Source organism: Aythya marila (assembly GCF_965140915.1).
Source record: "Aythya marila genome assembly, chromosome: 3".
Taxonomy (NCBI): domain Eukaryota; kingdom Metazoa; phylum Chordata; class Aves; order Anseriformes; family Anatidae; genus Aythya; species Aythya marila.
Genome location: NC_139044.1, coordinates 56,095,891 through 56,630,795, shown reverse-complemented (window position 1 = coordinate 56,630,795; position 534,905 = coordinate 56,095,891). Strand labels below are relative to the sequence as shown.

At 40.5% G+C, this 534,905-nt stretch overlaps 3 protein-coding genes across 12 annotated transcripts; 2 read left to right on the top strand and 1 right to left on the bottom strand.

Annotated features, from left to right (window-relative positions):
- The first annotated feature begins 31,411 nt into the window (after nucleotides 1–31,411).
- Nucleotides 31,412–142,179, top strand: ADGRG6 (adhesion G protein-coupled receptor G6). 7 transcript variants are annotated; one of them, XM_082756939.1, is made up of 26 exons: nucleotides 31,412–31,560; nucleotides 37,250–37,350; nucleotides 75,710–76,051; nucleotides 81,654–82,274; nucleotides 86,359–86,427; nucleotides 89,453–89,536; nucleotides 96,754–96,839; nucleotides 98,110–98,162; nucleotides 98,244–98,303; nucleotides 107,331–107,473; nucleotides 108,184–108,298; nucleotides 110,459–110,520; nucleotides 111,773–111,980; nucleotides 112,438–112,603; nucleotides 115,658–115,798; nucleotides 118,442–118,558; nucleotides 119,671–119,716; nucleotides 120,647–120,753; nucleotides 123,248–123,375; nucleotides 124,692–124,960; nucleotides 126,481–126,595; nucleotides 127,650–127,933; nucleotides 131,861–131,962; nucleotides 134,254–134,406; nucleotides 136,303–136,349; nucleotides 138,741–138,879. In XM_082756939.1, coding segments are annotated over exons 1-25 (3,588 nt in total). In that variant the 5' UTR covers nucleotides 31,412–31,558; the 3' UTR covers nucleotides 136,317–136,349; nucleotides 138,741–138,879. The 7 variants fall into 7 exon arrangements, with proteins under 7 accessions (XP_082613065.1, XP_082613059.1, XP_082613064.1 ...); XM_082756933.1 differs by lacking the exon at nucleotides 136,303–136,349 and having other exon boundaries at nucleotides 138,741–142,179; XM_082756937.1 differs by lacking the exons at nucleotides 31,412–31,560; nucleotides 136,303–136,349 and adding an exon at nucleotides 31,677–31,697 and having other exon boundaries at nucleotides 138,741–142,179.
- An 89,522-nt stretch (nucleotides 142,180–231,701) lies between these two features.
- On the bottom strand, nucleotides 231,702–366,323 carry HIVEP2 (HIVEP zinc finger 2). 4 transcript variants are annotated; one of them, XM_082756095.1, is made up of 12 exons: nucleotides 365,828–366,323; nucleotides 332,128–332,233; nucleotides 308,356–308,417; nucleotides 295,856–296,107; nucleotides 286,182–286,279; nucleotides 260,225–260,269; nucleotides 253,257–258,882; nucleotides 252,334–252,488; nucleotides 247,110–247,285; nucleotides 244,395–244,496; nucleotides 242,901–243,811; nucleotides 231,702–234,254 (listed from the first exon to the last, which is right to left on the bottom strand). In XM_082756095.1, the coding sequence occupies exons 7-12, from the start codon at nucleotides 258,669–258,671 to the stop codon at nucleotides 233,436–233,438; spliced, it is 7,578 nt and encodes a 2,525-aa protein (XP_082612221.1). In that variant the 5' UTR covers nucleotides 258,672–258,882; nucleotides 260,225–260,269; nucleotides 286,182–286,279; nucleotides 295,856–296,107; nucleotides 308,356–308,417; nucleotides 332,128–332,233; nucleotides 365,828–366,323; the 3' UTR covers nucleotides 231,702–233,435. The 4 variants fall into 4 exon arrangements, with proteins under 4 accessions (XP_082612221.1, XP_082612220.1, XP_082612222.1 ...); XM_082756094.1 differs by lacking the exon at nucleotides 295,856–296,107; XM_082756096.1 differs by lacking the exon at nucleotides 308,356–308,417.
- An 18,479-nt stretch (nucleotides 366,324–384,802) lies between these two features.
- AIG1 (androgen induced 1) lies at nucleotides 384,803–507,352 on the top strand. The gene is made up of 6 exons (XM_082758197.1): nucleotides 384,803–385,117; nucleotides 421,733–421,888; nucleotides 429,876–429,977; nucleotides 493,743–493,858; nucleotides 503,312–503,475; nucleotides 506,658–507,352. Exons 1-6 carry the CDS (start codon nucleotides 384,977–384,979, stop codon nucleotides 506,693–506,695), a joined length of 717 nt encoding a protein of 238 aa, XP_082614323.1. The 5' UTR covers nucleotides 384,803–384,976; the 3' UTR covers nucleotides 506,696–507,352.
- The last annotated feature ends 27,553 nt before the right edge of the window (nucleotides 507,353–534,905 follow it).

Below are 534,905 nucleotides of genomic sequence, written 5' to 3'. Positions count from 1 at the left end.
TGTAGGGAACTCTACAGAACTCTAGAGAAGACATGAGAGTATCAGCCATTTTTCCTGAAATTCTTCATCTTTGTCTGTTAAAGTCTGTTAAACTATAGCATTTTTCTGAGGTTTTGGCAAGCAACTGGCATAAGTACTGCTCCTGGAATATGTGTTGTATCAGCCTACATCTTTCTAGGTTCTTTCATCATCACTCCAAAATAAATGTATTACTGACTGCCACTCACCCACTGTTCAAAAGATTTGGCATAATGCTTGAATCTAGAAACATTGAAAAAAAGTACTGTTTTCTGAAGAAGCTTGTTTTGTTCTTATGACCAAACTCAGTAGCCACCATGTCTACTACAGCCTTAAAAGAGAGTGATCAAACAAAAACTTGAGTGTCTTTGTTTTATAATAGAAGACAGACAACTGCTTGACAAATTGACAATATTTGCAAGACTTGCTAAATAATTTCTTCCAGCTTTCTGGTATGTTATTAGCACAAAGCTATTGTCACACGACTGTGGGTGTCCCAGGAGAATAACAGATATCATGCATGTCCACTGTGTCTCTTTATTCCTGAAGAAAATTTAACTTGCAAAGATGAGTAATCCATTGAAGGAAACCATGTTTAGCACCTGTACAGTGAGGTTGTCATTTTGATAAGGATAGCTACCTGATACTTTTTGTCTCTAGCGGACCTCTCTTCACTTTCAAAAATAATCTGTTGTGTATGCTGTGTTCCCTTACCCTCAGTTTGCTAAAATCCTACATGTGTAACATTCTTGTAAACGCCATGGAGGAGCCTCCGCAGACATACCAATATGATTGCTGAAGTTACATGTTCTAGCTGCAGAGGAAGTGTTTTGAAATCTTTTTGTAGAATGGAATCCAAATTTTTTATCCTTTGTACTATGACTTGCCTCATTGACTTAATCTCATTTTAGTTGCAAGTCATCTCCAGTGTTTAACAGCTGGTAACCTCAGACATGCTTAAAATTATGAAACATTTTTTTCTTCACCACATTTGAACTCCTGTTCTTTTTGTTCTTTTGTTTCTCTTCTAGAACTCCTCCCATTAGGCTTCCATTATCTCATTAGATTTCTAATAGAATCATGTTCAGAATGTGCCTCAGAGAAAGGGAATTTAAAATTATTTCTTGACGTCAAAAATAAGTATATCATAGGCCAGTCTTAACCCCTAAAAACATGAATATATCTTTCAGTAATCAGTCATCTTCAGTAATTCCAGTTTCTCAGTCTGTAAGTACTGATAAGGACAATTCCAGATTAGTGTCCTATTCATAGTCCCAGAGATCCTCTTCACTTTGCTTGGAGCCAGCTGATCATGTGTCTCAAGCATTGAACACAGAAGCTGAGATGCAGCTGGTGCTTGTAGCTGCAGGTTTCAGCATATTTTCTCCTACTATGTTTGAAGCATTGTGTGATGGTTCTTCCATTTATTGAGAACCAGAAACCTCACTGCGACTTAATATTGGTATTGTATTTTTGATTTACCATTGTGCTGACAAAGTGCTATTCCACCTTCTGTCAAAAAAATGCTTTTTCTACTAGCTATTCATCCAATCAGGAGAATAGGAAAGAGTCAGGTCCACAAACCTGATGTTCTACCATCAGGAGATAGGTTATGGGCTGGAGAAGAGAAATGACTCCAAGGATTCACTTCTTTTATTTTTTTGTGAACATGGGAATCAGAGTTTCATTTGAAACCATTGGTCATGCAGACATCTTTATAAGATAAACATGATTAATTCATGTGAGCATAAACAGTTATCATTTATTAATTTTTCAAACTAATCTTTAACATACTTTAATGTAATTAATATTTCTATCTGGTTAAATATAACTGAAACCAGAGGTTTTATGTATTTCAAATCTCAAAACAGCAAACTGTAAAAGAGGATAGAAGTGGGAGAGGAAACTTCTACAGCAAAATTCTCCTCCTCCATGTATCTTTCTTAGTGCATTACACCATAGGTTCATTTGATTTCCTGGAGAGAGATTTGCATAGACTTGTATCCACTAAGTTAAAGTGCTCAGCTAACTAATGTACATAAAGCTGCATTTTACACCACATAGAAACAAAAATTTTAGGAATATTAGGTGCAAATATTTTTTTTTCACACCATAGACATTTAAATGTATTCCACACTCGAGAAATGTGGCTTTAAAAGTTAGCACATCCATTTTTATCTGATACTTTTAAATGCTAAATTTGCCACCAAATTACAGATTGTAACTTGCATTTTGGCATTTGCAAACAAGCCATCATTCTTCATGATCACACTAAACCCTGAAATCCGTTGCAGGTTTTCAGCTGTTGAATGTAAACAGTGATTTCTTTGATGTTTCGCTTCCCTGGCACCACAAATTTTGATTTGTATTGTCAAAATAGGCAGAGAGAGAGGAAAGTGACCTAGACAGATTATTCATAAAAAGAAAGCTAATAAAATTCAGCGTATGAATACCGGCCTCTAGTTTACTAATGTCTGGATGATCATATCTAATTTAGTCTGTAGATGTAGTGTGTAGGTGTCTGCTTATGGGAGGAGGAATCTAGGGCTGTAGATATCTTTGACTAAAATGGTGAAATTAGCACTTTCCAGGGGACAAAATTAGAACTTTAAGAAAGTATGTGGAATCCTGTGTAGAGGAAGTTATGCAATAAGAATATTTATATACAGGAAAAGTTATTATTTTTATTCTGTTTACCTCTCTCTCTGACTGCTCTCAATAAATGTTTTATGCACATAGCTAGCTTGTTGTTTGCTGAAGTTGCCGTGAATCATGAACAAATCACATAAACAGTATAAAAGAAACTCAATCACTGCCCTGCAATGTGGCAACAGTAATGGTAGGTACTTTAGGCTCTTCAATAGCTTTTTTTGAGTATTGACATTCCATTGTAAAAACTAGGAGTAGCTGGTGAATGACTTGCTTTGTTCTCCTAAGATGAAGCATGTTTATACATATGTATGCTATTTTATGCATAGCTGCAAGCACAATTTCTGTGAGTCCTTGTAATTGCTACAGGAATCAATAGGTTCTTGGAGACATCGTTTTCTTTGGTGACATATGATTGCAGTGAAAGTAAAGGAGAACTGGGGAAAGCCTCCAGGGGTAGAGAGAGGAAATAGTTTGAGGATGCAGGAGAACTCACATTGAGATTCCTCAGAAGAAGAAGAAGAGATAATGAAAACAGCAAAATACTCTTTAGAATCAGCTCTGAGTTGGAGCTTATTTGGTTCTGAAGATTTGTAGCTGCTAAAATGCCCCTTAAGTTTCTTAACGCGGGTTCAAAATTTATACAAAATTAATTTCATCAATGAGTGTCATGATTTTGTCCATTTGCTTTGCAATGCTAGGGTCTAGTATCTGTGGAACATATGGTACAAAGTGAACTATGTATATATAATGAAGACTTTTTTTTATATCACGTTTATCAGGTATTTTCCTTCCTACCTTTATGGTATTTGCAGCTTTCAAGACTTACTTAGAAGCAGATGTCCTAACGATCAGCTGGCCTACCCCACTCTGTCTACTACCGAAAACTACAGTTTTTGGCTTGTAGCATGAACTCATTGACATGCTGTAGAATCTCTTTTTGTTTTCTTCTGGGATACAGTTCTCTATCACAGATTTCCACAACTTCTCACATTTTGTTCTAGATATGCATTCTTGTTCAAAGCAGCCTAGTCTTGGATGGAAGGATTCACTTACCTTGCTAACTCTCCTGAAAGTCAGCAAACTAGCCAAGGATATTTTTTTCTTCTTACAAATATTCCTGAATATATTTTTCTTGAGCATCTTACACAAGACAAGCAAGTTGTGAACTAGAAAGAGAAAATTGCCTCACGGGTATTATTGCTGTGAGTTTCTGGATATAGAAACTCATATAGCGTTTGCCTTATTCCACACTGGCAAAATCCACAATTAATCCACACTGGCAAATGCTGGATGTTTGTGGCTGTTTTTGTTTTTCAGTGTTTTCCATAGTAGTTTTGAGTGTATTATTTCTTAACAGGATACATCTCGGTGTATTTTCTCTAATTACAGTTTTGGATGTGAAACTTGTCTAGACTTGCCAAAATGACAATCCACTACACCAAGACCCCTAATTTAGGTGAAAATAAGGCATAAGTCACTATTTTGCAGTGCAAACTCCTGAGAGGTAGCCAAGAGCAGTACTTCTGACCACAGTACAATGCATAACAAACAGATTAAGATGCAAGTATGTCAGCTTTACAAAGCTCCCTTCTCCTTTTAAAATCAGCAGTGTATTAAGATCTAGCAGCAGTTCGACTGCAAAGGAATAACCATCTCTTTGCAGACTAATTAGACTTCCTACTCCTGCCTGTTTGGAGGCAATAGATGTTGTGTACTGCTTCCTTGGCAAAAATAGGAGCCATGCAGAGAAGAGGATCAGACAGAGCTTTGACTTTCCTACCATCCTAATAGATCAGAACTTCTGAAGGGTGTATGTTTTTATATTTGTTTGTTTACTTACTAACATAGGACTGGCACCAAAACAAATAAATCTTGCTTTTACTATGATTCAGTGATGAATTTTTGTTATAAAGCTGATTTTTTATATTTATTTTACTAGTAAATTCATTAGTCTCATTCAACTAGTGGACATTTTATTAGGTATTTCTATTTTCTATAGTACAAGCTCAATAAAACCAACAATTTGTAAGAAAAATTGTTGTTATGGGTAGCAAAAATCAAAAAAGGCTCAAGAATCAAGTGCTTCTTATTTCACCTAAGATTTATTAATCACAAAATTTGTTGATTATAAAGTTCTAATATATCTTACTTTCTTCCTAAAGGAACTTGTAATTGGTGTACAAATTATTAAATGATTCTGTCTCCAGAAAAGAGACAGACATCTATGGAGATGTTCACCAACAAGAAATGTAAAGTGTGAGAGGTTCTGTCTTCACTGAACTCTGCTTTCCCGCAAAAGAGGCTGGCAGTAAAAATAGGCTATTAATAACTTTTAAACAACAATCCTGAAATGCATAATGCAAATGTGCTCTTACAAATCGTATTTTCAGCACAAATTCTGTTCCTCAGAGCTAAGCAACTTCCACAGAGCAGTAACAGTGCCCATACTCCTTGCCTCCTTGGAGTTGGAATCCAGTGCTCTGACAGATTACTCCAGCAAATGATCTAATCTGAATTCTCTGTTTTAATCTCATTTTCCAGTATTTTTCTGCTTTTTTTTTTCCTCCTGTAGTTCTGCCAAACTTGAAGAAATATTTAGGTTCTAGTAAGTATTGTGTATAAACACAGGACCTTTGATCATGAAGCATGCTAATACAATAATTTAGATATAAATTACACTGGTGTTGAAGAAGGGAAACAAAGGGGGAAACAATGCATTCTATCCAAGTTGTGGGACACATTAGGCAAAGATCTTTGGCTAAATTCTGCTTTCCATAACCTGTCACAGATTTCAAATCTTACAGAAAAAGATCTAAGAACTCAGCATCATTATGGTACTACACAGAAGACCCATGGATGTTTCTTTGTGGCAGTCAAATTATCCAAATGCTAGAAAGAAAAAAATTAAATCACACCTGGAATTCAGTGAGTACCTAGTTTTAGAAAGGCTAAACCAGTCCTTTCATACTTCCAGATTTCATACTTCCAGTTTTGAACACCAGTTCTGCTTTTGTTTGAATTTAAGCTGTGCTTTTGGCTGAGTGATCACAGCTCCTAGATTGAGAACAACTGAACAAGGTGTTACACATTAAGACTGTGTACTAACATACATTCTGGAAATTATCACAATGAAGAACAGAGATGGTTTGTAAACTAAATCAGTGTAATAGGGATGATTGTATTGTTCTAGTGAAATGAGGAAATTCCAAACATTTAACTCTTTTGAGCATGTCACTATTAAAATTGTATCTTTTTAACACAAAAAATCTGTATAGAAACACAGAAATATTCTGACAGTGATCACAGGTAGTTTAACAGTCATTTTCAAACACAACACAAAAGTAGAAGCTTCAGTTGCCTTTCAGCTTCTTTTTCATGACTAAAGACTTGACTCAGGAGAAGTCCAGCTCTTCTTATATCCAGATGGGTGGGGTTAATAGTTCCATGTATGATGGTAAAACATGGTATAGAGCAAACATATCTCATTGTATAATGCCCAAAGATGTGAAGAACATCTGTATTTCATCGATATGTACTATTTAAAACTACTTTTTCAACACACCAGACAGATGCCAGTTCCATTTAAATTACCTATTTGCCAAGGTTGAGAGTTGTTCCAGGTAGGAACCTCCACACCACAGGACAAGAGAATGGCTGAGGTTGGAAGGGACTCTGGAAGTTGTCTGGTCCAACTCCTCCAGCCCCTCTGCTTGAGCAGAGCCTTCCAGAGCTGCACATCCAGGATATATTCCTGCATTTCTCAGAGCAAGGTGAAGGAAGCTTCAGGTACGAGTGTTCTATGAGATCTATAGTTGTATGTGTAGGAAATTTGAGGAAAGAAGACATACTCTTCGTTGTTACTAATGTTCAGCCTCCTGGTTTGATATTAATATTCCTCAACTCAGTGATAGTTCTGATGACACTGATAGCTTTCTGTAGATAAATTCTTTGCATAGCTGAAAATCAAATGATGTCCTGTGATGTTTCTCTCCAGTTGTTATCTCACCAGAACTGTTGATGTTGTAGGCTTATTATCATAATTTTGCATAAATTGGGGGGGGGGGGGGGGGGGATTAATGGAGTAAATCAGAAACTTACTTCTCTGTAGAAAACTTGAAGTAGGTGAATGGCTGCTTGTACACATGAACACATTTTCCTTATTAAATATTTATAGTAGCACTATCATTTATTAAAAATGATTAGCTGAGTACCTGTTATGAATTTAAGTGTGGTTTCCTTGAGGCTTATCAGAAGCCTAGAGGTGATAGGCTGTTTCTGGTGTTTTGTTCTGAGAGAAGACAGAAGTGCTATAGCCACAGCAAATGTAAACCTGGCAGACATTGGAGACAAGGGGGAAGGAAGTACATTAAGTGCTTAAAGTTGGGTAGTGTAAATATCCTTTTCCTTCTCCCCATGCAGTCGAAATCCCAAATACTCAGACCAACAGATAAAGCCAAGAGGGAGCTCTTTGTTTCTTTATGCAAAGCAAGGACATATTTTGGAAGGCTGTTAAACTCCAAGTGAGGAGTATTAGTATAGCAAAAGTAGCCATATCTAAATTTTATTATATACTGCTAACAGCAATATTTTAGCAACTTGGATTTTGATGTTGTTGGTTTACCTCACTGCCCTGTGGTTCTGAGTGCTGGTGCTGCAACTGAAACCTGTGTCAGGGTGCTTCACTGACAGTAATGCTGTGGGTGGCTACAAAAGGCAACAACGGAGTTACAGGGCTTTCCTGAAATGAGTTCATTTAAATATTAACCTCTGTACATTACTGTTTAAGTAGCCAGGTTATGCTTAAAGTGTTAAACGGGTTCTTCTGAACAGTGAACAACGTTGTCAGTTACTCCTTTGTCAAATTAAGCATTTTGATTATGCCCTTTACAGGGGGAGAGCTGACTTTAAGAATACTATTCCTAATGCATTAAACCTGCATTTTCTACTGGTGCAGAAACTTCAGCCACTGATGTTTTTTGTTTTTTTTTTTTTTTTAATCGGACCAAAATGCCATCAAAGACTTTTATTTTGCTGCTATACAATAGTTATTCTATTTTGAAACTGATGCAGACTGAAACATCTTTGGAGCCATACCAAATCCCATTTAATTTGCACAAATGTTTTCTGTTTTCCAAAGAGTGCATGTGAAAATCCTACTAATAAGTGAAATGTAGAGAAGTATTTGGCATCAGCTATACTTCAGCAATATATCCCCTTAGCAGAAATGGAAAAATGTTTCCTTTTTATATTTAAATTCTTTTAGAGTTTTCACATGGATTGCCTATACTTCAGACAAAGTACTTCCAAGCAAAAAATCATCTTGGTGGAAGAAGAGTCTTTATAAGCTTTCATACTTCAATGTCAATGCAGAACAGTGCTAAAGAAGTGGTTATAATAAATGCAGTTTCCTTATCATATAAATATGCTACAGTTAAATGCAAAGTGCAAATATTAACGCAGCTAAAATTCCGCTCAAATTCACTGAAGCCAAGTGAACCACTGTAGTGAAGTTTGTGCAGCATATTTCTGTGACAAGCTACACTGTTTTCCTCACTGACATCTACTTTATATGCCTATATTCAGGTGGAAAAGGTTATCCACCAAAATTAACTTTATCCAAGGAAACTGAAGTTTCCTAAAGTATGTTTCTAATTTTCAGTTCCAGGTAATGATATCATGTTCTCCATCACCAGGTAAGTTTGATTCTGGAAACTTTGCTAAAGCTGTATCCTATTTGCAGGAGGTACTTGAATACCTGTTAAATATGGAATACAGATGATTCTAGTGCACAAGATTTTCTCTGAAGTGACGAAAGATGAATTATAAGTTGAGTGTTACACGAAAAGCAAGGAAGATAGAGGGCTTTACCACCAAAAATCTAAGGATTTTGCCTATTTCTCTGTCAGGTGTTATAGCTCTCAGTTGTACTTAGCTTCTGTTAAGTCTGTGTAAGCACTTTACTTTCCAGTGGAGCCTGCATTTCTCATTAGTGCAGTGTTAGCATTGTTAGCTTTTATCTGCTGTCCCTTAAGCTAAATTTGAATTTAACTGACTTTGTCTGGACTGCAGCCTGCTCTTTATGATTACTATGTCAGTATTACAAAAATTAGTTCTAGAGAAGATTAAAAAAATAAATAAATTTTTGAGGGACTTGTAAAAATGGTCTAATAACCAGCAGCAGTCTGAAATGAAAGAACTGTAAACAATAACTGGAAATAGTAGATTACACACACACACACAAATATATATGTATACAAACCAGAAAAACAGTCTTAAAATTGACTCTATGCTACTCCTTAGGTCTATTACCCTTTTAAGACTGCTTATATGAATCGGTTTAATTAAATATCAATGTAGAGGGCCATAACAATTGTATGTTGACAATAGCAAAGCTTTCTTTTTCAGTATCCACACTTTAATATAGAGTTTCTCAAACTTTATTATTGGGAGCAATGGTGTATCTCTGTTGACTGTATATGACTCTAGTTTTTATTGAATAACTGATAAATCAAACCTGTTAATTCTGTAGTTGATTTGAAAAAATAATGTAATATTTAGTTCAGCGCCACCTTAGGGCTGAATTTATATGATTTGCGTTTTGGTAGAACTCTACAGGGAGTCAGATCAATACAATTCCTTTTGGGAACGTAAATTTAGCTCTTTTACTGCATAGTTTAGTCTTCCCTCCAGGTAGATGTAAATTATTTCAGAATTACCAAGTCCATGCTTAGCGTATGATTGCATCATTTGTCTCAGATGTTCAAGTGCAACAATCTCTGTGCAAAGAAAACCTGTCTACAATATTTAAAATAACTAAATAAATGGAAAACTTCAACTTTTAGGGAGTACTCTTTACCTCTGGAATTATCCTTATGTTTTGTCTTTGTATCTTTTTTAATCAAATTCTAATAAGTCCTGGGTAGCATTTTGAATTTGAAATTGCCAAAATTATGAACAGGAATAGATTGTTGCATCTAGCCAAAATAAATATATTTCACAACAGAGCACAGAAGTAAATGCAAAACAAGATGTGTACAGGGATCTCATGTGTACAGTGAAGTGTTATATAATCATAAAATCATCATGAAAACAAAATAATTAAAGCATTGTGCTGTCCTTTCTAAAAGAATTTTCTAATGGAAGCCAGGTAATACATTTTCATATGAAATAAAATGCACCAGGCATTCTCAATAGTACAAAAAACTGCAAATCACTTGCAAATTGGCAAGCAGTTTCAGTAAACAGAAAAGGTCTGAAATAGCATAGTCAACTAGTGCGCACTGCAGCCACCTGCAAACTCTTCCAAAGGAAATTCCAATTCTTAAAAAGAGTTCCAGCGAAAGGCAGGAGGGCATGACTCAAGTGAAATTAGTGAAAAGGAGCGCTGTGTGTACTCTCCCATCCATTTCCACCTACAGTCAAACACATGGTTATTTCTATATATTAATGCTTAAGTTCCATTCTTGTATTGTAAATCGTGCTCCACAAACTACTAAACCAGATACAAAAATATTTCAGATAAGAAAGCCTCAGCTGTGAAATTCTCTTGTATGATAGGGAAAGGAACAGAGGCACAAAACAACATCGCTTATTGGCTCGGCTCTGGTCAGCAGTGGGGCCCTTACCAAACATGGGGCAGCTTCTAGATCCTTCTCACGGAAACCACCCCTATGGCCCCCTGCTACCAAAACCTTGCCACGTAAACCCACTACACTTTCCTTCAAAAGTCATTTCTCTAATGTCTTAAACCATATGGTAGAAAACTGTATGCACATGGCTATCATCACGTCACCCTATTACCTCTGAGAAGACACACAGAGTAAGGAAAATGTCCCATTAATGTTCTCAGATCTTAAAAAGAAAAATCTTTCTAAACTGTTGGATCATATAGATGTTCATAAGAAAGGCTTACCTTGTGTTACCAAGGCTATCTCATCCTAGGAAACCCTGTAAAAGAAGTTGAAGATTGCACCACTGCTGTAAAGCAAGCAAGTTTAGCATGGGAGAAGATCACAAAGCAAATGTGAAAGAGAGAACAAATGGAATATTAGGAGCATTATGAGGAATGAGACAAAGTTAATAGTAAAAAGAAAGTAGTTTTCATAGACCTCCAGGGGAAACAGTGCAGTGCTCTTTGCTGTGCAGAAAGCTACTGGAAATAGACTAGAAATCAGAACTTAAATAAAGGTCTTGCTATTCAAAAACATGAGTAGGCAACAGAGAAAATGTCTTCTCAAACCCTTTGATTTTTTGTTTGATTTGTGTAAAGATCTTTGATCTAAAGATCTCTCTTTTGAGTTACCTGGTTTTAGCCTGTGTTCTGACTATGTCAGTACATGTGAAAGTTCTTGCTGTGGTTTTCAGTACAGTCCCTTCTAAAAAGAAGTACAGGCACACCCACCTCAAAACATTCACTGTTTTGAGATCCCACCATACTATCCAACAGACAAAATCTTGAAGGCTTTATGCAGCTTTCAGTAAATGTGACAGGATTACCACATGGGCAGAAAGTTAAAAATCTATAATCAACATTCATGGTAGAGGTAATGATTAAGGTATATTCTTTCCAGCTGAAGGAGAAATATGGATTCAATACCAGGAGAGAAAAGTTGGACACTTAAGATCAGGCATAGCCCTTGTTAGATGGCATTGCAGTAGCAGAGGTCAGCCGTGGAGGTGGATGAAATCCCATGGTGGATGTTTCTCTCACTTGGCATCTAGAGAGCTGGTGTAGTGCCGAGACTAAAACATGTGGGTATGATCATAAGAGGACAAATCAGGAAGAAAATCAGATTCCCAGGAACAGTGTGGAGAAAGGAGTTGGAACAAGCCTGGTCTGGACCATGTATCACTCACTTTAGGGAATAACCTGCCTGAAGCCTGGGTCGTCATCCACCATAAGCAATAAGTGTTGTGAGGGGAAGGGAGATTGGACCAGGTGAAGAGAGCATTTGTGCCTTGAACTCTGACACTGTGTAAAGGGAAACTGAGACCTAAGGATGACTGCCAAAGCAACTGTGGAGATTGATATGTTATTGATTGTCTCTGTAAACACACCATTGGCTTATGGTTATACTTTCCAAAAATGAAAGCCAGATTCCTTCTCATCTTCAATTTGTCTCTGTTTAGATGCCAGTATCATTCTTAAGAGAGAAAGGAAATACAACTATTGAGTGGGGTCTGTTTCCATCTTTCATTTGCTGTGATTGAATTAAGTTGTTGCCTATTCTCTTTCTTACTAATTCTGTAAAGGAAAGATTAGAAGTGGATGACAAACTAACAAATATAAATGGCCATAAAACCTTCAGCTGCCAAAAAAACATCTAAAGGAATACTGGCAATTACTATCAAGTACACTGTCATGCAAAATAAGTAAGCATTTTAGAGTAATTTCTTCTGGAGTAAAAGGAACTCTGTGACTCTAAGGACAATCTCTGTTGGAGCTTACCTCAATCTCTCTTTGTATATCTGTAACATTGTACTCCAAGTTTTTCATAAGTATGGTTGTATGTATATCATAATAAGGGTGTACACATAAAACCTGTGAATCATTGGTATACAGGGATCCTGATTAGAATAATCCTAAAGTAAATGCTGGCACTGGGAAATTGCAGTTTCCTGTCTTAAAGTTTATAACAGGATATGTCAGGAGTTGCAGATCAAGTGTTTTGGTACTGAATTTCATTATTTACATCTCACCGTCTTACGTTTAAAGTGTAATACTATTTAAAATGTTTCTCATTATTTTGTGAAGCAGTTTTATTGAGCCAATAAAGATGACATGTCCTGTTGCATAACAGGAATTTTATATGCATATATATATGTGCATATATATATACATGTAAAACAGACTTTTCTTAAAAATCAGCATCAGTTGTCAGGACAAAGACTTTGCCTGTAATCTCACTGTGTGAAACTCCATAAGTTTATCAATGACGTTTACATAGTTAACAAAATCTACAGTGAATTATCCTCACCTGGAACTATTGTTTAATAATGTTAGCTAAGGACATAATTTTACCTGAAATGTTTTGGAAAAACTTAGGCTTATCTTGAAATAGGGAAAAGCATTCTTTCATGTGAAAAGTAGTTTCAGCTTGCCATGACTCAATAATAATAAAGGCACAGCCAGGCTAAGAGGGAAGAAATTGCTCGCCAGAGCTTATAAATACCAGAAGGGTTTTCAAAAGTATTTTGGACAAAACAATGTCTATTTTAAATTATTATTTCCAAATTAACAAAAACTTCTAATTATTGATTAAAATAATAATAATAATAAATAAACACATAGAGAAACATTTTTCCTCTTTCCTTCTCAGACTCAACCTCAGTCAAATACCTCTCTTACCCTCTTCCTCATTTCAATTCCCTTTGTTTGCATTACCTGATACACTTAGAGTGTCCCAATGTGTTTATAACAAAGTAGTGTGCGTGACTGGGGTTGGTGCATAATGGTTACTTTTTGCCAGCCCTTGCTTACTCCTTTTTCTCCCTGCTCTTCACTTTTTACCCATCCTCTGCCCTAGTGTTGGTCATTCATGGGCCACAGTCTAACCATGCTGTCCCTGCCCTGGCGTAGGTCACCCATAACTAAAGTCACTTAGAGATATAACTGCTCTATTGGGAAACACCTCTTACCAGGATAGTGTCTCCAGATGTGTCCCCAGCAATGTCCCCTTCTGCTTCCCTCCTTTGTACCTCATTCCCCTAGCACCTACTGCTCTTTCTTACGTATCCAAAGAGAAGTGCTCTGTCAAGCTGTAGTGGTGTGAAACAGGTTACCCACACAGGTCTCAGAGCCAACTGAACCCATCTGTAACCAGCAAGAGCAGCTCTTGGCTTCCTCCTACACAGGTTTTCCCTGCAGCCTCCTGTCCCCACATCCTGCCAGTTATAGCCAGTTCATTAGTCATGGTGATTTTAAACATGCCTGACTTCCGAGCAGGGTCCTGCACCAGGAAGTAATAACCCCAAGCACCAGTACAGGCTGGGGGCTGACCTGCTAGAAAGCAGCTCTGCAGAGAGAGATCTGAGAGTCCTGGTGGACAGCAGGTTGACCATGGGCCAGCAATGTGTCCTTGTGCCCAGGAAAGCCAATGGTATCCTGGGCTGCAGTCAGAACTGTGATGCCAGCAGGCCAAGGGAGGTGATCCTCCCCTTCTACTCAGCTGTGGTGAGGCCACACCTGGAGTATTCTGTCCAGTTCTGGGCTCCGAGTACAACAGGGACATGTAACTACTAGAATGAGTCCATAGGAGGGCTACAAAGATGATTAGAGGACTGGAGAACCTGTCATACGAGGACAGGCTGAGAGAGCTGGGCCTGTTTAGCCTGGAAAAGAGAAGACTGAGGGGACACCTCACCAATGTGTATAAATATCTGAGGAAAGGGTGTCAAGAGGATGAAGCCAGTCTATTTTCAGTTGTGCCCATCAAGAGGACAAGAGGCAACAGACACAAACTGAAGCACAGGTGATTCTATCTGAATATGAGAGGGCACTTCTTTATTGCGAGCGTGACAGAGCACCGGAACAGGTTGCCCAGCAAGGTTGTGGAGTCTTCTTCTGTGGAGATATTCAAAACCTGCCTGGATGCCACCCTGCACAATGTGCTCTAGGTGATCCTGCTCAGCAGGGGGTTGGACTGGATGATCTTCAGAGGTTCCTTTCAACCTCGGCCATTCTGTCATTCTGTAACAGGTCTGTAAGTTACAGGAGAGTGTATGATAGATGTCTAGATAAGTCTAAAGAGTTGGTGAGATAAGAGGAAAAGGGGAAGGAAAAAATTATGATTTTGTGGAGTGAATATGGGATTCATGTCATGTGACATTGGTCAGGTTCAAGTTAGGCATCCACAGTAAGCTGATGGTCTTCACTCCTGTGGTCACTGCATCTTTCAGCAAGCAAGTTCTCCCAGCTCATTATAGATATCCAAAAAACATGGAACAGCTTTTCTAAAGCTATTCCTCTCTCCCCTAACAAAGGAAGTAGCATAGATACCTGTGCTAATCTATATGCCTATCCTTTATATAACTTAACTTTTATCTGTTCAGGGAATTCTACTTTATATTTTCAGTTATTAGGTATAAAATTATTTATAAAATCCATGCTGCTTCTACAGTGGACCAAGCATCCAATAGCATTGTGAGAAAATGTATAATTCAGTGACACAAAACTTTTATTTTGGTACTTGCTTATTTGTTTTTCCACTGTGTTTGGAACCAGCCATAGAGCCACTCAAAGTACAGGGATAGTTCCATAATGGCTCAGACATCTTTCCCACTTCCACTTCCCACAGCCTTCTTTACAAGCAGCCCACAGGTTACTTAAATTCTGCCAGTTGCCTTTATTTTGTCTGATTTGTGCTGGCTTGTCTCTCTCATTTAACAACCCTACTTTCTGAGTCTGAGGATTCAGAGAGGCGGGCTGGGACAGAGGGAGCATGAAGAAAAAGGGACATAGATAAAAGGCCATGGTTCTAAGAAAGACAGTACAGGAAATAATTTGTTTTATAAGAACAACAGGGAAGAAAGCCAGAGGCCCTGGCAGAGCGGGAGCCAGGCTGGCATCCTTTTACATTCCCCTGAGCACTACATACAACAGTGCTGAGGTTTGTTTGATGGAAGCTGCAGAGCTGGAGGCTCCACCACATGGGGAGAATGAAGAGAAGAAGGAGTTTTTGTGAAGAGGTGGGCAGTGAGAAGGGTTGGAGAGAAGGCCATATTCTAGATACGAAAATTGTCCCAAGTAGTTGCTTTCTATTGTTAGGGTATCAACACCATGGGGACACGGTTCAGTATCCATCAAACAAAAGGCAATTTTGAAAAATTAGTGCATCATGGTTTAGAGAGAAATGACTAAAAGGTTGATTTTGACAGTTTAATCTTCTTTAAATACAAGTAGAAATAAATGGATAAAATATTACATGAGGAAACAAACACTTTTGGTTAAACAGCATTACCCTTACTTGGATTATGGACCTTAACTCTTGTCTGGGTGATTTTACTCACTGGGCTGTGCAAGACCTGGCTTTATTACGTTGGTAATTTAAATGAGTAATTCTAATATAATCTAGAGCTATAAGCTATAACGTAATATATTTATGTAGCCACAAGTGGGTTCTTAGCTCCTTTATTAGCACAATATTTTACTTGAGTAATACACATATCAGCAAGCTGCTTGTTTTTCTGTGTTATTTTCTGAATACAGCATTCTCTTAGCATGCATCTACGGCTTCTTAGGGTTCTTTAATCCTCATGCAGGCAATAAATTAATTAGTTCTCAGTCAACTATATATAACTGTATGTATATAAGATATATAAAAATGTTGTGATAGTGACATATAACATTTTCTCTGAAGAGGGAGTCTTTTGTACTATATATTCATCCTGCCCTGCTATTTCTTATAGAAATCAAGTAGAAAAAGCCTTGTGAGTTGTCAAGGAGCTATTACACCAGGGGAAAATAAAATCCAAACCTCAGACGTTTGGATCTATTATGCATTTAAAGTAAAAAAAACCTATTCCATCCTTAAAAAGAACCAAGTCAGAAGACCTGTAATCCCATCAAGACTCATATACCTATTGCCTCAACTAACAAAAGTAGAACATGAAATATTGCTTCAAGCTTGCCTGTAACAACTTTTGTCTTGGTAATTAAAACTGCATTTTTTATATTTACTGTGCTATAGTAATCTAATTGCTAGGATGATTTTTTATAGTTATGCCATGACAAAGAACCCCTACTGTATCACTGTATTATTTTCCTGCTAAATTTGAGTTTGGGGGTGAATGGGTTACAGTCAAGATATTTTAGTTGTGTTTCCCAACCCATTTTACATGATTAAAAAATAAAAATAAATAAATAAATAAAAGCTGGAAGCTTAACTTCTTTAACTTTCTATTTGCAAAAGAAGAAAGTCTCAAGTGCCACATTTTTTCAGCTTAGAAAATTATGTGTAAATTCCATATATTTGTACTGCTGACCCATGGTAAAGATGAATGTGCTTTCTGGCTCAGAAAATGACAAATGCTTTCCTCTATACTAAAAGTTCATAGTCTTTATGAACTTGCTTCCCTATGACACTCTTTGTTCAAATATGGCTAACCAGTAAAAATTATCTATTATATCTTAAAAAATCAGTTTACCACAACAAAATTAATATAGTGTTTACATATATATAGCATTAACATTTGCTGCTTTTGCCTGTGTCTATTTCAGTTGAAAGTGCTTAAAAAGAGAAATAAAGGCTAATCTATTGATGAACTAAAGAATACAATGTTTAAGCACTTGCAATGCCTAATTTGATGACTGTGTTACATGTCCAGCATACATGTATGTCATGAAAATAAATCAAGATATTTAAATCTGGTCTAGTATATACATTACTGATTTTCAAGTCTTCCTCCTTGTAATAGTTTTTAAATCTAGTGTAATTCCAAAGGAATTAACACAACTAATTTACAAACATGAAAACAATGGAAAATTCAGAGCAATTTTAGCTATGTCCCCACAGAAAATCAACTTTTACATGGATGTCTCAATTAAACCAGAATTCAATAAAGGGGTCATTTATTGGCATATTATCTATTTTACAAAAGATGATATCCCAATATTAATTTTCAAACTATTTCCAAACAAGCACACAACAGATGATGGCTGGCAATTCTATAGTATGCAGTCTAATCTAAAACCATGCTTAGAAGAATTGCCCATGGCACTGAAACCACTAACCATTCTCCTAGATCATATCTTCTTGTATTTTGGCTGTCGTCACTGTTAGTGAAGAATATTCAAAACAGATTGCTTTCTCATGTTCTCACATTCTGTGGAAGAAGTGAAAACAAAAGAAAAATTCCGTATTTTTCTCTGTTTCTTTCCTCCTGGCCTTTTTTGGATGAGGACTAATTACAGTTAAAAAAAAAAAAAAAAAAAAAAAAAAAAAAAAAAAGGATAGAAAGTCTCATCTCTTCCAGGAATTAAGTATTCTTAAATTCCCTGTTTCTCTTTCTGTGTTTACCTGGCAAAGCCCCAGATTCTGTCACCATCATTTACCCTGTGCAGCTCCTTACTCACAACTTAATCCAAAGCCTGTTGAAGTCAGTGGGAACCTTTTCCTTTCCCCTGACCTCAGGGGGAAATCTGCTCTGCTTGTGTAGGCAGAGCAGTTTCAAATTATTTCCACTGCTGATTTCAGTAGAAGTACTGGCTGAAATCCGTAACCTGTCCTGAGACTACACTACAGCTAAATTTATGGTGTATTGAGTTACTATTATACTCTTTTAGCTGTACTTTAATAATCTTAATTATTAACAGCTGCCAAAGAAACAACAGATAAATGACTTTTTTCTTCTCTACTGAGAGTAAATAAATTAAGAACAACTTGTAAAGCTTCTAAAAACTGTTTCATTAATAACCATCACTGGAGACATCATAATGATTCTTCTTGTCCTTTGAAATGTTTATGTCAATAATTCAAGGTAACTTCGTAATTATAACTCCAAAAATGAAAGGTTTTGTTTGGGGATTGTTTTTATCAGTAGAGGAATTTCCTCTGATATAAAATAAAGGGACAAATTTTGTAGAGCAGTTTAAGAGATACTGTTCTTCCTGACTTCATTAGAAATTTGGGGTGTTTAGATCTTCCTGATCTGAGCTGGTTATTTATGGAAGCTCTACAAAAGTCAGATTTAAATCTGTCTGACTATAGAACCAAGAAGCATTGGACGCCATTCCAGACACTAGAGCAAATTCAGCTCCATTTTCCTCATTAGCTCAATGAATATCTGCATCCAAGTTAATAAAGAAAATAATGGGAAATGGATGAAAAATGTAATGACTGTAAATTCATGGCTTTTGATGATTTAGATCATTCATCCTTCCAATATTTAGAATAGAGGGAATTACTCCTACACACATGCTTATAAATAGTATGTATGATATGTAAAAACAGAGCTCTGAAAAGTACATTTCCCATATAGCAAAGTTATATTCCTAACAATTAGTTGTTAGTTATAACAAAGTTATATTCTTAAAATGGTTATAAAAATACTTGTTTGCAACGTCTGAATTCCAAGTTTAAGTTTTTACATCATCTTTTCTACACCCTATTCCTTTTGATCTAATAATTATAATTTTATTAAATGTAATGTTTCTTTCATATTTTTCAAATTTTTCACTTCAATTAGTTGTTTTCCTTCTGTACCTCCTGTCTTTTTCTGTTCTTTCTCTTTCTTACTACTATGACTTTTCTTGCCATTTTTCACTCTGTAGCAGTCTCACATTTTTCTTTTCATTACATGGTCCTGTCTTTTCTCTTTGGCATTACTTTGGTTTATCCATCCAGCCTTCTTCCACCAATCCACCTTCAAAACTTCTAACGTTTTCTCAGTATCTTTCTTCTGAACTTCTCACTTCAGATTTCTTGTATTTTCTTAATCACCCCCACAGACATCTTTATTCTGCCACCTTATACTTATTCACCCTTCTTCCTTTATAACCTTTAGCTTTACACTCCTTTGTCTACTTGCTTCTTATTTGCTAAGATGATGTGTGAAATTCCAGTGATGGGTGGATCCAGTTGCCTATTGTTGAGCAAGGAGAAGGTGGAGGGGGAGTGCTGCATGCCTGGGGGACAGAAAGATGACTAGGGAGCCATTGTTGTGGTCTGTGGACACTGCTGTTTCCCTTTTCATCGTACTTCAAAAAAGCATTAGGCAATAGTGGCAGACATGGGAGGGGAAAGACTTTCGCAAGAAGAGAGGAAGAACAGCACCCTTAGGAACACCCACTCTGAATATCTAAATGCAGCCTTGTGTAATAATATTTAAAGATAGACAAAATAACACTACGAGCATTTTAATATTTCTAACATACTATTTAGGTGCTCTAAGGCTGCTATTTGTAAGTGGGGTCCTAGCGCTGCAGATTTCCTTTTCACAGGATTTCAAGACAGATGTTGTTGCCTTCCCAAGCCATTCAGCTAATATGTCTTGTCTGTAAGTTGAAAGATATATGCTTAGGATAAAGGAGAAGTCAGTCTTCAACATAGGTACATTCAACTTGCCACTGAGACTTTATTTAAAGGTCCTAAGGCAGATGTTTAGGGTCATGATGGCTGATGGTAAAAGCAAGTCACTGCGAACTGGATTCTAATAACAGGACATAAAAGAACCTGTTTATTAGATCATTGCTTTAGGGACATATTTGAGCTGCTGAGTCATTACCTCTAACTGGTCCGCCAAATACCTCCAGTTTGATAAATTACTGACAATATTAATGTTGTTAAATTAATAGGCAGTACTAACATTCAACTGTCTGAATTTCCTCTTCTATTTGAAAAAATAAATATGTTCAGCATAGATTAGACAAAGGTTAGCTGCAGGAAGATGTTTTAACATCATAATGAAAATGGTGAACTTCAGAAGAATTACTGTAATTTTTTTTTAAATTAATCTTTGTGGATTATCAGAAAGACCATTCAACTAAATTCAGATGTTTTCTTGCATGACACTTACTTTAGGTTTATTCCTTAACCTTCTATATTCTCATGACTGCTCATTTCTAATGAAAATAATTTAAAACAGAAAAATAAGAAAATTATGAAAATAAGAAATTATATTCAAACATCTTTAATCTTTGGAAATCTTGAATATTTGAGCTCATATCTATTTACATTATTTGCAGTGGATTGTCACCATTTCTTGTAATAGATTTCAGAGACTAAGAGTGTTTCTACGTAAAAAGTAATTCATATTATTAATACTAAGAGCAGAGGTTTTTTTTCCTTTTCCTTAGAAGAACAATAATCCTAATGTATGGTATACTATAAAATTTAGAGCATATAAGTATCAGCTGCTCTCATGATTACCTCTTACACCATAAGGCTGAGATGTGAAGTGAGCTGCAGGAGCACAGAAACAGCTGCAATTCCTGTGCTGTGGAATCTGTCATTCCCTTGCACGTCTTGGTCCACGGGAAAGGTTTGCTCCTCATTTCAGAAAGAAATGAGTGTTTTAGTCCCATCAACTGGAATCTGCCATGGGTAAGTGACAGGCTCTTGCTGTCGCTGTGAGTAGTTTCGTCTCTCTTTTTAACCACAGCCCTGGGGAGACAGCTGTGGTATGTGGGGGATTATGCTACTGGCTGCTTCTGCACTTACCTTCCCCAAACACTCCTAGTTCTGACAGGATGACTTCGTATGAATATATATAATTTATTGACGTATGAAGTAATGTTTAAGGAAGTTAAACAAAGTTCCAACAAAACAGTATGGGAGATAGCTCTATGGAGGGTAGGACTGGTCTGTATTTCACAAGCAAAAATGCAAAACAGTGCATTTAAAATATGCATAATAAAAAATGCATAATAAAAAATAAAAAAAAAGTGCATAATAAAAAATTATGACAAAGTTAGAAGTGGGTCTCTATTTCTTTTTCTTTCTTTCTTTCTTTCTTTCTTTCTTTCTTTCTTTCTCTCTCTCTCTCTCTCTCTTTCTTTCTTTCTCTCTTTCTTTCTTTCATTAAGGAAGAGGTTTTGACAGACTTTGTAGTACAGTTTGTTCTTTTTGTTATGCTTTCAAAAATTTAATACAATTCAGGGAAATGACTGAATATATCTAGGTAATAAAGGCTTGGTTTTCTTTTTTTTTTTTTAATAAATAAAAAATAACCTACCCTTTTCAAAATACTCTGAATATATCGATTTTTGAATACTTTACAATCATGTCAGAATTTTTCACTTAAGTAGGTCTTCATGTAGAGTTAAGCTGAATAACATTGAATTTAGAATGTCTAATTTAAAAAATTGTACCATCATATGCTTGTCAGGGAAGAAGGTGTGGGGTGAAGGGACAAGGAAGGGAGGGGAAAGCAGGGCAGGAAGGAAAGAAATTATAACAGTAAGAATAAAACATGAAAGTTTCACACAGGATTAAATGACAAATATTTTCTTTCCTCCTTGCATATTTTTTGTCAAGCTTTGATTTCACAGTAGGGAAGCAGACGTTCCCCTTCCCACCAGATTTTTCCATGTTGTATATATTCATCATAAAGAAATATAACCCCAACTGTTTTTCGTACACTCTCTCTCTTAAATTAAAGACAAAGGCATAAGTATAACCAACCAAGACATGAGCAGAGAAGTAACAGTAAAATAAATTAAGTGAATCTAATTCACTTTGGCTATCACAAGTTATAAGCACATTCTACAAACATACTCTTTGTAATTATAAATTTATACAGAAAGCACATCTATATTATTAATTATAATTTAGTCTTCACTAAATGGTAAATTCATGGGACATTCATTGCACATTCGTGTTGCAATATGTGTAGATGCATTCTTGCTTCAATGATGAGAGTCACAGCAGTGTTTAAAACTAAAAATAAATAAATTGAAAACATATGCATCTAGCTCACCTTTCACAACAAATTAAGCATATTCATACGGAGGACTGGGTCTTCCATTACAACTCTGGATTAAAGCAGTCTAAAAGTTTTGGTGTGTTTTTCTCCATTACTGAATTTCTTTCCTTGTTCTATCACTGTTCTGTGCAAAGTCGCCACTGGTATTTCTCCTCATACTCCACACTCACAAAAAGATATTCCTATTCTAGTAATCATTCGCATAACATGGATATAGCTTTGATTTTTCTTCTATTTTCTTTTTCTTTGCATGTTTTCTGATTTTTTGCATATGTTCTGACTGTGAAAGGAAAAGAAGATACAAAGAAGTAGTAAGCAGTTCTGCAGAAGTGTAGATTCCTAAATCATCTTCTGGAAACCTCCAAATTTGTGTAAGGCAGATATACATAATCTGGTAATTCTGGATTCTGCATTCTGCTCATTTAGCAGCATTCCTTCAAATAAATAAATAATAACCTCTTTCAGATGAGCTTTTTTTCTCTCACAGATTTTTCTTTTTTTAGTTGTAGGTCCTAACAAGGATATTGTAACAGTTTCAGTTGAAGTTGGAGTAAAATATGGCAGCTTAAGTGGAAATTCTGGAGTCAGATGATCCTGTTTCAAAGAGAGGTGAGTATAGGACTTATTCCTGGAGAGAAGCTCAGTGAGATGGACATGGTAGAAAGTAACCACATAATGACATATATTTAGATACAACCTTTCATTACTTGCTGCACCCTCCTCAAGGTCCCAACTTTATTTAAAAAAAACATGATTAACTGCTGTATTTCCTCTTCCCTGTTAGCTTTTACTATGAGGGCAGCTGATTACTTACAGCTACATGTGGGGAATATACATTCAAAATATAGAAGTGTTTTAAATAGAGCATGAAAATCACAATGGAAAATTATATCCTAAGTATTTCAGGCTGGACATTTAACAAGTGAGCTGTTTTCTGTAATTTTTGCCTTAATACCTCTGTGTGGCAGTACCCTATTCGGAAAATAAGGATAAGGCCATATCTCCTCTCAAGGGTGCTGTGTATTCAGATATTATGGTGGGGGCAATTTAAAATGTGCTTTGAAATTAAGTGCAGTTTTTGGATTTTTTTCTCTGAGATCATATTCTTAATGGCAAATACTTTTTTAATTTTAAGCAACAGTTCTTGTACTGGCTGTGCCCTGGCAGTCTGAAGTATGAATCATTGCTCTGAACTCACACCAAAGTCTGTCCTATCTAGTTCAGCTTTTAAAGCATGCTTAATCATTCAATTTGGGGAGCTGAAAGCTGCCAGACCAGATGTTACCTATATAACTCCATTAAGTACTTCAGGCTCAAGTAACAGACGTATTTCTTTCTTGTTCCGTGGAACAGATACAATATGCTCATGTAATTTATAATAAAGCATATGCACAAGAAATTGAATTTGAGTTATAAAGGGAGGTCAGTTTTTCACCTAGTTTTGAATGAATACTGTTCTCTTTTTGGTATAACTTATTGAAAAGTAGGATTGCAAGAATGTTTTATTCATACATATAAAAGCATACTATACAGTAGTGGCTTAAAATACTGCTATGTAACTACTGCAGTTTGAGCTTGAACACAGTGAAAAATTCTAGAAGAAGAGTTGATAGCTACTTAATCTCAAACTCTGAACTGTCTCATTTTTTTTTCCTTTATTCTCTTAAAAGTCGTGAAGGGTTTATACATCTGTACAAATGCATTGTTTTTGCACTTGTAGTGGGTTTACGTGGCAAGGTTTTGGTAGCAGGGAGCCATAGGGGTGGTTTCTGTGAGAAAGATCTAGAAGCTGCCCCATGTTTGGGAAGGGCCCCATTGTTTTCCAGATCTGAGCCAATAAGCGATGTTGTTTTGCGCCTCTGTGAGAGCATATTTAAGACAGGGAAAAAACACTGCGCCAGACAGCAGCCGGGAGAGTCAAGGGAGTGAGAAACAGCCTGCAGGTGCCAAGGTCAGTGTAGAGGGAGGGGGAGAGGTGCTCCAGGCGCCGGAGCAGAAGTCCCCTGCGGCCTGTGGTGAGGACCATGGTGAAGCAGGATGTCCCCCTGCAGCCCATGGAGTACCACGGTGGAGCAGGGTTCCACGCTGCAGCCCGTGGAGGAGACTCCAGTGGAGCAGGTGGCCCTGCACCGACGGAGGCTGCCGCCTGTGGAAGACCCCTGCCGGAGCAGATTCCGGGCCGGACCTGTAGCCCGTGGAGAGGAGCCCATGCAGGAGCAGGTGACCCAGCAGGAGCTGCTGCCCGTAGGGGAGCCAGGTTGGAGCAGTTTTCTCCTGAAGGATGGACCCCGTGGTACGGACCCATATCTGGAGCAGTTCTGAAAGAGCTGCTGCCTGTGGGAAGCCCACACCGGATCAGTTCATCAAGGACTGCATCCCGTGGGTGGGACCCCACAGCACAGGGGACGAGAGTGACCGAGAAGGAGCAGCAGAGAAGAAGTGCTGTAGACTGACCATAACCCCCATTCCCCCTTTCCCCTGCACCGCTCGGGGGGAGGAGGTGGAAGAGGGTGGATGGCGGGGAAGGTGCTTTTGGTTTGCTTTTTCCTTTGTTTTCTCACTTCTCTCGCTTGTTAGTAATAGGCAATAAATCTTACTATCTCCTTATGCCGAGTCTGTTTTGCCCGTTACAATAATTATTGCGTGATTTTCTCGTCCTTATCTCAATCCTTGAGCCCTTTTCACATATTTTCTCCCCATTCCTCTTTGAGGAGGGGGAGTGAGAGAGCGGCTGTGGTGGAGCTCAGCTGCCCACTCGAGTGGAACCATGACAGCACTACAACTGCAACTTTCAGCTCTTTGAAAAATTTTGGATATAATGTTGCACTCTTGTTTAGCAGATAATTCCTATTTTGCATAAAAGAAGTATCATTTTTTGACATGGGAAAAAGCTAATTGATTATGATTAATGTGCTGTTTCTGTTTCTATGTGATCCTGCTATTTAGTTACCACTTGTGTGGCTTTTAAAAAGAATGATGAATGAACTTCATAATGTTCACTTTAGTTTCACTTCTGATAAACATCCAAATATTTTGATGCTTATTCAAAGCTTATCCAAAGTTTCCTAAGCTCTTGAGTCGGTAAAACTAGTCTGAACACTTAGACAGTGAAGGGCTTTCCTCATGAGGTTTCCAGTTGTTCCACTAATGGAACCTGATGGAAATACCATGAGGTCAGCTTTTCTTCCAGTTGTTCCAAATTTTTAACATCTGGACAGAAACCGGAAGTGAGAAATCTTGCCCAGAATTTGTTTTATAGGAAAAGTTGGGTTCTAAAAATAGGTGAAGAATGACTTGTTTTATTAACTCTTCCAAACTGGTTCATCCATGACTGAAAAAATTGAGAATACAGAATTAGAGATGAATCAGGTTAATTGGTACCAGAAACTAGTCTAATCAGCTAAAACCCTTGCTCCTTGAAATCTGGTCATTTAATAAGTTACATATTCAAAACAAAATTCTTTTTTTTTGACATTTCAGAAGTTTTCAGGGATGGGTGTTCATTCTCATTCCAGCCAAATATTTGGTTATACCTGCTAGGGTAGAACACAGAACTGTGTTATCTCAGTTTTGTACAAAAAATACTTGTTTCCTCCTCATATTAATATTCTGGGGGAGACACCAGTAACCGGTGTTACCTTCTTTAAATAGCTCTGACTTCTGGGTTAGTCTGCGTAGAAGGTTAAGGAGTTCATCTGGTGTTTAATTTAACTGATGGCATTGAAATGACTTACAGGTACACAGACACTTTTTTAGATAAAATAATTGGGTAGCTTATTGTGATCTACTCTCTTGTCTGATAACTAATAATTTCAAAGTATACTTAGTAGAAATGAATGAGCTCTTCGATGAAGCCCTGATTTTCAATTCTTTCATGATCTTGTGTTTCCTGTGTTGCTTCTCCTTGTGCTTTGTATCACACCACAAATGACTAGCTTTGCCTGCATATCCTCTGATTCTATAAGGTCTTGCTAACCATATTTATCTTCCTGTTGAGATACCAGAGACCAGTTCAGATCAGGCCCCTAATAAATGTTCATTGCTGATGCCAACATCATCATCCTACAGGTTCTTCATAACAATAAAGTGCCTCACCTTGTAATGTCAGCATTTCTCCTATGTTCATTGATCTGAAGCTGGGAAAAGTTCAGAGTCTCCTCTTACCCTTGAGAAAAAATGGAAGTCCAGTAAGCCTTTATAAGTGGGTGAACCTGGAGATCCAGCATCCTCCCCAATCAGAAATGTGTGTAAGGACAGCACTGGCAGCGTGCTCCACGCATTTAGGGCCTCTGGAATGCTTGATCATGGGTAAGGAAATGAAATGGGCTGAAAAGAATGACTCTGATTAAAAACCTGAAATGTTTTGTGAAAACTCCCCAAATTATCTCTGCCCAGACTGTCTCTTGCTTTGCTTGAGGTCACAGGCTTTGCAGATTTTTTTGGAGTGCAATGTGTTCAGACACTGTATATGCCATGCTCTCAGCACTTCATCAGAGACATTTCATCTGGCACAAAGCACAGCATTTTAGCCATTGGTAACCTCAGTACAGGAAGTATTTTATAATCTAAGTTTCATACGCATATAAAAAGCACGCAGAGGAAGTACCACTAAGGCAAACATATGAGTGTATGTTAGCTCCTGAGCTTCTGCACATGCATTGTAAAATTACAGTAGGGTCACTGTTCACTTTATGATTGTCTTCAGGAGACAAAAGAAATTAAATTCAGTGCAACCATTTATAGGCAGTACCACCAATTATGAACTTTAGCGAATATGGTCCTTCTAGTTCCCTACCCGCCAGGTCCCTGGAAGCCCATACTTACATGGTACTGGGTCACACATAGTAGCTGAATGCCATTTCACCCTGCCTTCTGGATCAGCAGTCCACAAGAAACATTCACTCACTCAGCATTAAGGCACCCCTGCACTGCACACAGACAAAACCATCTCATTAAGGACCATAGTGAAAACTGACTTGCCACCTCTTCAGTCCCTTAGCAGTGGGAACTGGCCCTACCTGGACAGCATCTTTAGGCTGAGGGGAAAAGAGCTCTCCAGAAACAAGAACTGAAGACAGAAACCTGTCTCTTCCTTTGATTACCTCATCTACTCCTGAAGCAGAAAGGGAAGGCTCTTTGTGGTCTCTCAAATGCAGGAAAAGAAGGAAAGAGGCTATGTTTAGAGACCTTCTGGCAGACTCAGTAGAAAAGCCAGGAAGTTAAGGCAGATTCTCTAGACTGTGAAAGGTGGCTTCCACTGTGACCCAGCTAGGGGCAAAGAAGGTTGACCTGGGCTGGGAAGTCTGGGTGAGATAGAAAACCCTCAAGAAGGAAGAGCTGCAGGACTGTAAAGATTACTTTATTTCAAAGCATAATGAAACAGAGTCCTAGTCTGCTGTCAGAGTCCTAGTCTGCTGTATCTCAACACTCTGAAATAATTCTTGAATTATAAGTATTGGGAGCAGCAGTTCAAATCAGCCCTGTACCTTCACCTTTTAGATTAAAGTCCAGACTTTGATCCTCAAAACCAGCTTCTGGGAGCTCACCTTTGAACTTATAAACTCAGCTGGAAGTATCTACCATGTTTTCTCCAAGACAGGAGAATGGCCAGGCAGAAAGCCAGGAATGGTTGTAGGGTATAAAGCCAATTTTTTTTTTCCCTTAGACTTTTTGAGAATGCATATGATCTTGAATTTTTGTGATAAGTTTATAGCATTGCACTATTTATTTTAAGCTTCCTTTTTATTGTTGTGTGTTCAAGTGTTTTCTCTTTTGCACTGTTACAGGCACCACAGTTTCAGTATTCACACTTCTTTAGAAAATAAACACAGCTTTTCCTAAAAGTGATTGATATAGTAAGGAGGAAAGTTTCAAAAGAAAAGTTCCAAGAAAATTACTGTTTCTAAGACCTTAAAGTGAAGTATCCATATATAAAATGTGGCATTTCATACTATTATTTCATGGAACATTCTTTAATATTTTTATAAAATATTTTCAGAGAGGCCCATGCAATGTTGTACAAAATGTAAGGACATAATCCTAACTGTAAGTTACAAATAAAAAATAAATAAAAAATAAATAAAAAATGAGAGAGAGAGAGATAGAACAAAGTCATAAAAATCAGGGCTTGTAAAATTCATACAAATATTTTTCACTATTAATATTTCATGCCACAGTCTGGAATATTCATAGATATGCTATCCCTGTACCTAACAGTATTCAGCAACCACAGTTTGTAGTTTAATAAAAATAAAGCGTCATTGCCACTACAGACACAGTAAGAAAAGAATGAAAAGATCTTGCCTTTCTGTTGGTATCCCCCAGCATATATCCATATAAAGAATTTTTCACTGGTTGATCACAGCATTGTTTCCCAGACTTTGATGATTTTTTTCCTCTTACGCATATTGTGCAGAACAGAGCATGCCATGTTAACTTGAGACAGGTCTTGCAAGGTAGCCTGCAGTCACTCACTCTGAGACAGAGACCTTAAAATCACTTTAATCCATGCACACAAATTCTATTGCTAAGCAGCAGCATGACACACATCAGATATCAGGCTTCCGCAGCTATGGCAGCAGTAGATTAATTACCTCAAAATTACAAAGAGAACATTAACATCATTCTTTTCCATATTGGTCTTGAAAGTAAATATTCGTTCTTTTCATTTTTTCACTACATGCAAATGGTGAATTTCCAGTGTCTTGAACCTTTTTGTAACATCTTGTGTTAATACAGTTTAGCAACATGATGATTAGCCACACTGTGGAAGTTAGCAGGAAATATCTGCAGCTGTTAAAAAGATGTCTGTTATACTTACAAAGAATTTGTTTCAACAGTGATATTAGGCTTCATAATTGATTTAAAAGCATTGTCTTCAGAGAAGTAATCTCTCTCCAAGTACCCACCCTACACCAAGTAGTTTTGCTATTGATTAAAGGCAGATGTGGCACAGTGAGCTGCTACCAGATAAAGATGCCCATTTTCTCAAGAGCAGTTGGCCTGCAGTTTGCTGCTCTGCAACTCTGAGACAGTCTCCAGAAGAAAAGTCCTACTTTGTCATCCAGAAAGTCTTAACTGCTTGTTATCCCCACAGCACAACACTGTCATTTCTAACCAGGTAGTGTTTGGTTTTGGGATCCTGAAGTAGCAAGGATATTGCTGTGAAAGGGAAAGTTCCTTCAGGAAACACTTTCTACAGTTCTTGTTCTCTCTTGCAGCAGGGGGGAGCTCTGCCTTGGTATAAAATCTCCCCAGTTGCATTGGTTTTGTCTGACAAAATTTAAGCCACTTGGTGGGGTACCATCATATATTTCCCCAGAAATGTGTGTACATATATATATATATATATATATATATATATGAGTTGTTATATATGTGCTTACATAAATACATATATGACTAGTTTTCCTAATACAAAACAGCTTCTGCTGGTTTGGATATCAAGAGCAAACTGAGAACAGAGAATTAACAAAAAGCAACAGCTCAATGAAAGCATGACAAGACAAAAATCCTTTTTTTTTTTTTTTTTTTTTTTTTTTTGCTCCACTCCCAGGTTCTGGAATCGCAGGCACTGCTGTTACCTTCCAAGTAGGGAAGAAAGATTAAGTTTCCAACATAGCCGGAAGATACACACTGCACACAAACAGCAGACTGACATCTTCCAGATGCTATTGCCTTACTGTGTACATCACGTACACAGTGAGTCCAATATGCCCAGGAGATATTGAGCGTAATTGTCAATTGATCTGCACCTGCACAGCAAGTCCAATGCATTTTAGATGCACAAACTTCATTGCGCCTGTGATGTAAATGCATGAGTACAATAAATCCAGGTGACAAAAACTTTCAGGTTTATTGCCCAAGCACAAACTGACTGTACATAATAGAGTAAGTCTTACATGCATCAATACATTGGACTCATTGCAAATGCAACATAAAGTTGTTCTACACAACCTTTAGACATCCTGAAATAGAGCAGGTGATTGCTACAGAAAACAGCAGGGCACCTGACTGCAAGTCTGGGAGGAGAGCTGGCACGTACCTCTCCCGCTGCCGCCAAGTGCCCTGGGGGGATCCATCCTGTGCACCAGACCCAGAGGCAGGGTGGAAAGCAGAGCAATACCTGCTCAGAGCACAGAGTCCGGGATGTAGAGGAAAGGCCTAGCGTGCACAATACTGTTCGTACTGCACACCTGTGAGCTGCAGCTGGCCATGGTGATGTGGCTAACCCAGACCCAGCAGATCCTGTGCCCATGGTCAGTGCCTGGAAGTTACAGTGAAAGGAAGGCTACAGCTGTTTGTTTATAAGGACAGATGATAAAAATTGACCAGAATGAGTGAATATTAATGTTCAGTACAAAGTTCATGAAAAATTGGGATTTTTTTTTTAATAGGAACTTGTTTTTAAGTACTATTGCATGCTAACTGCATTAAAAGATTCACTATGTCAAGTCTTCTCTTTCTCCATCCTTCCTAACCCTGCCAGTACAGATCCGAGGAGTATTGTGAAAATCTGGGATTTCTTTTGTGACCTTGTGCTTTGCTGTTTCCCTTGCTATCATTTCAATGCTTTGATACTCAGCTCCGGTGCAGTACCATGTTCTTCAGATTTCAGTGGAACAATGCAACTGCAGATCACCAGCAAATAGTGCAAACTACCATCTTCCCAAAGCGGTGCCCAGGACTGAGGTGTGGGCCAGCACAGCCTGTGTGAGCAGCATACAGAAATGTATGTTTGCATGCTTCAGAAAGAAGATGGATCAGAGACGCATGGACTTTACCCACCTATCTTCTATCCCAAGAGCAGAGAAAAACGGCACACTTTAACTGTCTTGGGTTCTGCACTGGCAACCCTGGGACACAGCACGGAGGTTTGTTTCCCACAGTGACGCAGGCAGGCCTGCCTGTGCTTACCCCATCCACCTACAGATGTGCACTGTGCGTTTGACCCCAGAGATGCTGCGAGGAGGCTGCGAGCACCGCGGCTGCTGTCCCTAGCACGGCACCTCCCCAGCGCTGCCCTGAGCCCCCTGGGGGTGCCACCGGGGCTGCGCACACCCCCTGCGAGGTGAGCTTGCTTGAGGTCTGCGCACCCCAAAAACCGGCGAGGCGGGGGCAGCCCCTGCTCCCGCCCCTGCCCCTGTCCCTGTGTCTGTCCCTGTCCCAGCGGGGAAGCTCCGCGCGGCCCCGAAGTTTCCCCGAGTTGTGCCGAGAGAGGCAGCTCCCTGGAGGGGGGGATCACGGCGGAGGAGGAGGAGGACGCGGAGGAGGAGGAGGAGGAGCGGATCGGCGCGGTCCCGGCCGCCGCGGGCGGCGTGTGCGGGGGCGGGTGTGGAAGAGAGGTGGGCAAACAGCGATGACCTTTGTGAGGAGCCCGTGAGGGAGCGGGGCCAGAGGCAGAGCGAGCGGCAGCGGGGGAGGATGGTGGCTGCGAACCGGAGGAGAACCGCCCCGTAATGTCACCATGTAAGTCCCTTCTTCGGACCCGGGCGGGGGCTGCCGCCCGCGGCGCTCGGGGAGCGCGGAAAACCCCGCGGGCTCCTTCGTCGTCGGGCGAGAAAACCCGGGCCGTATCCGCTGGGCTCCCCGCTCCCCTCCGCGCAGTAGGTGATGAGTAATGTCAGGTCTGAGCCGCGCGGATAGGTAGGGCTGAAGGAATGGGGAAACGAGAGTTTCACCTCGGCGGCGGAGAGGGCAGGACAGCCCCGGCTCTGCCCCGGGCGGGCTGCGGCTGCTGCCGGTGTGCCCCGCGGGGTCCCGGGCGGCTGCTGCCTCTCCTCGAGCCCCGTAATCCGGCTCCCAAGACGTCTCCCGTCAGTCGCTCCCTGCTTGGAGGCAAGTAGCGAAACCCTCGGCCCCGCTGCCTGCCGTGCCCGCCGGTGCCCGAAGCACCAGCCCGGCCGCAGCCCCGCGGCCGCTCACGTCGAGGAGCCCCGGGCACGGCAGGCGCCGGTGCCAGCCCCCCAGGTGCGCCGACAACACGAGCAAGGAAAGAGGGCGAGGGCGAGGGCGAGGGCGGGCCGGGCAGGCTCCACAAAACCTTCCCAGCCCCGCCGCTCCTCCCTGCAGCGCTCGGCGGGCTGCGGAGGCAGCGAGGGGCTCCGCTGCTCTACCGTCCGTCTGTCTGTCCGGCCGGCCGGCCGCCTGGCCCTGGGCAGGCCTTGCAGTGGCCTCTGGGTGCCTTCCCCAAAATGTTTTGCCTTTGCTGACACGCTCCCGCCGAAGGTACTGGCAGCTCTGGGGTTAGGCGTGTCGGCGGTGCGCTCACGGCCAGGTGGGAGAGGACCTGTGGCTGGACGTGAAGGGGAGCGGGGCAAGGGGGCAGGGGCAGGGCTTTGGGCGGTGTGCGGGGAAATTGAGGCATAACTGAGAAGTGGTTCCTGAAGAGCTGGCGCTGCGGTGCTGCCCGGCTACATATACTCAGCAAATGGGTTGCCTGCAACTCGGAAAAGTTCCTTTTGGAAGGCAAGCCAAGGTGCTGAGATGGGGCTTAGTACAGCTGGCATTGTTTAAATTACACGGCAATGTCATTTTCTTCATTTCAGTCGATGAGCGTGAGGGTGTTTTCTAGGTTGACTGTAAGAACAATTAGAAACATGTCAGGCTTAACAGAATGAAAGTTTCAAATGGCATTGTGTAATTAATCTTTCAAAAATCTTTTAAAGTGAGGGTTTCAAAATTAAAATCAACTCCTGGGCTAATCTGCAGGAACTGAAATGTGAGTTGTAATCGCCTTCACTTGTAGTTCTACGTAAGAGTGATTAAGCTTAAGATCTTTTTGTTTACAACCTATATAAAAATTGTGAAATTGATGTTATCTGTCTTTTTAATTTTAAACTGTCAGCAACATTTTTTCTTACCAGCTTTAGACATGTCAAAGACCAAAGAAAGTCATGTCACTCTGCCTGCGGCAGTATTCACATCCCACTGTGGGGAACTTTGCGAAGCTTTGAACAAGGAAGATGGTGTATTCAAATATCTGTTCCATGATTTGAGACCATGCAGTATACAAATGATATGCTCCAGGATTATTCACATTTTGTGTATATTTTCTTGCAGAGCTGTGTACTCCCTAAAAGGTGATGAAGTTGCACTAGCTGACAAGTGGCACATAGAATTTTGTAGTTAGATGAAGCAATGCTCCCACTAATTTAATCTTTAACTGAGTTGTTATCATCCATATATGGTTTAGATAAATTACATGTCTATTTTGCTCTTCTGGAATGAATTGTGAATAAGTCCATTGTCTCCCTATGTTATAGGAAATGAAAGTAGCTGTGGACTGGACTATTGGATTGGTAGCTAGAGCGCATAGCTGGCCTTGTCACAGTGTCAGCAAGGCAATAATGCCAGTTCATAGAAAACTTGGTAGTTCTTCTGTAAGACTCCATGGAAGGACACTTTCTAATTATTATTTTTTTTTTTTTTTTTTGGGGGGGGGCGGTATTAAATAGATTGCTGTCATGAAGCTACATCAAACTATAATGGATATACCTCTACCATAGGTGTTTTAATAGTCCCCAAATATACTCAGTAATATGTTGTTCTGCTTCTTTTTTTGACAACATATGATATGTTCAGAGCTGCTAGCTTGTTACCAGTGGGGGACAGAACAGGGCTTTTTCAGTTACATTGAAATAAAATAGGGGGGAAACAAACAAACAACCAAAAACATTGTGGACTATGTTAATCAATTTTAATGTATCCAGGGTTAAAGATGGAAAAAATCTGCAAGTGTTCTGAAACTGGGTCATCATCTTTATTATGGATTCCTTTGCTTACTTAACTTTTTGGTGTGTTTTAGTATGTTGCAGTTCTCATGTCCTGTCTCTGTCTTTCTCTCATATTAAAAGACAGAATACTTCATTTTAATACTGTTTAAGAGAAGAACACAAAACTGAAAGGGTCTCTTGTGTCATCAAGTCAGTGCTGTTGCACTAGTCAAATGTTATCAAATCATCCCTTGATAAGCTATAAGCTAGTCCACAACTGTTTGCTAATTTTTATGTTAAATTATTCGTATGGTGTTTGGGTTCCACTCTAGACATTAACACTAATAATCAAGAAAATGAGGTTTATAACAAACATAAGCATAGTGGGTATAAACAAGTGAATAACATTTGCATTTTCTTTTTTCTTTTAAAATTCCTGGCAAGTATTTACTAGTTGCTTTGACTTCTTTTCATAGTTACATAACTATCAGAGAAGGATTTGGGTATGGAAAAAGCCTTTTTCTTGACAGAGTGTTACCTGACTTCCATCCATGACAAATTTTTGTATGAACAAAAGTTTCATCACAGTGTAAGACTGCACATCACAGTGTAAGACTGTGAGCAGCCAGGTTTCTCAATTTTGTATTTTTGTCTATGCAAGGTCTCAAAAATGTGCACATAAGTGACCTTCTTGCTCACATATAGCACTCTGCTACAGGTTATGCTTTGTACCATGGATAACCAAAAGTCTTCTCCAAAAGAAACAGATCTGACCCATAGTGCCTGCATTAGTCAACTGCTTTGGTAGCAAGTTTATTCTGTGGTCTTTCTTGTTTGAGTTTGATAACCTTTTATTTTAGCCATCTGAAATAATGTCATAAATAAAATTGTTTTGTCCTTTAACAATACTGAATGTAAGTGGAGGAGATGGCTTTGCTACTTTTTCATATTTATTTGTTCATTTTGGTGGAGAAATGTATATTTTTATAGTGATTGTGTAAATATCTTTTTTAAGCCTTTTTAAGCCTTTTCCTCTGGGGAAAAATCTTTATAGTCATTCCTTTCTACTTTTCTCCACTTATTTATGCTCTGTTCTGTTGTTGATTATCCATGTTCTTGAAATCTTTCTTGACTTGTGCTTTTTACAAAAGTGAGGATGAGGAAACATATTGTAAACTAACGTGGAGTACTGGCTTATGAGTGTTACCACAATGCAAGTAAACATTAGCAAACACAAATTGGCCAATTTAAATAATAGTTCGGTCAGACTAACACAGAATCTCAGATTCTTTAAGAAGGGCACTAAAGGCAATGTGACTGGGTAGATGCACTCGAAACCTAGGCAGTAGAAACTCACTGGATTACTTTTTTTCTTGTGTACATCAAAAGTTGTGCATTGGATTCTCCAGCTATTAAATGAGAAACAAATGCATCTGGGAGCATATGTATGCATGCTGTGTATGTTCCGATGTGTATATAACTGTTTGTGACTTAAAAGGACTTCTGTTCAAAGTAAGTTTTCTAAATTAATATTAAGGGCATTGTGGATTTATGAATTATATACATTGAACAGTAACTGTTCCCAAAGCTCAGCATTCTGTTGTCTGAGATTTTAACAGAGATTTATAGGTCATTAAGTTGAAGAACAATACTTCCATTGTTGGATAATCTGGTTATTTTTTGTGTCTGGCTTCATCAAAGAGATTCTTGTATTTCAGAGCCCAGTGTGTTCAGTGCTTGTCTTCAACACTTGTTAAGTTTGACTTTACAATATCTTAGAGAAATAAATCAGCTTCAAATTCCAAATTTGATACAAGTACCCGTAAAGAACTGGACTTCTTTTGTAATCAGATGCTTTTGCCATGTAACACTGCACTGAAGTGAAAGCTGACTGACTGCTGCAGTCAGTTGAAGTGTCATTTACCTGGGCCCATTGGCATCTAGCCCATAGGAGCTGTTTAATGAACTACCACTTTTAAAACTGAAACATAAGTTGTTCCTTTACAATGGTTTATCTTTCTGCATTAAGTTTGGCTTGTCTACTTTACAGAACTTCACTTTGGGAAGCAACAGTAGCCGATACTGGGAAAAGATTTACATTTGCCCTCAGGTTTCACTAGCAGGTTCACAGCAGCCTCTGTGGAGCAGAAGACTGTTTTCCCAAGTTTAGGAAAAATAAGTTTTCTTGCCACTGAGTGTGAACTCCTCTGTACTTTCTTTTACTTACCTCTTTCATGTTTCCAGCCTGATAGATAATACCAGTGGCACTTGCAAACAACTTTCTCCTTTCTATATTTAATACGCACTATCCTGGAAGATATTTGTGTTAATCAATGTTTCTTCATGACTACTTATTTGTGGTTCTTCATCATGTACTGTTGCTGGCCACAGACTTATGAAATATTTGGGGGATTCTGCTAAAGATTTTCCTCCAGTATTACTAGGTAATATCTCACTGTACTAAAGTCAGTTACTGGTTGTCATTGCCAAATAGGAGTTGGAAGGAGTTGGTCAAAATAATTTGTGTTGTTTCACAATTCGTTCCTTGCTTGTTGAATAAAATGAGACAGGAGTGTAATAAAGCACTATTCATTTTGGATCTGACCAGATTCATTACAAGTCTCCTTTCTTGTTTCCCCTTCTGCACACTATGAAGGAATCATTTTCGTTTAGCAATTTAAGGTCATATACACTACAAGTCAAAGAAAACTTTAACTTCAAGTTATACATAATAATGATTTTTATATAACTGCATTAGTTTTGCTAAATAATAAACTTGTCCTTGACTTCACTGGCAACACAGATGAGCCCCTAGATTTAGGCAAAGTTTCAGGATTTTCATTAAAGCTGTCGACATAAAATATTCTAGCTATCAAAATACTATCAGTGAAAAATATTGAAAGACTGGTCAAGAGCAGAGGCAAAATCTCACACAGTATCTTTGTATAGTTAATAACAAATAATAACAAATACGCATGTATTGTATATACATTTAAACAGCATAACCATATTTGTATATGTAAATTATGCAAATTATATACATTTGCAAAAGTTTTATTTTACTGTTTATCCAATTTACATAATTTACAATCTCAAAAAAAAAAAAAACAAAACAAACAAACAAAAAAAAAAACACAACCTCACCTTCTTTGATTCTTTTACTGAAATATCACCACATCTGTCTGCTTAGAAGCCTGGTGATAATCAGTCTTCCACCTTGTTGTCTGTTAAGGACCAGACAACATTTCTGACCCTTTGTAGCAAGTGTGGAAACTTCCACATGTGGTCAAGCAATACTAGGGCCATCCAAAATGTTCAGGTGCTACTGTATTTGCTGCTAGTTACTAGTTTAACTAATAACAGTATTTTCACATTTTCTTGGTTTCTTGTAAAGCTTCCTGAATTATTGCTTGATTTTTTTTTTAATTATTTTTTTCCCACAGGATGTCTCATATAAGTGAGATGTGGTGTTATCACTGGAAATGGAAGCTGCAGCACTGTGTCTACTTTTTTACCGTGTATATTATATGCATGCAGCAAGCAGGTAAGTTAGCAAATTATCTTCCTGCTTACATAAATGGTCTAGGTGCCTGTCTGCTGACTAAAGATTATGCTAATATATGACTGAAATATGTACAGTGTAACATTTTGATTAAAATTATGTATTATATTTTTTGTATTATATATTTGTTGTTTTGATTGGTTGTGCCATCTTTATTGCTACTGTTCAATTTTCTTGCTTCTTTATCATTTGGTTGTTATTCTTTGTTATTTTTTCTTTGACTTTGTACTCTTAATTCATTCATCTTTCTTTTCTTCTGCTTTTATCTTGTCAATACCCACATCTCTCTTGAATTTCTCATGGTTGCTGAAATATTGCAAGTAATTGTGTAATTCATTTTCCACAGTAAAGTCTGTGCCTGTAGATTATGTATTCAGTAATCCTTCACTCCAGTTACTGTTGAAAACTGTAAAATAACTGTAATGTGCTTATTATTTTAAAACTCTTTTAAAAAGAATTAGCCTGCACCCCAGAGGGGAAAGGCAGGGCTTGGGAGAATGATGAACTGCCCACTGTAGGAGAAGATCAGTTTCAGGACCAGCTAAGGTGTAAAAGTCAATTGGACCTGATGAGATAAATGCATAAACTCCTCAGGGGTCCTGAGGGAACTGGTGGATGAGATTGCTAAGCCACTGTCCATCATATCCGAGAAGTCATAGCAGTCCAGTGAAGTTCCACTGACTGGAAGAGGGGAAACATAACCCCCATTTTAAAAAAGCTAAAAAAGGAAGACCTGGGGAATTGCATGCCAGTCAGTCTCATCTCAGCCTTGCAAGACCATAGAGCAGATTCTCCTGGAAACTATACTATGACACATGGAAAATAAAGAGGTGACTGGTGACACCCAATATGGCTGCACTAAAGGCAGATCATGCCTAACAAATTTGGTGACATTCTATGATGGGGTTGCAGCATTGGTGGATAGGGAAAGAGCAACTGACATCATCTGCCTGGACTTGTGCAAGGCATTTGACATTGTCCCCCATGATATCCTTGTCTCTAAGTTGGAGAGACATGGATTTCATGGATGGAACACTGGGTAAGTAATGAATAGGCTGTCTGTTTGAACTCCAAGAGTCATGGTCAATGCCCAAGTGGAGATAAGTAATGAGTGGTGTTCCTCAGGGGTCGGTACTGGAATCAGGGATATTTAACATCTTTGTCAGTGACACGGACAGAGGGATCGAGTGCGCCCTCAGCAAGTTTGCTGATGAAACCAAGCTGCGTGGTAGTTGACATTCTGGAGAGAAGGGATGCCATCCAGAGGGACCTGGACAGGGTTGAGAGGTGGGTCAGTGTGAACCTCATGAGGTTCAACAATGCCAAGTCCAAGGTCCTGCACCTGGGTCAGGGCAATCCCACAAATGCAGGCTAGGCAGAGAATGGATAGAAAGCAGCCCTGAGGAGAAGAGTCTGGGGGTGATGGTGGATGAGAAACTCAACATGAGCCAACAGTATTCTCTTGTAGCCAGGAAGCCAGCTGTATCCTGGGCTGCATCAAAAGAAGCGTGGCTAGTAGGCTGAAGGAGGTGATTCTCCCTGTCTACTTTGCTCTTGTGAGACCCCACCTGGAGTGCTGTGTTCCGCTCTAGGGCTACAGCACAAGAAGTACATGGATGTATTAGAATGAGTCCAGAGGAGGGCTTTGAGAATGATCAAAAGGATGGAGCTCCTCTCATGTGAAGATAGCATGAGGAAGTTGGGTTTGTTTCAGCCTGGAGAAAAGAAGGCTCCAGGAGACCTTATAGTGGCCTTCCAGTACCTAAAGGGGGCCTACAGGAAAACTGGGAGGACTCTTTTTCAGGGAGTGTAGTGATAGGACAGAGTAATGGTTTCAAACTAAAAGGGTAGGTTTAGATTAGATATTTGGAAGAAATTCTTTACTCGAGGGGTAGTGAGGCACTGGAACAGGTTGCACAGAGAAGCTGTGGATGCCTCATCCCTGGAAGTGTCCAAGACCATGTTGGATGGGGTTTTGAGCAACCTGGTCTAGTGGGTGGTGTCCCTACCCATGATAGGGGTGTGGGAATTAGATGCTCTTTAAGGTCGCTTCCAACCCAGGCCATTCTATGATTCCATGATTCACATGATAGGAATTTTCCTCAGCAAGTTATATGTACACGAGATAAACACACACTGTACAGGGCAGTCAGTTTAAAGTTAACATCATCTTGGTCTGTAGTGACACTTGGGCAGAGAGTAATGCAACACATTGTGACTGTTTTCTTTAAACATATGAACAAGATATTTCATTTACTAAATGTCTTTTCCTAACCACTAGAGTGCAAAATATTTTAGGAGCTCCAGCTGCTTTACTGGAAAAAAAACCTCTAGAGTTTATTCTGGGGCAGAAGAAAGTTTTGGAGCAGCCTGTACTACTCAGCTAATTCCATATCAGATGGGTAGTTTTGCTATTACAAACTTGCTATTGGAAAAAGGATGTTATATATAGAGTTTGTAGCTTCTTTGATAGATTTTTTTTTCCCCTCTAAATAAAAAGTACAGGGTTTCTCTGACATTTGAATGCAGTGGCTGTGCAGTAGCAGTTTCTAGCTTCATGTCCCTCCAATATGTGTTTTCCATCTTCCTTGTGTAGCCAGGAATGTACACTTAGGACCTGACTCATTAGCTGGCTGATGGCCTTTACGTCCCTGTGATCCTGCAGCTGCCATCCTCAGCATACAATAAGTCAGCAAAAACTGCTGTAATCTACAGCTGCTGTGAGCTGATGCCAGGTGACTGGAACATTAAGGCCCAAAGAAAGACCTTTAGTCTTTGCTAATTCCTCTTGATAAGAATATAGTTATAAAAAGTGCAGGTGGTATAGTAAGAGTTAATTCTGTGGGCAAGAAAGCCCTAGCAAGTATGCTGGAAACATTAGAAACAACCATGTTCAACAGACAAAATGTGTTTGCTGTTCAATAAGTGAAGGAGATCATAGATAGCTTGCTGTTAATTCTTGACTGAAATGAAAACGAGACATTCACCTCTCCGGTAACCTGCCATTTGGCAGTACTTGCTTGCAGACCCTTAGGTTTCATGTTTCTCTCCCTCTCTCTTTTTTGTGGGTGTGTGTATGTGAAAGCATAGGTTAAAAACCAGAGCCACAAAATGTAGCCTTTTTATCTGTTCTTTTTAGTACAGTAAGACAGACAAAGTGGGAAACTATACTGCTCCTGTACATTTTATTTTGTGTCCTTAACAGGTACCGGTCAATTTGGCTGTGGATTCATAAGGTATCCCTAATCTCCCTGGCATCTTAAGCTTTACTGAAGTTACAGAGGAAATATTGGAAAACCTGATATTCATCCAGCTTAGCTAGTGAGTTTTAAGCTTAGAAAGCTATTGGGGTTTATTAAGCTTTGCCTAGAGGGGGTTGTATACAAGTTGGGGATTAAGATGATCAGATATGGGATTTATGGAGTATTTATGGGGCTATTATAGGGAAAAAATATCAGTCATCCTGTGAAAAAATGCAAAAGTAATAATTGTATAATTTGACTTTTTAAGAACTGCAGGACTTAACTTGCTTTCAGAAGCAAAACCCAGGTGAGGAATGGTGGAATTAGGTGGAATGGTGTCAATTGGTGGAACATGGTCTATGGAAGAAATATTCAGCCACAAACTGATCGGAAAGGTATGGACAAGCAGGTGTTGCAATAAAGTATAATCCCAAAATATAGGTCTGATACCTCAGAAGAATTGGTGGATAGTCTCAGACACTTAAAACAGAAAGAAATAAAAATGAAAAGTAAATGATAAAAATATAATAAATGTCTTTAAAAGTTAAGGATGCTGAAATTTTAATTGTGGCATACTGGCTTCAGGTCATGTGTTGTGATGTGGGGTGAAGGTACAGATCAGCTCAGCAGGCAACTTAACAGGTTCTTATTCCTGTCTGTGGTAGATATGCCTGATGGCTGTGAGCGAGTCATTTAGCTCTGCCTGTTTCCCTGCCTATAAGATTAAGTATAAGTAAGACATGTACTTAAGAATAAGTACGCGTCATCCTTCTCTTGTAAAAACTTTGCTTGTCTTCCAATGAAAACACTGTATGGAAGCTGAGATGTTAGAATGATGGTGTTTTAAACAGAACTAATTAAATCCCCTTTTATATGAGATTCAGACATTCCTGACCTTTTTGTTCACATGTATATTTTGATGGTTTCAGAGAACTCAGAGAGAAAAAAATAGAGTTCTACAAAATGTATCTTCTGAGGACAGACAGAAGGAACTAAGAGGTTTTGGTTTAGAGTAGGTAGAAAGGGGAATGCATAATTTAAAGTGTTTAAAAGAGGTGACTGCAATGGGAAGAAATAGGCTGATCTTTCTGGGCAGCTGACAGGACAAAAAGAACAGGTTTAAATTACAGCAAGATAAATGAGGTGAGGAAATTTATCAAAATGTAGACAGCAGTGGAACTGATTGCAAAGGTAGACTGTGAAATCTCAGTCCTCAAAAATGTATTCTAATGTCTGCCAGACATGGTTTAGTCTAAATGTTTCTTGCTTTGTGGGTTGAGAAACAGATCAGATGATTTCTGAACTTCCTTAATTTCTGTAATGCTTCCTGAGTCATTGCTCTATAGAATTATACTTTGGTTCAAAATTTGGGAAACAAGGAGATTCAGTGGAGATTCCACATCTCAGAATATGACAGTGGTTTTGCTGTGTCTTCAGTATTGTATTGGTGTTTTCCCTTGTGCCATAACCTCATTTTTATCCAAAATAAGGAAGTACCAGCTCACTACAGAAAGTAAAACAGTTGGCTCAAGTATGTGTAACTTCACAAGTGTTCAGTTTAGTCAGTGCTTGCTTCTTTTTTATTTTTTTTTTTTTTCTCATAACAAAATGTCTGATGTTGCAGTATAGTTTTGACTATGTTCTGTATTGTAACCTAAGAGCAGAACTGGAGTTTTTTAGGTGATCTTAAAAGCAGATTCCAGTTTACATAGTTGCTTTCCAGACTAGTCCAATTTTAAAGTGTCTTGTCTGTACTGGACTTCTAGGTTTTTGAATACATGTGCTTTTTGAGGAGATAGCAACAACCTCCTAAAACTTTTTACCTTCTTAATATAATCAGTAGATTCGTAAGTACTTATAAGTCAGCAGTCATTTTAAATTGACTGCTATGCAAATGTTTATTTTTATTCAGGATGTGGAAAATATTTCTTTTATCAAGCCATAAATACACCTACAATTTTTATTACACTCTTTCTGTGTAATGCCCGTTGCTGTTGTTATCACAGAAATACTATGACCACAGCTTATGTCAGAGTGAGAACCTGTCCTGTTGTTCATCCATCAGAGTAGTGACATTGGTGTCAGTAGTCACGATTCCATGTCCTTAGGGTGGTTTTAATCAATACCCAGGAGCTAACTGAAGGGTAAGTTTTAATTCTACCATAGTCACTGAAATATTCATGTCATCTTTATTAATGGTTTGAAGGAAAAAAAAAAAAAAAAAGTATTATTTTTAGTTCGTCAATAAAAGAGGGATGAGAGAATAGAGAATAACTGAAATCAAGTCCTTCACCCACGTGGCTGATAATGGTCTCCAGTAAGGGATCAACCCTCCTTAACTGGAACTGTATAGAGAAAGATGAGATTAAAGTTCTCCCTTGTTCATGGGAGGGTTTCTGAATGAACCTGTGGGCTCAGGAGCCAAGTGAGAGATGGGGAGGGAGTATGTTGGGAAGCATTGTTAATGCCACCAATGCTAGCAGCAGGAGTCAGTCACATCACCATCTGTGAAAATGGATTAAATTTTATCTGGAACTGCCCAGGTCAGGAAGTGAGTTTTTTCACCAAGGAGCTGAAACTGCCTCCCCCAGACAAGGGCCAAAGATTCTATCACTGAACAAATGATGAAATAATTGTCAGCATATTCGCTTATCTCTCTTTGTCTTACCAAGACTTTAGCCCCGTCAGCCAACATAGTCCTGGCATATGGTGAGGAGGCAGGGAATGGTCTGATAATGTTATCACTGATACTTATTTCTCTCGTGGCACTTCTGGGGTGGGAACGGGTGTGTATATATTGCTGTAGAGGGCAAATGAGACAAAGAATGTTGTCAATGACTCAGGAGTGGAAATTTGCATTTCTGAATATTAAGGAAAACTCAGAAAACCTGAATTTTTTTAAAGAACTATTCAGTCTAGCAATTTCTTTCCTTGCATAGGCATCTATACCTCACATGTAACTGAGAAGTTAGTCTGGAGGAATCTGGGTATTTAACGAAGAACTGCAAAGTATTTATATTCTGTCCCCTTTACCTGTCAGTCTTCTTTTGTATTTTAATCTAGCTTAAGCAAAACAAATCAAAAGCAATCCTTTATGTCCTGCTTAATATTTACATTTCTGCTGGCTTGAGGCATGTGCTTAGAATTTCTGTTCATATAAATCTTGCAGAGAAAAATGACTAGTTGGCTTTCCTTTATTTCCCTCAGCCCTCAGTTGACAGGTTGTTAATGCAAAAGTAAATCACTGTTGGAATGGATTTAACAGGAAGCTGCCTCTCATTACTTCTGTTTACTTTTTTGGATCTGATTTTTTTTTTTTTTTTGATGGTGCTGGTAATTCTTTTCCCTAAAGTGTTTGGTTCTCCATGAATTAACCAACCTTAAAAGCACGGTGATTTTCCTCAATTCTGTTATGCACTTGTAAGGCAAAAACAAATGGAATATCACAAAAATTCAAAGATGACTAGGACCTCACCTTATGGAGTCCTTGCATTCATTTATTAGGTACATTCATTAGCCTATATTCTTTCACTGAAGAACACAGCTTTAAAGAAAAAACTATATCTTTCACTGAAGGTGAAACTATATCTTTCACATATTTATGACCCATAGATTTTATAACCAGTTTGTTATATGTCTTTGCTTCTTTTTTTTTTCACTGTTAAAAGTTAAAAACATAGACTTTTTTTTTTCTTTGAGAATGTCACTTTTTTTCTCTTGTCAGTAAGTCTTAGTTAAGAATAGAAGAGTTTTCCAAATAAAAGTTTCTTACATATAAATCTAGCAATCACATGACATGTATTTTGGTATGTATTACTGTTAATACAGGGTTGCTTTTCTATATCAGCAGACCTTTCAGACATGAAGGATTACCATGGTAAAGTCAACATTTGTCAATTAATAAGGAGTGCTGATCTTGAAGGATTTGCATGCGTATTTTTGTGTCTGTGATTGTTTTGCTAGAATCTTGGATTTGCTTACTTAATGGGCTTGCTTAAGTGATTTGCGTAACGTGTAACATGTAAATGTTCACTAGATCAAGGCTTTACATGTCACTGTCTGATAACTGAAATTTTAACATCTGCCTTTTGCTTACAACCCTGGCACAGAGATGTCTGAGATATATTGGGGCAAGTAAATCTATACAGGCAATATTAAAATGAAGGAAAACACATGACTTTTATTTTACAAGAATTTGAAGAAAAAAAATAAAATAAAAGATAGAATTTTAGCTACAACTTGGTGAATTAATAAGAAAAATCCACCTAGAAAATATATTCCCTGTTGAGGTTGCACATAGAAATGTCTGATAAAATAATTCACACATACTGTTTCTGAACCTTTTCTACTCTCCATGGAAGATAAAAATCTCTCTCATGAGAAAAATAAATAAAAAAATAAAAAAGTACTTCAGGTATAAGCTATAAATGTTTTCTACAAATTGAACTAATGATGCTATGTATACAAAATATTGTGATACATTTAAGCAAAAGTACTTTTCCTGCCCTAAATATTGTAATAGAAACACCTGATTCAAGGGAAAGTATGGCTTCCAAAAACTCCTCTTGTTTTGTCTGGATTCAGTTCTCATTGGTCTATGTAGTTTCTGTAAATGGCAGGCTAAGCTCTAAACCTTGCAGCAGTACAGGAAGATTAAGTGTATAATTCATAGTTTTAGTTCCGCTTGTGTAGTCAGACCCCTAGTAGTCATTTACATTGACTAATTTTATTGGTCTTCTGTTGAAGAATCAAGCCACTTTCCAGTCTAAAAATAACTGTAGTCATACATTTTGACGCCACTGTAAACTTTTTATTCTTGTGCCTTTTTTCTCATCTTTCATTTTTTAGTTTTCACCCTACTGTCTGTCATAATGGGACAACATCAACCTGAACAGTATGCTGGCTGTTTTTAATTTGTTATTTGGAAACAATTTTGTTAATTGTACTCAAGACTTCACTCCTCCCCAACTCCCCCCCCCCCCCCCCCCAACATACTTACCAATTCCCATCTTGTGAATTTCTCCTTCAGTAACTTCTGAACATCATTTAAGTATTTAGTGGTTTGTCCAAATTCCAGTGTAGCAAATAACCACTTTTGACAAGAGAGGCTACCACTGTGCTGACTCAGATTGCTTAATACCACAAATCTACAGCTATATCAATTAAGATGTAATTTACTTAATATTCTACAGAAGTGTCAGCATGATTTATTTTTAAAGAACATATTTGTTGCAAGTTCTGGTAGACTGAAAAAAAGTGTTTATTGGAAAATATGTTGGTCAATTAAAGTGTGACAGATAGTTATCATTCTTAAAAACACTTTCCTTCTTAATATTCCCGAAGTAGTCCAGCTGTCTTCCAGTACATGGTAAAATGATAGCTTTTTAATGCTAAAAATCTTCAGGAGTTAGCTCTAGCAGAACTTAGTGTAGAAACATGAAGACTGTCAACCAGCTAACCTAATTTTTGAAAGGATACAATGCAATCAGAGTTTTTCCAGTTCCAGCTTTGTCTCTTATAAATGTGCTTCTTAATGGGTGTCAGACAGAAAAGTGCAACTCCCTGTTGTGAACAGAGTTTGTTTTGTTCAGATGCATGCTCTGGCTTCTCGCAGTTCTTCTAATTAAGAACTGTGCAGTGACAAATCCATACTATGAAGCTGATGTCATTTTTTATCAGAATTTGCTTTTTACGTGGGAAAAAAGGACTTCATGGTTGAAGTTGTCACAGAGGCATTTGTACAAGTGATGCAGTTCTTAGTGATTTTTTTTTTTTTTTTTTTGTGGTGTGAGGAGTAAGGGAAAGTATGTTTGTTTCTGTTCATCTTGAATTTACAGGAAATGCTTAGAAGCAGGTTTAAATTTTAAATATTTTACTATTTCTCCTTCTAATTCTGTCTAAATGTTCACCAGTTCCAGTGTTAGTGATGTATGATATTGCTCTTTACAGAAACAGGAAGCATGCAAGGAATCCTGAAATCGTCTTCCTAGCTGAGTCATTAAACATATGCAGAGGAACACCAATAACGTGTCTTTTGTACTGAAAGCTAAAATAACATAGAGGTTTTGTGCAGGGTGTGTATGTTTATCCAATGTCTTGAACAACAAATCCCCCAAATTGTATTCAATTTGTCTTGGATTTTAACATTGGTTTAGAGAATTGCATTTTATCTGTAATATACGGACAAAACCAAAAAGAAGTAATGCTGGTGTTGAACAAAGGCATCATTTGTATAAGTTAAGAATTTGTGGGTTTAAAATAATAGTTTAATAATGTTTAGAAGCAGTATAACTATAAAATCAATGAAATTTCACCTCTTCCATATATAAGCCTGGTATATCAGATTTGCTGTGTCCACCAACTACTCTAGTTACAGTTTATTGTGTAACTAGTTTATGAAATGTAGGCTTTTTTCTCTGAGCTGTCAGATTTGAGCCATTTAGTCTTTCCATGCTGTTCAGTATTTTGACTTTATTTTGGATTGGATATGTTTCTGCTAAAATCTGGTCACTTGAACTGACAAAGGCATTGTATAGCAACAACACCACTAGCCAGGTCTTCTATTTGTCTGTCTCTTTATGTGAAGAATTACTATTATGTTAAGCTGATCATTTCACTAAGCTACAAATTGCATTTAACCCTTTTCTGTTCTTAATTTCAGTGAAAGTCAAAATGGTAGAAGTAGCATTAATACAATAATAAATTTCCATCTCCAGTGGCACATCAAAATCAGAAGATAGTGCTGAGGATTAAAAATGCAAACATCTGTTTATATATATGCTCCCTCTAATAGAAACGGTGTGCATATTTTTCACATGGGTAATACCAAATGAGTGGCTTCTAAATCTCTTGCCACACATTAGTAACTTAAAAGTTACTTACAAATAATATATGCCTGGCTTAGTCAGTTGTCTTTAGTCTTCAGAAGTTTCTTTCCACCTCCCCACCCCACCCTGTTGTTGGCAGTGTTTTTGATGTACATGATACCAAGTATTCTCTTTTAGCCAACTCCTATAGTTACTGACTCCTTTGACTGCCACCATCCTAGGGGAGGACCTGAAAGTCCTAGGGGAAAACAGAAATCATATTTCCTTGTGATTGGCTTCACAAATCTTTTCTAAATAGTACACCATACCAATGAAATGTATCAGATGTTAGAAATGGAACTGAGAAATTTCCAGTTTTTAAAGTTATTGATTTAAAAACCTTTATCTTTCCTTATCATCTTAATAAGTTTTCTGGTGTAATAAATAGTCTGAATTTAAAGGAAGAAACTGACATTTTTAACTTTAAAATCTCCTTGTGTTTTTTCAATTTTTTTTTTTATTTTTTAATATGTATATATATTTCTTAGACAAAAGCATTTTCAAGAAGGTAATGAAAAATATTTTTCTTACTAATAACATGATTGAAAAAAAAAATCATAAAATAAATTCATAGTAAGCATGTAATTTGCTTTTTCATATGCCTGGGAATGCTGAAATTGAGGCAGACATGCTTTAACCTTGAAGTAATTTTGCACTTATTTTGTAATAAAATATAAGGAAAATCTTCAATAACTGTTCATCTGTATATGGTCTAAAGGTTCCTCTGGAACTGGACTGCATAGCACTGGGTTTTATTTCATTCCACTGAAGTCAGTGCAAGTTTATGGCCCCCTTCAGTATGAGTCAAGATACCTTGCTGTTGAGCTCTTTTGAATATCCCTCGCTAAATTTCCAAATAGAATTTTTTTGGAAGTTGATGTCTTGGCAAAACTGTGCTGTTAAGTCACAGGAAGCCAAAGTTCTGCACCATGCCTTTAGAAGATTTAACTTGTCTAGTGCTGCAGTATTGCTATTCAGTGTAGAAAAAGAAAAAGGCTTGAAGAATGAAAGAAGAGTTGCTGTGTACACTTGGCAGCAATTATATGTTGTAACTTGTGGTTTTTGTCTGCACATTACTGTGATCTCACCCAGTAATGCTTGAAAGGGAAGAGAGTCTTGTATTGTGCTTTTTGTCTGTGTAATCCCCATGTCATATGAATCCTGACTTGGTACTTAAGAGCACCCCCCCTTTGCTTTATCACCCTCTCTTTAGCTAGGTTTACTGCATCATATTTGTGATAAGTAACTGGCAGAACCAGTTAAAAAATCATAAGAACACAGACATCCATTCTTGTTTCTATCGATCTATCCATAATCTGTCTGATGTTTAATCCTAACACATAGAAGAAAGCATTCTTTTTCCTCCTCAAATGGATTACTTTTGATCATAGTGGCATGAAAGATATTTTAAGGTTGCATAATATTTTTATTATATTGTGTGTGTGCTTCCAGTGAGAAAACAGTCCAACCTGACCAGAGTTTTAATCTTTAGGGTGGGGTTTGTGATTTTGTATTATCTTAATCAGCTACTGTGTTTATTCACTTGAGATATGTGAAAATCTGATGAAACATCTGTTAGTAGGGATCAAGCCAAGCTACCATAAAAAATTAATATCTGGTCTTTTAGCAATTCATGCTATTTCACATTAGATTTGTATTAGCTTTCATTGTAAGGAATAATACAAAAAGACAGCATAAAAGAAAATAAACTTGAGTATTTTAAAGGCAAGAAAAGTCTTAAACTAGAATCCGATAGTCAAAACAGGAACTTTGTGAGTCACAAACATAAATTACTTATTAGCAATTGGTGAAAATTAAAGGAAACATTGTTTTTTTCTTTCTAACATGTTTGTCAGTTGTACTTGCAAATTGTTCTTCATAGTTTGTTGTAATTTAGTTGTCTTCATGTTTGTAGTTCAGTTGTTTGTCTGGTCCTCATTATAGTTCTCATAAATAGTCCTTATTAGACCTTTTATATCATTGCTCATAAATCTACGTCATTGGAACTTAAACTTACAAGTATGTATACAAATATTGACAGTAACAAATATAATGAAAATCATACGCCATGCAAATAGACTTTACATCACAAAGGTGATTCTATACATTCTATACATTCAAGAACCAGTTGATATTCTACACCATTAGATACCATTGTTGGACTATACTTAGCAATTTGTCAACAATTATTAAACACACTGAAGTCCAATATGTCCAGTCTAAATGTTGATCTAGTACATATGCTTCCATATGGAGTTTTCTTGGGGTTACACACAGAGGCTTCAATATGATTAATAATTTTATTTCTATGTTTCTGAAGTTATAATGAAACTCCATTAAGTTTGTCCCCTTGAAGTTATAATATAAATGTTAAATGGTAATGCTAATGGTATTTTAATATTTTCCTCATGCAGTGTGATCTTCCATAAATAAATTAGTTGAAGTCAGCATCATCAGAGGCTCCTCAAGATACATTGTTTGGATGTAGAATTGGACATTACCTTTTGCTTCTTGTGTTCTGCCATAAATAATAATGCTTGACTTGTGCATGGCACTACTTAGAAATACAATAAATATTAATTATGTGTGGGTAATGAAAACATTTCCATAACCAGGACTGATTAAAAATGCCTGTAAAATATCATATATTTATCATTCCTCCTAGACTTTAATACAGTAAACTTTTGAGCTAAGCATGTGGAACAGCTTAAGGACAAATATCCATATGGAAACACATTAACGTGTATATTTGGATTGTGCAGGTGGATCTCCTATACTGTCTGTGAGTGCTGACATGTTTATAAGTCTATCCCAAAAGCACAGAGCCTTTGTCCACACTTGAAGTAAATTATGTTCTTGAGTATGGGCTGCTTTTGTGATGGAAAAAATATATCTGTATGAAACACAAATGAATAATATTTTTTATTATGAACACCTTTTTATCAGCAACGATATGAGAGGTTTGACAGAATAACCAGGTTCCCAATTCCATATGGAAATTTAGACCATTTCAGTTGCTCATTTTCCTTGATATTGCTATTTCTTTGTAATTTACCTTTTTTAATTATAACATACTCGGTAGCTTTGTTTCTGAAATTTCACATGCTATTATTATATTATTATTCTACTTGTCCGTTGCTGCTTTAGAGTAATACAATGCTTCATTCCTACCAATTCTGACAGAGTAAGACATTTTTTTAGCTTTATAATCATTTCCTGTTTTATGTGGAGTTGAGGAAAAGATTGGGATTCAGTCAGTGAAACAAAATAAAGAATAATAATCTAAAATCAGCACTTGTTACTACATCTGTTGAAATGTCAGATATCTGTGTGGTGGAAATAAAAGTATAAAGCAGTGATGTAGTTTTGACTGTCACACAATGGATTTTTTCAAAGTTTTACTTATTTTAAATAAGAGAAGAAAGTCAAATAGTCTTAAAGAAATAGTCTTAAGAAAACACTAAGGTTGGAAAACCAGCAACTCAATAATCTACAAATAACAGAATTGAAGAATTTTATTTGCCTATGCAATTTTCCATTTTCATGTCTGCCATGATGGTGCAGATTTTAATTACAGTCACCTGCTTTTTGTCATTGGCCGTCCTTAGCTTAATGTGTGCCCAGAACTGGAATATGTACACTAAATGAGGCATTGGATTGCAAGATCTCATAGCTGGTATTGTTGAATGATGTCATAGAAACTAAATGCTGTCTCTGAGTCTTGCCTGCTAGGGGTAGCTGAGCAAATTATTTCAACGACTTTCTTTCATGTGTCTCATTTTTTGTGCCTAATCTGAAACTATGTAAAGAGTGATTTTCATTCATAATTGCAGTTGAAGTGAATAGGAACTGTGTTGATTATATTAACATCTACATAATGCCACAAATCATGACTAAATTAAATCTTGTGTGTCTGAAATTAGACACCTAACATCAGAGAATACTTCTGATCTTGATATTCCCCAACTCTGTTTCTATAAAAACAAGTTAAGAATACTTCTTCTCTCACAGTCAGAATGTAAGCTTTTAATTAAGGACTCTGAGAAACATTCAAATGTAATAGTAAAGAACACCAAAGAAGAGCTTGTGAGGAAATCAGTGATTTTGGTTCAAGAGAGGATTTGAATTGCTGCAAAGCTGGGGGTCATACGTTGAAGAATGGAGGTAAATCAAGATTCTGGAAAGTTGCTTATTGCATGGAATTTGTCCTTCCTGTGCACTGAATGAGGTCCTGCAAAAACAGTAGTGTGTGATTATGTAATTGAAGATTTTTTTTCAATTATCTGTGCACAAAGGCCAAACAAAGGTTAACTCTGGCATTTCCTAACTTCAGAGTCCTTGATTTTGCAATCCTAATTGTGTCTGCATGTTCCTGGGAGTGGTTTTTAATGTTGGTATGTGTGTATATATACATGCAGATATAAATACAACTATTGTTAGAGATGCTTATTTAGAATTTTAATGTAACTCAAATGCAGAGCTGAAAGTCTGGTTAACTAAATATTTACTAAATATTTTTCTTATTTCATTGATTTTTATTACTTAATTAGAAAGTTTTCCACCATATTTTTGAGACACTTTGAGGAAGTTGAGATTGATAGTGATTGGAGTAATTAAGCCACTTCACTGTGAATCAATTTGCTTAGCAGTAGGAAAACTTTTCATTCAATTTCATTATTTGTTGCAGCCTTTGAATGACCCAGCAGTTAGAACAATAGCAGCTTGGTTCTGTGTGACCTATGTTGTACCAGAACATATTATTTTAATAACAGAAAAAGGAAAAGAAAGAGAGAGAGAGAGGTATTTGTTGCAATACTTTTGACAAGTAAGTATCCCATACATTTTTTTTTTCATTTTTTATTCCACATCCATATCTTCAAGGTGATTTCTTGTTACAAATTTGACATACACCCTTTCCCTGTCTTCCCCAGTATTCTTTCCAGGGAAATATTGTGGAAAGGGGGAAAAAAATAACAAAAAAAAACAACAGACAACAACAGCGACAAAAAATACTCTCACAAACGCCTCAGCATTTGGAGCAGAAGATTCAATGCTGCACTTAGCAAAAGGGAGACAAGAAAATATCAACCTAGAGGTGAAATGTTAAGGCTTCTATTTCTCCAGTGCTAGTAGAGAAATTGGATACCTAGTATCAGAGGATGCTAGCACAAGCACTTGGGGAGTGTTGGAGTCTGGATGAGTAGGTCCTGTGTGGAATGAGGTTTGAGTAACAGTGGCATTTTGCTAGGATGTATGGCATAAATGTAAATGCATAAAAAACTTTCTATGTATTTGAAGTAATGACAGGGTGCTAAGAACTTCGTAGAAAGATGCCTCCTTCTTTAGCTTAAAAAAATAATAATAATAATAAAAAAAAAATATTTTTTTATTTACCCTACAAAGGGTAGGATAACTTTGATGTGAAGATATTCTGCTAGATGAAAGACTGCAACTGGCATGGAGTGCCAAGTGTCCCCCTGCTTCCTTAGTGTGTTTGGTGACAACATCCTCAAAAAGAACAAGGATTATAAAACCCATAAAGCATCAGATTTGCAGATTCAAAAAAGGATTTCCTTTAGAGCTAAGTTTGTTTTTCTTTTTCTTTTTTTTTCTCCTCCAGATGTAGCTGGTGGTAGGACAAATGAGGCTTCCAGAAATGAAGAAATGTTTAATAACTGTTGCAGTCTTTGGATTACAAGTCATCAAATATTTTAATTGTTCTGTGGACAACATCCTGACCCCCATTTGCCCTTTGAACAGAGGTAGACCTGCTACTGGTTTAGCTCAGGGGTCAAAGTTGGTCCTTAAAGAGTACCTGGACTATAAGACTTTAAATAAGGCTTATGTACATGATGATTCCTCCCCAAAACTCTCCTCACCTTTAACTGTTTCCATTTCAGGAATGAAAATCTCAATGAAACTCCTGTGGCTTTCTTGTTTATTAGCCTGAAATGGATTACTGACAACTAGTAGCCCAGTCTCCCTTTGAACCCTCATATCCACATCTGTCTTGAGGCAGGGAGTGCCATGTGATCATTTCCTGCTGCACAAAGAACTGACTTCTGCTTATTTTGAACCTGGCTTCACTGGGTGGCCTCTTATTATAGAAGACAATCATCCTTCTCCCTATTCTCTGTAACCCACAGATTTTTGTAGACTTCTGCCAGATCGCCACCATCTCTTTCCAAGTTTGAAAAGTACTTGACTATTCCCTCACTTCCCCTTTCTGTCCACCTGTGACCCCCCCACCCAGACAACTTTTGTCTGTGGCTTGAGGGCTTGATTTATGTCAGGCTGGAGTATCCACACATGCCCTGGGCAGATAGTTGGAGCAGTAGGAGCAAGGTGGGATATGAGATGGAGAGGATCTTGAAGTTGGGGTGACCCAGAATAGGCAGGGCCCTCACTGGCCAGGTACAGTCCTGCAGGGGACTGTCTAAGTAGGGTGAAAAGACAGGATGAAGCAATGACCCAGGGAGTCATCAGTCTGAAAATAGGTCCAGAGACAGGACCAGAGAGAGATACATCTACATTAAAATATCCAGCAACTGAAAGCCAGTTAAGGACTTTTAGTGAACACAGGACTCTGTCTACACATACCTACATTCAATTTTATTTATTATTTTATTGCCTAGTCACTCTGTCTTATAAGTGACTCAACTTTGCAGTTCTTTACAGTTTGCCGTCAAGGTATTTACTATCTTGAGTAGCTTTATATCTCCAACAAACTGTACTGCTTTACTGCTTTCCTGTGTACCTTCTGGACATGTTAACTAATGTGGCTCACAGCAAAGACCCCTGTAGAACTCTGCCTGTGACTTTCTCACCTTCTTACAGATTCATGTTTGTTCCTAAGCTCTACCTTGTAACCAGTTTGCTTGTAACCAGCAAAATCCATGCCAGAACCTTCCAAATTATGTAATGGCTACTTATGATCCTTTAAAGCCTTTGGCAAAAGTTTTTGCCAAAAGCTTTCTAGATATCCAAGTGAACTGTGTCATCTGGGTTACATTTACCCATGTAGCATGACTGAACTCTGCAGAGAACTCCAAGAGGTTTGTAAGACAAAATGTCACATTACAGAAGTCATATTGACTCTCCCAAATAGATTTTATTTATCCACATGTCCACTAATTGTAGCATTTCTTATACCACAGATCCCTTGTGGTGGTTGAGGTGCTAGTCTGCTCAATGAGAAAAATAATATTGGAGTAAACCAGCTCTACTTGACTGCAAATTACTGGCAATATTTACAGGTGTTAACATTAGGAGATTTTCAGGAAGAATAACTGGTAATGATGTTGCCGTTCCAGTGCTTTGCATCTGGTAGAAGTGGTATTGAAAATAATGGGATGTGTTTATTCATATTGACATCCAGTGGAAAGGACTGAGCGGTACTTTATTACTAGTACTTTATTAAACTGTAATAAAAGGTGTGAGCAGCTCGCTTGACTGGTAGTTCCTCATTATAATTTTGTCCTAGAGACACTTGCAACTCACACCTGCGAACATTAGCAGAAGAACCTTGTCAGTTACAGTGACTGACTAGACCACACTGTTTATCTCGAGGAAGGAATCAAATGTGGTGTTTTTTTTTTTTTTTTTTTTTTTTTTTTTTTATATGAAACTCCCTCAGACTGTGATGGGGAGAAAAGAGCACAACCATCATTACAAAAAGGATGCATGGGTTTCTGCTTTCTTCTGAAATGCAGAAGAGACAGGAATGAACAGAAATGCAGAAGGAATCAAAATAGTCTGCAATTCACCACATTGTTATACACAGTCTCACGCAAATGTGGAGAAAAGTCTGTTACTTCTGTACAGTGCAGATCTGGTGATCATGGGACTAACATTCCTACCTCTCTCCAAATGGATGTAGCATTTCTGAATAACCTCATGTGCACATGGATATGGTCAGATAAATAGGAAAAGTTATTTCTTATTGATGGACAGTTCAGGGATCGGCTAGTTCAAGAGGTTTTTATACTTTATATTTGAATGAGCACGCAGAAGTCAGTTCTAAGTGACAGATAACACTGTTATGCTAGTTTTGTTTTTGTAGTAAACCCAAATGCCAAGAAACTTCTGATACTATTACTTCCTGGAAAGTGATTGTTTTCTCAGAACAGGAAGGCTTGTAACTTTTAGATGAAATAGCAAGGATTGCATTTGCAGGGAATAACAAAACTGTTTTAAAGACTATTTCGGTATTAAACAATATAGTGTGAACAAGAATACACAAATTGTTTAATATATTTAAGCTATTAGGCTTTTAAATTCTTTTGAGCTATCAGTATTACAAGTAGAGCAGTAGCTTTTCATCCATGCCAGATTGCAAAATAACAGATATATATAAAGATAGTGGGCGTGATTCACAGCTAGAATTCTTCTTCATAGAGTTCTTTTTAAATTAATGACATTATGGGTGTGCAAAGGTAGTCTCCTGGGCAAGAAGTTAGTAGAAGTACACATCTTTATACTTCATAAATATCATTTCTATGATTCTTTTGTCTCATTTCTATTCTAAAATTATTATATTTTATTAATTTAAGTGCCAATAAGGAGGAAGATCAGGTACTTCTGATTGTTGTAATACATTTCTAATATACCTGTTTCCAATAGTTTTTTGTTTCTCGACAATGCTTATCATCACCTTGACTTCTCAAGGTTAAAAAATTTCTACACTGGAACAACTATTTTCTTATTGTCATTGTCATTTGCTATGAAATAATACATATTCTATATTGCATCTGTGCTGAGAGCCATAGAGTAGAACCAGAACAAGGTGATTTCCTGTAACAGTTCCTGCTCTGGATTTTGAAACTGAGCTTTTCATTAATCTTGACAATACAGTCCCAGGAGAAGGACCAACTTCAGGCAGAGCAGACAAATTGCTTTGAGCAGAGGTCTGCTTTAGGCAACTGGGCAGCCATAGCCCTGCTACATATGGCCCAAGCTGACCTCACAGCCATTACGAAAGGGATGTGAATGTGTGGCTCTTGCTGGAGGAGGAGGTGGGACCTCCTTTTAAATATATTAATATGTATATTTAAATATATTGAAATATGCATCAATCAACATTTATCACATAGTCTTCACAAACTTCACTCACAACCAAAAAAATTCCCCACACCAAAATCAACGTAATAACATCATCACACTAACAAAGGTGGACAATTTACACACAGTCCACCCCTCATCCCTTCACCACATTATAACAACACCAATTCATCATAATTATTACACTCTCTAACAATGTCAAGCAGCAGCAGTTTTATCAATATGAGTGAGCTGTTGTAAGGTTTGGTCTCTCCAGGCACCTTTCCAGCACACCTGCATCGTTTAACCCTTTTTCTTTGATGGAGCAAAGAAAACAATCCCTTCGCAGACACACAAAATAAAATTATTTTTATTCTACTTAGAAGATTTGAACATAAATATGATATGATTTGTTTTTTGTTTTCCTGTTTTTTGTTTGTTTGTTTGTTTGTTTTGTTTGTTTGTATTTTGTTGTTGCTGTTGTTTTTTCTTTGTTTGTTTTTTTGATTTGTCCCATTTGGATAGTTAGTATGATCAATTGTTTTAAGATACAATATTCACATTTTGTCTGTGTTATCATTTTGTGTATGTTTTGTCCATAGACTCAGGCCTAGAGATAAAACTCATGAACAACCAAGAATTTTGGAGAAAAAAAAATAAATGTAACTGTCTTTCTAGTCATAAATAAATGTTTACACTTCTGCCAAAAGCTTGCAATTTGTATCTAGTGATGAACCCTTTGGTTGTCAGATTACTTACAAGTATTCCTCTGTTATTTCCATAAATAAAATCTGCTTAAAATTGCTGATAGCAATTGATTTTATTTAAGTACAGGCTGCAACAGATTTACCAGATGAGCCAAAAGAATATTTAGCATGGCACTATTACTGCCATGCAGTGCAGCGTGGTCAAAGGACCATTTAGACCAAGACTACATCAACTTTTTGCTTATCCATGTAGCATGGATATGAGTGGGTACATGAATAGGTCTGTTCAGCATTGTAGGCTTCCTTTATCTGGAAGAAAAGCATTTGACCCATCAGCCAGTGTTCTGCCATTTTCATAACCAATCCAGACCCTACTGAAGAAAATATGTAAGCATTTAACATGTAAGCCATTATAAGGATTTTCCTTCTTGTAGTTGTTCAGCCTGAACATGATGACTCAATTATCACATGCTATAAAATGCTATAATTGCTGTTAGTACTGTATATTGTCAAAACCTGTTTTGACTGTTCTGGCTAAGTAGTCTTGAGACTGAATACAGGAAGGGATGAGAACTGCCTGGACGGAGAAACCTCTGCAGCAATGAGAGTCACAGCTGTCTAGAGCACCTGAATGCTGTTCAGGCTACAGGTTTCTCTACAGAGTTTACTGCACAATAACACTTAAAAATATATATATATATATATCACAATTCCTGGAAAGCTGTTTGGATGGGAAATGCAGCTTTTATTAAAACAGACTTTTTTTTTTTATGTATTTTTGTTGTTGTTGAAACTGAAATGTATATTAATTATGAAGAAATGCAACAGGATAAAAAATCTAGCTTCAATCACAAAATCACAGAATAACAGAATACTTGAGGCTGGAAGGCATCTCTGGAGATCATCTTGTCCAACCCACTGTTCAAGCAGAGACGCCTAGAGTAGGTTGGAGCAGGTTGTCCAGGACCATGTCCAGACAGCTTTTGAAGATCTCCAAGGAAAGAAAGTCCTCAGTGTTTTGATAATGGAGAAAAATACTGCCTTGAAAATTCAAAGCAAAATTTTCAGTCTTCGCTTTGAATTGACTTCAATATTTGGGAAAAAAAAAAAAAAAAAAAAAAAAAAAAAAAAAACTTAATGTTTTAAAGTCATGTGTTAATTCACTTGAGGTGACTTTGAGGTGACTTTTTCCTGTCTAGTTTTTCTTATGTTACTTACCAGGAGATCCGATTAGCAGTTGTCACTTTTTTATCTTTCAGTTATTTTCTTTGCTACACCACGTTAACATGGCTGGATCAGTTGAGCAGATAATAGGTTCACGTTAGGTTTAATACCTACAGATATTAAAAGGTTTCTGCACTTTTCTGTGCATACTGAGTGCGAGCTATCCTGTGTTATCCTGAATTATACCAAAGACTTCCCTGTTGGTTTGCAGGGAACTGCAAAAAAAAAACTAAGGAGCTTATTATATTAACTGTGTCTTAGCTGAGGTACAGTCATTGATAGAAAAATCCAGAAGAAAGAAAAAATAAAGTTGCTAAGTTTTATTGACTGAACTCTTGACCAAAGACCTAATCATAACAAAATATGTCTGTCAAAAATCAAAATAAAATTCAGATGATCTGCCTTAAAATTCTGCCATTCCTGCCATAGGAGTCTACCATAGTTCAAAGCTTACTCACTGACTACTGTTGAAGAAATAATGCTGTCACAGGACTGTAGCAAGGTGGATTTAGGTAGACACAGCAGAATACAGAATACAATGGCTTCTTGGTTGTGCACATAAGTAGTTTAAAAGGAATTGTTTAATTTTTCTTATCCATGACAATTGGACACTGTGGTCAGGGTGAAATGCAAGACTTCCTTTATTTCCTGTTTACTTAGACTCTATCCTCTTTGTACTGTGTTTCTTAATGATGGTTTTGGACTCTTTCTCCTTGTTCCTCAGTGCTCTAGCAGCCTGTCCAGCTTAGTTCTCCCACAGACATGATGTTGGACTAAGTTGTGCAGAGCTGTTATGTAATTGTTCACGACTCATTCGTCTCTTGCTTGTGTAAGTGAAATAGACCCACTAAAAAAGAATCTCACCATGGCATGGCCAGGTATATTTACCAGCTTGCTAAGTACTCTAAGCTATGGTTTAGCAGATCTTCATGACAGGGTCCAGTCTATATACTGCAGCATTAATATGCTTTTTCCTAATTTCTGTCAGTAAGGGCCTGTGAATGTTCTGTAAATCCTTGCTTTCAGGATGCTGAATGTCATAGTGAGGAGATACTGTTAGGAGAAAGGGAGAGTCAAATCTAGGCCTCAATGTTTTTTGACAAGCTTTGTCTGTGTTCTTCAGTTTCACCCTTGTGTGAGTACAATGCTATGTTTATTTAGCAAACAAATTGGTGTCATGGTGTGCTTTAGCACATCTTCTGTGTAGCTTTCCTATCATGACTTTTGTTACAGCTAGGACTCACAAAACAGTAGTTCTGTGGTTTTAGGCCATTTTTTTGCCTTTCCTGATCCAGCCTCTTTTAAGCTAATATATTGCCTAGATTGGGCCTTCCATTTATGTTTTTCTTTACCTTTGGAAATGTTCTGGGATCTATTTCCTTATACTAGTTTTTATTACTTTCTGTGTTCAGATAGAGGGACGTAAGGTAACATTCTCAGAATTATTTGTCAGATTCCTTATACCTTTTGTTTGCGCAGATATTTTTTTCATTCTGTATGCTTCAAACAATGACTCAAAACTAACACCAAAAGATTAATGAAGTAATATCAAGAACTTCCTGCACTCATTTGCCTAATATTTCCTGTTCAGATATAAACATACATAGGTAGTATGCTCTCCATATCAAAAATTGTTATAGTTTTATTTCTTTGTGTTAGGATTCTAAAGTAGGCAATTCATTTCTACTTCAGAAACTGTATATGGCCATGTCAAGTCACCCAGTGAGCTTCCTTTACAGTCAGCTACACTTTTTCATGATTGAGTCTGTAGGGTTTAATCTAAATCCCACTGCGAACAGTGAGAACATTGCTTCAAGTTAAGAGTTTTGGATGAAGCTTAAAACTAAATGGTCTGGCCAAGGACCATGAAAGAAGAAAAGCTTCTAGTCAACATAGAATATCAAACTCAAATAGAGAGAATAAGATATATTTTACATAATACGTTATATTTATAGTATAATATCTAAACTGTATACATATATATGTTTAAACATTTTCTTTTTTAAAAGTTGAAATTTATTACTCTGAATTCCTGTTTTTAAAAGTTTATCAGGACTTCTGATAAAATATCTAGAGCATCTGGGTAGACAACAATGAACAGGGTTCACCCTAGCTTTGTGCTTGACAGGATGATAGGACGCGGGTGTGGGAGACAGACACTATTCACACCAGCCTCCTCAGACTGCTTTTGAACACTTTACTGATATGGTTCATTAGTCCCTGAAGTGAATTTTCAATGCAGGGAAATGATAATTGAGATAAGTCATAAAAGAGCTGAGATAAAAGTCATTAATGGGTTCATTTGCGAACCCAGGTTTATGGTTTTCAGCTTAACAGTTTAGACTATACAGCATAGGTGAAGAAATTAGAAAGAGAAAAGAAAGCCACAAGAATGAGGGTGGTGAGGCACTGAAACAGATTGCCCAGAGAAGGTGTGGATAGTTGTGGATTCCCCATCCCTGGAGTTGTTCAAGACCAGGTTGGACAAGGCCCTGTGTAACCTGATCTAGTGGATGGCATCCCTGACCACTGGGTGGAAGGGGGATTGGGACTAGGTGGTCTTTAAGATCCCTTCCAACCCAAGCCATTCAGTGATTCTATGCTGCGATTCTATGCTGCTTAGTAGCATGCTATTTACTGTATGAAGCGAGTTTAAATACCTTGCTGCCCTACTTAGCACATAGTGAAATGTCATGAAGGTAATGCAGTATTATGTAATGTAAAGTAAAAGCAGTAGTCTGTGCCATAGTAGTTGACAGGCATTTTATATTCCACAGCTTTTTATTAATTGTTACCCATGGCAAATTACTTTGATGTTATTCTATGCAAGAACACTGAGATAGTCCTGTTGTCTTCTTCCTCCAAACTCTGCAGTTAACTCTGCATAATAACAGCCCTGTATTTATAGGTGAAAGCATACTGGTGTTTAACTATTTACTTCTAACTTTTGTTATTGACTGTTACTGCAAAGTAAATCTATGTTCAAGAGGAACAATACTCCTCCCTCTTTTTGAGAAGCATGCTTATACTCTCCACACTGGTATATTTGCATCTTTGAACTTGCACCATTGCTTGTTGAAATGCTAACTCAAAAATTACTGTATCACCAACTTTAAGATTTTGAGTATTTGCAGGAGCAGAGTAATTGTGATTAAAAACTATAATCAAAAGTAAGTAATGTGAAAGCAGTGGGAACTGTAAGCACTCATGGCACTTCAGAGTCAGGTGTTCAGTATTAGAATTTGATTAAGGTTTCTTCTGTGTTTGCTCTCTTTTAAGCCTGTTTTAGTTTAGATGTCACTATGACTCCAACACTGGAAGACATAGGACATACTCTCCTGAAGCCTTCAGTCTCTGAGGTTTTGAAAGATTAAATGATAGTAAAACTGTGCGCAAACTATGGTTTCATTCTCAGAGGGGTCCAGATATTCTATGTAGAGATTAAGTGCTGACAGCAGATCTTAAACATATACTTTTATATTATTACTAGTTTGTATTTCAGATGCAAAGGCAGAGAAAACCTGTAAATGGACTCCAACTCTAACCAATAAGATACATTTTTAACTGTGGCCTTGAAATAAGCTTTCCTTGGGAATGGTGAAACTGTAATAACAAACTGTGCTTGTAACTGTTGAGGAGAGCACTGCTGTCACTGGCATCTTCTGAGGGTGGGTTTTACTAGAACCATTAGCTGAAAAGTTAAAAAGTGAGAATGTTAAGTTTTGACATGATGACACTTGCTGGCTTTCTTGAACTTCAAAGCTTTGTTGAATATGAAACCACTTCTGAGTTTAATATTTCTGGAAAAAAAAATAAAAATAAAAATAAAATAATCTCAGGCAAAAGGAATATGGAAGCACACTAGGGCTTGGCTGTCATTATTTGAATAATTACAACAATTAGTGCAGTACAATGCATTAGAGGTCAAGTAAAGGTACAGCACTTGGTTGTAAATGTTAGCATATAGTCATTATTGAGAGAGAACAGTTTGTCCGTTTAGTTTTATAGGAGGATGATGCCATAAAGTTCTGTCTCATACTCTCTTCCTGTCTCATTTCAAGGAACACTGTGCACCTGTCATTATACTTCCTAATCTTTTAAAACCTTCTTAAATTGTGTCTCCAGAGCTAACAAAATACCTTTTTCCTGTCTGCTTTACATGTAAATAACAGATTCATGAAAGAGGTTTCCTCTGGTTGATTGGCTTGGTTTGGTTTCAGAAATTACAGAGCCAGTCAATTGTAAAACTCCACAGTTTCCATTAAGTGGCAAGTGTTTCAGATGTTGTTTCCAAATAATGCTGATGACTGCAGAACCAGTGCAGAAAATAAAGTAAGTTCCTTCTAAGAAGCAAGTTCTGCTTATGACTAAGAAAGTCTTGTTTGTATAATATTTTCAAGCTGAAAAACTTGCTGATTTTGTTTTGGGGAAGCAAGAAGTTGTAAGTCTATTTTCAGAATTTCTCTTTCAATGGAGAGTTGAATTCTCTTGGTATTTGACTGTTGAAGCTGTCCAGTATTGCATAATTAAATGTGATAGATATTTTGAACACAGAGACCTGTTTAGTTTTGTAGCAGAAGTGTTAAAAATATCACATCAATAACTGGAGACCTGCTCATTAAGACATAGACAAATAATAATAACAATAATAAAGACATAAAGCATTTTAACATAAAGCAATTTAACAGAGTTAAAGTTTCAAGTGAAACTTAGTCAAGCCTATCATAGATTCTTTGCTAAAGATAATATTTTCTGGTTTTTATGTGGTGAGCAGTCATAGTTGGTGAGAAAGACACAAATCAGACAAGTTATTTATTTCTGATTTGGAAATTTAAAATTTGTTTTCTTGCTTTCAGTAAAGAAGCAAGACACAAAAAGAGAAGTGGGACACACACTGTACATCCTCAAGGAGTTAAATGCATATAATTTGATCAGAATCAAGTTTCTAACTTTAAAATCCATTCATCCATGGAATATTCTTCTCTGGGGAAAGGGTAGAAAAAGCTGATAGAGTTGGAAAAAGCACTGGAATGTGTAGGGAGACTTCTTGATTGATTGCAGTGGGAGTTCAGTGGTTAGAGCTGCTGGAGAACTGGGTAGAGGTTAGAAAAATAAATCACATAGACCAGACTGGCAAAAATAAAAGGTTCAGATATAGCCACACAAAAATCAGTCATTGTAACTTTAATGGAATAAGTAAGGAAACACTAGATGGTTTAATATAAAACTTTGCTGTCTGCATTCGTAATCTTCTCCTTTCTGCTCTTATGAAAAGAAGAAGTACACTGACAAAACAGGGGTGGAAATAAGTAATACAACGGTGAAAGAATTAGTGTTTTGAGGAAGATAAACCATTCCCTTCTATCTTTACCTCTGATAGAAACACTATCTGCTCTGGGCATAACTGATTAAATGCTGAATATATTATCATCTTTGGAAAGTGAAAACATGACTGATTTTTGTGTGGTAGTGGAGAAGAGAATATTTCCTTGTGTGTGTGTAACAGAAAAACTCTTTTATTATTCTGTGGTGTTTCATAAATCAAAACATCACTAATATTTTGACTTAGATTGCTCCTTCTTGCAGATTAGATGAGGCAGATAAAGTACTGACGGCATCTGGTTTTTATAGCTTCCTGAAAGAACCCAGAAAATGCTAATGTACTGTGGCTCAAATCATATTGAAATAGATACTTTGAAGACTATTAGAAATGACAGATCATAAAACCCTAAAAAAAGAATCAAAGACACTCTTGGAAATGGCTTTTGAATCAGTATTTTCCAGTACGTCTAGAATGCTGTAATAGTGAATTCCAGTGCAAAGTAATTGTGCATAATATCTGTAACTTATTAAACACCAGCTAATGAAATCTAAGTAGTTTCAACCTCTACTGTAGAAGATCCAAGTCTTCTTCTAGTAGCAGATTTTCTAGGATAGATTTAAAGAAAGTCTTAAAAAAATATAGACCAAATATTGGACCCACAATCATATAAAACTTAAGGAATAGCCTTAACTATATACTCTGAGAAGAGTATACATACTCTATACTCTCAGAGGACTGAGAGTAGCAGCCAGAAATGGCTTTCCAACTTTGCAGTCTTGGGAAGAAAACTCTGCAACTGAACTGTAGTCTTACAAGCAGTAAAAGACACTGAATGTATCCGAGGTCAAATAGAATATGGATATTATTCAACACATTGGATATGTGTTGGATTTGTTTTATAATGCAATGAAGAGGCAGTATTGTCTACTTGCACTGAACAAAATATTTCGTTACCTGGAAATTTTATTATAACAATATCCTTAGTCTGTGTCCAATATATACATATAGAAGTTTATTTCTTGTATGCATGTGTATGACTGAGTTTTACCAAGAACATGACCTGTGTCCAGGTATAGCTTTATTGTACCCCATGTCAGTGCAATTTGGTGGGATCTCAAATTCCTACAAACCACCCTTTATTAAAAGATTGTCAGCTGTTTTTCCACTCATTTTTCAACAGTTTGCCTGGCACTTAAATGATACCCAAAAATGTATTTAGTCACACACCTCCTTAGCTTGTACGGGCTGGTATAGTTGTGTTGAACCTACCTGAGCTCATGTATTTACTTCAGTTGTGGTTATGACCCTTTTAGTAACAATGCAACAACTGGAGACCTAAGAGCCAGTAGCCAGACCTTCTTGTTGGGTTAGATAAAAAACCAACATTCCTGATGACCATTCCTGTGAATTTCAGCCTGATTTGTAATGCCGTGTGATATGTGGTTTGAAACCATTATGTTACACGCAGCAATGTCAAAAAAATAAAAATAAAAAAAAAATCACCTTTCCCACCCAATCCCTTCCCTAAACTAATTTTCTCTTTATTTATGTGTATGTTAGCCTGTATATTAATTTTACTAGCCCATATATTATAAATTATATGGTTTATATATATAATACATTTAATATATATTAATTTATAATATACTATATATATTACATCTATATATATATATATAGCTCATATACATCAAAGTTAATACTTTTCAAACCACTATATCGAAAACAGACTGTCAAATATTTTTAATGCTACTCTTTGTCCAAAACTTCTGTGGAAAAAAGTCCAACTCAGGCCAAGACTAGCGAGTCAATTCTGTTATTTTTATAAGATTATCACAGGAATGCCAATGAAAATATTCTTAAGTTACAATGGGTGTAACACAGGATTTTCACATTACCCCCTCCCTCTGGGGGAAATCCATAACTTTGTCTACAATGTGAACTCCACTCATATGGGTCAGGGCAGATTTACCCAGTCAGTGTGTTTGTTTCCACTTCCATTTTCATTGGCACAAAACCAAACAACTAAGGGGAAACAGGCAGTGCAGGGCCCCCACCCTGGCTCTGAATATATTTTCTTCTATTGTAGCTGGTTCCCTCAATTTCCCAGATCAATCAAAATCTGCTGGAGTTACTGCTGTGATAAAGTCAGTTGCTGTCAGGAGGTAGGATATCATGTGCTAGAGTGATCAAAAGAGGTCAGAGCTTTCAGTGGCAATGATAACCCAAGATAAATAAATACCTATGGAATTCCAGAGCAAAATGAGGCATAACGGCAATATGGAAACACAATGAATTTCTAATGGTCTCTGTACTGTGCTAATATCCCACTCAGAGAATGAAGAACACCAGCTCTGAACTCCCCAGGGCTATGATAACATTTTGGAGATCTGTCATGTAACAAATGCTGATAATGTCAATACCTGGATGACTCCACTTAAGAGCCATTTGTGATGCTAGTCTGGGGAAACCAAGAGATCAGTTCCCTGCAGTGATTCAACAGCCTGTGAAAGAACTGGCTTTCTAGACCCTAAATCAGTGTCATGTTCAACTCCACCTCTGTCCTGTTGAAAATCACACTATTATTTATCTATTTATTTATTAAAACAAATAATAAAAACTCTCTAAATGTAGGGTCATGTTACACAGTTTTTTCTGAGTAGATCAAGTTGTGCTGTCTTAGTTTAGTGAAAAGTATGCTGCTGATTTTAGTCGTAGCTGGTTTCTGCCTGTGTTTTGTGGTTAATGCTTCGTGAGTGAATAATTTACTATTCTCACTTCTGCTTTCCCAAACGTAACCTCAGATTTCAAAATTAAGCTTTGCTCTTTCTGATTTTTTTTGGTACATTACCATAGTTACTAACCTTAAGTGTATCCTGAAAGATAATTTTGATTATTGTGTTGGAAATAGTAAACCTGTTCTTTTTTGACTTATGTGCTGTGTTCAAACCACCAAAGCTAGCAAGAACTGCTGGATTGGCTCCTACATAAGACATAAAAGATAGGGCCTAGTACTCTGCCTCTTATAGTTACTTTCCCACACACGCATTGGCCACTTCTGTTCTAGAAAATCATCAGTGCCCACAACTGTTCTCTGCCACTCAGACCAACTCATTCAGTGTCCCAGATTCATACTATTACAAAAACTGGGGTGGCTGTATTTGGGTTGTAGGTTGGGAACAATACCTGGCCTGCGCTGGCTGGTGAGCCATGCCCAGGAACAGTTTGGACATGAGCTGTCTGTCCTGGCCAAGCAGTGCTGGGAGTTAGGCCAGCACTTTGGTTGTACTGGCACTCACATCCCAGTGCTCCATGGCTCCTCACTATAGTTATCGAGATGAAGTTATTGATACTTTCCCTGATCAGCTATTTGAGATTAGTTTCAAGTATAGGCCATGAGGTTTACAATTCCTATAGTTACATTTCTTATTTATATTTAAATTACTCATATTTATCATATGGCTGCAGGGATTCTGATGTATTCTAGATACTTATAGAAATGTCTGTTAGCTTTCTGAATTTTATATTCTGAGCTTTAATACTTTTCAGGTCAGAGTCCCACAGGCTAACACTATAATGTATGAGAAAATACTGTCTTTTATCAGTTTTCCATTTGCCACGTGTAATTTCATGAAGTGCCCTGTTCTTTTCTTACAAAACAAACCAAAACAAACAAAAAAGCTGTTCTGATTTCATGTGGGTAAAAATGTAATTTCTTAATAATCTGGTAAGAAGGAGGGGTTAGAGCAATAGGAAGCAGGAATAATAATAAGTGATTTCATAGACAACATTTACATGTTCATATATGCCTATAAATTACCCTGTGAGGATATTTTGTTCTAGCATTTTATTATTCTTAGGTGCACCAACCGGTTCAACCATTTAGAGCATGCTGCAAGACATACTGCATCAGCAAAAGAAGATGCAAAGCAAGTTGATATCACTGGTCAGGACATAGTACTTTCTTTGTCTCCTGGCTTCCGTAGCCAAAACCCAATTGTTGAATTATTTTGTGAGAACACAATCTTGTCTTTCATTGAATTATAAAAGGCTCTGCCAGGGTTATGTGCTATTTCCAGTCAGGAATATGGAGGCTTAGAATTCTTGCTGGGTACAAGGAGTACTGTGCAGATGATGCAATGGGAATGGTGCAAAATTAGAGTCTGGGCTGTGGTTTTAAGAGTGCTGAAAGTAGCATTTCCTACAAATCCACAGAAGAATCACACTTGCAAACTAAGGGTAATATAGAGATGAAAAATTCTTCTTAATTATGTGTCTGTTATATTCACGCTGTGCAAAGTGCATTTTATTATATGTGTGGCAGCTGAAGTAGGATAATGTAAAGTTGTACTTGTAAAATTCATAAAATTTTTATTTTTTTAATTTTTCTGGATATATAGTTAGTGAGTCTATGCAGGTGGCTCCACACAAAAACTGGTAATGTTAATCCTGTTGGGGATTCTAGATATTTTACACCTATTAATATAAGTACATCAGAAATGTTTTAGAGAATGATTTAAATTACACTAGTTTTCATTTTTTATAATTTACACTGCACATTTATACTACATTGCCAGGTGCTTTGGTAACCAGCATTTTAATTGTTCAATGACCGAAGAAATTAAAAATAAATAAATAAAATAAAAATAAATTGATATCTCCATACAGAAACTGTCCAGTGTTAAAGCCTGCTACTGATGCCTTTGTAAAGCTGGAAGTTAATGTAATATTATACTAGTAAAGAGTGATGGGGTGGGGTTGAATGCTATCCAGAGAAATAATGCATTTATTTTTATGTGGGAATGACAGGGGATAAGGGACTTTGGCTTGATGGCATTCTTAGAAAGTTCTTCATTATAATCAAACTTTGTCTTTCCTGATCTTTAGGAAGAAAGTAGTTCTGGGAAAAATAAATAAATAAATAAATAAATAAATAAATAAATAAATAATCAGAGATTGGAAGGATCTATTTTGTGACAGTTTGGAAAAAAAAAAAATACCTTTTACCCCAAATTAATTCAGTCAGTAAGTTGGGAATGTAGAATATGGCCTGTGGAAGGACAGGAACAAGGAGTATGGATAGCTGTATGGACATTAGGGCAGGTGTAAAAATGGTTCAGGTTGATTATTTAACCACGTGGTTACCAGATTTTCCTATGCAACATGTGTCTGAGATTGGATCTCTCCCTGAATGGGCATTGGCATACATGTATGCTAGTTCAGTAATTACTCCTTTCCTTAGAAGGAAAAGAAAAGGGTCAGAACAAGAATGAATAGGACAGTCTTCTTCACTGCTTGTGTCTGTGCAATGCCTCCCTTGTTGTTTTCATATGACAGCAGTTACTGAGTCATGATCTCCCCATTCAGATGTCTTTGAGGGGGGTACAAGGCTGAAGGCATAACTATAAAGCCTCAAATACAGGATTCAAAGGCATAATTGTTTAGGAATGGACTTTAAATATTTGCTGAATTTTAAGTCCATGCTTAAATCCAAATGATACGAGTGAGATTTTAAGATTAGCTCAAGATTTTTATGAATTTAAGGCTGTGCACACTGTAGAAATGCTGATGTAGAAATAGTTTAGTATTATTACAAATCAGTGGACAGATACATTCCCACAGAAGCACAATCATATGCTCCATCAGTAGACCTCAGCCCTATCACATGGTATGTGCAGGCACAAACTTTTATACATGTCAGGATAATCTTATTTTCCTTCAGTTTATTGCACAGATAATCCTTCTATACTGTTTTTGTCCATTTAATAAGCCCCCCCCCCCCCCAAAAAAAAAAAAAAAAAGTGACTAAAATGAATTTGGCTTAATAGTTAGGATTATTATTATATTTGAAGATTCTGACATTAAATGCTGACATTAAATTGGCATGCTGACATTAAATTATCTGTTGCGTTTAGTAATTTTTTATCAGGGCCCGTGCAAGACAAGGATGTTTTGTGGGAGATCAAACAGTTTCTACACTTTGGAAAGTAAATAAAGAAACAGAAGTAATCCTCTCACATCTTCTCATTTTTACTTCCTCAGAAAGAACTCAAATTGTGGGTTAAGCACAGAGCAGACGTCATGGTTTGGCGTATACATGTAGGCTTCAGAAAAGTACAGAAGAGTGCTCGCTGTTTTGCACAAAATTTTGTATAGATCTAATGCTATAGATGACAGTGAGTATGAAGAGAATTATTTCCTTTATATCCAAAGTGAATGACTAGACACCTATTTGCAATAAATGTATCCAAATTTTTCATATAGATACATGTATTTATGTGTGTCTACAGATTCCCTTTACATCTGAAATAATTTTTTAAAGGGAAGATAGGTGGACTACTGTTGAAGCTTTTGCTATGTGATTGCTGCTCTGGGTTTAGTGTTTGTGTCTCATATTGAAATAACATGGGTTTGTTTTTTCTGTAGCCATTCCAGCCCACCCACATCTTGGTGGTTTGGCCCTTCCTCTTACTTGTCTGCAGGTGTGTCCACTACTGACCTCATTCACCCATCTATTTGGAGTCATAAATATGTTTAACCTAATGTTTGGCCATATCTCATCTCTCTAGATCTGCTCTATTATGGTACCCTTGAAATAGGAGGTGGGAAATAATTGCTTATTATAGAGCAAGACTTTTTATTGCCTAATGCTCAACAAAACAATGCTGTCACTGTGAATGATTGTAAGGTTTCACTTCTATTTTGGGCTTTACCACACACTTGCTGTGTAAGTGACTGCATCATGGCACCTTCCTGAGCTTTTCTCTTACTTTGTCGAAAGTGACAGTACTTGTAAGTGCTAACTTTTCAAATATAAGCAAAGTGCTTAAAGGTTCTCAGATGCTTGCATAAAAGCAAATCATAATTACCTCTGTACTGCTTTCTATACATAAAGTGCTAGGTACCATAGCTAAGATTTTCTGTGGTTTAGGGTTAGTCTAATTCTGTCAGCAGGGGAGATTTTATCATTCACTTGAATAAGACAGAAGTTAACATAAACTGTTTTGTTTTGTTTTGTTTTGTTTTCTGAAAATTTAATCCTGTAGTTACATTGATTTATTTCAGGATATTTTCATATGAAAGACATTCTTCTACAGGGAGAAGTAGAGTTAAACTTCATGTCAAAATAGAACCCAGTGTTAAAAAATAAATAAATAAAATAAAATAAATAAATTACTTTTACGAGGGAGTCTTTCAATGGATTAAAAAAAAAAAAAAAAAAAAAAAAAAGAAAAAGTGTTAATTCAACCCACACAGTCTATCATTGGTATCCTGTGCCACTGCCTACGCTCTATGTAGCCATTTACGCTTCTGTCAGGTGGAAAATGCTGTACAGGCCAGTTCCGTGCTACAGCCAATGGACAGAAAAAGAAAAATCCCATTGCAAGGTGTAACTTAGTTGGAAAATAAACTGTATAACACATGAGTTATAAGAGCAGATATTTTTCCCTATAGACAATATTTTCTTTTGATCCTAACCTTCACAAATTTTTCAGCCTTTAGGGCTGAATTGGGCAGTGTCCCAAACTGTATTGTTTTTCTTTTTTTAAAAAAAAATTATAGGCCAAACAAAATTTGCTGCCTAGCAATTCTCTGTGGTTGGATAGGAGTAGAAGGGAGAACAGATCGAGAAGAAATTGGAACCCTTGTCTGAGGGATAAGTGCAGAGTATAATGGGTCAAAAGATGAGGTTTAAGGGGAAAATGATGGCAACAGAGAGAAACAGAGAAATATTAACTGCTAAGGAAAATATGACTATTAACACAGGTTTTGGAATTGCTGAATATGTTGGACATGAAAGAAGAAGTGGAAAAAGAGCAATGTGAATGTATGGGAAACGGTTATATAAAATGTTTCCTTCCCTAATCTGGGGGTCAATGCTGTAGCTGTAGTCTGACTGTGGCTTCAGCTGTCCACAACTGGTTTGTGAAAGTCACTTTCAGATTGTTTATCTCAGAGCACACAGGTGTCCTCATTAGTTCAGGTGGAAGTCTGTGCTGGAGTTCTTAAGAGACAAGGGGTCTCTTGCTGATGGAACAAAATAGATTATTAGTTTTGTTCCATGGGGTATGGATTTTGTGTGTGCTCATCTGTGTTAGTCACACTAGTCTCTTCAGTTGGTCACATACTGTTTCCCTTAGCCCTTTAGTATTAGTACAAATGATTCAGCATGGTATAGGAAATGTATAGTATATCCTTTTCTTTGAAGAAATTAAAAGGTATATATGTGAAATAGGCAGGAAACTCACAGAAGACAGGAAGTGGTCTTATCGTTATGAAAATTGGCCACCATATGAACAGAATTCTCTCCCTGCCTTTACTGATAAGTTCCTATTAAAGATGGCCAAATTGTCATGACCAAAGTTTTCCATTGGTCCTTAACTACTCATTTTTAGATTTTCTACAGTGGGCCAGATTGGCAGTCTGCTCTCCCAGCTGCAGTTTATAGTCAGTGGTAGTGTGCTTTGGACATATAAATTGCTGTACAAATACTAAGTAGTTAAGGAAAATCAGTACTCTTGTTTCGTAGATTGGGAACCCAAAACCCATGGAAACTTTTGCCATTTTTGCACATTATCTCTGTGTCTAATTGTATCCTTATAAAATGGGCGTGATAGGATGGAAAAAGCTGATTCTCCAACAGCTTCTGAAATCAATTAACATTTGTGAAAGCTCTAAAACACTGTGGAGGAATTTATTAATTTTCCTTTTTAGTATACTGTTGGAGCATCATACTAAATTCTTAACTATTAAATGAAGCATGAGTCCTGTAGAAAAAAAAAAATAATGTGATAATGAAATGAAAACTGTATTCCTCCACAGTGTTCTCATGAAGGAAACAAATGGGTTGCCATGTGAAATATTCAACGTAGAAAATGTGGGAATCAAGTGCTTGATTTCACTTTATTGGGATGGTGTTTTTTTGTTTTTGTTTTTTTTTTAGCATATTCAGAGAGGAAGAAAAGTTGATATTATACCTAAATTTGTTCCCATTATCAATAAAATATATCATATTGCTACAGAAATGCTTGTTGTATGTATTGCAGTAGGTATTCAGTATCCACAGTTAAGAATTGCTCTGGGCCAATGGGATTGCAAAATATCTGTCAGCTTTGGCTGACAGCCTAGGGTTGCCACAGCAATTTTTCTCTTTAATGAGTAAAATAGGTGGTGTTTATAGAAAAATAACTGTCTCATGAGAAGCTGTGCAAAAAGTTCCACTCAAAACCATTCTGTTTATATATAGTTTTGTTGTTTGTTTTCTTTCCTTTTCACTTACTATTGCGGACATTTGCATGAAAACAGGATATTTCTCCTTCAAATTGCAGTCATGGATAGAATAGCCACTATGCCAAAACACAGCCAACCCACTTCAAAGAAGCAAACTATTTTGCTCACCAAATCTGTTTCTCTGATGTATGTAAATAGGAGATGTATGTAAATACTGTAAAGTTTACAGTATTTATTTTCCTGACTAAATTTAGGGCCTTTTTTTTTTTTTTTTTGCCTTTTTTTTTATTAGTTCTGTAAAACCAACAAAACAATACAGATATAATAATAATAATAACAAGAATATGTTAGCAAATGTGTTAGAAGATGAAAGGGAAAAAAAAAACAACAAAAACAAACAAACAAAAAAAAAACAACAGTAAAATAAATAACTTTTATGTTTCAGTATTTATAACGAAAGCAGAGATAAAAGTATTTTTGTTAAATGTACTAACATTTTTTAACACAACTTAGATAATCAGGAGAAAGAAAAATAGAACAGCTGAGTTCTGTTTAGGCTGATGGTGATCAAGAAAATTAGTAAATGCAGGCTTCTAGGAATGTCTGTGTTCTTTCTGATGGACAAATTTTACTTTTCCAGTGTCAGGCTGAATGTAATATCCTACCAGTTTGAGGTGCACACTTGACATTGCTTTTATGGACAAGCAGCATATTTCTTCTGGCCAGCATTGTTTTATAATGCCATTAAGATAACCTTTAGGGGTCCAATGCTGAATGAGTGTGCAACATGCATTTGCATAACCTCCTGGTATTGAACCTTTGGATCCAGGTCCCTCTGGGGGCAGCTGATTCACAGGGAAAACTCTCAACTGCCCAGATAGCTCTGTGTCACTTAGTTCTCTATCAGGAATTGGTAGGAGGGTGGGTGCAGCATTGCTGCCAGATCCTCAGCCCCTGTAGCCCTCATCCTAGAAATAATGAAGGCGGAAGTATGAATCACCAAGCCTTCCAGCTGGAGGCCGCCACAGCCTGATCTGTCCCCTGTCTTGTAGGGGCTCACTTGCCCTGGACTAGGAGTCAGGATTTATACTCACCATACTAATAAGTACATATTCTCTCTCTGGTTAAGAAATGGAAGAGTAAGATTTCAGGGCAAGTGAACATAATCCTTTGGCTGTTCAGATTTGCAGAGAAATTAAATTACACGGGTTCCAGCTTGTACTACACAGATCATGTTTTCCAGTGTCACAAGTACCACATCTTCCCAAAGGTACTTGTAAATCATTAAGACAAAATTATTTTTCCCAATAAACATTCCATAGTTCTTATGTAACCAGTCTGCATTTGGCTCTGGAAGACCAGTTAATTACTAATCTCTGCCTCTTATGGGCCATGTGAATACATGATTTGGAAATAAAAATATAAGAACTCTGCAAGAGTTCTGCATAAGAATTCTCTTTACATATGTAAGCTGCTTTTTTTTTTTTTTTTTTTTTTTTTGCCATGTCAGTTCCCAGAGTCAGGTTCTATTTGCTGAGGCTGAACACTATGAATGTGACTAAAGAGTATCAGTAACAAAGCAGTGGAAAAAAACATAAAGGGTGCTTTGGAGAAGTGTGTCGTATTTATTTCTCTCTTAGGATTGTTCCCTAAATACTTGAACAACAACTTGCTTTGCTGCTTTTGGCATAGGCGACTAATAATGCATATTCATATTCTCCTATTTTTTTCAAGCTTATATTACTTGGTGCACGTTTGTCCTAATGAAATATTTGGTCAGCATAGATGTGCTGGTTAGTGTCGTTGGTTATCTGTTGGTAATATTCTGCTCCCACCTAGCTTGTTCAGTACTGCTTTGGCAAATGGTTGCAGATTTTAACAGTGGGCAATTCACAGTAATACAAACAAACAACACAGTAAGTAAATATATGACAGAAGAACAAATTTAAAAAGAATAAGAAATGCATCGCAGTGGACTAACAGGGTCTGAAATTGTCATGGATAAGAACAGCAGGTGAGCGAAGGTGCATCAGGAAAAGATAAGAATTTTTTAAAGCTTGGCTGCCACAAACATCAATGGAGCTGACTCAGCATGGGAAGAGTACAGTAATTTGCTGTTGATTCAAAAGCCAGTAGTAGCTCACTGCTACCCTTCTGGGTGATGTGGAGAGCACTTGCCGGAAGTGCTGATGACTAACCTTGGACTCTGTGGAATGCTGCTGCTGTGGCTCCTCAGCCCATCTCTTGTGCTGTTGCATTCCAGGGACATTCCACTGGGAACAAGGGCAGGGCATGGAGCTGCTGGAATAACAGCAGTCAGCATCAGTCCAGCAGCCAAAAGATATAAATGATACCAGTCATCTTCTTAGAAGTTTCAGTTTAACAATTCATTTGGCTTTGATAATTCAAAAATGTTGCTTTCACTTCACCATTGTTTGCACCGTGGGTCAAAATGCATGGCAGATATATACTTGATGCACAAACAAATATTTAACAGTATAATTTGTATTTGCAAGATTTCTTATGTAAAATATTATTTTGCCACATTATTCCTCTAGCATTTTGCTTGCTAGAAACAAAGCCTTTTTCTGCCTGTCTTCCTCCCATCTTCATTTGGTTTTCTGTACAGAAATATATTTAGACAGTGTTGATGATTGATTTGCTGTTAAATTATCACTCTTCCTGACCTTTCTCTGTTTACATTGCCAGCTCATGGATGCTACAACTGTAGGACTGTATTGACTGACCCGTCTGGAGTTTTCACTTCTCCATGCTTCCCCAGTGATTATCCCAACAGCCAAGCATGCAAATGGATCATCCGAGCACCTCATGGATTCATCATACAGCTAACATTTATTGATTTTGACATTGAAGAAGCTCCAGGCTGCATTTATGATTCACTGACATTGGACAGTGGAGAGATCCCAATGAACCTGTGTGGAATCACCGCCAAGGGATTATCGTATAATTCTACTGGAAATGAAATGATTGTGTCCTTTAAAAGTGACTTTAGTATCCAAAAAAAAGGTTTTAATGCCAGCTATGTACGAAGTAAGTAAGCCCAAAGCATTTCATACCTCTAATAGCTAAAATGTCCTGCTAGAAGGAAATTTCTTATAGCTTATTAGAATGACATTCTCTGACAGAGCCAAGTGCTCCATGAGAAGGAAAGGGGTGAATGGAGATGGAGGCTGCAGGGTGAAACTATAGAATTTTCTGGTATGTTTTTTAATTAATTTATTTTTCTTTTGATAAATATACATATATTTTTTTTCCAGGACATGACATCCTTAAGTGCGTTAGAAAACTTTTTGCATGCAAAAATTTTAGGCCCTAGTTTGTTTCTTTCTGAAGATTTATGTGGGGAGATTTAGAAGTGGGACACATCCTTCATTTCAGTGTAACTGCAGAACATAGTAACGTAAAGGCCAGCATGAGCTTAGCCAACAGCTGCAAGGCCAGACGAAACCTTTGGCCCAGTAAAACACCCTATAGTTTGCACCCTACTAGTGCAAAAGCAGAACTTTCTTACAGTTTTTTTCCAGTCTCTAGCATAAACTCCGAGGGATGAACTGTCACTGCAAAACTGCTGCCTTTCATTCCAGTTCCTCAACCTTTCTTTCTCTTTGCTTAGATTTTAAATGCTTAGATTTTAAAAAGCCTAACAATTGGGGGGGGGGGGCTGGGCGGGGGAGAGACACCCATGCTTTTCACCCTAGGAGAAGATAAGAGGACAAATAATATGTGATTGATATTTGTTTTGTTTTTTAAGGCATTACTAGAAGTTGTTCTTGGTAAAGGGCTGCAACATAAATGAAGGCATTAGGATTGCCTTGCCTCTCTTCTATTCAGGACCCCAGAACTCCAGAAGGACTCCAGGTCCTCTATTCTGCTCATGGGAGCAGAGTAGAGGAGGGAATCACCTCCCTTAACCTGCTGACCACACTTCTGAATCAAAATGCAGCCCAGGATACAAATGGCTTTGTGGGCTGCAGGCGCACAATGCCAGCTCATGCCAAGCTTTACATTCACTGGTATCCCTTACTCCTTCACTGCAGGCCTGCTCCTGATCAATTCATTACCTGGTCTGTCCTGACACTGGGGACGGCTGAAATGTAGCCCATTACACTTAAGTTGTATTGGCTGGTTGTGTAGAAACACAGAGTAAGGAGATTTTCAGTACTCAGTCACAAATATACCTTTTTCATGGGGGAAAAAGAATAAAAATCAAGATACCTATTACACATACAATATATTAAAATAAGAAACATAACAACCTCCATAATTATAAGACAAAAATAGTCCTGATTATGCCAGGAAAATTAGTTTGCAGTTCTGAAAAGAAAAAAGGTAAAGTCATATCAGAGGAAATAAATATTTCTTATCCTTTCATGCTGACAGAGAGAGTATAGTAATAACTCGAGGAGCACCTGTTCTCTTCTGTAAGTGGAAGCAAATTTTCTGAAAGGTTTCTGTTTGAAAGCAGTGGCTCTTCCTGTACAGCAAGTTGTTAAATCAAGTAGGTCATATAAAATGGTATGCAATCGGATTATGTAATATGATTTATTGCGTTATTCCTCTTTGCTATTTTAATGTTTAAGAATAACATATAAGATAACTTTCAGCAGGAATTGAAAGATGCAATATTATCCTCAGATGTATTCAATTAAGAGAAAAAGAAAGGGCAACATGTATAGTTAGAAAATCGTCTGTATTATACATATTAATGTATAATAAGGTAATGTATTTCAAAAATATTACCTCTGTGCCAAATTGAACAGTACCTTACCTTCACAAATAGCACCCTTGCAGTAAAAAGTCTTAGAAGACACCCTTTTATTTTGAATAAGAAGGCTACTCACCACTGTGGGTAAAGGTGTCAGTGATCTTCACTAGCAACATATTTCAATCTTACATGTTAGTTCAGGCACTCTGTGTTAAGGCCTGCTCTTAAGCTATCTCATCTAAGGTTCCTGAATTTTTGTGTCTTTATTCTAAATCTATAACTCTCAGTTAAATTCTTGGTTTTGACTGTGGATGTTATAGAGGACAGGTGGCTGTGTGCACCCAGGGCAACTTATAACTTATAGGCCACATTCTGCATGGCAACCTTTAACCAGGCAATTGATACAGAAAAAGAGTTTGGTTAAAGGGTGGTAACATAGTCCTTTCCTGTTCTTGCAGAGAATTCCTAAAGGCAGTGCTACACACACTCATTTCAGGTCATTGTGGAACTTCAAAGCTCCATTTTCAAACTGGCACCATTCTTACCATCATAAACATGATACCCAGGCTATATCATGAATTTCTCCCAGAGAGAGGGGTATGGTGTTATAGTACTCTACTCATGTTTTCTGTCATTTCTCAGCAATGATCATATGTAAATAATAAAATTAAGTGGTTTGTTCTATTTTGACTTTGACAAAGAAACATGTATGTGCAATGCAAAGGGCCATTCAAAGACATACAGCAGTTTGCTATCTAGAAATTGCACTTGTAAAGGTACTAATAGAAAATCTTAATACAAAATGTACACAAGGCAAAATATATGTGAGGAAAAACAAATAAGAGCAAATGAATTTGGGTAGGGAACTGGCTGAGAATAGAACAGCATTTGTGTGACTGCTCAGTTTTGTGTAATAGTGGTTTCAAACCGAGTTTCACAGAGCACATCCTGTTATATATAACAAGCTGGCTGCCCACAGAAACGCTGGCCTCCTGCAGCACAGCAAAAGCAGAAGATAGGCCATATCCTCAGCTGCAGTAAATGAATATAGCTTTGCTACTCCTAGGGGAATTATGTCAGCTTACAGCGGCTGAAGAGCTGGCATGTTAAATAATTTTCTAGTAATACTTAACTGTGTAAGTAATAGCTCCATTGATGAGTTGAACTCACTCAGATACCCAAAGGAGAGGAGGAAGACCTCTGATAACGCAGAAATGCTTGAGACAATGTAACATAAATTAGCACAAAGTTGAGTAGTACTGCTGTAGCCCAGATTAAAGGATGAGTCAGTGCAGCATTCACTGCAGCAAAATTTATCAAATAGGTATGTAGTGTGTTGACACTGGTGCATTTCTTCCAGCATCAGTGGAGAGACAGCTGAAAGCAGTGAAGCTAGGAACAGCGGAAACCACTACACAAGGCACCAAACCACGCTGAAAAGCCCATCAACTGGCAGGAAAGCAGTTTTCCCCACAAGTGATTGTAAAATAGTCAAGAGACTCCTTGGTTGCTTGTGTGTAAAGGGGTGTAAGAGATGTAAGATAGCTGAAACAAAGACAAGTAAGGAAGGGACTCTAAAAAGAAGCAGAGGCAGACTTCTTGTCATTGCAGCAGTCCCATAAAAGCAGATGTGGATTTTAGAACAGTGAGCTGCCTGTTGCTGATTGCTTCTGCCGCATCCCAGCTGCCAAGACTTTTGTACATGTTTCATAAGTAAATAGCAATGCGTCCAAAGTAAACGCTGTTCATTATAATCCAGTTATCTTCCTAATAGAAACAGTTTAACATCACCCTGCATGTAGTCTAAACACTTGCATGAACAGACCAAGAATATATGTATATTCTCCCTCAGAGACTAATCAGCTTCTCCAGTACTAACATCTGAAATTCATCAGTACAATGACTGGCTGTGCAACAGCAACTGGGAGAGAGCTCTTAATGTTGATGGCAGGATTGTGTTTTCTCCACATGTATAAGATACTTGTCAGTTTTGTCCTTTCACTCAGGGAGAAGGTGCCAATGGTAAAATCTGTCAGAAAAGTACAGTAATTTCATTACAGTAATTTTGTTCAATACCAGAGCAGTGGGGTTCTCCCTGTTTATTTCTCTTCTCACACTGTTTAAATGTGACCAGGTTGTCTGTAGCTCTCCTGACCACCCTAACACAGGCTGGGTGGTGCTCACATGAGTGAGCTTTCTTCTTTTTCAAGTCTTGAATCTTTATACTTCTTCTGGAACACTTTCCATGTTACATAAAGAACTGTACTGTATAATTAACTCATAAAAAAATGCCCTTGTTTTCAATGGAAAGTTGAACACATTTTCTATCTATAAAATTGTTCCAACATACTTCTGTGCTTGGGAAACAAACAAACAAAAAAATCTATGAAGTAAATCCAGTATCTATAAAAGCCCGGAATTTCTCTCTTCCGTCCCATTCTCCAGTTGGTGGTTTGGCAGATAATGTATAATGTTTTAGGTTATTTTACTATAGTATGTATAGGTCAAATTATGTCCTTTCATATATCCAAATATGGTAGCTGGAGCTCAGTCTGCAAGCTGCTGATAGAAAGTGTAATACCATAGAATATACAGGATCTTTATAGTCCATATGTCTGTCTCTTCCTGAATGAGGCATGACAGTCACCGTTCCCTCATATATCTCACCCCCTCATAACAAAAAGTTTTATTTCACTCTGAAAAGGGAGCAAGCATAATAATTAGCACGTGACATACCATCATTTAAAAATCCCAAAGGAGACCGTGCTTTTAATGTGACAATTATTCTTCAAGTCTAGCAAAACCCGGTTTCAGTTCCAGCATATGCACTGTCAAAGCCTGTCAGAGAGCTGGAAGAAATTTGTTGGCAATGTGATCTGCCACAGAACTGTGGGGCCAGAAGTAAAGCCAGGAATGGCTGCAACAAGTCTTAATGACTTTGATACTTTTTCATTACTGATTACCTGAAACTTCTTTATGTGGAGAAATTTACTAGAAGAAATTTTCTGCCATAAATGTACCAATAAAATTGAGAATACTGACACTTTATTTTGAAAAATAGTGTTCTCCAAAGTAGACTCAGCAGCATTGTCATTAATACACTCATGGAGAAAAAGTATATGTCATTAGATACTGTTTTTCACATTTGGTGACTGCCATTTTGCCAGTGCAAATGAGAATACTTAATAAAAATCAGAGACAAAGTAATTCTGCCCATGCCTAAATACTCCTACTGCAGTGCATTTTTTGTAAGAGGACTAGCCATTTCTAGATACTTGTCCCTAATCTTAAACTGCTGACACAAATATTTGCAAAGAGTGAACAGCTTGGATAAAAATATTCACAAACACATGATTGCAATGTTCAACCAGAAGGCTGCCGGGGACAAAACAGGAAGATGCCTAGTTCATTGCAGAAACATGTTACCAAAATTCAGAAACAAAAGTCTTCATTTTGTCAAGGAATGTAATGGAGGTTTTATTCTACTGCGATACTAATATTTAAAAGTGAGGCCTGAACTTTATTGGTGTAATGCACCAATAGTCATGCAGACAAGTAATTAAAATAATGCATCTTTAAAAATTATACTGTGTTTTTAAAATAGCTGCTTTACTCTATTGCATAATGCAACCTTCCTAGATGAATGTGTAGTAATTTTTATAAAGTGAGTGGAAGCTAGTAGGTAATATTTCCTAATATTGCTCTTAATGCAACTTCTGGAGTAGTTAGCTGTGGGTAGAACAGCATTCTCCATCCTGCTGAAAAGGAATGTTTTTGGTTGAGTGCACTCCCAAGCCAAATTCCCCTCAGTGTGTGCTTTTGATATATTACACTGATTAAAAAACACTGTTAAACTGCTGCCAGTCTGCCTTTATTTTTATATGAGAATATTTTCCAGTTAATTTATTTATCTGCTCTATGTTCTAGTCGCCGTGTCTCTGAGGAATCAGAAGGTCATCATTCCCCAGGATCCCGATGTTGATGCCGTGTCCATGGCAGAGACAGTCTTGGTTCCAGAGCTTAGCCAGTTTACACTGTGCTTTGAAGCAACCAAGAGCAGCAGTGATGACAATGACGACTGGAAGATCTTCTCCTACACTGATTTGTCATCGAAAGAGTTCTTCGGCTTCGGAAAGACCACAAAAGGCCATTTTCTGTCTATCTCAGGGACCCAGTGCTTTCTTGATAATGCATTGCCTCGAAATGCAGAGTTTTTCACAGGAACCTTTGAACAGCTCTGTGTAGTAGGGGATAGCTTCTCGGGTGCAATAGGTGTATATGCCAAGAGTACCTATCATAATGTATACTGTCCGGCTATGTTTGGAAAAGTTATCCCTGGAAACGGTAGGCTGGTGCTGGGCTCTAACAGCAATGAAGTGAGCTCTCTAAATGGAGACATTTACAACTTCCGCCTCTGGAATTTCACCATGAATGCTCAAACACTGGCCAACCTCAGCTGCGATGTGAAAGGAAACATTGTAGACTGGGAAAATGAATTCTGGAGTATTCCAACTTCAGCACTGAAAGCAGAAAACAATTTGAGTTGTGGTGAGTATGCCTTGCCAATTCCTTTTTGCTTATTTTCCCCCCACACTTCTGTATTATGCTGAAAATATCTTACCCCAGCAAGAAAAAAAAAAAAAAAAAAGAAAAAAGAAAAAGTTATTGTGAAAGAAAAACAGGTAGATCTTGCCTTTCTTTGAGTTTAGCTCAATTCTTGCCATACACAGAGTCTTTGAAAGGGCATAAACTGATTCTATAAGGGAAAAGAAAAAATCCCCTAAGTATTTTGAGTTGCTGCTTGAAATAATCTACAGATCAGAGTTCTTTCCCAGTGGTTTGTTTCCTGAAATTCTACTAACATGAAATGACAATTGCAGGAAAGTACCTGCTACCCTCAAGTTAGACTACCATGGTTTCCAGAGAGAAAAAAATATGCGTTAACTAACCACTTAGTAAATTTTTTTTGTACCTGCCCTTTGGTGCTTTCATTAGCTAGAAGGAGCACCTGTTAGCATTTTTCTGCATGTGCAGATAACCAGTAAAAGCAGAGGCAAACTGGTAATGCATACAAGATAGAAAAGTACAAGAAAAGATAAATTGAAGGAGACAGATGGAAAGGAAGATATTTATATCAAAATCATTGTTTCTTATCATCCTGATAACATCTTGTCAACCTTTCTTTCAATTGGTAGTTTAAAACAGAACCTGGCATCATTAAGACATTCTGGTTTCTCTATCTAGTAGCTCATGAGGGATAAAGGTGGCTAACATCACATCTTACTTAGTTTACTGAAACCAAAATGTGAGGTAGACTTAGTGGGACAGCTCTCAGCATAATTCTAGGTGCCTACCAACACAACAAAGACACTAACATAAACAATGATCATGACTGATAAAGTTCCAAATGCAAAAGTTGTTTTTCCATCCATACAAATAGAAAAATCTGAGAGAAAGCAATTTCCCAGAAAATCTTACTCTTCTTAAACCACTATACCAAGACGATGACCACAACAATTACTACCTACCAAGATGCCTGTAAACATTGCAGTCTTACCTGATTTTGCCTGGAATATGGATCTTGTTCGTCTTTCTATTAAACACTGTACAATCCTGTGATATTAGTGTAACATCGTAGCTGTACTCACAGAAGTAATACAGTTATTTGTATTCCACATCACAACTTTATCCTTTGGGATGTCATTTTTTTCAGTGGTTTCCTTACGGCAGATTATTTTAGAAAACACTTGTCAGCATTCTAACATTAGCAAGAACATAGGCCCAGGTTTCTATACATGCTGCTTCAAGTGTATCTCTATATAAGCATTGTTACTTCCTGTAACTAAGCATGTGAGAAAACCAACTAACCACTTTCTTTTTTTTCAAATATGTTAAATTACCCAATATGATACAGGCTTCCCTACACCAGCATATGTCCTAAAAGAAACCATGTGGAGTGCAATGCAGATTCAGAAATTGTTGCTAATCCCAGAGATGGTGTTGTTAGATTTTTTTTTCCTTCATCTTCTTGAATAAAAGCCTTCATTGTAAAACCAGCCTTTAACATGAGAGTTGATGAGTCAGACTATCAACCATGAATAAACCACTGACAGTAGTGAGATTAACTGATTAGACTTCATTTAGCTGCAGTGGAAGGATTCATGCAAAAAAAGAGGTTTTCACTCAGCTCCAATAATGCTTTCCCAGGAAGCCACTTGTAACAAAACAAAACAAAACAAAACAAAAACAAACAAACAAACAAACAAAAAACACCTCTCAAAGTATTTGTGCCTGAACATTGTTAAATTTTTCAAAGGATATTATTTTCATGATTTTTCAGACAAGTAGGTTTATTGAGGATAAAAACACCAACAAATTGTTCCAGATAATCTTTTCATGATTTTACCTTCTCCTAGTTTATTCCTTAGACTAATGTTTTCACAGCTGTGCAATCATACTGGGGTGTTTCTGGAAGACTTGACGGAATTCTTTTTTCATTGCTGTACCTTCGCAGGGCTTGCATTTAAAGGTATATATACACAGCCTAATCCAGACTAACTTTAAAAATAGTTTAAGTAGTGAGAACAGTGTAATAGAATCAGTGCAGAGCTTAGTGCAGACAAACCAAGGAGTATTTAGTCAAATACAAATACTGTACTGATTTTGGAGCCTGCAATGGTTGCACATATAGCAGAATATAACCCACTCAGTTTAAGGCTATCTTTGCTGAATGTGTGCTTGTGCCTGCAATTACTGTATAATGTACTTCATTTGGGTCCTTCCTTCCCAAATCAAAATTTTTAATTTTGCAGTCAAATTTAACTTGGGGTAGGATCTGTCTGCTTAGGCAGCTGAAAGATAGTTGTTTAAGACTAAGCTAATTGCACTCAGTGCTGTTTATGAATAATGGAGTGAAAATGGCTGTTCAGGTTGTCAGTTCATTTCACATTAGAGTAGATGTCTTGGTTAAGTCAGAAGTCTTATGCTGTAGGAGTGCCTGTTTCTCTCCACTGACTATAAGGAAAATCCAACATGATAAGGAGATATGGATGTCTGAGTTTTAGACATTTAAAGTGGGTGAGAAACATCACACAAAGTGTCCATAATGCAGGGCCGTGTCTGCTGTTCCTATTACTGACCATGCCATTGAGCTTAATAAGGGAGCTTATGCCAAGTATCTGTTCATAGCCGGATCATTGTACTTCACTGAGAGAACATCTAGTCTGGCTAGAATTCAACCTGATTTAAAAATTAGAAAGGTCATTTAACATATTCACTGAAAATATGCCTCGTTAAACGATACAGTATTCTGCCTTAAATGTCTTCTAAAGTCTGCAGATTTTCTGTCATCTTTCAGGTGATCTTTCCACGATATAGCATCAGGAGGAGGTTATTCACAGAAGGTTTAGATGTATGTTGGCTGTTTAATAGAAGTAAATATATTTTGGAAAAAAGTCTCACACAGAAGGTAGGGAACTTAGAGCATGCTTCCTGAAGTTGATAGGAAGTCTACAAAGGAAGTCAATTTGCCTGTATCTCTTAATCCATTTTAAACAAACAAGCAAAAAAAAGCTAAACAAAACAAACAAAACCCCCACAAAATTACTGAACTTTCATATTTGTAGAGAATCACATTTTAACTTCTGTCTTGTATTTTGTTGGCAATACATGTAAGACATCCACTTCTGTATTGAAGCCCCATGCTTCATCTGTTATTCCATCATGGGAAATATTTTCATAGTTATCTTTACAAGCTGGTGGGTGATGGCTCTGTAATTTTATGGAAGGATATGGTGTTTCATGAGAGAACCTCACTGAGTCAATATGATTCTGAAGTGGTAAAATGAAAGTCAAACAGACAACACTCCCTGTAGGTTCAGATTATGCCCTGCTGTGTGGCCCTATTATTTTCAACATAACGTGCAAAAGCAGCTGCAGCTGCAGCTGATCTGCTGGGATACACAAAGTGTAATTAATGTAGTTTAACCAGTTCATTTTCTGTACTCATTCTTACATTCCCCATTTTTGTCTCTAGATGATCAAAGTATGTGCATGTAGTTGTGAATAATTCAGCAGAGATACAGATTTACAACATTATCTGCTTATAAATCATGCATACCAGAATATTAATCACACCCACGCCCTGGGCACAGGAGCAAGTTTAATCACCTTTTATCTGCCTGGTGTCTGCCACAGGCAGATTACTCAGAACTGTATGGTGGGTAACCTGTGCTGCAACAGCACATTGTGGTTGCTTCTCCAAGGTGCATGTTGTTGCTCGTGAAGATGCCATAAATTCTACAGCCATACCAACCCCTCCTCACAGAGCCATTTCGGAGTACACACAAGCTGCATTCATTTAATGGGCTGTTATTTAGCTACAGCTGGGGAGAGTATAAGAAAACCAGGGCAGGATATGTAAGTGACTGTAACTTGTAAGGCAGGGTTTGTTTTTGTGGATCCCTCAGCAGCAACAGAAAATGAAAACACATAAGAAGGCAAATGGTATTATTAGTTTTATCATTGAGAGAAAATAGGAAGACTGTGTCACTGCAAGATATATTTTGAGACATGTTGGTTTTATGCCCAGTAGACAAACCTGTCTAATTAATTGACTTTCTTTTTTCTAAAGGCTCATACCTAATTCCTTCTTCTACAATTGAACCAACAAGTTGTGCAAACCTAGGAAGCCTTTGTCAAGGTAAGAAGCTCAGGTCATTTTCACAGTCTCATCTTTGTTAAATCTTTATTTTTCTTGGTATTTTATTTTATTTTATTCCACTTCTTTCTTATTTCCTATTTTCTTCATTTTATATTTTTATTTTTTTAATGAAAGTCTGAATTGCAATAAGAAATAGTAAGGAAAGAAACACCTTAGACTCATCAAAAGTGTGGGTGTCATGTATATACAATATGTAGAAAAAATGTGATCATTTCCTTGATAATATATTTTCCAAATAATCTCTGTTATATCAAAACTGCATTAATAGACTGCATTAATTTTAGTTCTTTCTTCACATCTTTTCATCCTGCACATTTTTACAGTAAAATATTAACCAGGATAAGAAATAGGTACATCTGTAAACAAAAAATAAACATATGTAAATAAAGCAACTTTTAGGCTATTTTGAGGCTAGATACTTTGAGATTAGCAGGAGACAAGTTAACATTGGACTGCAAAATCCAGCAGCTAATAGTTAATAAAAGACTTTGTTGCAGCAACTAGTGATGGTTAAATAGTGTCAAAACCACCACATTCATTAGGTCTTTCAAAAGGTCAGCTCTGTGGAATGCAAGGAGGAGCTGAACCCTAAAGATTTCCATGCCTTGTGAATCATTGCACATACAAGGATAGTTAATTCTTTCCACTCTGCTTAGTGGCTGAAGTTCTATAAAAATGAACAAGAACAACATCAGCCCATTTCCACAATACACTCATGAGCACAGACCTGCTCGTGAGGTGACATGTTAAACTTTAATCACAGCAGCAGCTGCATCAAAAATATGTCATGCTCTGTAACCCATTTCAAGCTGTGTGATGGAAGATAGAGGCAGCAGAGAATAAAATATAAAAGGGAGAGGAAGTCTTGGAACTCCTTCTAACCCAACATTTGCAAGTAAGTCAGATTTAGTTTAAAGATAAAAAGAGAAATGCATTCTGCTTGAGAAGCCAGTAAGAGATCTGTGATAGTCTCCAGTCTACTTCTCCCAGTTGTTCCCATGATTTGGTTTAGGGTCTTGGAGGTCTCCATAGAGAAAGTGAAATGCCAGTTCTGTTTACAATTAGATTTCAAACAGCAATATTCAGCGATCAGTCTCACAAACTGTGAGTTATGCAAACTCACAATATGTTCTAAATATTGATACCCAAATACCTTACCAAAAAATTATTCAGTATTACTCTTTTTCTATGGGAAGAGGTAATACAGCCATTGTATACAGATATTTGTCTATTCTCTTGGAAGAACTCAGAGAGATTTCATATATCAAAATGGCATGGTGTGAAAGGAGAGAGAATATCTAATGTTAAATCACCTAATAGGGTTGTAGAAATAGACACACTTTCAGACAAACAAATTTTGAAGAACATATTGTTTCTAATAAAAGATGTTCTCTATCAAGCCTGCCTTCCTTAAATTCTCAGATCATCACATTTTCAACAAACCTTTTGAGTACTTTTCAACAGGGTAACTGTCTCCTTCTCCAAAGAGTGTTTCGTCAAGTGTCCCTGGCTTTGTGTTAGTTACTTTGAAAGTGGTGCATCAGATTTATGTTGTTCATAATCATCTTCATCTTCATCATCATCATCACCATAATGTAAATCATAAAAAAGATGTCTGTATTGATTTCAGCACTGCAGACTTATTTTAAGCTGAGAGTCCACTGTGGATTCCTTTTTAGTTTGTTTTTTTGTTGTATGTTGTGCAACAGCACCAGTAACAATGTTTGTGCTTGCCATCATTATGTCAGAGCTGTTTTCTTCATTGTGTCTAGCAAATATTTTCATTCATTGGAAGATACCTTCTTTAACAGTGTTGGCTGGAACACACAATCAGCAAGAAGCCTTAAAACTTGTTTCTCAGAAAATATAGCCCTGAAGTTACTTGTAAGAACACCTTTTTTATATAACAGCGTGTGACTTTCTGTTCTCCCTTTCCCAGTTAGAACCCCTGTGTACCAAGTCTTCTCTTTTCTCAATTTTCTTATTTCACTGAAACTTGAACATAAACCCATTCCCTAAGCTGAGGCCTGAGTTTATGAATTTTAGACTCAAAATGTTAAATGCAATAACCTAACAAAAAATCAATAGTTCAATTTCTTAGTTAAAATACGATTGCTTAACCTTTCCAGGTTGATTCTTGGTCAAAATCTACAAAAGATGTATTACACTGTGAGGTTATATTTCACAAATCTTCACATTTAAAGAGAGTTTTCAGGAAAAGAAGAAAGCTGTCAGTGACAGGATTTACATTCCTGGGACTTTCTAGATAAATTATTTTCCAAACTATTTGAAAATTCAGTGGTTTGATTTTGAAGTGCTTTGTTCCTCTAGAGTGTGTACCCTCCCTGTCTTCAGTGAGGGGAATTTGAAGTTTTGGCTTCTCACTCTGAATATGAGAAACATTCTAGCTAGTTCTCCTGGGAAACATTTTCCAGTGTTGTGTAGGATGACTCCTGTTAGTGTCACTGGGAAGAGTATAACTAAGATCCTACATGAAGCTTTCAAAATATGTATTCCACTCCAGTTATTCCAAGTCTGATTTCAATTCTTTTCATTATATAGAGTTCAGTTGAGGTAATGAGAACCTTAAATGGGTGTTTCAGTTTCACGTTTCTTTGTCATCCTCATTCCCTGAGTAGGGACAATTATTCTTTCTAAGTGCACGCATCTTCGAACTTGTAAGATCTGTTTTCTGGTCTTTACACAGCTGTTTGGATCTGAAGTTCTCATAAGAGGATTTTGAATTCATGAAATCGGTACAGGACTGATCTTGCAATCCTTCCACTGGCAAACCTCCCACTGAAGTCAGTGAAAGTAAAGATTGCAGGACTGGAACTTCAGTTCATGTCCATTTGTCACTTTGAGCAGAAAACAATGTTTAACATGTATGTCACTGTGTGTAGATGGTTTCATTTTACGTTGTCATGAGTTGTTCCCATTTTGTCTTACCTCATTAACATTCATATTTCATTCAAATTCACCTCTTTCTCATCTTTATTACCAGCTACTGTAAATGCTACTACTCCTACACCACCCACTGTCACCACTAACATGCCTGATACTAATAGAACCGATAAGCCAAACAATGGTAAGAAATCCTGTGTTACATTATTCCTTGTACTGTCTCTAGAGCAAATTTATTGTTTTTTAAGATGTGTTTTTCATAGTATAATGTAAAGGGTCATGCCTCAGTTCTGATCTCATTTACAATGAAATCAATCACGAGTAACTTCACTGGACTTGCCCTTGCAAGAATGGTGTAAATAAGAACAGAACCAAACTCAGTGTTCATTTGTATCATGTTTACCTGGTTCCCATATGAAAGGCACTAACTTTGTGTCACCCATTGTACTTACCCATGTAAAGAACAAGGGAAGGCAGAGGTGTTTTTAAAAAGGGACTGAAAAGAAGCATGTTTCTGAAATGTTTTAACACTGCAGATTATCAGGTGTTGTGTAGCTACTGCTCCTGCTGCAAGGGTGCTGGTATGCTGGGATTGTCTGTTCCTCACTGGTAACACAGGGAAGCCAAGTGGAATCATTCCTATGGAGCAAAGCCACTTCCACTGAGTCAACAGGAATCTTTCCACTGACTTCAAGAAGAGCTGGATCAGACTCTACTAGGGAAAATGTTGACAGTATCAGATATCATTTACTTTTCTTTAGAAAGATTAAGGGAAAAAATAAGGTAGTAAATGAGCCTATTATTAGCACAGGAAAAAAAAGGTGGGGGGGGAGGGGGAGGGGATTTCCTTGATTTCTTTTAAGGTTGTCTCAAATCTGATATCACTGTCTCCTGGAGACTGAGTATCACTTTGTGAGGAACTACTGAAATGTTTATTATTTTTTTTAAAGATAGTTTTTAAACATTAATAATGTTACAGAAATAGTTTTCTGCAATTTTCATATGAGGCTAAAAGATCTTTTTACCAAAGATTTTGTGTTCTCCCAAGAACGAAATTAGTAGTTGTTGGGTTGGTTGGTTGGTTGTTCTTTTGGGATGGTGTTGGTGTTTTTGGTTTTGTTTTCCAAGTGCATCGGTTGTTACTGTAGGATTTTACATTCTTGGAGTGCTTTTTTCTCTTGGCAAATCACCTCTTGTATATTTGGCAGTCAGGCAGTATAGCAGACAATGTGAAAGAATTTATCTGAATTCATCCTATTTGGATCTAAGCAGAAGAAAGAAGAAAATCTTGAAACTTATTTCCAAATTGTGCTTTTTCTTTTTGTGGAGCCGTTCACTCCATGTTCACTATGAACAGTTAACTTTGATTTTTGGAGATACAGTAGGACTGAACATCCTGTTAATGTTAGTGCAAATGAAAAATGGACAACTAAGTTCTTTCTTTACTTTGAAATTGCCAAGAGAAAGTAGGAAGACTAAGAAAAGTAGGCCAAATTCATTTATAGTAGAAGCAAGAAAAACTTCCAGCTAAGTGGCATAATCTTCCACTGATGGTAAGTCATTTTTTAGACCCAGAGAAGACAGCCAAGAACAGACAGTTATGTTGCATGTATTTTCCTTAATCTGTTAACTATATGGCTTACTACACACAGACCTGCAGGAATTCAGACTTCCTGCTACAGTTATCTTCAGAATGAAGAGAAATTCACCCGATTCCTCCCATTCACGACCACAAAGGCAGCAAGAGTCTAAGATAGAAGGGATCAAAACCATAGGAATTATCTCTACCCCTATTATTTGGCCAGTAAAACAAAGACCTCTCCATTTCAGTAAAAACTCAGCAGATGAGAATCCAGAGAGAAAAAACATGTACAGCGTATTTCATCCAACTCTGTCAACATCAGCTGCTTATGAGGAGACCAGCAATGGTACCTTGGCTGTTTTTTCAGAAAAAATCAAGCTAGATAACACTGTGATGCATCAGTTACAACATGAAAATATTCTGAATGATTCTAGAACTTCATTTCATGGCACTTATGATACAGCAGGTGCTGTTACAGATCCTTCTGTGAATGCAGCAGTTCCTTTTCTTCCAAACAGAAGTCTTACTGCAGAGGCAACATGGACTCTGGCAAATGGGCTAGGTTATGCTGACTCAGAGTCACCATTCCACTCTGCTGTTAGCAGAAGCACTGCTTATGAACACAGAAAAGAAGCCCCGTGGATTCCATCTTCCAGCAATAGCAAGTCCAATTTCATACATCTAAATGATGTCTTGGAGCCTGAGAGTTGGTGGAGTGAGACTGTATTTCACCATCATATCACCTCTGACTTTCAAGAAGAGAGATTTAATTCTCTTGCTAGCTTATCTATATCACCTTTAAGGGAGAAACTGTCATTGCAAAAAAGTAGACTAGACTTGCTAGATTTTTCACCTCGCAATATTTACCCAGAAATGATAGAAGGCAACACTAATAGGAAACCTGTTTCCGTGTTAGCAGCAAGCAGTGAATTTCTGTTTAGAAAATCTATGTACACTAAGGAACCTTACTCAGGAGGTATTACAAATTTAAACTCTGTGGAGGTTCCACATGCAAACCCAACAGCATTTTTTCACAACATGAAAAAAACATATACAGCAATTATGCCCAACATACAACTGACAAATTCAATCACAGGATCCAGTAGAAAACAACTAGTGTCAGCACTTCTGGTAGGAATAAGCAGGACAAACTCAGCATTTAATCATGTTGAAACAACACTGCCTCTTTATCAACAATCCGGTATGTATTCAGACAGTGACAGCGTATTTCTGTCTAATAGTGATTACTGGTCTCATTATTTAAAATATTCAGTATATTTTCAAAAGAAAATGATAAGTGAGACCCTCAGAAATGCAGCACTGGAGAGCAATTTAGATGCATTTCACAATAATAATCAAAATGAAGATTCAGATTTTTCCATATTAGAGACAGACAATATCAACAGAGTTGGCAACTCCTGGGAACCAGGTTACTTGGATTTTCTGACAAAATATGTAGACATATCCCCTTCTTTAACAGCCAGTTTCTGGACTGTTTCCTATCACTTGAAAGAAGTGTCTCAAGCATTTCCTGGGGAGCCATCAGAAAATCAGTGGCTCTCATTTAATAAACTGCTTTCTTCCCCAACAGAGAAATTGCCATCCATTAGTTCACCTACTAAGCCTGACAGTATCTCTGAGGAAACTTTTACAATTAGATTATTAGATCATGGAGCCGAAGAAATTAACTTCTCTAGCCATGCATCAACTTTGGAAAGACAGATTTTTAGTTTATTTGTTCTGGGCCTTTCAAAGAGAATTTCAGAAAGTAATGAGAAGACAATATCACAGATGCAGTCAAAAACAAACTTTGCAAACCTAACCATATCTTCCAATGATGACTTTGCTTTTCCTTTTTCTTCCCTCAAATCACCTTTGAGTCAATACTCAGTACAGATAAGTCCCTTTGACAAGGCACTTGCAAACTCTACAAAAAAAATAGTGGTCTTTGATAGTTTAAACATGCAAGTTGGCACTGACATAGTAAGTGATAGAACTAACGTGACCTTCCTAAATAATAGACAGCAACTTGTTTCTGTCCTTCCAACACATCCAGGAACCCAGCCTTCATGTTCAAGGGATAACCAGACTGCTTTCTTGGTAAATACACCAGTTAATAGTTTCATAAACAGTACAAGAACACATGGATCATTGCAGTCTCAAAACATTTTGAAGAGTGATGAAGTATCAAATACTATTGATAATGCAAGAAGTGAAGTTCAAATGGATGCAGATATTTTTTTAAAAAGCAATGATTCAGCAAGTTCTGACTTCCTTACAACAACACTGTCTTTGGAATTGAGGCACACTTTTCATTCAGAACCAAAATTCAAACTCAGTGTACCTCTTAACAGCTACTCCACACCTCCGCTCCCACAAAGTTTTCAGAACCACCTTGATACAATTTCTCCAAGCCTGATCCCTGGACGGGATGTAGCAGAGTTAAGCTTACCAACAACACCAGTAACACCAAGTCAAATAACTTTCTTAGGACAAAACTTCCTTGAAAATCAAGGGGATGGTATTGGATACTCTCTGTGGGCAGTAGAACAAGAAATCACTGGTGATAATAAAGAAAAAAGGAATTCTGCTGTTCAGACGTCAACTAACAAATCAAGGCTTTCAGATCAGGATTTAGAAAGGGAAGTATATGGATCCTTCGGCATGTACAGAGGAAGAATGTCTTCTCTGAATATTGGTAGTACTCATGTCTTGGATTTTGAAAATGTTGATTATGGACACTTTGCAAATTTCTCTTCTCTTCTGGCACTATCAAGAACTGCAGTGATGAATGATACAATGCTTTTGTCCTCTTCATATAGTGGAATTATTATTCAGCAAAAAGAGACCATCCTGAAGCATATTCTAATGACACCTGGAGCAGTAAACCATCATTCTTACATGCATTCTCAAATGCCAGTTTCTCCTGTAATGTACCATCAATCATCAGGTTTGGCACATATTTATTCCTTGGCCAATTTTTCTACCTGGAGAAGCCAAAATACCACCCCTTACCCACCACCGAATCAACTTACTGGCAATCCCACAGTCTTATTATCTTGTTTAAACTCCACTGAACTGGGCTGCCTATGTCGACCTGAGGTCAACTACAGTATGTTAAGTTAGATGTAGAAAAAAAAAAAAAAAAGAAAAAAAAAATAGCTCATCTTATCTATTAGTTGTTCTGCTGGTAGACTAAACAGAAATAGCTAAATTTTATTCTTTAGATATAGATCCATTTAGAATATGAAGATGTTTTAGAATAGTAATTTAATTACAGTAGAAGGGAATTTGTAACATCTTAGTGATAACACGTCATTAACATGTAATTTCTCCTGTCCTCTAAAACTCTCATGAGACTGTGACAATAGTAGATTGAGTTGCTATGTATTTTATGCATTTTTAAGACATTTCATTATTTGAGATTTTATGAATGTTTTTCACTTATGGTATTCATATATTTCTGAGGATTTATTTTGCAAAATGAAAAAATTTACAAAATAAACTCTTGTATAATTTGGCTAACAGAAATTAAAAGAATAATCATGATATTTCATAGATCATTATATTTTTATATTTGGGTGTGGGGAGAATTGTTCTTCCAGCCTCTTTTTTCCTCTTTTTCTCAAATTATCTTTGGCTACTTTTAATCAATTTTCTGCCCATAAAAAATATTTATTTTTCATTCAGCATTTTGAGATGGGATTTCCACTGTTTAATTGTAGTGAGAAATAGTTTTTAGTTTTCACTATCTGTGACTGCAGTCTCCTGAGAGTGTTTCAAAATGTAGATTAGTTCTTTGTTCTTGTTCTTTTTTTTTCCTCATTAAAACATGCTTTGGGTCACCATCTGGTGGAGATCTTAAAGCTATTGACTATTCTTTGTAGAATCTAAGTTTGATTTTAAACGTATTTTGCATATTTCTACACTAAGATGATTTTTTCCATATATATAATTATATAAATGAAACTATAATTATATATATGAGCATATATGAATTTATGAGAATATATATAATGCACAATTTCTACATATGTGTATCTATGCAGCACATATAAGAGTACATTATACATATAAAATTGAATATATGTATATAAGGAATATATACATATAAATCTCCATCTTAATTGTGTTTTCAATTTGCCCAAAGTCCATTTCTCTACTTCAAAAGTCAAGACTTAATTTTTTTGCTTTAAAAAAAAAAAATAAAAAAAAAAATTGAAACTATAATAGCAATAATAAAAAACAAATGGCATTTTTATATTAAACTGCACAACAAATATGTGTGTTTGCTGTTTTAAGGGAGGGGAAAAAGATGATCAATCAAAAATCAAATTCATACTACTCATATTTAAAATTTAATCACAGCTTACTGAAGAAGGTAACGGGTAAAACATCTTCCTGCAAGAAACTGATTATTTACTACTTTATTGAAAAATATTTTTAATACTTATCTCAGTGAGACTATGATTAGTTCCATAATGAAGCGAAAAAATACCCAAGCCAGCTTGTGAATAGGATAGTAACCAATATGCTCAATTAAATCAGAAAATACTACGATTCCTCAGATAAATTTATTTTAAGCTCTTGTAAAATGCTTATCTACAAAGTTCTAAAACGATTAAATTTGCTCAACACGTATAAAACTAGAATAAAAGGTTTGGATTTTTGTTTTGTTTTGTTTTGATCTAAACTTAGAAAGAACACTTTATTTCCAGTCAAGAGACAAAAAGAGATTTCTGTATAATTGTTTTAATGTCTTGTTCTGTTCAATGTAGTGTCTCTGTAATAGTTGCATAAGGTTTATGTAAATGCATGTGTTCTGTGGTCAAGATCCACAACTACATTTGGTAACAGCACTGAAACAAATGATACCACATGTGTGCATACATGTGACCGAATTGATGCAGAAGTTCTTACACCCCCACATGCATCTTGGGATATTTTCTCCATCAAAAGTGGACAGAATTTTTAGTAATGTAATGAAAAAATTTTACCCTATGAAAGGTGAAAGTGGTTAACAGAGAGCATAACTATGAGATTTGGTATTTATTAGATGTGAAATCTTGTGACAAAAATGTTGTCTACCAGCTCATGAGCTTAAAGAGAATTTATATTTACCTAGTCCTATTTCAAAACAATTTTACTTAATACAAAATTTCTCCATGCCAAGTGTTACACATTTTGAGATTGAAAGGTGGTTTGTTCAGCTGCCAGTTTTATAAAGCTAACAGTTTATTTTTTATTTATTTTTTACTATCCTAGACCTGAGAGCAAGGGATAGGCTGTGAAAACATAAATTGGATAGGGCTTCTCCCTCATAATTCTGTTCTCAGTGATCTTGTGACTTTTAATTTATGAGCTTTATCTGCTCTCACAAAGTTTTAAGTCAAATCTACAATGGTTGTTTCTGGATTATATCAATATGACTGTGCCTGTGATTTATCCGTGTTACAGACTTCAGTAATTTTGATTGTTTTAAATTCATGACACTTTCATGATCTTGCTTTTACGTACTCCACTAAAGGTATATGCAGAATACTACTTAAATATCTTATTTCTGAATTTCCATGTCACATTTCAAGTGTCCCTAAAAAATATGGAGAAGGAGGGAATTCTTATTAATAGGACTAGTGAGAATGGATCCAAGCCTGCAGGGCTTGTTCACTCCAGACTCACATAATATCAAGAACTTGAGGTGTCTGTGCATCTAGGGTTCAGCCCAGTCTTTAGATTCATTGTGGAATTAAAGTCTCACATTATTAAAAATGCAAATTTTCTCAGCTTTCTAAAATGATTATGCTGTTTTTAATGGACAGGTGGATTATTCTACAGGATATCTATAACTGTCTTTTGTTTGAACTCCAACTCGGAATCAAAAGTGCATGATATGGTTGCAACATGGGTAAGTTAAGTTTTCTTTCTTAGGTTGTGGAGTAATTAATTAGGGTCTAATTTGGGCATTTTTTGAAAATTTTGAGGTTTGAAATGTCTCTACTATACCAGCCAGGCATCTTAAGAATTGTAGATATTAGCTGAGATTTTGGAAAGTAGGGGGAAATTGGAATTGTCCACTGAATGACATATATGCCTAAGTTCCTACATCACTACACAGAGCAAAATTTTATCCCCAAATACTAATGTGGTTTTGAAGTTATACAGTTATAGATGTAACAATAAACAGGCCATGTTCATTTGCGTGAGGCAATACACTTTTCTAATTTAGCTCAATATCTTCTGCTTTATAAATCTTCTCCTATAGGTCAGTCGTTGCAGTTTCTAGTAGCCATAGTTTTTCAGTCCATTTTAGTAGATGTAAGCTCCTTCCTTGGCCCTCTAGAGGACTGTTGAAGTGCCTGCCTCTGAGAATTTCTTCCATATGAATAGAGATATTCTCTGTTCTGTTTTGACAATTCACATAACGGCACTCACAAGTCTGCAAGTTGTCTTTCTACCAACTACTCACATGAAAATGTGATGTCAAAAACATATGGCATTTATTCATTATTTGTCTATAATAAACCTACAGCCTTCCAGCTAAGGAAGAGAAGCCATCCATAAGTTTCCTATGAACCAGAAAAGCAGTCATTTACAACAGCTCTTAGCAGCAGTATCCAGGTGAAGTATGTGGATGCCAGAGCCAAAGATTCTCAAAAAGTGTCATTTGGCCCTGGCAGGGCATGCCACAGTTTCTTCAGAGGGGAAATCTGAGCACTCATTGCCAACTCCAAATAAGAAGAAAAGTCTGAAATAAAGGTCATCAAAGGATGTAGACTTTTAGGTGAAAATTGACCCTGAATTCTTGTCAGGATTTGTTTTCTAATCCATTTTTTAAATGACAATTTAAGATGTAGAGGAAGAAAAGGAAAAGTTCCACATCCTGTGCACTCACCTATTCACTGTAATGACCTTGCAGAGATTTAGAGATATCCTTGTCTCAAAAAACAACAACAACAACAAACTAATAAATCAACACACCTAATAAATCTTTCACTACCAATTGTACATCCAATATAACAATCACCTCACTGTCATGGGAGCATGTTCACTTTGCTTTGAAAAATCGCAGGGAATTTCTCAAGGGAAAGAGAGGTGAAATTCTAACTGTTTTAAACAACAAAGAGCCCCTATTAACATCATACCACTCCTGTGATCAATGTTTTCCTGTTTTTCAGCTAAACCATACTTTCCAGAACTGGAATTACACTGTGTATGTGGTCAATATCAGGTAAATGAAGGAGAAAGATGTTTATACCACATTTCTTTCTGTGAATTAACCCACCCTAATTAATGTTTATGTCCTTGATAGCATCCAACCTGGCTCCGTAAAAGAGGGAGTAAGAGAAAAAAGAAGCATTGGTAACAAAAGGTAACATCTTCAAAGAATTTTTATTGATAGAGTCAACAGCTGGTATTACAAGTGGTATAGTTTTATTGCCTATTATTATATGTTGCTAGTCTAAGTATATGACTGCTGGGAAGTTGAGTGCTCTGGGTGTGCTCACAAGCCTCATACTGGTTATCATGTTTGTTTTGGTTTAAACCTACTGAGCTTCTTTGAACCTTAACAGATCATTTTTCAGAGCTCAGGTTTCATCTGCCACAAAACTGAATATACTTATGTGTGTTAAGTCACATTCAGCTTTCTTCAGCAGCAGGTTCTGGTACACTGGCACTGCATTTATTCTCTTGAACCAGAGCCTTTTGAGCTAATAGACATCCTACTAGATGCAAAACACTGAAAAATCATGCTAGAATTGAAAGCCAAACTAGTGTGAGTTAAACTATTTACCATATGCTCTCATTTCCTGACTTCTGCTGGGCTTGGAGGCACCAGCATTGGGACAGTCTCAAAGGCAGCCAGAGAAAGATGGGTCACACCCCCTGAAAATTGAGCCTCAGGGGATTTCTTTGAAAGCAGCAGACTACTCAGGGACAGATGGGCAGGGAGTGACTCTTAGCACCAAATTAAAGAGAGGAAACCAAAACATAATTAGTCTTGTGAGGGAGGGGGAACAAGTGGGTATAGGACATATCTGTTTGCAGTGTAGGCAAAAGTCCTGCAGGCAAGGACTTCAACTGCTCACTCTTGAGATTTGCCAGTTGAACTTTTTAATTTCATAGATAGACTAGGATTCCCAGTTTACCATGAGGAAGTAACCCAGTTTTCTACAGAGTTTACCTAAACATTAAAGGATTTGTGAATGGTACTGTCTCCTTCCCACATACTGAAACCAGAAAGACGGCTTTTATTGGCGAAAAAACATTTAGCTGGTATAATGTAAACCCAGTCTCTAAAAGGGCTATTTTGCTGCTTGAGCTACATTTACAGTAGGGTGTAGTAATGTGGCTGTGATATTTTTTTTTTCATATTACCAAATGATACAGTTACGCCAGCAAAACCTTTGAAGTTCATACCATGCTTTAGGTCTTACTAACAATCCAAGGCTGCTGGGGAATGGAAATTTTTTCCCATTCTTATTTCTGAGTCTTGTACAAGACTAGCAGCCCAGCTTGTCAGCATCTGATCTCCCCCAGACTGCACATGTGCTCTCCTCTTATGTCACACTTCTGTCACTCCATCTTGTGCATTTTGTTTCTTCTTCCTGGTGTATTAAAAAAGGTGGTGAAGAGAGAAATATGTAGCACATTAAAACACACAAAGTATGTCAGTTCCATATCTGACCATGTCTGTTGTACATATGTAACATAACAGTAATCACATTCTACTATATCATTCACCATATGTAGTTTCAGAGGCAAAGGAGTTACGTGTTCTTAATAGGTCATAATTTTTTTTTTTTTCAGAGAAGGCCTGGGCTAATGAGAAAGTCAAATACTAGTCTTTTCATGGGCTCTAGTGCAATTTGTGTCAAGGCCAGATAGTGCTCTGTCATCATTCTGAATAATTTAGTATAAATACTAATCATGCCACACAAGATAGTACTGTTCTACAAATAATCATGGTCATTGTGCTGTGCATATTTTATTGGAAAATAAAATTAAAAAAAAAAGAGAGAGAGAGAGAGAGAGAGAGAGAGAGAGAGCAAGAGAAAGAAAAGTAGAAAAGTTAAGATTCTGCCCAAACTAGTAATTCAGTTCAAGTGAACTCTTTTCTTCTACTTCCACCAGATCATTGCTTTCATGATGCTTTGTTAAGTTTTCCACTTTCTTGGGTTTGTCCTGGGTAAGATCCTAAGGAAATCCTACAACATGCCAAAGCAACATTTTGGGGAATAAAAAGTTAGCCGATTGCAAGTTGGAAGTTTTTAATACCTAATGGAAATAATGTTTCTTTCTTACTAGTCAGATGATCCACTGAAATGCGATGGCTGAGTTCTTTCATATAACTTGCTTACAGTGCGATTTCAAACAGTTTTTATTAAATATTCCTATAAATTATTTCTATGAATAGTTGTGCAATGTTTTTGTTATTTCTCTGTTATGGATAGTCAAGAATAAAACTCACAGTATTAGACACTCCACTATTTCCATTCATTTTTCCCTTCATATCTTAGACCATTTTTCATCATATTCATCTGAACAGAATTTCACTCCACAGTCAAAACTTCAAACATAACCCCTAAGCATCATAGCCTTAACTTATTTTTTATATTTTACAGCAGTAATCATATTAGATTAACTCACTAAACCTTCTCTCTCATCATCTCTGAATTTTGCACAAGATCATAGTCTTCATCTTTCTAGGGTAGTAGCACAATTCTTTAAATAGCTCTTAGAGAAATTTTCCCTCTCTTTACATTAATTCAAATTCTTGTTGTTCAGATCTCATCTTTTTACCTTACCTTTTGGATTAGCATTCAATACAACAGTTTAAGAAAACAACTCCACAAAATTTTTCCCAAGTTTTCTTTCAATTTTAATCAGCTTCAACCCTTATTTGCTACACTGCTGTCTTGTCAAGGAAATTCTGTTATCAGTAACCACACCTAGTGAAAGAGGAAGTCATTAGAGAGAATGATTCAGAGGAGAAATAGAAGCTGAAAGTGGGAGGTAGGAAGCTTTTTCTTCTTTTCATGGTAAAAATAGGTGTTTTCCAAATGAAATTTTAAATTGTACTGCATTCTAGAGAAGACCAAAACAAAATAATAATATGGAAACAGATTGTTATTCTTTCATTGCTGAGTTATGCACTGCAGAAATCCAAAGTACAGTGAGCTTAGTATGCATTAATGTATCTGGTGATGAGAGACAAACAGAGTGCCAAGTCCAAAAGTGCACACTATTATCATCATCTTTAACACCATAAGATCTCTGGGTGACATCAGTGTCTCAAGTTAATATTTTGATAGATCATTAACTATATTAATAGACAGAATTTTGTCACAGCTATACTTTAATTTGTGTTTGTGTTTATTTTCTTCCTCTGGTCATGCTGTTTCTGTCTCTTAATGAGAGAACACCTCTTCAATATAAAGTAGAAAGTAGGTCTGAGTAGGATATGTGCATTCCTGTTTGTTTGTCCCCCATGATTTAGCACAAACCTTTGAAAGTGACACCAATTTGTGATTTTTATGTAGATAAATTATAAATGTGTTTGTTTATTTCATTAATTGACACTTTTATGACACTGCAGTGCTGTCTGTCATATCCTTCTGTGACTGCTGCTGCTTTTCTCAGAAGGGTCCTACTGATCCTGGGTGTTGTCAGATGACTAATAATTGGGCTGCCTCAGTAGAAGAATTGGTCTTTATTAAGCAGCTCAGCTCCCCTGCTTCTCCTTCTTTTATTTTGCAAACAGTTTTGAGAACTCAAGTCCCATTTCATTTATAATCTTTACTCCTCTTAATATACAAATAAGTTTATGTTTTCCGTAGCTTCCACTATTCAATTGTCATATTTTTGGCCATAATTTCCCATGTTTAGCTGTTTCCTTTATGTGAAAAACACTAATGTTACTACTGTAAAACAATTAATCCAAATTAAAAATCACAGTGTTAGCAATCAGTTTAAAGACCACTCACTAAACTTAAAAAGAAATCTATTCTCTTAGAAATGAAAATAAAGAGGAAAGCAGGAAATCTGAGGTACACATAGTCCTCCTTTTTGAAGTCCGTGGGAGTTTTGGAAAAAGGGTCAGTAAGGCAGACTCAGGCTCCTGCATGCTGTGTTCTCAGCTGCCATGTTGCTTAATGGAAAGTTCAATGCACTTGGATAAAACTTAAGCTAATTAGATTGTGTAAAAGTTTTAGACAAGAGTTAGCAACATCAGAGCAGCATTTGCTGTTCTAGTCTAAAGTCTTTTTATTGAGTAAAGTTAAATGGACAAAGTGTTAGGCTTTAGCATTTTTTGTAACCACTTCATATTTTGCATTATGACAGAATAATGCTACTGTTATTATAAATGAAAACATCTGTGATTCCTATTCCTATTTTTAAAAGTCCTCTTGGTTTCTACTGGTGAGGTTTTAGGAACAACTTGGAACTGGCCCACCTCTTCTACCCCTGGCTTTAACTTCAGTGTTACCAACTGAACGGGCAGCTTTCTCCACAGTTCCCTGCTGGCATCTTGTATCAGTGACATGTAAAGAAAGCCTTTGTCATAGACAGAAGAGTTCTGGAATTCAACCTGAGTGACTGAAGAATGATTTCTCCTTAGAATTCTGCTGAAGCCGACTTATCTTGATTCAGTTTCCACTGACTTTAACTGGGTTTAGTATTGGACTGACATTGTCAGATGCCATTTTTAAGAAAGTAATGGATTGACTTTTTCTGGGGGGGAAAGGGATTTCCTTTGTTATTTTGGAACATAAACAAAAACTTTCTTCTGCCATGACCAGCTGTAGAACCATGAGGGGTTCTATTCTAGCCTTCTCTTTGCCTTCTTGCTACATTCCCTTATAAAGAACAGTCTTCATACCAAACCTTGACATATTTTAAATGCCTTCTGTTGAAAAGCTGTAGTTAGTATTCCTGTACCAGTTCTTCAAGGAGAAGCGTGGCCCAGAGTCACAGGGACAGAAGCAGAGACTCCTGTGATCATGTTGCTTGCAGCGGTGTTCTGCTGTTAAAAGGAAAACTTAAGATACTTTTATTCTTAATAGTCCCCAAAATAGCTGTAATTTTTTGTTTTCTGTCCTAAGGTCTCAGATTGTGTATCTTTTCTATAGCATCAGCTTCTGAGAAACAAACATCTTCATCCTTGGCATTGTTTTGAAAGTGTCTCTTATGCCCAGTATTTTTTTTTTCACTCTCTATTCTGAAAATGGTATCATGTCAAAAAATTATCCACAACATAGATGCTTTTGCAGAATGCTTTTAACTTTTCTATATTTGTGCTGTAGGTTATTTTGTTGCCAGAAATGAGCCCAATATTCCTGACAGGAATGCTTTTCCAGATTCCATTATGGATTTCAGTAGCAGACTTTTCATATTTCTTTCTGTGTCATTCTGCATATTATCTAACATCTCTGCTGCTTGTTTTACATCCTCACTGAGTAACTTATGCAAGAGTCAGCTGTTTTTCTGGCTGTCCTGGTAATGTTCAGAAGTCAGCAGTGTTTACAAGTAACCAGCTGTGTAGGCCTACCTGTGCTGATGATCTTGAATTATATCCACCCATCCCTGGAAGTCTTTAAAAGACGTTTAGATGTAGAGCTTAGGGATATGGTTTAGTGGAGGACTATTAGTGTTAGGTCAGAGGTTGGACTCAATGATCTTGAGGTCTCTTCCAACCTAGAAATTCTGTGATTCTGTGATCTCTTCTTATCTTCAAAGCCAAAATAACAGCAAGATTTGTAAAGAATATAATACCGACTTTTTTTTTTTTTAAATATGCCTGTGTCATTAGGCAAATTTCCACTTTAATTCAGAGTCCCTGAGAATTTAGGTGCTTTAAAAATTATTTTTTTGTACTTTAAATTGAATAACATTAACAATGAAACAAATTAGTAGTGATTTGCTTGAACAATTTGACCACCACAATTAGTTCAGCTCATCTAGCAGAACCAAAATAAGAGCAGAAACATGCACTGCTAATTATCAGCCAGGTATCTGCAGGTATGAGTCTGTGCTGTGCAGCTCGCCTGGTTCATTGCTAATCCTTTCTCCAAGCTCCTTGCACTGTGTAGCAGCAAGAGCACAACCCATGTGTAGGCACACTGTCCTGGAATAGCTCTGAGTCACACTGCCCGAGAAGAAAGCTGCCTTTGTGGCAGGCGCCACGGCAGTGCAGGCATCCCCACCATCCCCCGTGCCCCCGGTCTGGGTGCAGCAACAGCAGCCTTCTCTCTCCAAGCCAGCGTAGCTCAGTGGGCCAAGGCAAAGCAAGACAGACACTGGTCTTCCTGGCTTTCCTTGCTCCAGCTGTCACCATTTCACTAAAAGAGAAGAGAGGCATAAATGAGTAGCCCATTTTGTTTACCCACACAGCAGTCCTTTTTTTTTTTTTTTTTTTTTTTTGTATTGACAGCAGCAATACTGGCAGTACAAGTTACTGTGGGTGATGTAATTTGTAATTGATTGCTGCTGTGAGAATCCATCTGCTTTCATATGGCACATAATATGGGATGTATGGTTGGCTATATAAAATCCCATGGCAGAAGCACAGCATGCCACTATTGCCTATATTACCATTTATTTAAGCGTGGGCTTGTTTCACAAATTGAGAATTTTGTTCTTCACCATTAAAATGTTTTCTTTTGGGGATCTGAGTGTGACAAAAGTGGAAGGAAGTGCTCAGCTCCATATTGCATCAGCTGTCAAGTTAAAAGGTATTTATTTACTTTGGGAAGCTAGCGTGAGTCATTCTGAAAAGTTTATAGAAATTGTTTTCATCATAAGATGGAACAGGTTTTTATTACATGGTATACTTGACTTGTGCTCTACAAGTTTCTCAAAAAACAACAACAACAACAACAACAAAAAACAATAACAAACAACAACAAAAAATAACAGAATGGTTTAACAGATTATGTTTATGAGTTCTTCATAATCAATGTTTTTCCCCGTAATCATTCAAGATAACTGTAACCAGTCCTACCTCATCTATCATTATCCCTATAATTGTTCAAGATAAAGGTAACCAGTCCTACCACATCTATCATTATCCCTTCTGTTTTGTTGCCTTTCTCCCTCTGAGCAGTTACGGGTACTAAATATCATCTTAGTTTGCTGTGAGTACTGCAATAAGCAGCATCGTAGTAGCAGTGACTGCTCACTTATGACTTCTGCTTTGCAGCCAAAGTGCTGAGGTAGGGAGTGGCATCAGTATATTAAGTTTTCCTCTTCTGAAGTAAAGGGAATACATGTTTGAAGCCAGAATCTTTTAGGAAAGATGATTAAGTGCCAGGAGACTCTGGGGCTAAAGTACTGGAGGGCTGAAAGTGCTGGCAAATCTCTAGGCAATTTCCATACTTCTGCTAAAAATAAATGTTATAATAAACTGGAGCCTCGTAATATATCTGAGGTATACAGCAAGAGCCTGCTAATGCACATCCACCCTGCTGTTGTTATTGCTGTGTGTTAACCACTCCACTGAGACTAAAGGAATGTTAGAAGGAACTTCATGTATCTGAGAGCAGGTCAGAAGCAACCTGGCCAGGGATAGCTGGAATTTCCCTGCTAAAATACATCCCTAGGGAAAAAACCCAAGCCAAGACAGCAGGTAACTTATAGTCACATTTTTATCTTCTCCTTCAGCAACAAGTTAAAAATCAAACAGCTATGACAAGAAAGAAGGAAAGGGTACTGATGCTCAAAAGAAAACAAAACTGCCAAACAATGACATGTACATTTCTTTACTTATGGGTCACATCTGCAACAGTGAAATGTGTGGAGTATTTAGTTCACATTCATGATTTATGAAGGCTTTATGAAGCTTGTTTTTTTGTTGTTGCTTTTGTTTTTCCCTAGACTGGGAGCTTGTTTTCTAATATCAGTTCTTTTAATGCTGTTTCACTAGTAAGAATGCTTCAGAATTACTGGTCGAAGGTATGTACTTTTCAACACTGTCTGACAGCAAGAGGGTTTAATCCATCATCTAACAGCAACACCTGTATGAAAAGCTGTAGTTTTATACTGCACCACACTAGGCACCTCCAGAAAATGCAAATCTGGGCTGTCATCTTGGGGGTGGCTCTCTGGAAGATTTTCAGAAATGAAGCACCAGTCTCTATAGGAGGGGGCTCCTGAAATCCCTACCAGTCCACGTCCATACAGCACCCCTGAAGATTTTGTTTCCTATCCTTCTTCAAGCAGGCCACCAGACCCTTTTGCTCACTGCTGCTTCCTTGCAATGGGGGGTCCCCACTGAAAGCAGCTTTGTTTGGTGTGTGCCCTGCTCACTGCATGTGTGCTGGCAGTACTGACACTTCCCAAGCTGCCAGGAACTGCTCGTACACCAGGAAGGTCTGTCTTCATTCAGGCTGCTGGGCATCCACAGGCTAAGATGAAGACAGCCTAAAGAAGGCTTACTTTTTCCTTTTTTCCACATTTTTGCTCCCGTGGAGATCCAATGTTCCATGCTTCAGTGGCGTCACCTCCTACTAGACAGAGCCAAGCAATCCTCTTGGGTACCGACATATGCTGTTCTCCAACATGTGTTTTCTGTGTCCCCAGAGGAAATTTTTCAGCCTTCCACTCTCAGCTTCTTTCCTGTGTCCTGTTAGAACTGCTTTTCTTGTTCATTATTTCCCTTCCAGAGAAACTATGTTTTTGGACAAGGGTGGAGACTGTTTTATTTCTCTCACAGGAAAGAGACTTGGGCACTTTGAACTACTTCTTATGCCCAAGAAAGTAGCAGTGGGCTACAGTACAAAACAACTATTACTGCTCAACCTCGAATTAGTCATCTGAGTAACTAGACTTTTCTAATTAGAACTAAAAGTTTCAGAAGTGTGTTAGGGTGTTTTTCATGCTATCAAAATTTGGGCATCTAAATATTAAGCATCTGTTCTTTGTTAGTCTTCTAGCCTTCTTCTGTAGACATTAGAGAGATAGTCCCTCCAGAGGATGACTTGTCCCATCCTGACAAGTTTTCTGAACTGGGAAGAATCAGCTTTTAAGTTCCTAAGCAACCTAAATTTTTTTAATTTAATAAGGAGCCATTTATAACTGGGCATTGGACACTGACAATTAAGAATATGTTTTGCTTTCATCTTTTAATAAATTTTACAGTAATCTAAATCTTCTGAAAATATTTCTTAGCTCTTTTGATGAGCTGCTTCTTTAATGGTAACTGGAGGATTGCATTTCCCAGCCATAAATTCTATTTGTGTCCCTGTACATACAAAAATAATGATTTACAGATAATGAACAACATTGTCTTGGTGACATTGTTACATACTGAGAAAACCAGAGTCTGTCAGATGTTTTTACTTCCCCACCTTTGGGCTCTTCTGTTCTGACTCAAACATTTGGACAATTTTCCCTGCAGTTTTGAGGTTTTGGCTCTTCTGGTTTATAATTCTACCAACAACATTAACTTAGAAGAAGAAGAGATCCGACAGAAGCTCATAAGTAATAATAATTCCATACCAGGGGAATATAAACTTCAGACCGTGGAAGTTGATCCAGTGGGTAAGTAGTTGTCAGCTTTGTTACACAACAGATTTCATTTGCTTGTCCAAAAATAAGTATATTCTGTGTCAAAATAATAACGTATTCCCAAATGGTATGGCTATATCAGATTTGGAATTGTCCCTTTAAGCCTCATTGAACCACTCATCTCAGAGAACCATCCTCAAGATATCTCATTTTGAAACAAGTATAGATTTACTATTTGTCCAGATTGCTTCAGTCAGTGTTTTGCCATCTGGTTGGGACAATTTCTGCCAGTTGCTTTGGTAGTTTGGTGATAAAGAAGTGTGATATACAGCCAGAGATATTCTGGACCTCCAAGGCCCCTCATGCCCACTCCTCAACCCTGTTTGTTTGTGCTTCTGCCAACTGCTGTCCTTAATCAAAATTTATAAATTTCCTTCTAGCTCTTGTGTATCACCCATCTTTTCCCATTAATTTTCCAGTCAGAGATTGCCCTTCTTTTGAGAGGGAGGAGGGTGAGGCTGGTGGAATGAAAATGGATGCAGCATGCTCATTCTGGGCTTTTCCTTCAGCAGCAGCAGTATATTTTGTCCCCAGTTGTGAACCCTTCCCTTACCACCACTTTATAGATAACATCAAAACATTTCATTTGAAGATGTGTGTGCTGCAGAACAGCTGAGAACAAGAAATGGAAGATGTGATATGAGGAAATTTGTAATTAACCCAGATATATTTTTATTTTACAGAAAAATGTTTAGCTGAAGAAAACCCTCCAAACTATTTTTGGCCAGATACTAGACCAACTGTGACTAACTTTACATTTTGCCATGGGAGCTCAGTTCAGATTGCATCAAGAACCTGGTAGGTGGTCAAACACCACAGAAACTGAGAGCTTCAGCTGCAGCTTCCTGGTTATGTTAAACTACATCCTCTGTAATGGATGCCACTAACTGGTATCATATTTCAGGAGAAGAATTTTCATGTTGTGAGGTATCATGTGTGTACAGTAAGGACATGTACGTCATTAGTGAAAAAAAAAATAAATAAATAAAGCTCATCTACCACTTCTGTAGGGTATATTGAGAGTCATGATTAATATATGATCAAAGTGACTATAAAAGTAGTAATTTCTTACAGAGCTGCCTTCTTCAAGACATGATGTTTATGTTGCCAAAATCAAACATCTGCTACCACTCCACTACTACTGTCTGACTTGTATAAGAAATTTTCAACAAAACTCTATGTAGATGAGGCATGCATTTAGTTTAAACAAGAACTTCTCTTCCAGATACAAGAAAGAAAAAGAAATCCTTTGACATAAGAATTTTATTAGTAGTTAGTCATAACTGAAGGTGGTGTTAGTCTAACACTTAAAGATTTGGACTTGTGTTTTTAAGGTTTAAAGTTTAGGATAATTTTCTCCTAATGTAAGCTTTCATTGTGAACATCTACAAACGATTGGTTTGTACATGTTTAGGCTTAGGATAAAACATCTTTAGTTTTAGGTTTAGGATAATTTTCTCCTAATGTAAGCTTTCTTTGTGAGCATCTACAAATGATTTAAATGCTGTATCTCCACTTCCCATTTGTAAAATGGGAATATTATTACTTCCTTTGATATATTACTAAAACAATACAACTTTGATTTCCTTTGAGTGCCTTGAACATGGCAATGATGCAATATTAATTAATCTCTTCAGTATTTAGGATGATCACAATTAAATGCAACACAGTAGTCTCATCCACCCACATTACATCTGGAACATGTTCTGAGAAGACTAGATTTTTTACTTTTTGCAAACAATATGGCAACATGGATATGAATCGGCTTTGAGGTTCTGTGCCAAACAGGAAAGCAACTAGCAATTACATTTAACTAACTCACTTCCTCAGTTTCTTAATCTTACACAAGAGCTGCTAGATTCTGATTGACCGAAGTTTGCTGTAAAGTAAGTAGTGTAGGGGTCAAACTGTTTTTATGTCAGAGCCTCAGAAACATTAAAAATTAAGGCTTCTGGCCTTTGCTGCCCCACTGTTGCTTATCTTTATTGTTCATTTGTGGTATAAACAATACCATTGATAGTCTGTGTGCAGCACTTTTTTAAAAAGAAAACTACTGTGCTCTGCGCTGTGATATGCTTTCCATGCCTCTGCCTCCACTAGCTTTTGCCAATATGGAGCACAGGTATGGTGTGTTTTTTTCTGAGAAAAAAAAAAAAAAAAAAAAAAAGGAAGCTGTACCAATGGTGTCTTCTAGCCCTGTGCTTCCCTGAGTAGATAGTATGCTATTACAATAAAGGTGATCAACCAAGGAATATCTTTATTCTCTTATGTGTTATCAAGGATAACTTTTTTCCTTTCTCCATCCTACCTTTGCCATAGGCATAGGTGGCGTGATTGTCCAAAAAGAAAACCTAGGGGAAAATGTTTAATTTTGGAGCCATATCTGGGTAGTTTTCTATGGTAAAGTTTTATAGAAAAAGCATTCTGAAAAAAAATATGTTGTCTCTTTATGTCTGCCACTCACTTTGGACCTGAACCCGGTAATGACCTTCTCTGGTTTTCACAGGTAACATAAGTTTCTATCTGCTCATAGCTCCTGTTCATGTTCTTCTGAGCTATTACCACTTGTTGTTGACCTTATCAAAGCTATTTATATCAAAGAAAAAATATAGACACAACATCTGATTAGGCCACAATAGGGACATAATAGTTTGTTTGGGTCTTTTCTGAAATAGAAGACCAGAATGATGCAGTCAGTTTACCAAGTCAGCATAGGCAGCATAGGAATCAGATGGGAATCTGTCCAAAAGAACTGTTATATGTGTATGTTTTTTTTTTTCTTCTCAGCACTGTCACTTAACAAGTCACATATTTCCACTGTCTAGCATATATATTTCATTTCAGCTGGGGCTGTGTTGCTAGGAAATTTGTGAATAGAGAGTATTGTACCACAATGACACCTACAAAACAATTACAAAACATTTACATAATGTTGCTATTGTCATTTTTCTTCTTTAGCTATTTGGGTCTGCAGAATTATACATCATACTGGGGCCAACCAGATCTTAGAAATTGCACAGGTAAGTGTACGCATATTAGTCTTTGGATAAAATACTAGTTTTGTGTTCTTTGTTTTCTACCTAGCATAAGGAAGTTACACTAAGGACTACCTTCCCCATTTATGCTAAATCTTTTTAAAAAATCAGTGCAAAGTGTTTAAACTCTAGGGAAGTGCACCAAATTGATTCCAGCCCATCAATGCAAAGCTCTGGATATCAATTAATGAAATAAATCAAACTCTTCAGGTAATTTAAGCAAAACGGATGGTTGCCCTGATTTGATATTTAGATTCAGAAATTCTTTTAAAAAATTCCAATGCCCATATGGAACGACATTCCAATGGGACGTCTTTTTCATAGACTCATTCTTTTCTGTGAACTTATGATCAGACATTTTCAAATTTTTTCTCCATTTGAAAAATACCCTTTGATGTCATTCTGGCACTTAAAGGAATAATAAAATAAACAGAGAACCCTATTGACCGATGGCCCCCTATTTTAGTGCCAGAGTTAGAGAGGAGAGAGATACTCTCAAAGGTAATTCAAAGCTCAAATAAGCTGCTGTTCTGCATTGCTTTCTCGGAGAAGACTCTTTTTCCTTCTCCACTGGTAGAGATTTGTGGGAAGCCTGGCTACCTAGTTTAGTTGATTGTGATGAGTACTTACAGTCAGGCTATATGAAAACATTTTTTATTGTAGAATGAACATTCTACGGTAAATGTAGCTAAAGCCACATTATAAAATACAACATTAAAAGCAACAACAACAAAAACACAGAGGCAGACAGAAGGCTGATGGTCTTTCCAAATCTTATTTGTGATTATCGCATAAATATTTTGAAGTTGCACAATATTACTACTTACATTATTTTTCTAGTGTCACCAAACATAGTTTAAAAAGTGGTTTACACTAATGATTTGCCACAGGACACAATTTCAAACTATCCTGATCAGGAAGGTTCTTCTGCTTTGCTTGTGTATTGTGCTTGCCAGCTCTCTGATTAAGAGTTCAGACATATGAAGGAACCAGTAACATTCATAATGGGGTCAGACTTTCTCCCTTATGTTTAAAAGAGTGAATATTTTGTAAGTAATAGTGACTTTGGGATACATTTGTTCCTCTTCAATAGGGGAACAAAAGTAGTTTTTCTCATTAAAAAAAAAAAAAAAAAAAAAAAAAAGAGGATAGAGGATAAGGAGAGAAAAAAAAAATTAATATATTCCTTGCTTTCCTTTTTTTCTCATTTTGATTCATGTTATGTGTACACTTACAGAAAATGCAGCTGATATTGCCAATCAGCTTCTGAATCTCACTGGTGAAGGGCAGCAGTTAACCTCAGACAAAGTAAATGATGTTGTCCAGAAGCTCAAAAAAATTGTGAATGATGAAGAAATTGATGAATCTCTGGGTTCTACTGTGGTGACAATTTTTTCCAATATTCTAAATAGTTCAGACAGTGTATTGGCAGCATCATCATCAGAGTAAGTATTTCTGTGTTTCAGAGAAGTTTTCAAGAGCAACTTCTTTCCATATATATAGAAATAATTGCAGTAAAGAAAACTTTTTTTATTTCTATGAAAAAAAAAAAAGAAATCCAAATGATAAAAACAGATATTTCTTCTTGTGCTAAAATTAACGTGCATAACAAAAATATGGAAAAGAAGTCTGCTGATGAATGACACAGCACAGATTTACGTATTGTTGGAAGATTATTTCAGGACCAGTGATATGTAGTTGGATACTTTCTGTCAATCAAAACCTTTTGTGTTCAACAGACATAAATTTACAGCTCAACAGTCTCCTTGCAAATATAAAGGTGGGTGACAGATACACAGAGGACAGCCTTAAGGTGGAGAGCATACATAAAGAGCACACGTGACCATTGTTTTATTATCATTTTTTATTCAATTTTAAAAATAATTTTATTTCTGTTTTTAGAGCTCTAAAAACTATTGATGCCTTAGCTTTAAAAATTCAGTTCACCGGACCATCCATGAGTATTTCAACACGAAACCTCGCACTTGGAGTGTCTGCTATAAACTCAACTTCATTCAAAGGTTCTACTTTCAGTGTCAGTTCACAGAATAATGCATCTGATTTCCAGGTATGGTATGAGCAGTTTGAATATGAAATGTGCCAAGGATGTTTACTGTGATTAATATAAAACTATTTACAACCTCCTATTCTGCTCCTACTTTCTATTTCCATTTTCCTACAATCATCCAAGCAGATTAATGCAGTATATCTTGGAGTGGCAGGAAACACAGGTGAATGTACACAATCCATAGAGATGAAAAATAATTTGCTTACAAATCCAGAATAGATTTTATCTTTTCCAATTAAAAGGGAAAATAATCTTTAACAGTCTAATGTATTACCCATTGTACAGTGAAAACACCATTGATGACTTTCATGCTTAGAATAATACAGATAAATGTAGATATCTACATGTAGCTTTCTGCAGGTACAACACGTGTTCAACAGTATAGTGTAAACACCTACTTCAAAGGCCTAAAGACAATCCTTCATCCACATGTAGGTTTGACATCCACATGTAGGTTGACACACATGACTTGTGCCATTTGGGAAGTCCAAGGGTGTTCAGGACACTCACATGGAGCTTGACCAATCAGCTCCAAAAATCAAAGGACAGGTCTTCAGTGCTACGTTATCTAGACATTAAGTTAGATATTTGCCATGACCTCAATATATTTTTTCATCTTTATTCACAAATGAAAATGCACAAACATCTAACAGCTATGAAATAACATTCAAGATATACATGAGCATCTGCTGGGATTTTTCTAAAGGTTCTGTGGAAATCTGTAGTAATGAGCTGCCTGGACTTTTTAAAACAATTTCAGGACATGCCTGTTTGCATCTAAAGAACATAAGTACTTTAAAAAATTTAGTCCAATGTATTTTTCATAGTTATATAAGTCAATGATAGAGGTAATGTCATCACAAACTCCCTTTTTGTGAAAAATACAGAAAATACTAAATGGCGAAAAAACAAACAAACAAACAAAAACACCTATAATTAGGGCCAGAGGGCCCAAATTTGAATTGAGAGAAAACATAGCTTTATGATATTGGTAAAAGAATAATCGCTAGAGTATAAGTATCTAATAGACCAAATTTATTCCTGTAGCAAATTGGCAAAACAACAATCCTATCATAATTTTATAAAGTACGTTTTACTATAAAAATAAATAAATTAATTAATTAATTAATAAAGACATTGTTTAACAGTAGTAGTACTACTAGCCTTTTATTTGCTATGTAGACTTTGGAATTAAAGTCAATTGCTGGTTTAAATAGATGCAAATGGATTTAATGTACATGTATGAGTTTTCTCTTATTTATATTCATAGAAGTTTAGGCTAAACTTTCTTTGAATCAATTTTATTTGAATTGCTTGCTGATTTTAAATCTACTTTTGTTTAGTTCTCATATTAATGAAGCTCAATAAGTGATTGTTCTTTGATTGTTATCAAAGGAACAATTCTCCTCTAGATTTCATTCTGTATTTATGGAAAGAGGGAAGGAAAAATTCTGAAATGAGGTTTGGGATGTTTGCACATATAATAAGAATTACCATTTGTGTCTTGAGGACATCCAGGAATTTTCTTGCCCTGGAATCATTTATTACAACACTGTCTAAATAATCATAAAATCCAAACTCCATCAAATTATTTATAATGTTCCTATTGGAATATGAGTTTGTTCTCAGACTTTTACATTTCCAGCAACTGATTGAGAACTCTTAGCATCTTAGCTGACTTTTCTACTAGTAAAGTCAGCAGCAGCTCTGGTCACAAATTATATTTTCCATGCATATCAGGAAAGACACTTGCTATCCTTGCTGTAGGGAGATTCCCTTGTGAAAGCCCAGTCTTTTCACCAGTGATGTGATGACCAGGCTCATCAGGGATCATTAAGCTCTTCAAACTGTATGTCAGAGTGTTTCCAGATTTTCTTTCATAGATAACAAGCAAATGTATCCATGGCAATTTGGAAAGATTCTATTTTAGTCCCTTGTGTCTTTATGTTTCTTGCCAAAACTTTGGCTGAGTTAGCTTTTAGTGATTCATATTATTAAATCGTTCCTGTAATACATCCACACTTCTTCATAGAAGCCTCTTCCACTTCATTTGCAGACAGTACCTATTGGGACATCTTTATCACATGCGCACTTTCTGTTTAATGTGGCAGAATTATACCTTGAAAACCTTTTATTCAAGTGCTTTTAGCTTTGTTAGAAGATACTTATGAACTTAATTTCCAGTGGTGCCTGTTCATCACAGTAAGTCGGTGAAAAATTTATATTTAGAATTTAAATAAATCACTAGCCTATAACTTGTAACTTCCTCTTTGCTAATGTGAGAGGCATAAATAACAGTTGCCTCAGAAGAAGTAAGGAGTGTGAATTTCCTATCTTGCAGTAAATTTATTGAACACTTTTATAATAGAGCCAGTATTAGGTGGCTTACTCTTCTACCTTTGATGAATAGGGTGGCACACCTTGAGTTTGCCATGGTGTAAGTGTATGCAGTCAGAGAATTGCTTTGTGAAAGCTAATGAAATATGAGTTTGCATAGATGTAGAGAGGTGACACTAATTACTTGAAAGTCTCCCTCTTTTAACAGAGAAACTAGAAAAGTTAATAGGAAAATTAATTCAGATGTTCAAATCAAGCAAAAAAAAACAAAAAACAAAAAACAAAAAAAAAAAAACACACAAACCAACTCAAGAAAGAAGGATTCAGAGCATATTTTCCTTTTCTCAACATTGTTTGGTATAAGGAATGTATTCTGACAGTTACTGAAAATTATTTATGTCTTCCATTATTGCCATATCAGTATTTCCAAATCATCTTTATAGCAGTGGAGGAGGTTTTTTTGTTTGTTTTATTTACAAATTTTGTGCAGCAGAATGTTAATCTCATACTGTGAGAGTAGAAAATAAAAAAATCTTAAGCCTTTTTTTTTTTTTTTGATTGAATTAGTTCTTGCATAGGTATGGGTAAAATTAATGTTAACAGTTCTAGTCCAATGGTTTAGATATTGTCAAGAAGGGTTTGAACCCAGCTGTTCACAGTAGATGGCTTACTTTTTGTTTGAATATGTTCTTTTCTTGTGCTGTTTTTATTTAACAGATAGACTTTGACAAGGACCAGACAAATGCCTTTGCTTCTGTTGTTCTGCCACCAAGTTTATTGAAGAATTTAAGTCAAGATGACTTTGAAATTATATCGAGGGCTCAATTTACTTTCTTCAATAAGAATGGCCTTTTTCAGGTAAACTTTAATGAGTTTGAAGTAGTTTCAGCTACGATGAGTCAAAGGCAGCTGCCAAATGTTTCCTGTAATGTAATTTCACAGCATTTCATGTGTTACAGGAACGAGCTGGTGATAGCAAATGTAGGCATTAGGGCATTAGGGATATCATAGTGACAAAATAACCATAGCATCGACATTGAATTAGAGTGAGCAATTTGAGTGCACATTCTAGTCACATGTGAGATAAACTTTTTTTAAAAGTAATCAACAGCAAGCTATATCCAAGCTGATTATAATCAGTGTAAAGTAGCAAAACCTTTTAAAGGGCACATCTTCCATAGCAATGCATTGATACAGGTGCTTGATGTTCAGTGGAGATGGGTTCTTTTATATCAGCTGGGAATTTGGTGTGTAATACAGCTAAATATTCTTTCTTTCTCTTTTCATTGAAAGAGTTTATTGACAGTCATGTCCAATGGCCTACTTATATCCAGTTTGAAACTCTGGGCTGCTGGTCACTGTACAGAGAACATTTTTTTTCTATACATACTGTTCTTTTCACGTGTTCTCATAAGCACACCATTTTTTAGTGTTACCCAGATGTATTTAAAGACAACCTGGTTATCCTGGTTATAGAATAAGGACAGCAATATTTGTGTCTGAAAACAGAAGGGATACAGGTGGATTTGCTATTTTTCTCCTTTGGGTCCCATCACATGGTAATTATAAATACTTCCTGCATGGTTAATGTCAAAAAAAAAAAAAAAAAGAGGAAGAGTTTCACAGCTTGAAAAAAAAAAAAAAGTTCATAGGGAAACACTGTTTCATAGTGAACTGTAGGCTAAGCCTCAGAAGGCTTCAGTTTGTTTTCCCATTAGTATTTTAAATGACCTTTGGCTCTTGTATATCCGGAGAACTCTGTAGTATTGTATTGTCCCTACATTATCATTTCTATTGGCAGTGTATCCAGATTCCTAAGATAATCTAGGTAAGAAAATACTCATGGCCCTCAGTTGCCTTCTAAAATACACCCTAAAGTATCTTTAACTATTTAAAATAGTATTCTTTTTAAGGCCACTTTTAAGAAAAACAGGATGAATATATTTAATAAAGAAACTGGGAGAATATAGATACATGATTGTCATAATGGCATAAAATCATACAAAGTCAAAATGTGTCCAGGAAGGAAGGAAGGAAGATTACAACTAAAATTCCCTACAGTATTTTGTGTGGTTTTTAAATTGTTCATGTGTGATGTTCAATAAGATTAATTAAAACGTGTGAAAATCACATTCTAGTAAGTGTAAAAATAAAGTCAAAAAAAAAAAGACTAATGACAGTCTCAAAAAAAAATAAATATTGTCACGCTGTCTCAATCCCCATGACTTTATGCATTAGTATAAAATTATTCCACGAATATATTTATTCCAATTTCAATAGCATTCCACTGTTATTAGCTGTATTTTCTATAAACATTCACTGTAACAATGAAACATCATACTTTACAGCACTGGAGTTTTTTGTGTGTGTGTTTTGTTTGTTTTTTTTTAGTTGCAACTGATAAAGTGCTCTCAAGCTTTATCCTGTCATTCATTGAAATCTGATGGTTAAGCTATTCAGGGTGAGACTCATTTCACATATGGTAGGTGTGTTCAGAGGAGATACTTACACCTAAACTGTTGTCCATAAGCTGCCCTCAGTGCCAGTCAATGGAAAGGAATGGACACAGACAAGGTGTGACACAGCTCATCCTAGTGCAGGAGTAGGCATTGGTTCCCCAAACAAAAGAGAACAGTGCCATTTGCATCACCCCAAGTACTGCCTGACAGATGTGGCAATGAACCTATTACAGACTTACTGGAGACGAGGGAGGATACCTTAAAGCCTCTAAAGTGAGCACATACTTTTAGGCAACTGCAGCAGGTAGTGTATTAGAAGTCCTAACTTCCTTGTTTCCCATAAGGTCAAACAGGCTTCTAGCTATTCAGACTTTAATGGAAATTCTTCAAAGGAAAATTCTACTTGCAAAACACTTCCATTTTAATAAATCATCAGATTCCAATGAAAAGATCTCTTTTGGAAAATTCTCCACTTGATACTTTTTCACTGCAGGTTATAAATGGTATTGATATCATCAGTCTCCTGATGATAAAATAAGACCTTACAGTGTCTATCTAGCATTGCTTTGGATTTGTTTACTACTTCTTGGTCTTTCATTTTAAGATGGAGGATGACTTAGCAACTATATACAGAAAAGAGGTTATTCTCCTAAAGCTTTACACCTAGTAAAAAGGATAGCAACAATAAGATAAGAAAGCTATTTCATTGTGTTAAGAGAAATACATGTATGTTAATCATTTCTGCCACATTGTTTGAGTTAGTGTCATCACACAAAAAGATTAAAAGGGGAAAGTATACCTTTTAACCTTTCTTTATAATAATGTCCTAATATATTTATGACTATAATGAAAATAAGGAAACTTCCATGAGGCAAATCCAGAATTTAGTTTTATAAACAAAATGTCCTTATATTACATGATTGAAATTGTAGAAATGCTGACAGTTTATTTATTCTGGCATGCTGCAAAAATAAAACTGTACTCTGGCTTTTATGTTATGTGCCTTGTAAGCATTTTTTATATTTTTCTGAATCTTTTAAAGGATGCAGAAACTCCTGCCAACTTGACCAGTTTTGTTGTGGCATGCAGTATTGGAAACATAACTATTCGGGATCTTCAGGATTATGTGAAGATTACAATTAAACATACCAAAACTCAAGTAAGAAGAGACTGATTATTCAGAGGAACAGGAACGTAGATTATATATAGTAAAGGCTGTGCATACAGCTTCATTGCTTTGGGTGGATTTTGAGTATATATATTGAATGTAAACCCAAATGGAAATAAAATCTCTGAAAAAAAAAAAATAAGTAAGAAAAAAAGTAAAAATAAATCACTTCTCCATCCTCACACATTCCCAATCCATTCATGTTTTAGTATTTATCTGAAAGACTATTGATTCTGCTACTCACAAGCAATTTATGCAAATAATTCCAAGTAAAACCATTGTTCACAACCAGTTTGTGACCATGTTCATGACCAGGGACACTACATTTTACACTGGAACTTTAAAAAGACTTAAATTCTTTGACCATAATGAAATTGTTTTTTTTAATAGTTCCCCAAGGTTTTGTTGTCATATGGTTTCCTGCAAATGAAGAATGGGCAGAACCACATTTTAAAAAGATGACTAGTATTAATTTACAGAAATAAGGTCAAAATACAACCTTTTGGTTTGTGATGTTTCAAACAGTTGTCAGTAGCTACTGCAAAAGAGACAATAGCACTAGAGAAATTAAGAAAGAAGAAGTTGGTATGCAATATCTAAGAAGGTTGTTCATGGAATGAGAACCTGGTTCATAATTTTCACATAACTTCACCTTACATTTCATTATAATGATTATTTTAAGGTGAGGCACAACAACCTCCACTTAGGTTCAGCAGGCTTTTGCAGAGTTATGAGGCCATTTACATTAAGGATTCACTGAGAACTCATGAGGAAGTAAACAGTTAAAAATATTTAAGCTCTGTAAAGACATCATACTCATGGATAACTTTAGTGAGACAATAAAACTTCTCATTCTGAGGATGTGGAAAAGGAAGAGTGAAGATGAGCAGTGCTCTGTGATTTATAATTAGGGTAAATGTCTTCCTAAGGAGAATAAGGTCTGGTTTAACACTAGACAAAATTTCAACACTCCAAAATAATATTTTTTCTACTGCTCATCAAATGAAATGATATGTAGTAAAACATCTGCTGAAAATGCATACATGTTGATGAGATTTATATCTGAAGAGGTATAAAAGGTTTACTTTTGCATGTGTTCTTAGGAAGATCCTAAGCCTACCTGTGTCTTCTGGGATATGAATAAAAATGGTAAGTTTAAATATACTGTCATTTCTTTTACATTGGGAAAAAAGGTGTCAAAGTTGTATAATCAGTCTCAGTCTTGACCCTTTTTGCTTCTCTATTAGTCTTTGCAGAGTTAGTTAAATCTTTAAACTGTATAATTTCTTCTGTTTAGTAAGGTCACTAGTAACAAAAGATGTTAAATATTCTTACTAAAATATTTTAATGTAAATTTGGTTAATATTTTAAATCTGTATTTATTAATTAATATATGCAATTATATAAAAATATATATACATTATAAATGTGATATAAATACTATTATTTAATATATTATATATTAACATATATATCTACATAATATATATTATATGTATTTATATATTGTATATAGTATTTATTTATATATTAATAAATGTAATTAAAAAAAACTGTATATAAAGATTTTTATAAAGATAGAGGTAAAGATAAAGATTCTCTCTATCCATGCTGACTTGCATTACATATTGCAGAGAGCAACAACCCTCTGTTCCTAGGCCTCTGCTTTCTTGTGCCTGGGGATATGTGAATAGGAGGGCAGTATGTGCAGACATCACATCATGGTGGTAAAAGGGAGTAAAACCATGGTGTTATTGGGTAAAACTAAGGTGTGTCGTAATGCATGATACACATAGGTCTTATTCATCCATCAATAACCAAAAATCTCCCTACTTTTATTATAAATCTCCAACTATTGCTTCTGCTCAGTAGGCCATTATTGAGACACATGTCTGGTGGAATTCTCTAAAAAACTATGAAATATAACAGTTTCTTCTTTACTGACTTCTTAATATTCAGTGATATTATATATTTATTATATATGCATTTCTGCATTTGCACAAGATGAAGCGAGGAATCCAATGAAAGAACAATACAAGTTTGTTGGAAAGTATAGTTTCTCTTGTTTCCTTTCCATAGGTGGCAATGGTGGCTGGAACCCTACAGGTTGCAAAGTGCAAGCAGAATCCAATGAAAATGAGACAGTTTGCTTGTGTAACCACCTCACACACTTTGGGGTCTTAATGGTAAGCAAACTCTCATTGTTCACTAAGTTATCTTTCCTAGGAACCGCAGTGTAGTATTTCTCATGGGCCAAGACAACTTTCTTGATTCTTGTTTTATATGTTATTCCTTTTGCAAATGATTTTAACCTTAAAATATTTTCTCTGTTATTGATCATTATTATCATATAGTTTTTGTTGTTGTTGTTGTTTTATAACAAAGTACCTAATGATAAGTATTCAAGGATAAGGTAATCAATAAAGAAAATGAAAGAAGTGGACAATTATTATAAAATGAAAAAAAAAAAAAAAAAAGTGCCCATAAAAAGAGTTGGATCAGACTTCAGAGTGATACCAAAATGCAAATAATATATTATAAAATCCAACTTCAAAACCAGGACATAGGTGAAAAACAAAGCCAGAATAAGGGATGGTAACACCAAGGCCCTTTACTAACCCCTTCACTAGAGAAATCAAAAAGTCAGAGAATATTTACGGGGGAGAGGGGAAGTAAGAGAAAAGAATTTTTTAGAGAACAAGTTTAGACATTGTTTCAGAACAAAAAGTAGAGCATTGTATTTTCAGGAAATGTCCTGCAGTCAGCAAAATTGTTAATGACAATGAAAAGACAAGAGCACAGTAATTCCCCTTCGTACTGAGATTCAAGGGGCTAAATTGCACCTTGGAAATTTTGCTTGCAAATCCAACAAGATTTATATCATTTTGATGTCAAAAAATATAAAGTAATAACTTCTTTTGCAATCTGTAAAACCGTATTTGCTGTTCACTTTTAAATGGCTGGTAGAGCTTAGTATATCAAGATGGACAAAGGTACCTTCAGCCTCAGCAGTATGACTCCTTCAGGTATTCAGGTGTCTCCAGCAATTTTCCTGTGTGATGTGTTTTTGAAAGAAAAAAATCTCAACATGAAAAAGATGGATTATTGCAATCTGATCTTAAAATTTGGTGATTTTTTAAACTTCAAAAGTAGGTTGAAATTTCTTTTGGTGAGAAATTAATATTCTTTGGCCTGTAAATAAAGCCTACAGGAAAGATGTTAGCTTCTTATCAGAGTTATACCCCTAATGATTTTTATTATTTTTTTGATTTACCTTTTTGCAGTAGCACATAGGAATTAACTGCACAAGGAAGCTACAGACATTGATTTTTCAGCTTTGGCCTTCCAGAGCTTTCCTAACAGAATTGCTCTCTTCACATCATGTTCAGATGTCAATGTGAAATAGTCATAAGCTTTTTGTCCTTTTGCAAGCTAAATTGCAGTTTTGTTTCACTTTTCATCCTTGAATGGGGAAAAAAAAAAAAAAAAAGGCTTTCTTTAGGATATACTCAATGAGTCCCTTCTCCTCCCTAAATGCTTTTGTGGCTTTAGGAAATAAGGCAGAAGTTCTTTGAATTTGGGCTATGTTCCAATAGATTTTGTACACATTTTTGACTTTTTTAATTGCTTTTCTATTTCAATAATCTTTTCTGACTTTCATTTAGATATTAAATTGCTTTCAGATAACACTCTCTTTATATATATAAGATTGGGACAGGGTGTAAAAAACTGCATACAGCTCCTTTATTTTTCTATGAAGAATGGCATGTTTTGTAGTCTTTTGTTGGTATCTTTTTGCTAGATGATTTTGCTTGGGATAATAGTTACACTGACTGTAGAATAGACACCATTATATGCTAGTATTTGCTCACATTTACTCCACGGTGATATAGATCCAAACATCCTCATTATTTCTTTTCCTTAAAGAAGGAAATAACACTGGCATTTATTCTCAGACAATACTATGTGGCAATTACATTTGGACAGAAAACTGGAAAAAAAATCCTCCAGATGTTCCTGCTTCATTTCCAGTTTTGTTGTTGTTGTTGTTATTTTTTGTTGTTGTTGTTGTTTTGAAATGTTGTCTTTGTCACTACTTTTCTGACCAACATTTATAACTGTAGTTTGCATGTCAAAACAGACTATAAAACTGAAGAGCAATATCTTGTCCTTGCTTTCACCCATAGATGATTAGCTGCATTAACTAATGAAATTTTAATTGGAAGAAGTGATGTCAGAAACTCCCCAGAATTCTCTATATTTCATTATGAATATTTTTAAATTACATTTTTAATACACATTCAACATAAATATCTTCTTTAAAATAGGTGTCTATAAGCAACTGAACTAAAAAGTTTGAAGAGGGAATTTTTTTTCCACAGGAGTTCATTTGAATTCCTAGTACTGAATTATAAGGATCAGCATCAGGCTCTGTCTATCTGCTTAACCCAGCAGTTATAATACTCACAGCACAATGTTTTCAAGAGCTATGGGAAGGAAGTAAGAGGTGTAACAACTATAAACTAAATATACTTGATAAACATGAACCCTAATGTCAGGGTTATAGTGTTATTGCCAGTGTTTTTGAGTTTTATTTGTCTAATAACCAACCAAAAATGTTGTGCTCATGAAAAAAAGAAGTTTGCTGTAACTGTTACATCTTCCTCCTGTCTCACATAGGACCTTCAGCGAACCACTACAGAAACAGACCCACGGAATAACAAGATCCTCACTTTCATCACTTACATAGGCTGTGGGATATCTGCTATATTTTCAGCTGCAACTCTTCTGACATATATTGCATTTGAGTAAGTATTGGTTCTGCCAGAAAAAGTCACAAAGGAAGTACCTCTCTGTGATGAACAAAATGGTTGGTGTGTTTTATTTGTCTTGGAAGGGAAATGTATGTTTTAAAAAAAAATACACTACATAATCCTGGGCACAATGGTATAAGTAGAAACTTTTTTTTTCAAGGGACATATAAATTTAGACTCTCTCCTCCTGTTTTTAATATGTTGTGCTGCTGAGACCAGGCAACAAGGCTAATATATCCCAAAATTTTCTCTTTGGTGTGTATGACATCCTACCGTATCAGATATGTGTTATAAAATCCACAGCCGGGCTTTTTGTAAGAACAAAACCAAACCAAACCTGCTTGTGTGAGCATAGTAGGTCTGAATAAAAAAGAAAAATTTCTGATTTGAAAAATTACATTCTGAAGCCCTTCAGAAGGAAATGGAGAAGAGAAATAAAATGAAGCTAATTTGTGAAGTTTTACAACAATTTCAGCAAGGGACTCAAAGGAATTAAAAAGTTTTGAAATGATACAGTTCTGTGAACAGAGAAAAGAATCACATCAACACAGAGGAACAATTCTGTCTGGAGCAGGACAAAACAGAGTAGCTACTAAAGAAGGATATTTTCACAGGGGGGGGAGAAAAGGGAGGCTTCTGAGATCTTCAAAAATAGTTCTAGGTATCTCTAATTATTGCATTCCTGTTGCATTACCTATGGTATAATATTTTGGTCCAAGATGGCAGAAGTTGCCCCTCAGTTCATAGATTTCAATGTGTATCAATTAAAAAATAAAATTGAGTTGATCTTCAGTCTTCCTGAGAGAGAGAGAGAGAGAGAGAGAGGGAGGAAGGAAGGAAGGAAGGAATGAAGGACGGACAGACGGACAGACGGACTGAACAATATCTTCCGAAAACTAACCAAAGATTAATATGTAAATTGATCAAACATGATCTTCTGGACAGTTAAATTTTGAAAGATCTTTTTTAAGTCTCTTAAGTTCTTGTTTCAGGTACAAACTGCATTGTATTATATTTAATTTGAAAGTTTAATAATAATAAATAATAAATCAATTGCTAAAATATTGTGGCAGTAAAGTAGTTCATTAAGAAGCCAAACAAGCGATGGCTTTCCCCTAGAACATACAGCAGAAGGCTTCAGCAATATCACAGAGAAGGACAAGTCTCTATGCCTTATTACCACAATAACTTATGGCTAAGAGGAGATAACTATACTTTTATTTATTTTGTAAACTGATAAACCTAACTGCTGTAAGCAACTTGGGTAGTTGAAACCAATTAATCATAAACATCTGTATTTCTCTCACTAGGAAGCTGCGAAGAGATTATCCCTCCAAAATTCTGATGAATTTGAGCACAGCTCTGCTCTTTCTCAACTTGATCTTCTTGCTTGATGGTTGGATTGCATCGTTTGACATAGATGGCCTCTGCATAGCTGTTGCTGTACTTTTGCACTTTTTTCTTCTTGCCACCTTTACATGGATGGGACTAGAAGCGGTTCATATGTACATTGCTCTAGTTAAAGTGTTTAACACCTATATACGGCGTTATATACTGAAGTTTTGCATCATTGGCTGGGGTGAGTTCAGTACACACAGTTTTTACATAGTGTGTTATTTGAAATGACGGTATATAAAAGACCATTATCACAGATGCAAAGCAGAATCAAAATCAGCATAGTTTCTTCCCCTGCCTCTCCCTCCCCACCAAGGTGCTGGCATAGAGGCAGTGCTCTGTGTCACTAAGACCAGAGTTCCTGTGGATAACTCCATGCAAACACACCAGAACTACCAATCTCTGCTTGAGAAGGAGCAGCAGACTGGATACGCTGTTTTTTCCAGAGGCCAACATGTTGCAGACATGTAAGAGATGGAGAACCATGGCACACAATGAATTGAGAAACCCTTGCTGTTACTACAAAGCCCATGGGGATCTTTGCATTGACTTTCAAAAAGCTCTAATCTGATGCTGAAATTCCTTGCTGAAAAATACAAACCCTATGGTGGAAACAGAAATTTCCTATGCTTCAGCAGTGTTTAAACCACAGAGAGATCTTGCCTGCCCTGTATAGTGTACAATATAGGACTGAATTGGAAAATGTCATGCTGAAAAACAACTGTGAGGTTCAAGCAGCACGGCTTTTATTCTTCCTTTTTTTTTTTTTTTTAATATCAGGAATCTGTGCCTTCTTCCTGAATGCACATATTGTGTTTGAAATAATACAATACAATACAAAACCATTAACCTCATGCCTAGAGCACTGACCTCAGTCCAGCTGATAATTGATGTCTTTCCATTGGCAACTAGCATCCTTTTTGGCAACCTCAGAAGCAGACAAGGACTGAGTGGTAGGAAAAGCAAATTAACCTCTTCCCCTTTGAAACTGTTTTGTCATTGCAGGGATAAGGCATGTAAAATAAGGCATGTCAGGAAATGTGCATTTGTTGTGAGCTGAACCTCTCTGCACATAGTCCTCATCCACATAGTTGTCTGTTAGTTTCACCAAATATTCCCTTTACTATATTAATAAAAAATTTACAGTTTACTTCATTTTTTGGACACATTTAAGTAAAGGATATATATTGTTTTAGAAAAAGAGAAGACATTTACAGCTGAAAGAAGCAGAGGAGAAATGAAGATCATTTTTCTTGGTTTCCCAGTCTAATTAAATGACATCAGCATCTCTGGAAAAAAATCCCTCCAAAAACAAACCCCAATTCCATCCCTTCACTATATCTCATTTTTAGTAGTTTGTTAGTCTTTTTCTCACTTTATTATGAGAACTTTATTATTGTTCAAGTGCTTTGAGAGAATTATCACATACTTATCACATACTAAAATAACATTTCCTAACTTAAAGAACATTATGAGGCTAATTCATTAATGGTTATTAAGTACTTTGAAAGCTTTAATCATGGGTACAGTTTGAAAAAAATGATTATTTTCCTCTATTTCTCTGTGCAGTTTTATGACCTAGAACTACCTCAGTGTACTCTATACTAAAGCAATAGTGATGGAAACATCCATAATTCTGCTTTGCATGGTGATTTTGAAAGTTTAAGGGATTTGAAAGCTAACTACAATTATCTCGTGTTACAGGTTTGCCAGCTCTAGTGATAGCAATTATTTTATCAAGCACAAATACTAATGCAAGTCAGATTTATGGCAAACAATTGTATGGCAAAGATGCTAGCGGGCAACTAGGAAACAACTTGTGAGTACTTTTAATCTCTTAAAATTTAGCATTTACAATCTAAAAAAAACAACCACCACCAACAGCAACAAAAAAGCATTGGTCAGATTACTTTGGAAAGTCATAGGTGGATAAAACAAGGAAAGTGGACAAAATTGTCTTCTAAATTATTTGAATCTGAAGAAAAAGAAGAACATAAGAAAAATCGGAGAGAAATCTACATTATCTAGTGTGAGGTGCAAACACACTTCTGACAAAAGAGTAATTATAAATTTTGTTTCACAAAAATAAAAATACCTGTTTTGGTTTATTTAAAATGAAAGCTGCATATTCTAGTCATGAGCAAGAAAGAAGTAAAATAAAAATAGTCTCCTTTGTAAATAAAGTAGCCCTTTGTCAATGTAGATCATTAGCTTCCTACATTTTTTTCTCAATGTCCCAAAATAAACTCCAAATACCAACATTTTTATATGACTGTTACCACATTTTCTGTTCCTTGACTGGCAAAGCTTTGTCATGATAAATAAAATATCATTCTGGGTTTTTATTAAGGTATAATGTTAATCATTGTAGCCATTTGATGATAGAGGTATAAGCTAGATCTCTAAAAAGACTGACTATCAAATGGCCATCTCAAAGGACTACCCATACTGCTTCTTCTTTAGAGCCATGAGTTCTCCTTTTGCTGAAGTGGCAGAAACTTTTGGCACTGAAGATCCAAGCTTGAGTATTCTGTTATTAAAGCATCCTGTGCTTCACACTGATAAAGGTGGTGAAGCTACTTGCACTGAGTTGCATGGCAATTCCCATTGCTTGAATCTGTGATCAGATTTTCTTTTTAATTAGTTTTACCTAAAACGAAGTGCAACACTCAGATTTCTGACAAGATGCTAGTATGTACTGTAGTGTATTAAGAAGCCACTGAACGTCATCCTATTTAAAAACAGAAAATGGACAAAGGCTTCACTTGAAATTTTACCACAGGCTACTTTTCCTTGCAGTCACATAAATAATTGGAGCATATTTTGCATTACCTAAATGGTCATAGTTTCCTTTTTTTTTTTTTTTTTATCAGCTGCTGGATCAAGAATGAAGTTGTCTTTTATGTGACTTGTGCTGGATACTTTGGAATCATGTTTCTCTTAAATGTTGCCATGTTTGTGGTGGTGATGGTGCAAATATGTGGGAGGAATGGGAAAAGAACTAATAGGACTCTAAAGGAAGAGATCCTGAGGAACCTCCGTAGCGTGGTCAGCCTGACTTTCCTCTTGGGCATGACATGGGGCTTTGCTTTTTTTGCTTGGGGTCCCTTAACTTTGCCCTTCCAGTACCTCTTCTCCATTTTCAACTCATTGCAAGGTAAGCTGAATTTCTTTTCTGTGAACAAAAAATATCTGAGTTGTTACTCTTCTGGGAGATCTTAGGTCTGACTAGAGAACTGTGATCCAAGTTCTCTGGATCTTTCCCTGATACTAAAACATCATCAGTTTTGCATTCTGTGGAATAAATTTACATGGGTTGAAGGTCTTTGTTAAATCAATTAACATTTCAAGGTCTTTTTAATAAAATGCACTGTATTATAAATAGTGCTGTTCCTAGCTAACAGTCTGCAGTGATCCCTGCTGATAGATGCTGTATGACCTTCAACATTTCCTTTTACTGATTATAACAAATATAGGAAGCCTTTTTCTTTAATTTATTCCTGTAGGGAATTTGTAAAGCTCATAACTATTTTATTAAGAAATTGAATGTTCATAAAACAAAATCCAGTCCTGTTTCCAGGTGGAAAGAGAGCTCAGAGATAAGTGATATTCTTTGATTCTTTAATTAAAATAGAGTAACTATTGTAGGTAGCTTCTTTTTGTTTTCTTTTCTGAAAGTTTGAATATTTTACTTTTTCTACATAGTTTGTCCTTCTGAAAAATGCTATAAATTGTAATCTAATTGTTATAAATTACAGAATTATATAGATGTCGTTTAAAAGAATTTTGGCTTGGAGCTGATTTGCATATGTACCAAATGACATAAGGATCTCCACCCCGTGTGTATCACCAATAAAGAACAACTAAAAATAAGAAAAAAATGAGAAGGTCATTGGAGGAGTATGTATTATACCACATACATACTGAGATTAAAATAATAATAATGCCCAGAAACAAACAAAAAACAACATACCAGAACTAAACACAAGGATGTCATTGGGGGGGTGTGTGTTTTGCCACACAAATATTTAGATAAAATAATAAATAAATTCCTAGGGTCAGCAAAATATCTGCCCTTAATGGAAAAATTACTTAATATAAAACTGTGTGGATTTTATCTGTTACATTTGAGACATATTTACTGAGCTAAAAGATTTATTGAGCTTTCGTGGAAAGAGAATAATGTTGTGGTTTTTGGTTTGGTTCAGTTTCAACCTGAAATGTTAGTCAAAATGGCAAAATAATGTTTGTATGTGGTGTTCTTACTAGCGGCTTTTTTTCCAATGAGCAGACTCTGCTACTCCCTTAGGAGCAAAATGAAGTATTTGCTGTAATGTGTCCGTGTTAGAAATTTAGAAGGGCCTAGAGAGATTAAATTATGGGAAGAACATGAAAATATTCACATTCTGAAAAGCATGCCAAGGATCAAATTCACCAAGTTTTCTTTAAGCAGAATTCCCAGCACAATCAATTAAGCTTGTATGTGCAGAGTGCACACAAGGTTGACCACCACTGTTTAATTCTCTGTGGGGTGATAGAACTGTTCAATGGAAAATGAGTATTTGGAAGGCAGTTAAGTCAGAAGATGAAACCAAAAACTCTGAGGAGTAAATGCAGGAAGAAGATGAATGATGATCTTCTCATGGGTTGTGGTAGCAAAGATGACATGATAGTATATGTTCAGGCAGGTCATATCAAGCACAGGAAGATAACAATCCTGGAAAAATGCATATTGCTGTGTCAGAAAGAGCTGGGCAAAGCTAAAGGAACTAGGAAAAGGGCATTTTAAATCACCTATATCTGGTGTAGCACGGACCTGGCAGTAACAAGATGAAATAGTGCAAGGGAAAAAGAAGAGTTTGCTTCAGGTAGTATTTTCTATCAGCAGGTATTAGCACTGGTATTACCATGAGTTTAGTTACTGACCTGTCCATAAACTTGTCTGTTTTCTCTCTTGAGTTTGTGAAAGCTGCACTGTTGTTTTAAGCTACACCAGCAGCCTCTGTAAAGCTATTTTTCTACACATTGGCAATGAAAAAAGTAAATTGCAGCAACTACTGGTATTACTATACTTTGCTATTACATCTACAAAGGAAATGATTTTTTCTCTTTGACACTCAGAGTAAAAAATCTGGGAACATTTCTTTTTTGGCTGTTCATTTCATATATACGCCTGGGCAAGCCAAATACTTTCAAGTCAGAGCCAAGCTAGAGCCAAGCCTAGGGTCTGATTTGGCTATGGGAAACAAAACCAAAGTTGTGTTACTAAAGCACATTGTGAACTTAATGAATAATGAAATACAGAGGAAAAAAAAAAAAAACAAACACAGAAACCAAGCCCAAACAGGGCAAAGACAAAGTATTTAACGCTATGCATTCATTTTGTAATACATTAGACATAGACATTTTCTTTTTTAACCATTCAAAATGTTCCAAACATTCACCTCAATTTAATTAAGTATCAATTTAGTAAGTTTGTAGAAGCACAGAAGTCCTAGGAGGTACTTAGAGCACAAACAATTGCATACCTCTCAGTAAGTAAAAGCCACTAGTGATTGCACTGGAATTACTCTGTGTTAAAAGTGAAGCACAAACTGAACTATTTTACTAAGTGCAAACACAGTAACCAGGATTGAACAGAGCTTGCATATGGTATGCATTAAGGTATGTTTGCCTTCCTTAAATAGTGCTTCTCTTTCTCTTTTTTTGTTCCCATCAGCTGTTGGGAAAAAAAAAAAAAAAAAGAAAAAAAAAAAGTGTTTCATTACATAACCTTTACACAACCTTCTAAAGTTAATGAAGTTAACTGTTTTGTTTCTCTGACCTCAGTAGTCTCAGCCTGGATTGAGGGCCATAAGCAAATACAAGTCCCATTCATGGGACTTGACTTGCATAATGTAAAATTGTACCTCAGTGCTTTGGAGAAGAGAGGATAATTTTATGCTCTAAATCAATTTTTCCAAGCTATACCCTGCCATTGCATTCTACCAGTTGAAACACAGTAGGCATTGGCGTATGGAGCTATTCATGATCATCTTGTACAGTCTTAGAGGACGTCACTTAACCACATTTGCCCACATTATGTAATATTTATTCACATTTAAGATATAATCATGAGGGATTTGGTGGTAACATTTGCCATCAGGTGTTCAGCCCTGGGTTGGCTGTCTCCCAGGGAATAAGAGTAGAACAAGAATAGGCCAGGCCCGGGAAGGATGGAAGATTCCACAGCTGGTGCCTGCCTGGGAAGTGCCAAGAAAACATGAAATGTCCAACTGCTATATTTAGCTCCAAAGTATCTCTGTAGGATGATGAAATTGTACCGTACACCCCACCAAAGCCTTTGTTATCAGATATTAGATGCCCATCTTCTGTACTGAAAATAGAGATTATACAATTGCATAAAGAAAGTGAAATCTACAAAAACATTCTTAAATGCTTTATTGTAATTACATGCACAAACCAGGCAATTTTCTTTGAAGAAAAGAAGTATTTGGACACCTAATTAGTACTTATGGGCATATTTTTACCATTTTCAAGTATACCATAATCATTTCAAGTTCGTGCATGTGATGATCATAAATCCAAGTGTTTTTTGTTTGTTTGTTTGTTTGGCACCCTTTAGTGTCAATTTAAAATCTTCAGGTTTTGAAAGAACACAGCCTATAAATCTGTGGGTATAGGACAGGAGATAAAATATCTTCCGGCTAACAAAATATTGTCTGTGCTTACCCTGCAGTCTGGCTGCAATGTCCTATTGGGTGCAAAATTTCCATTTGGTTCGAAATCAAAACCTTTTAATGATTTCCATCTAAGCTAAAAAAGTAGAATAACCACACTGAGCTGGAGGTGAAGCAGCAATGTCAATAAAAGGGCTCTCTTCTCTCTCTTCTGATATCCCAGACATATGTACAGCAGATACAGGATGGGAAAACTATAATTAATTTTCTTATCTTTTAAATGAGGCATATGGATAGATGACAATAGGAAAACTCAGACATGATTTTTCGTTGCTTGTACTTCATAGTCTTTTGTTACTAGACTTTTGTATTTAAAATATATGTTTTATTTGCTTTTGTCATAGGTTTATTTATATTTGTATTCCATTGTGCCATGAAAGAAAATGTGCAGAAACAATGGAGGAGACATCTCTGTTGTGGCAGATTTCGACTGGCAGACAATTCAGGTAAAAACAAGTCACAGCTCCCCTCCTTATTTGCCGCAATAGGCTGGAAAGTCCAGGTGATCAGCCTGCTACACTATTTTTAATGTAATAAAATATAAGCCAGAGATGTGGAAAAATTGATTAATCATAGGCTATCACTTCACTTTAGCAATAGCAATTGCCAAGGGAATTTTCAGATATCACTTCATAAAAAGACTCAGATCTTCTCTCAGTTTTCTCCTGAAGGCAGCTGGTAAATTTTGTAGTGGTTTGGTGACACACATGGTTTTGGAAGGCCATTTGGAGCCTTAAAAATAAATAAATAAAGTAATTAATTAAAAAAAAAAAAATCTGTCATTCAAAAGCCAATCTTATGCTTTTTCTTCTGCTGACTAAATTATGTTGACTAAATTCTTCACTATTAGGTTAATGTAGGATTGATTAGGAGGTCTTTTGCCTTAGTCTTCCTTTAGCAGAAGCCTGATTAGGTTCCAGAAGTGATGTTCATCTTTATCTGTATGGCTGTAGAGTACTTCTACAATTGGTTTGGACACCTCAAAGTGGGTCACTGTATATAAACTCCTCTAACTTTGGACATCTCAGATGGCATTAGACTCCTGTGCTTAAGCAACTTGATTGTGCTTTGCTATATATATATTGGTTCTGGATCATGTAATTCTTGTTTGTATGATTCCTGCACAATGGCTGGGGTTCATCTCCACAGATGATGTAAAGTGGCATAAGCTCGTTGCTTACTGAGGTAAAACAGCCTATCCTGGATTATAGCTGTGCTCCAAATGCTTTTTTGTGCTTTCTGTCTTGGCATCCAAGGATTGCTTCAAGGTTGTAAGCAACTGCTTTGCAATCAAGAACTTTGCTTTGTCTTGTTCTGTTTTGTTTAGGAGATTTATTCTCATTGTAAGCTATGAAATATTTATGCTTTCACTTTACAGTAAGGAAATCTGACTCATGATTTCAGAGTTAAAACAAATTAGGAAAAACATATTCATCCTGAATGGGCATCCAAATTATTTCATATGTTCAGTTTCCATGTGGCTCATGCTCTAACTCCTGAACTGGAAAACACAGATGAATCAAATTATTTCCATATTTTATGGTGCTGTTGGTCAGCCTGTGGGAATGATAGAAACAAAAACTTAAAGGATTCAAATATGTCAGTGATAATGTGGTGTCATTACAGCAAGTGTTAACCAACCACTCACCACTGGCTGGTTTTATACTCTGTGAACCTGACACAGTCTGCAGGCAGAACAGTGAAGTATAAGCCAAATGTAATATTGCATATTTATCTGATTGAAGTGAACTTTAGGGCATGTTATGATCAAGCAAAGCAAGAAACAAACCAAAGCCTTGCAACACTGTCATATCTAGATCAGAACAACAGTAACCTATATCAATGATTTAGGGTAAAATCTTTGTCTTGATTTAAGACAAGGCTAAAGCAGCATATCTTTGGTTGGGATGTCTCATCCATTTTGTGTTTTTCACTGTAATACAGTGAATTTGAATGGTAACAGCAGTAAGACCACTGTGTGAAACTAACTGTGCCTACCCACAAGTATATGATACAATAGTTAAATAGATTTGTTCTGCACGATACTGGTATTGGTAAACATGTGATGAGATTTTCAATGTCAGTTTTCCTCAGTAAGTTTATTGGTCTTAATTATTTAATTTAGTTTTAGAAGTTATTCCAATATAAAAGCCTATTGTATTAATGATTCTGACAAAATTATTCAAATATGAACTACTGAATAACCTTTATCATTCATTGTTATTAATAGTGCAACAAAATGCTAAACAACAAGTGAAAATCTGCCTGTATGTGTTATCTACATCAGTAGATCAAATCCTCAAATGAACAGATTTTGTAAATGCTTCTGTTCCTAACTTTTCCTATTGGAAATCCCTTTGGATTTCTTTGTTCAGGTGATGAACCTTTGGCATCCTTATGGTGCTACATATCTTCACTTCTCTTATGCTTCCTGGAAATATGAGTCTTACAGTTCTGCCATCCAACAAATTATTGTTGGAGTGTTAAAAGCAGGGCTGCCAATTTTAACTACTGATCATAGATAGTAACTGGAGTAAACAGCCAAGTTAATCAAGTTGTATTTAGTTTATTTCTTAAGAACCAAAGAGGTTGACAGAAAAAGGATAGGCCATTTGTGGTAAGCAGCATCAAGCAACACATCTGATACTTGAAATGTTCATAACTGAATAAATTAGTTCCTTAGTACAATTGCCAATAGTAATTTTTAATGTGATTTTTTTTTTTCAATCTTTTTTAGATTGGAGCAAGACAGCAACCAATATTATAAAGAAGAGTTCTGATAATCTTGGGAAATCCCTATCCTCTAGTTCCATTGGCTCCAATTCAACCTACTTAACATCCAAATCAAAATCTACAACAAACACTTATTGCAAACGAAGCAGCCATACAGGTGAGTTCTTGTACTGTAACCCAGTACATCTGTGAATATGTACTTTTGTGTTAAGGTACACTATACACTTCTACCCAAAGGTTAAAGTGGGGAAAAAAATAAAATTAAAAATTTTAAAAAAATATAGGTACAAGGTTTTTAATATACATGTTACTGTTTAATAATCTTAACCTAATATCCAATGTATAGTTCTGATGTGGGTATGTTCCCATACAAAACAACTAGGTGTGATGAAAGTTTTTTCAATAGCACTTTCACCTTTTCAAATAAAGGAAGGCAAGTTTTATTTTCCCTTTGTAAACATATAGTGACCAAAGCACAGAGCCATGATATTTGTTGCCCAAGGTAACGTGCAAGCTAGCAGCAGAGTTGGAAATAGGAATCATAGGAATTGGTCTTCCAAATCTAAGTCCTCACAGTTGATTGACTCAGCAAAACTGCTTCCATTTCACTCTAACACATTTATGGCTAGAGAGACAAACAGGAATTGCTTGGAAATTGATACTGTGGTCCCAGAGTATGTATTGTTTTTTTCCTTCTACAAATAGTATTCTGCATTTACTGTGTATCTATTTAGATGTTAGTGGTGTATGTAATAAAAGACATCATCAGTATTCCACTCATGCTGTAAAAATGTGCTTATTTTAAGAACAGTTTAAACAAATTCGAAAAGAGAGGAGATGGAACATTTTGCAAAACTGTTTGCTTATGTATCGGTTAATATTTCAGAAAGCCACTTAAATAGCTTATGAAGTATTGTTCAGATTTTTTTGTTAGCGAGTTTTTGTTAACTCATGTTTTCATATCGTATAAAGTCTCATAACATTATCACAGAATCTTCTTCTAAATTATAGCAGGAATAAAATCTATATACATATTTAACCCAAAGAGATGGTTTTGCTTGTTTTAAAATACTTGTTGGAAGCTCTCTTTGGAATATGAATTTTATGAATTTACTGGAAGGCCCCAAAGTCTCATTTTGCATGTTGCAGTCCTGTTTCTTGTTGTGTAGGATACTTTCCAGGAAATACCTTCCTACTTTTATTGATGGTCATTTCCTGTTCCAGTTAGGCAAAAAACATTTTTTCTCTAGAATCCCCTACTATTAATTTAGTAGCAGCAGGTCACATTCCTTACCTTGGCCATTCCTGTAGATCTGTCTGGTATTACAGTGGAGGTGAGCATCATGCTCTTGCCACTGCAGAGCATTCACAGTTCTACCAACAGAGTTCTTTCTCATTGGTATTCATGGCAGGTCAATCTGGCCTTTGGCATTATGGCTAAAGATAAAAATATGCTTAAATGTTTTTATTGGACTCAGATGTTTTAATCAGTCTGATGACTGAAGCAACTTCATGCTGGAGTTTTTGCAAAGCAGTTTTGAAGCAAAACAAGGAAGCAGTTCCAGATAAGAAGAATTAAGTTAAAAGAAGCTTACAGTTAGGAACATGTTAATTTACTTTCTTCAAAAGTGGTGAGCTTAATCTCATGCAAAAATTATTTCCTAAAGGGGATTATAGTTGGTAATGTAATCATGGCTTGTAATATGATCGTTTAGTGGACATTAAGGGAATACCAGTTTTCTCACTTTCTCAATATTTGTTTAATTTTATTACATTCTACTCTGAACTCTTAAAATAATCATTTTATTGTGATACTCCAAAAGAATTTTTACTATAGGTAGGCTTTTAAATACTGACATATCTTCTCACAGTTTTGCAGTAACAGAAAAAAAAAGGTACACTGTTCTCATTTTTAATACAGCTAAACCTCTGAGTTTGATGTCTTAGCTAATTTACAGGTAAAGATTATAATAGCTACATGTCTTGGCAGCTCTTTTTAATATGGTTACAATGTGCTCCCTGGAATTGACACAGGCATTCATGTGTTTGTTAGATAATGTCTTCTAAGGCCCTTTCCTCATCAGTGGTGGAGCATTACAGGTAAAGTGAGAATTGCTTTTGTCAAATGCATGGTTCAAACAGGGTGGAGGGATACCATTTGCATGATGTCCTAATTGGCACAAAGGACTTTGCTAATCAGAAATGCTGCTTGTTTCTCACTATTGCATCTTGCGTCATTGATGCTGAATCAAAGGGTAAGCGTGCTTCAAACTCTGGGTGTCTGCACTCTGCATGGGGCATGAAGTGTTTGGAAAATGCCATTTTAGAAAACAGACCATGTCCTAACATTAATGCCTGTGTACTGTAGTCAGGGAAAGGTGGTTAAGCACTGAAGAATTGTATGTAAATCATATGTTAAAAAACAAAAACAATATAGTATAGTCCTAGAAAAAAAAAAAAAAAGATAATAAAAAGAATAATTAAACAAGCTATTGGAGGAATTATAAACTAAAATATTTCTGGTCTATGGCCATTATAGAATTTAGAATGACTAGAAGCCATTGTTTTTTCATACCCAGTCACCCAAAACGAATGTAAATGACAAACTATAGGTGTCTGAAAGCTGTGCTGCAAACAGATATTTGAATTTGGAAAGCACCTGTTAGAACACTTGTGGTGAACAAAAGAAACCACTTCAGCATCTTGTTGCACTGCTGTCTGTGTAACTTATGCAAACTTGTTGTAGATAGTACTTAAATACCATATATAATATTTCAATGGATTAGAAGTTTTGATTAGTTCTGCACAAAATTTGGTGATACAACTCCTGTGTACTTCAGTGAGACAGGACTTTAACCCTGTACTTTGATTTGAAGCCCATTCAGAATAAAAAAAAAAAAAAAAGGTTTCAAAGTATTTACATAATTCCCATGCAAGCAAATTTCATGAGGATGTAGCAAGTGCTTAACAATGTAGTGATGTCTTGTGGGAAAAAAAAAAAAAAAAAAAAAAAAAAAAGTGCTTATTTGCAAGGAATTTTCCCTAACCTTTCCCTAAAGACTAAGAAATAACTTTTCATCTTTTTAATAAGATATTCAATATGTAGAAACACTTCAAAATGTAATACTATTGGCTAGTAAATACATGCATTTGAAAGGCATACAGAACCCAGAATTTTGCTGTGGGACATGGAGTTATTTATTTGCTGCAATTCATGGACATTCTTGCGTGCTTTGAAAAAATCATTCTGATATGCCTGAACATGCCTGATTCTTTTTTCACAAGTGAAAATGTTTTGATTTCTTTCTCTGCAATCCATTTCTCCTTCATGCAACACATTTTATTGTAAGTCTCTTTTATGGCTTTATATCATGACTTCTGCAAGGGTGGGTTACTTTTCTGATTATTATTTATTAATAATTTATTTCTACAAGAAACAAGTTTTGTATGAGATCATATTTTAAATCATATGTTATTTTTAAACAATCCTTTACAAAGGAATTTTTGAGGGTGATTTTACTAAGCTGTAGTAAACAGCCATCAAAAATGACACATTGCTGCACAGGATCCTCCATCTTACTATCAGCTTGCGATGATCCAAGCCTTGCCTGGGTCAAGAGTTAACTCCAGCTGTACTCACTACAGTGGAAGAGATAAGAAAGCTCATTAAGACAATGTTCTTGACAAAATAAGATATAGGCTCTCTGTTTCTCATTGCTCACTACATGAGCTCTACCTACTGACTGTTCTCTGAACAGCAATTCTGTTAGCCTCTGAAGCAGACTTTTCCAGATGTACTGGGAATTGCCTTACTCCTTTCTCTTAAATCCAGCCTTGGCATACAGCACATGAATTATAAAAGAATGCTTTTTTTTTTTTTTTTCTGCATCTTTTTATCCAACAATCAGAGTTGTTCAGTCTGTACTCTCCTCTCTTATGGTAAAGACAAAATTATGCTATGCAAGTGCAAAGTTTAGGCCAACTTGGGTTCTGGTTATCTGATTTAAAATGCAGGTCATATGTTACATTCCATGACTATTCCTGTGCTTATAACTTCTGAAATGATTAAATCCATTCACTGTCATTTTCCACTACTTTATTATGTGATGCTATTTACCAGATGTTATGGAGGTCACCTCCTTTACAGTTTTTTGTCAGATTCAAAGCATCAATACTAAATTAACATATTAAAGAACAGAAGTCAGCAGCACTTTAGGCAAAGCAACATTGGGGTAATTTTGAGAGAGAACTGAGAGGCCTGCCCACAAAACCAGGTATTGGAAAAGAATTTAGACAAAGCAATGCCAAACAAACCAAACCAAAACAAAACAAAACAAAACAAAAAAAGTTGCTTGCTGACTTTCAGGGCAGTAATTTCATTCAGCAGTAGTGGCAATTGAAGGCATACCTATGTGGGAGTGACACACTTCTTAAACTATGGGTTTGTTTAAGAAGCCCTAACTTCATCTTGTTGCTTTTTCCTCTTCCTAGAGAATATTTTTATTGACAAACCGTCTTCAAAATTTGCCCAAGAGGATGGAGAACAGACATCCATCATCCCAGTCCATCAAGTTATCGACAAGGTCAAGGGATACTGCAATCCTCACTCTGACAACTTCTATAAAAATATCATCATGTCTGACACATTTAGTCATAGCACAAAGTTTTAGCTGGACTTCTGAATTTTTTGAACCAAATGAAGCCAAAAATCTGTCTGGAATTGAGAATACTGGATGTTTTACAATGTGACCTGCCTAGTATTTTTTCTCAGTTTATAATGTTATCCCATTAACAGCGTCCATTTGTGGAACAATTTTTCTACCTTTTTATTGTTGTAGAAAAAGACAATTTTCCACCAATACACAGAGCTGTTTTAAAATATATGCCAGCCAACATGATACCTGGACAGCTAATTGTAATCCTGTGTAAATATTTTTTTAAGACAGAAGAAGAGCCACAAGTATAACTCTAAATTATATAGTCTGGACAGAAGCAAGTCTTGACTCCTGGAGAAAATAGCAAACGTCATGCAGCACAGACAAGGCCTTACCAAACAGTCTACTGGTGTTCTATTTCTTTTGAAGAATATGGATTTTCCCTATAATACCTGTTAGATTCTTGCTTCTTGACTGTCCAGTGCTGCCTGGTTTTTGTTGTTGTTGGTGGTGGTGGTGGTTTGTTTTTGTAAATGAATAAAGCCCTAACACCAGTGTTAAATGGTTTTTTAAAACCATTTTTGACTGAATAGACCTAATCGTGCAAATCTTGCTTACCAAAACTGTATGTGCTGTAAATTTAGGCTATTTTGTAACAAAGTACATAGAAACATTTTTATTACCTAGACTTAGAAGAACCTGCAGGTTGCTAGTAACTTTTGCAAATTTTAAGCCTGTTGATATGTATGGAAACATACAGTGTTGGGTATCATTTGCACTGGTGCAGAACAAGTACATAGGTAAATCCAAAGTTTACACAAAGTTACGTTTCAAAGTTTATTGAACAGTATGTATGAAAAGAGGCATCTCCCATTGCAACACTTGTTTTAGAATGTCCGCACCAGTGTGTGCAGTCATGTTTAATGTTATTTTTTGCTAAACAAACAAAAGACATTCAACTATATATAGATATATACCTAGATCTCTCTCCACACATACTTTTATAATAATGCACACAATCAATATTACAGAGGAAATACTGTCTACTACAGACAATCTAAGAACGATGAGTGGTGCTAAAACTCAAATACAAGATTAATATTTTGTAAGCCCACATATTCATTCATCAGTTTCTGTATTTCAGATATGGTGTATGTATAGACACCTCCAACGTTAGCATAACCCGAACTACAGTTACCAATAATAAATAAATAACATCTTTCTGGGCACATAACATTATCAGTATCAGTTTCCTTCTTCTGCCCCCCATTGGTTGACTTGACTGAGGTTGTTGGAGGCACATAGTTTAAACAGTGTTCAGGCAACATTAAGGAATTTCACATAGCTATACTGTGTGCATCCCTACACTGAGTTCTGTGTGTACATACAACAGACAAGAGCATACAATGCTTACTTGTTTTAAGCTCTATAAATCTGTGATATGTTAGCTTGTGACCATGTCTGCCAAAAGTATGTGAAGATCCTTGCCAGCTCTTATAAAAACTTTTACTACACATGTCTATGAAAGCATGGGCCAAAACATCAATGGTGTTATCAAATAATGTGTTCAGAGGAGAATGTCTCCTAAAGGAATTTTTTTTTTTTTGAAAGAAAAATACTTCTTTTTTTTTTTTTTTACCAAGTACTTTTAGCCAAATATTTAATTAGCTTTATTCAGAAGGTGATCAGAAAGTTATGCTGTGAGATTTTCAGTTGCCAAGCAGGTGGATGCTCAATGATTAGGGATGTGGATTTGTGCCTCTCTCTGCTCTTTGCACACACTTTTGTGTGCAGAGATCATTTAATGCTGTGACCGCACAAATGGAGTATATTCCCTGGCTGCAAACACCTCACAGGAGGAGTATTTCCTAACTGTATTCTGTCCAGAAACACTGTTGTTTTTACATGTACCTTAATGAAACCTCACTCTCCTAACTGCAAGTACTTACATGGTGGTATGAATGAAAGTCAAACTTTTTCACTTAAAATGTAATTATTAATAGTGATGAATGTTGTCTGATATCTTTACAGAGGGAAATAATGTAGGGAGAGATTATGTACAAGCATTTATTGGATTTATATATCATTCCACTTGCTTAACTACTGTAGATAATAGTGTTGTCATAGCAGCTTACTGTGAGATTTCTACCTGATTAAGGTGTTCAGAAGTGAAGAAAAGGAAAACCAAACATTCCTGAAAAAATGAGGAATAATAAAACATAATAGATTAGTAAAATATAAATAAATAAGTAAATAAATAAAAACACAGTATCCTGACTGAAGCAGAGCTGTAACCTGTCAGTTTAATGTACAGCTACCTATATTGTTGCTGAATTAAGATTTTTCTCTTTTTTTTTTACTACCATGTAGTAATCTTAAACTGTCTGTGTCAGTTAAATGCTCTTGAATACTCTCAGTTCTACCATGTAAAGCTTCTACTTTGTAGTTGACATGCTGTAACCTCTCTTGTATATACTTATTTATTTATGAGGTTAAATATGTCAAATATATTTAGCTCTATAATGATTGTTCTTGTTACTTTAAAGGTAAGCTTCTGTTTCATCATAAAAGAAGAGGGAATTCTTTTTTTTTCTTTTTCCAAACACCTTGTGAAACAATTTACTGTAGTTCTGTATGAGGAAACATGTCAACTTAATTTGTAATACTAGTCAGTGGAATATAGTGTAACTGTTTTGAAGAGGGACTAAAATGGAAAGAAACATTTTCAAGTAAACTTTCTTGATGTTAGTGTTCCAAACAATTAAAGTCTTTTAATAGTGAATCGTTGTTTTTTCTTTTTCTTTTTTAGTGTTTAATGGCAAAAATTACTCTGTGGAATTCTGGAAAATAATCTTCTGTTTATTAAGTATGTGAGGCAGGTACATGCCTAGCCAAAATGTTGGAAATAAATGTGCAAGACTAACTTCATTTTATCAGAGGAATTCATTTTGCAGAATATACTTTTCCTTTTTGTGATTAAATTGATGCGAGAGCCAGTGAATGATCAGAAAGTTATGCAAGTTAATTTATTTATGGTGAAAGTTATGTCATAGCAAGAAAGGAAAATCAAGGCAACAGACAATATGCTGGGTTAATATTTTAGAAGTAATACAAATGAATAATTGAAAACTCAGGAGTTATTTCTATTTATATGTTTCTTTCCAGCTGAATTTAGTCCTTCATTATCAATAACTGATTTAACTTGTAATCATACTTTGACTGATCACTGTTATAATATTGTAGTCAGCCAATCAATTAAATATTCACACCAATATATAAACATTAAATGTAACACACTAATGGCCTACTTTTGAATGTTTACCCTTGAAGAACATGGAAACCTGCTGAAATGTGTCAGATCTGCTCCCCTGTTCTTAAGGCTCATCTAAGAAAATGCATAGTATATGAAGATTGGGCAGTAATATTTATAGAAAGCAATGAAAACAAAACACATAATGTCAATGAGGATGCTGGTCATGCCTGTGGGCAATATGTTCTCGTGTGTGTGGACGGTGAACACTGCTCTTGGGCTTTGTACCTTGAACAGTGTAGGAGGACCCTCTGAGCCCAGGCTTTTTCAAGTGGGATCTTGGCAGATGCCAAACCTGTAAGGAGTGATTTGCAGCATTTGGGGGTGGATTTCTTTTTCTCCTCATTTCATCACTTTTTAAATATCAAGAAAAATTTTATTTTAATCCTCTACCATTAACAGCTTCCTAATGTAACCCATTGAGTTACATAAAATGCCACTTCGTTTTGTTCTTTTTGAAAGGCTGATCTATAATCAGACACATCTATGTAACTACAAGGATATCTACCAAGTTACAGGGCATCAGTCTGTCATTCTTGGAGTGGTTTCAAAGATTTTTTATATGTTTAGTATATATAGAGATATCTAACCAGTATGGCTCAGCAAATCAGGCAAAAGGCTTAGAAGTTAAGGTCAGGCAAACCAGTCTGTGGAACAGCCATTTCATTCCCAGTGCTACAGATACTGCTATGCTAAGGAAACTTTCCCCTTTGTCCTCCTTTTAGTTGGTCTTTGGCTACTTGATCTATGTAATTTGGAGTGTTCCTGGCTTCATCTTCACACTCCCATCCTCAGGACAATTATTTCCTGCAGTGCTGGGAAAGGGAAAGGGAAAGGGAAAGGGAAAGGGAAAGGGAAAGGGAAAGGGAAAGGGAAAGGGAAAGGGAAAGGGAAAGGGAAAGGGAAAGGGAAAGGGAAAGGGAAGAGATGTTGTCAAGGCCTGCTCTACATCTTCTTACACTTTCCATGTGATTTCTTGTCCATTCTCTAGGATATGCAGCCTGACCAGTGATGGAGGCAGGCCACTGGAGTAGGCAGAACATACTACAATGGCTATATGTGCACCTATCAATGAAAACTAATATTTTTTTTACTCCCCAGATTTAAGCTGAAGATCTATCATGGTTCTTCAAGGTAGCAGCTCCAGTATTTCCATGTTTGGAGGGTGACCCAACAATAATATCTCTGAAGTTCAGGAAGATACTTATGCCACCCATGATGAGAAATCATCCTGACAAGCTTCAAGCACCATATCAGAAATAATTAAATAAATCTCTCTGAGGCTTTTTTCTGGAAAGGTAGCTCTTCCTCAGATACATCTGCTTGCTCAAATGCACTGCTGCCATTAATCTCAGATTTGGTAATCAAGAGATTCGCTTTGTGGTGCTGTCCATATGGGCTGTATAACCAGCACCACCTAATGGCACTTTTAATGATATGGTTTTCATAAGGAGAGATGGATGACCTACCCTACAAAATAAATGCCAGCTCAAATCTTCAGCACAGAGCAGCCAGCCAAGGACTCAGGCTGCTCTATAAGTCTGGGCACTTTGCACCCAGTCTATGCTAGTAAGAGTTCTCAAAAAACATAGTTTTAGACAGAAAATCGTTCTGAAAAATCCCAACTGTGTTCTGTATGTGAAGTGTAGGAAAAAGAGCGAGTGCTGATAACTCTGTTCAGATATTTCCTTCCACTGCCAGGTCTTTTCCCTTTTAGGAGCCCACAGAAACAGGGGAAGAAGAGGGCAATGGCAGAGCAGTGAATCATGCTCTGCACTGTGGGCAGAGGGCTCTTGTTGTCCTTGTTGTGTCTTTTTGTCCTCTGTATTTCAGCTGCAATGTAATATAACATTTAGGCAATGTTGTAACATTTTCAAAATTCCAGTCGTTTTCCTTTCCACTTGCCTGGCACAATTGCTTGTGATTTTCCAGCAGAGGGCAGTAGCATATTAGTAGACATAAAGCTGTTAAAATCAAGTGAAAAATGCAACAAGATTCTTCCATATGTAAGCACCAGCACAGAGATAAGTAGGAGAGTTCATATCAGGTTTGTCTATTATTTAGTAATCTGTTACATCAGCGGATAGAGCAAACACTCTGCAACTCGAGGAAGTGAGGGGAGAAAGCTGTCTGCCTGCATTTGGGCATATTTACTGGAAAGAATCATACAGAATGTCTCTGTATTTTCTCTTGCTGGTTGCTACATTTTCTCCTTTTTTGCTCTGAGAAGATGTAATGGAATTAGCAAATATTGCACTGCTGTCAGCTGAGCAAACAGTCAGCTCTCCATTTCAGACTTGCACGTTAGCTTGTTCCAGCACTGGGCAAGTGATTTGATCTGCTGGGCTGGCATCCTGTGACTCAGAAATTCACTGTATGTATAATTGTCTAGGGAGGAAAAAAAAAACAGCAGAGCTCTGTTGATGGTGGCATACCTACCCATACCTCCCTCCCACATTTTCCCCTCAACAACATCAGGACAGAGCTGCACCCAGCTGGTCCCTCTGCTCCACGTACTTTTTCCCTGTGTCACATGTGAGCAGCTCAGCTCAAGTGAGTGCAGCTATATATGAGAGCCCCCAGAACTGCTCTCTCCTAGGGCAGGATTGACCAGAAAGCTGCTTCGCTGGCAAATGACACCATGTTGAAATTAAAATGTCTCATCAGCAATTCTGGCAAGAACTTCAAGGGAAAAAAATATGAAACAGTTTGAATCACCCCATCCATGCTTGTCCCAGGAGACTCTCTGGTCTGGCACATCCCTCTCCCCACACATGCACCAGCTCTTCTCTGCCACCCAGATAAGAGAAGGGGGCTGGTCTCAGGGAGGTACAGCAGGACAAGTACATGCCCAGTTATAGCCTCTCCTAATTTTCAGAGAAACACCATAGGGATGGCAGCCTTGATTGCTGGAAGAAGGAATGGTGGCATTGGAGATCCAGGAACAACCAAGACTTGTAAAGAAAGGGCCATAAGACTAGTATGATGGATGTTATGACACCATCACTGCTCCAAAACATGTTTTATCTGTGTTGCACACATTCAGAGTCACCAACTAAAGGAGCTCTCAAGGGACTTTTGTGCAAATTTGCAGCAACTTAGTATAGGATGGACACAGGTTGCGCTCTCCAGGGAGGGCAGCTCAGGGGTGATGCAGCTCCAGCAGCCTAGCTGGACTTTGACCCATGTATTGCTTCTTCACTGTTGGTGCAACCTAGAGATGGTGGTAAATGTGAGGCAAGAATTGAAGCAGTCAGGCCAACACCTCTTGCAAGCTGATGGGATGTATGGAGCCAGAACTAAAATAGGATTTAGGCAGGCTAGACCTCAAAATAGTGATCCAAACCAGACCCCGCACCCTGCTCTGGTTAGGTGGCAGCTCTTGATGAAGAAGAGGAACTTACACTAATTTTAGCTACATTACACTAAAGAGGGGCTGGGGTCAAGGCTGCCAGTTCCTAGTAGGTGACTCTAAGGACTACCTTCTGGAGGAACTTCACTGCATTTTCAAATAAAAGGTGAGTCTGTGAAAGCCCCATACCATGTACCTCAGGGTTTTTGCACCAACCAGCCTCAGATAAAGGCATGGTGAAATGAGTCTTTGTTGTGGTGCTTCTGAGGTGGCTGAGCAGAAGGGAGAGAATATCTGAACACATACTTCTTTGCAGAAAAGATCAACTCAAAAAAGATTAACACAGGCAAAAGAACCTGTCCCTGTGAGTATGACTGTTGGATACTGTTGCTGGGTAACGGATAACTTTAACTCATCCCATTCTTTTATTCTTGTTTATTTTTAATGCCTCCTATGGGTCTTTCTCACTTAGCTTGTTGTTTTCACTCAGACTGATGTACTATGGTTCAGCAAATAAGCAATCCTGTGACTATTTTATCCTACCAAGTAATGTATATAATGTTATCTACATTCAAGCAAAGAGATCCTCTGATTACGATCAGGCTGGGCATTGACAAGAGAACAAAAAGGTCTTAGTAAAGGACCAGAGGACTTCCAGGACAGAGGGGACCCTCCATCACTGGAAGGGTCTCAGAACAGGCTGAACATGGGCTTTCTAAACCCACTCATGTGGATGCCATCAGCAGCTCAGACAGCAGTATCAGGTAACACAGTCTCCTGCTCTGTGATCCTCTTTAATTTCATGTAACTATTTTTACTAACACACTAAACAGCATGAGGAGGAAGGTGTTCCTACAACAAATTAATATCAGTGCCCTATCTCCACATCTTATCTTCTTCTCCTTCCTAATCTCTCAGCTGCTAGCCCTTTGTCCACAACTGCCTTATCCACAGCATAGCTTCACTCTCCCAAGCCAGAACCCTACACTCAGCATCTTGCATGCCACTACTGATCACCCCAGCCACCAGCCTCCCCTCACAGAGGCAACAGCCCCCATTTAACTTATCTAAGCCTCTGCTGTTGATTTAATGCAGAGATGGGGTATAAAGCCCCTCCTAGGTCTGGAGGAGTCAGTCACAGGTGCCATTGCCACCATCACAGAATCACAGAATCACAGAATCACAGAATTTCTAGGTTGGAAGAGACCTCAAGGTCATCGAGTCCAACCTTCAACCTAACGCTAACAGCCCTCCACTAAACCATATCCCTAAGCTCTACATCTAAACGTCTTTTGAAGACTTCCAGGGATGGTGACTCCACCACTTCCCTGGGCAGCCTGTTCCAGTGCCTCACAACCCTTTCAGTGAAGAAGTTCTTCCTAACATCTAGCCTAAAACTCCCCTGGCTCAACTTAAACCCATTCCCCCTCGTCCTGTCACCAGGCACGTGGGAGAACAGGCCAACCCCCACCTCGCTACAGCCTCCCTTGAGGTACCTAAAAAGAGCGATAAGGTCGCCCCTGAGCCTCCTCTTCTCCAGGCTGAACAAGCCCAGCTCCCTCAGCCGCTCCTCGTAGGACTTGTTCTCCAGGCCCCTCACCAGCTTCGTCGCCCTTCTCTGGACCCGCTCAAGCACCTCGATGTCCTTCTTGTAGCGAGGGGCCCAAAACTGAACACAGTACTCGAGGTGCGGCCTCACCAGAGCTGAGTACAGGGGGACGATCACCTCCCTAGCCCTGCTGGTCACGCTGTTCCTGATACAAGCCAGGATGCCGTTGGCCTTCTTGGCCACCTGAGCACACTGCTGGCTCATATTCAGCCGACTGTCCACCATCACTCCCAGGTCCTTCTCTGCCTGGCAGCTTTCCAACCATTCCTCTCCCAGTCTGTAGCTCTGCTTGGGGTTATTGCGCCCCAGGTGCAGGACCCGGCACTTGGCCTTGTTGAACTTCATGCAGTTGACCTCAGCCCATCGGTGCAGCAGGGCTGATTTTGATATTGTTAAGTTTGCCTAAAAGTGGGGAAGAGAATTAAATGACTTCCTGAGAACACTTCTGGTTCCATTTTCATTTTTCACTATTATTCTACTCATATTAACACACTTTTAAGAGTGTTACCATCTCTAGTAGTCTCGTCAGGGCTGTGTATGCTGGACACCAGGGCTTGTGACCGGCACCTTTAAGTACTAGGTCAAAACTGTGCTGGAGGTTCATGTATTTGTTTTGCTCCTTAGCTTTTGTTCTAAGTTCATGCAGTTGTGTGAGCTGCTACTGTGAGCATGCTGGCCTGCTCCTTTACTGAATCTGCCAGCAAAAAGTGACAGGCCCTTTATCTCCCACTTAAAGGAAATCCATCCATTACTGAGGATGCTGCAAAAGACATTTCAGTGCTTTCTTTCAGTGAGGCTGAAAAAAGAAGATGAGAAAGAAGCTTCAGGGACAAAGTTAATGTGAAGAAGTTTGACTCAGAGTGTTGACATTTGCCAGGGATGGTTAGGATTAGCTCTGGTGACTTGGGAGTGCAGTCACAGAGGTTTCTGTGGTGCTCCCAGTTTGAGCAGCCATTTCAGCAGGTAGGAGTCAGTGGGATAGGAAGGATTTTTAGTAACAATGAGTATTGGTACCACATGTGAATAAGGAATATCCCAACACACATACACACATCCCAGACAGGTCTGAAAATCAAGCCGTGTGTTTCTTTTTTTTTTTTCAAACTGCACAGACAATCCAGTGTAAAAGCAAAGCACTAGCTAATATTGTCCTGACATCCAGGATGCTGAAACTAACAGATAGTTTTCCAGGATATTTGCAATTAAACAGATCAACTGAGTTCCACATTTAGGCATTGAATTAAATGGCTCAGTTTTTGTTATTTTTCATACCACAGGAAAAAAGTTCTGCCTTTGGCAGACAGTTCTTCCTCCTTAGATCTCAATCTCTGCCTAACAGAGTTTCCATGTGCACAAACCTTAAATTGTCTTGGTGCATACAAATCACAAAGTTTTGGCTGCCTGATGATAGGAGATGCGGTGACTTATTCCCGTAAAGGAGACATTTTGGTGTGTGTAGAGCAGTCCTATGATTGTGATTGGCATATGGCTACGTTCAGCCAGCTTGTTTCTCCCATGGCTGGCACAACGCCAACAAAAGCATTTTAATATTGAGGTGGTTGTGGAAAAACAGCAGATGCAATAGCTGAGGAATAAAATAAAATAAAATAAAATAAAATAAAATAAAATAAAATAAAATAAAATAAAATAAAATAAAATAAAATAAAATAAAATAAAATAAAATAAAATAAAATAAAATAAAATAAAAAATATTGCTTTATGAAGTGTTTTGGCTCATTTACCCAATCTAAATAATTACTGATGACTAAGTGCCTGAGTTCAGAAAACAAAGGTTTGGTTTGTCTTGCACAATTTCTTTTCTCCAGTTTGGGCAGCTCTTTCAGAAATAATTTTCTTTATATCAGCTAAAATGACTAGTCTGCTTTAGCTCTTTTGCCACACACTTGTGATTTATTTATTAAACCACACTGTTTGGAAGGAGGATGAGGAGCATCAGCCTCACTCAGGCTGAATGCAGCCCTCTTTCTTTCTCTCCCCAGATTAAGCCTGAATAATCTCCCAGTATCACTGTTTTCTAACATGGATGTCCTTTCAGTGCAGCAGTCATTCTCCAGGTTTTGTTCACATATTGAAGCAAAAATGCACAAGATAACCCCTATGGGTTTTTTGCCTTTCTATTTTATCAGGTTGTCACTTAGCTGTACAGGAATGGCTTTTAAATTCAGGTAGTTATGATGTGTCATATTCTCTCTGTTGAGGTAGCAGAAGTTTAAAGCCACAGGGCTGATACTTGGCCATATGCGATCTCTTTGGCTGGCCTCTCACATCCACAGAGCTTGGCACCTTTTCTCCAACACTCAGCTTGCCCTTTCTATAAATCATGGACTAAAAATAATAATAATAATAATAATAATAATAATAATAATAATAATAATAATAATAATAATAATAATAATAATAATAATAATAATAATAATAATAATAAATAATAATAATAATAATAAAAAAAAAAAAAAACAAGCTATTGCCATTCAGAAAGTTAGCCCAATCTTCCTGAGTCATCAGGACTGCCAAGGTGAACTTTCTTCTTCCACTTCTTTTTCACTCTGACATGTTTTACCTTACACTTGTCACAAGTTCAGAGTTGAGCTAGCTGTGTCCCTGCTCAGCCAATGGATGCTGAATTGTCAGAACAGAATTATGTGTCTGCACCTGAATGCACTGATTTATTGAGTGTGATGTGTTACTAATGGCTTTTTGTTTTGCCTATGAAGCAGGGCGTAACCAGCCATATAAAAATGATAAACTGCTGCTTGTCTTTGTGAGGATTTTGGTTTTAAGAATAAATTATTTCAGAGAGGTTGAATGAGGCAATTCTATTCATAGCCTTTATAGCTCAATGATTTCTATATGTAAACAAAATGATTTTCTTAAAAAGAAGTAGTAACATCAACTTACAAGACCATTGGATAATGCTTAGTGTTTAAAATATCTGGGATAATGCTTAGTGTTTAAAATATCTGTATTTTTTTAGTAGCATAAACTGTGACATGAAAAAAAAAAAAAAAAAAAAAAAAAAAGAAATGAAAAAAAAGAAAATAAAGAAAAGGAATTCTCTATCACAGTGGATTTTTGGTATTTTTTTCAGTAGAAGGAATGCTGCTTACAGGCTTATGGACTTTTAGATAGAAAGAGATTTCAAAATCCTGAGTAAGTAAAAGGGAGTCCCAGCTGGTCAGTCACTGCATCGGAGTGAATCAACAGCCCATCTCACACTTCCCTGTCTGGGAGGACAGAAAAATATTTGCAAACACACTTACTGAAACATAAATTTACTGTCTCCACTTGTCCTGATAAATCTATCAATTGCAAGAAAGTGTCAGAAAGTTTAAACTAAAAGTAAATTTATAGTTCAGACTCAGGAATGAGTCAAAGCTAAAAATTAAGACAAAGGGTAGACCCAAATTGTGTCACCAGTCTTCTGCAGTCATGAAGCTCTGGAGTAAAAGCCACCCCAAGTCTGGCCCATGAGACTGTCCCTCAGATGGGTGATGGGTGACTCCTGGATCATTATGCACCAGGTGAATGGACCTCTGGGTCACTCTGCTAGAAGAGCACCAGACTTATAACAAGACATCCTGGCTTGAGTGTGGTTCTGGTGAGAGAATGTTTATTTCCAGCTCAGCACAGAGCTTTGCACCTGGCCTGACCCTTGAGGAAGGGACCTGCTGAAGCACCCATCTGAGCTGCTCTTTTTCCAAAAAGCAAGGGGTGAGAATGGAGTTGAACCCTCAGCCCAATATGTGGATGCTGTGTGTCCTTCCTGAGGATCTGGGAGCGTTCCTGCATTCCGTGCCAAGACCAAGAGGAGCCCATCATGAGAGACAGGCACCAAAGCACTGAGAGGGCAACGGAGCACTAACAGATCCCTAGTCCTGTGAAACCAAAACACTCCACTCGGTGGGAGTCTTTCCACAGGATGAGAAGCATTTCCCCCACCAGGAAGCTGCACTACAGAGCAAGACTCCATCTCACCTTTCTTTCTCATTCCTGGCCCTTTTCATCTTGCAGTCACTATGCTGTTGAAAACAGAACTCCCTCCTGACATTAAACTTTCAAAGCTCAATTTCTGCAAGTTCCTTAATGTAAGCTTGTCCTCAAACTCCTGGTGATTACTCTGGTGGGTAGTCCAGCACTTGGAGCACACCAAAGCTCAGAGGCAGGCACATGGGAAGAAAGAAGATAGTGCTTTCAAAGCACCCAGCCGGCAGTGTAAGAGCCTCATGGTTACTCTGTGACCCTCAGCAGTTTTGTTGTTGTTGTTGTTGTTGTTTATTTTTGGTTTTGTTTTGTTTTGATTTTTGCTATCTGTATTCCTTCATCTGTAATTTAGAGATGAATCTTGATAACAGGGTGCTATTCTTAGCAGGTGGCAAGGTGGCAGGTGCAGCCGTGGGCACACAACCACGTGTGGGAAGTCACAGATCAAGGTGATCCACAGTGACACAATCCCACTGTGCAGCCCTGTGGGCTCAAACAAGTGGGGGGCACTCAGGGATGGGTGGGTGATTAAAAACAAGCTAAATTGGGACCACAGCGCTGAGCAATTACAGAGAATCCTGTCTAGAAATCTAGAGGAATAAACAGTTCTAAGCAACCATGGAGCAAGTTGTGATAAGCCACATGGATACCTTTACCACCAACCATACTGCTGTTTGTAACTCTAGCTGTGTTGGTGCTCTTTGTTGTCCTGTAATCATAGCAGCACCAGAAATAAAAAAGCAGAGGTTTTATCTTTCTTTGAGCTGTTTCCTTCCTGTGGAAAGTGCTGCTGTACATTTGGCTTTATACACCATGGCTGCATGGTAGCCAAATTCAACTTCTGTATGGACCACTTCATTAAAAAGCACAGTAGAAAGAAAGCAGTAGAAAAGCAAATGTCATTGAGATTCACCAGTGACACTTAAGAACCACAGGGTCATGAACAAAGGAATTTGGATACAAAAGAAAGTGTTGGAAAGGCTACATATATTGAAATGTGAAATGTTTACAGATATATATCATTAATTCTTTGGCATCTTTTTCCATTTAAAAACTAAAAACAATAAATATGAAAAAAAAACCTGCAGACTGCCAAATGTTTTGGGTTTTATGCATTTATGTTTTCAATGAGAAAAACAATACTGGAAATAGTGGTCAAAATCAAATTTTATTTTTTTTCAGAAATCATATTTCAGCCCCACATTGGTTTCAAGCCTGTGTTTTAGTGTATTCCATTCTATGCCTGAACAGTGCTACCTGGCTGCAGGAAGACCTGAGGACACTTATTTTTCCCATTCCACGTAACTTATAGGATATTTCCTGCTTAATACAGGGAAAATCCCCTGAAATAAGAATACCCAGCAGAAGATCTAATAACTCAAGTCACCAGTATAACTTCCTTCTTAACTCATCCAGTGCAGCAGTCCGATAACTGAGGACAATATAGGACATTGAGGTCACAGTGTATGACTGAACTGAAAATACTTGCACTGTCTTTTGAGTGGGTAAGTAAGGTTGCTAGTCAATCTGAGAGCTGTCTCTACCTTATACCACCTCCTCAGGCAGCTTCATGAATGAGTTTATCTAGTTTGCATGGTTTCAGATGTCTCCATGCATGCATGGACTTTATTTCACATACTTTCTACCAAATAACTAAGTTACACATTGCACATGCAGATTTTAACTCCCATCACTCCTGCAAAACATCTGCCTGCATCCAGTTTCCCCATAGGGCCAAGGTGCTGGTGGGATCACCTGGCTGCCATGGTAGCACAGTACCAAGACACTCTTCAAACTTTCCACCCCCCAAATACACTTTGAATTGCAGAACATTCTTTAAGGCACTTCTCTTTGGTTCTGGGGGAGCAAGTCAATCCCCTGGCTTCTATCTGCTCTTGAATAACTCTTGGGCTTTGCAAAATTGCAACCTTCTCAATAAAAAATAAAATATCCTCAAACAATGATATTTGGATAGCGTGAATGAAGAACACCTGCAACAGAAATGCCTGATCAGTTCTAGCTGCAAAGTCCTTCTGCTTTGGTGCACCTGGCTGTGAATAGAAAGACCCCAGTGCCAGTTTTGGTGTTTTTTGATGTTCTTTAAGAATACTGGGCAGAGAAGAAGATTTAGATCTTTGTGACGTTCACATACTACATGCGCTATATGTCACATCAGCAAGAATTTCTTTACATTTATGTGGTTTCTGGTGCTTTTAGCATACCAAGTAGAAAGGTCAAGTCTTATATTTTATCTCCCTCAGTAGTGACCACAAGAACATACAAACCCATGGCATGGTCACACAGGTGTTCAGCACAATGCTGTCACGTTCCCCACCTCTCTCCTGAGTTCTTCATTGCCTTTAGCCTTTGAGCTCACTCTCTCTCAGGTTTGCACTCTGAAAATTATGAGAAAATAATTGCCTCTTCTGCTTCTAGAACCCAGGGAAAAAAAAAAAAAAAAAAAAAAAAAAAAGGCTCTAACAAGCAGGCATTCCCTATAGGCTGAGCCAGCAGTAAAACCATAGCTCAGTGGCATCAGCAGATCACCATTAAAGGTAAGCCATAAAAGTAAGAGAAGATTTTGATAGACTTTGTGCTGCTTTGTATCTGGCTGGTGGACAGAATTAATTCTCTAGTGTGATCAGGCCAGAATACTCTACAAATTCTAAATTCATCAAAAAAGTCCTTTTGAAATGAATAAGAAATCTGTAATTAATTTCAGTGTGGCCCTGTATTTCAAGACCTTTCTTTCTACTCATTCAGATGAAATAGGTTTCAACTATTTTGTTGAGAGATTTTGGAGAGAGGTGTTTCTAAATTCTAGATTTAAAAAAATCTGGGCATCTTTTTACAAGATGCAATCAATCAATTTCTGAAAAAAAGTGAGATGTAATTATGTACTACATCCACTACATCTGCTACCATCAAACTTTCTAATTTTTATGTTAAATCTTTCTAACTTTAGGTAATTTTCACTTTCTTTTGGTACTTACTTGAAAGATACACAAAAACACATTGATATCATATCAAACCCCCATCAAATTCTCAAAATAGACTGGAAAAAAAAATAAAATTAAATAATAATGCTATTAGGTTCTTTCATACTTGTGTTCTGTTTCTTTGAACAATTAGATGTACTTACGTCTCAATCACTTATCTAGAAAAATGAGGAAAGGAAATGAATACTTTACATTTTAAAAGCAATGCAGACTAGAAAACAAACCTCAGATCTGACATAGTCACATCAGTGGGATTATAATCTATGATGAATCACAGTTTTAATCACAGTTAATAATCACAGTTTTTACCATATATTTTCTCATTTTCATTCACTTCAATTTCCTCCTCTCTGCAAAACCTACCTTGGTTTTGGATATGTCACTCCTCTCACTTCTGTGGGTCACTTGGAAGGGCAGGGTGGGGGAAAAACAACACTGGACACTGTCCTGGGAAAGCTGCAGTACATTTGGTGTCCATTTGTATGGGCCTGTTAGTCCATAAATTATTTTATTTTTTGCTTATTTATTCTGAAACATGATTTTTTTGGTAGTATTCCATAGCCAGAAATAATGTAATTGTTTAACTGTCTCTTGGTGCATAGTTGCCAAAGCAGCAGAGCAGTATTAAGTGAACGGCCAATTTTACATTACCCTTAATCCCTTTAAAACTGAGTGCTTCAATTTGTAATTTCCTACGCCATACTACTGGTGTTTATTTTTGTTTAAATTTTGTGCTGAAAATATCCTATTTCACTTATTACAGTAATACAATACAAGAGTAATTTCTACATAGGTTTAAAAATTCCAATTGTAATGTAATTTTTAAGAGTCCAATGCTGTTTTATGGTCTGGCTCACTATATCTTTTTTTTTTTTTTTTTTTTTTTCCTTTCTCTTCTTTTTTCCTTTTAAAAGAAGCAAATTCCAGTTGTGAGTTCATGAGCTGTAATAGAAAGGAAATAGATATCAAATCTTTGTTCTGGGCTCAATAAACTACAAGTGCAATCTACAGCTTATGAAGGGGAATTCTTTCCATAGTGTTTTTTTTTCTACTTTGCCAGACAGAAACAATTTTCTGATTTATTATTCTTCCCTTTCCAGAGATTCTGTTTCAGCAATAGGTCAGGCTACACACACTGCCACACAAGGATCACAAAACACTTTGAGGTTATGATTTACATAAGATAATGTCTTTCAAACATGTGCAGCACATTCCAGTGTAGAACTGATTACAGAGTCTAGGGGAAGAGCAAGAAGGAGCAATGAAAATTAAGAAACAGGAAAAAAATATGACCCTCAGTTGATGGCTTTGCCTGGCCAAGAGGGCAGAGCACAGTAAACAATCAAAAAAAAAAAAGGGGGGGGGGAAATTTTAGGGAAAAAAAATAATATTCTCTATGATACCACCTTTTCATCTCTTTTTATCCCTACACTGTACATGGGCAACATCAGAAAGAAAGGGAGAGATACTCCATCTCTTGAGGACAGTGCTGAGCCAGGACCCTGTCCCCATATCCAGATGGCTTTTGAAGGTCTCCAAGGTGAGAGACTCCCCAGCCTCCTTGGGCGACTTCTGCCAGTGCTCAGCCTACTGCACAGTAAAGTGCTTCCTGATGTTCGGTAAGAACCAACTCTGTTAGCAAACAGAATTAAAGTATGCTCATTTAATATCTTTCCTTTAAAAGAAACATTTCAGTATTTACATATACATTCATGAGTCCTATTACCTTTGCAACATCATGCTACTGTCCTCTGCTTTTTTGATTGCATGGTGAGAATAACACAATCTGTATATTGTGTAAGTAAATTCTGTCAATATTACAATATTAATGGTTCAAACATATTTAGATAAAATTGGTCATCATAGAGAGTGTAGGAGAGCAGAAAACATTTAAGGCATGCTCGTGAAGTCTGCAGCTCTTCTCCATTTTTCATTCAAAATTCTTAATCACAACAAAATGCCAGATGGGTTCAGACTTAAGGTCCATTCAGCTTTGTATTTTGGCTGCCCAGTGGATGCCATCTGCAGATGCTTGGGGAAAGAGTACAAAAAAAACAAGCTACTTCTGAATTTGTTGCTGGAAACTTATTTTGATCCCACTTACTGAGTCTATAATTTTTCCCCTCTGTTGAGTATTTTACATTACAATTCATCTATCATCTTATTCCCCTGTTGCCCAATACTGTGATATCACATTCCAGCTTCTTACTGTCATCTTTACCACTGAGTGTCCCGAATCATCTTTAAACTTCATCAACTCTCTATTTTCCTCATATTTAACAGCAAAACCTGCTGTTATCTCAGGGGGCATCATGAGTAAACTTGCTCCATTGTCAAAAGCTTTTATTCTTTAACTTTTAGGAGTTACTTAGCCAAAAGGGCCTTCATTTTTTGGTGATTTTTTGAGTGTTTTTAGTTTTTTTAAGACTTATGAATGGTTTTGCTGAAAACTTGTGGAAAGTCCATATATACTACATGTGTCTAGATATGTTACTTACAAAGAACTATAACAGATTTGTGGGCCATGATTCCCTTTGATTATATCCATATTGCATGTCACTTCCAATTATCCATTATCTGTTTATCTTACTCTTTATTATTATTATTTTAAACTGATTTTCCAGCATGAAAAATTAGACCATGGGTCAACATTTTCCAAGATCACTCTTTCAGTGACTGATGTTACCTTTATCAGTTTTCATTCCTTTGATATTGCTGATGGTTTGAGCTATGCATTATTACCGCAGGGTTAGCAGTTTTCTCTATTAGATTCTTCAGAAGTCACAGCACCAGCATAATCTAGTCCTGGTGATCTCTAAAGTTTTCCCAGCTTCTCCATAATTCTGAAATATAAATACCGCTGAAAAATTCTGTTACAGTTTACACAGCAGCCTGAACTTTTTTCCCAATGTGTTTTTGTTTCTGTTTTTGTTTTTGTTTTTGTTTTTTATTTATTTTAAAAAGTCTTTCTTTTGGTTTATGTGCAAGGCAGTATGTTGTCTTGCCAGCAAAAGGAAAATGCATTGTACGTTCTTTTAGGATCCCCCCTTTCTTTAGTCTATGCTTTAATACACAGATGGGTGGATGTCATCAAAATGACAACAAATGGTGCAGAGGGACAGTTCAATTCTGGATTCCTCACTCTGTCTGTCCAGCCTTCTTTCAGTGGCTAACACCTCAATGTAGGAATAGTTTAATGTCCTTCTCTACTCATCTGAATGTTTTCTGTTTGGGCTATGAACTACATGGGACAGTGACAGTCATTTAACACTACACCTAAAAATATATAGAGATCTATATATAATCTATACAGTTCAGCCACAGCATGAACTGTAACATCAATAAAGTCTGTGTCTGTCAAGTTCTGAAACTGGCCCTGTCCTGTTCTATTCTGCAGCTAATGGGGTACTGACAGAATTGTATTCCCTAACAGCTAATCGGAAATATCTATATTTATACATAATTTAAACATTCTCTATGGGGTATGTATCTGAGGGAACAAGACGTACAGGATGATAACACTTGAGGAGCAGGTGAAAAAAAAAAAAAAAAAGCACTCAATTTTAATGAGAAAGGATAATGGAGCTTTCTACTGGAGCAGAGCACTACATTCCGATGCAATAAAATTCAGCTTCTTAATAGTTAATCTGGATTCCCACTTTCCATGGTAACAACTCCTAAAAATCAAGAGGAAGTTTAATAAGCTCATAGATATGGATTTAAGCAAGGCTAGATGAGTCATTAGAAACTATCATAAGAGAACACTTCTGCAGTGATAGCTCTGTGAATTAGACAGACTAACAAGATCTTTCTGTCCTTGAGTTCCACCTCTTAGCTAAGATTTTCCATAGTTTACTAAGAGCGCTAATTCACAACTATCCCCCACCTACACTCTCTTCTTTAGCAAATCTAATATTGGCTATGTGAGGAGAAGAATAGATATAAGGGGTTTTCCTGAGTCTTTGGCCTCATTCAGATTCATGTGATCCCTCTCCCTCAAAGGAATGAACAGCAGTCTGTAGCTTGACTATAGATGCTAACTACGCATAGTTTCAAACAACATAGGGGAGATAATTCTATACTTTTCTCAGCTTTTTTGTGTGTGTGTGTGCATGTGCTCTCCTCAATTTCCATGTCATTCGTAATCCAAAATTATCCAATTTTATTTTTAATTGTCCTGTAAACTCTCTTGCTTAGGGAGAAGAAATAATTCATGGCTGGTACATTCCTTAGTGTCTTTGCCAATCAAAACATGCATCTTACCATTTACTGGCTACATGGTTATCATTATTCAAGCCACTTGGCTCCTTTGTTAGATCTCTCTGGCGTGGAAAGGAAAATTCACACCAGTGAAGAAGAAAACCACCAAGTCATTAAATGTTTATTTGAATATTTAAATCTTTGTCTGCAAAGAAGTGTCTAGGGAGAGTTCCATATTTAACAAGGGGGCTTACTGAAACCATGCCTATAGACAACACTCTCAATTTGCTGACACATTTGCTGAACACCTCTCTGTCAAATAAAGATGGAACTCTATGTTATGAAAGATACTTAAATATAAACAAATACTTTCTAACTTGGGATTGTGAGGTGATGCTGGTGGAACAGTAGAATGAATTGCCAATCATATCACTTGTGGTGATGAGGAAATTATTCACCTCTTAGTCATACGAACTTTAGGTAACAAACTTGAAATCAAATACAATAATCCAAAACTTGACTAGAAATAGACTGTGACCTGTCATGTCACAATAATCAACACGTTGATTATTCTTGTACTCAGAATACTCATTCTTTTGGAGCTGTTTTACTTTGTGCTGAAACTAGCTCATTTTCAGGGAAGTCATGTTTGTAGAATGGGTTCAGTGACTGAAAGACGCTTAGCCACAGTGTTAGCAGCGCTACAACAGATACTAAGAACTCTATCTGTCACAGGTTCTGCCTGGTAACATGGTCCCTCGGTGTCCCTGTTCCTTGAGTATGCTATGAGCCAAAGCAATATCCTTTATATGCCATCTTATGTCACTGTCTCCTGTCATGAAGCAGAAGAGACCTTACAGGTCTATAAATAAATTAAAAGTGAGAAAATTAAAAACAAGAGCATCTACTAAACATGCAGAGCAAAGCAAATTTTTTTTTCCATATTTTGAATGAAAAATAGCTATTGTGTCATAAGAATTAACACTAAAAAAAAAAAAAAGAAAATCAAAACCCAGATAGAAAATACAATAGAGAATTATTTTTTGATCCTTCCAAAAGTTTACCTTTTGAATGGGGTCTTAAACACACGAGTAGGCAAAAAGAATTGGGAAGGTCTTCTTATGATTCTTATGAAGCCTTCACTAATTTATCTAGATGAGAAAGAATAATATTATGATGACATGAAACAGTCTTGCTTTTTTCCCTGTTTCCATGTAAGTTCTAAAATAAAGTTTGTTTCATACAATACTGAATGTTAAAAAGTTGTCTACATAAGCTTAAACTGACATGAGTGAGAAACAGGAGTCCCTTCCTGTGAGTTTTTTTCAAGACTCAAATCTCTTTTCCTAATAAGTGTCTTCTTACTAATAATGAGGAAACAAGTCTAATAAGAAAGCCTTTCCCTGAAATAATCAACACCCATTGGTTATGGTACTCAGTTATTCTTAGAAAATCAATCTTGATTTTCTAAGAAAATAGACCAGATGTTGGTCACTGGCACTAGTGAGTTCTTGGTCTCGCAGCTGACAAAGCCCACAGGAATTGTTAGTTTTGTGCTAGACTGACTGATCAAATAATAAAAATGCATTATTTTGAAGGACTCATTACCACACACTTAATCATATTTATAATGCCATGCTGGCACAGCTGTGTACCAACGCAAATAATGCCTTTCAAAAATTAAGTTAAAATAATAATAATAAAAAGTCCCTCACTCAACAGAATAAAAAGTGTTTTTTTTTTTTTTTTCTTTTTTCTATTTTATTTAATTCTTGGAAAAAGTCTAGCCTTTAGGATGCCAACAAATAAGTAAGTTTAAGTAAGTTAAATAAGCTTTCAAGCTCCTTAGTTTCTTCATCATTAAGGGCATAGCAAATTAAAATTGGAAAAATTCCTTGCTGCCCTAAAACATCTCATCAATCACAGACTTGTGTATGTGTTGACAACTTTTTGATTTTCCCTCTAAAGAAAAGAAGTTGGCTAAACAGAGCATCTGCCTAGAGCCAAACGTCTCCCCAAAGGAATCTGGTTCTTATTGGACTGAAATGAAACTACTGGTTTCCAACAGATATTTATGAAAGGGGAATAGGAATGAAAAAATGTTTAGCATAAAGTAATTGCTTGATCAATTAAATGTTTGTATAACCCCTCCTCTTTCTCCAAAATGGCAATAATTAAAACTTCAAGTCTCTCAGTAGTATTTCGTTTCCCTTACTGCCTAACAATTCAGACTAAAAATACATTACATATTCAACACATGTCAATAATAATAATAATAATAATAATCTCCATCCATGAAAAGAACTTGCAAACATGTAGGGACTTAATTTGAAGAAAATGTGCAAAATACACAGGAAGGACACATATCTGTTTCATTCTGGTTATCCATTGCACTTGAAAGAGAAGTAAACTCAACTGGGGATGGGAAAGAAGGCTTAAGGATGTAGTATCCATCTCACTTGAAGGACCAAATTGTGCTAAGGAATCTAGGATCCTAAATGATTTTCTGGAGCTAAAAAAAAAAAAAATCTAAAAAATTTAGACAAAGATGAATCAGAAACGTAATGCCTCTGTCTTTGTGCAGGAAAGCACTAGAGACAACTAAAAATCTTTTTCTGTTGCTTCTTTTGAGTAAAGAGAAGAAATGACTACAGGCAATGCTGAGCACAGATCAGAGACATAACGGCGTCTGCACGTCATTTTACATTTCCTCAGCTTTTGTCAGTTACCACCAGGGCCTCTAAATGTATACCTCTGGGCACTCCAAGGCTCCCCAGGCCTTCATCAGACTGAGTTTACCAGTACAGATCTCATTCCCAGGCCCACTGGGGTCCAAAGACAGGTGAGGCAGCACTCCATGCTGCATAGAGTGCAGCATGGCCCCCATAATCTATGTCTGCAGGGAAACGTGAAGGGCTCCTCGCAGGCTCTGACTCACTCTGGCAATAAAAGGACATGGAAAATGTGAGATCATGCTTCAAAGTCCTCTTAGCTTGCACAACATGAAGATCATTTCACTTCAGTCCATGTCTTCCCAGTACTATGTTACCCCAGGTTAGGAAATCTGAGGATTCTATATCTCATCCTGGAGCTTCCCCATTCAACCCATCAAAGTGGTTCACATCCTATTGCCTCCTTCCATTTTCTTATCTTTAATCTATTTCAGGTTTCTGTTTGCCTTTTCTCAGTCTTATGGCTATTTCCATTGGTTGCATACTCTACCCATAAAAATGGCTTTGTCTTCAGTACTCCAAGCTGTGGATGGTGGGGGATGACAAGGGACGGAGATGTTTTCTACTGCTGCTGTCAGCAGCCTGATCTATACTTTCCTCTGTCTCTCCAGTACCACCACCATACCTCCTGGTCTTATCTCAAAAATCCATCTCAACTGAACAATTGTCAGGGAGTTAGGATAACTTCTAGTTTCTCAAACTGAGTGCCCCATTAACATGTTATACTTAAATCTTTTCTCTGTGGACCTGATAAAGGCTGATGTACAGAGGATTCAGAGATTGCTTGTTGAGTTCAGTGAGAGCAACCAGCATGAGCCAGGACTTGGTTCTTTCTGGCCAAAAGTCTGAAAACAAATAAATCTCTATCCACTGATGAACTCATTGAGAAGTTCCCCTTCACATTTCAACATTTCTTGATAAAATCCTCATCATTGCTAGGTTCAAGTCTTTGGAGAACAGGTTCCCTTTTCCCTTTGCTATCAGAAAAGGGCCACCCAATGCCTCCAGGACATGAAAATACACACCGTGGCTGTCTTTTGACAACAGGATGTTAGTCTTGATGAAGACAGACCCATAGTGGTGGACAAAAGGGATTTCTGCCTCTACTGTCCTACCTGTAGCTAAACATCTCCTTTAATATTTTACTTTCCAAGGCTATATGCGTTTGCTACACATGGAGTACTGTCACTTCTCATGTGGTTTGACCAAGAGGAGATTGACACAGTGATCACAGATGACTAAAGGAGACCTGCAGGCATTCATAGTCTGCATTTCAGAACTGCTCTGGCATTTGAAAATTTCTGTGCCTGTCTCTCTAGGGCAGTGACCACAGCTGATACCCCTGTCAGGAAGCACATCCAGACCACTCGCTCTCTGGCCAAGCCATCAAGGCAAAAGCGCAAGTGTGTCAGTGCTTCAAAAAAACATTCCATGTAGTTTCATACCCTGATCATTAATTCTGCATGAGTAAAGGTCTGATGAGCTCTCTGTGAAGCATATTACTCTGCCTGCGTTGGTTGAGTTGAAATTTTCTACTTTATGATGAGGAACAGGTAAAAATTAGTTGCCTTTCTCACTGTGCTTTAAGCCAAGTTTGCTCTTTAGCACGATGTCTCTCTCACTCCAAAATTTGACAGTAAGGGTACTTGCCTGCACATTCATTTTCTTAAGTAGTACCTTTCCTAATCTCCTAGGATGTGGCTTTGTTTGATTCAGTCAAGGAATTTGGAAGACCTCCAACTGCAAATGCTATCATCAAGTGACCTTTTTTAGGCACCAGTTGAAATACAGGTTATTCCATGTAAACATTAAAAAAAAAAAAAAAAAAAAGAGAGAGAGAGAGAGTGGTGGTTTTCAATGTAAGGTTGACCAGAACCTAGATCACCAGAAGATTTTGCCAAGAGAGACAGTGGAATCTCTGTCCCTACAGATATTCAAAATCTGTCTGGGCATGACCCTGATCTCTCTGCTCCAGCTGGCCCTGCTCTGAGCTGTGGGGGTTGGACTAGTGGATTTCCAGAGGTCCCTTCCCACCTCAGTCATTCTGGGATTCTGTTTTACATGAGTCATTTCCTGCATATTGGACACAAGAAAATATTGTGATAGTCTTTCACAAACTATGATGGTTACTAAGAGTCCAAGATAGAGATTTGACTTTTGCTTGGTGTTGCAGCTGAGGCCTCAGTTGCAGTTTGGTACCAGGAACAGCTTCTAAAGGAACTGGGAGGCAGAGCTGTGTTACAACACAGTAACAAAAAAAATACATAAATAAAACAAAATAAAAATCTGATGTAATGATTTTGAAGTCCCTCCTAAATCAGAATGTAAAGCATATGTTGAAGAAGTTTTAAATTAAATAACTTATACATATTCACCACTTAAAAAAAAAAAAAAAAAAAAAAAAAAAAAAAAAGTTGATTTGTTTTTTCCAGACTAAAAATGCTTTTCCCAATGCCATCAATGAAAAATGCATTAATTAAAATGAATTTCCCATCTAACTTTGATGCCATCTGAAAGTAAGAAGAGAAATTACTGTTCCTATTCAGATTTTGGTTTCCATGACGCAAGCTGTCACTACTAATGATGTTATACTACTGATTCCACAGCAAGTATTTACAGCAAGTACATCCAGCAATCACATACTGGGTTGTAAAATTCAATGAACTCCTTCTGTATCCTGCACAAAAATGTCAGGGTCACTTGTATTACAAGAACACAATTTCAATTCCTTGCACATAGTTTGTTTCTGCATCTGTAAATGAAATGTAATTCCCCAACCCACACTTTAAAATGTCCACCAAGTTATAGGATAGTAATTTATACTCTTAATATAATATTTCTATTATCCTAGAATATCTTTGGTAACACTCATATTTCAATGACCTGAAAGCACTTACAGTATACTTATAATACCAAGCAAAGATGATCATCTTTACAATGAATAGCAACAAACTAGTCTTTTTTAGACTGTGTTAAGATGAGGACAATAATTGGTAAACAACCTATCACTGAAATAAAGCGAAACAGATTTCAAATAGATATTCAACAAGGCTAAATGCCAGGTGCTGCACTTGGGTCATGACAACCCAATGCAGAAGTATGGGCTTGGAGCAGGGTGGCTGGAAAGCTGCCCAGCGGAAGAGGATCTGGTGGTGCTGGTTGACAGCTGGCTGAACATGAGCCAGTGGTGTGCCCAGAGGGCCAAGAAGGCCATCAGACACGTGGAGACACATGGAGACACGTGGACATGGCACTAAAGGGACTTGTTTTAGTGGAGGGACTCAGTAGGCCAAGTTGATGGTTGGACTTGTTCATTGTTCACTGGGAAAATAGGTTAAAATATATTATTTGGTAAATAATCATTCCACCACCCCACCCCCTACCCTCATCTGTATATTTTTTCTCTTGAGTATGATTTTAAATATCTTTGGAAAAATATTTTCCTTCTGTTTATTTGCTTCCCCATCTGTGAAACAGAATTGCTGATTTTATCAGGATAAACTTCAGAACAAAGCTCATTAAATGTTAGCCTAATCTTGCAGTCCCTAAATGACTAAAGTTTCTTTTAAAATTAATGTGAGGTTTCTCTGTGAGAGGACTTATCATTATTATTGTATTGCACTATTCTTCTTTGTTCCAAATGCCATTAAGCACTGTGCACAAGCACATGGTGAAAAACTGCGGAGCATGAGGAACAAGTCCCTGAAAGCCACAGAAATACTTGACAGTGAAGATGCTTCACTCTTCCACTCTAATAATCATTATAATGATAAGCACTTGATAGAAATGCTGGTGTATATTTTTTATTGTTAGGTTTAGCACACATCTAATCAAGAGTAATTTTTCCCCTCTTGGGGGGAATAAATGCAAAAATAAATTATAAAAAAAAAAAAAAAAAAAAGTTTAAAAATATTAACTTAACTGTAGAAAGAAATAGTCCTTTGCCCCAGCAGAATAGAAAACACAACAGGGAACGGTTTGCCTTTGACACCATGGCATTCAAAGCTGAAAATGGGTTAGGATGAAGGACACATTTATTTACCTAGAGCACTCATAGCATGTAGCATGCTTGTTCCAGTGGGACTGAAACAAAACTTTCAGTAGTTTTCTAACAAATTTATACAAATAGCCCATGGTGTTCCTAAAATAGGATGACCTTTAGTTCCAATGTCTTAGGGTGTAATGAAGTCACCATCAATGTTGGTGCTTCTCTGTTGCCCTTTGCCTTTTGTACTGCTGCCAGCTCAGGAAGCTGAGCTCAGATTTCAGTGTCAGAGCTCCTGTGAGAACAGTGGTTTTGTTCTGTGTTCTTTCCTCTGAGGTTGATGTTTAAATTGTTTAGATGTTATTTTGGCCCAGAGAATCTGTGCTACTCTAAAAAGTTACATTCTAAAAAGTACATAATGAGAAACCAGAAACCAAAATTGTTTACAAGAACAACTTGAAGTTTATTTTATTTGATAATACTTTTATGAAAAAGAATATTTTCAAGTTTTAAGTAATGCTATATATATTAAATGGTGAAATTACCTTTTATTTAGTAGACAATCCTAAAACTTCTATTCTAGAATGTGTATGGGTTGAAAATATCTCTGATCTGTAGAGTGGGCCATAAGTCCTTGTCATTGCATTAAAAAGTAATTCTAAATGAAAGGAATTTGTCTCCCCATCTGCCTGTGAAATTCCCATGTATGAATACTTTATACAGCTCTGAAATTCCTGGATGCCATACTTTGATTTCACTGAAATATTAGTTTATGAGTCACAATCTTATCTGATTGTGAGGTATCACAATATCACAAAATATCACCTGGTAATTTGGCTCATTTTAAGATAACATTTTCTCTCCAATATGAATCTCAAGATAAATAAATAAATAAATAAATAATCAGTGAACATACATCTTTGTGCCATTCTTGATGAGAAAACCCTCAGTTTTAAGGATATTGTCTCTTTAACTCATTAGTAGTCACATGCACCACCACCATACATAAATCTGTCCAATGACTTATGGATGAAATTTTACCTATACATATCCATTAAATTATATAACATTAATTTTACAATAAAAATAAAGGGGCTTTATTTTTATTATGACAATATATATTATACTTGCCATAGAATTTCATAAATCAACACTGAATTAATCCCTAAATTAAAGTAAAGGAAGATACAGAAGTTTTCTGGTTAATCATTTGAGCTTCCAATTAGTTCAATACTACCAGAGGTACTGCTTTATAGTAGGTGCCATGATGAAAAGTTAGAAAAGTTTATTCTGAAAATGCCTTACTGACAAAGAAGGTCCAAGGTCCAAGATAAAGAATTCAACATTTAATATTTTTCCAAGTTAAAGCTTTTATAAATTGATCCAGAGTCAGTGAAAACATTTAAAGTCCTTCCACCACCTGCAGAGGAATTGGGATCAGCTTTTACAACTGGTGTAAGGGTTATCAGAAGTAAGATTTCTTTCAGTAGACAAATGACAGATTGAGAAACTAGGAGTCAGCACTAATATGAATCTGTATTTTTTTCTAATAATTTAAATGGGAAAAGCTTTAAATGGGAAAAACAGTAATTAAACTTAAAACAGCAATTAAATTTAATAGAATAAACAGTAAATAATCTCATTATCAGAATCTAAGCCAAATATCTGATTTGCAAATTAATTGCAAAAATGGGGAGATAGATTTGTAACTGATTATTGTCACTAATTCCAAATTCTTGAACTGCTGCCTAACACATTTTGGACATCGACACTGTATTTTTGAATGGTTTGGGTTTTACAGTTACATAAGCATAACTAAATAAATAAATAAGTAAAAGAAAAAGAAAAATGTAAACTCTGCTAAAAAAGGCTGTACATAGTTTGAAAAACGGGATCAAAAGTTAGCAAATAAAGAAGTCCTTGATCTTTTCTGCTTGGTAAGCTCACACATAATGCAAATTGATTTTTATCTGTTTGGAACAATTTTAGTTATCATTACTTTTAACAGTCTTTTTACTACAAGGATCAGTTTACCAGTACTAAAAAAATACTTGTGCATTGTTGGTTTTTTTTTGCACAGAACATTTATTTGGCTTCACTACTATCTTCCCCTAGCAAGACACTAAAAAAGGCCATCTAAATTATTCAGGTGTTCTGCAACTGGAACCAGTGTTTTTTTCTAATAATTCCTGAAACTGAATTTCTAGGATATGCAGCTTCAGGATGGCCAACTCTGCAAGGGGTCCCCGGGTTCTCTGCCATGGAGACAGGTGTCTGGGAGACCGCAGACTTTCCTGCTAGCCAGAAAATCCAGTTTTTGGAAAAACAAACCTCTATTTTTGGCCAATTATTTTTAAAAAATAAATCAAAATAACTGACCACCAGAGTAAGCTCTGTCTTCTGCTAAAGAAATGAAGGTTCAGCAGAAACAGGTCTAAAGACAAAGAAAAACACACTTAATCAATACATTCAAATTTACTTAAAAAGTAGAACAGTAGACCTTCATCTACCCATTCTCTTGGTCTGGTACATCATCATCTGGGTTTGGTGAAAATGGGTTTGATAAGCAATGGCACGTGATTCAGTAGGGATTTTTTTTTTCTTTGCAGTGATTGCCTTTGAAAAGATATCAACATGTATTGGAGGAATTGATTCGAATTTTCATTATGAAAGTTCTACTGCTTCTGAGATAACAAATCCCCATCTCTCTCATCTTTGCAGAAACTGAGATACAGGGAAGGAGGGATACCAAAATTATAGGTTAACCAGCAATAGCAGAATGAAATGATGCAGTTATAGAAGCTGTATGGGACATAAAAGAGTGAGGTAGTAATACATATGTCGTGGTTCCGCTCGAGTGGGCAGCCGAGCTCCACCACAGCCGCTCTCTCACTCCCCCTCCTCAAAGAGGAATGGGGAGAAAATATGTGAAAAGGGCTCAAGGATTGAGATAAGGACGAGAAAATCACGCAATAATTATTGTAACGGGCAAAACAGACTCGGCATAAGGAGATAGTAAGATTTATTGCCTACAACTAACAAGCGAGAGAAGTGAGAAAACAAAGGAAAAAAAAACAAAAGCACCTTCCCCCCCCATCCAACCTCTTCCACCTCCTCCCCCCGAGCGGCGCAGGGGAACGGGGAATGGGGGTTATGGTCAGTCTACAGCACTTCTTCTCTGCCGCTCCTTCTCGGTCACTCTCGTCCCCTGTGCTGTGGGGTCCCACCCACGGGATGCAGTCCTTGATGAACTGATCCGGCGTGGGCTTCCCACAGGCAGCAGCTCTTCCAGAACTGCTCCAGATATGGGTCCGTACCACGGGGTCCATCCCTCAGGAGAAAACTGCTCCAACCTGGCTCCCCTACGGGCAGCAGCTCCTGCCAGATCACCTGCTCCTGCGTGGGCTCCTCTCCACGGGCTACAGGTCCGGCCCGGAATCTGCTCCGGCAGGGGTCTTCCACAGGCGGCAGCCTCCGTCGGTGCAGGGCCACCTGCTCCACCGTGGTCTCCTCCACGGGCTGCAGCGTGGAACCCTGCTCCACCGTGGTACTCCATGGGCTGCAGGGGGACATCCTGCTTCACCATGGTCCTCACCACAGGCCGCAGGGGACTTCTGCTCCGGCGCCTGGAGCACCTCTCCCCCTCCCTCTACACTGACCTTGGTGCAAGGCTGTTCTCTCACTCCCTTGACTCTCCCGGCTGCTGTGTGGCGCAGCGTTTTTTCCCTGTCTTAAATATGCTCTCACAGAGGCGCAAAACAACATCGCTTATTGGCTCGGATCTGGAAAACAATGGGGCCCTTCCCAAACATGGGGCAGCTTCTAGATCTTTCTCACAGAAACCACCCCTATGGCTCCCTGCTACCAAAACCTTGCCACGTAAACCCACTACAACATAACAACCAAGTGTCTCTGTAATTTTCCTCCAAAACACTTTCTGTTTGAGCTGGTTCATTGGAAAGAGAATGTAAAAGAAAGGGGCCTGGGTTTCCCAAAATACACTGTCCTTGTTAATAGAAATATGGATGCTGGATCTTCCCCTTGCTGCACTTCTTTGTATGTACTCCCTCAAAGTGTAACTTTGGCTAACAGAACTCATTTTGTAACATTGGAGTGCAAATTCCCATATAAGAAATTCCCAGCTTGCATTTTCAGGTAAGACCTGCTAGTAGTGAGCCTTTTAAGGAGAACTGAGAGGCCTCCTTAGTGTCTAATGAAAAACATTTTGGAAAGGCTCTTCTCAATTAACAACAGCCCATATAATCTTAAACCTCCCCCCACCCCAGCCCTCCCAAAAAAAAGAAGAAAAAAGAGAGAGAGGAGAGAGAGAGAACAAAAGAGATCATATCTTGTAGTTGGATTGCTATGTTGGTCTAAATCTTCAGTGTATTAGCATTGCATTTATTGGATAGGATTATTTCTATTCTCACTGCAAAGTAACTCTTCTGAATTCGTTGGAGTTAGTGTAGATTTTTAAAAATATAAATGCTGGGAGAAGCCACCTAGTGGTTCAGTGTTCCAGAATGATAATTTTGTGTTTTAAGTTATTTATTCCAGGAAAATAAGGTGTATGAAAATTTGTTTAGCAACCTAACCTCCTGAGTCATTTCCATGGCATTGTTGATGGATGTTTCTCACTGAGCACTGTAGGAAAAAAAAAAAAAAATAGAGGAAGAAAATATAATGCAGGCCCAAGAATGTTGCTTAGAAAATAAGTCTGGGTAAAAAGAGCTGTCAAAAGCAAGTGAAATGTAAGTCACAGCTGATTCTGATTCTTCAACCTTGCTGAAAATGTGTATGTGCAGTGCTGAATCAGAGAAAGGAAAACAGAAAATTATTTTATATTGCCTCATCTGTAATATGTTAGACTGCCAGGCTAGAGCATCAAATAACTCAGCATGACCAGAATTTATGCAATGGGCAGTTAAAGCAGATCTTGAACAGTCACTGGGGTGAATAATGAGTTTTGATCTGGAACAAAACTGTTTTCAAGTACTCTTTCTTGTCCACCTGACACAATTTCCTATCCTCTTTCCCCTGCTCCAAGTGAGCTTTCCAGCAGATTCCTTGCATAAAAGTAGATACTCTTGGTATAAAACTGTTTCTTAAATGCAATGAAAGTTATGGCCTTAGCTTCAAAGTAATCAAGACTCCCCTGAAATGATGTTTGGATTACTGCGGAAACTTGCAGTCTGGGATAGATCTGAAGCGGGTTATACATCTTACTGATGTCAAGGGAAAATATAAGACAAAATTATGTCTCGGATTTTTATTTAAAGTGTATCCTGCAGCATTGCTGTCTGAAGTATTTTTTAATTTTTTTTCATACCCATTTGATAAAGTCCACTTGTAAACAGAGTTGCAGAGAACTACAGACAATGGCCATTGAAATGCATTTTAACCTCATTACACACAGCTGGTCACTGTACAGAGGCTCTGACTTACAACACTGAACCGAATGGGATGAGAAGATGCCATGAGCTCACATGGCAATTATTTGTGCTTGGCTGATTGCAGCTGACTGCAAAGTGCAGTCAAGCTCCCCTTCAAGGCTGAGTACCACTGCTGAAAAATACAGTGCAGTATGTGAAAATACTGAAGAGCAGCATATATGAAAAGAATGAGTACAGAAATGGGAGATAAAAAAACACAACTGTTAATTCCCATTTGGTCTTGGATTTTCATGTTGATTTTGGCAGATTTTCTTAGCCCAGATCTTGATTTCTCCATCTGCAACGTAACAGTTTCTACCTATACTGTTTTCCCAGATGTCGCAAGGAACTCTTAATCCGTGTACAACACTTCAGAGGCATATTCACTTGTTTTATTTATGCTTTTTATTTTTTAATGAAGCTTGCTCTCAGCTACACTGTGTAGTCTAGAATTTTTGAGCATCTTCTTGCCATAACACTGAATATGTAAAGAAGACCTCAGACAGTCCTCTGGAAATGTGCCCAGATTTGGTCATAATGACAGTCCCCGTATCACAGCTGCACTGTCTGGGAGACAGCTTGAAGGGGACTGAGCATGCTGCACTCCAAAGATGCATGGAGGGAATTGGCCCCTTCTCCAAGGGTATCCCAACTTTTTTGGTAGGAGACTGCTACGGAGACTACACAAGGAGATTGTTGTTTCTATCTTATATAGGATTCATAAAACTGCAATAACATGTTTTATAGAAATCTGATTAATACATTTATGTGTGTGCATGTGTGACTGTACACACATATAGAGAGAAACAGGATAGATCAGTCTTTCTGAAGGTCTTGTAGCAAAAGAAGACCTACCAGGAAATGTATAGTTTTACATTCAGATTGTGATTTCATGAGCTACATGCTCACTACAACAGAGGTAGAACCACTGCTGAACACATCCACAGAAAAATAATATCTGAGCACACGATCACATTCTAATATAATCATGATATGGCAGATATAAAGGGAGTTGAACTAAAGCTGGAAGGCCTGTCTCAGGTCAACTATTTCCTATATTTTGAGATTTGCAGTCTTACCATTTATTTAACGAACTTTTCTCATTTGAAATAAATTATTTGCTTAGATAACATTATGTAAATGATTCATTGCAACAGACCCATCACTTTTATTTGTACTCAATATGCTGCCACAATTGCTTCATACAGGCAGCACTCATTGCCTCGTGTGTTACACTTTTATTTAAAGGTCAAAACAGAAGGAAGAGCATTATAATGGTTTGGCTGGCTGAAGTCAGATTTTATACTTTGCAGCTTCATTAGATGACATTACATCACAGGATACAGACAAGCAAAGCCTGAATTGATCTTACTTGACTGAATTCTAAATGAATGGAAAATGACTGCATGGTTTTGCCAAGGAACAGAAATGATGGTATGACAAATCTGTGATTTCTATAAAGATTTATGTCTTTATAGCACATCTTTTCAGTTTATTTGCTTCAGCTGTGGTCATGGAATTTGAAAAATGAGGACCCTTTTGCAAGATTTTTCAACAAATTGAAAAAATATATTGTTTTATTGGTGTGTAGCTTTAGAGTTTTTTCACTTCACTTCAAAAATTGTGCCTTATTGCAAGCAAAAAAACCTTTTGGTATTTCATAAGTTTATTTAATTTTACTCATAATTGCCAGTTATCAAAATGTCTTCTCCATTGCCTTCTTGAAAAAGATGGGAGAGAAAAAAATAAAAAATAAAATCAGGCATGTATGTCTTAGGAATGTACCTGGAGAAGATGAGTCCTTTAATGATCTAGTTTGCTGGACAAAGAGTCAGGAAACTAGTTTTGTGAACTTAACTTCACCATGAATTTGAGTAGTTCATTTGACCTTTAGTTCTGATTTTACCCTTACCCAGAAAATGTCATAGGAAGAATATTCTTGGAGAAGAAAATATATATATATATCTTCAGAGAACTTCAGAGGATGTAGATATGATACTGCATCTCATTTTACTACTATTACCACCATAACAATATGAATTTTTTAGGATATTTTGTGCAATAAGGAACATGCTATGTTTTCTTCACATGAACTCTTCAGTGTGTGATGAACAGTTTTCTTCTCCTCCACTTCCAGTCATATTTGAGACAATATGGGAGATTCACTTGTAGAGAGTTCCCTGAATCATAGAATCACAGAATGGTTTGGGTTGGAAGGGACCTTAAAGATCACATAGTTCCAACCCCCTGCCAGGGGCAGGGACACCTCCCATCAGACCAGGTTGCCCAAAGCCCCATCCAGCCCGGCCTTAAACTTCCAGGCATGGGGTATCCACAGGTTCTCTGGACAGTCTGTTCCAGTACCTCACAAATACACATACAATTACACGTCTGGATAGGAAAAGGCAGAATAAACACATCTTTTGACAAAACTCAGTCTTAGATAAAATCTTCCATTTTTATCTCAAGGAGAACAATAGCTTTTTTTGGAATTGAGGATGCAACACTTCCCATTCTCTAGGAAAGGCAGAGGCCAGTTTGGGAAAAATCAGCCATTAAAGAACAATTTCACTGCCAAAAGACATGTGCTTGCATCTGTTGGGATTCAATAGTGTAAGATTTTCTTTGCTGGTCTCTCTTAATATATGTTTTGAGCAGCTTGGGTGAAAAGAAGGAACAAGATATCCTCTTGTCATGTTCGGTGGGTGAGTTTTTAATGGCATGGTATTTGTTAATATAAGAGTAATGCACTTTCTTAAACTTTCTTCCTGTTTCCATTTCTGATTATCCCATCTTCAAAACAGATTACTCAACTAGCCAGGCAAGTCTACACTTACGAACAAATTGTATGATTAAAGCAGAATCTGAGTCCACAGATCTGACTATCACTCACAAAGTTTCTGTCTAAGAATAAATTGAAAGGTACCATGACCAGTTGGAGCAATGCCTACTCTTGAACTGGAGAAAGAAGAACATGCAGAGTTGAAGGTGCCCAAGAACTGCACAGCTAAGCCATAACATCATGATATTTTTCAGGATAGAGCCTGAAGAAGACAAAGGAATGCATATAGGTCAGTGGAAAAGAAATGTGGAACAGTTGGGTTAAGTAAGAAAAATAGGTTCTGAAGTTATTAATAAGCAAATAAATGGAAGAAGGAACTCTTAAACTTTGAACTCTTATGAAAAGGATTGCTTTTATAAAATATGGAAGAGTAGAAGTTTTATACTAGAGGGGATTGACATCAGAATGAAGGAGTAGGCTTTGCTTGTAATGGAGAGTAATTTTGATTACAAAACAGATTATAAATTTCAATCTGAATATAAAATGATGTTTGCCCTCCTTTTCAGCGCTCTTCTGGTAGCATCATTCAATAACATCAGTAACCAGAGCCTATTTCTGCGGCATTTGACTGTCTGTTGGTCAATACACATTTGCTGCAAAGAAGCCTTGAAAGGTTTGGGGGTTGGATTTGATTCAAGCAATCACCCAGAAGTCTGAAAGCTTATTCAATCTTTCTACATCTTTCATTTCTTGAAAAAAGAGAAAAAGCCCTTGGAAATTTCATGTAGACAACCCTTCTCTAAGATCATTGCTATATCTGATTCTGCACTTAAATGGAAAAAAATAGAAGGAAAATCCATGTCAAATATTTTAGAAAAATACAAAAACTTGTTTCTTCAAAGGTAAAGTTCTTTATTTTTTTTTCTCTAATTAACGCAAGTGAATGAGCCCATTTTTAGTGTTAAAGACACAAGCAGATGTGGGCAAAATCATCTGAAAAATCTATATCCTAGATATCTGAAAATGAGGAGAAAGAAAAAAAAAAGGATAAAAATAGAACATTTAGAAAGCAGAAAAAAAAATTATACGGTAGATGTAGTTCAGTCATAAAAGGGATCCATTAAATGGGCTTTCTCTAATACCAGATCAAAAGCACTATGGCCACATGATATAAAAGTGGATCTGTTATAAACTCACTCATAAAAAGTCTCATTATTCAGATTTGTATTTTATTACAGGCCTCACTTCAGTCTGAGTATCAGACTTCAGCTCCAGCTGTTCTCCTGCAAGTGGCCTGAAGCTGATGAAAAAGTCTCCAAGACAAGATACAACCCATAGAATTTTATATAAATGAAATACAGCTATGTTCCACTGTCTAACATAGACCAAAACTGGTTGCTACAATAATGCACAAAACAGATCAGAAAATGTGAAATGGTCAAATTAAGGAGAAAGATGATATGAGTATAAAATACAGAGAAGATTAGTAAAGTGAAAAAAAAAAAAAAAAAAGAAAGAAAAAAAAAAAAAAAAGCATTTCCAAACACTAACTCCTTCAGCAATTCCCTTTTCCTACTATTCCTCCATCAAATAAAATACTATCTTGTTAGGTGTTGTCAGCATGTCTGGAAAGCAAGCAGTACAAAGCTGTGGCATTGCATAGTAGCAGTCCATTTTCATAGGTGATGCAAGCTGAAATCAAGAAAAGACCTGAAGAAAAAGGTTTCAAAAAAAAAAAAAAAAAAAAAAAGAAAGAGAAAACAAAACAAAACAAAACAAAACAAAACAAAAAAAAAAACCACTATTTTAAACAATTGTTAACTCTCAAACAGATCTGCACTTTCTGTGCAATAGGAGCACAGGTATACAGGTTGCTGTACATGTGGGATCATCCTACTGCTCCCAAGAAAAGAGCAGAATACCTTATAAGAGAGGAAAGGGGAAAGGGGAAAGTCCCAAGATCTAGAAGCTGTGGGATTCCATTTTTCCCACAGAGAATATTTTCCACCTTTCCTCATGTTAAAGAAGACAAAATACATACAAGAAAAGTTTAGTCTCTTATTATATTGTCATGAATACAAAATTTTCCCCTTAGCTTTCCAAACTGGAACTTCATCAAGCCTTAAATATTTTTTGAATGGTAAAGTACCAATACGTGCCACCAGAAAATTATCTTATTCATTGATTAAGTCCAAGTCATGACAGCCATTTTTACTTGGGTTAATGTTTAGTGGCTAACCTATTGCAGTTCAACAGACAAAGTCATTTTTCATGAGAAATCCCTAGCATATTGCTTTCTTACTATATTTTGAAGATGTTTACTTCTCTAGTTTTAACATTTAACATCTAGTTTCTGCCCAAAGGGAGAGATATGGTGATGAATTAGAGAGGCTGGTGGTAAAATATATCTTTAGAAGTTCTGGAAATAAATTCTGCAATACTTGGTTGAAGGAGTCTGTGGTATCAGTACACTGCACCAGTCCACAGAGCAAATATCTATCTGTGCTGAGCTGTTTCATGCCTTGCTGATGGGAAGATGCCACCACTGAAGTGAGATATACTACAGCCTGAATAGGGATTGAGGATCAGCCCCACTTTTATGAGATCAGGCATCACTTAGTCTTGCTTTGTTGCTTAGGATGGACAATACAAGGAATACCAATACATTTTGCTGCTAGGGCATTGCAATACCTAAAAGACCCTCTGCATACTAGAGACTTTACCCTGTGTCAAATCCTTTTTGTTACCACCTAAAGTACAGAATACATTCAGCTGTGGTTTATCTCTACTCCAGCTTTGGGTACACAAAAGGAATGAGGACTAGGTTAGATAAATACTGCATCCTTAAGGGAGAATCTAGTATCTTGATAATGTCTGGAATCACTTACCTAAGGTTTCCCTGGGAAGAGCTGGCCAAGCTTTGGAGAGGCCAGAGCAAGGGATGCTGGTTGAACTGGGTCACTGGGCTACCAGTGACAGTAGAAAAGCAGTGTGGAGATCCTACTTTGGCAGATTTGGGGGGATGTTTTCTTCCTCCTCGTCTCTCACAACAAAGAGACTATGAATCTAAACCTTTTCCTGATAAACAAGTCCCTGGCCACCACTTTTCCCCACCCATAAATTATTCTTCTGTGTTCTCTATCCCTACTCAGATCCTCCTTCCTACTCTACTCCCTTCAAAAACTACTTCAAAACCTGACTACCAGGCATCCCCTTTCCATGTTCTATCTAGGTACCAGATGGGCCTTTGGATGTCATCATACAGACATTCAAGTGCCCTGCCAATCTCCCTTCTTCCTGTACAGACCCTCTATCACCTATCTCCAGCCCTTTCATCTGTTATTCATTGTGTAGTATCCTTTTCAAATTTCCAGGACTGGGAAGATAGTTGATAGTTGCCTATCTATTTTCAGTATTTTACCTGAGCTGCCCTGAAACACCTTATAGGTCATTAAACATGTAGCCCTCCAGGGTGTTCCTGCAAAATCACAGGAAACAATGGATACCTGCACCTCCTCCACCTTCTCACAAGATCAAGTGTCCTTCCACTGTTCAGGATATACCACTCTCATCCCTGAACAAAAAAGTTGCAGTACATCTCAGCACAGGGAAAGAATTGTTATGGATTACTAAAATATCTGGCATTACATTTGTGTACTGACTTAGTTTTTGTAATGATTTATTTTCTGAACCCATAGTGATGGCAAGAACAAGAAGAAGTCTTTGAGTTCTCATCTAAAACATCACTTTTTTGGAAGGCAGTGTTTCCCTTGACAGTGACCAGGATTACTGCCAGCATAAACACAGACTTTATTCATTGGACTGACTGCGTGTGATTCAGTGAAATGGATGTTGTAGTCTAGAGAGAATTTTAAAACATCAGCTATTGTGCTTCTAGCAGTTTCCTCATTTTTCGAAAGGAACAATCTTAGATTTAGGATTTTTTTACTTTTCTTATGAGTATATTATTGGTGATGCCTTGATTACAAATCCAGACAAAGAATAGTATAGAAATGTCTTGCTGATTTTTGAAAGGATTTTTAAAGTTGCAATTCTTTCAATTGTACAGGAAATATGACATATTAAGGTCAAACAACTGGCAGTTGCAACAGTGAGGGGCTCAAGGCACTTACTGTTCTGTGTACCTCAAATTTTTCTGGTGATTCTTGTACAGCAGTAAGATTCACTGAAGTCAGTGCAGTGAAAGGATGCTTACGTAATGCATAATGCATAAGGACAACAAAGTCCATATGGCAATGGTCAATAGTGTTTGATTCAGTGACTTGACTACTGGGTCTTCCCCGTTCATGGAAAAAAAAAAACAAAACAAAACAAAAAACAAACAAACAAACAAAAAAACAACACTGCAAGTTCAGAACTTCTGCTTTGAAACAGCTAACCACATTTTCTGGTATGAATATGGTCAGGAACTTTGTTACTAAGCAAACTGCTATAAATATAGACAGAAAAAAAGAAAAATGATACTAATAGAATGTGGTTGGAAAATAAAACCAACAGCAGTGTTACAAGGATTACTAAGGAAACTGTTTATTAGAATCAATTGTAGGATCAGCATATAGTCCAGGCTGGAAGAGAACTTGCTCTCCACCAGCACTTACGTCCCTTTCAGCAGGGCTGCTACCCAGCCACATAGATCCTAGCCAGTGCTGTGCTCTCTGGTTGTGTTGTCCCAGGTGTAGGACTTGTCTTTGTTAAAATTAATGCAGTTCTTTCTTAGCTGCTCTTTTAGCCTTTACAGTTTTCTCAGTAAGATGGTTTCTCTGTAATTTGGCCACTTCTGATGTGTCCTCACCACCCATTCTAGTGTCATCAGCAAACTTGGTAGGGGGACTTTCAGTCACATTATCTAGGTCATATATGGAGATATTGAACAGTGTGGGGCCAAGTATTGACACCGGGGGATCCTATTTTTGACTCCTGAGTAAAAAACATCAACCACCACCCCCTGGGCTGGCCCCTTAGACTATTTCCTTTCCATTTGAAGACCACTAATCCAGTCTTTATCTTGTCAGTTTGTCTAGGAGGAGGCTGTGGAAAACAGTGTCAAATGCTTTGCAGACATCCAAGTAAACAATACACATTGCTCTCCCCATGTGGGCAGAAAGTGTTACTTTCCTGTTCAAGGTAGTCTGGTTAGTCAGGCGTGATTTGTCTTTGGAAAATCCACATTGGCCTTTCCCAAATACCTGCTTCATTTGGTATCAGTTTATAAGAGGTGGCATTGAAGAACTTGTATTAAAACATAACCTGTTTCATAGAGGGTTAACACTGATTTACCCAAGGCTTACAGAGTTTACTGATTTGTAGCTTTAGGTCAAAAAAGACACAGATAAAATATTTCTTCTTTAGTTCATATTGCATTAAACAAGAATACGTATGCATTTATTTTAACTGACATGTTTATTTGATCAAAGGATTTTTCTGGGTCACATTAATTTATGAATGAGATTCCCATGATCCTTGAGCACTTATGTTAACTGGCTTAATGTAACCTTTAGATGAGCTTTGAGCTTGTAAAGATTTTTATTTTTATTTTAGCAAAGTCTTTCTGTGGACTTATCAGAAATGATTTATGTGTTTTGCACTTTATATGTCTGCTTTTAAGATTTAACATACAAATACCAGTTATGAAGATTTGTGTGTCTGGTACTTCAGTACTTCTTCATATAAGATAAGCAGATGAGATTAGCTCCTTTTTAAAATACGTTATAAACAATTTTGGGTATAAACATATATGTATAAGTACAGATCCTGAGCTTGCTCAGTTTCAATTACTGGCAATCCATAAGCCCAGAGCAAGTCTTGCCTATGTGTACTTAATGGGTTATGAACTTCAGAAGCAATCAATAAGTTAATTGAACTCCACCAGATTAATTTTCTGGAGTCTTCTTCAATCTAGAAACATCTAATAGGTCCTATTATGATGATCATCTAACCCCAGCATTTCCAGCTTGTAAAAAGTTTTCCCACTGCTAGACTGGGCTGCCTTCAAAAAACAAACAAACAAACAAACAAAAACCACAACTTATTAGATGATTATAACAGGTAGTGAATTTATCACTATTTACTTGATGAAAATAACAGCACAAGCTCACTGAAATCTAGCCATATCTCTGCATCTCAGCACATTAGTCCAGATGATATCATTCAGTAAGTTATTTCTGTGGGGACTGTATTCTGAGATCTAGATGTACCAGCAAGATTGACAGCAATTCCAGTTGGGTTCCTTTAATACTGGAATCCGGGCATGGTCTTCCAGCACTGTATCTTACCTCTACAAAATTTTTCAATTGTAAAACAGCCTGAACTGAATGTAATAATCTCCATACAGCATGTTATTGGCCAGAAATTGCATAATGATGCTTCTCTTAAGCTACTTGTAAGACTCGGGGAGCGTACTAGACTCTAGCAGGACTCTGTAACTGACCACTGACCAAGCATATGAAACAGAGCTGACAGGGTTGCAAAGTGACAGATCACCAACTGGGAGCGGGACAGATGGACATTCAGAAATGTTTACAACAAAAGATAAAGGTTAGGTAAGCGAAAAGATAGAGTTGTACATATTACTATCAAATTTTGCTCTATATACTTTTAACCCTTAATGTTTTTTTTGAAAGGTGCTGTTTTGTATGACACAGTTAATGGTACATTAACACTGGTTTTCAAAGGAAATTCTTCCAATCTCCCAAGCTCTGATCATCTTTCCATGTCAATAGTATTCTGAAACTGCACAACACTTTGTATCATGATACTACTCCTTTTCCAGTTTCCATACAAATAAATGTGTCATGGCTTCACCCATAGCTTCATCTCAGTGATGGGATGAAGAGCAGGATGCAGAGCTACAGACAGATCCAGAATCTGGAATTTGGTCACCCTATTCCGTGCTTCATTTTTCTGCCCATAAAACAGAGAAAGAATTTTTCTAACCAATCATGGTCTACAAAGGTAAGGTATGGTATGGAGTAATTCAGAGCCTCAATAACAAACATATAAATTAAGAGGGAAAAGGGGAAGAGGTAGTAGAACAACTATATTTACTACTGCGAGTACATTGATCTGGCACAAAAAAAAAAAAAAAAAAAAGTGTGATAAGCATGCCAGCTGAAGCCCTTTAGAACTGATTTACCCTGCAGTAGGGTAAACACATATCATTCCATAGCTAAAGTAGCTATGATACATATGGTACCTGGGTACACAGGGCTAATTACATACACCAGGTACATGTAGCTCTGGTCTCACTTGAATAGCTACTATTTAATTGTGTCTTAATAAATCTACAGGAGAGATTAGTTATTTTTCATTTACTCAGGAAGCTTTGTCAGCTGAAAGAAATCACTTCATCCTATTAAACCATTTCACAGAGAATATGCGCAAAGGATGCTAGAGACTATTTCAAAGCAATCAGCTAAACTGACTGACATCAGACCTGTCTGATGTCATCTCTCTGATAGGTGACACATTCCTTCTTGCAAGTTTCAGAAATTTAACACAGTGCGCAGATTCTTGTTTGATAGTTAGGTAATGTAGGTAATGTTCATAGATCCTAAGGGAAAGACTAGGATATCATACAGAAGGGGAAGTTCTTGTACACACAAAACAAGCCAATATTCAGATTTTGTCAGTATAAATGGGTTGATGTCTGTTTCCTAGTCTGTGGTAGGAAAGAAAAAAATATGCACACAGCCTCTTCTCTGTCATTTCTAACCTCCCCCTTTTCAGCTAGTCAGCAAAAGAAGAGGCAGTATCATGCACAGTGACCTGGACTGATTATTTATTTATGGCAATTGGTCATGTATTAAGCAGCCAGTATGCTTAAACAGTAAAGGTTACTTCCTTCCACAAAATGTTTACAGTCTGAATTAAATGGATCATAAAAACAAAGGATAAAAAAAAAAAATATAGTAAGTTTACATAATTTCCCAGTAAAGCTCTGTTTCTCAATGGCACTTAAGCATCTGCTACCAGTGAAAGAAGTGCCTTCCACTATTTACAGATACAGACCAAAGTTTTGGCACATGTACCAGAATACACACACACATCTTATTGGTCCTTCAAAGTAGCTCTCTTTTTAATGTTCTAGTCAGTTGCAATAGAGCAAAGGAATTCTGAAGAGTAGTTTGAATGAATCAAAGAAGGATGTTGGCTTATATACATGTAAGCTCAGCAATTCCTGCTGGAGAAAAACAAGTTAAGAATGAAGAGTTGGAAAAATTATGCCACCAAAAATGGTTCCCCTAAATGATAAAATGATCTCCTTCATCTTCAATTTGGTTTCTATTTCTGACTTTCTGACTCCAGTATGGACACTGAATGAGTCACTTCAGTTCTGCGCTAATTTTCCCCTCCACCTTTTCCTTTATTCAGTGTGGATTTCATCTCTCTCCTCAGGTTTGTTTTTTGGCTGAGTTGTCACACTGTTAAATAAAAATCAAGACAGTATTTACCATCAAATAGTGAGAAGTAATCAAGAAAACTATTCTGTAGTAAAGAGAGGAAACGTTCTGAAACATAGAGTAACAAATGTTCCTGAAAACTTTTTTCCCTTCCCTTCCCTTCCCTTCCCTTCCCTTCCCTTCCCTTCCCTTCCCTTCCCTTCCCTTCCCTTCTTTTCAAGACAGAGAAAAACAGAAGGCACTCAGCCTATTGTTTGGGCTACTGAAGTCACATTCAGAATATGATGTAAAACTGACCATTAAAGCATAGTCCTTTAAGAGGAAGGAAAGCAGCACTAGATAATCAAAAGTACTCCAACATCTTAGGTACAAAATTAGAAGTTCTTTTGTACGTTCTCAAAGGCTTTATTCAGACAAGCCAACTATTTAAACTAAATTTGTCTGCTTGGAATTACATTTGATTTCATGAAGGTAAAATGTCTGCATGACTTACAGGCATAAGGGATTCAGATGATTACAGCTGGTGACTTCAGTGTCATTATTTTAATCTTCTGGGCAATTTCTTCTTGGAGCAGACACAGATCAAGTTTTCCACCAAAAAAAAAATGCTGGCACTTCAAGTACAGTGGCACCAGCTTCAGGCTGGAGACTTTATGCGGGATACCCTGTGCCCTTCTTTTCTCAATAAATTAGCATTTTTGTCTTTATTTCCAGAAATAATATAAAGTTCCCAAATAGCTGACAAATATTCTTAAGTCAGAAAAGGCCTTTCCACATGGAAAGGACTTCAAGATACATAGGAAAATCTCCTGCTTCCCACAAGGCTGGCAGCCAAGAGTCTCCAGAAGAAGCTAGGAGGCTGAGCTGAGGCTGTCCAGTTATTATTTGACCAAGGCAACAGGGGGGGGTCTGTGGGCTTCCTGCACAACAGTCTCACATGTTTTTTCTGGATTCACCATCTCTCTGCTGATGTTTGACTCTGTGTTGCTTGGGTGGATTCACCAGGTCAAGGAGTTGCTTCTTGCTGACAGTATCTAGTTTGGTGCAGTAGAGCAGGAAGAGATACAGACATCTGGGGTTATTGCAGATACAGCTCCAAACCATGAAATGGGGCACAGCCACTCAGAATTCGTGGCTTATCCATAGAATAAATCACTGGGCTTGTAATGGCAAGAAAATCAGAGGAGCCACCCTGGAAAGGACAGCAGCTTGCTCTGGCCAATTCCATCTTTTACCAATCATAATAAAAGATCTCCATACATACAGGCTGTACTCTCACTACATGAAGTCACAGGGACAGCCCAGCCTGTAGATCGTTGACCAGGACAGTAGGCCTGTAGATCATTGACCACACCAGCTGGTGTGGCTGGTGTCTTCCCCAGCTGCAATGACCCAGTGACTAATAAATATATTGAATTTTCAGAAATTGACTCTCCAAATCTAAATAGTGAGTTCTAAGGCAGGAACAAAGACTGAGAATTCCAGTGATCAGATTAGGTGGATTAATAAGAGAACCATAGAGAATAGAGCTGACCTAATTCATCCAACTGAATGTCCAGGACATTCAGGACAAAACTGTTGATAACAAGCTCATAATGTGTTGGAATTAACTTGATGTGGGGGAGGCAGCTGAGCTGAGCCAGAACTGGTAGAGTTAAACTTCAGGAACTCAGAAGATTTACTGTAGGTGGAATTTCATTACACACAGAAACTCATGGCTAGATAAGCTGCCAAGAGAAACAATAGACGCTACTACTTTACTTTAAAGACTTAAGAAAATATTTAAAAGAAATAAATATTTGGTAGTACATCTGCCATCTCAAAGGATACCTTCCTTTCATCCCTACAGCGTTCTGTATTCCAGCTGAAGTATATTCTTCCCCATTGCACTGCTAATTTTTCTTTCTCTCTCTTTTTTTTTTTTTTAATAAAAGAAACACTTTTTATCCTTTTATAAGCTAAGCCTAAGATCAGCATCTGCTACATTTTAAATTGGTTCTCTTTGCTCACTTGAGCTACCTTTAGCTCCACTCCTAGCAGAATGCATATGAAAGCAGCTTCACTCTGCCTTTTGTCTCTCCTCAGCTCTGGGACCAAAAAAATAGCTGTGTCAACCTTCAAACAATATCCTAGCAGGCTCAGAGCTGGTCTACAATGTTGTCTGGTAGCTATGGAATATAAGGCACCTCAACATCTGTCCCAGGCTTGAGAATATGCTGACACTTAGCCATCCATCTCTGCTTGGAGAATTACAAGTTGACCTGCAATACCAGAGTATGGCTTACATGTATCACTGACAGGCAATTCATAAGGAACATCATGGGACTGTGAAGGAGGACCATTTAAATGTCTAACCTCAGCTGCTCCAGAAAAACAACAAAAAAATATTTATATATATATATATATAAATGTAAATTCTGAATTTGGAAGTCATGATTAATTTCTGTGTGGGGAAAGAGGATTACATATGTATTAGTTTCAACATTTGAGGAACATATTTTTGCCATTACCTAAGTAATGAAGCTCCAAGGATAAGAAAAAGAAACTTAGAAGCCCTATTTTTCCCATCTTGATCCTTGATTGAGCAGTGGGGGTCGATGTCTCCTGTGTCAACTTGTTATAATGAAGAGTTAGTTACTAAGAGTTTTTTCTACTTGTCAGCTTTCTGACAATTCTTGAATGTGGTAAAGGTGGGCTAAGGGATGATTAGTCACCACCTGCCTCTAACAAACATGTTCTCTTGAGTGACTGCTGTGAAATGTTTAACTATTAATATAATCATTTAAAGTGCCAGCTCTCCTGAAGGCTATCGGATGGCAAGCAGGTCCCATTTCTCTTCAGAGGAGTTGTCTTTAACACTGTCCCACAAAGCAGCTCCACAGTTCCAGTCCTGAGCATCTCCAGATGCAAAATGGATAAAGCAAGAGGTACACCAAGTGGTTGATGCTCAACGCGTTAAAAATCATTTTGCACTTTTCTTCATGTCCCATTAGGCCTACTTGGACAATTCAAGAGCACTGGGTACAAGGACCTGGACACCATTCTTTGACCCTCAGCAACTTCCCCATGCAAGGGAAAGGCATGTATCCCACCTGCAGGTGCCTACAGCTGTCATTCAGTGCTATGCCTTGCTTCTTGAATAGTGTAAGGAGCTTCATGTGCTCTTCCTGCAGATTTTTTTTGTGTGTGTGTGCCATTTGTGTTTCATGTATACACATTATGAAGAGGAACAAAAAAAAGAATAATACTTACCATCTTACTACTTACTGATCCACTTTAATTCCTCCTCCCTTCTGAAATTTTAATTCATTAAGTTCCTAGCCTTGTACTTTCAGTCCATTGCATTTCCTACTTTTTTACTGCCATCTCATCTATTTAAGTTCTCCAGTCCCACAGTCCCTCCCACCTATCAATGTAAACATATGTTTTTCCTTCAAAGCCTAACATTAAATTTATAGAGTACCTGAGCCTGTACACACAGAAAAGTACAGAAAGACATACCAAAAAGAAAACTTATGTGTGAAAAAGTCAATAAATATCTCTAGACTTCACACTTTCCTGGCAGAAAATGGTTTCCTAATTTTTTACAATACTTGTCTAATAGTAACATGTAGTCCAAAAGTCAGCCCACACAAAACATTGCAGGCTGAACTGCTGGTACCTAAACTAATTCTTATGCATATCGTGCCTTGGGCTGTATTCAAAAACCAAGTTTGGCAGCATCCCTTTATCATTTAATTTGCAGTGTCTCATTCCTTTCCTTTCCTGGACTTGTCTTCTAACACATTTCAGAAATACACTGGGCACTAAGGGAAAGTTGGCAGCATGCATTCAAAAGACCTGCTTGAAAAGAGAGTTAAAGATGTTAATTGATGCCCATGTAAGATGATGAAGAAAAAGCCCAAAGAACAAATGTGATGATAAGCAAAGCAGTAAGTGGAATTAGCTATAAAACTGAGTTTAGTTGTAGTGGTTGAGACAGCAAAAGCTCTGTGTAGCACACCGTGCAGGGATGGCATGACTGTTTCCATTCACATTCATTTAAGATTGAGCTAAATCTTCATCATCCCCCTTCATGGGGACGTAAACTGTGCTCTCTTCTGGGAGGGGACACATCAACCTGGTGTGATTTTGGGCAGCTTGTTATGTATCCACTTACCTGTATAAAAATAGTGCTTGTGTGGTGCTTTCCTTTCTGAGAAGCTGTCGAATAAGCTAGAAGACTGCTCAATAAATACCCAGATGTGAACTTTAGAGATCTAAATGGTGGGAGATATTCAGCTGTGAAAGAAGATTGTAAGTGTATCCCAGGTGAGAGAAATGACTACCCAAGCATAGGTGCAAAGAATTCACACAGTAAGGTACAAGCAACACAAGTTTCTGGAGGGCAGGCAGACCAGAACCAACATTGTTATTGTAACAGAATCTCCTAACCAGGCTGTTATTCACAGAGCATTTGTTTTGAGAACAAGACATGTTTTAGCAAAGCAGACCTACCCACTGAATATATGTCTGGTCATTTGACACAGGGGTCTGCCCCTCATCACTCTAGCTTTTGATTCTCTCCCATTCAGTTCTCCCATATTTTCCTATAAGATGCTGAATAGAAAACTGCCTTCAAAATGTTCACAGTTCCCTGGGATGGCATGGTTTCATTTAAATAAAAAGGCTAGGTGATTTACAAGGGACAAGCAAGTGTCAAATATGCTTGTTGCTCCAATGCCAATTCTTTCTGAAGCACAAAATCTCACATCTGCTGTTCTAAGTTTCCACATCTGCTCTGGGCTGGAAGAGTGTTTTTAGATCATAAAGGAGAATGAATCAGCTAAAGAAGAACAACTTACATCTTTTGGCAAAGATTATAAATGCAGGGTGGGTGGAAGAGGTGGAAGGGGCAGAAAGCTTTATGCCAATTTTTCCATCAAGCACATTTTTATGCCTACCCCAGTCCCTGAAACACTTCCCCATGAAATACAGTTTACCATTCATGTTCTGGGAAGCACAATTCTTTGATTACAACATGAAGGTCTGCTAAAAATTTGATGGTATGATTTGGCTTTTCTGTAAATGATTATCCCTTTATATAAAAAATATTTTCACTACTTTATGCATTCAGATCTACAATGGAGTGGGGTTACTGGCTAATAAACTGGACTTTGATGTCTGTGTTTAAATTCTGCAGGACAAGTTATCTGTGAACAATCTATGTTGCATTCATTTTATGACATATTGGGGCAGTTATTCATTTTAAAGGCTTTGTTTCCAGTTTTACCCCTATATAAGCAGACACAGCTGCCATTGAACTTCAAGGGCACATGAAAATCACATGATTTTGACACCCACCTCCCTGTAATCCATCCCCTATCATATAACACAAGACATACAAAACAATCATTGAGTCCACTCTGAGACTAGTCTGCTCTTGTTTTAACAGGCAGAACAATCTGGGTAGCTTTTTCTGAGACTGGACTTTGTATTTTCTAATACAAACAAACAAAAAATAATAATTTCATTCAAAGAAAGCCGACCAAAGAGAAGATCTGCTAAGACATCTTCCTTGCACTGATTAAAACTTTTTAACTTATTGATTTGCTGAAAGTTTCACAGATGCACTAGATAACACCCTAGGTCACAGTAATAGTCTACAGAACCATCTCTGAAAAGATGTGTTAAATAAAGCAGATGAGGTGCTTTCAGTGCTGGTGAAGGAGAATGAATTTGCATTTCTGCAAGCAAGAGTATCTTGAGAGTGAATGGGAACCACAAAGAGAGGAAGGAAAAAGTAAATCAAGAAAATGTCAGTTACAGTGTATCCACAAAAGCTGTGCAGTTTATGGATACATGATGAGTGCTGCAGAGCTAACTATATTCACATTACCAATGAAGCTTTCAAGTATAAAGCTGTCACCTCAGTCCTGGTGTCAGTGAACTAACTACAACAAAAAGCAAAGAAATTGGTTAACATATATAAAATATCACACTGTCCTCCTCTACCAATACTTCCAAGAGAAGAAAAGAAAAACAATCCGCAGAACATCTTTCCTCTCCTCTGTCATTAAGACTGAAAACATTATGGAAGATATGACAGGCCTGCAGGAAATCTTGACAATGAAATAAAATGTAGCATTTCTTTATATTCTACACATTAATTGAACTAGCTGAAGATGAAGAATAGATGAAAAGAGTAGGTTTTGTTGAAGGCAAAGGAAGGAAAAAACCTTGCTCAAAATTAATTATAATTTGCAGGTCTGAAGTCTCTGTTTTGGTGTTTCTGACCTGAATTGTTGCAGCTCAGTTGTTGATCTGAAACCAATGCTACCTCGAGAAGAGCTAACATATATTATTATTATTATTATTATTATTATTATTATTATTATTATTATTATCAATAATAATTAATTAATTATTGTTGGCTTAAAATGCACACAAAGTATTTTTTTTTCTTTACAATCAAAATATTTAAAGGGATTTCATGTTTCCATCAGAAATTTAATTTTCTAATTAAATTTTATTAGATTTTATTAGTTGGTAAATTTTATTATTAAATTTTATTTGTTAAATTAAATTTTCTAATTTTTTAATTAAATGTTTTTCATGCCTTAAAAAGTATTGCAGGAACTTAAAAGTAGCCAGTAGATGAGTCCAGGTGTCACAGCTAATATCTGTGAGCCTAGCTCAAAGCCACAGGCTTCAGCAATTTTTACATCTGACTTCGTAAAAGGACAGATCGGAATACAAGTCTAACCTAGACTAAAAGCTAAAGCACAACACATACAATTGGCCCTACACAGCCTTATATGCATAGTTGTATCATCATACTCAGAAATAACATACTAACAATAAATGTGCTAGAATTCAGATGTCTCTTTATTCTTCACCACCCCAACACACTGTGTGCACTACTCAGAGGTGATCAATACCTAGTCCTTGATGCTGAGTGCTTTCAATCTCAGCAGTTAGAAATGACGTGCCTATATTAAAGGTGTGCCATTCACCTCAGCACTTTTTGAAATTGCCAGAAAACTGCCCAAAGGTGACAAACATGTAAATTACCTCATTTGCATTCTTATTACAGAAAGTCTCTGTGAAGCTGATTCAAAGTGGTGTTCTCCTCCACAGGGCCAATTTGTACAACAAAACAGACCAAATTATAAATTTTGTAATTCCTAAACTATCCATGTTTCCAAAAGAAGGTTCCTTTTTGTCTTTTTTGTTTGTTTGCAGATAAGTTCAGGATAGTGAGGGAAAGATTTTTTGTACCTGTGCTAGGAGTAACTGGACCCAAAAGACAACCTGATATGTCTGTGCTACAGTAAGACATTTCCATGGTATTTTTTTTTCACTAAAGAAAGATGAGGATGGAGAAAAAAATCTTTCTGAAAACAGTGTCCCATCCAAGCCTAGTTAGTAGTGATGGAACAAGTGGCAGATTCTTGGTGGCATTTGAGAGAGTTTTACAAGCAACACAATTCATTACTGTGGACACAATGTAGTCAGTTGTAGTGAGAGAGGTATTGTCAGTTAAAAAGCCAGTTTAATGACCCACAGAAGAAATCCTTTAAGAGGTGAGTGGTTGGCTGGAGGGAAATGGGGAAAGGGAAATAGTGAAGTCTGCTCTTCCTCCTTCCTTGCTGTACCTGTTTTGTGGATCAATGGAAAACCTGTTTCCAATTTTGCCAGTTTGCCATTTGTCAACCTGAGTAAACAGACCATTTAAAGAAACGTCATTGCATCGCAGGAACCCAGTGCTCATTCTGCTCTGCTAGCTCTCTCGCATGCCAAGATTAACACCTGTGGTAGGAAAAGTAACATAACCGCTAACACTGTGCCTTGGCAATCTCACCAGCCCAGAACAGGCTCTTGCTTGGTATAGCCAAGTACTTTCTCTTTTCCCCCATCTCCTTCTCCACAGGAAGGAGAGATTTTTAAACATTCAGAGGTGGATGAAGACCATCAGCTAGTGCAAACTGGCATGGCTTCTCTGACTTTTTACACAAGCTAAGGAGCTGGTGCCAAGAGAAAGAGTTATTATCTGTAGGGAAGCAGGAGAATATAAATTTAATCCTCACACTCTGTTCCACTGAAGCTGGCATGAGAAGCCACTGCTGAGTGACTGCTGTTTACGTGTCCCACTTCCAGCTGGTTTTATGAGCATATGTTATATCTACAGGAGATCTGTATAGGGAGCGGAAACAGACACTACGGAGCGATCTGTCTTCACCAACTGGAGAAATGCTTAAAAAAGCACTTTTTACACATGAAATCAAAACTACCCCAGTGCTGAGGAAGTCAGGCAAATTTGGGGACCATGGGGACACCACTAGCAGTGAAACTGGCGCAGTGCTTTTGCTAGGGGTGGTGGAGCATAGAATGGGGATGATCTAACTCTGCCCTGTCAGAAGCCCAGGTTCTTCCATGGAAATCTCTTCTCCATCAGTTCACTACAGGCAAAAAGGTCCAGAAGGTGTGGAGGAGACCTTGAAACTGCAGGATCTGCAAGGGGACCAGCTACACCTTGTAGCTTGTTGTGGGAGAGTGCTGGCCCCAAAACCCACACAGGTGTCAGAGCATACACAGTGGTTTTGTGACCTCTACACAGAGCTGCAGGTGGGCCTAGAGAGAAAAAGCACTTTCACAGTCTCTGTGGTAGTGAGCAGCCAGCTAAGAGCAAGGTATTCTGTCTCCTTCCAAGGTCAAAGCTTGACTGCAGAAAAATCTCATTCAAACTCTTACAAGTCATATCAACAATTTTTCTTTCCTATTTCATTAAACTTGTACCAGAATCACTCAAAATTTCATAGTGTTTTTGTTTTCAGTGTTATTTGTCATCTGGAAGCTGGTAACATTTTTTTATGTGGATTTGATTTGTATTGTGGCTCCATGGAAAATGGATAATTCACTCAGGATAGTTCAATTAAGATACAAGAATTCCTGCATACCTTAATAAGCCCAAATCAGCAGTTTCCATATTTCTTCACTTCTTATTCCCTTAAATCAGCTTCACAGTAACACAGAGATAAATCTTAAAGCAGAAAACAGTATTCATGTTGAGATCAAACACTTGAATACCACCACTGCTAAGCTCTTCTAGCATAAGGATTTAGTGCTGATATCCATTATCCAGCAAATTTTTGGAAGAAGCTTAGGTGAATTTATTAACGCAATGGCTGGCTTCCACATCTTTTGAGCAAACCCATAAAGCACATTTTCAGCCCTTCTTCTCCCTTCTGCCCTCACCAGTGCAAATACTTTCATGCCCTTCTTGCGCAGAGCTAGTCCAGGATTTTGAGAGAGCTAGTGAAATGATTAATTGGGCAAAAACTCAAATGTGGATCCTTTACTTTAGGATGGATTTACAAACGCAGCCAGGGAACAGTGTTCAAACTTCAAAATCAGTGCAGACAAATAGTGCAAGGCAAGGAAAAGAAACAATTGCTCTTTTCTGACCTTGCTTTCCACTTGAGTGGAAAAAAAAAAAAACAACACCACCAAAACAAGGTTTCCAAAAGACACAGAACTCCCAGTCTCTGCTTAGATGATTAATGTAAGAACATTTTTGATATATGTTGAGAAAACTTGACAGATTTATCTTCTGTACCTTTCTAGCAATTGCTTCCAGATATGTAGAATGGCTACAGTATCTGGAAAATGAAGTCAAAAGTCGTGATCAACTAAAAAAAAAAAAATCTTCTCTTTTTAAAATGGTTTGTTACAAAGTTCTCTTGCATGAAGATTCACATGTCCTTTAAAAAAACTCAGAGAAATAAAAATCCTGATCCAGGACTGGCTCCAAAGACCTTCAAAATCCTATTAAGGCCCTTACAGTCTGAAATACTTTCCCATATACAGCATCTTTTCTTTCTTCTTAGGAACAACTCCAACATTTCTGTCTACACCTGCAATTATCTGAAATAAAGTTCAACATGGAAAACTCATCTAGAAGGGAAGTATGTGTTTAAAAAATCTAATTCAGGTCATTCACATGCCAAATTTACATTCTCTAATACAATAATACGGTTCACAGGGGATCAAACTTTTAAGCTACATTTACAGATCAAAAGATCTTTTAGAAAACCCCACTTGGCATCCAAGTGCCTCTAGAAATGGACTCTGATATCCACTTTTCAGTGAGCATGAGGATGATTCTTTTGCCTATCAGATGAAGTAACCAGTGACCAAGTGCTTAATTTTCTAAACTCTTTCCAATGAAATGCATTTGAGCCAGAAGATTGGAGTGACAGAAACCAGCTATTAACCTCTGCTACATCAGCATTAGTCTGCAGCTCAGAAGAGTTTAACTCTGAAAGATGATACATCTGTTAAACATCTTGGCATTTCTGAAATGTTCTCTGGGACTGAATTCCTTGAGTCTGCTTCTAGGTACTCATCTTGAGGCTCTCTTAACCCAGTCTGGGTAGTACTCTGAATAGAGCTCATCTTCAGTGAGATATGTCCAGAAGCTCAAGAATGTGATGGAAAGATGTTGACCAAAGGAAAATAACACATCCTGCATTTCTCATTATGTAATTATTTAGACAGAAAATTAAATACTTTGGAACTCTATAATGTCCATGTGCTTCTTCTCTTTTCATATATACCTAGAAAGTAAAAATGTGAGCTGACATTCTCTCATCCTTCAGGATACGAATCACCTGTTGATAGATTTGGAAAGAAAAGTTCCTATACCAGGTATATGCAAATATCCTCTACTTTTTTGTGTGTGTGGGTGTGTGGGTGTGTGGGTGTGTGCTGGGATCCCATCTTATTATTAAAACCAGGACATTGGAGTAGGCAGACACAGGATTTGTCCAGTTTAATAGCTCACATCTTGCTACTGTCAGATGATGATCCACTCTTCTCTGTACAACTTTGCATATTCTCTTGAAAAACTAGTTTTACTTAATCTTTGCATACCTACCTATATTGAAATAGTAGGTATGTGGTTGGTATACTATGCCAACTATTTTTATGGTGTTTATTTAAAGCATGCAACTGGGAAAAAACTTTCTTGATGAAAAATATGGGGAACTCATTAGGTTATGGTCATCAAGCTATTTGATTTTCCACACATAAACCACTATATTGCTCATTTCCCCAGAACAGAACTTCAGTTGGAACCATTACATTTACCACAAGCAACTTGAAGAGAACAGGTGAAATCCTGGTCCTGCAACCTAAGCAAAAACTTACACTGTGTCGGAGGCCAGAACGTTACCTACTATTTCAGCCTCCACAGAGCAACCAGTCAGCAAGTCTTTCTGCTCTCTACTGGGGATTTTTATCCTAATTTTAGGATTGAACCTTTAAATTTCAGGGTAGAAAATGATTCTTAAAACCGAGAGAGTGAACTAAGAATTTACACTACAGTAAAGGGACTGTACTCCTGCCCAATATGACCATTCTCAAACCTGTCTTAGGGTGACTTAAACACCACCTAATTGCACCTCTGCAGGCTGTGGAATAGGCCAAGAACCACAAAGGTATGTGTCAAAGAGACTGCACAAGCACCATAAAGGGAGCTGCCTACGATCAGTCAATAGAAAACACCAGGCAAGCCTGCTGGCAGATTTTAGGATATCTAGATGTGGCCCTTAGTAGCATAAAGGTAGAAGTTGCCTACTTTACTTTCACATGCAGTAAACAAGGGAGGCCTAGACTCTAGCAAATTCACAGCTTGGCTTGCTCATCTGAACTTTGTGGCACAAACAAGCCTTTGAAAGCTGGAGCCAGTGAAACCTCTGCTATCCATAAAGTCCATATCCCATAATCTTTCTGTGCTAATGGACTCACAAGTTATAACACATTACATTACTGCAAGATGTCAGTCTTGCTTTCCAACTTGTTATCAAAATTAGATGTAAACAGATTTCTTTCTTTTTTTTTTTTTTCCCCCTTCATTACAGGGATCTGAAAGAGACCAAATGAGTAAAATGTATGTTTTCAGACCATATGTCTAAAAGCTCAGGCCTGAAGTAACTCAGTCACTTGCAGTCATCTGCCTTGGTCTTGGGTATGATGAGGCCTTTTATTAAGCCAGGTCTTCAAAACAAGTGTCCAGGACATCCATTAATGCAACAAAAGACTTAATACCATTTTCATTTACTTTGCTGTACGTTAAAGAGTCATTTAAAGAAAGGAAAATTCACATTTGCTCTCTGCCAATGCAGAAAAAACAGCAAGCAGGTGGGTCTGGCCCCAGCAGGGTCTTCTTTCTGCCTGGATGGTCCCCACCTGAAGGAGAGGGCACGTGGCCAGCTCCGGCAATCCTATGCTGCAGCTCCACTGGGAGCTGTACAAGCACGAAGTGTGTGTGCTCCTGCAGCCTGTGGCTGATGGATGGCCTCCGCAGTGCTCTGTGGTGCTGCTCAAGCTAGACAGCTTTTAAAACAACCACAGTAGGAACTTTCTTGCATTCATAGTGATGGTTCAGAGTCATAGTTTACTGATGGGTAGGTTTTTCTAGTTATACTTACTCTTATATACCTTACTCTTCTTACTCTTACTCTTACTCTTACTCTTACTCTTACTCTTACTCTTACTCTTACTCTTACTCCTACTCCTACTCCTACTCCTACTCCTACTCCTACTCCTACTCTATACTTACTCTTCATATACTTTACACTCAGTGTCCTAGGCTGCATGGCAGCAAATATGGCTAGCCCCCTACCATAAATCATGCTCACTGACAGGCAAAATCAATGTATTTTTAACCATAGACAAAATCATGGGCTGAAGTGTGAGTCCAGACACTGTGCTAGTATGGGAAAAAGAAATGCATCTCTTGCTGTGGCAGGTCATAGGACTGTTGTGTAATTGCTTATGGCTTCTTTCTCAAAGTGATTGAATACTGACCATGTCTTCACTGCTGAGGTGAACCATTTGACTTGAAGTTAATGCCTTTCGGGCTAGCCTTGCTTGTTTGAGAGTACTTTGTGAAGTAACACCTGTAGTACACGCAGTGGTTGGCTTTCTGTGCAGAGATTGGATTAGCAGCTGGGGAGCTGAGCTAATAAACTGTAGCTAATGTTCCCTTGTGAACCCACTAATTTGAGTTAAAAATGCCACCCTGCTCAAAATAAGGGGCTTGCATGTGGAAGGTATTTGTGACAGTAGAAACACTCAGGTTATAATGGCAAATAATCCTGTGGTGAAGACGACAAACTCTCTGACAGTTATTATGACCTTTGAAACTCTGGGAAAAAAAATACAATTAATAAATGAGGCAAGCTTATAAAATGATCTAAATCAGAGGTGGTGTGATATGCTTCTCTGAGTGTCTCTCAGAGACTGGGAGAAGGAAGGAGGAATTATCTTTATGCCACTGTTAGACCTCTCCAGATGAGCAGCCAGCTTGGGAAAAGGAAGGGGCTCAGCTGTTGCTGTCAGCAAGGCACAGCCCCATCTGTAACAGCCTCTCCGTCCTGAGCACCACAGAGCTGTGGTGACAGCCACCACCTCCTTCTTACGTGCTTCAGACACAAGAAGCCTGTAGATGAGAGCCACAGGAGTACTCTTCTGGCCCTTTCCTGCCCTGGAAACCCTACACTTACACACAAGCACAACAGAGGCTTTTCCAAAAGCCTGTTTCAACATCTAAGTCTCCTTGTAGGCAGTAAAGCCAATTTTTAATACTGTTCTCTGTAACTGAAGCCAGAAATATTTCTGTCTTCCAAGACCAGAAGTGAATGCCAGAAGACACTAAGTGTTGCACCTCTGGGATGCAGTGGCAATCCAAGTTTCACTTTACATTAAAACAGCAGGCGAAGTCCCATAGGACTATTCAAGTTCACACAGCATAGTAATACGCATCATACACAGCCCTGAAATGATGCCAACTAGGTCCACAACTGAAGTGGAGGAGGCTGCTCATACCAATCCCCGCTGACAGCACCGTGCTGCGCTAGCACAGCAGCTCCCAGACCCAAGACAGCACTGGACCTATCGCTTCGGGCTAGGACCAGGGTGCACAGGGTGCAAAGGAGGCAGGATCAAGCCCACCCTTTGGGTCACTTTTGGGTCACCTACCTGCAGAGATTCCTAAAATTCCAGAACATATAGTGTTTTTTGTTTTTTTTTCTCCCGATGTGATATCTTGCTTACCTGGTGTTGATATTGTCTGCTTGCAATTAGAGGATGTGGGAATGCATTTATGCCCTTAGGTGAGGCCTATGATTAAAGCACAAAACAGCTTAAAAACATGAAAAAGGCTAGCTATCTTGTTATGCCTACCTTTCATTCACTTAAATTTCTATTACAATTTCTTGCTTTTTACTTTCTCTGTACCTCATTGCTTTTCCAGAAATAAACCTACGTGACTTAAGCTTATTTATGCTCCTCACTTTAATTTCCTTTACTGGTAATTTATTCCAAATAATTGTATTTTTTTGAATTATAGCATTCTCAATTTTTCAGAGCAATTTATAAATTTGAGGTGTGGTCACAGTAGTGGAAGACATACCTGAAAAGGGAAAGCAGGAACTGAAACCAAACTATCTACCTTTAATGTTCTTCAGTTTGACCTCCTTCTGTTTTGTTTGTTTGTTTGTTTGTTTGTTGTTTTGTTTTGTTTTGTTTTGTTTTCCAGTGTATGAAACTTTTTTTGCAATAGCTATTGGCTATGGTGAGCCCAAGGTGGATTTTTATTTTTTATTTTTTTGAAACCACATACGTGTTCAGGGGAAAAAAATACCAACTTGGTAACAAGAGAATTTATAAAGACACCAGCCTCACATTTGTCTTTGCAGACATTACTCTTGAGATGTTCTTTGTGTTTCTGAGAGTAAAATGTAGGTGTCACTCATGCTTTCTCATGAAATGGTATATTTTAAAATTAATGTAATTTAGGGGCAGCTTCCTGTAAAGGGAATACAAGATTAGGATTTGCAGATCTCTTCATTTTCCATGCCTCTAGGTCTAATCTCCCAAGGTGCATTTGGCTTTTGGGTTCTAAGTAAAGCCAGTGAAAATATTTTCAGTGATATTTTCTATTTCCAGAATCTCCATTCTTCAAAATCTAGAATGTTTTGGTAATCAAAAAGATTTCCTACAGTCTATGATGGAAGAATGCAGAACAGCCAAAGGTGTTATTTATGAGGTCCTGACCATACCAGGAGTAGCTCTTTTTTTTCCATATGACAAGTTAATGCCAGGCTCATCTTTAAACCAAATTATTGTCAATTGCTTTCTCTCTCCTGATTCTTCTCTGCTTCCTTTTGCTAAAAGACACTGAATTTCACATTTTCATTCCACCACATGTGGACGAAAACCAAATTTCAAAACCTCAGAAATACTCACCAAAAGAAATTGCTGTTTTCTGGCCAGCACTAATCAACAATCCTAACTACAAATACCCTTAACACAATAATCCAATACAAAGTAGGGGAAATCTCAAAATGAGTGTAAACATTCTGCTGTTTGCAAGCCAGTCCCAAATGTATTTTCAAATACATTCCTCTGTCATTGCTCGGGATGCTGCCTAATGAGTTGACAATAAGCCAGTGACAGTCTAGTACAGCAAAAGTTTAGTGCTTCCTTTTTTGGACATTCATGTGTTCTCTATTGTTTCGAAACTGTTAGTAATGCTGCCTCTTTGCCTTTGCCATCCAAGTCCTTCTGTAACTGTGACTCATTCAGGTTCTGGCACCGTGTGGGATAATGGTGAAGCATTAATGGAAAATGCTTAGTGACATAGATAGGACGAGAACGGGGAGAAAGATGCAAGGCAGCATTCTGGCTCTGTTACATTTTCTCTAATTTGGTAAGTTATCCACTCTTTTTGGAAACTATACATGCCTAGGGTGACCACATTGTATTCCCTGGATAGGCAGAACACTGAGATCCCAAAGAGCAAAAGTTAGTGAACACCATGTTATTTCATGTTGTTCCTATTAAAAAAAAATAATAATTTATTTCAGTGGTATGTTACTTTTGTTCTCCATGTTGCATCTTGGATTGTTTTGCTGTCTTCTATACAGTGAAGCTTCATAGTTATGGAGCTTTGCAGCTGCTGAGAAACTTTGCTCTTCCAGGGATCTCCTAGCTATCTGCTGGTCTGTAATGACTTCACCTCACTGGGGTGTACAAAATCATTCATTTTGAAATGAGATATGATCTGTGCATCTATACTGTGTGTAATATCTTCTCACATAAAAGACAAGAAGAAAACTAATTGTCTTTAGCTCCATCAGTATTTCACTCTGCAAATTTTATTTTTTAGAGCTCCACGGGATAACTATCTTCTTTGTCCTCCATGGTTTTGGAGCCTTTGGCAAGGCAAATGGACCTCACTAAGAACATACTCTGCCTTTAGGAGTTTTTCTTCTTTTCTTTTCATATCTTCTCCATGCAATTAAAGAATTTAGTCCATTTTCTTTTCCCACATCAGCTTCACACCAGACTAATACTTACATATTAAAGATATCTCTAATCTGCAAGTTGAAAGAAGCCCCAAAATACTAGTGAGAGAATTTTCAGATAATGTGGACCTGGTTCTCCTTCCTGATGGAGTGCCGACATTTTAATGGAGTCGTGTAGCTAATGGAGTAATATAACCCTGACATTAACAATCTAAAATTGATGCAAGTGTTCTGTATATTTTATTAGCTCTTAAAACTAAAACAGTAAAAGTAGTTTTGAAAAGAGACAGAGAGGTGAAGAGGTCTGAATAAAACTGAGAGGAGACTGAGTTCAGTTTATACAAAGCAATCATTTGCTCATGTATTTCTTGACTATATGTCACCCTGAACTCCTATGAAAAGCTTTTCTGTACTATTGTAGTTTCTCTCATTTCTGCTCTATAGTCTCTTAAGACACCCACTGAAAGCATGCCAAGGGGGGGTGGAAGGGTGGGGGTTTAAATATTTTAAATCTATTAAATAAAATAACACTTTTGAAATACTAAAAAACATATGGAAATGTGTTTCACCCCATATGGGAATTCAGCTGTTCCCAGGAACAGCCTGGGTGTCAGGAGACCAGAGCAACATATGAGGAATGTATTAAACAAATGATGGAAGGAGGATTGAATAGCTCGGGGAGTTGGAAAAAGATTACATAACTTTTCATCTTAAGTCTACCCCAGACTGACAGTGCAAATGAAAATCATTAGACTCTAAAGACAGTTTGGTGGTCCATGTGGAATCACTTGGTGGTTTCTCTGCAGTTACTAATAGACAGCTTTCTACATCACAGAAACTTCCATACATTTATCACTCTTTTCAGCAATCTTAGTGGAAGCCAAGAATAAGGGTTTAAGAGAGAAAAACATTTAAGCATATGCTTAAGATTAAGCACCTGCTCAAGTACTTTGCTGGATGAGAGCCTTAAAAACTGCACTGCTAATACATGTGGTAAAAACATGAAGAGTAGAAAGGAAAGCTGGACTGTTCATGAGGTACCTGTTCTGGAAAAATGTTTTATTTTCATTAAATAGCTTTTAGCAACATCACATTGCATTAAAATAATAATAATTAAAAATAAAAATAAAAAATCAAAGATTTTTTACAAAGTCTATCAGTAATGGACTACCAGAAAGCAGCAAGCATATCAGTATCCTGTGCTCTCTCTTGAATGCTTCTCTCTCATCAAGTGTTTATCATTCCGAGCCCCCTCACATGCTTGCATTTTGATGTAGTCTCAATTAGTAAATCCCATCATATTTTCCATTTCTCTGTACTGTGCAATGTTACAAATATAGAGGTAACTTCCAGGCAAGTCAGTAGATGCACACAGCAAAGCACTGTACCAAAGATGTCACTTGTGGCCTACCAGCCAATATAATTGTGTTAACCCCAGTGCAGACACATCTACATTGCTTCCAGTTTTAAAGACAGCTGAAGTATTGCAGCTTTCTCTGCTAAGTGCTGCCTCGTGTGGAACAGATATATCTTCCTCTTCCCCTTAGGGAAGGGAATGGACTGCAGGGCCTCACCATAAGTGACAGAAGCTGAGTGATCATCTGTCCTGTTTTCAGAGATGCTCCCCTTTTTTTTTTTTCTTCTTTTATTTGCCATGTAATTGCAAGAAAGTCTGAATTTACCAATCAAGCTTCAGAAAGGGAACACTGAGAAATTTTGGTCAAACTTGCTTCTAGTGCAGAATTTACACTAACACCAAATAAGAAAAAAAAAAAAAAAAAAAAAAAAAAAAGATAAAAAAGTATTATCCCACTATCTCACCCAAAGCCTGCACTTAATTACACTCCTGAAATAAAGCAGAAAGGAAAAATTTCAGTCCATGATTATTTTTTGATGGCACTGAAAATGCATTATGTGTATTTACAGAAGTATAAGTGCTGTAGGCCATTCTCTTACCTAAATTTTGTTCTTTCTGCAAGTTAACTAGCAAAAAGATATAACTGCTTCCACCTGACTACTGAGTTCAAATTCTATATTGTGCAGCTAAATACATTAATGATAAGACAGGTTTTGATAACCTTTCCTCACTTTCTCTGCCAAAACTATTTAAGAATCACAGGAGTTACTACATTTTGTCAGCCTGAAATGCATGGAAATATTGAAATATGTCTTGATTGGTTCTGTTCACATGTAACAGCTGTTATAAATTACATTAATGGAAAAATGTCTGCTACAATTTTAAAATTCTTTAAGGACGGTAAAAATTGAGAAGATAAAGCAAGAGAACATGTTTATATTTCTTTTATGATGTGTTACTTTTTTCTGATAACATTCTAAAATTAGTCTGCTCCAGCATTGGATAAAATTTATGACCTAATACATTAATTACAAGGCAAAGCAAGGAACTGACGACAAATTCTCTGGCCATAAAATGTGATTCTTTATTTAAAAATACATCATGACAAAGCAGAAAAAAAAAAGGGGGAGGAGGGGCTATGAGGGACTACTTTGTTAGGCATATATATAACATTTCACCTTCCTGCCTTTTACTTTACCTAAAAAAGTTATGCTATTCCAGGTCAGCCAAATTGTGAAGCATGAAAGAAGCTGAAAGCATGGTGTCACAACTTGTCTTAAAGAACAAGTCTCGAAAACGTTTGCAGACAGTATTCAGAGCACACAGTCCTCTTGGGTCCCAGTCCAGTTCTGGAGGCTGGAGCATGTGGGTGCAAGCTTTTCTGTCTCCTTGCCAGCACACCCCTTATGCCCAATGCTCTTCAACTTTTTCCTCGTGCACCTCCTGACTCAGGCCCCTCATTCATCCCTGCCTGACCAGTGCATGGTCTACTCTCTGGGTTTCTGGACAAAGTCCTCTTCCCAAACCAAAGATGAGCCCAGCCCCAGACTTTCTCTCTGGTCCTCATCTAATCTCAGCTTCTCCACACCCTCCCTTCCTGGCTTCCCATCCCGGTCTCTTTGCCAAGCTCATGAGTCCCCACCCCGATGTCCCCAATGACATTCCTCCCTCCTTAGGTCAGCTTCCCACTTCCCCAGACTCCAGCTACTCATTTCATTACTCTCCCTGTCCTTATCTGCTCCTTTCCTCTCCACGTGAATTGCACAGCTCCCACCCCTCCTGCTGCCCTGGGCTGACCGCAGCAGGGGAATATGGGGGGCAAAGGCCAAATGCTCGGGGTTTCGCGTCCCGCCCTCCTTGGCGCAGTGCAGTGGGAAGCCGCCTTCACAAGGAAAGCCCAGCTCCTCGGCTGGGAGGCAGGCTGGGCTGCTCGGCGCAGTCACTGTGTACCGGCTGCTGGCTCTGAGAGCCTCAGACCTGCTCAGGGCAGCTGCAGCATTCATAGCACTTGCTGGAATTTATTTACAGAAAGTCTTTAATGAGCAGGCACGGGGAAATATTTATTCCCCCATATCTTACAACTTCACTGATTTTCATGGGGGTTTTACTTAGCATTCGGAATGGGCATGTTCCAGATGTGAAACATTAGCCCTATACCAAATTTCAGCTTGCTAAAAAAGCACCAAAGATATCTAAAAGAAAAAAATTACTTTTTAACAAAAGAGGTTTTATTGCTCATTTCCAGGAACATCCCAAGTACACTGATAGAAATTTTCCTTCAGATTCCTAGCAGCACTTGGCATGGAAAACTTCTCCCCAGCTGCTACTGTGGTGGGCTAACAGCTACTGACTAGAAAATCCTGTAGGTGATGCTACTGATAACGAACAGCCATTCCGGTTTAGCTGGCTATACCCTATGTGCTTGAAAAATGTTGCTTGAGTCCAGAGAACTCTACCAACCTGTCTGCTGCTGCATAGCTTCACGTGGCCAGTGTCCAGGCATGTCCATAGCTCCAGTCCTCACCAGCTTGCAGTATATCAAGGAGATATCCAGACTGGAAATTGTAGTAGGATCCTCATTATCTTCCGTAAACACTGTGACAAGGCTTCATGACTTTAATTACAAAGTCTGAAGCAAAACAAGCAATGCTCAGCCACTGCAGGCTACTCTGGAGGGAGAGGCATGACCGCCTGAAGATGGGAAGCTGCAAGTTTCTGGGGTTCATGAGGAAAAGTGTAAAAACAAATAAACAAAACAAAACAAAACAACAAAAAAACAACAACCAAAAAAAAAAAAAACCAAAAAAACAACAAAAAAAAAAAACACCCTGATTCTGAACTGTCCAACCCCACTGAACTTTTCACTTTTCTCCTGCGGTTTACATTCAGAAAACTTTCCTGATGCATGCCTATGAGTACTGGAGTTCTACATACATTCTTCTGTAAAGAAGCAAAATGCTGGGTTTCAATTTGTAGATGTTGAAATTGATTATGACTGTCCCACATGAAGATTAATTTGCAGTTTTTATATTGCTAGAAGGGTGTTTGCGGCATTTATCTGAGTTAGCAGCAAAGGGATGGTAATCTCTGAGATAGCAAAGATTGATAGGATGTAAGGCAGTCAATTAATTCAGGCTGCAGATACATGCTTTTGCTACAAATAAGTACCCTATCCTTTCCAAAAAGCCTCATTCACAGAACTCCCCTTTTTGCCTGCCCTTGTCTTGAGAGCGAGATAAGGACCAAACCTTTCCCCAGGAGCTCCGTTGCACAAGCTTGAGGCAGAAGGTGTCACCCTCCTTATAATCACTGTTAGCTGTGGGTCATGCGCTACTGAGAACTTTTGCCAGGCAGCTCAGAGCCACCCAGCTTTCCCCAAAGAGGCTCCATTAGCAGCAGTGGCTTTACCAGCACAGCAAGCACAGGGCATATTCCTGTCAGCCAAGCCCTGCTGGAGTTCACTCTTCAGTTAATTTCTTCCTCTGGGCTTTTGTAGCTGATATTTTGAATGTAGTTTTCAAAACAAAAGACTGTCTTAGCCAAGCAGTGTATCATACCTTAAAATGAGACAGTGACAATAAATAAAGACCTATAGCTGTGGCACAGGATCTCATGGAGCATTTTGGCTTGCACTAGACAAAAATGCATCCACTTGTTTTTCTCCTGGAGAAAAAGAACAGATTCCACATCACTGAATCTTTTCTAAAGTTGAGTTATGTTTTTCTAAATTGTATCAGAATAATAAAACTTAAATTAATGCAGTGAACAATTTCTAAATTGCTTGGGCTTTTTATTCAGACTCACTTTTAATTTATATGTTTATTATTAAAAAACATTTGAACTGAAGTATCTTTTGCTTTGAGTTCTTTTACTTTCTATTTGTTGAAAATGTTACAAAAAATATTTTAGATCAACCCACTCATCCTTTCTTAATTTCCAGAAAACAAAAAAAAACAGATAAACACAATGTTCTGCCTGAAATACACACACACTGTTCATAAGACCATGCCTCATGTACAAAATGAAGCTATAACACTACTAATATTAAAGACTGATTTTGCAGTCTTGCAGAATTTGGGTCTTTGGTTTCTCTCAGTTCCCTGGCATGACTCCTAATTTATTCCTGCATGGAGTCGAAACAAGGCAAAATGGAACATGCAAGTGTGCTATAGGCCTGCAGCAGAGCCAGGGATCTGCAGCACTGCCATTTCTGCTACAGGCACCATGTGTACATGATCAGTCAGTCTTCCCTTTCTCAGGCTTAACAGAGACCGCGCATCCTGCTGGTAGCATGCTTGTTTTGGGGGGGATTGTTCGGCACCAGGAGGTATGCATGCCAGCTCCTGCCTGTTTGTTCCCTTCTGTTTTATGTCAAGCTCTGCTGACCTGAACCAGCAGAGCTTCCTCTGGTGGACTGGAAGAAACTGGACTGGAGTTTTCAGAAGGAAGATGGGGAAAACAGTAAGGAAAAGACTTTAATCTACTGCCAGATGTTAAGAGCACTTCAGCTGACATGGTCAGGTGACTTCCCTCTGTTTCCCTCCTCCAGGTCTTGCCTAAAGGGACAAAGAGTCAATGCAAGTCCCAAATGAATCAGTTATGAGATATCTTCCAGCAAGCTGGCATCCTGGGGGGGGGGGGGGGGGGAAGGAGGGGGGGGGGGGGCAGTATAATCCTGTGGGAGTGGGGAAGAAGGAACAGGAGCTGGTGAGGAACCAGAGACCTTGGTCTCTGCAGCCCCAGAGGAAACCAAAGACCTGGCAGACTCTAACAGCTCCAAAAGGGAAAAGATGCATTCACAAAGAGGGAGCAATATGGGCCTGTGGGCTGTTTTGTTCCAGTCATGCCTTTCTGGCATTACAGAAATACAGGAAGGACTTTCAGAAATTGCAAATTGTTCAGGAAGGAGTTAAACACCAAACACAAGGGTGCCTCTAGTTTCACTCAGGACACTATGATTTTATTACACCCTTCTTTGAAAGTCTACATGCCAAGCACTTTTAATTTTTATTTTATTTTATTTTATTTTTTACTTTCTCACACACAGAAATTATCCTCAAAACACTTTACTTTAAAGCTAAGTGCCAAAAAATGTTCAAGTGCCAGCCAATGACTCATCTTTTAAAAGCCTGGCTTTTGGAAGGTGGTTTTCATTTCAGGAACTTAGGATTGCTTCCTGGATACTAAACATTGTGGGATCAATAATTAGGCTAGAAAAATGTAGAAAAAGAGGTAGTTTAAATATTTAAACATCAGTCATCTTTGGGGGTTCTGCTAACTAGAGATATGTGGGAGTTCCAAGAAAAGGAGAAAACAGAAAGGCCAAGAGTTTGGCGGATGACTCAAAACGGCCAACATCCCCTTTATATTTTTTTAATACTAAAACATATTTTAAATCATTTTAATATCTTTTTAATAATGGAACCAGACACATACATCACATTGCCTTGGAAAGAGTAGAAATATTATCTTTTTTTTTACGTGGGTGCAAATGGAAAGCATATGATGACATTCCATCTCTTCCTCCCTTGTGCTATGTTTCACCCATTTCTCAACATACGACGCAGACATACGGCCTTTATTAGTGCTGCAGTTACATGTCATCATTTTGCCATCATGCAAGCCAAACTTCTGAAGTGCTCTTTTGCTTCTAGGGATTTCCTTGTTTACACACTGCCTAAAGACTTATTTGCACCATGGTGGAGGCGTGTGGGAGCATGGAAGCCTGTACACAGGTGAGGCATCTGTCAGTAGGCAGGAAGGAGGAAGGGCAAAATCTGCTTTTAATCCTGATGCAAGGTGTAGTGGGTTTACGTGGCAAGGTTTTGGTAGCAGGAGCCATAGGGGTGGTTTCTGTGAGAAAGATCTAGAAGCTGCCCCATGTTTGGGAAGGGCCCCATTGTTTTCCAGATCCGAGCCAATAAGCGATGTTGTTTTGCGCCTCTGTGAGAGCATATTTAAGACAGGGAAAAAACGCTGCGCCACACAGCAGCCGGGAGAGTCAAGGGAGTGAGAGAACAGCCTTGCACCAAGGTCAGTGTAGAAGGAGGGGGAGAGGTGCTCCAGGCGCCGGAGCAGAAGTCCCCTGCGGCCTGTGGTGAGGACCATGGTGAAGCAGGATGTCCCCCTGCAGCCCATGGAGTACCACGGTGGAGCAGGGTTCCACGCTGCAGCCCGTGGAGGAGACCACGGTGGAGCAGGTGGCCCTGCACCGACGGAGGCTGCCGCCTGTGGAAGACCCCTGCCGGAGCAGATTCCGGGCCGGACCTGTAGCCCGTGGAGAGGAGCCCACGCAGGAGCAGGTGACCCGGCAGGAGCTGCTGCCCGTAGGGGAGCCAGGTTGGAGCAGTTTTCTCCTGAGGGATGGACCCCGTGGTACGGACCCATATCTGGAGCAGTTCTGGAAGAGCTGCTGCCTGTGGGAAGCCCACGCCGGATCAGTTCATCAAGGACTGCATCCCGTGGGTGGGACCCCACAGCACAGGGGACGAGAGTGACCGAGAAGGAGCGGCAGAGAAGAAGTGCTGTAGACTGACCATAACCCCCATTCCCCGTTCCCCTGCGCCGCTCGGGGGGAGGAGGTGGAAAAGGGTGGATGGGGGGGGAAGGTGCTTTTGGTTTTTTTTTCCTTTGTTTTCTCACTTCTCTCGCTTGTTAGTTGTAGGCAATAAATCTTACTATCTCCTTATGCCGAGTCTGTTTTGCCCGTTACAATAATTATTGCGTGATTTTCTCGTCCTTATCTCAATCCTTGAGCCCTTTTCACATATTTTCTCCCCATTCCTCTTTGAGGAGGGGGAGTGAGAGAGCGGCTGTGGTGGAGCTCGGCTGCCCACTCGAGCGGAACCACGACACAAGGATGGATCATTTCTGTCTGGAGGTAATGCTTCATATCAGCCCCAGCAGGACAGTGGCTGGGCACCTCAAGCAGAAGATTACTAGTAGGAATAAACTAAGTGAAACAGGAAAATTTGGAAAGCAGGGGAAAAAAAATGAGATGATTAGCATGTCAGAAACTAAATGTGTATTACTTCTTCCTATGTTTGATGCAGGTTTTTCAACATAATATTCAGGATAACTCTGCCTTTTTCTTCCCTTTTACTAAAGCTAACAATCATGACTTGTGTGGTGCTACTCTCAGAAGTTGCTTATAAACACAGTTCATATCTTATGCATATAACAATCTGACAGTATGCAGGTGCCCTTGTCCAGAGATGCTCTGGGTGAAATATATATAGCTATCTGGTTATTCTGGGATTGGTGACATCCTGGACTGACATTGCAATCTGTTAAGAAGCAGTTTTGAAAAAGTCTAATGACATGGTATAGATTTTCCCAGAGCAAGAATGGCTATCAGAATTCTTTCCCACCTCATCTGCTCTTCTGTATCAAAGAGAAACTAGCACCAAAGGCTTCAAAGAAAGGTCAAGTGTCCTTGATTTAGCTGGTTGCAGAGCTAGCTGCTCCTAGAGAATTATTCCTAACTGCTCAGCTGAAGCATATGGATGTTTAGCAATTAAACTGCACACCACAACTTTGGGCCCTTTTTATTCATTGCTGCGTTGTAGACCAATTGCTAATATAACCATAGCTTATTTCTTCACACAAATCACACCTTATTTTTTCACAGGAATCAACCACAAACTTCTCTTATTCTGACTAAATAAATAAATAAATAAGAAACATTAAACCAACCAACCAACCAAACATACACTGCGTCCATTTAGCCACAGTCCAGTTTTAATTCCCAGAAATGAAGAATTTCAAATCATGCTACTTAGCATCATAATGCAAACATCCCATGCTATTTTTTTTTCCAACCTGACGAGAGCTGCAGGTTAGGTAACTCTGATCTTTTTTTCAGCTGATATGTATAAAAGCATAGGCCACGCAGTCTGTCCTCTCTGAAACCCCTCTGGCTGCCCAGGTCCCGGTGTTGCCATCAGGCACAGGATTGCTGCTTAGCTTCCTACACTAGATGGCATGGAAGGACCAGGTTTCTCCACCCCCACCACCATCCGACGGCACACGATGCTGCTGCACTGAGCCTTACTTGTGTTCTGCAGAAATGTTTATTTCTTAATTTAATCACTTGACAGAATTTTATCAGGCTAAATGCTGAAGCGCTCCTTTGAGGGGTTCCCTTGTGACCTCTCCATTCCATCTGAGAGCTGGGCTTTTCAATGCCTTTTGTGACTTTCCCTCTTCACTTTCCAATATCATTTGACTTTCAGCAGCCAGATATTATATATTCTAACTCTGTACCTTACCCAGTCGAGTCTCAGATTTCCCATTAGTCGTCCCCATTTCCCCATTACTCTACATTTATATATGCCAAGAAACAGCACTGACATCTTTGAACTTTTACAATTCACAGAGGAGGAACATGGAAGCCTGTGTCTGAAAATACTTTTAACTCCTCTGAATCACAGCACTTTAGATGTCTGAAATAGTCAGGCTTCTTGAAGAGGTCAATTTGCTTCTTACCTTGCTCAACTACTAAGCTGATTGCTGCAAATTATTGACCCTATAAAGCAACCAGGCTAGATCCATCAGTGCTGTGACTAGGAAGGGCAGCGTTGCTCAATATTGAGATTGCCTTACCAGCACAGCATGAGCTCTGCCACAGCCCTGCTGCAGCCCTCCTAGTCCTTACCCCTATCTCATGGAAAATACAGATGCATAATGGAGATCTTCTCTGTCAAGCCAGAATGTCCATCTGGCCCTAAATCATTTGGATGAGGAAAACTTCGAGCATAGTCATTACCTTGTATTATTCCCTCTCCACTGTCACCACAAAATACTTAATCTCTACCAGAGGGTTTCCAATCCTGTGTGCAGGCAAAGCCATTCCCATTACTTCACCATTCTCCCAACATGCTACTTACCAGCTTTCCAGCAAACAAACCTGCCCATGCACCCCCCACCCAGCCCATATATGCAATCTGCCTTTCTCTGCCTGGGGGAACAGCAGGGCTTAGATTACCTCTTGAGGTGCTTTCCGTCCCTGTCTTCTATGATTCCCCGAGGAGAGACTTATCTCTGAGGCAACATCTTGCAGGACTCCAGGGTTAAACTGGTGAGCATGTTAATGCCAGGAATGGGGAGGGAGGTGTTTAGCACTAATGTCAGAGGCCTGACTTTTCAAAGTGGAAGATTTTCTCATCATGTGAATAGGACTGAGTCATTCAGGTTTTGTCAGCTGGAGGTTCGGGAAAAGAGTTGTCCCAAGACCGTTCACTGTATTTTTTAATCTGATCCTGCAGTCCCAGCTATTTAACTCTGTATTGCCCTACTTTCTGCTTTGTTGTCTTCACTGAGGTGTTTTTCCTTCCCTTTCTCCCTGCTGCACTGAGCTGACACCTTCTCCCTTCCTCTTCGTCTGGCCCAAACCTCCATGACCCTTGCCAGGACCCAAAGAGAACCAGACAGACCACCTGTACCAAGAGTAGGAAAAGAAACCATAAAAAAAAAAAAAAAAAAAAAAAAAAAAAAAAAAAAAACACACACACTTGGAAGGAGGCTGAAGCCAAAGGAGGCTAGAGCCAGGCACAAAGCTCATAAGAACATTTATCCCCTTTATCCCCAGTTTTGGTTCAACGAGACGTCTAGTGAATATACTCCGTGGCCATTATAAATGCCTGTATTTCATCATTTGTTATACAATGATAAGCACCACTAGCACATTTCCGTTTCCATGGTATCCACAGAAATATACTTTCTGGAGGAAAAGAGTTCCTACGAGAAGCTATATATTATGGCACTGTCACCACTTGGCACAGGCAAACCCACCATGTTGCATGAAGGGTAGAAGGCAATGTTACCTCACAGCACCCTCCTGGCTGTGTACTACTTTGTGGTTCAAAAAGGGGGGTGGGGAGGGGGAGGGAAACTGAGAAACTTCAAGAAAGATGAAGGAACAAACAAAATGAAACAACAAAATGAAATTATGGTACTGGGGTGACAGGTGTTGTCCTCAGTTCCACCAGTGCCAGTGTAAATAAGACCTAAAAATTACACATAGAGCACAAACAAACATGACAATCTGAAATGCTATAAAGTTTTAATTGCTGCTTATGTGGTTAAGCCATTCATAACTCTCTGCTCATGAGTCTTTAGCAATGTGGTCATTCCATCCTTGGGATCATAAAAATTTACTGCATGCCTTCACGTGTTCTCCCTATATAGTTCCATTTTATTTCACTGGCAAAATGCAGCCAGCTGGAGTCACAGCTCTGATTAACTGAATGCTCAAGATGCAGAACACAGTATCCAGAATACATCACATTCGCAAAAATATTCTGACTGTAAAAAAGGCTTGACTTTTTAATCTGTTCCAGAGATGCAGATAAATGTAATGTGTCAGAAATAGGGACCACCTACACATCAGATCACACTTACAAGGATAATGTATGCAGGCATATAAAATTGCCAAGGAACACAAAGCCACCCAGAAAGGGGTACTTCCCCAGGCTACTGACTGGTTTATTCCACATTTCACAGACTTTATAAGGCAGCCTGGTGACATTTGGTTTCAGCATAGCCACCTGAAGGGATGAAAATGCACTGTTCTCGGATGGTCAGCACCAGGGACATTATGATTTTCAACAATCTTGCCAAAAGACAAAGCCAGGAGCAAACAGCATTGCAAATCAGAACCTACTTACTTCAAAATCATAAACAAAACTGATGAATGTTAGCTTCCCATTACAGACACTGAAACAGCTCCATTAATTGCCAATTATTAAGATTGCCAAAGCATTTTTAGACAGAGGGAACTGAAACATTTTCTGATGTTTCTAAAAAGGAGAAAAGGGGGGGGGGTGGGGGGGAAGGAAGGAAGAAACACAGTTCTGTGACTCAGAGCTGCAACTGAGATAAGAATCTAAATGTTGGCACAAGTGGGATCACTGAAGCCCAAGGCAAAAATCTACATCTTGGAAATCTGCAGAGGATCTTGGAAGAATTCAGTGCTTTTAGAAGAACACCAAAATGAAAAGAATGTCAAAAAGATAAGTTGAGGGTGAAACAAGATGGTGTATTCAGTGCTAAGCCTTCACTATTTCTCTAGTCCAGAGAGCAGTAAATACTGGTGAATATATAGCTTGGTATAGGAAACTTGTATTTCATGCTTATTGCTCTTGTTCCACATAAGAAGGAGGAGAAGAAAAGTATGGGCTTCCAATCATCAACATGCTGATATCAGACAATTTTTCATCTTTCTCGGTAACCTCAAACACTGTTCTTGCCTGGTTTCCCAGAGTTTATCTGAAGAGTCCTCAAACAAAACCAGCCAGCTTTGCTTAACTCAAATACGACCCTGTAGTCAGAAACAGTGGGAATTAGAAGGATATAGTAGCACGCCAGCTGCCACCTCAGCCACATATGTCCACCACCATGGACAGTGTTGTCCAGGTGGTCCATGTCAAATCTATAACCCACAGTTATTCTGGTGACTGAAACCCTGTAGAGTACAACTGTGTCATGCTTAAGCCCTGCACACAGAATTGTGCCCCTGTACTTCTCAGGTGAGTGCTTCCATCCCCTGGGAATTGTTCACAGTCTTGCTCTCAGCACTGACAAGGAAGAGCTGCAAGAGGAGAGTTTGAAAGGAGCCACCTAAGATTCACAGGTGCCTAGAGGCTCAAATACTGCTGGGGAGCACTAGGGGCCCATTCAAGGCTCTGATGCTTCTATTAGGGGAAGATCTGAGCCTAGTTCTTCCATCTTAGAGATGAATGTCCTACAAAGCACTGTCAGGTCACTATAAAGTCAGGTGAGTCACCTTAGATACTCCAACTGATGTCAGTCTATTTGGAATAAAATGCTTTTAACATTTGCTGAAGCAGAAGACAAGTGTGAAAATGACTCATGTGGCTGGGAAGTGGAAGTTTGGTTTCTAGAATGTGTTGCAGTGAATGCAAAATGCTGCACACAAAGTGGTTGTCTCATTGGAAGAGATCAAGGAGCAATGATCCAAACCTTGCATAAACACAACCAGCTTGCAGGGGACTAGTGATAACATTGTGCCGTGTGGCACATGCACTCAGATTTATTGGGAGAGATGGAAACTTAACTAGCTCGCCTATCCTTATGCATGCTCCAGGATACTTGGTAATATATCCTCCCACATCAGCTTTTGTGAATATAGCATTTATTTCATCTGCAAGTACCCAAATGAAAATCTTTTGAACACATTAGAAGTTCTGAGATTTTGCTTCACCAAGAAACACTTTTAAAAATTATTTTATTTTATGGTGTTGATTTGTGTGTGTGTGTCTTAGAATGAGGGCGTGAGTTGGCAATGGAGCCAAAAAAATCACTTAAATGCACAGCTCTTCTGGTGGCAGATTGTTCCCTGTAGGAGGTCACTGGTTGTTCTTCACATCTCATGGGTGTTGCAGAAGTAGTTCTCAGGGAGCTATAAAAAAACAGAAAGGAAGGTTGTTTGGCATATTCAGAATAGAGTGTTCATGTAATCAGAAGAAAATATTGCGTTGAGTTCTGTGAATGGTACACAGATACTATGGGCAATTGGAGCCTTATACATTTATATAACGCATAATTACTTAATTCAATTATTCAAAGAAAATTACTTCACACCCCCACAAAATACCCTGTATCTTGCTAAGGAGACAGATATGCCTGGTTTTACACTCAAGTAATGTCACCTCCAGCAGAAGCTCATTTATTAAAATACCAGAATACTGTTGCATGATGCCTAGCGTAACACCCACCTCCCACGCACACAGGGCAGTGCACGTCTTATAACAAAGGAGGCATTCATAGCTATTATCTTGAAAGGTAGTATGGGCGATAAATGCATTAAAGGGACCAGAGAAATGTTCATTTCACCAAGAAAAAACTAGCATAGCTTAGTGGTGTTTTTACAGGAAGCTGAGGTACATCCATACTTGGTATCCCAGGACCAACTTCCCCACATGCTGTCAAAAGCTTTATTATAATTTTGAAGTTCACCTGTGTTTTACAGCTACCAAGAACCCCAAATCCAGACACTTCACCCTCTGTTCCCAAAAGGTCCAAAACTAAATTTGGGTTTCAGGTCTTTAGCTAAGGCCCTTTGGCTATGTCCGTTGGCAGCTTTACCTAGGCCTGTTACCACCAAGACATCACTGCCAGCTCAAGCTCTCTCACAGGCAGGAGCAGGAGCAGAAGCAGAAGCAGGGCTCCCAAGAGCCCCTTGGTTTGGGTTAGACAGACACTGGCAACTGGATTCACTGCTTCCCTGCAGAAGGGTGCTGGCTGCAACTTCTGCTGTTGTTATTATAACTACAACAGCTCTCAATCTATTAATATGCCTTTTGTGCAAAATCCAGTCTGGCACTTTCAAGAAGGAAAAGGTGGTAATGAAAGGAATCTCAAGTTCCTAAATTTACTCCAAACTATTAGAAATAAATAAATAAAGAGAGAGAGAGAGAGAGAGAGAGAGAGACTGAGCTATAATTCTTGGAGGAGAACGAAAGGAAGAAATAGAAAAACAAACCAACAAACAAAAAACAGCCTCAGTACTACCAGGTCATTCTATGCAAAGTGAGTTCTCTGATCTTGCCCTGCTCCACAGCTTTTGCTGAGCATTTAAGGAACAATAACAGATTTCCAGTGCAGCAGAGGTCAGCCCTCCGCATGGGCTAGGTGAAGTGCGCGACAACCTGCTTGCCCAGTTGGTGGCTGAAGGTGCTCAGCAGGTCTAACTGCAAAGGCGACAGCTTTGCTTTCCGAGCTCAGATTGTGTTATTCAGAGCAAACCGCAACCTCTTGTGTGTTGAAACTCGCAAAGCCCATTGGGACCGAAGCAGGGCACCAGCTGCTTCCAAACAGGAACGGCCAGATTTGGGGGGGTTCACACTAGCCACAGGACAGAGATTAGCAGTCATGAGGTTCGTGCAGGTCAGACCTTCCCTTTCCCTTCAGCAAGTTTAACTCCTCAAGCGCAGCAGGCTCACACTTTGTCTTCATGCCACGTCCTGACAGTGCACACAGGAAGCAGGAAAACCTAACGCGTGCTATATAAAGCAGCACAAATATGCACATTGTGTAACAAAGGTCTGTTGAAAGGAGATAAAGAGACAGCCCAATTTCTTTCCCTTTTTCGCCCGTGTCCTCATTCCCCTCCGCCCTCCTGCCTGGCTGTCTGGGGGAGGTTTCACATTGCATTAGTGTTACCGCCCGTGCGTTGGCCTTTGCTGTGCCACCGCCGCCGGCTGCGTGGCAGCTGGGGCAGGGACAGCCTCTGACAGGCAGGATGGGGACCCCTCTGTGGTGACAGACCCTCAGCCCGAGGCAGATCTGCGGGGCATGGAGCAGCCGCGTGGCATCACCACTCTGTCCGTCACTTCCAGCTGCCATCAGTTGGGTATCTGGGGCAGCTTTGGCAGCTCACAAAGGCTAATGTTTTGATGCTGATGGTGCCCAGTTAGTCCTTGACCCTCAGTATTAAAAAGAAGACATCTTTTTTTTTTTTTTTTTTTTTTTTTTCCCCAGGGAATTCCATCATACTGCGCAATGCCTCTTGTATCTAACCTCATTAAAGGAACTCGTCTAACTCAGCGGTACTGAGGAAACTCTCACCTCCCCCAAAGGCAATGACTCAAGATACTAATCAGTACAATGAGGATGTCTGAGGGTTTTTCCATCCACTACTTCAGTCTGGGCTATACTTTTCCTTCCTCCACTACTGCAGCCACAAAGGCTGTGCTCACTTTGTAAAGGAAGGCATCCAGCCACTTCTTGTGCTGACCGCCTGGGGAATATGTAAGTTTAAGCCAAGTGCCAAACAATTAAAAGTGGCCCAGAGCACACCTAGAAGAGGCTATATTCTGCTTTACCATACCCTTCCCTCTTTACTGCTCTTTGCTTCTGCTTTCTTTGCTTTCAGCCATAATTTTGCCCTTGCAGCCCTTTGGGGTTTGAGCCAAATTAGTAAGTGCCATTTCTGAAGAAGACTCTTAGAGAAAATATTTCTGCTGCATTTGGCCCAGAAACATCTTCACAGCTGCTGACCATCATGGTTTCATCCCTGGTTATTGAAGAGATGAAATAGGAACACCCTCAGGATTCAGAAATATGTCTTCCTAAGGCCTGACCTAATAATGTAACACCACCTGAAGTTGCTCTGCTCACATCTCTGGAAATAAAATTGGTGGGTTCTGACCTTTTGGTGTTATGAGCAATGAAGCAACTGACAGGAGCCATACAGAGGACATGGGGATTTTCTAGAAAACCAAGGGCACCCCCACTGCCATTTACTTTCCCTGGCGGTGCATGCCCCAGTCCCTCAGGCCCACACAGCAAATCCAGCCAGAACTTACTGCTAACAACACCGAGCCATCTCTGAAAGGGTATTATTAAAAGTCATTCATTGCATTAATTCGCAACCCTAATTTAACGTCAGCAGACCTTTATCTTTTAGCCCAGGGGGGTTATGCTAGCTCCTGCAAGCCAAAACCCAATCATAACAAGTGTCTTGGATTGTAATTACAGGGTGATTTCCAGTGATACCAACTGCCTATTTTGCCTCTCTGTGTTTTCAAGGCCAAAGGTTGCCTCCCTATTACAATGCCTTTGTTGTCTATACCAAAAAAAAAAAAATAATCAATAAACGGTTGAATTACTGGAAATAAAATATGTAATGAATAAATGAAGTGGAGCACTTATGGCTGCACTTGATGCAGAAGAAGGGGAGTAGGGCCTTGCTGGGGCTGGAGCAGAGCTCTTGGCTGGCCAGTGAGGTGAGCACATGAGCAACTGGCTGCTCTCTCCTTCCTTTGGAGGGGAAAGGAACACTGCAACTTCAGATCACATTCCTCATTATGTTCAGGCTGGGAGGTGGAAATCAGTTCAGATTCCTCCCACAGCTCTCCTCCACCACCACCATGCATGAAACCTTCACTTAGAAATAATGCCAGATAGTCCCGCAGCTCCTTCCTGCACCCTTCAGCTGACAAAGAAACTGGCTCGGTGAGGCACTTGGGCAGGTGCTTAAAGTTAAATGTGTAGTTAAGTGTTGGCTGGATCAGGGCAGTCCTACTTTGGAAAAATATGCTTTTGAAAGTGGTGTTTCAGAGATTTAGGATGCTGTTCTGTCCGAGTTCCTTCACAATTCCCTAGCACTGAGCTAGAATCTCCAGACCCTTCAAAATATTTTTAAGTTCTTTTTTTTTTCTTCGTCTTCTTCCAAAAATAAATCAAGGTGAAGTAACATTTCAAGAAGCAAGCAAAGGAACTGAAGCATATTTTAATTCTGAATTTGTACATCAATTAATGATAAGTAATATAATAAAATCAAGACAGCAAAAATTAATTCCAGGGGGAGTTAGAGCGGTGGAGGGAGATATGAATTTAATCACTGCTGAAACAATTTTGGTGTACGTTTTCTGGTCAGGAAGAACATCTATGTTTAACCTGGGACAAATTTCAGGAATGCAATCATTTCTATTGAAAATAACATTGTGCTCCACATTAATTTTTTATGTTTATGCAAGTATTTGATGAATACACCACCAATGGATTACAAGAAAGGCAATATTTTACCTGGAGAAGGTGTGCTGAGTCTAAAACAAAATAAGTGATAATGAATGATTATGTTAGAGAGTAATTTATCTTAGAGGTTATATTCTAAAAATTATTATTTTTTCAACAACTTGTCACAAATAGTCTTGTATTCATAGTTTACAAATGTCTTTTTTTAATCCAAGCTGTAAGAGAAAAATTAAAAAAAAAAAAAAAAAAAGTAAGAGTAGAGTCTAGAAAGTGGAAATAATTGCAAGAAAATGTTGTTAAGTTAACTATAAGCATAAGGAATTTGGTCAGATGTTAGAAACACATCCGACAAGACGCTCTCAGACTATTTAAAGGTTGTGGAATGCATCTTTTCCTTCAAAAACACAACTGTTGACAAGCTGCCAAAACTCTGAATTGCAAATCCTCCAACCATGAATAAATCAAAGGAAATTCCAAGATATAACTAAGGCAGCTTAAATGACTTATTTTGCTATAGTAACTGCAAATTCTCCATGAAGATATATTGGATCTGCCACAACAAGTCAAACATATTTAAGCCACCCTCAGCGTGTATTATGACTCTGCTGGTAAAGACACGTTGTATATAATCCAAGCATGTCTGCAAGGACCTGATCCGGTTCCTGCTGAAGACAATGAATTTTGCTTCAGACTCAGTAAGTTTATTAGAAGGAAATGGCCAGTAGGTTGCAGTGTTGATCTGGGAACACCATGTGCTTTTACTTCAGGGGGTATTTATTTGGCTGGGGAAAATCTTTTCCATCTAGGGGAAGGGACCTTGGGGAATACACTCAAGGAAGGGCATTATTTCTTATTTATCAGGATCTAGCAAGTCAACCTGCCTGCCACCATCCCAGGCTCTGTTTTGGCCTGAGCTGTTAGCAGTTTGGGCCTTGCAGATTGCTTCCATGGGGACAGCAGGCTGGCACAAGTTGTGCTTCTTGGGCGTTGACTGATTTATTTACAAAGAGGGCGCAAAGCCATGCTTCACTTACAAGGAAAGAAGGAAATAATCAGGAGAGCCACGTAACCCATGAGAAGAAACAAATATGCCCAGTCCCAGAGGTGCAGTACTTGACCCTTATCTTGTGGAATGCCAGGGTGACTGGAGTCGGCTGATCCCTTGGTTCTCATAAACTAACTGAATAATTCAAGGTTCAAAACCATCTCTTTACGTGATTTTAACAGAACTGGTCAAGAATTTTATTACTGTCATAGCTTCTTGTCTCCTTCCTGGACAAACTTCCAACCATTTTGTAAAGTAGTTGGCTGCTGACAGCAAATATTGATTGCATGCCTCTGCCTCAAGCAAAGGCTTACACACATCAAAACACAACAAAACAGAACAAAACCATGATCTGTTGATGATCCCATGAGATATGCCTGCACAAGGGCTTCTCTTGTCTTACACAGATCCTTTTCTGCAGCAAATATCACCTCTCCTTTGTCAATGATTTTTACTCTGCCTGCATCTTAGGCAGTCCTTTATGTGAAGGGAAATAACTAAGTAACCACATCAAATTTGCTGTCACTGACGTTTTTTAAACCAGGATGATGAGGGAGGCTGAAGGACAAGGCCACTTCCTACTTCGAAGGAAGACATTTTCATCTCCTTGAACTTTGCAGTTTCCTTATAGATGATCATTTACAAAATCTTCTGGCTCACTTTTTCTTTTTGGGAGTGTCATAGTTCTCTTCTACAACAGAAGTAAAATGTTGTTATGGACCAAAATTATTGCACAAACAAGTAAGAATCCATAATTTGTGAGAACTTTGGTAGCTGAAATCTAAAATTCATCTCTAAACCTGGACCTTAAAACCAGACTCAGCTGGTGGCTGCTTTTTCTTTTTTCCACCCTTTGCTAGAACACTATTGCAATATACGATTTATTATGTGCTCTGCTTCCAGTTCTGCAGGGCCACTTTACCACAGCAAACTATTTGCCTACAAACTATTTGCTCAATCCGTTCACATAAAAGTCCTCTTTCCTGACATTTATGACACAACAGCAAAGAAATTCAGACAGCTCCTAGATCATCCACTGCCCTAGCTATCCAGAGATTATTGCTCAAACTTCAGCAGTCCATTTTCCAAGTTTCCGTAATTTCCCCAGATTTGAACAGTTGCACAACTCCACATCATATTCTGCACCTGAGACTAACTGAAGGCTTCTTTTGGTTCCTTTATTCTCCAGTACTGCCCTGCATGACCCATTTCACTGCAGTCATGTCACATTTGAGCCAGCACTCTCATTCCTGTACAATTCCCAGGTGTTACTGTATCTCAATTCTCAAATTCTCATTCTACTTTTAGTATACTTCATGTGTCCTATGTTTGCCCATTGTACAAGGGTATGGTTCCCTAAAGTGGCTGAGTGGCCCCCCACTAAACTCTTGGATGTTCAAACAGCTTCCGCCCCACAAAAGTCCTATTATGACCTATTTGTTTTTAATACACCTAGCTGATCCATTTACTTCAAGTTTCTGTATCATTACCAATTTCCATGACTTTACCAAGCAAATGTAGTGCTTTCTGAAAGTCTTCAAAAATATCACAGTCCAGTTTTGCATCCTCCCTTCCCTCATGTTTATTCAACAGAAAGTTGCACTTGTCAAGCTTGTGACGATGGGTTGCTGTCTGAGCAGGGGCTCCTTTCACTTCCACTGAACTACTACTGGGATTCATCAATGCATTGCTCACACTGTGGAGCCTCTCTCACCTTCTTCTCACACCCTCTGCTCTGAAAGACAAATCTAGCTCAATACTTACTAGCTATCCAGAGGCTATTTATCCTGGAAACCCTTGCTAAAATAAAGGTATGATCTCTTTCTTGTGCACATGTATGCACTCCCTCATTCTCTCCAAAGGCTGCAAGCATTAGCGGAGACCTAGCCCCTTGGGAGAGGTTTTCCTGTGATGACAAGTATCTCACTCCCTGGAGGAGATCAGCAGCTACATGTAATTGTTTTAAGTCAAGTGTATCTAGTGTGCACATCGGTCTCATCGTGTCTGGAGCTGCTGTTGCAACATCTGGCACAGTGCACCTTGTCAGCCACATGAGAGATCAAGTCAGCTGCAGTACAGAATCCTTGCATGTCTTCAGCCTTTGGGGGGTAAAAAAAGAGTCCAGACACTTTACCTGTCTCAGGGGTTAGCAAAGAAGTAAATCTTCCCCCTAGCACTATTTCCTCAAGGTTAAGACCCCCCCAAAAAAACAAAACAAAACAAAACAAAACAAAACAAAACAAAAAAACTACCTATTCCTGGGGTTCAAACAGAGTTCCTAGAGTTTAACTTTTTCCAGAGTTTTACAGGAGAAGCAAACCTACTGGTTTATGTATTAAGTCACCAAGAACACAGATAATATATGTTACCCCATGTGTGCAAAAAAAAAAAAAAAAAGAGGAGATGCATGAACATATTTTTTCTTGTTTGTTGGTGGTTTTGTGTTTTTGTTGTTGTTTTGTTTGTTTGTTTTTTGGGGGTGGGTATGGTGGTGGGTTTTTTTGTTGTTGTTTCTCCCAAATTTACTTGAATTTCAAGGACAAACATCTTCATGGAACGGCTTTTGTCCCTTGCCCCTTGGTTCATCCACCCTCTTGGACATCCCTGGTAATTCATGTGCATTCAACAGTGCTGGGAGTTTCCTGTCTGAAGGATTTCCTCCTGCAGGCTGTTCCTCAGCAGTATAAACTGACTGAGGTTTAAAATTATTCAAGAGGGTACATTCTCTGTCCTCTGTCAGATCAGATCTGATTCACCCTATCTGATGACGACAGTACCCTTGCCAGGTGACAGCATTGCCAAACTAAGTTATACACTGATGAACCAGTTTGACTTGATGGGATTGCAATAGTATCACTAATTATTGTTGCAAACTCTGTGCCAGGTCCTCCTAGGAACGTTAGTCCAAGCCAGAGGGAGAACACAAAGATCAGCCTTCTGATAAAATAGAGCTTTCTATATCATACAAGTGTACAAGATCTATAGCCCATTAACTGTTCTTAGACAGTTTCCCCAAATCACCATGTCCACCATCTCCCTCCAGCATAACAAAATATTACAGTATTTATTATCTTGTATGTCCTGACTAATTTATCTCACTTGTCTCACTATAGTGCAGCGGATATTAATGTACCACAAATCAAGTGAAATATTCTAAAGAAAGGTTTGGATGTTTACTTCCTTTTCAACAGTAAATTTCTCTATCAGGAACTCTGAATACACCCAAAGCTTCCAAAATGCAACCCGCCCCAAATTAGAAGTTGGTTTCAAACCTTGTACCTGTCCCATTCTCAGAAGCAACCAGCCCCCTACATGCATCTCTTTCCTAGAATTCCTCTCTGCAAGTTTGGGTACTTGGGACCTGCTGCAATTTCATTGCTTCTGTGTGGGACTGATATTTGAACAGGGACATCATAAAAAATAACATAATAGGAACATAACCTTGTACAAGAAGAGATCCTTCTAGCATTTCTAGTTTTTGTTGTTGTTGTGTTTATTATCATTCCCCCCTCTTGCAGTGATCAGCTTGCACTTTAAAAAGACCACTGTCCTGTCCCTGACATTTGAGAAACTGAGCTTTGCCCTTTGTTCCTATCCTTCCTCTGGCCTGGGTGTTTGTAGCCTGGAGCTGACCCCCTCCAGGCTTCCCTGAATGGCCTCCAGATTTGTATGCTGATGTGAACAAACACTCCAAAGCTTGCATTTTTTCCTGCACCTTATTGCCAGCTGCCAGCAAACCATCACTAAGCTTGAGCCAAAGGATAACCATGAAAAATTGCACCTGTGAAGCAACAGGAAAGTGCTTCATGATTTTCCCTTCATTGACTTAACAAACCCAGCTTTCAGCTCAGCAGCCCAAGGTAACTGAGAGAAAATGTTTTTTCATTCAAACAATAAAATCCAATTTGCCCAGTCAGACTGCCAGAGCTCTATAAGCCTGTGCAATTGCATGCTCCCTCTCACCTGCGCCTGTCAGCAAGTAGCTTGCTTCTCAGTGTGGGTGCTGAATTTTTCTGTGTCTAGTCTGTGTAACATAGCGGATATTTTGTGGGATTATTTTTGTATCATCTCTCATCCTAATGCTTCAGGCTGCTTTACAATCATTAGAAAATTTAAGCTTTCTGTGACACTGAGCTTGCAACACTGAGAGTTACGATAGCAGCCGTCATCACAATATTATATTTGGTGAGATGGAAACAAATAGATTTTAAGTGACTTTCTGACAAGGAAAGTCATGAGAATAAAACTGTATAGAGTTAGCTGAAGCCATGTATAGCATAAGGAGAGATATATTTGCTCCACAAAAGTACAGATATGGTTTTGGTTGCCATTAATAAGTTTTGTACACACCTGAGAACCTCAGAAAGTCAAAGCAAAACTCAGTTCAAGGCAGCTTTTTTTCACCAGCTGCTCATCAAAAATCATGCACAATTAGGAGCCAAATACTCTGAATTACATCAAGAAAGTTCTGTTACAGGATTGCCACCAGCATATATGAGGCACTCTGGAGAGCTGCACAGGAGTTAAGTGCTCCCAAGCCCTCCATGGGCTCACGTCTCCTGCAGAGCCAGGAAGCACGCTCAGCACGGAAATTTGGCCTCCAGCATATGGTGGAGGGTTATCTAACCCCAGAGCATGGAAACAACCACCAGGTTTCCTGCACTATAGAAATAGGGTTACCCATTTCACTGCCACAAATGTTGTGCTTGGAAGGATGCACTGTCTGAAACAAAATCTTGGCCAAAGAGGCAGACAAAATCTTTGACTGAAAGAGCATACAAGGCTTAGACCATACAATGATTTTAAATAAGTCAATGGGGCCTCCCTGGCTGTGTAAAGTTAAGCATATACCTCCAGCTTAGTAGGACCAACCCCCCTGAAATTTCTCTCTGTGGGAGTTTGGTACAGAGACACATTTTTTCCATCCTCTCAGCCTTTTCTTCTTATGGAGCATTCGCACACAAAACCTCCCACAGCTCTTCCTGAGGTAGGAAGCCTTTGGAGGGCATGCTGCAAAGCTTGTTTTTTACTTCACAACATTCAAAGCAAGTACTATTAATGCACAGAAAGTAAACCCTTTCCCCCAGGAGCTGGGAGCTCCTTTTCTGGCACTCCCAGCTCTTAGCAAGCTCCATGCATTAGTCACAAGCATGAACTCCCCAACCCCCAGCCCAACCAGGGTGCATTTAATGCTACATAGCACAGCCCTTATTCATGTTAATAAACACCCGCTCACTTAAGTAATCCCATTGATGTCATCAGCATGAGCAAGAATTGCAAAATCTAGCTGCCTTTAAGTAGCACTGTGTGGTATAGGGGAGGGTTGTTTTTTTTGTTGTTTTTTTTTTTTTTTTGTTTGTTTGTTTGTTTGTTTGTTTTTCTTTTCTTTCACAGGCATAAACGTTATCCATCAAGATGGCACAACCTGTCTGGTCATCCAACTGATCTCTTGATTCCCCACCAAGGTGACAGATTCGGGTTCACCCCAGAGGCCATACAGTCTCCTTCACCTTCCCAGAGGACTTCTGTGCATGCAAAGCAACAGCCTTAGTAGCAACTCTCCCCTTATCCTCAGTCCCTGGTATCACCTTCAAAATTACTGACAGCCAAGTCTCCTGTATCAATAGAATCCCAGACATCATCATAAACCAGGTGCAAAAGAAGGAAATAACATTCCAACTCAGATATGCAATCTGAATTCCTAAAATGCAAAGGGTTGCATGTATGGTGTAATGCAAGCCCTGGGAGGTAGTGTTTGCCTGTAGTTCAACTTTTCACTCAGATAAGGAGGGAGGAAGCATACCTTCAAGTTATGAGCTGAGCTGGTTTCCCCTCTTCAGCTGAGCCAGGCTGCTCATATGTCAGAGTAACTGGGCAGGAGCTTAAACAACAAAAGGAGAGACTAGAGCTGGTGTAACTACGTGACTGGACATTTTGGGTGGGCTATGGGCACGGAATGCAAAGGTATTTCTGCTGAGAGAGCCAGGTGACATATTAAGCTTTGTAGACCAAACGACGTCAGATGCTGTGAGATCTGATAACCACTTAATTAATACAGTAGTCTTTTTCTAAGTATACAAAAAGCTTGTCACGAAAAGGGCAGTGTTTCAAGCTGTGCTTCAAGTGCTGAGCTTCCCAGGTGAAGGACGTGAGCAAAGCCCCAGGCAGCTCTTGTACTTCCTGCTGGAAAAGGCCACTGCACAAAGAGGCTGTCTCACAAGATCTCCAAGGACCTTGCCCACCGCCCATCTCCTGTCAGGAGATGCAGCAGGGCTGAGCCATGTGAGAGCCTTCACCTGTGCAACCCCCCCCACAGCAGAGGATCCTTGGCAAAGGATTCGGGGAGAGCTGGGGCGAGGAGGATGCCTGCCGCAGGGCATTGCCTTCCAGCAGGGTTCATTAACACTGTGCTTTTGCTCTGGTGTCCACCACCGGGTAGGACTGATCTATAGCCTAACCTACAGCCTAATGCTTACACCTACACTGCTTGCATTAAGTGGTTTGTGTCATTGTTCAAGAGTATATGACCATTTCCCTCTACAGTGTAAGACATTGTTTCCCTTGCAACTAGGGCTACCTAGGCTTTGCCCCACAGAGATCTCCAGCGTATCTGTCTTAACTCTGTAAGAGGGGATTTTATGTGGGAAGGAATAGGATCTTGCTGACTTAATCTTTGCCAAAGTTCTTGACACCCATCCTTGGAAACAGGCAGTGAAGGGTTGGAGGAGTTAGTAGAGACACACAACAGGAACAGGGTAAATCATGGACACAAGGCTCTGGTGGAAATAAAATGGTACCTATGGCTCAAGAGCCAAACTCTTAGAAACATGCGGGCCTCTGTACTAAAAGCACACATATTCTGTGGGTATGCAAGGCAGCAATGAGTGCACGTACATGTACATGCAGCTTTTACTGTGGTTGCAGAGGGCCCTTTACCAGCAGCCACGCCAGCAGCCTCTGGGCGAAGAGCTGGCAGCCCTACTAATGGTGCACAAATGCCCACAGCCTGCTCACACCCTCTGCCATTCACTGTTCCTGTCTCCCTGTTTACCCGTTGCCTCACTACAGGCTGCCGGAGCTCTTGGCAGAAGATGATCCCTGACAGCTCCTCCACCCGTGGTGATTGTCATTCTCCTGGCACCCCGGCTGGCCTGTGTGTCTGCAGGCACACACACGCAGGCCATCTTCACAGATAGGCGCAGGGTGTGGTGGTGAGGCGTCCACGGGGTTTCTCCCCATGCAAGGACACGTTCCTGCCAGCCTGTATTTCCACAGGGAGCGGAGAGCAAGATGAAGGCCAGCCCTGTGTGTCAGAAGCAGCCCTGAAGGCCACCTGGGGTCTTCAGGGAGCCAGGAGTCAATGCTTGCGTAGGCCCACCTTAAGATATGAACTCAAACCAGGAGAGAAACATCTCTGGAAGTCCTGTTTTAATAAGTCACAAGGACAAAATAACTTGTGTAAGGTATTAACCAGCAACAGGAGCAGAGTGAGTGGACCTATGCCATCTAAGGGCTTTGAAACAGACAGTCCGTGCTGGAAAAAAACTGTTCACTAATATGCACATGTAAATTTTTCACAACGAGGTGGAAACATCAGAAATAACAATATCGGCATCTGCCTGAGGACAGTTGCTACCTTCTTATAACTATATTTTTTTGCATCTGGTTCCATTTATGACTCATACTTCCCAAACAAGCCATATGTTGCTGCAGAAGGCCTTTAACTTTGCTCTATTCGTATTGAGCTGTACTCCTGGCTGTCAGCCAAGTAAATGTAATAAAACCACTTTTTCCATCAAAAATAAAAATGAAATCCCATTTGCAGTGAGATTTAATTAGCAGCCAGTAAGTCATTTTGGTGTTGAAAGCATGCACACTCATGTTTTGTTATAGCCTGATTTGCACCTTCAAACTCCATTGTAGCATTTCAGGCGTTATAGCACAGAAAGGCCTCCTCTCCCTTCCCCCTATTCCTTTTGCTGCAGACTCTGTAGTGTTTGAAATATGGTGAATTTTTGGAAAATGTCACACCCTCTGAGTTCTTCTCTTTGGATGTCACATTTTGCATCACCTATTTAGAACATTGTGACATTGATGATTTTAACACCCCGAACACCAAGCTGACAACAGTAATTTCTGCCGAAATAGGCAGTCTATCAAGAAACTTGTGTATAAAATCAGGAGCTGGCATTCCATTAAAGCAGAATACAGATGACTAAATCATCGTCACTGCTGATGTTTCTGAAACTAACAGGCCAAAAGGGGGGGCGAGAGGGGGGGAGAGAGAGATTTATCCTACCCTTTAAAAATGGTTAGAGACTTGCTTCTTCAGTGCCCTTTTTAATTTAGTGAAATTCTCAGGTAGTCTGCATCGTGACAACATATTTTTGGTTCCTGCCCCATGTTCCCCCAGAGAATTGGTAATGTTTGGCACTGTTGGCATTATTTCAAATACCTTAATTTTAAGAAAAACAGCAAACCAAATTGTCAGAGGGTTTAGATTGTCCCCTTTCCTGGAAAATCAGACTGCAGGAGCCAGGAAACTTTGCGAGCTCCAGGACACAGCATTTCCAAGTTCTCCTCGTGGGACACCAACCTGCCAGCAGAGCCTGAGCAGCGTGTCCCCCAGGAGCAGCCGCCCTGGAGCCCCCCACCAGCTCCCTCCTCACAATGCCCTGACCCATGGGCCTGCCCAGCCAGTGGTACCCCACCAGTGGCTCTCCTGGCACCATCAGAGCCAGCGCACAGCTGTGCGGTAGCAGCTAGAGAGCAAGCCCAGCCAAAGCTTAGGCTGCTCAAAGCAGTATTAACTCTCCTTTGGACTTCAACATGGAAATCCAGCAGGTTAGCACAGGGCAGCGCTATAGACGGTGGCTGATCCTTCACTCTTACAGCCTGGCTGCAATCCAGCACTGCAGAGAGACAGCGAAAATGTTTGGTGGGATCCTGTGGAGTGGGGGCGACATGGCGGGGGTGTTATTCCCCTCAGCTTCCCACTGCTGCCTGTGTTAAGTGATGGAGCAGGCAGCCAGGCTCTGCTTACAGCATCAGCCAGCCCCCTCCGCCCCCCACCCTGAGAGATCAGCTGGATCCGAATCCCTTCTGCTCACAGTAGGACGATAGGAAATACAGATGGAAAAAACTATTAGCCTATTTAGCTCATCTTCTGCCAGAGAAAGACAGCTTCCCTCAGCACACCATGCCTTTCCCTCACTTCTTTTTTTTTTTTTCTTTTTTATTTAAAAGCCCCTCTCTACTGACTGTCCAAACAAAACTTCTGAAAGATTTAAGATGAGTCCAAGATGTCTCTCTGCACCGGTCCCACATTTAACTGTTAAAATATAATAATGAAATATGAAATGGAGAGGAAAAACTTTGTCACAAAACTGGTCAAATTCTCCACTTTATCATTTTCATTTTTCCTGGCAGCAAAATGGAGCAGGCTATTTGAGCCATGAAAATTTGCTCGTTATTTCATTCATTTGTTTGTTGCTTTTTTTTTTCTTTCTTTCTTTCTGGCTAAATATGGATATTGTGGAGGGAAGGAAGATTGTGAGAAATAACAAATGGAACTGAAGTGCCAGACGTCATTAAGTTAGTCATTAAGAAGTTTCTAAGGGCCAGATTTTCCAGCATGCCCAGAATCCAGCAGTTTCTGCCGAGAACAAGTGCTCAGCACTTTTGAAAAATCTGACCACTTCATATGAGTGCCTCCATGAAACACCCCAGCTCTTCAGCAAACCTGGCTTGTGAAATATTTACCCTTTTGAAATAACCCATTGGAGATCACGAGTGTGTATCTCTTTAGGAAGAATAAGCACACAAGTCGTCCCCTAAGCCTTGCAGACTAGAAGATCTCCCTGCTCAGAGGGCCAATGCTAATACACCTGGAGGTTTCAGGACACCAGCACTCAGGATATGGAGAGACCAGCACCCTCCACAGCCTGGAGCTGCATCCCCGGCCCCTTGCCCTGGCAGAGTGCAGCTGAGGCAGGCGAAGACCTTCGTTTCTCTGGGAGCAGATGGGAGCGAAAGAAGTTGAACCGGCAAAGCGCCAAATGTTCTGACATCCCTGCAACTTTAGCAGCAAGATTTCTCATCACCTCATGGAAACAAGCCTTCAGAGACTGAATCTCCTGCTGTTAAAATGAATGTGGAAACTCCATTAGTTTCTATGGCATAGTGTCAGCCTCTTCTTATATTCTGGCAGGGTAGAGGGAAAGGAAACGCTGTTCTCTAGCCCAGAGCCGGAGCTGCCTCCACCTTGCTGGGTGTTCGTGGGTCTGTGTGTGCCGCCATACATATTCATACTGACTGCTTGCTTAGCAATACTCCTGTCAGTTATGAGATGTCACTCATCAGGAAAGAATGCAAAAAGGCAGTTTATGTGGTAATACTGGTTTTGTTTTTGATCAGGCCTGCTGCTGATCAAGCTCCCTTCCTCCTGTCAGCTTCGGAATGAATATTCATACAATGCAGAAAAACAGGGAAACGCACTAGAGCAGAAATTTTTACTGCTTTTCAAAAGCACTTTTTTTTTTTTTTTCTTTTTCTTTCACCAGCCTGCAAGCAGTCAAGCTTGTGCAGGTTATTTAAATGTTTGACTGGACCTCAGAGGTGTTAGGTGTGCTAAGTCCTTCGGCTGCTCTGCAGCAGAGATGTACTGGTAGCACTGGAGCTAGCTTGATGAGCCTTGGCTGAGGAGCTTGCCTCTAGCTTTGATGTGAGTGGAGAGGATTATACAACTTACAGCAATGCATGACACAACAGGAGGTCATTCTTGTTCCTTAAGCTGCAGGGAAAATGACACCAAGGCATGATGTGCAGCTAGGTGCCAGCATGGAGAACCAGCAGTCCCTGAATGCCATTTCATCCTTTATGGGGATTTCAGTGGTTCATGGTCACTGCAGGGGGCTGATCCCAGCAAGGGGTTTAATCCATCCCAGCCTCCTCAGGGGTCCAGCTCAAGATCATCTTGTATAAAGAAGACAGAGACATTATCTCTTGTTTAAAGTCAATCATGTGTAGTGTCTGCCTATACAACGCCACACATATGAACCATATGTACAGGATACCTCTATACTCACAAATGAAAGAAACTCTTAAATTAAGTTTTTCTTCCCAAACACAATCATTTGGAAAAATAAATAAATAAATAAAAACAATAAAATTCATTTAAATAAATTAAAAAAAAAAAAAAAGCACAACACACTTCTGTACACACAACAAATTAACTGTAGGCATCACAGACAGTCAAAATCTGAGTGTTTCACAGGGAAAGCTGTTTCCCACATTCCTGGTGGTATTGGGGGTTGCCTAATCCAGTTAAAAGCAGGTGTATTAAAGATTGCAGAAACACAAGTGGCAGATGTAGCATATGTAAAGACCCCAAGAATAATTGCAGAACAAGTCAAACTATCCAGAAATTTCACTTTAAATTTAGCCTACAGTAAGCATGTGTTCAGAGTCCATGTTAGCGTGTGTGATCTGTATTGAGAAAAGGGCACAGGGACATCATCACTGTAATAAACCTAATCAGTATACAGACTGCTGATTTTTTTCATGCAGGCAATTTAACTCAAAAAAAAAAAAAAAAAGTGTCTAGACTAAAATATATAATGTGCTGTGTAGGTTTTGCATTGAATATCCTGAATTTACTTTAGGGACATTCTTTAGAGAATATCGATTGGGATTTTCAGAGGTGGCTAAATGACTTAAAAGGATAAGTCCCATTGACTTGTTCCACTGTGCAAGGTATTAAATCAATAAGGCTTGTTCTCTCTGAGCTATTTAGGGCAAAAAACAATAAAGGAGTCAAGCATTGCAGCACCTAACTTTTGAGGGCTTGGTCCTCACTCTGAAGCACAGTGCTGTAATGTAAGCCTGTCATCTGGCCTCCATGGGACGTGGGAGAGTCAGCCACCTCAGAGAGCAGCTGGGTGCTAAGCAAGAAGCATATTTGATACCACTCTTTAGAAGCTGTTCAGGTAGCCACAGGCAGGAACATGCATGAGCTCCAGTCCCTGTCCTTCAAAGCCTCTGCCACATCGCTCTAGTCACTGGCCTTCCAGGTGATTCCTTCCCACTGAGCAGGCCATATATTTACATACACTTCTCCAAACAACTTTTTGTCTTGGGGAGCATACACTACAGTCTTGCTGAGCCAATCAATCTTGAATTTTTGGCTTTGCAGTAGCAGAATTTCAACAGGAAAGCAAAGACTCTCCTACTCCTTGTGGGGGTACTTAGGGTTCTCCCAGGAGACTGAACTAATAGACTACCAAATGAGAGGTTTATAGACAGAAATGTATTTTTAGATACCCAGGGAAGGGTACTAAGTCATTAGGCTAATCTATAAGAGGTGGTGACTGTACTTGTCATAAGTGCAATTCAACAGGGAGACTCATTTCATCATATGTGAGATATTTCCAAAGACCCACTTCAGCAGGGCAGGTCCCTTAGAGGATCTAGGCCAAGAAATGTGTAGTTTCTGATGTCTAGGTCGGTCTGGGAGGAGAACAGGCCTCAAGCAGTCCTGAGAAGTTCAGCTCGTGCCCAAAAGCAGAACTCAAGGAACCAGCCTCAAGCAAGGTGGCGCCTCCTAAGGTTAGGTGTCACTGGAGTTAAATGGGAGCCAACCCCAGCATTCTTGGACTGAAATTTGTGTAACTAAGTAGCTTGAATCCCCTTTGGGCCTGCTTCAACTAACTGTGTCCTTTATTGGTACTAATTCTTACCCACAGCTGGCAATGTGTCCGACAACAGGGAAGTTCACACAATGGCATTTAACATGCGATAGAGTAGCTACCCATAGCTGGAATCTAAAGTTTCATAAGAGCGTTGTGCAGGCAGCTATGTGAGACCGATATGCTCTGTTTTGCTGACGCAAATAAATCCTGAAGTGACTCTGGTGACAGTATTCTGAGAGAATGGAATAAAGAGAGCTTGCCAGAGCATCTGTATCTCCCTTGTGCTTTACAGAAGAGACATATGGATCTTCACAGCAAATTATAACCTCCTTGAACAATGTAATAGGTAATTATATTCCCAACTTAGAAATTCCATAGTATATTGCATATAAAAAATCCTCATTAGGTTCTGCAGTTTTCTAATGTGCCCTGTTAAACCTCCTGTGTTCATCCCATTTAAAAACACGGAACTTTTACAGCAGGGATCTCAAAGTCACTCTTCTTGGTCCCATCCCCCTGTTAAGGACAGAGGCTAGCCGTGAAGAATTAACCGGCTGCTGAGGATGAGAAGAGGCTGTTGCATGAAACAGCCAACAGGTCACTGCCAGCTGCAGTGGTACCAACCACGTTTGGGAACTGGGCCTTGGGGAACTAAGAGCCAGATAATCACAGCACTCATGAAACTCTCATCAGGCCTCTGTGCACCCACTGTAGCAAGTATTTTTGAGGAACCCTCACCCCAGCACCCTCAGAAGAGCTACCAGCACAGGCAGCCCCAGCAGGAGGTCATGAAGTTGTGTTACCGCAGCACTGAGCCGGAGTCTCCAGGCCCAAGGAAAGGTGTGTTAGCTCAGCACAGCGGCACACAAGTGCAGCCCTACACCTTCGTTACTGCTGATGGCTCAGAGCAGGCAAAACACTCAACTATCAATTACTGTGCTGACTTTGTCGGTTCTGAAAGCTGCTTGTGCCTGTGAAATCTTTGTCGGACTTGTTTGCCTTCCTCCTCCACATCCCTTCTAACGCGTGAAAAGTAGTCATAATCAATGCTGAGGACTTGCATGAGAATGTTTTTTTTTTGTGTGTGTGTTTTTTTTTTTTCTAAAGCATTGTATAAACATTAACTCATTAAGGAAATACAATTAAGATTATAAATACCTGAAACCTCTTTAGGGTTGCTCCATTCTAACCCCAAAATATCACATGTAATTTCAGTGATATTTGCTCAATGATTACAAAAAAAAAAAAAAAAAAAAAAAAAAAGTCCCAAGGCTGAAAAGGTGGATGGTAAATTGCAGCTGCAAATTAATTAAAATAATCAGACAAGCCAGCAGTTACTGCCACAGTAAGGGGGTTGCTTATAAAGGCAATGTTAATAGAACATTTACCATCAGGGGGTTAGCTTGGTTCCTTTTTAATAAAATATCTGTGATTACCTGATTAGCTGATCACTGTGCAGAGCATTCTGTTCTTAATACAGCCATGAAGCCAAGGAGAAGAGAGGTTTTTATCAGATAAGACTTGTTTATTTAAAATGTATAATTGACTTTTTTTTTTTTTTTAATGGAAGCACAATCCAACAAGCTGCTCGCCTCCAACTACAGACACTGCTTCTCTCTCCAGCCTGAGATGAGCCAGCTTTCTTGCATGCACTTATCTTGGTAGGGTTACCATAACAATCTGAAATAAAGGTAAGAACACCCCAGTGGAGATAAGAAACTAATCTTTAATGGTTATAGCTGGTCACAGTCCATTATGGTGTTAGGCTAGTCGTATGCCATGGTGTTAGAATTATGACAACATACCAGTTCTGTGGTTCTGTCCCCACATGGTATTATTGGAGAAATAAACTGGTTTAGTCTGATAATATCTCATGAGGCCAAAATGCGATCCACAATTTAGCTGCTACTCACACTCTTAGGGGTGCTCCTTGTGCAGGAAAGCAGCACAACAAAGATCTTCTGACAATGTACTGGAACGCCAGTAAACTTGGAAAATGCAAAGAACACATGAAAACTAGACACCTCATGCATGTAACTGTATATTTATTTCTTTTTAAAGAACACTCCTTAAATGTATTGTAAGTCAATATACAAACTTGGTTTCACAGAATTATAATCCACTAAATAGCACAAAATATAATCCAGATTGTTGGTTTCTTTCATGTGTATGTGTGTGTGAGAGTGTGTGTGTGTGAGAGTGTGTGTGCACACGCACGCATGCTGCTGGTGGTAGTGGTAACCCACCACAGATGTTCAAACACAAGCCTGGGCTCCTACTGACTTTCCTCTGGATCAAACCTTACACAGATGGAGACCCTGCTCTGGAAGACTGTGACTTTCTGGCCCATGAATCCTGCTCCTTGAAGATGCCAGGGTGGTGGTGCTGTCTGCTTAGCTGGAAGGGCCATCATGCTCCTCCATCCACAGGACGGGGAGCCTCCCCTACAGCTGACTCAGGTGTCGCAGTGGGAAGTGACCAGCTGCTGGTGTTCAAGTGTGAGGAAATGTCATTTTTCCTCCTCCGAGTCCCTTGCTCACACTCCGGGGCACCTCTGCGTGACACCTAAGCTCCACGCTCAGCTTGGGCAGAGGCACCGCGGATGCTCGCAAGCTGGGGACTGCTGGGGCTCAGTGTGGTGCCGCTTGTCCGGCTCCTCACCCAGCCCCATGCGGCCATAGGGGCCTTGCCACCCTGTTTTTGGAGAGGGAGGAGCAGGTGAAGTTGTGGCCTGATGGCCTGCCTGCCTTGGAGCCAGTGGTGCCCCCACTCAGCGCCTGCATGGCACGGCCGACCTGGCGTGTGCGGGTGAGTTACGCAGCCGGCACCAGTGATGCACTTGTACATATCTACATGGGGTGGAATGTTTTCCCATAGCTTTTTAAAGGAGTATCTAGATCAACATGTTCACATAAGACCAAATACTTTTAATATATTTATAACTGTTTTATAAAGCTTTGAAAAAACTCACAATAGCACATTGTTTTACTTTAATGCTTTACGGTACTATCAGTTTAAAATCACAATCAGCACTTAAGTTATAGTCAATCCAGCAAACAAGAGACAAAAAAAAATTACAAGAGTTAAGAACTGACTGATACATCCTTTATCTTTTTTTTTTTTTAACTAATGCATAAGTGCAGAATAAGATAAGATACTCTAGTTTAAATATCTTGTTTTACAATATACATTTTGTTCTAATTACGCAACAGTAAATCCCATGCTTCACATAGAAAAGCAATCCACAACATTAAGAAAAAAATTTACAATTTATGAAACAAAGTAAATAAATATTAGTATTACAGAATCAGAGCTGTACATAAAAGCTGTTCAGTTTTAATCATATAAAAATATGTTTTAGTGCAACCTCACATATATTGATGCTGTTTTGCTTTACATCATTTAGATCCAAGTGTCCAAAAAAGGAAAGAAATTACATTTATTACAAAGCAGATACACAAATTCTAAAATATGTACAAATTACTGCTAAAAAAATGCTTATAAGAATATAAGCAAAGTAAAGAAAAGGCACAAACATCTGTACAATTTAAAAGTACCAGACCCAATAAGAATTTCAAATTTAATTTTGGTCAGGCTCATGATGACTTGTTATTTTATCTAATTCTTTTGATATAACAAAAGTATATATAATAGCAAACTACTGTAACTTAGAACAGGCATGCTGTAAAGTTGAATACTTCTTCTATCTCTAGAAAAAAAAGTGGGGTAAATGTATGGGTGAAAGTCTCCATGCATCTCAGATCAATGTGGCTTGCTCTTCTCAGACGACGGATCTTTTCTTTCCTGTGTGCTTGATGGGGGCTCATTCCTGCTGTGAAAGCCCATCTGTCGGATGTCCACAAAGCTCTTGTTGTAAAAGGTGGGATGGGCTAGCGCAGTCTGTGATGTACCAAAACTGTCCTGTTCACCACCGTGCAAGTCAGGATGGGTGGCTGAGGCACAGGTCTGGCCCGGCTCAGATCCACTAAAGTGTTTAATGCTAAAATGTGCACTTTCTGAGGGTTTCTGGTGAGGCTCAGAAGGCCTCTGTGGCTGCTCTGCCCCATGCAGAGCGGCTTCTTCTGTGGCGATTCGCAGAGAGGCTATGGCTTTCGTACAAGTCTGTATGTTCTCCTCCTGCTCCCCCTCTGTCGCTATTACACTGTCCTCTGAAGTGCTCTGTGTCAGCAACAGCAACGGAGAGGAGGGTGCACTGGAGGGAGCGGTCGGGTGCAAGCTGTGCGGAGAGGTACGCTTCTCGTGATGCTTAGAAACACCGTATGACTCTTTCGTGAGGATTTCTGCAGGTCCTCTTTGCTTCTCCTCAGAGCCCTCCCTCTGCAGGGCAAGAGTGGACGGAGGATGTAAACCTGAAAGGGCCACAGGTACTGAATGGACCATCTGAATACCCCCAATAGGCATCATGGGGATGGGTGCTCGGATTTGTTGCTGGGAGTGTAGTGGAAGGTGGCTGAAGACGTAGTCATTCGGACCTTCGGGGAATGGGCTAGACCCGTGGTGCTCCATAGTTCCTTTTTCTCCATATACGCTGAAGTAAGGCCCCTGAGACAATCCCCTCCTCTGTAACCAGAAAAACAAAAGAAACATCAGCGCTGCCACTAGCAAAATTCTTGTCACACTGCCAAACCACCTATCTGCTTTCCTGTGCAACACAGCCTCCTGTTCACACAGCACCTTTCATCCAGATGGATCCCAAAGCGTCTGGAAAACTCCACTAATTGCTTATCCAAACAACATAGGAGGTTTTGCTTAGCTCAGCCCTGCAGGGCTCTTGCCTCTGAGGTGAAATGCAGCAGCTAGTTAAGTGTTCAGCAATACAATGCAGCAATTTAGGTCAGGAAGTGAAGAGTATTATATTCAACTGAAACTGCAGAGAGAATTTGGGGTAGATAGAGTTTCATTCCCCAAGAGAAATTTGGCCAGGATATCCATCTTACCCTCTGTTTTGGTAAACTGCGCAAACTGTGCTGGTATTGGCAGTCTGCATTGGGTATATCTCTCTTTTCTGTAGAGAAATGCACATCTGAATGTTCCCTGTTTGCCACCAGTATGGGAAGAATCTGACTGCACATACCCAAGTTCTTTCTGTTGAAAAGTCCTGCTCTGAAGCCCAAGGGAAAGGACTTCATCCTCCTACCCCCACTGTTAAGCTTTACCCATCCACCTCCTTGAGAAAAGAGGACAAGTATTTCCAGGGAAGTTCAAATATTTCTGTGCAAAGAAGACTCAAGATTTTATAGTCATTAACACACTGGAGCACCATTCTGGCCTATCTGTAAACAATAAATAATAACAAAAGCACAGGCATTAACTCTGAGTGAAAGTGATGATTCTGTAGTGGGGACACTCACCCACTCATAATGGGATTAAGAAGAATGAAGGATTTTGTAATGGCTAATAAAAAACAATCGCACTGTACTGACTTTTTCAGTGTCTTCCCATTAGTTCCTGCCTTGGAAGAATGAATAGCTTCATCTCCACTCTGCATTAAATATGCCTTGGGCGTTTGGGTTTCTCTTTTTTTCATTCTTAACTTTTAAAATTTGTTTTCCATCTGATGATTAAGTATCATTTATTGTTGAACAGAGAAATAACGATGACAGAAGTGGAGGATGACATTTGCATAATTGTATGTGGGATTTGGCCACACAGCTCTCGGGGATGCCCATAGGAAATCAAATGAACACAAATACCCATCTCTGCTCTGCAAATTGACCGAACACCTATCAGTTGCCCAGAGCCCCAGTCCTGGTATGGCAGCCTAAGGACTGTGCTGCTAAATGCCAATGCACTGCAGTGGCAGCACTTCACTGCTGCGAAATCCTAGCTCTCAAAGCATTAAGCAACCTCTTGATCCCATCCTAGGGAATGGGTTTAGGGGGCAATTAAAGATTCAGTTTCTGTGCTACCCCGTGGCTGAATCTCACTGTGCTCAGATGCTTTGTCCTGTTTAATATAAATCAATGCTGAGACAGGAAGAGTGACCCATAATCATCAGACTTGAACTTAAAAGATGCTATTATTCTGAGAATAATCTAATTCTGGGAATTTTCCTATTCAGAAAGCAAGACACTTGAGTCTCATAAAAGAGAAACTGTCATAAGAAAGTACAGTGACAGCACGTTATACTGCTGAAAGGGGAAAAATTTACAGAATAAACTAGAATTGCCAAGCCACAAGACATAGTTCATTTACCCTGTCAGCCCTTCCCATCACTAACCTCACCTCTGCACAGTTATTTGCCCCCCTTTTTTTTCCATCTTTGTTCTGTCAACCCGTTTCTCAGTCATGTTGTCCTTTTGGCTGTTTCCTAAGCCATGACATTTATCACTATTGCATCTGATGTAAACTTGGGCCAAGGGAAATAGAGCAAAAGCAACCAAAACAAAAGGAGTAAAACTCATTGAAGACCAAACTTAGTCATACTCATATCTCTAATTGAGAAAGACACTGTCTTCACGTTGTACCCTGCCACAGCTTTGAAAGGGAGTAAGACATCACTCTGTCCTTGCCAGACAGAGGTAGTTAACATGATAGAAACTGCTATATGCTCCAAGATCAGCAGTTATCATCCAATGTATGTCTCATGCCTTACTTTTACAGAGACAGTGACAGTGTCCACTGGATGCCTTCCAAGCCTGCCTAAGCACGTATCAGATTATCTTTCTCTAGCTCTGGCAGATGAGTTTTGAAAGGGCCATCATAAATGGTTACAGGCATTAATAAGTGTTCACACCTTTCATCCTATTTTTAAAATAGTCACAGCCAACACGGGTTCATGAGGAGAAAGTCTAGTTTAATTAACTTAATTCTCTTTTATGACAAGGTTACCCACCTAGTTGACCAAGGGAAGCCAGCTGATATAATCTTTTGGGATTTCAGTGAAATTTTCAATACTGTTTCTCACAGTATTTTCTGGACTAATGTCCATCATTCAGCTAGGCAAAAACATAATGTACAGGTGTACAATTGGCTGATGTGTCTGGCTCAAAGGCTTGTAGTTAATGGGGTTACATTAGGCTGGCGGCCAGTCACCAGTGGGGTTCCATGGGGCTGCATTTCAGGGCCAGTTCTCTTCAGTATTTTTATAAATGACTTAGATGCATGATACAAAGGTATACTAAGTAAGTTTGCAGATGACACGAAACTGGGAGGAGCTGTTGATTCCCTTGAGGGTAGAGAGTCCATGGTGAGCAATCTTGACAAATGAGAGACCTGGGCAATCACCAACCACATCAAGTTTAACAAGAGCAAGTGCTGGACTCTGCATCTGGGACAGGGCAACCCTGGATATATGTACAGAGTAGGGGACCAGAGGCTGGAGAGCAGCCCCACAGAAAGGGATCTGGGGGTTCTGGTTGACATCAAGTTGAACACAACCCAGCAGTGTGCCCTGGCAGCCAAAAGGCACAACCATGTCCTTGGGTGCACTGAGCACAGCACGGCTGGCTGGTCGAGGGAAGGGGTTGTCCTGCTCTGCTGTGCGCTGGTGTGGCCTCACCTCGAGTGCTGTGTGCAGCTCTCAATGGTGCCACAATGGATGGAAGGACGTGAAATTGTTAGAGATTGTCCAAAGGAGGGCTACAAAGATGGTAGAGGGTCTAGAGGGCAAGACATATGAGGAGCAGCTGAGGGCCCTTGGTTTGCTCAGCCCCGAGCAGAGCAGGCTGAGGTGAGGCCTCATGGCGGCCTGCGGCTCCCTCACGAGGGGAGCGGAGGGGCAGGCGCTGAGCTCTGCTCTCTGGGGACAGCGACAGGACCCGAGGGAACGGCATGGAGCTGGGACAGGGGAGGGTCAGGATGGGGGTTAGGGAAAGGTTCTGCACCCAGAGGGTGGTCGGGCACTGGGACAGGCTCCCCAGGGCAGGGGTCATGGCACTGAGCCTGCCAGACTTCAGGAAGCATTCGGAGAACGCTCTCAGACATATGGTCTGATTTTTGGGTGGTCCTGTGCAGACCCAAGAGTTAGACCCTGTGATCCTTGTGGGTCACTTCCAACTCAAGATATTCTATGATTCTATATCCTTTACAAATATCTAACATTTTCATACATACAGACACACAGGGGGTTGTTTAGCCTGGAGAAGAGGAGGCTAAGGGGCGACCTTATCGCACTCTACAGGTCCCTTAAAGGAGGCTGTAGCGAGGTGGGGGTTGGTCTGTTCTTCCACGTGCCTGGCGACAGGACGAGGAGGAATGGGCTAAAGTTGCACCAGGGGAGGTTTAGGTTGGATGTTAGGAAGAACTTCTTTACTGAGAGAGTTGTTAGGCATTGGAATGGGCTGCCCAGGGAAGTGGTGGAGTCACCATCCCTGGAGGTCTTTAAAGGACTTCTAAAGATGTAGAGCTTAGTGATATGGGTTAGTGGAGGACTGGTTAGTGTTAGGTCAGAGGTTGGACTAGATGATCTTAGAGGTCTTTTCCAACCTAGATGATTCTGTGATTCTGTGACATACACACATTCACAGGGGAGAGACTGAATGTTAGATGATCTCTTCTTTTAACAAACATTCTGAAAATCTGAAGACCTTATTCTCGTGGCAGTATTAGATCTCAACACTGACTACAGTAAGGAAAGTCATAGTATCTTTTTGCTGTACAGTCAGAATGGATTGCTATCAGCGCAGTGAGATGAGTTCCTCTCTTTGTCAGCCAAGAGGAATCCTTTTAATCTTCTATTAATTCTCATTTGTTGCAGCTTAGTGTATTTCCCTCCAACTCCGGGTGACATAATTTTCAAAACAACAATATTCTGTAGGAGCTTTTTACTGAGCTAACCTGATCATAAAGATACACCTCCACACCACACGCCTGAGCAAAGCCATATCCAACTTCACAGAGTGCCTCAAGGGAAAATACCAGTACATCACCTGATGACTGGTACATCACCCAAAACAGGCTATGGGGAATTAAGAGGAAGACCATGTTTCTCAGACAAATGCCCTTCACAGGCATCCTCTTGGCAGCCCCAGATTCCCTTTAGACTACAACTTGCAAATATATGGTGCATGAAAAAAACAACACTTTGATTACCATATCTTAACATACTTGAGTCTTTTTAAAGTTAAAAACTAAAAAACATTGAACTTGATGTGGAAATTTGGTAACAGAGAACATCATTATCAATGTGCTTTCTAAAAGACATGATGCTCAATAAAGTGACTGAAATCTATGTGGACTTCAGTTTCAGGATCAACTTGATTTGCAGTGCTATTAAGAATGCACTACAGCAGGCGACATACATCAGTGGACCTATTTACAGTTCATCTGGACTTCGGGACTTTTATGCTGGCTTTCTGTACAGGAATGCATTTCACTCAAGACAATAAAGTATTCAGTGTTTGGGAAGGGATCTAATATTCCTATGTCTGGGATGATCAAAGGACCTTAGTCCTAGTGCCTTTCAAGTGTATATAGAGGTGCCTAATTCCCTTCAGCCCTTCTGAATACATTGAGACAGGCATCAGACTTCAAAATGAAAGAAAGGTGCAACAAAATAGCAACACAAGCAGACTCTAGATAAACTTACATCAATAAAGCAAATTGCATTAATTTCCTACTCAGCAACTGCTTGTGAAAACCAGCAAAGAAGGCAAAAAAAATCCACTACCTCCTAGAAGCCAAAGAAGTTGCTAGTGTCAAGTATTTGCTGCTTACAGCAAGGTATATTCACAGTCTTCCTGTGGCTAGTCCTGGGACTGGAAGAAAAGGAAAGAGCTTTTGTCTGCATGAAGAGGTAATGGGGTGTACCAGGAGTGGGGAAAAGCAGGAGGAGAGTGAAACGATTGATGCTGCACCTATTGTTCACAATATGTGTATTGTGGGGTTGGAGAGGAAGATTAGTTTGGACTCACCCTATAGTCCCTTCTCACTCACTTGAATGCCCACTCACAGTTTAAGTGCACCTGGTGCACTCCTCGAGCACATTCTCCAGCTTAATGTCATCTGAAAATTATCCAGCTCACTTATTCCAAGAACGCTCTGTGATGTGAGTCAAAGCACAATAAATATGACAATAGAGACATTCACTTCCAAAGCACATTCCTATCCAAACTAAAATGCTAACAGAGTCGCACTCAAGCTGAATAAAAGCAGCATTCCCTTTTCTCCTTTTTCCCTCACTACTGGTATAAAATAGACTAGAGAGAAGAATCATAGCCCTGCAATACTGGCACCAGCCTTCTCAGAAAGAAAAGAAACTTCTGCCATTGACAGAATAGAAGATCCCAAATGTATTTAGAGAGAAATGGTGATGTGCCTTTAAATTTAAAGATGGCAATTTAACTTGCCAAAGCCAAACATGCACTCACATCGACAAGAGCCTTGGGCTACTTTGGAGAGAGTATCCTATTGCAAGAGTTCATCTTGTTATTAACTGCCAAAGGAAAAACGATATTTTTCTGTATTGTTGTCTATAGTCTACAAAAATAGTTACTTTCCCATGCTCTTTTCCACTTCCTAAAGAAATAATTTCAACTGCTTTCTATATGGTGATTTCAATGTCAAAGCTCATTGCACAAGACCGCCAAACAGCATGAACATTCAAGGTGAAGAAACATGAAGGGGAACCAGATAAGCACTGGCCAAAGAGACTAGAGTAAATACATCAATTTCAATGGAGAAGAAAGAAAAGTGGCTTCTTCTGGTAACTTCAGGCACCAGAACACAAAAATCCTCTAATTCCTGCAAGGACTGGGAACCCAATGCAGCTCTGAAACAGGAAGCAGGATTGCAAGCTGGCATCTGTATCACTGATACAGTTGTTAATTATGTTCTGATTTGCTGGATTTCACTTCTCTGAAAGTGAAAAACATGCTTTATTCCTTTATCTTTTCTAACAGTTTCATTTATAGCAAGCTCAGGTGTTATCTGTCTTCCCACACACTGAGTGCATTAATGTGTATTTCACCTAAACTCAACTTCTGTTTGGCTCAAGTATATCATCTGGAAAGGCTTCAAGAGGCAAGGAATCCATCTTTTTTTCCTCACTGTGTTTGTTGAGATGGGCAGTCATCTTCAACTCTAATTCCCTCATTTAAATTTGCCCAGGCTCCACTTCCAGTGACACCAGTGTTCAGGGTCTAGTGACTGTACTGAGGTCTAGGCTTCTCTCAAAACACTCAACATGCCATTGAGTGCTTTCTGTAGGACAAATGCCTGATCGTACCTCAAAAATAAGGTAAGTGTTAAGAGCCCATCTGGCATGGTGAAGAGCAATTTCCAAAAGAAGGAGCTAAGGGTGCTAAAAGAGTCTTTGCAATGTGCTAAACGCCTTGCTGGAAGGTGTACATAACAAGGCAAATATTACAGCAAGAATTGTCACATCGCCAAGGGTGACTGTTACATACCCTTTTGCCAACATCATCACACATCCAAAATCTCTACTACAGGATGACAGTGGAAGTGTCTTATGCAGGACATTAGGGACTTAAACTTTCTATACAATGTCAGCTGTAGCATCTCATAGTGTTAGGTCAGAGGTTGGACTAGATGATCTTGGAGGTCTCTTCCAACCCAGATGATTCTGTGCGATTATGTGTGTGATATAATCCCTTCCACTCAATACTGAGGCATTATGACTTTTAAACTGGTGGCTGTTTATCCTTTTTTGTACTTACTTTGTCGATATGGCTGATAACTGCATTTGTATCCTCTCTCAGCTACACAGCAATTCTGCCTGGGAGAGCACAGCAGGGTTTCAATGTGCCCTTCCCCAAGGACAGCTTAGGAAGCCACCCCTCTAAGCTTCTCTCTCCAACAACTTACCAGACCATGATACCACATCTAAGATAAGGGAGAGGGACCAGATGTGAGGCCAGGAGGAGGTGGCTGGGGCAAGGATGGAGTTTGGTGACAGAGGCCTGACACAGGCTCTGGCCAAGGGCAGAATAGGCTCTGCACAGGATTGCAGGAACCTATGTTGTTATCTCCTACATACCTAGCTACTCATATTGCAACTTCCCTAACCCTCCTGAAAAGCCACTTTTGGATCTGCCAAGCTTGCACTCCTCAGCACTGTTTGATCCATCCCTGCTCCAGCCACCTTGGCCCAGCTGTGTTCCTCGCTGCATTGCCAGGTGCAGTTATCAAATCTGCCCAAGCCCAGCTTCCCCAGCCTATCTCTGTAGAGAAATTCAAGCTAGAGCTCTGTAAATGCTAATTCAGATCTTCTCCTCTACAGAGAAGAGCCATAATTACACAAAGAGTAAAGAAGACTGGTGACAGAGAGGAGAGGAGGAGGAGAGGAGGGCAGCCCTGTCAGGGGCTGACGTGGTGGCAGCCTGTCACAACTTCCCTGTATTGGTTCCGCACACCAGTTAGTGAGGTAGGCAGGGAGAGGGCAGCAGCATCAGCAAACACGGCAAAGGAAGCATACTCCATATATAAATAAACGTATACACAGTAAGGCCATTTCCTAACTCCAAAGACCAAATTTACTTGTAGACAGAGTGCTTTGTGAATGCTAGGGCCTGTCAAAAGAGACGAGTCGGCAGTTTCTGAGAGCTTATTTACTGAACAGGAACAGCACAGACAGCAGCTGTGCAAGTTTTGCATATTTCCATTTCCACTCAGACAGTTGTGTCCCTGCCGGAACAGCCAGTTGTGATGGTGCTTTCTGCAGGGCAGACAGCTGTCTGCTCCTGTCACACAGTAATATCCTTTAAACTTCAGCCACAGATCCTGATTTAGATGGGCACCCTGCTTTTCAAAGGGGTTCCATTTATTTTAGTGTTTTTATTGCATTAAACAATACTTCAGGGATGGGCACCATACTGCAGTATAAGGGCCTTGAGACCTGATCTGGGCTTGATCCCATCTGACAGTCTGGGAGGTAAAAGGTTTTACAGTGCTGTAACAAGCCCCACACACCATGTAAGCTTCCTGGGACATTTTAAAATAAAGACAGGGGCAGTTAATGCAAGCCAGCCTAATTTCATTGAAGCTAATGGAACTACTCTGATGTGTACCAAGTGAAGATTTGACCCTTAGGCTGACTGTATTGCATCTAAATGAATCAGCGTCCTGACTTGGTCCCTGCCTATTCCAAATTTCTTGCATTCATTCCTGGATTTCCCACTCAAGTTCAAAGCTTATGCTTTCTTTTTTTTTTTTTACAAAGCTGCCAAGTTTTTCAAAATACTATATGCAGATTAGGCAAGAGCACTGGTTTTGACAACAGGAGTAAAAATACTCTTTCATACTTACTGAATGCCCCACTGGAATAGATTCGGACTGTAAGTATTGACCCATGGACAACGCTGGATTATGGTATAAGCCCCTCCTGGGAGATGCCGCTCTAACCGAGGCCATGTATCTCCTCTCTCGCCTAGGAGACAAATCTCTTCTAACAGACGCATCTTTCCCTGGTGACATTGGTCTCCGTGGTGATAGGTGACGTCTCGGTGAAACGTCCCGTCTTGGTGATAACTCTCTCCTCAGCACAGCCTCCTTCCGCGGGGAAAGGTGCCTCATGGGTGAAATATCTCTCCGGGGTGACAGATGCCTTCTGGGTGATAAATCCCCTTTTGGCATTAAATACCTCTTTGGTGAGTTATCTCTATACGGTGAAGAATCATAGCCAGGGGATGACTGCCGACTGGAAGGTGAGAGGTCCCTCGGAGATGAACCGGGGTCTAACGAAAGCACATAATCCTCATCCATGCAGCTAGGTATGTCTAACTTGTCTTTGTCGGGCTCTGAATCAGTGCTTTTACTCTGGAAAAACCTCTGGTATTCTGTCATTTGTGAGTCTTCACAGGAGTCGCTTGGTGTTATAAGCTGAGTAACCTGAATGCTAGGTAAGGTGACCAAATAACTGATGAGGGAGGAGTGTCCCACGGAAAGAGAGCCCTCAGGGGAAGCCCCCTGCGATGCCCCAGCCGAGTTCACCGACAGGGAGGAGAACCGAGGAGGCTGCGGGCTGGTGCTTCTTGATCTGGTTTTTGGTGTTGAGTCTCCCTGAGTATCATCAAAGTCATCGTCATCTTCATCATCTTCGTCGTTGTCATCACCATCCTCACCATCTGACTCCTCTGCATCAGAAAACTGATGCTCTGCTGACAGGCCTGCCAAGTTGCTACTCTTCTCCGCCTCTTGCTGCATGTCCTCCATGTTTTCTGAAATAGCCACGACAAGTCAAAATGGTGAGCACATGCAATATTTCTCACTCCTGCCACATTCACTCCCCACCCAGAACACCTGGTGCCATCGCTGGATGCTTTTCATCTGGGATGGCTAAATAAAGCCATTCTTAATGGTATCAAAAATATTTTCATATATAATAATATATGAATTATAATGCCTTATAATAATACCTTAAAACTCTACACTCAAATTTATCATGTGAAAAGGAAAGCATACAAAGCAATTTCATCATTCACCTTGTAACTCCACTGAATGTTGCCATCTCTCAGACCTAAATTGAAAATACTTGGTACTTTGTATGAGATGCATGACAAATAAGAGGTCATACTTTTATTTCTAGCTTCTCCTCGTGTATCATAATAAAAAACATAACTCAGACAAATGGATCAGATTTAGTTTTTATACTTCCTGTTTGTTAGAAAGACGTCTCTTAATTAAAAAAATGCCCAAAATACTCTTAATATATTTTCCCATGCCAGCCACTGTGCTAAAGTGCAATGAGTCATTTGCATACTCCAGAGGCCATTCCAACTAAATTAAATCATTCTGACATACCTGCTTCTTCAGTTTCAGCATCATCTACAGATGTCATTGATACTCCAAGCTCCAGGCATTTTTTCATGTGTGCTTTAGACTTCATATGTTTTGTCAGATTTCCTATGGATCAGAGATGAGTCTAATTAACTGACAACAGCAAAGATCATTTTCCAACTCAGGTTTTGGTGTATCTTAACTCCATTATTCTGCAGATAGGGTTTTTAGTTTAAAAACTAACAAAAAATCAAGCAAGCAAACAAACAAACAAAAAAACACAGACGGGGCTGATTCATCCAGCCTATTGCCCTCAGAGCCTGTTCATTAAGAAACACAGAGAGTGGGTTTTTATATCTTCAAAAAAATAATAATGTTCAAATATACTTAAACTCAGGGCCTGAGAGGTATGTAGGCATCTCTCCCATTTTCCACATTGCATTCAGGTGCCCCAGCAAGCTCAGAAACTCACTTTTCTATGTTATCTACCCCTGAGCTTAGTGTTTGTGATATGTACAGATTGCCTGGACATTGACGTAACACCAATGTACACCAGTTGTTCAGGGTTCAGCCAGAGTTTCACAGTGGCACCTCAAGCTAAGGACTCTCCCATTTACATCACATGTGGGTTCCAAACAATCGTTGTGCTTGAAGCATTTTGGAGCAACAAAAAAGACATTCGTGGGTGATTTCTCAGTGCAAGTTTACTGTCTGGCTGCCATCTCTGAACTGAGAGGAGCTGTACTTAAAGTACTCACCTGGGATGTGGTAAACCCAGGTTCAGTTCCCTGCTATGGAGTACGGATCTGAACCAGACACAGCAGGGATTTGAAATCAGATCTCCCATTCCCCTGAGGGAGCAATCTAACACTAGACTATTGACTTTCTGGAGTGTCTGTCTTGGTCTGTTTTTTCACAGATAAGAGAACTGGGTTGAGACTGGCCCCAAGAGACATTTCATGGCAAAGAACCCTGAGCGCAAAGAGAACAAGCCAGAAAAACAAGAATATCACTCTAATCCATTATCCTCTTAGGCCATATCTGCAACATCCAACAGGGAAAGTGACAACCCAGACATGACACTTCTTACTTCAAGGAAAGCACTGAATGTACCTATGCTACTTTTGGGACCCTGACCAGATGGTATGGGTGGCACATGCAACATGGTGGGAGAAACACAGCACCACTCTCTCGGATAGTGAAGAAGTGCTTAGAAGCACACAAGTTGCTTCACTGATGCTCGGTCCTGGCTAGTTTATGTAATTCTCTTCCCAGTAAGTTTCTTATGGTGTCTGTGCACTGCATGAAAAGTCGAACACAGCTTCTGATGCCTCTAGGTGGCTAAACGCTCAGGGTGTACACTGAAAACCTAAGTATCTTTGAAGATCCGTCCCCTGCTGTCCTCAGCAAAATAGCAACAATAGTTATGAGGCTGACAACTGCCCATGAGCAGTAACACAACAGTTGGACACTTCTTGCACTTTGAAGGCTTAGTCTCTTCCTACTCATCCCCCTCTTGTGCAATAGCACGCCACCTCCTCCCTGTTTCTTCTTCTCTGCCAGAAATGCCAGCCTCAGCAAGCAATTTCACATTTATTTCCATGCCATCTCTTCTGCCTGGAATGTCCTCTCTGAACAGAGCTGCAAAACCACAATCCTTCTTCAAGTCTCTCCTCAAGACCCACTTCTCCTGCAATGTCAAATGTAAACAGTGATCTGAGAACAGCTCCACAGATGGCCCATTGGGACTACCATGAGCAGCTCCTTCTCTTTGTCTCTACACCCCGATGAAAGTTCTCATCTTAAATTAGGTTGATGGATCTACTACCATCCATCAGCTATTCCCATCTTTGGCAGAGGAAGAAGTGCTGGAGTCATGGAAACTATTACAATCCTCAATCCTCAAAACAGCCATGAAGCTGTGCTGGGATCTCAAGAGAAATTTCTTTCAGCTTCCTCTCTCCCCCTTAAAGTAAATTCAGTGCAGTGGGACCAGAATCCATTTCCCTTGCCTGTCAAAGGGGAGCTAAGAAACTGAGAACGTAAGGCTCATTTGGGCTGCGCTACAAAGAAATGCTATCAAAGAAAATGATTTTTTTCTTTTAAGGAGACAGCTTCATGGCAAATCCAAATTCCAAAGAATATCATTATCTGTGGCCTCAGGGTGACAAATGGAAGCTTTTTTCTGTGCTGATAAATACATGTGAACACAGGCTATCAGATCTCTATTCATAATTAATGCCGCAGTGGATGGACTTGCCCATCTGGGAGACATACATTATTTATAAACTTGAAACTGACCCACTGTAAAGCCTGTGAAGGCATGTTTTCCTCAGCAGCTGATGCTCTGCTTCTACATTATGTCATAATAAGTGTACTCTCCCGGTAGCATTTGAGTGTTGTTGCAATTAAAATTTGTACCACATAACAATTTTGGCAGAAAGTATTATTTGTAAGTGCAGTTCTTATGCTACTAGATTTTTTCTGCAGACAGATGGACCAGTCAAGAGCCAATAGCTCTTAATGAAACTATCCAAGGAGTCTCTGAGACTCATGAAATTCCTGGGCAAATTCAACAGGAGAGAACAATCTCTCTCATGGAGTCCTGTACCCATAAATACAGCCATTTTATTTTGAAGAAACTTTCCTTGACGGAAAAGGGTGCTTGGATTCCAGATGGCAAAATTGCTCAGGATTTGTTTGGGAAGTGGCAAAAGTTCAGCAAAAAAGGTCAAGTACCTTTAGTTTTGAAGGCAAAATTGCACAACTTGCATACATAAGGCCGGACATCAGTATGAGTGCGGATATGTTTTTTGAGCATGCTTGGCTTTTTGCAGCGAATTCCACATTCTTCACAAATGTACTTTCCTCGGCCACGACCTCTGACATAGACATAATCCTCGTTTGATTTATACCTGTTGGAAGAGAATGAGCATTTAAATAATGCAGCCGCTAGGTAACACACATGCACAAACACTGGCTCTGTGTATCTGATCTGATCTTGTATGTATCTCAACACAAAGCTGCCACAGAATTCCACACAAACTTTTCATGCTGGAGCTCACAATGTATTTCCCTTTCAGGGAATGCACTGGTCCCATTGTGTTTGTGTATCTTAGTTATTTTTAATACAAGACCAAAGGGCTATAGTATGGGCATAGTGAAAACACCTTGTAAGGAAACAGATTATTCCTATAGACAAAGCACAACCTCAAATATGGATCTGTGTGTTGGATTAATTTGTACTCTTGTTTCACACAGGCGTCTACCACCACTGAAGACAGAGCCCTTTTGTGGCATGATTCATTTGACCTATTTTAGTATATTTATCCCTTGGGATCAGATAAATCACATCCTGTTTCTCTCCACTAAGCATAAAGGGAATGCAGATGACTAGCAAGTATGTACGTATTTACACTACAGATGTCTGAACTTCACGAAGATGGAACCCTCCTTAAGGGACACCGTGTTGATCTCATGCAGGTACTTGCTGCTCTACAAACAAAATTGGCAACTTCCAACCTGCTTACTTAGCAGAACACTGTTAAAGGATTTTTTCTCAGCACAGGCGTAAGCATTCCATGCTATTTTTGCTGATTACATTATCTGTAGTTAGATAATAAATAAGATATGCAAATCTATGTAAAGCTGTACATTTCCTTTACTGTTATGCTAAAACGGTAAGACTGAAATCTAAAAGGGCTGAAGAGATCTGCTCCAGCTATTCTGAGGTTTGAAGTTGCTGGGCATTCCCTGGAGGGAGAACTTCATCCTCATTCACCCAAAGTAAAATCCAGAAATTGCAAGAACTGAGAAATAATAAATTTTCTACCCTTTTTCCTCTGTTGTCCTCTCTCTAAGCAGCACAAAGTACTCTCAGTCACACTGTGGATGCAGAGACCACAAACTATCACTGGTACTGACAGTCAGCACTTTACATAAATAAGGGTTTGTGTGGAAGGTTCTATTAATGTGATGATAACTCTACAAGAAGCAGTGGCAATTTTGGGGTTATAGAGCTGAAACATTTTTCAAATCTGCTTTTCTTAGAGTAACACTTCTTCCATATATTCAATAATGCCACCAACAATATAAATACTGAAACTAATATATTACAAATACATAAAACACTGTCCTGTTCTCACATCCATCTCATTATCTATGAAAAACATCAGCTTATCTTTCAAATGTGGGTGCCTAAATTCAGTTTTTCTCATCTTCTTTCTAATAAAGTTGGCTGTCTCCCTTTTCTTTCATTGTCCCTGGCATCACAGGCAAAACTGATGTAGTTTAATGATGTTTAAGAGCCATCTCTCTGGTAGTTTTGGCTGCACATTTCTGGGATTCTGCTTTTCTGTGGGCCCCAGTTCCCACGTTCTCTTTCATCTTCACATCTATTGCTTCATCAGCCACCTCTAGGCCTTCTTTCACAGACAGAAAAAATATTCATTATTGCTTGAAAGACTGCCATCTTCTCTTCATCCCTCCTTATAGTCTGATTTTGCTGGGATGGAGTCTACCAAACCATCCCTGCTTGATACTGCTAAGAAAAATGTTGTTATGACATCCTCTGCCTGACCTCATTCTACTATCTTCTGTCACCTCTCAGGTCCCCCTGGGCACAAAGTCAATTAGACAGGAGTCATCTCTTTGTCACTCATATGCACAGTTCTTGACCACAATTGACCTTGACTCTCTAAGTATGCCCCACCAGCACAACAACTGCAAGAGAAATGACACAGACAATTTTGACATTTAAATATGGCCTGGTCCAAACACTGAAGCATGAGAAGTCTGAGTCTATGGTGAATACCTTTCCTAGCACTCAGGAATATTAGAGCTTTCTACTAACTTCTGCTTCTCTCAAATCATTCAATGACTTTCCCTTTCCCACTACACAACTTTCATGAGACTATGGTCAGTGGTACTCTGAGCTTGATGTGAATGGGGCTCTAGAGCTAAAAAGCATTCATAAACTTCATAGTCATGCAATTTCTACCTGAAATGCTATTTTATTGGGGATTTTCAACTAGAATCTATTACTGATAGATATACAAGAGCAAACATAAAAAAAACTGTGCAATCTTAAGCTGGTGAAGTCATTAAGCAAGATGTCAGATGAGCGGGAACATTCTCTATCCCTCCTTTCTTTCAACTTCACACTGTGAGTATCTAACTACTGTAGCAACTACCAAACTGCAACTTGTTGATTTTCACTGAGGAATATTGCTTCACATTGCACCGAGGTTTGGTAGTCACAGCTGGTGGAAAGCTGATTTTGTGATTTAAATAATTTCATTTGAATCAAGCCACCTGCCAGAGGTAATAATATGGTTGTTAGCTTCTTCCTTCAAAAAACCCCTCTGCTGTGATGCTTACAAACAGCTCTTGACTTTGGTGCAGCAAGTGATGTGGTGATGTGCTATGCCATCTACTTTTCTGCTGAACTCTGTTCTTTCTGTTACCTCACCCTCTCACGGATCCCCAGTCCCCAGCCCTATTTATTTGTTTTTTAAAACCTACTTGTACCTGTCATACAAGCGCTCCACTCCCCTGGCATAGAGCATCTGCATGACTACACTTCCCTGTGTAGTGAATAGACTTTTCCAGGAACTGAAAACTGTGATGGCTGCAGGTCTTTCTCAACTGTGAATTCTGAATTGCCTTCTCCACATTTACAGAACCAAAATAATCAAGAACTGTAAGTAAATCCACTCCTTAAGACAAACAAAAACTAGAGGAAAATACCCTGCTGAAACAAGATATCGCCACGCATACTTGTCTGTCTGGGGGGGGGGACATGAAACAAACACAACAGACATCTGCTGCATAGTTCAGTGCACTGCTTGTGTGTGCTCAGGTGACGCAAAGATGAGCTTGATGAAAGCAGAAGAGAACAGAGTAGAACAGAACAGCTCTACAGACAAGAGCAAGCAAGCATGAAAACCCACCCATGTTAAAAAGCTAGCTTTCAGAAGTCACAAACAAAAACCTGAAGAGGAGGACAAACTCATTAGTCAGGACAGAAAATAATGAAAGACATGGTTATAACATGTAAAGGATATTTGATCCACTAAAAAAAACAACAACAGCAACCAAACTAATATAAGGAAAAAATCTACCCTTCCAGAAACAATTCCTATAAAATGTACATTAAAATGAAGATCTATAAGGAAAGGGTGGACTGATTAACACTTTATCACCGCATTCACTGAAGCTTTGAAGGTTATATGATCCTATTAGGGAAGTACATTGCACAGATTATTTTTCCCCCTCCCCTCCTCCAACTCCAGAAATTAATGTGTGTATCAAGGTTTCTCTCTTTTTGTTCCACTCTAATGAAGTAAACATAGCCAAGTATTACTAGGAGGTATGTCTGGCTGACGTGAATTATATGCCTTTACACAAATAGTTACATAAACCTTATTGGTGTACAAGGAAACTTAAGATGGTGTGAGTAATGTTCAGTTTCTTAAAAAAAATGCTAGATGGTAGAGTGATCTGTTACAGCCCATGCTAATCTGAATCTTTCTAAAAGTTGCTTTTCTTAACAAACTTTTACTCTTCTGACCTCTCATCATGCGCCTTAGTGCAGACTATCTTCAACTGACTGATCCAAATTCAGAAATGATACGTAGTGAGAAGCAGGCAAATTTTATTCTTCAAAGTGGGTGTGAATCTAAGCAACAGCTCTTTAAATTTCTTATAAACTTAGACTCACCCCTGAATTTGGGTCACTCTCATGTAGCCGCCTTACTGACTGGGGTATTAAGTTCTGTAAAGCTACAGAGAACAGCCACGATCAGAGTGTCTGGGTCAGCATACCTATAACAATCTCCAAAATAACATTTTCAGTCTTTCAAGCAAGATGTAGGCTATACCCTTCCATTGTTGCAGACTAGAAAGAAATGTCAATGTTCATTTCATGGAGACTATCCAAGGGTCCAAGAGGATTCAAAACACACGATGGGAATGAAGGACACCTGAGATTTTAGAGTACCAAATGACGGAGGAATGAAAGGCATGTACAAATTCATCACATCTCCATCCTAACCTATTTAATTATCCCAATAACACATCGCTATGAGACCATTTGGGTGTGGTAAGACTAAAATAAACAGCTTGTTCAGCCACCTGACTATTCACTACTAACCTTTGTCAAATTAATTGCATCTTGGCAGAATTCTTTAAAACAAATAAAACAATATCTTGCATTTTAGAGTATACTCCAAGAGAGGCAAACAACTATCCTTTTTTTTTTTTTTTTTTTTTTTTTTTTATAACAAGCTTCATAAGCCTCAAAACATTGCTAATGGGCTTTCAGGTCTCCTTTTTCACTCTCTTTGTTAGCTGTTTCTATTATTACATGAGTAGTAGATGGCCATAGTAAAATTAAGCATTGTTTTATCAACCTTACATGACAGATCTATGGATTAGGTTTAGGTATCATAGATATCATTGCTATCTTGCTTTTACATCTCACATTTTATCTCCAGAATTCAAAATCCAGTAATGTAGTATTATAAGAATAAGAGTAAGCATACCTAGCTAACCCATTCAAGTAAGTGGAGGCACACAGAGTCTAAAAATGAAGGATGTCCTCACAGAAGCCATTAGATTAAAAAAAAAAAAAAAAAGTATAGAAAATGACAAACTGTTAAGTGTCTATCCATTTATTTTTGACCTAAAGAATGAAAGTGACAATTTGGAGTGAGTGCTCTCACACAGATATTAAAAAATATAATTGTCCTAATAGCAAAGGTTGTGCCAAGAGTAACTAACTATACAGGTATCCTGTAGTTTGTTTTAAGACTGACATATACACAAAACAGAAAGAAGCTTGGGAGCTAAAATACACAGCAGAAATACAGGAGACTGTTTACATCCCAGTTCATTCATGTTCATTTTCAAATCTTTTTAAAACAACAGGCTGAGCTTGACATTTCTAGTTGCATTTTCTTACCCTCCTTCAAAGATTTTAATTCGTATCGGCTCAGTTTGTTTGGATGTAATGTCTTTATCTCCATGAATGTCTCCTTTTACTCTTTCTTTTATAATATTCCCCACTACTTTCTTTTCAAGCTTGCTGCCAAACAAGAAGAATGGCTCGTGTTTCATCTGTAGAACAAAGTCAAGGAATGGTGTTACTGCTGGAACACACAATAAATGCACACTTCATTTCAAGTACTTTTAACATTCCAGGTCAAAGCCAAACTCTCATTTTGGTGCAACTCTATACAACGAATTAATTTGTCCCATTCAATTTGATGGCGAATAAGAGAGGGGGCAGCATGGACAAATTTTTATGAGAGTCTTGACAGAAAAGACAGCACCATATCTTTCCCCAGGAAAAAAAAAATAATCATGGAAAATCGAGATGGAAAAGCCTTAGAAGGTAATTTATTGCTATTACAGAATTTTCCCTGGCACCATTATCTAATGCTTAGTTCATGAGGAAGAGTCAATATGTAAAAGACATTAAAATGACCTGAAAATCCTTATTCAATTTTAACTTAATCTTTACTTATGAACTTGCACGGATGTTTGTGTCTACTGTTTGAATCAGGACATGGCAAAAAGGTAGGAAAAATAAAAGGAGATAATGTATTGGGTTCTGGCACATGTGAAGAGAGGGCTTTAAAAGCCTCACTTTTCACAACTGATTCTCAAAATGGAGACAGAGGCAACAGAAGTATCAGAGTTTGCAGAGGGGTAAATCGAGGCTCATAATTGTCATGGGAAGATGTTAAAGCCTGATTTCTCAATGGGGATATATTTATATATATATTATTTTTTTGGACGGGGGGAACCTTACATTTCATAGTTTACAAGTATTTTCTCAAATAAAGATATATTAATTTAATTTTATTAAAACCTCTTATTTACCTGAGCAAATTGCTTCCATGCACTTGATGATGTCAGTTTACCAGCTCCAGGTCTATGCATAGCAGCCAGAGTGTAGATTTCTGTGGTGTTTTTTTGCTTAGACCTTAGAAGTGCTAAAGTGGTCTTTGTACTTAGCCCAGATGGGTTTGGGTTACATGAACTTATACACCATGAAGCGTAAACAGAAGACTTGAGGGTTGGTTGCTGAATGTAATTGGGTTTTGTATAGTTTAAGAAACACCAGCTCACAGTTGTAGTAGTGCGAAGACTTGGGAACTGAAGGATCTGCTGAAAATCTGCTACATCTGTCAGGAGAATGGTAGAGCCTGTGACTTTCCCACTGTTATTGGATGCCATCTGGACTAGCATTCCAAGAGGCATTTTCTGATGTTTCAGTTGGTCTTCCGGCTGAATTTCTCCTGGTGGCAATGAAGACCTCTGTGGGCTCATGCTCATATCTGAGGCTGTTTCATCCACATCCAGTTCTTCTGGCGAGTCTCTTCCTTCAGAAGGGCCACTGGACTTTTGCCCTGGTGATGTGGAATCAAAACTTGAAAGTTTCTCCCTGCTTAGTGGGAAAGCATCAGCTGTCGGAATGCTGACAGGTGGGTAATCTTGAGATGATGAAGATGACAGTGGTGAAGAGGATGACATGGATGGCAGACTTTCTTTTGGCTCAGTAGTACAGCTCTGCCTTACCAGTTGAGGCTTCTGCATTCTTGGAAAATCTTTCTTTATATCGGAGTTAGTTAACTCAACAGCACTTAGCTCCTCAACTATCTGCCCATACATTTTTTCTTCTTTGACTCGTTTCTGTTGCTTGGTCTCCATGAAGAGCTCCAAGCTACTGGCAGGTGAAAGCATCCGTTTGCCTCCTCCCAAGGTAGAAGCCATATCAGAACTGGAAGTCAAACAGAGGGGAATCGAGGGCTCCAGTCCAAGTGATAGTGTCTGCGGCACTTTCCACAAAGGATATTTTTCTAGCCCTCCATGCTGGCCTAGCATCTGAGCTATGTTAAATCCAATTCCGTGCATTGTTGCATTGGTTGCCAATGTTCTTTGAGAAACAGTCTCATCAACTTTACAAATTACAATTGCGGGACTGTTGCTTTGTCCAAGGATCTGGGAAATGCTTGTGTACATTACACTACCATATGATGGCACATGGGTTTGAATCCTGACGGGAACAACTGTTCCTGGCAAAGACTGTACAGATCCATCAGATGGGGAGTCAAACTCTGGCTGAAGATGCTGCTCAGAGGAGGTATCGGTCGGTTTAATGCTATGATCTGACTGGTACTTCGCAAGAGTACTTTTTGAATACTGCCCAGATGTTCCTGAGTAATGCTGGTATGCTTGCTCTTTAGCATGTACATAATCAGCTGGTTTCTTTCCAATAAACTCTGAATTATGTTCCAGGTGATAACTTGGAGGAATGTCTGTTTGGAAAGGTGGCTTGACATAAGATTTCTGCAGCTGTTGTACAAAATGATGCTGGAAGTGTAGAGGTTCTGAGCATGACTGCCACAGGACTGGCTGCTGAGATGGTGGCAAGTGAACCATGCAGACAGTTGGATATGGGAACTGAAATAAGGCGTTATGAATAGGGGGAAATGGGACCTTATCCTGATGTGCAAATAGCTGCTGCTGCTCTGATGGATGTTTGCTGGAAATATAAGGTGCTTGTTGGATCAAGGGAGTCCTTAACATTTCTGGGCTATCTGCAAGAAGAGCCTGTTGCTGGGCAAGGTGGGATGAGCTATTACTAAGCTGAGCACAAGAACCAACAGCCTGTTTTCCAGAGTCATCCACCTGAATGGGCTGAAGTACAGAGGAAGGGGAGTGATGCCAGGCAAGCTGGGAGGAGCGGAGACCAGCCTGTGCGTGTTCCATCTGTTCCTGCTTTATACTTTGTTCTGTGCTCTGATCAGTCTGGGAAATCTCTGGAAAACCACTAAAGGAAGCCTGGCGAACCAAGAAGCATTTCTTCCTTTCTCGTGATGGAGATAGTGCAGTAGTAGGTGTCCCAGCTGAAGAGGCATGAGACAGGTTCCCATAATCAAAGGATTTACTTCGGATCTCTGGGATTTCAGCAGCATGAGGACAGGGCATCTGTTCAGACGAGCAGCGTCTCATTTCCCTCTGATGGTGATGCCCAGGGACGGAAAGTGAGTAAGCACCAGCTGGAACTGTTAAAAACTCGGACTGTTTTCCAAACTCATCTTGTTTGGGAGGTGTGATGAACTTCATTGTTTCTTCTCTTTCAAAGGACATTGAAAAACTTGAACTGTGGGATAAATTGCTTTCTTGGCTAGGGCTGCGAGAGAGGCTTGTACCTGTGGACTCAAAGCTAGACTCTCCAGAGGAGTGCTCCATGTCAGCCAGCCGTAAGCGCTTCTTTTTGGGTGGTAGTTTTTCAGCTGGAAGTTGAGAAAGGGTTTCACTTCTCTGGGGCCACTGGAATTCTTCGGTGGGTCTCTCCTGCTCTTTGTTCTGCACTTCTTTTTCTTTTTCAGGCTTATCTGGCTCCTCTGTGACACGAATTTCAGGTACCTGTATGTTGTGCTGGCGAACCAATCTGGGCTGCATATGATACGGCTGAGGTTGCTGGGATGGAGGTGGCTTACTGGTGTCAGTATTTTCTGTTTGTGGAGCTCGGTCTGGGCTCATGGGGGACTCAGAAATCTCACTCTCACATGTTTCAGATGGTGAATAGATCTTATCCTGCTGGCATACAACATGTTCTGTAGATTCAGACCTTTCAAATGAGTTTGGCCTGCTCAGCGAATTTGTGTGCTGAATGACAGAGATGACATTTCCAGGGGGCTTTCTAGTTAGTGATTCTGCAGTCCTTTCTTGCTCTGCAATTAAGGATGAGTCTTCCAGAGAAGCTGCAGGACTTCCAGACTGCAAGTAAGGCCTGCACATTTCAAAACGCTCTGCATGGCAATGAGCAGAATTGTCTAGACCTTGAAGGGAAAATCCACTCCTTGGCACATCCTGAATTTGGGATTTGGGATCAAAGTCCAAAGGCTGAATTCCTCCAGTGGTGCCAGTTGTACTGCTGCAAAGCATGGGACTGTCCTCCTCATCTCCAACACTCTCCTCTTTCCTGCGCTTTCTGTTTTCAAAAGTTGTTCCAAGCATGGATGGCACTGCCTGAGACTGTCCGAGTGGATCAATGAAGTACTCTCCCCCCTTGTTTGCTCCACCTAAGGATGGCGAGTCCCTGTAGTTTTGCTTCTGAGCTTCATATTCTTCCCATTTTCTGTAGTGCTTTCCACTGGCATCATAGTCATAAAAGGTCTTGTCTCCTGCTTTCTTCTCTTTTGAGGATGGTCCTTTGTCACCTGCTGGTTGTCTGCTGGAAGCAATAATTATATTTTTCCCTGGTCTTCCATGATAGTCTGAATCTGAGTGCCCTTCCTGCACAGAGGGCAGTTCAAAGGCAGCCTGTCTTCTCAACATCCTTTGGTGGGATATTCCCACTGTGCCAGGGTAAAATACATCATCTGAGCCAGTCATCTTCTCATCAAATGAATGGCTTCCTCTCAGAGACGGGGGAATACTTAGGCTGTTTGCAGAAGAGGTTGGCATGGAGTTACTTCTAATAAGAGGAGAAGAATCTACTGGGGGCTCTAGAAGGACAGGCACCTCACCCTGCTGACCGGCTTGATACAAGTTGGATTCACTTTTGATGGATGATGCGGCCTGGGATTGTCTAGATTCTGTATTGCTGCCTGGATAAACTTGTGTAGATTTAATAGTGCTCAAATTACTGGAGTCAATGAGTTCTTCTTTACCTGGAGTAAGCTGAGAAATATGTTCCTCAAGCATCTTGATATCCATTCTGTTATTTAAGAGAGGTAATGGCTCTGCTTTACCCTTTCTACCCATTAAACTGTGTTCCTGATTTGTTGTGGCTACTGTTAGTGCTGTCCTTTGATTAATCCTATAAAACTTCCCAAAGATGATCTCTTCATAAGACTTTGCATTAGTATTTGGTGGGCTTATTTGCTGCTCAGCACTTTCTGAGCGGGAAAAGTAGCCAGAGTCAGTGCTTCCTTTACTGTGTGGGCTCAGGAGGTTTAATGACTGCTCAGAATCTTGCCCTTTTTTCTCTGAGAGTCTTAGTGCAAGTCGCTGTTTAACTGTGTGAGAGTCATCAGACTTAGTACTTAAGGATGGGTTTTGCAACATATCAGAGCCAATATAGGGTGAACTCTCACTGGGTAACTGAATTCCACTTTTAGGGATAATCAAAATGGGCACTTTCATTGGCCCCACCAAGGACTCTTCCATGGAGGAGTGAAAATTGCCTCTGCTAGCAATGTCCAGGGGGAGCTGCGGAACAGGGCTCATTTTGTCAGACCCTTCCACAAGCAGTGAGCTCTCCTCATCAGTGTCTGTGCTCTGCTCACCATCTGAATGTATTTCGGCTTCCACATCAATGTAACTGGCATCTAGGTCCAATTTGGAGACTGCTGATTCTGTGAAAGGTACCAGTCCTGCTTTAATTGCATGGGCATGTGACTTCCTGTGCTTGTAGAGGTTGCTCTTCGTCTTGAAGGAGAAACCACAAGGAACACAAGGGTATGGTCGCTCCCCAGTGTGAGACCTAATATGCTTTTTAAGTACACTAGGTTTGGCACAAGCCCGATTACAGTAAGGACAAATGTATTTGCCAGGCTTTTTGGGTTTGTGCTCCTTTTTGTGAGCATCTTCTGATTGTTCTAAAGATTTCTGTGAATATTGGCTGTATGCAGGGTTCAAACTTGAAATCTTCTTCCTGGAGAAACCTCCACTATGGCTATGCATATGAAAAGGAAACAAGTCCTCTGAGGCAACTGATTGCAAGTGGCTAGGAAACTGCCAAGGAGGGCCTTCCAAGCTCTGATGTGGCTTTATGTTGTGCAAGAAGCCTTGTGGCAATGAATGCTGTGGGAAAGAAAGTGAATGTTGACATGAGTAAGGAGTTGGACGATGCTGTGGATATTGCTTCTCCGTGACTTGCTGTGCAGCCTCATTCGATGATACCAGTTTCCCAGAACTAAAAAGTTGTGCTGATGCTGTGTTTCCAATTTGCTCGTGATCTATTTGTGGTTGCCTCTGTACTTCTTGATTGCCAAAAGTGCTCATTTTAATAACAGCTGAATGTTCTTGCCTCCATCTACTTGGTACTTTAGCAGTTTCTCCAGACCTTGAGGTAGCTTTTTGCCCTATAGCTGTGTCCCCAGAGTCCATTTTGTTACACAAGGTCTTAAGTGCTAGTTCACTTGAAAGCTGTGCAGACTCATGGAGTGTGTCCAAAGCTGTGCTTTTTAAAGTTTTGTTGCTCCCATTTTTCCAGGGCTGTTGCAAGTTCACAGACTTTTCTTTCTCTTTGGAACTTTCCACGCAGTAGTCTATAGGCATTAGATTTGTGTCTGCACACTAATGTGATTATTATACAGTCCTGTTCATTGCATGAACTTTCCTAAACAGTTTATTATACATTTGCAAAGACTTGTTATAGCATTTGGACATTTTCCATTGTTATTAAACACTGAGATGCAGAATGACGCAGAGATATTTGTGATCTACTAGAGCAAGGTTCTCTTCATCTCCTCCATGGTGACACAGGTATCTGTAAGGAAAAAGCAAAAAAACAAAACAAAACAAAACAAACAAACAAAAAAAAATAACAGTTAATATAGCTGGGCAAAACAACATCATTACAGTTGGTTGTATTTTTATTTTTTTATTGAGCCTTTCATTAAAAATACCAAGAGACTTAAGTAAAGGTAACTGCATTTCACAAAATCCCATTTTGTGAGGAGACACAGTAAAGAATTGTTCCAGAGATTTCACACAAGTGTACTCACTACTCAATAAAAGCCCTAAGAATAGAAAACAGTGATCTACACTTTCCAACCTGAACAGTAATTTTTGAAGGCTTTCTCAGGACAGTTTAAAGAGGTTTGATTCTCAGAAAGTCTGACATCTACTTTCAAAGACCTTTCAGCAATCACTGCTGAAAATACTAATAAAACTCCTAATAATAATAATAATAATAAAAGTCCTAACCCCATCGGCAGGAACTACCTTATCCAGTATTACTCACCTGCAGTTCAGACATGTACTTTAGTCACCTGGCTTTCCTCTTAATTCAGAGGATGGTGATCAGTACTTCCAGAGGAGAAATCTTTCCATATCATAGTGTGTGCTTCAGATGTGATGTCTATGCATATGGCCCTCGACTTTGGAGATGCCTGTTTCTCACTGTTGGCTAGGCAGAAATCCTAGATGACTACCTTGGATAATATTCCAAGTTTTAAGATGGCTATAGTGAGGTACTTCTTACCTTATATCATCTTTTTCTTTTTTTTACAAGGAAGTCTTGATCACCTTTTTACACTACTTTTATACAGTCAAAAAAGACATCAGCTAAGCCTTCTGAACACAACAGTATTAGTACCTTTCCACATCTCCATCTTCCAAACACCATATTACATTTTAGCGAGAATGTATTGCTAGAGGTAAAACACATATTAGAGGAATGAGCTCTGACTGTTTTATGTGCCTTAAGCAGTTTAGATTTCAATGTTCAAACATTTCTATCCAGCTAATACATGCAGTTTTTATGCTTAAATGCAACAGGATCCCAAAGTTCTTTTACAAAGAAGAAAACTTGGAGGTATGATGTTCACAGGTAAGTACAGCATTTGAATTAGAAGAACAATGCAGGCTTCCTGCTTCTGTATTATCCAAATAGAGGACATTTTCTGGATGAAAAAGTGCAAATTATAAAGTCGCTATTTTACAGTAGCAAGAAAAAAAGGTTATAAAAAGAAGCAGTATTAAAGATACTTGAATATTTTTAATTCCTACAGTGCAAAAACTGAATTGGGCTTGAAGAAACATTAGAGAAGTACAAGAAAACAACAAGGGAATGAGAATATATGCCTTTTTAGGTATGAAACAATTACCTGCATCTTCTGAACATCTAATAGGCATGACTGTCTTCAGATTTTCTGTAGAAAAAAAAATACAGTCGTAAGAAGTTACTGATATTAAGTATAGATGCTGAAGAAAATTTTCTATTATTTACAGTAGAGGCCTGAAAATTTCATTTATCCACCCATTGGGAAAATGTCACATCGCATCTCAGAGATCTGAGCAAGCACATTTTGAAGAATATGAGTGTGAAGCTTTTTAAAGGTCTTTTAAGGATAACTGCAAATCTAAACTGATGTAGTCTCACGTTCCTGAATCGGTAAAAAGAGAGCTGCCCAATGTTGCTCTTCATTCCTACACCTTTGCTAAACCTGGATTATTCCTGAATCCCATTGGCAAATCCCCTTTCAATACCTCACTCCAGCTAATACTTTTAGGTCTTCTAGGCTTCTCATTAAATGTTTCAGGGACCAGAATGAAATCCTGGCCAGGATGTCACCATTAAGGTACACAAAAAAAAGTAGTGAAAACAAGTAAGCTTCCAGACCAGTTAACACCAGTGGGATAGTGCTCAAGAATATGTGGCTTCCTCCTCAAAAGAGAAACCTACAGACCAAATACATATCTAAAAGACTTATGTACCTGCCATAATTTGCTACTGCAAGCTACTCTTTGCATTACAGAAAAGACCAGCACAGGGAATGCATCTGAAAAAGGAAAACTGAGCAGCATCTCTCTAGCTGGAAGATCAGTTCTCCCTTACAGTAAAATGAGGATTCTCCCTTGCGGTTTTCGACAAATCCAATCTTGAAAATGTATTTTGTTTTGTTTTGTTAAAAATGAGGTTTGTTCAATATTCAACATTTCTTTAGAAGACAAAAATCCAGGAGGACAAAAGCCAGAGCATTTCAATTTATTTTTATATAAAATCCTTAGAAATATCGTAAGTATTAGCTGGGATATGGGGTAATATAATAACCTCCAATTAGAAACTGTCAGAAAAACTGCCAGTACTATTATGTTTTCTCCACTGAATAAAACCAACAGATGATGAAATAGTAAAGTGTATAAAAAAAAAATGTACCTAAAAGTAAAAAAAAATTAGCTCTCTGTAATCACTTACAGTAAGTGCTAAAAATACTTATTTAATAACACTTTCAAAGAAAGAATGGACATTAGTAAAGGCTGATGATTTGATGTTAATAGAATTACTACTGTGCCACCAGTTATCAATTATTTATTTTATAGCACAAATAAAGCTAAAAATGTAACTATAGAGGATTCCCATATAGTACAAAATAATAGCAATTTATTAGACGGAAACTGCAATATTTTAGGTCATAAAGTCATTCAGCTTTGATGTGTTAATGGATTTTTAAATAGTTTTCTTGTCTGATCCTCCATCAGCAAAAAGACAAAATGTAATTCAAGAAAAACTTTAAATTTTCCTAATTTGCTTCTTCATATTAAAAGTGTCACTACAAATGTAAAAAATAAGCCTTATGCACTATATACAATATATGAGAATTGGTTACAATGGAGCAGATCTGCGGTTCCTTATTAGCAAATGGCAGGCAAAGGGCTAAACATTTTTGGCAACCGAGCTAAACCAAGTCTCGTGTCAGCAGTGATGCTAACATACAAGTACAGAAGTAAAGGGAAATATAGCAACTGAGGAGCAGGAACAGGGACTAGAGGCAATGTTCCTAAGTGAAAGAGCATGAAGTTATAAGCCATCTTCAAAGAAAAATACTTTTTTCCGTATTAGGCAATTTTGCAAATGGTGAAGTAGAAATTTCTAGAGGATGGAAGCATCCTTTCTGTTCCATATTCCCTCTGCCAAGAACATCTTCAGAGAAGAAATCTGCCAGTCACAGAAATGTGACAGCAGTGGTTTTATTTGAGCAAAAGATGATGCTAATATACTTCCATCAATTTCCAGTTCTGGACTGAGACATCTGCTACAGAGTTCAAGTCATTCTGTGGTCCTGCTATTTTCAGAGTGCTCTATATAATTTTTCAACCTACACTATGAAACAGGTATAGACTAATTACAGGGATTATTGACGGCTTAAGTTTGGTCAACGTCACTCTCCTGGGGAAAATAAATCCCTTTCCAGAATCAACATAGCCATTTCTGGTTTGGTTTGAACTCCCATCCATCCTGTGTCAAAGATTGTTTTAATATCCTTTCTTTCTTTTTATTTTTTTTTTTCCCTAATGCTAAGTTTTACTGGCCTAAATGGAGAAATCCAACAGGAGACTTCCAAATTTCAACAGATTAATGTTACTCCTTTAGAAAACACTGTAAATATACTTGTCAGCATTGCTCTTTGTCAGAAATACCCTCTTCAATAGACAGAAACTCCCGATATTTCAAATGCTTCATATTTCAAAGCAGGGAACTACGGATGATAAAAATGTGCATTCCCTTTAAAACCTTTGGCACCGTTCGGCTTCTGTGGAGCGGCTTGGAGGAGCCCACCTAGGCGGATCAGACAGTGCACCGAGCTGGGCTGGGCTGAGCACCTCGCTCGCCATCAGCTGCGGAGGCCTCGCTGGATGTGGGCCAGGCCAGGTTCCCGTAGGAGCGCCGCCTGGCAGCCGGATCCCCCCAGCTCCGCCACGCCAACTGCACTATCTGCCTGCTTCAAGCCCGGGCATTTCACTTCTCTGCGGGCTTTGAACATGAGAAGATTACTGGGAGACTGGGAACTGTATTTATGTCAGATGCACCTACTAAATCAAGACTTTTAAAACTTTCTAGAAAAGGAGCATTATTCTGTCACTCCCGTTCCTGCGGTGCCTCTGTGAGTTGCGTGCAAGAGACATAGATCTGGCTGGCTACAGAGCTCCAAGATTCTTCCTTCCTTTCTTTTCTTTCCTTTTCTTTTAATTTTTTTTGTATTTTATTTTATTTTTGAGACCATTAAAATGGTTACACTCAACAGCTTTAAAATAAAATTTGGCAAAATACAACTTTTACTACTTCTCAATTTGTAGCTCATATTACAGCTCTTGCAAGTGAACAAATTGGAAGCTTATGTCTTCCCGGCTAAATCCTGAGTGCACCATACAGAATAAATATTGACTCTAGAGTAAGGACTAAGGGTCAGATCCAGCCATGCTTTAAATCTTTTCTGTCCAGCACTGCCAGCACAAAACCGGCCTAAAACCACCGTAACTGGCCCCTAAGGGATTCTTATTCTATAGGGCAATCGTTAGTACAGACAAGCTGCAGTGGCTCCTATAAAATCCCAATGCTCACTCACAGACCTCTGCCAAGACCCTTATTAGCCAAGTCTAGTTTATGTCTGGGACAAGCCCAGCAGCCAGCCAGCCTTACAGGGAAGGGAGGCCACCTCTGAGCACTTCCCCACCTGCAGCTGAGAATAAAACTCAGCTTCTTGGCCTTTCAAGAAGAGGGGAGCATACCTTTGGCTTGCCATCCTACCCCGTGTTTCCCTCTGTCCCACTAATGATATTCCCCAAAGAGCTGTTTGGTGTTGGCATCCCAGTGGGGAGGAAAGAAAAAAAGGGGGGAGAGGAGAAAGAAAGGAGGAGGAGGAGGAGGAGGAGGAGGAGGAGGAGGATTTGTCCATCCTTCTGTGTAAGGTTACATATTCATTTGTGTGCTGAGTTTGGTTTTGCACTGTAGCAAGGTAACAAAGGAATGTAGTCATTGGGGTATGTTGCTTTGGCATTTTGCACAAATGAAAAACCAAACCAAACCAACCAAACAACAACAAAAACAAACACGAGACAAGCAAATTCACGCATTTCATACTACTTGATACCACACTTGATAATGCCATCAGGAAGTGAACTCCCTTTCTTCACTTTTTGACCTATACTTACTAAAAGATAAGGAAAATGAAATGCTTCTTAATTTTCCCAGTTTTGTAAAAAAGGCTACCCACTCCTGACCAGAGAGATTCTCTTCATATTTTAGCAGTCCTTGGCTAGGGGTCCCTTCTGACTGTGGTTTTGTAGCTGGCCTTCTACCTGTCTGTTTGAACACCTCTAGGAATGGCTGTAAATTCCTTTGTCAACCACTGGCACTTGGCAAAATTTTGCTTTACTGGGAACGCAAAGATGCCCGTGCTTTTGCTGCAGCTTGGCAGGACCTGTGAGGCATCCTTTTACAGACACAATTTCAAGAAGGCAGCCATTTTAAGATAGGTTAGGTGCATTTATTTTAATCTGCTACTTTCTGTACTGTAACTACTGTTGTTACCTCTTCATACTTGAAGACATTACTCTGACTTTTACTCTGACATTTAATTCCACCCCAGATGTTCTGCCTGCCCTCTGGATTTCAGTGTTTTATTGAATGCATTGCCATTTTTCAAAGCTAGCAAGAAAGTCACAGTTTTGAAAATATCCTAAAATATTTAGAATAACACAGATTTTTAAAATTGGACAGCTGAACTAATCTTTACAATATTTTTAAACATTATTTAAAAGTACTAGAAAATATAAAAACAAGTACTGCTCAGCAAGCACATACAGTATGCTGTGAATTTACTATTAAATAATCAAACAGACTGTACTAAACTTGCTTAAGGAGAGGCTACAAGGCAGAATCTGTTACTGAGATTAGCTGTTACTCATTTCTTTGTTGGATAAACACTTCTCACATGGGTTCCCCATGAAGTCAGGAACCAAAGAGACTGACTGAGAAGATGAAGTTACAGAAGCATCTAGAGCAGAATATTCTGGCTCTTTGCAACTGCAAGCTCTCCACGATTGAATATGGTTTTAGGCTTTTACTCTCAGGTTTCTAAGAACACACTTTGGTGTCCATGGTACCTACTGGTTCCCAGAGACAGGATCTGTGCAAATAAAACTAGAAGCTGTATGAAATCTGGTATCCTGATTTCTGCGACTATTATTTCAGTTATCATACTAAACCTGGCCCAGATTTTGAGAAATATTCCAGAATTCCAGCAGTTGAGTGATGTCACACAATGGCACATTTTAGTTAACTGTAGTAGTATTGACTATTTCATTCATATGAAGGCTTTACTAAGCTGACTTTAAATTTGCTAATTCAGCTAATTAAGACTATTCTGAGACCATTTCCTGAGCATGCTGAAGAAAATAAATGAATCAGTCTGCCTGAAAGCAACCTGAGAGGTGGACCTGCCCATGGCAGGGGGGTGGAATTAGATGTCCTTTAAGGTCCCTTCCAGCCCAAACCATTCTGTGATTCTATGATGAAAACAAAGAAAGGAATCTGTTTTACTCCTGTAATCTTAACTGTAGGAACCTATCTTAGGCATTGCATCCCAAAGTCAATGGGTACATGCTGTGAAGAACAAGACTCTCCTTCCCTCCTCTGAACCTGACCCCACCAAGCCAGAGGCCAGGCACACTGGTATAGCAAGATAGAAAACCTATATCCCTTCTGTGGTGACCTTACAGAAAATTCAGGCATGAAACGGGAGTCTCCCATTTCACTTCAGGAGCTTTGATCAGATATGAGGTATGCCTCTGAGTGAGGAAAAGGAAACAAATTATTTCAACAGCAGGTCAAAGTAAGAGCAAATTCTCACAGAATCAGGCATTACTTAGGTTTAGACTTTATCATCCTACATGTATATACTAAATATCTGAGGTTATTTATTACAAACTGAAAATAAACTAATCCAACACCTCTAAATTCTAAGATGTCCACAGAGAAATTCGTAATATGTACCGCAATATATTTTCAATTACATGGTATTAAGAAAACACGGATGATTTTCTTTAAGAGATGCTGGCTTGCAGCCTAAATGCTTAAGAGCACAGCTGCACTCAGTTTTTGCTATGTTAAGTATCTCAAATATAATCTTAAATTGCCACTCTCTATAGAAAAATAGCATCCCCCAAAAACTTAAATTCAAGTTGAGTGTATATTTTAAGAAGTCACAGAAGGAGCCTACAGCAGAAATGCCTTAACGTTGACCTTTTCACTGCAATGACACAGATTGCTCACTTAAAGAACATCACTATTTCCTGTTTCAGCATCATACATAATGTACACATTACTACCGGATGGAAAAAATGTATAAAAAAAACTTTCACGTTGCCAAAGTCCAACTGAACACAGACTTATTTCCACAGGATGACTATAAAATAAAATAAAAAATAAAAGAGAGAGAGGAAAAAAAAAAAAAAAAAAAGCTACACAGGAGCCAAATTCATCTTAAACACTTCCTTTATAGGTAAAAGTTCTGAAACTAACCACAGCTCTTGAATTGAACAAATAACTGCTATCAAAGAGATGCCAAAACAGCCTACAGGACAAACAATCTTGTCAGTCAATTAGTAGCTAATTGATCTCTCTGAGCTCACTGCTTTTAACAGATCAGGTAAATATTTTGATTCTGGATGCCTAACCTTGCTGTGCACATAGGATTTTGTTGGAGGTGCTTCAACACGTCAGGTAATACAAAACCTACCTGTTCTGTCTGACCATGTTCAAGCACGGACAGATTAAACCTATTGTGACACCAAAGCAAAGGATTTGGATAATTCAGATATAAAACTAAACAAGAGAAGTATGTAAGCTGTTAGTCTCCTCACACTGCTACTTATTTCCTTGGAGAAAACACTAAGAAATGAAAATGGACCCACATGAACCTTAAAATGTGATGGCACAGCAATGGCAGATCTGACAGCCCATACTTCCAGTATTATTAAAAATCTGGAAGGCAACAAAAAATACCACTGTCATTTTGTTCTTTTCCCCCACTTGTCTTTGAATCAGAGTATGTAGTGACATACAAGAGTAGCTCCCATGCAGAGAACAGTCAGAAACTGTTGTACACCACTGAGGCCCTCTTTAAACACTATTAACAATTGTTAAAGTTAAGTTGGTATGATGCATGATCTTGTTGGTCCCAATCTGTAGAAGAATGAATTTCACTCAAGGGTTAGATAAGTAGTCAGTAAACTGTATTTACTAAATGTGCAGAAAAGATGTATAACAGTATCTGAGAGGGTGCTGAGATACAAATGGGCTCTTAATTCTTGGGCTGCTCTCTTAATCAGCAAAAACTCAGCTCTATCTCACTTTCTTCTAAGCCACAGCAATTGAACAATGAGGATATCACACTAAACTGGAAATGCAAGACTCTATAGGGACTGCAATTAAGTTTTTGCATTTGCAAGAGCTGGTGAAAATTAGTGAGACTAAAGACCTTATTCTTAATTCAACACTTAGAAATGTGTTAATCAGAAAGGGGAATTTTATATTTAATAAAGGCCAGATTAACCAAACTATGAAGTTAGCAACATTTATGAACAATACAGTATATGCAACGGGCAAGGTTCCAGTGAGTGTGCGCTATGTAGTCTTTTCTAGATTTAAAAACACCATAAGGGTGTAAGAAGGGTCAGAGCAGTGCCACCAGACAGTTCAGACTGATAAGGTTGTCAGATATAATAATTTTCCTAACTGAAATTACATGCCATTTCTGAAATTGATTCTTCATTTTCACACAAGAACTGCAGAGTTGGGCAGCAGCTGGGAAGAACAGCCCAGTGTTGGTAAGATCCTGCTAAGGTATTACGAAGGATTTCCCCAAATTTTCCCAGGAAAAAAATATTTTCTTTTGTAAACATTACATCATTTTTAGGGACAAAATAATTGTTATTCTGTTGCCAAATGGAATATTAGAAAAATATTAGGCAGAGCCCTAGCATTTCCATCACAGAGGGAAAATACCACCGAATTTTCTGGGAAGTGATTTTTTTTCAGTTAAAAGTTATGCAATACTAATTATGCAATCACTGCAAGATTTGCAGACAGCTATGCTTCCTTTCATAGTGTGTCAGAAGAAGTCACCTGCACTTCATACAAAAGTATCAGTGTCTTTCAAATATTTTCCTGAATGGGCAAAGGCACCAACTCTGATGGATGCACTCACCCCAGGAAGAATTACATATGAAGACATATATAGTACCTGAACTTGCTTTTGTGTTTCACTCACACCAAGCTTATTATACAAGCTTATTTTAAAATCTTCCATTATTTACTAAACTCTGTGGTCACCACATGCCAAAACAAAAACAGATGTACACAAAGCATCAGTAGCATGTTCCTACCAATTTTTTCCATGATTTGAACCCAAAGTAGAGTGGGGTTTCGTGACGGCTTTATTTCAATCAATACTGAAGCCTTAGTTAAAATTCATCTGTGATCAGATATTAAGCCCAAAGCTCTATACATCACGCAGGTGTCACAACAGTCACTACCCTTCAGCCCTAATGTTTGGTTTTGATTAGTGACTGAACACAGGCATTTTACGGTAGCAAATCTGGTCACTTAGCATTGCCTGAAGACTAATGACCACTGTAGTGGTCACATAAGATACACTAATTAGACTGCACATTTAAGGATGATGTTTTGTTTATAGCCCTCAGGATGTTTAACAGGAGAAAAATAAAAAAGGAAAAAAAAAAAAAAAAAAGACAAAAAAAAAGCTCTTTTAAATTACCCTAGCTATTTTTTATAGTACTTCCTTCTTTTTATTGCATGAAGTATTGGAAGCCAGTATGCACAATATCCAATTGCATCAGAACACCTCTTAAAAATTTCAATAAAATATGCATACGCTTTCTTGCTGTGTTTTGTAGGTATAGGAGATGTTTCATTCTGTGCAGTTGCTACTTTCTACAAGACACAAATCAACTCTGCTTATTAATGTGATGACCACTCACCTGAGTGAACACTACTGAGAAGAAGAAGTTCTACCAAAAATGCCTGAATCTATATGCCATGCCTTTGTTACTCCACAGATTGATACTTGAGAGGGGAGTCCAAGCTGCCAGCTCAGTTACAGTCTCAACAAGAGAAATACACTAAAAAAAAAAAAAAAAAAAAAAACAACACAACAAAACTTCTCTTGGGAAAGGCACTGTTCAGGTTTCACGAGGACTTGCTATCAGTCAAGTGTAGACAAGGGAGCATTATTCAGGGCCTCCCTAGTGCAAACAGCTCCTTAGAGTTTCCCATATCACACCAACTTTTGAAATGACTCCAAGGAAGCCTGCAATATGAAACCATTATCCTGTACTTCAAAAGTGGCACAACTGAACACCAAATCTCTCTTACACAGGAAAAGTCTAAGGACAGCAAAAACCTTAATATCAGCCACCAAGTGACACCTCAGCAGGGTCTAAGAGGACATTTTGAGTGCTAATGGTGCACTGAAAGGGAAAGAAACCACTGCTCAGCTCCAGAAAACCCCAGACAACTCTGTACAGGGTTCTCCTCCTACATCATGCTTGGCCCATTCCACCAGAATTAGTTTTTTTCCAGTGTCAGAAGTGGAAGTGAAATCAGCTGAAGATTTGACCCAGAAGTCTCCAAGGGTGCCTGTGATACACCAATGACACTTGTACACTATGAACAAAAGAAAGTACCATCAACACGAAGGCAAAGAGTATATGCACAAGCGTATAGGGCTTCATGTTTGCTAAGTTACAGTAAGACTGATTAATTGGTAAATGCTTCTTGAGATAGCTCTTAGTCTGAAAACCTCCACTGCAAACCAAAAGCACGTAAGCTATTTTCACTAGACTAAACTGCAATGTTTTGGCACTCAGACCACCTAAGACAATCAACGCTTGCTTATTCAACTGAACTCTTTCCCCCACTTCTTTCTCCCTACCCCACTTGCAGGATTTGAGGACACCCTGTTCGCTTGGAGATGGTGAATCATTTCAAGCCAGAAGGCCCACACAGTTCCTCAAAAGACACAAAAGGTGTAAAAATAGCTCGTACTAATGAAGCAAGCACAGCGTCAGCAGCCAGATGAGCGTGGGTGATCAGATAAGGGTCTGCTGTTGCAAAGGGCAAATTATTAAGAGAATGCTTCTCTCTCTCTTTTTATTAAGCTTTGTTCACCCTTCTCTGGAATCAGCCCTCTGCAAAGTATGATAAATGACACCTGACAAGATTGACTCCTCCTGTAATTGCAAGTTTCATAGAGGCTCAGGAAGCTGTGCCTCACAAGAAGCTGAAGGTACAGTGGAGGTGTCACTAAAAAAAATAAATAAAGAGAGGCAAAAATAAAGCCTAAAAATAGCCAGGACTACCCACTGAGTATGACTGTGTAGGTATATTTAGCTAGTCTAACACCAACTTTACTTGTTAAAAACACAATCTTACCTTTATGCAAAACAGTTTCCTGTTTCTAAACATAACTTGAGAAACGAGAAGATGAGGGGAAAAAACTCAGATTTGGAACAGTCCCTTTTTCACTTAGATTACCAACAGATAAAATACAAAAAGACTGGGTAGAACTTCTACCTGGTGTCTGCATTCCAGCATCACATAATGAAGGGACAAGAGCTTGTTAACTAAGGCATCCTCCTTCAGCCGAAAGGACTAGGAAGTAGATTCAGAAGCAAACATGTTTTCAAGTACTTGCAAGTCTTCAAAACAGTATTGATGGGGTGGGCAGAGTTCCGCCTGGGCCAAGACCTGGCAGCAGCACTGTGTTAGGCAGCTACTGTTCTTCAGCCCAACCTGCACCGTCCCCTCCACGATGCCTGAGCCAGCTGCAGCCACGCCACAACATTTGTGGGACCCTACTGCAAGCTGAATCACTAGAAGGATCTCAGAGAAAAGTTGTCTTAAAATTGAAGGGGGGAATGGTTTTCCTTGTTTTTCTTCTAATCTGGAGCATTTCAATGACCAGGTTTACAACACAGTTCCTCCTCACCAGCACACAGAAAGCTTCTCCAGGGACCAGAAATGAGGCTCTGGGAGCTAAGGGAAGGTGGGAACTTGTCATGTCAGAGCCATTACCTCAGTCAGCATTACCCTGGAGAGAAGGCTATGCCCCACTAGAAGCAGACACGTAGGCCTGCATGCTAAAAAGAGGCTGTTGCACTTTTACAGCCCTATTCTGCAAATCTTGCCTACTCTGAGGCCAATTTACATCCCTTTTATCAGCACAAAGGAGCTGTTAGAAAGGGTGTAAATATAACTTACTGCCATTTTAAGCACTCCTACAGTGCTTAATAAAGTGGCACAAGTATAAATGACCATCTGGCCAAGTGATACAGTTTAGCATCTTATGAGGAATATTGAGAAGAACCACCAACCACACATGAATTTCTTATTCCCTGAGACCTGTATTTACAGGAATTAATGACTGTACCTCTCCAGTCTTGGTATATTTGTCACTGGGGCAGTAGCGGGCACACGTGGAGGAGTGGAGATGGGAGCTCAAACTCTCCCAGCAGCATCTGGTCCGTGCGCCCAGGAACAGCCCCAGACCCGGCACTTGCTCATGATGCCATACCTGAAGGTGTATAGCTACAGGATGACCAACAGCTAGGCAGTAGCAATATTCTGCAACCTCCGTTTCCGGAGCAACTTCACGCTTCTGCACGGCATTGAGTTTAACACAAAGGGAAAACAAGCCAGGCCCCAAGGACTCTCTGAAGAGTTTCTGCAACTGTTTAAACTACATTACTGCAACATTACTACTGGAAGTCATACACGTGCCAACTTTCTAGTGCTCCATTTGAGCTGTACAAGGAAATGGTCTTTTCTACAATTATGGTTTTTCTATTTAATGTTGTGACTCGTTTGGCTCATGCTTACATGAGGGTTTTGTTTCATTATTATCCATTCTTCCTGTGTGGCTCCAAAGACCTCACATCAATCACTCTGGGGCTGGGGTTACACAAAAATGCACAGGTTTATACCAGATCTTTCTTCTCATTTACAACAGGAAAAAAAGCCCACTGTAAGATACTGCCAACTTCACATGCAAGAGTCAATAAAAATGATTACTCTGGCATTACAATTTTTATTTTGATCTTATTTTAAAACTAAAAAAAAAAAAGAACAACACTGTAATTGAAGTTAATAAGATTATATTTTAAACATGAAGTCCAATGGGAAATTGCAAGCATGCTCTTTTCTTGATATGCTGATTAATTCCCATTGATACAACCATCCTTTGTTCATCATCATAGCTTTGCTTTTTCATCCTATGCCTTAGCAGTAAATTTAATAGTCACTGATTTTTTACCAGAATAGATAAACATTGAAGTGCAAGACAAATCAGTTGATACTATTATTCTTCAGACAATTTAATTTTAATCTGAAATTAAGAGTAAATGTTGTTCTACTACATGAAATATGAATGTAAAAATAATTATTAGTAGGTTTAAATACTGAAGACCATACACCGGCAGTACATTTATATAAAGTTAATGAGGCTATATACCCAAAACCACCATGGGGCTCTTAAATTGTAATGCTAAAAGCAGAATGATCAGAGCCTAAACCTATCCCCCACTTCCAAATTTGGAAAAACTTTGTGTTTGAGTAATATACCACCTATCACCTATCCTTACAAATTTAAAGCTGAGGAAGAAAAAATTCAAAGGAGAAGACAAAATGCCCAATTCAATCTAAACCAAATAAATGTGCTAACTTAGAAATAATCTGGGGGAAAGAAGTGCTACGTTCTCAGTCGGATCAGCCCCTGCCTGCCAGGGAGGGGATGTGGCAGCAGCTCTGGGTTGGGGAGGAGCAGGGCAAGGGGCTTCAGATTTAGCACGGAGATGGTGGGGCCACGGGGCTACATCCTACCGAATGCCACCTCCAACTCACAGCTCCAGGGCTGCTGGCTCACCTTCTTCTTGCCTCCTCTGCTACCCAAATTGGGCTGAGGGTCTGCTGGACTACTACAGAGCCCACCTATGGGGTGCTCAAGGTCATGAAAACTTTCTGCTTCCAGCATAACATGCAACAGTCACGATACAGGCGAGGTAACGAGCAGAAGTAAAGCAAGACAAGGTGTTATCTTTTCCTTTCGATAAGTTCCTGCTGTGGGATTTCTTCGTCAGCCAATGTTTGAAATGTGGGTGTTGGAAAGTTGTTGTCCTGCATGTAAGTAAGTCCCTAACTGTGGCCTACACAAGCACGTGGCACAGCAGCTCCCGGCACCCCGGGTCACACAGCCAGGATCTCCACAAACCAGCGGCAGCACTCCCGATTTTGCACGGTGGGCAGGCAAAGGCCAAGGAGGCCAAATGGAGGCTGCTGGCGCCACGTGCTCCAGCGAAGGAGAGTGAGGCAGAAGGTGACAGGAGCCATCGGGAGGTGGCAAGAAACGAGGCTCGTAGGTGAGGAGGGGCCACGCTATCTCGCATCTGCCTGCATCCTGCCGCGAGTGCTCTTCCTGCCGCAGCCGCCCCGGCCGCCCCTGCGCGGTGGTGGCACTTTCACCAGCACCGCTCCCCTCCCACTGACCGGCCCTGAACATGCACCCTGGTTTATGTCACCTCCCCAATGGGGCCAGGGATCTCCCAGCTGCCAGAGATAGATGCGGTTAGGATTAACGTTTTATTGGCATTTACGGCAGGCAAGCGGCGTGGCTCATAATGCAGTTTTTCTCTTGTGAAGACCTTAGGACGTGGGGGGCGGGTTGCCACCGGCCTGCCTGGTGCTGAGCGCTGACGTAAGGGCAGCTCCAGTTAGGTGCCGTGTGTCATTAACTTTCTGCTGCTACATCTGCTGATCACACACCCTCCTCCCAGCCTGTGTGTTTCGCTGACATCTGCAGGCACTGCTCTGCCGGGGGAAGCTGGCCCGCCAGCCTGGCTGTGGGGACAGGCCAGCTCTCCAGGTGGGATGGCCGAGGAGTTAGGTCGCTTCAGCTAGGATACACAAGTTAAAAGATAAGAAATAGGAGATATCTGCCCTGCCTGGTGTAATAATCACAATGTATTATTAACAAAAGTCAGGTTTCATCATTAACTTGACTCAGGTTTCAAGAACTGATCTCACCCTGATCATCCTCCAAATTGCACTTGGCGCTCTTCTCTTCCCTCAGAGTTGCACCAGTACCAGCTAGGAAGGCTGCTGGTAACAGTACACGAAACAGAAAGCTCAGGTAAAAATGAGCCACAAATACCACAATGAAACAGGTGCAAAAAACTGCAGACAGATTTTAAATTGCCTGAACCCACTGCAACCTCACCACTTGGGCCTGATCCTGCCAGAAAAATGTGGCCTATTACTTCAAAGCGGTGGAGAGGAAAAGGGCTGACTGTCAGCAGGTGCTGCATGTGGCACAGATGACACAGCCCAGCCTGTTCTCCCCCAAAAGGTGTCAGGAAAGTCACTGCTCCCCTCTTGGATCTAAAAACACGAGAAGAGCCACCTACGTGTTTGCTGTAGTGAAGTAGCCAACTGTCTCAGTCACGACCCATCCGCTGCAACAAAAGGTCCTCGTTTGATTTTGTTCCTCCAACAAGCTCATCATCAGAGCTACTAAAATCTTCCAAAGCTTTTTCTCGACTTCGAAGTGTGAGATGAAAATGCCATTTTAATTGCGGATTAGTGAGGTCTGCTTGAATAAAATAACCCCAATCACTTGGATGAAACTGCATAACAAACATCGCTCTTCTAGCAGGGAGCCTAATTGCTCTGCTCGCACCAACAAAGAGCTGCTGGTTCATTAGAGCAAGCTAGAGGAGCTGCTGTTTGTATCCTTGCAAACTGGGAGTATTTGATTGCAAGACTGCTTATAGACGTTTGAGCCAAAATTCAGCCTCTGATTTCTGATCAGCAAAACTTAAAAAAAGATGCTGCCAGTCTGATTTTTTCTTTATAGCTTTCTTCAGTATAACAATTTATTTGTCACTTTAATCCATTCAAGGATGTCAAATCTAATTTCAAGGTAGGATTCGGACTTCTATATTCTGTGTAAACCCACTTAGCAAAAGACGTAGCAAGGATAGGACTGGTATAAACCTCATTGCTCTGTTTCATATGACATCTGGAAGATGCTGACAGTTACGTTGCCATCCTGCAGCCTGATTGCACCAGAACTTTGCCAGAAAGTGCAAAGGGCAGAGGAAGGCCAGAAAAAGGCCAGCAGAGGAAGGCCATGGAAAGCTCAAAGGCAGCCACAGTTCCTGTTGGCTGCTCAGAGCAGACTTGTATGGGAGGGGACCAGGCAGATGGCATGGGAGATACAATTTTGTCTTGTCCAACAGGGTAAAAATTTGCTGAATCACATTAATGGGGACCATAGCAGGTAGTCTCACCATGACGTCCAGGAGCTCCCTTTGCCTGTTGCAGTTGCCCCCAGGTGCAGCCCTGTGCCTTCATGCTGCTGTGCTTGGGTTTCTCTTTCCAACCACTTCTCCCCTCATCATACAGATCTGAGAAGCCATTGCTTTATATTTTAGGAACACGTATTTCTGTTTCTTTTCCTTCACCACCATGTTCAGACTGAATGTATTCTGAATGGAAAATATAAATGTAAATTGAGGCAGATACCTGCCTCAGTAAGTCTACCGAAAGCAGCTAATTCTCTCCAACTCATACTCCACATGTGAATGCATCCACATATGGGCTCAGCCGTACCTGCAGTACAGTGTTTGCCAATGAATGTTTGGCAGTCAGGGACGGCACAAGTGCACCCAGCTGGTTTTTATTTTTCAATAAAAGGTTATTTACATTTCTAGATACAAGGCATTGCTGGGACTGCTCATAAAATGTAACACACATGGATTCAAAAAAAAAAAAAAAAGGAAAAAGTAAAGGTGCAAAAAATAATGTTTTTTTTTCCTTTTTTTAAAATGCAGTTTGATTCACTTTGTGAGAAAGATAATAGGCCACCAGTGAAATGGAAAGTGGATCAAAACAGCGTAATGTAAGCCTTCAAAGCAGAGGAAAACTCCACATGGGATGTTTTCAGGAAAACCGCTCAAATACAGTGCTACTAAATGTGATAAGGGTTCGGGAAGGTCAGGTCTTTGCACAGCCAGGACCATGCTCTGCCTTTCACCCAAGATGCTCATCAGGACTGGAACACAAACCTATTTTCCTGACAGGTCATGAATTAAATAGCTGCAGCTGGTTTCCAGGATCTCTTTCCTTCTGCTAGCAATCTCACATAGAAACAATAAAATTACTGGCACTATGAATTAGTTCTAGAGGTATTTTTTTCAGTCACAAAGCTATTGTATGGTATTTCTTCTCTGGTACACATAAATTCAGTAAGCACAGAGCACCCACCAGTATTAAGGAAAGATCACATCTAAAACCACAGGTCCCAGTTATTGCAATGCTGCTTGTTACAGGAACTTCATCTATGCTAACACTCTGCTAGAGCAGTCCAGGTCATAGTAGTAATAACAAACAACACGGGAAAAGTTAAAGGAGAATCAATATAAGTGGGACAGCATTGTTCGTTGACATTTTTAAGCCCCATTACTGTCGATCCACCCATGAACAGGTCTGAATTTATAGCAAAGGAAACAATAAGTCCATGACGGCACTGTAGGAAGTTTCAATCTCAAAAAGTGTCTACCTGAAACTACCTGGAAATCAAGATCACGCTGCTGAAATTCCCACCAGTCCAATACTTTGTTTCATCCTTGGTTTTCTTTTTCCCTCTGCATTCAACTGAGCTGCTCTATGATTATTTTTCTGCAACTTTCAGCAAAAGTAGGTACAGAAGGCACAATGGACAAGCACTGAGGGCATCTAGCCCACAGAAGACTTAGCCTTTGTCCCCCTTGAGAAATGGATACAATGCCAGCTTGAGTGGACTCTGAATCCTAGCTTTAATTTGACAGAAGGTGAAATCAGACTTACCTACCTCTTGCTTAAATACTAGTCTTTCCTCAGCGTCCCTCTGTTTTCCACAAAAATACTCTTCTTCCCGTTGGTGACCATCTATGTAGGCACAGGATCCAAACTCTTTCCCACCGTGTCCTCAACATCTGCATGTTGTCTCCCTCTCTATTGACAGCTTCCAATAAAAGCTTCCTTTAATAGAGTTGTCCTGACTCACAGGTGTGGGGGGGAGGGAAGCTGACCTCGCTGCAGCATCAAGAGTCTCTGACGCATTTTGGGAGGCTGTGGTTTCAGGTCTGAAAGAATTCAGCCTTGTTTTTGACTAAGTTTTAAAAGCTCAATTTCCAAAATACCACCCCATAGCTCCATGTCCGTTTGCAACTCGATCTTGTTTAGTGGCTCTACTTAGCAATATCCAGGGCTTTGGACATACACTTGACAGATTAGCAGTGCTCACCAGCAATAAAGAGTTTCTCAGAAACACAGCCACCCGGGCTCCTCGCTAGCTCCACCTCTTGTCCGCCCACTCCCAGTTTCAGACATTTCACATTCCAAAACTGGAAGTGTCTATGCACCATAAGGTCACAGTATTGCACAACCAGCCCAGCTCCTTCTAAGAGCTACTGCATCCTCAGAAGTACACCAACGACAACAGCAAGAGGGCTGTTTACAGTGAATTTCTGTCTGAGTGGGAGTATTTTCTCCAAGAATCTTATAACAAGGACATGAAGTGTATGGCTCTTCCCTGCGTTTGGTAAAATTGCTATTGAGATGGCACTTATTTAATGCTTCCACATCTGCATTCCTTCCCCTTTAAGCTGCCTTTTTAAAATTTGAGAATTAATTTTAACACTTCCCCTAAGTATTTCTGTGCTGGATAATTTTAGGACATGCTAAACAGAACAATTTCTGACTATCTTAAATTTAGAACTGAGGCCGTTCATAGTTTTCGCAATGCAACTGTGAAATACGACTGATTGTCACCAATGTGAGTTTTGCTAAAGGATTTATTTTCTTATAATCAAATGATCTGAATAACTTCTACGATCCCTCCTTCATATAGTCTTTAAATTCCAATAAGTAAATGAAAACTCTGGTTTCAGTTATCACCCAAAAACACCTTATCAAGTATAGCGGACTAAAAGTAAGACAAGTTTTTGGTTTTGTTTTTTCCCCCAAAGGACAGTACATTGGTAGAAATGGTGTTGTCACATTATGTTACCTCTGAAACTGTGTTCAGCATTTCAGCTACAGCTAAGTCTTAGCTGTTAGCACAGAAAATATATTTGGCTTTCCCTTGAATGCCAAAGAGCTGGTAACTGCCAAAGGCATTTTTTGACTTAATTAATTAAATGGCCAGTTCGTATGTGTCACTTCTTTCAATTCAGGTCTGTTCCCTTTTTCCCCAGCAGCCCAGGGCAGCTGAGCAGTAGAGAAGCAGAAGGGCTTCCTGTAAAAGAAGCAGAACGAGGGACGAAGGAGGACCCTTGCTCTTCTCTGTTTCATTAGCTGCACTGGCATACTCTGCTGTGGGTAGCCTGGCACTTGTGTTCTGAGTCATTCATCTGGAAAATATAACGTGATTGAGAATCAACTGCCCTTCGTCCCACGGAAGAGACACTTAAAATGGAGCTAATGGTTTAAAGTTACTTAGCTCCTGTTTGGTCTCTGAGCAAGTAAAAGGTTAGACTGTAATATTTAACCACAACTCCCGTGCCCTTCTGAGAAGCACCGGGGAGACCGCCTGAAGGAAAGTCAGACATCTGACATGCTGTTTCCTGTGCACATGTGGTGGAGAAATCTCCAACAGCCTCCAGTCTCATGTAGACAGAGCTTCCTCCCGTGCAGCAGCATGGTCGCTGGTACAGCCCATTTCCTCCTGGGGGACAAGTTTCCCTCAGGGATGGCAGGAGCATGCCACCAGCCACGACCATCAAACCTGAGAGATGGTCACTATTCAATATCATCAAAGGTTTGGTGCATTCAGTATCATTGGCAACACGTCTACATAAAAGCAGGATGTGTGTCCCCACCCACCCCCAAGGAGGGACAAGAAGAAGATTAACAAAAGTCTGGAGACACAGTACTGTAAGGAGAACACCACATTTACTACAAACCTTGCTGAACTATTCAAACTGTTACTTGAAAAAGTAAAAGTAGTATTTGTGATATGAGCATTCATTCATTTTAAATGTTCATCCATAAGAGGTCACTGTGTGATTCAATGAACACCTTGGTGTCAGCAGCATTCCTCTCCCTTCCCACATGCTCCACACCAGATGTCCAGTCATCTCCAGTAATGTCCCAGCTATTATCCAGCTGCCTTCTGTAGGGAAAGCTAAGGCAATAAGGCAAGAAACGTGTAGGCGTCCGTCAAGCGCTTTGATTGTATGACCTTAGCCGATTTTACCATCACTTAAATGTACCTACTTTTCATTCATCATTAATCTCAAATGGATCCAAGAGTTTTACAACTGCTGTAGAAGTTTTAAATAACTGGTAAAAAATACATGAAAATCTGGGAGACTGTGTTTGAACAGCAAAGACAGAAGCTCACACAACAGCTCCTCTGGTTTCCTAGGGACTGTGGCCTCTGGTTTTGAATCTGGCTCACCAAGATACTGTTTTGTTACTAGCTGGTAGATGCTTTCACCACAGTGACTCCCATATACCATGGGACATGTAGGCCTGACAAGGTAACCTGCCCATAGGAACTTTTCAAGCATGAAGCTTTTGTATTGCCATTTGCCATGACATGAGAGGGAGTAATAGACAGAAGTAACTTAACGACAACTGTAACTATGTTAGCTCAGTTCAGCTCATCAAATATCTTCTTGGTGAATTAAGGTGACTTAAAGGGAAGTACTTCGTTCAGAGATTTCCATGGAAAAACAAAAGCAAAAAATAAAAATAGGCAATATGGAAATTTTCCAGTGGAAAACTTGTTCTTGTGGAAATTCCTCTTTCAATTGACAAATTGTGTTTATGGGAAGTTCCTCCGTAGCTGTAGGCATAGACCTCATGCTGAGAAGTTTAAAAGCAGCTCATATTTGACCTGCTGCTCTCGTCAGATAAAATGAGGGACCAGAGCCCTCATCTTTCCCTTTTGCCTATGCACTCCCTGAAGCACACATGCAGTCCCACCACCAACATATTGACTGCAGCCACAGTACTCACCTGGTTACTCAAGCATGTGGAGGGACTCTTGAAGAACTGATCCCAAATCAAGATTAATTACAGGTTCTTATACATAAGCTGTCCCTGATAAAGCTGCCACTGACTTCAGCAAAGTTTTGACCAACACAAGGGATTGCAGGCTTGGGAAAGTCTTAAACAAAGCTCCTTAGAGTTGACTGCGCCACAGACAGGGAACCTGGGCCTAACTTTTACATGATTATGTGAATGGACCTAAATCATGGATGGGACTTCATCACTATTAATTGTTTTACACTGGCTTAAACCAGTAAGAACTACACACTCCACAGCTAACCTTACAGGAAGTAAGACAAACATTTTTAGTGAGCTTCCTGAGGGTCTTCTAAATTTGCAGCAGGAGCACTGAGTAAGCGTCTCCTTTACAAAGTGATATTAGAAAAGCATAAACCATTCATTATAATGTATTTTCTTTCTATCAACCACGCTAGTATGAATCACCATACTGTGTAAACAGGCTAGAAATCATATTTATGGCAGGGCTCAAACTATCTCAGCATGTTAGAAGAAGAAAAAATCTGTTTGAGTAGGCAGGTTTGTAAAACCCCTCACAGTCCAGAAAGAGGCATCAAGTCCCTAAATCATTCACCTGAACTTTTGCGGTGATTTACAGTAGTTCTGTATAAGCCTTGTAATTTCACACTAAGGCATTTTTTACCCCAAATAAAATGTAGATCCCTTTGGGGAAAACCAGTTAATTCTACTGGCAATATGGGACTGAACTTTACAACTTACTCCCTGTGCATCTTGTTTCCATGCTGACTGAACGCTGGCCCATGCAGGCTATCCAACAGTATCTCTGAAACCAAGCCGAGTTGGAAGAGTTTGGGCACTGTGGAGCTGGGGCAGGAGCACCAGCCCCAAGGTGCTGCTGAGGAGGTTGCCGGCAGCTGGCTGCCTGCCCACTGCCATGAAGTGAAGGAGTGGACAGAGGCCACTGCTCAGCTGCTACAGTGACCTTCAGCTATGCTGATCTGCGATGTGAATACACCCCTGGGCCACGCTCTTGTTTCTAAACCACATGCTTTCTTAGCAATATGCAATGCTACGTACACATACATGGTGTTGGGTTCACATATATAGCCCCACATCCATACTGCGCACGAGGCCCGCAGATTTCTCACCGCCCCCAGACACAGAATGGCCAGCCCATTATAGCAGGGGATGCTCTGCACCGGGAGAATGCAGCAACCACACGTGCTCACTAAGGCGTGCTGTGTGGCTGTAAAAATCATATATGCTGAGGTCAACTTGCAAGCAACAAGAATTACAGAGATCAGTTAAAAAAAGATCATGTCTCTCCACCACAAAGAGTTATGGAGTTATATAGAGCTTTTGGGACACTGCAGTAATAAAACACAGTTACAACGAAAATCTCACTCAATACATCCTTTTTTATTGAAGTGGCATGAAGGGCATTTATTTTCAGTCAGACACTCGAAGGAATACCCCACATGCTAGATAGATAGCGTCATGTCACACAGCAAGTTGTCTCTTCCAGCATGTTACAGAGGTCTACTGCACTGAAACGTATGTGATAAGAGCAAAGGGCCCAGGCTCTTTTTCATATTCTCTGCATACCTGTTGCTATCACACAGCTGCTCTCAAGTCTACAATTTCCTGTGCAGTACAAACTGCATACCACTTCCCCTGCAGAAAAAAAAAAAAAAAAAAAAAAAAGCCTTGCTTGTTCTTAATTGACGATGGAAATACTGTCATATTTTCCACTAGCCAAGCTTGAAACCATTACTGAACGAACCTTCATTAATTTTTCCACAACATTTTGCAGAAATGTCAGGAAACAGCTGCACCAGAAATGATTAACTGTCCTTATCACTAGGGTTTCATTGGCCAACTTCAAATTATATAGTTTTTCTTCTTTCAAAATTCTACATTCAATGATGTTTTTGTTATTCTTTAGTTGAATATCTCAATACACTACTTTCTTTTCAAAAGTATCCAATTACACAGGTTTAGTGGTGCACAGAAATTTTACGATCAGTGGAAGAATTTGTACAGTTTGGAGCTGCATACTTCTAGGAAAAGATTGCTTCCTGCAGATTGCTCAGCTGTGTCTTTCTTGGATCAAATTCAATGAAATTCACAACTTGAAGTCAGATTGTGTTTGCCAGTCAGACCGAATTCATTATGCAGACAAACTTTTCTTGCTGCATTTTCTTTCCTCTCCCGTTCTACCCTTTTCCTTTCGCCTTTTCTCTCCCCACATTTTCTCTCTTACCTCTTCTTCAAGCTATACTATGCATCAAAACTTAACATACAATGCACAGTATGTTTACTGGCAAAAACAAGTGGAACAGTGTGTTTCATAATTCCAAACATGCAACCTTTGAGATGCTGAAGGCTTGGTACAAAATAGATTACAGCCATCTGGAGCTAACTGCTAGCACGGATCTGAGATTCCCAACTAACCAAAACTTTTCAGGATCAGAACTTATTAGCAAAGCATCTGTGAGCAAAAGAATCCTCTAACATGGATTCGCACAATTGCAATGGGCATTATGTATTTTTTCCAAAATGTAAATTCTTCAGATTTCTCATAAGAATACAGCGACAAGAAGGAAGGCTCACAGGATTACTTTTAAAGATCTACATAATCCAAGTTTCTTGTTTGCATTTTGAAATATTTAATTTAGCATTACTACAGCATGACAAGTTAAAACAATTCTGTGTATTTGTCACCAGCAAATTCAAAACCACAATTGTTCATTCTATGTCTGCATTGAAGCTGTGAGCCTTGCATATGTAACCTTAGGATATATTTAGAAAGAGGGAAAAGTGTATGTGAATAGGTAAATGCATGTATTAGAAGTTACATAAAATGAATCTCACTGGGTGTGGTTCAGTGTTAATAACCTTATCACACCCCGTCCATAAAAAAAATAAATTGTCTGTTTGTTGAAATACAGTACATAAATGGAGGTTTATCTAGTTATTATGAAAGGATCCTTCTTGCTGCCTGTAATTCAAAATGATTTGCATTTCTTGCTTTTTAAATCGGTCCTTTCCATGGCAGTGTGCATTGTAGCACACAATTCACCAGCAGCTCTGCTCAGAAAGAGCCAGACGCTGATGCCCTCACCCTGTGCTAGGTCTTCGTTGTTTTCAGCAGGTATACAGCTGTCAGAACCTGACTCAGAACCTCTAACATAGCCCAGTATTACTATCAAATTGGCGCAGTGCTGGTTACAAAACAGATCTGTTTTTAAATTACTTTACCAAGATATTTGTGGAGACAGCAGAAATTGCAGTACACTATATTCTGTTTAAAATAAGCATGAATATATATGGATTCTATTTACAATGTATGAAATACCGCCAAAAGTGACCAGTTTTTCTACAGATTCAATTTTGTAATATGCAATGCTGAATTTCTCCTTCACATTATCCTTATCTGTCTCTGTTCTAGTTTAAAAGCAGTAGCTTGCAGTGCCAGAGGATTTCAAGGACTGTGTCCTTCCAATATATGGCATGTTAATGCACTGCTTGCTATTGAATGCCCAAGGGCAGGGAGACTTCAAGTCACAAGGTTCATTTCTGCCTCCTCCAGCTGTTTTTGAGCATCTTTCTTCCTACCCCAGACTGTCAGAAAACTAGCAAATAAATTTGTTATGCTACTATCCTGCTCAGCCACCTCCTGGACGTAGAAGAAACATGCTTTTCTCTCTCTGACTAGTAGTGGAACAAGAAATTAGTGTTCTTGTTTTTCCTTGCACTTCCACATCCTGAGCTCAAACCACCACCACTGAAGAACAGCCTTCTGCTCACACACAGTCATCAACAAGCAGCAGGATCTAAGGGCAATGCCATAACAAAAAGAGAGACCTTGAACTTGCTTTACCCTTTGCATGGTCATTTATATTTGGGCAAAGTGGATAACAGCTCCTTTAGCACTAGGGTAGTGGCATTTTATGCTCGCCTGGCATTCACTTTACCCAGGTATAAATAGCAAAAGGTTTCAGACAGTAGGGAATCGGGACCAGTATCTTCAGAGGATTCTCAGCCAAAATAAAGCAGCTAGTCCTCCACACCACAGCTTGTACAATCTCCCTCTGCTGCAAGAATCAACCCCTGCAGGGCGCCTGGGACTGCTGGTTTGGCAGCATTGCATGCTCCTGTCTTCAGGGAAAATGTGCCTTCCTATCTCCCCATATCTAGCTGTGGAATCAAACTGCAAGTTTTCACCTGTAAAGGAGGCAATATAGGGATCAGTTTCTTAATGGGAGTCTTTTATTAGCTCACATGGCATATTTACTACCCTACCAGTATTAAGCGCTTGCTTTAATATCCTTAGCACAGAAAGTTGCAATACATATTATCATAGTTGCAATGGCACCACTCTAAACTACATTAATTGAGAGCATCTATTCTAAAGTTCAGCTGTTCCAAACCACCATTACTAGGCTGACAAATTATAAGGGGAGTTCTCAGCATTCAAGAGAGCCACAGCAGCAAGGGCCCAATGCACAAAAGTACCATTAAGTTACACACTAATGAAACCTGAAAATTTTATGCTAAAAACCCATTTCGGAGGATGGCTGCCACACTCTTGTGTACCAAAGTTCTCAATTTTCCCCTTAAATCCTGCCTGGTGAGTCAGGACATGGCTAGGTTTCGGTACTCCATTACTCCTGCTTATAAATTTCACACACTGTTAATGCTTCCCAAACAGGGAACAGAGCTCAGTGCATGAGGACAGTTTGTTTCCCTGCTGAACTTTCACTGTAAATTCCACAGGACCTATGGCAAGCATGATGCGTAGTTTTTTGCAAGCATGTTCCCTGTTAACACGCCTGCTGACAGGCATTAATTTGCACTCCTCTCACCTAGCTCTGATCCCAGGCTGCATGGGAAGATCTCAGGTCTCAGACTGCAGGGGGGAAATAGTGCAATGCTCATAGACACAACTTCAATTGCAAGGACTTGCAAAAGGATGAATAAGAAGAGATATCCCATATAGCAGCACCATGGACTGCAGAATACTTGGGATCAGTTCCAGGTTTCAGCAAAGTGTCAAGGGACAGCCCATTTCAATTTAATGCCTGCCATTCCTTCCTTCAATTCATATATAGAATGAAACAGAGGTCCAATCCTATTTACAGTTCTCAAAAAAACGACAGTTTTATCTCAAAATACATTGCATATTTTCCTTGAACGCTTCCTGGGATCATGATATGGCATGAGAATCTTGTATCTTCTTTATATGCCTAGTTCTTACGGTTGCAGATAAATATTGAAGAATAATAATAAAAAAGCCAATGAAACATTTCCTTAACTTTTCACTATTTTAAGTCAGTCTTATTACATTCAGAAGGCTAACCAATACACAGATATTGGAGAAAAGGAGCTCCTCAGTGCTGCAACAAAACTAACTCTGTCTATTACACGAAGGCACAGTCTCTGAGACCAAGTCAATGTGAAATCTGTCCAACCTGTGACTAGCACCTTGAACAAACATGGAGCTGCAACAAGTAGCTGAAAAGAGACCTTTTCCTGACAAGATAAACTGGTTTCTGAACTGTGTGTTACCATAGCTAAACTGCTACTGGGAATCCACTAACTTTAAGCTAGCTTGGGTATCATGACACTACAGTGTCATTATTTTCATAATCGCAGTTTGCATGTACCCATGTGTTCAAGACCCAGAGGAAAAAATAAACCTTGATCTTAAGTATCGTCAACAATGCACTTGAAATGGCAAGATGGTCAAACAGAAACCACCAACTTACTCTTTAGGACAATTAAAAATGATAATAATAATATAAGCAGCTCTTTTAGATATCAAAACCCCATCCACTTTTTTTTTCTTTGTATTTTTTACAAGTAAATTTTTCTGCTAATTTCTTTCAAAAAGTATGCTCCCTGGATTCTTCATGAAAGAACTGTACAAAGAAGAGAAAGTGGCAAACCAAATATACAGTCAAAGCAAAGACACCATTTCTGAATCACCAAAAACATAACCTGTCCAGAAAGAGAAATGCTTCTGGTTTCAGCAAGAGGTGAGTTCACTTGTAACAAAAGGACAAGTAATCAGTTACTCTTTAAATGTGAGTGACTTCCAGTTAAAGCTTTCTGAGAACAAAAAGATATTCACCCAGGCCTGCTCCCCCAGCTCATTTCAACCCATTCTTTCCTTGCTTTCCTACCTGGCTGCTGCCGTCAAAGGTGCAAGTGAATAATGGTTCCAGTCAAGGCAATTCGGTTCAGCACTCCAGCGAATATGGCTGTTCACACTCTCTTCCACCTATTTAGAAAAATAAATACGAAGGATTTTTAAGGATTTTTGTCAAGTCAGCCTTGATTTTATAACCTATGTGATATATGCTGTGAAGCACAGATAACCACAGCTTGCATTGTACCCAGAGTTCTTTCTTCCAGGCTTCCCTGTGCTCTTGAATGCCTGCATGTGAGATGCCACTGCAGGCTACATGCCAGGGATGGGCAATGAGGAGAGCATCCCAGGGTGGCTATGCTCCTGGAGAGGGCTGCATCCCAGGGGAGCTGACAGGGAACCACCTGACAGCACAAGGTCCCAGCAGGAGGCCCTGTACGTCCCCTCTGCTCTTCGCCCTGCCGTGCCCCGTGGTGCATGGCTGTGACGCTGGGCCCTGGCTGGCCGCCCTCGTGGAGCAGCTGGGTCACCGCAGCAGGGAAGGTGCCTGCTCCTCAAGGGCTGACGAGCACTGTGGCAGAGGAGCATGGCGGAGGCCTCTGGCAGGAAAGTGCCAAACTTGGCACACTGGACTTGCAGATCGGTGGCCATGGCCTAACCAAGCTCCCACAGGAGTATGCAGAAAACCTTCCTGGACTTCCCCTGAGCACAAGGGCTCCTCACACTGCCCTGTACCCCAGACAAAAGCCTGACCACCACGCGGGTGGGCAAAGCCCCATGCTTCCACCATCAGCAGAGCGCAAACACGAGCTGAGGGAAACAGGGTGCCAACACATGAAGGGTGAAGCAGGCCTGGAACTAGTTAGTAGAAGGCATGTGCTTATGCTTTATGCTGTACTGTTTGCTATCAGCAACAAAAACAAATAGCAAATGATAATGTGTTACTAACCAGCAATGTCAACAGTGGTCTATACAGGCATCTGAGTATATAAAATAACATATGCTCTGGCTCCAGCCACTGACACTTTATCACATCAATATACAGCTTTCTAGGAAATGAATCTGGATGCGGAGCCAGGAACCACTTTTCAATCTCTGAGCAGACAAAGCCCAATACGTTTTTAATCTATGGGTGAAACTTTGGCAAGGCTGCACTCAAGGGCAAAATCCTGTTTTTAGCAGGGCCAGTATTTCACTCTTGATTTTTACAGCTAGCCTGAGAAAAGTTCCAGTCAAAAAACAAAGCAAAGCAATAAAGAAGTCACGAGTCTTTATTAGTCCACCCTTCACTGAAACCTAGGGGTGCTCCAAATTGCAGCTTGCTTTCCCTGTTAGTATATGGATACCCTCTAGCCCTCAGCCCTGTGCTTTATGCTTTCAGACAGGCCAAGCTGGCTTTAATGATGCTGGCTACACTTGCATAAAGCTTTTTCTAATGAACATGAATTGCAAATCTGTTTATCTTGCCCCCAACCCAAAGACAAGGGGCTCATTTAGACTAAATACTCTCAATAGCAAGCTGGGAGGAACAGAGGGGACTTCCATTAAAAGACAACAAAAACATAAGTGAAATATATCATTTATGACACAAACTCATACTGCTGTTCCAGCTTCAAAAAAGTCTTTGAACTGAAATCCATGAGGAATGCTATATCCTGTTTTCACCAATTTCTCTTTTAGCTTTTAACTGATGCGAGTCAGCATATTCACTCATGCGGTAGACTTCACTGTCTTCAGCGGCATTCCTCAATGGATACATTAGGGTCAGATCCAAGTGTGAAAGACTCCACCTGACTTCCATGAAAGTTGGGTCAGTTTCTGAGTATTTAAAAAGCTTAATCTTTACTTATAATTAGGTAAAATATTATCCAAAGTTCTGGTTAAGGACAGTATGATTTTGTCTAGACAGTACTAATGCCTTTCCTTACTAACTTAACAACCTTACAGAAATGTTGGAGCTAACAAAGAATACATGCTCTGAGGGAACAGCCAACCGACAGAGCCTCTAACAACTCCAGATGATGCACGTGCCATCAAACACAATTTTACTGCCCAATTAAAGCTCCCAGAGGCTTTGTTGTGATACTAAAACCAGGAACTTTTAATTTGTTTTTATCATTGCATTCGTAAAAACTTGTGCAATCCTCGGTTGTTTGGAAGCGAAAGAAGACGAGTTCCTTTAACAACAGCCCAGCAAAGAAAGGCAACAATGCAACAACCATTGCAGATCATTTCCTAGCATTTGGTCATATCTGGTCAAGACTTTTAATATACTGCTGTTGTTTGCCAGCCATGGAGACTAAGATTAAACAAGCACATCAGAAGGGGAATGAGAGTATGAGAAGCATGGCATGATTTACAGCTCAGAAGACTTTTTTCAATTTGAACTTTGTAGCTCATACACTCAGGGATTAGCCTTTTACATGGGACTTGGAAACACGAAGGCAGAGGTACTCTGATGATGACTCTTACCATCTGCTTTTGAAAAGAGTGCTAGACTCTCCCCTGGCAGTTCCACTAATCACTCTGATTGTATAACTACACCTTCAGTAGTGAAACAAAAATGTAGCAGTAGGCATTGGCAGCATCTGACCACAAAGATTAATTCATTTCATGGATCAACGATCACTTTGTTTTGTGTTACTCCTTATATTTCTGTTACACTGTCACTGTTCAGTTAATTGAGGAGGTATGAGAGGAAGATTCCTGTGCACTTTACAAGGTAAAAATATATCAGAAATCTAATGTGTATTTTAATGAAAAACTAAAGTTTAAGGAAAAACTGGCAAATATTTATTTTACTGCTAATTATTCTAAGGTTTTGAAATAGCACAATAAATGGGTGAAATTGCCTCAAGAGTACAAAGGGCAAATAAAGCCTTGCCTCTGTTACTCCTTAACTGGCTTGCAGCAGGTATCATTCCAGCACAGACTGTACCTTACCATGGAAAGGGAATTCACTTAAGGACTCAGATTGACCAGGTCTATAAGATTGCTCGTACCAAAGACGATCCACACAACACAGGTAGAAAAATTCGCACACTTCTGCAGCTTTCCACCCCAGGGCTCAAATTCATGGCTGGTAACTCAAAGCACTGAGGCAATAAGCAAATCTCCCACTTCTTTTCCATAGGTTCAAACCCCTCCTTTATATATGTGAAACAGCCCATTTTGACTTTTCTCTTTGCTCTTTCTCCTTTTCAAACACAAAGTCCAGAGAATTCTGTGAATAAGAGTCCGCATTGGGAGGAGTAAGAAGTCTAGAACTTGCTTGATTGACGCTATGATGCATTAAGCTCCAGACATCAATCTCGGTCTCAGTACTTACTCTCTGAATGGGCAATATTTTACAGTTATCGCTCTCTAAACAAAGCACAATTTATTATATACACAAATTGATATCTACAGCAGCTAAGACTAGAAGTAAAAATGCCTCCCTACTTGAGGAAGGTAAAAGCAATGTCATGCTTTAAATTGACTTCATATGATCAATGGCAGAACACAATCATCTGAGAAATGACGTTCACATCCTGATCAAATGCAATCATATCGTATGCAATTGAATTTGGAAGAAGTGAAAGAAAATTACTCCCATTACTATACTGGTGTTCTCACTTAATGTGTTCACGCAAATCACCTGTGAATAGATGAATTAAAATACTTACAGTGCCTCTACCTTTACCCTCCTAATTCCAGGTCACTCTGGAAGCCTTTGATGCTGCAGAAATATGCTTTCCTACAAGCAGTTTGCTGAAATTAATGGATCAAATCTTGAACTACTTCCAAATTTAAAGGTATATATATATTTTAATCAAATGTCTCTATGCTGTAAACATTTTCATCTTCATTACTGAAACATAAATGTGAAGCCAAATATATTTTTTCTGTATTTATGCTTTCTTTGTTTTCCACATTTTTCTCAATAGGAGTGTGACAGCCCATTAAAATTTTGTGTTCACAGCTTGTCTTCATTTTGGTATTTTGGTTTCTGCATGCTAGCACCGTGCTGCAGATCTGAATGCAAAGAGCACCAAGAAAACTTTGCATCATTTTTCATTTGTTGAAATGTATTAATTTACAAATTCATACGCATGCAGATGTTTGCACATATATGCATGTATGTGTATATGTATATATGCATATGTATACATATTATGCAACTAAAGATAACCATACATACTAATGCATGTCTATGTTTGTGGAGCTGCTTGTTACCTCTCAGGCTCTCCAGAAAGTTAGCAGTAACAAAATTTATCTAATAGATATATTATGCCAAGTGACTTTTGGAACATCACCTATGAATTTTGTTTACCTTACACATAAGTGATCCACTTTATGAAAATCAAATGCCTGATTTCTTTGACAGCATTATATGGAGCATTGGACCCTCTCTAGGTTATTTCTTTTATAGCCAAAATCCACAATGTGCAGGATCCTGTTTTGCTGCTAGCGCTGGAACTATGATTTTGGGTTACTTTTTTTTCCACTTCAGCCAGGAGCTAAATTAGCAAGAGCACATCCCCCTAAGTATAGGTCCATAACCTCACTGCAAATAGCAGTTTAGACACTGCCAGCTGAGATCAGTGCCCTCAGCTAACCAGGCTTGATGCTTTTAGACAATGGTCAGGCTGACAATTGACACTGTGTCCACATACACATGTTGCTCAACCCATTTGTCTAGTCTGCTGTTGCCAAGAGGATCGTGCTGTTTGGGCAGGCAGCTTGCACAAAGACGTGAGTACCTTTCGCGATCATCTGGGAGGGGGCAGAGGCAAGAACAGCAGGTCTCAGCTGAGCCCAGGATAGGGTTCCTGGTAAAGCTCATGCTCTAAGTGATCCAAACAAGCTTCAGAAAAACCACCCTGAGGAACCCCCTGCACCAGTGTCTTGTTTTTTCTTCCCTCTTTGAACAACTGGGCAAGCTGTTCTAGGTGGCCATTCCTGAGCAGGAGGGTGGGACCAGCAGGCTTCCTCCAGAGGTCCCTTCCAACCTCAACCATGCTGTGATTCTGTGACTACCCTGCTATGACACCCGCACCTTGGGGGAAAAAGATAAAATTTAAATTAAAAAAAAGTACAGCCCCACACACCATGAAGAAACCAAAGCAGAGCCACTGATAGCTGCCAAGCAGGTGGGCTGTAATGCAGCAGGTGCCCTACAAGCCCATGACAAACACTTGGGCTGCCAGAACAATCTCACTGGAAAGACCATCCCCACAGGCACCTTGTTCAATGCCATGGCAAAGCACTGGCAGCAGCACTGGACAAGCTCAGCAGGATGAGTGCTCACTTGCCCCTGAGAAGTTGGTAACAAGGCAGACATGCAGGACAGAAGGGAACTGAAATGACTGGGAACAACAGAAATTTGTCAGCAGAGGATTCAAAGGTCTTGGGGTCTGTTTACAGAGTTTTGGTTGTAGTTACCTGCAAAATCTAGCCATTACTTTCTATAAAATAAAATTAAAACCTTAGCAAGGCCAGTGTTAAGTCAAAGCACAGACTTCATTCAAGGCACTCTGAGATCAGTCTCTGACACTGTGCTTCTGGTTGCAAAGACCTGTACAGCACAGCATGAACTACTGTCTTTTCAGGTCTGCGTCCACAGCAAAGCACCACCACGAGCAGGTGCATCATATGTTTAAAGCCACAAGATTAAGAGGGCTGGAGCATCTCTCCTATGAAGACAGGCTGAGAAAGCTGGGTATGTTCACCTGGAGAAGAGAAAGCTCTGGGGAGAGAGACATCATAGCGGTCTTTCAGTACTTAAAGGGGTCTTATAAAAAAGACGGAGAGCAACTTTTTACTTGGGCAGATGATAGGGCAAGGGGGAATGGTTTTAAACTAAAAGGGGAGATTTTGATGAGATGTTGGAATAAAACTCTTTTCTTAGAGGCGCAGGTTGCCCAGAGAAGCTGTGGATGCCCCATCCCTGGAGGTGCTCAAGGCCAGGCTGGATGGGGCTTTGGGAACCTGGTCTGGTGGGAGGTGTCCCTGCCCATGGCAGGGGGTTGGAACTAAGTGGCCTTTAAGGTCCCTTCCAACCCAAACCATTCTATGGGTCTATGATTTGTCCTAGAAATCTGAATGGGCCACAAATACACTTCTGACCAGAATCCTTGTTAGCAGGATGCTGCACAACTTCTTTACAAGGAGGTGGGTACATTCCTTCTCTGCCTCTTGCCACTTCCACACATCTAGAAAGGGAATGTTTAAAGTGTCCTCATTCCCAGTGCCTCCACACTGCCCCTCCAGGTCTAAAGAAAGACAGGAGAAAGAAGGCCGTGGAGTCCTCTGTCCTCCACTGTGAGGCAAGATCCCTCTGCGCTGATGTCACTGTGCTCTTGGTGCTCGCTCACTAAGTCGGTAATTTGTCATGAGCGTGGGCCCTATCCATACATGGCAGGCTGGAGGAGGAATGACCTCAAACTCTGTTTCTGATCCAGGGGGCGTTGCCAAAGCACAGTGTTTGAGTTTGATGCATGAAGCGCAGAGATATTTTCAGCTCCTGAATCACACTTCTGGCTCCACAGCTAACTTGAACTTCTTCTTAATTTTGTTTGCAATTTTTCACCTCCTGCTATCACCATGGACTCTCAGAAAAAGGAAAAAAAGGCTAGAAATATGAAGTTTTTTTGTTTTTTTTAATCACTTTTATTTTAATCACTTCAATTTATTCCCCTGTATGTGTGGTGGAGTGGAGCTAAACACATTACCAATAGATTAGTGGTGCATCACAAATGTCTGGTGTTTTTTATTTTTTGGTTCTTGTTGTTTGTTTTTAATATGCTATTAAATACTGCCAGTAAATGTTTTCTAATGATTTTGGTGTCCAGCCCAAGAATGAAATGGTCTGAAAAATGAGGCAGCCCAATAGCAGTTAGCCTGGTTACAGCTATAGGAGAGCTTTGAGGGATCCAATTTATATATTCCTGCAGCTAAAGCAATAATGTTTTGCTATACTTTCCCATGAAACAACACTGATCTGACCAGAATTCAAGAGCATAATTTGAAATTGGCCATAACAAGAAAGAAAAATTTCATTTTACAATACAAAAGGACTAAGTTTTAATTGGCATATCCTGCCAATTACACCCGCATCACCTCTCCATCGCCATGGCCTGATTCTACTCTCACTGAATTCAGTAGGAAAGCTCGAGGAAAATGAGCAGACAAATTATGCAACCTCAGTCACAGCTGAGCAAGTCATTTAAGCTTATGCTTAATTCCATCTCTAATCAGTAGAGCCAACTCAGCAAAGCAAAGCGTGTGCTCGAGTCAAAAGTGAATAGATGGCATGCATCCTTCTGAATATATTTTTTTCACAGACTCAGGATGTAACACCAAAAATTTTCTTCTGAGCTCATCGTACTGGAAGAAGGTCAAATTCAGCTGTTAATCAAACTGTCACCTACACAAATACTAGTCTTTTTAATTCATCCATAGATCGATTAAGCAAAACCAAAACAAAAAGTGGGGCATTATTTGGACACAGACAAACATGCACACTTCCCACAAATTGCAGGGAACCACGGAGGCAGGAGGAGATGATGCCTCCTTATCTACCAAAAGAGAAAGTAAAAATCATGGGCATATAGACTCCTCCATTTCCATTTCCCTCACATGAGAATGAGGAAAGAGTAGAAAAAAAAAATGAACACAAGATTTCATAAGGAATGTGGCTCTTTCCTAGATGCAATGAAGTAAACTGGGCAGTCTCTAAAGTCTTTTCTTTTCCTTTAGACTTCCTTTAGTCTCAGCAAGAAACATTAATCTAACAGAGACAACTTCCAGGCAAGCATGGATCCCCAGGAGCATTCCTCGACTGCAGACGAGGGAAAGGGAAAGCCTATTGCAAACAGCAGGGCTGCACCAGGTCATGAGGAATTTGCACTCGGTCGCAGGCTGTACCGCTCGCCTACTGCTGCCCTTCTCCCCAGATGGAAGGGCCTTATTTACCTTCATGTTTTGCCCTATCTCAGAGGTCACGAATAAATAAAAAATGCCTTGGGGTTGCCTGAAATCATGCTTAGCTGCCCAAGGCTGCTTCCTCCACAGTGGGTCTCCCTGGGCAGAAGCCCAGGCTCTACCTGTCCTCCAGCCCCTCCAGGCTGCCGGAGGGGTGAGGAGCAGGGTCAAAGACCTGATTCACTCCCTGAGGTTACAGTCTGTCCTTGCCCCAAAGGCACCATGAGCCGTATAGTATAAATGTTTGCAGGAATTAAACAACTATAGCAAAACACACATTATGCAAACATCTCCTCTCTTTCGAGATGACACAACATAGAGCACCAAGCGCAAACAAAACCCAAACAAACAAAGCAGAGAGGCATTGTGGAAAAAAAAAAAAGAAATCATTTAGTGAAGAGCTTCTCTGCTCTTCTTACAGCCATTAGGACAGCGATAATGCTGAAATGGCTGGCCAGCCCTGAAAATTGGATAAACTGAGACACAGAAGAGACAATTGAAAGCAAGGAGACAGACTGAAAAAATAAGTGAGACAACAGATGGAAAGCAGAAATGCAATGTCTAAACTGCAGCTGTAATTCTGCTAGTAGCAACCACGTTTAAGCACAGTTTGGCTTGCTTTCCTATTTTGGGGAGGGCAGGAGTTTTCTTTTTTTTTTTTTTTTTTTTTTTTTTTCAAAAAAAAAGAACAAACACAACTTGCTAGCAAAACTGCCATAGGTTCTCCCCAGATAGTTGTGGGTCAGGCAAATTATTTTCCTCCATACCTAGTAGCAAAATTATGCATCTAAGGGGCAAGCCTCTGACACCCTCTAGTTCCTTGTTACACAGTTGTCCTAGCACAGCTGGGGGGCAAAGGGGGCCACCTCATTAAAATCTATGTCCACAGCTCCAAGAACTGTGTTTTAGTTGCTGCTGGCCAGGGGTCAATTAAAGGAATTGTTACAAGCTCTCCCTTGGCAGCACAGCTCTCTTAGCCTCTCCCCTTTACTAGCCTGGCTGTTACAATCAGACAGGAAAAGGGTCGTTATTATTCTAGCAACATTTTATAGACTAATTTGGCAGTTTTTCTAGCACGGTTTTAGTAGTTTTGATAGCACGCTAGTATGGGAAGGGAGGATTTCCACATTGGCCCAAGAAACAGTTGTGGCAAGACTACCTATTTTTAACACGGTTTATTCCTAGCACTATTTCAGACACAGCATTTTCTCTCCCATCTGTTGACACAGTTGTTTTGTTTCTTTAAAGACACAGTTGTCTGTCTCTTGGAGGAGGAAAAAAAAAAAAAAAAAGAAAGAAAAAAAAAATTAAAAAATACCTTCAATAGCTGCAGAGAAAAACAGGAGACTAAAACCCAATCAAACAGTGAACTGGTCAGATGCTGGCAGACTGAAATATAGAGCAATTCTTCAGGTGCCTCTTAAAAATTACATCAGGTTTTGGCCTCTGTGGTATTCTAAGTGCGACCGTGGATTTTTAAAATTCAAATCTGATATGCTGAGCAACTAACCGAGATGGTTTATTGATCTACGGAGCCTAACTGTGAACCATATTGTCAGAGCGACACACCGGTCTGCTCAGGAGGAATGCAGCCACGAAATCATGGAGCAAGATGCCAGCACTTTCTTTAGAAAAGGAAGGAAAATGTAATGAGAGAAGCAAAGTGGGGGCAGAGAAAAACACCAAAAATTAATCAAATGATAAAAATTAAACTCTCATAACAGGACAAAACACTAAGCAAACCTTCTGATGCTTGGGTTGTCGGAGTGTTTTCTCAGATTTTTGATGGCAGTTTTTTTACCCCACTGGACTGCTGCAGTTCTGGGTTATGATCTCCCAGGCAATCTGAAAACCTTGTCTCCTCTCAAAGGCATTTCAAGCAGCTTGAGAGTTTGTAGGTGGAAGCAAATATATCTGAAGCATGGCTGAGGTAGGACCTCTACAGATCACTCCAGCAGTAGTGATTCTAGTAGGACAGCCTATTTGCTGGCAAAGCTGTAATACAAAAATGTGATACATTAAAGGTCGAGGCTCCAATACAGAGCAGACTCATATGTATTGTGTTTTAATTTCTTTTTATGCTGAGAGGTGCCTAGGGACCTGAAGAGGTGACAGAAAGATAAATCATGCATGACAAACTGGAACAGAAGACAAGGCTGTATCCAGAATAGGATAGCTCGGCTGGTGCAGCTGTCCTAGCAAACTGTACTGACAGTGTGTTCCTGGCACAGGCTTCATTCGTACCAGCAAAATCATATTAGTTGCTGGCACAGCTTTTTTCTAAGGTCCCTCTTCCCTCATCCAGTAAGCCAAAAATGTTTCTGTAAAAATAGAGGTTTGTCATAAGTGTATGAACAGTGGGAGCTTTGCGTCAGTCAGGGATCACATCAAGGATCAAGCCTCATTACACCTTTGGCCGAGATAGTTACGACAGCAAAAATCTGTGGAACAGGAGTGTTATTCCTGTGACTGGAGTGAAAAGTCCTACATAAAGATTTCAACACTGGCCTCTGCTGCTAGCAGGAAATCTTACATTCACGATTACATTTTGCAGAAATGCAGAGGTGCCCGGATCAGAAAGGTTACACTATTTCCACAACAAAAAGCAGTCCCTAGCATGCCTCCTACTGACCCTAGCTGCTGCTTGACCACCTTTAGGGAAGGGAAAGCTCCCCCCGGCCCTGCCCACGGCAGCAGGCACAGCCCAGGCAGCACACCCACTCTTCCCTGGGGTCACGGGGAGGGGGAAGTGGGGGGCTGTGTGGTTCTGCCTCCTGCAGCCTTCTCCTGTGCCGGGAAGGGAGGACCACCCGAGCCCTCTCTTCCCATCTGCACAGCGTACAGCAAGAAAGGACAAACTGCACCAAACCAAGCGCCTTGGACTATAGGGACAGCTTTAAAAAAACAACCACGTTCACTATGATGATGAAAAATACAGCTGACTTCAGATGTGTTTTCAAGAAATTATCACGTGGATCTGTTTTCAGGAGCTGTCTGAAAAGATATTTTCCAGGTGTGCTCTGTCCTACTGTTCACCATCACCCAAGTGATTTAAGATTTTAACACTGTCATCTATGATTTTTGTAAGAGAAGGGGCAGTGACTTTAACATGCCCTTGAGGAAATTAAGATCCGTGAGGGATCTGGCAGCCTCTACATATACAGCTTGCAGCCTGGTAAAAGGGCTTACCTGCCTTTGCTTTGGCATGTCTAGAGCTGCAGTCCTTGCCCACCCAGTATTATCTAATTTCTTTACAAGGCATGCAGTACGTATTTCTGGAAGGTTGGACCTAATCCAGGCTACTATGGTTTCCATGGGCAGGAAGCTTGAAGGTTTGGGATTAAAACAGCAGGAGGCTGAAAAGAAAATTGAGGACCTAGAAATAACAACTGATGGTCCTGACGCAATCATCGCCGAGGACACTGCAGCTCTCAGAAATGTAGTCAACAGCCTGGAGAATCTTCTCAGAGAAAAGGCTAGGTTTTGAAGGACAGTGGAAAGCTCCTGCAAACATAGTTACGTGACAGGTTCTGGTATGCTTTTGCTTATGGATTTCAACCAATTCTGCTGTCATCATGGAGGAAAATACACAATATTGAGCTATCTGATCTACCCCAGCATGCCTCATTTAAAGGAAAACTAGTGCTGCTAAGACCCATGACAGAAGTACTCTCCTTCCTCCAGCTCCTGTCCCCATTTGAAGGTGCTCCTGTCTCCACTGTCACTTCTTGCTGGCCAGAGGCTCATGTTCCTATTTCAGTCAGTCTGAGCACTCCACTGACCTTCAGTAGCCACTGAAGCCAACCCAGATGGCTTTGCCTGCAGTAAGAAACAGAGCCCTTGTGCGACTCTTTCAACAGTTAGAGTGGTAGAGTAGTAATTTCCAGCTAATTAGCAATGATGGTCCACGGACAGAGTGTCATCTTCAACCTCTGCAGCCCCATGCAAAGGCAATACCTGTCCAGTATCTGAGATCTGTAGCACAGATGAAGACTGATAGAAAAGGCATGAAGGAAAGTTTAAAATTCTGTATCATTACTGTGCTAGCTGAAGAAATGAACTTACCAGGAACCCTACTGAACTTAAGAGCCATAAATAACAATTAACCATGATTTTGTACTTGACAGTAGACTCATTACTTTAGGGCAGATAGACAGGTTTTATCCTGAATTTTCAAGACTTGAAAACATTGTTGTGGTAAAAGTACCACCCTGATATCCTTTTGTGATGGCTCAGACAACAGAGCCATAACAAAATAAAGACTATTAAACAGTGTACTAAAATGATCCCTCTCTAAACTACCTTTAACATCCCCCAAAAGGTCACTAAAACAACATATTTTAGAGAAGAAAATTATTTACCTTTGAAATACAAATGGCAATGTGTGTGAGCAGAGCCTCCTCTGAATTTATTCACGTCTCTGTCCAAGAATCTGATGCCAGCTCACACTGATACCCCATTGGAAACCTGGTTTCAAGCTGTCTTTGCTCTCTCTACTGTGTTCAGCAGAGGTTTAGTGCAGCTGCAGGCAAAAGAGTAAAGACTGGAAGGTGGCAATTCCACCAGGACTTGTCCCCTTAAAACCTCAAGGCTTCACTCTATGTTAGGGCTTCTGCTCAAAAATTAATAGAAAACAGGAAAATGGTAAGAGGCCACACTGACTGTGGAAAGTCCAACCGAGGAAAAACTGCCCTAGGAAAGGAGCCAAGAGCGAGCATCGGACCTAAAACACTTTCAGACAGCACAGTCAACATGCTAAACAGCAAAAGTGTTTCTGCCAGGAAAACATAATGCCACTGCTAAGAAACATAAGAAATCAAGTTAAAGGCTTCTCATGAGGAAAACAAAAGGCAGAACAAACAACAGTGATCATTCAGAAACTCAGACACAATTCAAAACTGAGGAAGAAGATAGGTTAGATCAAAAAAGGACAGAAAAGACCCCCACTGAATTCTACATCTCCAAAGAGATATTCAAAGTCCCACTTCAGTGTTTCCAGAGATGAACACCACAGATTCTGATTCAGGAAGTGCAAATAGATATATTAAAATTCAGTCAATTGTGTCCCAAACAGTTATCGTGCCATTCCAGAACCTTTGTGACCAGCAAAAGCAGCTTAAATTATATTTATTAAAAAAAAAAAAAAAAAAAAAAAAAAAAAGTAAGCATTCAGAGAAAATCCGCTATTATTCTATCAAGGCTACTTGATGATGGGAGATGAGCAGGGTCAACAGACACGAGGGGAAGGCTAGAGGCCAGCACACCACACTTGATCTTCCCAGCTGCATGTCCTCAGGATAGGTTAAAGCATCTCTCACTGCTCCTCTAAGTATTGCTTACTAATACTCCGATCCCCCAATACTTTCAAATGGGTTTTAAAGGGGTTAAGTAAACACAGTCATTATTATTCATGTTGGGGCTTCTCCTCTTTCTGACAAATGAAAGAAATCCTTAACTTGAACTGCAGAGCTGTGTTTCTGCACCTACGTGCCAATGTTTTTCATATCATTTCATTACGACTAGTCCTGGCAAGGAGCAGTAAAGTCCCCAGTGGGTTTGCAGATCATTACAGCAACATGATTAGAAAGCTTCATCCAAATATCGTAAAAGTCAATGGAACCTGGACTGAGCCCAAAGAGAAATATTTTTTCCTGCTATGGGTGGTTAGCTGTACATTATGTTTCTCCTATTGGTAAAAGTGAGTCTTCCTCTATGCACCAATTTTAATTACTCAACAATACAACCTGCTTTTGAACAATAAACTGTCATGAAAGAAACCATAACCTGAAATAGAAAAAACATCTTCTGTGCCCTGGAATCAATCAAAAATCCCACTGACTACAGTAACAGTTGAGTAACACTACCCCACTATTACATATATTGTGTATACTACGTGTACACACACAAAACACACATGTGCGTTGACCTACTAATCTGTAGGTCCCATAAACCCTTCCCTGGGAGCTATGACTGTGATGAATGCTTGTAAGAGGAAAGATAAACTTCTATGGTCATAGGAATACAGAGCGTTTCTCACCTTCTGCATAATATTATTCACTAAAATTTTATACATTTCCCAACCTTAAAATAGCAATACATTTCTGTGGAAAAAAAAAAAAAAAAGTTTAATTCTAAGAGAGAAGAAAAAAATGTTTTTAAAAAATAATCTAAATACTTACTACAGATACAAGAGGTTATTCATAAGCAGTACCACACCACTGAGTTTACGTAATAATTACTTGGCATGTTATATCTGTTACAACAAGCAAAGTAATATTCATAATATTTCTAGCTTATATGCTGTTCTTAGCACAGAGGGCTTTTTTGTCAGTAGGGCTGTAATAATTCACATCCTGACTGGAAGAACAAGCCAATCTGTCAAGAGTAGTACCTGAAGAGAACAAAAATCACATAAAACATTTGGGCTGGAAGCAACCTCTATATGGGTCGTCCTAGATCATCTATCATAGACGCGCATCTAGTCTAGCCATGACAGACTCCGCACCCTCCCATGGCAGTTTGCTCCACTGACCTAAATGTTGCACAGTAGTAACCCCTTTCCCATATCGAACGGTCTAGCAAAATACTCCCTGCTGCAGCTTATTAACAGCATTGTTCCCCCTTTTCTCTTCAACAACATCTGAGGATACCTTGCCCCATTATTTCCAACTCTTTTGGATGCATATGTATAGTTATAGTTCTGAATTACACCTTCTCCAGACTCAACATACCTATACTTCTTGTCTCAAACACTCTTTTATCTTGACTTTGGGCTCCCCCCATCTTGCTGAGCAGTTCTATGAATTGAGGTTACCTTTTGGCTCTTGATGTTATGGACTGAAGGGGATTTGAAATGTTTGCACCAAGTCTAGTTAGGAATTTATTTTATGAGGCTTGAAGTTACAAATGTGTCATTACACATCTCCCTGCTTTATAGTGGCATTTGTTCTTTCAAATTTAATATTGTACTCCCAAGAAACACCTGGAGCAAATCACGCATACAAAACCAATAGGCACAGTAATGAGATACTTGGAACTTAATGCTGCTCTTCTGCAGGATGTGCTCCATAATTCCAGGGGGCTCCCACCCAAACTTGATCAAGGAGTTTTACCTCCTTACATAAACATACACTTCCAATTAGAGATTAGGCACTGCTAGGAGTAAAGCTGTATCAGCACAAAGATTATCTGAGCATTTACACAGAATATCTGAAGGCTGATGAGTACACACTAAGGTCCACTAGCAGGATCCAATTTACCTGCTTCCAAGCTGTTTCTGATATGACTAGTCAGGCTCCAGACATGGCAATGGTACCATACGCTTGGACACTCTCTTCATTTGGTGTATCGTTGTATCATAAAGCACATGCATTTAAGTAGAATTTGGGACTTGAAATCAATTACTTACCCATAACATAAAACAAATCAATGTTTCTAATGAAAATATATGCCTAAAGGAAGTGGTGAAGAAGAGGCTCTGATACTTGAAAACTTTTTTTTCTCTGTCTTGACAATGAAATTGGCAGAGGGCATCCCAATGGCTTACTCCGCAGTCATTTCAAACATCTGCAATACATTACCCATCCAACCTGTTTTCAGAATCAGTAACAAGAAGGTTTGTTTTTTCTTATTTTTCACCATTTCAGCAAACAGAGCACATCACTGCCAGGACAACCTTTGCCTGCTGCCAACACACAAAGCTGAAAACATGCTTAACAATAGCGTGGCACAAGCAACTTATGCATTGAAGAAAGAGCAGTAATATCTGATACGAACAGACAAGCGTTAACTCTCCAATATGCAGCTCAGAAAACCGGCTTATTGACCATAAATGAATTATATAACCCAACTTATATCATCTGAGACCTAGGTTAGGCCACTACCACTTATATGTATGTGGGTTTGCTTTCCAGACAACTGTCAAGTTACATTCCTTATATAATGCTGCTGCGTTGCTAACCTGAAGTGTAATGAATGTGCTCATTATAGGGTAATTATGAGTACTGAGATCAAGAGCTGTCAATAATTTGATTTGCTCCATATATGGTAAAAATTTATCTTTGCTATAAAGGGAATCCCAATTGCATCTTTTGAAACAGCAGCAAAACTTACTGATTTCATTGGATTACGAGTCATAATCTCCCTCTAGCCACATATGTAAGCCCATGCTTCAGCAGGTGCCTGGGACAAGGAAGTGGCGCTGCAAATTAAACTGCTGCCTGCACCATAGCTGCATCAGGCCTTGGCATACAATCCTCTGCATCCTTAAGCAAAACAACTTGGTACATAAATTTGCAGCACTCGTGGTCAAATGGATTCAATGTTTTCTGTATAGAAGAAGCAGCTATGCACAGTACATTTTTTTGATTGTTCAGTCTAGGTTTTTTTTTTTTTTTTTTTTTTTTTTCTGTCAATTTTGTGCAGCCTCTTAAAGATTGCAAACAGAAACAGCCTTCAGCAGGGATTTACATTCCAATCACACAATCTCAAATTTTTCCAGAAAAAAACAGGTTATTGAACTGGGTCTACAGTTTTCAAATAAGTCAGGCCCAACTTCTAGATGTTGCCTATAGGTTGTGCTTATGCATTGCCAGTGAATTGCTATTTAATATATTCCAAGGTAAAGTGATGCCTGGGTAATTAGGCTCCAAATTGGGCTACAACAAACTGATAATGACAGGAGTAGGTAAATCTCTAACACCTGTCCATTTATATGGAAGGTTTTTTGGCAATTTTTCAAAAAGACCTAAAGGTCTTATAAGGGTGTCACTGCTAATGAGCTGGGAGAGAGACTTCTTTTTTGCCATAAGTTCTTGTAGGAAAAAAGCAATGGTGTTCCTTCCCCACAGACAGCAGGACACAAATAAAGCCCAGTCAGTGGCCTGTTCACCAAGCTCAGAAATGTATCGCACATCCATTCCCTGCACCCCAATGTACAACCCAGCGCTGGCCAGCAACTCTTTCACCAAGTGACATGGGTTCACAGCTAGAGATGGGAGAAAGGTTGCAATGAAAGAGCAAATGTCCTCATAACCACAGTGTCCCGACCTGTCCCCTCTGCTCTTCTGGATGAGCACTCTCTCTTGGGATCAGCCCCCAACCTTCAGCATCCCCAAGCTCTTTTTTGGAGGCTGCCCATGCAACTGACACACGCTCCACTGCCCTTGTGATGATCTGTGAAATGATGAGCAAGAGAGACTATTCCTGCACAATCTGGCCCAAACCGTAGCTCTAAATGTATCTTCCAATTCTACTCACATATTTATAGGCTCCCACGCAGGGAGATTATTCTTTAAAAAATATTACAGGAAAATGCTGCAAGTGATCGTCATTAAAAAAAATCCATCAAAATTTCATTAAAAATTAACAAAAAGAAAGCATTAGTGTTGTCTTACTAACTGGGGGGGAGGTCTCATATTATTAAATTGAGAAGGGCAGCAATGGAAGGTCCTTTTAGATTGGTGTTTCCATTCTTTCCTCTTTTGCTTGGTTCAAAAGTCCTGCATAATTAATATCGCAGTACTTAATAAATGCTTATGAACCTACTACCTCTCTGCTCTTTCCGTTTAATTAGGTGATTGACTTCAGGCATACTATAAATTATAATGACAATTTAATTACTTTTTTAATGTGCACACTTAAAAGATTTATAAACAGGAATAGAGCAGTACAGTGCACTGAAAACTAGAAATACCATGAACATGAGCACAGCACAAAGTAATCCAGTCTGAAGCACCTCTCTGAGCACACATCTGAGCACCTATAATGGCTGAGAGCTCTGGTGTCTGCAGTGGCTGGCACAGACACGGACAATTCTCCTCTTCTCACCTGAACACCTGTGCATGCTCCTCTCAACTTTTTCTTCTGGTGAAACCCACTCAGTTTCACGGCAGGAGCCAAAAATAGTTCCAAGGAGAAGTCAGGCAATGGACTTCAGTGTAGCTTAAGTATGATGTTTGCAAAAATGAAAGAACCTTTCCCTTGTTTTAAATAAACCATAAAACTTCATTCTCATTTCATCACACACAGTTGTTAAAATTTGCAGGAGGCTGAAATCTCCCACGATATTTCAGCTGTCACAGACAAATTGATAAAGACCGCAGATTTCATAATGCCATGAGCAGGCCCTTCCTGGTTAGGAGACAGAAATGTGTGTGTGAAAATATTTCGTATCGTCAGCACCACATACTGCAACAATCAGAGTCAGCTCTTCTGATATTGCTGTTACGCGACCTAGGACTCTATTTCCCTGTCACTTCCATGAATGTAATTGGAACTAAATTCACAAAGCTAACAGAACTACACACACAGAAATATGTAACAAATCAAGTATGAACCAGGTCCTATGTTTCACATCAAACTAGTCCTCAGAAAAGTAAAAATAATAAACTAAAAATGAACTTTTAAAATTTTAAATAGTTTAAAGGACTAAGAGAAGAGTTAATGTATCTGAACGTCCAGGCTCTTCCAACCCCGAGTCAGTCATCAAAACCAAAATCACCGCTATTTTCTGCAAGTTACCTGTCCTCACCGTAGAAAGACAACAGCACTGGTTTTAAATCCCACTCCGTGTTCTATTGGTGAAAACTTTCTCATATAAAAATGTCATTAAAATTTGGGCTAGAGGAGATGCTTTCCCATCTGGGAGCTGAATCTGGTTTGGTGTGACTATTCCTGTCTGTTAATTTAGCAGTATAAAGTACAACTGTACATTCTTGGCATACTTACTGAGGATGCTGGCATCTCTGTAACCAGAACTGCTTGAAGAGAGAAAAAAAAAGCAAAGAGGCTGGGCAATTCACAGCATGCTGTGAACATGATGGGCCATTCACTGTCTTAAACCTCATCTATAAGCAGTGCTAAATAGTCAGAAGTGAAATAAATGTAAAGATATAGCCCAGGCTCAGTGTTATGATAATTGTTTCTGGTTCTCCTTTTTTCATATGGAATAAAAACATCCCAGAGGTTCATCTCATCCACTCCCACAGCTTCCACGTGTGCCTGTACCCCTCGGCTAGTACCACTGGGGCCAGAGAAGGTGCACGTGGAGAAGACCCCACGGTGCTACGCAGTGGAGGAATCACGAGGAGACGCTTTGTCCACGGCTTCCGCTTTCAGAGCAGCAGCGCAGGGCTGAAACAATGGATCTCCTACGGGGCTGGTGTTTCATCCACCCTTGCGTACCGCCGGTGATTGATGGTGGGTCAGGAGGGCAGCAGACTTTGGGTGCACAACCCTTAAATACTTTATCACAGATGGCAAAAGGCCATGCGCTACAATAACACGGCGAATACTTCCTTTCACTGTAGCACAGACAAATTCCTTCCTCTCTGCAGGCTGGATTCGAAGCTTTTGCTTCTCGGCGCAGAGCATGCGCAAGTCCAATACTTGCAAAATACACACGTAAAAAGCTGCACTTTCAGTCGTGAGACTGTTTGCCTGTAAACATTCTCACCGAAATGGGGAGTCAGCCGTGTCCGGGCTGAAAGCATACGCAGTCGTAAACGTCTAACTCTAGGGATTCCCAGCCTCTATAGGACAGTAAAAGAAGACAACTCACTTCTCTTTAAAAACAGAAACTATACAGTAAGAATCAAGAAAATTTGAAAAACTGTGCAAATGATCAAAATTTTTTATGCTGGAAGAGTTTCCTGAATAAAACATACTGCTTTGGTAGAACTGAAAAGTTCCACAAAAATACAGATTTTGTCCCTGGTTTAAATGAAGATTTAGGAAATATATAGCTTCATGAAATAACACGTTACTTCAATACTAATATTTTACCAGTAGCATTGCACTACTTGATGAATTACTCCTTAATGAGACTAAGAGATGAGCTGGAATACTAGCATGCTATCACAATGTTTTTCAGCAAATAAAACTGAAGCAACCTTTAGGGAGTTCTGGACTAAGATGTCTTACTGTGTGAGAAGTCTCAAGGTTTTGTTCCAGCTCAGAGCACAGGTGAAGTATTCCAGAATCTTCTGCAGTTTTAAATTTTCTTCCAGTCAGCTTTTGCTTTCTGTTCCTCCTTCTTTGGTTCTCTCTCTGTTTAACCACCTCAATGTTTTTAAAAGCTGATCTAGCTGCTCTGAAGTTGACAGCATGTCCTAATGCCACAACAAGGATAGAAAGTTGAGGCCTTGGATTTTGTTTCGAAAGGCATGGGCACTCAAGAATCTCCAAAGAAATCTCCAAATTGGCTGTGATGATTTCAGCTCCCTCCTCAGCTGACTGGAGCTCTAGCAACACCGGAAAACCAACTAGCTGCCCACGCACAGGACTGCAGAAGCCAAAATAATGATAACCAATAACGAAATCATTGATTAATGACTACAGCAGCTAGCACTAGATTGTGACTTTTCAGTTTTGGACACTGAAGAGCCTGTTCAAACCAAAGGGGTGAAGCCACTGACTCGGATTTTGGGGCAATGCAAGGCAGGTTGCAAAGCGTCAGGCGACATTGTCACACAAGGATGTGCATCCACGCATCACTTGTGGGCACCCGGCGAAAGAACAAGCGGGTGGTTTCCCTTCCAGAGGTCTTACAGCATATTACGCTACGGCAATGGATTTGCATAATTTCAGTCAAATGATATATTACAAATTTCACCATAGATTTTGAGCTCAAATGCTTTAGAACTGAGCAAAATAAATGGTGCTTATCTTTGGAAAATTGAAAGTCTCAGGCTGGAGGTATCTCAACTTGTTACAGCCCTATCGAGCAGATTACAAGTAGGCCTATCATCTCCAATTCAACAAAGTCCAAAATTCAGATTTAAAATAAAAGTGATGTTAATTAACAACCATACTGCTTACTAAAAAGTTTCTAAGGTAACAAAAGCTTTTGCACCACTCATATTACCCAGAAACCAAAACTGCACATAGGCAACTTGTCCTTTGAGCATTTTCATTCCTTTTTCAGAAGAGTGTGAAGCTAACATTAGCATCAAACTGTGTCATATTTTAAATGCATTTTCCATATGAACTGAAAGATACTTGAGGAGCCACAATGATGTCACAAAGATTTTGAATATAACTTTTCAGCTACACCCACCTTCAGCTTGTGCCCCAGCACTCTGTCTGCTTTTTGTTCATGCAGGTAAGCAGAAACTGGCAGCTGGGGAAATTTATCTGTATTTGTGAATAGACACAAAACAGATAAATGCTGGCAGGCATAAATTCATGTTTTATCAATATATATTCTGGTACTTACTGTCAGAGTAATTTATTCAAAAAAAAGGCTTTCAAAGGCAAACACCAGTTTAAAGAAACAACAAAATCCTTTAAGAGACAAATTCCAGTCCTGACTCATTCCTTGTCACAGCAGATCCAGGATCCCAATGGAGTGCAGCAGAAGGCAAAGCACCCTCACTGGGTTTCTCTCACAAAGCCAAAAGGGAAACCACTGTAATTAAGTGAAGAGCCTCAGAGAGAGTTTCTCCAGGCTGCTGCCTAAAACAGGTCCCCTGCAAGTGGGGCCCCTCGAGCTGGGGTGGGTGACAAGCACGGCATGAGAAAACACAGAGGCTCCACATCCGAGCTGCTCTTGTTTGGGGCAAGCAGAGCTGACAGTTTTGCATGCAGCATCCCGTAATGACAGAGACTATCAAAATTACAACGCACTGGTTTTGCAGCTTGTAGCTGATGGACCTACGAATGCTCAGTTTCACTTCTCACAGTTATTCAAATTATCCAGCCCTCATAGGTCTGCAAACCTGAGTTGCAAGTCTCACACACAAGGGGATTTATTAAAAGCCTGCTGGTGCATTTGACCGTGACAAAAGGCTAAAATAAATAAATAAATTAAAAAGTAATGAAACGCACTAAACATTTCTGAACCCCAGACTATGTTTGGCCTGGATCCAGTGGACATGTTTGTTTTCCACTGACTCCCCTATCATAAATTGCCTTCTCCCAAAAATGTGATCTAAATGCACTGCACACCAGGGGCAGGAAGGCAGTGGAGCACAAGTATCTGTGAGAGTCACTTATTCCATTAGTCAGAAATCAAAAATTAAAAGAAGCTCTTCAAATGATAACAGAATGCAAAACCTCATCACTTCCTTCAACGGGAGGGCACATGAAGACCTTATTCATAAGGTATCGATCAGTCAGAACATGTGCTGGGATAGAAAACTTCTGGAGTCTGTTCAGAGCTCTTAAATAGCACTGTCTGGACTTGGGCAAATGGTTTGAATTTTCTATGCTTTTGCAAAATAGTAATAAAAATGCATACCCACCTCACAATATAGAGGCTTCATCAATGTTTCTAGCTCACTCTCAGCTTCTTAAGTAGACAATCCTGCAAAAGTACAGAATATTATTATTTAGGTTTGATTTCCTTTAAAAAGTTTTAATCATTTCTTCCTCTTGTTTTTTACCAGGTAGGAACAACTGTGGATGCAAAATCAGCATGACTGCCTGGAGGGCAGTCTAAGGCTCCTGCCTCACGCACACATGTACATATATATCACGAGTACCCCACAATACATACCACTGGTCTATGAATAGGTCACTAGAACACAAGCCAAGCAATGCGCATCTAAATTTGAATGCTGAACAAACAAAAACGTGGGTATTTTTAAGATCAAAACTCCTTCCTAAGAATCTCACATGCTCCCTGTCCTGCAGTCCTGGTGCGACATGTCAGAGGCGGCTTTCTGAGGCACGGTGGTGTCTTCTGAATCACTGCCATTACCCGAGAAAACCCCAGGAAGTGGTTTGAATGAGAAGCTGGACCCGACTTGCGTAGGTATCAGCTGATGTCAGAATACACACAGCACAAAGCCGTAACAATAAGGACATTGTGAAACCAGGAATAACCTTCTCTTATCTCCCGCAGTTTGGGAAATCATTTCTAACCCGGTGACTACAGAGGAACAAGTCAAATGGTTAATTATTCACTGCGCGCTTCGTAATTAATCTCTGTTTCAGGCCAAATCCTTGTATGCCCATAATAACATGAAGATCTCCAGTGAGGGAAACAACAGCATGAGCTTTTGGACCTCCTTCTGCAAAGCAATTCGTTTTTCCATAAACAGTTACTATTAAGCAAGGACAAAGCAACAAACCAGACAGCCATCTGTGTAAACCAATTTAAAAGGATGGTGATCTCATAAAATTTTTCAACCTAAAGCTCTCCGTTTAACTTCTGCCACCCCGTTCTGCCTCGGCAAATTCTAGGTTTAAGCTGGTCCTTGGGCTAAGGCCGCATTTCCACTTTAGGCAAGGCCGCTCCTTGAAAGCCAGAGTGACTTCAAACCTGTGAAAAGAGCTTGTCAGTGAAAATACCTCGGCATATATGGAAGCAGGACAACCTAACCAGCAGCCCACACACCACAGAGGGTGTTACCACGATGGTCTGGGCTGCATTTGTCAGCTGAGCTTCCTCGAAGTACGAGGTCAAGTAAGAGCAAAGATTCAGGCCACCGGCTGTAATGCAATTCCTGCTGAAGTGTGTTCTTTCTCATGACCCAGAGAGAAGCCAGCACTGAAGAAGCACTGATTGAGACCATATTAGAAGGGAAGACAATCCTGATAGCCTTAGAGCAATATTCAGAAATCCACAGATAGTGCAGCCATCCTATACACACCCAGATTAGCCACAGCATCCACAGAGCCTTCTGCGTCTTTAGACTTGACTCTAATGAAGCTTCATACAAAACATACAAAATAAAGGAGAAAAAAAGAAAAAAGTAAAAGAGTAAAAAAAATAAGTAAAAACCTAGAGTGCAAGTAATGAGCACTCATGGCCTTGTCTTGCACCACATTACTTGCAGGACTGCCCTCTACTGAAGTCAGCTAGAGTGCTACCTCACGGCTGCAAGAAGGGGACATCCATGAAGGTATTTGTAACACTACAGAAGGAAAAACACACACTGGTTTACAAAGGCACACAGAACACAAGCATTTTGGTATAAAAGCAGGTAATTGAAAAAATGTATATTCTTTTCCCATTTCCAAGTTCCAAAACAACACAACAGTATATTGACTTTATTTAAGTGACAGAAGGAAGCGTTTGCTTCTCCAGTATGTAAGGATGACATTTCAATCCATGCAGTGCAGACATGGTGAAAAATACCTCCCACAGCACCAGGGCTTGTTACATTCACTTTTTTTTCTCGTTAGCATGCAGTTCCAAACACTCATTACTTTACTGCTCCCCTTCTGCAATCCCTGATATTTGTGTGCCTGATAGTTGTGTTTGCTTTAAAATAATAGCTGTGAGGCGAGGTTAGCTGCCCTTTTGACCCACTGTGTAATTGTACATGTGTTTGTGCAGTAATAACCCGTCATACCCATAAAGTGACATTTCTCTAATTGGCATTTGCTGAATGCACAGGCACCCTCTGCAAACACAGTGGCTTTTTTATTGGCAACCTCCCCAACTGCCTCACCCTTCTCAACGTGGAATCTCCCTTCCATCATCAGAGAACAGCCATGGTAATACTATTTATTTCATGTTGTGTGCCACCAAATACTATTCAAGGTTAGCCTTAAAAGACAGAGTAGTATCAACAGCTGCCTTGGGAATTTGCTAGAAAAAAAGGAACAGATCTGACCTTTGACTCTGCGTTCCAGTGCCTTTCTGATACGCTTCAGAACAAAAGTTCAAGCTGTGCCTCGTTTCGGTTTGTCACACCTTGCTGCGTGTGAAACAGAGGACAGAAATTCAGGAGAAGCCAGGCTAGGGCTGCTCTCCCTTGCCTTCGGTCGTGCCATGTCAACTGACGTTGACACATGCGGTAATTTCTTCACTTCCTCCATCCTCGCCTTTTCTCTGTCACTGCTTTGAGTTCCTACCCAGCCACCTCCAACAGTTCTGCTGTTTATTGCCACATTACATAAAAACTCAAAAATGGCTTAGAAAACACTAAAATATCTGCACCGTCTTGGCAAGCAGATAATCCTGGGAGCAAATTCTACTTAAACAACGGAGTGTCCACGTCTCCACGTCTCCAGGGCCTACCAGCCCTGGAGATCTTGTGCCTCATCCAGCAAGGCTGGAAGCAATGCACAATGCTTTGTGGCATACCTCGGACATTCCTTTTCTACCATACAAGCATCTTGTTATCAATTTTTATAGGGAGGGAAAATGGGAAAGGAAATTCCTGGAAAAGATTACAATTGTCAAACAAGCTTTTGATATCTTTCAAACAGCTGAAGCATTAATTTTTTGGCGACGCTGTCAAAAGTCTATGAGGGCTTCCTGGCTGCAGTGGAAGAAATGGTACATTTAGTTCAACTACAAGCTGTACTTTTTAAAAAATCCATATGAAAACAGACTCATTATTCATTTTTCTGTTAATACATGTTTTTGACCTGCAGTTTCAATACTATTTTTGTGAGACCTTGCATTCTCAAGAAAGAACTTCAACTTAAAACTAACACTTTAATAAACTCTTGTTTATATTATGGTCAAACCAGAACAAAATAAAGCTACAAATGACAGTTTTATAGGAAGTCAAGAAAAAGATTCATGTGTCTGAATACTTTAGTTACAGTATGGTAGGCATGATTATTATTTCCTGTAAAGCCCAAGTGTAGCTTTAAAGAACTGGAAAAAGGCAACTGTGGGAGTAGAGCATGGATCTCTCTCAGGCCTCAGAAGAGTAGCTAGTGAGTATATGCCACCATAAAATTTTAATGCAAAACTCCCATCAAGAATTATGGGAATTTTACCCTGGAACAACAGCGAGAAAGGGCCAGGAGAGATCTGTTTGGGTTCTTCAAAATACTACCATGTTGCATTCCTGTAAATGTCTTCCTTTTTGGTGAAAAGTGCCAAAAAATTTCAGGAAGAGGGTTTGCAATGATACAGGCAATAGAATGACCTTTTTAAAAAGTGATCATAGAACCCCAGAAATTAGATCACAAAGGAAATGGACAAAGTTTATTAGATCATCTCATACCCAAATAAGAAAAATCTATGTGGCATATTTTACAGTGTTTTGTCCAGGTCACTTCTGAGTTACTCCAACTCATCAGCTCTTCTGGTTTCCATCAGGAGAACTGGCCTTCAACGTAACGATTTTTTTCCCAGTATTTGAGCTAATACTCCTTTTGCTTGTTTGCACCTTTACACTCCTTTGAGACTGTTATAACCTTTTAGGTGGTCATGCCTATATATCTATATAGACAAACGCTATATCTAATTTAATAGCAATCAAGGTAAAAAACGAAAAACTAAAAAGAGCAACTGATCTTCTGATTCAGCAGCCCTGCTCCCTCAGTAGCCAGCAACAAATTTCCAGTGGAATGAGAAGTTAGATCTTGGTTAAGAATCAAGACTATGAAAAAAACCAACAGTGTCCCCACTGAAAGAAAGGTGCATTTCATTAGCACATGACCTGATCTTTACGGAGAAGACTTTTCATTTTTTAACTTGGTCACTATTATTTCTAACCTGCTAGGTAGCAACTGGCAGTTGTGCTTGAGAAGAAAGGCAAGACAAGTTTCTGGAAAACTCCTGAAAGCTAAACGGCTGGTCTGCAAAGGGACAAAGTCAAGACACTTCGCAAACTCTTCAGCAATCTTGAATTAGTGCCTGTACTGCATTCATGTTATTAGTGACTTGCAGTACCATGTAAGTTCCTCCCATCAACGATATTTTTTAAGTACTCCTGTGCTGACAGGTGTCCTGACTTTATCAAGGCCCCAGAGGATGTCAGTGTGGGGCATTTCTTTCTCTCCACTTTTACACCTCATTTCCAAGCCAACCTGATCTTCCTGCGGAGGGCCAAGATCCGTATGGGGAAGATTTCAACCAGAGCTGGAAGGGAGGGAGCTTCTTCCCTCACCACCCCTTTGGGAACAGGACTTCTTTACCCGCAGTAACCCTGTCCCTAGCCTGCTGCTATCTCAGGCTTCACGTGTGGCTTTGCATCTGAGGAGCGGCGCCTGGTAGGAGTTGTGCAGGCTGCTACCAGATGGGCTGAGTCACTGGCAGCACACAACTTGCGGAGCTCTGTGAGGTCCTGCATGAAAAATGCTCACTTTGTGGCACTAAAGAGAAATACTGCCAAGCGCAAAAATCCATGCAGGAGTTACTGTGTTGTGTATACACGGGAAGCAGAGCAAGAGACCAAGAAAAGACTTCGGCACAGTTCACAGGAGTTGCTGCCTGGCTGCTGAGATGAAGGAGGTGCCTTTCTGCCCGCCACAGCACGCAGACTTCACTTGCAACATCTTCATTCCTTCCTCTTCCCCACATCCAAACCAATGGGTGTATTTCTTCCAAACTAATCATATTCCAGGGCAATATTCACCAAGCTGTTAAGCTACTGACAGCCTGGTCCTGGATCCCAAACAGTCTTAGGAAAGTCACTGGCCACTTGCAGGAGGCAGGACTAAGCAGATGGGCAGAGGTTTCAGGACCAAGGCCCTTGTGGACCAAGTGCATAGGAAACATTGAAGTGTTATCTGAGTCTTTTCATTCCATTTATTCAGGGTTTTGTACAGACCGCATTATAAAAAAAAAAAAGGAAAGCTCTTCATTGACCTTATCAATTGGATTTTAAAAAATGAGATGCCACAAAAATGAAATACTATTCATTTCTTTTTTCGCTTTTCCAACTTTTCTTTACACAGTATTTTCCTTGTACAATTTCACTGCACTTCTTTTCTTCTTCTTGGCTCTTTATTACTCTACTCACTACAAACATCAACAATGAGTAACCCCTTATTTTTCCCTGCAGTCAGAATAATGTCTAAATGAGACAATAGCTAACCTGTATTTCCTCCATGACACCTGGAAAATCAAGAAACAAAACCCAAACAAACCAATAAAACTATTCAAGCCCCTCCCCACAGAAGTGGACCAAAACTGGAGTTTCCTCCTATCTAGGAATTGGCCTGAAGATATCAATGGGGCTTTATGGAAACAGAAAGACCATCTTCAGAGACCAAATATTTATGACTATAATAAGACGATTTGACCTAACGCAATGCAAAGACACTATGTTCCCCGAAGCCGTGAAATCACTACCTTGCCTCGTATTTCAGAGCATTTTTACAACTTACAGCCAGCTCACTGCAGCAACATCTCTCAAACGACGATGTTTTTGCTAATGCCTGTGCAGCACCACCTGCTCCGTACAGTCACTCCTCACGCAAAATACTGCTGTCACAAGGGAACTTCCTATTAGCTTTGCATTTCTTCCCATCCCAGGGTGCGCCTTTGCTGTCAAGAGTATTTAGGTACTAAGAGTCCAAAGAACACAAGACGATAAAAATATTGATTCACTGCTGGTGAACCCAAATATCAGACAGCACAGCAGCGGTACAGAGCATGCAGTCATGGATGTTGTTGGCAGGGGAGAAATGAGTTGCACTGCATCTTTTACTTTGGCTGGCGCATTCAAAAAATCCCAGCGTGGAGCCCCTGATATTACCGCATCGGGTTCAGTTGCCATTTTCACTTCCAAAGTAAGGTAATTGAAACCCCATGCCTGTTGGGAATGGGATGCATGCTGAAACCCCAATGCACTTTGCCGGGGGAAAGAGAGGCTTATTATAGAGTTACTGGGAGATCCAGCAGCGGATGTCTGGACTTCCACTGAACCTGTGCTGCTCCCTGCTCATGACACCTAGTTATTTTAACTCCCCAGATGAAATATCTGGTGAGCCATTGTCCAGGGTGACCAACAAGATCTGAAAGGCGGCTACTGAACAGGCGAAGGCTGTTCCGGAAAAACAAGGCTTTTGCCACCGCAGTCATCACTCCTCAATTAAGGCTGTGCAAGCAGAACTCCGTGCCTGCATTTACTCACCTAAGTCAACAGGGTGTGGGCGTGTGGACCTGGGCATCCACCTGGCATGAGCTCACCACCGGGTGATCACCTCAATTGCTGTTTGTCCCTGGCATGACATCCCCGTCCCAGCACACAGGGAGGCACCAACAAACGCTGGCACACGTCCACTTGGACTTCATCCCTCAGCCATGCACGCAGCCCCAGCGCTGAGCACCAGGAACCAACGGGCAACCTGAGAACGCTTTTTCCCAGTAAACTATCACCTGGTCTGAACTAGTCTGAAGGTCTGTGGAGTCTTTCTAGAAACTTGGCGATGCCGAGCTGTTGCACAAACACTGTAAATGAAAGCTACCCCAAAATATCATCATTACTTAACATATAATCCCTGTAAAAGGGGTGGAAAGGAGGTCAATATTTGCCAAAAGATGTTGATGTGTAGCTGGCCGTAATGATTCCTAGAAAGCTGTGGCAAATCATACCCATAGCAATATCAATTGGTTCTCAAGGTTTATGCTTCCTAAGCACAGTACCCCAGGAAAAGTCAACAAATTGCAGTGCAAATGAGTCCAGACTCATCAAGCTTTTTGCACTGAAGCTTTTACAGATTTTGAATTATATAACCAGTTTGTCATGAATCACAAAGTCTTACAGAAGTGACTATAAAAAATATTATATAGAAACAAAGGAAGGGTATACCCATAAATGGCAATTCAATGAAAACCTCTTAATTCCCTCCTCTCTCTTGACTTTCTTTTTAGTCGCTGCTTCTCTTCCTACAACCTCTGTTGGACACAGCTCTTAACCAACACTTGACTAGCCGGAGAGCAGATCGGGAAACTTGATTCAGACCCAGCTCCTATGTTGCATCGGGCATCTGTCTGCAGGGAATGGAAAGGTATGTAGGTACCCTGCATCCCACAGAGCGAAGGCATCCGTGCCACAGCAGCACATACATTGCTCTTGGAGGCAGCTTTACATAAGCACTGTGTCAACAAACGCACAGACTTTGGTTAAGTGGCTCGTACAGGAAGTCTGGTTTCATTCATTAACTGCGACCGCTGGGGTAGTGCATGGGGAGGAGGAGACGGGCAGGCAAGTTAAACGAAGCTCCCCTCTTCCCTCTCAAAGTTTTCAAGTCTCAGCATCCCGCACGAGACGCACCGCGTCGTCACCTGAGTGAAAAACAACGGTGGGCACCGAGACAGACGCGTAAGAGCAGCGCGAGGCTTTGAAACCGCAGGCTCTGCGGAGAGGGCCACCTGCCAACAGGAAGAAGTGGTGAGGAGGAATCCTGATCCGGCCACTATCCTCCCTCAGCCAAACACTGCCGCGCGATAAACAGCAGTAAGGACTTTTTTAACCATCAGTCGCACCGAGAGCATCCACGTCTGTCATTTCGTTCCCCAGTTGCCAGGAGAAGGAGCGGAGAGACTTCTGAGCTAGAGTTCACAAAGAGCTGACCTTGTCCTTCCCATCACAGCCGTACCAAAAGCACTAAGCCCGGAAGAGACTGGAAGAACAGGAGAAAAAGAAGACGAAATGACACGGTGCCCCGCCGCGGGGCTGCCGCAGGGTGCCCGGCACCTCCCGGGGGGACCTCTCCCGGCCACCTGGCGCCGGTCCCGCAGCCCCTTCCCCTCCTCAGACCCCGGGGCGGAGGAGGACACGGGGATGCGGGGCGTCCTGCCGCCCCGGGGGCCGAGCCGTGCCGGGCGCGTCCCCGGCGTCGCGCCCGCGCGCCCCCGGCGGGAGCATCCCCGGCGGCCCCGCACCGCCGCCGCCGTCCCCGCGGCTCCGTCCCTGTCCCGGTCCCTGTCCCGGTCCCGGTCCCGGACCCGGCCGGCGGCGGTACCTGCGCTGCCCGGGCCTCCCGGAGATCCCCGCTGTCCGCGGCGCCAGGTCACGGCTAAAAGCCCGGCGGCGGCCGCGACTCCCATCAATCATCAGGCACTCGCTGATGGAGTGGATGGTAGGAGACCTACTGATGTAAGCTAGTCACCAGAGAAAATACCCACTGATGACGCATATCCAGGCACAAAAATAGTTACAGGGCCCCCAAAGGGATTATTCAACAGCCTACATTTAGATATTCTTGCAAGAGACCCGCAGTCGATTCGCTGCCATTAGATGGCTGGGGAGCGCTGAAGTTGAAGTCTCCTCGGCAGACGTAACCACAAATAGCTGGTTTAAATCAGCTCCCGCAATTACAAGCTGTTTTGTAAATTTTAACACGGCATTACGGGGATTAAGCCTAAACAGAACCACTGCCTATAAAGCACCGGGCAGCCTCTGTTTTGCCGCTCACCAACTCCTTCCGCGCGCTTTCCAACCCCCTCGGGCTGCCACCCCGCCAGGAGCACAGCGGCATAAACGAATTTGGGAGTGCTCAGCCCCTTGTGCTGCCCCCGAGCCACGCTTGCTTTCAGTGAAGGTGCCCATACAAGCGATGCCTGGCAGCACTCAAGCACGAGCTTCATTCCCAGCTTTGTGAAATACTCCGGGTTTCACTTGCCTCTCTTCTGCTCTAAAAAGATCGGAATAATTCATCTGAATAATTCATCTTTCTTGCATAAATCACAGTCACACACAGGTGAGTTAACGACACACAAAGCCACGCACCTGCCTTGGGCAAGGGCCAGAGAGATGCCCCCCCTCCAGAGACCCCTTCTAGCCTAAGTTATTCCACAGTTCTCTCTAACAGGGTTTCTAGTATCGATATCTCGTTAAAAGCATAATCCTCCAAATTAACCAATCGAGTGCTAATCCCCCAGTAATCCTGCCCCCTTCAAGTTTCAGGATCCTCCACATGCCCTCACAGTAACCAAGCTGACCTCAGATGGGGCTGAGTCTCCTGAACGCCGCCGACAGCACAGCACCGACCGTGCAATCCTGGCACTATTAAAATCCGTATTTTTATATCGCCTCATGCCAACATCCAAGTCCCTTTCCAGAAGTACTTTTGGTGCTTGGAAGTCTAAAAGTTAATGACTTTCTATTGCATATTTATAAGCTAAATATAGGAAAGTATTTTATGACTCCGATGCCTACTTCATTGACATACTTTTGGAAAGCATTACCTAGCCAAACAAACACTCCAGGATTTACAGTGTTTATCCTGTAAAGCGGGAGGAAGAAATGTCCCAGGCTACTAACTCCCACCTCGCTGTCTTTATCCACGACAACGTTATTAAAAATAACACTGAGCCTTATTTTTAGCCCAACCGCCTTGCAGAGAGCCCTCACGTTTCTCCCACGCAGATGCTCGCTGGCAGCCCACATGGCCCAAGTGCCTGGGGGCTGGGGTCTGAGCCACAGGACCCGCACCCACACGGCGGCTGCCTGCAGCCTGTGGAGAAAAGCAAAGCCACAGCTTGCGGCTCCCTCCCTCCTCCCTGCCCCAAAGGGCTGGGGAGTCCCCAGGTGCTTCTGGCAGCTGCCCCACAGCTGGGCTGTGCCCCAGAGGATACTGTGGGATGGCTCAGCACTCATTGTGTGGACACAGCCCCAACCTCCAAGGAGCTATGTGAACAAGGAACGGTAAACCCCTTTGCTCATGTACAACAGGCAACCTACTCCCTCTGGAAAGTGGCATTTTTGGCATGGTTTACTTTTTTTTTTTTTCCTTCCCAACAGCTGTCAGTTCTGTCAGTTCCTGTACAGTAGACCTAGCACAAGACTGGTTTGTGCAACTGCCTCTGGAAGCCAACCGAGTTTTCAAAAGCCTGTTTTCCTGCAACACAAAGGCACCCAGCAAACCTCGTGCAGAATAGGTATGAATGTGGGGACGTGACAGACGGGTGGCGAAGATGCTGCCTGGGGGGGTAGAAGGAGATGAGGAACAGTGAGGGTCTGGTAGGAACAGCTCTCAGTGTTCCCAGTGGTGAAAATGCATTGCTTTTCAGGGCAGGGAAACAGAAAAGAAGAAAGGTAAAGGACAGAAGAGGAAGTGTGATGATAACTGAATGTGCCTGACTATATAAGCAAACACAGAGGTTCCCTGGTGTAGCAATGCTGCCTGATGTTTTTTTGAAGTATTTGAAGTAGCAGGCAGACAAATCCTCTTACTGACTCCAGTGCATTCTATTAGGAACACACATTAATGGGGTGTAGGCATATTGTTTATTAAAAATAGAGAGACTACCAGCTTTCCAAGGAGGCAGTAAAACAAAAACCCAAATAAGAAAATTGTTCTTAAAAGGTTTCTACAAATTTTGAAGCAAGGGGCAGTCCTGGAATAGATGTTTGGTTCACTGAGGACAGCACAGCATGGAGCATTTACTCACTGTGGCATACAACATTACACAAACCAGGACACTGATGTCAGAAACATAAAAATAGTTATGCTATTCTCATTTTACCTGCACATCAACCTCTTCGGGCTTTTCCCCTAATGCTAGCATGGGCAAAACAGGTAATATTGATTATAATTGAAAAGTTAAAGTATTATAGAAATAGAGATTTCTGAGGCTACATATAGATATTTTTTTCTGTTTTAAAGTATGAATCTGGTATTTCCTTTGCATGCAAACACCCCCGAAGAAAGCTAAAACAAGTAATAATGGGTAGAGTGGTGGTGGAGGGACGTGAGTTTGTTTGGGATATTTAATATGAAAATCAACATTTCTGTTTTGGAGAAATAGGTATATTTACAATTAAATTTGAAGTTACCACTTTCTATGTAGCCATCTAAGCTGTTTCCATTTGGTAGCACCATTAGCAGTAAATAACAGTTTTTATGCCAAAGTTGCAAAGCACATCAAACCATCAGACTAAGGAAGTTGTTTCCTACACACCTGGAAACCAGATTTCAAAACTAGCACTTGATAGCAACAGCCTTTTCTGAAGCTGCAATAAAAGGATTGGAGGGTTCTTCCTTTCTCCATATTCAGTTGGTCCGTTCAATAACTAGCTCATTCACAGCTGAGTGACCGTAAGCTGAGGAAAACGTACTTTCCTATTCCGAGATATTAACTCAAAATACTCTTGAGATCCATTCTTCACCAAAATTCTTAAAATAAATTTTTAGAATACGGTGATGAAAAATAATACAACTGCAGGAGTCTCAGGAGTCTGCTCACACCGTATCTATGCCACCAGGCTTTAAGGGACCAAATAATGTTAACTGTCAAAACACAATAGCTTTATTCTTGTGTGCAGTTACTAGAGTCACATTTAGGAGTTACCATAAAGCTTTTTATTTCTTGGTGAAAAATGATAATGACTGCAAAAAAACTGTTCTGAAATCACATCCATTTCAGACCGAAGTTTCATTTCAAATCTGCACAAACCAGCTTTGATTGTTCACAGGTGCTGACGATAAAAACCCAATTCTGAGTGGATACTGTTTGTAACTCCATCTGGAATGGGAAACACAGAGACTGGCTTGGGCTACAGAAAGCAGGGGGTGGAGGGGGACAGCAGAGGAATTACCCTCATCCTTCACCATCATGACTCCAGTATCCACTCCGAGGAGCCATGGGGTGCTTCAGACACTATAGGTGACTGCTTCATCCCAGCAGCCCCACCAGCACCCGGCACTTGCAGGAAGGGCAGGGGGAGGTGAGGGGAACATCCCAACCACCACATGAGAAGCCAGGCAAAGCTCGGCTTGTCATAGAATCACAGGGGTTTGGATTGGAAGGGACCTTAAAACCATCTAATTCCAACTCCCTAACTGAAAATCATGAACGGTTTCCTCTAAAAGAGGTTGCTTCTTTTCCTCTTGCAAGATTTTTTCTGATTACTCAATAATTAGGGAAAGAAGACATGGATCAAACCCAGAATTCATTCTTTAAAAAAGTTGAATGTATTAATAAAAACACAATCACCAAATCACAATGCTTTGCCTTTCTTTTAATATATATATATTAAATATATTATATATTATATATTAATATATTAATATTATATTAATATAGTTATATATAATATATTTATATATATTTAATATATATTAAATATAATATATATTATATTTAATATATATATATTAAAAGAAAGGCAAAGCATTGTGATATATATATATATATAAAAACACCACATGATATAAAATCTTCAAGAGACTTTCCAAAGATTTTGCCTCAAATGACGGTGCCTCTCATAAGTCACATTCAAATCCCTTTCTTCCTGGGACTCCCTCCAACCATCAGCGCTCATTGTCACCTTTGGAATATGTTAAACTAAGGAGCAGCATGACCTTGCCTATTTGGCCTAAAAAGAGGGGGATTTCTCTTTGCTCTTATTGGAATGAAATTTTCTGGGTTGCTCACGCTCACGCACTCATAAATTTGACTCTTCCCTCACTGACGTGTCCTTTTGTTAAGAACAGTTCAAAAGTTCAGTTAGCAACAACCCAATTTCTTAGCTTGCCGAGCAGGTCCCTGGGCTAGTTAATCAAGAAATTAGAGGACTACAGTGCATGGCAGTACATAAACCACATTTGATATTATTAGTTGCTGTTAATAAGCTTATACACAAATGCCAACATACACTTATTTATTATTTTAATTATTTATAGCATGAAGAAGCAGCCTATCTGCGAGCAACCGGACTTATCCTCTAAAAGACTTCCTGCTGCAGAGCTGCCAGTCTCTCGGTGCAACTGTGGCCATTCCTAATTAAATAAATAATCTGCCCTAGACAACCTCACTGAGTGCCAGCCATGAGCACCGGGGCTGGGTGACAACAAATCACCGCAGGCAGAGTGCCAGTGCTCCTTCATGGAATCCAAAGAGAACGATGATTTCCCTTCAGCAAACGTTTTGCATAACCATTTGCCACAGTTTAATTGATCTTTGCTACAGCACAGTAGTAAAAACCTCTCCATTTCTATGTGTTTTTGGAGAGTACTTCATGTTCTGTTGATTTCCTTCTCTCTGTATTTGGCTGACTTTTTGCATCAGTTGTGCAGCTTTTTGCATAGAATCATCTACCCCTCTTTTTTAATTTAGGGAGAAGTCCTCCTCATTATCTCTTCTTATTGACCCAGACTCATCCTTCAAAGACAGCTTTAAGTCTACGATCATCCCCCACTTTGATTTCCACCATAACCATATCAGCTATACCAGCCAAACTCAAGTTACTTCCTTCTCCACCAATCTTCTCTTATCAGTACACACAAAACCATTCTTTAATGTTTAACATTTACTGTACTATACAGCTATTTAGGCATTTTCATAACCGCGGGGAAAAAAAGTGGAAAATTCCCACTTTGTGCTGAGATATTGATCAATTTTAAAATCCATTGCAAGATCCCACAATCAATGTTATGGAGTGACTTCAGGACCTGACAGCAGCGTAAACATCAGCAAATTTTCATGGGCAATCAGAGGCATCTCAATTACCTGAGCACTGCCTCAGCTATCGAAAGGACAGCCTGACCTACTGGGTGGTCAATATCTTCCTCTGCGCTGATGGTCTTAGAATACCTACGCAGAAACAGGGAAGCTCTTGGGTGCTCTTGTGTAGAAAATTTCTCCTTACATTTATGCACTCCAAATGTGAGAGGTGAGTTGCTCCCCGCCATGCAAAGGAACTCAGAAGCTTTGGGGGCCAGCAGGGGCTGGGGCTGAAGGGGAGCTCCCAGGCTCTGGCCACCTCCAGCTTCAGCCACTTCAGCCACCAGGCTCCCAAAGAGTTGGATGTGCGCTCCTCTCTGCACACAATTCACCTTAAGGTACATGAGCACCCAAGCAACACAGGTATTTCACAGCTCCCAAAACAGCGTTTGACCGCCTACCACCTCTTGGCCAGTTGGGCTGACCCATAGAAGTAGAAGAGCAATGATGGTTGCTGCAGAAAGGAAAGAGAGAGAGCAGCACATGCACTGACCATGCTCTGCGCGTGAGGACGTGGCCTGTGGAGCACGAAGAGCTTTCTCTGGTATGCCCTCGAGCCCGCTCTGCCACAGGGAGGGCTCCAGAAGAAAGAGAGAAGAGTACACAGAGAGAAAGAGCTTTACACTCACAGCGCAGTCAACTTCCCTAAATTTCATCCCTCCTCCTTGTTCCCCAGTTTCCATAAATAACCTAAACAAAGGCAAGAACTGCAGAGGCAGGGAGCCTGAAAAGAGCTGCAGTTCAAAAATACAAAAAGGTGGCAAGGGAATTGAATAAAAAGACACGTTCCTTTTGGAAAAGAACAGTGACATCCTTCAGCCTGGTGGCACATCAGCATGGATGTAGGTCGGTACCTGGAAGCGGGATGTCAGGCCCCGGGAGCTGGTGCAGGAGGCACAGCAGAGGTGCACGGCGAAGGGATGGGAGCTCTTCAGCCTGCCTGAGAGGTCTGCACTGGAGGGAGAATGCCTTGGCCATGCCTGCCCTCACATGTTACAGCCCAGCAAATGGCTCCCGTCACTTCACATGCCTAGTATCAGAAGACACTTGACATTTTCCCTTAAAAGTAAAGGCGCCTTAATGTGAAAAACATCTCTTAATGACTAAGAATAGAGTCAGCAGCGAGCATTTGCACCCAAAGAACTCAGTTCCTCCCACATTAAAGCAACCTCCCGGAAAACTGATTACAAACAAATTAACAAACAATTAGTGTGTCTATCAAAAATACGTGTTTTGCTGCTGGAAAAGAATTAAAGATTCACAGATCCTGCAAAACACACTGAGGGTTAAATCTGATTCCTCATTGCTGGACTGACGGTTAAGGTGAGGGAAGAGGAAAGAGCTCCTTGTGTCGTGCAGCTGCAGCTGCCTTGCTTGCAGGGCATCTGTGAGAGGAGTGAATTTTCTCTAGCAGCTGAAAAGTAAATTCAGCCACTGGTTGAGAGATTTTGTTTTTCATGAACATCAACCATCACACTTACACTTTGACCTGGCTTTGATTTCAGCTGATTCAGCATTGTGTGACAGCATCCCAAGTCCACATTTAATTTTTTTTGCTTCTGATTTTCAGCACTGATCAAAGTAAGTAACTATTAGCACATCCCTGCTTAACTGCGGTGTGATACAGGAATAGTCCTGCCCACTCCAACAAAGACAGCAAGACTCTGGTCAGTGTCACAAAGTCCGTTTTTACCAACAGACACATTGGGCCTTTCCAGCACTTGCTTTCTCTATGTTAGGATATACTGGTAAGGTAACCAAGTAAGCTCAGGTCCCCACTCTTTTACCAAAAATGCATCCGTCTTAATCGTATGTACTACTGCATACTGCAGAATATTTCAGGCACCGCTGTCCAGCAAGAGCCATTCCCTTTTGTGCAGAAAAAAGCACTCTCAGAAACAACATCTCTCTCCAGCCTTCACATCCACAACCTTCTCCTCCTTTGCAGGAGGACAGCTCGCAGTGCCACCGCTCACAAAACTGCTCCTGTCAGAGAAAGGGTGATTTCTCACCTCTGTGGTTCTGGAGCAAAGTTTAAAAACACAATTGCGAGTACAGCCCAAGACTTCAGAAAACAGGAAGCAGAAATGATTTGGAGGTTTGGGGCTTTGGGCTGGGTTTAAATCTCATAATTCTTCATATTTTACTTCTCTTTCACGCTTAGGTAATGATTTTCAAATGGCACAGCTAGCAGTGCCAATACTTATTCCACAGCAATCTTTTTCAGCCTTCTACCATGACGGAAGTCACCACAGGCTGAGAAAACATCCCCTGGCAAACGATGGCACTAGGTGGGCCAACCCATGCCTCCTTAAGAGAAGCTGCAAAGCATCTGAGGGAGAAGCATTTTTGGGAGCAAAGCTGAGCAGAGTGGGAAGGAGGCAGCTTCACACAGCCTTAGCTTCTTTTCCCAGTGGAGCAGAGATTGAGAAGGAAAAACACCACAAGCCTCTCATCTTCTCCAGCTTGCCACAAAAGACGGATGTATTTTTCAGTAAGATCTGGTGAGTCTGACACTGAACTTAGCTCAAGTGACATGAAAAGTTAATGTTTAGGAACAAGGTAGGTGGAGAGGAGGAGGAGGAAAGAAGACATTTGTTATTTGATGTAGATTTCATTCAAAAGCTGCTTTTCACAGGCAGAACTAAAATTTCCATTCAGCTGTTTATTTCTGGTAGCCTAGATAGCTTGAACAAGTGAAAGAAGAGGGATCTAGAGGGAGCCCTTATCCCTGCCTTCCTGACAACTGTTCTTCCTCAGATAACTTAGAAGACAACCAGACACATTTTTCTGACTACCGGTCTCTAAATGCAGTTTTCCTGTTTGGCAAACCGAACAGTGGTGGGGCGTTCCTCCCAGAGAGGCAGGTGCCCCCACTGCACTGCTCTCCAGGGACAGAGGGGGCAGTGTCTCAAGCCCTGCAGAGAGAGATGGAAGAAGGCAAACATTGAAAACTGTTATGGTGTTTATTGCCACCAGCGTTCAAGCATGGTACGAGTCTCAGGAATATTCATATTGTTGGTGTTAGGCTTCCCAAAGAGGTGCAGAAAGCAGCCGGAGAGATCAGCCTCCAGCCACCAACCGTGGTGCCTGCAGCAGCCTCCCAGCATGGCCCTGCTGCACCCACCGGCCCCCAAAGCCTCCTTGTGAAGAATGGCACAACACTCTGATGCTATGAACTTCGCAGCTGCTACTTGAAATTGGCTGGACAAAGTATCAAAGTATCAAAGTAATCCAAATGGTTTCTGTATCTTTTCTGTTCACCTCAGTCTGAATTTTCCTCCTCTGCACCTCTGACATCCTCTCCCACTTCATGTATTACGATTTTCTCACTCTGTTTTGTCTGCCTTACATCTGAAAACAACTTTTCCCTCATGCACAACAGAGCATCCTCGCTTTCCTGCTTTGTGCTCTCCCCAGCCCCCTGTTGTTCTGGGCTGGCCCTTCTGTCTTTGCTCTGTTTCCTCACTCTTTTCTCTTCCTGTCCTTGATTTCTCTCCTCCTTTCTTTTTCCTTTGATGTTTCCTGGTGCTTTCTCTTCATCCTTCCTGCCAAACTGAGCGAGGTACTCCACTGGGAGATGCTCACCAGAAGCAGCTGGCCTGTTCCGGAGGGCTGTGCTGGCTCAGACACCTACGCAGGCGCCCGTCGCCTCGCCCACTGCACTGCTTGCTGGAATTAATCCCGCTCTTCACCCAGGGTCCTGTGTACCACCCATTGTGAAAAGTCAGGAAAATGAAGGTGCCCTGTAACTTGAGGAGCATGTGCTAATTTTATATCGATGTTTTCAATGAGCTACGCCTGTTTTTTGTTCCGGGGGACTGCATAGAAAGCATGACAACAAATCTGGGGGACTCTCAAACGCAGCAGTAGCATGTGGCTCATGCTCCCAGCACTGCCCTCTACAAAGTGCCTGCTTCAAAGCGACCCTTCCTTCCTGCCCAGGTCTGCCACCCCGAGGGTGAAATTCACCCTTTGCCGAGTGCCAGTGCAAGGTTATTTACTCATTTCAATCCAATTTATGCCCTTAGAAAAGATTTACTTGTGTCACACTGCTCTCCTGAGCAGGGACAACTTTCCCCTGACTGGAACCTCAAAGGCAGGCTTCTCACCTCAGTGAAAAAATGTCTTGTTTTTAATATTTTTTTTCCTGTTGTGAGTCAAGAAAAAAAAAAAAAAAAAGATACAGATAAGAGAGAGATGAATTTTATTCCTCCTGGCACAGCAACAGGAAGCAGCCAACCAGCCTCCAACGGCAGGGCTCTGTTCTCTCTGCAGTCACACGGAGAAACCTTGCCGAAACCTATAGGCCAGATCCACTGATAGCTTCTGGCTGCTTTGCCTGTTTTAGCAATGCAAAGCAGCTGTAAATCCAGTTTAACTTGCCAGTTTCTGTCAGCCTTACTGTGCCAGCTTAGCACTGCTGCTAGCCTCAGAAATCCCAGCAGCCGGAGGTTCCCCCCTCCCAGCCTGACTCCGGGCCCTGGAGGCTGATCCTTCTTCCACCCGCTGGCCGCTAGCACAAGGAGCAGGACGGCCTCAGGCATTTCTTCTCCCTGAGCAGAGAGCATTTGTCACACTCCCCTTTCCCATGTGCACACAGCCAGCTGAGCAGATCAAAGGGAATCCACTTAATGATCAACTCCGGTTAGTCCCTGGCCACTTGTCCGCTTGCTCCGGATGGTGACTCCCGACCCTGCCCAGGAGCAGGTGCATTACTGGGGCAAGGCTGCAAACCCAGGCAGGCTGGCAGAACAAAACACCCCATTTCCTTGTACTTTTATAGTTCTTTAGAGGTCAGGAAACAGAGCTCAGGCTTGTTTCCTGCTCCTCAGCCAGGGAAGATGGGGGAAACTGGAGGTGGATGTAGAGAAAGGCAGAAAGAGGGCAGATCAAAAAGATCAAGGAAAATAATAATAAAAAGAAGACAACACTGCTTCACTCTAGTCTGTAAAACAGTACATCTTGGAAAAAAAATAATCTCCCCGCAACCAAGCCTCTCTCTCCAGGGATACACAACAGTCTCAGGAATTAATAGCATTTTCTTGCAACATTCAAGTGCTGCTGCACTTACAGTCTTATAAAAAAAAAAAAAAATCACTAAAAAAACAACCTCTTCTTTTGCTTCTTGCCTGAGAAAAACACACATGAAAAGAATTTGAGAGAATGTGGGGGGGAGGGCGCAATCATGTCAGTTCTGATTTTCTAAGAACAAAGCCTTTACTTTATATATAAATAAGTAAACTGGAGATGTTCGGCATGTCTTCTTTTTTTTCCATCTCACTCTCAGCCCCTTGCTCTGAATGCATTAATACATACACCTTAAGCACAATCGGGCTTGTCGTGTTGCCATGGAACTGAAACCTTTGCAGTTTGGATGGTGATGTACGCCAGGAAGCATACTGTTCTTACACTTCCTATAACAGAAGCAAAAATCACTGCATAGCATTAACTCCCTTAGTATTTAAGGCATTCAGTGTCTTTCTTGTCTGTTCTTCTTCACACAGAGTTTGCTTTTTCTATCTTGCCACATGCAAATGAAATGCATTTGACACAGCTGTTCTTGTCTTTATGAAGTCAATAGCTCACACGCTGAGCACGCTGCAGAAGGTCCACAAGACGACGGACTTTCCCTTTTTAATAAGAGCTGTTTGCAGGCATGCAGCAGCTGAAACGAAGGCTGGAGAAAGCATAAGTAGATGCAATACACGTGGATACAACAATGTATATGCCAAGGCAGCATTTTCGTACACTTTGGAAACCTAGTCAAGCATATTTATAGCTAACGCTCTTGACGCTCAATGTTCTTTTGTCCAAACAGCCAAATCACAGTATAAAGCTCCTGCAGCAGGCGGCAGGTCTTTCTACACCTCTGTTTTGTAACTGATGTTGGTGGGCTTTCAGTGGTGAGCAGAGCTCTGGCCACTTCACTTACAGGAAAAATAAAGTCAGTACAGCTCTGCGTTATCTAAAGCTTCAGCCTACAATGATTATCTTCAACAGTTCTGAGGTTTTTGCCAAAGCTTCTAAAAATGGCTGTACGCACATTGCAAATAAATCAATTTTTATGTTCAAAGTAAAAACAGGGTATGCAAGTATCCAAGTTTATTATAAAAAGGTTACCATAATAAATAAATAAATAGCCATTCACATATATAAACGTTGGATCTGTACCTGCTGAAACAGCTGGAAGCCTGTCCATGATCTGAAGCCAGCCCGAGGCTTTTACCTCCAAAGTTAAATATTTGCATAGCATTAAGCTTAAAATTAAAGCATTTGCTGAGGAAACTTGCTGACTCGCATATAGGGAAAAACAAGAGGGAATTTAGCTTCACTACACACAGGGGCAGATTCTTTGGATGCCTTCCCCATCACATGGATTCCTGGACAGCACAAGGACAGACAGACTACCAGCCTGGGAATTCCCCCTTCGTTTTCCGGAGGATTTTGTGTGTGGCTCGGATAGAAAAGCAGTAACCCAGGTAGCTACTTTATGAAGAAGGCATTTGTGCTCACTCCTCATCCCTCGACCACCTGGTAACACTCCTTCCCCAGCGAAGAAGGGCCCCATTCACCCCACGCCTCCGCCCAGCAGGTTCCCGCATCCCGCTGCCACAAGCCACCTCTTTCTTGTCCACAGCTCCTGGGGCTGAACCGGCCGGCTCGCAGCGAGCGTTTCCTGCAGCAAACCTGCCCCCAGGGACGTGAGGTTGTGCCTGCTCATAAGGAGGCTTTCTGAGGCACGTTTTGCCCCCGTGCCGGCACAAGGCACAAAAGCGCTGCTGTCTGTATGCGCTTTCACAAACTGCAGGGAGAGTCTTCTCCAGCACCCTCAGGTCCCCTCTGCTCCCCTCTACTGATGGAAAAACCAAGCTGAACAGCGCTGACAAAGCCTCTTTCCCTTCACTGGCAATGAATTTCTGCTCACACTACGCCCCTACCACCCCTGCCCTCACCTCTGGTTTAAGTCAGGCTCTCACCGTCGGTTTTCTTGTTACAGGAAAATGTATATTGTGTGACGATGAAAGGCCGGCGCAATGTCAAGAGCATTAAAAAGACCCTGGGGACTGATTAGAGTCAAAAGGGAAAGGATTTATGACGGCTAATAAAGTTAAATCTCTCAGAGTTCTGCTTATCCTTTGCAATTCCAGGTAACCAGATCTTATAGGAAAAGTTATTAAAATGTTGGAAGTTATTACTGTCCCCTTTGAAAGGGTTCCCTGATAGGGAAACCTGTGCTCTGACTGCAGGCACCTGGCCAGGACAGAGCCCAGCTCACCAGCAGGGCTGAGCTGACATCAAGGAGACAAAGAGGGGGAAACTTTTCTCTCCACCAGCACCGTGCTTCTATGTGGAAGAGCTACCGCACAAAGAGGGAGGCTCTCACCCTTCATTCCCAGCTTGTTTGAATACATGCACATGTCACTGGAGGATGCAATGGAACTGCACTCGACAGGTTTGCTCTGAGGCTTTTAAAACGCTTATTAATGTAATATAAAGTCAACATAATTTTATAAGATGTTAAATGATTTTCCACACTGAGATGATGAGATTGAGAGAGGGTGAATAGAAGAGGAGGGCCAAATTCTTTAAAATATTGGCAATTGTGTACCAATATCTAAATTACACACACACTTTACTGGATAACACATTTTCGTTTTCCTACCACTTAATAATCATAAATGTGGTACATATGCCCTTTCCATTTTCTCACTTTTGCTATAGTACATCCAATTTAATTTCCTGTGGAAGTCTGTAATCTTTTACACTGTGCCTGCCTCGGAAGCCTTTCAGCAATAAGCAGAGTGCAGTCCTTCAGAAGGCCTATCTTTTATGAGCTTTGCTCCTCCAGATTAGTTTCCTGAAATGTTTGCAATGCTATATCAGAACTGGCCTAAGAGGAAAACAAAAATAATATCCAAAAGGAAAAACAACCAAGAAGACCTTCACTTCCTTCTGACTCCTACATTCAACAGTCAAAAGAAATTTCATTCTCTGAGAAGATGGCAAATCTGTGAAGGTTAATATTTCCCATCAGAAGTTCTCCCAAGGTGTGAGATACGGCACCCCCTGTTATACAGCTCAAAAGCAGACACCTCGCTGCTCTGCTTCCTCTTTGGTCCCAGTGAACACAGACACCTACAAGCAGTCACCACCGTGGCAGCCATCTCTCCCCATCAGCTGGCCCGTAGCTCCCTGAAATATCTGCTCTCCCTGTGACAAGTCACTTTCCACCTAAGAAAAGGAAAATGTCAACCAAAACACATCCATCCTTCTTTTGAAAAGATTCCTGTGACAGCAGGAAACTAGCCTAGCTGGCCTACTGGGTCCTTCCCAGACCTCTGCCCCTGCACAATGCAAAACGCATTTTCTTCCAACTAACTTTCCTTCAGGGATTACCAAGGGTGGCCACAAAGACACGTTAGAAGCCCTTTCAGCAGGATCCATGCTCTCTCACTTCAGTGGGAGACGTCATCCCCAAGGGCTTCCCGTATAGAAGAACCAGAGCTCAGCCAGGTTTGGCTACCTCTTCACCATTCATAACCTAAGTTACCTGAGCTTCAAATGGCGCTCCCAAAACAAACTGAATTGTTTAATGAAGCATGAGCTTCCTTTCCCTAATCCCTGTAAGATTTTGTATTGCTTTCCATGTCTCACACCACTGATGCAGCAGTAAATCAGCCACATTTCTGACAAACATCTTCAAACCTTTACACAAAAATACAGCGCGTTTAATCCAGATGCATACTTTTGGAGCCAAGAGTTATCTTTCCTCATCATTTTATAACTCTTGAAGCTACACGTGGATTTTCATCGAGTCCTCTCCTATGTTATTTTGTCAATCCATTTCCTTGTAATTTTGTTTCATGCTGTATCTTTAACACTTAATCTTTAAAAAGTAGCTAATCAGAAAAAAAAAAAAATCCCCACAGAGAACATTACTTAAACAAAAGTCTCAGATGCTACGTGCAGTGCAATCCAACTCCCATCAGCGTGAAGAAACGTTTTTCTACCAGCTTCAGTGGGAGTTGCATTGCGGCTATAAATCAGATGAAGATGCTCCATGCTAACGGCTATGTGGTGTGCTATAAACTGCTCCAGAACATAAAACAATGACATAGCCATTCTCATAAAAACAGTTTGCTCGTGGTTTACAGTACCTGAGTCAGAACAGTAGGAAATAAAAACATGCCAGATATTAGTGACTTGAAATTTCTGTCTTTGTAGACCATAAATTAAATAGCCTCCTTTCACAACATGTGGCTCAGTCTCCACTTCCTTTTACAGGGTGAGGAAAAAAGATTCAATATACAGATTTAATTCCTATCAAAATCTTATTCAAAGGCAGTGGGTGATGTAAAGCTAAACATCAGGGGAATACCTGCCATCATCTGGCTGAATTTGGTAAAATGGAGTTAATTTGCACTTCTTTGGGGATTCATTGGTGTGTGAAATTAATCGAATTCAGATTGGCCAGAAACTGAAAATGGAATGAAGGAGAAAAGCAATTAAAGACCTTTCCTAACACAAAAATAGTACTGCTTTAAATGCAATGATACAGTTAAGGTACAAAACCCTTCATGCCAATGCCACCACTGCTTCCTCCTTGAGGAAGAGAGTAGTAGGCTGCATATCTACACGCCATCGTTACACCAGGATAACTTCACCCAAAGAAAACATCGGTAGAAGGTTTCTACCAACAGCTGTAAATAAATACATTTTCATTTACTCATAGGTAAAACAGTTCACTGCTCTGCATATGGACCAGGCCTAGCAGATAAACATCTGTTGGAACGGCTCGGCATAATTGATTATACATGTGGCTTAACATTTACTTCATTGACTTTTAGCACCTTTGTGTTATTGTTCCTGTGCTGCTCCAACAAGCGGTGGTTAATGTAAGATGCAGAAGTTCACATACCGTATACTTATGAATAACTGGTTCCCAGAGATGTGGCAGTGATAACATTGTCATCGTATGATTCAGGGTTGCTCGCTGCAGATCACATATCAGGAGAGGGTCCCACCTGAAAACAGAACAAGTCCAGATATATTGTTCATCATAATCAGAGGTTTACATCAAGCTTTACTAACACATTTGTGCATTTTCACGTATTTCCCCTCTGCATTAACAGTATCTGGGCTCCTCCCAGGCTCATAGAAATCATTTTGCTGTTCACGATGACAAGCAAAAGTTCACTGATGTAGGCAAACCGTTTGGCCACTGCTCCAGGCCAGTTTTCAGGCATGATCTCAAGGCAGCGAAAACTAGTTTCCATTGATAACACATAAGCTGTAACTGTTTGGTGGACAGATAAAGATTTCCCATGTCAGGGATTTGACAATAATGCAGCGGTGAAAGGAATTACCTTATCAGTGTTCAATCTTGTGCTCAATCTTTTTTTTTTTTTTTTTTTTTTTTTTTTTTTTTAAGTTGAATGTCACCGGTTTAGAAGATGCACCACCAAAGATCAAGGGATCTTAAGAGAGCATTACTTTCCTATTGATGACTACAAGCATATTATTTGATCATCTAAAATCACTTGATAATTAATCTGTTAACAAATATTTTCATATATGCAGATACAGAAAATGAGTTTATACTAGCAGCATTGTCTCCAGTGAAAAAGATAAGTGGCAGAAAACAAACTTTCCAAGAGCTGAAAAAGCTTTTTCCTGCTAAAACTAACGGCAAAATCACAACTGATGGAAACAAACACAGGCTCAGGCAACCTTAAAAGTCTACAGTCCTAAATAAACAAAAGCTCACCTGGGCTGTATATCCCCCTAAGTAAGTGTTTGAAACAAGAGTTAAGAAACTCTTGCACATAAATTTCATTGACTTATTCTGCAATGCATGAGGACGTGAATGAAGCTATAAAACACAGCTTTGACATCAAAGGCAGATTAATTGCGTTCTCTTTTATTTTGAAAATGTGGATAAAATGACTTACAGGATACCCAAAAATATACCCAGACACACACAGACGTACAGACACACCCACAGCGGTCAGAAGTCACAGAAGAGATAAAGCCTCCCCCAGAAGAAACCAATCTTCCTCCTGCTTTGCAAGCTGCTTCTCATCCTAGGGCAGGAGGTTTTCAGGAGGGAAGTCTGGTAAATAACAAAGAATTTTAAAGAAATGATGTTTTCAGATTTTACCCACAGTTTACATTTTTTAAATTACTCTAATGCTTCTTTGACTCTTCATACCTCCAAAGTGGCTTGGCTCTTGTTTTTATTATGCTTCACCGGCCAGCCACAACGTCACACAGCTCTCCAGCACCACATACTTCTGCATTTTCTGCCAACTAAGCAAGACAGTGTCTCTGCATTTGGTCTTTAATAACAAGCTTAAGCTAGGAAGAACACATCCATGGTCCAAAACAAGAAAAAGATACTCACAAAGGGTACACTTCCCATGGCACAATGCTAATATGTAATGCCTAGTGCTTGCCTGCTCAGGATCAGTATGAATACAGGTTGGCAAACAGAATCAGCTGTATATAATACATATAATGCCAAAGACAGAGGTGAGACACTGATTCCCAGCATGGGACACAGCAGTAAGGAGCCACCAGCAGAGCAGAGACTGTCGGGGTGGCTGGGGGCAAGCTGCAGATGCGGGGCCCCAACATGCCCCTGCCCCGGGCTTTCTGCAGGGCTCCCTTCATCCAGGGACAGCATCGGTGGGCAGCCAGCTCCCCCAGCTCCATGCCTACACTGCCCAATTGCAAGCTACCAGGAACCATGTGAATGTGTGTGAAACCAGCTGGGGACTGCTGGCAAATAAGTGCAAATGCTGGCTGAAGCACGGAGGGTGAGGTAAATTCACCCTGGTGGGGATGGATGGGAACATGATGTGAACGACATCGACCGCCTGTGAACGCTTTTGTTGAGGACAGAACGCTCACAGCAAAACTGACAGCACTCCCCACCTTACAGACAGAGGCTTCAGAGCATGAGCTTGTGAAAGCTACTCATCTGCCTGGGGAGTTTTGCCCAGAAACTACACACAGAGGGCTCACCAGTCCCTCATTTCCAGAAATGCCGAAACAGTAGCAGGTATCTGTATTCCTAGGTAGACATAGGTATAAAAGAACAAGAAAGCACTACTTTGTAAGTTAAAGCATTCCACCAAATACACTTAAGGGTAAATATTCTTTAAAAATTCTTTCTCTCCACATCCAGACTTGGTACTATAAAGGAGTTTCCCTAAAACAGACATTTTTCAGAGTGTTGGACAGATCCTTTCTATTGATCTGCTTAAATTTTGCTTCCCTATTTCAGGCTTAGAAAGAACTTTCCCTCCCAGAGAAATCATCTGTAGCATCTTTGCCACAAAATGATGCTGCTAAAAATGGCCAGCTGTTTTCAACAGGAAAACACAGTAAGATATGCAACTCATTCTTTTTCTGCTTGCAGATTTATTTGGAGTCATTTAATCAATCTTTCCTTAATGACTGTGCCTAATCATTTAACTTGCATTACCTCATTTACCTTTTCAAAAAACTGCTTGAACTTTTCAGGTGAATAAGTCATGTAAACTTTGTTGTTTTTGTTGTTGCTGCCTGTTAACGGTGCCCTTGGAAAATGAACAGTCTGAAATACAAGTCCTAGATCACCACAGGAGTAGAAAAGAACGACCACAAAATAGCTACATCTTCTACATCCTCAACACAAGTATATCACAACACGAGGCACCAAATGAAATGCTGTCTTTCATCTCTAATGAATTAGTTGAAAACTAATTCAGGCTGGTAGCAGTCAAAAGCCGTCATTGTCATCCTGCTGGTCAATGTTATCTATGGACTGAGTTTGGAGTTCTCCATTTAATTCTCTTTTGACCCTTTTGCCCAGATTCCTTAATGGATTCTCAATCCTATTCTTTGCAAGGAAGACCATGGTCAAGATTTTCAAGGCCACAGGGCAGGTACTGTACTCAATGCCTATTTCCTCTCTGCTCGCAGTTGAGATGGAGGGAACTCAGGGACTGTGCATGAGAATGCCAAAATTCCTCAAAACAAACCACTTCTGGTAGAGCAGGAGGCGCTAAGGAGAAGCTGCTAAGAGGAGCCCAAACTACTCATGAATCTGACAACTTTCAAGATCTTTCACATAGATTTCTCTGGCAGAGACTTCCTAATGTCTTTCCCTTGGTGAGAAAGAGATAGCAAAGTTCTGAAAATACATTTTGACAGAAATTGCAAGTCCTAGAAGAGCCTCTTTAAAGCAAAGGCAAAGTCTTTCTAGGTGAAGAAGACAACTGGACACCTTTGTGAAACCTGAAAGTGTAAATTATATAGGAGATACATAAGTAAACAGCACTGGCAATTATGGAAATAGCTTGTGAAGACAGGAATACACTGGGGAACTGGCACTGAATCTGGGTGGGGGAAAGATGGGGAACTAAAGATACAAATCAATACAGCCTCTACTGAAAGAGAGAACTGTAAGAAAATACACACAGTTCTTTTCCAAGCTGTATATTTACTATAGTTGACAGTAGTAATCTCCAGTGCCAACAATTAAGACCTTCATTTTTATGAGCATACTTCTAAGGAAATGCAAATATCAGGCACAATTACTTCTCAAAACTGAGTCTATTTGTCTTAAAACAATCTTAAAACTGTATTTAAACATAATGAACTACAGGTAAGTTACTCTTTTGCCCCGAAGAACTTTTCTTACAGCACTGAAGAAGAAAACATGTAATTGTTTGCACCATAAATGTTCATATTACTGCATACAGCACATTCACACCAGAGCTGAGGAGATCTTATAGACACAGGTGTTGAGAGCACGCCTATAAAGCACTGTTGTGCTCTAGGGCTTAGCAAGGTTTTAGCAATTCTTTCTCCACCTTCAACAAATACTGGTTGCTGGCTGGAAAAACAAATGAGGACTTATAAAATGGTCAAAGTATTTAAACCCACATGGTTAGATTGGCTAGATACAGGCACCAAATTGTTTTTTAAAGTCAAGGCTAAGCAATACACCTCAAAAATTCCTCCAATACATATATTTTATTATGATTCTCAAAAAATCTATAGCTACTAATTACAAAAAATACATTTGTGAATAAACTTTCAGAAAAATATATTCTAAAATGAAAGGAAAAATGTAACTAATGAACTGAAAACACATTAACTTGCCTGAACTACAAAACTTTCCACTCCTTTCCTCCTCAGAAATTTGAGGAATTAAGAAGGGAATTACAGTCCTGAGCTCACCTTCCCTGGCACTTGCCAGTGTCAGAAGTTAAGCGTTATGTCAGTAAAGGTGAGAAAGCCCCTCTTTAGTTCTCTCTGACATCCGAAGCCATATTACATACAACATAGCACTTGTATACCTTACTGGGCAACATAAAACAAGGATGAATCAGCTGCCTGTAAAATACGCCAGGCTGACATCCACACGCACACCAAAGACCTCCTCTCTGTGCAGAACAAGCACAGAGAAGCAGCAACGTGAGCTGCTTCCCGAACCGTGTTTCCAAACACTCTTTGGTTACATCCTGGAATGAACAAGAGCAGGAGTTTCTCAGTAACAAGGAATTACATGGCTGGTAAGAGCAATTCAGTTCAGTGGCTGTAATGTCCTAACACAAACAGACCGCATCAACATGTAGGAGAGGAAGCAAGGAGAGAAAGCAAATACAGCTACAAACACAGGATGAACTGCTCTGCTGCAATCTACATGTATCCTCCGTCAGACAGCATCGGGGGGTTCCAAACAGATCAGACATGCTCCCCGGCACAAAGCTGCACAACAAGAGTGATGATGTGCCAGAAAAATAATGCATGAAAATCCCCGGAGAACCAGCATTTTTTTTTCCTTGGACTTTCTTTGATAACCTGCACAGAGGGCATTTAAAATCAAAAAATATCTACCAGATTGTCTTTGTCATGATATACTCCATCAGCACTACTTAATTAAGTGTATTGTTCTCTTTCCCACTGCGACTTGCTTTGACCTTTCTCTTTTTTTTTTTTTTTTTTTTGACTAATTCTTTTTTTAAATTCTGCCCCTCATTTTCATGAACGTTAGTGATCACAAAATATATTGAGAGTGACAGGCGGTAACCATTACTGGAGGCTGTCACACTTGGACTGCGATGCAGACGATCATCCGGAGGCTGGTACACTAGTGCGGAGTGAGAAGGTCACTCAGTAGCCATCCCTCCCCTCCAAAGAGCAACACTTCTGAAAAACAACCTCCTAAATAAACAGCTAACATCAAGAGCATTTCACAGCAATTTCTATTTCTCTTCCAGCAACAGTAAGAGAAGTTCCATATCAGAGAACAAAAGTCATTAAACGGAGCATGCTGTCAGACATGACAGCGCATGTTGGGGCTATGAAAGCAGCGGAAGCAACAGCCAGTCCCCCAGCATCACAAGTACAGGTGAGAGACACGCAGAAGAAAGACAGAGTCGGTCTGAAATGGCACAAAGAGATCTGATCACTAATCAGAGACAGAAACCCATCTGAGAGTCACAACTGTCTCTGCAGGCTCTGAAAGACAGAATTAAATTGGTTTAGTACTATATTCAAAAATGAATTTAATTAGCTGACATTAAGCAGGATAAGTTTGCGGTACCATGTTGTTCTGACAAGCTGTCTCCAGAAGGGTAAGTGGAAGGTAAAATCATATTTTTCAGGATGAGATTACAGACGTGCACTTAGAAGGTAACGGCGTGTCTGCCGAGGGCAGCTTACAGCTGGAGCTGGACACTTCGTCTCACACTGCAAAGGATGCTATGTGACAGATGAGCCAGGATTGCGAGTTTTAGATTCTGCACGTTTATTCTTATGGCTGCACAGCTTGATCTCTTTGTGATATCACCACTTACGTGAAGAATAAGCCTCAGCATAACCTCTGCCAGGAGGTTTGCTCCAGCTTCTCCCAGTCAGTCAGTCCCAGCATCTACTGGGAGCCACTGTGGAGCGATGGTGGTGGGGAAAATGAAGCAGACAGAAGCTGTGGCCATAACATGGGGGTAGAGAGCAACAACTCAAGAATCAAGGGTAAAATCCAAAGGGAATCCAAATCAGGTGCTTCCCTGAGGAAGACTTGGAAGAAATGGAATAACAAATTCCAGAGCAGAAGCTGCATGCTTGTGAAACCAAACCAGCATCTATTTTGCATGCCTCCTATTCAGTGATGAACTGAGCTCTGGTGAAAAGCATCTCACTGCCAGCACTAGAAACCCTGATGGAAATCCAGCAGATTTGCAAAGCAGGGCCACACACCCCAGGCTGTGACCATGGTAGCTACTGCTCACATCACTCAGTGAGGTCTCAGCTCTGATGGCAGGACCAAGCCAAACTCACTAGGCAAGACAGAGGAGCTTTGGCCACCCCATTAGCAGCGATCATTAGGGAGTTGCTGTTCTATCACATGTTGCAAGTGCACAGCAATATCAGCTCTCAGTTCAGCCTGGGAGTGCCCTTCCTCCTCTCCCAGCCCCTCTCACCAGACCTGCATTTAGGCTGTGTGACCCTGAGAAGCCATTTGCAGGTTTTTAGGAGCAAGCATCACACACCACATGCCCTTCTTCAGCACCACATGCATCGCTCTGCTTTAGTGGCTTCTTACACTGATAAACCCCTCCCCGTGTACCCAGCTGTCGTCCCCTCAGCCACATCTGGACCAACAAATTAAACGTGCTCTTTCCCATACCCTGTCTCTGTGACATCTGCCAGCAGAGGCAAAGCCACTGAGAACAGCAGCTAACAGTTAGGGATGAAGACTGGCAGGGGACAGAGACCCTCGTTTTACTAGCCATTGGATGGGTGACCTTGAATCTCTCATTTTATGTTTTCTCGTGTTTAAAGAGAATTACCGTGTTGCTTTTCAGCTATACTGATAACCACAGATATGAGATATTACTTGCTACTTATGTATATCACCCATTACTATACATAACTAAAGAACTGCCTTCAGCTAAACAAACCTAGCTACAGGCACAGAACATATGATTTTGTAGTATTAATTCTTAATTATTTCACTCTCTTCCAGGAAACGCAAGTCCACAGCTGAGCATGAATAAAGACACAAGATCTTGACGATAAGAGAAGCAAAACAATGGCCTGACATGACCTAACTAAAGCACAGGATACTACTCCCCCAGGGTAGAAATCTCCTTACTCCAAAACTTCCTTCCAAGTGCTCTGAATATGTCACTAGACAAAGAAACAAGAAATTCACTTTTGCAAGACAACAACATTTTTTACAACAGCAGTATCTGACATTATTCCATAAATCTTCCAACAATCAATGCGCCTTATGTCAGAAGGGACCTTTAAACTTCAGATTAAAACAAATTAGGGGCTCAATCGCAACACAAAGATACATGTAATAAACTTTAAATATGTCCAAAGCTTCGCTGGAAAAAGGTCTGCTGAAGGTTTAACAGGAGGCCCAAGGCTCACCCAGCTGACCTGCGTGCTGCTTAGCACCCCGCGGTGCTGAAGCGCTACCGACTGACAGGGCTGGAGCTCCCAGCGTCCCCGGGCGTCAGATCTGACATGGGAGGGCATGTCACCAGCCATCTGTCCGTGATTCCTGTGATAACCTTTCTGCTCCCTCTTCATCCTTATCAGATACTTAGGTTGTAAATTGGGTGTGCCTGAAGACACAAGGTCAGGGTAGCCTACTTGTTCACAGAAGCCTTTACACAATACCACGGGAAAAAATTGTAATCATAAATCACCTATATCTCACAATTCCAACATTTTACCATTTTCACAGAACTTCCCATAGAAAAAGTATTCTCAAAGGAATTAATTGTGTCTTCCTCTCAAATCTCTTTTGTAGCCTTGTTTCTGGCCGCAGCAGCTGCTTTCACATCAAGGACCAGACCCTCACCTCCTTTTCTACAGTGGCGCAAACACAGTCAGGAACTGCATCGAAAAGACAGATGCTTATAGGAAACCGGGGTTCATGATTTCTGCTGCATACTGAAAAATTGGAGGTGTTTTCTAAAGCATCTGGTGGCTGCAGAACTGAAAGAGCAGAAAATCAGGGGAGTAGGAAGGCTGACAAATTTGAAACACTTAGCGCTTCCGCACAGCTATGCCCTGCTGACCTTCTGTCCCACTCTTCTTTCATCTTTGACCTGAATTTGGATGTCAATGCCACTAAACCAAGAAGCCTAAAGCCACCAACTGTGCTATGCCCCTGTCAGGGCTGTTTCTGAAGTCCAGCTTCCCCACCCCGCATGCAGCCCCTTCATAATGACAGCAGGTCAGTGCCCAGGCCCCAGCCTCCCTCCGGGTCCCTGCAAGTGGGGCACTGCCCAAAAATATCCCCCGAATCTGACATTACTGCAGCATAGCCACAAAAATCTGCTACTGCAGACGTCAGTTTGTTTCCTGCAAACAGCCTATACCCAGTGCTTATCACACTTTTAACAACAGTAACCCATGCATGCATCTAAAGTTTAAAGCCTTTACATTCCAGGGACAAGTCAATAAACAACACATACAGCTTATTTTATACAAATGCATTTCACCCAGAAAGAACTGTGAAAACGCTGACTGCTTTACAGCTCTCTACCCCCAGATATTCAGGACTGAAATTCAGTGGCAGAAAGGTCCATCACACCTCCAGGCTTCTTTGAAAGCATCGGGTAAACATTTTAGACAATATGCTACTGGACCATGACTGCGTTAATTATATCTTGCCTTTAGAGGTCTGCCACATCTTTTTCATCTGCTATTTCCACCAGTGTTATATTCCTGTACCTTCCACCCATATGCCAGCAGCATCACAACAGAGGTTGTACCAAATGCTTGTCTAAAAATGGATAAAAAATACTTCTGCTTAACGTCCTGATAAACAGAAAGAAACAGTGCTGCCCTTTGACCCAACCATTTAAATTCAGAGGGTGGCTATTCACCTGCTGATGTCTGAAATCTGCCGTTCACTCTGTGGGATCACCCCTGGCCCAAATCTTGTCCTCAAAATCTTTCTCAGTGGCCAGAAACCTTCCACATTGAGTTTCTCCTGTGTGATTCACCTCCACCACCCAACCCCAGAAAGAGACCTCAGTAAGATTGGGCATCTGCAAATTGACATCAATAGGGATCGTCCTGGGCTGTAGAGAAATCGCTCGAGTTAGTCTTTGGAAATACTAAACCAGCAAAGAGAGACCGGGATAAGAGTCTAGCGGCAATACATATCCAGGCAAAATCAGCTGGATAGCAGGTACTTAATCATACATGTTTTGTGTTCTTCATACTGGGGAAGAACTGAACACATCTGGACACTGGCTAACATAGGGGTTGCTCTAATATCAATCACAAATCCTGACAGGGGACTGATGAGTAATACGGGCATCCATCCTGAACTTCTCATGAACATACGCCTATCCAACCGTCATGAGATGGATAGCTTGTGACCCATATCCTCTGCACAGCCAATAAAGTAAAAGGCCGTAGAGCTATCATCTAGTGAACATCTCCCCTGCAGAATACAGCACAGCATTTGAAAAACCATAAAGCCCTCAGAGAGAAGTTACTGCTTCACAAACAGTGGAAGAAAAGCCACAAAGCTGTAGGAAATACAAATATATACATATAGACAGAAATACCTGAGTACTCATTATAGTTGCAAAGAAAGCCTTGCAAATCTGAAATGATACAGTATCACCTCTCTAGCTCTACAACAACTCACTGTTACAGATGTAACAACAGATTAAAATTAGATGAATTCAACTGCTGCCCTGTGCCAAAGCAGGGTATCTGTCATGAAATGCGTGAAGTGTGTTCCTGCCACTGCAACACAGAAAGCTGGGGTCAGCCGCAGGTTAATTATAATCAGTAGCACTGGAATCATCAGCTTAACTTTGCTGTAAAAACTAATAAGTAATAAAAAAATAGCTCTACTTTTATGCATTATGTATTTGTGTGTCAATTTATATTTAAATATTTATAGACATTGACGAGACTTCAAAAATATTATCAGTGTAATGAAAAATATGAAGAAACAACTTTTAAAGTAATTTATTTCTATTTCCACATTTTATACAAAGAAAACAAACCCACAACGCAATTACATCAATTTACCTATTTTATGCTATCAAAACGTCTTATTTCAGAAGCAGTCACATCTTTCCACAACCAGTTTCTAGCATCCTGTTTCCACTTGTGCTCTTTAGCCGACTAGGAGTTTCGTCTGTTGGTGGGAGGAAGAATTTTGAGTGGCTAGAAGTAAGTGCAACTACAAGAAATGGCTCGTAGTTGAAAGACAGATGACAGCAGTATGGAGCAAGTAACCAGAATATTTTTGAAGTCTAAAATTTTTCTTCCTATTGATATAACATGGACAACAGATGGGTTTTTAAATGCAGCTCTTGGTACAACTTTGCATGTGAGAAGGAAAATAATTTGGAATTCGCAGGAATGGGAGCAGATTGTTCCGTGGCTCCAGTTGGTGTCATTCTACAGCCTTAAACTCTGCAGCAAAATACTGTAAGCAGAGCAGCAGGAGTCCCAAAATTCCCCACCCTGGCTCCAGCTCAATAAGCCATTTCTATTCACAAAGTGCATAAGCATATATCGAGAGCATGTGTAGGACCCAGGGATTTCACTACAACTTAGGAATCTGCTTAGAATTCAGGTTTCACTGAGGGGTTTTGCTAAGCAAGCACGAGATGTATCTGGCAGATATTTGGCCCAACACAGGCTTTTCTTTTCTCTGGGTCTGTATGCAGTGTTTTCCACCCGTCACAGGATTTTCTTCACCTGCTAAGCAGCATGCTCAGCGAACTCGCAAAGAAAGAAGGGTGTAGCTGCACACAGGAGGCATCCCAGCAACACAAGGCAGGGGACACGATAAGCAGAAAGGACTGCCATCGGGCAGCACATCCTCATCAATACACCAGACTGGCAAAACAGAGGAAAGCAAGGCAAGCAGTACCAAGAGCCCAAGTTTAATTACTTAAATTACTCAGCGCAGCCCTCCCTGCTGCCTGCAGGCCCGTCGGCATCGCCCACTCGCAGCAGCTGGGGCAGGACAGGGCCAGGCAGCAAGGCCTGAGCACGCCGGCGGTGATTCACGCTTCTCAGGAACGTCCATCAGTGAGAAGCGTGAGCTGCTGGTAGATGAACTTAGAGAGGTGAGCTTTTAAGCACTCCTCACCACAGCCATTTCTGACACTCATACTGGTATTTATAGAGCTCAGTCGCAACATCCTATGTCAGGACAGAAGCTGCACTAACTATGCCATCCCCCACACAGAGGGGACAGGTCAAGGCACAGGATCATGGGGTGGCTGAGGCTGGAAGGGACCTCTGAGGTCTCCTGGTCCAGCCCCCTGCGCTTCAGTGGTTGCCCACGACCATGCCATCATCCGGGGTGGATTGGCATGGCTTTCAGGTGGCCCACGAGCCACACCTACGCAGATGCAGCACAGTCTTCAGGAGAGGCCTGGGAGAGTCCCCGAGGGCTCCCTCCTACAGGATGCATTTTCTGGGGTTCCCAACAGCTACCATGCTTTGCTCAGGTCAGCTACTCTCTGAATTGCCTACATACTTCAAAATGTGTATTTTATGAAATGGAAAAAAAGCCAGGGTGAAACTGGCAATTCTGCACTGCCCACATTCATCCTTTGAACGGCAGAAACATCTTTGCCCTCCACTCTTCAAAGCTGCTGTTCACTCTAACACCACAGTACAATGTCTTACATTACAAATTCCCACCTCAAACTTTACCAGTTTGTCTGGGAGAAAAACAACCCAGCCCAGCCATTTTCAGCCAAGAAAAGGAGACAGAACTGGAGTCTGAAGCAGTGCATAGCCCCATTTCTGTGAGACTTGTATGGTCTTTAATAGTGGTCTGCTTACAGTAAATCCTGTGATTATGTATATTGTTTATAGCTCAGAGAATGGTCACTTAAAAATGGCCAAAAAAAAAAAAAAAAGGTTCAAATCCTACACTCTGTTTTAGCACAAAACTACTGGCTTTCTATGGGTCAATAGCAAAACACAGCATCTGCCTACATGACATCCCTGTAAGGAAAAGAAATGGAACTGACATAAGGAGAATATTGCACCACAAAGGTATTTTTGTGCGTAACTCATCCTTGTGGATTTAATTCACATGAAAACATTGTAAGATGGTGTGAATCTTACCCTAAACTCGTAAGCTGTGTAGCAGAACCAGGAATTGAACCTGTGGGTATTAAGTCCCTCCTCGCCAGCTACTCACTAGACCGCATTTCCTTAGGTAGAGCATTACAGTAAGTGTGTCACATGAGCAGTAGTACACTGCTGAGCTCCTGTGATCACACATGACAAATAGTAAAATTTGCCACAATAAACTAAAAGGCATATTCTGTGCATGTGACACTGCCACTTCTAGTGTCAATGCAAAGCATTCAAATTCCAAGTGCAAACACAAGAATTAAAAGTAGTTTCACAGGTGAAACATAACACGCATCTAAGCAGAGAGCATTATTCTGGTTTTCAGAAAATCCTTTCAAAATGATTATAAAAAATTGTCACTACCATTTCAAATCTACAAGAATTACACATCAGCGGAAATGAAAAATTTCCTTCCTCACTACTGCAGCCAGGCACCTTGCTGCAGTACGCTAGCAAAACCGACTTGCTGCAGAATGAATTGAATTGGCACAACCACAACAGAAAGGAGTTTAATCTACAAGTGCTGCACTGTGGAAAGCAACTGCTCAAGCAAGCATGCTCCATGCAGATAAACCAAGTCTTTCATGCTGCACTTAGAAAAACAAATTCCATTCACAAAGCAAAGGCTAGCTACAAACATCTCCAAAGTTTGGGAAGTTCAAAGCCGGGGTCAGCTGAGGTAAAGAGAGGGAACATGCGCATCTCTGGGTGGTGACACAAGCTCTCAGAAATACAGAAGTGTGTTGCATTGCTGCTTCCAAAGAAACGTGTACCTTGGCAATAGCAGTTCAGCATAGCACGCACTTTGGTAAGACTGATGGTGCATCTGTCTCACTCCTGGGACAAGGAGCTCGGCCCATGAACTGCTCAGGTGATGTTAAACAACCTTCACTAGTACCCAGCCACTGATTTAACACATGCACGAGTTTCAGGGAGGCAAAATGTTTCTGTCTCAGCAACACAACTGGAAAAAGCATGCCTACTGTTTGGCCCCTCAGATCATACCAAGGCCTATAAAGTAAACAGAGTTAAGTGAAAGTAAGCCTGCAATAAGGAGATTTTATTACAGCTCTCCTATCTTAATCTGTTCAGACTAAAACTTCATTTTTAATTTGTCAGCCTAACTGTACAACAGTATTTTTTTCATAAAAAAAATTCTTCAATCTGCTAAGATAATTCTTCTTGCAGATGGACTGGTAATGACATACAAATAGAGCATTAAATATGAAAAAAGTTACACAACGTATTTTTCTCCTATACATATTTAATCTCATTTTGCACATAGCCACTTTCACGCTGAGCATCTCAAGTACTGAGTAATTAGTGTAAATTACATTTCACTTTTTCTTTTTTTCTTCTAAACTGGCAAAAATAGTGAAACTGAGTCAGTAATTATTTCAAGTTTTGCTGCAATATGGGAACAACTTGCTAATCTGGGGATACTTGAGAGTTTGAACCGATAAGACTGGCTTTTAAAATAGGCAAGGAAAATGAGACAATTGCATACAACAACTCACAGGGCAAGATATCCCTCTCTCAGTAGAGCATTGTGACCTGGGCTATTAACCTCTGACAATCTCTTCAAGGACCCCAGGATGCGAGAGTTTGCTCCTCAGCGAGCCGCTCTCTGTGCGTGCACACACACACACACACACACCACCACCCTCATAGGCAACAGCGTCACTCACGGCATTTTCTTTCACCCATCAGCCACCTACTTGCCCTGCTTTGCTCACTCAGGTTGCACTGATCTCAACAGAAAATCCACCAGAAATCAAGGGCAGCCTCTCTTCCGCTGCCCACACCTCCCACCACAGCCAGAGAGCAGCCTTGGCTTCTCATCCAAAAGGGCAGGGGAAATTTACGCAAAGGACACTTAAACCCTCCTAATTAACCACATCATAAAAATCGTGACCTGTAGTACTGACAACATGCAAAAGAATGCCAACAATTTCATTTGATGCCCCTACAGAATATTCATCTGCATTAAGAAGATCACACAGTTGCAGAAAGGACATCACTATTAGTCAATCAGAAAATATCACGGAGTCAAAAGGAAAGAGTATTGGGACTCAAAACAACTAAAGAACATTTGGTGAACTCCGTATTTGTTTATAATCACGCAAATTCAGGACAGGGTCATTCTCCACCCACCAGATGCTGATGCCCTTATGAGGCACTACTTCTACACCTGGCTCTATGCTTCTCCCACTGTAATGGTAATGCATGACTGTACAAAACTAAGTCAATTCAGTACGATAAATTAACATTCTTCTGAAGGCTGAGTTTTCTTTCAAGTTCTCACAGCAAGTGCTTTCTGAAGGATGTTGCACTGACAGTCCAAGAGAAATCCTGCATTTGTTTGGAAAATAAGGACATAATGAGAGCAACACGGCCCGCTTCCTTAAAATGCCTTTTCGACATACTTGGCCATGACCTGAGTGGCCTTCTGTGTGAGAAAATACATGTTTTCATCTATAGTTGTTCGTTTCCTGTTCTCCAGGTTCAGATTACCAGCAATGGTAATAGTTATGATGGTGCTAGTTATAAAAGCAGTTTGTAGATGTAGCTACTTCTCCTTATTACATCTCAGCTGCTGTCTGTATTAATACATAATCAACCATAGTATACATAAGCACACAGCATATGAATAAAGACCATAATTATCAGCACTTATTTTTGCATATTTGTTACTAATAACAGTAAAATCTCAAAATACAGCAGTTTATGGCCCTACCCCACAGTTTACAGCTATTTCATCGACAGATGGAAAGGAAAGAAAATTACAGAATTACTTGGTCAACATGAAAGGGAGGAGGACCCTCTGAAAAGGAATTCAAGAGCACTAAATCGTTTCTTTCCCAAACTGTCATCATTCCCATTCCCTTCCTAAAGGGCTATTACTTCCATTCCTTTATTTCCTATTATTATTATTATTTAATATTTGTATCCATGCCACCAGAGCAAAAGTTTATTCCCGGCTTAACATCTCAGTATGGCTTCGAAGATGAAAACTGAGTATCAGCAGAGAAAATTATCAAGGAAAAATTGTCAAAGACATGACTTAAAATCAATTTCTTTGATTCTAATGCATTCACATAACCACTTGCTTCTCCTTTTCCATAAAGTAACTGTAAAATCTGTTGAGACAGAGGACTATTGTAGTGTATACATACCTAATGACCCTACAGGGGCATATTTAAAAGAAGAAAGGAGATTTATGTAACAATTTATAGGGGCAATCACAGCTCATCAAGTTATTTTCTTTCACACATGAAATCGGTCGGTCCCATTTAAGAGGCTTTTCACATGTATAATTCTACACTGCTTTTCCAGAGGAAAAACAATGGGGAGGGGGGCGGAATTTGGCAGGCACGGATGCAAAACCCTCCAAGGACTGCACATGGCTGAACAAATTCGCTCTCCTGTCTGTTAAACTTTCCCATCTCAAAACTTTGTTTCAAGACATGCTCTCACAATGAATAGCTGGAACTTGCCTGTACGGCTGAGAGTATCAACACACAGTATTTAATTTCAAAACCCAGTCATATCCTATTCTGCAAAAGGCTGAATGCCATTATTTCTTTGCACATCTTGCTTTTCCCTGCCTGCAAGCATCTTGCCATGCATGATTCATGTTACATAACTCCAGCTTGTTAAAAACAACAGCTATTTTGCTAGGTAGTGCAATAGATTAATGAGGTAAATTCAGAACTTGCTTATTAGAGCCCAGACGAAAGCTGCTCCTCAAATAAAATGCCTCTGCAGCATTAAGCAAATAAATAAGCAACTGCACCAGAATCAGCTACGTTCAAAGCTAATTCAATCTTGCAAATTCAGGACACTGTATTCTAGACTATTCAGCTCCTATTCTCCCACCACAATATGCAAACTCACCGGTGCGTATGCACCTTATTTTTAAAAGAGTGACACACACACGCACACACACACACACATTGCATACCCCAGGCATTAGAGAATACCAGTTGAATATTGAACCAATTAATTTCCCTCGCAAGAGCTCCACAACGCTTTAATGTTTTGGCTGGCTTTGATGGGACAAAATCCTCTGCCCTCAGCTAGCTGCAAAATGCTGGTGTTTCTCAACAACCATTCTTACTCATCCCCCTGGTTTGGTTACAAAGTATGAGAGCTGCAGCTGGAGAGGGTTAAACGGGCTTCCTGTCGCTGCTGTGCAAGAAGCAAGGCTCCGCGCTCCACCACGGCAAAGAAATCTCTTCAGGCCCCTCGTGCCCAGCATTACTCAGCACTATTTGGGCCGTATTCCAGGATCCCTGCGTGCCCACCTGACAGCGTGTCCTCTATATTATGCAAGTGATGTAGTCTCCCCACGGCAAATTATCACCTGACCATCCCGGTCTTTTCAGCTGAGGTGCATCCAGTGACGTGCCCTGCGAAGCAAGCCATTGCAACGTGACTGGATTCTCTTCTCAGCCCCTTCTCCGGGGGGGGGGGGGAAATAAACCAACCAACTACCCCACGCCTTGCATTGGGGCGAAGGCGTGCTGACAGCGAGCCGGCTGGTGGCCCCGGCGAGGGGGAGCAGCGGCAGCAGCAGCAGCCAGGGCCCCGCGAGCACGGCTCGCTGCAGAGAGCAGACCTGAAAGTAGGTCTCAGCCCGCCTCGCCGCAGGGGAAGGGAGGGAGAGAAGGCAGCGCTTTCTCAGAGCAGGAAGACGGGGAGGCCATGAGCGTTTCCTGTTGTGCAGCTGAAACAAGCAAAGACGTCATTACATTTACACTCCCTCAGGGTGTCAGCAGATTGAGGGCCAAAGTTCAGTCATTTCCAGCGCACGGCGAGGAGGGAGGTTTTGGGGGAGAAACCAGCAGCGGCTTTATTGCTAACAGCGTTCGCTGAGCTTGCATAGCAAAACAGTTGAGCAGCGTGTTACCAGGCTCAGCTGCAAAGTATCGTATGTGACTAGAAACAATATTTGCTCAGGAGCCATGCTGCTCTAGTTTTCCTTGTTCAGCTTGTGTAAGGAACATTATTACAATATAGAGATGCACTCAGCTCTTGCTACAGCCCATACTTCTGCAAGCATCTGGAGATGAAGCCTTACATATTTGGGGATCCTGTGGAGTAAAACATGTTTTGTGTATGCATTTGGGGGCAAAACTGGAGTGTAAAACTACAGGATTCACTTGTCAGAGATGGCTGACAATCCAGCAAAGTGAATACAGATGCTTCTTTTCGATTTCCCTCCCGCCTTTCTGAAGCGAGTAAGGGCCTGACGTAAGGAAAGAGTTGGAGGCGCTGGGGTTATGCCATGGGTGCTGAGCATTCAGGAACTGCTTCTCTCCGGGCTGACCATCTGACCCTAAGTGAATCGTTAGTACCCTTATCGAACAAGCGTAGGGAGAGCCTGGCTCACAGTCCTACTTACAGTCACTGCCCTAAAACCAAACACTGGAAGCACTTGTTGATGGAAACCATCACTCGTGACCCAAATGAGGGCATGTGGGAGGTCACAGGATGTCCGCTGGACAGCCACTCAAAAACCACCTGGGGGAAGCACTGTGGTCACTGCAGGCCCTCCCTTCAGCAGGGCGATGGACACACCAGCAGTACGCTCTCACTCATGGCACATGCTCTAGAGCCATTTGCATTAGTCTCTGAACAACATGTCCACACACAGTGATAAAAACAGTTATTCCCCAATGAGCACGTCCCAGCAACATCCGCTGGGGGCTGGGACACCAGACTTTCCCTCTAGACCCCGAGGCAGACTGAGCAGCAGTGCTCTGGTTGATATAAACTGATATTTAAACAGCAGCCCTTACTTCAAAGTATTTTGATGAAAACAGTTAAGAGGAGTTTGGAAAGCGCTTGTCCCAACCTTCACCTCATGCTACCATCACTAGCTGAAAAGGATTTTTCTGTCTTTCTGCAATAACCACCCTGTGGTCACACCAGGAACTGAAGGCAACCTTTCAGCCCTGGTAATACAGAGCATTAGTGCTGAAACCAGGGAACCACATGTCTGTATCTCATAGTTATAATAAATCATATCTTTTGTTGGACATATGCAATGCCATTGGCTTACCTAAACTGCTCATTTTACTAGAAGAAGGTGAAAAGTAACAATTTTACAATTAAACTTTTTAACTAAACATTTTGGCTCATATCCTATAAGGATATGAGCTGGTTTATTTTCTACCCTTTTCTTTTCAGAGTTGAGTTGTTCAAAGAGTATTTATCTTAAAGATTCATTGCCCAGATAGCATGAATAAACCTCTACTGCTTCTTGTTCTGACATTAACTTGAGGACTTAATCCTGAAATTTGGTGTGGCACTAAATCATTAGGACTCTTTTCAATACAAGAGAAGGCAAAGAAATGAGTCTTTGGTATTGGCGATCATTTGGTGTACATAATACACAATCTGAGGGAGCAGAGCTGATTTTAATTTTGCAGCAAACAAACAAAAAAAAAGCATCAACTTTAGCGAGGATAATCTGAAGTATTTCAATCTCAGTAAAGAGATCAGAATTTGGCCCCTAAGTTGTGGGTGCTAGATCTGAACCTGGCCCTCATCATACCCAGTCCTGGGCAAGAGATTAATGGGTGTGCAAAGCCATGTTCCCCTGAAAGGAGGGAACAGGGGACAAAACCTTCCAAGTACTCTGAGGATGTTTCCACTGTGTACAGCATCCTAAACGGCACATAAGAAGAGAGTCATTAGATTTTCTGATATCTGCTCATAAAGTACTATACTCCCTCACAATAAGCTTGATCAAGTATTTATAGCCCCATACCTGAGAACAAAAAAACGCACACACAATTGATACTTCTGACGGCATCAAGATTATCACACATGGCCCAAGAGCAGCAGGCCACTAGACTGCGCAGCCATCCGGCACAGACACACACTATTGCAATAGGCATTTTTGATATGTATATGAGCACCTACTGCCATACACTGTCTGCTGAAGAACAGAGAATACAGTAAGGAAGAGCAGCTCTTTGAAATACTCATCCCCATCCTGAAAGCTGATCTTCAGGCAACTACATCTTAATGCTCCATCAGGTGAGGAATGGTATTAAGCCATCTCTACCATGGTTTGCCAGGATAAAATGCCATCTGATCTTTGCAATATGCTTTATCCAAATTTGTATCCAAATATGACCACAATATTTAAAAAGAGCTGTATCTATTGCTGGTTTTTGTTCATTTAAACTCCGAAACTTGAAGCAATTGGACAGATGCAAAGTGTGAATTGCCCTTAGCACACCGATGAAAGTATTTGCTTTTCCACTCCAAAATAGAAACTGTTTGTGGTAAGTGCAAATATGTATAGAAAAGACTCTTAGAGTTGGCTACCTACACAGTATTTAACATCTTTACAGATTCCCACAAACTCGATTATACTTTTACCCTTTACAACCCATCCATGTAATGCTTAGAACAAAGCCACTATATTATATCACTAGGGAACTTAAACTACTGACAAGGGTTTTATAATTCTTTCACTTCCATTTGAAAGAATGTTTGAGAGGTGCAAATGGAAAAGCCATTATCTTGAGATTTTTTGTTGAACTGTCTCATCATTAGGGGAATTCTCTCAAGCAATCCTATAAATAGATTACTCCAATGTCCTTTTATGAGGAAAACAAGGCACATAAAGATGAGAGGGTCCAAACTGTCCAACACCTGTCAGCAGGGAATCGTTTACCTTCAAAACACTTGTGGCAGAGAAAAGAAGCAGGGGGCTTATTTTTCACCGTGCTTGGTACCTGGCTAAATGCGGCACCATGAGGGACATCCTCCTGTAGAAGGACACAACCCAGCCAGGAGGCCAGAAGTAAAGCCTGGCCTCCCAGGAGTTGCTCAAGTCACCCCTCCTCCCACATACCTCAGCAGGTTTCCACACAGGAGGATGCACGGCCTCGCGTTCAGAAGCTACTGGAAAAACAATGCATTGCAACTGGAAAAATACTGCTGTGAGCGTGTAGTAAGGCCTGGGTACAGGATGAAAACATGACCCTCGCCTTACAAATGGGACAGTCCCATACATTTAAGGTGTGTGTGCACATCCATAGACATGTAAGTGTATAAATGTGTCGTGTGTACACACATGCATATACATACTCTCATGTATACATACATATATGCATTCACACATGCATACAACTGAATATATAAAGTGATTTGGCTGAATGGAACTAAACTCCTATGACTGGAACTATCTTTTTCAAGTATCACCTTATGGAGATTTACTGGGCAGAACAAATTATGTCCTGGCAGCTCGGGGGGGAAGGCAAGCGCTCATTTTGAGGCTTACTCAAATATTTATATTTTATTTCAAATGCCTAATCGTGACAAAGCAGATCTGAAACCCATGTTTGAGAACATGCAGTTTTCAACAATAGGTAACCTAATTTCAAGAAACCAAAAGCAATTGCAAAAATATTTATTGAAATTGCTTTCATGGAAACAATGAGAAAACACTATAAAAATGTTAAAAATATTAAATCAACTTGACTGCTGCTGTATCTCATGAATTCAACAAGATCCTAGGCAACAATAATATTTAGAATAAATATTTTTCTTATGGGAATAGCATTTTCCCCTCAAATTGACCAGATGATATCAATTAAAAAAAAAAACAACACAAAGATTAGATACAGAAAGTCCATCTTCTGACTTAAAACTGAAACTGTACTCCAATGAGTACAATGCTTGGTTAAGACATGTACTTTTGCTTTCAAAGATCTTCTTTCATAAGCTATTTTCCCTTAAAGTATTTTGAGCTAATTTCAAATTGACAAAAACGCGTTAACACTTCAGAAAGCAGGCGCTGCTCTGCAAAATACTGCGCGCACACACAGAGACGTAAAAATCAATATAACAAATATAAATTGGACAGCAATTCCAAATTCTGCAATTACACTATAAGCCTCCCATGAAAAAAAAAAAGGGGGGGGGGGGGAGGAGAGAAGGGGAGACAGTGAAATGAATAAATAAAAATGAGTGATACAAAAATACAGTAACTTTCTACGCAATACACCATCTGTTCCACAAGAAAACCATGCCGCAGCAAGCCACAGGGGCTACAGCTATGAAAAGCCCTTGTAGAGGAGCCAAACGCTGCAATGAGCAGTTTGAGGAGCTGTGGAAAAGCATCCCACCCGGTGCAGTATGGAGGCAGCATGCACAGCTCTCGCTGAGAAGTCACCGTCCTCGTCCTGTGGGCTGAAGGCACCCGGCTGTCCCCATGTCCCCAGAGCCCAGGGCTGGTGGCACCAAGGAGCCAGCACTCAGTAGTTCAGGTGGTGGGGCTTCGCTGCCTCTCTTGTACAGGAAGATCGGATTTTTCTCCAGTGCTACAGGCATAGCACACTGGATTTCCCTAACTCTTCTGCAGACCACACCTCTGCTGATGCTGTTTCCTGCTCTTTTACTACTAAGCCTGGTGTCTTGACACAGACATAGTTTATGGAACACAGGAGCAGGCACCCTCATACGCCTGCTCCCCCTAAGGCTCATTAAAAATAGGAGCTGCTATTGCACGCCAGGTGCTTGCATGCCGTGCTGTGCCTTACAGCAAACCACGTATGAGTCTTCCAGCCACTCGAGCAAAGCAGCAGTCAGGAGAGACCCAGATCAAAGCAGCAGAAAGGGGTGCTCTGTTATGGTTAGGAGGGCCAATTAAGGTGTGCGTCCCTTTCCTTCCAGCTGGCAAAGTCTCAGGTACTTGGGATTATGTAGTAAGAATTTACTTCTGCCTCCTATTATTATTCATCGGGGGTGTGCTAAAAAGATCCCCTGCCTTTCCAGCCATTGGCTGCAGCAGCACACCGACTACAGGCTGCAGGGCAAGGTTGGATTTCCTCAAACCATGTTTTCGCTCCCCATCACCATGCCCGGAACAAACGATGGAATCGCAGAACCCTGGGCAATTAGGAGACCAAACCTGGATTGGAGAGAACTCAAGAGCCAACACATTATCATAGCTCTCATTAATAAAATAATAAACTGTGCAATTACAGTGGGTTGTGCACATACCTCAGGGTATGCAGTAAGGCACAAATTTAGAAATGGAATGTTTCCAACAACCAAACAACTTAAACAGGCAAGGATCCTTATCAAACAATTAGGTTACTCAAGAACTACTCCAATAACTGGCCCCTTTTGCCCAAGGTAACACATTTTAAAATCACGTCATAAGCCTTGGTTGATCTAGGTTTTTTCCCCACATTTATTTTTTATTTTCTTTGTAGCACATAAGAAAAGAAAACAGTCCGCCTCCCCTCTAATCAACCAAGGGGTACAAGATTCTTTTAAAATTAGCTTTAAAAATGTGAAAGTGCAAAGAAAAACCCAGAGATCAGGGATAAACACAGCTGGTGCCACTGGGTTTCAGGTGGAGCACAAACTACACAGTACAGGTAGGTTACACTACAGTGCAACAGCATACTAGAACCTTGCAATCCTATTGTAAACAATGATTTCTTATGCCTTTTTTTAATGCTGAAGAGTACAAGAAGCAAAAGAAAAACAACTTTGCAATAATGCCAAACTAGAAGGTATGAGACCTTATGAAAAGAGGTGGGTTTCTTTGTCAGATGAGTTAAAAAATAAAACAAAGCTGAAACTACAGCTCTAAGCCACTGTCAGTTCCAACACTTGTACCTAAGACTTTACACATTTTATATTCAAATCACAATGGCAGCACCTTGGGGTAGGTAATGTATCTTTACTCTTTCTTTCCAAATTACCTTATACCATCTGGCAATGTAACAATCATTTCTGTTGAGAGCACCTTTTGTTTTTTATCTTCTCTGCCTCAAGTATCCAGAGGCTGTTTCCATGTAGACAGTTTTTCCAATATTCTCATCTAGTGTTCCTATATCCTCTGAAGAACAAACCTCGTATCATGAAGGTTTCCACTGACACGCCGACAGTCACGAGGAGCGCTACTTCAGCAGTACAACTCCTACCTATAACTATAAATCCTGGTCCCATGAAAATTAATAAAAACCTGCCATTCTGCACTTTTGTCAGAGTCAGGATTTGATGCAAAAGGGCGCAGTTTTTATTTTATTCACAGGAGATGGGGCAGTTGACAAGGTAACACAAGATGTGCTGAGCACAGTTTGGTGCCATCTCAGCTGTGGGGCACTGGTCAGAAAACTGGGGGATGAGGGTAAGATAGTTTTGAACCTGACAGAGAAAGTGAAGGTCAAGCAACAAGATGACGGGAGTTGGCATTATCAAATGTTTTTTTAATGGTATTTTCATTCACATAATCTATTTACACAGTCAGTCTGTTCACAAATTGACTTTCTACTCCCATTGCTCCAGCCATAAAGACCTGGCACCCCGCTAGTTCAGCCACGGAGCTGAATGATCTTACCAGCAGTGTGAGGGTTAATGAGCACCATGCACAAGTTGACTGCTGTAAACCACCACCAACAGGGCTTCAGAAATAATCCTTTAACCTCCTGACTAGACTGAGTGAAATGGTTATGGCCCTCAGAAACAAAAGGATATAACAGGAATTCAAAGTGCCTCAATTTAGAAGGCAAACATCTTCAGGGGCTCACAAGACACGTTCTTGGTTGATCAGTCACAGGCAGTAAGAAGAGCTGTGCCCGGTTATCGGATGAATATTGAGCCTGGTGGCACCACCGATGCTGAACACCACTTCAGAAAGGTCACCTGGGCAGACTGCGGAGCCAGCCACCCCACAGGGAGTGCACAGTAGGGTACAGAGAATGAATATGACTGTTCACTTGTTTAACAAAACGTGGCCGTGGATAGGCATCTATATGCAAATTCGTACAATAACTGCTAATATTCACACATAAATAACCAAACCAAGCTTGCTTAAATATTTTCTTTTAAATTTAAAAAATAGCACGAGTTGAATCTAGATTAGCAGCAGGTCAAATCTTCCTCTCAGTGACAAATAAGCCAGACTTGCAACCAGAGGCTCTCATGAAGTTTCTCCTGGTATTCAGTAATACAGAGGAGACAGAACATGACTGGAGGCAAAAGCTGTGATCACATAAGGCAATGTAGGTGTATACATATGCACTTGTACATGCACACTTAAATATTTCTTTGTGCAGCGTAGCAAAGCTCTTGAAAATAAACAGATCACACTAAAAAAAAAATATGTGAAAACACTAATTCAGGAGAAAAAAATGTTTTTTTTTTTTTTTGGCTGAGAGAAACACAGGTATAATCCCATCATCTGGATGTGACACCACTTGAATTACGCAATGAGACTGGGAAGCATGGCTGTCTGTTTTCTAGTGCACAAGTCTGTAAATAGCCACAAAATCTATTTATTACACTCTTGGCTTGCCAGACAACCCACTTGACAGAGAAAGAGTCTGCCCAAAATTGGTTAAATTTATTCCCTTGCTTGCTAGTTAACCATGTTGAACTATTGAGCAGGATCAAATGATACTGCAACTAAATTAAATCAACACAGCACAGAAGCAAATGTAAAGAACACCTGCAAGCAATGAGCAAGATAAGAAGGTGTACCTCAATGTATTCTGAGGGTAAATTATTTGTGGAGAAGTCAAACAATGGAAATAGAGATTGCTACCACTGAATTCAGTGACTTCTATTGGATCTTAGTTACTTGTCAAGACTGGACATCCCACAATTTGACAGGGGTTTTAAAGGCCACACTACTAATATTCTTTAGGTTGAGGGCTTAACATTAGAGGGAGACTTGATCTAATACAAATAACTTCTTGTAGACAATTATAATCCATTGCCAGCTACATCCAAACCTCCCTCCCCATCTTATTAAACCTCCCCTCTATGCCTCATTCAACGTACATCCAAAAATGTCTATTTAGTAACCTCCTGGGTTTTGTGTTTTTTTTTTGTGTGTGTGGTTTTTTTTTTTCTTTAATTACTGTGGCTGTGTGAGAGAGAGGAAGTAAATTAGAAGGTTTCTCTCATAGTCATTCCTTTTGTGGAAAATATGTTGCACTGAAGCTTCGGAGAGGCATGCGTAAAGAAGCTGCATTGTCCCGCACGTCTCTGTCTTTCCTGCCATGCAGAGGGTGATCTGGAGAGCAAGGCAAGGAAAATCAGGGTGCATCTCCACAAGGCTACTGCACCAGTGCTACAGAAGAGCAAGAAGAGATCCCAGAAAGACCAGTATAAAGTATCACAGAGGAGACAGACCAAAACAAAAAGAGAAGCTCTCTCTTTACACACTTCTTCTACAAGTGAATGCGCCCGGGTTAACTTGCCATGAAGGAAGGTTTGGGCTTATCAACTCTGGAAACTGAAATCTGTACAACCCAAAAGCAAAACACACATTACCATGGTGCTGTATAAACATACCCCATCCTTGCTCCAGAAGAGAGGTTTTGGAGGATCTAATACATGCCTATTTCCTTGCCTATTACTTTCTTACCTCTCTACTAAGCCTGTTTATAACAGCACCACACAGAGTGTGGAATTCAGAGTGTGGATTAGATCACTAACCAATTTAATGGCATCACTGAACAGCTATACAGTAACAGTTTTCAGCTATTAGTGAGCAGATTGAGGAAAAAAAAAAAAAAAAAAAAAGGCAGAGAAAATCAAGGTTCTGTGTCATCCCTTTGTCTCCTGACATTTGCGGACAGAAGTCCTGGCAACAACAAACCAAACCAAAGAGAAGTGCTAAGGGAACCTTCATACCAGTAAGTACCAGTTCCAACTCACAGCCTTACTCCTTCACAAATATGTGGCTGCCTCAAACACACACTGTTAATTACACCACATTATGTACTGGTTTTACTAATGCATGGCTGACTCTGAAGTTTTCTACCAATAATTAACATTACCCACTCTGATAAATTAGGTCAAAGATGAGTACAGATTTGTGTATTTTTTTAATTAGTAATTAAGTAAATCAGAAATTAAAAAAAATAAAAATGATGTGAACACTATGGAGCTAATATGGATCAAACATGACAGATAACTTATTAGACAAACTTTACTCCCTCTCCATCTCAACTTCATTGCCACCACACCAAACTGCTGGAGAGGTAGCAACACCGTATTTGGCACCATGCAAGCTCTAAAACAAAAACCTTCCTGTGAGTTTTTATTTCACTATCATGCTAACATTGCTTAACACCCTCTCACTAACATCATTTCCAACTCAAGAGCATTGTAAATGACTCCTGTCCTCACACTCATCACAAATTTCTTCAGTGAATTAGCAACACCTTCGCAAGCTCATACCAAAATTCAGCTGTACTTCCCAATTAAATACACATAGCCTACCCCTTATTTAAGCTTTAAGGAGACAGACTCTAGTCACTCACTTCTGAAGGAATTTTGCCATTACTGTAGGACCAAGCACAAACTAATGGAAGGGGCTACAAGTTCTGTTTGACATAATTTCACTATGAATTTTGAAAGCAATTCTATTCACATAGCTTTGCAGAGATGTTAAAGCAAAGTCGCTTTGCTCTAAGAGCCTAGTATCATGACCTCTCCTGGTGATCAAATAGACTATCACATCACACTGCATCCCAACATCTGACACTAGGGTCTGAAAGCTCACAGTTACATCCTACCTTTACCAGAGTGTACAAGCTTTTCAAGAGGATTGGGATTTGACTGTAGGAATCTACGAATGCCTGGCCAATGATACATAACTTCCTTATTAAATAACTATTTTGCCTCGACAAATGTAAGAAGAGACACTGTTTCATAAAGAGCTTCCAAAACTGTCTTCCCAAACATAGTTGATTTTAAACAGGAAAAAGTCAAAAGCCAGTCTCTCTCTGTTGTGACAGAAGATGGCGAATTGGGTTCTCTCTCCTACAACGTCAGCAGAACAGTTTTAGAAATTCTGATTCCCCAGGGAACCGGCGCTCGGAGGTGTCACAGCGGATGCAGGTAGCGCTGTCAGCACGCAGACGGCAGCTACAGAGGGGCCGGCACCACTCCCTAGAGCATTTCTTTACCACCGCTGATGCGTGTATGGAAAGAAAGAAAATCGCTCCCAAACGCCACATAAGCTAACAGCAGTTAGAGCAAATAATGATACATTTTCCAGGTGATTAACTATTTGAACTGTCTGTGAAAGACAAGGAACACAAAACTGCACACACCTGGAGGTAGGACCCTTGTGAAGAGACTACACTCCAGTGCCGTGCACTGAACTATGAACGCTGTTAACATGTGCCAGCAGCTCAGTCTCTGTTGAATACTGACTTTGGTCTAAACTAAATAGTTTTTGCTCTAAACTAAATACTTTTTGCTCTAAACTAAACAGTGTCATGCCTTGTTGTCAAGGACGGGTAACCCCAGTAATTATTTCATACTATTCTTTCTTGACACGCCACACGTGTTTTGTTTTAATGCAAACCACAAATACAAAATACATAAAAAAGAGAATGGGCCATTTCTCTTATTGAGCAGAAAAAACAATACTCAAGAAAACTCCACTGCCTAATAGAACTAATTCTAATAATCCCAATCCGGTCCTGTTCGCTTGTTTTAAACACAAAGCTCCTTTCTGCCTTGCCTGAGCACAGATACTGCTTTACGGGAAAACCGCTCATCAAATAATCTTATTTCACCAAAATTAAACATTCTGCTCTATTACATTCTCTGAGATGATATCACATCCTACAACATGTAATTGGGTATTTCTTTCAGCTTTTTACACTGCTTAGTAGCACAGGTCCCGTACTCCTGCTGACTCACAAAGCACTGGATAAGGAGCAGGCACTTGAACCTTGGCAGCCCAGCAGCGAGCCCAGCGCGGGGACATTCCAGGAGCACCACCAGGGCTCGGGAAAGGTCTTTTAACTTTATTCACTACCTTTAAACGTCACCTGGCTCTAATTTCAATTCCCTTTAGCTCCTCTAGTTTTTACTTTTCTGCTAAACTGAACTATACATGCAAATTACCTAACTGCTTTCCTCTGTATGGAATTTATGATATACTACTATTTAAAAAATTAACTTTCCGTGGCAATCAAACCTGGAGATCCTCTTGGACAACACAACAGCAATTAAAGTGTGACTTGAAAAAAAAATACTGTAAATCCTTTTCTACCCTTTGGCAGTTTACACAAATCAGAGATTTCAGCTGGAGTTGCAGCAACTTCTTACAACTTACTAAATTGCAATGAATTAAAATTACATACAGATATTCTCTATAATCCTTTTCCTGCAAGCTGAAATTTCTTTCACATTCGAGTGGTATTTTTCAGACTTGGTGGCTTTATTAGGACAGCGCTGTCAATTGCAAGTAAAAATGAAAAAATGAGCCAATAAAACTATTTTCTGTTACACAAACTGAGGTGCAACAAAACAAACCCACGTGTGCACAAAATGACCACAAACATTACCAACTACTTTACTACCTTAGTTACAGTTTCCACATCAGTTTTAGGAAGAATTTTCCCATTGAGACCTAGTCTAGTCTGACAGAATGTGCATAAACACACTCAGAAAAAATGGATATAATCACTATACAAACTAGTCATGCCAACGTAACCACATGCTGGGGGAATTTATATCAGATAATTACATCCACATTGGTACGCTGTAGAACTTGAAGAATAGTATCATGTAAGTGGTGTGTTTTCTTGAGCACAAGCCCTGAGATCTCCATCTAGGGAAAGTGGAGGAAAAAAACACGGATAGGTTTTTGCTTCCTCACACAAAGATCTGACAAAGTAAGAGGCAACATCCAATTTCATGAAACAGTAAAAGAGGCATGCCCAGGGCAGGAGGAGGAAATGCAGAAACACAAGCAATGCTGTGAGCATAAACAGTCGTGGTCCACACTCTGCTAGCATACAGAGAGCAACTGTTTTGCAGACATACAAAATGTACCTGAAAGACAAACGAAAACGAGTATCCAGAATCCACAAAGCAATGGATCCACAACCCTCCACAGCAAGAGGAAACTCTTACATTTAGACCGTAGTAATGTTGGAGAGAAATTCATCACAAAATAATAAAAAAAAGGCTAAGAGACTTTTAACTTGACAGGCAAAGATACTTGTGTGTCCTCTGATTATTTCACATCAGGGATTTGGAAACAGCGCATCAGATTGCTTCTCCAACCCATACCCTCTCACCCCTTTTCCACGTCCACAGTGCTGTGAGAGAGATTCCTAGGGACGAATCTTACTGAGGGCAACCCACTACAAATGAGTCATTAGTTCAAGTCAACTGTTTAATTTACGAACAAAAATTCGTTATACTAAGACCAGAAGTATGCAGTGCTTCATTTGCCAATTTCAGATTAAAAAAATGCAAAGATTGATTGCTTCCACAGATTAATTTATCCTTTCAATTCACTGATGATTTCTTATGGTCTGAGTAGTGGCTCGCCAGTTGCTTATGATGGAAAAACTTCCAATACTTCTACTTGCAATGGATTTCGGCTCTCGGGCTGTCAGACAAGCACTTTTAAAAGTCCTAATTTCACTTGAGAAAGAAAAATACAGCCTCACTGAATTGCTTTTTAATATTTCCTGCCATAATATAACAGTTGTTGCAATGTCTTATAAAAACCATGTAAGCTCTACAAAGAGAAACAAAGCTGTAGAAAGCTGCTATTTCCTAATAAAATGTCACAGACAGCTTGAAACTGTCATTCTTATGTGATAATTCTGTGCTACTTTAATTGAATGCAGCATCCAAAGTTACTGATTGAAACACACCAGTGAAAAACGCTCTTCTCTATTTTCTGTCTAGCCTACAGTTTCTTTACTTCTTCAGGAACTGCTAGACAGTTCCTTCTACTCAAAAAAAATAATAATTAAAAAAAAAAATCACTAAAAACCCAAGTAATTTTAAAAATAGTTACTTTAATCCATAACACCACTTCAGAGATGCTGCTTCAGAAATCTGTTAAGAAAAAATAACCTGCCTCTCCAAAGATTTTTAAAGCAGCTTCCTCATAACTTATCAAACTTTTCAAGTAGCAAAGGTATGCAGAGGCTGCATACAACACTTCTGTGGAGATCCCCAAGAGTACTAGCAATTAACTCTTGCTGAAGACTTGAACCCACCAGACCTGCTCATGATTTTGCAGTCCTCCTGCGGGGAGGACCAATGGTTTATAACCCAGCACTCTCAGGTTCGCGTGTCTCTTCCCCATGATTGAGGTAAGGCAGATGAAAGGTTCTCCCCTCCTCACCCTGTGAAGGCCACTGACGTAAGAACCAGCATTTGCTGGACCTGACTTGCACCAGGAGCTAGGACAGCTGGAGAAAGCTGGTGGTGCTCAGCTCTGAGGATTTCACCTGGAATCCTCCCAGGTGGAACCAAGCGCGGGTGCCGTGGCAGTGGTGTTCGCTGAGCTCCACCTGCAGAGCTGGGTACAGAGCTATCAATACAGCCAACCACAGCGTGTTACAAAACCACGCCATACTGAAATTTGAAAGATAGCTTGCCTCATTTCATAACATGCTACAAGCCACATAACTGATCTTCCCACCTACAGTATCACTCTTAAATAGCAAGTATTTCTCTCTGGATGGGTAAGTATCGCAGCATTTAGCCAAACCGAGCTCTTCTGCCGGACACGCAGCTCCTCTGCTCCTGTTACCTCACCCGGTATGGTTAAACGTCAAACGCAGTAACAGTAACTGCCCTGCCGATGACTTGAAAGCAACGAGGAGACGTGCAAAATGGCACTCGTTACTTTCATTTTTGTTTAAATCCAACTCGCTTTAATTCTTTTGAAAAGAAGCACCTCAACATGCAAATAAACCAGAAAGTTTGGCAAAACGCTCAACAGTAAATTTCACGCTTTAAAATCTTCCAGCTTGGTCGCAAACACGCAGACTAGCGCCCTAAGTTTATTCACACAACTGAGCCCAGCCGAGGGTATGAGAAACAGTTAAAAGCCAAAAAAGAATGGCCTTGCAGGGTGCCACCACATAAACTAAATACGATATACTGCCAAACGCTCAAGCAGACACATGTACCATTATTCAGCAAGGACCACATGAATGCATATGGCTCTCTGTTTTGTCTTCATAGTAACAAGAAGGTTTGTAAACAGATCTCACATATGAGGCAATCTAGTCACTTGAGAATCTAAAAATCTGTCTCTCCAAAGAGGCGTTCTGCGCTGTTGCCACACCACCGGACTTGGATACACAATTAAAAGTCCTCTGCATTTGTGCCTCAGGACAAGTGCTGCTCACTTTTGTTCTTAGCACAGCAGCGACGCTGTGGCACGCCACCACAGCCGGGGTGTATACCTGCTTTGCCCAGTAGCCACTGGAAAATAACAGCAACGCTGCATCCTATAAAACCTGAAGAATTTGGGTTGTTCCATCAATAAAAGCAATGATGCCCTGGCTTTGTACCATACCGTGGCTGTCCTTTGCACTGCTGAAAACCTTAGATTTATTTACCGAAGATGGTAGTAACTTTGAAAAACTTCAATGGAAAAAAAAAAAAAAAAAAAAAAAAAAAAAAAAGCCTCCCAGCCTAAACTGCAATGCTGCTTTTTTTTTTTTTTTTTTTTTTTTTTCTGTAAAACGAGAAATGCAAGGAAAAAAAAAAAATCCCGCAGAAAGTTTCGGGTAATCCATATCTAAACTTTCAGAAGTATCTGCTGCCTGGAAGGATAAGGAAAGATTTAACATCTAGCTGTAAATAAATATAATCTCCTGGTTACCGTGCACCTAACCAAACACATCCGCACGCTGCAAGCCGACCAGGCAAAGGCGCTCCTATCTTTAAAACCAGCTGCACTTTCGGAGCACGCCTATCATTTTCACTATCAAAACACGGGATTCCGCACCGTGTCCTCACGGCCCGAGGATCGAACTCCTCCGGCAGCCGGCGGTAACCTACAAGGAGAGGATTTCAAAGCCGGGCCCACCGCGTTTGTTCCTCGTCGGTGCGGCGGCTCCCCGGGCGCAGCAATTACCGTAATGAGCCGGTGTCCCCGCGCTCGGGCGATGACCGGAGCCCCCTTGCGCCGGGAGCTGCAGCAGCACGGCCCGCCCGGGCTCTGCCTCCGCCGCCCTCCTGCACCGCTCCTGCTCCTCCCCGAGCAATCCCCGGGCAAGATGCAGCGCAAGTTGAAGTAAATTAAGAAATAAATAAATAAGAGCGACACCTTTGGCTAAGTAGGCATGTGTTTTCCGTATTTAATAGCGTACAAAAAAAAAAAAAAAAATAGGAGCCGGGTTTTACGCCGAAGTTTACTTCATTGCGGAATGAGAGAAGGGAAATTAGCGAGCTGAACGCTCCTACCGAAATTCAGGACTATTTCGGTGAGCTTAATGCAAAAGGGTACTTCGGAGTTGCTGGAATAAAAGATCTTTAACGTCTGAGGAGAAGCTGAATTCCTGCAATTACCATATTAAGCAAACAAAACACCTCGCGGCAGCGTTTGACCAGCGCGCTGCCAAGTAACGCGCAAAGCGGCGAGCCCTTTTTTCCGGGAATTCCTCCCGGAGCGCTTTTATCGCGGCCCCGGGGCTCGCCCCGGCCGCCTGCCCGCGGCGACAAGGCGAGGGGAGGCGCCGGGACCCCGCCGGGGGCAGCCCCCGCGGCCGGGACGCCGCCGCCCGGCCCCCCCCCGGCCATCCGCCGCGGGCTCCCCCGGCGCAGGAGCGGGCGGCGCCTGCCCGCCAGCCCCGGCCGGGCTTCCCCGCCCCGCCCCTCCCCTGCCCTCCCCTCCCCTCTCATCTCCTCGCCGCCCGCCCCGGCTCTGCTCTGCTCTGCTGTGCTCGGCTGGGCTCTGCTGGGCTCTGCGCGGCCCGGCGCTGCCTCCCGGGGCTGCCGCTTACATAACGGCGGCGGGCCGCGCGCCTTACATAAGGGGCCGTGCCCCCGGCAGACCCCGCGCTGCCACCGCCGCCACCACCGCCACCAGCACCACCGGCGGCGGCGGCCGAGCCCCTGGCGAACCCCCTTCCTGCGGCGCTCACACGTCATGGAACATTCCCGGAACGGGCCCGCGGCCCACCCACTTCAGGGAACAGCCGCCGCACACACTCACATGCACACACTCACACACACACACACGCTCACACTCACACACACACAGCCCGGCGCCGGGTGTCCCCCCGCTGCGCCCCCTCCCCAGCCCGTTCCGGCCGCCGCCGCCGCGCCGGGTGGCCCCGGGCACCCCCACCCCGTCCTTTATCCCCCCCTCCCCGGGGGGCCGCGGGCAGAGCGCGGCCGGGGCGCCCCCCGCTCCCACCCCCCCCCGTCCCCGTCCCCGCAGCGGCAGGGGGTTGCGCAAGGCAGCCCGCTCCCCGGCGGCGTGCGCTCTGCTGGGTATTCCCCGCGTTCCCCGGCGCCGTGTCACCCGCACAGGCCCGGCCCCGGCACCCACGGGCCCCTCCGGCTGGATCACCGCCGGGTCGGCGATCACCTCCCCACCCCAGCGCCGCCTGTCAAGCGCCCCCCCCCCCTCTCCCACCGCAGCCCCGGTGCCCCCCGGCCCCGCGGGGCGGCTGTCAGCCGCTCACCTGGGAAGTGGCGGAGGAGGAGGAGGAGGGAGCGGAGCCCTCCCGGTGCCCTTGCTGCTGCTGCTGCTGCTGCTGCTGGCGGCGGTGCTGGTGCTCCCGCCGGGCGCTCCGTGTGCCCGGAGCTCGGCGGCCCGGCGGCGTGTCTTTATATAAGGCCAGGCAGAGATATTCCAGCGGCCAAGGGGCGTCTGTCTCGCGTATTGATCTTAAGGGAGCTCATCGCTGCCCCTCCGCCGGGAACGCACCAGCATCACCGCGGCGCTGACGGGGGCGAGGCGGAGGCCGGGGCCGGGAAGGAGAAGAGGAGAGGAGAGGAGAGGAGGGGAGCGGAGCGGAGCGGAGCGGGGAGGCGAGGCAGGGCTCGCAGCTCGCAGCGCGGCCGGGCTATTCCTGGCGCCGCTTCCCACGGCACAAGTTACGGGGCGGCGAGCGCCGAGCCAGCGCCGGGAGCGCGCCGCCCGTGACGTCACCGGGTCCCCCAGCGCGGCGGCGGCGGCGGCGGCGTGTGAGGGAGGGAGGGGAGGGAGGGGAGGGAGGGGAGGGGCGCGCCCGGCCGCGGGGTGATGGGCGCTGCCCGCGCGGCTGTGCGAGGGAGCGGAGCGGAGCGGGGCGGCGGGGGGAGGCGGGGCGGAGGGGCGGGGGCACGGCCGCGGCCTCGCCCCGCCGGGGGAGATCTCCGCTGCCCCCGGCCCCTCCCCGCGCAGGGAACTCCCCGGGGAGCCGGCCCCATGCGGGTCCCGCCGGGCAGCGCGGAGCCTCCCCGCGCGGCCGCTCGCCTCCCCTCCCCTTCCCCTCACGCCCCCCTGCCCACAGCCGTTACACGGCCGTTATGTCCAACGGCCGCCGCCGCCCCCTCCCCACACACACACACGCACTCAGCCCCCCGGGGCCGGTTAACGGCCGGCGGGGCTCGCGCCCACGGGGCCGCCCGCAGCCAATCAGCGGCCGCGACGTCGTGCGGGGAGGGGCGGGGCCGCGCCGGGTCGGGCCGGGGCCGCGCTCCCGCCGCAGCCGGGGGCAGAGCGGCCGTGAGGGGAATCCCCCGCGGCGGGGCGGGGCGGGGCGGGGCGGGGCGGGGCCGCGCCTCAGCCTGACGGGGGCACCGCGGCCGGGCCGTTAATAACGGCGGGTAACGGCCGGCGACAGCGCGGAGCCGCGACGCTTCAGCAGCGGTGCCCGTCAGCCGTTTATGCAACGCCACAGGTCGTTCCCCAAACCTGTGTTTTGTTCGCCGTGCAGATAACTCGCAATTTTCTGAAATGATGCCCCCTTCGTTGTATGAATATTTTGTAAAGCCTGTGAGTTCTGGGAAAGGGTTTTTAAATAAAATCCGATTGTTTTTACCTGCTTCCGTATTTCAGAGTCACTTAGCAGGCTGAATATGAAAATTCCCAATGCTGACCAGAGACTCAGCCAGGTGACCCACCGTGCGCCTCTAATACGCGATAAATGAGCCTTGTGAGTGCTGCCACAAGATCCCCTTTGGCCATGTTTGTTACTATCACAGCCCAGGCAAAGTTCTGAAAGACCCTTACTTTTAGGCATGCGGGGAAAACACTTTGCCTTGCTAACAAGCAGGCCATCCTAGCACTTCGTTACTGGTTATTTCTCTTTAAAGGAGATGTAGGAGCTCCTACTGATTCGGTGTACTGCTCCCAGTCGTGTGTCCACCCCACCCTTCCTGCTGCCCCACTTTTTCTAGGAACAGCTGAAGTAAGAGCCTGCCAAAGGCACAGCATGATTTAGCAACTTTTGAGTTATATATAGCCTGAATAATTAAGTGACTTTATTTTCTTAAAAGCTTACCTATTTGTATTCCCATTAGACCTGGTAGCCCTTCGTTCAGCACTCTTCTCAAATAGGCGACTCTCCGTCTTCTGTCATCTTCCAGTTCAAAGAAAGCTCAGGTGCTTTTGTGTATAGAGAATTTCCCATATGGACTGGGGAGAGACAGAGGGGCTCGCCACCTTGGTGGTGTGCAGTGACACCTCGAAAATGGGGGAAAGGGAGAACATCTTGCCTCCTCAAAGTGGCAGAGGACACTTTGAGTAAGAAAAATTACATTGCATTGGAGCCGCCTAGAATTTGGCTGCATTAACCCATCTCCTTTATTCTTCTGGCACCTGCCCTGGGAGCCTTCCCAACCACACTGGTCGCCCTCTTGGTTTTACATCTCAGGAGGCTTCCCACAGGCTGGTGCCCCGAGCACCCTGCAGTAACCTTCACTCACAACTGATTCAGAGGGAAGTGTGCCACCTACTGAAGGACCTCGGCCACTTTCTATATGCCTTGGACGTGCTTTAGTTTCTTTCCTCAACTTTCCAGGTCTTCACACCAGGGTTTTTAATTAGGAATTAGTTATTAGGAGTTAGGCTTATGAAAGCTAGTAAACTCAGCAATTGGAAGGTCATGAAGGTGAACGTGAGGAAATGCGATCCAGGCTAGTTCCATCTAATCCATGCGTAAGCACTGTAACTTGAGATCAAAGTAAATCCTCTGTCTGAAAGCAACTGTGTTACCCCTACACTGCCACTTTTGCCAAAAGTCGGATGAATATCAAGAATTGAGGCTATAACTTCAAGAAAGCTTAGATTTTTGGGGTAATCAGTACAACCAATGGATGTGTTGGTTACACTGACATCATGGTATTTGCTGTTTAAGTAGCAGCAAGGTGTTTTTTTTTTTTTTTAACAAATGAGTGAACAACTTCCTTCACTGTCAGACAGCAGATCCCTTTGATAGCACACTCTCTTGAGTTAATCATTCAGTTGAACAAGCTCAAAAGAAACTTCAGAGAGTCGTTGCCATAACTTGTTTGACACACCTACACAGTGTCCTTCGGTTACCCATGTCTCATGTTATGAAGTTCTTCCTACAGGGGAATGCATCACTTTTGGAGTATAACTGAAATATCAACAAAGTTGAAACATCGGCCAGCATTGATTCCACTAGAAATCCATGTTGTAATAGCAGATGATAAATAAATATTTTAACAAGATAATGGCTTTTACTAAAATCCGTGGGACTAGTGACTAAAAAACTGGTTATGAGAGCCTTTCATATCAGAGTCTGATTTAAATTCTTCTCGCGTACATTATAGTAGATGATCAAAATAACTACAATTCTGATTCACTGAAACTAACATATAATATGTGTCTTTGAAGCTTATCACACTTCTGTATTGGGCGTATTTATTCCTGAGAAATCTTGTTCTGTTTCCACTGGAAAGTAAAAAATGAAATAAAATGTTTTAAAGTAAGTATCTTAATGTATTCACAGTCTGAAATGTGTATTATAACAGTTTGAAGTGTTTCTACTGGCTTTGTCACGTGCAGTTTTAACTGACATTTCATGAGGTACATTAAAACCTCTGTAGTGCCTGAAACTGTGCTGCTCAAGGTTTCACATATGTGGGAGATACAAGGGAAATAAAATTCATTGTCAGCAACCACAAACCAAGGTAGAAATCCAACTCTAAATATGCTGTAAGATTCACGGCATCGCTACTATCAGCGATCAAAAAAAGGGTCTAGGAGCCACTGTGGGCAGTTCTGCAAGAACATCAGCACGGCGTTCAGCAGTGGCCAAGAAGACAAACAGTTGTTAGGACAGTTACTAGTTCATACAGCTCTGTATGAATCCAGGATGGCACATAATGAGTGCAGTATCTACAAGAAAACTCTAGGATGGAGTTAGAGCAGAGTGACAAGGCCAACCTAGGGCAGCTTCCAAATGGGACTAAACAAACCAGAAAAAATGTCTTCAGACAGGAAAGGAGATGCCGGACGCAGTGCAGCAGGTATGTGGCACATAAGCCCACCTCTAGTTCTCCAGCACTGTCTCAGCTCCTGAGGCGTGTCTCTAAGGCACAGGGAGGGTTTTTGTGGATTACAGGGGGTGGACATCCTTTTGGTAGCACCTATTACATTAGTCATGAGGAGAGCATGAGCTGGAACTGAATACTCACTAACACTCTCAAAGCCCAAAAGCTAGCAGGGTGTCCTGCCTCTCTCCAAGAGAAGTACCCAGTCGCAGATTTAGAACAAGTGAAAAGAGGCACAGCACACCATGGAAGTGTAAACCAGGGGCAAAAGAAATCCCTGGGTTGCCCAAGTATGAACATCGTCATAAAGCGGTGTGCCCCATTAGCTGTGAGATAACCTGTTATCAGAACAACACCCATATGCACACAGATGCTCAGGGGATCTGTACCCCTCGCTGTCTGGCAGAAGAAGCTGTATCACAGGAAAGATACAGGAGACAAAAAGTGGGACTTCCTTCCTTCAGCACTGTAACTGGACGCTCTTTGTGGGCAATAAATTACACAGAGCTTCCATCTGGTTGCAACAGTGGCAGCCCTTTTCTTCCTACTGATTTCTGGATTATTATTATTTTTTTTTTCAGTCACCATTAGCATCTCTTTCTGTAGACATACTTTTCGGCTTTTTCATAATTTTCAGTTTCAAAGCTTATATGCAGAAGCGTTCAAAGAAAATGTTGGCTCATCCTTGAACTGTTTTTCTACATGGTGAAAGAGAAATTGCAAAGCACATTTTATATTTTCTGCTTTAAAAACACAAACATATTAAAAGATTTCCAGCAAGATATCGATTTGTCATGATGCAATCAATCCTAATAGTGAAAAGATCAACACAAATTCCATTTCTAAACACCACAAGTATTCAATGTGAAATACCCAAACAGGAAACTTTGTATTAAATTTGTATATTTTGAACTTGTAATATTTTCTCAGACAGTATCACTCCAATTAGACGGTCAGCATGTGTTTTGCATTTTAGAATCCATATAGAACTCATCAGTAATAAAGAGATATGGAAGGGATATGAGTCATTAGTCATATTCAGGAAACATATTTCTGGAAAAAAAAAATTAATACATGACCAGTTGCCAGCAAGTAGCAATCTGCTACATATACGAATAAAGTATGTTATAAAGCTACATATTTTAATGATAGTCTTTAAATGTTAAAATTGTTGTAAACTGTAATGGAAACAACATTTCTCTAATGGAATATTTAATCTCACTTATGACCCCCTAAAGACTGCATAACGATTCTTACATCAATGGGAGCTGGGTAGAATTGCACAGTTGGTGTAGTACAGTAAAGTCTGAAGTTAAGCCGCTGCGTAAAGGTACTCTTATTGCTAAGTGCAGGAACAAACCCAGTGATTTTGGTGATGCTCTCTTGGGCTTAAGGTTAAACAAATGTTTAAGTGTTCTAGACTTCACAGCCCTGCGCCCTCCATCCTTTCTCGTATGGGAACACTTCTTACACACCTCTGCAAGTACAATTTAGCCCAAATCAGTACACTTAATGAAACAGTTTCCCTTCTTCAGAGACTGCCAGTATGTGTGTACATGGTTTTGCTACTTTTTGAGGATCACTGGCTTTTCCATGTGGGTTGGCACTGTTAAATTCAAAAAGGTTACATTCCATGTTGATGAGTTAAAATTATAATTGTGGTCTCAGTATAATTGCAAAGAATTACTGGAGGTGGGAAAAGAAAAAAAAAAGGAGTCACTTTGTCTTTGGGGTCAATAAGGACATTGATAGGTTGTTAAAAAATAAAAAGATATTTTTACCCTAAAGCTAAAAATTGTCATTGCCCAAGTAGTAACAATATTTTGCTATGGAACAGCTGGGGAAAGTCAGCTGGGGAAAGCCATTTGGTGGATAACAACACACAGAAACAGAAATTCACTCTTGGCCCAATAGCATCACCACAAATGTTCCTGTCTCAAGGTCCCTGGAATGTAGAGATTACTAAAAGAGCAAATTAAAAGTTCTGTGACATCTTTGTTTGAACTGTAATTACACTCATTTTTTAACATTCCATAAATGTTTAATACTACAGAGAAATTAGCAGCAGCTATCCCTGTGTGCTGTGAGCAATCAGCAGGGAAGCCTCATTCATGCACATATAATAACTTAAAGGCCACCTTTTTGTCTTATATTCTCTGTCCTAGGTAGGTATAGAGGTCTGTTAAACAGTTTAGGTGAAGTGCTTTTCTTCCAAAATATCAAAAATTCATTTTTGGTTTGACAGAAAATAAATAAATAAATAAATAAATAAATAAATGGCTAAAGAGTTTATGACTGTAGACAAAAGATATTCCTGAAGTGTAAATTAACTTGGATTTTGGTTAAAACAGATATATGTTATATATCTGTTTTATATATCTGTTTATATATCTGATATATATATATCTCTCTCTATATATATATATATATATATATTCCAGCAGATAAGACAGATATAGCAAGAAAGTGAAGGCATTCTGGGGAGAAAAAAAAAAATGTCATTGCTAGTCCTCTTCAGTGCTAGTCCTCCAGTATCATCCCAACAATTCTTCAGAAAGCGTATAGGCATTACCCATTTAGTTGAGTATAGCAAGTTATTGTCTGCATACACTGCATCATTAAAGCTACCACAACTGAAGAACATTCGTGGACCAAGTGTAACAAAGACCTTAGTCCTGAGAAAACAGGAGATTTCAAGTCTGGCTTCAGTGAAGTGCTGTCGGTGCAATCAAGAACAAAACCTTCTTCTGATACTGAAATAGTTCAGCCTACAAATCAGGTAGCTGTGACCTACACTTGTCTATAACTTGGGACCTCTAATTGCACTGTCTTGCACTGCCTGGCTCCCCTACAGTGCAGGACTTAAAAGCTTTTTATTTCCCCAATCTGCCTCCTCAAGGCCACCTGGGAACTGCTGAACGCAGACAGGACTGCAAGCAGAGGGCTAGCACCATGCCCTAGTCCTGCTCTGCATGGCCAGACAGCTTGTCCGAGAGAATAGATGGGTGGGCAGCCGGAAAGTAAAGGGATAGCTGGCAATATCCAAGGAGGGAAATGAAGCACATATTGGCAGGGAGTAAAAAAATAAAATTATGCTGGATGGGAAGAGAAGTACTGAGAAGGAAGTCATCTCAATTCAGGAAGCTCTTAATAATGTATTTTAAGTTAAAGCACATGATTCATTACTTTCATACCAATATTATGTGTGACTCCAGCTAGGAATATATTTGAGCAACTTGCTGAGCTGGGGCTCTGCAGCAGTTTCACAAGCTGCTTGGGGTGGGGCAAGTCCATGGTGCCACTGAGAGGTGATGTTCCTCTTCCCACTGCCCCTCACCCTGTTGTTCCACCACCTCTCCTCTGCTGGCATTAGTACCTGGGCAAGCTGGGCTACCAGCACCACCAGCTCACTCATGCAGCTGGTGCCAGCACTGGTGATGGAGGCTGGAGAGTGTAAGCAGGAGAGATAAGGGTAAAACATTATTTTATTTTTTTTTCCCATTAAAATGCCAGCGACATATCCAGCAACATATCCAGCAGCAGGGGCAGGACATGACCTTCAGGCACTTGTTAAACTGAGCTCTGCGTGTCCTCATCCGCTCCTCTTTTCCTTTAGCAATGCTAAACAGAGATTTCAAGCTTATCTTGGATGGGGACTGCAAATTCCCAAGCCTTCACAACCTTTTTCTGAAGCAGTTAAATAAGCACCATATCTCCATGCAGACGTGGTGTAAGAAACAGATCCAGCTACGTGACTGGGAATAAATAAAAAATAATAATTTGCATTTTCAGAACAAACATTTCTGATTTTTTTTTTTTTCCTGAAGAAGTATGTGACAGATGGTTTGAGTGAGTAGTGGTGAGGCATTCAGACACTACCAATTTCCTAGTGTTCTCTCAGCTATTTACAGTTTCTGTTGCATGCATTAAAAACTGAGAGCATTTTTCCCCCCATAAACTTCAACTTGTCCCTTTAACATATAAGAAAAAGACCTCTCGGCTGTCCCATACTGGGACATTGTAATGAGACTGTTTGAATTACTCGTCTCCATCATTCAATGTACAGTACATATATAGACATAGCTCATTACTCAGGGAGAGACAATAAAATAGCACTAACCATTTAAAACCTATTAATCTGGATAGCACAGTTAGCATAAGCAATACTTTATTATTACAAAATTAAATCCATTATAAGTATCCTGAGTATCCAATCAGTTTAGTAATACACCAACCAAAGCTATCTACATGAATGGCTGTACTGCTTGATGGAATACGTTTGGTATTGCTATACATTAATCTGACTTTTACTGTGATGTTATTTATAACTCTGAAAAATTGACTTTCATCACATGTAAAGCAGATAAACAATTTATGAAAGAGTACTTAGAGCATTTTTATAGGTTATGTGATGGATTTTTTTTTTTTCTTTTCTCTTTAGGGGCTACAAGATGTTTTCCAGCAAATCACAACTCTATCAGTCAGAAAACTCTTGATCACCACGAAAAATATTTTTTTCCCTTCAGATTTTACTGGACTTAGGTTAAAGAAAACAGTGATGAAGGCCAAACATATATTATCTGAAAAAGTAGGAGTTAGGATGCTGAGTGGGTGTTCCAGATGACAAGCCTACCAGGCTGTCCTTGCTGCCACTGAGGCAGAGCACTGCTAGAGCTGACTGAGCATTCATGGGCTGCTCTGCTGGGACAGGCAGAGATCCAGGCTGCAACACAGAGAGGCTACAGGTATTTAGAAGGGACAGAATAAAGTCAAAGACGTACCAGGGAAGATTTTAAAAAGAAAGGTCCTTTTTATTAACTATGTAACCTAAACATCTATTTTTATCTTTTTAAGGATACAGATATGAGTATCATACCAGTTAACTGACTTGAATATTTCAAAAGCCTGCTATTTCTCAGTAGTGCTACATGTGCCAAGCAGTGATACATATACGTATATACACATACCTATACGTAATGCATGCTGAAGTGTAGGATTCAGCTGGAAGCCAGTTCCTGGCTCCCCTGAAGGTTTCACCAGCGGAGGCTGTCTCTTTATTGTGGCTACTGTTGCTGTAGTGTGTGACTGCTTCTAAAAAGATTCACTTTTTATTCTCCCAGGCCTTCTGTAAGAGGAGGAATATAGTCCTTTTCTACTGATGGGAAGCTGAAGCTAAAAGATTATGACTTCACTGTGTGCTGGCAGGCAAGAAAACGAGGAGGAGCAGACCCCCCCGGTTCTTCCTGTGACTTTCATATAGAGTGGCTGCAATTTCTTTCCTTTTGGTGCATTTCCACCACACAAGCTTTGATGGGTTTTGTACGTAGAATGTCAAGTGGAATCAAGGGCTCGATTCTATCTATCAGGAGTCAAACGTCAAAAGCAAGCAATCTGTCATTGTCAGCATTTGCCTCTCATAGAAAGGGGAGGCATGTATATACAGATACACATAACTCCTTCTCAGTGCTCTTCCTAGGGCAGTATAGCTAGGCTGGTACAGGAGCAAAGATGGGATATGCTGCCCAATTCCCAGAGTGGGGAGATTTCTGTCACTGCCCTGGACTTTCCTCAAGGCACTGGGGAAGAATGTGGCAGAATCAGCATCTGATATAACTGGCCCCTGGTCTTGGTTGGATGTCTTGTTCCATGAATGGGGTCACAGGCAAGGAGCCAGAGCAAACATCCAAAGAGTGCAATACGAAAACATACTGAGAAAAGTACACTATCACTGCTGAACATCGCTCAGTGATACAGGACTGACATTAAGATGTGCCCAGTGCTTTATGCTGGCCTCTTACTGATTTTTCCAAGGTTCAGCCATAATAATCATTATTCTGAAAGTCAGATTGCTTTGTGCAATTTTCCTAGGTAGCATGACTCAGTTGCTTAAAAGTCTTTGAAATTCAAGAAAGAAAGGATCTAATGGAGCCAGAAGCAAAATATACTGAATTTTAAATCTCAGGGCATCACTCAGTCTCACTTTTCTTCCCTCACGCTTGGATAAATAAATTTAATTTGAGGATAAGAGAAGTAGCTTTCTCCCACAAAATGAGCAGATTGAATAAAAGCGAGTCTTTTTTTTTTTTTTTTTTTTTTCTACAGTCCTTTGAGGAAATAGTTGTTGTTGATTAAACTGAATACACTTGCATCTGACCTTTCCTGCTATTGTTTCACTACAGTCGAATCCGTTTGTGCCTCTGTAGAGCCAGCCCGTCAGTCACGCTCCGGCACACGCAGCTCCCAGGGCCAGCTCTGGTCAGCCAGCAGCCGGAGCTGGTGCAAACCTCACCAGGGCCAGTATAAAAGAAAACCTCTCCTGCAGGAGAACTTTGTGATACCCAAGATGAAGTTCAGCCTCTCTAGGAAGGTGAGATAAAGACGGGGTAGGGACCTTCTGGCTTATCTAACAGGGAGAGATTTTGGGGCTGGTGCTGTGAAGAGCCCCACCAGGGTGTATTTTCCAGGCAGTCCAGCTGTTTTCCTGAGCTCTCTGGCAAGGAGGTTCTTGTTACCAAGGGAAGAGACAGCATCAAGTATCAGTGCCATGACCATATCTGGGGACTCCTCTCCACCTAAGCAGAACATTATTATTAATGGGAACCCAAATCCTTACCTACATGGCTTAATGCTAGTGACTAACGTGTGCTATATCTTCAACCAAGGCAGTACATGTTCTGCATTAAACAACTACAACAAACTTTAAACATAGGGAGGAAAAGGCAGCTCTGAGGCATTAGGATGGTTTTTCATTTCTTATTGAACTTTTTGTTTAAGCCCTGCCTATCAAGCTTTAGCCATAGACATTGGGAATATTCTGGTACTGCTGGTGAATAATGTTCTCCTGGCAAGCAATAATTGTCTAATTTTCAATAACAATATTCATCCCAATGTTTGGTTGAGTTCCAGTCGTATCACTTTGAAATCTTCCTCATGATCTTCAGTTTTAATTTCTAATATTCTTATATTAGTACTTCTGCAAGATGCAAGTGCTGGCAAAAAGAAGAAAGAATCAGTTCTCCGACTAAAAGCCTTTCAAAAAATTTAATTTTCCATTTTGACTCTAGCAAAGACAAATGGACATGGCAAGATGTAATTCTTCTTCCTGAATAAATACCTTATAGTGGCAACTCTCTCTGTGAGGAATTGAATCTGGAAGAACTGTCTCAGTGTAAGTGGAACTCAAAAGATGTATCACAACAGATTACTATATTTCTGTTATATATTTACACAAACCTGACTAGTTTAAAGACTTAGCTCCTGTGAAAATTGGGCTAAAATTAGTGCTGGAGACCTCCTGAAATCTCTGGCCATCCTGCACTGCTCTTGGCTCTGGTATACTAAGACACAAACGAGCTCTCTGTAGAGGTATTTTTCAAGGGGTATTTTCTCTGCTAACGGTCTCTCACATGCTTAGGAAAGTCACACGTGCCCATCCAAGGAGAAAATCAGATAGCTGTGCCTATGTAGAATTAAACAAGTAAGAAAGGAATAATGGATTCAGGGAAAATGCATTTTTAATAGTCTTGAAATTATTTGCAGATATCTGTTGAAATGCTTGGATCCCTTTGACTGAAGGGTGCTTTTGGGAGGGGGGGAGGATTCTATTCATAGAGATGCAAAAAGAATCCTCTGTTTTTCCCTGCATCTTTCCTCCCTCTTGTTTAGTTAATAACTTAAAAGTTAAAATTCTTACCCAAGAAATAAGCAACACAAGTTCTATTCTTTGCTTGGAGAATAATCCAAATACAAGGCTAAAAAGTCATGGGTATGCATGAATGAGGCAGAGAGTAGATTCAGAGTAGCTCTCCCATTATCTGCATGTGACAGCCTTAATGGCTCAGCTATGGGATATAAGAATTTTCTATAGATGCCACTTTTTCCTTTGCATAAAACAAAAGTCGGCAGCCACAGTCATAATGAGCCTTCAGCCCTGCTTCAGAGATGAAACCTGAATGTTAATCATCGAAATAAAGAGTATTTTATTTTTTATTAAAATATACGGTCACCAAAAATAATCATAAGCATCCTATCCCCACCCCAAACATATCTTCTAGCATATTGGAGAGAACAAGAAGTGGAACTACAGATTCTATTCTGTTCTGCTTCTGGGAAGAAGTGAACCAAACTTTCTCATATATCAAGTGACTGCTCTAACCACTGAACTATTCAGGAAAAAGAGTTCATCTTCCAGTTGCGTGTGTCCTTCCTTTCCTGTGCTTTCCTTCATTCATCTTTCCTACAGTGTAACAGGCATTCTTGTCCTAATCTGTCACTGTGCCATACCTAACACATTGTCATGGGTCAAAGATGTCCAGTTCACACAGAATAACAACAGTCACATCCATCAGCTACTATCCCATTGGCAATGCTGAGGCACATAGTGAGGTTGAAACTGTGTTCCCCATTTCCTGTGTAAATTTTCTACTCTGAATCTCCTCTTTTACTTCTGGGATGCACCATTGACTACTGCAGCACCTCTAGTTTGCTTATCAGTCTTTGTATTGCGTGTGTGTGAAGCACATTGTTTTCCTTATTTTCCTGGTTTTGACTGAAAACTGGGATAAAAGTTGTGCAAATGAGGTGCAATGTGTTCTTCAAATGGCCTTTCCTCTTAAAGTAGACATGCTGACTACTTCCCAACAGATGATGTTTATCTGTGTGACCAGATATCTAACTCTGTGAAATATTCTCTACTGTCTCATCAGGAATAGAGTCCTTTGTTGGTCTGTAGTTCCCCAGATCTCTTTAAGAGCCCATTTGGCAGAAGGAAGTTACGTTGGCTATCTGGTACAGTGGCCATTTCTACAACTGGTGAGGCACCTTGGTCAGCAATTCTGCAACTTCACATTTGAGCTCCTTCAAAATCTTGGTTGAATGCCAAGCTGTCCTGGTGTCTTTCTGGTATTGAATTTGTTTTAATTCACTTTGAATCCCCATTCCTGTAACTCAAGGAAATGGGACCAGAGCTTTTAAATAGCTAGTCCTTGTCCTAGCCATCAGACAAAGCAGTAGCAATATTTAAAATGGAAATCTGTGAAAAGAAAAAGGGTCTTCTGATTCTATCTGGTTATCCACAAGTTGTCTGTATTGTACCAAAACCATTGGATAGAGCAGTAATAGCAATCATAAATGTAGTAGTGAGGCACCTTCTGATTTGCACATCTGTCATATCAGTGCCAATCTATTTATGAGGTAATAAAAATGAGCTAAATTAAGAATGATCAGGGAACCCCATTCGCATTATTGAAGCATCATGCAGTAAGTGCAAGAGACAGGTGGCATAAGTGCTAAAACAAGGACAGAGAGTATGTGCTGCAGGGAATCAATCTACTGCATTAACGGCTAATGGCACACTCAGTGTTTATCCATTATTTATCACATAAATGAGTATGTGCCGTCTAGACTGCAGAGGTGCTTTCATAACAGACTGACACTGATTACTGAAAATTAAAAAATGAGAGATGATCTTAATGAATTAATTGAAAATTAGCAAATAGTAACAAGGTCTACATGGTATATCTGTTCAGCCTAATAACAGTGGATTTTGTTTTGTTTTTATGAAAGTTATTTGATCCATTGCTATAATTTTAGAGTTTAGAGAATAATGCAAAATCTGTGAAAAAGGTAGAGGACTTAGGATGCAATCACTTTCTGCCACCATAACATACTTTAATTTGCATGCACACTTCTTTGTTTGTTTGTTTGTTTTTGAACTGCTTTTTGTTTTACTTTAACTTTCTGCTCATTTATTTTTTCCCCTTTTGACTTACTGGCATTTTATGAATACTAAGAATATCTGCTTATATTGAGAGAAAAATGTTATTCAACATGTATTGAGTACCAGTTGTGGCACAGAGACTACACTCTACACATTGTTTTGAAACTTTGAATGTTACCAGAAAACTGTCCTTGAATAAATAAGTTACATGAGCACTGGTTTGATCACCTATTATTATCACTGGAAGCTATATAATTAAATTCAGAAGAAGGTTAAAATTTTCACCTCAGATCCACTGAAGGTGTTAAAACTGAACACATATTTGGATGGTTAGTTGAATTTTTTAGTCTGTTTAAAGACTAATTCCAATAAAAGAACAAGGTTATTTAAGCATGCTAACTTATTCATGAAGGATAGAAGAACTCTACTGGATAAGTGGAAAAAATATAGTATTTAAGCATCCCCATTATATTAATTATCTTAAAAAGTTGACCTCCATAAAGATGATTCGGTTCATAGAAATTTAGGTAACCAATTTAAATTTATACTAATACCGAATGTTAGTTGTTTGCATTCCCCTGCAATACACCCTATCTTTGTTACAAGCAAGCAAGTCCCAAGAGAAAAAACATCATATTACAGTTAATAAGGTTTTAACTAGCTGTGTTGGTCTTGGAAGAAGGAAAAGTGTGGATGTCTTCTGTCTGAATCCATCATACCCTATTCAGTTCTTTAATAGGCAGCATGCTGTTGTCCCATAATGAATCCTTTACTAGGATAATAGACACAGTTGGATAAGTTTTCAGTGACAAAGCGAAAAATACTGAATTTCCCCAGTTTCCATCAGGAATGCTTGAAATTTTTAAAGATCCCTCTCTCTAATTGTTGCTCTAAATGTTCATATCATTTACGTTGACAGAAAGATCTCTCTTACATGACAAGGAAAAAAAAATACCCCAAATAAAAACACTCTCAAAGTTTGGACTGCTTAGGTTCAGAAAACATGAAGAGAAAGGTCAGTTTTGTGACTCATCTAAACCAGTCCAAATTAAATGTAGTCTTCCAAGGATTTAGATTGGTTTCTGAATCCCAGTGTGCCACCTGGGCTGCTCATAAATGATAAAGCTGCTAGGTTAGTGGCTGCATAAGTACATGCAAGACTTGAAGATGCTTGAAATAGGCTATGTTTTGTGCATAATGTCCAGAACCAGAATTTCTGGACATTCACATAGACATTCTGGTACCTACATTCACGTAAACATTTTTGAAAAAAAAAATAAATAAATTGAAATCTTGTGCATTTTTAATTATCCCTAGCAATTGCCAATTACTATAGTAACTAGTCAGATTTACTGGATAATTTAGTCAAAAAGGCACCTAAAGGTTTTCAAACGTATCCTATTTATCTCTGCAATTACTCACACAAATGACCGCCCAATTCATCCTCTTCTAGTTTATTCTATTGGACTTTATGTTCATGGTCTTACAGGATAAAACAAAGTTTAACTTGCAGAGGGGATGAATGAATTTCCAGCTCCCCCAAACTCTGTTCCACTTATCTCCTGGTTGTCTCTGCTCCAGCTCCACTATAAAGTATAGATAGATATATACTGTAGAATAGCCAGTACAAAATGTTCAATTAGTAACTTCACTGCCATTCTTAAACCTAAACTTAAAACAAAATTAGCAACAATATTTTCAGCCATCAAGTAGCTCCAGAAGTGTTATTAAACACATTGCTCTTCAGACCTCACACAAATGTGTTCTTTCAATTTTATTCTCTTTTTAATCTATTCCTCAAATTTTATCATTTATATCTGTACAAAGTAAATATCCTTGATTTAAGAAAATAAAAATAGGGAATGAAGAAATAAAAACTTGACTGAATTTTTATTAGTGATATTAACAGTGGACTCAGTTACAGCAGTGTTTACCATGGATTTTGAGTTGAATCCTCCTCCAATACATGGGGTCGTTTATTACCTTAGTGATAGCTAAGGTAATAGAGTGAAGAGCCATATATTAAATACATACATACAATCTTAGAACATTTCTAAAGACTCCTCTGTCTTAGACAAAGGCAAGCTATTTTATTTTCAAAAATTGCCTGTTGATCTTTAACTTGCAGCGATGCCATTAATTTCACTTATATCCATTGCAAGAAAGCTTAATTTTTGCATCTCTTCTTCTGTGGCACTCACCCTCCCACACATCCAAGTACACTTACCTTGGCACAGTTTGTGCCTCAAATATTAGAATTGCAGTATCAAGTGCATTGCCAAGAACACACTGTGATGAGGCAGCACTTACCAATTTCCTATGAGTTCAAGCATGCATTACTGTGTATTATTCTTAGGAGGGAACTGCTTGTGGCATAATTCCTTGTGAACAGCACATTTCCATCTAAAGCAATTGCATAAGAGAAGGCAAAGGAGACACAAAAGTTTCAAAACATCTCTAAAAGATCATTCACCAGTGTTTTCCTTAACGCAAAATATAATGCTGTTCAGGAATTCAAATGTTGTTCATTTAAAAAAGAAAAAAAATAGAAACAAAATTTAAAAGAGAGAAAAAAATACCCACACAAGCATTCTCACCTGCTAGATGTTACGTGCTATTCTCCCAAAGTGCCAAACAGCAAAAAATGCATTTTCTATAAACAAGTGGATGGGAAACCCACTTTTTCAGATTTATTTTTTTTCCACTCAGTTCTGTGACATATATTCAGGCATCTTGCTTCTTATCCCCCATTGTACCTAGTGTTTCTTAATATCTTCCATCCCAGATATACCAGTGTGTCTGACTCTCTCTCCTTTCTAAACCCATTTTCCATCTCTACTGAATGAGGAGGATGATCCAAGTCAAACTCTCACTTTCAAACAAACTTACAGTATGTGACTTTGGAAAATTCAGTTGAGGCTTTTCACAATTTACAATTGGAAAAATGTAGGATTTATCTGAAAAAAATCACAGCTTGGTACTGAATCTCATATTTCACATTTGTAGTCTACCTTACTACTACTTACGTATATAATCAAAAATCTGAGATCTAAAGATATTACAAAATACGGAAAAGTTGCATTCATGTAGCAATAGAAAGGGCAAATTAGTAAATTACTCATTTTTACTTTGCTGAAAAACAATAAGACCAAATCTCACAGGAGAATAAAATCCACTGCAAACCCATTTCAACCACAGCCACAAAAGACCTTGCCGCTTCACTTTCAATAGACAGGGAGTATAAACTCTGAAGTAGCACATAAAGGCTAATGGCAGCCTACAATCTAATTAGTCCTTATTATAATACTGTCCAGAGATTCAACAGATATTTCTTTAAAAAGGACACAGGCACAAACAGCCCACCCACAAAGGAATTCAGTTTCCTTTCAGAGGTCTAGAAATGCTTAATAAAGAAGAGTCTTTGACCAGGAAGAAGCTTGGCTGGGCCCGGCATGTTCGTTAGCCTGCCTTGAGATTTTCATGACTGAAGAAAAAAAAATAGGGAACAAAAGTGTTTATACATTCTGCTTCGTTTAGACTTTCACCTTGGATTACAAGGCCGAGTGAAGTTTTTCTTCGTGTGAGGTTAGGATTTTCTGCAAGTTTTGCTGAGATTTCTAAGGAAGATTGGAGAGTAGAACTGAAGAGCATTGAAAATGGGGCTCCAAAAAGTCTGAGTAATTTTTTTTTCTTTTTAAAAAAGTTTTAAGGATGCACAAACCCTGCGGGATGTTTAAAAGCGTGTGACTAAAAGGCAAAATGGGAATGGTGTTTTTCAAGATGTGTTCAGTGAGTATTCATGTCTGTGGTACTGTATTAGTGACACAGAGGTGCACTTAGAGAAGTAGAGGACAGACCTCCTAAGGCTCAAGACAGCCCCAAATTCTTCATGTCTGAGACAGATCTCAAGACACAAGCGTGTGCATGTGTACATCCATGATCAGTCATGCTGTGGAGCTCCGCACAGTTACTTGTCTTTAAGAGCTTACAGAACTGCAGTGCAGTGAGACTCACACACTGAGGGTGCCTCTACAGCAGCACTACAGTTCAGATCAAAAGTGTATTTTAGCAGTAAATCTCCTGATCATCTGGACTTATACCACGCTTTGGTTTGTAAATTGACATCCATCACATGCAGTTCAGGCATTGGGTTCTCAGCAGCAGTGCTCCGCTTGCACTGGGGCACACTACGGGTGCTATTAGCACAGGTGCTATTAGCACAGTCTCCTATTGTATTGCAGACCACTGCATTTCATCCAGTTACCTCTTACTGGTCCTTAAGATTTCATTGAAAGCAAACCCTGTTAGCCTGTCAGACTGTAAGAAGTATTTTAATACATACCACAGAATGCTTGCTTGCGGCTCAGAACTGACTGGTAAAATAACCTGAATGATCTGGTGGGAAATTTGTGCTCCGTGCTTCCACCAGGAGATTCTTTGACCAAGCCTGAATTACAATTCCTCTACAGAAGCAGGGGTCTTAAAGTGTCCTAATTTCGTCTAGGATAGCTGCTAGCACGTTCTCCCAAATGGTTCTTTGTTTTAGCAGAACTTGAACGCAGCAGATACCAGATTAAGAGGCATGCAAGATTAAGATTTACTCATTATGCAACGAATAAAACACATTGCACAGTCATTTATTCAAATTTTTATTGTTCAAATATTTATTTCAGAAGACAGATGTATGGAGATGATATTTGTATGGAGATGGTATTTATAGAAGACGTCTGTCTATACAGGCTCAGGCATCGCCATGTGTTTTTATAACTACTTTTCCATATGGTGGAGCAATTTAATGTGTACCTCGCGACCAAGTGCTCTAAGACCCTTTCTTTTTCGGGGTGCAGAAGTCCAAGCACAGGAACCTCTCAGTTGCTGCTGTCATCAATCTGCCTTCCACATCAAACCTCAGCTGACAGAAACTGGCCTTGCCCTTGAGCGAAGCCTGGTATGGTGATACCTCCTATCACAGGGGTGCTCACCTCCACAGGCACCATCTTGCGCTTGATTTCACACCTATGAGGTATTTTTTTTGTGCCATATTGTGTTGTTTTTTTTTTCTGTTTTCTCCTGGACTAAAGGAAGAGGACCAGCTCTGAGGACCTGCTCAGACCCATGTGGAGATCCAAGAGCACCATGGGCAAGGCTGAGGGCCCAAACCCAACAGAGCGCCAGCCGCTCTGTGGATCACAACCAGCATGAAGTGTCAGTGTAGGGCCAGCAGCCCCACCTCCCCCATCCCTCGTATTGATTAAAAACCCTAATTACGGCCGGATTTCATTCCCCACTCAGCACTGGGGCACCCAAAACAGCTCCCCCACCCCACCCCTTCCTCCCTAGGGCCGCTGCCCTCCGTCCCTTCACCTTACCCCCCCCTCACCCCCTCCACTGCCTCCCCGGCCCCAGCGGGCACCGGCGCGGCCGCCCCGCTCCGCTCCGCCCCGGCCGGGGGCGCCGGGAGGCCGGGCGGCAGCGGCAGCGGCGCGCAGGGCCGGGCAGGGGCGGAAGCGCAGCCCGGGCTGGGCCGGCACCGCCACACGCCGCCACCGGGGCCGCCACCGCCGCCACCGCCGGGGCCGGGGCTGGGGCCGGTGCCGCCGCTCGCAACATGGCGCTGGTGCCGTGCCAGGTGCTGCGCGCCGCCATCCTGCTGTCCTACTGCTCCATCCTCTGCAACTACAAGGCCATCGACATGCCGGCGCACCAGACCTACGGGGGCAGCTGGAAATTCCTGACCTTCATAGACTTGGTAAGCGCCTGCCTGCCTGCCTGCCTGTCTGTGTCTGTCTGTCTGTGTGCGTGTCCCTGGCCCCGTCCCCGTCCCACCCGAGGGACCCGCACGGCGCCGCGGGGCGCTCGGCCGCCGGCAGGTGCAGGCAGGAGGCGCCGCGCGGTGCCCGCCGCAGCCCCCGGCCCCGAGGCGGCCCCGCTCCGCTTCTCCCCGCCCCGGATGCGGGCCGGGGACGGCGGCCGCTGCCCCGCCAGCCCCGTGCGGCAGCCGGGCCGCGTTTGGCCTCGCTCGGAGCCGTGCGGTGGGAGGGGAGGGGCGGGAGCAGGGCCGGGAGGGGAGGGGAAAGGAAAGCGCCGAGCTCGGGAAGTGCGGGAGCTGCTTCCCCTCGGCGCCTGCAACAAAGCCCGTCGGTGCCTTTCCTGCCAGTCTGCAGGCGTTTCACGGGGCCTGCAGGTGCAGAAGTGTCTCAGGGTGCCAGTAGCAGAGCTGCCAGGGCTTCTTACAGCCTCCTGCTAGGGTCCCAGCGCCCCGCATCCAGCCCCAGGCTGGGTTTGTGGAGACCACTGCTGACCTCGTAGGTGGGGCGGGGAAGTTTCCTTATCAGGGTTAAGCAAAGGTTGCTCACAGTTCATATTTTAGTTAGAGACAAGCAGCAGCTCCCACGTTTTTTCACGTAGCCAGGATAATGTTGTGTTGGGTGTGGAAAACTGGCTGGATCTCTGGGGATCCACAGCCCCAAATAAATAGCTTTAACACTATTGTGAAGTGGTGTCTTAAGGCCTTATTTTCTCTTAAGGCAGAATAGAGACAAACTAATGTTTAAATTCACCTTTTTTTATTCTTCCAGCCAACTGAACAGCACAGGCAATGATATTTATTGATAGAAGTTAGCATCAAATCCCAGTAAGTTAGGGGGGAGCTGTCGACTTCAGTGGGGATTGAAATGGATATAAACCAACTAAAGCTAAAAGGCAGTGATGTGGTTTCGAGCCTCTTCCTTTTTCTTCCCCCCTTCTAGCCCTGACAGTTGCTTGAGGATTAAGTGAACTGAGGCTGTCATGCACTGAAAATAACATTTGACAGTACATTATATTCATTACTTCTGCAAAATTACAGTCTGCTGTCCGTAGCAAGTTCGTGTGGACTTTCCTGTCAAAACACACACATGGTTCAGGCTACTTCTGACGTGGCCCTAAAGGTCAAGGTAAATATATAGTGCATTTTGAAGCATCTAGAACAGCGATCAGCTGCGGCTAGTCATTTCTGTCATTTAGCTAATACTTGTCACGTGTTTCTCATAGTTACCAAGTTGTATAGGTGAGAAAAGGTTAATAGTTCCTTACAGTCTTCACTCCTCCAAATAACAGACACAACTGCTTGCATGCCTTTCTCAGTGACTTGCCAGCAAACAGACCTCCCCACTTGTTGACAAAGTTTACTTATGGCCAAAAGGCCCTGGTCGCGTGTTATCTAAGCAAATATACCTTCGCTTCTCCCGGGACAACTGGGAGACTTGAAGAAACAAAATACTGTTAGATTCGTGAGGAGGATACCAGGAGGAGAGGTTGGAGGATGTTAGGCACGCTTCCTAAATCCTATGTGTTGGCTTAGTCTTGAAAAACTCTTCCATAAGTTTCAGTTTCCTCAGCCATGTGCAGTGTTCCTCTGTCAGTCATTTTCAGAGGCTGTCTAGACAAAATAGCAGCCATGCCAGAGTCTTGGCAGACGTGTTCCTGCTACAGATTGTACCTCCAACAAGCAGAGATTTCATCTTTGACATCATAGAAGCACGTAGAAAATCTGTTTCCAAAAACAGCTACTGCTTTTAGAGAAAAGCGAGTTTATGAGCTGAATATGAAAAATCATTTGGATTTTTTCACCTGCCCATTTATAATGGAACATTCCTCTCCAGTCTCAGCGTCAGTAAATGTCTCAGAAATTCAGGTAGCGGGCTTTGCAGAGGTACTATGTGAAATGACTTAAAATTATCCTGCATGTAATGCAATTTTGAGTCAAATTATGAAAATCTAGTAGTTTGGACACTGACACACTAGACAGAGTAAAATATTCTAAATGTATTTATTGATTTGAACAGCACTTACGCGATTTGTGGAAGTCCAGCATTAAGAAGAAACTGTTTTATACAAAGCTAAAGCTGTAAGGTACCTGTCTATCCATAATATTTTGGATGTTTATACCTAAGTAATATTGTCTTGGGTGCCAATATTCCTGCTTAATCTCACCTGTCCTTGGATTATGAAGGAAAATAAGCACTATCAATGACTTCTTCTAACTGCTGTCATTCCAATTACTGACTCTGTTTCTTTGCAGTTGCTAATATGGTGGCAACATTCTCTAAACATCTCTGTCTATTTCCATGGACATGCTTCAATTTCCATATTTTTCTGGTTAATGAAGCAATGTAGTGGAATGGAGAACGTACCGAAAGTATGTTTTGTCAGTACACTGGTGATGCTCCTCACTGTTACTAATGATCATTTCTCCACTTGGGGTTTTCTCCCATGTATGTGAAGGTTATAGGTGCTTGCCCCGCTTATTCCAAAAGTGGTACAGACTTCTGCTTAGAGCCAGTGTCATTACAGAGCACAAAAGGGAGGTGCATAGACGTTAATAATTGCTGCCAAGACCACTTAGTGGGCCCAGCAGATCAAATCAAAGACCATTTAGCCTCACAATACAAACCAAGCTTCAGGGTTAGTTCCTGTGGGAACGGCAAAGAACTGGATTTAGGTGGTAAACTTCAAGAGATCTGCCTAAAATCTCCTGTATAGTTGCCTTTGTTAGACTCAGATTCACCACTTGGTGCTTCAGTAGTGGATTGCTCCACCGTTCCCTGCACTGTTATCCGTAAGTTCATTGCTGAGCCTTATAGTGAAAGGTATGTGAGGGTGAAAATGATGCCAGTACAAAAGGATTCTTTGCAACAAGTTTGTCAGCTGCATAAATCTTCCAGAAATCTTCCCTACTTGTGCCGCTGTTTGTTCAGCTGTGTAAGTGCTGGAAGTAGCCAAATTAAAGATAACTGGGTCGTTCTGCATACACTGTAATCGTGCACCTGCCTTTATAAACACACATTTGTTGAGGGATCCCTTTGTGACAACTTTTCTAGATCTGGCAGGATTCTTACTGCTGAAGGGATTAAGTTTTATTTCTCTTGGTTCTTTTATCATTGTCACGAGAGTAGACAAAAAGTAAATGCAATTTGTATTCTGGAAGGAAGTGGAGCCTGTGGGTGCCAAAGGAAGACCACCTCTACTTTTTGTGTTTAGATTTGTGCAATAATTAGCAGAAAAGTTCACCTAAGTATGTATCACTTTAATAAGGGGTGCCTCATCTAAATAGCTTGTAACTTTTATTGTGCTGTTTCTGTGGAAATTTTACTTTTCAAACAAGCGTGAATAAACCAAGATACACTGTTGCACGCACATATGCTTGCAATAATAAAATCCTGTTTGGATTTTTTAATCATCAGGGCTCTCTGACAGGCTGATTGGGGTAGCTACAGAGACAAAAAACAAGCCTGGCTTTTTGGAAGCAGTCTGAAGTGTTATGTTTTATGATTATGATTAATGTCCCTGTTTTGAATAACAGAATGTTAACACGAGTATTCATACCTCGATTCAGGGCAGCCAAGGCTAGGGAGGAATTCATTTTGCTTATATATAAATCTGTCTGGCCATAGATTTTTATTACTCCCGTAAAAGAAATAGCAAGATGTCTGTGCATCTACTTTTACATGTTGCTGGCAGATTGAGTTCCACAAAAAAAAAAACAATTACAAGTTTTGCTTGCAGTTTATTTTTTGCTAATACATGTTGTATTTGTTGTGTAGAAAATATGCTTAGATTTAGTTTCATTAAGTTTAAATAAGTCATCAAAACTTAGCTCATTTCTTGCCTTTGGAAGAATTCAGAGGGGCATGTTACCAACAGTAGTGCTAGGAACTAGAATTTGTAGATCCGTCATTTATCCTTTAAATTTTTCGTTACTAGTTATTAAATCGTGTGAGGTACAGTTATTAGATAAAAAGATAGCTGCTTAACAAAGCATGGCTGAAATTATAAATGATTTGTGCCCATTCTGAATTTAGTCGTGCTGATAGGAAATGGCATGACCAGTAAATGCCAGTGGCCAGAAGAAGTCAGAAGTGAGGAATAAATTGAGGCTTTTCCTCAAATAAAAGTCAAAAAGTCAGCTTGATTGCAAACAGGCTATGTAGTCATTGCCTGCTCTAAAATTAGATAATTTTATATTAGAAGAAGATGTACTGTTTACCTTGTGGAATCACAATGCCTTAGTGTTAGTAACTCTGTTACACTACATAGACTCTTACCGCTAATACTAATTCAATGTTAACAAAATACAGATTTTGCTTTGAGCTTGTGCTTCTCTGGCACTACACTTGAAAGTCCCCACTGTAGATGCTCTGAACTCATTTTTGAAATGGAATCTATAAATGTAGGGAAGTTAAGGGTGATTAGCTGGCCACCAGGTAATGGTATTTGAGGTAAAGCAGGGTTTAGAAAGTTACGTTGGTTTTCTTTGTCATTCATTATCCATATAATCAAATACTTCACAAATTTCCTACTGTTGTCATAAACACAGATATGAATTCTTGTTTCTACTCTGTGCGGTATTATCCTGCATGTATTCACCGCATCTGTTAAAGATTATTAGCGAGATCCCCTTGATATACTGCCGTAAACTCGTAGTTGCTTTCATGCCCTTTTTGAGCTGCTGCAGTTCCTAGCAGAGGTCTGGAGATCAAAAGGCAGTTTGTGCTCCAGACTGGGTGGTTGGCTCGCTACCTGAAGTTAGGCAAGTTTCATCGCTAACTGTATGGGCTAAACTTGCTGCAACGCAGAGGATACAAGTGAAAACGTATTCCACGCTCTGTGTTATATAATTACATGACTCTTTTCCAGGATTTCCTTTACTGAAATGAATTTCACCTTCTGCTCCTCTCTTTCGTCATCTGTAAAGTTACCCTGATATGCACCCACTTTGTCAAGCGCTTTATGGCTTCTGTGTGAAACGACTAAAAAAGTGTAAGATACTGTCTTGTATTACTCTCAGAGGTAAATCATCAGCAAGTCTAGGTATCTCAGTGGTCTTACAATAGCACAGAATGCAGCCACCAGTGTTTATCAGTTTATGGAGAAAGAAACTAAGGGCTTGCTTCTTTAGGAATAACAAAAGTGAGGTTTCTTAATGGTGCTTAATGTATTTGAGAGAATAGGCAACAATATAGGTAAGGGAGCCTTTTAATAAATACGTCTTTTAGAGCTTTCTTGTTCCCTTTCTGGCTGTAAACATGTCAGAGGAACAGTTGTGTGTAGTGCTGTCTGTAGGAATAAAAGCATAATGGTATCACCGTTTGTTATTGAGAGACTGTGTTTGCCATTTGCTTTTGGTTGCACAAATCCAGTGAAATTCGAGCGCCGTATGAAGAATTCTGTTTTCACATTACATTAGCATGTCTTTATTTTACAATTGGATTTAAGTATGTTCGACATATAATTTGGGAATTCTTGGGAAAGTTATGGCTGTCATGAAATGTTTATGTTGGCAGAAGGGTTGGCAGGGGAAGGGAGCAGAATAGAAGAGAGGACAAATTGGGATCACTTACTATGGTGATAGATTTAACTAATGACAGTAATATTATTTTATAACTTGGAGTATGTAAGTGATAGGTAACAGTGCTATGTTATAAAGCAATGAAAAGTCCAAACAAGTTTGTGAAAGCATTTTCAGAAGATGATGACTTCAAGCAGTTGGTTTAGTAGATTTTCTGTTCCCCTTGAAAAAAATCCTATCTGTGTTGCATTGCAGTTGAAGGATTTTCTTCAGAATTTTATTTTAGTGGTAAGAATAACCCAGTTATTCTTCTATGTCGCCATGCAACAAAGTTATTAAGTATTTTAAATAATAAATTTAAACAATGACAACACATCCAGTATATCTCAAGGAATTCCCGTGCTTGAAATTAAAGCTGGGGTTCTGGGCTGTACTAATTCTTTGTGAATATGAATCAAGAATAAAATATTTAATCATAATATTTAATGTGTTTTTGGTATTATATTTCTGTTATACTAATGGGGCCATATAAGCTTATACAAGAAATAAATTTGAGAGATTGACCTTCTTAAGTTGAACTGGAGATCTATATAGTCTATTAAATAATATTGTAAATAATATAGAAAATTGCAAACTTAATCTTTTAAATTTGAAATATTTTAAATAAAATCAAATTCCATAGGACTCTTTGCATTTAGAACAATCTGCGGATGTACTCAAAATTGCATGGTAGAAGTCCATGCAGGTTGTTACTTGGTTTCATCCTTGGGGTGCAAAAAAAAAAAAAAAAGTATCATGGCATGATACATGGCATGAAAATAGGGAAACTCGCAATAAAAATCTTTTATTATTGGTGTGATGGAAAAATCAAATGTGCCATTATGTCCTCCTAACAAAATAAAGTTGCAGACTTGAACAAAGTACAATGGTACAATGACAATAAAATAGAATAAAATCGAGTTGAAAAAATAGGCAATTCTGCAATGTATGAAATATGATATAATGTAGATGTATTACAAGAGATTGACAAGTGTTTGAACAAAGCAATAAAGTCAAAATATTTCAGGTTGCTTTCATTTCATGCAGTCATTTCTGTGCTGCATCTTTCCATATCTAATAGGTGGAGTTGTCAGTGCCTACCTATCCTAATGTGGTATAGAAAACAGTTTTCTAATGGTGCTAATTTAATCCAGAATCTGATGTTGGGAGGAGCTCAGGACAGGTGGAGAGTTCCTTGTCATTTAGAGTTCTAGTTGGTAATGCAACTAAACGACCAACACCAGTGGCACGTTTATATTTTTTATGCAGAATTAACAGTGAAAGAAATATTGGCATGTAATAACTTCACATGATACTGGACACATTCCTGTATTTGAAACCAGAGTCTGAGGGTCACTTTCACACCTTGGATGTCCAGGTATATATGTGATTTATAAGGTAGAAAGAGAATTGGCAATTCCTTGGTTTATTTTGAAGACCTAAGTGAAAGACAAACCTCTTGTTTGCTCTGTGAATGGGGTGAATACGGAAAGCTTGCTTGCTTCTTATGAAAGCTTTTTCAAGTTTTGCCTTATTCACCTTCATTTATTTGAATAACTACATTTTGCCCGTCCCATATTTTCAAAAGCTCTGAATTTGTTACTAGTCTTCAAAGCCTTACATCCTTTGTTACGTTTTTATTATATAAGATGCAAGATATATTCAACTCAGCGTAGTGATATTTACTGCAACAGAAAAAGTTGTGTTTATCTTTAGTGGATGGAAAAGTTAGCAGCAGCCTGAAGGGAAAAAAGCAAACAAATACAGCAGTGGGAAGCTGAAGTAAAACTTCTATCCATTTCAAAGAGGAATAAACTAAAGTAAAATAAAATAACTAAACATCTTTCGGTAAGACTTATTAAACACAAGTCCCTTTCCCCAGTTTGAACTGGGGTTAAGAGGTCTGAGGATTTTCATCAGCAATTTACCGGTTATCCTGGGGTATTTTACACACTCTTGACATATAGTTAGCGTTGTTTGTTCTTTGTTTGTTTGTTTTGCAACATACTGCAAAATGTAGAGATTCTGTTGGCTGGAAACAGGTTAAGCTCATAGGAAGTGCTGAGAGGAAATCTGAACCTGGTTTTCGTTTGTATGAAGGCTCCTTCTGGCACTTTAGGTAAGTCCCTGTTTTCCCTCTGAAGGTGGAAAGAAACATTTGAACGCCTCATGCAACAATCCCTGAACATCTTGTCTTGCCACTGTCCTTGCAGGCATCCTGTTTACAGTAGGGTTTTCCAAACAAATACTTGTCAAAGGGTGCAATTATATCATAATTTCCACTGAAATCTGTGTGCAACTGACATAGCTCAGGTATTTTTGCCACGGTTGTCTGTAAGGTTGGTCATTTCAGGGTGTTTCAGGACTGCTTACAGTAGAGCTTAAAACAAAACTAGTAGCGCTGGATTTTTACCAGCTGCATATTAGGTGTCCTGATAAAGATAAAGTAGAACAGAATGTGCAGGAGAGCAGAATGTCAAATCCCTTGCTAATTTCTTGCTAGCAAAGCACAAGGAGTGGTACATTTTTGCAACGAATTAGTTTAAGTGAAACAATTTATGAGAACTGAAGTTTACCTGCACAAATGCTGCTAGACGCTTCAGACTGGTTGAGTTGGTTGTATAAGGGCTTTGCAAGGAATTTCAGTTTTACTCTGGCTTATTTTTGGTTTTGAGCAGTGCTGTCTGTATCTCTATATATTTTTAAACCTTTGTGTACCTGAGGGTGAATTTACTATTTTTTTCCCTTCCTCTATTTGTGTAAATTTTATCAGGTATCTTGAAGCCTTCTGGCCCTGGCAGCACATAAGTAACAAAATGTTATTTATCATTATTATTGCTCATATTATTAGAATTCGGTAGGCGTGGGAGTTCCACATGCAGAGCACAGGTGGCATATGTTCCTAAATGTACTTGTTTCAGATGCAAGAGGAAGAAAAAAGAAGCTGCTTTTAATGCTGCTGTATAAATTGGTAAAATGCATGAATGCTAAAGAAATGTTTTCTCTTCGAGGCGCTTGACAAGCTCATGGCTGAAGTGATGGAAGCATTTCATACAGCTAATACTCAGGCTAGCATCTGTGTGTGATCCTGAGACACTGCAGCAGGGCTCTCCTCCCTAGAGCAGACACAAGTTGTCATGCCCAATTGCTGGTGCAGGCTCAGCTCTGCGAAGGCTGCAAGCAGAAGTGGGAGAGAACAGGAAGAGATGACAGCACTTTGCGCTGGGGTGAGCAGGGGAGAGAGCGCGCCATCTGACGAGCCCAGTGCTGTGACAAGCTGGTGTTTAGCTGTGTGCCAGCCATGAGGGCGAAATGAGGGAAAACGAGGTGTGGAGATTGGAAGCAGCCAGAGGTCCCCGTTTGCTGTTCATTTAGGCTCCCTAACAAATTGAAATTCCACGCTGTGAAAACTTTTCTTGACCTTACTTTACTTGTTCTAGCAGTGCTCCAAGAGCTGAGGATTTGCATGAGCACTAGACACAATTAGCTGCCTTCCTCTACAGCCCGGGAAGCGAGTGCTGAGGAGCTGTGAGTCACGGAGGAAACCTCTACCACGTGGGACTGGTGCAAGCACTGTGCTGGTGAACTGGACAGTCAGGAGGCTGGAAGGGTTTTGGGGTGTTTGGTGACGGGTATGCATCGCTGTGTACGTTTGAGATAATTGTTATTTACTTACGCCGCACACACTGTGAAAATATTAAGCTGTGTTCATAAAAGCTGCTCTGTGCTCTAATCTCCCCATATGCTGTGCACACATAAGAGTAAATTGGCCTGTTAACCACCAAAGTCTGCTTAGGTGACCAGTTAATGAACCATAGGCAGAATGGTTTGAGTGATTCCAGGTACCAGACACTGCTCAGTTTTAGAGTGTCAAAGAACTGGAGCTTGCAAGGGAGAGCAGGCAGCTTTCAGGTCAGCTGTCGCATGACCTAGCAGGGCTAGAAAGGGATATTCCTGTATTTATTAAGAAGCTAATGATTGTTTCTAATTCTAACATGTGATTATAGAAGATTAGTATTCAAATCTCCTTGACTCAATGCCAGCATAATTTCAGAAGCTAAACACCTCTAAATTACCAGAGATAATATCCTGTGCTATTAAATCATGTGGCATTTCAAGCTAGGTTTTGTTTTCTTTTTCTCATGGTTTGAGGCAGGAGCTACAAAAATGGTATTGCCAAATTAATTAAAAGCTGTTTTGTTCCCCGTGAAGTATGAGGCTGAGTTAAAATTAAGAGATGTATTTTATGCAGATGTATTTTAGAAAATGTCAGAAGGACCTCTTTTTACTCTGGCGATTTGAGCCAGTGGGATCCGAACTTCTAAATTTTAAAATTCAGCCAAGAACATAAAAGCAAAGTGTGAATGTCTTTGAGGGTGTGCAAGGGATGATTCAAGTCATCTGGCTTCATGAACAGAAGTGCTCCCACCTTGCCCTGTTCCATTTGTGTCCCTTACCACCCAGCCAGGCTCCCCAGTTTCACAGTTACCCTTTTTTCCTTGTGGGACCCTGCCTGTGCAGCACCCCTTGTTTCATTCCTTCTCACCTCTTCTTACCCAGCACCGTGTCCATGATCTTTTGGCTCAGCTTCCTAGTTCCAGTTGCACACCCAGTCCCCTTCCAGAAGCCTGTTTTCCCCTCTAGAGCTTCTGTTCTTGTCCCCATGGTGCTCATTGTACTTTTCCCACCGTTCACACATCCTGTCTTTTTTCCCTGTGCGTTCACTGCCTTACGTTGTCTCATCCTGTCCATCCCAAATACCTCATCTCCTTAATTCTTGTGTCTTCTTAAAGCACCCAGTACAGACCTGTAACGGTGAAGAATCAGCCGCCTTTCACCAAAAAAGCCTGATTTCAGACTAGCGATAGCCTTAAAGAACCACATTTGGAATCATGTTGTTACATAAGTAGCTTAGCTTTGCTCTCTGTTTCTGAGCAAGTTTTTAAGCATCCTTGTTACAGGAAGAAACACCCAGAAGTGTTAAGCATAATGGATCAAGAGCCTAATGTTTGTTATGGTGTTAAAATCTTGTCATTTTTTGGTAGTCTGCCATGCAAGTTTTTGTGATAAATCTTCCAATTCAGAAACAAGTCCTTGATAAAAATTGATGTTCCAGCGGAAAAATCAAAATGATGTAGGGAATCGTCAGTCGCTGTTTATTCAGACATTTTATGTCTTTTATTTTTTTGCAGTTTGTATATTTTAAATGGTGCTGAAATTCTTTTAATTGTATTTTGTATTTCCTAGCAAGTAAACACATCTTGTAGTAGTAATTGTGAGGTCTGAAATCTGCTGCATGCAGTGAGATGAACAAAAATATTTTGAAACATTGCTTAGCTTATCAGCCATTATTGTTGTTAATAGAGGAAGCTTGCTTTTTTTTTTTCATGTGAACGTATATAAGCACTCATTCTTTGTTTGTGTGGGCAGATTGGGAGTGCATACAGACACGTATGTTGCAATTTAGAATGGGGGAATGGGGGAAGAGGGAAATCTGCATTTCACAGCGGTGACTTTCTGTTCAAACCTGTAGGGAAGAATATTCCTTCGCGTTAAGGGCTGCCAACCCTGAAGTCTGAGAGAGATGAGCCTGCCACAGCTCGGTGCCCCCAGGTCCAGCCAGGAGCAAGGCCAAACACGTGCCCAGTAGGCACACGCAGAAGCACACCTGTATGATACGTATGTACATGCATGCAGAGATCAGCACAGGCAGAAACACTCAGCAGCACTTGGTGGACACACAAACAATGCCAGCAGCCTGCTGCTGCTCCCGTTTCGTGCTGATCGGGGTGGAGGCCTGCTGGTGGGAAATATGTCCAGACATACAGTGGGGGTGCCTGCGGTGAGTGGCTGGGGTCACCCAGCCACCACAGGGTGCTCCCAGGGGTCGTGCACTGACCCTCACATATGGACCCTCGCTGCTCTGGGTGCTGACAACACAGAGGCACAGTCCCCGAGGCCATGGTCTGACTGCAGTTCGTGGCACTGGTTTCCCTCTGCACCTTTGTGTGTGTGAGTGTACGCCTTTTATCATGTAATGCAGCAATTTTCCAGGGCTTAAAATTTCCCTGGAAAATGAGTGAACTGACTGAAACACTGCCTGCTGCTCACAGACCACCTGTGGTTTACATTTATCACCAGAGTGGTTACTCAGGCAGGGAAGGTTTGGGTTCCAGTGCAGTGCCCCGCAAAGTCCTTAGGCATCTCCCCATAGTGTCTTGTAAGTGCAAAAACAGGTCTCTGAAATGTAGGCCAATACAAATAAAGTTCTGACTGGGCCAGGTGGTTTAGATTCAAGAATGTCTTGCAAGATCTGTCAGCCAAATAGTCAAGTGACAGCTGGAACAAGGAGCGCTCAGCATATGATCACACAGAGTCCGTAGCTCCCCGGGTTAGCCTCTTCCTTCCCTGTGACCAGCACAGGGTGGGCTGCAGGCTGAGGGCATCGCTATGATGGGAGCAGATTTGTCAATGCAGCTTGTTGCACGGTGTGTTTTGTCTTACCACAGGGTTCAGTTTGTGTGCCCTGTCATTGGAACCAATGCTCAAGATGGCCTAGTGAAAAAATGTCACAAAAGATCTGTGGATCTTGTGAGAGGTATTTTGGCATTACTTCTGCCAGCTAATGGCAGAAGTATTCACTCCGTATTATCCACATTCCTTCTGCTTGGTTTAGATGGGAGGTGACACTCACTGTGCTGCTTGCAAGCTAGAAATATGAGAATTTTCAGCACCTTGCAAGATAAGGCCCTGAAATATTGAAGTTTTTATTATTTTTTTTAAGTCTCTTCTGCTGTGATTGTAAATTTAGCAACTGTGAATTTCTATGGGAAGAAAAAGTCAGTCTCACAATTTAATGGAAAAAAAAAACAGAAAAAGTATTTCAAACTCATGGTTTCAGTGCAGTTGGACTGACAAAGTGAAAACAAAACACTTGATTGTTTTCATTAAGTTACTTGGAAAAAAAATTACATTGCAAACAAATCAGCATTTGCAGTGAGAAAATGTCATTCAGCAATATTTTGCCAGCTATATTCACTGAAAATGGTTTAATCTCTTTGTTTGTTATTTTATTAGGTGCATTGTGATTACAGGGATTAGTACATATTTTGAAGAAGTAACCAAACAATAAGACTGTGGTACAAGCAAAGTCTCCTGTTGGCCAGTTTTCCCCTCCTAGTCCTGATATTTCACCTGTTTTGGGTCGTGTGCCCAATGAAGGTGTCTAGATGGAGTTTGCCAGGCAAAGAAGCGCGGCAATGTGGGGGTAAAGCTGTTGAACGAGTTGCTTATTTGCATGGTGTGCAAATAAGTGGTGCATTTTCAGAGGAGGTCATGGCTGGGTTGTGGCCTGCACATCTTTGAGCCCTGGTTCTGAATCATTTTGATGTCTTCTGCACCCCTCAGGCTGCTGGCCTGGAGCGTATATGTTCTGCAAGAGTCTTGTGTCAGAGAAGACACGTCCTTGCCATTCAGAATTCCTTAGAGTAAACTGACCTTTCTAAAGGACTCTTTTAAGCCAGGTAGATGGGCATTCAGCATTATGAATCAGACCTGGAACAGCCCCATCTTTTATTAATATAATGTCTCCTGATTTACTGCAGGAAGCCACTGAAATGATTAAGCGTACCGGCAGTCTGCATAAAATGCCTGGGTGACCTCCAAAGCACTATGAGAAATATCAGAGAAAAATTTTAAAACCTGAATGATCAGGTTATAGAAATTAAAGCCATATCTCAGTGTGTTGGAAATGCTGTTAGAATAGGAAGGCAGGCAGGGGCTGCAGAGTGGCAGAAGATTTAGGCCACATCTCCTCCATAGCACCCAAAATGAGTCAGTGCTCTGGGTGGAAAGTGTCATTCTGCTAGGTTTTCTTTGCAGTTTTCCTCCTTGGTGATCTTCCCAAAAGAAAGCGTAGGTAAATACGACAAACGCATGAAGAATGCTTATTCCAAATAGCCAACCTTGTCTGTTTACTTGGTATATTCATATTTCCATATAGTCTCTTTAGTGCTTCATCATCCAAGAAAAAAGAAATGCACACATAGATGGACATCTTCTGATTTCTCTTTACGACCAAATTAATAAATCCTGCTAGCCAGTATCTTGCTAAGAGTAAAATTGCTTTGTAGTGCCAATTTATTTTATTACAAGATCTCAAAGCACTTAGGGAGTATTAGCTAACTGAGTTTCACAACATCCCTCTGCAGCGAAGCAACAGATCGGCTGGATATATAGTCATTAAAATCCTCACGGTCTTATCTTAGTTGTATAACCTGTATTTTAGAACACCGCTAATCTCAGGTGGTCCAGGAGGCGATCACTCCCTTCAGTCCTTGGGCTTTTTTGCAGGATGAGGTGGGGCTGGGGTTGGGACTGGCTATTCCAGCAGCGCTGTCCAGGTAATGAAACCTCACCCCCAGCCCTCCCCGTCGCGCCCACTGACTCAGGTGCTGCCACTGCTGCTCACAAAGAGGTGGGAAGCGTGTGGCTGTTTGTAGGGGCACGGTGCCTGCCATTAGGAGTGAGTGCAGGGCTGCACTCTTCCTACAGGCAGCTGCTGCCCCTTTGGAGCAGCCAGGCTCAACTCTGACTCCTGTTTTGCCCCAGCTTCATCTGCTCTTCAAGATAAGCCCCACGTCCTACTTCGGGCTCAGCCCTTCCCAGGGCTGCAGCAGCAGGCACCGTGCTCAGCTTGCTGCAGGAAAAGAGGTGGGGAGGGGCAGGGTGCTGGTTGGCCTGGTGGATCTAGGAAGGTGGATGTGATGGTACAGGAAGGGTGTGCTGCGGCCAGGCTGTTGATGAGGGAGAAAGGAAGAGAAATAGTTCATTTAAATGGCAAAATGTAGGCAGCTACCGTGAGTGCAGAGTGGGTGGTTATTGCAGCAGAGCGTCAAGGATAGCTGGAGCACGGAGAGTTGACCTTGAGAAGGAAGGGAGGAGGCCCCAGACCAGAGATCTGGCCCCTGTATTTGCCAAATTGGGGGCATCCTCCAAGTTGGCAGCAGCTGTGGGGTTTTATTGCTTATTTCTGGGCAGAAGGAGGTGTACCTGCATCGTGTAGCGCATGCAGCACAAATCAGGAAATGCTGGGAGATGTTGAACCTGCTGCGTACACACTGTGCAGTCAATCCCTGCGTGAGCAGTAGATGTTGATCCAGAAGAATCAGGCATTCAGCAACCTGGACAACTACCACGAATCCCCGCGTTCTGCCTGGAGACATCTTCTAGCTGGAAAAGGGGGAAAAACGAACGTCTGGTAGCTCTTAGCTACATGGTTAGCATGTAGGTTAGCATGGGGGCTTCCACCTACATGACCTACTTGTGGAACACCAGTGGCAGCTCCTCTTCTGAAATAAACAGCGTGATATCGTCCATGCATGTTTGAGTAGGACGTGTATTTCTTTTGGCTGGGAGAGAGGAAGGTACAGTTGTCAAGCCCAGATGGAGGCTTTGAAATATGCATGATAGTGGCAGCTGTGTGTGGGAAGAATGACTTGAAGTGTGTTGAGGAGGAGGAGGCTTGTTTACTGTGTTGCTGTCTTCATGTAGCTGCAGAGCTGAATGGAGGGAGAAGTGAGGAGTGCATTTCATGACCGTGGATTGTTGCTTCGCTTGTGCTGGACAATTTTTTCTCAGATGTTGTTATTCATTATTTGTTTAAAAATTTGTAAAGGATCAGTGAGTTACAGTGGAGAAGATTGCAAAAAACATATTGTCGGTATTTCTTCAGTCCCCCAGTCCTCATCAATAAAGACCGTGTTTTGTTGAACTGGGCCTCTATATCTGAAGGTTTCTTCTCGAAAGCTGGGCTGAACTTGTTGTCTGTGCTCTTTAGAGAGGAACATATTGTTCTGGCTGTCTACCCGATCCTGATTCTGTGTGTGCCCATATTTATTAGTGGTTATGTAAACACTTAGGGCTGTGTACGACTTGCATTTGCGCATAGGGACCCTGCTTCGTGGCTACTGCTGCTCCATAGCAATGCTGCTGGAGAAGTGGCCCAGGGGGCTCACTGGCTTTCTCTGGGGGCAGACGGGGAGCAGTTGTGGGCAGATCAGAGTGGCCTCACAGCCAAGCGCTGCCCACACGCAGTCTGCCACTTGGTTCCTGAGCGTCTGCGTTCATCCAGGGGAGCGGGGTCAGGCTGGGCATGCTCCTCTCCCTGCTCATAAATGCAGCTGCGTTGCTGCAGCCCATGAGGAATTCCAGAAACGGGCATCCAGCTCTCATAGCTGCTGAGCAGGTTGCACCGTTTCAGGAAAAAAAGCAATGCCATCCCTAGCCCAAAGGTTTTGAGATGCAAGACAGAATGCATACATACGTTCTTATTATATATAAAAAGAAAGAAGGACATGGGGTACAACAGGAAGTATCGTGATGGCATGCTGAAGTGGACCACGTGTCAAGTTAATTCACAAACTCTTCAACTCTTCATGATTTTATATTTTTTGTAGATTTATGTTTTATGATTTTCAGTTATCTCATTAATTAGCACTTTTCTGTGGAGACAGTAAGGGTTTATGGCTTACTCTTTTTCTTACAAGAATGCTGTCCAAGCATATTTTGTGAGTACATTTTTTGCATTCCCATCCCAGAGCATGAAATTGATCTTTTCTGAGTAATTTCCTAGTATCTCCTTCAGCTATGTGGATTTAAAAGGTCTTTGCCTTAATTAAGGAAAGCTGATGTACAAAGAAAATTTGAAGATGCAAAATTGTATACGAGAAGAACATAAAAAGGAGCAAAAATACCCCAATAACAAACTTCCTGAATCACAGAGCAAGGTTTGGTGTCATTTCCTTTACTCTGCTTTATAGTATGGTTCATACTGCCCTGGACCCCAGCACTGGAAGACTGCCTTGCACCTGACACTCCGATAAGGTCATGTATCTGCTTCCGCGGGACTTCAGCAAAGCATAGGAGATAGCTTCCAGATGCACTTAGTTGTGGGAGTAGCTGCCATTTAAATGTGTAATCATATGACAGCAGCTTTCAGATTTTTATCATTTGAAAATCTGTATCCTAAATAATTTATCTGATTCGAGCTTTAAGCTTAGAGTAGTCAGACCCATTTCCATTATAAACATCCCTCCTTTCCTCTTTCTGCAGATCTGTGAACAAAGCATGCTTCAGACCTTTTCCATTCACCAAGTATGTCAAAGTATCTTACAAAGAACCACAACAGCAAAAGGAAGCAGTATTAATATTTGTACTTAACCTGACTTTAGCACATCTTTATTTTTATCTTGCCTCAATTGTGACACAGAGCAACAATGTAAAGAACCAAAGTTGGTGGTCATCAAACACTTCGTCTGACCATTTCTCGCTGTGCTTAAGACCAGGAAATTGATTAAATATCTAAAAGCCAGGTTTTCTGAAGTCATGAAAGTCATAAAATTCACTTTGACTTGATCAAAGTGTAGAACCATCAAAAAGAGAAATTTACAAGTGTTTGTTTCTGTATTGGACAAACACAACATCTTTACAACACTTCAAACAGAAGATGTTGCTGCAAATGGAGTGTGAAAAAATTATCTGCTTAATTAGTAGTAAACAATCATGGCAGCAAAAGAATTTTAGGTGTTTATATTCTTGATTAATCATATTCCAAATTTGCTTCTGACAATTTCCCTTTGAAAATTATGCTAGTTTTATTGTTGTTCCTCTGTCTTCCAAATGAGTTCAGAATTTAGCTTTGTTAGTGCTTAAACTTCTGTGCGTTCTTCATCCTGTTTTAACGCCCCTGGCTTGCACCCTGTGTTGCCATTTACGTCTTAGTGAGGTGAACGCACATGATTATCATCTGATCTTGCTAGTAGCTTATCTTCGTTTTGTATGGAGACATAGGTAAGTTTAAATGTTCAAGGCAATAGGAAATCAGACTGAGGATGGATGAAGGCTCTGTCTCACATGAGGCAGATGCCAGTTAGAAACATGTTTAATCTGGTAAATAGACAAACCGAAGCATGGAGAACAATCTTAAATTTATACTGCAACTTTTCCAGTTGTTTCCAGAGTCTGTAACTATTCACTGTTGCCACATGAAAATTACTTTTCTCCATGACAGACTTACCACGTGGACATAGCTTTATCAACAGGAAGGAAAAGCAAGTGGTGTTTATTTAGAAGCGCGTATAACTATATTTAGGTGTGACCTTTCAAAGATGGCTATAAAGGAGGCAGGTATTCAAATCTTGAAGAATTTCTGCCAACTGTCTTGTATCAAGGGCAAAAGGATTATTTGGGAGTCTAGTTCAGTCCACAGGTCTGATTGTCTTCTGATTCCAGAATCTCCTGTGCCTTACTGTGTCATCACAGGATAATTCATAAACTGTGTGCTTCAGTTTATCTATAAAATGTGACAATAAAATTAGCTACTATTGCTTCATTGGTAATGTCATAAAGTATAATGAAACATGATTTTCTGTGCTTTGTGGCTTGTGTTATGAAGTGTAGTAGGTTTCATTTTCAATTTCTTTTGAAGTCCGAGCTATAAATGTTAAAAGCATGAGTACTTTGCTGTAGCATTTACCAGCTGTAAATTTGTTTCATGGTTTCTTCAAATAAACTGGTAATGTAATATTGTATAACTGCACTAGAAAATATTCCTTATCTTAATTTATAGCATATGGAGCCAGCATCCATGTATTTTATCAAATGTTCTGAATGTCCAGGAAAAAATAAGAAAAAAAAACAGCAATGAATGGAAGGTCACCTGACAGGGCATATAAGACTTGGTTGTGGACCTTCAGAGAGACTTATGTGAAAGTCCTTCATGTAGGCTTTGCGTATTCATTTCATATGAGATATGATTAGGAAAAGTGGGATTTTTCAAAAACTTTGCTTCAGTTAATCTTAGGCACCTATTGACATCACTGGAGTAGAAATCCCAAGAAAGACCACATATTTGTGAGATCCCACCCAGAATGTACTACAGGGCTGAACAGAGGAGGAAAAGTAACAAGATGAGGGTGAACATTGCTTGTGAAATTGAATATGTGCAGGATATGTAGGTCATATTTTTTTTGTAAGGGGAGAGGTAGCAAAACAATCCCTCCTACCGCAGTCACCATGTTCTTGTTTTCTCTCCTGGTTAAATATATATCTTCAGACTGCTGTAGGTGTGATTATGGTGCTGTAACAGGCACTGAGATTCCGGGTCCTTTCTCTATTGATCAGTTTTAATTAGCAGCGGTGAAGAATGATAGAATTCTTTTGTGGCTAGCCAATTTTTGAATTCTACACCTTTAACGTGACTCTAATCTCTTAAGACAAACTGAAGCTTTGATTTCAGCCTTTTCCGGCAAAAGAGAAAACAACTCTGTGACTACATGCTCTCATGCATATCCCTTTCTTGTGTATTGCATTTTCATTGACAAATGACTCCACAAAGTGAGAAGAAAACATTTCCATCCTAGTTCGTTAGCATTTTGTCTACATTGCACACAGATGCCAATGAAAAACCTATGAAAATTCAAGTCCTTAGAACACTCCCCAGGTTGTTAAGCACTTCAATAATACACCATTATCTGGTGGAAAGGCTAGCTAAAAGACTTTCATAAACTTTTTAAAGAAAATACAGAAGTGCTGTATTTCACCTGCAAGTTGTCTTCCAGATAAGTAAATGACAAATTTCTTACGGATACTTACGTAACAAACGTTTAATCAACAAATGTTTAATCATGGCAAAAGTTGAACTGGTGTCAGTTTGCTGCTGGCACCAGGACTTGGAAGGATCCAGGATCACATACCACAATGAAGACCTCAGCAAAGAATGCGTAGAAACCTTAATGCGAACCAAGGGTTGGACACAGGATGTGAGTAAGAATTCTTCATATGACTGGAAAATGGTGGACTGTAAAATTACATGTAAAAGACAAAACCATTGTTTTATTTATTTATTTATTTATTTTATTTATATATATATTTCTTTTGGTTTCATAGAGATAAAAGCAGATTTGGGGCTGGCACCACAGAGGTGAGAGATCAACCTGTGATTACGTGTGAGAAGTCGAACAGCAGTTTAAAAGGGAGCACTGGTGTGAACTGTGTGAACTGTCAAGAGAACTTACTGACCTGTTAGACATCAAATTGCAATGAAATAACCAGCTACTTGTCTTCGCTCCTTCTGTGTGTCAGTAACAGAAACATGCTAAAACGTGCAAAAAGAGCTTGTCTTTATTCTGATGGGTGAACTGAGCCTAGATTTTCTTTACTGCCATTGTAGTCACAGAATGATCTCCAGTTTTGTTATTACTGTTTTTGTATGAACATACAAAATGGCAATCAAATACCTAGTACATATTACTTAGTGATCATCCCTTATATGAGTTTAAGCTCAAATCCTCAGTTGGTAAGAGTCCCCTGGCTATTTTTCCACAAATTGAGTAACATATTTAATGTGCTGCACCATCAGGGAAGACACTTCAAGACCAAGTACTTTTGCTGTACTGTCTGCATCAATATCCTCATGTGAAGTTTAAACCTATAATGACTGTAGGAAAAATCCTTCAGTAAATTGTGCAAATACTTCAGAATTGTTCAAGATGTAATAATCAGATGCAGTCATTCAAGACTTATCTGTGTTTTGCTAACAGGGAAGGAATTTCGCACTCTTTGACATAACTAAAGACTTTCCCTCATGTGAACACCCAGACTTGATGTAGTTACAGAATCATTCAGGTTGGAGAGGAACCCAGGAGGTCATCAAGTCCAACCCCTTGTTCAGGTCATGCTCAACACTGACCCAGGTTTCCTAGGATATTGTCCAGCTGGGTCCTGACCAATGGCTTGAAAACCTCCACTCTGAAGAGTGGACTTTGCTTCAGTTAATCTTATTGCCTATTGGCATCAGTGGAGTAGAAATCCCAAGAAAGACCACATATTTGTGAGATCCCACCCAGAATGTACTACAGGGCTGAACAGAGGAGGAAACGTAACACGATGAGAGTGAATATTGCTTGTGAAATGGAATATGTATAGGATATGTAGGTCATATTTTTTTTGTAAGGGGAGAGGTAGCAAAATGATCCCTCCTACCACAGATTATTAATGTAGTACATTAATAATCTTCTACATTTCCACATCCATCTCCTTCTGTTGTATTTTAGAACTGCTCAACCGTGTTACCTGTTAAGGATCTCGCTGTTGATGATCCTGTTTGCTGATAGTGTAGCATGTGCGCTCATAATCTGTCATCTCTCCTGATACAGCGTATTTTTGGAATTGTTTATGGGCATGGGCTCTGCAACCAAGTTTTTCAGTAGGTCTTGTTATACCTAGCCAGCATATGTGTTACTGAAGATTTTAAGAACCACACCACAGAGATAATGAAAGTAATGCTTAAGCACCAGGTAATGCAATAATACAAAAGCATAAGGTTTTGCCTCATTGGTTTTTTTGTTTGTTTGTTTGTTTGTTTGACAACAGTAGCCTTCTCCGCAGATATAAAGTATTTCTTTCTGTTATTCATTAGTTTAGTTCAATAACTAATTCATCCAAACAGAATAAAGAAAAATTAACCAAGAAAACAACTAGAAGTTAAAAAGTAGGAAAGCTGGTTTTCCTTCTCCTCGTCTGTGAATAACAATGAGTGTGGGAGGCTAAGATCCATGAGTTCTAAAATCTTGTAGGGCATGGTGAAAAGAAACAATAAGTCTGGTTTTACATACTACAGAAAACAATTCGTTTGTTGAGTATGTCAGATTTAAATACACAATGTGTTGTGATATGCTTTTCTTTGCATGTGCAACCCTATTAAAGTTCATTTATGTAGTTAAAACAGTTCAAACTTTTGGTTGGAGCAGTTTTCATGTATTCCATTTTCTATCCAAATTCATCCTGTCACCAGTCATGATAATTATCTATTAGAAATAAAATAAATGCACCAGTTTATTCCCCCATTCTTAGTGTAATAATAATAATAAAGGAATATAGCAAAACAAGGCTTTTATTTCTTTAGAGAGAAGAGTTTGCCATTCTGTTCGTTTTGGCCCTTGCAAGTCAGGTTATGTTCCAAAATATGAGAGTCCTTTTTTTCTGTCTGTAGTTGACAGGAGGTTGCATTCAGTGTGACTGTTGCGTGATGCTTATGTGGCAACAGCGCCTCATGCCTTATTTCTCGGAGGTGCTCTTCAGCAGGGTCTTTGTGGAAGAAATGGGAAGTTGTACAGAATGTAGCAGTCTGCTTCCTAAGTCTGTCTTGGCACAACGAAATTAGCTTTTGTTTTTCTTTTGTCCAGCTACAGTAGCTTTTCCTGTATTTTTTTTCCAGCTGATTTTAAAGTGCTGGTTTGAATTAGTAAGCAGTGAATGGCTTTGGATTTGCCTACTTTACTGTTTCTTTGCTCCTCATGTGCTATTATACAAACACTGAAGTTAACAGATGTACTGTTCCTGCCTTGTTCAAAAATGGTCACTGGTAGTGGATCTCCTCAGTTTTCAATCTTACTCCTGGATTTGATTTGAATAATTTTTTTGACCTGCAAGGAAATCCACTTTTATAGAGTTTTATGAGGTATTTCTATTAAGAATAATTAAGAAGGTAGAAGCGTACTGTGTAGTTTTCAAGGACTGAACCAGATTTTAAGTGTAGTCAAAAGTCAGTTGGTCTCTGCTTTAAGGGTTTTCTTTAGTTTTTAAAAAATATCTGAGCAAGAGTCTCTCTCATGCTCTCTCCATCTTCAGTCTGAAAACCTGGGAAATATAAACTGGGGAAAAGAAAGTGTGAGAAGAATGTTTGTGGAGAGACATTTATAATGCTGTAGTAATGCTGTGATATACAAATTGATTAATTTTTCTTTGACACAGTATGTAAATCATGATATGATGGTTTACCTTTTAGCATACATGATTAGTAAACACAAGATTAAAATATGTGGCTTTTCATTCTGCTGTTGATTTTTTTGGCCTTGCCATAGTCAAATGCACTATGTATTGATGTGCTCACTTTGCATTTATACAAATGTCGTAAATATAGAGATGAAATTCATGAAGCTTATGGTTTTATATTAATGATAATCCTATGGTATTGTTGTACTATATCATATTTTGCTTTTAAATATATGTTTTGTCAACATCCATAGCTGGATAAAAGCTCCATCTTTAAAAGAAATCCCTTTCTGGGGCAACAGAATGTGCTTGCACTTCCTTCAGTGCGTGTGTGCAGGTTAGCGATCAGACAATCAGATGTCAGGCATTTTATAAATCAAAGCAGTATTTAATTTATATTTTCCTCCAAAAGATCAGCTAGTACAATCTTACATAAAAGCAAGCTGTGATATTTTAACTTGGAGTCAATGTGTATTTTTCTGGGTTATTGTTTTGTTTCAGCATTCTCCTCTCAGAAGGGGATGTTTTCCTATCTATATTAGATTTGCTGTATTTGTTGTAGATTTTCTTGCAGGTTTTTTATAGGTTTATTAACCCATATTAACCCCCATAAATGCCATTAGTTTTCTAACTAATGGAAGCAGATACAAGCAATGCCTTCACTGAGGTAAATAAAATTTCATGGGCCTCATAAAAACAGTTACTGTGCTGTGGCTGTTACTACAGTTAAGTACTTTGTTCTTTGAAATGTAATACTAATCTTGATCCCACTGTGGATGCACATGGGCTCCCTACATACATGAGGAAAGCAATTTCTCAGACAACCCGTAGAGTAAGTTAACACCTTCACTTCTCTGAGCACACGTCGGTGTGGATACCACAACAGATCACTGCTGAGCGTTATCTTGTTAGAATGAAGGTCGTAGCTGCATTTTCTGGTAAAGTATTGCTCTTCCTAAGTTGGCATCAGATCTAGCAACCGGTGCAGTGAACCAGTAGGATGATTAACAAATACTATTTGGATGATCCATATAGTCATTTCACAGTTAACTGTTGTCAAAACTTTTAAAGTAGATAGAAGACATTGCTTGAGCTATGATGGAGTGGACCTTTGAAGTCAAAAGGCTAGGCACCCAGCCAGTTTGTAATTCAGTGAGACACAATACATTATCTGTTTTGACACTCCTCATGGTTAAGTAGTCTGGCTCTTGTAATACCTAACTACGTTTATAAATAGAATTGAAGAAGTCAAAGGGTCCAGTCTTGACAGCAGACTAATACAGAGCTTTGGACATGGCCAGAGCTCACCCCTGCCTCCTCCCTTCAGTTGGGTGGGAAGAACAAGGTAAATTGAGTCAAGTGGACCTTGAAGACATCTCTGGTATGTGTGTTGCTTGAGGTTTCATACCTTAAGGATACCTTAAGAAGTATGATACATCTGAGCTCTGCAGTGAGGCCTGCAGAGCATATTGTTTTTCTGACCAAGAGTTTTTCCCTAGGCAGAGTAATTTAAAAACAAGATGGTAGACTGAGCATTCACAGAGTGCTATACTAGAAGAGTGTTTCTGTCCCGTTTGCACGTTGTGTGGAGAAGGATGGGACAGAAGGAAGTAGTCCTGATTTCTGGTTTCTATTTCTTGTTCCAGATGAAGTTAAAGCATTTTTGCAAATAGGTTTTCCACATGGAATGTAGGTGAAGGACTGGGACCTCAGTATAAGCCTCCAAAGACATCTGTGGGCTCTCACACTGGCACAGTTTAGCAGAAAGGGGGAACACCCTGGTCTTTGACATGCTCACTAATATGTGTCTTCTTGAATTAAGAATTATTATTTAAGGTCGTTTGGGGTTGAAATGGGTGTAGAAGGTGCATTCCATAACGAGTATTATACTTACTTTCAGCGTTGCACTAAAGTCAATATTAATAATTTGTCTTTTCCTTCCACCATATGTTACAGTTAGCAGTCCCTAGAGATAATGGCTGACTCTTTACACACCTAACACCTTTTTGGGCTTCAAGCTGTGAATACCAGTCTCACACAAGTAATTGAAGTCACTTTAGTGCTGCATGCATGTACCTTGTTGGAGGGATTCTGGACATACTCCTTTCCTTGCCAGTTATATCTGGGTATTTTTTGCTTAATTATATCTCTCCCCTTTATGGTCTGCTTTTTGGAAATTGAATTTTGTGTGCACAGCTTGGGCTTGTGAATTCCGTTTCAGGTGCCAGGTGTCAAAGCACCCTGTGCAGTGTCACACCTAAACCTCCTTGTGGATACAGGCCTAGCCCACACCACGTTTTCCTGAACACAGGAGGAAGAGTCCCACATGGTCGTCCTCAGGCAGCATCCAGGTGGGGCTCATCTCAGCTCTGCATCAAGCGTTTGGCCCTGCTGTCATGGCAGGAGGGCTGGGGGGCTCGGGTCCCTGCTCAGGCCGTGTACTGTGAGACTTGTAACAAGTCTCAGAGCCAGGATTCCTGGCTGATTAAAGCAAGAGGATGAGCATGACCTAGTCTGGCTGGTAGTCTCAGGACAGGCATGCCAAGGGAGCAGGTCAGGAGCTCTGATCAGAGACTGGTATGAAGTTTCTTGCTGCATGTTTACGGACGGCCTGAAGGGAAGTGCCTGTTCCTACCAGTGGAGCATCTGTGTCTGGTGTTGTAATGGATTATGGCCAGATTATAAATAAATGGGTATTGCCCACAAACCACCAACGCTTATGAACATTATCTGTGTAACCAGCAATTTTGTGTTGTGAGGAGTGGGGCAGGATACTGGAAATGCAGTTATTTGGTAGGTATTTTGGGAAAGGAGCGTGTATTCTGCGAGCCAGAATTACAGCTACCTTATACAATATCCGACTGTGGCGTCAGATACACTTCCTTGGATAAATGCCCTAACACTTTGGGGCAGTGTTTCATATCTCATGTGATTTCATTGTGGACATCTTGCTTGGTAGTGGGCTCTCATTTTCATAGAGATCCTTCTGGTCTGTGTTACACAAACACCGGCGTACGTGTTAGCTAAAGGATCTAGTGTGGGTCATCCGCATGAGGTAATGCTCTTGTGTGAATGTTGTCACTGTTGTGACAGTGTCGCCACGTGGTGATAGGAGGCTCTGTTGCGAGTGTGCTCATAACAGCGTTTTCAGCTGGTTCAGATCAGACTCCCCAGACCGCTGGCTGGTGAACTCTTACAATCTAGCTGGCCTGTGCGCCCACACCACCACTCTGGTGCACACATGATGAGTTTCTATCGACTCAGCTGTGTGCAGGAACTGCCCCATCTGGTGATGAACATACCCAAACACACAAGGAGTGCCTGCCAGGCCACCAGCTCCTTCACGTGTGTGGGGCAGGAGCTCCCCGTGTTGCTGCCAGGGCTGCCGGGAGCTCCCTGCTGCCCCAGCCCCTGTCACACCCTCACTTATCTGGCTGACACGAAGCCAAACTGGGGCTGCCCGGGGACCTTCATCAATCCCTCTGTCGCTGGCGGGGCCAGGCGGGCTCCTGTACTCCCGCAGCCCTCAGTCCATTATCTCCTCTCACAGAAACTGTCTGGGGAGTTCCCGGGACTGCCCAGGGAGTTCCTCTGGTGAGTCAGCACTCTTGGCATGTGCACGGCCCGGCCCTTATCCCCAGCTGCCTTGCGATTGCAGCTGGAGCGGTAATTCAGAGGACACCGCACCTACTTGCTGCGGGGAGTCATTGGTCTTGGAGTACTGAGAGGTTTAGCAGAGGATACGTGATGCCTGTGCGTTTCCTGATGTGATCTGCCCGGCTGACCTGTGGGCCACGTCCCTTGATAGGCACGGGTGGTGTGAGCATGTCCCTTGATAGGCACGGAGGTTTGAGCAGTGCCTGCCTTCACAGGCATGTAAGGCAAGATAGGGCTCCAGGCCATTTCTTTTTCAGGACCTTCCTCCGAAGACAATGTGAAGGACGCAGATGGGATGGCCGTGCTTCTCCTATCCAGCACTCTGTCCTGTGGGGATGCAGGGAGGCAAGGTGTGCAACACACTGATCTTGCAGCTCCTCAGACTTACTCATATGGAGTAGAACAAGTGAAGAAAAAAACATGGAGTAGAACAAGTGAAGGGAAAAAAAAATGATTTTTTCAGTGCTAATGTTGCTCAAAATCACTGTTTGGTATCATGAACTAAAGGGTAAGAACAGTGAAGGTGGGACTAGACAAGCTCTCCAGAGCTGTCATATTTCAGAATGTGGTGACTTGTTGGTTGGCACAAGATCAGGTAGTCAGGAATGGAGTATCTAACCATTAGAAAACTTTAAAAACTTCACTAAAGAAAAAAAAAAGGTCTTTGGAAGTTATGATTAATACGAGGTTCTTAAGAGGAAAAGTATTTGTATTTACACTAGCAGCTGTCTGGCTGCATTTGGAGGGACAGGAACAGTCTACCCTACTTCTGTGAGAAAGCCAGGAGTGTTTCCTTCGTATGCAGTTGAAATAGCTCTCACTGTAAGCAGGAGCGCAGCTGCAAGGAACAGAGCACGATCTAATGACAGGGAGCTGCCTGGAGGTCAGGGCTCGGCAGTTCACTTCCCGGCTCCCCTGCTGACTCGCGGCGTGACCTTGAGCAGCGCGCTGCCCCGTGCCTCACTTTCACCCATGGACAGTCGGGAAACAAATCCTCGGTTTCCTTTGAGATTTATTTATGTGGAAGACAATGTACACAGGGAAGTAGTATTATTCCAGGTTGAAATGCCACACACCTAGTGAACACTCAACCTCCCTCGTATTATTTAATTTAAATACAGTTAGCTTATGTCAGGGTTTTTCCCATGTTTTCATTAGAGATATGAGATAATGAAGACCTTTTTTTCCCCTGAAATACAACTCTTTACAACTTATAATGCCATGTTGAAATGTTTTGTAAAGAATAGTCTTGTCTATGAGGACAGTACAACATGTTAGATCAGTTTTCATTTAATCATGTGTTTCATAATTAATGTACAAGATTATGTTCACTTTTTCTTTTTTTTTTTTTTTTTTTTTTTTTTTAAGTGGAGCTTGAATAACAGCATCATTTGCTGTGGTCTAATTACAAAACATCCTTGTTTTAGTAATAACTTTATTTATGAACATACTTTATGTGTCCCTCGTAAGTTATCTTTCGGCTGCTGCAGCAGTGAGCCAAAGAAGAAAAGTTGCTTTAAGCAAAAGCTGAAGGTTACCCCAACTGGAGACTTGAGCTATTTTTCACAATGTGGGTTTGCAATTTACCTAGATTGTGCGTTGTTGGTAAACTGGTTGTATGAAGAGGTGGCATAATGTTTCCTTCCCCTGCCTTCCCTGGAGAGAGGGAGAACTGCCCGACTGAGACAGTATCACTTAATATTCTACCTTGCTGGACTGGTGTGAGGAGTCATTCATTATTGTTTTTACAGTACTCAGTAAACAGGATTAAAACCTTTTATTTCCTGCAGAAATGGTAGGGCAGCACTGTGGCTACTGTGTCTCAGAAAACTGTAATCCTTTTCCATTTGCATTTCCAGCTCTGTAACCATGTTGCTGAGATATATCAGTCATTGCCTTTTCTAGATTCAGCAATTTAGAAAGCAGCTGTTATCTTATTCATTAAAAAGGGAAGAAATAAAAAGCAAAGGCAGTGACTCTCATGTTAAAGAGCTTCTATTTATTTATTTTTTCAAATTTGGTCTGCCAAAATTGCTTCCCTCTAGTGGCTTTCACCTAGTATTTCTAAACGTGAAAAAGTTGGTGCAATGCAGAAGTTTCTGAAGTTTTAAGCAAGACGTTTCTTTGAGGAAGTCTGTATTTAATAAAATTTAATTTCTTTTGGGGGTAATTAACCTGCAAAGCTCTAGGGACTTTCCAGCCATCAGAAACCCTATCCTAAAGCTCAGTTTAGCACAGACAGCTGCAGAACAAGTCTTAGCTTCTTAGCTAGCTATCCCAAACATTGTCTAGAGAGCTGCCATTCCTGCTGGTTGAATGCAAGGCCACTGCTGCAGAGACCGTACCAATCATGCTGAAATGTGTAAAACTAGCATTTAAGCCAAAATAATGACATAACCTTCTGAGCAGTGTATAATCCTAATAGGATTAAGCTTCAGCAAAGAGAAACATAAAAGATATAACCTAATAAAATCATAATCTATTCTGAATAAACTGTATTATACATGTTTGCTGAATGGATTATATAAATTTAATGAAATTATAGTGTCTTATAAGCAGGATACAATAAGTAGTAATGGCAGCTTTTCTATACACAATGCAAGAGAGTAAGAAAGAAAATGGGGATTATTAGAAAATGAGTTTAGTCAAAACAATTTAAAATCAAAAGGATAAAGATAAAAATAGAATAATAATTTCTTAAATGCTGGAACAATGAACTTAGTGCTTCTTTGAGTGTATTAGTTAAGATGAAAATAAGATATTCAGGGATCTCTAACTCAGAAGCATCCAGAAAAAATGCCTGTAGTTTTTAGAGGAAGAAGGAAGACTTGGGTGGACATGAGGTTAGAGAGAAATGACACAGCTGAAAAAAAAATGCAGAAGATTTGAGAAAATATAACGCTCTCTGAGCATCTGGTCAAATTTTTGTTGATACCTCTTTCTGTGTTTGTCCATTTCATCTCTTCATCTGATAGTGGTAGTGGATTCCATGCTGTTAACACTTCTGAGCCAGATGGCATATAGTCTCTCACGCTGAGATCATGCTGGAAATGTCATCTATGCAACGCAGCTGAGATATAGTCGTACTTCAAAATGAGTTTCTCAATTGTCGTCCACTTGGGCAACTTTGTTGTTGTTGTTGGGAGCATTTTACCCATGTGAAGCACAAAATGAAATATGCTTTTTTTTTTTTGCCTTTAAACATTAAAGCATTTCCAAATATTTTGATACTTTACCAAATTTCAGTTTAGTCTGTTGTAGTAAGAAATTATAAATGTCCTTATAGAAATTCTGACAGTATTAAGGAGACTACTTGTAAAACTACATTAGCACAACCACATTAGCTCTGTGAGAGCTGTGTGGCATGTGTTTGAAAACCATTACAAGAGGGGCAAGAATCATGTTAAGACAGAACGGTCTGAGACTTAGCCTCTCCAGTAAGTGTAGCGCAGTAAGGTGTTGGTGTTTTTCTGTGTAAAGTTGTGGAATGATGGAGAGAGAAAGGAAGAGGTGCATGCAATAGGCTTATATTATATGTTAGATTGTTTAATTTCATTTGCCGGCAATTGTGAATTCTAACAGAAACTGAAAGGCAATGCTATAAAAGTGACATTTTAGGCACCCACATCTGTTTTAGATTTCTGATTTCTTATTTAAGTTGCTCTAGTTTCCAGAAAAAAAAAAAAAAAAAAAAAAAAAGTGGCTTTCTGTCTGTCCAGGTAAAAACACATCTTGTGCTCCAACAGGCAGAATTTTACAGTACATCTCGCCTTTTGGAAACACAAGGTCTGTCTTTAACAGCTGTGTCCCCTTTCCACAGTTCCAACATAGGTACTTGAACACTTGGGCTCAAATGATTTAGTACCTATAAAAACTAGACCCAGGAGCCAAATAGATTTATTCTGCGTGCATAATAATTGCACAGTGGACTTTATTCTTTTCTGTATCTGTAAAATCTCATTGGTTTAAAGCCCTGTCCTTCCTTGGTTACATTTGGACAATCCTGGTGGGCTTCAGAGGAAAAGACTACAGGAGGTTATGTAGAAAGTGAAGGATATTTAAAACAGTCCCTGAACACATATTGTATGGTAAAGGATTATGCATGTTTTATAAGCTCTGGTTCATGTCATATGACTAAATCATGAAAATGAAGTTACATTTCCTAGTAAGGGCTTGGCTTCATGTATGACATCCTGGTTACAGGAACCTGCCCCCCACCGAAGGCTGTAAAGGGAGACATGAGTCATTGTTTTGGATGAGGATGATGCTAGATATTTATAAGGCTGTCCATCAGTGTGAAATATGTGCACTTACCAAATTTCTAATGGCTCCTCTGATAGAAATAAGTGTAATGTTTTACTGGTGGAGTTTAAGTTCTAATTTGTGTAAGTGAAAGAGAAGGAAGAAAAACATATTTCAAGATGCTTAACCATGAAACAACTCAGAGCAAAGTAGATGGCATTTGCATATAGTATTCCTTCGGCTTACTCTGATTTTGTTCCCTTGCCCATTACCTTTGTGCCTGTACGTTGTGTATTTGGTTTCTCACGCCACTGGCTTGTGATGCACAGGGGATGTGTTCCTTGTCTCTGTTGCAGTGGGCTATGATATCATGGAAATCTGCTCTGACAAACAGAACAGCCATGCACTGCAGTCAGTGTGGAAGAAGATTGCTCCCAAACTGATACGAGGGCTGAACTTTCTAGGGTGATGCTGCTCTTCTACCTCTGGCCTTTAAAATACAAGTCTTCTTCCTCATTTCTTGCAAGGGAGTAATGATTCTGTGTAACACACAATATTTCTTCAAGGTATTTGCACTTATATCTACTTAACTGTAAACTGAGTAATTAGACACACTACACTGACATGTATTTTAATACCTCAATGTTGTTGCTTCTTGCTTTTATGTCTTTGTTTCAGTCTTTCATTTGTCTGTAAGCATGAAGAGTTGTCTTTTTCTTATCTGAAGTCAGTAGCTTCTCTGGTACAAAGATTTAACAGTTGATTACATATTGTCCAGCTTCTGCTTGCTGTTCAAACTAACAAAGGTACAGAGAGAAGAGGACGAATGTCGAGAGTAAAAGCCATGTGCCTGTGAGTGCCAGTGGAGTGGCAGCGGACAAAAGAATCGGTAGCTTCATGAAGTCAAGAGTAGTTTATCTAGAATCTTGTACCAACAGATTGGTACAACAGATTAATAAACAGCTACTGTCCGTGGCTTTGTTCCATAAACATAGTATGTTTTCTATCAAAAATATCCTGTTGCTATTGCCTTACCTAGACTAGCTCATTGTATTGCAACTTCAGCTCATTGAGCTGCTTTTACAGGCTGCAGGATGTCCACATGTGTTATAGGATGCAGGATATCCACAGGTGCCTGGATATGGTCTAGTACACTGCAATCAGAACAAAGCATGGTCCCAAAACAGAGTCCAGTTAGGGCAGAGAGATAAAAATCTGACTTAAATTACTTCAGTTTCTTAAAACACACTCATCCTCATTGCTAAATCATGTAACACATTTTCATGTAGGATAATAATATAGAGATTGGAGGAACGAAAGCAAAAGTGGCACAAGGTGACGAGGAGTGGTAACATACTCTGGAGCTGTAAATCATATTCTGTTTGTTCAAAAAGGGAGTCAGACTGTGTTCTGTGTAACACAGATTGGAAAATTTGAATGTTACTTAATTTTCCATCCTTTTTTATTTCTTGCTGATTTTTTAAGTATTACGTGCATGTTTTATTCTGGCAGCCCTGCCTATTTGCTAGCCTACTCATATGCCTTATTTCATAGAGGGGTGCATGAAACACCTCATAAGTGCTGGCAATCTTTAAAAATGATATGTTGGAGGACAGTGAATTCTCCATTGTCAAAGAATATAGAGCAAAACGTACCTGTGAATAAGGCTGTGGGGGTACTTCCACAGCCTTTTCCAGTTCTCCTGCTCTGAGCTCTAAGGAATGCTTCTCATTGTGAGGTAGCCTGAAAGAAGAACAATCCACAGGCAATGAAATCCTAGATTCAGTGAATTTAGTAGGAGTTTTCTGCCTTGTTAAGAATGGTGACAGAATTTTTGCTGACCTTGGTTGTGCAGATATTTGTATATCTGCACTGTGGGGCTCCACAGCATGGGACAGAAGAGAGGCTGCATGGACTGAAGAAAGGTTTATGAGGAAATATGGTTTTGGTTGCTCAACCTGAAAGGCCTCTAAGAAGTCAGGGGGAATATAAGGAGGTTGTTGGCTGCTATCTTTCAGCAAGCATCTTGTGGAAGACAGCTGTACTGAAGCAATCCATTATTATCTTGTAGGAGACAGACATGTACAATTAGCTTACTTGATCCTAATTGTTCATAAGGTGCAGTAAAAAATAATTTTTTTCTGATACATAGTCTGAACAGATCTCACTGTTTGAGAAGCTTTCTTGGTTGCTTGGTTTCATCTTCTATTCATAGCTGTTTTCTCCTGCAGCATTTTAACAAGTTTTGTCTCTCCTCAGAGCTCTGTGTTACTAAAATACCTGTAGAAGGCTGTTTGCATTACTTGCCATTACATAACAAAGCTTAAAGGTACTGTAGTATCAAGCACAGTAGCATTTGCCCCTCTGGGCTTCAGTGGAAAAAATGGGGTCAGCAGGAAGTTAGTATTTTATACCCATGTCAGTGATTTGCTTGTTTTTCCATACTCTGCTTACAAGTTTCTGCCTCTTTATCACTGTTACATGGTGTAAGGAAGGTGTGGCTCTTTCCTGTCATGTTGCATTTGTCATTTTCTAATCACTGTTTTCCTTCAAACACTAGTTAGATGCAAAAATTGGAATATGTTCCTTCCGATGCACTCTTAGTACTTAAATTTCCAAGAAAAAAAAAAAAAAGTCACTTATTTGCTTAACATTTGGGACTGTTTCTTGTATAGATTGACCACCTGCAGATTCTCAAAGGAAGGTCCTTGTTTTGAAAATGCGATCCTAAATCTGAGGTAAGGTCAGGGTGCTTTTGAGCATGTGGCTAAAAAGGAGTTTCTTCTCCCTCGCTGTGAACTTTTTACATCTGTTATGCAACATTCACACTGAGGAGTATGTACTTTGGAAATTTGTTTCATATGATAAACTGCCATTAGCTACACAGAATCATAGGTTGAAAAAGACCTCCAAGATCATCTGGTCCCACCATCACTCTACTACCAACGTCACCCACTAAACTGTGTCCCTGAGCACCACGTCCAGCCTTTCCTTAAACACCCCCAGGGACGGTGACACCACCACTTCCCTGGGCAACCCGTGTCAATGCCTAACTGCTCTTTCTGAACAGAAACAAAAAGATATGTCCAACCTGAACCTCCCCTGGTGCAACTCGAGGCCATTCCCTCTAGTCCTGTCACTAGTAATCTCTGGGAAGAGGCCGACCCCCAGCTCCCCACACCTTCCTTTCAGGTATCTGTAGAGAGCAATAATGTCTCCCCTGAGCCTTCTGTGAGCATCCTATGCTTTCCTTATGCCAGACCCCCAAAGGATGTAAATTGTTGCTGACTGTGGCTGTTCAGATTATGCTGCTGAGAGTCAGGCAGCTCTGGCCATCCTCAGTCTAATCCTGAATGTTGATAGTTGTCAGATGAATTTTCTTGCACATTCTAGAAAGGAAAGAAAGTACTGTGATGCTTATACATACGCTGTTTGTGTGAATAGGCTGGAAATGTTGCTCCCTGAACACTGTAGGATTTTTTCACTGGCTCTGAATGTTCAACAATTCTCAATAAATATGTAATTTTCTCTTTCCTATATGTATTTTTATTTGTTAATCTTTTTGTAGAACGGTTTCTTTCATAGCTACTTGCTGAAGACTTTGGGTACTGTCTTTCCCTTTAGGAATTTTCAGTTATTCCCTATGATATCATTGTATTTTCCCTTGAAACAGTGTGTTCGTAAGAGGATAATGGGGAGAGAAGCTGTTCGTTTTATGATTGATTAGTGGATGTACGATTCCAATTCCCTTGGAAAGTGGGTGTGTGATTGTTTGAGTCTGTGTTACTTTGGAGAGCAACCATTTCAGGGAATCATAGTTAGAGCTGCAAACAATCTATTAGTCACTCGTTCAAGCCCTGCCAGTGTAATATTGTTCCCTGCAGTACATTATTGAATGTTTTGTCCAATATCAGTTTGAATGACTCAAGCAATGAGGCTTCCACCATTTCCTCTGAGAAACTATTTCATGGTCTGGTAGAACTCCCTGTTAGGAAATATTTCCTGGTACTCAGCCTAAACTTCTTTACACCCAGATTGATCTCATTACTGTTAGGTAGACTTTTTTTTTTTTTTTTTTTTCAGTCCTGTCTTGAATCTTTTTCCTTCTTTGGCATTCACACTCTTGAGCGAATAGTGTAGATGGTATCATATCTCCTCTTAAGTCAAGCAAATACATAATTAGTGCTTCTATTCCTTCTCTCCAAATAGGCCATCTGTCTGGTGGAAAACAGGGCTAAGGATGGGAAGAATTTTTTTCTACTAAGTGCTTCCTTCAAATAAATAACATGAAAAAGTGCATAAGGACTCTGCGATTATGTAGCTCCAAGGAGCCCCTACTTTGATTTAAAATGTTTTTCAGGAATTACGTAGAAAACATTAACTTTTCCAAAGTCATTTGAAGTTATACCTTTTTCTAGCTGAATACTCAGGTCCAACATTAGTAGTCTGTCACATTTCATAGCTTCAGGGAATGTTTTGTAAAGTTGCCGGTCTATGCTCTGTGCTATTTATCAAGCAAATTATATGGAGCTACAGCAGGGAGAGGGGAGGGCAATGGCAGCAGAATTGCAAGCAGCTCCTTTATTATGTTGATGACAGGATATTCAGGGGCCATTTGAACGTCTGTCGTTCACAGCTTTACAGCCAGAATTTATAAGTATTTGGGTTATATGAGGATTGTTGAGGAAGGGAATGTACTTTAAGCCATCCAACCATTTCGCTTCTCTGGATTTCTTTCTAGTAGTCAACATCTCTTTGGTATTTCCTTCCTTCCTCCCTCCTTTTTTCCTCCCCTATTCTGAATTAGTGTTCCCTAACCTGAGGTGTTTTCTTACAGTACTTATATTATAGTTCAAATTCTGCAAAGATACGTGCACTTAATAAATTGTATCTTGCAAAATCTGGGGATGTGCTATTTGTATTACTTACAGACTGCCTGCTTTTTAGTATGAGGCTCCCAGTCAGGCAAACGCTTAGATTTACAATTAGACTTTTACACTAGCACTCCAGGCTTGTTTTGAAAAAAACACCTAGTATGTATTTTAAGTGCATGTGTATGGTTTTTGATGAATCACTGTGCAGTTTGGGAACCAAGCCCGTGTTTTGTTAATTTCTTACCTGAGATTACCTGATGCATGTGGGTTTGTGACCCGGGCTTCAAGCTCTGGGAGTAAACAAACTCTGTGCACTTTTTCTGAACTGTACTAAAAAGGATGAGCAAGTTGATACGTCCTCAGGCAAGAGCATTCCTGAGCTAACTTACTACAATTTTACTAAGCTAATTAAGGAAGAAAAACACAGTATCAAGCTAAGACCAAGTCAAGTTTGAACCAAATCGGTGAGTTCAGGTGATTAAACTACCAATTTAATGCGAGAGATAATCTCACAGTGTTGCACACATAAACACACAAAAAAAGGAAGACAGGCAAATGGCAGACTGCCATCACGAAGTGAGAGCTTGGCTGACTCCTGCATTTTGCTCGTTGTGTCGCTGGTGACCCGAGCTGCAGTGACGGATCCGCCGGTGCCTGTGGCGCGTGCCGAGTCTCTCAGGAGGCCTCAGGCACGTTCTTCGCTCCTGGGCAGGGGGGTCTCCAGGTTTGGCTCCTGGAACGTGAGGAAGAACCACTTATCCTTTTTATTTCCTTTGTTTTAACAGGCAGCGTTTCTCGCTTTTTCTACCTGTGAGATGAAGGCTTTGGGGCCTAGCTTTATGGGGCGAAGCAGGGGTGATTGTTGTAGTACAGCCCCCGGGGAAGGTGGCACCTGGCTGAGGCACGGGTGGGCTTCACACCAGCAAAACAGTCCTTCCATTTGCACAGCTTTACACAGAAACGTGAAAAGCAAGGCATACGCAGAGCTATGCCAGGGTCTTCCAGCTGTAGTTATGGGCATGAAAACCACGAACAGCAAAATCAGGTTTCTTTTAATTGTACTAACTACCTACTTAGTGTATTTCCCCTGCACTGGCATCCTGATCCGAGTGTTTATTTCAGTGTGCTCAGAATGTGAACCTTTTGGACAAACAATTGGAAAACTGGTTTAGGTGAATACAGTACTTACCCAGATAACTTCCAGCCTGGAAGCACAAGGGACCTTTATGTTTCATGTGAACAAATTCTACTCATCTTGAAGCAAGGGATGTTTCCCTATTCCCCATGTCAGTTCTGAGGTGCTATTCCTCACCTGTACCTGATTCTGCCTCTGCTTTCAGCCAAAGTCTGGTGTTTCCACTGTTGAAGATGTGTTCCCATTTCTATGCAGGTTATCCAGGCTGTCTTCTTCGGGATCTGTGTATTGACCGACCTTTCCAGTCTTCTCACTAAAGGAAATGACAGTCAAGAACAAGAAAGGCAGCTGAAAAAACTCATTTCCCTCCGTGACTGGATGATGGCTGTTCTGGCTTTCCCCATCGGAGTGGTAAGTGTGGTGTTAATCTGTGCTCATCTTCACAGACTGGATGAGTGGTGGTGTTTGCTGGTTGTCTTTTGCCTGGAAGGCTTGTGCATCTCTTCACATGAGACTACAGAGAAAGAGAATCATGGTAGAGGTGATTTTACTACACTGTACTTATCACAGGTGTAAGAGAACACTGATGTTGCTGAAATTATTTTTGGTTCATTAAATAATAAAAGTTTTTAAAATAGGAAGTAGATTGTAGAAGTCATTTCAAATGTGAATTCTACCAGTGGGTTCTTGGAATCAGTCTGGGCTTCTTCTGCACCTCGTGTCATCATCAGTTGTAAAGGAAGTGCTGACTGACATGTCTTACACCGTAACGACCTGACTGGAGCTCCCAGGCTGTGTGCTGTTCTGTCATGGAGAAGAAGGGAAGCTAAAATCCAGGTTGATCCGTGTTAATCCCATGGGGGATTTGGAGCTGACAGAAGAAATGGGGTAGGAAAAAAGGAGTTAGTCAGTAATGTAAAAAAAGGCACGCAGAAGGTATTGAATAATTTGGTTTTTAGATGTCTTTTTCAAAAGAAAACTATTCTTTGGATTGGATTCCGCTCCACTGGGACACTGCACTTCCCTTTTAGTGGCAAAAGGTGCTCATTGTCTTGAGGTGCTTCATACCACACACTGAAAATGTCTGAAAATCCAGAATTTCATGTTTTTATGCGGAAGCATAAAAAGCTGTCTCAGATTAGTTCCAAGTTTAGGCTACATTAAAAGAAAGGAGAACCTTTCATGAAAGTACCGCTTTTACTATAATTTGGGATGAAACTTTATTTCTGATTTCTAATTTCGATATAGAGTAGTTCAAAATACGTTCACTTTTTTTCACTGTAGAACTACTAGAAAACTTTCTCAAAGTTTGTACTGTTTCAATGAACACTCATTTTCAATTAACAGCACTTAACCCAACTTATCCATATATCATTTATAGTTTGATATATTCAGAGATGCTTCATTAGATGTGATTCTCAGTAATGTGAGATTTCACAATATAAGAAATAAAGAATGCTTTTTCAAAGTTAGAAAATGCAAAGTGAAGGTGAAGGTGTTTCCTTTATAAATACCCACTTGGTAGCCTTCACTTACTGCACTTGCTGGCCTAGCTCTTGGGAGCTGCCACAGTTCATGTTGGGGTAGGAAACTGCAGTTTTCCAGCCGTGATAGAGGAATCGGTATCAACTAATACATTAAAAAAAAATAAATCTCTGAATAAGCAGGCTTGCAAATAGGTATTTTATGTGTGCAGAGATATATATGTTACATGTGTATTTTTAGGGAGTTTGGGAATTGTGAAGTAGTTGTGACTGTGATCGGCAGCAGCTCATTTTCCTACCATGTTGATACTAGAAGTGAAGAAAGAGAACAATATAACATTACTTGTCTTTATTTAAAGAGTTTAAGTGCCTTTTTCAATATACAAGTGTAAGCATCAAAACAATCTACAAGGATTCTCTCCTGCCTCTGTTTTAGCTCTGTTCTGATGTTGGTGTACTTTTCCTCTCTTGCAGTGTTTCTGACCTTGAAACTTTCAAGATCTTGGAGAATATTAGATTCGTGCTGGCTTGGCAATTCAGAGAGCAATTTCAGCTGCAAGTTTTGCAGGTTTCTTTCATGCAGTGTTTTGCTTGCCACTAGTAAGCAAGGAATCCCCTCTAGTCATCCCCTGCTCTAGACGTACTGCTGCAAAACTTACACAGTTCCCAAGGGACATTTTGCATACCTGGAGCTAGCTTGTTTTTCAGTGGTTGTGTGCAGAAATAACTTTTTGCACACACACAAGAAAAAAATCCAGAAAATAATAAGGAATGGCCATGCTCATTGAACAGATGCTCTTAATTCCTAAATGTAATGTTTCAGTGGGGAGGTGGAACAACTGTTGACCACATATTCTTTCAATTTACTTCCAATAAAGAAAGCCTAAAAAGGTTGTTTTTATTGTTGCTTCTTCTCCTGGCTACTGGGAGACAAACAGCAGAGCTTTGGAAGGTAGCACTGGTCTCATTGCCCTGCCTCAGGCTTACATGTGTAACCCACACCAAGGCAGCTCCTTCCCAAAACCTGACACTCTCTGACAGCCATCACCGCATTGCAGCTACCATGTGCCCAAGCACTAGGCAGTGCCTGTGGGACAGCAGACCCGCCACAGGCTGGCACCACTTTTCTTTAATGTGGTTACGAGTAGGAAGGGTTTGCCTGAAAGTAGCGAATGTGTAATGCTGGTTTTGCTCTTTTAAAGACCTATTTATGTGCAAGAAAATACCCAGTGAAATTCTGATATGCCAGGGGTGCTTGTTAGGAGGAAGTTATTAAAAAACACAGTGTCTGCAGGAAAAAAGTTAAAGTTCCCTTATTTCCCATATTCTCTTAACAGCTTCCTCACTCCAAAAAATAAAATAAAAAAAGAACAATGTAAGCTTAAATGCAGATTTTTTTATTTTTTGAGTCTCACCCACGTAGCTCTCCATGGAGCTTCTCAGCGCTTTCCAGTAGCGGCACGAGGGAATATTCACACAGAAAAATTGAACAGATGTGAATAAAATCCTTGTTGGGTTTCTGATGTAACAGTACAGAGGCCATGCTTAAATACTTGTCAGTTACCTTAACATCTAAATTATTTTTATTGCTCAGTGTTTTGCACAGGGCATATTTAGGGAATAATGCAAATACTAGGGGAACATTTTAAAGCCCACTAACTGTAGTTTTTCAAGAGCTATTCAACACATTTTTTTCTTTATTTCCTGCTTACTGAAGCCCTTGAGACAACTTACTCTGAAATATAGATGAGAAAAGGGGTTTCCACTCCCAAGTCAAACAATGATGTGTGAAAAAACACGTAACAAACTACAGCATTTCATTTTTAGTACTTCCTTAAAAAGTGTAACATGTAAACCACCTGGGAAGTCTGACCACCAACCTCCTCCCACCTTCCAAAGGAAGGGAAAGAACCAGCCCAAGGGCAAACAAACTCCTTGGGTGGCTTTGCAACAAATCAAATCTTGCAAAATCTTTGCAGCAAATCAAATTTCTCCAGTGTTGTGCTATGCATTGCATATCTCCAGGGGCTCCGATAAAACTGAGAGTTGCCAACCTGCTATTAGGTTTAGGAGCATCAAGCAATAAACATGAACCTCTTTGAAGGACCTAATGACTACTGTTTACCTATTGTTGTTCCTTTTAGAATAGATTTTAAGTGAATCAAATCAGAAATCATCAGACCAATTTTCTGCGCAGCAAAGTGTTATTCCATGAGAAGTCTCTGGGCAACACTTCCTGTCCCTTTTTAAGGTTCCTATAAGGCTGGGATACTATTCAAATGCCTAAGAGATGACGAAGCATCCAATCAAAAAAAAAAGGTTGTGATAGGCATTTTAGAGGCTTACTACCAATTATTGTCTGTACTGGGTATGCCTACCACCCCTTTATCATCCTGAAGGAGATTTGTGTTGGGAATAGTTTATACTATTAAAGAAATGTAAGGCAAGCGTAAAAATCAAAGCCTATACTAGTGTTTTAAACTATCCCTACTCTTTTCTATTTGTTTGTCATAGATTAAGGAAGTTTCCAAGTTTCTGTTGCTACTTAGTGTTTTGTGTAAACTGCATATGGCTTTATCGATGGTTATTGTGATTCATTTGTACTGTACAAGAAGAGAAAGAGATAGAACGGGCATTTCTAGGTGTTTAAGACCATGGCTAATAGAAATAGAACAAAGAAACAAAATGGATATTGTCACATATTAGAAGAGCAATTGCTGTCTAGAAAATCACAGACTGTACATTATTATGTAGCTTTAATAGCTCAGTTTGGGCCTGAGTCTAAACTGGCAAGAATGATCTCATTTGCATAAATTATACTTTTATGCTTTTAAAAAGCTGTGATGCTAAAGACAGAAAGCCAGGCATGCTTCCGTATCTCTTGTTTCTCTGTGGTATTTTAAGAAGGCGCTAGTGCAGTCAAAAGGAAAGCTGATCACCCTTCTTCTGTTGACAATTAATAATGGTGATTAGGGACCTTATCCCAAGGAAAGATGTGTAGGCATTTGCTGCAGTCCCCTACTTGCCTTGGTATTTTACTGGACTACAAAACACTTTTATTGATTCTGCCATGCTGAAATCTCTATTCCAGATTCTGCCCTCATTGGTGGTGAGATAGCAACTGGTGCGGGAAGCATGAGCAAGCAGTGCAGCTGACTGCTGAACTCTCTTTTCCAAGGAGAGCCCTCCCTGGTTTTCAGTTCACACTCTTTGTGATTTCTTTCATTGGCCCTTTTCAAACTCGGTTGGTGTGATTCTGTGCTAGCGCTAGGTCCCACATAAAGCCAGCAGTACCATGCCAGTTTGCACTTCTGGCAGTCTGCTTTTAATAACAATTCACTTCTATATGTAATGCCTTTAACCCTCAACGATGCTCCCAAGTGATATATTTATACTTGCACTTAACCACAGCTGTCTTGGGAGACAGCCAGAAAACTTACCTTTAACTGCACAACGTGTACTTAGATGTAATTTTGTCAAGGTCAGAGTATTTTTGGTTTTTTGTTTTTTGTTTTGTTTTTTTTACTTTGTCATGAAGCCATCCAGGAAATGAGTGAACCTAACTGTGCAGCCCAGCCAAAACCAAAAATACATAGTGCAGGAAAATAAAGATCCACTGGGTTCATTCTTGTTTTGCATAACATTTCTTGGTTGGGCTCATCTAAAACAGCAAATTATGCAATTCGTTTCATTGGCTTCCCCCTCTTAGTTCCTTTTTTGCTTCCATTCACAGTATTTTGATAAAGCTACTTGTTTTCCTTTTTGACTCACCAACCATTTCCCAGCTTGTCCTCTAAAATTGCTCATGTGGCAGTGCCACATGTTCTCATGTCCTTCTCTGAAACTTCAGAGACAGAAAACAAAAGCTTAAAGAGAATCTCCTTAAATGGGAAAACAGAGTTTTGTTTTCAGCCTTATTTGTTGTTTCCTCTGCCGTGTATTTATTCAGCGATACTCTAGATGTCTGTGACGGTAGCGACTCCGTATTTTCAAACATTTTCAAAGGTTTGCTTGCAAATTTGAGGTTCCCTTTGGACTGTAATGATCCTAGATAGGAAAAGTAGCAAAAGAGGGACTCTTCTGTTCTTTTATGTTGCTTAACCATATATTGTTTAACCAAGTTATCAGTGTCTTCAAAAAGTTGGCAGTCTTAGGATACTTCTGTGCAAAGAAGTGTAAAAGCAATTGCTGGGGTCTGTTTTCCTCCAATTCCAGACCTCTAGTTTGTGTGAAGAGGAGGTGAAAGAGTGACATTTGTGCCATTTTGGCTTGGGAACAAAAGAAAATCAAAGTACAGGACTCCCAGAAATAATCGTTGTCTGCTGCCTCTGAGCAGCCTGTTCAGCTTGGCATTTGAGGGCAGTACCTCAAATCTCAAAAAGACTCTGGCCCTAACAGCAATGAACCATGCCACAAGGAAGATGGGATTATAAGCCTGGGAGATGCAATTCTGAGCCTTACATAGGCAGCGGAAAGAAGCAGCTCCTTGCAGTGGCCTCGTAGTGCATGGCCGTGTGTGACCTTGGCAAAGCCCAGCTCAGATGACGTTTTACCAGTAGCAGAGGTGGTTCTAAAGTAGCAGACCAAGAGCTGCTTATTAATCAAAGAACAAATTCAGAAGCAGCCAAAGGATCTCAATAGGAAGTCCTCATTAATAACTTTTTTTTTTATCCAAATTGTTCATTTTTGTAGTTCATTCTAGTTCACAGTTCAACAGCTCGTTTTTGGGATTCATTTTACACAAATGAGCAAATCGTAAAGAAAGGCAAGGTGAACCATCCAGACACTGGGAGCGATCTTCCCCAGGGCGCTGTGTTGTCTTGTGTCTGGCCATCCTCTGGGACAGGTTGGTTCTGTAACTCTCTGGGCTTTGCGCACTTCCCTTACCTTATGTCTACCTTGCGATAGTGCTTCGCCAAGCAGCGTTTGCCGTCTGTACCTCCAGATGGCTGCAACCAGCTAGGTTGATCTCGTTCCATCCATTGGCTGACTTTGGTAAAGGGACAGATGGCACATCCCCTCTTTTCCTATCTTTACCTCCATGGCAAAGTCAATTGTTTTATGCTGCTCCACACAGAAATCGCAGAGCGAAACATGCCAGCTATGTTGTGTTCCGTGCAATGAGGTTCAGTGTAGTTCTGGGTGATTGTCCTGGCTGTGAGACTCCTTTGGAAAAAAGCATTATCTAATCATGTTCTTCATGCACCTGAATCTCCGTGAGGTTTTATGTCTCTGTTGGTCTTAGCAGGTTCTCAGAGACCCACGGTAATAATGCATGACTTCTAGGAAGCCTATAGAGAAGAGGATACTTTGCTTCCATTTTCCCCGCTGTTCAGCTATTCCTATCTTGGCACTCATGTGTCAGCAGGTGTGTAAAGAGCTGGGCTGTGCCAATGCCAGACGAGAGACTTCTTGTGGGGTACTTTACACTCGCAATATTTTTCGGGCCGTCCATCATACCCTGTTTTTTATTCCTGGCCTCTGTGTACTAGTCAAATGGTCTCCGAGCTTATTCCGAGCAGGCACTGATAGCTGTCGTAACAGATGGGCGAGTGTGCTGGAAACCAAGAAACTATGTACTGTATGCACGCCGGGGGAACAGCGTACAGTGTTGGATCACTCACATAGCTGCCTGGCCGAGGCGTGTGTTTCTGAGCTAGAACAAGGTGCCGTCGATAAACCATAACCTCAGTTTTAGCTTCCCAGACTCAGAAGCACATGAAAACAACTTACATGTATACCTACACTGTCACACATACTCGTAATTTGCTGGCCTCGCTGTGCTCACCCCATGTTTCTTGCACTTTCTCTCTTCTTCTCCTCCAAGTTTACTCCTAATCCATCTAAGTAAGATCATGGGCCAAATCGGTTCAGATGTAAATGAGTATTTCTCTGCTGATTTCAGTGGAAGTCCTATCTGTTGTCTCTCAAACCTGGAACTTGGACATGTTGCTACAGTGTAGAGGTCCCCTCCAAATTGTCCCTGAAAAGCGCCTGGCCTAGGTATTGTTTTTTACTGCTGTAAGCAATAAGCCTTTTGTTACTACAGAACTAAGAGCTCAAATTCAAGGTAAAAAAGCAATTGTGTTTTAATTAGAAGACTACAGATTCTGTGCTTTCCCCAGCTAAGGTAATCTAAAACTCTTATTTTTGTAATTTTCTGTGGTTTTATATTGTCTTTGCTTTTCAGACATCAGATTATCTTTAATGAATTAGTGACAATTTGGCAAATGTTGAGCCTAGCACAAACTTTGTCTGAGCCATCTGTCCTGCCCTCAGTTTAGAGGAAATAATGGTCTTTCTTTGGGCTCCTAGTAAATAGTCTCTGACAAGAGCTAGGGCAAAATTTGTGCTGACAAGTGAGGGGAATACTGGAACTCTTCTCTGTGCATCCCAGTCCGCGAATTGTGTGCAGGCTGCCTGAAGTGTTAATGGTTTTTTTAATAATGCTATTTTGATGGCTGACATTAAAAAGTGCTAAGATGAGTTTATAGACTTCCGTTCAGGGATGAATGCTTCATACTTATACGTTTTATGAATTCCAAGTGATATTTTGTCTGATTTTCCATTTGTTTGCTGTCCCATTAGTGGTGGAACATTATTTATGCACCACATCTGCTACTAAAGTACAGTACTCCGTTGTAATTTGGCCACAGGCACATAAGTCAAAAGAAGAGATTTTTTTTTCCAGGCTGAAAGTCAAAAAAAAAAAAAAAAGAAAAATTGGAACAGTGAATGCAAAGAATAATCCAGGTTCACATTATTGATTAAAGCAAGATTGGGTTGAAGAACAATTGTATCTATACCTGTCCATAGTTCATTTGCTAAATGCCTCACTTTGCAATCTAGAATATGTAGCTAATTGCTCAGAAACATTTATTTAATTGTCTCTCTTTTTTTTTTTTTTTTCTTAGTTTGTTGTGACGATGTTTTGGAGCATCTATATCTATGACAGAGAACTGGTTTACCCAAAGCTGCTTGATAATTTTATACCAGCATGGCTGAATCATGGAATGGTGAGTAAAGTGATACAAATGCTTCCTTGTGTGAATAAAAGTCTAAGATTCCATGTGTATGACTCCGTGTACACTTAGCAATAATCTTACTTTCTAATTTTTGAAGTATACCACACTTGTATATCAGAACCTGTATCAGAGTATTTTTTTAAAATGTGGAATTACATGCATTAAGGCAAAGGTGTAGTAGTTTTAAAATTGCTGAATCTGTACTCATAGAAGTAGTTTATTTGAAGAAATTTGAACTTTCCATCCCTATCTGGTATGTCAAGGAGGACATTATTTCTCTCAACTGTATGTTTAAATGGTAAGGGCTACATTTTTCCAACAGGTGCTTACTACATTTTATGCAGTATTTGGAGTTGAAAGATGCAATGTTTGCTTCTCTTGCTGTGTTGGTGCAAAATATTTCTTTATTATTTTGTTTTCCATAGCAAGCCATGGCAATCCACTTGGCACTGTTGTTCATCAGTAGATGACAACAGAGCTTATCCTTCAGCACATCTGCAGCAGATCAAGATTTGTCCACTGCTGTTGACTTTGATAAATTGCTCCTTTGTGGAGTGGGGCTGATGGCATTGCTATTTATTCATTCCCTAAATTGTTTGTGTTAAAGGAGCAGTATGAGAGTTCCTACTGATAAGAGGAGCATCAGCTTCTGCTAGGTACTGTAATTTTTTATGATGTTGTGAGAAAAACAGCGTGATGATGTGTATGTGTAGAGCTGAGCAAAGAGACTGGTGAATCTTACTGTGTTTGTTTGGACTGTCCTCCTTTGAGTTTTGAGGTCACAAACCGAACACTTGTAAGCACTACCAAGCCATACGTACATTTTTTCCAACACTACATCAGTGCCAACTCCGATGACGCTTCTTCCAGGTGACATTGCACATAGTGAAAGTGCCTGACCTGTAACATTTTTCGTGAAAGTGAAGCGTTTGACAACAAGTGGTCCTGTGTATTCAGGAAGTCTCTTCTTTGCCATATCTAAAAGGCAATTCAAGTTCCTGTTTCTTTGTTAGAAGTATATACTTACTGATAGATTTGAAGAAGTCTTCTGTTTGTAATTTTTGGACACACTAGCATTTGCTGAAATGAATTGCGTGCATTCATCTTAGACATCTTTATTTTCAGCTTGGAACATTATAGAAGGCATTTTTGACAGTCCTTTGTAAAGGAATCGTTTGCTGTGTCGGTCTCCATTTATCCAAGTGTTCTTCAGCTCGGTCACAGGGAAGGCTCATGACTGTTGGGCTTTTCACCACCTTTCAGTCTAATTCTTGTTGATGCTTTAGCCATCAATTTATCTTCACCAGCTTTCATAATAATTAATTCTGATGCATTGCCCATCATAATACGGTGGGGTTTGGGGGATGAGGATGGAGATTCTGGGGAGAAATTGATCTTCATAAACTACCTTGAGAATGCTGGCCTCATTTATTAGCGGAGTTACAACTTTGACATGGTGGCTTTTAGAGAACATGATAAAGGTCCCCTTGCAAAAGGGTAGGACCTCTAGCAACAGAGTTTCAGAAAAGTCGAAGTCCACAGCTATTGTTTTCTACCGAAGTAAACATTTATTCTCATCTTTTCTTGTACATTTTGACAGCAGCTGTGCACGCTTGGTGATAATTTTTCTGAACTCAAGAGTGGCTGTGCTGGAGCCTAACCTTGCACAACAAAACTTACAGAAGAGATTCATTACCCTTGGCAGAATGAAATCAGACTGGAAGAGTTGGGTCCTTCTGTTACTACATTGTTGATGATGAGTTCCTGTTCTCCGTGAACATTCCCTACAGTACCTGGTGCGGCTCCTAATGATTTGAGTTTAAATGCTAATTTTACCTGTAAACAGTCTGTTCAGGTTTTTTCCTACTGTTTTCCCTAAGCACGTGCTTAGAAAACATAGCCACAAAAAGTGGAAAAATTCAACAAAAATGGTAAGGTCTTCCATGGTGAGAAGACTCCCTACTTTAAATGAAAAATCATTTTTTTCAGAAGTTTCTGACGTGTATTATAACTAGCTGTAACAAGTTGCTCAACCGTCAACATCAGCCTGCAAAATTCACAAGGTGAAAAGGAAAGATAAGTCATAAAACCTGTGGCTCTAATAACAGCAATCATTCTCAACAGTAATATGGACATACATCAAATACTGTGGAGTATTCATACTTTAAAACCATTTTAGGGTGACTGTCTTTAAGACTGTATGAAGAATTGTTCGAAGGGCTGGCCTGATTGAGTGCACTGGCCCAAGCAGAAGTACTCTGTGCAGCACTGTATGCTGCTTTGTTAGTTCACAGTAATTAGTTTTCTTCACCCTTTTTCCTTCTGCCACCTTTGCATCCATTCTCTGCAGTTAGAACTTTGTATATAATTAAGGGAAATGAGCCCCAGGGCTATGCAATCCCATTACCAATTCACTCTTAATATTACTCTTAATATTGTTTATAAAGTTTTGTAGAAACAGAAGAAGACTCAAAGGCTCATCACAGTACACAAATGTCAAATCACAAACGATTTACCAGACTATGAAAATTGTCTTTGGTTTTAAGAACGATGTTTCTATTACATATATGTTACAATCGTTAAAAATACAATTCTTGTCTACAGAAGATCTGTGTAGTTGGTGGCACATTGTGGTACCAGATGGTACCCCATACATACAGATTCGTACACTTGTGAAAGGCATGACTAATAGAGTTGTACCGTTCCATAAAGCTCATATATTTCACCACCTCAGTCAGTTGATTCATTCATAACCAATGGTATCACTAAGGCTTGAGAAATCATGGGGGGAGCAAGGGCAGGGTTGCTGTTGCTTTTAGCAGAGCAAGGACTTCATCTGTGTTTATTACGCGAAGGACCACATCTGAATAGCTGATGTTAAGCTTCTCTCAGTAGGAATAATCTACCTCTGTAAAGACGAATATTGAAGAGTAAGGCTACATCTAAGCCTGGGTCTGTTTCTGAAGTGTCACGTTCACTTCCTGTATTTATTAGGTATTATGCAGATGAATTAATCTTTGCTGGCTACCATTTTAGCTGCAAAATTACTGAACTTTTCCGTCAAAGATGCTGTTCATGTTCTTGAGACTGCCCTGCACTGTGGATCCACATCAACCCCATATTCCATAGGTGTATTTTCTATGAGAAATATTATTTCCCTTTTCCGATGGCCATCTATGTGATCTGTAACAGTGTTGGGCATTTTTAATCAAAGGCTAACCTTCAGTGCTTTATACTGGTATGTCACAGTAACAGAATTCATATCTGTTCATTTGTTTTACCCTTTTGTGTTGGGACTGGGTAGGATGATGCACGGAGAGCATCTGCTTCCAAAAGTGATATTCTCTTCGATATTAGCACAGACTATAAAACTAGAGGTTGCCCTTATTCTAACTGATGCCCACATAAACAGATCTGTAGTCTGAATTAATTTAAGCTTGAGCACTGTTGATTTTGAGCCAGGTTACATGGCAGGATTGCATACAGTATTTATCCAAGTTAGCATACCATTTCAGCAAGAGTCCTTCTGTGTTTTTCATAGACACTGTCCCAAATTCCTTTTAAAGATGTGAATCATCTTTTGTTTGTGGCAAGGAAAGTAAAATACAGAGATAGAGTTTACTTAGTGAAGAGTTTAATGTCTCTGGAGGTCGGAAACAAAGAGTTGTCTTTATAAGAAAACTCTATAGAGGAGAGAGGCTGGGGAAGGGGAATACAGTCAGACTCCGAGGAGCTGGAAAATTGATTATTGTATGGGTTATGTGCCACTACAATCTGTATGCACTCTTTCCATTCAGCAATCTATTCTTTTCATTCCACTTTTTGGAAACAAAGGCACTCAAGAGGTTGCACAAAACCAGGGACAAATAGCAGACACAAACAAGAGAGGAAGGAGCCTGTCCAAGTGACACATCTTTTCTTCTTTGTCAAGTTGCCCCTCTTTTTCTTTCTGGCTGCTCAGCTGAAAACCTCAGCCCACTGGAGAGTGGTACAGAGCCCTTCCCGCCACCTATCTGACTTTTGCTCTTCCTGGCAGTCTTGTCTTAGATCCAGTGGCCTTGGCTGGTTTGTTCCTTTTTTTTTTTTTCTTTTTTTTTTTTTTTTTTTTTTCTGGTTGAAAGCTTTTTTCCTTAATGATTCAGTGAGCATAAAAATACAAAAGCTAAGCAAAAATTAAAATTTATGTTAACCTGACCTGTAGAGGTTCAAAGGTCCAAAACTAGTGATTTTTGGTGAAACTGTCTCATCCTCATTAGTCAGGTCAGTTGCTACACCATGCTCACTCTGATGTACAAACAAGGAAATGACCTTTCTTTCAGCAAAGTGTTTTCATCCAGTGTGTTGTCCTAAAATCCTATTCATAAATGACTCATTTGAAGTAGCGTAGTATAGTATTATACTTCTTGAGGATGCTAATACACCAACATCCCATATGGGGGCTGTTTTTACTCTATATAGTGCACCTTGGTAATGTCTCATGCTTATATCTAGAAATTTAACCTTTTCCTGGATTTGTTTCTAAATCCAGTTTTTAGGGCTCTCAAAGATATTACAAGTTAAGTGCTCTTCTTGAATCATCTATACTATTTTCTTATGCTAGGTGTGAATAAGATCTCCAGTGCTCCAGGATGTATTTTCCACTTGTTACATAGCTTGCAAAATTTCTGGTAGCAATCATGGAAAAATTGTAGCTTAATTATAAACTTCATTTCCCACAGAATACCCAGTTCTAGATGGCTATGATTTAAACATCTGCCTTAAGAAAAGAATAGCACTGATGTTGGTCCCTTGGGGACTCAGAGTATTTATAAAAAGAGTGAAAATAATCCTGTTGGATCTGTACACTCCTTGCATGTTCATACTGTAGTTATGCTGCTGTGTCTGGTATCGCTCCTCATTATCAGCCAGCTCCACAACTGGAGCATGAATACAGTAGGACCAATTATCCCCCCACTCTGGGGAGAAGAAGAGCAATCGCATAAAAATGTGTAGTGTTTTTTTTTGTTTGTTTTTGATTTTCTGTTACTTATGTGAAGGGCCTGGAAATTGGTTGCATGTCAAAATTTGTGATAGCTAGCACTTTCAAACTGAGAGAGGCTTCTAGACAAAGAAGACGGAATTACGTGGGTGGCATCCCCTGAGACCATTAGGAAATTCCTTTCACCTAATGATGTAACATCACGGTGTTTTTGTGGAGTGGGCAGCTGGCCTTAACACCGCTGTATAGCTGCCAGAGGAGACTCTTCACAGTAAGTTGAAGACAGCTTTCTAACTGAGCACAGGTGCTGAATGTTTCTGGGTATTTGTTATTTCTAGTAATCCACAGAAAGCACACACGCAGCCTCCTCCCCATGCATAAGCACCCAACACATAATAATGGTAGACCTGTCATAAAATATTGTTGAGTCTTTAAGTTAAACCTGTGAGCCCTGTTCTAGAGGTGAGCATTACAAATGAAAAGCCTGAGAGCCAAGCTCCCCAGATCAGATATTTTTCTGCAGTTTGCCTTCCTTTGCTGACAAGGTGATGTAACTCAGCCTGTTAGCACAGAGGCTGAAAGCCCATAGTGTCCACAGCAAAACAAGGAGGGAAGCTGTCAAAGGAAGGGCGAAGGGGAGAGAGCAAAAAAAGAGGTTAGGGAAAGATAGTCAGACGAGAGGAAAAGATAGGTGTGAGGAAAGAAAAGAATCAAAGTCAGCTGATACTGTTCCAACCTAGAAAGAAAAAAAAAAAAGGCAGCTGAAGCAAGTGAATAAAAAAGGAAACAGAAAGTAATGTAAACAAGATGGAAGAGGCAAAATGATAAAGAGGATCTTGGGGAGGGAAGCAAAGAAGGAAAAAGTTAAAAAGAGGAAATGATGTGGTAAGGAACTCATACTCTTCTTTCCATCACTTCCCTGGGAAAACTTCCCTGCAATCTGCTAATCAGAGGAGGTGAGAGCAAGGAGATGGCTCAGTGGTGCTGCTGTTGAGAGGGGTATAATGGCTTCTGTTGCTGTTGGACATAGGTCTACAGGGTAGACAAAGTAATTTTTGCATGGTGAAATGCCAGGAGCTTCTTAGGGATAAAACCACATGCAACTTGTTTTTACGAAGTTCATATGAATTGTATCCAGGTGCTGTCTGTAGAATGACACAGGTGCCTCGCTATCTCTGTTTTTATCTGGCAATGCTGTCCACTATCTTGACTGACCCTCAAAACTCCGACCCTCAGACCTCCAGACCTGCTGCTGAAAACAAGCCTCATCAGAGTGTGCCTTATTTTTCCCAATCAGATGTGAAGTGAGAGTTGTGTTGCATGTTACAGCAGTCAGATGAGCTTATTTGCTTGCTGAGGGATGCGAGCATGCTGGAAGATCATGTATTTGAGGCACCAGTGGTAAGGAAGAGTACCGCCTGCATTTCAACCCTTTCTGCTCTAACAGAAAAAGCCATGGGTAACCTTGAAATTAATAATAGTGGTAATAGAAATAATAAAGCTCAGAAACAGATTTTCAGATGAAGTTGCTCATAGAAATGTTTGGCGAAGCGATTACTATGGGCACAAAACAAACGCCCAATGAAAAGCCCCAGAAAGATGTCCAAAGGGCGTCTTAGACTTTCTGTCTTCCTCTGGGTGTGGAGAGTGCTCTGAGCAGTGTTTTCCTAGAACCAGGGTTTGGCCCTGGAAGGCAGGGTTTGTTTGTTAAACCAGCAGCAGAGTGGGACAGGAACCCATTCACTTCGTCCCCATAACTCTGACAGCATTAAGAATGCCAGTTTTGTTTGACCATTCACGTTCAGGGCAGCTTACATTGCTCATCCTAGTCACTGCTGGAGCCATGCACAGTTCTTTTGGGGTGCTTAAGCTGGTATGTCTTTCTGTTGCTACCACACAACATCGCAGATATGTGGTTTGCAGGGTATAAAATAATGTTCAACTTCTAAATCAGTACAAAACGCGTCAACAATTTATAAGCATTTTGATAACAATCTGCATGCCTTTTTCTCTCTTAATTAAAATCAGGTGCCTGCTTTATCTTTCAACATAATAGATTTCTGTTTTTTCTCATGTGCTTTTTTTCCTGTGAACATAGGCAGGTGATCAGATCAAACTGACTGATACAGGATTATGATTAACAATAAGTACATTCAAAGAACATCTTTTATCAAGAAAGGAGAACGTTTCACTGGAAAAAAAAAAATTATATACTGGGGGTGTTGCTCATGTTAAAGAAAGTTCAGAATGTCAGCTCCCTGCTACAGGTTGTGTATTGTAAAGCACCCCGTCTGAAAGTCATCTTAGAAGTGATCACTACAAAAAAGCCTTATCTTTTCAGCAGGCCATGCAAACACAGGAAAGGATGCAAGTATTGTTTCAAAGACATAATAGCTTAATATGCAGTTATTGTCTATCTTTATGCACTTAAGAGGACTATAGTTTGCCTTATGATTACAATAAAGTGCAGTGTTTTGTATCCTTGGACACACTTGTTAACATTCATTAGCACTCACTCAGATAAGAATTAATATGTATATATGATAAAAGTGTATTTGTACTATGTTGTACCCACTGTACTAAACTGTGCTGTTAGGATTCACACATGTGGCAAATATGACTTAATCAGACCACAAATATTTTGCAGCATTCCATGGTATCTCATTTATTTGTTTAATTTGCCGCTATAGCAACTGGATTCCATGCTTTTAGATTCTTTTTTTTTTCACAGACCTATGATCTACTTGGTTGAAGCTTGGCAGACAGCATTTCCTTCAATTGAAGACATATGCACTAACTCAGTGACCAGATTTTTACCTATTTATCATTGTTGGAAAGTGGGTTATTTCTCATGGACACGATACCAGAGGAATCAGCAGACCTGGTGAAGGGAGTTTCATCCCAAAAGCTTAGATGCTTTTTCCAGCCCTTGAAGCTGGTGAAATAAAAGATATTACTTCTCCCTCCATCACGAGATCATTAGCGCTACAGGAATGCTAATACAAGGAAATATTTTGACATTGTTTTTGTAACAAATTACCACTTTTTAAAAGTAACTTTTCTCTTTGTTAATTGCTGTCTTTTTACACGTCTTTGTATTTGGAAACAGACAGCACTTCTGGAGAAAGCATTTCATATTCAGATGATTAATATGTTGAAGTAGTGCCACAGCAGTAATGTTTTGTGCACATTGATCTGTAGAAATCAAGGGTTTTGGACTGAGCTTGGGAACTACTTTTGCTCATGGTGGCCTATGAGCATCTGACATAACCTGGTTTCTACCCTGCTGGGCAGTTCAGTCCCCATATTTTTACTTTCCCACATAGAAACAAATTGGTAAAAACTGCATTTTAGTAGCTCCTCAAATACAAGAGATTCAAATTTGGGGTGTAGCCTGAGGGGTATTTTTGATAGACGTGTAAGCCGCTGCCACTAGTCACACAGGTCTGCAATAATCCCTTTTATCTTTGGACGTTCACCTAAATCACCGATGTCCAAGCCTGGTGCCCTGCCCGGCACAAAGAGTGGCCTTCCAGAGGTGGCACTTCTCAGAGGGACCATGAGGGTGAGAAGGTGGCTCTGTGCCTCCCTCTGACACCACAGCTTCCCGAGCAGGAAAAGCTCCACCGTGGAGAAGCAGCACTGGGCTCAGAGGTGCTTCAAGGTGGCAAAAGGCAGGCCTGTGTGTCCTCTGACCCGTTTCTTGCAATATTAGCTGGTGTCCTTTAACTCTGCATAGCTTGCTTTCTCTTCAAAACAAGTAAGGCTGTGTACTTGAGGCGCTGTTTAAACCCTAGTTTTAAATTTCAGTTTTATTCCTGGTTCTGCCACTATTTCACTGAATAATTACAGAAATTGCATAATGTTCGATCAAAAGCCAGCTTTTATGTGTCTTTATTAACATCTGCATCTTGTGTGGCTCTGTAATGACAGTTAACACGACAGTGGTGGCTGTTACAGGATTTATATCACCGTGCCCTATTCTGGTTATGAAGTGTCCCAAGCAGGGCAGCTGCAGCCCCAGACCAGAATACCCACTGTGTTCACAGATATTCCCCTTTCATGTGCCTTAGCATCCAGTTCATTCAGTTGCAATGAAGAAGTGAATGGCCTTTTTACTAATTACTTTGAGGTTCATGGGTTCAGACACAGCTAAGAGCTAGAAGCTGGTATTGCTGTCCGTTCTTCTGTAGAACAGAAGTGACCTCCACTCCAAATAATAACATAACCTAGGGCTGTGCACTGAATTTCAGGCTACTAGTATCTCATAAAACACTGTAGGCTGACGTGATGCGTAGTATAGAAAGTTCAAATAAGCCTGGAAAGGAAATCCTTCCTTATCAAAAACGGCTCTAATATTCAAATCACATCCTTAAGTTTGTTTCCCACAGGAAGAAATTTTATTTGCATCTTGGGGCTTTTAGGTTTTTATTCTGTTATTTTGAGTTTTACCCTCTTTCTATAAACCCTATATGCAGAGTTCCAAACTGCTGAGTCACTACTATGCACATTTTTGTGGCTTCTTTTGCAAATACAATATGTAATGTAGAAAATTTTCATGAACTATTTATGGGAAAGATGAAATATGTATGTTGGTCTACTGAACTTTGTATTTTAAGGCACTTTTAAAAATGAAATGGGAAATGATATCACATTCTAAAAAGGAAACATCCATTAAAATGTGTTTTTACTAGTACACAGATTTACTGATGTTCCCATTAACAAACAAATGTGCGTTGGCTGCAAGTTGTTTAAAAATACAGCTGCAAATCATTTTGAAAGGTGAATATATGTATTCTTAGATCAGAGACATAAGGGGGCTGTCATTTTGGTCTTCGCTCCTGAAACAGAAGAATGAAAGATGAAAAATCACAGAGAATTAGAAGGAGAAAGAAATGCATGTGTCAGAAGCTGGGAGAAAAAGTGATAGTCTTAGAGGCTGTCAAGAGGAAAAGACAGAAAAGCGAGCAAAGTAGAGGAAACCAAATATTGAAATAAAGAGGTGTTAATAGTAGTCAGCTGGAGAGAGCCGTAGAACGTGGAGGTGATAATTGTGTGTACTGTACATCACTGAGAGAAAGCTTGAAAGAGAAGCTTCAAGTACCCAGCATATATTGAAAATGCGACCCTCCATTTATCCTAGAGCAGCATGCAGAAATTCGGCTTCGTTTGGTTTCCTGTGAGCACTGTGCAGGATCACTGTTTGCAGAATGATTTTGTCTGACTTTTTTGTGCATACAGAAACAAAAGAAGTGCTTTATACCCTCACTGCTCCTCTGTCCCCTGTCCCTGGGGCTCTTCAGATCACCCAGTCGCTTGCCCAAGCACTCTGCTGCTGAGCCTCCCGCAGTCGTGCTCTCCATGTCCTCGGCTTGCTAAGATTGTAGGATGTTAGTATGGTAGGTTGGCTATTGGTGTAATAACAACAGTACCTTTTTTAATGACATCTCAAGTAACTTTAAGCTGAGCACTTGATACAGATAAATGTTTTTTTCCTCAAACCTCTTGCAGTCTAAATGAACAAAAGAGTTAAAGATTGGGAAAAGTGGCTTATATTCCAGAGAAGAACCTGAAACACAGAATTTGTGATTTGCCTGAGGTTACCGAAGTTTGTTAGAGATCCAACTGCAAAGTGAATCTGGATTTACTTTGATACCCAGAGCTTTTACTAAGAACTGATCCTTCCTCTCCAAACTGGGCAAGGGAGACAGATTCACAGGGAGTGAAAGAGCACACACTTGGGTTTCAAACTCTCGCTCTATTGCAAGGAAGAAGTGACTCGATCTTTGAACAGAGAGGTGTTGCTCTAAGTTCTCCTTCACTTAGTTACAACAGGCATTTCATTATTTGTGGTTTGTTTGTATTACTGGGAGTACAGGTCCATCTCACTAGCTGCTTTTGGGTTTTTGTTTTCTTTTAGTATAGCAACTACTATCTACTTGTTCCAAATAATTTTTTGGGCGTACCTTTTTATCAGACGAAAGATCCCTTAGTTTTCCATTCGTCCTCTGATGACTGATGGTTTGAGAGGAAAGACTCTGACATGTAAACAAAAGGATAACTTAACAAGGATGAACTTGGAAATTCAAAAAAATGTCAAAGCAGAAAAGGCCCCTCTCATCTCCCCTGTTATTTGGACTTGATTTTTCTGTTGCTGTCCAGATGGATGTTACCATTAGTAAAACTACCAAGAAAATTTGGGAGTTCTGCTTGGAAATCTCTTTAAGATCTTCCAAAAGTCTCTTTGATTGAGACAAAGATATTTCAAAGGCCTTTATTGAACTGCAGTTGCAGGTACATGGCAAGAGGGACAGAAGTAAAAATACCCTTAAGACAGAAAAGGTAACTTGTGCAAAAGTCTATCACTGACTACTGGCTATGAAGGGTTGTATTTTGATTATTTCAAATGAGAAGTGTTTACTAGACAAAAAATTGCACTAAAATGGGCAGTGGCATGATGTAGAGGCCTGCATTCACTTTGGGAAGTACCTTTCTTCGGGCAAGAATTCAGTGTTTACTAGCCCTGTCTCGAATCTGAACTCTACAGCTTAACTGGCAACAATACAAATATTCACAGCTGTATAAAAAATGTTATTTAGTTCACAACAGTAGCCATGGTTACCTGCATATTTTCATTGCCTTATTCGTGTGCAATTCTTTTTTTTTTTTCTGGAAATACCATTACCATGTAATATAATACTGTACAGCCTCTTGGTAAGCGGTAAGCCTCTTTACAGTGTAAAGAAGAACATTTTGCAGTGAACCTGAAAGCAAATTATATCAAATTGGCTTGTACATGGAACATCCCACCTATACCTTGTCAAGCAGAGAGAGGCAAGTCTGAACACTCAAATGGCATTGTGACTGCAATTTCAAAATATAAATAGCAATATGTAAAATTGCTGGCGTTTAAAAGTCTCTGACAATGTTTCTACCACACAGCGTTTAAACAGAGCTAGTCCTTGCTTAGTCCCCTGACAGATGACACAGACAAGGCCATTACTGTCAGTACAAGTGACAGCAGCAAATTATTCCCCTTGACTCTTGCAGGAAATGTGGGCCCCAGAAGCCCCATAGCGTCAGAAGGTTAGAAAAGTGGTGGGATTCACTCCTCTCTGCTTCTAGCTCCTGCTCTCACTCTGCATGCAATGCAGATGTGATGTACACGAGAATCTCGTGTTTTTGTTATATTCATGGGAAACAACCTCTTTTGCATCACTGCAGCAGAACTGCCAACCATATTCTAACCTTTACTAAGAAGAGAAAGTAGTACTTAATCTTTCCAGATAGCTCAGGTCACTTTGCAAGCAAATTAATTAAACTTTACAAGAGTATTGCAGACCGTTTACCTAGGCTTTTTTTTTTTCTTTCTTTCTTTCTTTTTTAATATATTGAGGTGTGACATCAATTCTGAAGGAATAAATCACATATATCAGTTTAAAATAACAACTTCAGCCAAAGGAGTGAAGGATATTTGCTTCTTTAATCTGGCTAGTTTATCTGAATTCTTTCGCTATAAAGTTCCTTACTGCTGTTGTAAAGAAAACTTGCTATGTATATAAACTGTATTTTAAGGTCAGATTCCTTGGCATTTTCATATAAGCAGTGAAATCTAGGAATTTTATAGGTTATTGCGTAGAGATTGAACCAAAGAAAAAGTAATGCAGTTTTCTAAAGCGATGTTGAAAAATTACCCGTGTAACCTTGTGAAACCTTGTTGAAAGCACGATAGAGTTTTAATATACTATCCAGACCTGTTTTGAGTGCGTCTCCCAAGGCAAGAAGGGAGATGGCATTAAGATGAAAATTTCTACAGCGAAGCCGGCTGTTACCACAGTCTGGCTTCTGTTACTGCTGTAGTGCTGCCAGCTTGGGGCTATTTATAGGCACCAGCCTCTATCTATCCGTGCCTGTAGATCTCCTGCTCCCCTCAGAAGAGGTGGTGGTGTTTCTGAAGAAGTTAGTCCACCATCTCCATCTTTCTTATTCCTTCAGAGGCCAGTGTCTTCAGCTTCAGTTAGGAGGAATTTGGCAGGCACTCCCTCCCTGCCTGAGCTCTTGCATCAGTGGCTTGCATTGACCTAGGGGCTGCAAGGCTCGGTGGCACTGCTTTCAAAATCTTCAAAGATAATTTCTTCTTATACTGCAGGAATCTCTCCACTATCTTAACGATTTTCACATTTTTTCTTCTTAAGTGGGAATGGTATCTAAAACTCTTAAAATGATTCTCTGGTCCATAATCTCCAAAGCTTAGGTCTTACTTTTGGGGATACAACAGGAAGACCTTTGCTTTTCTTCTGACTGCAACAAAGGGTTTTGGTGCTGTGCATGATTTGTAGTGGAAATAAAATCCGTTCTCTTTCATTTTCCTGAGTATGTGGCAATGAGGGCTGAGCAATAAACCTTTTCTCCAGAAGGCAGTGCTTGCCTGGGGCAGGAGCTGTTTAGGTTTGCTGCACCACGTTACAGCTGGAGCCTGGTGTGTTCAGCAGCCTTCTCTGAGCAGTCCATGCCTCTATACACCCGTGCATAAATTAGATGTAAGCCATCCAAACACAGCCCTTGTGCATCCTGCACTCCATCACCTTTCTCCACGACGTAAATCCCCGAATGAAATACCCTCCCTAGCACAGTCGCAGTGCGAGCACACTCCTCTGCCACAGCAGCAGCAGCAGAAAGCCTCAGGCTGCAGCCCAGGGTGTGTTGGGTTGTCAGCCCCTCACACAGCAACAAATGCTGTAGCAGCGTGGGCAGCAGAAAAGCTTGGGAAGAGGGCCCGGAAGAGTAGTAAATTGTGCTGTCCAAGACGTGGGTAATTTTTCCTCCATGCCAGCAGCTTAAAACCATTTTCCCAGCGCCACTCTGCATTCCCCCTTGCTGTATTTATCTGGATTCTTCTTTCATGCAGTTGCAAAAAATAAATATAAATATATATATGTACTTTTTTGCTCCTGTAGTATTTTGTTCCTCAAAGATTTGAAGCAGTGTGCTCCATTTCTGCTACTATAATTCTTCCCATGTCAGCAAATTATGACTGCACAAAGTGGGGTGGCTCCGAGCTGTTGGTAGCCACAGGGCAGTCACAGCCTCACAGAGTCAAGTTTGAGTTTCAGCTGCGACTTCTGCTGCTCACAGGTACTTAGGCTCTCCTAAACAGCAGAGATGTCACGGTTAAATTATTTTCAGCTTTTGACCTTTTCAGTTCTGAACTTCCAACCGCTAAAACACGAGGCTCCCCTAAATAATTTTGTAGAACAGGTCGAGGTGAAATGTCAATTTGAAGAGGAAGGGAGAATAAAGTCGCTCATACAGCATTATTTTGGTATCCAGTGTCCAGTTAATAAAAATAAATCAATTTTACTAGAATTCGTTGGAGTGTTTTTGCTGCTAAAACTCGGACCACATGGGAAACAGTTAACAGTCTCCAGATGTGAAAAGGAAAGGGCCATCAGCAGCACAGAGAAATTTTATTTTCAGTGAACAGGGCTACTGCAGCTGTGGTTCACAGCAATGCAAAGAGAAGGCAGCTGCTCTGAGAGCATGTGAGAGTCAAAAATCTTCTTCCTCTTGCTGCGTTCATAGCAGGGCATCTACCAAACCTGAGACGGGCTTTCTAGCATACCCCTCAAGCCCAGGACCTGTTGTTAGTGCATAGGGAAGCACCGCCTGGGGTGGTACTTATGTTTGCTGTGTGCTGAGTGAAGCCTTGGGGGACTGAAACGAACCCAGAATATCTTCCTTCCTTTTTTTTTTTTTTCCCTTTGCAAGTCTATCCACAGCAGAGCCATGGATGGCATTTGGCACTGTCTCACTTTTCACTTCTTTATCAAAGTCTGGCCACAGAGAGGCTGTGTAAGGAAACCAGATGCTGGGATGAGGAGTGGGTTGGAATCTTGCCTCTCGCCAGACACCGAGTGACTAAGTACATTTCTTTCATCATAACCTTTTCCACCTTGCTGATTGAGAAACTGGATAATGATGATACATAGATACTTTCTCAGAAAGTTTTATGGACATGTTGACTAGTTAGGAGCATATGTGTGGCCAAATGAGATGTCCTGCTTTTTAAAGGCTGTTGTGTAGTTGCATTGGTCCCTGCACAGGTCCAAGGGAATGAATGGGCATAAAAATATGTCCACCACCAAACAGCCTGAGGTGCAGCACAGAAAGTTGTACTTAGAACATATTATTATAGACATGTTGTCAGGGAGTATTCCTGTTGCATGATGTTCTGAAAACATCTCTGTTTGCCTCAAGGGAATGCCCGGCTGCCCTTCTTATGAAGGAAAAAGAAAAAAAAAACAACTTGTGGTAAAGGCAAATGGAGAGTTTCCAATGTCTAATATCCATCCTGTTTTTGTTCCTAGCACAGCAACTGGGGTGGTGTTTTCTTGAGAATCATACTGGTGCACAATAGAGATGGAAGAAAGAGTTTTCAACTTTTAAAGTCTTATGGTTACGGAAAAACTTAACTTTGTTTGCTATCATCCTAGATGTCTCTTTTCTGCCATCAATGTGTCTTTTTCAATTGTTTAACATGTTTTATAGTGTATCTGCAGCAGCCGAAATACTGCTTAACACCCCTCACTCCCAGTGCCTCTTTCCAAATACTATGCTCATTCAACTGGGTATTATTCTTTCAAGGAACTGTCCACCCACATAGCTACACAGGATGCTTTCAGGAGCTATCCTGTGGAGAAAGTCGTATGTGCTGGTACTGCTCCTGCACCAGTCCTTCTCATTGAGTATTTCTTTACGTAGTCTCAGTGTGAAACATGTGGATAAACCCTGAGCATCCTGTATTGGTGCCAGTATTTTTGGGCTCTTTACCAGGTGTCAGTGGTCTGGAAGGTAAGCCTGCAAGCATTAACATATGAATGGTCAAAATTAGAAAAAGCAGAAGCTCAGAAAAATGCAAGTTTTGAAGTTTTGCCTTTGTAGTTTAATACTTACAGATGGTGTTAAGCTCTTCTTCTCTTCTTCACATCATGAAGGATTGAAATACCTTTTTTATTGAATAAAACCTGAGATTATCAACTAATCACGTAAATTGAGAATCTGATGCCTTAAGAAAAAAATCCAAATGTCATGAAATACATGACAGTGCTGTGAGTGTAGGACGTGTCACCCACTTTACTACACTGAAGGAAAGGCTTAACTTTCAGTGCCATGTACTTAGTATCAGTGATTTTTTTTCATTTTCATCTTTCACACTTACTACAACTTCAGGACTTCTTATAGAATCGTACCTACTGCACTTTGAATACAGTTACTGCTTATTAGTCTTTGGAAGAGCTGCATTATTTCTTTGAATACAGAACCAAATGACTTTAAAACCACATGACGAAGGGTCAATTGTTCCTAGAAGAGTCTGTGTCTCACAGTAAGTACAGCCTGGTACCAAGGAGTTTTGCTTGACACATTAGCTTATATTGATTGTTTTCTACATTTGTATTTCTTATTTTTTAATTGAGTTCTGTGTAAACTTCTGGTGCTTCTTCCAAATCTTAAGATATTTTAAAAAGTACTCTGCTATATTCATTTTCATGGAGAAGTGGTTAATCCTTTCTCCCATATTAATTCCTTCCCAGCTCTTACTGTTTTGGGCCAGCTGATCCCAAGTGGAGTGGACATCTGAATTTCACTTCTGGTTTGCAGTGTTACTTGAATAACTTATTCACATCATGAATTCTGTCCTGTGGCATAAGGTCTTTTGGAAAATGGTCTTCCCTTAGGACCATGTTCTGTCTTCTTTGCTTAAGCTGTGCTGTTCTAGTTTGGTGCAGAGCTCTGTGCTGAGAAAGTGAGGTTTTCAATGTGTTGCTTACTCTGTTTTCAGTAAAGGTAGGCTGGGTGGTGACAATGATATTAGCATCTATTAACCTTGTTTGGCCTTCTTTGCCTGTCCAACACACATTCTTATCATCTTGTTCATTATTTTACTCTTCAGATGCCAAGCACAGAAAAGTGTGCAACCACAACGCTCCTTTTGCAGTCAGAATTGCTTTAGTTTGGTTCGTGCTGAGAAAACGAGAGAGGTCACAGAGGAGGTGCTGAGAGTTTTATGGAGGGGAAATGCAGGTTGTCCTTTTGGAGCAGTTAAGCTCCAGCCATGACCAGCAAGCATGTTTTGAGCCCTTATTCTTGCTCCAGAAAACATTAATTTGTGATATAATTTGCCTCAGAGTGGCACATGCAGCGAGAAGACTTTGTGCCCACCTACCCCACGCTGTGGATGGTTGTTTGCCAGCGCCACGTAGGAGAGCCCCTGTGCCAACAAACAGATTTGGTTCTGCAAGCAGCACAGCCCGGTCAGCACAGGCTGGGCCCCAGGGGACAGGCTGGTCCCTCTGCCAGCCTCTTTTGTTGGGATGGAGGGGAGGGTGCTGCCGTGGGCTGCGCAGCTGGCATGGTGAGTGCCATCTCCGAAATCTCTGCACTGCGTTCCAGGACGTGGCACAGACATGCCTTTTGTCTCCTTATCTGCGAAAATGCGCGAGGGCGGCTGGCTTGCTGGGTTGGGGTAGGTGTGTCTGTATGGTATTTTGCAGACATGCAACTTTATTCTGTGTTCAGAGCTGGCCGGACATCAGCCAGCTCCGAGCCAGGAGCAAGTTTATTAGGTTGGATTCTGCACCGTGCTAACCACAGCTACACCGCTCCAGGTTCCTTGCTGGCTTGGATTCATCCAGACTCAGAAACAGAGTGAGTTCTCACCTACCAACCAAATACCACGCAGACAAACCCAGACATTCATGGCATTTAAGGGCAGAAAAAAATATTAGATCATTTTGTCTGACCTCCCGTTTAACACAGGCCCATTTAACATTTCACTTGCACCTGTAGTGCGCCCAGTAACTTTAGTTTCTCTGAAGTTTATCTTTCAGAAAAGCCTTTGGTCATGAACTGAAGAGATAAACAATCTTCTGTTTTCCTTAGCAGCTTGCTCCTGTCATTACTCATTGTCACTGCTAATTCTTTTCCAAATTTCTAACTTGTCTGACTTCAGCTTGCTATGCTTTCCACTGCTATGCTAAAGAGCCCTTTATTTGTTGTTTAGTATCACTGTTTTCTGTGCAGGGTGAGATTCTGTGAGTACCTTCTTTTGGATAAACTGATCAGCCTAAGACCCTTCAGAGTCTTGCAGGAGATATCCTGCAGTCTCCCAGTAGCATTGGTGGATCTGCTTGCCCTGCTCCAATACCTTCTTTTAATAACGGGCACCTGAGCTGTGAGCAGATGCATGGGTTCAGCATCCCCTCGCAGCTCATTTTGATCGTCCTTAGCACATCAGCACACACACAACTTGAGATGGTCACCATCTGCCTTCTGTGGAGCACACTGCTGTTTATTTTAGGAGGAAAGCCTGACAGAGAAAATAGGTAGTAGACAATAAATAGTTTACACACAGTTGACCTAGACGACTAGGTGTAACACTTAACCACTTCTGGTTGTATTAGAGACAGATGTGAGCTTATTACTTGTCAGTGCTGCTAAATTTAAGGCTCCCTGCCCTTGGACTCATTTTAAAGCCCTCCCGATCCTTTTTTTTTCTTGCATTTGAAAAAGCTTTTCCCCAGGAAGGACAGCAAATTCTGCAGCTCAGTTTACCTGCATGGAGTTTGCATTATTGTTTCTCTTTTTATTTCACAGCCCCAAATAAGCCAGAAGATACAACAGTCTCGGTTTCTCCTTTTTGGATAGAATGATAGAGCTTAGCAAAGGTACATTGTATATGCTCATAAATCCGGCACAGATAGCCCTGCCGTAGCACCTAGCTTTCCAGGGACTCACACCTGACAGACTGAAACACATCGCTGTTATATGGACATACAGTAGCCTGCACAGCCATTATTCACCTCTTTTTAGTATATCCAGGGGGATAACTTTCAATAAGCCAGTCACAGTAAACTGATTACCAGCTGTGAACTGGAATTTTGGCTAGAGTTTGTTTATTGAATCCGGGATTGGAGAGGAGAAGGTTGGGAGATTGTTCCAGAAGCCACCTGGCGTCACAGGCTGGTTGAGGCCGGAGCGACCTGTGGAGGTCATCCGGTCCAGCCCCTCACTCAGGCAGGGCCACCTAGAGCTGGTGAAGCAGCCGAAAATGTTGCTTGAATTGAAGCCGTGCTGGGATATTGACTTCGCTGCCTTGTCTTTTCAGGGGCCAGTGTGAGAGAGTCCAGCTATAAAGGTGGCAGGGGAAGCAGGCGAGCCTTCCGCCTGCATTATGGCCTGTAGTTAAGTTAAACCTGATCACACTGGGCTCAGTGACACCCACATGCTTAAAAAGAACAGCTTCTTTCAGCTGCAGAACAAAATCCTGTAGCCTGTGCACTGCAGGAGGCCAAACGGCAGCCAGCAGGGCCTCTGCCAGCCCCAGGTCAGTCAGGCTGCCGGGCACCATGCGCGGTACCACTGTCTGGTTACACGGTCGGGGCTCACCACCTACGTGTCTGTGTGATGCCTCTGACGGTGCTGCTGGGGTGTCTGGGTCTCCTCATCCCGCCTGGGGGTGTACCCAGATCTGGAGTGCAGCCACGCCATTGTATTTGGGTGAAGGGGTGGGTGGGTGGCTGGCTGAGGGCATTCATTAACCCAATTAGTTTCCTCATTGACTCTGCCTTAACCTTTGAATCCATTACCACTGCGTGTGCTTCTCCTGCATGCTACAGGCCAATCCTCCCTTCAGGCCTTGCCTATCAAGTTATTTTCAAGACAAACAATACGGCTTCACTCTGAAGAAAGTTGTTTCCCCAGTGGCAAAGTCTAAACAAACAAGCAACCAAAACCACTTCTAATAAGGTTTGTTTTGTTTGTTTTGTGTTGTGTGTTTTGGTTTTTGTTTGTTTGTTTGTTTGTTTTTGTTTTTTAAGGCCTGCTCACAGGGTTTAATGCTACCCCAGGTGTTGCAGTGGTTAAGTTACTGGCTGCCTCCCTGGCTTCGGCAGGGACAATCCAACACGGGGGTTTGTGGCCCTGCTCTCTGGAGAGACCAGCACCAGCTCTTAGCTCTTGTTCCTTTCAGACTTCCCTCAGTTATTAGAAAGGAGACTGCTCCTATCTTGCGCTCCTTCCAAATATGCCTTTCTATGGAGGTCTGCAAATCCCAGCAGATCCCGGGATTACATTTTCCAGGATTCCTTCTCGATGAGGTCGGGCGGAGCCGTGCCCTGCCCTCCCCGCGGTCCCGCTCCCAGGCTCTGCGCACTCAGCAGCCTGGGCTCCTGCCCAAGCCGCAGCCTGCCACCCCGCACTGCTTCCTCTCTCCTTCGTCCCATGGGTCTGCTTCAGTGAGGACAACTTATGGAAAGGGGTTTTCTGGCCTCTGATACGTCCCTGTTCTTTCTCAAAATGCCAGCATACACTTGCACAGCCTACTCACTGGGATAAGGAAGACCGACTCTCTGCTTCCCTCTAGAAGGAGGATCAGAAATGCCAGAGGTTTCAGTCTTCATTTCGGCGATGCCTTCAGGGAGGATGGAGCTGGAATATGCTGATTTTTCATAGCTTTTTTTTTCTGGTTTGCTCTTAACCAAAAATTTCCTGGTTAGTTAAAATCTCACCAGAAGCACCAAAACTGGAATGTTATTTGCATGCGTTTCTTTGTGTTGCTTTTGAACTGCAGTATGAACTGTGGCCTGACAGATGCTTGTTACTTCTATGCATTCATGTTTTGTTTTGTTTTATTTTTTTAATATTATTTGAAAGTTCCTGGAGTGACCTTGTAAAATCTAGAACCTCTCAGAAACAATGAATTCAAGCCTTTCCTTTCCAAAATATCTGTCACACATAGACATCTGTGTACTCCTAGCCATCGGGATTATGTTTAGATTATGAGTAAATTATATTTGAGAAAACATATCGTAATGCATTTTAAAGAGAAAATTAAATATAGTATATGGTGTCATATGAGCTACTAAATGTCTTCTTTAATAGAACTTGGTGGTTCCTGGAAATGTGACTGGCAAATGTGTTTGTAAAATGTGTTTGTACATGAGAACGTGGGCCTCTGGCAGAGAAGAACATTGGCTATTTGGGCCTCTGCTTCCATATAGCATGAGTCAAGCGAAACTTGGCACTAGCTGTAATGTTTAGTCTTTAAACATTTTTTATAAGCCTCCCTTTCTCTCAGTGAGATTAGATCAGCCAGTGAGATGATATTCTCATCAGCATGGACTTGTGTTTGTTGTTGCAGTGGTGTGTGGAAGATAATTTTGGAAATGATTGTAATTTATACTCTGAAAGGAAAAATTTGATTAAGGGTTTGTCAAGTTTGCCTCCATAAACATATAGTTCATTACAGTTCTCAAAATTAAAGCTGGAGACTAACAATAGATGTACATTTTTTTAAAAACCCACCTCACTGTTCAGTTTAGTTTGGTTTCTCATCCCTCCCAATTCTGACATTTTAGATGAAAATGAAAGGTGTTGCCACAGCTCAAATCACAACAATCCCGTCCTTCCAGATTTCTAGGGAGAAGGAGTCCTGACTAGGTGTCTGAATGGAAGGTCAGATGACAGTGTGAAAAAGATAATTATAAATTAAATGTGAAGAAATACTTAGTTTACAGATGGTTGGAGCTTCAGGCAAGGAACTGCATGGAGCTTCTGAAAGGTGCCCCAAGGAACTGAGGAGCAATGGAGATAGTAGGCTCTTCTGAAGTCCTCCTGCATCTTTTCTGTGCTATAGGCTAGAAAGACTTTGTGTTGTGGTTTATATTGCCAGAATTACAGCGATTTGCACAGGCTGCCCACCAGGACGTGTATGGTGTGAAATTGCAGTTGTGCTGTGAGATAAATCTCCACTTTTGTATACATTACCCTTGAGGATAACCATACAGCTGTCCTCATGGAGCTTGTGCAAGAGGAATCCTCCCCAGCTGCTTCTAGCTTTTCACTGCTTTATTCCTTTTCCCATAGCATAAAAGAAAAAATAAAATAAAATAAAATAAAATAAAATAAAATAAAATAAAATAAAATAAAATAAAATAAAATAAAATAAAATAAAATAAAATAAATTTTTTAAAAAGTAAGGATGTCTGCTATATTGCCTTCCTTTTGGTGAAGTTAAGATTGCTTCATTAGTTCTCTTGGATCATTCTTGAAATAAAGTTCTAGTTTTTTTTTTTTATTATTTCCTCAAGAGGGGTGAAATTTTCATTGTTCAAAATGCTAGATAATGCACGTAATAAGGACAAGTTTGGAATACTTACACAAATCTGGTTCTTGCCTCTGAAAAAAATTTTAATTAATACTGTCTTTATACTTCCCATGCTTTCAACATACTCTACAACCCTGCAAAACACTTTGCTATTTATCATTTGATGTAGTTACTGTTTTGATATATGCAGTGAAGTCTTACCTCTTTGACATCAACACAAGTTTGGTCATTTCTTTCAGTGCAGCAAGGAATTATCCAATGGTTTGCTTTTTAAGAAGCACACTCACGGATTTTAAAATACATATAATGGAACTTTTCAAAGCAAAATTTTAAAGTGTTTTTCTCAAGCTGCATTGAATTGCTATTTGATATTTGCCTGCCTTATTAAGCTGTTTCCTCATCATATGTCATCTTATGTGCTGTCAAGATGCAGTGCGAATTTCTTCACAGCAGTAAACAAAATTGCAGAAACTTGCTTTCAGTCACTGGGCTTAAAGAAGTAAGTACTGCAGTCTGAATTGCCAGATATCCCAGAAGTGATGTGTTTCTTAAAAGCAAGTAACTTAAACATGCACATGCCAAAAAAATGGATGTCTGCGCTGTGTTTTCAGATACGTGGTAGAACTTAGGGATAGGCATGTGCATGTGCACTGCTGAAGCCAGATGTAGGTAGTGAGCGTACATGCACTGCAAATTCTTCCAGGCCAGATGCCAGATAGAGTAGATTAGAGGACTGTGTGTGTGTAGTTAATCCTTTGTTGGCATATACCTAATTTCCTGATTCTGTTATCTGCTATCTCCTTACTTAGTCGCTGACTCTCTCCCTTCATTCACTTAACCTCAGTCAGGTTTTATGGTTGATAAGAACGTGGAACACCCCTCATTGAGACAGACTACTGAGGAAAGCAATACCTTTTATTTTTTTGTTGAAGCAATGACCTTCATTTGGACCATACTTACTTTTTAAGCATAGTCTTTTCTTGGCTCTATATACAAGTAAATACACATAAGCAGGCTATAACTTTTAACATATATAAATAACTTCTTAGGACTTAATTCGTTGAGCCGGCAGGAAGATGAAAAGATAAACCATGACTGGGAAAACTTGTGTTTATATACTAATGTAATTTCTAATTTGGGGTAACAGACGGAAAGAAAATAATTAGAAACACATGCCTAAATGGCTTGGGAGCTCAGTGGTGTTTCTTACTGGGAGTACAAATTTGACACAAAAGGAAAGGACTTCGGCTGTTGAAACGCTGAGAAGACTCGCATCTACAATCTCACTGAGATATCACGTGCATACCAGAAAGAGGCAATGACAGTTTATTGTGTCCCTTCTGATTAGGAGAAGTTAAATTCTTTACTGATGGTGTATGAGCTAACGCAGTTCCTCAAGAGTAGCAAATAATTAAAATGTAAGAAATAGCTGCAGCGCTGCCACGCCTATTGTTATTGATTGTGGCACTGGTAGATTTTTCAGGCAAGCACAACTTCTGAACAACAGTTCAAACAGCTGGCTATTAGCAATAGTACTTGGGACAGCAGAAGGGCACTAAGGAAGTGGCAGGGGATGAAAGATTTTCTGATGCTGAAGTCAATGGAAATTAGATCCTTACCCATTTTCTCTTCAGGCAAACTGCTTATATTCTGGGATGGACATTGACATTTGCCTGCGAGAGCAGATGATAAAAGCCTTCAGGATTTGGTTGAATGTGTATATAAATAACATTTCTTGTTGGATGGTCTTCTAGAATGCCACAAGCTGAGAAAAATGAAATGGGCTCGTGGCCTGGGCCTCCCTAAGTGAGCAAAGTTACACTGATAAAGACATAAATGTGGGCTGAAAATGGGAGCAGACCTTGAAAGGAGGCTGCAGGTTTAATGCCTTGTCCCATCCCTCTTGTGGTATTTGCTTATATGAAGAAATTCTAAGCATAGAAGAGCTTCTTTTCGCACCTGCTTCAGCAGCCCTTAAAGAGCAGGCAGAGATCCTTGTGCCATCTCATGCCTTTTTCCCAACATGTAGTAGGAATTAATCGGGTAAGCATTTTCCTTCCTCTTTTTGGCCTCGTTATGTTCATGATACCAGGGGGCTTTGGCATTATCCAGAGATGAAGTACCATGAGGGTGCATCTTGCAGCCTGTTTTGACTTTCTGGTCCCTGGCTGGTCTGCAGTGTAGTTCTCAGAAGTAGCCTGAAAAGTATGAAATAGACTGGCAATATCTGTTCCAAATCTTTTTTGTTGTTGTTTTATCTGTACTTTTGACTCCTTATGAAATCTGATTAAAAAGCCTTTCTCGAAACAGAGAGCAGCATGTGTCACGAGACACCCCACCAACCACTTCCCTCTAGACTTTCCTCAGAAGTTTTATATTCCTCTAGCAATTTTTTTCTAGCTGTAAGGCTCTGGCTGCTGGCAGGCGCTGCTGTTTGAGCTGCTGCAGGAAAGCAGGACAAACCACGCTCTTTGCCTCTGGCTTCTTCAGCTGGTGGTGTCACTTCTGTTTCAGTCCCAATGAATCAGAAAAGATTGATGGTGGATGGAAGGAAAAGGAGTAAGATGGGAGGAAAGAGTGGATGAAACCCCAGGCGGGAGAAGGAGAAGGAGGAGGAAGGGGCTGTAATGTGGCATGGAGGGACACCCAGAGCTCAGGGGACGGCATGGAAGACCCAATGGATGGGGAGGGAAAGGTGGTGGTACGTGGGTGCCCTTGGCCTGAGAGCATGGCAGGAAGCTCCTGAAATCAGATGGGATGGTAGGATAGCAAATAGAGGATTTCTGCGGCAAGCCAGTACTGAGGGCATGCTTGTCTGGAGAAAATATACAAGCTGGTGCTTTTTTTTTTGTCTGATGTGGTGTCCCTGAGGCTGGAGGGAGAGCAAGAAGGTAAGCTTATGAACATGCTAAAGAAACAAACCTGGAAATATTTTTCACAGTGCAAATTGTAAATTTTGTCAAGAATCATTTTTCTTACAAACCGAAATCAGTAGATTGTATCAATTTATGCCTCAGTTTGTTGCCTGATAATTCAGCAAGACATTTTGGATGTTGTTGCCAATAGCACAGTAGAGCTGCAACAAAAATTAAATACTTTTGGCCTTCTTGTGGCTTTCCTATATCACCTTCACTCAAGGACTGGTTTTCTTTGCTCTGAGCACGCATGAAGGAAGGTCAGTTTGTGATTAGAACAATTAGCCAGGCTTGATTGTAAATGCTATCTAAAAAATTTCCTGATTGAGGAAGTGTTGCTCTCCGCTAGCAGTATCTCCCATGTAAAGTCTGTACCTCCAAACAGCATAAACATACAGAGAGGGGAAAAAAAAAAAGGGAGAAGGGAAGGAGGGAGGAAAGGGAGGAAGAGGAAAGAGAAAAGAGGGAAAAGGAGGAAGGAAGGCAAGAAGGGAGGGAGGAATGAAGCAAGGAATGAAGCAAGGGAGGAAAGAAGGAGGAAGGGAAGGGAAGGGAAGGGAAGGGAAGGGAAGGGAAGGGAAGGGAAGGGAAGGGAAGGGAAGGGAAGGGAAGGGAAGGGAAGGGAAGGGAAGGAAAGGAAAGGAAAGGAAAGGAAAGGAAAGGAAAGGAAAGGAAAGGAAAGGAAAGGAAAGGAAAGGAAAGGAAAGGAAAGGAAAGGAAAGGAAAGGAAAGGAAAGGAAAGGAAAGGAAAGGAAAGGAAAAATGGATGTATGAAAAGAAATAAAACTGCCATCTGTGTGTTGCATAGCTGTGGTAGTGACAGAAGTTTTCACAGGTAGACCTTTTACTGAGGACAGGAACATCATTTTTTCAAGTTTCTGTTTTCTCACAGTCTAGGCTTTCCTGGTGGTCCTTTCCATCCTTTGTGTGGTTACCAATGATTTAGGATTTTTGTACCTCGTCATGCCACACGTAAAATTTATTTTTTGAGCCCCAATCATAACAGTAAAAGAGATGCAATATCTCTGACATCTCAAGATACCAAATATTTTAATACAGCTGCAAAACTAAACCAGGTAGACTGTTTTATTGGAAATTAAGCTGCTTTTTATTTTATCTCTTCATTGATCCAAACAGCAGCACCTCATATATGGATCTATTTGTGTTTGCTTTTTTTTTTTTTTTTTTTTGTCTTTTTTTTCCACAGATATTACTGGAGAGATTTTAAGTTAGGCATAACACAGTAAGTGCAAACAAGTGGTTACCATGACATTGCTATAGATTGATGCTGAGCTGCACAGTTGCGTTGACTTCTCATTCTCTTTACTCAGTCAATATAAGCTGCATGTTTTTCAGGCTTAAGCAGTGGAATTCAGCTTTAGTGATGGTCACTTCTAATAATTGCCTGGCCGCAGCAGAGATCAAATAATTAGGTTCCTGAAATGAGTCTTTGTTTAGTCTTCATTTGTGCCTTCTCTGTAGCTCCACTCTGGCGACAGGAAGTAAGGCAGCCTTTATTTGCATTTTCCCTGCTCATTCCTCCCAAACTGCAAGTGTGTATGTGTCTGTGGCACATGCAGTTAGCTCTCAAAACCTTACATTGGCACTGGCCTGTACAGTGTTTTTGCCTCATCCCAATAAGGTTTCTGTCCCTGGTGCAGCTCTTGGTCTGAGAAGGTGCCACACCACGGGCCAGCTGGGAAGTGAACTTCCCTGTTTGTCACCCAGCCCTTTCTGCTAGTGTTAATGATTTTCTTTTTTCCCAACTGTGCGGAAAAGAAAAAAAAAAACATTTTCAGCGCTCTGAAAAGGGTTCATTCAGCCTTTCTGTAATAGTTCAAGTGGTTGGTTTTCTGCTGGCTTCTGAAATACATTACAAATCACAATCTGGAAAAAGCTCTAACGCAGTTCCAAGTCTTGCTGCTGAATTTGGATACGTTGCCGGGTCTTACTCTGTAGCTCATCCTTAACAACTGACAAAATATTTACTCGGCGCAGTACAGAAAAGGCGAACTTTCTCCAAAATATTATACAGAGTTGGAGTCAGAACACAGACAATGAGGCAAAAAACTGGACCTGCCCACCAAGCCATTAGCTGAATCATTTTCCAGAATGTCATGAGAAAGCGCTTCATCAAATCGCTGAGCTGCAGAACTGCTTCTTCGGATACAGGAGTGCAGAGGGCAGCCAGGTCCCCGATAGTGAGGACAACATCATGCACATCCTCAGTCTGAAGTGTAGATTTGCGCAGGCGGTTTCAGTAGGGAGCATTCTCTGCTGTTTATTAAAGCGGCCCTTCATAAAAAGGCTGTTTCCCTAAACTGATCCCCCATGTTCAAAGTCAACACCAAAATTTTTAGCCCGAGCTGGGTCAGAGTGTCATTTCCTTTTTGGTGCTTCTTCAGTGTTTGCCCATGGGGAAAGGATTATTGAGCCATTAGAACAAGACTGTAGTTTTAACATATGGCATGGTGTGCTGTTCATCTCAGTCTAGAAAACTTGCATTTAGTATTATTTCATCCCTTGTGTTTTTAAGAAATCATGAAGGGGAAAAAAAATGTAGTAAATTGTCTTCAGCACAACAAAGTCCATAATGACAAAACCCTAAGCCTAATAGTCATGTTGTGTGTTTTTTTTCCTGCTTTTACGTTGTCCTCCCGTGATCCTTTTCAAAAGAACCTCTCAGTAATTATATTCCATTGTCTTTTTAGCAACACTACCTTCTTTTTAGACCAAATAGTACAACATATCTCTAGAAATAAGATCACACATCACTGCATGCTTAAACGTAGAATGCTGCAGTCAGTATTACTGGCAGACTCCATGTTTTTTATTTGCCACGTATCATTCTTAGTGTATTTTTTCCTCTCCATAATATATCAGAAATAATGAGGCATAATAATTGAACCCTTCTGAATCTGGGCAAAACTATTTTCATAAATGAAGAAATTTTTGACAGTCTTAGTTGCAACTGCATTTATATCCATTGATGTCATGTCACTGTTTTTCCCATCTTGTTAAAATTGTAAGAAATATACTGCTTGATCTCCCTAAGAAACAGAATGACACAGTTAATATAACTAGAGAGCTTTGAAGAGAGCAGATACAAGTGAGGATTGTTTTTTTTTCTTTATATTAATAGATTAGACATCTGTCTTTGCTAATATCAGTCACATGAATTGGAGTTTAGGATGACTGCTGCCTAGAAAGCAGCGTGTACTTGTCTGCTGTCATCTTTTGTGAGCCCCTAAGAAAGGAGATTCTTTGATAGGTCCTAACCTGTCCATCAAAGGTGTTCGTAAGGATAGCAATAAAATGCCACTTTCATAGACAGTTGAAAAAACCAACCATCATACACTACTTTAGAAAACATGTGAAGAGCGGTCACTTTGCATTCATCCTAAGCCTCTGAAGAACAGGCACAGAAGTCCTGCAGATGACTTTCCCTCAGAACTCAAAACATGGAAATCAGTTGTATGGTGGTTTGCAGTCTATTATTTTTTTTTTTTTTGAGCTGTTGTGTAACCTAAGGAAAATAGGGCTTTTCAGGGTTGTTATTTTAAATGATCTATTTATATTACAGAAAGCATGACAGTCCAAGTTAATTATTGATTCAATTGCTGACAAACTGGAAGCAAGAACAACAACAGAAAAAAACACAACAGAGGATAAAATAACCCTTGGAAGGATTTTGTCAGTTAGAAAGCCTCCAGGGATACTGCTGAATTGTTATTATTTTATATATCACACAAATGGGAAAAAGCCTTTGCTGTATTTGAATATAATATTTCCTTGGTAAATAAGAACAACATACCCACAAATCAACTAACATTTCCTCAAAAACCCAGTTGAGATGAAATAATGAAATAACTATCCAAACTGCTATTATTCCAGAAACCAAATTATCCATATTCAGGAAGCATGGAATCAGATAAAGCTTAAAAATCTGAACCATTCAAGTTAACATCAACCACATTATTACTACTTTTGTTTTGATGTTCTGTTTTATCAAAGGTTGAAATTTTCAGGGAATTGGATGAAAAGGCTTACCCACATCTTTTTTCTTTCTTTTTTTTTTCTTAATAGAAGATGTGTGGCCAAGCCCCTGACAGCTCTTTAAAAGTCATGGCAAATACAGTTTTTTTGAAGAAAAATACTTGGAATTTTGCCAGGAAGAAAAAAAGTTATTTAAGCTTCAAAAATATTTTCTGATGCGATAGAGAAACCCTGGCCAGTTACAGAAACACATGATTTCCTTTCCATTGTTTTTAAAAACAAAAATGCCCAGAGAAACAACTACAAACTAACAAGAATAACAAAAAAAGAAAAGTTGGTATAACTCTCAGTTTCTCTTAGTAATTGATAAAAAGGTCAGAATTCAAGTTCTTCCTAAAACAGTTAGTGGGCTTTGAAAATGTGTAACAATCTGGAAAAGAGAATTAAATCAGTATTTAGCGTTCTACAAGGAAAGGTGAAAATTCACCAGTTCTATATCTTCTGGAAGAAAAAAAAAAAAAGAAAACTGAAAAAAAAAAAAAAGCACCGTAAGACATATCTATACAATGCTTTCAAGCAATTTAGCTTTATAACTTCATATACAGCTAATACTAGTGGGCTTTACGTTGTCTCTGTGGGCCCGGTTCAGTTCAGCAGAGTGCAGGACTTTCAGGTGGACAAGTAAGGGGCCATGTGGCAGGAAAACCATAGCTCACTGTTTCCATTGCTGTGTTATGTCCTGTTTGGGGATGTGGTGTATGGAAAGGAATGTGAAGAAGAGCATAAAATAAGTACTCTTTTTCTTTGCCCTTTCTCCCAAAGAGAGAAAATACTATTATTACAATAGTGCATTTTATAGCTCTGGTATTTCTGTTGTTCATTTTTTCCCCTTCAAGCTAATGCTTGTAGAGAAGAAATGGCAAAGGGAGAATGAGTGGCCTTCTCCAGCCTGATGACACTTCTTCAGCTGTTGTGGCAAAATAGTGGGAAAATCTGAACATGGAGAAGGGTGTTGGAGAGTTCCTCCTGCAGCAAGGATGTATCACATTGGCAGAGGATAGAGAAGGCCTTCTCTCCCACGACAGTTGCCATTTGCCAGTCCCTTACAGCAGTTTATATCTAAGACTGATTTAGAAGAAATGTGGCAGACTATGTGGTAGCTAACATATGGAAGCTGGTTATCTTTGAAACTCTTCCTGCCATGGCGGTGTTGATTTGGGTTGTCTGGTGTTGCTTCCTTTCTATACCAAAGTGGATGTGGCTATACCAGGGTTATACTTAACAAAAATATTTTTGTCATTGCAGTGTATTTTGGTTGAGGAACTTCCTGCCAACATAAACCGCCAGTGCTGAGTTAGGTTTAGTAGGGTATATGCGCAGACACTTCTCTTAGTCTTCATTACATTTTGGGATCCTGACACTAGTGGCTCTGGTTATGACCAGGCAGTACAAAAGGTCAAGGGTTTCTATGTTTGCATGCTGATACTTGCTCAGCATTTATGCTGGCTAGAGCTTGAGAATAATGGCCCTTACCGGCACCTTTAAATTCAATACAGCAGTCTTGCTCTCACTTTCAGTACAGCTGCTTGGCCACATCATGGCAGCTTCAAAGCATGTTTCTCAGCCTGAGAGAAGGTCCAGCATCATAAAGTTTCAATACAATATTTCTGCTTTCCTCTCCTACATATGTCTTGTCCTCCCCCTATATTCCTATTTTGTAATGAAGGTGGCGGTACAGTAGTTGCATTTATCGTTGGAAAACTACAATTCAGAAGACATTGATACCCATAATCCAAGATAGAAGCAATTACCAAATACCCGGTTCTAGTGCTAGAAGGGCTTGAAGACCACGTTTTCCTGATTATGGAGTGAATTCTCTATGTTCTAGAATGGAGATAGACTGTTTCTGATATCCATATTTTTATTTATAATGCATTTGACAACTGTATGTTAATTTCTGAAGCAATCCAACAAATTCCTCTTAAAGACTCATCCATAAATATAATTGTCCATAATGAAAGCATGTATCTTTTGATTAACAAGTATTCTGTTTTAGTTCAGAAGTTTTGTGCCTCGGGCTTTAATATCTCACTGCAAGTTGTTTTCATACGTCACATTTTGGTTTTACTGAAAGACACTATAAATGTCTTTATTGCATCTAGATTATTATTTTTTTGGAACCTCTACTTGATAGAATCACAGAATATCCCAACTTGGAAAGGACCCCAAGGATCATTGATTCCACCTCCTGGCTCCACACAGGACCACCCAAAAATCAAACCTTATGTCTCAGAGCATTGTCCAAATGTTTCTTAACTCTGGCAGGCTCAGTGCCATGACCCCTGCCCTGGGGAGCCTGTCCCAGTGCCTGACCCTCCTCTGGGTGCAGACCCTTTCCCTAACCCCCAGCCTGACCCTCCCCTGTCCCAGCTCCATGCCATGCCCTCGGGTCCTGTCGCTGTCCCCAGAGAGCAGAGCTCAGCGCCTGCCCCTCCGCTCCCCTCGTGAGGGAGCTGCAGGCCGCCATGAGGCCTCCCCTCAGCCTGCTCTGCTCGGGGCTGAGCAAACCAAGGGCCCTCAGCTGCTCCTCATATGGCTTGCCCTCCAGACCTTCCACCATATTTGTAGCCCTTTGTCCTTTGGACAAGCTCTAACAGTTTTACGTCCTTCTTGTATTGTGGCACCCAAAACTGCACACAGCACTCGAGGTGAGGCCACACCAGCGCAGAGCAGAGCAGGACAACCCCTTCCCTCGACCAGCCAGCCGTGCTGTGCTCAGTGCACCCAAGGACATGGTTGTACCTTTTGGCTGCCAGGGCACACTGCTGGGTTGTGTTCAACTTGGTGTCAACCAGAACCCCCAGATCCCTTTCTGTGAGACTGCTCTCCAGCCTCCTGTCCCCCACTCTGTGTGTATATCCAGGGTTGCCCTATCCCAGGTGCAGAGTCCAGCACTTGCTCTTGTTAAATGTCATGTGGTTGGTGATTGCTCAGCCCTCTCGTTTGTCAAGGTATCTCTCTAATGCCTCTTTATCCTTGAGCAATCTAGCATAAGCAATATAGCAGTCTCTACTGGAAAGCAGGATAGGACATTATCTTAGTAAAAACCTTTTGTAACTGAGAAAGTAGTGAGTTGAGCTTTACCCCAATTATGTCCTTATATCAGTTACTCATTTCAAAATATTTAAAAGTGGTAGAAACGGCTAACTTTCTGTATTTACATTTATTCTGTCACAGTATTTGTCAACAGTTCTGTGCATATATGTAGATGGATGGAGCTCTGTTTGGTGGAGTACACTTCCTGCAAGAGGCTGCGTTCTTTTTAGCGTAGTCTTATTTGGCTGATTATGCCTTTCCAGTAATAAAGTCATCAAAAATTCATCTTAAGCAAGTTTTTTTCTGACTTTTTTCTCCCTCTTCCATCTGGAAGCTATACTTGAACATCCTTTAGCTATCATGTTAGTTTACGTGAGCTAAATTTGACGTGGCATGTAGTACTGTCGTCCTTAACTTCATATCATTGTCTGTTGTTCCAGTTAACATCAGGGTCCTTTAAATGTAGTAGTCTTTGTCTGCCCTAATCTTTTCATGTTGAGTTATTTTATACATAATAATAGAATATAATTTTCTGGTACAGACAAGGTTGACTTCAGCTGACATTTTATTTCCATATAAAAATCCAGCAAAGATAATCCTGTCTTGGCCCAGGTGTCTCTAACCTTTGCAGTCAATGACTTAGTACATCTATTACACTTTGTACTTTAGAAGCTGTCTTATTTTTATTGTACTAGGTAGCTGATCTGACATATCCATTTCTCAGCTTTACCAAAAAAAGACCCATGATTCCCTCTTTGGCCATGGACTATCTTATAGCATTAACTTAATTACTGCTTTGGAAGTTGGTTATATTTGTATCATCCCATCATTTTCCTCATTTCATGATCAGGTATTTTTTAGGTCATAGAGTATGCTGGCAGCATAGGTGATACTACTTCAACCAAAATGCATTTTGTATTAAACAACCCTGTCCGTGTAGAAGTCACCTCAGTTGGTTCTTTGGCAATGATCCTCTTTGGACTTGGGAGCTTTGCTTCTAGACTTCAGAGGATTTGTTTCCCACTTTTTTTTTTTTTTTTTTTTTTTTAATTTGAAGCATAATTGGGGCTAATAATGAGTAGCTAACTATTGTAAAATCGGATCAACAAGTCTCTGAATTTACCAATTTATGTTGGTGAAGAAAATGCTTGCTACAATATGGAAGATTACTCAACCAATCCTGATATTAGTAAGCGTGATAAAAAAACTGACCTTACAAGAGAAAGGTGGAGATGTGATGGACAAACTGGTGAAAAATCTCATTGGCCCTGGTGGCTGGCTGCAAGTCCCATTTGAAAGCCCTTCTTTTTGTGATGTACAGATAGATAGATGCTGTATGCAGGTCTTAGACTGAACATTAGGTTCTAAGGGATAGGCATGACATTGGCATTGTTTTCATCCTGCTCATGAACCTCAGAGGCAGATAGCATCATCAGTATCCTATACTGTAATGAAAGGAAGAACAAAGCTCTGCTAAATCTTCTACTCTTCCACTTCATCAGCACTGGTAACTAGGAGATGGAAAAGAGGATGAGAAGAGGGACTGCTGAGATACGGGCTTTCTTTAATGTTGTTTCCACAATGTTTGCATAATTTCTGCTGTTTGCTAAAACAGACACGGTAATAAACAACTCTACTCAGTATTAGCAATTTATGCTGTAAATTATTGTCTTAAAAAATTCATGATGATGTGTGAGGGCAGGAAACCCACGCTTCCCACTTGCTGGGGGAGTTTCCCCCAAATGAGTAGGCAGCTTCTCAGGTTACTCAGAGAAGAGAGGAAGAAATATTTGCATGATATCCTGAGCTACTTTGGCATAAGAAAAAACTTTTTTTTTTTTTTTTAACTGTAAAGGTGACTAAACACTGGATCATACTGCCCAGAGAAGCTGTGGGGTTTCCATCTTTGGAGATACTCAGAACCCAGCTGGACACTTCCCTGAGTAACCTGCTGTAGTTATCACCTTCTGTGAGCAGCAGGTTTGGGCTAGGCTATTTCCAGAGGTCCCTTTCCAGTGCAGTTATCCTCTCATTTTCTGATTTCAAAGTTACCTTTTCAAACACACATGCAAACAAACAAACAAACATACATCAAACAAACATACATACAGAGGCTCCTGAATTCCTCCCTCACTTAAAGGTGGAATGTGGGCTCTGGGTATATAGATAGCTTCGGAAAAGTCTGTCCCATGCTTAGCGACTTGGGAAATGGATCTTTCAGGAGGCTGCAGAACAAAGCAGTAGCTAACATCAATCCTGATTCAAGGTTACCTTTGCTTAACTGTGTGTGACCTAAAGTGGTGTCATTTGGCTTTTTGCTCTGTTCCAATATGGAGAAGTAGAAAAATGCTGACTATGAGCTGTTGTTGCAAGCCCAGAAAACCAAGATGCCAAGATGTGCATTTGCTATGGTGAGGTTATTTGAGCAGAGGTTCTGCAGCAGAGGAGGGTAGGTTACGGGCTGGTACGTCTGAGAGAGGTTTCAGGAGGAGTACATGGGAAAATTACTAATAATGTGTGAGTGAGCAGTGCAGAAGCTTTAGCAGATACAGCATGCATTGTTGGTCATGTCTGTCCCTTTAAAACTGTAAAGTAATTCTCCACTGATTCAGCCTCTCTAGCAGGCAGCCGATGAAATGTCACTGTTCTCAAGCGCAGCATGCAGAGCCATCATGGTAATGGCCGTTCTGGAGAGATTAACAGCCTTCAGAGGCTGCTGCAACACAGATAGGGAAAGGTTATCTTCCCATCTCCTCTTCTGTGTCTGCTGACAGGGAATTGCTTCACACTGGCTACACAAGAGAGATTAATGGCCTGTACTCCTCAAGAAGGAGCGTACTATGGAACCTGTCTGCCTTACATTGTGAATGTTTAGCAAGAGATCGGAGGTGCACCTGGTGCTGTGACTGACTGAACTTCACAGTTTAGATTACCTATAATCGTGTGCAAAAAGGAAAAGAGCCATGACATTGCTTTTAGAAGCTGCTGTAGTTTAATGTTGAAGACTTTCGCCAGCTTTAGCTGTGGGGTTGGAAGAAGGCTTTTGAAACAGCTCGTAACTGTGTAATTAGTCAAGGTGATACTCTGCCTATAACTGGCTTAGATCAGAAGATGTAATTTTGTCAGGTGTCTCTGTCTCTGGTTATGTGTACAGTTTAGAAGCTTTCTTAATGATTAGGAGGATTTTGGTCATAGGTCTTGGACAGAAGAGAACGGAAATAGTGGAGGCCAAAGAGCGGCGCAGTTTTTCCACATTTTTTACAAGCATGGTTAAAGGACAATGCCAGGATGTGAAGAAGAAAAAAGCATGCTCTGGAGGGGGATGTAAGAAATGAAAGGGAATCCTGTTGATGGGGGGAGGAGTTGTTCAGCAAAATCAGACTGGTTATTGAAAGAAAAACTTTAAAAACTTACACTTGCAAAGGTAGGTAGAGATATTGTTAGCATTTGAGTAGAAGAGGCAGGCGTGAGGCCTGTTTTTAAAATTTGGGTTCCTATTTAGTTTTACTTTTTCCTCAACAATTTACTCCTTATACTGAAAGAAACAGTACTCTGAGATTAAGGAGGCTGGCTATCACAGCAGCCATCAGCTCTTGGGAATAAAAGTTGCGGGGTGAACACAAAAAGACACTGAACAACCTGAAAATTGCTGAATTCTAGTCCAGCACAGGTAAATGCACAATACTTAAACCAAATGAATCTAGGAAAGGTAGAAATAGGTAGTGGGTTGATCAAACTGTGACATGGAGTAAGGGTTTGTAAAGAAACAAAAGAAATGGTTTATTGTAAAAACAAATGATAGATGAGTGTGGCTGGAATAACAAGGCATTGGTTTTTATCCAAATGTCCCAGACAACCACACAGTGTCTGGATCTTGATGAGAATGTGGACAAGATGAATTAATAGATGCAAGGCTTTATTAAAATTAACAAATACCTACTTCCCCAGAACTGTTGTAGCAGCAAGTGTGCCAAGGACATAGTTTAGAGCAGAGCAAGGGCACTGGGACTTGCTTGCTGCAGCATGCCCCGTGAGCAGGAGGAACCTCCAGTCCCTTGCAGGGGTGAGAAGCAGTAGCACAATTTGGGGCGTTGTTTCCCCGAAAACATAACTCTCACCTGAAGTAGAGATAAGCTACTGTTGGCTGCAGGTACAGGGTTTGGATTCCTACCCTTCCTCTTCACCTCAGCCACAGCTCAGGCAAACTTGTGCACGCTGGCATTGAGAGGAGAGGCTGTGTTATGCCTCAAACCAATCCTCCAAGCAGGTGTGTTGTTTTTTTTTTTCACCATTGGAAACATCTTAATGAAATAAGGCTGCTGACAGCCCACGGAAGCCATTACAGACATCAGGTGAATCAAGCCAGGTAATCAAACTAATAGTGCAGCATCAGAAAGATGAATCACTATTATTTGTATTGTGTGGCACCCAGAGCCCTCCACCCCCTCATGCTTGGCACTGTGCAAGCAGAGAGTGGGGGGTGATCCTTACCCTGAATTCGTGCTGTTTAATGAGAATTTGAACTGCCACAACTTGAACAAGTGGGAGCAGGGCAGAATTTTACGAGCTGAGATCAGTAGTGCACATTCAGTTTGCAGGGCCACAGAAGGTTATGGCAACTGCTTACATGGTGGAGCTGTTGTGTATGGTCTTTTGACAAACATGACATGAGAGCTTCTAGCCACACTTTAAGCTATTAGAGCCAAAATTCCTGTTGACATGATCTGCTTGTCCTCGTGTGTGTTCCCGCAGAATCTAATTATCTTGCCCATTTGAGTGACTTAATTTCTGCTCCTTTTGTATTCTTCAAGACTGATCACAATTTTAGTACTGACGTGAAATATCTCTGTTTTTATGATGATTGTGACCTGGTACTTCACAGAGAGTGATGTTATAAATAATGAATCACGAGACTGCAGGTTAATACCACTGAGATGACCACAGTGCAACCAAATGTTCTACTTACCGTACATACGGAGCAGCAAATCTATATTTGGATTTTTATAAATGCTCTTTCTAAAAAAAATTCTAATAAAAACAAATCATCCCAAACATGGCTTGCTGGTACTTGTAAGCTAGGTTTGTCCTTATTTGTTTTTAATCATGCTGAAACATGCTCAAATGATCAGTGATCTCTTCCAGCTTTTAAAAACAAAAATTAATTAGCTGTTTGTTTCGAGGACAGATAGTGATTCAGATTCAGGATGTTTCTTCCTCCTTGTTACTCTCTGATCATGCACACCTCCAACGCTGCTAATAGTATTTTTTTGTAGCTCTGGTTCATGTAGTGTGTCATGTCAACAATTTTCTGTTCTGTTTCTGATGAGGACAACTTTCACGTAAATCTCTGTTTCTCCATTGTACTGTTGGCTCTTGCCTTGTCCTTCCCTTCTGTTCTCATATCTTCCTTCCCACTCACCTCCTTTCTCCCAGGTTCACAGCATGATTTCAAACTAAAGCCTAGCCCAGAGCCTATGTGCAAGAGGATGTCTGTAGGCTCTTTGGACAGTCTGCAACCCTGGAAAGTTGCAATGACTGCGGTCCAGGTTGACAGAAAGAGTAAAGCTTCCCACTCAGTATTTCTCCCTAGGAGCCGGCAAAGACTGTGAAGCAACTTCATGGCTACTGTGCAAAGGTCTCTTACACAAGGTTGTAGCCCTAAAGGAGGCCGAAAGTATAGACACAAAGTCAAGAGTGCTTCCCGCAGTGTGTTCAGATGCCAAATAGGAATCTTTCCCATCTGATCCAGGAAATTTTACGTGCAGTCCTAACCTTGCCCACCCTTACCTTTTCGCTTCCACTGCTTACACAATTCAGATTTAAATAGGTGCAGAGCGCCCTCTCGCACTGTGTGAAAAAAGGAATTCCTCTCGCACTTGATGTTTTCCTTCCCACCAGGAGCTCCACAGGGCGCAGACACCTGCGTGCCACCCTGCTGGTGGCCTGTCCCATGGGGTCCCAACCCCTGCCGTGTGTTAGTAGTCTGATGGTAGCTTGGCACACACCGTGCATAACACCTGGTAGTATTTATTAGCATTCCCTTCACTGCTCAGTCTGTGTGAGAGCCCAGCAAAGCTGAAAGTAGCCACCAGCTTATGTTGTTAGTTCTCCGGTGGCAAGCTTCCTCACCCTGTTGTCCCATCTCTTCTAAGCCAGTTGTACCATATTTAGGGCAAATTTGAAGCTCAGCCAAACTGACAAAGTTCCCCTCTATATAGCCTCCGACAGCAGGAGGCTCCCGATGGTGTTGTCATTCTCGTGCCTTCTGCTCAGGTTTTTATTTTTTGCCCTAACACATGGGATATGCAAACACGAGATGAGGGAATGGGTGGTTCTTAAATATGCATCATGAAATGTGATACACATCTGAGTGCTACAGATTTTGATTTTCCTTCACCAAATCATAGCTGTTGAAGCAGTGGTCCCTACAGCTGAGGGTGTGCAGAGGTTTCTAGTCCACATCCCTGTTTCAAACAGCAAGTAAATTCCTGAAACTTCCACTAGCTGAAGTACTCTGAGATCTGTTTTGCTTCACCATAATCAAAAGTAGCAAATAAATAAATAAATAAATAGATTACTTTTCTGTGAAATATCAGTAAAGGGGGGAAAAAGCAGGAGTCTCCCAGAGCAAAATGAGGCAAGTTACACAGTTCAGGCTGTGCAGCTGAAGTGGCTTCATCTGGAAACTGCAACACAGCACGGACACAGCCTTTGTTCAGGTGTTGTGCATCGCCACTGGGTCCGGCTCCATGAGTCTCATTAGCAACTGGTGGACGTGAGGGCTGGCTAATTGTTAGGAAGGGATTAGAAAGGAAAGGGTTTTCTCTTCTTTTGTAGAGGAGAGTATAGTTAATGTAGGAGAGGTTTGCATGGTAGTCAAGAGCACAGTTATGGGTCGTGTAGGTCAAACCTAACTTTTAATCCTCTGTGTTTGTGTTTGGGATCTGTGAGCTCTGCATGCCCTGGCTGTACTTGGCCTAAATTCATATGTAGGGATGAGTGCGGGAAGTAGCCCTCAGTCCTCAAGCCTGGAGACTTGAGGCCTTCATCTACAGGGGGCCTTGAAGTGGAGGGGGTCAGGGGCCTGACCAGTTCCCTGAGGTCTGGGGCTCACTAGCGACAGCTCAAGAATCTCACAAGGTTGCTATGGAGCAGTCTGATCCTGTCCCAAATGGGGACAAAGCAGGGACTGCAGGGCACTGTGCAGAGCGGCTTGACCCTAGCAGAGTCCTCCTCATACAGGGAGCTCCTGCAGCCCTGTGCTGCTGCTGGAAGGACACAAAGGCAACCCGGAAGCTCTGAGGATGTGTCTCCTGGACTTTAATGGGCGTGGGGGAAGTCTGAGGGTCAGAGGCCCAGACCCAGGCATGCCTATTTGCTCTTCCTCTCTCCTGTATCAGACTCTCATCTCCTTCCCACTTCCACAACTCCTGGATGTTTCGGAAATCCACTGTGCTTTGTCTGCTTGGCTATCTGCTGCAAGGGCATGGGAGATGAGGTCATGTGGGAGAAGCGTTCGGGGGAGCCAAGAGGAATCTGGGGTTTGGGCGGCAGCCAAATTAAGATTACTTTTCTATGGTCATCTGCACCTGTGTTTGTGGGGTGGGGGTATCTGAGGCTGTTGAACTGACTCAGCAGTTGCACACACAAAGCCTGGCAAGGGTTCTCCCCACTCCTGTTGTCTGCTCGGCGTCTCTGCCAACACCCTGTCATTCCCGTCCAGGTGCAAGTAATCTGTGTTGAGAAATCAGAAGAACTCATCCCAGGAGATGACGTGAGGCTGACAGAGGAGGAACAACTGCTCGGGCACTCTGTCCAGAAAATACAGGCTATTTGTGAAAAACACGCCTGTCCTTAAAGTCTGCGTCCGGGAAGTGGGATCTGGGGGGAACGGAGGCTGCAAGTTTCTGAAACCCCGTCCTGCTTTCGACTCAGGCCCATAAAAGGAGGGGTCTGCCGGGGTGAGGAGGATCTGCTGTCACCACAGTGCCTGTGCCATGCTGCAGCCAGCTCAGAAGGGCTTCCCTGAGTCTCAGCCGGGGCTTGGGCCTGCAAGGCAAAAAAAAAGGAGTTTTTTATCCACCGCCAGAAGTGTGCTGTGATCTCTGAAGACATGAAGGCTGGATACGTGTTCCCAGCAGCCTGTGCTCTTAAAACAAAAAAGGAAAGGATGGGTGTAGGGGGAAAACGGGATGTGGGCTAAATCAAAGGAAGAAAAATGCAGATTGGTGCATCTTTTTATAAAGATAAATTTTATGCATAAAAGTGCTTATAGTTAAGTTTGCCTAACAATTTCAGTTACTTCTAAATTCATCAAGATAAAAAGGATAGCCTGAAATTTTCCTTGTGAGGAGTCACCTTCCTACCCAATCTTTTCAGGAGGGAACTTCAGAAACAGAGGTCAGCCATTTATCAGAGCTGCGTTATGAGAAAATGCTCCTTTTGATACTGGAGGTGTTCCAACACCTTCATCATTAGAGCAAGGGGCTGAATTTTGCCAAAGAGACCATGTTGCATAGGTATGTCTTTCGCAGGTCTGTCATGTATCTGTCATGGTTTGGCTTAACAGCAAGCTTCAGACATGCTTCAGACTCAGGCCAGGCTTTTCAGAATTGGACACCTGGTTCTTCAGTCCCACAGAGGTGGCACTTCCCCAGGCTCCTAGTGAGGACCATGTTGCGCATGTACCATGTCCTCAAAGGGGCCGAGTGTGTTGCTGCCTACAGCAGAGTGATCCACCACCACTTCTCACTCCCCCACCTTGAAGGAACAGGGGAAGAAAGTACAATGAAAAAGGGCTCAAGGGTTAAGATAAGAACAGGGAAATCATTCACCAGTTACTGGCATGGGAAAAACAGACTCAGTGTAGAGAGATTAATATAATAATTTATTTGCTATTTATAACAGATCAGAGCAGTAAGAAATAAAAACAAACTGAAAACACTTTCCCCCATCCATCCTCTTCTACATACTCCCCCTGAGTAGCTCAGGGGAACAGGGAATGGGGGCTGTGGTCAGTCCCTGATGCTTCATCTCTGCCACTCCTTCATGGTCACTCTGCCCCTGCTCCTGTGTGGGCTCCTCTCCACGGGCTGCAGCTCCGGCCTGGGGCCTGCTCCTGCGGGGGCTCTCCATGGGCCGCAGCCTCCTCCAGGCCACATCCACCTGCTCCACCAGGGGCTCCTCCACCCACGGGGGGGCTGCAGCATGGAGATCTGCTCCATGTGGGACCCATGGGCTGCAGGGGGACAGCCTGCTCCACCAGGGGCCTCTCCCTGCACAGCCCGCAGGGCAACTGCTGCTGCCTGCCTGGAGCACCTCCTGCCCTCCTGCTGCACTCATCTGGGGGGCTGCAGGGCTGCTTCTCACTCCTCACTCCCAGCTACTGTTGCACAGCAGGGTTTTTTTCCCTTTCTTCAGTCTGCTCTTCCAGAGGCACAAACAGCATCACTCCCTGGCTCAGCTCTGGCCAGCAGCAGGTCCATTTTGGAGCCAGCTGAAGCTGGCTCTGCTCTAACATGGGGCAGCTGCTGGGCTCTGCTCACAGAAGCCACCCCTGCAGCCCCCCTGCTATGAAAACCCTGCCATGTAAACCCAGTACAAGTGGGAGGGAGCTACCTCGATTTTTGACCTTGATTTTTGATGTTAGTGCTCCTCTGGATTGCTGAGGATTGCTTTGGCAATATGGGAACAATAAGTAGAAAATGCATCTGTGCAGGCATGCCTTTAAGTGATTTTAACTCAAGCTCTCCTATTAACAGAGGTCTTTTCCTGTTTTCTTCTTTGCTAGGTGACCAAAGGTATTCTTGAGTTAACGGTCTGGTTTTCCTCCCTTTTTCTGTCTACATTCAGTTATCGTAATAGTATCGCAGAGTACCAGAGATCAAATACATCTCCAAAATCTACAAATAACATGCTTTTCTAAAAAAAATAATTGGCAGGTTTGTTGCAACATGCAGATTCAAGTGATGTAATGTGTTTCCAAGCAGTCAGGTTCGTTGCCCATGACGAATGAAACAGCAACATTCAAGCTGTTTGCTTGACAGATTTCCTTATGAACCTTGTGCAAGAGATACCCCTTCTCAGGCAGGACTCAAATCATGTTATGCTTTCCTGGCGCTGTGACATGCCAGAGCTCTGACTTCGAGTGGTTGGTCCCATATTCCTTGGGAAAGCCAGGGCTTTAGCATAGGATCCCAAATCAAAGACTCTTAGATGTGTGTGGCAATCTGAGGCTTTTGAGTTGTTGCAAACCTTCCTCTTCTATACCCATACCAGTTCCTTGGTAGTGAGCACGGGGGACAGGAAAGAAACAACCATGTGGAAAGCAGGTGGATGAGGATGCAGCACAGAGAGATTGGTAAGGGATGGGACTGAAGTCCCATGAGAGTTGTGTAGGGGTTGGTAAAAAGAGGGAAGCCTGTGATAGTGCCAGAAAATAGGTGAACAGAGTAACGACAAGATGGCAAGGCTCTGGGCAGAAGGGTCAGGCTTAACATTTCTGTGCCCGTGGATGTTCCCATGAATCCCAAAATTCAGGATTTTCTTCCTGAGCTTCACCATTACCAGATAGGTGTGAATCACAGTAGTAGAGTATGCTTCTCCAGCTCTTCCTAGTGACTGGCTTTCTTCAACTCTTAAAATAAGGGAAGGCTCTGCTTTAGATAGCATGGGCACAGCTGATAGAGGGATTTCTAGGCCCCATGTGCTGCAGCAGAAAGGATTAGCCAACACTGCAAAGCCAAGAGGTAGCTTTGATGCCTTCAGGGTACAGTGAACTAATGGGAGTTTGTTCAGTTGAAATAAAATCAGGAACTCAATTTGCTTCCAGACAGCTTTAGGGAGAGGGTCACTCTGAACGCAGACTGGCACTCCAAGCTGCTGATGCCATTTCTGTTCAGATCAACTGTACGGAATACTTTAAAAGCTGTAATTATTTTCTAATTCCTTCGTCAGCTTTAGGGGAACAGTGCAAGATTTCAAAGCTTCTCCTCTGCAACCCTTCCAAAAAAAAATTATGTAGGGATTGAGGTGAATGTAGGCGGCAAGATTGCTTGTGCCTCTGAGTTTGCAACACAGGAAGATTTTCCATATGTACAGATTAAGCATCAGAAGCTCCAACACCCTTCTCTGCCTTGGAATCAATCAAGAAGGTAAATCAGGGACAGGCAGAAATTCAGTCACAGCCAGCTCCCTGCTGGCTCTGCTGTCCTAAGATGGCTCTGCTATCCTAAGCAAAAATTTGGTGCGGACACCAATCTGACACAGAAGCCGGTGAGCTACATATTGCTCTCACACTTCAGCTCTCTTCATTATCAAGTGCTTGAAATAGTGCTAATAAATACACTTTTCCAGCCCCCAAATTATAAATTTCATGTTATTTGCCATGGGAATTCCACTATCTGAAGTGAGGTAGTTGCGTTACCCAAAGATGAACTGCCAGAGAGAAAATATCCAAGTAAACAAACATGTGCTTAGTGACCTAATTAAGCAGCATGTTTATATTCCATTCAAGTATGAGACCATTTTAGTTTATTTCTCGCTCAGCATTTTAATTTTGCTGTCCTAAGTTAAACAACTGGCTGTGGAATTTTTGTCTCACAACACCTGACCCTGTCAGACTTCTAAAACTTCTCACTTCTAAGAAGTGAGATGTCGTGGAGTATCAGTGTACCTTGTACTTCAGAGAGAAAAGTGCCAGTGAAAATTATTCCACCAAGCTCATCTTAGTTCCCTGTATTATTTTTCCACATCATGTAATAACCCAGTTAAGCAGCCTATATGCTTAGGAAAAGTAAAATGTTTTTAATTAAGTTAATTAATCAATTCATAGTAATGTATAAGAAATAGTCACAATATAATGCTATATCATAATCTGTTGGGCAATACCAGAACAGTGTGGCATAATGTTAATCACAAAATAAAACTGATAATAGAGCAAAATTGTTTCAGGGCAGCTTCTGACAGTACACTGTGTTGTCCTGCCGAACACAGCAAGGTCTCAGAAAAAAAAAGACTGCCCAGATCTGTGACAATTGGTGTGCAGAGCTGGGTGCACAAGCAGGCACGCACGATATGTCTGCACACCACTTAACTCAGACTTGTACGTATGTGAACTTAAATTCATCGAAAAGCAAAATTCAGAAGTGAAGAGAGAGAAGAGTGGTGTGAAATTGATGGGGAAAGACAGAATTTGCCAGTTAGGAGGACGAAGATGGAGAAGTTTGATGCAGTGGGTGTATAATTAGTGCAATCTGACAAAGAAGAGGCTTTTGCAGGATGTGTTGTGTCAGTTCTTTTTCTAGACAACTTCTCGATGATGTGCGGTAGCAGAGTCTAGTAAAATGGCATCTATTTATACACAGGGAATTAAGGAAGCATGCAGCTTTCAGAAAAGAACATGCATTTGGTCTAATAGTTCTGGTCTGTGAGCCTGCCATGAAAACTGACTGCTGCTTGAAGAGCATGCTTCAGCTACAGTAGTCCTGCAGGAGTGGCAGTGGCTACAGGGCTTCAGTGAATGCCCCGCTGCTCAGTCTGAAGCCTGTTGAATCAGCTCTAGAAGTTCACATAGGTTACAAAGTTCGACTCCAAGTCATTGACTTTACACACTTTGGGAGGAGAGAACATGTACACCTGTGCACAAGCTCATGTATGTGAAACAAAGGTGCTAAATTTTCTATACATCTCTTCAACAGGATAGGAGGAATGTGTGTGCTGTGTTGTAAATAACAGAGGAATGTGTTTGCCAGCTATCATAAAAAGTACAGCTTTATTGAGATCAATCATGTCAGTGAGTCCATCTGTTAACCACTTACACATGCATGAAGCACCATGAGTAGTTTACGGTCACTTTGAAATATGGCAGTGTGCTTATTTATATTAACTACATTTATATTAACAGAAATATATCATAATAATGTCATTTTAATGATATACAGAGATGCAGTTTTTAATATAGAGTTATCCATTTAAACATTTTTAACTTAAAAAACTAACAAGGAATGCAACTGCCCCTCATGTGCAGCCCTGTATTTCCAGCATTTCAATGGGAATGGGATCATCAGAACCAAATGTGAGGAAGACTTCTTCCCAGACACACTGCTTGCAAGAAGAAAGATCCAGGGTTGGAGGGGGGGAGTCTGTTAAATTAATTCTTCAGGCTTTTCCCAGCCTGGATCTTTTGTCTTTTGATGTCCTCAGATGCTCCCAGGGACTTCGGGGGCTGTTCGAGCTCAGCTTGCAGCCGCCTGCCAGTCCCATTGGGTGCCATTTCCTCTTCAAAAAACTATTCTTGCAGCTGCTCAGCTCTGCACAGGGAGCGGAAGCCTTTGAAATTGCTGCAGCTTCAGTGCACAGCCTGTTGGAATAGCTGGCATCAAAAAGGAGAGGAGAAGGAGTGCTTATATCTGTTTAAATTAATTATAGAGGCTCCAGCAGAAATGTGAAGGCAAACAGATAGACGAGATCGGATTTGTGGGGTACTCTTTAGCAAAGCGACTGCTGATCAGTGCATTGACTTTCTGCCCCCTGCACAGAATGAAGTGGCCCTGCCAGAAATTCTTTTAGCAAGAAATGTTGGCTGGTGGGACAGAAGGACAGGCCGGGTGAGCAGCTCAATAGCTACGGAGCACCACCGCGGGTTTACATTTTATGCTGCTTCTGTGGGTAGCTCCAAACCTTTGAACATGAGCAATTCGCTTCAGAAATTCTTCCTGCTACATCAGGAAAAGGTGAAATCTTTGCCTTCATCCCAGACAGCCTCTGAAGCTCCCCAACCTACCTGAGCCCTATCTGGCTGTGCAGCAGCCCAGAAATCAGCACTGTAGAAGTTCCCTTTCTCCCCAGGGTGTGTCTTCCATGACGAGGGAGATGCTGCACTGCTCAGCAGTGCTAGCAGGTGAGCTGTGGGGAAAAGGGTGTCTTAACAGCTGAGCACGCGATGAACTCCTCAGCCCTGTGGTGGAGACTGGGAATCGTCATGGAAAAAGCTGAAAAACAGAATTCAGAAGGGTTGGGTTGGGGTTTGTTTTGGCCTGCAAGTCTGCTTTGTTGCTTCCAGGCGTGATGGAAGGGAAGAGTAATCCTTCCTACGTGAGGCACCAGTCAGACTGAAAGAGCACGAAGCTGTTCTAACAAGGAGAGCTGGAGCAGCACTGAAATACAGCAGAATATTTGCCAGCTCCCCAACAGTCCTGCAAGGCTGAGGCTCACGGCAAGTGTAGGCTGTTCTGCTCTGCGTGTGAAATGAGAGAGAGATTATGCAGCGTCCACCTTGAGAGGAGTTTGAGCTACGGCGTCCTTGACTGTGTGGTGCCGACATCCTTCATATGAAGTCACCAGAAGCAAAGAGCTCAGGTTGAAATGTTGTGCTAAAAAGTGGGTCCTCCCTTAGCTGCAAGATTTATCAGAGGTTTTGCCTGAAAGGAACTGACTTACAGGAATGTGCCTGGTCTGCATGTCTGATCAGGGAAAGAGGCAGCATATATTTTTTTACACCTGCTCTCGGTTATATATGCAGGCTTTGAAAAGAGATGGTTTGGGTTTGGTTGCTTCATTCCCTCTTCTGCAGTGGTTCGAATCTGCCGTTGCAGTGGTTTAGGGTGCTTAGGGGCTGTGGTGCGGCTGCCAGACAGTGATGTCAGATGTGGGACTGATCTTGTGGTGCGAGCTTCTTGGCTGGTACCTCCTCGTTCACCAGCTGACACCTGAAAGGATGAAGCAGTCTTTTAGCCGCAGGGTTTCTAATCCCTTTGACCCAGCTTTGGGACTTGAACCGCTGCTTGTTTTAGAGTCAGGGCAGAGCTGGATATGAATGAATGCTGGAATAATATTGTCTTGACAGCTGAGGATCAGGAGATCATTGAACCCCTAAAGTGTGTATACCCCATTGGAAGTTTCAGGGAGAAGGACCCTGGGGGTGTTCACAAGTAAATAATATTTGTGAGACAACAGCGGGGTTCAGAGCTCCTTTTGATGGAAGGAGGCAGCATTCAAGGCACTGGGCTTAGATGGAAGGAGGCAGGAAATTTTCCAGGTTTGCCTTGCAGAATCCTTCTCCTCATGCGCCTGCTGCTCTGGGGGAACGGGTTAGTTCTGGGGCAATGGTGGAGGTGTTTTTTTCCCACAGCTTAGCAGTCTTCATAGTATATTCTGCCTGCAGTGTTTTTCTCAGCCTGTTACATTTGGCTGCACTAAATGAGAATGAATTTATAGTCCTTTACTTTTGGAGGGGGTGGGGGAATGCAGATGACTACAGTACCTCTTATAGAATATTATTATAAAAGAAGTGTGAATTACCTCCTAGCCTCTCATGCTGTTGAGAAATTGATTTGAATGACATTTTCAAGGTGTTGTTTCTGAGACATTCAGCAATTGCCATTCATCCATGAATGGTTAGTGAGATGAATAACAAAAAGTGGTTTAGGATTCATAGGAGGAAGTGTTAAAAAATAACATTTGGCAGAAAACATTGGTTATACTAAATTCTCTTGTATATCTAAACTGCACCAAGGTTATCTAAGTGGTTTTAGGTAATCCAGTCATTTTGAAAAAAGACTATTTGAGCAACAGAAGCAGTAACATCATTTCCAGTTCTATGTGGACTGTAAGAGTCATCTGACTGTTATGCAACACAATATTATGGCAAGATGGCTTTAAAGGAAATAAAAGCGTCCCTCTCTGCTGGCCATTCTTCAGGCAGGTAAAATATAGCACCATTAACTCCAAATTAACTCATCATTTCAGCAAGCAAACATCAGAATTCAAACATAAGGAGGAGAGAGAAGGGAAAGCAGAGTGAATTTTAGGACTTCATCTTTGGATGGCAACCTGGAGAATAAGTGACCTGCCGGGAGACACATACATTTACTGGTTTTACAGGCTTTACATCAGATTTCTTACAGGAAATATTATAAAAAGCTAATGTTATAAAAGCTAATATTATAAAAAGCTAATGTACCTCTAGAAACAACAATACTTTATTTATACAAATCTTCAGAAGGTCCGTATAGTTCTCAGACATATGTGCTTATGGTGAAAACAACTAAGCATGGTATTTTGCAGATGCGTGACATTTTAAGATTGCTGAAATCTTATCTGTAAAATGCTAGGAGTTTTATTTATACAATATATACTGATACATCTATGTATGGACATCATAATTTAAATGCCTTATGTAACTTGTTTGAATTTTAAATTTTTGCACTGATAGCACTTTATAGTTGGAAGGTATCAAATGCTTAATAGAATTATTAAAAGTAGTTTCCAACAAAGAAACCAAACCATTGTCCTTTGGCAGAAACTTTTCATTTTCATAATTGTTTAAATCTCTGAGTTTTTATCAAAACTTAAACTTCAGTGTTTTGGATTTTTACCAGTATGGGTTTTCTTCCTCCCATTTTATCTTTCTGCAATTTTCTCTTCTTAATGTCAGTGAATGAAAAAAAAAAAAAAAAGTGATATCCAGGAACTTGCCTCATCTTTCATTCTTCCCTAAGAAGAGATTTAAAAAGAATGAAAAGCTGAAATGGAAATGAGAAAATGCTGGAAAGCTGTGTATCTCCTCTTTGAAATGCACAGCTCGAATGTTATGTATTCAGCCTGTGTCAGCCTCCAGGCTAAGATACATACATCCTACGCAAACATCATTATCAGTGCTGAACTTTCATCTTACAGTTTGGATTCCCAAAACTTACATCTCTACCAAAGCAATCAGTAAAACAAATAGTTTGGAGTTCCTTACAAGAAGAACTGTTTCCTAATGCTAAAGGAATTGGCTCCTAAGGACATGCTAAGAGCACTTAATAAAAAATAATTTTCATTCCACCTATCTTCCTCTGTAACTTCTGTTTACAGAGCGTGCTTTGACTCATATGTTCTCCATCTGCTCTGTCTGTCTGTATGCTTTTGCCTCACACACGCCTGCTCGAGATGCAAGGTAAGTTGCCCATCTCTCATTGAGAAGTAAGCAGGGAGCATAAATACCTCATGCTGTATCAGTAGCAAGAACTGGCACTTGAGACATGTAATGCATTGTCTCTAGTGGATTCTGCACTTTGTCTGGGATCCTTTATGTTCCCTGAGTTTAGGGTGCTCAGTAAGTTTATTTTTTCTTTTTCTTTTTTCATCCTTACAAGACTGGGAAAAATACTGTCTTTCCCACTGTTGAAAATATCAGTGGCGACATATTTACTTGCCTCTCACTGTGCATTTTAAACCTGAGCATCTTTAACCAAGAATGCTGTTTCTCCAACTTCCATGAGCTTTCCTCTTAGGAGGACTTAATAGCTGTGCTGTCTCTAGAAAGCCTGCCTCTTGCTGTGGCTATGAATGACGAGGCAGCTTCTCTTGTAGCTGCTGCTGGAACACAGCATTAAGAAGAAGGATGGGCCAGGGGATTAATTCCCCACCAAAAGCCAGACACGACATTCAGTGATGAAGCCCATATTAACACTTTCCTCACACCGTGCCATACAAGTGGAGAGAGACTGGAGGAGCAGAGCAGCACCCAGGCAATGTGAGGCTGGAAGCAGAAAGGTAAAGACGAGTTCTGTAGAGGAAAGACAGATAAATGTAGGAAGAGAAAGAACGCTTCAGGTGGTGATTGCTCTTCCCAAATGAGGTCAGGGCTATGGGTTTCCTTCCTCTCAATAAAACTAAAGCAACAAAATGGAAGTTGAAATGATTTCAGACTCCTCAGAGGGCAGAAAGCATGGTATAATGTACTGAAGACTGTTGCCATATTCCAGTCAATCTATTTTTTTGTTTCCCCACTTTCAGCCCCAAGCAGTTTGAAGACTATTAAATACATCTGGAATATATAAATGAATGAATAGACTGCCATTTGCAAATCCTCACCCAAAATTAAATAATGTGGCTTCTTATTAAATGGGAGATTATTACTGTCCCAACATAGGCAGCAGTGTTAACAACAAGTCTAGCAGAATTAAAGAGCTTTCTGAATGCTTTGACAAATAGAGTGCTAATGTCTTTGATGAAAAATTACTTTTAGCAAGGTCTTCCAAATATTTTCTCCTGTTTCAACTGTATTTCAGTCCCACTAGATGCATCTGTTCTTCACAAAGGAATTCTAGTAGGCACCAGGACATTTTTTCAATAATATTGTTCAATTACTTTACCGCCAGAGCTGGTCACATATTAAACTCAGGCTACTTTTTAATGAAAAATGACTTTTCAGTTGAAATCAAATATATACTTTAATTATTTTTCTTATTTTAAGGGGAAAAAATAGATTTTTTTCAAACTTTTTTTTTCTTTCAAGATTAAAGAAAGCCTAAATCCACACTGCTTTCATTTCTGAAAAATAGAAGGTTTTTTGTATTAACCCTCCCTGCACAAAACCAGCTGTAAACAACTGAATACCTGCAATTTAATTAATCTGCAATTCTCAACGCTCAGCCATGGATTTACTGGTTAGAGCTGTTGACCTCTCCCAGATACAGAGTAAGAAGAATTCCCCACTTTTTGAAAAAAAAAAAAAAGGGGGGGGGGCAGCTTTTGAGCTTTTATTTCAGCAGAGGAGAATGGTCTGTCCACAGAGAAGGTTCCCTGAAGGATCAGGGCACAATTCCTAGTGCTGCCACTTAGCTCGGGTGTCTTTAAAACACAGGCAGTGCTTCCCTGCTTTAGAGGATCTTTAGAGGCTGGCTGGCGCTTGCCAGGCTCCCAGCTGTTGCATGGGGCTGATGGAGCGAGCGCCTGTTCAGATGTCGGTTGTGGCACGACACTTTGCAGTATGTCCGTAGCCACCCTGAGGTCAGCCACTAATGTTGCTAGAGTCATTTCAGCTCCCTCATCCCTTCCGAAGGCTGATGGAGGGGGAGACCAAAGTGCCAGCTCCTGTTAGTTTCCTTGGTCTTGTGGTTATTCCTCAATGTTTTGTGACTTCTCCTAGGAAGGGGAGGTTGGAAACAGTGCAGCAACTCCCTCCCAAACATTGTTGTGATCTGCCTGGCTCCCTAACCTACTACTGCATCCTCTCTGCTTCCCAAGATATGCCTAGCTGAAGGCATGCCGTGAATCCCTGAATCCCAATCACATGAGTCACCGAGATGCATGCTGCAAACCCTGGGCTCACATTCATGGACCCTGTCTAAAGTTGCCCTGGAGCTGCAGTCCATTAGTTTTAAGTCCCAGTTGCTCTCTGCTTTCAACAGCAGAGAGAGGTCAGAACAAGAATAAATTTCTCAGGCAACAGCCCAAATATTCCTCTGGCTTTTCCTCTTGTGCTTCTTCTAGCATGTCTACGTTGACATTTACAGAGGCAGATACACTCACATTTAATAAAATGATTTTAAATAATGTGCTTAGATTGGGTGCTTAAACTATTGGATTTTATCCACGGGATTTTCTTCTCCCGCTGCCATGAACGTATGAGGTCAGTACCTTCAGGCCCTTATGTGGCTGTGGACCTCACACCAGGACTTTTCCGAGTTTGACCTCCGGACATGGGAGAGGTGTGGTGCTGTGGGCTGAGCCCAGTTGAAGGCACTGCCAACACCCACATTCCACAACAAAATCCATCACTGATTTCCCCTTGCTTTGGTTTAGACAAGATGCTTGTTCTTTGTTTGCATGCGTTTCTTCACAGATAAAGTGCTTTTACATGCTTTTTTTTTTTCCAAGCCTCACAGAAATCTAACAAGGGTAAGGAGGAGGTTTATAGAGCATAGTGACAATAAAAGATAACTTAATTATTGATAAAACTAAAAATATACCACACGGCAAGGAAATGTACAGTGGTAATCCCTGCTGGTCCCACAGTGATTGGCTGGAGTCTCAGTATACTTCTCATCCCTTTGTTAAAAGCTCTTTTTTTTGGTTTTGTTTTGCTTTTTTCTTTGCAGTAAAATGGCAACATGGTAAAGTGGTACCTGGTGTTCCTGAGGTGAGAAAGAAGTGTTAGCATCTACTAGAGTTACCTCTTTAAAGTTTAGGATTTATTGAAGGGCCATAATATAGTTTCAGGCCTTTTATTAGTAGTTCTGCTGCTCTTGGACATTTCATCTAAGGAATAGTGTGGTTTTTTTGTTTGTTGGTTTTGTTTTGTTTTGTTTAATTTTATTCAAAAATTGAGAGCATTAAGAAGTTGGTTTGAGACTAAAAAAAAGATTTCTAAACAAAAATACCCCACAGTTTTGGAGGCTAATAGGTCAAGTAATTAAAATACTAACACCAGTCCAAAACCACAACCACCAACAAAACACACAAAAAACATATTTTTCTGCAAGGGAAAGTTCAGTAACACTCTAAGAGCATGTTGAAGCCGCAGCACAAGAGGAGAAACAAAAGGACTGAAGTTCCCAGCCTGGCATGGATGTACCTCATGTAACCTGTTTATCAAGTGCTGTTGCCAGTAGAACGGGCCAGGTTCAATCACTTTGTTATTCTTGCTGAAAATAACACTGGCTCGGGACCCCACATAGAGACTTGCAGAGGTGAATCACACACGTGGGTGCCCCTACCCTAATAAGCAGTCTATAGATACTTGCTAGCAGTGGCTCCAAAGGCTTAAAGGGCAGCCTTATTGATGGGATTAAAAAAATAAGCATGTAACATGGGAAAGCCAGTGACTGATAATAAGTTGACAGTATTAGGTAAGTCTCTTTTCCCGGAGATGCCGTTCTCCAGTGTAAGGCCTCTGTAGGAGTGAGCCTCAGGCATGTCAGGGTTGTTGTTATCTCTCTTCACCAATGAACGTCTGTAGTGATCATCCCTGTGTGTATGGGTTTGCTCTGCAGTTCTCACACTGTGGGTATTTTAGCTGCAACAGAATGATGTTATAGCTAACGTTATGAAACACATCCAGTGACTGACCGAGCTGTTCCCACCTGAAAGGCATCTCCATAATCTTCCACCTCAAACACAGTCGCACACAGTTTGATCATTAACGACGAGGAAACTGCATGTGGAGCTGAGGCCTTCCTGTTGTCTCTCTGTTCCTCAGCTACAAAATGTTGACAATTACAGGACTGTTGCATTTATAAAATACCTTGAGTGTGAACAGAAGAGATTTCTTAAGTGGTGAAATGCTGCAGGTCGGGGCAGTTCAGTTCTCCCTTTCCGCTTTCACCCCAGAGAACCAAGGAGATGGTGTCAAGACCATGCATAAAAATGCAGCAACTTTTGTGGGCCCAGTCCTGGTCAGGAAGAGGAGATGGAAGAAGGGGTGGGGAGGACTGACAGTACTGGATGTAAAGGCCAGTAACCAAACAGCCTGGCACTTGGGAACACAGATGATGTTCCCAAGAACGTTCTGATCATGGATCAGAGTCACAGAGTTGCTGAGGTGGGAAAGCACCTCTGGAGATCATTTTGTCCACCTCCTCTGCTCAAACAGGGCCACCTAAGCCAGTTGCACTGTACCATGTCCAGTCTGCTTTTGAATATCTCCAAGGACAGAGACTCTGCAGCCTTCAGTGTTTGGATAACCTTACAGTAAAACAAAAAGATACTTCTGACCTTTAAAGAACAGTGTCTTGAGTCACTTGCATGTATGGGTGACCTCAGTCCCAATACAAGCATCCATCTCCATACAGAAGAGATCAGACCAGCTGAAAGATACATGGCAAAACCTTACAGCTGCCTTGCTTTACAGTTTTCTGAGAAGGTGCTGCAAAGGAGGTTCTGTCTTGAATCCTTGTAGCAGTAGGGGAATATGGATAAGATTTTTGATACCAGAAGAATGTATTATGATCCTGCAATTATGACTGAACTGATAAACTTCTCTGACCACATTTAGCAGGGTCCTGGGAAGGAGACCAAGGGATACCTCACACCAGCTGCTTAGGACCTCAGCAGATTTGCTGTTGCTGCGAGGCTGGAACAGAAGTCTTTGAGGACTTCATTCTAGGAACACCAGGCAGAGTAGGAAGTCCTCTTTTCTCCAGGGTTCCCCAGTGTTTAAGAAGTGAGACCACTTATCCCTTTGCAGCTCTTCCCCTCAACTACTGCTCTCCGAGGAACCACTGGCCCCACACAACAGTTCTGCTGCCCTCCTTACTAGGAAAAAAGCTACCATGTGGTAAGAAGAATCACATCGCATCTTCAGCTCTTCCTGTTTCACATCTGGGATAGACAGGCCATGCAGTTCGCCGATACCTCAGTGAGACCAGTCTGGCTGGGGACAGAGCTCGTAAGGAGGGAATCAGAGCCAGGCTTACCAAGGTTAAAGTGAACAGAAAAAAGCAGGCCAGAGTCTGCAAGACAACACAGAGAAGCCAATACAGCTCTGCTACAATCTGATTATCTTGAAGCCCTTTGGTATCACATGTATTCAATATCATAGTCCTCTTGTGCTTATGATATGTTACCCATCACTGCAATCCTCAATCAGTATTTGACAGCAGGAAACAGTAGTGTATTTCCCATTAGAAGAGTTTATCAAGCTCTGCATTATCTGCAATAAAGGAAGATTACTTGTTTTTGCAGAGTTCAAAATTTAAAAGAAGGCAACATAACAGATAAACTCTGTACAGCAGTTTACATCCTCTATTTTACAATATTCAGTAAATATGTACAAACATGCATTTACAGATGAGGTTTTCAATGTCCACGTTCACCAAGAAAAACAGGTAAGTAAAATGTGTTCTATGTAAGGAATAAAGTTGAATTTTGCTCTAAAAAAGATCGTTTCTTATTTGCTGACATTTTACATTATAATGGCATAATCTTGAGATTACTTGATGTGTAGTTCGTCTTCAGCTGTCATCATATAGCAGGCATGGCTCAGAGAAGACAAGTGCCTTAGTTCAAGCATGAATGAAAGGCAAAACACCTGCCAGTCTCCATATATGTTCTTCTTCCCATGACCCTTCTCCCAAATGTGTACATTTGTGTGCTTGTCCAACCACTCTTCAGCCATGCAGCATATGTAGAGTTCAGAAAAATGGGACATTATCAGGATTCAAAAGTATTTTAGAGCAAGGGGAAAAACTTCCTTGCATACTATGCTGGTTAACACTGCGATCTTTCTCATTCTAAGCATGTATATGCATGATTTAATGTGATACCATTTGTACAAAGTATGCCACCCTCTTGAGACCCTTGTATTTATCTGCTTTCAATTACATTTCAAGTATTCAGAAAGTCTCCTATACTAATCCCGTCCAACTTGGAAGCCACATAGCTCATGCATGAGACTGTCAAACATGAGTAGTTGCAGATGTCAATGCACCAGTGGCAGGAATCCAGGAAGATAGATCAAGGCTTAGTCACTGAAAAATACATGCCAGCACATCTCAGATACATAGCATTGTAGCACCTCATAAGGAAAACGTGTCGTGACAGGAAATCAATAACCTCTTGGAGGTGATCTGGTTTTGAAATATTCTTGATTAATTATGCCAGGGTGTGTTTGGCAACATTGCCTGATCCAGCATTAACCTAATGCTTTTTGCATGAAGCGCTATTGTAACTGGTCTCATAAGTCAAGCCTGATGGTTCAAGGCAGGTTTTAAAGGGTCAGGTTATAGATTTTGTAATGTCTTTGTGTCCGACGTTGCTGCTTTTACTATGGAGTGTAGGCTTTTATTATCAATCAAAATAACAATTGTATTAAAATGAACAATACCATTTAGGACTAATTGAGTTTGAAGCATGGTGATCCTCCTAAATAAAGTATGTCATACAGTGGGCAAAGTAAGTAGGGACTGTCAGTGTATTTTCATGACAGAAGACCGTAGTTCAGGATGTTCCCCAGGCTGGTTTGCAGAGGAGAAGCAGCTCTAGAGGACACGCAGGGGGCATACCTCCCTCTGTCTTCTCCCACCTTCCTGCACAGCCTCATTTTCCCCCTCGACAAGGTTTCCAGCCATACCTGCTACTTGGGCTGCCCCTGGCAAAGGCAGGCAGCTGCCCAGTGTCAGCACAGAGGCTGGAGGAGCGTGGAGCTGGTGCTAGCGCAGTGTTTGTCCAGGGGCACAGGCACAGCTGCTAGGGATGCTGTTTCCTAACGCACCTCTGCCTTGCAGTGGAGTACACACTGTTTAGGAGACGCAGGGCAGTGCTTGTCATGCAAAGCTGATTACGGACAGATTGCTGGGTGCAGTAATGAGACCACACTCGTGTTATTCTGCTACTGTTTTCTGTAATACGGGAGCAAAAAGGCTTAGGAAATCATGTCACTCCCCACAGAATTATTTACCAAAGGAGTTTGCATGTATAATCTAAAGAAATAGTTAAATATAGATAATGACAATGCCTGTGAAATAAATTGTTTGAACCAACTTGCAGATAAGTTGCAGTTACCATGTGATAGATGAACATTTGACCTTTGGCTACCTCACCTGCACAACACCCAATAAATCCAGCTCCTCAGTAACCACTTCCAAGATTTTAAATTTCTGAATAGCATCAAAGAGCCACCATTTGAAAAAGAAACTGCCAAAGAATGGATTCTTGATTTTCCCAAATGTGGAATTTCTTTCCCCAAATTACACTGGCCTGAAGCCCAGGACAAGCAATATTCAATCCTGGACCAGAGACAGATTCAAAGTCCAATGTCTTCAGGTTAGAAAGAGGATCCTTTTGCTATCATGAAGCCAAAAATATCCTTCTGTGAAAGCCTTAGTGCTGGCCGTGGAAGAATGCCAGACACTAAAATCTAACACGGCACATTTTATGTATAGATAAACTTTTCAAATCAGTTAAAAGAGCTTTAGAAAGCATATTCATACAAATTATTTTCTCCTTTTGAGGCCTGTGTAATTGGCCTCATGATATGGAAGGAACTGGCTTTTCAAGGAGAGGAATACTATTTTCCATATGAGTAGAATTGCTTTAAACCATTGCTAAAATACATCTGCAAGCTTTCTGTAGCGACATTTGTGCTAGGAATACATGAGGCTCAATGAATTTACTAGCACTTCTTCATCATGACCTGCATAAACACCCGGCAATCATTCATGTAAATTAAATCTGTTGTACACGTAAGTCTGTCCATATATATCTATAAACATTGATTTTAAGGATAATTGTAAGACACGAGAAAATATTTCTTTGCCTGGATAAACCTTTTTGAAAATGGCAGGTTAGGAAGTTCTAGGACAAATGGTTTAACCGGTAAGAGGCAAATAGGCTGAATAAAATATATAGAAAAATACTTTGCCTAATATTTTGATTAATGAGTGAGTGATCCTTGCACAGGACATGCATGTGTGTATGTCTGTTCCAGTCCTTACTGGCACATTTTCTAATGATTTTGTGGCAAAAATAAGGACTTGAGGTTGAAAGTAAACTGGACCTCACAAGAGTTTGCTGAGGTGTGGCTGATTGAACAGCAGCTGAGCTTTGTTGGTTGCCCTCGTACTTTAAAAGTCTCCTACCAGTAATGCAGGGCACACTGTTGGGAGCTGATGGGGGGAGTTTGGGCACGTCCTTGAAGGAACAGAAAGTCTGGCTAAGGGATTCCAGCAGAGAGGGAGAGGTGACTTACATGACATTGTGTTTTGCATGTGTTTCATGATACCCAGATATGTGACGTGTATTAAAAGCAGTCATACCAAATTGTACAGAGGTGAAGAATATTAAACATGTAGCATGACAGTGCTGTTTCAGTTGGCATCATGGCACTGGTATTACCTAATTTTGCTATTCCAGATGGGCCACATCCTATCCCATTCTGTCCCTGCCACCATCTTGTTTCAAGTCCAGGAGACCAAGATTTTGTTGTGTCTTACATTAAGGCATCATCTGCACCTGCCAAACATACGGATTGATGTGCAGGAAGGACCTGCAGTAACTCAAAGAGGCCAAGACAGAAGTGAGGAGGCATCACCCCAGGAGTTACTGAATTGGGGTGAGGAAGGCACAGAGGGGGTCTCTTGGACCAGTAGGACAGGAACTGATGGGAGAGGGACAGCTCAGAGGGAAACAGCTGAGAAACGTCCAAATGCAGAGAGGAACCAAGACAGTGAAAGAGGTGATCTCACTGAGAGACGCCAAAAAGGGCCAAGACGTCTCAGAGCTATAAACTTGACTGAGTAGAGGCACTTTCTTACCAGATTTCCATTACTTCTCTGTATATGCTTGCTCTTCCTAGGCCGACACCATGCACAGGAACAGAGATGCGATCCTCCATTCCTCCGTAGCTACCCTACATGACCTTGAGTAAGGCCTTCCATCTCTGTCTTCCCATTCTGCAAAATGGGGATAGGACATCCTGCCCCTATAGAGCAGGACTGCTGCAAGGGTATGTTTAGTGAAGCTTCTGAGGTGCTGAAGTGCCTCAGTGATTGGCACTGTGGAAATTCTATAGATAAGCACCTATATATAACCTTCCCTGACACTAATGCAGTCACAGGGGTGAGAGCAGACTGACGATGCTGTTTCAGTATATAGTGTATACTGCATATGTCAGGAACAAGGAGAACAAACCCGTCAACTTTAGGTATGTATGGAGAAAAGGATACAATTCTGATTACATAAGATACACCATGTCCACTGAATGTATGTACAGAAAAGAGGAAAAGAGGAGCTAGCATTAAGGAGGAAGTGTTAATTTTCTTTTCAAAGGACTCTACATTCATATTGATTGCAAATGGTTGTCTCTGGCTCTTGCGTGTTTTGTGGCGTTGTATGGTATTAGTCTTTGTTCAGATCATGGAATACTTCTTCCTCTCTCCAACCTACAATAATAATTAATGAGCTGTCTGTGGCTGCCTTGGAGTGCATCCTGTGCATCAGTGTGTCTCAGTTAATAGTCATAATTTCTCATTTGTAAAAGGAAAAGTGCTACCAGCACTTTCAGTCTCAGAAGGGTTCAGACTCACTCAAGGATTCCAATTTATTATGCACCCATTTCTGATATCCTGCTGCTCTCTTTATGGATTAGGCTGCCTTGGTGGAAGGTATCATCCTTCAGATGACACATAAATACTCTTGCCAGCTGTTCCCTTCTCAGAAGTTTCTCAACAAGTAAATCACGATCGTGCCCCTTGTTTTACCAGTTTCTGATCTGGTTCTCCACTTTACTCCAGTAGGAACATGCGGAAAATGCAGCTTTATTACTGGTATTACTTTGCAAATGGTGCTGACTACAACTGTAGAGATTTTAGGCCTAGTAGTATCGGTTTCTAGGGAGAATACACTGGTTGTGATATTAAATGAAGAGGAATGGGCAAGGTTATTTTGCTGAACATTTCTGTAAAGTCTTTAATCTTGGGAGCTGCACAAACTCTTGAGCAGCAAGAAGGAGATGCAGACAGGTTGCTTCACTCACTCTGACATGCAGCAGCTGTTTAACAACACATAATCAAGTTGGGAGCTCGGAAAAAGAAGCGAAGGATGGCGTCCTACTGATGGAAACTAGATTTTTGAGAGGAATTTAGGAAGACAGAAAACGGAGGCAGCCAACAGATGCAGCAGTTCACACAGCCATTTGCGCAGAGGGCACCAAGGAGGGGCTTCAGACGGATTCATGGCAGCATCAGCAGCCTTTGGTGTGGTGGTGACACAGCACTGGGCAGCTTCCCCAGCAGGTGTGGGAGCAGCCCTCCAGGTCCCAGGCTGCAGAAATTATATAGATCAGCACATAAATGTAGGCTCCTTACTCCAGGAAAGCTTCCAAGAAAGCTTCTGCACCGTAACTGGGAATCTGAGGAGGCAGGTGCTCTTTTAGACTGCACTCCTGGTCTTAAAGGCAATCCTGGTCAACCTCTGCAGATCAGGGCTGTGTGGCTTAGTGGGAAGATAGCAGCACCACAGGTTGTGCTAAGGACAGAAGATACCAATACTCAAAGCCGTTGACTTAGCACTTTCTAAAAAGCTTTAAAGTTCCCTTTGGAGCACAGTTAGGGGAGGACAAAAGGCTAGTCAAGGTACTGATGAAAACAGTGTTAAAAAAAGCAGCACTTACTAGTTGGAAGATAAAACATACAATCAGGCTTTCAAGAGCAAGCATTTAATTTGCCTAAAGACTATTACAGAACTCATTCCTAATGTACTTGATTTACATAAAATCTCTTCTTCCAGCTACCTGTTGCAGAAGTGCAGCCCTCCATCAAACCTCAGTTTGTCAAGCCAACATTTCAGATGTGCTGCCTATTCATAATGTGCTTTTCCAGTCTAATATGTCATCAGGCACATATATGCCATGTGAGGGGAGATGTGTGTTTTAAAAATACCTTTTGAAGACTGTGTCTTTCAAGCAGAATTTCTCTCAGAAAGTTGTTGCAGTGGTTCAAGGAATTAACCACCTGCAGCCCTCAGGGTGGTTTTCGCAGTGTCCACTACTTGAGCTTCACTCAGAGGCTGCTCCTTTGGAGTCAGTCTCGGAGAGTTTCCTGGATCAAACTGTCCATACGATATCCTTCCTGCAAATACCACCTGGACTGTGAGTCAGGGTGGTCTCTGTCTGTCTTCACGTGTCGTTACCAGCAGTTGAAGGTTCAGCAAGCCAAATTTCTTCCCCACTTGTAGGTGACCAAACCTCAGGAAGCAGCACTGAGTGGTGGATGCAAAATGGGGAGGAAATTGCAGTTTGCTGCTCTGCGGAGACCAGCACTTGCTAGCAGATCTGTCAAATCTCCTTCCTTTTCATTTCTTTCTGTAGCAATAAAAATGCCTTATCCATATAGTATTTTTCACTCGTAATAGCATAGATTATTACTGTTATAATACACAATACTAGTCATTATGTTCCATAAGTTGCCCTTTTCTTTAAGACTTTAAATGTTGCAGAGTGACAGCTTCTTCTACAGTGAGTAATCATCCTCACCATTTTGAACCTCCTCAAGCCTGAGCCTTCTCTTAAGTAAGCCTCTAGAGATACTTTGACAAGCAGGGTGAGAAATGTGCTGTCCTTCCCAGGCCTGTACCAAGCTTGATGGTGAGTCAATGGGATCAGTCCCCGAGATACCAACTGGGCATCTTTGGTGGGCACTGCATGACCTTTAATAAACAGGTCAAGGAAGCATCAACATTATTTTCGAAGTGTCAGATTCCAGCTGTCCCAAGTTTATTCAAAAATCAGGTGGTAAAAAAGTTAGAGGGTATGAATTGTCTGGCCTTCTGCACCTGTACTGCTCCCAGTAGATCTCACTCCAAGCACATTTGACTCCCGCTCGCCTTTACCAGGCCTTCATCCAGGTGCCAGGCTGATTCACATTTGGTATTCATAGCTTGAGTTTTTGGAGATAGGTCTGTTTGACAGAAGGTATCCCTGCTTACAAAGGGTTATGCTTTTTAAATTAACGTTTTTGAAGGGGCTGGAAGTGTAGGAAAGGGAAATTTTGTCTTTTTTGTAGTTTGGGTAAAGCATCTTCAGTAGCTTTTTTTAAGTGGTGGTTTCACTAGAATGTCTTAAGCTGAAGTTCATCCTTGGCTTTTTAAAACTGTGCTGTTTGCAGGTAGCACCTGCATTTGCTCTAAGTGATTAAGATTAAAGATACATGTCTGTTTTTTCTCCTTTTGCTTCTAATTGCACTGTGCTTTTTGACAGGATGTTGTACATAAAATCCTCAGTGCTATAGCTCATTATCCTCTTTTTTCTCTTACCTTTAGAAAAGAGCAGAAAGGAGAATTTAGGAAAATAATGACCTATTTTATTATATAACCACAGGAAAAAAAGAAAGGAGAAAAGGAGTCTGGATTAGAGAGCAGTTACTGAAATTATTTTAACTACTTTTTAATTGGCAAGCTACTGAGTTGTTATTATCAGTGAAGAGTGCATCAACAAGCAGTATCCAAAGTGGCAAACGCTTCAACTGAGAAATACGGTTCCCAAGCTCTGCAACTGTCATGTGTGTTACAAGCAGTTAAGACTAAGTGACTGTGTCCCAAGAATACGTCATACAAGAAATATCAAGGGTGGGTTTGGGAGTTAAAAGTCTTTGCCGTCTTCTGTTTGTGCCTCTGAAGAGGTTATGGAGCCAGGGCAGGGAACATTTGCACAGCCTCCAGCTACAGGGTTTTGGGGGCTGTGCAGCGAGGTACTGATCTCTGTCTAAAGACCCTTTTCACCCCGATGTAAGACTTAGAAGCGATCCTCCAGGGCTTGCATCACTGTCAGTCCCTGTTAATGGACTCTGGAGGTACGGAGCAGTTAATAGACCTCTCCTCTAGCAGTGGGCACCTCTATTACAGAACGCGTGTAAAACATCTATGTGTTCCCTTGATGCTGTTTTATACTGTTTAAAGGGATGGGGGCGGAACAAGTTGTTAAAAGATGAAGATATTGAAAGCTCCCCTAACTGCTGTATTATCCACCTGACATTCTCCAAATGCCAGTCATTAATTACTGATGTATTGAAAATCAGAGCAGTTATCCAATTCAAATTATGTTACATCTGTGAGCCAGAGCCTTTCCATTATCTTATCATTTCCCATTCAAACAATTCTTCCTTCTCCACATTTGTTAAAGGCTCAGTACCCCGCTGTTTCTTCTCATGGGAACCTGTTATGCACGTATGGATATTTCTATTCCAAGACTGTCTTGCCTTCATGTTCGTGAGGGTCTACAGCGTAACTACTGCAAATGTACCAGTTCGGCCCTCCATCACCCCAAAGTACTACATGTGCACATCTCATGGTGGGTTGTGGCCAACATAAACCGTAACCTTCGTTTCCAGACATAATGTGGGCCCGAGGTGGCAAGGCAGAGCATGTTTCTGGAGCGTGCAGTAATGCTGGTTCTAGGTGAGGTGTGTATTCGGAAATGATGGGGTTTATTTCACGACATGCTTGTGCTTCGGTTTTCATGCCTGCCAGCACTCTGAGATCTAGACATCAAGTGCTGGGGGCAGGCTAGATGCAATTTTTCATTCTGCTGACGTTAATTGGATGAACAGACCTTCTCAGAAGGGACAGTGTAGGAAAACACGTATGGAAAAATGACAAAATAAGGCCTTTCACAGCTAAATAAAGACAAGTGGCTGAAAAGGTTTTTACAGCTTTGGCTTTCATATGTTTCATTTGGGAATCTAAAACCATTTTGCACAATAACTAACAAATTAAGATTCACACCACCTTTCTGAAGAAGGTAATTGCTCCTGCCTTGCAGATGAAGGAACAAAGGTATTGAGGCTATCATTTGAAAATATGTCCCCTGTTCTCAAGTCCCCAGATTGAGATACATTTAAAACTGATTCTCAGAAGCATTAAATACCTCCATTTATATTCATACATTTGGCATTGTTTGTGCCTAGAGCTTCTGAAAATCAGACACATTGCCTCTTAACTTGGACAGTCAAAATAACCAAACTGATGTGGCAAACATCACAGAGCAATTGCAGGCTGAGCTAGGACAGGGATCCCTGTCCGCTCGGAATCCATGTCCCCTCGTGCCACATCCTGTTTTCACTCACTGAGTGTCCTCCTTGGATCTCTGGCCAACATGAAAAGCATGTTCTGCTCACTCAGTTTTCCCCCCGCTCTCTTAAACGATTGAATGTTATAGAGGTAATATTAAGCATTCCGGTTATTGATCTACTTTATAGAGTCATATTACCTTTTCTTTCTAGCCATCCAGAAACTGTCTTTATTTTTTTGTGATTAAGATTCTTGTTGCAGAACTAGCATGGAAATGCAGTGAGAATCATTTGTATCACCTGTTTTTCCCCTGTTGTTTTGTGTTTTATTTTTTTTAGCATACAACAGTTTTGCCCTTTATATTAATCGAGATGAGAACAACACATCATCAGTATCCCAGCAGGAGCTGCGGACTGGCTGCAGTGTGCACCTTCGCTGTTGGCTATATTTTATGGTAAGGGCTGTACATGCTGTGTTTTCATATTGTATTGGGGGTTTTGTACTGCTAAATTTGGGCACATATTTCATTATGGATATAATCGCTAACAGATTCACGCTGCATGCCTCGTTTGGTCCAAGACCTGGGCTTTGTCTGGTTTCCCCAGATGCTTATATTTTTAGAAAGTATATGCCAAACCTCACACAACAGGAATTTGTTGAACAATCCCATGTAAGCAGTGGTCTTTCCAAGGGTACATTTTTCGACCTTTTTTTTTCAGGCTAAATGTTTTTCTTGGACCTTCGTTTTATTGCTTAGGGGTTTTGTTCTATCAAATAAAATCAAGAATAGGCAAATGATTTCCTGCATCGGTATTTACGCGGCAACAGAAAAGATAGAACACCGTCTTTTTTCTTTACTAGTTCATAAATTCTTCCTGTAAAATTGATTGCAGAATAACCTAGTAATCCAAACACTCTGGAGTTTATTTTTAAAAATGCAAATGTTTGTGAAAAACTAAACAGCAATAACCTTTTCTATGCAACATTAAATTCTGTCTTTGGGCAGTTTCTATTCAAGCACCTGACTTATATGATGGAGTTAATTTACTTTGGTCATTCTGGCATTTTACTTTTCACTAAGCCTTTGTTTTGCTAACAGTGCTCCTTTGATACCATATATCCTCTATCCCTTCTGCAAGCATTTCATGACCTCCTGTTTACTTCTTCTCACATCACAACAACCCTCAGCTCAGAGGATGTTTTCCAAAACTACAGATAATACTGCTTTTACCACCAGTCAAGTGAGATCAAACTAATGAGAGAGGAACACAGGCTCAAGGCAGTACTCTAATACTGCTTCAGCCATGCTATTTTTCCCTTCGGTCCAATGAAAGAGAAGCCATTATTCATGTACATCGACGCACATCAAGTGATCGTAAAACGACTGTGATCCAGCTGAAGTGGGATGCTGTGTCCCAGGATGCTAGTCATATTCTGCCACTTACTTTTATAAGCATGCATATACTTGTTAAGCTAGACTAATATTTTCAATTTAAGATAAGAACAGTCTCATGCACAGAGGCACATAATGATTTCTTCAGGAGAAAGGAACTTCTTTTAACACTTACATGCTAATAAGTAACTGTGCTATTTATTTACCACCTTCCTCTGAAGTTGCCTAGACACAAGATAGCAGAGTTACTGTACCCGTGATCTGACCTAGTATGGCAGTGACAGTTTCCTCATGATCATCTGAGTAGACACATGGAAAAAAGTTCAATAGAAATAGAAAAAATGAAGCAATCTAGTTCTGCAAATGAAATAAAAACAGAGGTGTCTTAAATTCTTTTAAGAAGCTGTTACAGTATCAGTGTGATTCTCATATGGCTTGATCCTGCCTACTACGGTGCATCTGAACCCTACAGCTATAAGTACAATGTAAAAGGAAATTGTAGGACAAATAAAGCAGAGGAAAAAGGTTCTGCATTAAGAAATTAACTTCTAGGCAGATATTCGGTCACAGGCTACTGTCATCTTCCTTTGCTTTTGCTGTTTAAGGATAGGTCTATTCTCAAGTGACTCACCTTTTGAGTTGTGATTCTGCAGAAGATGATATGAGACAATTGCTTATTCTACCTAATGGTAGCCCTGCTAAAATCTGCACTTGCAGTCCATTACTCAATCCGTTTTTATGAAAAGAAGTCTTTGGGAAGGCAAGAGGGACACACAGGCTGTACCATGCCATCACCCGCAAGTTCTGCATCTGCAGCCTGCAGCTGTTTTTGAAGCCTCTATCCAAGATTTGGCTGAGGCTGCAGGGTAAATCATGATACAATTATATCAATACAGTGTATTTAATGTTCACAGAATGAGGAATAGAAGTATGAAAAGTGTATTTTTCTCATCCATCTTACTCAAGGGTGCGTGCTTTTCACAGCTAAGGTTCACTGTCTTCCTACTGCTAGGTAAGCACATTGAAGTACTGTCTATGATCACTTAGAGAATTTGTAATGATATCATTAGGATTCACTGCTCCTGTACACTTTAGCCCCCTCAAGGTTAGCACAGTGCATTAAGATGAGATGACACCTGCAAATGACCTGGTTACATCCAGCCTTTTGGAACTTCCTTCCTTTGTATCTTTGGTTGTCTGTGGGTCCCCTGCTGGTGCATAGTTCTTGTTGTTTTTGGTTTTTGTTTTTTTTACCTTGAAGCCAGATATCTGCTGCTTGAGCATTAGAGTCCTTCTCCCTATGTCATTGCTCCCTCAGCAGAATTGTGTATAAAATGTAGGCTGTTGCTAATCAGATGTTCTGTTTTTTACCTGTGAATTTTGAAGTCTCCCCACCTCATCTGAAACCTTCTTACCATGCTGCGTGATTTATCAAGTCCCACTTTTACTCTAAAGGAGCACATAGGAGGGTATTGTTTAGTTGAGGCTCTGTTAATTCATTTTTCAACTACAGGTAGAGAAGATCTTCTGACTTGCTTCATATGTGGCTGAATCTTTCACATATGGAAGGGATGATGGAATAGGGAGCTTTTATTATATGTATTTGATAAATGAGAAAGTGGGAAAAAATCTGAATAGAATCACCAAAGTTAGAAGAATATAGCTAAATAACTTGATATCCTCTATTCATTTTTCAGAGACGTAATTTGAATCACAGAATCACACAGAATCACAGAATCACAGAATTTCTAGGTTGGAAGAGACCTCTAGATCATAGAGTCCAACCTCTGACCTAACACTAACCAGTCCTCCACTAAACCATATCCCTAAGCTCAACATCTAAATGTCTTTTAAAGACCTCCAGGGATGGTGACTCAACCACTTGAGAAACATACTGAAGAATTAAAAAAAAAATGATGTTTTTTTTTTAAATTTATGTTTTCATTCTCTCTCTTCAATCAGGAGAGCATCTGGTAGGCACACTTAGCTCATGTACTGCCTGTGGAGGGAGAGCTCTGCCTTGCTCTTAAGGAACTGTGCTCAGGCGCAGCATTCACAGATTTGCATTGCCTGTTGCACACCATACATGGACTTTCAGGATCAAGGCCATGGGTTAGGTTGGGAAAGGCCAATTGGCTTTATTTAACATGGCTTGAAAAGGTCACAATTTGTATTGAATTGTTAAATCTAGACAGTGCTAAGAGAACCCAAGAGCTTGCCAGTACTACCAGAAAATACTGCCAATGGGAGCATGGAGTTGGTTGTCAAGGAACAGAAAAGAGCCAGAAATGTGTTGCTCCTTGTAATAAGAATGACCTCATGGCAACTAATATCAGAGCCTAATATGTCCCTAAAATAAACCGAGACGAATACATTTATTTAAAATAGCTTTCTTGTTCCCTCTGCTTTTGAGTACTTGAGGATGCCAGACAATCAGACCCTAAGAATCTGATTCCACTGCTGTAGTCATGCAGGGCTACGTGTTTGGGAGCAAAAGGCTTGATCTGCTCTCTCGTTGCTATCTTAAATCTGCTGGAAGTTCTCTCCACAAGTGCCAGGCTTGGACTCGATTCATAAATCTATTAAGCTGATAAATCTACTTCCATAACTCAGGTACCTTTAAACTTTCATTTGAAAATAAAGTTTGACTTTAAGTGACTTTAGGAGAGTTCTGTAGATGTGCTGAGGGAAAGCATTTAGATGGTGCAATTTGCTGAATTCTTCTCGAGTGAATTTAAGAAAGGAATGTACGCTCCGAGAATTTGGAATGAATTTGAGATAGCTGCTGTCAGCCTTGCTGTAGGATTTCCACTAGCGGTTCTCCATAGAAGGAGAGGAAGATCAGAAAGAGCAGATGTTGGCAAAAGGATAGGGATGCACACTGCTAGGGCCAACCTTGAAATTGAGAAGGGAAGGGTGAAGAGCAAAAGGGTGAAGCTTGGTGAGAATTGGCAGCCATATTTACATGTATTAAGAAGGCAGGATCAGAAACCAGAAGGATTTCTGAGGCGGCTGAGTGTGGAAGTGCTAGATACAGATGGAGCAGGAGACACAGCATGGCTGTGCTAGGGTCTGTTGTGTGTCTGTATGTCAGGAGAGGGCCATAAATGCTTTTGGAAGTGAGCGCTGGGGAGAGAAATTCAGGAGGGATCAGAGGAATCAATGGTTGGGGAAAACCAAGTGAAAAATCCTTGAGGCAAGTGAAAGAGGTGAACCACCGGTGAAGAGAACATGGGTAAGGAAATGTGCAGCTCACAGGTCAGCAGCTTGAAACCTGAAATTGTGCAAGGAAGTGGGAAAAGCTTGGAGGAGAAGAGAGAGACGGGCTTTGAAATTGGGGTGGAAGGCTGACAGAGAGGTGGGTGATAGATGCGACAATGCAGAGGAGGAGAAAAGAGTTGGAGCCAGGACTACTCAGAACAGGAAAGAGTAGGAAGAAGTAGAAGCAGCAGAAATAGGCCAGGAGAAGATTAGCATCCCCTGTGCCTGACCCAGAAGAAGGGTGGAAGAGCAGAAGTGCTTTCAGCAAGAGAAGTCTGCACAGATCCTCAGCCCATTAAGTCTGACGTGGCCATTATGGACTGTTACTTTCTGGCTCCCCTCCACCTCCACATCCTCAAGTGTTTCAGTCAAAGCAACAGTACAATCACAGATGACATGCATAGATAAGACATTCTCACTTGCTTGTGTAGCTCCTTAAAATATAGCTCAAGAAAGCATAGCAACCATTTCTATATTTAAAATTAAATATTTATCAAAATAGATGACTTCCAAATCCTGCAGAGTTTCTGTCATTCTAGCTACCTGTACGTAAACAAAAATTTCTGCTAAGCTTTGTTCATCCCAAAGGATGACAGCACTGTGTCATGCTGACTATGTTCTGCATGACATTACTGTGTGACATTTTTTGCAGCTGCAGTTTTCTGGGATTTGTCCTCTGACTACATCAGCCATTCCATACCAGGAGGACAGTGCTATGACTCTCGCATTGTTCAGCAGCAGTCAGATCAGCGGAGAAGAATCCAGCATAAGAAATTGGAAAATAGGAAATTAGTGCTTTTATTTCTTGATGGCTGTTTATTGAATTTATTTTTTAGTATGTAAAATATCTAAACATTACGCATTCCTACTGTAGGTGGCCTACACCTGCTTGGCTGGCATTGTAAGGATCCCAACATCTTAGGATGGATGAGAACCTAACAGTTCTGATGAGATGCAGAATAAGCTGACCGATGTTTTTGGAAGAAAAAATCATAAAGATTGATGAACATGTCCCTCACATCACTTCAGTCAGTATTAGAAACCAAAAGTAGAACAGATTTAGTGTGGGTCATTGTGCTTTTGCCTCTGAAAGCACAGGGTTGGTCCCTCGTCTGTAACCACAAATGATTTGTTCGTTTGAGTTTTGAATGACTCAGCTGCTGTAAGCCCGTCACCTCCTCTGGGAGACATTCCACAATTTAATAGTTCTGGGTAAAGTTCTCCCTTTCTGTGGAAAAGGAGAGTGACGCTAGGAAAGATCATGAAATAAAAGTGTAGAAAGTGCCCACGTTCTGTCATTTCATAAATTGTAGCCACAACGGGAACTAGCTTGGGATCTGTTTGGGGGCAGAGACTCAGCCGTCCCTTGTGCCACTCACTGGAAACCAGAACAGCACAGAAGGTGTGGGAGAGGATCTGCTTCTGCACTGCTGAAAGAAGTGACCAGAAGGAAATTACTGCAGTGGATCAGAGTGGTCACATATCAAGACTGACTGTTGCTAATATCAGATGCTTCAGAAGAAGATTCAGCAGGCCATTTTGGAATGACCAGCCCATAAGGAAAGCTTTCTTCCATAATCCACATCAAAAACTGGATGCTTGGTTCCTGCAGACTTGATAGTTTATACACCGTGTACTCTTTGAACTTAAGCATGATTTTGCACATTCTTACTGCTCGTACAGTCTCCTGAATTCAGAAGCTTCCTAGAGTTGCGTGATACTTCCCAGAACAGACGAGTGAGTTAAATGGAAACACGACATCCTTCCAAACTTGTATGCTATTTTTTTTAATATCATGAGCTCAGTGATACTCCGCTGCAAGATAGGGTGGACCATTCCAGAGGTTAAAACACTTAGTTTTCAAACTCATGTAGCCATGTACCCATCATGAAGGAGCAACTGCTTTCTGCAGCTTGGCTCCCACTGCAAAACCTTTCAGTTGCCATGGTCATCTACCGTGATATCCACCTACTGAGCTTGTTTGTACCAGGACTACATTTCACACAAGGTTCCCACAATTGTTTGAAGTAGTTGCTTTTCTTCATCAACAAAGAATCTGTCGCCAAAGAAATGTATGTGTATCCTCTCTGCATGATTTTCATCTTCTCAGACAGACTTACTGCTGGAAAAACGGCAAACAGGAAGACTCATTACTTTGATAGGTGAGATATACAACATCCACTGTATACCAAAAGTGAAAAACAGCTACAAAGTCAAGCTTTTTGACAGATATTTTAAAAAGAAGAAATAGTGTGTGTTTTCAAATAGCTTTTTCTGTTTTCTACACCATCTGGTTGAAAATTTCCCCAAATCACCACTTTTTTTAACATACATTTTAATTTGAATACAATGTGGGAATATCTCCATTCCTCAAAAGCATGAGCTCTATCACCTGTAGCATATTCATCTTTGAAAACACATGGTTGCATCTACATGGGCTGCCACAGAACCAAGACACAGGGAGGTTCTAAGTTAATTTTATCTTCTCAGAAGTAATCAGCCCAGTTTTAGCTTAAACTTTTTCTCATCACTGTATTTTTATCTAAACAACCCACTTCTTTATACCTGTTCAATAACAGGGTCTTAAATTGGATCTAGACTTGTACTCCTAAGTAAATCTTAATGCATGCTCCCCTGTGCTCATCTAATAATGAGGTTGGCCGGGAATAATGACTACTGGAATTGCAATGTTAAAGGCATTCATTAACATTAGTAATCAGCAATCTTGTATGGAGGCTTTATGCCTCTGGTTGATCAGCTCTTTATTGTGCAGCGTTGAGTTAGCTTGCATTCAAGCAGGAGTGAGCCCGCTAAGAAAGGCCATCAGGTGAGGTTTCCATGGTAGCAATCATCCTCTTGCTGCTGCCATTTGTGGTGCAGGCAACGCAGGAGCAACCGGCGTGTCAGTGCTCGGTGGAGAGGAGGCTAACGCCACTCCATCAAAACGCAGTGAGCAGGGCAGATCCGGGTGGCTGATCAGGTGAGTCGGTGGCAGCCATCTCCTCAGCGGCACTCGGTACCTCCTGTCCTCAGAGCACCAGCTCCTGCGTTGTCACAGCCCCGGGGACAGATGTACAGCAGGTAGGTTGAACACACGAGCGGTGTCACCAGACAAATAACGGGCTACCGTTCTGGGCAGCGAAGGACAGAGTTCATAAAATGTACTCGAAGATTCTGAACTAACCAGACACAGCTGACATTTGTGAGCTCATCGGTGACTCATTGGTCAGATTGAGAAAATATTTCTTCTTTCCAGCATAAATGCGTTCTAGTAAATGTCAGTTCTGCTTGGTTCATGAACTTGGGTACATAGGTGCCGTTTAGAACATCCCTCGAAAAGTCCTTCTGTAAAGGTCCTTGTACTGATGGACAGTTTCATCATGCCAGAGGAAAGTGAAAAAGAGACACTGGCTTTTTTTTTTTTTTTTTTTTCATCAGAGCTTGTTTTTCACAAAATGATCATAAAACAAAAGTAAATGAACCAAAAAATGCTGGGCAATAATAGACGCTTCCTCCTAAGCCAACCTGAGAGTAAAAGACACCCCATACCCTTCTACCAACAATCGCATCCTCTTCCTTGACCACGTGGAACAAGGTATCCCCTGTTACCATGGATTACACAGTAACCCTTTATTTTTTCACAGTTACCTTTATCTTCTCAGTTCAATTCTGGTACAGAACAAAGTTTGGAAAGTAACTGTAAAGTATAGAGATCATTTTCCATATGTGAACTCCTTTGGAGAAAGTGTTTTTAGTCTGCATTTAGATCATGCAGATTAATTTACCAACACATGTAAATTCCTACATGAAGTGTGCAACTGCTGAAGGCTTGGCTGTAATAAAAGCTTTTCTAAGGAGGAGGGAAGCTATGACAACCATGAACATTTCCAGGGTGAGGGAGAATCATTAAACAAGGATGCTGTACTCCCTGTGTGACAGGCATTTATTACAGTGTTTTTGAGTAGACTTTTGTGTTTCTGCTCTTTGGGAGCCTGTGACTGTTGACGTAGTGATCAAAAGTCTTCCTTAAACAAACAGAAGTATCAGCAAGTGAAGCAAATAATATGGACATGGAAATCCCCATCAGTAATTGTCTCTGTGACTGCTTAGTCTTCTCTCTAGCTGTGCTTCACTGTATGCTTCTCTCTCAAATTGCAGGATCAGAGAGGAAAAGATCTACATTCTTACAGAGAGCCCAGCAGCTCACAGGCCCCAGTCTAGTCTCTGCTGAGCCTTTTCCCAGTTAGCCTCTGTGATGTTTGCTAAGAGTTTTGGCAGCATTTCCCTTTCTTAGGTTCCAGCTACTGGAATGTATGGACTCCGTCTGCTCCCTTCACCGTTTCAGATCTCAGTGCAAGAGCTCTCCTTTCAGAGAGTGCAGGTGCCCATTGCAGTCACACACAGAGAAGCCACGTACCTGGAGGGGTTCTTTGGGCTGCATTGCAGTAGAGCTGACACACTGTCTCTTGGGTTAGTGTACCGATGATCTCCGCTGTGGCTGAATGCTAAAAATCTCTGTGACACCAGTGAGTCACCATCGTTCCTTTTCCTTTATTGAGTGTAGTCGGCAGAACTTCACTGATGACAGGGTTTCTTCTTTTTTTTTAATGTTTGTTCCACCTAGAGAAAAATCATTAGATCCGAATTATACCAGGTAGCTGAAAGGAAAAGAGGAGCAGCCTAAAACACAGGTGCTGAAAGGTTGTTGTTTTAAAGAGAAGCTGACCCATGTGTTTCTGGCAAATCCAGAAACCGAGCCACTTGCCAGGTGTGAAGAGGAAAAGCAGCAGACACACACAAATGTATACAAAACAAAACAAAGATGCTCCAGAAAGCCAAGAGTCAGGCTGTGCAGGAGAGCCTCAAGAACACGGAATACCCCTTGGAAAAAGAACTTGCTTGGAACTGAGGGAGTGCTGCTCTTTCCATGCTACTCTATAAAACAGGAGGGTATATTCCTTGTAATTATAAAGGCAGCAAGGAAATGCCTGCCTACATCAAAACCTGAAAACTGGTCAAGTGCTCATATTAAAATTAAAACAAAACTGTAACAATGCAGGAAATCAGTCTTTGTTTCATCATTTTTCATGTCTGTTCTCAAAGTATATCATCCGGGCACTCCAAGAAGCTGAATTTAGTTGCAACTCCCTGTCTTTTCAAATTATTTCTTTTTAGGTTACAGTAGCTAAGCCAAACTATTTCTAAAAAACAGGGCTATAAGAGTCAGTACTTGGTGTTTTTGTTCTTTTTCAGGGTGTGCTGGATTCACCATGTTACAGGAGTGTGGGTGTACCCGCTTCTTGAGCACCTCAGCCCAGGTGTCAAAATAATCTTTTTCGCAGCTGTTACTGTAATAATTAACATTTTCTACTTGATGGGAGAGGTTCTGAACAACTACATCTGGGATACCCAAAAATGTGAGTATTGTTTTAGGAATATTAGCTTATGAAATGCTCTGTCAGGACTTGAAGATGCTCCCCTGAAAGTCAAAAAGATATTTAGTAGGCTAAAACAAATGAAAATGACAGAAGTTCCATTGAAACTTCTTGCTTACTTGCTCTTAAAAGCAGTCAAATGAATGGAGTGGCTGCTGGAAAGCATGAAGAGCTATGAATGAGCTATGTATTTTTTTATAACTTCTAATACTAATTTAAGAGCTGTTGGCAATTACCTGAAAGGTTTACAACCCACTTGGTTCACAACCCACTTATTAGCTGATGAACCCATTAAATGCAGCTAGAATAAAGTATCATTTTGTAGGAATGCTGTTAATGTTAAATTTAGAGTTAGAAATAAAAAACTGTGTTCTCAGATATAAGGTATGTATAAGTATTCTCAGATAAGGTGTTTTCTGCTTATAAATTTACTCAAGGAAAATTAATATTTTCACATTGATCAAATAATAGGAATGAAAAATCACATTATTGGAGGGTAAACATAACTCTGTATACTCTACATTCATCTACCATGCCTAGGCCAGCCAATGCTGAGTAAAGGAAGAGGGAAAATAAGACGAACACAAGATTAAAAGTAGATGTCTTTAGTCTACGAAAGATGGTTTTCACTTGTCAAAATGCATGAAATAAGCAAACAACATTCATAATCTCCTCAGGAGCAAGTCACAAACGGAGTGAAATACTTGCTCAGTGGGAATTCTGTCATTACATTAATTGGGCCCATAATGGATTGTGACCATATGAACAGCCTGCATCCCCGTTTGGGAAGCATAATATGCACTTGTTAATACAACATAAATTCACATGGTTGCTTACTGCACACACAACTCTCATTTAACAAGGCCTTTAGTGCTATGTAGAGCCTGATTCCAGGAGCTCAAATCAGTTTTACTTAACATTTGCTCACATTAGCAAGCAGGTGCAAAGTGCTTTCCTTGGTTGTACCTTAGAACCAGCAATCATTGGTCGCAGTGTTCAAGTGTGGTTTTGAGGCCTCACTTGGATGTCACAGTCATGTCTATTGTAATTGTGTTAATTCAGGAAAGAAGTTTCTAAAAAAGGCAGCCACATGTAATACTTCCACTTGAGCTGTGTGAAGTCCTGTATGAAGCATAGTAACGTGATGAAGAGTCACATATTCTCACCAAGTCCATGAATAAGTAAAAGGCAGAAAATCTCCCTCACTATTCCACCGTACGCCTAACAAAGTCTTTGGTTCTTGTGGCCCTCCACCCCAGAACAGCTCAGGTTAATCGGGTCATTCTTCCAGCAGGTTCACCATGGCCTTGTTATCCTCTCTGTTATTTCCTTGATTTGGTTAAAGAATACTGATCCACGCTCCCTTGTGGCTCAAGCACTTGCAAAGCAGATAATGCCATGAGTCATCTGCTGTGTTGCTATGCTTGAGACACTTTGCATAAACCAAACCTGAGGTGTATGACAGCGGAAATTTAAAATAATGCCAATCTGTCTCCATGCAAGATTTGAGAAAATATCATTTGAAAACTGTACTTTTAAAAGGGGCTTTTGATTAGTAAGGTTTCAAACTAAAGCAGCCTGCCATGAGAGTTCTGGGGTGAGAGGGGGTTGTTGGAGTTCGGAGGTTTTTTTTCCTTTTCCTCTGGAGATGCATTAAATAAAACCTCACTACTGACAAAATGATTTGCAGTTAGTTTTTCCAAGTTAAACCACAAACATGGTAGGCAAGGAAAAATTTGCCCTTTCTACAAGCCAGTGTCTGTCCACAGTTTTGAGGGTATCTGCATTCCTGCCAAAGTATTTGATGCATCTGCAGTAGAGCAATTCAGAAGAAAGGAAAGAGGCTCTTTTTAAAAGGCAAATAAAACAGCTCATTTGAAACAATTGGAAAAGTTCCTTACAGCAAAAGGCAGAAGGCTCGAGATTGGCTCTGGAGCAGCCTTGTAAACCCACTGTAATCTTTTGGACCCAGCCTCTTGTTTTGGTTGTTAAACCTGTGACTATGGCTCTTCATCGGTTTGCCAGCGACACCCAGGGCCATTGTACTTGTGCTGCTGGCAGCATGCAGACCCGTCTCTTTCCCTGTTGCTTCTTTCAACAAAGGCCACTCTGCAGTTGTGCTTTCTAGCTGCACATGGCTCTTAGTGTTTCCCATCCTGGAATTGATTAGCTGTGTTTTGAAAGTGATTTTTGGTTTAACTGCCATCTACGCATAGATTGCATTAGCAGGTGATCTTACTTGTGACTGGATTTTCCTCTCAACGTTCTCAAAAATTACTTCTTTTTTGCCTTCAGTCCTCAGAGGTCTGTCTTTTCCAACATGCAGCAGGCCTAAAAATCTCCAAAAGAAATATTTTTATTTGAGATGTTTGGCAGAGAGGGCTTAGTCAGAAGAACAATACTTTTGTCAGATACCAATAGTAATTCATTGTCCAGGAACAGGCATATGAAATAGCTGAATGTTTTCATTGCCAGAAAAAACACAATCTGCTGCCTGGCCCAGACTTTGCTCAGCATAGACAAGAGAAAAGCCCTGCAGCCAGGATCAGTTCTTTAAGGAGCCCTACAGTCAGCTCAGCCCTCCTGGTATTGCTGAAAGACATAGCCACTGCAAGGAGAGAGGCACCCTATCAGCAGTAACCGGTTCTTCATTCTTGTGCTCTCAAAAAAGGGAGATGTGTATGAAGATTGTTAAAAACCCAGTGTTGAAATGGGGGGGAGGGAGCTAAAGTTACTAAATTCTGAAGCAGAATTTTTAAAACTTGCATTCAGATAAATCTGGCTGCTTAGCTTCAGCTCTAATAACATCTACTCCAATTTGCTCTTAGGTAAGCAGAGGAGCCGAGGGAACTGAGTGTTCCCAGTCCCCTGCAGCAGTCAAAGGCTGAGCGTGCGGCAGGGGGCTCGGCTGATCTGAAAACGGTCCGGAGGGAGGGAGGGCTGCGCGGTTCATTACTGGACAACCACTGCCATCAGGTGTGCAGATGCTCTTTTCATTCGCAGCAGGTGAGGTGACACAGGCAAGGGCATGCGAGCAAGGAGGGGAGAAACAACAGCAATAAAGGGAAGAGAAAGATTAATGCACGAGAAGAAACTTCTCTAAATAAACTCTTCATTTTTGTTCGTTCTGAGATTTTTGAAAGCTGTTCTCCATATGTTTTCAGGTATTGAAGAAGAAAAAGAGAAGACAAAAATGGACTGAACAATAGATGCAACATGGAGGCTTGTTCGTGGCTCCATGGAAGATTTCTCATCCCCAACAGAGGTTGGCACGGAGAGGAATCTTCTGGAAACCAGGCAGTTTAGTGGGCCCTCTGCTCAGTGCAAGGATATTTGGGGTTTTTTAATGAAGGAAAATGATTTTAGCTAAGAATAATAATTGTGTTTTAACCTCCATTCCTATTTATCCATGCTTGCATGTGATACACACAAGTAAGATGTAAATTTATCTCCACAGCATTCTCAATATGCATTTCTTGCATCAAATAAGTCATTAAATCATGAAGTCATTAAAGCTGTCCACTTCCACCCAGAAGAACAAGTCCATTCTTTGTATTGTTTGAGAAAAGCTTAACCAGATAGGTCTAATATGGGGAAACAAAACAATCCTATATATTCAAAGTACAGTGTAAAAATATATTACAGTTAATTGCATGAATGTAGCCGAAGAAGAATTCAATCTGACTGAAATATTAATGTAACATGTAACAGTTGCCTTAAATCAGTGATGTTAATAATTTTATCAATCCAGTAAAAATTTATTTGCAGTGCTAGACTATCTGAATATGATGCAACTTTTCTTAAATATGCCTAAATAAAGATCAAGTTACCCCCAGGTTTATGTTTCTTCATGCTGATTCTTGAAATTCTAGATGGATTGATGGCATTTGAATGATTTATTTTCAGGTTTTCCAGTGTCAGCAGTAGAGGATATTATTTCTACGTGAGGATTTTTCTTCTTATTTTCCCAATACAAGACCTGATTCTGCATTTTCAAGTTGTAAGTTCTCAGTATATGGGCTGAGCCATTAGCATAGTACGAGAGAGAACATTTAAGCCTTACTTCAGGAAGGTACATAAGCAAATGCCTGTTGTATCAGAAATATGCCTGTTTGTGCCTGGAATTCCATTGCAAAACACTAGTAGTGGTCGAAACTTGACAGAATTCTGTTTAATTATCAGACAATCAAAAGGGAACTGTAGTAGGCAGAAAAAAATGTGTAGAACTGATTGCTGATTTTCAGCAAGAAATTACTTTATACAAAAGTAACTTAAAGATCCAAATGTACTAATGTTCACATCACACATACTCATTAGTGTCTTTAGGTGTATTAATTTTATCACATACAGAGCACTTTAAAGGTATATGTTAATGTGTGATTTTTATTACAGAGTTTTAATATAACTTAAATATGTTTCTGCTCTGGAACAGTTCTGGGGAAACTGATCTCGTGCAAATCATGACATGGCTCCCCAGTACGTTTTTTAAATCCATTACTGTTTATGTACAGATGATCACAGAAACGGTGCAGTAGTTCAACATTGTGATTTCTGATTGTTTCATTCAAAAATAAGGCTTCTGTGATTGTATTGCCTTTGTAACTCTCTGTCCTCTCAATAATTTTAATTTGGTGGTCAGAGTTGCAGATTTCAAAGCTGGTCAGGTTACTAGAAAGTACATGGGAATATGTGGGCTGATAAAGGAGATGGAGTTCACAGGAGAAGGTCCCAGAGAAGGAGAGGGCAGGATACACAATCAGCAGCACTTCCAGCCCAAGGTACTTCAGTTTCATGAGTGCTGAAGTCTAGCTGCTCCAGATGAAATTACATTAAAGGACGCGAGGTGGGTGTTGAATCTTGAAAGTTAAAGCACGGGTTCTATAAACTGCATCAAACAGAAAATCTGAGTGAATGCTCCTATAGTCGGACCTTTCCAGCCAAGTTATTATGACAAATGCAGTCCCTAATGAATGTTCTATAGGAAGGCACTGTCACGTCACTGCAGTCAGGCAACTCTAAGGAGGAGCTAATGCATCCTGCATTTGTCTGCTCTTTGCCATTGCATGGTCAGGTCACCACTGTCAGAGGACATGGTGCTAGCACGGCCCAGTAATGGGGCTTCTGGCTACAATGCTCTGCTTGGAGATGGTTTGGGTTCCATGGCTCAACGCCAGATAAAAATGAGTACCCTGCCTGTGCACTCAAACTGGCTTTGGAAGCAAATTAGCTATAGCCATGTGGCCTTGCAATAAGGTTATTAAGCTCTGCTGGACCTGAGCAGAGTTGGCACACGTGCACAGTAATTCTGCAACATGGTTACTCTATCCACAGATAACTGGGCTTGATTGTAATAGATGGTTATTATTGGAGGTGGTTGGATGTCTGTTATTTGCAACAGGCTTTAACAACTCGGGAAGAGAAGAAAACATGGATTCGGTCCTGTTTCTGTGAGGTATGAGCTGCTTAAAGTCACTGCTTCTGAAAGCTTTGGTAGCATGTGAAGGTACTGAAGGACAATAAATGTGCTAAAGAATGTAGCCGTACTTTCTGACAGCAGCAGTAATGGTAACACACACTGCATTGTGAAGAAATTATCAACTGTGGCTTAGGGTGGGAAGCTCAGAGCACAAACCCTTTACACTGGTCATTTGGAGAACTTGCGTAAGCCATGTTCTGCTGTTAAAACTAACAAGTTTTTGTGATTTTTTTTTTATTTCACATGGATTGTTTCCGTCACTGATTTTAAGAGGATTCTGATGGAAAGGGGTTAGATACAAATAAGAAATTCCAAAATGCCACAGAGCTATACACACTCTGCTAGGGCACACTCTGAATGTCTCCTCTGCTGATTCTAATGCACCACTGAGTGGCTGAGACTGGCAGCTGACGTCAAGATTCCTCTTTTTCAATGCTTTGCACCCATTCAGGGTAAGTTTTTCTTCTATTATCACGTCATTTTACGTAATATTGGAAATGTAATAACAAAGAGAGCAGAGACATCTGAGACTAAATTGACATAACTGAATCCACAGATAGGTATCCAAGCTGTTCAGAGGTGCCACATAGGGAAAATTAAAATTATCTTCCCTTTTATCTGTGAATTTGTGAATATTCAGCACTTCAGAAAAATAGATTGCCAAGCTTAGACACCAGTTATGGGCTTAAGCCCCTGAGGTTGGCAATATTAGCCAAAGGCAATATATGTGACACAGAATGTGGTAGGTTTCATTAGGTTTGAGAAAATTTATAATATTTGGAGAAGGTCTGAACTCAATTTGTCTTCTCAGGTCTCAGAAAGTTCTCCACCTCCTATGAGCTTTGAATCATAGTATTTAAAGTCAAAAAAATTTTAGAGCATTAAATCCAACCTATGATGTATGAACAACGATATAAATAACTTAGGGGCCTGTGTACCCAGAGAGTGCTCTTCTAGACTGTGTTCATTCCCTTTAGAATTACACAATCCATCATGCTTAAGAAAGATGATGGATGAATGATGACTAAAGTAAAAGTCACTTGTAAACTTGCCAAATTTCAACCATCTTGGCTGAAATTGTCCCTGAAAGGTATTTCTCTTGGGGGAACTATTTTTTTGGTGGAAAACTTTTGTCAGAACAAGTCATCTATTTCCAAGTGAAAATCTATGAAAAAGACTTTTTTTTTTCTATGTCTAGAAAGTTTTCTCTACTTGTGCTGTGGAACTGGTTCTGTGGAAGAAGGATAGCAATAATGTTAGTAACACTTTATGACAAAACTCTACTTGTCATTGTCCAGGTTGTAGGAAAAAACATGCCTGCACTTCCCTGTAGTGCACGGGTAATTCTCCAAAGTGCTTATGCATATGCAGAGTTTGACTTCCAAGACGCACACCAGAATGGGGACCTTGATCTTGGTTCCCATGTATCGTCAATACCTCCCCAAAGCTGATGCAAATAAAGCTGCCTAGAGCAAATATGAAGGAGACAAAGCTTTGAGGAAAACTTGAGCAATAGGTTGTAGATGAATAAGCTAAATGGAAAGACTCCTAGCCTTTCCCTTGAGAACCACAGTAAAATTAAATTATTAATATTTGTAAAGTGTGTCATAGCTATAATGATAAACCGCACAGAAAATTCTGTGAAGGAATCATTAGTTTTGTTGTCAGAGAAGAAAATAGCATGCAGTAAATAAGGAAGGCTGCCACACCTTGAACCACAAGGAAAAAACAAAATATGGTTTCATCATTCAGTGAGCACCATCCATCATGTGTTATGAATGAGGCAGAGGAAAAAATATTGTGTGATCATCTAATTAAAGGCAATATCATAATTCATACTCGCAAGGGGCCAAATTAAGGTTGAACAGACGGCCTTAATTTTGACATTACCTCACTCTTGAATGCCTGACTTTGCAATCTTAATAATACTCTCTTGACTTAGTATAAAACATAAAAAAGAGAGATTTATTTAAAGCTGGTTAGAATGACTAGCCACAGAGTTGCCATGAATTTGAGTTTCACTGTATGCCCTGTTTGGCTTTACAAAGCTCGTTCTCACTTTCTCTGTGCATTTAGATACCCTGAAATGTATTTGCACAGCTCTCATACCACTCTGTTACAAAGAGATTGCCATAATTTGCTAACTTTTGCTGCAGCTTCAGAATGAAATTATTTTAGTCTGTAATTTGGCTTGTGTGTGATAAAGCCGTATTTTGCTTTCTCTCTATAGCAACCGTTGCCTTATTTTAAAGGGATCTGACAAACATTTTCCCCAATATTAAGTTGTTTCTTTGCTTCTCTGCCCACCAGTAGTATTTGCTAAATTGCTACCAGTGCACGTCAAGTCTACTTGGACACTGTGTGTAGACTGAAAAATGGCTAAAACCTTCCACAGGCTCCCCAGAGGCTCTTTGTATTGCTAGTAATGATATGATACACAAATGATATACAAAATGGCAGCTAGTAATGATAAGGCATATGTTCTTATTTAATTGTTCATTTTGAATTTGCTATTCAAAGGCTATTTCAAACCCTGACAACAATTTCTTCTTCACCTTTTCCTTTCTATAAAGGTTGAGCAGTCTGCAGGGCTCTGATACAAGCTTGGGTAGCCTTTGAGGACTCTGATCCCATTAGATTGAGCACTGAAAGAAGGATTTATAATCTAAAACTTGAGATAAAATATAGTTCTGAAAAGACTGTCAACCTGAGGCTAACATCACTGAGGTAGGTTTGGTGTTCCTGCCCTGGGAATAAAGGAGCAAGCAGTGAGAGATGTGTAAGTGTGGTCGCTTCTGAATGCACCTTGGAGGAGATATGCTACCAATCCTGTCTTTAATGCTCCTGTTTTTAATGTGAGCAGGGACAAACGATGGTGACAGATATTTTCCATCAGCAACAACAAAAGAAAGCTCCTAACCAAATCCTAATGCATACTAGTAGAACAGATCATATCCACTAGGGTATCCCAGCTGCTCTGTGCTGCTCCTGTGGTTCGAAGCTTCACATGCCCCTTTAGCCAACCACTTAAATGAGGGTCACAGGTGCTGCAGTAAAACCCGGGAGTTTTATAATATATTTGGGGCATTATATTTGGCCCAAGGTGTTCATATATGTTGTAAAAGTGCAAATGTCTTCAATGTGCCTGATTGCAGTATTAAACCTGGGGTTTGTGCTTTGAGTATTTCAGAAGTCCCAAGAAATAAAAGGATTTGCAGGTTTGGTTAATTTCTGCAGGGGCAATGATCTTTCTTTTTTGAAGCAAGAGGAGCAAAGGGGAATGAAATTAGTCTGGAAAGTAAACAGATTTAGCTGTCAACATCTGTTTAGAAACATTCTTAAGCACACGCTGAATTCAAAAGCATACACACAGGTGCTTTTCAGCGCAGAGGCTTTGCTGAATGAGGGTGCAAGCAGACTTGCAGGTGGGATGCTTTCTGCAGTGCTCCTAATGATGTAGTGAAATGAAAGAGCTTTTTGTGCTTAGAGCCTTTTGAGTACAGTGACCTCCTCTTACTTGTATTATTAAAAAACTCTAAAAACAGAACCGTCCAATTTACAGACCATAAACAGCAAATATATTTAATGTATATTCTCCAATATAAGCAATTTTATTTTTATCTAAAATGCACTCTGCTTTGTTCAAATAACAGATGGAAATCAATGGATTTTAATGTAACCCAGAAGAGCAAGATGTAGTCTTACTCCCTTAAGTGCCCTTTTCTTGTTCAGACCACGGCTGTAAAAGGATTTGAACCTCAACACAGTAAATGCCAGTACGGAAATTTGAAAGGTAGGCTACAGACTTCTTGGCCCACCGGAGGAGCTATTTGCTGTTCCTTAGAGCTGTGTAAAGAGAGAGAGAAGTAAAACAGAATCTGTTTCATATAATCTGTATTGTAGCTAATCATGTTGTCCAAGTTTGGCATTTCATATATAGCTTAAGTATTAAAAAGTAAACATCTACCATTAGAGTGGAGAAACTTCTAAGTAGATTGCTACAGTACAGTCAGAACTAGGACTCAATATCTCTTTGCATTTTTAATACACAAATGGTCCCCACAGTATGTATATTGTGTTTGTAAAAGTTCAGCACACATGCATTCATCTATATATGCACACATGGCAGCACAGACACACATGATCTTCTGCAGAAACGAGTAATGACAGTCAGATGTTAAATGACAGTTACTTGCTTACCATGGAAAGAAATCAGGAGCTATGAAAGGTAACATTCTCGACATGGACAGTAATTCCATCCAATCTCCAACTCTGCAGCTCCTTGTGCTTCCACTTTTCCCCTCGGTGTAAGGCTGCTGAGCTGCAGGACATGCTGCCCGTAGCAGCAGGGACAACCTGCAGCTGCAGCACTCTGCACTCCACTGTGGGCAGTTACAGGGAGATAACATTTACAGACTGTGCAACTCCGTGCAGTTTGCGTTGCTTAAGAAATTTTTGCTTCTGCATTTCTGGTTGTTTAATTTGATTTTGCAGGCAGAGCAGTGCCTGGCTAGCCTTCTACATGTAATTGTCCTAGCTTATTTGCTATGTAAAATAAAATAATTTGTTCTTATTTAATAATGCTTCCCAATTTGGCTTCCAAGTTTGCACCTGACAGATGTAATGGGATAAAAGAAGGGAAGGTCACCCCTCATCTGCTGCTGGTACTAAGCTGCAAACCATTTTCTCTAGGGGTGGCTTTACAGAATAGGATTATTATTAGTCACAGAGCAGAAGGTGGCAATTAAGTGCAAAATACTTAGGCAGCAAAAATTATGATAATGGGGGACCTCAACTACCTATATGTAGTATGACCAAGAGTCACCATGGGACAAGTTATAAAGAAGGAATTTCTTGAATGATAATTTCTCGAGCAATCATCTGTGCAGTACACAGAGGAAGAGTGTTCTCAAACCTGAGAACCACAGAGACTCCTTCAAGATGTAATCCCAGGTGAACCATTGAGCAATACTGACCACAGCATAACGACATTCACCCTCCCCGGGGCAGAAGGGTACCTAAGCTTTGTTCAGTGACCCTAAATATCAGAGAGGAGTGGTGGGAAGGACAGGAATGAAAGAAAAAAAAAAAAAAAAGTCATTAAAAACAGCTGTAAAATTTAAATTAGATTTATAGTGTACACAGATTATACTAGCAAAACATGTGAGCCTTATAGCTCAAGAGCACCAGGTGTGCACGGGGCAGCTCCCCAGCCTGTGCTAAAGGAAATCCCGTATGTGCAGACCAATAGGGCTTGTATCCCACAGGATGGGCACACTCAGGACATTTTTTCCCAAAGGTCTCAGGCTTGGCCATACCCTCGCACCCATCTGAGGGTGACTTGCCTCCAGCAGAGCCATTATACAAAGCAACTCTCTCGGCACAGACAGTGGCACCTTCTCCCACGCAACAGGGACATCTTGCAGCGAACACTCATGAGGCAGCTCTGGGGAAGCTGTGTAAGAGAGAACAAATGAAGATAAGTAACCTGGTTAGAAAAAAAATCACCTAAGTGTAGCCAACAGCTGTGTGCCTCTCCAGAGAGATGCACTCAGTCAAATTGGGTTTCAGTCTGTCTCTACTAAGGCCATAGATTTATGCAGGATTTTGAAAATGGAAGGAGCTGCTGAGGCCAACCCTCAGGCAGGAGTATTGTGATACTTCTAATGGCAGAACCACTGCTGGGATAGGCACAATTGGAGGCATGTCGGTGTGGTGGCATGATTGTAGAAACATAAGCTCATCTAAGTTAAAGAAGACATTCAAGATCACCAAGTCCGGCCACCAACATGACCTACATACTATATTACAGCTATTTCTAGTGTTATGGGGTGTTTGGAGGGAGCCACAAAACTGAACCGGAGCTAAGCTTCGAAAGTGGTCCACTGGATGGCCTGCAATACAATTAAACCAGGAACACCTGTAAAGTCTGTCTGCTGACGTTAAGGTGACAAAGGTAGGTTTACTGCACAAGATGCAGCATCCTGTTTGTGCCGGACCACATCTTAGCCCTGTGTGATGTGCAGAAGGACTCTTCCTTCAGCAGGAGGTCCACAGAGCCCAAGCCATCCCAGGGGTGAGGTGGACATTGGCTGGAAGCACCGTTTCCAGCAAATACTCTGCTGTGCTTGTGAATGCAGCTCCTGTAGGGTGACATACATATTGGCAAGTACCATAGGTATGGTTGGCATGTGTGACTGGAGATTTCAGACTAACTCAAAACAAAACAAAAAATAGAAAGAAAAAAAAAAAAAAAAAAAAAAGAACAAGAAAAAAGATGTAAGGCTTTGTCTAATAGCACATTAATTATGCAGGTACTGGAAAATTTCTCATTCCTTTCAGCACTTGTACTCGGAATTTAGATTCAGCTGGATATACTTAATTTTTTAAAAGCCTCTACATTTTGCAGTTTACACATTTGCATAGCGTAGGACTACTGTCAGGAACATATATCTGCAGATCTGGGGCATGAGCTGTTCTCATCATTTCAGTGGGATGGAGAGAAAACAGTTCAAAGGAGGAGAATGGGGGAAGGGAAGCATTTCCATATATTTTTTTAGGAATCATAAAGAAACACAGGCAAGAATGTCAATCATGAGACATATTTCTCTCTTTAATATTATCAGGAATACAAAAGTTCATAGAGCACATGTGTGAGAGGATGCTGCGCTGCCTTGACTACATGATCTGCATGATACATGTCAGAAGATGGGAATGTTGCTATGGCAATTGTTCCCGTTCCTGAATACTAAGTTGACGACTAAGCCAGTCCACAATCAGGCAGGCTCATTTATGAACTTATCTGCTTGGAGACATTAAGTGATATTTTCAGTTTCTCTTGAAGAGATGCATAATTTTCTGCCCTGGCGTCTTAAAGCCCCAAGCTCCTCAGCTCCCCCCTCTCACCTCCACCCAGGGTTTCTGTGATTTGGAAGCCACTGAAGACAGAGATTTAACTGAATTGTTGTGCTGAGGACTGTTGGGGTTTTTCCTCAGATTATACAGAGTCCTTCAATTTCCAGCTCGATATGAAAGCAACAGAAAAATGCATCTTTCTGCTATATGCTACATTTCCAAAAAGTCATCTTGTTATTTTTTTTAAATTCTGTATAAAATAATCCATAAATCTTTACTTTTCAATCTGGAGAGGACTAGCATCTTTCCACTGCCCCCTGGAAGAACAGTAAGGGAGGGATTGGTAGCCTGTTACTTCCCCATTTTAACGTTTTAACTGTGCCACCCTGAGGGCCCATCTCATCCTTCCCTGTACTACTGAGCCTTTCCCACTGTGCTGTGTGGGTAGTGTGACAGGAAAGTAATATCTTTACCATTGACTCTCCAAATTCCACCACTGGTTTCCATTAAAACCAGTATTTTCTTCTACTTTCTGCCCTAAAAATCTGTATAGCACTTCTTCCATGTGTAATCAAATCAACTGGCATCAGCTTTGCAGAGGTGGCAAACTTCAGTAGATACATTGATTCCTGTATTACTGTAATTCCCGTTGTCCAAGTTGTATCATATTTTCTAGTAGCAGGCTGATCTCCGTTATTTTCCTTTTACTTAACTTTCACTTTGTGGACTGGAATTTTCCCTGCTAGGAAAATTCTACATGTTTAGTTCAGGCTGAGTTTCGAGGGGAAATTTTCTGCTAAGATGGCTGAGGTACTCTGGAATGAAGATAAAGAAATAAATGGGCTGTATTGCCCATATCAGAAAAAGTTATTTGAATTATATGATCATACAATTTAAAAAAAAAAAAAAGAGACTTTTTTTTTTTTTGGTCAGGATATATATTGCTTTAGGGAACAGTGCAGGAAAGGAGGCTGTAAAGGGCTTATCTGATGTGTATTAAATGTTCCTAGCAGGACAAGCTAGGAAGAGAAAGAGGAGGAATCCAAAAGCTGTTCTGCAGAATTGGATCCTCTGCTTACATGTGATGTTGGAAAAATTACTTAATTTTACCCATTCACAGTTGGCCAGTAACTTTATTTACAGTTTGAAATGTTTATTTAGCACCTCCCATTGGCTCTAAAAGTACTAAAATAAATGAGTTCTGAATGAGCAAATGAGCAAGACAAATGGTATTAATGAAAATTATGGCAGCCTATACGTCAAATCACTCAAATACCCACCTCAAAAAATGAATGTACCATAAGAGAATATGGATTTATTTTATGCTTCAGTATCAAGATATTAAATAATAAAGCCAACAGAAAATATAACATGACCAAAAATGAAAGAAATTTTTTCTGTCAAGTTTAACATATGTGCACAAATTCCAGTACAACCTAAGTGTCTCAGACAACTCACAGGTTTGTGTAGACCCATAGGGATCCACAAACATAGGACATCTTTGGAAACTGCAGGAGCAGGTGCTCTCCATAGAAGTCTGACTTCCTGATGTAACATTCATTCATTCTCTGTAGGAACATGGAATGAGTGGAAGAATTTCAAATTTAAGGCTTAACTCTGAATGCTTGTTCAGACTGTCCAGCTGGTCTGAGGTTTTTGATACCCATCTGACTCAAAGGCAGAGAGCCTAGCTTCAAATGCAAAGACCAGCAAAGAGATGTCAAAAGCTTTCACTGGGCAAGGCACGAAGGAGTAAATAGCATTTACTTGTTTAGCAGGATTAACCAAGTAAGGACACTTAGCACTTTACCACTATACAGACCTAGATTTTTTTAAACTATGCATTTATTTCTTTTCCATATGAACTTGTTTTGTTTCCTGAGGTTTAAAGGATGAATTTGAGAAGCCACCATTGCTGCAGGTACTTTCCACATTTCTGAGCAAGGAGACAGGGAAAAACAGCAGATGAAGTTAATTTTTCTACAGTCTTCTGCACCAGATAGGAAAGATGATGAGCTGCAGCTGAAAATTAGATGCAATTTTAGTATACAGAGCAGCGCACCCTGCTCAATGGGGACCAGGATACACCACTTTCTGATAAGCACCACAGCCATGCTCTAGGCATGTTGCCCAGAGCAGGTGTGAAAGTTGCATCCAGAAGGGCTGAAAAGCTTAGATTTCTCTTTACAAAGAAGCTCTGCTAACAGCTGTCTATGACTGGGAAGCATTAGCTACGATGTGACCATGGCAGCTTCCTTGGCTACCCTGTTTGCAAGATACTTGCCTCTCTGGTGACCCCAGCACTATCCCTTTGCTTTTCCCACCAGAGCTGAGAACCACTTGCCTGTTCTGAGAAGAGCTCCTCAGCATTCATCGCCATGAAAAACCACAAGAGCTGGAGTAAAACAAGATTTATTCAGAAAGAGGGTGTGAATCCAATTAGAGCAAAACAAACAGTCTATATGACACATTTCTTTCTCACCTCTGCAGAAGCTAATCTAGCTAATCCCTCTGTGTTGTAACAGGAAAATAATCAATACCTTACAAATTCACAGCGAGTATCCGAGGACGCAGGCAGCAAATAGCAGCTGTCTGGGCCTCCAGCCCATTCAGCACTGTATTTGTGAGCACACAACTGCCTCTGGTTTGCCCTCCAACTTTCTGCTGCGGTGTCTACACGCAGGCACTGACTTCAGGCCACATCTCATTTTCTTATTCCCAAATAAGCATTCCGCTTTGCTTTGCCATCGTGATGTGAGTTTCCTAAATAAGAAGATGTTCTGGGAAAGAGATCTTCCTCCGTGCTCTTGAGAAAAGATAGTCATTTCTTTCGGAAAGCTTGGCATTCGCACAGGCTGCACTGACATCCTGTGGCTCGATTTCCCAGCCTGAAGTGAAGGCGAGTGTGCAGGGACAGTTTCGCCCCCGTTTCCTATCCCCTCTCAACACCACCCCATGTGAACATGTCCCTGCCCTGGGCTAGCCTGGCAGTGATCCGGGACCCAGCTTCATCACATCCACCCTTGTGCTAATGCTGACGGCTGGGGGAGTGAGCTGCTGTCCACCCACCTTTTTGGTATCCCCTGAATCACAGCCTGCTAAGGCAGGGCTGGGTGAGGGCAAGCTGCAGTGACCATCGCTTGATGGGGTGTTTCTGGAAGGGTGAGGGCATTTTTAAGGAAAAACTCATGTAAACCCCTCATACCACATCTCTGCCCACAAGGACCCCAGATAGAGCCTGTGGCTGGGGCTAAGCAATCCCAAAGGATGCCCCAGCCCCTGGTCAGATGCTGTGTGAAACAGCACCCAGTCCCAGCAGACAGCAAGCCTAATTTTACCCTCCCACTGGGAGCAGCATTAATCTGTAACTTTTTAGGCATCACTCGATCAGCTGAATAACAGCTATTAGCTTTGGACTCTAGGCATTTTTATGAGATACTGGTTCCAGGGCTTGTGGTTTGGCATGGAAAGCATATTATTCACACACAAAACAACGGCATTAAAATAACATTAGGAATCTGGCTTAAACTGACAAAACCTAGGAAACTCAGAATTAAGGCTGAAAGTATGTCCTTAACTCACCCACAGCACGCCTGCTAGGGCAGCTTATATTGCACGTGAAATCCCCTGGTGCTGGCCCCCCGTGGACCTGTGCTCAACACAAGATTTTTGGGGAGGAAAACAGGGCTGCACCTCGCCCGGGACCAGCCAGGGCCAGCGCCACCATCACACCCTGGGCCAGCCAGGGCACTGCTCCACCTCACCGGGTGGAGACGCTCGCCATGCAGCCCGCCCTGAGAGGCGGCAGCCATTACGTGGCGGGTCAGGCCGAGGCTGCTTGCCTCCCCTCCGGGCTTCGTGCCTGGCCCTCCCAAGCAGCAGGGGTGAAAGGAGACAGACGTGTGGGCTTGAGTGGTGTCTAGCCATGCTGGGGACAACCCAAATGAGGGGAAAATGGGGAAAGCTAGATGTGGTGAGCGCTGCCTGGAGAACAGCCCTTTGTGAAGCGTGTGGGCAAAATACTTGCCTTTTGTAGGTGCTACTGAATGCATAGGGAGGCCAGCAATATAGGGTGTGAGCTTTCAATAGACATAAAAAATTATACATGAAGTGCTCGAATTCGGGATTTCTGTGTGTGTTTCCTACACTGCCACTAGCACCATTGCAGTCAGGAGAGAGCTGCTGAGAAAGCAGTGCGGGCTGAGGAGAAGTTAGTCCAGCATGTGGCCAGGGGTGAGGCATGAGCCAGGCATGCCAGCCCCCGTGGCAACTTGCCCTGATCTGCAGTTGATTTGCTCTGATTGATCGAAGTAGCACAGCCAGGATGAAACGTACCCGGGGCAGGGACTGCCAGGTGATGCCAGGACAGTCGAGGCTGCAGAGGCGGGTTGGAGTAACACTAGAGCAGAGAGGAGGACATGGGCCTTTCTGAAACCTGCCAGGGGAAAATCCTTGGCCCAGAAAACACCTTCTCATGTTCCCTTTGTGGATCGTGTTACCATGGGGGACCGCGGCCAAGTCGGGGCACAGGGACACAGGTTGCTGCCATGGAAGCTGAGGGGAGGAGGGGAACTTGACACTACCAAGCGCTGGCTGTGCTGAAGGGCTCCCTGCCACAGGCCTGCCGTCAGAGGACACCACCATGAGGACCTCAGGAAATTTGTGTCATGGCACCCAGTGGCTGAAAAAAGGAGGGAGGGTCCCCAAAAGAGTCAAAAAACAGCAATTCTGGTGTCATGCCTTGTAGAAACGCCTGCTGTGAGCCTGTTGTCCTCCCCAGACCTTGCATTTGGTCACAGGACACAAACACCAAAACCCTCAACTGGACACTGGCTGTCCAGAAGGTATATCTGAGCTCGAGGTGATCTCAGTTGCAGCAATAAATAAATGAAAGCAGCAGCCATGGCAGTATCAGAGGTCACATACTCCCAGAAGAGTGAGTTCCCACAGGTGCCTAGACCCTATGGGAATGATGCCCACTCCAAGCCCTGGTGACAGGACCGGCTCTACTCATTTTAAAGCTTTTTTTTTCTTTTTCCCTATGCCAAGTATTGCCTCCAGACTGCAGCTAAATCAGCTCCTCTAAAAGCACATTTGAAATAAGTTTCACTTCTTCACTTTTCTGCTGCTCTGCCTATTCCTTTTATTTATGAGCTCTACCATTTTGTAGGAAACAACCCAAGACATTTGTGCATGAGGCATCTTTAAAACAGAAATCACATTTAAAAAAAAAAAAAAAAGTATCAGCCAAAAAAAAGTTTTTCAAATTGCAAGGTTGTCACACTGCTTAGTAAAGAGGGGTGCACCTTAACCATATTGGGTGTGATTTTTTCCTCTCAGTGAGGTGAGAAAGACATTTGCTATTCACATCTTGGAAGCAAAACAAATAGAATAATTATTTCTTTTCCAAGCAAAGGCAAATGCAGTTGAACTTAGAGCTCTGTGCTTTTTACTTTTATGCCATAAGCCAACACATTCCCTTGCAAACTGACATTTGCAACACACCACAAACACGGTGCTATACCTGGCACCAAATTTGCGTTTGGGGTCAAAATTAACATTCAGATGATAAGGTGAAGAACGCTCGTCCTCTGGACACTCTGTCCCAGAAGCTCTGTAGCTAAGTTTATCACAGGATAATTCCAGTTTAATTCTTAGGAGGCTTTTTAGTGGAAAACAAATGTTTTGCTTATTTTGGGATCATTCTTCAAACATAATTTCAGACCCAAGCACCAGATTTCCTTGGTCCTCTTTTAAAGTTGCTGAATGCCTCCATATCTCACTGAGTACAGCTAGAATCACTGGTGCTCACTGGTTCAGAAAGACAGGTCTGAAATGAGTGGGCACTGGCTGCATGAAGTAGGGGTACGTGTCCAGAACACTCAAATTATGACCATATGTGACTAAACCCTAATCTTCCTCTGCCCTTCCTAAATCTTAGCCTGAAAATAGAAAATAGTAAAATCTCCTCTGCATCAGGCCCATATCCTATCCACGTCATGTGGGTCAGGAGCAAGTACAGCACTGTTTTTGCTTCTTTGTTGTGCTGCACAGACAACACCATGCAACTGAGAGTATCCGCTACCATATTTCTGTATAGCATTTCAATTTCACCTTCTGAGCAAAATGCCTTGAATTCCAAAGAGTCTGCATGCAGGGGCAGCTGCCCCTTTGTGTGACAGAGTCCATGTGACATGGTACAGGGCAAACACCCGTGCCTTGCACTTCCAGAGCTGCAAGGTGCTGTGCATTGCCTCCTCTGCACATGAGCAAACACTCATCCTTTGGCTTTTGTGAGACAGAAGTTTGAAGCTGCACCAGTGGGTGTCTGCCAAATAGAAAGTACATGCACGTGCACAGATACATGCAGTGTGTTTACAGAAAATGATAGAAAACAGGCCTGGATGTTTTTTTAGGGGCTACCTGGAAGGTTTTGTGTCCCTGCCCATGGCAAGGGGGTTGGAATTAGATGATGTCTTAGGTCTCTTCCAACCCAAAGCATCCTATGGTTCTATGATCAGTTATCTCACCTGTGCACTTGTGCCATCACCACAAATATGTTTTTTATTAGAAAACAAAAAGAGGCTTCAGGTGTATGCATCTTATTAAGACGCTATGGCACTTTAAAAATACAATTTAGGTGGCAGGTGATCGTTTCCATATTATGGGAGGCTTGAGAATGACTGACAAGATCTGCTTTTGCAGCTCTTATTTCTGCCAACCAAATTACTGAGGACAAGAGTGAATAGTGCATATTTAGAAAATGTATTTTTGAAGTTGGGCTTTGGCTGAACAGTAACTTCATGAGAAAGTGAAGCCTCCCCTTCCCAACTAGCTGTGACTAAAATACAGCAAATGAAATAGGGGGAAAAAAGGAATGTAGTAAAGAAATTAAGCTATATAGCCAAAAAGAAGTTTCACCAGACATGCACCAGCACCCTGCACCCTCTTCACAGGCTTGGGATCAAAGCTGGGTGCTCATATCCGAGGGCTGATTAGCCCTTTCCCGATTAACTCTTTCCTCCCACCCTGGCTACCTCCCACACATCAGATATTTGACAGTCCCCTCCTTATCTGCTTTACCTGCCAGGTGGTCTGGCATTCACTTATCATGGCCTCAGAGGACTCTATGCAGCACGGGGGATTGGAAAAAACAAACCAAATTCTTCTTCTGAGCCAGGCAGGTAGGTCCCAAGGTGCCTGTCCTCATTACAGAGATTGCTGGGGGAGCTGGATCCAGCTGGCAGAGGTTTCTCATTAGGATGGCAAGGCTGCAAATGTGAAGCTGGAGGGAAAGTATGTAGCTGTTGAGCAGAGGTGGCCTTGAGGCTGGGGTTAAAGAGGTGGTGGAAAGACTTTTTTTTTTTTTTTTTTTTTTTTTAATTAAGTGCTTAGCGTTGTGGGGTTCTGTTAGTTGTGGAAGCAGCAGCACATCTTTGGGTGTGTTTGGGTTTGTTTGGATTCCCCCCCCCCTTCCCCTGCTCTAAAGACATTATAATCTTGCAAGTGTTAAATTTTGACTAGTTCTAGCATAGACATAGGACAGGAAAAAGCCTGTTTTAGGGCTGCTGGAGTCTGGATCTCATGCAATATGTGGGAGTTGTGCTCCAGCTATTTTTCTATTAAGTATATGAGGAAAAGCAGGGAGAGTGGGAAGAGCTCAGACTCTGCTTATTTTTGTGCTAGCAAACAGTGTAGCTCTGGCAGAGGGGAAAAGCTTTGAAGTGTTGACCTGGTGTGTGAAGGTCATGGGTAACTCCTGGCGGCGTTTTCTGTCTTAGAGGTGTCAGACACATAGGAAGGTGGTCGAGAACATGGGCTGCTGACACGGCCCTTTTGTCTGGAAATAGTAGATACCAATAGATACGGGGGAAATAAATAAGATGGGGGGCAATAACAGAAGCTTTAGGGGTCTCGGAGACGTAGTGCTCCAGGTCTGCCAGCCCTGCAGAAGCTCTTTCTTGTTTAACGTGGTTGGCCCTGCTGCCTGTGTGACAGTTCCCTGAGCAGCTGCTGGGCTGCCTGCGGCGCTTTTACAAAAAGCACTTTGTGGGGCTAGTTGTGAGCTATGCAGCACTCTTACAACTGCACAATATTTACTCGTTGGCATTGCTGGGCCAGCTGGAGCATTATATACACGGCCACGCGTCTTCCCAGAAGCCGGTGAGGCATGTGTTTGCACATCCAAGGCAGCTTTGCTTGGAGTGCGACTCCAAGGTGATTATTTCAGCGGGTTCTCCCTCCCTTGGCTTTGTGCACAGAAGGAGATGTGTTCTGTGTGACTCGGCCAAAAATGGCCCAGCTCTGCTCTACGTAAATTTCGAAGGATCAATAAGTCTAGCAGTTGCACTTACTCCGTGACAAATGGCGATAACCACTAGCTGAGGGAGCGATCATCTGATGAGCCATCTTCCTTGTGTCCACTGGCTCCTGGTGGCTCTTCGCTCTGGTGGTACCTGCCAGACCCAGTGTTGCCTCCATGCCAGCTGACCACAGGATCTGTCCATCTGATCGCTTTGCAGTAAGGAATTGCTGCTGCTGTATCTGCTGCTGGCTGCGTGTGGCAGGCCGGTGGCAGTGCCTGGCTGCACGTGGCCAGTCCGCATTGCAGCTCCTGTTTCCTAAAGAATATGCCTGGGTGGAGTTGGATTTAAAATGTGAAAATAGAAAAGGACATCCACACAGGTGAAATAATAACGGGGAGAAAAAGAGAGGAGTCTTTTAGTCCTCAGCTTTGTAGCTAAGTTCAGCCAAGGGCATAGGAAGCTGGGCAAACACAAATGAACTTCAGGCTTCAAAACCAAGCCCACCTCTCCCATCCTTATCCCCGTCCATTGCGGTGAGGTTTAAAATCCCCGTGAAGAAAAATGATTATCGTTGAGTCAGGCCAATAGCTGCGATGCTGGCTGCCTGCCCCTGCCAGCCTGCTGCACAACTTGTGTGCTAATGTTTGGATGTGAGCGGTGGGAAATGAGTGTCAGCCTGTACTCTCTTCATGCACCATTGAGCTGTGCTTATGGTTGCTCTTGGCAGCACCAAATCATTAAACAGATAAAACCATCAGTCTTTTTATTTCCAAACATTAACCTAACTGCTAATAAAGCACAGCCCATGTCATCCTTATGGGCTCTGCAGAGCTGAGTCACACTGGAAACAGGATCCGAACGCGAGGAAACGCCTCGGCCTCCTTCCTCACACCTCCTGCGTGAGCAGAGCCCGCCTGGAGGAGCTTCACCTTGGGGTTTGAGTGCAGGAGCTGTGTGGGGATGCTGGCAGAGATGGGCTCAGGCTGTGAGCTGTGAGGTGTGGTGTGGGTGCCCTGCCTCCCTGCCTTTCCTCTCGCTCCCAGCACCCAGCAGAAAGCGCCTCTCGGCCCCACAGGCAGGGAGATGGAGTCATTCTCCCTCTCGGTGGACTTCGCCCTCGGTGGCTGAACGCCTTTTTCCCCAAACATCTCCCAGCAAAACCGGAGGGGTTTTGTAAATTCATTATGTCACAGAGGAATCTGTTTAATCAGCTGCCTTTCCCCGGAGGCGCTTTACACTTAATGAGACACTTGATGGAAGGAATCAGAATTGGTTTGTACAAGTTGAGCCTCGAACCCCCCAGCTGATGTACTCCTGAGAGCGCTGTGATTTAGAGGAGCGAACTGAGAGGCCGAGCAGTTATCACCCTGTTTGTACAGTCAGTGGGAGAGGTGAGAAGTAAAACCTAGAGCTCTGCACTGCATCCTTCCTTTCCTAGGTATCGTCACGATAAATAGCAAAGGTCTCCATGCTACCAGGAGCCTGATCTGTGCCCCTGGTGTGACTTGCCAAGCACTCTTCCTCTCCAGCACAGTTTGCCAGATAAGCACAAGGCATATCCTCGTTTAGCTTACCTGTGGCTGAAGGTGTCCAACTAATTCAAAAAGTATCCAAATGAGGATTATTGCATGTACGTGGGAAGGGCATCAAAAGCCTTGTGTAGTGGGACCACAGAGCTGGAAAACGTAGTGGTTCCCACTTTAGGCTCAAAATTCATTATTAAAATCTTCATGCAGGGGTTAATGTAGAAAGAAAGGGCACATCTTTGTTCCCTCTGCTTGTTTGGTTTCTCCAGCTGCCCATGCTATGCTGAGTCTTGGGTTAACGTGTGGCCTGCCTTCGTAGCACGGTGTAGGCTGGTGTGGCAGCTTTCCTGCTACCAGGCTACAGGTACAGGTGCAGGGGTCTCAGAAACCTCGCTCTGAAGGACCCTCTACAGACCTGTATGTGGTGTTGTGCCCTTAGAAACATGCCAAGTATTTTATTACTGCAGAGTAATTCCCTTTCCAGTATTTCATTAACCTTCATCTTGTATCTTTTTTTTTTTTTTAATCTTACACTAAGTAAAGACTAAATTATTTGGAAGCCGATTTTTCAGCAGCATAATTGCTGTGCTAGCAACAGCAGAACACTTTCCCTGCAGAGGAGGGGACCAAGACACTCTGCTGGGAGTGGAGGGGTGGTTCATCCCCTGGTTTTCAGTCCTCCCAAGCAGCCAGCACCTGTGCCAAGGCTTTTTGCGGTGCTGCCCTGCTGCGCCCCTCAGGTGGCTTTCAGGGAGATGAAAGCCAAAAGCCAGAACCTGCAAAATCGCTGGCTGCTTTTTGATCCGCTCTGGGTGCTAGCACTCTGAATGTTGGACAGCCCTATATTATGAAGATACTGTCCCAAATTACACCCAGAGCTGCATTTATTGAAAAAAAAATGGAATTTCACAAGGACGAATCCGTTAAATTACCTGTCCAGGCATACAGATGCACACCTGAGGCATCTTTTCTCTCTGGAGCTCTATTTAAAACTTTAGTGGTTTATTACTCATCCATGCATAGTTTATAATTCAGTTCTGTGCAATTGCTTGTTTCTGGGATATAGGTATTTAGATTTTGATACAGCTAAAATATACGGTTTGTTTGTGTTAACTTTTTAAAATACATAGCTTAGAATTAAAAAATAAAGTATTTTTCTCACAAAGATGACATGAAATGGATGGTAAAGTTGATGTATGTTCATCACAATGCATTTATTTTACTTTCAGCTGCTACAATTTATAGTTTATGTAATGTATGCATATGAGGGTTTTTAATATAAATATGGGTTTGTAAGAGTGCCACTTAGCATAGGTCTTTAACACATTATCTAGGGATTATTTATGGACCATTGGCATCTTTCCTTTCCTTTTTTTTTTTTTTTTTGGTTAAAGTTTAAAAGGACTGAAGATGAAAGCATAATTTAGCATGGAATTGATTTTACATCATCTGGTTTTACAAGAAATAATATTAAAGAATTGCGTTGTCATCTCTTGCTGTGAAGTTGCATTATGTTCTGTAGCCTTGGCTCACTTTTAATCCTTCAGTAACGCACACTTAATTGTTCAGCAAATGACATAACATGTGAAGAAATAATACCTAGAAGGTGATTTATATCTCTTCAGGCAAAGACACTGAGAACTGGATCATTTGCCTTTGTTATTCATACCGGAACAGAGAAAGAGCCATAGGATCTGAAAACCGTGGTCAGTTCAGACACCAAACGTATTCAAAATGCAACCTGGAAATAAAAGGTATGTCATGCTCAAACCTTGTCTTTAAACTAAACACACACTCGATGTATTTACATAGGCATCCTGTGGAGGAGAGGTTCCTGGTGGCTCTGAACTCGTGTATGCTGGGAAGGTCAGGCTCTGGTGGGATCACCAAAGCCCAAGACTCACCAAAAGGAGCAGACCTACAGCCAGGTAAATACAGTCTGATTCCAGTGGGATACAGAGACACTGAGCCTGCAGGACTTGCAGGGAGAGAGGGGAGGAGGGGCTGGATAAAGAGGAGTGATTCATACAACAGATGGGGTTTCCTACTATGAGTCTACCTGGAGTAGAGAAGCCACCTTGCCAACACAAGTGTCGGTTCACAGGTTCCTAGATAGTGGCTAGAAGTGGTGGAGAACACAGTGTACTAGAAATAGTTTTAAACAACTGGTTCTCCCACAGCACAAAGATTGCCTCCAGCCCAATCCCAAACTTTGGCATGCCAGACTTTGAGTCTCCCCAAACACAGCATGAATTAAAGATGGACTGCTGCTAAGATCACTAGAGTATGTAAATTGTGTGGCTCTTTGTAATTACATCTCTTTGTGTCTGCTCTCTGCCTTGGAGGACAAAGGGTACAGGTCTTCTGGTGCAACCTGCTGTAGAGGTTAGAACCAGCTCCATCCCTTTGTTCTCCCTTCAGCCTCCAGAAATAGCTGAAATGCAGAAACCTGGTCTCCACCATCTTCCCTGACTACATGGGTCATTTGTTTAATTAATTCAAACTCACAGCATTTATTTTTATTGCAACTCCATCACAACCATTCCCTTTGCCTTTTCCCCAAAGTAATTAAAAATAAATAAATAAATAAACTTTTTTTGCAGAAGCAAATTAGCAGAGAGATGTATTAGAAATAGGACTGTCAGCAAAACAGGCTGCCAGGTATGCCCTACACATTTCACAGGATCGAGGCTTTAATGATGTTGCATATTAGCATTTTGCACGTGCAGCACATTGGCTTGCCATATCTTTTGGGTTTATTTGATTATTCTTCTTTCTGTGACATTTTTTCCTAGTCCCTTCTATTCCTCACCTTTTCCTTTTGTCAGGAAGAAAACAAGCACACTGTATAGAACAAAGTGAAATCTCCTGAGATTGCATGAAGTGCTGTCCTCGGAAGGCACTCCTCGGAAAGTGTTACTGCAACAGTAACCTAATTCAGCTGACTTTCTGAAGTGTCTCACATGGTATAGCCCAGCTGGCTGTAAGAGGTTCAAAGCTCATTCACGAGTTCAAACCTTGTGTGCCATCTACACTGGCTGCAGGCTAGGCTCTAGAAGATGTCTGAAGGGAAGTGCCCAAGTTCCCATTTAGGTGTTCTGGATGAGTCAGGCATGGGCAGACCACGCATCAGGCTACCAGCATGTTCAGAAAGACCTGAGTTTCATTTATAGAGTGTGAATGCCCAAAAGCAAACTACCTACATGATATACAGAGCTAAAAGCTGACAGTGGAGAAGGAAGGTTGGAGGAGTGGATCACAGAACTCCCAATACTCTTCTCCTCACAATGCTTTCAAACAAAATGGGGTTTAAAAACCTTTCTGGGTTCCTTGCCTCAGTATGGGACAGTCCTGAAATCCCACAGAGAATCCTTAATTTTGCTGATTTTGTTGATTCGTCTGCTTTGAATCATCAAGCTGCATGGTAACGAGGAAGCAGTATAGTGAGGGTCTCTTGTTTAATGTGATTCAGGTGCACAATTGCTTTATACTTACATTTCTACGGGAAGCAAAAGTTGAGAATCTTTTGCTTACAAAATGGTGGAAAAGCAGAGAAATTAAGAGCCATGAGGAAATGTCTGGGAACTGCTGGCAGTACGGTTCAGGAAGGAAAGCACAGGGTGTTATGCTGTTCCTGTGTATGGTCATCTGTTGTATTAGCTACAAACTCTGTGGACCTTAACGATGTCTCCTTTGAATTCAAAAATCCTGTAACTAATCTGAGTCATTTGCACAGCTGAACAGACTCAAGGTCTCTTAAGTAAATTGGAAATACCTATAATTCTGCAGGAAATTAGAGAACAGTTAGGTAGTCCCATAGCAGAGGAAGAAATAAAAAGGAGTCATAAAACCTCTGGTCTCTGGGAAAGCTCTGGGTGAAGATGACTTTCTAATAGAATTTTCAAAACTCTTTCAGTCTCACTTGGCTCCTGTCATACGGAAAACATTTCAGAAGGCCAAAGAAAAAGGGTTCCATTTCAGCATTAATTGCAGTGTAGGGTTTTCTTAACTCTCTTTCCTAGGAAATAACTCATTGATGCACCATTTGCAATAATTAAATTACAGGCCAATTCTTTTGACTAATGTGACTCAGAAGACATAGGTTAAAATAGCATCCAGAACATTTCTAACTGCATACCTTATGGACGAGAATTTAGCATATATCTTGAGGTTCACATTAATCAGAAAGCTGCTACAGAGTCTATAGGCCTGTTATTATAATTTGCTATTTTTAAAATTCTCTGAAGTAATCAGAAAATCAACCAGCTCAACATCCCTAAAGAGAGCTGCTTCCCACCCACCAGCAGCGGCTGACTTCACTGTTGACATAAAAACCATGAAGATCTCAGTCTAGTATTCTGCCATGTAATTGTATCCTTAATTTTGGCCTTGTTGAAAGTCTGCTGGAAAACTGAGCTTGTGTGTCCTCATTAGAAGCAATTCATATGTAAATCATTGAAGATTTTCTTTTAACTTGAAGAAAGAAAATGTCCCTGTGACTCAAACATTCTGCAGGCTCTTGCTCCTCTTGTGGTTCCCGTGTGGCTGTGACTCTTGGCAAACCCAGTGCAGTGTGAGAGGGTTGCTGGCCACGCTCTTGGCTGCTCTTGCCTTAGCTGCTGGGGAAAGCATCTGTCAAGAGACATTACCTTTTGGCAACGTTGGCTTAGTCATTGAAAGGACACGAGGTGAACTACGCTATCTTCTGTGCTCTTGTGCCTGGCATATACCCACAGGAGGTGCTTCCCTACTTTGGTCAATACTAGCCATCTAGAATCAGCTTTTCTCCATATTAGAAGACTTCGTTTTTGCTCTTTTGTATGCAAAAATAAGCTGAAGGGTAGCTTAGCAGTAGTGGAATAACATCCTAGTGTTAAAAGGGAGTAACTTGGAAAATACATTAAGTAAGAAAATGTTAGATGAGTTCTCTGCACAATAAAATTAATAAATAAGAAGTAACAGCCAAGTGCTTGTGCAGCTTTGAAGTTTGAGCACCTATTTTTTCTGAGCATTTCTGGATTTGGAAATGGAAGTTATCATAAGTATACTATTGAATATGTTGATATCAGTTTGAAGGAATAGTGAGTCCTTGCCATGATTTCTGTGCTCCTCAGTTGGATGAGCTCAGTCCATTCACATTCTTAACTGTTCCTGAAATATAACATATCTGAGGTATTTGTCTGTAAGATAGGTGGGTCTTGATGCTTGTGAGTAAAATTCAAACTATTGCAGAAGGTGTTCAGAGAATCCCTTTGGCATCTTCTTGTAGATATAAAAATCCAGAAGCGTAGGACTAGGTAGCAGATGATAAAATTCAAGGCAAATAAAAATTGTGTGTCAAAACCCTGTTTTCTGTTGTATAAATAATTCTACATGAAAAGGTTAAAAACAAAAACTGGAGTCCAAGGTAATCTATGAGGCAGGTAATTGTTTATTGTTCGTGACATGTCCAGTTCGTTGCAGCAAAAACTGACGGCTGCTAGAAATCTGACCTTGTGCCCAGAAATTGTGTAAAAGCACAGCTGGCCCTGTCTAGGCTGGAAATCTTTAAAACTCATGGCACAGACTTTATTTTGAGAGAGTATTTAGCTTTAAAAATGAATAGGGGCTGCGTGTTCCAAATGTCACCTGTCAATTTAACAAATGGCAACTATATACGCATCTTAATGCCAGATTGCTGTTTCATTAGGCTCATTGTGGGTTATCACTCTGGAGGAATTGGCATTATTCTAACAGGAGCAGCAGAAATACAGGAGGGCAGAGGCTCCTCATCACTTTTGCTCCTCAGCTACATGGTGCAGCTGTGTATGGCTTTTGGAAAGCAGCAAGGGAGAAAAAGGGCACAAACTGGAAAAATGTGCAGCAGGACGGAGAGGGAGGCATGTGCTTCAGTGTGGCTGCGTTGAACTCAGCATAGCACCAGCCACCAAGGTGTCCTTCAATTAGTTCTGTAACTAACTCAGCATGCAGGAAAAGTCCTGCTGGCTGCTGAATAGCCCTGTCTAACAGTGGTCTGAAACATGAAATGAGCAGGCAGGTGGCTCCAAATGGGGGCATCCTGTAACCCTGTCTTAGGGTATAGGTAGCAGGAGGATTTAAGAGTTGCCCGACCTTGGATACGCCATGCAGGACTGAACCAAACGAGCTGCCAGTACAACACAGTGAAGGGAACGAGCGTTGAGGAAACAGCCGTGATTCAGGTGAAGATGGGGAAGGGATGCACCTGAGCTCATCTGCTTGGCCCAGCTCCAACCCATCCAAAGGCAATTCCCTAGCTGCCCTCTGCTGCACAGGAGAGCAACAGTTCTGCAAGGACTGTGGAAATCCATACTTTGAAGCTCCCCAAGCTGCAGCTGCCCACGCCAAAGCTGCCAGATCTTCCTGGTGGTGGAAACACTACTGAAGTGCCCTGCAGTGTATGTAACCAAGGTTTTGTCGCCACCGTTGCAGAGAGCTTTCAGCCCTCCCTGCTGCAAGTGGCAGCTCAAACATCCTGGTGGAGCTCCCTGACAGGATAAATGCTGGACTATTAAGAAGTGCACTTGCCAGGTACTGGTCTGAGTGACTCATTCAGGCTGCTACTGCTGCTGCCAGCACAAGTGCTGCACAACATGACTGGAAATAAGTTGCAGAGGATGAGAAAATGGATTTCTTAGAAAAGAATTCCTCGCTGTCTGCAGGGTTGGGTTTAGCACTAACAGACTGGCCACGACACAAGTGGAGGGTTTCCTTGCTGGGTAACTCTGAGTTCACAGGTGAGGCCAGAGCACGGGAAGGCAGATAGGTAATTTTGTTCCCAGGCTAAACCTACTTCGTTCTCCTGTACCACAGCGTTCATGGGAGTTCACTCGGGGATTTGTAAATCCCAGATTACACAATTTACTGTTGCCCTGTTCCACAGCACTCCAGCAGGAAGCTGCTTCTCCCTGGGAGTCCCCCAGCTCCAGACGGCGGTCACAGCCACAGCAGAGGGCCGCTGCCATCCCCTGCACGCCAACACACATCCCATAGGGCGAGGGGTAAGTGTTCTGCTGTACTGAGCACCTTGCTGGGAGTCTTCTGGGAAAGGGAAATTGCTCAGGGCCCTCACAAAGCGCTGGCCTGACCCATCTGTGCAAAGGCACCAGAGGGGGGCTGCTGGGGATTTCAGAGCAGTTTGCCATGAGGCCACAGACTCCTCCAACTTCTTTTCTTAGTCAGACCAGGTGATAGTCAAATTTGTCCAGATGTAGGTTTGCAGGGAGAGAGTATGTAGATACATGTACTTATTTTCATTTTACTCTCATTAGGTGTGTGGAAAAAGCTGGTAAGCTATTGAACTCAGTGTCCCCACTGCTTGTTGTTTAAAAGCTGGCCTGTTTTTTCCAACTGTATCATTTGGCTTAGCAAAAGATATTGCCTCTCCCTACAAATCTTGTTTCTCTCACCCAGTATGGCTGCACTGATAATGGCAGCTGTTTATAACCTCACAAATTAATGCAGCTTTAATGGCTACCTCTCAGACTTCAAAAGGAGAAAGTAGGAATCAAAGTCATGTCAATGTTTATTACACCGCTTCCTTTTTGCAGAGAAAGCTCTGAAGATTACAAAAGTGCCCCCAAAAACCTTCCACCATATGTAAATGTGAAATCCTGACACCATAAAAATCGGTGGCTGAACAATCCCTCCCCAACAGTGCTAGCATCTGAGTCATTTCTCAATTTCAGAAACTGCCCCTACTTTATCCAGCAACTCGAGCAGCCCACACAAGCACCACACGAGCTGGAGCTGTGTGTAAGTGCAGCTGAGATCTCTGCACCTCTCTTCAGTGGTGAGGAGCCCAAGTTGCTGCCCTGGTTCCCCGCTTGCACTGACAGGGAAGGGCAGAGTTAATTACACCATGCCACACGTTCAGGTCTACAGAGCCCTTCGTTTCATGTTATCACCCTTTTTTTAACCGCTTAGATTTTCAAAAGACGAAAGTAAGGCACCATGTAAAAACATCACTATGGAAACATCACAGGCTCACTTGCACTTGACTGCCAAGCGACTACCTAACTGAAGTTTTACATCCTATTGGATCACTGCTGGCCATCTGCTCTCCTTCAAACTTCTCTGAGTTCTCTATATCCCTGAAAAGTTCATTTTTAGAAAGGAAGGAGGAGGAGGCAAGGGGAGAATCCGGCATTCTTGGCTATCACAGAGCTATTGTGAAAAAGGAAGATAAACTCATTTTGGGGCTGCCCCTTAAAAAGACAAAGATCCATGTTTTGTGAAGTAATTTTGTAGAAAACACCCCGTTTTGAGATGCACTTTAATGATAAGGGTATATATTGGCAGCCACAAGGCAAAACAAACAAACAGCTGCTTCTACTACTCCAGCACTAATTGTCTTCCTCTCTCCTTCTCTCGTTTAGTGTCAAATGTATTTTCTTCTAAAATGTAACAGTTACTGCCTACACTGGAGTTGTTGGCTGCAGGCTCCCCAGTCTTGCTCCAAATAAAACACAGAAATAGATTTCCTGCCAAGCGCTGGGGAAGTTTGAAGACTTTAGTTTTTAAAAATATAATCTTTTTATCAGTGCCCTGAGCCTGCCAAAGGTAATTATGGGCCATGGCGCATTTACATTAACGCATAGGACCTACAGACATTTCAAAAGCTTAATGGAGAAACTCCATAAATGTACATATTGAAAAATAAATTAATTAAACTGTCATGTAAAGATATCACTTAATTTCGCAGAGCGGAAGGCGCTCTTAATAGGAGTGGAATGGATCAGTGAGCATTTCAAAACCCAAAGCTATAATTTAAATTCAGCCTCTCTTCTAGTGTGCAAGTCACAAGACATATTTATTATAGCCTTGGATTGTCATTGTAATTGGTTTAGCAGAGACAAAGCCGTGTTGTTTTGCTTCCTTGCCCTCCTAGCTGGGTCAATATATTTTGATGTCAGACTATTGACAAGCAAACCAAATGCTGAAATAAAACCATGCATGCCTGTGATGAACTGGCAAAAATACTGTCCAAGGTAAATGCAGTGCTGAAGCCTACGTATTTATTTATCAAGTAACAAGGGAAAAACTGCAATGTGAGGCATTTAAACCTCTTTAAGTAAACCAGTTGAATATATTTACTGGTGCTCTCGAGGCCTGCTATGCAGCAACAGACACGGATATAAATAAGTGAAAGCATTGTGAAAATGAATAGCAGCATTTATAAGCTGCTGCTCTGGGTTTTCCAGGTGGCAGCAACAATTAAGGTTGTTGCAC

What these genes read in the sequence shown, in the direction of transcription:
- ADGRG6 (XM_082756933.1), top strand. An exon ending in GTGTATGTGGTCAATATCAG is followed by an intron (nt 98,163 to 98,243) that starts GTAAATGAAGGA and finishes TGTCCTTGATAG; the next exon opens with CATCCAACCTGGCTCCGTAA. An exon ending in CTGACATATATTGCATTTGA is followed by an intron (nt 123,376 to 124,691) that starts GTAAGTATTGGT and finishes TTCTCTCACTAG; the next exon opens with GAAGCTGCGAAGAGATTATC.
- HIVEP2 (XM_082756095.1), bottom strand. Translation starts at nt 258,671, where the DNA reads ATGCCTATAGACTACTGCGTGGAAAGTTCCAAAGAGAAAGAAAAGTCT. An exon ending in ATTAAAATCTTTGAAGGAGG is followed by an intron (nt 247,286 to 252,333) that starts GTAAGAAAATGC and finishes CTCTTCCAACAG; the next exon opens with GTATAAATCAAACGAGGATT. An exon ending in CTATTCCAGTGGGGCATTCA is followed by an intron (nt 234,255 to 242,900) that starts GTAAGTATGAAA and finishes TTCTGGTTACAG; the next exon opens with AGGAGGGGATTGTCTCAGGG.
- AIG1 (XM_082758197.1), top strand. Translation starts at nt 384,977, where the DNA reads ATGGCGCTGGTGCCGTGCCAGGTGCTGCGCGCCGCCATCCTGCTGTCC. An exon ending in GCTGTTGGCTATATTTTATG is followed by an intron (nt 493,859 to 503,311) that starts GTAAGGGCTGTA and finishes GTTCTTTTTCAG; the next exon opens with GGTGTGCTGGATTCACCATG. An exon ending in CATCTGGGATACCCAAAAAT is followed by an intron (nt 503,476 to 506,657) that starts GTGAGTATTGTT and finishes ATATGTTTTCAG; the next exon opens with GTATTGAAGAAGAAAAAGAG.